Source organism: Paralichthys olivaceus, chromosome 9 (genome assembly GCF_024713975.1).
Source record: "Paralichthys olivaceus isolate ysfri-2021 chromosome 9, ASM2471397v2, whole genome shotgun sequence".
Taxonomy (NCBI): domain Eukaryota; kingdom Metazoa; phylum Chordata; class Actinopteri; order Pleuronectiformes; family Paralichthyidae; genus Paralichthys; species Paralichthys olivaceus.
Genome location: NC_091101.1, coordinates 17,483,078 through 17,934,742, shown reverse-complemented (window position 1 = coordinate 17,934,742; position 451,665 = coordinate 17,483,078). Strand labels below are relative to the sequence as shown.

At 41.5% G+C, this 451,665-nt stretch overlaps 27 protein-coding genes and 5 long non-coding RNA genes across 58 annotated transcripts; 18 read left to right on the top strand and 14 right to left on the bottom strand.

Annotated features, from left to right (window-relative positions):
• Positions 1-23,406: 23,406 nt before the first annotated feature.
• Positions 23,407-33,391, bottom strand: LOC109627100 (uncharacterized). Its single transcript, XR_011244139.1, has 2 exons — positions 32,775-33,391; positions 23,407-24,913 (listed from the first exon to the last, which is right to left on the bottom strand). It is a non-coding gene; the product is annotated as an uncharacterized lncRNA (long non-coding RNA).
• LOC138411507 (uncharacterized) lies at positions 24,112-30,109 on the top strand. Its single transcript, XR_011244140.1, has 3 exons — positions 24,112-24,242; positions 26,594-26,707; positions 27,900-30,109. It is a non-coding gene; the product is annotated as an uncharacterized lncRNA (long non-coding RNA).
• Positions 33,392-43,404: 10,013 nt separating the features above from the next.
• On the bottom strand, positions 43,405-45,452 carry sox3 (SRY-box transcription factor 3). Its single transcript, XM_020083486.2, has one exon. It carries the CDS (start codon positions 45,031-45,033, stop codon positions 44,137-44,139), a length of 897 nt encoding a protein of 298 aa, XP_019939045.1. The 5' UTR covers positions 45,034-45,452; the 3' UTR covers positions 43,405-44,136.
• A 17,948-nt stretch (positions 45,453-63,400) lies between these two features.
• Positions 63,401-66,834, bottom strand: LOC109625249 (P2Y purinoceptor 4). Of its 2 annotated transcripts, none has more exons than XM_069532046.1 (2): positions 66,664-66,834; positions 63,401-65,717 (listed from the first exon to the last, which is right to left on the bottom strand). In XM_069532046.1, the coding sequence occupies exon 2, from the start codon at positions 65,681-65,683 to the stop codon at positions 64,595-64,597; it is 1,089 nt and encodes a 362-aa protein (XP_069388147.1). In that variant the 5' UTR covers positions 65,684-65,717; positions 66,664-66,834; the 3' UTR covers positions 63,401-64,594. The 2 variants fall into 2 exon arrangements, with proteins under 2 accessions (XP_069388147.1, XP_019935971.2); XM_020080412.2 differs by having other exon boundaries at positions 66,583-66,721.
• On the top strand, positions 66,782-80,223 carry LOC109625283 (uncharacterized). The gene is made up of 3 exons (XR_002202452.2): positions 66,782-66,922; positions 75,907-76,120; positions 79,674-80,223. It is a non-coding gene; the product is annotated as an uncharacterized lncRNA (long non-coding RNA).
• inppl1b (inositol polyphosphate phosphatase-like 1b) lies at positions 69,653-98,461 on the bottom strand. 2 transcript variants are annotated; one of them, XM_020080392.2, is made up of 28 exons: positions 98,323-98,461; positions 85,725-86,782; positions 84,455-84,518; positions 82,174-82,312; positions 81,982-82,084; positions 81,406-81,546; positions 81,080-81,167; positions 80,870-80,947; positions 80,525-80,662; positions 80,275-80,389; positions 80,082-80,182; positions 79,894-79,996; positions 79,600-79,796; positions 78,542-78,659; positions 78,291-78,387; positions 78,031-78,169; positions 77,804-77,903; positions 77,529-77,617; positions 76,617-76,698; positions 76,067-76,156; positions 75,856-75,969; positions 75,684-75,772; positions 75,500-75,587; positions 74,506-74,658; positions 74,011-74,092; positions 72,725-73,520; positions 72,526-72,644; positions 69,653-71,257 (listed from the first exon to the last, which is right to left on the bottom strand). In XM_020080392.2, exons 2-28 carry the CDS (start codon positions 85,859-85,861, stop codon positions 71,164-71,166), a joined length of 3,654 nt encoding a protein of 1,217 aa, XP_019935951.2. In that variant the 5' UTR covers positions 85,862-86,782; positions 98,323-98,461; the 3' UTR covers positions 69,653-71,163. The 2 variants fall into 2 exon arrangements, with proteins under 2 accessions (XP_019935951.2, XP_019935960.2); XM_020080401.2 differs by lacking the exon at positions 98,323-98,461 and having other exon boundaries at positions 72,526-72,641; positions 85,725-91,927.
• Positions 92,069-97,478, top strand: arr3b (arrestin 3b, retinal (X-arrestin)). Of its 2 annotated transcripts, none has more exons than XM_069532043.1 (16): positions 92,069-92,173; positions 92,334-92,367; positions 93,667-93,697; positions 93,854-93,914; positions 94,010-94,054; positions 94,140-94,333; positions 94,485-94,544; positions 94,645-94,721; positions 94,858-94,993; positions 95,086-95,170; positions 95,336-95,408; positions 95,648-95,785; positions 95,937-96,014; positions 96,113-96,136; positions 96,226-96,548; positions 97,018-97,478. In XM_069532043.1, exons 2-15 carry the CDS (start codon positions 92,360-92,362, stop codon positions 96,323-96,325), a joined length of 1,110 nt encoding a protein of 369 aa, XP_069388144.1. In that variant the 5' UTR covers positions 92,069-92,173; positions 92,334-92,359; the 3' UTR covers positions 96,326-96,548; positions 97,018-97,478. The 2 variants fall into 2 exon arrangements, with proteins under 2 accessions (XP_069388144.1, XP_069388145.1); XM_069532044.1 differs by having other exon boundaries at positions 97,015-97,478.
• Positions 98,438-105,692, top strand: rab41 (RAB41, member RAS oncogene family). 4 transcript variants are annotated; one of them, XM_020080463.2, is made up of 8 exons: positions 98,438-98,579; positions 99,686-99,744; positions 100,345-100,398; positions 101,281-101,386; positions 101,701-101,812; positions 102,715-102,808; positions 103,498-103,564; positions 103,711-105,692. In XM_020080463.2, exons 1-8 carry the CDS (start codon positions 98,501-98,503, stop codon positions 103,773-103,775), a joined length of 636 nt encoding a protein of 211 aa, XP_019936022.1. In that variant the 5' UTR covers positions 98,438-98,500; the 3' UTR covers positions 103,776-105,692. The 4 variants fall into 4 exon arrangements, with proteins under 4 accessions (XP_019936022.1, XP_019936005.1, XP_019936014.1 ...); XM_020080446.2 differs by lacking the exon at positions 102,715-102,808 and adding an exon at positions 102,246-102,339; XM_020080455.2 differs by lacking the exon at positions 101,281-101,386 and adding an exon at positions 100,702-100,807.
• Positions 105,693-107,360: 1,668 nt separating this feature from the next.
• Positions 107,361-112,124, top strand: stard14 (START domain containing 14). Its single transcript, XM_020084853.2, has 6 exons — positions 107,361-107,751; positions 107,834-107,981; positions 108,769-108,872; positions 109,078-109,195; positions 109,279-109,331; positions 110,399-112,124. The coding sequence occupies exons 1-6, from the start codon at positions 107,572-107,574 to the stop codon at positions 110,603-110,605; spliced, it is 810 nt and encodes a 269-aa protein (XP_019940412.1). The 5' UTR covers positions 107,361-107,571; the 3' UTR covers positions 110,606-112,124.
• Positions 112,125-112,663: 539 nt separating this feature from the next.
• pdzd11 (PDZ domain containing 11) lies at positions 112,664-116,750 on the bottom strand. 2 transcript variants are annotated; one of them, XM_069532042.1, is made up of 6 exons: positions 116,651-116,750; positions 116,086-116,193; positions 115,632-115,772; positions 115,400-115,498; positions 115,094-115,154; positions 112,664-113,847 (listed from the first exon to the last, which is right to left on the bottom strand). In XM_069532042.1, exons 2-6 carry the CDS (start codon positions 116,176-116,178, stop codon positions 113,813-113,815), a joined length of 429 nt encoding a protein of 142 aa, XP_069388143.1. In that variant the 5' UTR covers positions 116,179-116,193; positions 116,651-116,750; the 3' UTR covers positions 112,664-113,812. The 2 variants fall into 2 exon arrangements, with proteins under 2 accessions (XP_069388143.1, XP_069388142.1); XM_069532041.1 differs by having other exon boundaries at positions 116,520-116,692.
• A 2,236-nt stretch (positions 116,751-118,986) lies between these two features.
• Positions 118,987-131,201, top strand: gdpd2 (glycerophosphodiester phosphodiesterase domain containing 2). 3 transcript variants are annotated; one of them, XM_020091535.2, is made up of 16 exons: positions 118,987-119,122; positions 121,533-121,775; positions 122,628-122,731; positions 122,902-122,995; positions 123,212-123,271; positions 123,406-123,501; positions 123,588-123,678; positions 124,632-124,780; positions 125,202-125,284; positions 126,982-127,141; positions 127,238-127,444; positions 127,746-127,894; positions 128,984-129,131; positions 129,230-129,312; positions 129,405-129,433; positions 129,864-131,201. In XM_020091535.2, exons 2-16 carry the CDS (start codon positions 121,689-121,691, stop codon positions 129,935-129,937), a joined length of 1,614 nt encoding a protein of 537 aa, XP_019947094.1. In that variant the 5' UTR covers positions 118,987-119,122; positions 121,533-121,688; the 3' UTR covers positions 129,938-131,201. The 3 variants fall into 3 exon arrangements, with proteins under 3 accessions (XP_019947094.1, XP_019947164.1, XP_019947247.1); XM_020091605.2 differs by having other exon boundaries at positions 124,635-124,780; positions 129,864-130,075; XM_020091688.2 differs by lacking the exon at positions 129,405-129,433.
• Positions 131,202-132,496: 1,295 nt separating this feature from the next.
• On the top strand, positions 132,497-206,980 carry dlg3 (discs, large homolog 3 (Drosophila)). Of its 6 annotated transcripts, none has more exons than XM_069532183.1 (24): positions 132,497-132,831; positions 133,728-133,859; positions 140,055-140,140; positions 144,800-144,916; positions 175,618-175,671; positions 176,182-176,232; positions 177,491-177,615; positions 178,047-178,216; positions 178,537-178,673; positions 179,957-180,101; positions 181,533-181,677; positions 188,766-188,922; positions 189,490-189,592; positions 196,964-197,078; positions 199,240-199,416; positions 199,506-199,581; positions 200,171-200,273; positions 201,787-201,828; positions 202,387-202,437; positions 202,537-202,638; positions 202,732-202,904; positions 203,086-203,198; positions 203,281-203,372; positions 203,800-206,980. In XM_069532183.1, the coding sequence occupies exons 1-24, from the start codon at positions 132,792-132,794 to the stop codon at positions 203,904-203,906; spliced, it is 2,613 nt and encodes an 870-aa protein (XP_069388284.1). In that variant the 5' UTR covers positions 132,497-132,791; the 3' UTR covers positions 203,907-206,980. The 6 variants fall into 6 exon arrangements, with proteins under 6 accessions (XP_069388284.1, XP_069388285.1, XP_019935520.1 ...); XM_069532184.1 differs by having other exon boundaries at positions 132,502-132,831; positions 200,174-200,273; XM_020079961.2 differs by lacking the exons at positions 132,497-132,831; positions 133,728-133,859; positions 140,055-140,140; positions 144,800-144,916; positions 200,171-200,273 and adding exons at positions 150,827-152,549; positions 200,955-201,000.
• Positions 199,552-217,293, bottom strand: tex11 (testis expressed 11). 3 transcript variants are annotated; one of them, XM_069532180.1, is made up of 30 exons: positions 217,138-217,293; positions 215,815-215,927; positions 215,436-215,520; positions 215,198-215,277; positions 215,032-215,112; positions 214,820-214,939; positions 214,513-214,593; positions 214,304-214,389; positions 214,167-214,224; positions 213,992-214,087; positions 213,795-213,876; positions 212,940-213,018; positions 212,670-212,821; positions 212,477-212,562; positions 211,945-212,082; positions 211,678-211,780; positions 211,458-211,582; positions 211,143-211,228; positions 210,465-210,518; positions 210,320-210,369; positions 210,134-210,211; positions 209,924-209,994; positions 209,337-209,450; positions 209,047-209,119; positions 208,701-208,850; positions 208,500-208,608; positions 208,255-208,375; positions 207,511-207,678; positions 207,311-207,393; positions 199,552-199,707 (listed from the first exon to the last, which is right to left on the bottom strand). In XM_069532180.1, exons 1-29 carry the CDS (start codon positions 217,163-217,165, stop codon positions 207,325-207,327), a joined length of 2,736 nt encoding a protein of 911 aa, XP_069388281.1. In that variant the 5' UTR covers positions 217,166-217,293; the 3' UTR covers positions 199,552-199,707; positions 207,311-207,324. The 3 variants fall into 3 exon arrangements, with proteins under 3 accessions (XP_069388281.1, XP_019935561.1, XP_069388282.1); XM_020080002.2 differs by lacking the exon at positions 199,552-199,707 and having other exon boundaries at positions 207,253-207,393; XM_069532181.1 differs by lacking the exons at positions 199,552-199,707; positions 212,940-213,018; positions 213,795-213,876; positions 213,992-214,087 and having other exon boundaries at positions 207,253-207,393; positions 212,670-212,718.
• Positions 216,653-262,812, top strand: kdrl (kinase insert domain receptor like). Of its 2 annotated transcripts, XM_020079878.2 has the most exons (31): positions 216,653-216,806; positions 219,048-219,161; positions 227,425-227,515; positions 228,505-228,707; positions 230,278-230,402; positions 231,965-232,124; positions 232,226-232,362; positions 232,452-232,623; positions 232,763-232,889; positions 233,693-233,862; positions 235,085-235,241; positions 237,078-237,192; positions 239,402-239,510; positions 240,654-240,938; positions 241,154-241,300; positions 241,829-241,957; positions 242,988-243,094; positions 243,521-243,650; positions 244,296-244,400; positions 246,199-246,312; positions 246,506-246,594; positions 246,738-246,891; positions 247,644-247,741; positions 248,382-248,504; positions 248,777-248,888; positions 251,555-251,654; positions 254,103-254,208; positions 254,929-255,053; positions 256,761-256,839; positions 257,803-257,906; positions 260,112-262,812. In XM_020079878.2, the coding sequence occupies exons 2-31, from the start codon at positions 219,050-219,052 to the stop codon at positions 260,308-260,310; spliced, it is 3,984 nt and encodes a 1,327-aa protein (XP_019935437.2). In that variant the 5' UTR covers positions 216,653-216,806; positions 219,048-219,049; the 3' UTR covers positions 260,311-262,812. The 2 variants fall into 2 exon arrangements, with proteins under 2 accessions (XP_019935437.2, XP_019935432.2); XM_020079873.2 differs by lacking the exons at positions 216,653-216,806; positions 219,048-219,161 and adding an exon at positions 220,472-221,025.
• A 9,283-nt stretch (positions 262,813-272,095) lies between these two features.
• cdx4 (caudal type homeobox 4) lies at positions 272,096-275,851 on the top strand. Its single transcript, XM_020085200.2, has 3 exons — positions 272,096-272,862; positions 274,047-274,192; positions 275,139-275,851. The coding sequence occupies exons 1-3, from the start codon at positions 272,430-272,432 to the stop codon at positions 275,364-275,366; spliced, it is 807 nt and encodes a 268-aa protein (XP_019940759.1). The 5' UTR covers positions 272,096-272,429; the 3' UTR covers positions 275,367-275,851.
• Positions 275,852-276,857: 1,006 nt separating this feature from the next.
• On the top strand, positions 276,858-283,176 carry chic1 (cysteine-rich hydrophobic domain 1). The gene is made up of 6 exons (XM_020084947.2): positions 276,858-277,013; positions 279,041-279,095; positions 280,065-280,220; positions 280,597-280,653; positions 281,100-281,159; positions 281,747-283,176. The coding sequence occupies exons 1-6, from the start codon at positions 276,868-276,870 to the stop codon at positions 281,795-281,797; spliced, it is 525 nt and encodes a 174-aa protein (XP_019940506.1). The 5' UTR covers positions 276,858-276,867; the 3' UTR covers positions 281,798-283,176.
• A 1,579-nt stretch (positions 283,177-284,755) lies between these two features.
• On the bottom strand, positions 284,756-300,268 carry lnx2b (ligand of numb-protein X 2b). Of its 3 annotated transcripts, none has more exons than XM_020083179.2 (10): positions 300,133-300,268; positions 293,916-294,502; positions 292,200-292,396; positions 290,840-291,039; positions 289,499-289,930; positions 288,261-288,407; positions 287,194-287,368; positions 286,757-287,000; positions 286,521-286,679; positions 284,756-286,434 (listed from the first exon to the last, which is right to left on the bottom strand). In XM_020083179.2, exons 2-10 carry the CDS (start codon positions 294,323-294,325, stop codon positions 286,299-286,301), a joined length of 2,100 nt encoding a protein of 699 aa, XP_019938738.1. In that variant the 5' UTR covers positions 294,326-294,502; positions 300,133-300,268; the 3' UTR covers positions 284,756-286,298. The 3 variants fall into 3 exon arrangements, with proteins under 3 accessions (XP_019938738.1, XP_019938754.1, XP_019938746.1); XM_020083195.2 differs by lacking the exon at positions 300,133-300,268 and adding an exon at positions 299,949-300,121; XM_020083187.2 differs by lacking the exon at positions 300,133-300,268 and adding an exon at positions 295,294-295,566.
• A 7,562-nt stretch (positions 300,269-307,830) lies between these two features.
• Positions 307,831-310,350, bottom strand: LOC109626955 (uncharacterized). 2 transcript variants are annotated; one of them, XR_002202577.2, is made up of 4 exons: positions 310,212-310,350; positions 309,244-309,299; positions 308,843-308,893; positions 307,831-308,393 (listed from the first exon to the last, which is right to left on the bottom strand). It is a non-coding gene; the product is annotated as an uncharacterized lncRNA (long non-coding RNA). The 2 variants fall into 2 exon arrangements; XR_002202576.2 differs by having other exon boundaries at positions 310,123-310,261.
• Positions 310,205-316,262, top strand: slc25a43 (solute carrier family 25 member 43). The gene is made up of 5 exons (XM_020083218.2): positions 310,205-310,672; positions 312,680-312,921; positions 313,145-313,317; positions 314,837-314,971; positions 315,499-316,262. Exons 1-5 carry the CDS (start codon positions 310,413-310,415, stop codon positions 315,709-315,711), a joined length of 1,023 nt encoding a protein of 340 aa, XP_019938777.1. The 5' UTR covers positions 310,205-310,412; the 3' UTR covers positions 315,712-316,262.
• Positions 316,263-317,765: 1,503 nt separating this feature from the next.
• Positions 317,766-319,926, top strand: slc25a5 (solute carrier family 25 member 5). The gene is made up of 4 exons (XM_020085130.2): positions 317,766-317,978; positions 318,694-319,180; positions 319,277-319,417; positions 319,512-319,926. Exons 1-4 carry the CDS (start codon positions 317,868-317,870, stop codon positions 319,667-319,669), a joined length of 897 nt encoding a protein of 298 aa, XP_019940689.1. The 5' UTR covers positions 317,766-317,867; the 3' UTR covers positions 319,670-319,926.
• A 5,193-nt stretch (positions 319,927-325,119) lies between these two features.
• Positions 325,120-336,883, top strand: LOC109626361 (uncharacterized). Its single transcript, XM_020082282.2, has 16 exons — positions 325,120-325,510; positions 325,936-326,029; positions 327,547-327,760; positions 328,106-328,248; positions 329,571-329,745; positions 329,885-329,940; positions 331,281-331,471; positions 331,562-331,672; positions 331,789-331,914; positions 332,838-332,936; positions 333,031-333,189; positions 333,765-334,353; positions 335,680-335,743; positions 335,828-336,009; positions 336,097-336,185; positions 336,289-336,883. Exons 1-16 carry the CDS (start codon positions 325,322-325,324, stop codon positions 336,355-336,357), a joined length of 2,550 nt encoding a protein of 849 aa, XP_019937841.1. The 5' UTR covers positions 325,120-325,321; the 3' UTR covers positions 336,358-336,883.
• Positions 336,884-338,445: 1,562 nt separating this feature from the next.
• On the top strand, positions 338,446-375,906 carry mrpl11 (mitochondrial ribosomal protein L11). Its single transcript, XM_020084828.2, has 6 exons — positions 338,446-338,589; positions 351,272-351,450; positions 369,281-369,376; positions 372,666-372,759; positions 373,197-373,356; positions 375,672-375,906. The coding sequence occupies exons 2-6, from the start codon at positions 351,328-351,330 to the stop codon at positions 375,781-375,783; spliced, it is 585 nt and encodes a 194-aa protein (XP_019940387.1). The 5' UTR covers positions 338,446-338,589; positions 351,272-351,327; the 3' UTR covers positions 375,784-375,906.
• Positions 345,518-347,923, bottom strand: LOC138411438 (uncharacterized). The gene is made up of 2 exons (XR_011244084.1): positions 345,959-347,923; positions 345,518-345,861 (listed from the first exon to the last, which is right to left on the bottom strand). It is a non-coding gene; the product is annotated as an uncharacterized lncRNA (long non-coding RNA).
• On the bottom strand, positions 357,012-367,660 carry tmem265 (transmembrane protein 265). 3 transcript variants are annotated; one of them, XM_069531772.1, is made up of 2 exons: positions 367,024-367,660; positions 357,012-359,977 (listed from the first exon to the last, which is right to left on the bottom strand). In XM_069531772.1, exon 2 carries the CDS (start codon positions 359,973-359,975, stop codon positions 358,911-358,913), a length of 1,065 nt encoding a protein of 354 aa, XP_069387873.1. In that variant the 5' UTR covers positions 359,976-359,977; positions 367,024-367,660; the 3' UTR covers positions 357,012-358,910. The 3 variants fall into 3 exon arrangements, with proteins under 3 accessions (XP_069387873.1, XP_019940272.1, XP_069387872.1); XM_020084713.2 differs by lacking the exon at positions 367,024-367,660 and adding an exon at positions 362,762-366,968; XM_069531771.1 differs by lacking the exon at positions 367,024-367,660 and adding an exon at positions 360,853-362,107.
• A 2,561-nt stretch (positions 375,907-378,467) lies between the features above and the next one.
• npas4a (neuronal PAS domain protein 4a) lies at positions 378,468-384,431 on the bottom strand. The gene is made up of 8 exons (XM_020112489.2): positions 383,901-384,431; positions 383,314-383,477; positions 383,116-383,218; positions 382,687-382,996; positions 382,451-382,560; positions 382,169-382,304; positions 380,276-382,059; positions 378,468-380,155 (listed from the first exon to the last, which is right to left on the bottom strand). The coding sequence occupies exons 1-8, from the start codon at positions 384,073-384,075 to the stop codon at positions 380,127-380,129; spliced, it is 2,811 nt and encodes a 936-aa protein (XP_019968048.1). The 5' UTR covers positions 384,076-384,431; the 3' UTR covers positions 378,468-380,126.
• Positions 384,432-400,362: 15,931 nt separating this feature from the next.
• On the bottom strand, positions 400,363-410,032 carry efemp2a (EGF containing fibulin extracellular matrix protein 2a). The gene is made up of 11 exons (XM_069531907.1): positions 409,491-410,032; positions 405,473-405,743; positions 404,828-404,876; positions 404,548-404,736; positions 403,915-404,037; positions 403,685-403,801; positions 403,000-403,119; positions 402,778-402,897; positions 402,505-402,631; positions 401,701-401,896; positions 400,363-401,263 (listed from the first exon to the last, which is right to left on the bottom strand). Exons 2-11 carry the CDS (start codon positions 405,572-405,574, stop codon positions 401,102-401,104), a joined length of 1,305 nt encoding a protein of 434 aa, XP_069388008.1. The 5' UTR covers positions 405,575-405,743; positions 409,491-410,032; the 3' UTR covers positions 400,363-401,101.
• A 1,077-nt stretch (positions 410,033-411,109) lies between these two features.
• Positions 411,110-416,781, bottom strand: fibpa (fibroblast growth factor (acidic) intracellular binding protein a). Its single transcript, XM_020109009.2, has 11 exons — positions 416,426-416,781; positions 416,221-416,305; positions 414,987-415,185; positions 414,695-414,821; positions 414,364-414,464; positions 413,129-413,262; positions 412,502-412,610; positions 412,343-412,406; positions 412,166-412,252; positions 411,921-412,018; positions 411,110-411,400 (listed from the first exon to the last, which is right to left on the bottom strand). The coding sequence occupies exons 2-11, from the start codon at positions 416,303-416,305 to the stop codon at positions 411,331-411,333; spliced, it is 1,074 nt and encodes a 357-aa protein (XP_019964568.1). The 5' UTR covers positions 416,426-416,781; the 3' UTR covers positions 411,110-411,330.
• A 2,653-nt stretch (positions 416,782-419,434) lies between these two features.
• ccdc85b (coiled-coil domain containing 85B) lies at positions 419,435-422,048 on the top strand. Its single transcript, XM_020109007.2, has one exon. It carries the CDS (start codon positions 420,250-420,252, stop codon positions 420,850-420,852), a length of 603 nt encoding a protein of 200 aa, XP_019964566.1. The 5' UTR covers positions 419,435-420,249; the 3' UTR covers positions 420,853-422,048.
• A 690-nt stretch (positions 422,049-422,738) lies between these two features.
• On the bottom strand, positions 422,739-426,239 carry fosl1a (FOS like 1, AP-1 transcription factor subunit a). The gene is made up of 4 exons (XM_020084463.2): positions 425,781-426,239; positions 425,290-425,547; positions 424,160-424,267; positions 422,739-424,041 (listed from the first exon to the last, which is right to left on the bottom strand). Exons 1-4 carry the CDS (start codon positions 425,886-425,888, stop codon positions 423,493-423,495), a joined length of 1,023 nt encoding a protein of 340 aa, XP_019940022.1. The 5' UTR covers positions 425,889-426,239; the 3' UTR covers positions 422,739-423,492.
• A 1,271-nt stretch (positions 426,240-427,510) lies between these two features.
• yif1a (Yip1 interacting factor homolog A (S. cerevisiae)) lies at positions 427,511-435,105 on the top strand. 4 transcript variants are annotated; one of them, XM_069531909.1, is made up of 10 exons: positions 427,511-427,626; positions 428,785-428,876; positions 429,265-429,316; positions 430,447-430,691; positions 431,416-431,520; positions 432,652-432,730; positions 432,822-432,879; positions 432,973-433,128; positions 433,328-433,421; positions 434,389-435,105. In XM_069531909.1, the coding sequence occupies exons 3-10, from the start codon at positions 429,286-429,288 to the stop codon at positions 434,545-434,547; spliced, it is 927 nt and encodes a 308-aa protein (XP_069388010.1). In that variant the 5' UTR covers positions 427,511-427,626; positions 428,785-428,876; positions 429,265-429,285; the 3' UTR covers positions 434,548-435,105. The 4 variants fall into 4 exon arrangements, with proteins under 4 accessions (XP_069388010.1, XP_019940041.1, XP_019940050.1 ...); XM_020084482.2 differs by lacking the exon at positions 427,511-427,626 and having other exon boundaries at positions 428,770-428,876; XM_020084491.2 differs by lacking the exon at positions 427,511-427,626 and having other exon boundaries at positions 428,772-428,872.
• An 852-nt stretch (positions 435,106-435,957) lies between these two features.
• On the top strand, positions 435,958-441,463 carry LOC109627700 (forkhead box protein N2). Of its 2 annotated transcripts, none has more exons than XM_020084449.2 (5): positions 435,958-436,113; positions 437,179-437,832; positions 438,131-438,252; positions 439,102-439,157; positions 440,011-441,463. In XM_020084449.2, exons 2-5 carry the CDS (start codon positions 437,221-437,223, stop codon positions 440,361-440,363), a joined length of 1,143 nt encoding a protein of 380 aa, XP_019940008.2. In that variant the 5' UTR covers positions 435,958-436,113; positions 437,179-437,220; the 3' UTR covers positions 440,364-441,463. The 2 variants fall into 2 exon arrangements, with proteins under 2 accessions (XP_019940008.2, XP_069388009.1); XM_069531908.1 differs by lacking the exon at positions 435,958-436,113 and adding an exon at positions 436,220-436,357.
• Positions 441,464-442,771: 1,308 nt separating this feature from the next.
• On the top strand, positions 442,772-451,463 carry atl3 (atlastin 3). The gene is made up of 14 exons (XM_020084595.2): positions 442,772-442,970; positions 444,776-444,999; positions 445,794-445,928; positions 446,276-446,380; positions 446,465-446,515; positions 446,693-446,749; positions 446,834-446,926; positions 447,029-447,167; positions 447,251-447,378; positions 447,470-447,526; positions 447,630-447,701; positions 447,820-448,011; positions 448,198-448,437; positions 449,166-451,463. Exons 2-14 carry the CDS (start codon positions 444,796-444,798, stop codon positions 449,226-449,228), a joined length of 1,536 nt encoding a protein of 511 aa, XP_019940154.1. The 5' UTR covers positions 442,772-442,970; positions 444,776-444,795; the 3' UTR covers positions 449,229-451,463.
• The last annotated feature ends 202 nt before the right edge of the window (positions 451,464-451,665 follow it).

Genomic DNA, 451,665 nt, shown 5'->3' with positions numbered 1-451,665 from the left:
TGACCTCTGTTGCCAAGGCCAACAATATTTTCAGTCACAATATTATCCCCATATAAATACATGAATAGTCATAGTGAATATGTATCACTTTAAATTTGTGTCATCTCTTCATTGTTGGAGCTTCTTCACTTACAATCTGTTGATTAATGTTAAAACTCATGGCTGTTTTAGACAATTTGCACAGAGTAGTCAAAACTTCACTCTATCATTGATTGCTAAATAAATAATTATATATAATTCTAATTTCATTGATTTATAATGTCAGTATCACTATAGACCATGAAATGGAACACAAGTAACAAAGGTCATCACAGAAAGGTTTTCTTTCACATCTAGTCTGTGGTCACAGCCCTCCATTACTGCTAGACTGCTTGACAGTTGTAAGTTGGACTCTAACGCCACCTTGTGGCTCAAAGAAGAAGTGTTTAATTTTATAGCATCCACAGGCCCACTCGGTCAACTGCAGTGCGGAGAGACAGACAGACAGATGGACGGACAGATAGATAGATAGATAGATAGATAGATAGATAGATAGATAGATAGATAGATAGATAGACATATAGACAGATAGACAGATAGATAGATAGATAGATAGATAGATAGATAGACAGACAGATAGATAGATAGATAGATAGATAGATAGATAGATAGATAGATAGATAGATAGATAGATAGATAGATAGATAGACAGACAGATAGCTTGATAGATAGCTTGATAGATAGATAGATAGATAGATAGATAGATAGATAGATAGATAGATAGATAGATAGATAGATAGATAGATAAACTGCTGAATCCTACAAGAAGAAACAAAATACATATTTTCACTTCGTGCGTTTAAAAGAGTAAAACATGATCATAGTGATTTATCAAACATTAAAAAGAAAGCAGGATTATATTTCTTTAGTCTCCATGTCAGTGTTTCACTTACAGTTGCGGTAGTTCAATGCACATCCACACGGTGGCAGCCCAGTAACATCAATGGATGTCACAAACTTGTTGCACCGAGGAAATACAAATCAGAGCTGCAGAGCTGACTGCAGTTCATCATGATAAACTGTAATGAAGTTAATTATAGACAAAAATCGAACTTTTCTGTTTAATTTTTTGTGGGTTTATCAATTGTAACTGTAAATAATGTTTAAAACTGAAGTGTGTTACTCATCTCCACATCATCAGAGCAGCCATGCAGACCGGCCTTTTAAAGATTGTGCTGGATAAGAGTTTAGATTTGTAAGTGACAGCAGAGAACACCACACATTCATATCAGGAGAACTTAAGCTAAGTGTGTAGATATATGTCCTGGTCTATTAAAATACATTCAGATGGAATCAGTACCATGAAGCAATTTCATGACATGTCTTATTTTATTTTAAATTGAAAGTAAAGCTCAATGAATAACAGATGATGATAATTATATTTATTTATTTATTTATTATTCTTTTGATTTATCTCAGAAATACTTAACATTTATTCAACACGTAAGGTATTTTTTTTATACGCCAAGTGTTTGTGAGTCTTTCTAGCTAAAATAATCTTTTTAATCTATGAATTAAATTCCATTGATACACCTGCTGCTTCTGTGTTTCTGTCCCTGAGTGAAGTTTACAGTAGCTGCTGAATTTGGTGGACATTTCTTCACTGGTTCTGCCCCGTGTGTCTCCTTCGTAGTTGTGAATTTAAACTGACAGCCCCTGTGGAGGAGCTGGGAGACTTCCCCAGCCATCTGTCTTGGAGCAGCCCCCCTTCAACACCCCCTTCCCTCCCTCCACGCATCCCTCATTCCCACACTGGGCCTTTGTCAGCAGTTCCTGTTCCTGGACTAGGCGTGGCGTGTGCAGAGGCTGGGGCGACCGTGGGTGCTTTCAGAGGCACCTGCAGATGGGACAAAGGGCCAAGGGTGCTGGGGCTGAAGACAGATTGATGCTTTGTGCACTGGGGCTGGAGAGAGGGAGAGAGAGAGAGAGATAGAGGGAGAGAGAGGGTGGTGGGGGATAGTTAGCTGAGAAGTTTTCAGGGAGAGGATTTTCAGGGGAACAGGGGTGGGTTGGAGGGTGAAGGGGGGGAGGTCTGTCACTCCAGTCTGTGTGAGTCCAAGCTTTGGAGGACCCGGAGAGATTGACAGCTTTTGTGGACTGAACCTCTGCACAATGGTTGTGCTTTAATGGGCAGTAAAGCTAGAGTAGAGCTTTGGGGAAGGTTTGGAAGGGGAGGTGGTGTACGGCGGTGGTTGCGATGGTGGCGGTGCGGGGAGGCTCAGGGATGGGGGGCCAAAGGCTTTACTGCTTTGCTTGGTGGGGACCAATTCATGGGTATTCAGTGCGAGGCTCGTTATTCACTGAATGCATCCAGTGGAGGAATGCAGCAGCATCAATTAGAATGTGTTAGCAGATAGCAATGCAGGGAAGAAAAAACCTTTCTCTCCCTTTTGCGAACAGGACAACACAGTCCCACTATAGGAGGTGTCAGAGCCACAATGCCTTTTTTGTGGGTCTCTCTCCATTACATTACCAGTGCAATATGTAAGGTGGGGACTCTTTTGATTTAAATTAAGTGGAAAAAACACTAAATCCTATTTTTATTCAGCAGGGATAATGGTGTTATACTCTATAAAGGTCTTTAACTACTTATCTGTGGCTTAAAATCTTCCCCAGCTCCCTTTTCACTCTACCTCAGTGTCTTACTCTCATTGGGGGCATTATATTTATTCAATGGCGGAGGGTCAAAGACAGACTGTTAAACGGACTTGCTTGTAGCCTTAACTGCCGCATCACTTCTAATTGTGTATCAGTGGGTCAGTGGTTTGTTGTGTTGTCCCCCCGTAAGAAAGGACGAGCGGATATGAATTTAAACAGTATCTTGTTCGGCATTGTTTGGAGTGGGCTCAGGCCACCACTTCAGACTCAGAGGGCCTTTTAGAAAAAGAGTTTTTTTCCTATAACTTTCAAGACAGTGATATAAAAGAAGAGGAAGCCGAGGGAAACACTTTGATGGTGATCACATGTCGGGGTTGACACACCATTCTTTTTTTTGAATGTAGAGAGGCCAGCCGCACATGCCCTTCGAACTAATTAGGCTGTGCTTAATTGAATGCTTTTCAGGTCGAACACAGCAAACACAGTCTGTATTTGAAAACAATGAAAATAGCTTGCATTTCAATCAGTCCTGTCCCTTAGTTTTTTTGTTTTGTTTTGGGTTTTTTGCCACTAAAACATTCCTTCTAAATATCCAATACTAATTCTTCCATTTCCAATTCATGCTACTTGTGATAAATTTAGAAAACAGAATTCAGGGGGAGGAGACGGGGGATGCTCTGCACTGACTAACTTGAACAAACTGTTTTTTTAAGTTTTCCATCCATGCACTCAGCATCCATTTTGTCTCCAATTTCCTTGCTTTTAACACAAGATGATACAGATGGCTTGTGTGCTGAAATGGAATTGGGAATTTTTGTAACCCTTAGGTTTAATGAGAACTAACTGGCAGGAACCTCTTGTAGAAAGGTGTGGATTTCAATATGAGCAATTATGCTTCATTTGAAGCCAAATGAGCCAAATTTGCATCCTCTGAAAAGGCAACCAGGGCTAAACTGTATGAAAAGTGCAGTAAATTGGGGCAAACATCGCAACGTGCAGAAATGCATCTCCGCTGTAATTGTGTAATTGTAGAAGAGCTCTAAATGCACAGCCCAATTAAACTTGCTTCTTCTGCAAGGCAAAGAATTGGCAGGTTATTATGCAGGAAAGTATCAGCACATTTAAATAGCTGCCTCCTTCATGGGTAGGGATGGAGGGTGGGATCATTTGCAGCAAAATGGAATATCTGATCAAATATGGACAGATGTCTTCATACATGTGGAGCGGCTGTGAATTGGATTGGAAGAGGCAAGATGGATGGATGGCCTCCTCTAAGAGATAGAGCTTCCTGCCCTGAGTGCTGAGGGGGCACAAGAGGAAGAGGGTGAGAGAGGGGGAAGGTTAGGCTCTCAGTGGGGGGAGACATTTCCCTGAAACACCAGTTGATGGGTTTCTCCCACAAAGAGTGGAGTGACGCAGTCTGCACTGCTGCAGAACAGCCTGGTCTCTGTCTGGATTAGGCCCTGCAGCACACAAAGGAGAGCTCAAGTAAACGGTTCATGAATGTTGATTAATTGATGCCATTTTTTGCAGTGTGCCATGGAGATTTAGAGGGTAGGGGTGCATGAGGGAGTTTGTGTGTGAGCAGGGAGAACTGCGATCCGACACTGGAAATGTGTTTTTGTGAGTTTAGTTTTCAGTTATGCAAATCTGAAATGGTTGCCATAGATCACAACGTGACACAAGTTTGATTCATAACTTCTGTGCAGATTCCTCAGTGTCCCTGACTTCAAGGAGCTCAACAGTTTGCCAGTAAAAAGTACCCAGAGCTCAATCAAGCTGGCACGCTGTGACTGTGTTTGGTCGCGGTGTGCTTTGACTCCCGATGGTGTTGTCAGATGTTCCCAGCTGGCACAGTGAACAGCTCAGGTGGCAGAGGCAGCGAGAAGGTTCCCACGATGGGGTTTTTGGGGTACAGGTGTCCTGGGAGAATGAGGGTGGCCTGGGGCAAGGAGGGGCGAAGCACTGGCCCATAGCCCACCTCAATGGAGGGATCCCAGGGGCCAACTCAATAGCCCGGGTTCCACTTGATGGAGAGAGAAAGGAACGTTTCAGCAGGAAAGATCTGGTTGTGGGAGACCTCTTTCAGGACTAGCTGTTTGTCTGAAGGCTGTCACAGCAGATGAGTACTCAGCAAACAGCGTGAACAAGGATTTGAACCAGAAAACCAACAGAGCCTTGACAATATTGTGATTGGGCCTTGTCTCTTTAGAGGGGGCTGAAAGCCGAATTGAGAGCGGTAACAAGTGCACATTCAGAGCGGGACGGGGATGCCTTTGGGTTGTGTTTTATGGTTTTGACGCTTGCATGTGGTGGATAAAGCAAAATCATGTTAATCTCCCTTTTCTCTCATCCAATAGCAGAATGGGGGTGAACCTGGGGCACTTTAATGGTCCGACCAGACGAGTACAAAGTCATTGTTTAGTCTTGTAAAGTCAGATGTGAATGAGACCTCTGTGTTTCTTGGCCCAAAGCAGAAGACAAGTCGAAGCATTCTTTAAAATGTAAATAAAAGCACTGCAACAAACAGTTGCATTGACTTTATTTATGTCATTTCCACCTTTCTTCAATGAGCTGCCTGTGGAATCAAAAGAGCCTAATAATGAGCCTGTGGACATCTTATAGATGATACTAGAGATTATTCTGTTCAGCAGTCCAGCCTCTTTCAGTGTTCCTGCTGCAACTGTAATGTAAGAACACAAAGTACTTATAGTTACTACGTACGTTCTCCGTATCATACGCACATGCATGCACATATCACCACATGGCATTGATTCAGTCAGACCTGCTTGCTTACATATTGCAGGCATGCAATCATGTATTACTCACATGCCTACTTTTGCGCTTTGACTCACACACATGAAACTTTGCTTTGTCACCTGGTTACTGCCCAGAAACAGGATTAGAAGACAAGCCACAGCTCATTCCTGTGACGAGCAGGAGAGCAGCGGGGAGCGCCACTAAAACCACACACATGCACGCACTGTAAATATGCTTCTGACAAAAATAGTTTTTTTGAAATTTGTGCTCACATATAAACAACAATAATGAGAAAAAAAGAAAGAATTATAGTGTGTTATTAATCATGCGGCTCAGATTCTGCTTTGTCAGTTTAATAACTGTCTAAACAGCCACAGACAACAAACAGAATGCGAATCTGAATCAGGGAAATCAGATTACACATAAAACAAACCGATTATATGCTTCAGATTTGTTTCCTCTATGACTTTGTATACATTTATCGACCTATTTATCCATTTGATGGCGAGTGAGAGCGGCACACAAAGAGCAATGTTGTCTTTTGGAGGAGTTGGGTGAACTTTGAAGGTTTCTGAAGAGAGAGGCTTGTGATGGAATGGGCCGGGAAGGACTGTGACTTCTCCATTGAGAGTGGAGGGGCACGCTGGATTAGCTTGATTTGCCTGTGAATGGGCGCCGTCCATTATTCTTGTTAGGGAGCTGTCACATCGAATTGAGAAAGTGAAAACCTCCTTTTATCAACCTTTTCCAAGTGAAACTGAACGGGCAATCAATAACTGAATTCAGGCCCAGGGGAAAGTCAAGCAGAATGATATGGGGCTGTTATAAAGGGGGTATTTGTCAAATCGCTAATGGGAAAAAGCAGATAACTGATCATTTTGGCTCCAAATTCCTGTCAAGTTGAACAGAAAACTGAAAATAAAGAAATGAAATCATGGCAGCACAAATAAAATTACATTCTAGGGACTGGTTAGTACTAGTTAGTAATAAAATGGTCATTATAATCACATAATACAAGACAAGTACTACTATGACTGCTATGGCTGATAATACTACTAATACTACTGATTATCTATTATAATAATAATTTTAAGAAGATTTATTTTGTGGCAACAAAGTGCTATAAGATATTAGCTACAATAGATCAATAAATTTATTTGATATAAAAATGTAAACTGGATCTAAATAAAAAAATTCAAATGGTTAGGGTCAGCAAATCATTAAAGCATTTTTTTCCATCTTGCCACATTTTAACTAAAAGTGAAAAGGGTTTTTTTAGTTCTAAGACATGATGCATGATGTATAAAAGTGTAAACGTGGTGAGGCTGTGACCACAAACTCCATTTTTTATTCAAGAATATGTTTATCATATTGTGTTAATCCTAATTTTGCAATGAGTTCAATACATCCCAACCACTACTATTACAAAACCAAACCGGGAGTGGCTCACTTTTTATTATACGAATGACACCATATTGTTTTGGAGTTTCATTATATTGACCTTATTGTGCCATTGTGCTTGTTCTGACACCATGATAATGCCTGAATACAGAGGGAATTATGCTCTGTATAAATAGAGCCCATAGTCAAGGATCGCTTCAATTATCCCTCTACACATTGACAACATGAACAGAATAAAAACTAAAGCCGTAGTCCAAGCTGGTCTCAAGGCGCTCTTCAAACATTGTTTTGGCCATTGTTAGAGGGGCAGAGGAACATCATCAGCATCAATGGCAATAGAGAAAAGCAATACATTCATGTGATACATGAACCTCTTTAATACAATCAAAGCTTAACTCAGAAAAACAGCTCAAGTAAATAAGTTAATAAAGTAAAACTGCATTCAAAGCCACATTTTTACTTATGAGGCTGTTTGTGTTGTGTCTTTAATATCTATTTCTTATGTTTTAATTACAGCTGCTTATTTTGTTCTAAATATGTTTTTTTTGTGTGTTTACAACTTATAGCTATCATATTAATATTACACAAATTATATAGCGAACAGCCTCTTGCACATCCAAACCATTAATCAACAAATTTTCTCATATTGCTGTTTCCAATTTTCTGGGATGGATGGAGAAAATGAATCGGATCATTTGGCCTCATCAATCAATTTGGTAATTGATGTCTTCATCATTATACAGTTAATTGAGCACCTTGATTGTTGCCTGTCATTGTTCAAAGTGCTCAGATACATCGGCCATGCAGAAATCAGGCTGCAGCAGTTTTGGGGGGGGTTAAAACAAAAGGCATGAATATTGTTGCAATAAACTTTTATTAGAAAAATATCACATTTCTAAATGTTTAAGAAAGATTGTAAAGCAAAAGGACATTTGGATTTTCTTTTATGTGAATGACATGTTGCTGCTGTTTTGAAAGGGTAAGTAAAAAATAATGGTTTAATGATTTTCGGGGCTTTATGTGAGGTTTTTATCAGTGTAATTGTCATCCATCCATCTTCTGTGCACGGTGAGTTGATAACAGCATATGAAAAATGACTCCTGGCTATAATGAGTGTCTCACCTCTGAGTGGTAACCTGGTTCACATCACATCGTGGAACAGCAATTTCCCATTAATTCCACTCCACTGTCTTTTCCACACCTCATATACCCTCTTATCTTCACATTTTCACAAATCCCTCTTTTTCAGTGCAACCAGTCCTGACATTAGTTAAACACTCGAGACCCCCGGGGGCCATGGGCGACTGAGGCTGCGGAGGCCACCGGCTCTAAAGTATAGACAGACTCTGATCTCCTCTAGCAGGGGGATAGGTGTAGGATAGCAGTCAGGGCTCAGGGGGGCTATGGAGAGAGAGGGGGGGGGGGATCCTTAATTGAGTTACAGAATACTTTAATTACGACTGTGTCCCGCATTCCCGCTCTTAGCACTTCACACACACAATATGAGCCACCGAAAGGAAAGCAACACCCAGTTCCAGCCCCAGAGTGCAGCTGCAAGGCAATTATCATCAAGCACCCGTGCATCTGTGTACAAACAATTCCACAGCTGCTGGCATTGACACTGTATATGCAGAGAGGAGCACAGAAAGCCCAGGTTGACCCGAGGGCTTCGGTGTCGCCTCTGAGACCATGACCTATTCGTCTGGGAGGTATTTGTGACACCTTTGAACACTGGACCCGTTTTCCATTTCAAATGAGCTGTCACATAATGTTTACTGCAGTGTGTGCTCTTTGTCGTTGAAAAAAATGTTTGTATCAGTATGCTAAATGAGAGAAATCATTATCAGCATACTACAGGATGTGTCTAAGGTGTATTTCCCACTTTTCCTAAATATTCTATCCTCTCAAGAATAATTGGAGTGAAGAACATACAGTATAACCTTCATGTGGACACAAAAACCTGAATGTCTTCTTGTACGATCTTATCTGACAGCCCCCTTCTCCTCCTTTTTTTTCCTCCCAAACACAGTCTTATTCCACCATTGACAGTTCATACCACTTCTTCATGCAATACGCATTCACATGCATGCACATTATTCAGGATAGTTTTCTCCTGACAAACGTATCTAAATACATTTAATCACAGATTATAGTGCGTCTGCGTTCTGTGGGTATGTGTGTCTCTGTGTGGGGTGAATGTGTGTGACCAAAAATGTGAGTGGGCAAGTGTGAGTGAGTGAGTGGGCCTATTTGTGAGAGCAGTGAGATGGAGAGGGCCACTGTGGGACAGAGGGGGAGATGGAGGATGACTTTATGACACAGAGGGGACAGGATCAGGGGCAGGAACAGAGAGGGCCCCGGTGGAGGTGGTGTGGGGAGAGGGGGCAGCCCTAGCTGTCAGCTCTGAGGGGCTGCTGGAAGGCCCAGCGGGAGCCCAGCTTGGGCCCGGGGTGCCTTGTCACCAGGGCGAGGCCGTGGAATGCACCAGCACACAATGGGCTCCCGGGGCTCAGAGGGCACTCGATTTGATAACCACATTAAAGTCCTAGCAACATCTGTTGGGGTGCAGGAGAAAGGCTTACTGGCAGGTTTTAACCCCCTGAAACTGGGATCATTAACCCTCAGCCCTGTGAGAGAAGGGGGACAACAGCCCTCTATTTGTCAGCCGCCCTGCACAGGGCTGCGGGGGCTAATATTTTACCAAAAACAGCGTGAGAAGAGAAGCAGCCCTGGGCACCATGGAGAGCGCTCCCTCTCAGTTTACACTCACATTAGAAGGAAAGTACAGTCGCTCTCACTTCATGTAAATTAAAAAATATTTGCACAGCCTCCAATGCACAGGCCTTCTGAGCATGATGCTGATTTACATGATATCCAACACCATGCACTTTCCGTTACTTCAGTTTGCATCAGTAGCAACATTAAAATTTATCTTATTGTCACTCAGCTGCAATAACAGTAAAATATTTTTGAGAAATCACTGAATAGATTGAAATTTCAGCTGCACAGTATCTTAATGTCAGATGTTATCCATTAACAGTTGCAAAGATGTGTGGGTTTTATGTCTCTCTGTGATTTGTTAATTTGTGTTTAGAGGCGAGGGGCGAAGTTGATGGAGCAGGGAGAAATAACAGGTGTTCTGTCACAAAGACACGTCTCAGGCTCCTGGATCCTCTGGTGCTTTGTGGGTCAGCGCCAAGCCTCATCCACCTCCACAGGTTTCAAAGCGAAGGCCACCTCTCTGTAATGAATAATTAAGAAAACAAAAGGCCCCAAGGGGGTGCGAGGGTGATGGAGGAGCGGGGGGGGGGTCTAATGCAACTAGGCCAGATGCAGTGAGGAGGTTTTTGCCCCTGTGCTTCATAGAAAACATCATCCTAAATGTATTCCCTGGAGATGAGGGGCTGCAGGAGGTGCCCCCAATGCACAGGGTCCTCAAGTGCCTCCACACAAGTAATCCCATTCACTACAGCTCATTACATGGGCAATTAAGTGCTGGGGTGGAGGAGCGAGGTGGGGTGTGGAGGACGATGGCAAAGAAGTGTGTACGTGTGTGTGTGTGTGTCGATGTTATGGGGGGGGCCCATCATTGGGTTTTAAGGATCGAAGCCCCCAACAGTCCAATTCCCCCTCACCCAACTTCTCCTTTGCTCTGAGCCGCCTCCTCCCCACTCCTTCACCTGGGCTGGGTCTCTGTGGACACCTGCCTCTCCTAATGAAGATCCATGGCTTCATTTCCATTTCTGGAGTCATATCAGAGACTGCCAAGCACAAAACAGGCCTGTTTCCTCCGAGGCCTGGAGAGCCGGATAGAATGACACAGCTAAGTGCTCTGGCAGAGCTGGGCAGCTGCACAGCCTGAAAAATGGGATTTGGTTGGGGGTTTCTGAAGTGGGGGGCTCGGATGGAGAGGACCTGATGTTTGGATTGGCCACAATGGCAGCCGTGTGCTACCTCAGCAGCTCCTTGGCACTAATGAGGCTTTCTGCGGTGATGGAGGCGGAGGGGAGAGGGCATGAGGAGATGGAGAGGAGGAGAACAGAGGAGGGTACCACTACACACCTACCTCACACACCACTCACCTCCTCTACTGATAACAGCCACGTTAACTCTCGAAGACTCAATGTCTTCTACAACACACACTCGTGCGCTTTCTTATTTACATGCACAGGTGTCAAGATTCACAGAACCATTGGGATACTTGATATCACATTAAAAAAAAACATGCATAGAACACCTGCTTTGTTTGCCTAGACTTATCTTATCTACTATAATAAAGTTGTTGAAAATATGTGTTCATTTATATTTTTACACATTAGATACCTACAAAGAAAAAAAACTTGACTCAGAATAAGATGATAACCTTGAAACTCTTTTTCCAGATCCTATGAGGAACAGATCAGTCAAAAAAAGTCAATTGGTTTTCATGATCATGTCTCAAAAGGTTTTTTTAATAATCTCAAATTTCAAACTAGAAATATGACAGGTCTTTGCCAGCTCCGAGTTCTCCCCCCTGTGCGTGGGGGGGCACGTGTGTGTCTTTCAATACAGCGGTTGAGGCTGTGCTTGTTAACATGTTCTAGCTCAGTGACCCCTTGCAGCACCCGGGGGTAGGGCCTCAGAGCTGGGGCAGGTGAGGAAGAGGAAGAGGGAGAGAGAAGGAAAACAAACAAAGTGATGCCTCAGCCATATCACAGCTGCCAGCTCCGGTGACACACCTCGAGGAAGAAGAAGAAGAAGAAGCAGCACCCAGGTAACACGGCTCGTTTTATTCATCAATAAACAAACTATCAGGTCATTCTGAGGCCACAAAGCTGGGACAATAATAGTTTGAAATATAGTTATTTAATTTTTTTATTTGCAGAAGAGTTTTATTCCAGAATCATGAGAAGTCATCAAATTCGGGTGACGTCCATATACATTTGGCACATTGTATCTTCTGCAGCAACCATGTAATAAAAAAGCAGGTCAGAGCGTGAGGCATTAAGGTCACCTGTTTGTGAGTATGTCTCTGGGTGGAGCCTCGGGTGGGGTGGGGGGTGTATGGTTGTGTATGGTGTCATTTTGCGGGCCCCTCTGCACTCACCTGGAACAGAGCACTTCCCCTCCCTGGGTCTTATCAGTTCCCAGAGGAAATACCTGCCGCAGGTAAACACGACCCTTCGACCCCTCAGACATCCACTCCGGCCCTCCCTCAGGTGCCCCGTCCCTGTCCTGGAGCCTGTCTCGGCCTAAATCCGAGGATTAGGTCGACCACAGCCGCTAACACCCAGCTCTGCGCCTCAGCTCCACGCCTCAGCTCCACACCTCACCTCCAACCAGAGGTCTTCTGACCACCCCCTGGCACCAACCACCTAAGATGTTGTTCTTCATGCACCAGTGATGAAACCTCTCTCCCCTCCCAGCCCCTCCATCCCTCTGTCTCAAATTTAATCTTATCTACATATCACCTGGTGTAACCAAATATCCCTCTTATCAACTGAGGTGTCCTCAGCTCTGTTTTGCATTGTCCCAGTTGTGATTTATTCAGTGGGAAAACAGAACATAAATAATATGTCATACGTCCCAAGAACCGTGTGGTGTTGGCGATGGAAGGTAGCTTCATTAGAGTATGAGAAATATGATGAATTTTCAAAGTGCTCGCATTAAAGAATGATTGTAATTAAAACGGAGACATAGTCTACTTTTAATGACTTTGGAGTGTAATTAATTCTTCGTCAGTATCTATAACAGAGTTTCTAATAAATGTGGGGGTGGTGATTTATTTTTAATTAAGACTTCCTTAAGAAATATGAAATAAGAGTTTTTCTATGAAATATGACATAGCCAGTGATCATAGTGGAGTGAATACCACACCCTGCTCATTTTATAAATGACACATATACACTCGGGCAACCATTCGTGTGTGGATAGTAAAAATTCATGCCCCATCTAGACATGACTGTCTGACTGGGAAAAGGATGCAACTACTTGTATAAATGCTTATTGATGAAAATAGCATTCAAAATATTATTAAAAGACAATTTCTAAAACATGAAGATAAATGGGAGAATGTCACAACAGGTTGCAGCTCTTGTGTGTTTGAACTTGTTCTTCCAGTCCTGCAACAGTGTTGCAGAGGAAGTGAGGAGGGTGGGGGAGCCACCGCTGATACTCCCAGAAAGGGGACCGTGTCCCTGGGGACAACTGGCCCGATCATAAGGAGGCGAAATTCCCATAATTGCCTGTCTGCCTCCAGGACAGAGGGCCAGGCCATGGGGTGCTGCCAACCCAGCCCATCAGGACAACCCAGCCCCCACCTCTCCACCACTACCTCTGCAGGGTCAGGGTTACTCTCACCCCTGGGCTACCCATCAGCTCCCCCTTTCCCAGTCCCCCCCTTGCCCCTCCTCCACTGTCACCTGAGCCACGCAGGTAAATGCTTGACTTTATTTGATGGATGTGGTTTCCCACGGCAACGGCAATGTACACATAGGAGCCATGCAGAAGCCCCTCCTCATGTCGTCCCCCCCCCCCCCCCCCCCCCCCCCGGCAGGGTCTGGGGCTAGAGTGGTGATTCGGTGCCGATAACCTCCTCAGTGCACTCCTCTCAGCTGGGGCGAGGGAAACTGGAGAGGACAAGACATGTAGTGTGATGCACCTGAGTGTGTGTGTGCGCCTCATCAGGCTGAAACCAAGAGGGCTCCATTCATGAATACGCCTTCACACATCAAGATCACATGATCAGAGAGAAAAGGATGACTCTAATGAACGAGTACGTATTTTGTGCATGCACATCTGAAGTCATGCAACGTCTATTTGCAACAGATTTAGTAAGGTAAGTTTACTGCTGGCACACGACTCAAGACCACATGAGGGGAAGTTGAAGTCTGCTCTAATAAGCAAAGTGCCCCCAAACCTTAATTAATCAATGGAAAAAATTTGTTTTCATTCTTTATCAGTGACAACCCCACCCTCCATCTCCCCCCGTCTCCTCCCCATTATTAGCAGATAGCACTACATTGGAGATAAGCAGAACAATGACTGGGGTGAAGGCCTGGATCACAGTTGTTTCTTATCTCTCACCTCATCTGCAGCCTGTGGTGTCTCTGTCAGAGGATGTTGTTAAACCAAGTCAAACACTCAAACATCCTGTGGCATCACCATGCCTGTATAGCCCCCCCCCCCCCCCCCCCCTTCCACCACACACACACACACATGCACGAACACACATCTCCTTTATGGCAGTTCACACTTGGCTGGGGCCTGACCACTGTGGACGGTTCACGGGCTAGGGATGCTGTTTGCTGTGAAGTGATCCTTTTTTTTTTCCAGAGACTTGGAATATTGGCAATTACACAAATTGAACCAAGTTTAAATACAGATTACTGTATATAAAGGCCAGAAACAGGTTTTATGAGAGATGGGCAAGCAAAAGAGCAAGTTTGCAATTTGACTGTGATTGCTGAAGCTTTTGAAAGAGTCTTTCAAACAACCCAATTAACTTTAAAGGTCCAGTGTGTAGAATTTAGTGACATGTAGTGGTGAAGTTACATGTTGCAGCTGAACACCCCTCACCTCCCCATGAAATAGAACCTGTGGAAACCTTCAGTTGTCATAAAAACCCTAAAGGTTTTTAGTTTGTCCAGTTTGGACAGCTATGAAAAACATGTCTGCCTCCGTATGTAAATATAACGTTTTTCACTATAAAGGGCCCATTCTAAAAAAAAACAACAATTCTTATGATTTAGATGGAACAATTTGTAAAAACATTTCTAGGGTTATTTTACACAGAATTTCTGCCAATAGATCCCTTTCACCTAAATCTTACACACTGGACCTTTAACAATAAAAGTAATGCTCTGATGGTGATAGATAGATGCTCAACAACATAGAGAGAGAATTGTGAGGGAGACTCTTTTGGACCAACTTTCATCAGTGCAAACTCTCAAAATACTTACACAATCACAGCACCTACACACATCTCCACTGTGAAGGGAGGAAGCCCCGGTCCAGGCAGGTTAATATCAGGAGCACTTGACAACAATGGCGTGTTATGAGGTGCTGCAGCGGTAATAAGGTCTTTGTTGGAACTTTAGAGCTCAGCCACATCACATCATTACTCATCCTGGGAGACCAGTTGCCAGTCGGCATGGCAACTGGGACTTGGCTGAAGCCAGAAGCAAGACCAGAATCTCAATGCCCGGCAAGGGAACACACACACAAAGAACCATCTAGTGGAAGGGAAAAGTTTAGAAGTGGCCACGGTGACCCCAGACCACAGCGTCTGATGTGGGATGGATCGGATCTAAAACACAAGAAAATAATGTCGTTACCAGGGAGTCTGCCCTCATGTGAGATGTGTGAAGCAAATCGCTCACTGACTTGGAATTTAAATTTCACCGCATAATTAAATTTTAACCGAGTGAGTGATTGATCGTCACATTTTCCTCCAAAATAAACTTCAGATAAACTTCCAACTGAATGGATTATTCCAACTAACAGGAAATGGATTCAGTTCACTTGCACCCAGTGTGTGTGAGAGTGTGTGTGTGTGTGTGTGTGTGTGTGTGTGAATGGACAGATCAGAAGTGGACAGTGCAGTCAGTGGAGGTATGCATCGGTGTGAGAGTGTTATCATACAGGTTGCTGGGTGTGTTGGGTCAGTGCGGAGCGGTCAGCAGCTGCTGCCTGGCCTAGGTCCCACAGTTCCCAGGCTGGGGGGATTGACAGGCCAGTAATAAAATCAGGCGCCCTGGTTGGGCTGTGTGCGGCCCATTGTTCCCCCAGCAAGGCCCGCGGCTGCTGTTTACTTTCTCCCATATGCATTATTCAACGGCACAGGAGCTCCCAGAGAAAGGGGCCCCATTCAGGGATCCTCTTGCCCTTGTTTTGTTTTGCTAATTTTCAATTAAAATAAACCATCTCCAGCCAGTGCCATGGCTGAGTGGGGAAAGAGAGAGGGACACTGTCCCTGCATTTGGGGCAGTCTGAGGAGATTAGACAACATGTATAAATGAGAATAAAGTGGGATGTATCATTTATACTGTCACTGATATGTTTTTCTATAGTGGGATTTAAATAGAGACAATGAGACGGGTTGCCGTTTCAGATGGGAGCATACGCTGGCCTTTTATTGATGTTACTGTCGACCAGCATGACCTCAATTTGAAAAAGCAGATTAAACATGTAAACAAAAATCTAATATCTCCAGATTTATTTTCAATCAGTCAACAAGTCCACTTTAATGCTGGTGGATTTCACCCTTGAGGCTGCAACAGGAGGATTCCCATATGGTCAGGGAAAGTGTGAACCAATCACAAAGACAATGACTTTTCAATAATGACTCCCAGAGGTCATTAAATGAAGCCAGCCAGGGCAGTCTGGACTAATCAATAAGTTCAGTGATAGCTCTTCTTTTTTTCCTCCAAGTCGCCTCTTTCACACAAGGGGGGGGCTGAGACAAACTCTGTGGAGTGCGGGGACAGATGCGGTGACAGTGAGGGACTAGCGGAGTTAAAGATTCACCACACATCTGTCACTGAAGCCGGGGCGGCAGCTCATAGTCTGTCCCCACTGACAGCCTGCCGGCCTGACACCCTGCCTACCTGTGGCTGGGGTTTGGTCTGTTACTAAGCTTTACCATCTGCCCCTCTTCGGGTGTCTCTGTTGTCCTGACTCCCTACACGTCCTTCTAATTATTTACTCTAACCTTTCCCAATGTATTTTAAATGAATTATTATGCAAACCCCCATTAACACCACTACAACACACACAGGCAAAAACCTTGATATCTGACATCCTCCTCTACAATTACCTCTTGAAAAAAGATTCTGAAAAGCCGTCCTAATTGGCTGCCTCCCAAAGCCTCAGTCCTGCCATACCTGTCAAATGCTGATAATTACAGAGTTTAGCGGCGGCCTGTTGCAGCCTGTTTTGGGTCGAACATCACCCAACATCCATTGAGCAAAACCATTTACCGCAGCAAATACACTACATGTATGTCATCATCTACACGCTGAGCTGAGGATCTGCCTCCGTCTGAAAAAAGAGAAATGGTTTCTCGCTGGCGGCAGAGCCACACTCGCCTGTTCGTGCCTGGTGAGTGGGGATGTGAATGTGGAGGGCCTCTTGGCTTGGCTGGACACTGTCTGTTTCCCGCTGGGTGCAGGTGAGCTCTCAATGCAGCCCTCAGCACCTGCCCTCTTTGTTCCCTTGTTGATGGCTTTATGGCGTGAAGGGGATCTGTCTGGCTCTCGTAAAGCCAGCGGCGCGAGGCCTAGTAAAAGCCACACTGCTGCCAGGCCATTGTGTGGGGGCCCCCATGGCTCCCAGGGTGACCCCAGCAGCTAGTTAGAGAGCCCGGTTTAGTGCCCACAAACAAGTGACACAAACGCTTATGGCGCACACCCACATGGGCGTTTACATTAACACAAACATCCAAAAATTATCCAAAAACGTAAATGCACATATGTGACGCACAGAGTGGTCCCAAATGTAACAACAGTGTGTTTGCTGCTGTCTCTCTCTCATCTTTCATTCTTCATGCTCTTCACACTGCACTGTGGGAACCATTGAGTCACATAGTAAAGTAGGTCCAGTAACTGTACTACCTGAGGACTAGTCTGGTTTTAAAGGCCAACAAAAAAAAAATTAGCACTGAAAGTACATTTACTCAAGTACCCGAAATGAAGCACAACTTTAAGGCACTTCTTCATTCCTCTGCTCCTATAAACTCATATTTAAACTATTTTTTAAAATATAATGATCAGTTTTGTTGTAGATTAAAAACATTTAAAATAAATATCATCTATTACATTAAAATGCATCTTAGGTGTTAAGGGAGTGCTAATAATGAAACAATACAATTTTATTACTTTACTTTTATTTATATTTTGAACTAATTTAGAATTTTGTGTTTTTTAAACTTTGTGGTATTTCTATAGAAAACAAAGTGAGTAGACGATCTAAGTATTTCAGCTACATCATTTATTTTACACAGTAAAGATTTAAGAGAATATATCTAGAATATATTTGCATTTAATGGCTTGTTTAACAACATACCAAAGATATTTTATAAAGTACTTTTCAAGTGTACGGTTGCAGTCTGCGTCCAAGTGGGTTGAAGGAGGCACAAACACAGAGCCCCTCATCTGATAAAGCAGCTCAATGGCTGTGGGAGGTCAATGACTGCACAGAAATAAGCCCCATATTAATGTTTAATTTATGTGATTTTCCTGGATATGAAATCTTACTGATAAGCTCATAGCAAATTAAGTGGCTGAAAGGACGGCCATATAAGCAGGTTGGTTTTTGAGATTGGGTCTTTGAGTGGGAGCATCTTAGAAACCAATTACCAGACAAGAAATAGATCATTATTTTTTTTTTGGAGGATTGGGTTGTGGGGGTGTGTGTGTGTGTGTGTGTGTGTGTGTGTGTGAGGGAGGTTGGGGGGGTGGCAAAGGTGGTCGCTAAAAGGAAGGGAGGGTTATCTAGATTGAGGAGGGAGGGCACAATAAAGACATAATCATCTACCCTCAACTTTTCCTATCCAACTTTCAGATTTTAATTTGCCGTCTGTGAAGTGGTACCTAATTTACTTTCGCCTCATCCCTTCAATGCGCCATTGTTGCCGCTGCCGAGATTCAGAGCTTCCTCTCTTAGCTCACCTCGGCGTGAAATTGGTTTAATGAAGCTGAAAGGTATGGGGCTCTCACAACACTGCAGATTCCAGTGACACTGCTTGGTGCACCCACCCCCTCGTCTCAGCGCCCACCGCCCCCCGCCACCCCCCCAAACCCGGCACCCTGCACTTGCATTACGGTGACAGTTTATAACGCACCCCTCAAAAGATCCCAATCTCGCACATTACATCAGTGCATATTACTGTCCCTTTGAGAGTGCCAACTCTCAGGCAAGTGCCGGATGAGTAAAAAAAAAGTCACTTGCTGATCAGTTATGGCAGACGTGAGACACTTCAAATTATCAGCCAGTATCAAAATGGACCAGATACTTGGCAGGAAAGAGAGAGGTTGTTTTAAAGAGAGAGAAACAGAAATAGAAAAGAAAAGAGTGGAAAGAGGTGAAACTAATCAGAAAGCAGCCTGGCCTGTTTTTCCCACCTCTTCCAATCTGACCCTGTGAAAGGTGTTCTCCTGTTACCTGTCCTCCTGGGTGTGGTTTCTAATGGGAATGGGAAGGAAGTCCTGTGGGATTATTGTGTGTGCGCGCATTACATTAATATGATCCTCTCACGTCAGATCGTTTACTTCTTCTCGTCCCCTTTTAGGACAATCGAATGGAAATGCATCCGTAACCGAATATCTGTAATCTTCCTGCCTGTACCACTCATTTCTGGTTTGAGGCCCAAATCGGAGCTGGCAGATTTCGGGAAAAAAAAGAAAAGGAAAAACTGACGAAAGAGGAAAAGAAAGTAAGCTGTGTGTGTGTGTGTGTATGGAAACAGAAGGATGAGAGGCGATTCCTTGAGTGGGCTTCGCATGCAGAGGTGAGGAGGAAGTGTGGAGACCAGCTGTTTTGTTAAAGGAAAAGTTCAGAGTCTTCAAGTCAGTCAGGTGCCTGTGTGAACACTGAAACAGGTTTGTGCTTTAGTCCCTCAGTCCATCACTCATATACTTTCACTGTAAGTGAAGTGGTACAAAATCCATCCATCTGCGATCCATGCAAACAAAAGTTTATCAAAAGTTTATATGATAGTTCCAAAGTTAGTCTCATTTTTAAACTTGGCCACTCAAAGAGTGAATGCCTCTGCCCTGGCCCAACAATCCCCCATATGAAACCACATTTAAATTCACCAGGTCCAGATTTTTATTTGGAACAGCACCAAATTGCACACACTCATAAATATCAATCCCCTAAATGTGCCTTGTTTTTTTCTTTTAATGAAGATCTGAGATATTTTCTCTGAGAAATCAATTTAAAAAAGTTTGAAAAAGGCCTTATCTTGCTTTCTTGTTAAAAAAAACCTGGATCCACAACAAAAATATTTTAATTCTTTCCTAATCCAAACTTAATCCTTTCACCTAATTTGCTGTAATTTGTCCAGTAGTTTTAACTACTAATCCTGACCAGCATATAAACAAACACAAATGCAAACATAACCTCCTAGTGGCAGTAAAAAGTGAAATTCATCACCAACACAAGTGTCCATGGAGACACACAGGGAAATTAAATCTAAAAGAAGTAATGACCTGACTTTTGTTTTCAGACAATGTTGAACACTCTGGACTGATCCTCTGTTTGAAGTTTGACAGAGAGAGAGAGAGTGAAAGAAAAAGGGAAGACTGTAGAAAGGAAGCAAGAAAACAAGGAAGCAAGAAAACAAGGAAGCAAGAAAACAAGGAAGCAAGAAAGAAAGGAAGCAAAAAAGAAAGAAAGAAAAAAGTAAACAAGGCAAGGAACAGGGGTGAAAGAAGGAAATCAAGGACACAAAAAAGAATGCAAAATAACAAGGAAGAAAGGATGAAACAAATGAAGGAAGTAAAAAAGTAAGAAAGCAAGGAAGCAAGGATGCAAGAAAGCAAGCAAGCAAGCAAGCAAGCAAGAAAGAAAGGTGAGTGTAGCCAGGAAATAAAAAAGCTAGAAAGAAAGGACAAAAGAAATTAAGGGACCAAGACAGAAAGAAAGAAGGCAAGGAAGTAAGGAAGCAAGAAAGCGAGGAAGAAAGGTCGAAAGAAATTAAGGAAGCAAGAAAGCAAGCAAGAACAAGTTCAGAAAGCTTGAGGGAGAAGCTTTTGAGGGAGAAAGAGGATAATGTAAGAAGACCAGGAAGGCGACGGGGCAGACTTACAAAGGTTTCTTTGCACTGTAATGATACGGCCATTATGCTGAATCTCGGCTGCTGTAATTCAAATAGAACGACCACTTTCTCTGCTGCCGAGCTCCGGCCAGCAGCACGCACTGCTGTTTGCCTTTCAAAAGCCACTGTGGGTGAGGCCACTGGTGTATGCACAAAGTGCCTGTTACAACTTTCCATTCACCGTGGGATTGTGAAACTCATGACGGAATGTCCATTTACCATCCAATGATTTTAAGCCATTTCCAAATGTCCAACCATCCTCTTGTCGAAGTTAGAAAATTTGTTTTTAAACACTAACTTCCTGAGATTTTGTTGTCTCTCAAAGTCAGTTGATGGTACAGGACGCACCTATGTGCATAAACAGTAGCTCTCACACTTCAATTTACACGGAGCGCTGCATTAATCTGTCGCATTTAGCTTGTTCCCTGAGCTTAAACCTGATCTGCTGTGGATGCAGAGTGGGGCGATTACGGCTGAACAGAACCACAGGAGTGCTATCTTTTACAGGTAATTACTCAATTATCAGTAAACACTGTCGCTGGAGACACAATGCAGAGGAGGGAACCACACAGACTGCTGAATGATTCACTTCAACGCCACAACAACATGCATTCACAAAGAGGACGACCATGTGAGGAGAGGAAAAAAGTCATTACAGCCACTTGTCAGTAGCTTCTGGTTTCATGATATGAGATAAGACTTGACTGAAATACTGCGGTATGTGTGATTTCGGCTTGGCTTCATTCCTTTGCATTAAAACCAGCTGTATGTAGATGCTAAACTACTCTGAACTCATCAAGCTCGAACTAATACTGACAAAACGAGACATCCCTCACTTATTAGCTATTAAACACACAGACAAACTGAGCACTATCAAATCACCTCACCAGGCCGGCTCTGACAGTAACGCTTTCCACCACTAGTGGGAGCTGGTAAACAGGGTCGTGAGGATCCCCTTCAGGCTCCGACCATGAAAAGGTTCTTGTTTGAACAGTGTTGGGAACCAACAGTGATTTTTATGGGTTTGTTTAAAAACACAGGTAAAGACACAGACAGCCAGGTAGATGAATAGGTAGATGAGTTTGCAGGGGCTGGGTGTTCGGTTTCACTGATGTAGGCTGAAGGGATGAGCAGACCCAGAGTCCTTTCATTAGTCCGCAAACATTTAAGGAGAATTAACTGAGTGGATACGATGTGACACTTGCCCCAGAGACACCGAGCTGTGACGGAGTTGTCTGAGACGTGTGGGTTGTCTTGATTTTAAGATTTCAGTTTTTTCATCTGTCTTCTTCTTATTTTAGTTTGTGGAATAAAAAAAAAAAAAGTTAGTCAGAGAACAGCTTCTTCTCCCCCGGAGCTTAAAAAACACAAACACACAAACCAAAGATGGAAACTCCATGTGGTGTTACCTGCCTGTGGTCCGTGGTCATACACCGCGGCCTTAAGCCATGTCCCACAGTCCTACTCTGTGGTCCGACACACTCACCACAGGTTAACACACACACAAACACGAACACAGTAAAACATTCTCCTCTGCCGAAGTAGCCCTGCAGGCCTTCTAAATCTCTCCTGAGACAACCTACCGTGAGGTAATGAGGAATTAGGGGGAAGGAAGGAGGTCTCCTGAATATTTACAGGTTTTAACTCCTGTTACTGTCACCCAGGAACAGCTACAGGCCTGTGGCTATCAATAACAACTACAACCACCACCGCTGCCTCCGCCACCGCCGAACCAACAAACACCACCTCACAACTGCTGGGAGATATTGCTTGGGAGTCTTTTTTCCAAGAGGGAATAGTGGACATGTCACACGTGTTTAACCAAAAAAAAAAAAAAAAAAGCAGGATGTTATTCTGTTATTCAAACTGATCTAATAAATCTCAGATGAGATAACTGTTCTGTCTGAACTGCTGGTAAATCAACAATCCATTATTGTCTTTGTCACAAGTGTATCTAGAAATCTCTTCAAATGTTTCTAAATGCCAATGTAGAAAGGTTTTTCTCGCAAAATGAATACAACTTTAAAACGCTTCAGAAAGTTTACCAATTTTTTTTAAACTCTTCATTCTGTATATGTGACATGATCCCATCTCACCGGAAATCAACCGCAATGCTATAAATATTTGACATAAAATTAAAAGAAAACATGCATTTCTTATTTTTAAACCTTTACAAACCATTTAAAAACATCCTTTTAACATTAAATATAATTTTAATTAACTCATTTTATTTTTCCATATAAGAATTTGAACGTTGATGTGTTTGATTTCATAATTTATTACATTTACAATAAATTGAATCTAACATCTGTTATTTTATTTTCTTGCTGCATGTTCTCTCCCATGTATTCTCTTAAATTATACTATTGTATTGAGACAATGCTGGAGGGTGATTCTGTGCTATAAAAAAAATTATTGATTGAGTGAGAGAGCAAAGCAATAATTATAATTATACATATATATTCTTTATACTTGTTTGTTGATCGCGGATAAACAAAGAGCGCTAAATTTACGCAATGCATTTGCTGTTCCTTTGGGCTGATGTGAGTCAGGCACGCAAAGTGCTGGAATTAAAAAATGCATAGTAGTACATCGCAGCAGTAAAAAAAGGTAATAATAAAAACAAACAAATCAAACCCGGCATTTTTAGCATTGGTATGTTGTTGTTATTTACCTACAAATGTAAAATGGCTGAATGTGCACTGAGTGTGTTTTCAGTCAGAGCTTGAGTGACAAACTTCTGTGGCCACTCCTCATTCCAGTTTGCTTCTCCCTGGAACGAGCAGACAAATACTGAGAAATCAGACTGATCTCTTTGTGAGACTTTATTATCTCTAAAGCTATCACCCCTTATTTTTAACAATAAATATATAAACAATTCTTCTTTCCCCAAGTTTCATGATGGAACATTCAGCATCTTACCAGGCGAGACCTTGTCAATAACAAATTATTCAAAAAGTACACAAAAATGTAAAATATGTCATGTTGCCACACACAGACCAAATATTTTGCAGCTACACACGCACGTAAGAAGTAAGAGTGGGTGTTGAAAATCTGTTTTGCAACTGCAGGACGAGCAAAAGGACCTGACTGGTTACTGATAAAATGACGAGATGAAGAGATAAGCAGCGTCTCTGATTTAAAGTTAAAAGAGAAGCTGATATTGGTGAAGACAAACCACCCGGAATAACTACAGAAGAAGAGTGTGATGTTATATTTGCCATGCTTTAGTGGTTGCAGACAAAACACCACAACTAATCACATGTATGACTCATTCACGTCATGATAATTACCGCAGGTTTAGGTACTGTGTGCTGATTCACATGCCAAATGACCATCATGACTTAACTTATGACAGGGTGATTCTCAAAGCTTCTCAGCCGATTTACTGGTTTTGTCAGATTCAACTCTCTTAATAAACACAAGTCGACTAAAGCGCAGAGTGAAAATCTGAACACATGCACCTTTCAAACCTTCTTTTGAACAGACTTCTTCCAACTGTGTGAACACAGAATGGTGGATGCACACTGACAATGACTGATACTGAATGAGGTGATAGGAGGCTCCCACTCTCATTTACGATGATAACACGAGCGATCTAACAGAGGGGCCCCATGTTCGGCGGACGGGCTTACACCCTGGACAGGTATGTACAGCGCAATTACCAGACTAGCTCAGAGCATGCAATAATCAGTAGGTGCTGTTCTATTAAATATGGGGGTGGTGATGCAAAAAACTTAAAAAACAGACGACTAGTGTCATGTGTCAAGATTTACTTCACCTGACTAATTTTCCCTTGTGTTACGACTGCACTGGGTGTTCTCCGAGACGAGGACAGTCTCCTACCATGACATGGGCCGCAGTGGGTGTGCCTGTGCATGGGAGAATGTGTGTAGGTGTGCTTACAGTTTAAAAATAGGGCATGCCTGAGAGACAACTGACTAACTGAATGCATGAATGTGTTTACGTTTGCATCAAGGAAGACCGTGTGAACGTGGCTTGATCTTGTCTCTGTCTGACATGTGGCATGAGAGTGTGTGACGATTCCATCATCGGAGAGAGGCCGCGTCACAGACAGGTAGCAGAGACAACAAGAATGTGAATGTGTGAACGCGAAAGATGTCTTGACATATATGCTTGCCGGGATGTATGGAAACGCAAGGAAATAAAATATGCTCGAAAACATGTATAAGAGTTGTGCCCTGTGAGAGAGTGCGTGTTTGTGTGTATGCATGCGTGTGTGTTCAGCCATGTCTGCAGGGTGAGGTGGAGGCTGATGCTTTGGCAGCAGGTCTGGCACGTCTTTCAGGCCCAAACCTGCAGAGGAGCGAGAGAGAGAGAGAGAGAGAGAGAGAGAGAGAGAGAGGGAGGGAGGGAGGAGAGAGGAGAGGAGAGGCAGAAAGCAAATAAGTGTGAGAGTCAACCTGCCTTCATGTGATATGCTTCACTTTTACCTCGCCATCACTGAAAGCTCCTGACACTCACAAACCACATTCAGGTCCAGAGTCGACTTCATATGTGGTCCATGCACTGAAAGGCAGGATGGCAAAAAAAATAAAATGACATCACTTTAGGTTCGTTCTACATGCACACACCCAAATGTGAGCTCTTATGCAATGTACAGTATCTTCACACGCATCTGTTCCTTATTTGCATCCAGCTGGGTGTTTGAACAACAGTACCCACTTTGAACAACTTAATGATTTTCACATCTATATTTTTCCATTTGAATAATTTTTTACACACGCAGCGTGCAGGGTGTCTTTGTTTTGCTTTTCCATTTCAGCCAGGCACGTCGCCGCTGATGAACACATTGTATTTCAGCAGTCACGCGTTTTAGGAATGTGAACAAAAAAAGTGTCGGTGGTGCCCTTTTTGAAATTTAAGTTCAATTGTCCACACACTTTTATTTAGATTTAGAGATTTCGGTTTCACGTCACCACACTAAACACGCTTGCCGTCCACAACACCACCTGGCGTACTCAGTCATCAGGTCGGCTTAAGAATAGTTTGATCTAGATTACTGGTTGCATTTCCAAATTAAGTCAAACCTCTGCTGCGGATATTGTCAGATAAAAGGATTTCCTGAATAATATCCAGATAATACCCACACCTACACGGGAACACTTCTAAAGAGAGTGAATGTGTTCCCTAAGGCAGTAAATCACTCCACATTGTGACCACGGCACAAAAATGACATTGGAGTGTATCAACTGCATAACCTCAAAGGGAATCTCTATTCAGTAGCCATAAAAGAACGCCTTAGCGCACTATCCCTGTGGGGCCGGTACAGAAAGGGAGAATGGATTAAGAGAGAAAACAGAGAGGAGAAAAGTGGAGAGTGTACAGGTGAAGTCCTATGGCTATGGAGGTTTGCTCAGCTGTGCGGTATTCTTTTCTGCGCCCCACCCAGTAACCAAAGGCCTGGATATCTTTCCATTTCACTCTTTTCCACCCTCCCTCCCTCTCTTCATCTCTCTCTCTCATATTTGCACAGGTGAGAGGACAGCAGGCCTAATAAATGTGGGTGGGACACTTGAAAGTCAGGTTTGCCTGGCTAGTGGAAGGAGTTCACCTGTGGACTGTGGATGGATGGAGATCTGATGGCAGGGGCCCAGTCAGCCTTTTGTCTGGAGAGACAGACGGCAAACACACGCAAACAAACCCACGTAAAAAAAAAAAAATCTGTTGATGACGGAAGAAGATTGTGAGTCTCTAAATAAAAATAGGATTTGGGAGCACAACGGTGCAAGTAATTGCTGCAGCACGAGGGCCGCATGTGAGGTTGAGAAAGACAAATATGTGGACGCAGTAGAGAAACAGAGAGACCAAATGAAGGGAAGACAGAGTGCAGGGACCCCGTTGGAACAGCGCAGGAGTCATAAGGGTGGGGAGGTTTTGCTCTAAGGGCCAAAAGTTCAGTGAGAGACAGAGCGAGCAGGTAACCCAAGCCACCATGTGCCAGAGTCTCACGTGTTCCCCTCATTGTCTTATCAGGCTCAAGCTCAGGTTTCTGGAGCACAGAGAGCTTCCTGGGAGCTGAGGTCCGAGCACCACCACCCACCTTCTCACCCAACAACCCCTCAGACCCCCTCGCCCCACCCTGCAAAGGTAAACACACACACACAATTAGCAAACACATATGTGTGTAATAGGCAAACACCGGAATGCATGCTTGAGCCTGAGAAAGTGGCCTTTATCGTGCAAGCTCAAGCACAAGGGAAACGACGCTGATGCATAAAAACCGCTCTGAGTAGGCAAATAATGCTCAGTGGCTCCGAGTCAAAGTGAGGTCTCTCTTATAGCAGAGAATTATGATGAGCCTCTCAAAGCCTTGGGAAAAAAAAAATATACAGCCCGTGTATTATAATGGTAACTGGAGGAACGAGTCGTAAATCACCACAATTACCATTACGCCCATGTGAAGAGAATCTCGCTCAGACACATGAAGCAGGATTATAAGACGTGGGGATATAAACACTAGAGGCAATTTCTCCCTCTCTCTCTCCCACCCCCATCCTGTAGAATCTCACGCCAGGATCTTCTAGATTCATAACTTCAGTGAGATGTGATGCCAGTCATAAGCATCCTCTGTCAATGTTGATATTCTAGCACCCTGCAACATATAGGAATGTCCCATTTTACATGTAGATTTTTGCTCTTTCTTTTGGAAGCTTTCCACTTGCACTTCAATCTTCAAAAACACAATCAAGACTACACCGACTTAAAGTGATTGACTCATTTCCCATTGCCAGTAGCGGAGTTGGCCTCTCCCCCCCCCCCAGTGCGTCATACTTGACATCACGCATGCATCAAAACTGAGGATCTCTCTCACCTTGCTGTCTTGCCAAATTATTAGGATCATGTTTCTCTCGGTGCCAATAAAAACTACTAGGGACTCATTTGACCTGGGAATGAATGTGAGTGTTTCTATTCCCACAGCAGAACCAGATGTTCACTGTTATTCGTTTTTTTGGTCTTCGTTGTAATACAGCACACCATCGCAATCTTGTTTGCTTTTCCACCTGTCCAAAATATTGTGCCTGTGGCTTTATTGTGTATCAATAAAATTATTATTATTTATTTATTAATTTACTGATACTGCAGGTGCTGTAGAGTTTAACCCTTTTTTACCTTCTCCGTGCATCTCAGAAGTAGCTGAAATCCTCCCTTTTTTTCATGCAAACGTCTCTACGCACATAAAATCATCTCTAAGGGACCAGAATATAAAAACTTCCTAAAATCTGGTCTCTTTTTCTAACGCTTCGTCTCTCTTTGGTCACTCTTTCTCTCTCTCTCTCAGATGTGAGGCCTGTGATCCCCGTGATCACTGAACACACAGAGGCTGGAATCACTGTGATGTCATCAGGATTCCATGAGGCCTACACAATGACCGTCTCCAGGACAACATAACTCAGTCCGCTATGGGTTGGAATTTGTGTGTGTGTGTGTGTGTGTGTGAGAGAGAGAGAGAAAGAGAGAGCGAGAGAACCTAACCTAAAATCAGATGCATTGTATCAACACAAAACATCTTTTATCTTACGAGTTCATACTGAAAAATAATCATGTGACATTGTGACCATAATCATAAACCACATCTCTGCATTCAAGAGTGCACATGGCAGCCCATCAAAGCATGTCTGTCATTCCCATAATGACTGCACAGATACTGACAGGTAAGCAGGTTTCTCTGGGTGGGAGGCGACGGGCCTTGCCTCCCCTGCCACTGGTCACTCCCTGATTTTTATTGAAAAGGTGTTGAGGCTAATGATCCCCCACTGGGAGAGCAAGAGACCCCGGGAGTTTCATCAGGCTGGAGGAGGTGGGACATTTCACAGGTACATGTAGTCTCACCTCATCAGCTCGTCAGTGTACGAGTATCATTATAACTGACAAGGAGGAAAATGACCAGGGAGAAAACAAAGAGCATGAGTCATAAATATAACCAGAGGGAATAGAGCACTTAAGTGAAATTAGATATTTGGATTATGCCAAAAGCACATAGAGAAAATATTCACACAAAAACTGTTCCAGCTCTTGTTTCAGACTTGAATTAATTATACTTATTGATTATATTTTTGAATACTGTCCGAACCTGTAGGACCTGAGAATGACTAGAAATCTGAAGAACTTGATTTTACCTAAAAATAATGTTGAATAAATCCCATTAACAAAGAAAACTGTCTCAAAGAGCTGTACTGCAGAACGTGAACTCCACAGAATGTCCGAAGAACATTGGGTCCAGACTTTCTCTGGAGTTTGTCTTTCACACGTGAAAAATGCTGCAGGAGATCTCCTGCTCAGACGCGCTCACAACAACACAGAAACCTCTGGCGCGTTCGGGTGAGGGGTGGAGCAGCAGGCAGAGGCAGGATGTAACGTATTAATTCCGCTGGAGATCATACGTTTTCATTTACAGCACATCAACACTGGTATCTGCCCTTCTCACCTAAAGCTCTCTTGACATCTTCAGCAGTGTCTTCTACGTGTATGGCTGCGCTTTTTCCTCCTGACATATTTGTTCTTTTTATACTTTTCATTTTTGCTTCTCTCACGTTAGAAATGTCATCAACAAGCCCACTTTTTACTGGGGGGACTGGCGGAAGAAAGTCTGGAGGCTCTCACTTGGACATTAGTGTTCACACATAAGGCCCTTGTGCAGAAGGATCTCCAGAGTTCAGTGCAAGTCTAATGTGGCGTTAGAAGCTGTAAACATATGATGTGGACAAATTAAAGAAAACACTAAAGCATTTTGATACAACAACAAACATACAGCCTCATGTCCACAGCCCCCTGGAACAGTATCAACCTGTCCTTTAACTTCTGTCATAGGGATAGATTATTTTGTTATGCATTCCTGTTATCTTGTCCACCCACCTGCATTTCCCTCTAAAAGTATCAAAGCTTTCAGCAAAGTCTGTTTTTCTGCATACTGGAGGCTCTGCGGAGCCCTGCAGTGCTGTGTGGAGGTGTGAATGTTAACATGGCTCAATCTGTATGCCACAGAGAAAAAACAATCCATGCTAATCTGCAGCCACAGACAGGCGTCCAGTTAGGCCAATCAGGAGGGGGAATCATCTGGAGTGGAGAGAGGCTCAGAGAAGCCCAGATCAGGGGCCTTGATTGCAGAGGGGTGATTTACAGCCACAGAACAATGATGGCTGCCTGGGTCAGCACTGATGGAGAGAGGCTCTGTCTGCACCAGCAAAGACTCACCTGACATCCATGCGTACACACATGACCACAAGTCCACGCCTGTACACACACACCAGCCATCAAAACAATTTGTGTTAGTCACTGAGGTAGCAGGATCGACTCTGGTGATTTTAACTCTGTGACCTGAACATGCCCCCGAGGCTCGTGTTTGACCTGCTGCATTTCACTAACAACACATAAACCAAAACAACTCAGCAAGCTGCTTCCTATGAACTCAGCACAGATGAAACGGGTAACTACCTTTGCCCTGCAGTGGCGTATGTAAATACAACGGGAAAGGCTGAGGTTTGCATGAATGTGGGGGGGGGGGTTTCAGATGTTAAGTGTGCATATAGGAGAGAGGCAGGGAGGAGGAGGTCATCATCAAGACTGACCCTTTGATCTCTGTCATTTTGACCACAAGGAACCAAAGATCTCTTCAAAGTGAACCTGTGGCTTCACAAGCTACGGCAGCGTCCACACTGCATCAAACTACAACAAATAGATTTTATATCGTCAGTGAATATTTGAGTATCAGTATCCATTTGATTTCATGCCAGTTTGATCAAAGGCTTTAATTGAACAAAATTATAGTTACACCAATACAAAACTGCAAAAAGCCACTTTGTCCTATAATAAGACTCATCATTAGTTTCTATTGATAGGCTACAAAGGATAAATATTAATGCAACACATTAAGAAAATGGCAATACAATAATACAAATGACGACATTATAAGACAAGATAGATATAAATTATTTCAATACTGCAATGATGCAAGGTGCTAATGATGCAAATGGAATAATATCCTGTAATTTGATTTATAGTTCAGTGTTTGGTCACTGCTTGAAATACAAGAGATGCTTTTGTCGTCCAGACTCTGGGAATCAGAGATTTAAAGGTCAATTAACCGATATTACTGCTATGAAAAGGGCAGAGGTCCTGCAGCTGAGGGGTGCCTGATTAAAACTGCTCCAACTTGCATCTGCAGCAGATAAACTGGTATCAAGAAAGAGTTAAATTCAGGGTTTGTTTTGTGTTTGCGTTTTAAAGTGGCCGCACTGTTGCCCCGGGTCCTGTGCTGGAGCTGAGAGGCTGTCTTTGACGTGCGATATTACACAGACGAGATTGCTCTCAGCTTCTAGAATAGGCAGGTGAGTACATGCACATGTGCCCTCACGCACACACTTAACGCACAAACACAGATTCTAAGGCACAGGTCACAGCCTCATTTGTGTGACTGTCCCAGGCTGGAGACTGAACATAAGCAGAGAAAAAGTTACTATACTTTGTCAAAATATTGATTATGTTATTTTCTGAGATGTTTCTAAAGTTTCATGTTCCTTTGCAGGCTGAGAAATCCCAGTTTGTTTAGAAAATATCTGACAGTGATAAATGGGGCTTATAGGACATCCCTCAGTGATGACAGAGATGGGAAACCATGACTACAGTTGGCAAATACATCCCGTTTTAGGCCTTGGGGGCATGACTCACAACACCCAAACCAACACCTAATAGTCTGAAAGTTCAGTCACTATGGCTTCTCTTCTTTCACGCTGCTGGGAACCAACGGATGCACTGTACTGTACACCCCAGAGCCAGGGCAGGGAGGCCTGGTGAGGGGCGAGAAGGCAGTGGGAAGATTTTTAGGGTGCCTAGAGTTTTTGGGGCTGACTGGGTCCATTTAGCCCCCAGCAGATTGCTCCCCTCACCGTTCCTCCCCCTCCACCGCCCCCACCCCTCTCCTCCCCCTGGCTTTGTGCGGCCTGAGCCTACTCCTCCCCCTTTTGTCACCCGGGCATTCCGCTTTGGTTAGCACACACAATGGGCGCTCAGTGCTCACCCTCCTGACACTGCATTCTGCCTGTGCACCAGGGAGTGGGCACGGGAAGGGAGGGGAGGGAAAACGGGTCCGGGGGGAGGGTTAAAGGATGACAGCAACTCACCCCATGTGACCAAAATGCCATCAAGTATCACCCCCGTCCCCCACCCCTTTCCTCTTTTTCAAAGGCCCTCGCCTAACTTCGCCCATCCATACAGATGGGCAGTAAAACTAGTGCCAGTGGGCTGGGTTGGCACGGTGAAAACAAGACCCCGACTTCAGCGGCCAAACAAATGAACAGGTGTCTCTTATGGCTGACTGCTGATGTGGAGGCCTGCCCTCATCCAGCTCGTTTCTCTGTGTGCCCACGCAGCTACATGTGTGTTCCCTTAATCTACATGCTGCTATAACATCAACACAAAAACACATTTAAATGCAACAAGGCCAATTTCATTTCTAATCTGTCCACATACAAGTCTTTCTTAGTGGAACTCACAGCTAATGCACCTGGAAATATCTCCAGTGGAAAAAGTGGAGAATAAGGTTGCCAAGCATGTAACTTATTCACGGACAGGAAATTTAATTCCGATTTAAGAATAGCAACCAGTGGAGTGCATGAGGATGATGGGGTCTGCGTATGTGTGTGTGGCAGCGGCTCGGAGGCTGGTGGGGGGTTAGTTTGAGTTTCAAAGACCCTGCTTGTTCACCCATATTTCACACCACGGTGACATCTTAAAGCCTAGACAGGCCTGGTTGCTTTGCCCTCTCTTTCACTTTCTGAGAAAAAAGGGGAATTGGGATGTGAGGGAGGGGTGCGCTGAAATATATGCAAATGGTCCCCCAGAGGGGATACGAATTTTATGGGTTCAGAATTTAGTTCAGCCAACCTGAATAATCAAATGTGGGAACAAAAAAAAACCAGCTCCCCCCCTCCCCACCATTCCACCACCACAACTCCATACCTCGAGCTTCAACCCCCCACCTCAGGCCTCATCTCTGCTGCCTCCTGCCAGGTCCTCACATGAGAGGAGCTCAGTACGTCCAAACTCTTATTAGGATCTCCTTACGGGGCAGGGGGAAGTGGAGAGAAATGAGGGGAGAGGAGGAGAGGAAGAGAGGAGGAGGAGGGGTTTGAGGAAACGAGGAGAGGGGCTAGTGTACCTGATCAGGCAGAACTGCCGGCTCCTGATTACGACACCATTTTCTCAGCAGGCTCCCCAGCCTCATCCTGCTTCTGTGAATATGGAGCACAGGGCCAGCCAATCCCCACAGCGCTGCCTCTCATCTAATGGCAGAATTAAGACCGTTTAGAGTGATTTCCTCTGCCTTCATGGTCGCACTCTGAAAGAACTGAATCTTTTTTTTCTTTGCGCCGATTTACAATGTGGGGGGTCTGGCATGCAATGGGTGAGAGAAAAGTTCTACATGACTGAACATAACATTACAACAGGTGGGGAATTGAACAGAGACGGCAGAACATGGCTGAGAACAATTTTACTTCACCTACGTGTACATTCTTGTTAAACTGCACCACTTTCAGTTTGGTTGAACATTTTTATTTTTGTAGTGGGGTGATGTGGGGTCATGATTATAAAACCAGCTTCCCTGGGGACCTTTCCTCAGTAGTAGAGTTTGTATATTCCCATCACTGTGTTAATTTCGTACAAGTAAACTGATAAAACATAACGACTGTATTTAAAGATATGAGTAATATGTTTTATTGTGTTTATCAAATGTTGAAACACTTTTAAGATTAAAGTCATGGTTTAAAGGATAAGACTGGCATGGACTTCTTTTCTTATTCCATCAAAAGATCAAAGCCAACAACAAATTTGTGGCTTTTTTAATTTTTTTGTTGGATTTGTTGGCATTTAAAAATAATAATTTATTTCATATCCCACTGTATGTGTGCATATCCATTGTTGACACATGCGTTTACTTTAAATTTCAAAATTTTCAGATGAAATGAAGCATACCACCCTTTGGATTGAAAAGGACCCAAATTCCACTTCTTTCACTCAATAAACCAGAAGATTATTTTTATAAATGCATCGTCACAAATCTTAACTTTCCTCAGCCTATGAAAAGTTGGGTTCTTGCAGACACATGCTCTTCACAGACCGACAGACACTTACTACACAAGGCTTGTAATTGGAAGTGAAGCATACCAGGGGGTTGAAAGCTGATCATGTGTCAGATCAAACTGATTCATAATGACACTAACCCAAACAGGGTGTAAATCTGGATACAAATCTGCTTAAACTCACTCCTTCTGTGTCAAACTGCATTACATCAAGCCCATCACTGCGGAATATGGCACAAGGACCACATCCAGCCACAGTTTGAACCTGTTGCTTTTGTGTTTCCCATGCCGTCTAATGATTCCCCCACTTTTCCTCCAACCTCCAGTAGACAAATCCTTCAGCTTTATTGCCCAGATTCAAGGGCTGCAGGTGCACGGGCCACAAAAGGGAGAGAAGGGGTAGAGGGGGAAGTCGGGGTGAGGGGGGGTGAGAGGGGGACGCAGGGGATGGGAAAGAGAATGGTGAGTCAGGAGATAAGAGAGGAAGGAACAGAGACCGGGGGGGGGTCTCTGTTCCTACCCTGGTTGAACCTCAGCATCGACCCCTCACCCTCACCCCTGCCTCCATCCCATCCCAGCCCCGTCCCTTCCCTGCCCCTTGCAACACTTCTCTGTTTTGCTCCACTGCCCTGCCACACGTGAAAGGAGTACAGACCACGAGTGGTGCCGCCTGGCGCTACCAGGCCTTCCTGGGTGTGCGTGGCAGGGGACGAGGGGCTGCCGTGGCAGAGTGGCCATGTGGCGGGACCAACCCTTTTCTTCTGAACCAGTAGAGGAGCAGTAATGACTCTGAGCTACAGCTGTGCCCACTGAGGCTTGCCCTACCTTACCCTCAGTGGCCCCTTAACCTCATCTCTGCATGTCGCCCTCTGCTACTGTTGGTGGAGTCCAAGAATACCAACGTGATCATTCCACTGAAATTCTCAAAAGAGCTAAAACTAGTCTTTTTTTTAAGTTTGTGAATGATGCGACTAAAATGAAACATCAAATATTAACTTTTTATCAAAGAACATGGTAAGAATATGTGAAGTCTAAACCAAAGTTTTAGGCATCTTGCTCTCATGAGCAATATTTTTCATGTATTTTTCATTTGTATAAATCATACAACTAAAACATCATTAAGTAGAGTATACCGTGTATCTTCTCGATTAATCACTAAATCATTGAGTGTTTAAAATGTATTTGTTTAAATTCAAAATCTTCAGAATGAATGGTGTTGTCCAACTTACAGTACGAACCCTCAAAATACTGTGTAAAAGAATTTTAAAACAATCAAAAGAGGCAGATCCCCTCATAGGAGACAACACAACCAGCTATTTTTGCTATTAAAAAGGATTAAATAATTCCTTAAATTGTTATCAGTTCCTTGTCTGTCTACTGAATCCATTGTGTTGAATATTTCAGCTCTAAAGAAAACAGGTCGTATTGAGGGAGTTAAATCCTGATAGGTGGAGCCATGATAGTATATAATCTGGGTGAAATCAAAAGTGAATTAAATCCTGTTTTACATGTCAGTCAAGGGGACAAAGGAATCAGGTTTTTTTAGAAAGTTAATTTCAACATATGAAAGTAAGTTTTTGTATTTGCAGATTTTATTACTAAGGCCTGGGACAATTATGACAGTGACAATTATAAATTCATATTGTTGATCCTTGGGTTTGATTTTTTAATCTTTTATATGGATTGAATTGAATTTGAATTGAATTGAATATGAGGTAAAACATCTCAAATTACATGTTGGTTTCACCTCCATACAGTATACAACATGTGAAAGTGTTTTAACCGTGATATAGTGTGAAAGACAAAACATTTTCTTAACTTTTTCAATCCACTAGGTGTGTCATTAGAGTTTTATCACTTTTTGTCATATCTATATCTTAGTCTTCGGCATTCCATGCTGCTGATTTCTAAACAAATGACTATCTAATATTTCTTTTGTGATTCTTGAGACGAAAACGTAAACACCAGCAGAGCTTGAGTGTCCATTAAATATGACGTGGGAAAATCGAAGAAGGAGCCTCATCATCAAAGACGCTGTGAGATGGAAGAGTTGGATTGTGGGTTCAATGACTCATTTTCAGGGAAGGCCCGAACAGGACACACCGTGTTAGACACACAAACAAAGACAGTTGTGCTGCAATGCCAATGAGGAAACTTCTCAGTGACAAGTCGAATCATTTAGTGGGCCTGCTCCAAGTGCTGACTGTGCCTTGACAAAAAGCCATCTGAGTTCCCTACTACACACATAAAATGCTGACATAAATCCACTCTAGCTTGCTCTTTGTCACACATACATAAATAAACATAATATCCCGCCCATGTTACTGGAGCTGCTGCTGCTGCGAACACACCCACAGGGACAGGAATAACAGGCCACTCCAGAGAGACACAGTGGCACCACACATGATGACTCTTTAACATGTCCTTATCTCCATCCCTAATCCTCAGATGCTTTACCATCAGCTACTGTTTACATCGACCACAAGTCAAGGGTAAAAGCAGAAAATGGACTTTCTTAATTTTCAATGACTAAAGTCCACTAGAAAGCCATTGAGGAAGGCCTCTGGTGTCGAGGGAGCCTCATATTGAATAAGGATTGAAATTAACATGACAACTTAGGAAAAATGCTTTTTTATTACTCATTCATCCCGTAAATCACTTGGCTCCCCCGTTCCTTTCCTCTGCCTCAGCTATTAAATCACCATCTTGACCCTGCGACCTGGGGCCGCAACCATAAAGAGCCCCCTGTGGGTCAGAGGCCTGATTGTAACATTTGAATATGAAATAGACTTGGTTGGGCCTGGAAACAGCCTCATGCGCTGAGACACAGGCTGACCCCCAGGAGAGAGGCCTGCCTCGCAGCAGCCCCAGGCCCGGAGGCTCCATCCTTCTCTCAGCGCGGATTTACTTGGACTTGAGAAGGAGGCAGAGACAGAAAGAGAGGGCTGAAGTCGGGGGTGGAGAGGTGAGGGTGGTGGGGGGGTTGAGCGAGAGTGAGGGAGTGGAGAAAGAGAGAGGGCAGACATTTGAATAAGACAAGAAGCGATTGGTGTTTGCATGACAAAGGAGCCCGCCATCTCCCCTGATTGGTGTCACAGTGCGGCACTAAAGCCATGCAGGCCCCCCCGGGGTGGGGTGATGTGTGGAGCACAGGCATGTTTATGCATCCAAGGTGTGATATTAGGGAGGGATAGTGGGGGCCCGTCATCAAGTTGCGGGTTAAGAAGTTTGTGCGCATTAAAAATTTACAATTTTAAGTGAAAATCAAGTCCAAAAAAGTTCCCTTTTTCCCTTTTAAGATCATGTTTGAAACATGTGTCGATGCTTTAATATTTAGTATAGGAGAAGAATTAAAGGAGGGATCGTGGGAGGCCGTCATCAAGTCTCCAACGAAGAAATCATAAATTCTTGAATGAGAAATTTACAAATTTAAGTAAAAAATCAAGTCCAAATAGTTGCTTTTGACTATTCTTTAAGAAAGTTTAAGAACATTTCATTCACTAGATGCTTTAATATAATAATATAGGATGAGAATTAAAGGATAACTGCAGTTTATTAATATCATGGTTGTATTTTCACAGTTCCAGCCTTTTCTATCTATCAGTATTAATTCCTGAGATCTTAGATGTCTGAAACAGGAGGATTCAGATGATCAGACAAGTTGTAAACAAGCAAACAGCCCCACTTCAGCATTTGGGGAAAACCTATAGGAGATGTGTGCAAAATGATGGTAATATCCTGCCACAGCACGTTAAGGCAGGAAGTCTGTGAACTTTGATATGTCAACAAAGGATGGTTTGGGGAGTAACAAATTTGTCATTCCCCTTTGTGTTTTCTTTTTAAGTTAGTATGGGAACCTGAAGCTTAATAATGAAACTGATTGTCTGACGTTTTCACCTTCATGTTCCTTGATCCCAGCATTTAATTTGAAGAAGACAATTTCATTATTATTTATTGCAAAATGGCCCAGAGCTATTACATTATCTTTTAAAACTGTATCGCCTTGATAAACAGCTTTCTCGGCGAAAAAACAGTTGAAGGCAAGATATAACAAAATACTGAGAACTATATTATGTTTGTGCCTTTTTGTCTCAGAGTCTCCTCCTTGTTACTGAACTGAAATACTTGTCGTGTTGCCTTGTTCTCTACCTGAAGTCATGAATCTACTTATCATACCACAGAGGCGTGAAGACCACCACCCTCACTGTCCCCCTGCTGGGCTGTCAGTGGAGTCGTCAGCAACTGCAGGTGGACCTCTGGCAGCACCGACTCCTGACCATCCGTCTTCCTCCTCCTGCTACCCCTTCCTCTTAATGTTTGATGGGAACACAGACAACGAGAACAGAGATGAGACAGGATCATATGAGTTGACGAACCCAGCGGATAAGGAGGGGATTTAACAGCTCAATAAGTTTGGACAATTTGTTTACAATCCCCCCATTATTATAGATCCCTTGGGAGAAGGTGTGTGGATAACCATTGACGCATTTTTCTCAGAGATGCCGCAGATTTGCTGGGAGTTGGTGCGCCCAGGGGAGGGGTGCAGAAGTGCAAGAAAAAGTACCACAGGGGGTCAAGAAGAGGAGGGATGAGGATGAAGGAAGTGCGAGTGAGAGTTAGCGAGGTCACACGCTCGCTCACACACACGCACACACACACTAACCCCCTGCAGACAAAGCCTCCACAGGCTCATATGGGCAGTGGTGCTGGCCCTCGGGGACACACCTCCAAGAGAGATGGCCTGACTAACTCTCCATGGCAACTAATCAATAAGTGACAGAGTCAGTCAGGACTGACCCGTAGCTGAGTGTGTCCCACCTCCCCCCATGTTCCCAGGGTTACACTCCCATAAACCACACACACACACATACACACACACACAAACACACACACACACAGATTGGGCTGCACTAAAAGACAAAAGTACCCCCAACCTGACCAGTGCCCCCAGGAAAATAAATCTTTGGGTGTATTTGACACCCTACCTTTTTTTAAACATGTACAGAGAGAGTGTGAATTCAGGGGTTGGGGTGGGTCGGGGGCACACACGTGGGCACAGGTTGCTGAATGAACACGGCTCCTGACAATAGCAATATGATCGGACGGCTTCTGATGGAGCAGAGTCACCACAGCGCCATTGTGTATCTGTCAATCTGTGTTCCTTCTCACTGTCCCCAACAAGCACTAATCAATATCTGTGGCCTAGATGAGAGGCCTAATCTTCCCCCTTGTCAACCCCTTAACTCCTTATCCCCCGACTCTGCATTGTCTTGCAGCAGTCCCATACTCTCCTCACTGTCCCAAGGCATCGCACATACGTCTGCACACATATACTTGGCCCCGTTTTTTTAGAGGCTTCCAAGACAGGTCACAAGTGGGGTCAGAACTTGAGTTTGGCAAATTAAAAGCAACGCTACATGCTCCAGTGTTCATAGACAAAGTGATGTGTGCCACAGACGGGGGACCATCTGCAGCAGACACACTTTTACACACTGGAAAGTCTCGCTTGATGTCTGAGCTGTCCCTGACGCACATTAGAACCAGCCCTTTGTGTGTAATTGCCTTTACAGGTTATTCAGGAAGAGGACTCCCAAATCCAGTTTTCAGTCTCAGCTGTGCACTTGTAAATGTATGTGTGTGTGTGTGTGTGTGTGTGTGTGTGTGTGTGTGTGTGTGTGTGTGTGCGTGCGTGCGTGCATGCGTGTGTGTTTGTGTGTGTGTGTGTGTGTGTGTGTGGTTTTACACATCTTCCTCAAACCACAATTACAAGCAAAAACAAGTTTAGGTAAACATCAGAAGCGTTTAGAAGAACAAAACGTCAAAGGATCCTCGGATGAAAACTTCACTGAACACACAAGCCGGGCAGAGAAAAAAAACTGAATCCTCCCATTTCAGCTGTTCGTGTGATTCGTATTTGTTTTGTTTGGGACAAAAGGGGCGGTAATCCTGTCTCATATTTGACGAGTCTCATATTCACACACACCTGCTGGGACAAAGTAAACACACCTTCAGAGTCAGACACCTTAATGGATGACCCTCACATCAAAACCTAAGTCAGGATAAACCCTACAGCAGGCTTGTTGACATGATAACGTAAAGAGACGTGCCCATTCCGGATATGAATGATGAGGAGAAACCACATAACACATGCACAATCTGTAAATGGGTCAAAAACACACCACGGTGACAGAGCATGGCACTTTCTCCTCTCCCCGACTGTAATTATTTGAAACAGATTGTTGGCTGATTCCCTGACATTAAAAGATTTGACTCGTACTCAAGCTCCATCACGCTCAGTGTCGCTTGTTTCTCACACATCCTTCAACAGCAATCTTCAGTATCAGATCAAAGGTAAAGATGTGACTAATACAGGCGGAAAAAGAAACATTCCCAGATTATGAAATGGAATTTCTTCTTTGAAAAGACATTTTGGACCCTCAGTTATTTTACAAACCCTATAGCGGCTCGGGCGCCTGAAAGTCTATTAGGCCTTATTTAAGTCTAATTTACTTTCGACTGACATACACACAAGTGACTCGCTGCTGGGTGGAGGCAGTTTCTTGAGTGGCGGCATGCTTGCGTTTGAAGCATCTCCCACTCAGCATTCCTTGTGGTTGTGTAAGGCACGGCGATCCAACCACAGCTATCATTAATGAGACATTTGCATCACGGAACAAGTCCGTCTGTGCTCACATGCGTTCGGGCACGGAGCAGAAAATTGGGGACGTACTTAAAAGAGGAGAGGTAGGGAAAATGGTCAAACATGATTTTCTAGTGTGTGCAGTGAGTGCCGTCAGAGAGTGGGTGAGTGAAGTGAGAGGGGATTGAGAGGACGGTGCAGCAGAGAGGGATGGCTCTCAGTGGGTCAGCCCAAAAGCTCTGACCCCAGGAGGATTTGATGCCATTTTCCCACGCAGGGAGTCGACCTGAGAGAGCTCGTTAACAACATCTGCCCCAGTTCAGGGAGATTAACCCCCACCCCCCCAACCCCCGCACCTCTACACACCGCTCTGCTGTCAATCTGAGTACCTCACACGAGTCCCTCCGCTCTGGACAGGCTTGCCCAAGCTGGACAGGCCACTCCAGGTCCCTCCAGGCTCAACTCATAAGGGCCTCCTGGAGATCCCAGACACACTGAATCAATACAGCCCAACTGTGTCACAGGTGCAGTCCCTAACTGCACTCACCCATTCATCCGTTACACTCAAAATATGTTGTGTGGGTGCTGCTCGGTTCACCACAGGAGGTTCCAGATTTGAGTTTGAGATTACGTGAAGAGTTGAGGGTATGTTCAGAGGGTGTGTTCCTGCTGCAAGTCGCCCAGCCAGTCGAGCAGGCGAGTTAGTGATGTCACCAACGTCAGTCTGTCAGCCAGATTTGTGTAATGAGTTTTCCACTCATCACACTGACGTCAAAAGAGACACTCAAAACATACTCCTGCTGCCTTTAACCACCTTGTTCACATATACTTCCAAAAGACATGCATCTGGCGGGGCATGTTCTGACATAATGTGAGGGGAGGGAAAAACAGAATGGACTGAAACACGGCACTGCTGCTGTTAAGCTGGAGCTTTGCATGTGCTGCGCACATACATAGGTGCACACAGACACACAGTGGCAGAATCCACTGGGAATCCGCTGAATCCATGTTCCTACAAGGCTATAATTAGGTTAGTTTTTGGAGAGGGGGTTAAACAAACAGGGGCTGTGAGGTCATAGGCAGATGGAAGTGGGATATGCCTGCACTTGCTGAGTGGGCACAGAGCTCCACATGACAGGAGAGAGAGAGGCCCTCCGGGCGCTCAGCAGGGGGAGAGCGAGGGGGGATGGGGGGGCGAGAATGGTGGGGAGCCAAACTCGGATGGCCTCACTGCCAGATCATTCAAACACAAATCAATCGCTGTGTACGTTCCAGACACTCACCTTCCCACACACACACTTTTTCACTCCTAAATCATCAGTAGGTATTAAATGTCTGTGCCAGATTCCCACCGATCACATCATGAGCGGAGCCTTACTGCACAGGAACTGGAGGAAATATCTCACTGTGCTGACATGCTCAAACTTTTGCATCAGTTGAGCAGAAATCACAACATTTTTGCCTGAAAGTCAACCAGCAACGCGCGTTTGTTTATCAAAAGAGTTGTGCAGATGAAAACCGTCCGCGGGTTACAACATTTTAATGATTCTGATAAAAGACAAAAACATGAATCTGTCCAGCCCACGGCAAACACCCCTGCCTCCGAGGAACAGGAAGAGAAAAGCTGCTTAATTACAAAAAAATGAGTTGGAGAGTGTGATTAGGTGACGGGTGGCTGCTGGCACGCTAGAGTGACTTAAGACCCTGTCAGTGAATGCAGGGAGGTCTAGATAATCTTTCCTCCACAAAGGTGCGTGGGGCTAATCTCGGCCGCTGTGCTGAGCTGTGGATCAAGTCCTACAGGGAGTGTGGGAAGGCCAGCGGGACCGCCACTGCTTCACCCTCTTGGTGGCCAGAGCTTATTTATCCCAAGGTACACTGCAACAGCAGGCCAGCCCATTCTTCCACACACCTTTGCATTATTAGGGTGTCAGCAGCAGTGAGAGTGTTGAGACACAAGTTTGATTTAATGAATGTGACAAGTAATTTGTTGAAAATATTTAATCTACCATATAGAGTATCATTACATTTTCTCAGAACCCACCGCAGTGCAGAGATTTTTGTAAAATGTTCTGAATGTGAATTAGAAAAGTTTCTCTGAGGACGTCAGAAATAACACGAGAAACTCATCTGAGAAAAAACCCGTCAGCAAACACATTACCTAATATTAAAAATATTAGGTAATAATAATAATACAGTTTGGCTGATATTTACTTTTTATTCTTCACATTGTTTTTTTAAATTATCCAGAGTCACAAATTATATCTGACACACAAGGGGAATTAAAAAAAACTTCTCAAAACAGTCTCAGTCTGCATTTCTTGTGTTTTATGGGATTTATTTATAAATATAATAAATGGGTGCGTTCAGTCCACTTTTTATTATGAAGTTAAGCGACATTCATCCCCTTCATTCCATTATTTTTTTATTCTTTACTTTATTTTTTTGAAGCAGAAAAGATCTAAGTTAATTTTTTATGAAACAACAAACTGACACCAGCCCTGGAAATACTAAGTCTGTCTGCACCAGGTACAAACTGCAGTAAGTAAAGGGGGAAAATACTACAACGTATTTAAGGCAAAAACAAACAGCTTTCTAAAATAAAAGTGAGATGAGACGCTTTCATTTTTTACAAACGTCAATTCCAGAACTATTGAGCTTGTGAAAAGTTTGCCAGATATATCAGATAAAAATTCAAAAGGCCTGAAGGATTATGTTGAATTGTGTTTTTAATTTAAATGGAGGTTTTAAAAGATGCAGAAGCTGTTTCTTAAGACAAGCAAAAGGATTTCTTTCACTGCACCTTTAAGGCTTGTGGAGGATTCAAAATCAGGTTATTCAAACAGCAGATTTACCATGAAGAGAAAGTGAAAATATCACTGTGTGCCTTTTAAACATGTACTTTCTAAATCATTGCACAAACAACTCAGTGTTTGAGGATCCCCACACAAAACCTTTAAATGTCTCCGTTATGTTCCCTTGAGAGAAAACCTGTCCTCCAGAGATTTTAATGAAAACAAACCAGAGACGCATGTTTCCAAATTACGCACAAAAGACAGAGTCTGAAATCATGTTTCGTACAAATTTATTCAGCATTTAAGAATAGAGGATGGTCTTAAAATATGTAGAAACGTCAGTTTAAATAAACCTTTTCGTTCAGGATAATGAGTAAACATGACACTGTCAGAACCATCACAGAACATTTTTTACAAAAACAAAGTTTGAACATATTTCACGTGACAAAAAACATCGGGTTCACAAGCTAAAAAGAAAATAACAAAAATCTTACTATAAATAAAACTTGCGTTTGCGACCCGCACAGTCTTAACATTTCATTTAAACCTAGGTCATGAGGGAGGGGAAGGAAAAAAAAGAGAGAGACAGAGATTACAAAATTTGGACACAGTCGAGACAACTGACATTCTACAAATTAAGTGTAAACATTTATGTACCAAGTTTCCATCCAGCTTTTCTGAAATACACCAGCCTCCTCACGAGGCCACATGCCTTTTCATAGAGAGAAAATATGGCATTATTTAAAATATAGAAGTCCAATTCTTCTACTTATGTTGATTGCTTATACTTGTGATAAAAAGCCTCTTTGCAATGCAATTTACTCTGATGGGCTCAACGCTCAGTTTCGATCCATTTCAAATTCATGTGGATGAACTCAAAAAAGGTGTTGAGATAAAAGTTGAACAAAACTGTTTGAACGTTGTTTCTTTAGCAACCAAAAAAAAAAGTTCAAGTATCCGAAGTACTTTTATGAAGTTTTTAGTCTTTTTCTCTTTGTGCCGCTCTCAGATGTGGGTGAGAGGTAGCGTCCCGTTGACGCCAGTCCCTGCGCTCTGATAGTGCGGGTGGACGCTGTGTAACCGGCTGCTCTGCAGGGAGGAATGCTCCGCGCTGTCCCCGCCGGGCGGCAGGTACATACTTATCATATCCCTCAGGTCCCCCAAACACGCCCGCTGAGAGTGGGACGTGATGGCCGGGGGCGGTGAGCTCGGCTCGGTCTTGCACACGGACGCCATGGAGCTCAGTCCCATGGCGTTGGTGGTCTGCTGCGTGTACGCCGGGGACATGCTGTACGTGGAGGCTGCGTTCATGTAGGTCTGCGCCGAGGACATCATCGGGTACTGGAGCCCCGCCATCTCGTACCGGTGCATCTGCTGGATCTGCGGGCTGTTCATGCTGTGATGCTGAGGGTAGGCCAACTGGTCCTGCATGAGGGAGTACGCGCTGTTTGTCCACCCGTTCATGTGCGCGTAACCGTCCATCCTCTGCCCCACCGACACTGCGTTGTTGACGGCGTTGGCTCCAGGTGGCAACAGTCCCCCGGGCAAAGAATATTTGTCTTTCTTAAGCAAGGTCTTGGTCTTCCTGCGGGGACGGTATTTATAATCCGGATGCTCCTTCATGTGCATAGCGCGTAGACGCTTGGCCTCGTCGATGAATGGCCTCTTTTCAGCGTCGGTCAGAAGTTTCCAGTCAGCGCCAAGTCGCTTGCTGATTTCAGAGTTGTGCATTTTGGGATTTTCTTGAGCCATCTTCCTCCGCTGCCCCCGGGACCACACCATGAAGGCGTTCATCGGCCGCTTCACTCGCTCCTGGTCGCTGGCACTGTTGTTCTTTGCGCCCGGCGCCGAGCCGGACTGCGGGAGCGGGCTCTTGATCTCGGTTTCCATCATGCTATACATTGAGGCGGCTTTAAGTGTTCACTCACAGGCACATAAAAAAAAAGTTGACAAAACAGCGCCTAAAGTCAAAGAGGTAGAGGTACTGACCAGTCTCATAAGACGATGGAAAAAAGTTCTCGCCCAAAGAGGCAACTGTGTCTGCAGGTGCTTCTGGTTTCTCTCCGCTCAAAGCTGCTCTGTCCCCCACGGCTGTGAAACAGGAGTCTGTAAACTTCTCCTCCAAGCTCATGTGTTAATAGGCCGAGTGGCCATGTGATGTGGACTGACAGCACGACAAAGAGCAGCCGGCGACCAATCAGCGCGCAGCTCCGCGGAACCAACCGGAGCGCACGGAGCAGTGTTTTGGTTCGAGGAGGAGGGAGAGGAGGTAAAGTTTTAAAACAGCAGCGCAACAACCTGAGCGCAAAATATCACAGATTTACAACCCGGTTCTATCTGACAATGAAGACGAGCAGTTCATGAAAACTACAAGAGGCTTTTGTTTCTGTTGCCTGATCGCATCGTTATCGTTTCTGCAACAAATGAAAAGCAAAGCACAGATTATATTATGAAGAGGATTCAACACGTGGGACTCAGAGGAATGAAATGAAAAGTCAAGGATGCAGAAAAGAAAAGAAGAACGATGTATGGTTTATATAAAACCTGTGCCTACATGTGCAGTTACATGTATGCTGCAGGGAAACACACGTTCTGAAGGATCAATGTCAGTAAATTAGTCTAATTACAGAGGCGGATCCCAACAGGCCACAACCGAACTAACATGAGCGCAAATACTTCAAGTAAAAAGTGGAATATTGGAATAAAAATGTGCCTTTGGCAGAAAATAAATCATTTAATCTCCACCTGTTGTCAAACAGGCGTTTATTCATTTTCATTCACGACAATTTATCTAAACATATTATTATTATAATGCCAACTTTGACATAAAACAGTGGGTTTCAACAGTATGTGTATATCTTTGAAGAGGAATGGCATTAAAAACTTTTTACATTTTTGGAATCTACTGCCCTAAAGTTGTTTCTCGGGAGATTTCTCTTTCGATGCTGGGAAAATAATGTTAAGTCCACTGCATGATTTATTTTTAACAACTAGAAGACCAAACTTTTAGAGGTTGAAATTGTATTTTGTTTTAAAAAGATGAAGTCATTTATGGTTATAATTACCAGTAAGGATATATATATTTTAAATAAGACAGACTGGTTTATAACTGCACTCACATAAAGACATGTATGTTGTGAATTGTCTTTAAATACATGAATGAGTCAGACACGTGTGGTTAAATAGCAAAATTACAATACCCTGATTTTATTTTCTGATTAAACTAAGAATCTCATATTAAATCCGTGGCACGTTCATTTCATGCGGACGCTTCTGCAGCGAAACTCTAATACATCAACGACCTCTTGTGGAGGGGCCGGGCCATCTCTCCAGTCACTGCGGGGAAAGTTGGGTCTCGGCTCGGTCATGTGAGCGACTGTTCATCCTTAAAGACAAACCCACCGTGAGTGAGTGTGTGTGTTTACAGACCGGTTTTCTCTGCGCGGTGCTAATGGTTGTTAAAATGATGGCGAGCGCAGCGCTTCAGCCATTTGCATGTGTCCTTTACAAAACGAGCCGAGTCGCCGCTTCGCCGCAGAAACCTATCGCTCAAACAGGGAAAACCTCACACCTGCTAATGACCAGGAGCGAATCGCCCATCGAAAACAGCCATTAACGCCCCGGTATTTACATGAGCTCCGCGGGGAATCACTGTGGTATGTGCATTTCTGCGCGTTTCGCCTCCCGGAGCTCTCCAAACTTAACATGTGGCTCCATGTGGGCCTGGGTGCGGGGTTGGTGCGCACACCTGAGGAACCAGAGCCTGCAGAAGACAATTCTATAATTGTTGAATATTCATTATTTCTCACTGGACAGTCTGATTGGAGAGTGGGGTTTTTTATGTGAAAACACATGAACGACCTTTTACGCATGCTTCCAATACATATTCAATGAACTGATAATATCCATCAGCTTTTGGTAAAACCCAAGACTGAAGGAAAGTTTAATTTCTTAAAGTAAAACAAGCTACAATCCAAGCTCATAAGAACATAAAGCTATAAATTATATAAAATGTTTGTAGCAGCCATTACAGACATATATTTACCCATGTTACACTAAAAAGTGACTCATTATATTTATGACTTTCAAAATTAGACTACAAATACAGTCACCATTAAGCACCGATAATAAAGACTGGTCTATCTGTTATCTCATACAACAACATATATTCGCAGTAAATCAGCTGAAAAGAGACGTCACTTCATGAATTTAATTTTCGGTTCAATTGGGCGTCACAAACTGCGCCACAGCAATAAAACTAACGTCCAATTAGGAGCCCGGTAAGCCATCTAATTCTCCGGGAGCCGGTTATTTGTTTATCTGGGCAGATCTCAATGCTGATCCGCTTGTAATCTTCTTATGGAAATTGACCGGTAGCAGAAAGAGAGGGAGAGAGAGAGGGGTATAGATAAAGAGGGGGAGAGAGCAGCAGGAGTAGCCTGCAGTTTGGTAATGAGGGCCTCTGTGCAGCTAATTTCCTAATTAAGGGAGCAGAGGACCACCGGCACAGTCTGCTCTGATTCACACTCAACAAGCCTGACACGGCTGCACGGTGCCACTGTTGAATGTTGGGAAACAATTTGCGAGTCCTGATGTGAGGATGGAACCTGCGTGTGATCACAAACACGAAGCATTTAATGTTTAAAATAAAATACATTTAAAAAAACGCATGAAGTGCGCATGTGCCAAATGCGTAAAGGAACACGATCCTCTCCAAAGCGTCGTTTCCACCGAGTGTGTTTTGGCATTTTTTTTCGTTGCATTAAAGATTAATCAGATTATCAAAAGCACGTCTTTTGATTTGGCGTAAAAAATCCACAGCTTGTATTTGGAATCAGAGAAATAATAAAAAATAAATAATTGTGGCCTTTGGGCCTTGGAAATAAAACAAATAAAAACCCGTTCATTCGCTTTTATTTACAGAGAGATTAAGAGAATTAAAATCTATTGAGTTCGACTAATCGACCCAGAACGACATTAATCCCACCTTTTGAACACAGTGCTCGTGTCCGCACTTTGCTCGTCTGTGAGCGCAGCTTTGTGGCTCAAACACGTTCAATTCACGACGCACAAAACGGGCTCAACTTGAATATTATAGGACAAGACACAGGCGCTGCACGTCTGCCATTCAGCTGCAAATAACGCCCTGATAATAGCTTGTCATTTATTGCTTTTTATTGCCCTTTTTTATCCTCATTGCCTGCATTCACAAGTTTTGTTGTTTTCCAATTTGCCATAAAAGGAGACATTTTTAAATAATCGTAAATCGCATCTGGAACCCACAATAAACATTATTTTTGACGTGACCACGTTAAAACCCGCACGACCTTCAGAATCAATAACTTTTATTTTTTGTTTCAGCTCGGTGACTGCGGACAAGGCCTTTGAGAAATAGTAATTAACAAAGAATGGCTTTTTCAATTACAGCGACAAAAGAGACCGTCTCATTAAGATTTGCATGATTTTTTTTTTTGGACCAGGAATGCAAATGAAGATGCAATTTACGCACGGTCTGCTGTTCCCATTGTGCCGGCGTGAGTGGTTGCGTCCTCCCAGTTCAACACAGGTAAAATAATATTCACGGGTCATTTAAGGGAATAAGAGTGCCGCCATTATCGCCTCTTTATTTCACAAAGGGCCAAGTGTCCCTGATGGTGATTTGACTTATTTGATCCATAAGAGTTATAGTTCACAGAAATACTGAACTAATACAGATTCAGTTGTTCAATGCTCGTGCTTAATGCAGCCATGGCTGAGGGAACATTGTGACTCTGTGGGTTAGTTTTCTTACTTTATCACATCTATGGATCTTACATTTTCAATAAATGTGTGTTAAAATTATGTTAAAAAACAGTAAATTATTAATAAAGATGACTAAAGCTGCTAAAAAATCTCAATTTATCAACAAAAAAAAATTTCTATTCCAGCAACAGGTATCACAAAAGTACATTTAAATAACTTACTGATATCATCTAATGTGGCGCCTCCATATTACAGACCTTCACCTAATGTGTTTTTTTGTTTGTTTAAAAATGTCGTCAAATCAACAGACTTTACTTAATATTATTTATATAATAATAACATAAGATTTCTGCCTCTTGCTGAGACATTAAGTTCTGTTTAAGCGAAACATTCACAGGAAAGTTTCTCTTTGAGAAGCAAAAAGGTAATTAATATAACTTTAACTTTTAAGTTTATTTTTTATTATTTTGAAAATTTGATTTAAAAAACTAATATTGTCCAAATAAAGGATGGCCACAAGCGTGAATTAGATTTGTTTTAGATGATATTTAGACTCGTGTTCACTGTCTCCTGTCAGAAAGCAGAGTTAATATTACTGCGTTTACTGCAGGTCAGAAAATATTATACAAAAGATATATCTTAAAGAGAAATGTGATTTTCTCCAGTTCTCGCTCTGCATCATCACTTTTCCTCGACGGTTCCATCTCACACCGACTGTGATGAAGCACCCGATCAGTGAACTCACATGTTGGGACGCAAAACCCCAGAGCATCATCTGTTAATGTGGCCCAACGTGAGGCAGTGAACGCATCTTAAGTTCAGTCATTAGGAGAAAGCGACTGTCACTCACACCTTAGAAAGAACCAAAACACACACACACACACTCGAGGACAGTTTGATTTCCAGGAGAAGCTGTGAGTGGAGTGCTGCAAGAGGAGAACGCTGCATTCTTGCCTCCGCTGTAGCAGAGTAATTTGTGGTGACGGGGGAGTGAAGCCACACGAGTGATGTGGGTCTGCAGTCAAACATCCACCTGGTTCAGCTCTGTGGAATTCACCCATCTCTCTCTCTCTCTATCTCTCTCGTTATTGACCTCTGCTTGTAAGACAACACGCCATAAGCTGTTTGCCTCCTGTAGCTGCCGGTGAAGAAATGCTCCCAACTTTAGCCTCTTTTTCTCCTCGGCAGGCCAAGCATGTCCCTCCTCATTATGTTCCTGAGTGAGCAAGGCCAAGGCTGCAGACACAGACCCGGTGTAATCTCTTTAACCCGCCACTGTCATGAGCAGACAAGGCGTGACCACCCAACACCGCGCTCCGTCTCACTTAGCCCGGGGAACAGTTCCTCACTTCACCACCTCATCCCTCTGGGCTTGTTGCTGCTTATCGTTTTAGGGATGCACAGCTCAAACACATTTGATCAAGTGTGCTCAACACATAAGTGCATGCAAAATTACATGCACGCACACACAGTCACACACACCCAGGGTTAATCATTGTTACAAGACCACTTAATATAATCACATGCAGCAGAGTGCAGTTAAAAATTCATATACTCACTGACCCTTGGATTTGCCATAATTGACACGAGCAGTTTTTCGCAGCAGTTATTGACTAATGAAGCTAAAAGCAAATGGAATTAAATTAATATACAATGATTATTAGCTTCTTGAAGTCATTTCCCACACAAAGGCTCTTTACGTTTACTTGGCAGATTAGGGGAAACATTCATATTAAAACATTTGGTATATGATGCGTTAAATGAAAAATAAAATACCAAATTACGGTGAATTATAAGCCCCCGTCCACAGAGGGCTAATTTCAATTCAGTTTAAATTAAGCAGAAAATATCCATAAATATGGTTTTGCTTCATGAGCCACTGGATGAGGCTGGATTGAGCCATCCAGAGCGCAACACGCATCACTTGTGTGTTTGCACGGGAACAAATTCTGTTGCCTAAACTTCCTCAGCTGAACGTCTTATCAGTGCGGTCTTCATTTATCCTATAGAGATGTCACATTACAGCTCATTTGTTTTAAGGGTTTTTGCTACACGGCAGTTTTCTCTCTGAATGAAATGCTGTAAACCTCTAACACAAGAGAGCCCAGTTTAAATGAGACACCATGCTTTGTTTTTTGTTGGTTAAGTGTTAAAGTTACGATGGTGTGTGAGCCTGCTGCTGCATGTGAATGGCATTATCACGCCACCTCTATATGATGATCATTTTAAATACTGTTATTTGCCTGACTGGCTAATTGCAGCTCTCATTATTTTCCATGTATCTTTTGAATCATTGCCATGTTCAGTTTTTTGCAAAAACAATGGAAACTTTCTCCGGTTTTTGTTTGGAAGAAAGTGCTGAATCGTCACTTTTTTTCTTTGTGCCATGCCCAAGCAAGCAGCCCCCTTTTGTTTTAGCCATAATTGAGATCCCACTAATCTAGCCTCTTTTTAAAAAATGAAACGCTCTCTTTGTCGAGCCTTCATTAGTTTAAGATAATATTGTGAGGATGCACAATTGATTTGCAGTGTAACTTTAATTAATTAAATAAACCCAATTTTGTAACATGATTAATGCCACCGAGTTGTTATCTGTATTCTCCGGCAAAATGAATATGTAACAGCGATACAGCGCTGAGCATTAATTGGGGCTTTTGGGATCCCAAAACTGGGTTAGGTAATTAAAGAGGTAATTTATTAAAATCTTAAATAAAGAAACAAACAAGCATAAATCAATATATAAATCATGACGTCCATTATGTGCAATCTGGCTGTGATTTGGGGAAAATGACAAATCATTGTTGCGTGCCAGGCGCTCGATAAAGCAGATACTGGTCATAAATTTAGTCCCAGTCAAGGTCTCATTAAAAGAGGCATAATTCGATTAAGAGTTAGCCATCGCCCTCTAAATATATTAATTACCTTGAGCATGGTGAGATGAGTGCCGTGATTATTGCGTGTTTCATTAGAGCGAGTCTTCTGGGAGAAGAGCAAACTAAGGTGGGAAGCTGCTGTGTTGACAAGATAATGGATGGGTTGGCCTGAGATGAATTTGGTCACCTTGCCTTTGGGTTGAGCTGAGGGAGGTGAGACAGAGGACAGCACAGGTCCTGGAGGAGCAAGGACTTCTCTGTTTACTCTGATACTTCCAGCTTTGAGGTGAATATCTCAAAAATATTTTGTAAGATCTATGATTAGATTTGAGCTTTTTTTTTGCAGCATAAAGAAATTAATATGAGAGGAACTTGATAAAATTATAGCTGAATTATGAAAGGATGTAAAAACTACAATTTTTACATTGCAAGTTAGAATCAAAATTACAATATTGGAGTGTGACATTTTCAGGATGAGAAACAAATTCAATATTTTGCTACAAATATCACAAATGCTTAAATGCTGCAATAAATTTTGTGAAATAAAGTTTTAATTTGGTCCAAATTAGAAACTAAAAATGTTTACAAAAGGTGTAAAGGCATAACGAATTAAAAGTAAAAAGAACCATTTTACTTATTGTCTTCTAAAATAAATATCACTGCCTGTTTTTCATTAAAAATGCTTATATACTTTCTCTTTTCACAAAAACTATAGCACCACGTTGTGTGCTGCCTACTCCATCACACACACAGAAAGCAGACGTGTGCAGACGTGTGCACAGGCAACAGCTCATTGCCCTGTGGACTGATATGTCAATGAAATGTACAAGATGTTGCTGTTGCATCGGGGCGACTTCCAGCCTCGCTCCTCTCCTGGCTGACAGCAGGACAAAGAGCCTCGGCTGCCATTATCTGAAAGCAAGCTCTCATTCTTGCGTCCATCTTTCTCTTCACTTGCACAAACGTAGATGTTTGTTCTCGTGCCAACACACGGCGCTCAGCGTAAAGTCTCTAATGCATCTAGTGTGCATATCGTACAGCACAATCCTTCAGTACTACAGTGAGTTTAAATATTGTTCAAGTGTCGAAATGGTTGTGGGCTGGGCGCAGTTGGCAAAAAAATCTGATTTTCATATTTCTGTGCGAGTTTGTTTTATATTGGAGGACAGTGTGATGTTTATACGCAGAAACTTCTACTTTGCTGTTTTGCCTTGATATTTAGATTTGAATGTGTTTTATTAGAATGACACCTAGAAAAAGAGATGATTACGAATCTTAAACATAAAATAACTAAGTATATATTATAAATAACACCTGTAACAAACTATACTGTATACGTAAAGAGATAGAACACAGAGCTCTGTGCATCATCTTCCTGAAGCCCCCCTCCCTCTTCCCCCCTCTCTTTACCACTAACCTCCTCCCACTCTGTCCACAAAATTGAGGACACTCACCAAGCTCTGACTGGCTCCAAGGCTGCTGCTGCTGCTGCTGCTGCTTCCCAATCCCTCTGTGAGACACGCCTTCAACAGCTGGCTGTCAGCTGGCCTGTGTGCAGCACCGTGGACTGGAAGATAGCAGGGACATCCAAAAGCCCAGATCCTCGGCCAAGGCTCCAACCACGGCCATTCGGACAGGAGTTACCACCACCATGGCAGGCAGTTCCCAGTGCAGCAGAGAAATCTAAAGAGCGAGGGACCGAGGCAGTCACTGGTGTGGTAGTGCACACTGCAGCTGAGCTCTCCCTGCTCTGGGACCCATCTCATTCAGCCAAGATTGCTTCATACAAAAGTTGACAATGCACCAGTGAAAGCCATTGTTGATATTCAACATTTTTTAAATAGCTGAGCAGAATAGACAACATGGCAGGCTGCAAAACTTGGCAAGGGAAACTGACCTGGAGCTTCACGTTTGAAAAGGGTTGCCACACTGGGTGAGAGGAGAGAGGGCCATTGTGTTAAAAAGAGGGAGAGCTGGTGTGAAAGAGCTCGAAAAACAAAACGTCTCGCGTCCCGGGAGAGCAGAGGACAATGCGTTCTGTGCAGCAGAAAGAGGACAATCACCTCGCACGGTCACAAGCATATATACATTACCAGGAATGAGCAGCACAATGGAATCAATGCAATCAGATCCATTTTAAAACAGGATATTCGATTTCTGACATGTGAAGCCAACCAGCACACAACCCACACACCAACTGGTAGAGTTGGTAAAAAATCTGAGTGACCAGGCGTGTGTCAAACCCAACATGTAACGGTGAAATATTTTGCCATTACAACGAATAAAAAGGACTATAATTCAGCAGGGGCTGAGCTAAGGTGCAGAGAAATGTCTTCCAGAGAGCCATCTATTTCTCTAATGTTGCACACACCAGGATTATACTGCCTGACACCGCTAATGGTGTTCTGTTTCCGTCATTGTCGAGCTGACAAGCACGCAGATTGATATGGATATTTAAGAAGCCTTTAACCTTCCATATGTCAGAGTATCACAGTTGCCGCTCGTGCCTCAGAAGCTATCAAAATGTGTGTGTGTGTGTTGTGTGGTGTGTGTGTTTGTGTGAATGAGCGCCTGGTGGCCTTGAGGCGGATCCCAGTGTTGTGTTTCGTGCATCCTCACGTCTCGAGGTCGGGTGGTGCTGGGGTTCGGGGGGTGGGGTGTCAGGGCCTGAGTGATTAATGTGGATTTGAAAAACGCTTGAAGGAAACAGCTGCATTACCTGAGGACCTTATCATCCAGCTAGAATCCATCCACTCGTCACATCTCAACACTGTCGTCACAAAGTAACTTTCAAGTGCACTCAGCAGCCTCGTGCTCTGAAGCTGAACATTAAAATCTCCTCAGTGCTTGTATAAGTGCTTATTTGACTGGTCTGCTGGTTAATATACTGTTGCAATATAACAACTAGTACAGCGACTAATGCAACAAAGGCAAATAAAATGGCCTTTACGTGTTCCAAGTCCTCAGGGTTGTCTTCAAGTCACTTATTCTGCTGGATCCAGAGTTTAAACGCTCAAAGGAATAAAGTTTATGATGATAAACAGAAAAAAAGCTGCAAATTTCAAACTGAAATGTCAGAGACATTTAAAAAATACTCAAATGTATCAATTGTTAACATAAATATGATACAGTTTACTAATTAGTTGAATCTATTGTTTATTTGAAATTCGCTTTACTAATTTAATGTTCTATATACTCTTGTGTTGTTTATGCAAAATAATGACAACAATTGAAAAACCCTTTGGTTCATTTCTTTTAAACTTGTTACAAATCTTATCAAAACCCAAAATGTGGAAAGTATTGAAGAGGTAACTCTTCCCTCGGCCACAAACTGAGTTTACACATTGGCAGTGTATGGATTTTTAACCATTAAGCACTATTATTACAGTGAATACATTTGCCAAAAAGTCATTCACAGACAAGGTTCAGGATGTTTTCCTACATTTTGACAGATCTGATGTTTCGGGTCCCGTAGACTTTGGAAAACTCTCTGACAAAGTTATTATAAAACTAAAATAACACAAATCTGGAGGACGTGCATATAAACAATGTTCCCTGAAGGAGGGAAACGAGGTACAACCCATCAGGATGTGGACTGCATCCTTCATCTTGCAAGGACGCAATCCCCGATCCTTACGTGACTGAAACACAGTTATTTTGGATTGGAGAGGAGTGTTGCTGTGCAAAACGCAAAGTCATTAAATGAAAATAATTTGGATTTAACCACATTTTACAACAAGAAAACAAAATAGTTTTGTTTTCTGCAGCAAACATCTGAAACATGTCATAACAAACGATGTGAAATTTGTTTTTTGAGCTGCTGAAGAGAACTTGGTGTCTCTGGCAGCTCAAACAGAACGTCGGGAAAATTAGAGTGCAGCAGATAGTCTAAAGTAAAGTGGAAGACATCTCTACATAAATCTTTGCCTGTTTGCATTTAACCTGGCACTGGAGCACGAGAGGAGACGTTAATCTTGTTCTGCAGCATCGTGACTGGCTCCATAGCTTATATTTGTAAATGTACAGGATATATTTGTGTTTATATATGTGAGTGTGTGAGAAGAAGGCGGTCACTGATGCAGTTTCACATAAGAACTGGAGACTGAGATGTATAATTACATTGATCAGGAAGAAATTACAGCTCTGTGAAAGAAGGCAGGACTCGCATAATCTTATAGGTGTGTCACAGAGGAGAGGGAGGGGGGAGACGGGGGGAGAAGGGGCGAGAGAGGGAACCTGTGGCGTCTTTACTGAAAATCCACGTTAGTGCCACCCATCAAACACTATTAGCTGCCATCAAAGTTCTAATTTTACTCTAGCATTACACCCCGCTCCCTGTGTCCCCCTCCCTCCCGCTGGTCTGGATGGTGCAGCCTGGTGGGAAAACGACATTCAATCCGCTGTCCGCCCCATTCAGGCCAAATTGGCAAATGACAGCTCTCCGCCTCTCAGATTTCGGGAAATGGAAGGTGCCACCGCCACCATCCGCCCGAGCCTCCCCAAAAAATGCTGCCGGTGGGGGAGGAGGGGTAAGTACAGGGGAGGGAGTGCGAGGGCCAGCGAGGGACAGCGAAGTGGACCAAGGTGGGTTAACAGCCTCCCTTGTCCTCTTCGGCTGCAACGGCGCTGGACAGAGAACACAGAGAAAGGAGGGGAAGAATGCCTACTCAGCACATCAAAGAAACTTCCCCTCAGTCCAAAGGAGGAAAGTTGACCTCAATCCCCTAATCACCCACTTTACCTCCCGGGCCAAGCGGCACGGGCAGATGAGAATATGGCGTTTGCCTCCTAGAGTTCACCAGCAGTGGGAGGGGAGCACACGGAGGTGAATTTCATCGAGATAAGGACAGAGGCGTGCTGACATGGGAACACAGGCCCTCACTCTGCCTTAAAACCAGTTTGTGCAGCTCAGTCAAAAACACCCTGCAGGAATAAACCTTGAAGCAAGTCGATCTTTGGTCTTAAGAGGTGCATTGAAAAGAAAAAGCCCATATAAGGAAACTTTAAATAAAATATATGGCCGCACTTCAGCGCGGTCGTTCTCCAGAGCTTTAACCACCACACATGGAGAAAAGACACACAACATGTTGTATGAGTATATTGTGTGTCATACTGGCCGCCTGAATGAATGGTACTCCTACTGCTAATTAAGTGCTAATGGCAGTTCCCCCTGCGGAGAATACTAATTAATTTTCCATTCTTCTGCGGGCTGAGCGTGTACTCCACCGCGGCCTAATGAGGGGAGGCAGGTACATCTTGTCCCAGGCTGGGTTAATAAGCACAACGTGGTGGGGTCTGACTAGAGAGGGCCATACCAGGGGGCTGCTTCCTGTTCCCTAATCTTGACAGACCCCCCCCCCCCACACACACACACATACACACACACCTCCCGGAACACACACAATGAGCCACAGAGGTAATGAAAGGATTTGTTTCATAACCTCAGGAAATAGGCAAGTGTGTGTCCTCGGGGGGAACCACCGCAAAAGTTTCAAGTTTTCAAATTCTGAATTTAATGATATAAAAGACAAACCAACAACCTGCAAACTATTACCAAATTATTTAGTGTTTCAACGCAGACAATGTATGTGAAGTTTATTTTGGGGTGGTCGGGGGGGGAGCAATGGTCAAGTATAAAAGTACAAGGAAAACTGTTCTTTTTTTAACAAAAGATTATTGACACCAGAGAAACATTTCATAGTGGGTGAGTTTTTCCCCCCTGTATGTCTTCCTGCAGAATTATGACTTAGAAACTGCTGATGTCTCTTAGAAACAACTTCTATTTCATATAGTTTCCAGCTCCTGGAGAATGTGCACCGATGAGAAATAAATAAATACATTACCTGTTTGGATGCAGAAAGCCTGGGAATCAGATTCAACGTGCTGAAGAATGAATGGGTGCGCGGGTATGCGGGTGCGTGCATGAGCGTAAACATAGATTGAGGATGCTATTGGAATTACCTGAGTGAGATAATGGTGGTGCATTAGATTAACTTTCAGTCCTTAAATGCAACACATTTAGGCAATCTTGTCCCCCAAAAACATGTCAGTGTCTGAAAGGCCTCCCTCTCGCTATCAGGAGCCTCTGGTCCCCCACACTGATGCAGCTGGCAAGGCGCTACCGTCGACTGTCAAAACGAAGCGCCAGATCTAGTTATAAAATAATTGAATTTTCATATCAGAGGGGACCAGAGTCCCAGCAGACAATAGGACTGCTGAGTCCTCTCTGATATTGGCTCAGGCCCTTTGCCATGCGCATGAAATCAGTATGTTAATGTTCCAGGGTTTTCTTTTTTTAAGGGCACTTGTGCTCTCGCAATGTACTACCGATGCGGTTTCAAAAAATTGCAACTATTGATAAGTAGGCAGCCAGCAACCCCTTCGACCCCTCCTCCCACCCAACATGCCCACCCCGGCCCCCCCCCCCAGCCCGCCGAGGCTCTAGACATTCTCGCGCCCCCATCCTCCCCCATTATTAAAATTGTAATTTATTTTTCTAAATCAGAATGACAGCTTGCTTTCTTTTCTCTGCAGCAGGCGGTGAATCACCAGGCTTTAATTACTTTCGTAACTTCGCTGACCCTGTGAGCGTGCTGCTCTCCCAGAGAAAATGGGACCTCCAACAAAGGCACTCCACAGCCACAGCCGCCTCTGGTTCATTCGAAATGCGAAAATTTATCAAACTACGGATTTTATAAGATTTTGTTAACATTTCACCTCCTATCTTTTTCACACTTCCTCAAAACAACCCTGCTTGCAACAGCTCTGCACTCCCATCTCCCGGCACACCTCCTAAAGAAACTCTCGGTAACTAAACAACCTCGCTCCAACTCTCCCTCTTTCCTCCTCTCCCTCTTTCAGTGCGTGAGCTCGTGTTGACTCAACAAGGTCACAACAGCCAGAGGTCACTCTATTATCAGTAACCCTGTCATATCCACACCACGGCCCCCGGCAGCAGGGAGACAGACAGCGTCGGGTCCCGGGGCCACAAAGCGCAGATCAGCGGAGACAAATGCTACATTTGATCACTTCACAGATCTTTGGCCTGCAGACATCAGGGTCAAGCTTCATTCAGTCTATCGCAGAGCTATCATCGGCCTTTTCTGACCACAGGTCTTCTCCCCTTCAGTGGAGCAGAGTCAGGGTTAAAAAAAAACAAGAAACTCATTCTGAAGCCACCGGGTGGATCACAGCCCGCGGCGTGACTTTTAAGTCAAACAGCAAGGTTTCAGAAGTTGCCCTCGTCAGGCATGTTTCTTGTTCGCCAACAGAGCCCTATTTGCTCCACATTATTCCCGGGGCCTGACTTATTAAAGTAGCTAATATGGTGTAATCCCTCGCTATCGCTCTCACCTTCTCGCTGGCACACCTCTGTTTTGGGCCGTGCCACTGTGTGAACCAGGGGTGTGCAGGCACGGTTGGTCTTTTGCTGACTGCCTGATAATTGAATGAGCGATTATCCCTCCCATTAATAGACAATGATACAGAAAGCACTGCCATATGTACGGAATATTAATGAGAGGCTGCAGCAGCCTAGATAAGAGGAGCGCCACGCAGTTGCTGTAATAGGGGTTAAAACAATTTGCCCCCTCCCCACCAACACCCTATCCGTCCACACACACACACGCACACAGCAGCTTCCATGCTTTCCACCGTGCTAATCCTCCATCCTCTCACCAGCTAAGCAGGCTGCCACCAACCAACCGACCCCCCATGGCCTGCACTTGTGCTTGGCGCTGACCTCGCCGCTGCCAAGGCCGACCCGCCTTTGTGTGCGAGCACGAGCAGGGTCACTTGACAACAGAATGACATGCTAATGATGGGAAGCAGCGGGTGTTTAGTAGTTATGTTATGAGACATTTTGCACCAACGGAGCCGGGGAAAACTTGCCGCCGTTCAATATTTCTCTCCTTTGATAAAGTAAATATAAATAAAGTAAACATTCACAGTTTTCTGACTTTATCACCGTTTCATACGATCTCTCTTCATTTTCTTGCTGTTTCTAGTAAAGTGTTGGGTTTTATTCTTCTTACCTTCAAGTGAAGTAAAGATGCAAGTGCAGCTGAAGCCCACTGTGCCACAAAGGCCCATCAAGCATAACCTCCATCACATTTCATTAACGTTTGCAGAGAGTCAGGCAGGTGAAACAGTCGGGGCAGACTTCTATACGAATCGCCATGCCAATCAATATCTAACATCTATTAGCATTTGGAAAGCAATATTTCCCCTTTTACCTTGCAATAATTGTGCTTAATGCTGTGAAGTACCTTATCATTGGTCTGACGGCAAGAGAAAGGCCAGTTACCATGGCGACTGTGAAAGCCATTGGTTTCCTTTTCAGCGGAATAATGAACTTCTCTCCTCTGTGTGTCACTCTTCCACTCCACTCTCAGCCTCTTCGATTAAAATGAAGTCCACGCGTCCTTGAAATCCCTCGTCTCTGCCTTATAATTTGCTAAACAAGAGAAAAACAGAGAGAAATGTTCAAGGCTCGACAAATGCATCGCTTTAGGCTGAGGCGTAGGAGGATGTCACAATCAATACAGTATTTTTCTTTTTCATTTATTAATATCTCCTCCTAATTAGAAGTTTATTGTAATGGATTTTAAAGTGTACTTTTCATGGTTATGGAAGGATTTAAGATCTTTCCCTCGACTCCGGTTCGACAGTAATATGTCATGTTTTTGAGAGATGATCATCACATTTTTCTCTCAGAAAACCAGTATTGATTCTCCAGATAGAAAAGAAAACTCTGAAACACATTTATAAATCAGATACAAAATCTGTTTCTCAAGTGCATAATATTCAGTTGCAAATGCAGTTCAACATTTTGGCATTCTGGTGGTTTTTCAATTTTAAATGAAAAAAAAAAGAAGCCATTGTCCTGCACTCCAAAATGTGCAAATCTCAGGCCTTTGTGTCAATCAACATGAAGTCGCTTTAGCTGCTAGGGGAAGACTTCAAGCTGACGGACAGCTTGTCAAAAGTCTTTAAAAGTTAAGAGGCAACAAGCAATAGATAAGGACGAGCTGTCACATTCAGTAACAATGGATGCATGAAGCCGAACGTGTCAGAGGTCTACAACATGCTTCACTGCAGGGTTAGACATTAATATTTATGTAAGAACAAAAACCAAACTTTATTTATAACATTTTTTTTTTTTACTGAAATGCTGCAGCTGGTTGAAATATATGGTAAATGTTATTTTGATTGGCTAAAATTATTTAATGTGATTTATTTAAGAATGTTTCATTAATGGTGATTTTTTTTAAGTGTTTTTCTAAAATTAGTTTTCGCTATAATTTGGGACTTCTTCCTGTTTTGACACAGTCCAAGTAAATATTCTGAATTTAAATAAAGAACCCTGCTAATGAAAAACTCTAGAATTTGTATTATGATTAATATTAAACCTAAAAGAAAACCTAATTTAACATGAACATTATCGTTATTCTTTAACTAAACACACATCTCTATATTACTGTTTCATATCAATTATTTAACAATATTGAGTAATTAATACATCATTTGGTGAGTATTTCCCTGGAAGTACATTATTATACATTGTTCATTTATTATTTATAGGCCTGCTTATTATTATAATAATAAAACAAGACAACAATTATCTTTCTTTAGATCAACACACACACGTTAACATTTCCTGTCAGATCATTGAAATCATTTGGAAGAATATTTGACCTCATAAAGAGCAACAGAGTTAGACTCACATGTCTTCTGTTCAATAGGTCATAGATTTAATTCCCTGACATAATGTAGCTGGTGAAAATAATTTATTTACTGCAGATTCACATTTCAATCATGTTGGTCGTGAATTTTATTTTTACATTTTATCTCAACAGTTATTAAACTGTGTCACAAAAGCTACAGAGGTGGAATTTTCAGAGCCCTGAGGAATATGAAGCTCATCTTTAAAATCATGAAAATCCTTTCAGCTCAGTTCTATTGTATCAACAACACAAAGTGACATGGTGCAGAATTATCTCTGATGCACCAGGGACCAACAATAACAACAACACAAACAGTGACTTGTGCTTTGTAATAATAAGATTCCACTGATTTTAAAATGTTTTAATACATTTCTGACGCTAGAGCCGTAACTAACTTAGAAACAATTACTAGTTTCACCAAGAAATCAGATGCTGGACTCACCTGTAATCTGAGGCAAAATAAAGGGGTTTGGTTTATACACGTGTTTTTCTTCCAATGCACTGGGTCGTAAATTGCTTCCGGGTCTATGTTCTGCATGTGTGTTTAATCGAACAAAGGCTTTAATTGTAAGTAAACATTTGTGTAGCACTTGGCGCGCTGTCGCCACATTTGCGCTTTCTTAATCCGGGACATTACACCGTGCTTCCGGGTCGTGTGCAGGTGATCGCTTCCTGTTTACCTGCCAGACATCACCAGGGGAAGAAATACTCCACTGACATGTGACCAGACACTTGAGTCAAACTACAGAGATATCCACTTTATTTATTTATTTATTTATTTTTGCATTTTTCAAATGTTCTGATCTATTTCCTTACTTCGTCTAAATCAGTGAGTACTCAAAGAGGACAGCCTACAGGTTTCTGTTCTACAAGAGACCACAGGGAGGCGCTAGTGAGGTTATATCCATAGACTGAATGGAGGAGTGACACGGGAAACATCCAGAGAGAGGTGAAGAGCTGAAGAACAGAGCTGTTTGAAACATTCATCACATTCCTCTTAATGATCAGTGGTCACTTCTATTTGTGGAAAGAAACAGACAAACATTTACTCAAGTAAAAGTTTAAGTACCACACTGAATTTTCTACTTGAGTTAAAGTCAGTAAGTACCAGTACATTAACAAATTAAAAGTAAAAGTACTTGCTAAGTGCAGTATCTCCCCTGGTGAAACCGCCTATTTTGTTTAGTACAAGAATAATACAGACCCTGTCATATTCATAAAGAATTCTGCAGATGGTGGCACTGCAAACACTTTCACTGTCACATTCATTAAAAGCTAAATCTTGGTGATGGCCTCTCCTGAATCCTTTTCTCCATCAGTGATGATGCTGCTGCCGTCGTGACCTGCCCACTCTGAGCTGATCAGTCAATCGATGCCCCTCTCGTTATTGATTAATTTTCAAAAATGTAACACAGTGCAGAGTAAAAATGTAGAGGAGGAGGAAGTACGGATATTTGCTGATATATGTAATCAGGTAAAGGTGAAAAGTACCCCAAATAAAATAGATCTACTTTAGTAAAGTAGCCTAAAGATAAATGATACATTTCGTACAGTACTGGTTATGAAAGCAACTCTCCGGATAAGAGTCATGAGATGTCTTGAGCATCTGTTTCTGATGACCCATAGTTTGTAAATTACAAAATAAAATTCCATTTGAACTGTGACTCCTGCAGGAAGTTTTACACGTCTCAACCAAACTGTCTGTGGATTCAGTCTGAACTTTAAGACCCAGGACATCATTTTAAAATCAAACGTCTCTAAAGACATTTCACCATGGGAACTATTCACATGTGTAGCACTGCAATGTTTGATCGTTGCTTCACGCACTGGAATAAGCAGACACAGAACACAGATAAGATGGTTCACACAGTGTGGGAATACTTTCGGTATTTTAACTGTGCTCCTCCTTATCTGGTTCGCGTAAAACAGTTTCATCATTGTTGCAGTATTTATTTAGTCAACACCCTGATCCAGAAAACAGACGTCTGTGCCAGGATCTCGAGGAGCATAACTCTGCTTTCACTTTAGACACACCACCTGAACTGCAGCTGCTCAGGTGTCAGCAGGTGGACCCTTGACAGTTGTTAAGAGAAATTACATTTTGTTTCACAGCAACTCATATAAATCCATTTCTCTTTTAATGAGGATGAACATTCGACTTCCATGAGCTCACAAACAGTGTCACTGTCTTATCAGTTCATTGTACGTGACATACAACAACCACAGTAACTCATGTGGTCACTCTCTCTTGAATCATTGTCACATCCTGCAAAACTATCAAGGCGTTCAGTTTTGGATTTCTGATAGAAAAAGGCCTTTAAATTCCATGTATCTACCCCAGAGGTAAAAAGGGGGAAAGGAAAATCCCTTATTCCTCTAATGAGGCATGGGTGGTTTGAAAGAAAAATGCTTTTCTTCATGGTTGAGTTGAGGCATCAGCTGTGAACACTGAAGGACAAAAACAGCTGCAGAGGAGCGGCAGTTTCTGAGTAACACACAGACGCCGCTGATACAAACAGGAAGGATTGTCTCATCATAACTTTCTCAATTTCTGAGATGAGAGCCAGCATCTGTCCTTTTTTATCTCATGTAACTTTAATATTTAGATCAACGTGTGGCATAGAAATGTATTGTTCGAAATTTACTTAAAGGCACATGTGACCACCTGTGCCAAAATATTCAAGAGTCTCAAGCTGCTTTCGGACGAGCACTGAACTCCAGAGAATCTCAGGAAATTGTCTGAGCGGAGAGTCTCCTGTTGCGTTCATGTGTGAAAGACCGAACCCAATCCTGCGAACATTCTCCCAAAGAATGTCTGAAAACTGCTTCATTGATTATTCCCCCAGCTTTTCTCTGCACAGGCACCATTTCACTGGACAGTGTGAATACTGTCTGAATACTGAGTTTACCGAAAGGTACCAAATTCATTTTAAAAACATAATGGAAGGTGAGTGGAGGTGAAATGTGATCTTTATGAACACAAATACTGAAATATTTAGAAGAAAAACTGGAAGTACATTCTACTTCAAAAGTAGTTCCAGACCTCTCAGTGCAAAAATCAACAGGTGCTCCTGAATGTGGCGTTAGAAACGTTTTGTACTTTAAATTTCTGCAACAGATTTATCAGCATTTCTCCACCTCTCCTGTAGATTTAAGGGCTGAGGGACAATAGGCCAGAGCAACGCCGTGGTTACTGTTCTGCTGCTGTTCGGGTGTTTGGCTGTTCGTCGTCCGTTTCTTTCTCATCAGGACGGACAGCATTTTGGAGCGGTAGTGATCCCCAGCCAGGAAATACAGGATGGGGTCAATGCAGCTGTTGACACTGGCCAGCGGCCTGGTGATCTTGTAAGTGAAGTTGACGATGTTGAGGAATCTGCAGTTCAGATTTAACACGCGGGAGGTGTAGTAGAGGGTCCGCGTGATGTGAAAAGGGACGAAGCTCACAGCGAAGACCACCAGCACCACTATGATGAGCTTGATGGATTTCTGACGTGAGGCGTTGCTTTGCTGGCTGCCAGATAATCCACGTCTGGGCCGGCACAGCGTCCGCGCCATCAGGCAGTAACACACCACTATGACCATGAACGGGACGCCAAACAGGAGCACCATGACAACAGAGCTGTAGTCCACATACTCCTCAAAGGCCTGCTGGTTGGTGGTGTCATGGCACAGGGTGTCGTTGTCCCTCGTGGACGTGGTGACGAAAATGAGCTTGGGCACCAAGCACACAGTCACCACGCACCACACCATCCCGCACACAATATGGGCGTGGCGAGACTTCACCAGAGTCAGCGCCTTGATGGGGTGGCAGATGCCCAGGTAACGGTGCACGCTGATGCACGTGAGGAAGAGGATGCTGCTGTAGAGGTTAGCGTAGAAGAGGAAGCGCACTATTTTGCAGGCGGCCACCCCGAAGGGCCAGTGACTACGGTTGGCGTAGTAGTAGATGAGGGTGGGCAGGGAGAGGACGTACAGGAAGTCGGACAGGGCGAGGTGGAACATGTACACGGTGCTGGGGTTCCACGGACGCATCTTTAGGAACATCCACAAGGCCACGGCATTGAGCACAAAGCCGACCACAAACACCAGACTGTAGGACACGGGCAGCAGGATGTATTTAAACTCCTCGTCAAAGCGGCAGCTCGAGTTGAAGACTGAGGTGAACACAGTCGACTGGTTGAGTGCCTCATGTCTGCTGTTGACTGCTTCCATGTCGTGACCTCAGTGGAGCCAGGAGACTCCAAACCTGCAGAGGAGAAGACATTTGCAGCATTCATGAAGAAAAATAGACTTTAGTTGATCGAGTTAATGAACAGGAAAAATAGATCTGCAAACACAGTGGTCTCAGATTAATGGACACACGTAAATGTATCCATTCCCATTGAAGACAAACGCCAGATGTTAGTGGGGGGGTTGACCGGTGTTAAAGTAGCTGTGCTAACATTGAAGCGTCAGTGTGGGCCCAGTCTAGGATAAGATAGAAAACAATTCTTATAATTTAGATGAAACAAACTAGTGAAAACATCACTAGTTTGTTTTATATTCAATTTCTGCCAGTAGATCCCATTCACCTAAATCTTACTCACTATGATAATCACGTTTGTTAAGAATTTTTATTTTCCAAGCTTTTTTAAAAAAAAAACAACAACAAAACACACAATTTCCAAATATATACTCAATAGAACAACAAGGAATGAGTGAAATGAGCATCTTACTGAATCAGGAATTGTCCATGATGTTGAACATTTATGGCCAGTGATCAAAAAAATGTATTGATCCGCCACTGCTCTATACGTGTATATTGAAGTATAGCTATAAAACGAATTTCACGCAGTTCTTTAACAGTTGTAAAGTGACATACATTTATAAATAGGCTATGGTGGTAAACCAAAATAGTTCTGCAGTATCTGCACCTGTTATTGTTCTGCACCGTTGGTCTTAAAGTTTAAAGTTTTAACGAGGATTCACTGTTGATCCACATCTGTGCGCTTTTCCAAACTTCTCAACATCTGGTTCTACACAACCTGAACAACAGAGGCGATTATTCTCCGCCACTATTTCTCACCCTGTAACTTTAAGAACCAAGTTACACCAACACTTCTGCCACTCACCCCGACAGGATCTCAAAAAAAGAGCAGGAACTGCAAATTCCGTTGCCACAGAAGGAAATCGTCTAATTTAGGCGGTTTTACTTTTCAGCAGAGATCTGAGTGGTTGTTCTTCTCGCTCCTTCGTCTTTTCTCTGGCTCTGCTCGTTCAGTCGGGACACATTAGACCATTACACACGCTGTGTGTGTGTGTGGAAGTGGTGTCGGAGTCCATGGCTGCGCTGCAAACACAGTCACCATCGTGCGCAGGAGACATGGAGAGGAGTTTACGCACGGTCCGTGGATGAAATGGGAAGTCAAAGAGCTGAATAGACAAAAGTGCCGCCCAGAGAAAGTCCCCACAGTGAGTTACTTTCACTACCAGCGCAGCTCTGTAAGGGAGTGTTGGAGCATATTACATTTGTGCCACTGTTTGCTTCCACAGAATCTCACCAATATCTGCTTATTGACTTGTGTATGATGAGCTCCTTATATTGCTGAAATACTAAAGTTAATGAGGCAACAGTTCACACAGCTCTGCAGCCACATTAAAATCCATGCACTTAAACACAAGCTAAATATGAATATTTGCACTCGCTGCTAAAACGTAATATATGTATCTTGGAATGCAGGTTTTAAATTTGTAATATTTCAAGTTTAATTTTACGTAAAAAAACATCTTAATATTCTTCCTCCACCATTTTAGTCATCATTCCTGCATCTCAGATATAAAATCCATTCCCATGACAACACATAGGCCTAATGGCAATCAATACTTATATAGTATAAGTTAATATTTGTCCAGATGAACATTCGCCCCCTGTATAAAACACAACATCTGCTCACCTGAGCTGTGTCTGACTGTAGCTGCTCTGTTCCCTCAGTATTGTGTGTGTGTGTGTCAGGCTTTACTACAAGATTCACGTGATGACGTGTGGAATCATGAAGTCTGATCATAAAGAAACTAAAATAGGAAGGGTTAGCAGTCATACAGTAAAATTAGGCAGCATGAGGACTTTCACTTCATAGGTTACCAAGAGAACCACAGTGGGATTGACCCATAGATGTTATATCTGCTCCAATAACCCAAAGACTGTAAACACACTTGGGTTGAATGACTCTTTTATGGTCGACACAGCAGCACACAAGTTTATGTGCAGAGCTCAGTTCGCTTGGTCTGACAATGGGTTTGTGTGTGTGTGTGCGTGTGCGTGTGCGTGTGCGTGTCATTTCTTAAGAACTTGTTTTTCAATTCTAATTAGTTTCTTCAGAAGTCATTGGCTATGACAGTGTTCTGAATATACTTTCTAAAGAAGTCAGAGAAATAACTGACATAGAAACTATTTATCCATATGTGGTAAAAAAAAAAAAAAAAAGTCAAATATGAGATATCAAATGTTGAGTGAAACAAATTCTATATTGTTCTTTATATATATATTCAGTTATGTCTTTTTATAAAATGCTCCTTATTGTTTATCGGCCCCAATGTATAGAAACGGACCCCTTCACCTCATCCAGCCATGCAGCAGCGGTTTGTGTGTGAATGGGTCAGCTCTGTGTTAGTGTTCTCTCTGAGTTTCTGTGGTTAACATATGTGGAATGTGAGTGGGCCACTGACAAAGCATGTTCTCCATCAGAAACCCACTCAGAGGGTGGCTAAAGGCAGATGGATTTACAGCACCACAGATGGGATTCAAGTTAACCTTCAGGGCCACTGACACACACACACGCACACGCACACACACACACACACACACACACGGATAGTTTCATATCTCTGCCAAGGATGTTCTGTTTCGGTCCACTCTGCTGTTTGTTTGTTGTCAACAGGAAATAACAAACGGAAAAGAATCAGGCATATTGAGGGAACTGATATCTGGGAGTGTGTTAGGTTTAAAGCAGCTCATTTGAATTTAAAGGGATTGTTACTGAGTGCCATTCTAGTTGTTACAGGAAAAGTTTGACACTTTTTACAAATATAATTGCTTTCAAGCTAAGATGAGATAAATTCCCACGTCTGTACGATACATATGGAGATGCTGCCAGTGGTTGTTACTTAAGCTTAGCATATATATGTAAAAACAACATGTTGCTGTATCAGGGTTTATGAATCAGACTATTTCTTAGCCAGTGATGAACCAGACTTCTATCATTACAGACTGGGGAGAATCCTTTGTGCTTTAACCAGCAGCCGCAGTAACTTCATTGTTATTGTGCAGATATGAAAGTGGCTTCTGTCCTTTTATCGAACTCTCGTCTATAAAGTGCATATAAACTTATTATTCAAATATCAAACCTTTACTTATGCCATGAAATCTGCTTTATTATGAGGAGTTTTCTTTTGTCCTGAGCTTAATACCTGCAAACTGTGTGTGCTCATTCTTCAAGGAAATAACTCCACACTCATGTTCTTAACAACACTTTTGAATAATCAGTGACTATCTGCTGCATGTCAATCAATTTAAACTGTTTTTTTTTCAAAAGAAAAACAAGATTTAAACATATGTATCCCTTTGATTTGGATGTCACCAAAATTTCCCAGAATGCTAAGGGCATTGCGGCTGTGATAGCATTTAGAGGTCAGTGACACATACCTGCTCTCAGCAGAGAGGGATGTGTTTGGTCACGTCCTAATAAGTAACTACCTTAACTGAGAGCAACAAGTCAAAACACAGACACAGAGTGAGGTTATTTTAGGATCATATTCAAAAACGTCTCATCTCTGCCCGCTGTGATCTATTATTTGTGGCAAAGCATTGGTGTTTGGTCAGTCATAATGTGAATTGTGTAAAAGAGAAATCAGACACTGACTTAACCTTATTTCTTGATTGTCTTCCACACACAGAGAAGCATCATCTGACATTTGCCATGAACAGATCTATGGTTTCATATTAACTCAGCAAATATCAATACCCTCTAATGTAAAGGTTTGCAGTTAATGAATGAATTTTGTCTTCTTATAAAATGTCTTTTTATGTTTTTGTTCGTCAGGATTTAAAAACTCTTCTCATAGGAGAGAGTTTCTCAGCAAGAGCCGATGTTAAACAACATACGATGGTGCAAAGATGTGAAGTGAAGGACACATGAAGAGGATTTGAGTTTGCTTGGAAACAATCGAGAGTTGCTTTATGCACTTTACTTTGAAAAGGCTGCATAAAACATGCAGAGTGGGCATAGGTGCTGATTAAGTGACATGATAGCAACAATATGAGACAGTAAACAAAATGAAGTACAACTGGTCCCACACGAACTTTACAGACAATGTTCCAGTAGGTACAGCTACAGATTTGATGCTCCATAGGTTTGATAGAGGGCTTTTTACAAGCTCAGGTCCAGGCTCAATAATAGCAGAATAATTAGAAAGCACACAGTCGAAGGGATGAAGGTAAACAGGAAACACTAGCCTCGTGTGAACATTGGAAATTGAGGAATTATATTTTTATGGTCCTTTAAAAATCATTTAACACAAAATCGATGAGTCCTTGCTGCCATGTTAAACATTTGTGTATGAGTCAGTAACTAGAGATACATATCAAGGCTTTCCATTCACATCACCCACCTCTGACTGTCTGTCAAGATGGACAGTTGAATAAAGCAGACTGTGCAACGAGTACAATCCGTGTACCTTCGTCTCAAACCTGTTCGTACTCCGAAATGAAGATTGGAAAATGAAAAACACGACTGTTTTAGATTATTAATGTTCGTCACAGTGTTTCAATTTAATTTTGTCGCCAAAATAGCATTGTGTTTTTTCTTATTACGGATTTTCATATAATGCGTCAAACACAAAATATACATTTTCCATCTCTGAAAAATTTAACATCGGGGCTTTTTTAAATTATGTTTGTTATACATCAACTTTATACAAATAGCGAGGGAGCTGAATATGTGTTGCTGTAGCTGCTGTTAGGAGGAAATTGCATTTCCGGCAGAAAACTCTTACTGGCTTCAGTTTTCAGTTGCAGTTTGGTTACAGGTTAGTTTTAGTGTTGAGGTTTTTTTGGCAGAAAACTTTGAAAGCAAACTTTACCCACGTGCAGCTCGGCTGAACTTCTGTCCCGTAGCGTTCACTGAACTCTGCCTGTCAGAGACACACGCTCACTCGCTGCAGAGAACGTCACTTGCCATCCTCTCAGGTGTAAATCACTCAGTCTAATCTTTGCTACGTCCCTTCATGGCACACAGCATCACTCAAACTCCACAATAGACTGGACACAGCTTTCGTGCAACTGAACTGTCGATGTTGTCGCTGTAAATATATAATGTAGATGGAGAGTAAACAGATGGAGTCTTCCTTATCAAGAAAAGTGCAATTTGAGATTTTCTAGCTATTATGTATAAATTCTATTTTGTGTCAGAAAATGCTTTAACAAAAAACATTTTTTTAAAAAGCCCTATTTTTCTTTTTCTGATTTTCATTTCCGGGTAGGAGTTCAACTAAGGTGATTGGATTGAGTATGAGAAATGAAAAGATGAACTGAGGTAAAGTCCAGCTGCTGTGATTGATATCCCATCAGTCGGATCTCAGCTCTCCCAGTTCTTCCAGTTGGAATAAATGAGCAGACAAGGAGGCTCTGCACCATCCATGTTTGTTGTATCTGAGCGTCAGTTCCAGTTCCTGGGCAGATTCTCGAGGATCCTGCGTCGGTGCGAAGGGTTCGTCACTCCTGCAGCCCGTAGATCCTCCTCAGTGATGCCGCTGTGGAGAAATGGCAGAAAAACCAACCTGACTCATTAAAATTATAAAACATTTGCAATAGTTCAGTTTGCTGAATCTTAAATGTTGGTAATGTCAGCATATTTATATCTTGTGCATTGTGTCTGATTTTAAAATCAATAGGCACAAGAGAAATGTTTTCAGAAACTGATTTTGTTCGTTGTACGTGTTCCTTCTCTTCGCTTGTCCAATGTGCAGGATGGGGGTTAAAAATCCAGCCCTCATTCCACACTACAGAACGAATTACTCAGTCTATCTGAAGGGAATGTGAGGCTTCAACAGTCTGAGTTAATCAGATCAAGAGGGTATCTGAAAAGGTTACAGTCGGTTAGTATGAAATTGCCTCTTTGTGTTGCTTTCCCTCTGCAGCTCAACACAGAAACACTGTCAGAGGGAAGAAAAGGGGGAAGTTACCGACTTCATCAGTCGAAGTCAGACGGCTGCAGCCTTACGGTAACCTCAGATCAAATTATAAAAAAGGAAGATGGATTTGTCCCTTATTATTTATATATTAAGGAAACAGGCTGCAGGCAAAACTGTTGAGCAAGTGGATTCAACTCTGACTATTATGACCAGATGGTGACAATATGCTTTTACAACTCTGAATCATAATCGTGACTGGATGGATATTATTTATTTATCTATTTAATCAGTCGACCACCTCTCTGCAGTTTAACTGCAAACCCTGAAACCCAGTGATTAATTTAAGTCATCACGCTCACATGACTGTCACATGAACTAATTTGATCAGGCCTTCAACTGAGGTTTGCATCTGTCTCCTGAACACCAAAGTTTCCACAATAACCAAGTGTATTTTACTCATATCATGTGTCCTGTGTGTTACATTTAACACAGAAAGTAGTAATGTTCCCATCCAGGTGAATTCTCAGTAAATATGTGATGACAGTTCCAGATGAATGTTCTTAGTTTCTGTTCCTTCAGTGGTTGTATTAAAGTGACTGAAACTTGAAACCGTTTTTCATTTAGTTTTTTGCAAAAGGTTCACCTTGTGTGTGCTTTTTAAATCAATTTTCATCTTTGTTCTGATTTTGAAAATTAATTAAATGGTAAAAAAGAGGAGCTTGTTTCAGGTTATTGGCTTCAAGTGTTGGCATTAGTGTCACAAACTGTAACTCAGCTGCAGTTAAGTGTCTATGTCTGTAGGGTAACAAAAATCATAACATTTTCCTGTCTGTGAAATGCAGTGACGAGCCTACACTATAAAGAGCTTGTGGAACAAATTATTTTACCTGAAGTAATCCAGATCATCCCAGCCATTGAGACTGAGTCCCAGGGTGTATTTCTGAAGACCCAGAGTGCTGAGAAGCTCCCGCACTGTCTCCGGTGCCCCTTGGAGCACAGACACCTGCTTTGAGATGAATCAGACAGAATCACTAAAGAGAACCAGGAGTAACGTCTTTTAAAAACTGTTTTGTGAAAGGTGCGAACCTCTTTCTCCCAGCTGTGGCTCCTGTCTCCATGCATCGAAGGGCCGTTTCTGTAACTTAGCCTCTGGTTGGTTATGGTCGGGCCTCTCTGCTCTGAGGGGAAGAAGTCAACTTCACTGAGGGACTTGGCAATTTGCAAAGCAGTGAGGGAGTGATCCCCTGTAGGCCCAGGTGGCTGCTGATCCACTATCCAGGGAACAGATGCCTGACAGGGTCCTAAGTGAGGGGGGGTGAAAGGGAAAGCTGACGGCACCTTGGCAGCCCGGATTGGATTGGTCCTCTCTGAGAGGAGCTGATGTTGATCCCTTCTGTTCTTTTCCCTAATGATCGCTGAGTGATTCATATACAGGTTCCTCAGGTTATTTACAGGCAGTATGGAATCCTGAACAGTATTTTTACATGGATATTTGTCTCTGGGTTGTGAAGCCGGTTCCTGAAACTGTGAGATGGCGTTGCTGGAGGGTGGAGAAATGGGAGACGGGTCCTTGGCGGGGAACAGCTGATAGGAAGAGTTGGTTTGGGGTGTTTGGAGGTCATTGGTTGGAGTGCACTGGGGCAGGATGGCGGGAATTTCGATCTCTGTAAAGTCTGACCTGCGACAGGGTCGTCTTTCAAAGCCCTGACGTCCTGAGATTTTCGGGAGCTGCAAGGCCTCATTACCAGACCAGATCACCTGAGGGTCTCTTTGCTGGGGGAGGGCCTCCTCCACCCTGCGTGCCACCGACACGCCTTCAAAGATGAAGTAGGCAGGATTGGTGTAGCTGCTCGGAGTAAGTTTAGGAGGAACTGGAGAGGGCCTGTGATGGATATATAAAAATCTTGAATTTGACCAAATAAACAAACTGTTCACAGACTTTGTTTGAAATAAGTTTTTTTAACTCTCACGAGTGAAAGTGGCATCAAAAAAACAAATGTCTGCAATAATATGAGCATGTGAGTACAGGTACATTTACAAAGAGGATAAAACACAGTTCAATCACCAAAACAATGCAGGAATACAGCCTTCAGTTTATGATTTGTCGTAATCCCTTCTCAAAAATATGAGAAGGGATTAGTCATTTTCGATGTAGATACTATAATGTTTCATATTTTATCTGCCCATGCAACTTGTCCATTTGTAAAATGTGGTCAAACCCTAAACAACTGTAAACCCCTAAAACAACAAGCTCTCGTGGTTTTGGGAGATGTTGCTGTGAGTTGGGTGAAAGCTCTAGAGACTCTTTCCTTTAGAACTGAAGGATTTCTGCTGCTTCACACTGATGCTCGGAATCATTAAGAGTTCCTCACCTGTTTATTTGGACCCGTGTCGATGCAGGAGACATGTGTCCTCTCAGAGGCTGTTTATCATCTTTCTCAAAACAGAACCACTCTGGAAAAAGTCAAAGCACAGGACATTAGAAAAGACATTTTGTGAAGTGAAAGACCTCTTTATGGTCTGTGTGGTGCATGTAGGATGTCAGTTTGCAGACATACAGAGTGATGGTGTTTGTGTGTGTTTTTGTGGCGCCTGACCTGGTGACACAATATTCATCTGTCCTGTGTCAGTTTCTCAGGATGCATCTGGTCAGGGTCAGTCAATCAGGAGCCATAAGAGGAAGCGGTCGATAGATACCAGCAAGTGTAAAGCCAAGCCAGGGATCATTGCGGAACCAAATAGAGGAAGCCATGTGAGACTTGCAGGAGAGTCAAAGGACGCAGTGACAGTGGAGATGAAAGTTTAGTGGGAAGTGATAGTGCAAGCAAGGCAGAGATTAGGAGTTGTACCAGTTCCGGCTGACCCACCATAGATCTTCTCCCGTGTTCCTCTCCTGTCTTTGGGCACATGGACCCTGACGCGTCCTCTTATGGAGCCCATCTCTTCACCCCGGTGACTCAGGAACGTCTCAAACTGTTCTGATGCACGTGTGAGTGAGCGCAGAGCTACACAGCATTCACCTGCAAAAAGAGATTTTTAAATGGTTATTGATTAGATCAATAGGACATTTCACCTTGAAACACAACAGAAGGTCTATTCATGCAATCTATTCATTCAGTTTCAGGAGGATTCCATTAGACTCAAACATGATTTCTTGAGGTAGTAGGTAGTAGTACTTCACTGACTGTAGTTGGTGGTTTGATTTGGTGCTCTTAGAAGAACATACTATGAAAAAACAGCAGTTTATACACTTAACTGTGAACATTTTAATTAATTTTGCATATACTGTAGATAAAATACTGTATATGTGTATCTAGAGATGTGTCATCTCCACACAGATAATTATATATTCAAATCTTATCAATATAAAATGAAACTGGATTTGTAGATAGCACATAAGGGTTTAAAAAAAATAAAAAGAACTAGGTTGGAGTGCATACTTTCATCAAGGCCAAACAGTTTCCTCGTGAAACCACATTTAAATCACAGGATCTGTTTTTTTATTTGGATCTTCACCAAATTTCACACACTCATAAACATCAGTGCTCTGAACATGCGTAATTTTCTTTTTGCATCAAGTTCTATAAAAAAACAAACAACAAATTATTCCTGGATCCGCCCCCTGGTGCAGATCCGCAACAACATTTTGTGGGTTAAAAATCCTTGGGTCATTCCCCACCCCTCCACAAACCTTCATGGAAATCAGGTTTGTAGTTTTTGTGTAATCCAGCCAACTAACAAACAAACAATCAAATACAGAAACAAACATAATTCCATGTTAAGCTCACTCATTAGCAAAGTAGCCAACCGCTTATCATTGGAGTAGCTGAAGAGACTGAATGAATTTGCTCTGTGACCAACCGTATGACTCAAAGCCGTCACATGACTTGACAGACAGCAGCAGGTGCTGATCCTGAAGATACTCCATGTCAGACAGGACTGGAAGAAGCTATGACAAACATATACAAATCACAAGTGACTCATTTTGATTTTAAAACAAACCCTTTCCACCCTTTTCTTTTTTCAAACGGACTGAGCCTCTGACCTTAGGCAGCTGTTTGAAGGACCAGCCTAGTTTCAGAAACCCAGGAACGTCGCAGCTCTGCGAGTCGTTCTCACTTGAGCGTCGTGTCTCTGCAAAGAAAGATGTGAAGGAATATCTGCCACTGTGTTGCATAATGCTTTATAAAAAAAATGTTTTTAATGTGACATCATACCTTCAAGGCAAGTTGAATGAAACTCAATGAAGAACTTTGCTTTGCTCGCAGTCTTCACAATGGCCTCCACGCCTTCAAGCTCTATCCAGGCCCTCTCCATGCCGGGGTTCGGATCTGTGCAAGACAAAGTCATCAACAACACAGTTCACTCCATGACGGCCTCCGGTCACGATCCATCTGTTTGTGTCTTACACCACAACAGTGACAGCACCTGTTTTGAAGCTGAACCGTGACGTCACTCCCACTTGGAACGTGGCAAAAACAGGTGAGTGATCGCTTGTGAAGATGTCATCTGTGCAACCTGGTGACAGAGAAATCCACCACATCAGATTATTTACAATCACACTAACAACACGAAATAGCTTATATTTACTGTGGCTGGAGTTTTGTAACAACACTGTAAGTGTGTGATATTCACAAGGTGAGACAAAGATAAAGTGATTCTGCAACTACTCTGCACTATGTGTTGATAAGTTTGCTGTAGTCAGTCATAAACAGAAGCCGACTAAAGCAGTTTGTTTTTTTTGACAGACCACAGACCAAAATGTCGTTTTTGGTTGTTAGCCTGGTCATGTTGATGGTTGCTCTCACTTAAAAGTTCAAGGGGTGAAACAAAGAACACAGTTATTTAGTTTGAGAATTCTGCATCAAATCTTGTCTTCGTAGCACGGCACCTTCTCTGCTGCTCCTCAGCATTTGCTTATTCCTCATTTAATTGTTAACTGTTCTACTTACAGCTTCTTAAAGTCACCAGATCTTACCATACGCAGTGCAAATTATGTGCGTCTCTGGATAGGACTTCCACAGAATCCTGTCACACCATGATGGCACATTGACCCGCACCTACAGAAACACATTTACGTAAAATACTTTGTACGTCTGTTAACAAATGAAAATACCAGATATGTGTAGTTTATGTAGCGAATGGCTCCTTGTGCCAGACATTCCTTTTCAAAGACTGGGTTCATTTTTAACCCTTCTATTTTTAGTGATCTCGACTGCAGCTGTCAAAGTCACCTATCCCTACAGACGACTTATGTAGGATGAGGTTAAAAATATCTGAAGAAGTGAGTTCACTGTATACTTAGAATGCCTCTGGGTTATTTACTTCTTAGTGGCACTTTGTGCAGTACAATAAACCTATAGGCTAAAAATACAATAGCACCAGACCAGGAAACGACATTTAACTAAAAATGTAATTATAGGAATATGTATAAACAACAGTAGGATCAATACATCTTGATAAAGAACCTGATATTAGCAAGACCAAGAGACTACAGCCATGTCAGCAGCTTTGTAAACCTGTTTTTGAAAAGTGCTAAATAAATATGAAGTTTTATTATTATTAAATATTAAACCATGAGAAAATAGACATCAGACCATAACCCAACTCAATGACTCATCCTCTGGGCACCAAGTTGTTTTTTTTGCAAATTCTCATGGCAATCCATCCCATAGTTGTTGAGATGCTGTATTTCAGTCAGAGCATAAAACCAACCTACAGATCAATGCTGCTAACTTTAAGAGCCAGATCCCTGGTATGAAACTTTGATGAAGTTATTCTGCTTTTACTGAATCAACCCTTACATTTTGGCATTTATTCAGAGATGTGTGGCCAGTGTACTCTGTCCTGCACCTAAAAGATCTTTCTGAGGTGTGTTTGTGTAACTCACCCCTGACGTCTTGTACTTTTGCCATAGGTAGCAGTCTCTAGAGCCCCGTTCATACCGATAGGTGGGTGGAAATGCAATCTTTTCCTCCTCTTTACCACGATAAACACAGAACAGAAGAGCAAAGCGAGGTGAGCAAAGGTAGAGCTGGATCTAAATTTAATGTACGATACTGATTCTTCATAATTGTGAAATAGTGTTTATCAAATACATGTCTGATATATGGTATTTACAGTATAGCTCTCAATAAAGTACAAACTTCTAAACTTGAAACTCACTGAAATTGAGGAAGGCCTTCCTCTTGTGTCTCTCTCGGGTCAACTGGTCTGCACACATGAGCTCCTCAAACTCTCTCTTAGACACATGTTTCAGGATGTCCTGCGGTCAGTGACGACCAGAGAGAAACTTTAGACAGCAAAGTCTGGGGGGTTTGACTTTATAATTTCTAATATTTTTTTTAGAAAAGAGCAATGAATGACAAAGATCTAGTAATTGTTAGTCTGACCTGTACGTCTAAGTCGAGTCTGTAGTTGAGGTCTCCGCACCAGAAGAGATGAGAGAAGCGCAGGCTGATGTCAAAAGCACCGAGCTGTTTGTCGCCTAGAGAAAGGAGCCTGAGGACGTCCACAAAGTTCTGGTTCCTCCTGAACATCACACGCATTGTAAGACAGAGATGTTTTTTCATACAGCAGAGATATGACACAGGAGCACACACACACTTGGTCTTGAACGTTCAGTATCTGTACAGATAAACAGTTAATGTACCTCAGGACCTTCTCACTTCCAGAAGTCAGGTGACAGTTAACAAAGCCAAAAGATGTTCCATTGAAGAGGAACGAGACCCCAACAGCCCCCTTGTTTCCTGAAATGAAGGAAATACACAACCTGAAACCTCCATGATCATAAGCAAATTTTTTGTATTGATGATCAAACATTGATATTTCTTATTTCTTGTCGTCAGCCATGATAATATTTATTGCATTTGATTTGTGTGTAATTGTGATGGTCGGGTTTACCTAATGTGTTCCCCAGGCCAGTCTTCACACTGGCTGTGTTCACATGGATGATGCGACTTTCATGCTCCGGCTTCACAAACACAGCCAGCCTCATATTCCAGAGGGACTGTACTGCCACCTGCAGGACATTGTCTCGTATTACAATAGACAGGGACAGTTTCCAACCAAAGATCAAACAATTATAGATTTCTCAGGATTCACCCACTTCTATGTAATCACGTGCTCTGATTACTCTCTGAAAAAACAGGATGGAAACTCAGTGTGCCTTTAACTAAACTATTTTACAAGGTCCTGGAGGATCCCATTATTATTATTTCATTATAGTTGTATTGTACTGTATTATTTGAGGCAGTTCTATCTAGTTGTATTATTTTTCCTTTCAACTTATTTGTATTTTATATCACATATCCTACTTATTTTAATATTTTATTCTGTTTGAAAATTGTTTCTAACTGTGCTTTCAGATTTTAAATGTTTTCTTTTAATGTTTCTCTGTCTTGTTTTTCTTTAATATTCCTGTACACCACCTCAAATCTACCTCTATGTATGAAAGATGCTTTATGAATAAAATTGCCTTAACTTAACTTTATAAAAAAAGCTGTTCAAAACATATCTATCACTGAGATTATACATTCAGATAGAGTCTAGAAGCTCTCAAAATGGACTTAAGGCGATTTATAAAACTTTGCACAACTCAACCTTGAGTCGAAAAAAGGCTTCATACAGCTTATTCACGTATTCTGCACCACTTCCTAAGAGACGAGACTCTAACTGCTAACTTTATTAGAAGCAAAGAACTGATGTTGCTCTTCACTGCTGAAGCTTTTGGTGACTAAATGAATTAGGTTTTATGCTTGAATTGCAACATTACTGCTGGATTACTTAGTAAACAGTTCTCAGTACTAATGTTGGCTATGTGACAAATAAAAAAACACGTACATGAAGCCCCTTCAATTATTCTGCACTGACATGTTATAGCTTCATTGATAAAGCACCTTGTTTAGACATAAGAATCCACAGTTAAAGCTTAAATAAAATTAGAAAAAGTAAAACATTACTTGTTTGAAGTCAATGTGAGTATAGCTGCGAAGGGTTGCTTTGATATGTTCTGTCCACTCTCTCTCGCCCTGAGGGTTTTCCTGGGTCCCCAGGGCGTAGATGTCATGAGGGAGCAAGGCGGTCGACTCGTCTGGGGTGTGTCCCAGACCACAGCAGGTCACCCATGTCTGCAGGCTGCGAGGAGGAGGGGATCCACCTGTGTACACAAAACAACACAATAAAATTCTGAGCGTCAACTTCAGCCCATAAACAAGTCATCTGCAAAAGTGACTGTCATCACATGTTTGATTTACCCATGTTCCAGGTGCCAACAAAAACAGAGACCATGTCAGGTTCACTCAGCTGAGAGTGTCTGGTCTTCATCATCTGGAGGAGTTGGCAGAAGGAGTCGCGTTTCTAAAAGAGACAACAGTCACTCAGTGACTTATGGGAGAGGAAACTGTTAATTGCAGTTAATATTAAAACCTGATATTCGTCGTACCCGTGTGCTCTCAAACGTCATCTCCCTTGGTGTGTTGTGGTGACTGTCAACCACCATGCAAACCTTGGCTGGGCTGCTCTGGAACTTGACAATCTGAAGGACTGATGATTAAAAAACATGCCAATAAAAATCATATAGTATATTTGCAAGAAAGGTCAAAGTCATTTTATATACAGAGAAAATATTTTCTTACTTCTGTCATGTGAGACCTTTTCAACAGTGAATGAACCAGCTTTTCTGTCAAAAAGCAGCATTCCTGTGTCCACATCAACAGAAACTGTCTGTCTGCCGTACCTCACCATCTTCACCTGGTGACAAAGAGACAAACAAATATTTGTATTATTTTCCTCACTTTGTGTTATAGTTTAAAATAGGGTTTGTAAAAAATAAATGACAGAATTTGGTTGGTTTTAAGATGACAAGGCTTTTTCACGCTGGTTTACCTGAAAGGAGTGAACTGGCACCTGTCTGACATGGTTCTTTACAGGTGCTCTGCTGGTGGGTGTTGGCTCAGGTGGGGGTGGAGTGGGCTGGACTGCCAGATTGTGATTGGTCACAGCGTCTTGTAGTGCTTTTAACACCTTCACAGCCAGAGGATCGTAAATGTTAGATACTATATTTGTCCATCACAAGTTTGGTCTTTTTTCAATCCTCAACCTTCAACACTAACCCCTGACCCACCACTGAAAGTTAAAGGACTGTGACAAATATGGATTTTATCATTGTTCCGAAAATAAGAGGGATTAAAACACCTGGTCATAAAAATCTGATCAGAAACAAAAACATACCTTTTTCTCCAGTGAAGAAAGGAGGCTGACCAACGCTGAAATCTTACACAACAAGATGTCTATGTCCATCTCTGGGCCCTTGTTCCAAAAAGACAAAGACAGGTCCATTAAGGTGATGCATACGGATATTGATTCATAACCTTTCACAGTTCTGGGTTACCACTTCAGACATTCTGATGTCCGTTCCAGTTCTTATAAAAGTATATGTACCTGTGCCTTGTTGTGTGTCAAAGAGCAGCTAGGATGGTCGAACACCTTCGCCAGGGTTTCTAGACTTGAGAGAGTCAGGTCAATCTCACTGTGGAGCAAAACAATACACAACTTTTGTTTAATCATCACATATCAATATTTGTAAATTGAAATAAATCAGAAACCCGGTGCAGATCACCTAGCACATGAGTCTAACTCCACTTTCTCCAGATTTTGCACCCCACACCACTGTATAGTATGCGATATCACTGCCTGTCAGTACTGTCTATACATTACAATCCACACATTTGGTTTACCCCCAGTATTACAAGTGGAATGATGCTGACCTGTTCAGGCCCTGGCAGGCAGTACCCAGAGTACGCTTGAGGTGGCATAGAGTTGTTGCCCCTTTATGCACATTGTCAATGTCGAGAGGGAGCTCACTGAAGAGGTAGTCATTGAGCAGACCCATCACGTCACCTGCAGTGCTGTAGAAACAACACAGACAGATTTAGAACTATAATATTTGTGCAAGCCATTTCTGTTCTCTTGGCATTTCAGTTGTTTACGTTTGACCAACACTCACTGTTTTATATCAACATTTCATAATAGGCCAAAACAAGTTAAACGAGCAAAAAGCATTTTACAAGTTGCCTCCTTTGGTTTATCTCTGCTTGATCGTCATAACTTGCAAGAAGAAGAAGAAGAAGAAGTGAACATAACAAATGACTGGCATTAATGTGACACTACAATTACATTTACACGCTACTAAACAGTCAATTTATGAATTTATATGATATTGTAACCAAACAAAAGCAGGACTACACATGCAGGAGAGGCTTTACACGAGGAACAAATCTGAAAGAAAGTTTGAATGATTGATTAGAGTTTGAGATTTAAGCTGTAGAATCATAGAATCATACCTGGATGTGTTCAGCTCCTGTAATTTATCAAGGAATGGGGCAGGAGGGCCTGGTTTAGCTGGTGGTCCTGATAAAAGCTGAACTGAAGGTGGCTTCTCATCATCTGTGTACACATGAAACATATACAATATAAAGCATTAACTGATATGTGCATTCAAAATGTTTTTCTGTGATCTCAGTTAGTGGGTCTACCTGAGCTCTCATCCCCTGTGTCGATGTCACGGGGAACAGGGTAGAGCAGCGGCATAACGAGGCCTTTGTGTGGATGCTGGTATCCCAACACCAAGTCCTCCAGTGTCCGGAAACAGTTCACCTGCACCCCCTGTGTTGTCTGTGAGACAAACACACAACACAAGTCACTGAATAAACTTGAAATACTGTATAACTCACACTATCATCTATATGTCCTGACAGACCAGAGAATATCATAGAAACTGAAAACAAATTAAGTTCTATAGATAATAAATTAGAGCCCACCCGAAATAGATTTTTGGGATGCGAGACCGATATTATGGGATAAAAAATTTGGGCTACAGATATATTGGCTCATATATGCTTAAAAGAAATTGGAAAGGATTCTTAAAATGACATTATCAAACCCTTACAACAAAGAAATGCAGTTGAGCCATGATATTTTAAAGTTTATCTATAAACTTTATTATAAATAACAGAAATACAACCCAATATTGGCTGATTTATGTCGGCCAACCAATATATCAGTCAGACAATTGATGGATGACACATATTTATTAATTTAGTCATTTTTGTTATTTGATTTCTTATGGCAAACTTACAGTGAGTAATAAAATGCAGAAGATGTACTTCACTATTAAAAATGATCAAATCTACTGCGTTCAAAATCACATTCTTTCAAAAAACTTTTTATGAAATAGAGATGATGAAAACTCTGACGTAAGGGCTTTGATAAAATAACTGCCTCCCTCCCCCGACTCTTTCGTTGTAGGATAAAGCAGAAGTATTTTTTTGCATGACAGAAAAAGTCCCACGCAGATGACTTGCTGTGATAAAAAGGAACCCCAGGAGGATTTTAAAATCAGCGCCCTGCATCCGGCACAATTCGTGGCATCACTGACATCTACTTCTTGAATACTGCAGCAGGTGGCCGGCATGTTTCACTGTGGTCCAATATTCCCCGTCAGGCTAAAAAGCCCCCCATAAAAACATGTCATAGACGTTTTCACATGCATACGCTCGCAAATTCAAGGCACAAGCAGAAGCAAGATGACTTTCAAACTTTCCACTAAAACCTGCATCGCTACACTTCAGTGGCCCTCAAAGCAGCACGAGCAAAAAGGTAAAAATAAGCAAACACATGCACAGGTGCTGGACATGTAAAGTATGAGAAGTCATGTGCTCAAATCCAACTTATGGGACATTAGACCAAATGCAAAGCAATCTCTTTCCCTGTGTCCTCTTTTTTAGAGTTTTTTATTTTTATTTTGTGTTGACAGAGTCAAGCTTCTGATGGGTTTCACCAGCAGCTATGGATATTATTCTTTTAAAACACAAAGATCTCTTGAAAAGCAATTAAAAAGAAGGATGGTGAGAAACCAAACGGCCCCAAAAATATATCTCCGTGGCCTTCTTGGAAAAACAAGGAGGCAAGCATGCGTCTTTGAGAGTTTGTGGAGCAAATCCAGTGAGGGAAAATACGAACTGCAGGTTTATACTGATGGCAGTGGAAAAAACAACTAAAATAGCAACAGAGTTTAAGGTCTTCATTCGAAAGCAGAGGATTTTTCCAAGTCAAAGCCTTGAAAAACAACTGCCAGACAATCGTTATTAAACTCATTATTGGACTTTTTTGCAGATGGCTAAAAAAGAACACATATGATATGCGATTCAGGGCCAGACATTCTTACTCTTATTTTCTCCCACCCGCTGCGAGTATGTGTGTGTGCGCTTGTGGTTGTGAACTTTGTGCTTGTGTCTGTGTGTTTCTATAGTGTAATAATTAGGTCATTTGTTGACTAAATGGCCTCCTTCTCAGAGTATCAAAAACAGACACATACCATCACTGGCTTCAACTCTGCCACATCCAACAAATTCATTATTTCTAATACAAACACCCTCATACATGCACATATAACAAATAAGCGCACCCATTGCTCAATGACCTAGTATGTGGGTTGAGTAGGAATCTCTGAGACATAAAAACAATTTCTCCTCTGTGCTGCTGAGCTCATGCTGCAAGCATGCAGCCACATGGCAGAGATGCCATTCAAACAACAAGGCTACTGCAGTTGTAACAGACCCTGCAAAGAGAAGAAACACAAACACGTTCCTGTTCTCCTTACAACAGCAATAACAAACCATTGTTTGATCCCTGCAGCTCCATCTGAGCTCTTTGTGTCTTTACAGTTTGTGCCAAGGTTTCAGAAACTTTTTATTTCCTTTTCCTCTGGTCTTCCTTGTCAGGCAGAGGATTCAGGATGTGGCCACAATCACTTACCTGGACTGCGAGGAGGCCGTCTGCATCAGGGAGAATACGATATGTGTGAACATGACGTTGGAACCTTTGGAAACCAAAGAAAGTTCTGTTATTATAGCAAATTACCACAAAACACTTCTAAACCAAAATTCAAAGGAAAAATATATTTAAACCAATTGTTTATATAAGGATCAGATGTCTAACAGTAGTTAAAAGCACTATAACCTCCTTTAACAAGGCGCCAGTTGTTTTACAGATCTCTAATGATGTGGCTTGTTTTCCTGATACAATGTAAGAGGCACTTGGATCATCTCCACCATTCACTTTAAAGGGGATTTGTTTCAGGCACCACATAAAGATGAATGGCAGCTTTTGATCAGGTAATGTTTTACATGAGCCAAAGGGAACCGGTGATAACAGAATAACTGAAAACCAAAGTATGGAGAAATTTAAGTCAACAGAAGAGGGAATCAGATATTGAGAGAAGAACGAAGGGAAAGAGGGAGCACTGCGAGCGACCGGGCTCAGCTTTCAGGAATGTATCTGGCTGGGGCTGATGAGCAGTCGGCGTAGTGCGGTCACTGGAGCTCCCGCCCTCTTCCAGGGGCCCCAGGGAAGAAAGTGGGGTAAAGAGGGGAAACAGGGAGTCCTGAGCCAGGGTTTGACTGGCTGAGATGGACCGTGTTCAGACGGGACAGTCTGGAGAGGGTGTATGTGCGAGGCTGGCAGCACAGCCGTATAGCAGCTCCTCTGCTGCCTGCTGGCACATGGTGATGAAAGTGATGGATATGACAGGGTGAGTGAAGCTGCTGAATCAATTTACAGATGGTGACATTCTGCTGAAATGTTGGAGTTTATGAATAGTTTCCAATCCTTTATGCCAAAATATAGAATTTCACAAGATTAGGTAATTAAGCATGGCTTCACATAAAGTTGAGCTGCTTTCTGTTTCTTCTCACTGAGGGCAACAGTTATTAATGCAAGCCATTATGAGCGAATCATTCATTCAATGTTTTAAAGGAGGTGGGACTCAAAATTAGACAAATAAAGTAACGTCCAATCATTTCTGTACAAATGATTTCTGGAGAGAAGGGAGTCAGTTTTTAAGGTTTAGATTCACACATCACCAATTAAAGCTGCATCACTTAAATAACCAGCTCAGAGGTTCTCACACAGAATGTGCCATCTAATAGATCATGATAGTTTAAAGTGACTCATATAGGCAATGACGTTTGGTTGTGATAGGTACCATAACCTGGCTGTAGGTGTGTGTGTGTGTGTGTGTACTCACAGCAGGCACAATGCGTAGGCTCCTGGCACAGACTCGCTGTCTCTCACTAGGTAGCTGCCATCCCTCCCTGCCCGTGCCAGCAAGTCCTCTGCGTGCACGCGGCTGATGTCGCGATGATACCATGCCGCCGTCGCCATGGCAATCAATGTTGAGTGATACGGTCATAAAAGTCATCCACATGAGTTGATGAACCTGACACCATTCTATTCAAGTGTTTATGTCTGCCATGGTCTTTTTCTTCATGATCAAAGTGTCAAACCCAACTCGTCTGTATCAGCTGGCATTTCCTGTGCACCTATTGGCTCCTGTTGGGTCACACATCCTGTTGCATCGTGGGAGGAAAGAAGCTTCCAGCTGATGGTGAGATTAGTCCACTGTTACAACACCCTGCTTCTTGGCAGAAGCTCCAGTCCACCTTTCTGATGATACCCTCCAGTGCTGAGACCCTGCTTCAGTTTTTGGTTGCAGTTTTCTGCACCGAGGTGGGTGTGTTGCTCCAACAAACACAGACCATCACAGCAGTGCGGGGGGGGGTCGACAGGAGGTAGAGGAAAAACAGCAAGAGTCTGAATGAAGCAGTCAGCCCTGAGGCTATGACGCTGCCTCTAGCTTAACCACAAACACAAGCTCTCCTCTTGTCCCCAAACAAAAGCCCCACATGCAAACAACTGGAAAAGAAGAACTAAGACGGCAAAATAAACAAATGGAGCCACACACACGGCTCCCACACAGGCACGCAGCAGAGACAGAAACACAGCAGATGGAACTCAGTCAGCACTAAAACCAGACAGGCATGCAACAGAAACCAGACTAATTCAAATGATTTCTCAGCTCTGTAGCCATATAAGGGAAAAGGAACACCCTCCAAAGAAAGTTCAGCTGATGACTGCAGTTGTCTTTGCCTCTTCCAGGCCCAGATTCCACTCAGATGGTGCCTGGTTGGATGTGGGCTAATCCAGGGGTCTCACTTTCATGCTGGATGTTTGTGTGCTGGCGCGTGTGTCTTGTCAGAAGAGTCCCGTCCGCACTGGCGTGGTCTCCAGCGGTTCTTCACAGTGCTGTCAGAGCAGAGGGAGGGAGCAGAGAGGAAGAGGACAACCCCGTAAGAGCACAGCACAGACAGAGGAAGTGACTCGACATTCCAGATGGCGGACACAGCCAGGAGAATTCTTGCGAGGGGCTCAACTTCACCACCAGTGTGTGAAACAGCAGACTGCTTCCTTTTTCTCTCCCTCTCCCCACTCGTCTATTTTCTTCTGCCTCCCTCAGCCCCTGCCCTGTCTCTCTCCTCAAATTCCAAACAGAACACATAACTTTCCACTCTCAGGTGAGAGGCTAATCCTCAGTTTCTTTCTAGTTTTTGTTTTATTATCTTTACTTCCAGATGTTTCAACCCATGGCAGTAATATTTACGTTCTTCCACCCTCTCTTTCTCCTGTCCCAACCTATTTCCTTTTGTCACCCTCCCTAAACTTCCCACCCTCTCTGGCTCACTCAACCCTTGCAGGAAAATGCAGTCTCCATATGGTTATGATCATCCCCAACTTTCTTATTTTTGTCCTCGTAGAAACTTCGCCCATTATTCAGCCCTCCTACTTCCCTCCTTCTCCATTAGTTGGAACATGTAAGTCTGTGGGAAGCCGTTTGGTCCCATATTTGCTGTTCTGCCTCTCACTGCGCCGCAGAAATGTGCCGACCACCAACCGCAGCCCCCATAAAACAAACAGACGCAGCCGTCCCCCAACTGATGATGCATCTTCTTGACTCAATCTCAAGCTCTAATCACTTCTTCTTGCTACGTGCTCGCTGCAACATATAATTGGAAAATACGCAAATATTTACCATTGAGGCTGTACAGCAGTAGTTTGAGCTAAATGCTAACGTCAAAATGCTCATGGTGAAAATGAGAACATGCTGATGTTTAGCAAGGATGTTTGGTCACCATCTTACTTGAGTGTGTTACCTTAGGTGATCCTCAAAGTGTTAACAAGTAGAGTCCCACAGACGTGGAGTTTGAGGGGCAGACGCAGATGCCAAGAATAGGGAGCAAAACATTTCTGATACCAATTCATCGTCCAACTTTAACATACATATAGAAAGTGTTCGGTAATTTACAATTTAACCACAAAGGAAAAATAAATATGAATTTAGAGTCCAACCATATTTTTTTCATAAACATATCAATATACATGCATCATTTTTACATTGTTAATCCTGTAGAAGTTCATACCGCTGCATATCGGAAAAACACAGATACTCATATCGGTTGATGTTATCAGCAAACCGATATATACCAACCCTTGCAACATCAACTCATAAAACAAACCTGGGGCTGAAAAACATTTGTAGTCAAATCAGCTTTTTTCAATTCACATAAATAAATTAACGGAATGTTTAGTTACTTTAAACTGATGAAGATTAAGCTGGATGAAGAGGTGTTGTATTATTAATATTAAACAACACGTTCATGAATAGATAATTATATATTAAAGGCCAAACAGCACCAAAGGCCATGCTAATATACAGTATATATAAGAAAATAAAGATAGTGATTAGATAAATATGGAGATGATTTATAATATAGAGTGAAGTCAACGTCCACCAGACCACAGGTGGCATTCTAAAAAATAAAATAAAAAATATGGATTGAAATCTAAGGAGTTTTACAAACTGAACTTAAAAATGAACAACAATGTCCTGCAGCTAATTGAAGCTGTAGAATTGTGTTTTCAAAAGCAGCAACACAATCCCCTTGTGAGCCAGGTAAGGAAAAAGAAATGGGTGGTGATGACCATGTGTTTGTAACAGTTATGGCAGCAGGCCATCAAAGTTACAGCATCACTTGAGTTGAGTTAGCGCTGCTAAAAATACATCTGGCTAAAGGTCACATGTGAGTTGCAGATTATAACAGACAGAAGCAGGTAACACCCTTGTTTATATGGGTACATTCATAATTCAGTTCACTAAAAACATTGCTGCTTAAGAGCCTTGTTTAAGTTTATGCTGAAAGAAAAACCTCACATAAGGAAACTCTGACTGGCTCAGCACCTAATAGAGTTTGTTCCTGTGAGCAACAAACACAGCATCACTGCCTTAATTTAGCTACACAGCAAACAGTGTGCTGTTAAGAAGTGGTAATACCGTGGTTCTGTAATGCACTGAGACAAGTCAGCGGTCCTGACAGTGTTGACTCTCCACATATAGTGCTCGGCTAAAATGGCAGCAGATTAACTGTAAGGGGCTTATGAGACTGTATGTAACCCTGTGCGGCTAAAACTGGAGAAAAAACTCTGGAGAGACAGTTCATCGTGAAGATGAGATTACCTTTGTTTTTTTAGTGGCTTCATCCTGGACATGCAAAAATACAATTCTATGTGAACAGTCCAAACGCACAAAGATATACACCTGTGTGCAGTACGCACATATCTGACAGTGACACAGTGATGGATCTGAATTGTTAATGACTTAATAAAACATCTGAATGGATTAAAATCATATACATACAATTAGACTATGACACATATTCTAACAGATGTATTGCACTGATTCACCAGTGGTCCCTGTGACTTTTTAATGTCATTAACAAGTCACAGGGGATTGAATGAGGGGGAGGCAAGTTACATTACCTTTCATTCATCCACTTCAAACTCATACATTAACACTAACCTGGCTTTAGCCCAAGATACCTGTGAATAAATGAATCAATACACAATGAGTATTCCTGGCAGAGTGTTTCAGTTGATTTCATGTGATCTAAATGACAAAGCAACCAATGAAACAATTACAACTAGATAGGCAGCCCCATTTCCCTACTTCCACTCAGATGGGGGGTTTTGGCCCAGTGAAGCGAGTAAAGGTATCAGAATGAGTGTAAGTGCTGAAGAATACAGAATACACAGGATACAGAAAACAGAAGCATTCATTTTATGCAAAACTGTGCAAGGTTCTTTTTTTAGGATCTTGACAACAAAGTGGCATGAAGAGCAGTTGCTACTGACTTTGGGTAGACGTGACATGGAGAGGCATCGTATTCATCTGCATTATTACCTTCACCAAGGAGGTTATGTTTAATCCGCATTTGTCTGGTTGTTTGTTACTTGGCAGGATTATGAAGTAAAACTTTTCAACCGATTTATGTGAATCTTAGTTGTGTGGTGGGGCAGGACCAAAGGAACAACTGACTAAATCCTGGAGTGGGTCTGGATAAAGAAGAGGATCCAGGATTTTAGATTTTATTTTCTTTAATGTGGATAGGGTGTTTGCTTTGGCGAAGGTATCAACTCTCTGATTGTCTTCCTGGTGTTTTTATATAGAAAGCCCAAACAGGAGAGATAGCTGTGATTTCTACTAAAAGTAAAGTAACTCCATATGTAAACCTTTATAAAACTGTCCATTTAAAGCTGAATGATAAAAAGAAAATCAAACAGACAAACTTCAAACTCAAAACTCAAACCTCAGGAACATTAAAAAACTCACACAAATGCCATTGATACATAGGCCACAAAACTAAGTAATAGTTGAATTTATGTGTTGTATAAAAAAAGACGTGTTGTTTAAACTGGCGTATTAACAGAAGAGTGGGATTTATTGGAAAAGCCTGAACACTATCAGTTTTCAGTCTAGTCAGTCAAACCGTTTGTTTGACCATTTTCTGCCCAAACTGCAGTGGTGATTTGGATGTTACATAAAAGCCTCATGTTTCTCATAAGGGAGCCACTGCCCCCACATCTCATCACCCTTTCTAAAGCAACTGTTTGCTTGACTTTCTCATAACGGTGCACAAGAGAATTAAGATGTTTTCCTTCACTGATACAAATATTAAAGTTGTACATGTGAGTGTAAAGCTACAGGTTATATGCAGAGCACTAATGCACAATGATTGGGAAAGCAGCTTGAATAGTTTAGACTGCTTAGCTTTGTATTTGCCTGTTAAGTCCCGGCTGATGATCCGGCGGAGTGATGTGCAGCAGTGAACCTGTCTGGGCAGCTTTAAACAGATCTCATACCTTGTCCCCATATGACAGTTGAACACAGGCCAAACAGGAACATCCGCCAATCTAATTAATTATCTTTTACTGCCAAGGTGTGACAATCCACAGAATCCATCAGTCAGCTCCCTCATTAATCAATCAATTACACTTGGCTGAGGGGGTGTGCAGATCCTCCACTGATCCACCACACACAGATTTACTTCTTTAGCTGTGCGCCAAGTCAGAGGCTTTGACCTCCGAAGATCACTGACATTGGATGTGGATAACACACAATAGAAGCCTGGTATTTCATTAGAGTTTATGGTAAAGCCAATATTTTAATCCAGTCTATTATACTGAAAACTGAACATGGATCAGCCACCAGAGTGTCATTGATGCTACTAATTTGCCGTATTAACCTCAGTCACAACAATAAACAGAAGAAGCAACAAGCGTAATGGTTTTGTAATTAACTTGATACTTCCTCGTAAAGCCTTGATGCACAGCAGTAAGTCAGCGGGTCACTTAGATTTCTGTAAACCTGCCATTAGCACAGATTGTGGAAGGCTTGGCAGAGCAGCCATCTGTCGCCCGGGCTACCAAAATCCAACTAATACCACTCTTCTCGTCTCTAAGCTTCAAGAAAGGATTTCCTTGCACATTCACACATAGTCTTTTCATAAGACAATGTTTTCGCCTCAGTGAGGTATTTTTAAATTTCCAAGCTTGGAAATCAGTTAAATAAGTACTTCATTATGGCTCTTTATGATAGAGTCACTAAAGTAGCCACTCAATTTTTATATCTTGGAGAAATATTTCCCCTCCAGGTCTCCTAATGTTAGTGGACAGTTCTATTAGTTGTTTATAAATCCGGTTTTTTGAAAAAACTCTTTTTTTCATGCATTAATTTAGAAAATGAGTATGCACTTGATGTTTTGTTGCAGTGTTCAGAATCGGCCCAGGTTAAGTAACGTTGAACGTGTCTTTGGGGTGATTTTATTCATGTGATAATTAAATCCTGGTTCCAACAATAATTACAGGAAAACATGGAGGATGGTGTGTGTGGCATATGTACTAGAAAATTACAGATGAAACCAAAATCCAACAGAGGCCAAGTGCCTGAGGGAGTTTGTGTCCAGGTCTTGGCCTGTTTACTTCACTCCATATGTGTATTACCCCCTCTAACACTCACACTGCCCACACCTCCCCGAGCTTATTCCTCTGAAGTCACATACACACAGTATTTTTACACACGCCCCCGGACCAAAGCAGTAGTGTTCTAACGAATTAATCAGATTTTCTCTAAAACAGCCTTCTTTGAGGAGCTGTATAAGCTGAAGGGAGGGCTCCTGGGTTGGAAGGTCATAGTATAAAAGCCAAGAGGAGGCAGTGATTGGCACTTACACAAACTACACACTGTCAACAGTGACGGATTACAGCAGGCATCAGAGCAGATCCACTGACAGAACCGAGAGCTCGGTAAGTTTCTCTCGCTTATTTTATAACCTTTTGAAAATGCCTCTTTAAAATGCTACAATAAACTGATATTGAAAGATAAAATATAACCTCTGCATCTAATTGTCTTAGTTTTATCAGTATAACATGTTTTGATAACGTTTTTTAACTTTATTATTTGCAGACTGGATCTATAACTTTGCCATCAACATGTCAAAGTGAGTATAAAGGATATCTATTTAATTTAGCAACTATCCTGACAAAGTAACATATTTAGTTCAGAGGTTAACTTCAATAATTCCAGTTATTAAAAGGTGTTAAAATGCCACAAAAGGCAAAAAATATAGGTGTATAGGTGAATACTATTGAACACCACTGCAACTATGATATTTTATGCTGCAAAAAAATTCTAACTAAGTGGTATTGATTTCTTGAAAGATCTTGCAGCAGTAAGTGAATTTAAAATACAACTTTGATTATTTGTAATTAAACTGTGTTTTGATATGCAAGTAATTTAATCAAACAAGAGATGTTCGTAATTCCTTCACAAGAAACATGCAAAGCAGCTTTGCTGCAACAATTCAACATCTTGGCACAGAAATGCAGCATCTGTGTGATTCCTCAAACACTTGAGTCTGCAAGGACATGGATCAATCCTGATTAAAAAGGATTGTTTGGATTTGATCTTGGAGGAGCGGTTTACAGGTCAAAAGAAAAGTTTTAATTGGATTACTTGGCACAGACCAACACCACTGAGGATTACGTGTTAGTTTATGGTCACATAGATCAACGGGCCTAAGCTCGCAAGTTTATGTAATCCTAAAATCATTGAGAAAAACACTCAATATTCTGAGATATTGATTAAAAACTGTCGCAGGATGACTTTTTTTTGAGTTTTGCAAGAACACTCCACAGCACCATGCATTGAATTTCTAAGAAATGGTTTCATGTTGAGAAAAACTGGACAATATTAATTAGAATGTTACTAATAATTATGTACAGACTCACAAAAACAAGTCTTATGTCCAGCTGCTTTTCCATCCTTAGCACTAATCCATTCTTACATGAGTGGGGAGTGAGGGCACTGATTGGGGGGGTGGGGTTTATCCTATCATTTGAATTGACTTTAGATTTGATTCAACTTTATTGTCATTGCACAGCATGCAGTATATTTGAGTATAGAGACAATTAAATAATAATAGATAGTAAAATACACTCAGATAAAATGAATACTCTCAGATATTTACAGAATTGGTAATTGTAGGTCCAAGTGTTAACTAATGACACCCGTGGTAGGTTGTGGGTGAATCAAATAAAATCATGACATAAGACAACTTTAGAAATTGAAAAAAAAGAGCTAGAATTATTGTAATAAATTAAGGCCGTAAGAAGAGCACTACGGGGGGACATTTTGACTTTTTTTGTTTCTAGCAAGTAGGTTTAGTTTGTTATATATGTGATAAAAATTGTGAAATTATATTCTGATTCACTATATTTTCCTTTTTCCCTCTTTCCAGGGTATTTAAGAAGACCAGCGGCAATGGACATGTAAGTGGCCTGTATAATATAGTCATTACAGGGCACCCTTTAGGTCTAGGGAGGAGTGCAGTTTGTGTGTAGCTCTTCCAACTCCTAGAAATAACTTTCAAACTCTTGTAACCTTAGCGTGGGAGTGACTGTTTTCTGCTTTTCTCTTCCTCTCAGATTGCTCTGTACTTGGGGAAGAGAGACTTTGTGGACCATGTGGATTCAGTGGATGTAGTTGGTGTGTGGCACAGTATCTGCATTGCATCCTTACATACGTACATATATGTTCATCGCTATGAAATCTAACACTGTTGACTCATCTCTCATTCGCAGATGGGATAGTTAAAGTGGACCCTTCTGGTCTTGACGGAAGAAAAGGTACTTTCATCTTATCTGCTGTAAATGGTGAAGGTTATAAGTCCTGTATTTACACAACCGAGACTAATGTGACTTTCCATTGTAGTATATGTCTACCTCGCTTGTGCCTTCCGCTATGGAAGCGAAGAGTTGGATGTCATTGGGCTGTCCTTCAGGAGAGACATCTGGATACAGCGCGTTCAGGTGTATCCACCTACAGGTGAGAGCGCAACCAAAACCCCAATGCAGGAATCGCTCATGAAGAAAGTTGGGGAGCAAGGATGTCCCTTCTCCTTCCAGGTGAGGAGGAATTATTTCACTCTTTACGTAACATATCAAATCCCTCCTGTCCTTCGCTCTAGTGTTACATTGATCAACAACACACCGTTACGTCACCTTTACTTTCAAGTCATTTTCATTCATCAGTGTACCTCGTCTTTTCTTGTTTCAGATGCCAACAAATCTCCCGTGCTCAGTTGCCTTGCAGCCTGCGCCAAACGATTCTGGCAAGGTACGATTACGGTTCATTTTTAAAAATGTCTTTTCATTTTTTCTTATACGCAATGTTAAATGTTTGCCAGGTAAGTTATTAAGGTTTTGTTATGTTGTAGGCCTGTGGCGTGGACTTTGAGGTTAAAGCATACCTTGCCAACGCACCTAACAGTCCAGATGAAGTAGTTGAAAAGAAGTAAGTATGTCCACAGTCCAACCAAACTGTCGGCTGAATCCTGGCATTCTTCTTCTGCATTCTTAAACTATATGAGAATAAAGGACATAGGGAGAACAAACCCTGACCATGTTTTTTTGTTTTTATCTTTTCTTAGGGACACTTGCCGCCTGATGATTCGTAAAATACAGTTTGCACCGGCTAACAACAAGCCCGGACCCAAGGCTGAAATTTCCAAACAGTTCATGATGTCTGACAAACCAGTTCACTTGGAGGCCTCCATTGAAAAAGAGGTACATTTGATTGTAGAAACTGTATTTTTGGCATTACATGGATTATATAATGATTGTTTAACTATTCTAAATGACATCCTTTCTCTTTTTAGCTGTATTACCATGGAGATCCAATCACCATCAAAGTAAAAATCAACAACGAAACCACTAAGGTTGTGAAGAAAATCAAAGTCTCAGGTGAGTAGCAAGGAAAGAAATTTAAACTCGACTGGAGTTGAATTTTTACTGAATTGTGTTTGTGTAGTTCAGAAGAAAGAGAGAGAATATGAGTGCATATGTAAAGTATATATGTTCAAGTCACAGAGTTTGTAGTAATGCAGAACTGTTTTTCATTCTTTTTAGTTGAGCAGCTAACGAATGTGGTCCTCTACTCATCTGACACTTACACCAAGGCAATTTCTACTGAGGAGTTTGGGTGAGGCTCTCTTTGTATCAGATTAGCAAAACTCCAGGTTTACTTTGATCAATTTAAGAAAATGTATTCCTTTAAAATTATTCTCACATCCACATATCCCTAAATTGTGCGTACTGCTATTACTGAGGGGAAAAGCATTTGTCATTTTTATATTACATTTAAAAATATGGTTTAAGAAAAAAGTAAACCCATGCAAATAATGACTTTTAAGTTAAACATGCATTCACTGCTTTACACAGAGAGACAGTTAACTCCAACTCTACACTGGAGAAGTCCTTCCAGATCACCCCCCTGCTGGCCAGCAACACGGAGAAGCGCGGTATCGCAGTGGACGGGCGGCTAAAAGACGAGGACACCAACCTCGCCTCCACCACCCTGTAAGTCACCGTCGTGAAAGGGCTTACAGTGAGCCCCCGACAGGTTTTCATCCTCTTATTGAGTGGAGGGGATACAACTCCACCATGGTCATCCACTTATCATGTCTAATCCTCAAGCTCTAAAACGTTAACTATTCCTGTCACCTCGCAGGAGTCAAGGAGATAAGGAGATGCAGGGAATCATTGTCTCCTACAAAGTCAGGGTGAATCTGATGGTGTCCGGCGGAGGGTACGTTTTAACTGAATAAACACATATTCATTCACATACATATTATGTAAAATGGTGTCCACTGATGATTAATTTAATATTATTCTCTCTCACCAAAGCCTGCTGGGTGGCCTAACAGCAAGGTAGATACCGATTTGACTTCATTTGTGATAATGTTTTATTTAAGTGAAGAATATATTAATGATTGTACTTTTTATCGTTTAATTTTCAGCGATGTCACTGTGGAGCTTCCTCTGTGTCTGATGTCCCCAAAACCAGCAGGTGAGTGCAGTATTTTAACCAAAGAAACTTCACTCGAACTCTTACTCTAATTAATCTGATTGATATGTTTTTATTATGTCTTCCCTTTTTATCCATTCATTGCATGTCATCGCTGTCTAATGAGCAGAAGTGTAAGTATACAAGTCACTGAGAAAACAAATGTATTCACCTGTAGCCTTGATGTTTGTGACATGCTGCTGATACATCTCTCCTCTGTGTTTGTTTTTGTTTTATGAACAACAGCAAATTGGATTAACGGCCTCTTTAGTTCAGGTGAGGTCACCTCAGATTCAGAGCGTTTTACAGTGTTGATTTTTTCAAGGGCCACAACGTGACTCATCTCTATGAAACATCTACTTGATTTAAACACTTTTGTCAATACAGTCAACAGATTGTGAGACGCGATGGCCCTGATTTTAGATCCAGCTCATGACACATATCGTCAATACAATCAACAGACTGTTAGATGTGATGGCCCTTGAATGAGTGAACTGTTTCACCTTATGATCCCATTAAACTGTGAAATATTCAATTTGGATGATTAAGATACTTCTCCAGTAGCTTCTAATAGCAGCATGTATACTACTTAATAGCTAGTACTATATTTGCATTTGATATATAGTCAACAATATCAATATGCAAAAGCTAATTTTGCACAATGTGACCTGCTTTTCCCTTAGCTACATATAAAAGTAGATGGTGTAATGTTGGACCTACATAATCGATTGTTTCTTGCCAGCAGGACAGACATCACAATCGAGTCCGTAAAGGTATGAGATGACCAACAAGGAAAATCACTTCTCTGTCAGAACACAAGGAACTCAACACCAAAGAAGAGAATTACTTATTTCCCTGGCACATGAACATGTCAATTAGGAGCACTCTATCAACTGAAAAGGAGTCTAAACTCTGTGTGACATTGCGCTGAATGCGATTGTAGCATAGAATTAAACATGTGTTGTACTTTTTTTTTCTTTTTTGAGAGGAAATGTCCCATAGCATAGATATTAGACTTTTCCCTCAATGTGTCATGGATACTGACGGTGCAGAGATCGATTTATTGTTGATGTTTATTGCTGTATTATTAGAGCCATGAATTATTTTTACTGAATTTGCAGCCCTGGGACAAATACCCCACAAATACTTTTACTTGTATCACTCTTTATAGAAGAGAGAAGGAAATAAACACATTGTTTCCCTCAAGTAGTCGCTTATCTTTCTCCATTTCACTCAGTCATTTTATGCCAAGTCTTATATTTAGTGACACTGAGAACTGCAGTGCATCAACAAAGGGATTTGTTAGAAAATATATACTGTTTAATAATTTCATGAACAAAAGTGAAAGCATAATTAAAACTAAAACATACATTTCTCATAAAATGGTTCTTTTCCATACACAGGCCCAATGTATATAATTTTTGTTGGGATGAGGCACATACACTCAGGGAAACACAGGCATTGCTCTGAAAAGTTGCACCAAGTTTTTAGCCTCCTGTGAATCATAGCCTAACAATAATGTGAATGTGAGTTCTTCAGTGATTTAGAGAGGTTTCCTCTCCATCTGTTCCTTGCTTTTTAGTTAAATTTCATTTCAGACTCATCGATCCATTTTTAAATAAAACATAAAATTAATAAATGATGAAATAGGGGAAAATGATAGAAATACAGTCAACAAATAATGAAATGCATATAGACAAGTTAGTGTAGTGTAGAATGAAAAAACATGTGGCTACTTGTCCATGTTGGACGCTTGAGCATGATCCTGGACGCATCATTACAGTCCACCTAGAGCTCTATCAGTTATGCATCTCTATAGCCTTTCTTTTTGCCTCTACATCTTTTATAAACAGACACTACACACGCCATCTTGCACAAATTCTAGTAAAAGCTCTGCAGCTAAATCTGAGTGATCTCACTGGGCCAAAGTAAAACTCCAGCACCACAATATGAGCCAATATTTACTCTTTGATTCTGGCTAAAAACTGTGGAAATATCAAGCTAAATAAATAAATCATGCTCCATAGTTTGACATAAAATGAGACTGTACCTTGCTAGTTGTTTATATCTTTCGGCTGTGGCCTCTTGGTGGCGCTGTTTCCCTCTTGCTTGTGGAAGAAAACAATAGCGCTGCCCTGAGCAGGAGAAAGATACACTATTCGCTCCTCTCCGCTCCGGACGCATCGTTAGCCAGGCTAGCAGAGTAGCTGTTTATTTTTTTTGCCAAAATGTCAACCACGACCGGCGGCGGGGAGTTCGGCAACCCTCTACGAAAGTTCAAGCTCGTCTTTCTGGGCGAACAGAGCGGTGAGTCGGGGGACGAAGCACCCGAAGTGTCGCCGGGATGTGAGGAGAGTTTGGAGAAGTGGCTAAGATGGGCTAACTAGCTTCTCCGGGTTAGCTAGCAGCTAGCTCTCTCTGAGGCCGAAGCCAAACGTTCAAACACGCAAAAGTAGATGATGACACTTCGGTCTGAACGACGTGTTTACGACAGTGGACGGTGACATAGTTACTGTGGACATTACGTTTCCTCTCGTTGGGGATGATGTCATTGCTAAGCTAGCTAGTAGTAAAATGTTAAGCTAGTCAAACACCGTGCTTTTCGTCTTTTCGATGAATGGCCACAACGAGTAATATTGACGTTTTATACAATTTCCACTTTATCTTCACGTTGTTTCGTTGTCACTTTAAATAAAAGCACACGGTCCTCAGTCGGGCCACCAGCCTGTGATGCACCGACTTCATCCCACTGACGCAAATGTAGCCGGCTAACTACTTTTAGCTAGCAGTTAGCCGTGTCAAGCTTCAAGACGCCGACTGTCGCTTATATTGTCGTTCGCTGCGTAATTGAAACCGCAAAATTGTTGTAACTGGTGGGTTTGTTTTCTACACAAGGCGTCTCATTGAAGGTGAAGGGAATCGAGCTTATCCTCGTCGCCAGTGTAGCGCAGTTCAACTCACTAGCTGTTAGCACCGGACGGAGGCACCTTGCAGAGCCACGTCGGCCGGTGGGTCCAGACCAGTCGGCCTTCCCCCCCCCCGGAACATTTGTCACTAGTTCACAGGGACTTAAACCCACATCAGCTAATCGTGGTAGTGTTGTAGGGTTGTGTGTAACATGGCGGGGACGCTACTTTAATGTCGAAACACATGAGAGAAGTGAAGCTCTTTTCTTTTTCCATATTTGTGTGGCTCCACCCATACTGCCAGCTCAGCGTGTGGGTTCAGCGTCCACAGTACAACAGTGAATGAACTCACCACGTCACTGAGTCATGTTGATTTTCCTCTCTCTCTCTCCCTCTGTTACAAAATCAGTGTGGGTGCATGTGGGTGTTTGTTCTAGACAGTACATTTAACTGAACTGTGAATATTAGATTTTTTTTTAAAAGTTGCCTGTCATTGTGTTTGCACAGTTGGGAAGACCTCGCTCATCACCAGGTTTATGTATGACAGCTTCGACAACACCTATCAGGTAAAGATATAGGTTCTGCACAATATGACATGGTATGATTAATGTAAATGGATTAAAAGCCCTCTATCATAAGAGAGGTTGTGACTTGTAGATATCAGCACTGCCCTCCCAATTCATTCTCAGTGTTCGGGATTGATTAATTTATGATTATAGATGATTCAGTTACATCAGATAAATATAATTGTTGTGTAAATTCCACATTAAAGGTTTATTTTTAACACAATAACATTTGGACCAAAGACTTGTTTTCCTTGGCCAAGGCAAAACCATAAAAATATGATAAATATAGCTCTATAGATGTTTGGGTCTACATGTTATGGTTATATTTGCATGATATTTAGCTTAGATGTGCTTGTATAGAGAGAAAAGCATCAAATATAAAGATTAATTTTGGAATTTTACATTTTAGTATATTAAATCAAAATTGTGATTTGATTGAAAGTTTTTATTTTACAATCCGGCCCTGAACCTGATTTAGAGATGATTTTTCCATGATCCTTTAGTTCTTTCTTATTTGTCTGTACATAATGTTTACAAAACAGTTGTATTATCCAAGTGTATTAAATGTAATAATGATTTAATGGAATTATTTTATTACAGGCAACAATTGGCATTGACTTTTTGTCAAAAACCATGTACCTAGAAGATCGCACGGTAAGCTTTGTGTTTTCTTGTAATTCTCATCATTACCATTACCATAGTTTTAAACCAGCTTGAAAACTTTCATCTGCTTTATATGCAGTAGCCACCATGTATTTCCCTTTCACCATTTCACATTGTGTTTTGACATTATCCTAGATTTGACCATTCATTTTGTTACACATGTGATCATGTTTTTAGTTCCCATTGTTTTCATTTTCATTCAAGTTTTTGTTTTCCTTCCATCCCCTGGCTGGGTCATGAAATCTCCCTCGCGCCCACTCCCAATTGCCACATTCATTTTGAGACTGGCCACAGATTCGGCTGCAGCTCTGGGACACAGCCGGACAGGAACGCTTCCGCAGCCTCATCCCCAGTTACATCCGCGACTCAGCTGCTGCTGTGGTGGTTTATGATATAGCCAGTAGGTATCAGAGCCTCACCTCCTTGTCCCTCACTTAATGTATGAGAAGGCATAGAAGAGCATTTGCTAGTCTGACAAACCCCACTGGACAGTAAAATGATGATATACTCCTGACTGTATCAGCCATGATGATGCTGTTTTCTTCAGCAGTGTCCAGGGGGGTCTGTGCTTTCTAAATGCTGTCACATACGAGGTTGTTGGAAAGAAATGAATAATGGAAAATATCCTCTGAATCAGCCTCAACAATGACTCGGCATGGCCTCTTTTTACATGTCTTATTTGCATAACCCTGGTCATCTATGACCCCGCCGCATTTGAGTGACTCGCCATTCCGCCATAAAACACCATTTTCATCTCCACCGCTTGGCTTGCAGTTCTTTTATGTCTGTCCCATTTTCTGTTTCCTTGTCCTGCCTTTCCTCTCTTTATCTCCACCTCCTTGTCCTTCTCTTATCTTCCGTTCCAATCCTCAGGTCCGGCTCCAGCTTTGGGACACTGCTGGACAGGAGCGTTTTCGTAGCCTAATTCCCAGCTACATCCGTGACTCTACCATTGCTGTGGTTGTTTATGACATCACCAGTGAGTCAGGGCTGTGCTCTTTCAGTCGGTGTCTTTAGCTAGATGATGCAATATTGGCATGGTTTATATGTTATGTGTTCCTGCCAATAACCTTCAAAATGTCTAAGTATTTCTTTTTCAATCTTCTCTCCTGATCCTTTTGCTTACTAACATATCTCTTTGAGCTTCTCTTACACAAGATGCTTTGATGTTTAATGGAGACTTCTAATTGCTTGTGCACACTTTTAACTAAAACTAATATATCAAATGTTCTATTTTTTGCGGGGCTACACAGATTTGTGATGTACAATAATTTTGTGTTTTTGCATTCACAGATCTAAATTCATTCCAGCAAACCTCAAAGTGGATCGACGATGTTAGAACAGAGAGAGGAAGTGATGTCATTATCATGCTTGTTGGGAACAAAACAGACTTGGCGGATAAAAGGTACAAGGTTGTGTGAGATGTATGAATGATTCTTATTTACTCATTACGTTTACAAAGATTGATATTTAGATATTCATTTTATAATTCTTTGAGGATAAGAAAATAGGTAGCATCAAGTATTTTAGTATATAAACTCTGCCAATGCCTGGAATCCCACTTTTCTTCCCTTCAGTGCATCTCATCCAATTTTGACTTTTATCATCCTTCTGTACTTTTGCATACTTCAGTGACTTTAAGTACTTTTCTTCATATTTTTATTTCACATAATTTTGATCTTATTTCAGCTTTTTTTTTCTCCTTTGCATTATGTTTTTTGTTCTCTTTCCTGGTCTGTTCTCTCCATGTCATCTTGATTTTTATTTTTTTGTGTGTTTCCCCTCAACACCACACTGAACACCACTCCCTCCCCCTCCCTTCCCGGGGACCATGGCAGGCAAGTTTCTGTTGAGGCGGCAGAGAGGAAAGCTCGTGAGCTCAATGTGATGTACATAGAGACCAGTGCCAAGGCTGGCTATAACGTCAAACAGGTTGGTGTCTAGCAACAGCAGCAGGTGTAATACTGACAAGTTTCCAGCACAGGTCATAACGTTCTGTAGGTCAGGGAGGTGCAGCTGTGACATCTCCTCCATGTATTCATTATATGGATCAGTGGCTGGTGAATGGATGAATGAGTGACCTCGGGGTTGGATTGGCTGCTGCCTCATCTTCCTTCGTCTTCCTCTGTATCTGTCTGTGTTAGAACTAAACTAACCTCTCTCTTTTTCACCCAAAACAAGATCCTGTGCTGAGCTCTCTTTGTTTCTCTCTCTCATCCATCTCCTCTTGGCCTGTCCTCTTGACAATGTTTCTTTCCACATCTGTCTATCCGTCCATCTTCCCCCCTTCTGCTTTTACCTGAGCAGACAGATCACCACGGAGGAGGGCGAGCAGAGAGCTAAGGAACTGAATGTCATGTTCATTGAAACCAGCGCAAAGACTGGCTACAATGTCAAACAGGTAGAGATTCTGCTCTCTCAGGGTAATTGAGCTGATTCTGACCACAAAGTCTACACTTAACTCCTTCCGCCTCCTTTTTCCCCTCCAATGGCATCATGACGTCGTCTTAGCATTCTCAGTGTCAGATGTGTTTTCCCTCCACAGGTTTATCGGTTCACTCGTTCTGCACAAGTTTACTGCTTCTCTCAGTTTTGATCTCTTTTGAACTTATATTTTTGTCTGATTCACTGCAAATTCTGCAGCTTTAAGAATGTTTCTGTGAATGTAATGGATTTGGTCTGTGGAGGATGTTGGCACGGCAACCTTCACTTTCATGCTCTTATTTCACCTCAGCAATGTCAGTTACAATTTGTGTCACTGCTTCAACTGCTTCTTGTGTTTGTGTCTTACCTGTGATAAAATAAAACATGATTTAGGAGTGACCACTCTCTGTCTGTACCATGTAGATTGATATTGACAGTAGGGCTGGTTGATATGATATATATTGTAAATCAAAAACATTTTCTGTACTAAAAGTGGGGGTTATGTTATATTTGAAAATTACAGGAAACTTACTATGGGGACGTAACATCAAGCTATCAAATAATGAATTTGCATGCTGCATAATAGATTTGAAGCATATCATCCACCCCTATTTGAAAGCATTTTACTTTATATCCCATCTCAACTGTATTATCTTTGTTTTGCAGCTGTTCCGTCGTGTTGCTGCCGCATTGCCAGGGATGGATAGCACACCAGAGAAAAGCAAAGAGGACAGTATCCTTTTTAAAGAAGTGACTCTTAGTTTCCTGTGCAGAGCAGAAAGAATATTCAGTTAAGATTGCAACTTGATAGCGCTGCAGAAAATGTTGAAGTGAAATTTGCACATTCATCTGATATATTGCTTAACCAAGTCGTCTCAGTGATCGACATCAAACTGGAGAAACAGCCAGAGATGACTGTCACCGAGAGCAGCTGCTCATGCTAGTACACCTCACCCCCAACCCGCCTGTGTCCTCCCCACCAACAGCTTGTCTCTCAGTGGCCACTCTCCCCACCCATGGCTCATTGCCATTGGGATGGAGGACCTGTCTTTTTTTCCCTTTTCAACTCAGTGACTTTTCAGAGTATCCGTGTGGATGTGCATTACTGTATTGAAGCAGATTATCCGGGGAAAAAAGTGTTTCAAAAGTAAACGTTTAAAACAAGGAATAAGTTAAATGATATGTTGAGATTTTCATCCAGTTGCATGGCATTATATAGGACAGCCGGCCGTCATAGCTAACCGCTCATGAGTTATTGCACAGTTCCGAATCTTAGTGCTGTTACTCTTGTCATTGTTGTAAAGTAAAACTGCTTGGGGTTATTTTAATGACTCTGCAAGGTTGAGTTATCAGCCCGTTGTATTTAACTTTTTTTGATTTAATTATCTGAGATACTATATGTCTCAGATATCTTTTTTTATACTTTGTCTTATTTTGAGGAAGAAGAGACAGGATCTTACCGGTGAAATAACGTCATTGTTAATCATCATGTTACCACACTTGGCTTAAATGAACCCTCTTGATTGAAGAGGGTTAATGGTCCATTCATTAGCTATCATTTATATCTAAAATATCTGTTAGCTTATACTGACTAATAAAACGGCATGTTAGCAGACCAAATTTGTATGATTTGAGGCCATATTTAAAAGGTGGCTGTAAAAGGGATGTGTAACCAAGTTATATAAATTTTTATTTTAAAGGCAATCCATCCCAAACTCATTAGAATGGCTACTAACTTTCAATTATCTGCTTTAAAACTACAGCGACGGCCTTTCCTATGTTAAATAGGCTACACGCATACTAACACGGCTGAGTTTTCAGTCATTAGATGCCCCCAAGGTTTGAAAAAATAAAAATAAAAAAAAGAGCCAGTGTTCAGTTTTCACTTTGTAGGTAATGACATACCCACCATCTCATTGATCATTTGTGTTGTCGATTACACTATTGCAAGAACATGCAGCATGCTCACCATGCAGGATTTATATGGATAAGAACACAGATGCCTTGCTTGTTTGTTCACCAACGTTGTGCACTGAATCAAGCCACAATATTGTACAATATAAAAGAAGCCTGCTGACTGGTTCATGGCTTCACATGTTGTTTTGTAGAGCTGGTAGATAGAGAGTTTGTCCTCAGATTCAGCCGACGCTTACTGACAACCTTGCTGTAAAAAGTGCAGAGAAAGTTAGTCGCAGTAACCTTTTTGCTGTATTGCTATTGCCTGTGCAAGACTGTTGGGTTTTTGTGTTTATTTATTTTGTAACTTGGACATAAAGATAACATTGTACGCTCGACCAAAAGTGCTGACACGCATGGACAAAGTTTATTTTATTTATATTTTTGCGTGTCTGCTGCGACCCCACCTAAAGACGACATTGAGGCCTGGTAATGTTTCGTTTTTCGTCACGCTGCAAAGAATCACATGTTTGTGTAGTCAGTAGTTTGGTTTACAGTCGCAGGTAGAGGCGGCACCGTCTCCAGGCACACACACACTCACACACACACTCACACACAACACAAACAACTAACTGGTCATAGCACAACAAAAGACACTGGTCGTTTTGCTGTAGCTTGTTTTGAGATGTCGGCATTTTAAAAATGGATTTAAAAATTAATTAATTACATTAAACAACCATTTTAACATGAGCAGCTCTTCTATTACTTCGTCACTGATTAAATACTCAGCTTTGTGCTCTTCTGAATTGTGTCTGTCCATTTGAAATATGCTGTCTACTCGTGTTTAGCAACGTTTGTGTGAATAATGTACTATTACTATCTGATGTATAAAAAGGAGAGTTAATGAAACACAAGTGTAGACCTATCACGTGGAATTAAATAAAGATATTTCACCAAAACATCAACATCTGTCACCCCTGTCTTTGTGAAGCACAGTTCAAAAGGTACTATCACATACTGATTATATGGTATCAGGTTTATGGCACATTCATGATTCATGACTTATTTTGGATGTGGTAGATCGATAAACATCTACATGTTCTTGTCTGTCGGTACAGTAAATGACACAGCACCTGAATCGAAGCCAAGTAAGTTGTGTGTCAATGCAAACAGGACTCACTACTCAAATGGCAAAACACCGGTGTTGAGTGTTCCAATAGAAAGGTGTGGCCAAGTATGAGCATGAGGTTACATCACATTGATGCAGCCACGACTAAACAAAACTATTTGGTGACTGTGACTTAGCAATCATGTTTTAAATAAGTTACTAACTTCAAATTAATTTCAGTCTAAGAGGAAGCAGACAGGTCACCGGTGATTTGGTCTTATTGTGCTGCTATTGTGGAACATTTATAGTTGTGATGAGCCTCTGGAGCCATCAACACAGAGCGGTTCACACCAACCCACACCCTGCCGCAGCCCACAGTGATCAGCCCACGCGTGTCTCTGTTTCACTTTGTCACAGCTCAGGCCCAAAGCAGCAGTATGAAACTGTCAGTGCATTCACCACTGTCTGAGTAATCAGAAAAATGAGTTCCCAGCTGGGGAGATTCACATAACTCCACCTCAAGTCAGAACAATAACTCAGAAAATGTTGGTACACAAGTTACCGTGTTCCACTTATGAACCAATGACCAGCATTTTACAACCAGCCTTACACAGCAGCTGCTCATGTGAACCGGTGAAATGTTTACTTGAGAGTACGTTCATCTCATAAACACCTGACACCAAACGTTTCAGCCAATACAGAAGTTTTTATGATAAACTTTAATTTATTTATATGCCTGTCACGTGATGCTTATGCCAATTGTCTACATATCACACTAAAGCATATTGCTGTAAAGACGGAGGAAAAACAGGTGACCGGTTATCTCAATTTCCTCATCACATAATATACATATATATATATATATATATATAGTTATTTGTCTCAGGACCTCTATTGAAGGGTATCTATCATTCATTATTTGAAATAAAGCCCTTTTGCTTTCAGAAGTAAAGGTGATATACATGTACAACCCATTTTGTTTAGAGACAGATAGATAGATAGACTGATAGATAGATAGATAGACTGATAGACAGATAGATAGACTGATAGATAGATAGATAGACTGATAGATAGATAGACTGATAGATAGATAGATAGATAGATAGACTGATAGATAGATAGATAGATAGATAGATAGATAGATAGACTGATAGACTGATAGATAGATAGACTGATAGATAGATAGATAGATAGATAGATAGATAGATAGATAGATAGATAGAATGATGGACAGACAGACAGACAGACAGACAGATAGATAGATAGATAGATAGATAGATAGATAGATAGATAGATAGATAGATAGATAGATAGATAGATAGATAGACTATGGATATGCCTTCATAATTTCCCATATTCTTTATTTTTCTTGTTTAAATGTTTTCCTTCATTCATGATATATATATATATATATATATTTGCTATATTTCCTCATTGGTTTTGTATGTTTAAACTCTTCTCTCCGGTGGGGGCGGGGCTCACCTGCCCCGTGCGCACACCTGCACCCCGGAAGTGTTGTGACGTCGGCAGCGTTGAAGGCAAGGCTCAGGAATTCAGCGCAAAAAAATCCTGCTCGACCTGATCGACGACCAGCTCACATTTATCAGGCCCGCATCCCCACACAGGCTTCAGTCCGCCGGGTCACTCTCACTCCGAGCACAGCAGGTGGTTGTTGGGAGTCTCTCTCTCTGTGGATTTGCTCTCAGTGTTAAGTTAAGTAAAGTTTGAATTGGAAGATGTCCGCGCGGAGTCTTTTACCAGACGAGGCGGTGTTCGCTGACTTCAAGCAGCACTGCCTCTCCACGGACAGCTGCTGGCTGAACAAGTACAGCAACTCCAACAACGACATGCAGGTGTGGGTGGAACAGCCTTCGTCAAAGAAAGGGAAAGACGTCCCCAAAATCCACAAGATCAAGGTGAGTCCCGGCTCCAGCTCCAGCTCGACTCTCTGGGCCGCGTGTCGTCCACTTCACCCGTGTTTCCCTGCGTGTGTTTCAGTGCAAGATGACCATCAAGGACGTGTCCGCCGACACCATGTACGACGTCCTCCACGACGGCCAGTACCGCAAGAAGTGGGACCCCACCATGCTGGAGAGCTGCGACATCGCCCGGCTCTCTGCTAACGCTGATGTGGGCTACTTCGCATGTGAGGACTCCTCTTATCTGTGTCACATTCCTCTGATGTGCTGAATTAACCCACAGACAGTGAAGGCCTCACCTGACACTACATGCATCCAAACTTTAAACAGGAAAAGTGATTTTTGAGTCATTTATTCAAAGGATTGGATCCATAACTGAATACACATAAAATATCAAGTTGTATCTGTTTAAATCACGTTGATTTAGATGATTAGTTTAGTTCTTTTGTTTGTGTAGGTTTTCCTTAATCTTGTTAAAGGCAGTGGATGTCTCACTTTATTAATCCCTATAAGAATAATTGTTATTTGTGAATACGGGCTATAGGAATACACATTTAGTTCCTTTGTTTAAAACTATTATTAATATGGAACTATAGCTGTATTTCTGCATTTTAAGGCTGAAGTAGTGCTATCCATTCATTTGACCTCATTCTTGAAACAATAACTAAAGTGACTACGCCTCCTCTTTTCTTTAAGCATCAAGTTCATTATACAAATCATGTTTAATTATAAATAATGGACTAAAATTGATTTAATTTGAGTGAAAACACAATTTTCATTTCACCAAACACTTCTCAGTGTATTAATAGTTTCAAACTATTTATTTTCTCATATCCGTCCATGGTGGTTTTTAACAACTTCGCCAGGGATGAAAGTGAGCAGCGCCCCCCCGACTGTCATATTTATTGCCACAACAAGGATGCACTTGCTGACTCTGAGGTTGTGATCGTGCTGAACCAGTGAAGGAGAGTTTCACACAGATTTGTATGTTGTTGTTTTTTTCTCTTTCTTTAGGGGTTTGTCCAAATCCCATAAAGAACCGAGATGTGGTGACGCTGCGTTCGTGGCAGGTGAAGGATGACGAGTACATTATCGTTAACTTCTCAGTCAAACACCCGGTAAACTAGCCCCTACACCCCGACACCTCCACACCCACACACCCAGCCACATGGCAACCACTGTCTCTACATGTTCCATTGTACAACGTTTTGTTTGCACTGATTTATTACATTTTATGCATTTTAAATAGCTTTTTTCTATCTTCAAACAAACAAGATTTTATTCCCCTCCATTATTTTGAAACCTCTTCTGATTCCATCACAGAAATACCCTCCGCGCAGCGACCTTGTCAGGGCCATTTCCATCCTCACTGGCTATTACATCAAGCCCACAGGACCCAACAGCTGTATCTTCATATACCTTTCACAAGCCGACCCCAAAGGTAAGACCACGTCCCACAACAACAATTGCTGGGTTATTTTCAGAGCAGTTTCTAAAGGTTGCTGTCTCATCTCTCTGCTCTAGGTTCTCTTCCAAAGTGGGTGGTTAACAAAGCATCTCAAGTCCTCGCTCCACGGGTATGTAACGTTACACAGCCGTGTAAAAAATTAGATTTACGATTTGGTTAAAATAACATGGATTGTGTATCCATGAGGTGAACGTGTGCAAGAGGCGCGTGAACGTAAGGGAGTGAGGGTTTCGTGTGTCTTTAAGGGACAATGGTAACCATAGAAACAGATATAAGGGCCTGTCCCAGTAAGGTTGCTGACAAAGGATTATCTCAGATCCTTCGCCGTGGCTCGCTCCCTCCTGGCAGAACTTGTTCTCCAGGTTTCATACACACTGCGCAAATTGAAACTATTTAGACGTAAGTGCGTTTGTGTGGAACTGCCACTGAGCCTGAGGCCTTTGACAAGACAGAAGCATTGAACTTTACCAACTGGAAACTGATTTCTATGAATAAAACAAATGGCAAGAACACACAACTTTGGTGTGAACTTGTTGGTTTCAAACTTAAACTTGTTGTCTAATTTAGTTTTTTAAAATTAGTAACAAAGGCATATTAAAACATGGCTTCACACTAAAAACAAGCATATTTAACAACTTAAATAACATACCAGAAACCTTTTAAAGTAAATGATAAATGCAAAATTATGGGATAGCTTGATCCTATTTACGAATTAGTTTAAATATCAGATGGAAAAATGTTTAAGGCTCCACAGGATGATAACCAGGGGAAAATAAATCAAATAATAAATGAATACTTAATATGTAATCATACTTATTTTTTTGCAAATTAACTAAAAAGATCAAATGTTAGTTGTGATAAGAGATTCTTGAGGCAAAAACTCGACAGTTTCGATCACCATCTTTTACACCATCTTAAAGCCTTTGTTCAAATGTCGACAGCATAAATATGACTCATTCAGTTTATTTATTGTGTTTCAGTGTTAGAGTTCATTATTGCGTCAGAGCTGTAAATAGATTCTCACAATTGCTGTGTATCTACTCAACCATTTAATCAGTTACAAGCATTTAGCAGCTTTATCTCCAGCGTTGTTGACTGAGATTGAAGGTGTGGAGTGACCCTCATTGTCAGACCGCAGCCCCGTCGATAATCATACCCTCTCCCACCTTCTCCCAGGTGATGAAGAGTGTACACAAGGCGGGAAAGAACTACCCCGAGTGGAAGCAGCAGAATTCCCCCGACCAGAAGCCCTGGCTGAACCCCGAGCAGAACACGCTGCCCATGATGGACCCTGCCGAGCTGTCGATACAGCGAGCCAACTCGCTGGAGAACGTGGACGAGAGCTCCAAGTTGGACGCGCAGGACAGCGAGGACAGCAGTTAAATCGAAGTGAAAGAAGGAAGGACGGGTGGCCAGGAAGGAGCGAGTGGAGGATGGACTGAATATCCTCATGAAAACAAAAAGACTTGAGACCTTCTACTGTGTGACTTCGCCCTGATCCTCCAGTTTCCACAACACAGTGCCGTTTGGGATGAGCATGAAGTACAAAGTGTTTACAGTCATCTTAACAGTAGGAAGTGAGGACAGATCAGGTTGCCATTCACCTCAGTCTATGTTGAACTAAGCTAAACATGTCTCCAGTATCTTTACAGCAGGTGTTACAGGTGTTGGGGTTTGAATGTTGGCCTGGTGGCAGCTTTACATTTACAATGGCGTCTCTGTCGGGGCCTTGTACAGTCGCATCTACGTAACATGTGCACGAACACATTTTTAAATTAGAGAAAATTGAGTAACCTTTAATGAAGGACTAAAATGGAAGTAAGATGAAGTACTGTCATCAGTGAAAGTGAAGTGAAATGCCTAAATTTCTAACGCCACAATTGCTCGTTAAAAAACTATTTACATCATCTTTTTATTAGAAGTCATCAAAATTGTTGTATCCTGAACTGAGCTCACGTATAATAGTAACTTTAGTTTTGTTAAATCACGTTATTATTGTTGGTTACAGTTGGAAACCGGCTTCATGCTAATAATAATAATAATGAAAAAGAGCTCGGAGCATCGACCGTGAATCTGAAGAACAATCTTTTTTTGGGGGGGGGGGGGGCGCCTAATCCAAAACAAATTAACCCTCGCTGTCATTACGCTTTCCACTGATATTGTTTTTTTAAATGTGAATTTTATTGTTAAACACATACTTAATTTTATTTAGTCATGATAAGTAATGAAGAGTAATTATGCTCCATCCTCTTTATGTAAGACAGGAGGGCTGTGTGAAGGTTCATTGTGATGTGCAATTATAGTGTATTTATTGTAATTCCTATATAAGTTATACAGACTGTAGACTTGCATTAACACTCAAGAATAGGATCAGCAGTTGATCTGTGAGAATAAAAATGTAGTCGGGTTGTATTAACACGTAAAATGTAAATAACTTTGCATTTTTGACAGTTAAATATCACTTTACCTGAAGGCCTGTGATTTTTATGTATTTATTTGAAGTTACTCTAACCTCAGATACGGCCATGTTGGAGAAATGATGCAGGGGTGTCCAGAGATCGTTTAGTTTTTGCTTAAGTTAAATTGATTGATTTGATTTGATTTTTTTCCTCACCTCACATGGTTGACATGCTTTGGTAATCACTGTCATGGGCTGCATTCCTGTCAAAGCGACAGTCAGTTTCAAGAGAAACTAGCTCCTGACGTGGAACAAGCCAAGCCACTTGTCTCAGAACAAACCAGTTGATTTCCAGCCCCTTTTCAAGCTCTTCAAGAACACAAAGACAAAGTTTACTAGAGTTCAAGACATTGTCTTTTACTTGTCAATGTTAACTTCTTTCATAAAAAAGGATTTTAAAAAACTTGTTTGTTTCATGATGTCAAGTAAAAGATTTTTGATGGATACTTTATTGATTCCGAGGGAAATTTAAAGCAATATTCTTCAGCTTCAAAATTAGTGTGATGTAACACTGACTTGGAAAATAGAGAATGATGATGCTGTAACTTTGGTGAGTGGTTACGACCTCCTGTGGAAAGTGGAACTGACCAATGGTTGCAGTTTAATTTCTAGAAAGTGGTAATGCTGAACTAGTTTAGGTCAAAAAACTTACAAATCATAAAAACCAGAGTTTGTCTCTGATACTGAGTTTATCTCTTAGTGAGGAAACTTCAACTTACCAAGAATTCTAAACAGAGTTTGGTTTAGTTGTCACAGCAGCAGCTCTTCTGGTTCAGGAAGCCAGCGATCGTGGAAAATATCCACCGTTCAGTTGTGTCTCAGTTCACTGAGTGGATCTTCATCTACATCAGTCAACACATTTATAGACTTTGTATTTTCTCTTCAACAAAACCACTTGACAACTAGTGTGTGGAGCCAAACAGAATTAAATAACTACATGTGGCTGCAGAGGGCGCTGTTACTCAGTAAAAGTTACACAGTGATGCTTTAAAAGTCCCTTTATTAAAATCAGTGTACAAAAGAATAAGACAGTGTTTGCAAATGTTTAAAAGCGACTGTATTCCAGCATTCAGCAGCTACATCCACAGGGTTTCAACTGTTCTCTGTAACTGTGCAGGTTTACACTGTTGATTTTATTGATTTAGTACATATTAAATCAAGAGGTGACAACTATCACTGCCTGGAAGAATCTTCAGTCCAAATGGAAACATACAAGGCTCCAGAGCTCCATCACACACAGAAACAATATTATAGGCTAAGATACAGAGCACAATGACAGCACTTTAACAGCATGTGAGAAGTTAAACCTGTTTGCAAACTCAAGTTAACAATTAGTATATTTAATAAAAACCACGTCATTCAGCCCAGGAGCAGTGTGTATAAAACGTAAAATGTATGAAACTGAAGATATGAATACTTGTAAGTATTAAAGTAATGCTGGGTCCACGATAGCAGTGATTGAAATATATTTACACAACTTAATATTTCCTACACAATTATAAATATTTGTTAAATAAAAAAAATTGATGTACAGTGTTTTCAGTTATATTTAAAAATCTACTTGATCTAATTAAGTCATAATTTGCTCTTACATGTGACTGTGCTGTCTCTGTACCAAAAATATTGCTGAAATCCAAGTAATAAGTACATTTTCACATGTAATTACTCCATTTACTAGGTAGTTATATATTTACTTTATGTTAGAGTAAACCGTGCAAATGTGTACAGTAAAGTGTTACTCTGAACTTGATTTAAGTTTTTTATTTCAAAGACATCTAACTAGAACTTGAGGGGAAGGTTAAGAAAGGCAATTTTGATTCATTAAAATACAGTCTTTAAATGTTACAGTTCTTTAATTCATGATTGAAAATGTCTACAAGGCTTCTGCTTGTTCATTTCCAGTTTACATCCTGTAAATAGGTCCTAATGATGTTGAAATCATTGTGTGTGTATCACAGTAGATCAGAGCGTTTGACTGAGAGCAAGCTGAGTCTGTGTTGTTCTTACATGGAGGACTTTGAATGAGTTTGTTAGTCATACATCTGTCATCGTGAAGCTGCGACAGAATGGAGGCCAGAGTCTGTGGGAGGAGGAGAACGACAGTCCACCGCTTTCTCTCGTTCTGCTGCCACCTAGTGGACAGTCCTCTCCTTCTGCCTTTGGTAGTCTGATAAAAGAACACAATCGAGAAGATTAAAATACTGAACACGTCTTTATGTATTACCAGTATAATAAAACCTCACATCCTGTTTTTTGCTGTTGAAAACACCACAGTTAACCACATTTAATGTTGGTTCTGGATCATGACCAATTCTTCGGGTTTGCTCATTTATATATTCTTATATTTTAATTTGTGAAGCTTTCCTCACATATAACCTTTAAAGCATGTATTATTCTTACTGTGGTATCGGCAGACTATGATAAAAGTCACAGTCCAAGTTAGAAATTCTAAACAGATTTAAATCTGCCATCAAGTCCAAACTCAAAAATAACCATTTTCTTTGGGATGAATATAGTTCTATTTTATCTCAGTAGTAACTCTAGATAACAACTAAACTATCAATGAATTCTGATACTATTACAATTAAAATCAAATTATGTTTGATTAAGAGACATACACATCTAAGTTAAATACCTCAATAACGTACATGTATTTGTCAGTTATTACAAACTACTGATTGGGTGTTTGAATACAAACAGTAGAGAGAATCAAAAATATTAAAATGAATATGTAATTATTTGATAAAAGCCACAAAACTCTTTGATTATCTTAGTAAACGTAGATTGAGTCTGTGCAGTTAAGGCATTTAATAATATGTAAATTCTACCTGTGAAAAATTTCATATTTTTGATCATTATTTGTCCAATCTTCATAATGGGCACACTTTTATTCATAATTGTAAAAACATTATATATGTTAAAAATAATAACTGAAAGTGTGAGAAGACTGTGACCTATGGAAAAAGGAATTCAGGACTTAGACCGTTAAACTGTCTCTCGTGATTCTGACATTTTGGGCGGTTCAGGAATCATTGCTTTATGACGCACAGGAACTGTACTTAGCAGAACCCCTCCCTTAACATTGGAACTCTGTAAAAACTAAAGCACATTAGTGTCAATGATTCTCTGACTCAATTACAAGATGCCACACCCACTACTTTTATGCCTCGTCCCGCAAACAAATCTTGCCTGTACATTAGAAATTGTAGGAAAAGTTCTCCTTATCCAAATTTCATAAGAATGATGAGATGCAGAAGAGTGGATTGTTTTTGTGGAGAGCCACGTTGATTCTGAGCTTAGGATCACCAACAGCACTGGGGTGTGACAGACTCAGAACGCGTATTTATTACTGCTTTACATTTACTTAAAACACTCTCCTTGTGTCGTTGATGGGATTTTATAGTTAGACTTACTGTAAGGAAAGAAGCGAACCCGCATCAGTATTTCTCGTGCAGTCTTCAGAATCTCTACAGCCTAAAGAGGAAGAACACATTCACTTAATGCAATGCAATGCAATAAAAAAGGCTCATTCCAGGATTGTAATTGAGATCAGCTAAATGAAATACAAAATGATACTGCTTGCTCCAGTTTTATGAGGAATGGATTCTTGGTTGACAACACAGCCAGTTTCAGACAGTTTTTGACAACCAGGAAATGTGATTGGAGATATGCTGTATAATGAAGTGATGATTTAAATCATCTGTAAGTTTGTGACTTACTCGTGAGTGCTCTATGTCTTGGAAATCAACCTCATTCACAGACAGAACCTGGTCTCCCTCTTGTAGTCCTGCTCTGTGGGCATCTGAGTCTGGAACCACCTGCCAACCCATCACACGCACGCACAGAAATAAGTCATCAAATTTTGACATTTGCAAATAATTTGTCAAATGTACAACATGAAAATCAGTAAAAGTATATACTGTACAAAACCAGAGGGCGACACATACATACCTTGGATATAAAGATTCCTAACTGTGATGCTTTGCCCCCTCGGATGTTAAAGCCCAGCTGTGCTCCCGGAGGTTTCTTCAGGACAATTGTACGAGGTAAGAATTGCGTGAGCTCGTTGTTGTAGTCAGGGTGATGAACACGCTACACATGGAGGAAAACCTTGAATTACTGGGAGTGATCTGTACACTTGCTTTACCATTAAAAGTCTAAAACACTTTTAAAGAACAAATCATGAGGCTAGTGAAGATGTACACCTCTAGTCATACAATTAAAAAAATGAATCACGAATAAAAATAACATTCTTTTATGCAGAATGATGCATGGATACTTGTTTTATAATCGAGACGTAGCCCTCTGATTTGTTATTGAATCGTGAGGAAGCTAGAGACCCCCACAGAGTGCAAACACCGTCCCCTGGTTTAAGTCAGAGCTGCAGGGTGAGCCTGTGACATACGTCCTGTGGAGGGATCCATGCTGGAGGGTTCTCATAAGAAGGCAGGAACACAACTGGGAGCTGGTAGTCATCATAAGGGATCTTCTGATCCATAGTTTCTGGAAACACCTGAAGAGAAAGAAGTTATGACAACTTGCTCCCGAACATCTAATGCACTGCTTGATATATATAAAAAAACACAGGTAGCAGTTATCTTAATGACTCGTATTGCAAACTAATATATATAAAGTTGGATTTTAGCCTACAGAGACCAGAACACACCGGTACTTCTATCATTACTGACGTTACTGTGAATGTAACGATGAACATTTGGATCAGTCGATGTCAATCAAACACAAAAGTCCAAAGTTGATCATTTCGCTGTAAAAACACACAAACGAGACGCTGCTGGCTAACGCTGGTTAGCTTGCTAGTTAACTTGGAAACGAGCTAACCTTGCTTTGTTTACAGCTCATTTAAATTCGTTTTCGCTATTAGAGGAATCCGAACTCTAATGATGAAGACACTCCTCGTCTTATGAAAGAAAAATATAGAGTGGCCGCCATTAAATAAGAAATAAACTCACCGCAGGCTCGTCTAGCACGGTTAGCAACGAGCACTTCCTCTGTAACACACTGATCAACACCTTGAGCTTTGTTGCCTCCTGCTGTCGCGGAGGGGAAATTACATCTGCCGTCCACAGAACATGGACATATAATAAGATGTATTATATCTGTTAATACTGTTAAACAGCTGTTAATACTGTTAAACAGCTGTTATTACTGTTATATAGCTGTTATTACTGTTATATAGCTGTTATTACTGTTATATAGCTGTTATTCATATTATATAGCGAGAGATAATTTTCTTTTTTCATGAGGAAAAAAATAATTAAAATGTTTTAATTTCTGAATTAACAAGATACATAAAAATCAGCTTTTTTTAGCCAGAGAGTGATTTTTAATATAACCATAGAGAGTATTGAAGCAAACGTGTCCCACCATATGCTTTTTTTCTACACAAGCTTCCATAATTTTTTTTTTTGCTTTTGAATGTGCTGTTACGTGAATGCGATAATTTCCTCTTCTGAAATGTGACGAGAATCAGTTAACTCCTGATGGAAGAAGTTTCTGAAGACCCTGAGGTCGTCAGCAGTTATTAACATTTGGAGAAGTAAATTCAATTTTTATTCTGTTCTCTTCTTACCTGTATGTATTCAGTGCCTTGGCTGCTGCAATGAAAATGTATCTTATCTTAAATGACCTAATGCGCACCAAAACATAGGGAACCAAACATTAGCCCTTGTGATCCTTGTTTATTCTGCTGAGTGTGTGTGTGTGGTGCGCCTGTGTTACGACTGTTTAAATCCTTTTGGTTACTGGCTCAACCTGTCTTAGTGCTTTATAGTGTTGACTTAGACTTGACATATGAGTACTCTCTCTTTAGGCGATCTATTCTTTTCAACCAGTAATAACTTAATTAGCTTTGCAATTAGTAAAATACTTTGAAATGATCTTATTTTCCAGCTGGTAAATGGGAATTGCAATTTTGGATCCTCCAGTAAATATTTGTAATGGTTTGTATATTTTAACTCTACAATTATGGGTTTTTGTTCCTGTGCAGCTCCACACCCGGACAGGTCGTTAGCAGTCCTATGGTTTGTCTTTTTTTAATCATGTGCCCCTATATGTCTGTCCAACCAAAACTTGTTTTTCAAAATCTTTAATAAGCATGTCTGAAAGTTCCTTTTTGTTCGATTCCTCCATCCCTCATAGTTATCCAATAATTGTAAATTATTTTTAATAAAGACATAGTGTTATTTCTCTTGCCTCAACTTGAAGTGCTCATACCAGTTCTCACTTTCCCCAACAGCCGTCTCAGAGCCTGAACCCGTGTTTTATTCAGCTCTGGTAACACATTTCATCACTGATTCAGGCTCAGTACTTGAAAACATCACGTGTCCCCCCCCTCTTCTTTTTATCTCTAATCATTTTCTTTCTGTCACTTTATGCTTTAATTATAATGTTAACTTTAGCAGACACATTTTCATTTGGCTATATTCCATCTAACATGAACACTGTATTAAGCAATAATCCTTCTCCCTGCCCATTTCTTGTAAAGACGAGTGCACACAGCAAGCTTCAACTTGTTACAGAACCACATCAGAGCAAATGAGAAGATGCAGGAATCTCACACCACATTTGAACCCCTGAGGTATTTGGATTAGTTTCTCCAGCTGACTTGTTGATTGTGGACATGTAATAGACTATGAATCTGCTTGATATATTTAAATTGAAACTTTCTCCTGTGACATATCTCATTACTTAATCTTAATGTTGTCGCTCATTTACACGTTTATTTCCAACGTCATCTGACGACTGGAGTCATCTCAAGTTTAAGTGAATTTGTGCAGCCAAGTATATCCATGAATTCCTCTTCAAAGAAATATTTTTTGGTCTGCTCTTAACCTTCATGAAGAATGACGGGAAAAAAACAACTTATCACAGTCTTTACAATCTATGATCACTGTTGAGACTATCAGAGAGCAAAGCTAGATAAACAAGTGGATGCAATGAAGAAAACTTCAGATGAAACTAAAACTAAATCAAAAGAGCACATACCAAGGTATTTACATAGTCAGGAGGAAGTTTTTTGTTTTCTTACAAACCATCCTAATACAAATGAAGACAAATCTCACATATTTATTTTGACACATATTTAATTTAGATTTACCACGTTTAAATCTATTCATGTCCCCTGACATTGTGCAGGTTCAATGCTCTACCTGCAGCAGCACTGGGTTTATAAACCAGACTGCAAATGTCAGTCTACCTGAACTGAACCCGCTGGATCCTCTGCATGTGATTGGGCTACACCCCCTCACCCCCTGGGGCCATTCATGTAGAGGCATTCACAGTCAGTGCACGGAGCCAGAGAGCAGAGGATGCAGCAGCAGCAGCACACACCGACTGACTGACACAGTGTTTGTGCAGGAGGAAAACTGAGGCTTCTACCAACAAACTGTGTGTGTGAGAATCTAACAAGCTGGTCTTTCATGGTGAGTCTTTTCTGTTAATTAGTTTGATAGAAGTTGAGATAATCGCAAACTTAAGACAACACCTGATTCAATGTGATGGGTTTTGTTTCCTATAGTTGTACTTTATTACAGAAGAATCCACAGAAAAGAATTGTGAACATTTATTGCTTAAACATTTTGGCTCAAAGGTGAGATGTTGAATCTAAATGTGTTGCATGGAAATCACTGTCCATTATAATGTATTATCTTTAAAAACTAGATGCTTATGCACAGACGGAGGACAGATTTATTTTGAAGTGCTCTGGTTATGTGGTGTTGGTTGTTTTTAATGTCTTGACCTCAAAAGAGGAAAAAAGAATTGCTAGTTTCCAATTCTACATGTGAAGCAGAAAAAATACTGAAATACTGAAAACTGTTCTGTTTTTTACTCCTTCAGATTGTTTATCTCTGCGTGAACATCAGTCATTTAAAAAGTGATGGGAATGTTTATCCCTCATCGTTTTCAATGAGTGTTACATACCACTAGAGTTTACACTGTGCCAACCATCATTTGTATAAATTAACAAGGTGTCATCATTTAGACTTTCAACTAGTGAAATTACATTTTGATGGATTCATTAAACATATCATTAGATGATGAGTGCTGTCTAGAGCACTGTTGTTTGCATTCAACCATAAATAAATGCATTTATTGTTCTTGTAATGGAAATATTCCTTTTGTCATCTTTCAGCTCAATGACAGAAACCAAGTGTCCCAACGATCTTTTCAAATATCATCATTTCCCGATGCTCAGTGTGTAGAATTTTGTGATATCTAGTGTTGAAGTTGCATGTTGCAGCTGAATACCCCTCACCCCACCCCTACCAAACATGAAAAAGAACCTGTTGTAGCTTCAGTTGTCATAAAAACTCAAAAGGTGTTTAGTTCGTTCAGTCTGGAGTAATGTAAAAAACATGGTGGCCTCCGTAGAGAGGACCCCCTCGATGTAAATACAAAGTGTTTAAATATAAAGGACCTTTTCTGGGGTAAAGAAAACTACAATTCATACAATTTAGATGAAACGAACTAGTGAAAACATCATGAGGATTATTCTGCATTAAATTTCCCTTTCACCATCTATTCAGAACTTTAATCTCAACCTCACCCATTAATCCTCAACTGGCTTATTGCTCCGATCCCTCCTCTGCTAAAAAAAAAAAAAAAAAAAGAAATTCAGGCAAGAAAAAATCAAGTCAAGTCAAATCAAGTCAAACAAGAATCAATGACATTTCCCAGAGAAACCCTGCTATTGCTCAATGTCTGGGTGACAAACATGTAGTTTCCCATTACCTTTCTGTTTCAAGGGACCGAAACCTGGCACAACTCTCAAATTGAGTCAGATGAATTAGATAGCACATAAAAAACAAAGAAAATAAATTCTATGGTAATGGCCATACAGGATAAGAAGTGCAATGACAGAATCAAAACCTGTGTACAGAAGTGAGAGGCATTGAGTGGAGCACAAACCTCCCTCAAGACCCAAAAGTCTCATTAAAATCAATAAATCTGTTTCCTTCCTAAATAAACCTGATTGATTTCATCAAGAGCCATGAATTATTCCCAAATAGATTAAAACGTTGACAGATTTAAACAATTCCTGGTCGGGTTATGGGGCAGGGGGTGAAAACATAACCTAGTTGGAGGAGGTTTTGAATAAGATAATAATCATGAGACAAATTTGAATTGAATGGTAACAGTAAAAAGTAATGTAAAATTAAATTTGATTTTAAATTATCGCTCGTGGGAAAAGACCTTGTGGGGAACTGGAGATTGTTCCAGAGCTCGGGGGAAGCAAATGAGAGAGCTCTGCCTCATTTTGTTCAAAGAAGAGAAAGAAGGACTGAGAGGGGTTGTGGTGAGGATGACCTCAGTGACCTGGGGGCAGACTAAAGAACCAGGATGTCAGGGATATAAAGAAGACCCTAATCATTTCTGTATGCAACCTGTAACCGAGGCAGGTTTGCCTGTAAAATCTGCCCTAACATATTTACTAAAATCCTTCTGTGAACTTTTCCCAGACTGCTGCACATCAAGATAGAAATTTAAATCTAAACCCCTGGAAGCTCTGGTCGTCATCTGCGTCCAGAGATTGTTGCTCTCTCTGTTAATGTATCAACTGTTTGTTACTTACACTCAGTTTATTCCCTCCCTCCCTGTACGTGGATGTGCCTGTCACTGTGGTTGTTTGTACTGCAGGGGCTTGAACAGTGTGACTTCATTCTCAGGCCTCTCTGTGCACTTCTCTCAATACCCCATGCTGTTGGCCATTGTAAGTGCTTCCAGTGGCTATAGCCCCTTTGCACAGAGGCTCTCGTCTGAAAGAAAGTCCTTTACTACCCTCCTCCCTCATTTGCTTTCAGTCACAGTCATCTTTTTCTCCCTATTCCTTAGGTTAAGAGAGGTGAATGAAATCGGGCCAGTGCTCAGTATACAGAGGAGGCGTTCTCTGCGGTGCCCTCCATCCTTCTTCAGACTGCACATATCAGGTGTCCACTTTGCACAAAGGAGGATCTGCAGTTTCTACACTGTGAATGAGGAGGAGAAGTGATGCCTCAAGAAAATAGCTGTTGCAGAGTTTGCAGTAGGGGCTTGTATAGCTGCCACTGGAGGAAACCAAGTGAAAACAAGAGAAAAGTGAGTATTTCTAGCCATAGTTCCTGGTAAAGTTTATGAATATTCAAACAAGAATGACACTCAGTAGAGCAACAGTTCCGTTCCATTATTACCTGGTTCAAATATCTTGCAATGTTAGAGAAAGTGGGGGAGAAAATCCTCTGTAAACCTTTTGTTCTGGTCCATGCCAACTCCTCTTTCTTGGCCCATATCCCGTCTTTTTTATCTTTGAAATCAGTTGAATAGTTTTTGCGCAATCCTTCTAACAGACAGACAAACCGAACAAAGATTACACAAACATTCGTGAGAAAATAACTTGATTAGAGAGTTCAGACGCACATCAATGTCAATTTCAGTTTTCAGGTTCCCTGTACTGCCACTGAGCTCCGAACCTTCACAGATCCCTGTAATCCGGGATCAACATTCCTCTGGACTGAATTCAGAAATATATAATATCGCCAATGAGCTGTTCTGCTATATCAACGCCGTTCTTCAAATGCATTTAAAATGAAAGTGGGTTACTTTGTTTGGAGAAGGCTATTCACAAAGGACAACAAAAAACACAATAAACAAGTGTTGAAGCACTCATTATGCATTTGTGTGCCAGGAAAATGAAGAAACTCACAGGCCCTAACAGGCTTGTTGTGGAACAGGATTATAACAGGGCTGAGGACAGGTGGGCTGGAAACTTGCTGGTGATGGTGACAGAGCATGAAGGACCTGTTTGTTTTTGGCCGTCAGGGTTCAGAATTGTTCCATTGTCTTCTCTAATAAAATTCCCACAAACACACATGCACACACATGTACACTGCAACATTTTGCTCAATAATAAATGAATTATTGTGGACTATTACTCCACCTGTTTTATTTTAGCACGCATGCTGCTGGTTCTCGGTCGTCACATTGGCCTCCCTGCTCTCTCTGTGCTGGATGTACATATGTCTGGTTACTTTTAATGACAGAGAGGATGTTAACTGGTGAGTGACCGCAAACATGCACACACACACACACACACACAATACCCACAATGAATCCTACACAAAAGCCCAGAATCCTCTCTTTTCTTTCCCTTTCCCTTTCTTTTCTTTTCTTTATTGGTGACCTCTATTCTGCTAACATTGTGTGGCCCTCTGTTGTTCATTATCAGGAAGGCCTTCACAACACTGAAATGTTGGGTGAACTGGTTCATGGTGCTGATCATCGTTTCTGCAGTGATAACCAGCTACTGCGTTCTGCTGCTGGTGAGACTGTAGTGAGGATTCTGTGGTGAAGAGTTTTTAGTAATGTGACAAACTGTCTCAGAAATGGATGTTAACAAGCTTGATAATATTATTAAACATAAAGTTGTTAAACATTGTTTAGCTTAACCTCGTACAATGATGACATAATATTTCAGCCAAATTACAAACAGCCATTGTTGCAGTTTCGTGTTCTATAATTGACAATATTGGTTTCAGCTCTTTGCATTGTTTCAAGTTGCCTTGGGAGAACAACCCGTCCTACACTGGCTGCACAAGGTATTTAAACATTTATCTTTACACCTCTTTTCCTAAGTACATATCCTTTACTATTATTGATCAAACTGCAGCATTAGCATTATTATTATTAAAAAAAAGTAAATCTATCATGTTTTTGCTTATTCTCTGCACAGATCTTCTTATTCTCTGGTGTGGTATTCCTTGCTTTTGGGGTTGCAGGACTAAATCATTGGAAAGACGAATGGCCAACTATTCCTCTTTCGCTCCAGGTACAGTCAGGATCTCCTGAGTACTGTGTGTATTAATAATAATGAGTGTATTTGTAATTGTCCGTTTCAACTGTGTGTTTTGACAGGCAACAGGTCCATTCTTGCAGTTAGGTGCCGTTGGAGCGTTGACACTGCTGAGTCCGTTTGTCTTCCGGGGATTCCACCAAGCTGAAACCGGTTAGTGTCATCAGCAGTTTTCCATCTGTCAGCAGTATCGCTGCTTTGTGAAACCTTGAATTGGTCAATTGTTGAAATGAGGTTCACTGACTGCGGCAAACAACTGTTACATGATTTATATGATCTGTCTTGATCCCAGGCTTGAAAGCACAATAACACTAAGGATGAGTGAATAAAGATATGATAAATAGAAAATAAGGCATTCATCCATTCATCCATCCATTATCTACACACATTGATGTGGGGGCTGGAGCCAATCCAACCTAGGCATATGCCTTGTATTACGCAAAATGTATTGCAATGAAATGTTGATTACTATCATAGCCATACTGCCAAGATGACCTTTAATAACCTGCCTCAGAGCAGATTCGCATAGGTATTAGCCTCTGAAAGGTCCGCCAGGCCTGGAGACGTCAGAGCTCCAGATCTCGTGCTCGCTGTACTCGTCTACCCATCTCTTTACACACTAGGATCACTCGGCTGCATAAAAGAGCATGCCTGCAAATGTTTCATTGTCTTTCCCTTTGCAGAATGCTCACCTGCGCATACTGTCTGACCTTCTTTGCATAGAATAAAGTACACAGACTATTATTTTTCAGAATATACTATACTAGATTTCAGAAGCCTCACCGGGTCAGATTTCCATCACACACCCTTAATAATCTTGATCACACTTAAGTTTTTCGTGAAAGTCAGCTGATTAATCACAGAGTAGTTGAAAGACAGAACCTTAATTGGTAATTTGCATGTTGAATAAAATAATGTACAAAACTATGCAAATGTTTATATGTGACTGACTACAAAGGTGCACAAAGTAAAAAGGAGTGTGTGAAAGGTGGGATATTTAAGAGACTGCCACTGTGTAAATGCTGTTTCCTCAGGGGATTACTATACAGGACTCACAGCAGAATACACAGCAGTGGATCGTCTTATTATTTGTCTTTTCTTCTCAGCAGGGTCTAAAGCCGTCATCGCATCGGCCTTTGTCGTGGTGTCAGTTGCCATCTTCCTGTGTCCCCTGTTCATCCAGTCTCCCTGTCTGATAGAGCTGAGCAAACTGCCTGAAAAACCTAGGCTCATTGGCCACAGAGGCGCCCCGATGGTGAGCATCCTGTTTCTCTTGACAACACCCTGAAGATACATACAGTGCATCTCTGCTAATGTTGAAAGAGCTGTCAAGGCTGACTCACTTGTGATTGTGCACTTTATTTTGTCAAAGTGTTGTAGTTCGACACTTTGTCTTGCATCATTTACAGTATATCGCATCTGTTCACTGATATAATGTGTTCAATGAATTTGACATGACAGAAAACACTGGACTTCTGGCTCAGGTGTGAACAAATGTCCTGTCGTGTGAGGACCCCATGTGCTGCTCTGTCCTTGTTAGTGTGCTTTGCTCCTGGGTCACCATTAAGCCCAATTTAACACTGCATATGGGGTTGTGCGTGTTCACACAGCTTCAGGCTAGTTTGAGAGTTTAAGCACATGAGCATTTCTCACCCATCTGTTCTGGCTGTGCTCAGCTGGCGCCAGAGAACACCATGATGTCATTCAACAGCAGCATTGCGTGCGGCGTGGCGGCCTTTGAGACCGATGTGCAGCTCAGGTACAGTAAAAATGGGCTCATATTTGAAAGGCTTTTCAGTGCTTTTAGTTTTTTTTAAAGGAGACATATTATGCTTTTGTGTGTTTTATAAATGTAAAAGTTGTGCAAAGTTAAAAAGCTCAAAGTCCGCAGCAAAGGGAGCTCCTCCCCCACAGAAAACACTGATCCTGATGCTACATCCACCTTAATACGTTTTAATTCAAAACACATCAACTGTGCTACAGCACCTGGCATCCATACTACTCCAGAGTGTAAGAGCCACTTAAAATTTGACATCGCTGCTGGCCCCGTTTTATTTTGAAACTCTAAGGCAGTGGTTGCTCGTCAATCACAATCTACCAGGTGATCTCGACAGTTTCACCGTCGATCCCAGAAACTCTCTGGACTCACAGTCTCTGGTTGCGCCGCAGATCAGCTGTGTTGGTTGTCTGTTGTTCACATGCATTGTGTCTGCAACTAGCGGCGGAGCTGCTGGTTTATCTCCTGCATTTCCTTCAATAAAAGTCGGGTTATGCATTAAACTGAATGCCAGGACTCTACGGTATGAAGACGCGTATCTTCCAGTCTGTCCATAACAATCAAAGCCCTGTTAGAACAAATGAATGGATTCAGAAGTAAAATGCTTTTACTTTGAAATGGGTTCAGGAGGTGTTGTAAATACGTTTATGACATAGACAGATAAACTTTGTGTTTCACAGCAGAACAAATTGAGAAAATGATCTTTCAGCAAAGTAGCATAACCGCCTTTCTTTGTGTATATTTATGCCTGTACCTTGAGCCTTTAACAGAATTGGCCAAGATAATGAATATGACCCTCCTAAGTGGGTTTTTTGCAAGATATCGGGGTGGTAGATCTCAGCTTACGTTTGGAATTAAAAAGTGATCTTGTGCTTTAGAAGGTTGGTGACCACTGCTGGAAGGCAATGTTTAATCTGGGCGGGGATGTTTGAAGACACTCACAACCGCTTGCTGATTGGGTCTTTTTTGGTCACAACATAGCCTTCGCTGATTCGTCAGGCATCTGTCGCATTAAACCCTTCCGAAAGGGAACAACCAGGATAAGCCTCAGCTAGTGAAGAACGCAACGTGGATAATGAGTTACAAGCGCTGCCGACCCCTGATACGGAGTCAATGCTTAGGTGGACTGACATTGTTTTAGTTTAGTAATATGGATGTAGCCTGAAGAAGCTCCTGATCCGACATTTGCATAATGCACAACTAGCAGCTAGTCTGGCACGTGTCCCCTAACAAAGCCAGGTGAGCGAGAGCACATCCTGGAAACAGTTGACCAATCACAACAGAGCAGACTGGACTTGGAGGAGGGCCTTAAAGAGACAGGAGCTAAAACCAAGTGCTTCAGACAGAGACTGAAAAGAGGAGCTGCAGCAATGGACAGTAAGAAGAAGGTGATGTGTTTCCCAAACATTAGATCAGTATTAAAGGGCTGAACATGAGCATAATATGTCTCCTTTAAGAAGATGTGATTCTACACAGTGCTCATGGTGGCAGACTATACTGGCTACCACCTGGAATTTTCTTTTGAGACAATGACTCATCGATATCAGACATAGAGAGAGAAAAGCATGCTTCTCTAATTTATGATTAGCTCCGGAGTTTGCTGGCTGAAATGAAAAAAAACACAGATGTCAATAGGGTCATAAAGTATTTAATACAACGTCCCTGTTTCTCTAATCTAGTAAAGACAGAATTCCCTTCTTGATGCACGACCACCACTCTGAGTTTCTGTTGAGAACGACGAACGTCAATGAGAAGTTTCCTGAAAAAAACTTCAGCTCCAGCGACAACTTCACCTTGGAGGAGCTGAAGACTCTGAACGCAGGTGAATGGTTCCTAAAGGTGAGGGCTCTGCTTTGATACATGCTCGTCCGCACACTTGCACATTATCATCACTCAGCATGCTGTAGTTACAGAGCATATCTCTGGACTCTCCAGACAGATCCTTTCCATTCGGTGTCCCAGCTCTCAGAAGAGGAGAGGAAAACTGCAGGGAATCAGACAATACCCTCCTTAAGTGAGCTGCTCACACTCGCCCAGCAGCACAACATCTCAGTGATGTTTGACCTTTACAGTTCCAACCAGAAAAATGACACCAAAGACACAGTCAGCACCATCCTGAAGTCTGGCATCGACCCACGCCTGGTATGTGTAGTGTTTTGTGATTGTTGTATTTTCCTTTATAGGCCTCTGTGCCGGTGACAGCCACGTTTTCGGCTTCTCTGTCCATCACATTCTTGTGAACGCAATATCTCCAGAACAAATTTGTTACGAATGATCACTTTGACTCATGAATGAACTGAATACATCAAGATGAACTAATTGGATTTCTGGGTCAAAGGTCACGGCGACCTTATATGAGTCTGCAAATAAATGTTTGTAGATTGAAACTGCACTGGTTTGTAGAGCAATACAACCACAGAGCGGTAATTCTAGTTTTTTATAGATTCTCTGGCTTCCGTCTGCTGAGAGAGAGTTTGTGAACTCGACTGCTCCAGGTTTCATCCAGGTCTATAGCTCAATAACTCAAATGGAGGAAAAAGGAGGAAACCACCTGAATGTGAAATACAACAATTTGAGTACAGAAAAAATCAGGTAAAAAAATCATAATTAAACAATGTACACCAATGTAATAATGTGCTGGTACCAGGGGACATGTACACACCAGCGTGTTAATTAAAAGTGTGTGTGTGTGTGTGTGTGTGTGTGTGTGTGTGTGTGTGTGTGTGTGTGTGTGTGTGTGTGTGTGTGTGTGTGTGTGTGTGTGTGTCTGTGTGTGTGTGTGTGTGTGTGTGTGTGGAGCATGCTGACACACTGTGCTTGCAGAGGAGGCAATAAATAAAACATAGGAAAGAATGAAAAGTATTTTTGCAACATGATTTCACAAAGGTTTTTTATCATCATATGCAGATACTTAGATAGATAGATAGACATACTTTATTCATCCCCGAGGGGAAATTCTTGTGTTCCAGCAGTACAGACATGTGCAATAAGTACAATTCTTTTTTTTCAATTTTTTTTACATAAGAGCAACATGTAGGACGGTGACCGAGTTGTTCAGACAGAGCTAAATTTAGGCAAAGTTAAAAGTTAAAACAGAGGAGACTGGTTGAATGTTTCAGTAATCAAGAAGCATAAGAACATAAGAACATAAAAACATAAAACAGTGCAAAGACTAGAAGGTGTACAGTGATAAAGTGATAAAACAGTGCAAGTAGTAAGTGATACAGTGATGTGCAAAAGAACCTAGCTACTATATACAGTCTGCAAGAATAACATCTGATACTGAATACGAGTCATTATAAATAGCAGCAAATAGATTACATTTACAATGCAGATGGAATAGGAGACTAATGTGGTTGAGTTAAACAGTTGTTACAATTGTTACAGGGAGTTATTATAAAACCTGATGGCAGATGGCAGGAATGACTTCCTGAATCTGTCCTTGTGACAGCGGAGTTGTCTGAGTCTATGTGAGAATGTGCTCCTCTGAGCCTGGAGGAGGTGGTGGAGAGGGTGGTCAGGGTTGTCCATGATGGATAGCAGTTTGTTCAGCATACTTGTGTACACACATGATTATTATGATCTATAGCCAATTTTTATTTAATATTTCTCTTTTCATTCACCTACAGTATAATCTATATAAAGATCTGTTTTCTTGTTCAAACTGTCTGTATCTGGCAGAGAACTGCGGATGAAGAACATTAACGTGAACCTATGGGTGGTGAATGAGCGATGGCTGTTTTCTCTGTTGTGGTGTGCAGGGGCCAGCTCCGTCGCCACCAACTCCTGCCACCTCCTAAAAGAAATGAACCAACCTGATTGGTTAATGGTGAGCGATACGTTCATTACACTGTAAGGAATAAGGAATAAAAACCAATCAAGCATTTCCTTTAGCGCTAAGAAGTGTGTCTTGTTTCTGTGTTTCAGGCACCTCACATATACAGAATCATATGGATCGTAGTGGATCTTTTATCCTTTCTGATGATGACGGGGCTCTTCATCTATCAGAGGTAAGACGAGCAGATGTTTGCTGTGACACATTTGTGTAAAATGTTCAATGAAATCGAACAGATTGACTCATCACCTCCACCGTTTCTGCCAGGAAAACACACAGGTTGTGTCACAGGAGAGGTACAGTAGTTTAGATTTTAATATGTTAAGATTAGAGATGCAACTAATGATGGTTTTCATGATGATCACAATCTGCAGATTATTTTCTAAATCTGAAATAATGTTAATCAATATTTCCAAAAGTCCAGAATATTTTCAGTTTAAAAGAAAAGAAAAAAATTCTAATTTGGAACAAAGGAATGTTTTTCCTTGTTTTCTTGAGAAATGACTGAAGTGAGTCAATGATTATGAAAATAGCTGCAGACTAATTTTCTGATGATTCACTAACATATTAACAGAGATAATTTATAACTGATCCACGAATCATTAAAAGAATCATCTACTAACAAAATACTTAATTACACTTCATTAATCTAACTGCTCATTAAGTGGTAGTAGCTTTTTTCCTGAGGTATGTCCCTTCATGTGGTTTCTATGTGACTCTAAACAGGAACAGAGACGCAAGGAAACAGTACTTCTGCCTTGAACGATAAAGAACTTTCTACCCTCTTACTCAACGTGTAGACGGACGAAGGGACTGACCCCAGCACCTGGAACTGCTGCAACGATTTTACCCTGAATCAGGGACAAAGCAAGTTAATGTGAATAATTATCATCAGACACTGATTTTCTGAAGCCATGAAAGTTGTTTTTACAGACTTTGTAAGATGTGATTTAAATGTCAGCACTACACCACTAGATGACAATGTGGGGGGTTTGTTTTCTGTCTGGCTGCTTTACTGGGTTTATGGTTCGTAGGGTTTCTGCTATTATTCTGTTGCAACTGAAAACAATGTTCCTCTCTCGATCAGCACTGATTTTTATTTTTCTTGACACTTCATGTTCACGTGTTTTTCTATTGTTATTTTGTGATTTGTTTCAATACTTTTTTATGGCCTCAGCACTGCAGGAAATCAAATCAAATGTATTTATATAGCACGGTTTCACAACAAACAGTTGTCTCAGGGTGCTGCACAAAAGTCCAAGATCTTAAGAAACACAAAATCCAATTTGTTCCACACCGAGCAAGCATGAGCAACAGCGGGGAGGAAAAACTCCCAGGTGGAAGAAACCTCCGGCAGAACTGAGCTCAGTGTGGACGGCCTCTGGGCCGGTTGGGGTGATGGAGAAAGAACAAGTAATTATGGGAACAAAAGGAAATAAAGGGGGGGGTTGAGTCACAGTGTCAGGTCAAGGGCTTGAATCCAGCCCGGGAATCTCCACATGGACGTTCGCATGGTCTTCCAAGCGTGCGGTGGTCCCCCCGGGCACTCCTGCCTCCCTCATGGGCCAACATGTGCAGTAGTAGGACCCATGGCTCCAAAGGTGGAAGGTCCTCAGGTGAGAGTGCTGGTGGTTGCGTGAGAAATGTGCCATAACTACAGTTCAGTCATACAACTCAGGTTCAGATGTTTACTGAAGCAGTGAAATAGTTTGTGTTTGGAGTCTAGGCTCCAACTTAATCACTCCCTATTACACAGATATCATGGGAGTGACTAGCAAATACTTGTAACTCCCTGTCAGAGCCTGCAGGTGGATGCTGGGGTGGTGGAGGGGCTGAAGCAGTTGGAAGCAATACTGCAGCAGCAGTGAGAGCAGAGGGGGTGATGGGAAATTTGTATCCGCTTAAATAGGTCGCCCTAATAAGGTGGTTGCGTAAAAAGGGTGATTGTGGAGAATGAGGTATGTCACATGATGTGTGTCACATGATTGGAGCAGCGCAGCTCGAGTTGGCTGCCTGAACAAGCTCCGGTCTTGTGTATTAAACTTTGGCTGTATGAACTACTGATTTGTTTGTTTGTTTGACATATGATTATGAATTAACGCCAGACATCTGATGACGATTTTAAACATTAACTGCTTATTTAGAGATTGATACATAATTTAACTCAATTAGTATCACATTTACATGAAAGTGCATTTACATGCACATTCTTTTATCTGGATTCTATGGTTGCAAGTTACTTTTGCAGAGGAATTTTAAAATCCTTTAATGGGCATACAAATACACATACTGTTATACACAATAAATCAACAGAGTGTCTCCCATGCGTTTTATTAAAGTGCTTCAGTTTTTTGTTATGTGATGTTTGTAATGATGTTATGCCAACATGGAAATACAATATTTTTTTATCAATTGTTCGGGACAGATATTTTCATTACTAATCAATTGATCTGATGAGTATTGTGGCAAAACAAAATCTGCCATTATTCCTAGAAATCCATGTTAATGTATTCTCATCATTTGTTTACAATATAGTCAAAAATATAAAGATCTAAAACCTGGTAAATAGGAAATATTCACATTTGAGATGCTGGAAAAAAGTTTTAGCAGCTCTTCTTCTTAAAACAACAATTTATTAATCACTCATCAAAGTTGTGGCCAGTTAATATTCTGTAAATTGAGTGATCAAGAAACATCACAACAAGAGACAGCGATACATCAGTCTTTCTTCTTTGTCAAAACCTGGAGCCAACATTACCCACAATGCAACTCAACAGGTGAGTTAGTGACTCAGGTGTGTTGTTGCGGAAGCGGGTAGCCTCGAGCACAGATGGTAAAATTACTTCTTCTTTCCAACTCCACGCCCTCAAACATGTTTTATAATCTACAGACACGTGGATTCGGCCTCATGTGAAACTGAGTCACTTGAGGCACTTCATCAGAACCCACCCCCCGCGCACACACACACACACACACACACACACACACACACACACACACACACACACACCGAGCTGCACCCCTTTTTTTAATCTGCGGTTTCCTAGCACCACCTTTACGCACCAGTAGATGGCGCACGATACAAAGAAAACGTGAAGAATGAAGCTGATGCGTGAACATTTTTTAACATGGAGGATTCTCACATTTCAGAACAGACTGGTCACTTCACATGAAATCACATAACTGCAGGTGGGGTATATGTATTAGTGTTGGTGGCCTGAGAGGATCTGCGTCAAAGAGGTCGATTCCCATGAAGGCGAGGCATGTGTGTGTGTGAGGAGGAGGAGGAGGAGGAAGAGGAGGAAGAGGAGGAGAAGGAGGAGGAAGAGGAGGAGGAGGAGGAACATGTCACGCTCCAGGACCGTTTTGCCCCAAAACTTCTGGAAAGTTGTCATGAAGTAAACAATCTGCTCCTGTCACAACTTCACGCCCTGGAGTGTGTGACAGACAGACAGACAGACACACACACACACACACACACACACACACACACACACACGCAGACAGACAGACAGACAGACAGGCGGGGAGTGTCCAGCGACTGGATTTTAAATCATCTCACTTGTGTGTGAAGAAGCTGGAGCCACCGCTCCTGAGGATTATTGCTGCTTTTATTTTGATTCTAAAGAAGGAGAAACAAGCTCTGTAGTTCCCATGACTTTTCGAGTTGGCCACAGCATGGTGCATAAATATGGTGAGTACCGTTACTTGTGACTACCCCGGAAAGTTTGAGAGTGAACTTCTGTCAGAGTTAAAGTTTTTAGGTTCATTACTCAACAATCCACGAGACTGACCCACCAACCTCAGGTATACAACCCCCTGAGAAACACTTTTTATTTGTGGAACTTCAGGACTGTTCTGGGGTTTTCATGGAAATGTTGAGGATCAGACAGAAACAGTGTGAAGCAGCAGATTTACCTCAGTGATGTGCATCATCTCTGTGCTGTGCTCTTCACCACCCACCAGGTTCAACCAGCAGCTGTGTTGAAGAGGAAAGTACCTTTAATGTGCTGTGCAGCAGAATACAACAGACAACAGAGCTTTATGTAGATGCAACACAACTAAATAAATATATGTTTAGGTTTTAAATATTTAGATTTTTATATGCTCTTGGAACCAACTTAATTATCATTCATCATGTTTTATGAATGATTCATTTCGTAATACATGTTTACTTTTTATTTGTATTGCTAGTCGAGTAAAATAAGTATTTTTCTTGTATCACTACTGTACATTATCTGCACCATAGCCATAAACTACTTGCACTGCTCAATCTACAGTATTTTGTACCATTCACCACTACCATACACTGCAGTTCATATCCTATATACCCTGTGCCTTTTTGACTGCATACTTATGCTGTGCACTTATATGTTGAGTACTTATATTTCTACTTATATGTTTACAACGGCGAAAGAGAGAATCTTCATTTCAATATCTATCGTCTATGTCCTTTACATATGGCCGAAATGACAGTGAAGTTGACATTGACATATTATAATATTGTGTCCCTGTATATCTTGAAATATATTAAAATATTTATGTATTTGATACTGTTGAGCTGAGACCTGTATGTATTTTGTGAGGCAGACACAGAGCGGGCAGTGGGGCTGCTCAGGAAGTACCAGGCCAACCTCACCAGTCCAGAGGAGCACACGTTGAGGACCAGTGTGGGTAAAGTGTCGGCCATCTTGGGAAGCCAGCTGTTCCAGGCCCTTCTCGGTAAGAAAAATACTGTGAAGCTGCTCATTCTGGAGGAAGTTCATCTTTCAAAACAGGGTGAACTTTCAAAATAACTTTTCCTGTTTGCTCTTCTTCCTTTATGAGTAAAGTGTTTTTGTTGTTTGCTGTAGTTTTGCTCAGAGTAGCTCACGTTGCACTCTACTCTGTAATGAAGTGGTCTGGCTGCAGGCAGACAAGAGACGCAGACAGGGTCAGGTTGTATTGATTTGTGTGAGAAGTTAACTGAGTCTAAATGTTTCCCTATTAGATGTTATGAAAGAGGCCTTTCAGTTTGCCTCACAAAGGTTTGCTGTATACCCCCCCCCCCTGCAACATACTCAGATTGTAATGAAATCTCAATAAAGCCTCACACACAAAACACAGTCCATCTATAAATGGAGTTTTCATAGGTTCAGACTTGTCACAGTCTGAAAATGCAATTCCTCCCTCGTTAGCTTTAACTTTATGGCCTCATGTCAACATGATACAAATCACTGCTCTTAGAAACTGAAGCAGTTAATTCACCTCTAACAGAAACAGTCATCTACTGAGGCTACATCCACACTACTACGTTTGAGTTTGAAAAATGCATTTTAAAATGAAAACAATCTTTTTTTCACAGCGTCTCAGTATCAATTTGAATCCCCGTCCATACTGACCCACCTGAAAACACATATCACAATGCGTTCAAAATGCTGAAATAAACTGACAACGACGCTTGTAACCTATCCATGTCGCGTTCTTCCGATTCTTCAAGAAGTGGGTCATGTGATAGGAGCCTGACAAATCAGCAAATGCCACGTCATGACCGAAAAGACCCAATCAACAAGCAGTTGTGAGTGTCTGCGTCATTGTTTCCAAATATCTCTTTTTCTGCTCGTCCAGACTAAAACGCTGCAGCGGACTCTTCAAACTAAAATAGGGCCAACAGCATTTCCAAAGGTCAGTGTGGACGCCAGGCGCGTCTGTAGCAGAGTTGAAAACATAGAAGTGTGGATGTAGCCTGAAGCTGCAGCTGACGACATTGATTCTAGTAATCCTGAAGTGTGCGTATAGTTACACTGATCTGGAGTCAGTGTTCTTCATTGGCACCAGCTCCACCTCAATGATGAGTTTGGTGTTTTGGTGAAGGGTTCAGTGAAGCCAGTGGGAAACTTGACCTCATCTCCTTCTAAAGCAGATAAAGCACATTACTTCACTTTGATCAGTGGTTGAGTGGTCCTTCTAATTACCACAGCCATGTTATAATGATGCCTGCCCGTGGGTCTGCTGATGCTACTGCTGACCTACTGCCGCTTCACTGCGGGGGATCTGAGGGGGAAGGGCCGCTCAGGCAGCTGTTCAAAAAATATTGTATGGCTTTTTTTTTTCTTTTTTTTTTACACTGAGGGAATTTTTCTTTTGTGTGAAACAGCACAAGACATAGGGACTCATCGGATCTATTTTTAATTATTATTTTTAAGCTTCTTCACTTTTAGCTGAGGAATGATTTGCTTTCAGACATGACCTGTGGATAAAGTCTGGAGAATTGGGTCTAGGCTTTCTCTGCAGTTTGCGGAGATGTCTGTCCCGTTCAGGCTGAAGGCGAATAATATGTTGATATTCCGACTTTTAATGCAGTACCATCGTCAGGTTAAATTTTGTATTTGTTCAGTACTTGGATTTATGGCTCTATACCTGGAAAACAAACTACATTCTGAGCAGCCTTAACTGAGCCTTGGGTTTAGCGCTGATTAGCAGACAGTTACCTGTGGGCCTGCTCAACATCACCATATTAGCATGGGCGTGTTGGCATGCTGATTTTAGCATCTAACTCTCAGCAGTGCTCTGTGCAGTCAGTGCAACTTCAGCGAGCTGAGCACAACTGTTATATACTGACCTGTTGATTCACTGTATTAGTCAGCTAAAAGCAACTGTTTGAACAAACAAGGACCTTTATAGAACATATTTCTACTTCATATTTTTCAGTCTTAACACCGTAATCCAGGTTTAAATTGGAGTGTGACTTAAAATGAGCTATACTGACAAGGTTTCCATCGAGCTCTGAGAGATCTGAAACATTTGTTGGTTTCTGAAGTGAGTCAAACTATAGAGTAACACTCAGTTATGTTCTCCTCTATGTTGGCACAATTTTGTATAACATGTCCAGAGAACATTTTTATGAGACATTTGTACGGTCACATATCTCTGCAGAGGACAGGGACAGTCTCTGTAATGGCTCGATGATATATACCTGATATATCTTGTTATATGGTGAAGTGAGGGAGACTCGAGGAGGATTAGTTTTCCAAATCAGGATTCCAAACATTCCTAACAAAGAATGTTCAATCGGGCACGAGCCAGAGGCCGACAGGACAGTAAAGTGCTCTTGGCTTCAATGCCGACTCTATTCTTTAAAACTCCTGGCTCTTTGGATCATCGGTGCACTGTGAGGGTTAGAGGATGAAGACGAAATGATATGGTCGGTGCTTGTCAGGTGCAGGCCCGATGAAGCTTTGCCTGCTTCTTTCAACATGTGGTTCTCATCAGAAAAGGCAGGAGTGGAGGAGCAGCCGGCTCACAGTACAAACAGGAATACAGTGCTATACTAACATTACTCATCCTCTTATCCTCTCCTGTTTTGTTTGCTCTGCATGCTCCGTGCCATGTGATCCGGCTCTATTTTTCTCACAGTGTTGTTTGCTGGAACTTTAAAGCAGGGTTTTGAATATTTTGTGATCAGATGAGACAGTTCTCTGATTAAAAAGATGCATCTTTCTTGATTTGAATAGGTTGATCTGCCAACATGACGGTACAGTATTCATCTTTGAGAGATCTCTCCAACGTCAATGCACTGTGGGAAGTAAAGAGGTGTTTGATGCAGTGTGGGAAGGTTCAGTACTGGCCACTTGATTGGATGTCTGTGCGGTTGCACAGTCACGAACAAAGGTTGCCTTAACTGTGCATCCACCCTTTTGTTCCAGTGTACAAACATGCCGTGGGAGGCATGGGGGGGCTGCTCATGGGGAGTTGGAACCCACATACGGACAGACACATGTTAAATTACAAGGGACCCTAAATTCCAGGGGGACACTTTATCGAGGCAGCAACAAGGGGGTGAATTGTTTGCCCTGCCGGGAAATCGTGGCCTATTTTTCTTTGAATGTGAGCTGTAGTTTGCTCGTCACCATGTGAAGAACCAGGGTCACCACTTGTTTTTCAGTATGATTCACCCAGCCAGCCAATACAAAGATGACTTCAGTACAGCTGAAAAGGTACAGGACGTAAAGCGGAGGCCTGTTACTCACACAGACACACTGATCCATGCACAAGTGTGTTTTTAGGACAGGGAGAACGTGCAGGAACCCCCACCCCACCCATGTCTGTGACAAAAAGGCTCAGCCCTCCGACCAAGCTGACCCTAAAAAAGATCTGGGAGTAAGTCCTGTGAAAGAGACTTCTGGCTTTGATTATGTATTTTGTTCCGTGGTTAGGAATGTATGTGGTCTGCGAGGGTTGGAACAGTTCAGAGATTTTTTTTTTTTTTAGAAAGTCACAGATGTGGAAAAAAATAACTCTGTACTTTGTGTGACTGTGAATCCTGATCCTGATCTTAAAACACTTCAAGACCTGATTGAGCACTTTTCTCTGTCTCGTTTCTTCTGCCAGGAATAGATGAGCGATATAATTAGAAGTGTTGGTTGTGTGAAAGCAAGCCAGGTGTCCGAGCACATCCTGCATGATGCAACAGATTCAAGATTTATTTTAAGCTGAGCTAAGCAACATTTTAACAAATATGTCAGACGTGGGCTGCCTTTAGACATGCACTGAAGTACGCACATTTTCCTGACATTTTCCAAAGGGACTTTATGTAAGAACACAAATGACTGCTGCGTTCTTCATATGTGAAAGTGAAACTCTGGAAAATGTGATAAGTTACACACTGGTGATTTTATAGGTGGAACAGTTTATTGTGTATCTTGATAGTTTGGCATATAAGCAATAAGGAGGCTTACTCATGCTGTGGGTATTTGTCTTTATGTAAATGTGTTTATGTAGGCCTACCTGCAGTGTGCTCGTGTGTGTGTGACTGTTTGTATATAAAAAGTTTGTGCAAGTGAGGTTGCTGAGCTGGGCAACAAACTCCTCAGCCCACACATGGCTTCACTCCTCCATATTCAGACACAGCGATGAGTCACATGCTCCATTCTTACACTTTTGTTCTCAGGGCACGTTGTTGGGACGTCTTCACTCTTATCTCTCTGTCTCACGCACGCACGCACGCACGCACACACACACACACACACACACACACACACACACACACACACACACACACACACAATCTGAGTGCATTCCTTTATTTGAGTCTCTGTTTCAAACAAAGATTCACATTGAGTTCATTAAAAAAAAATGTAACAGGTTTCCCTGGATGTCAGGTCATGTGGTCTGTCTTGCCCCGACATTGAACTTTGGGAAGTTGATAAACTTCCTAGCAACCTCCTTTTTGCAAACAGTGCAGTAACCAGGCCCACGTGTGACATCAGCAAAATTGTCCCAGTGCATCCTCATCAAATGGCTGCCACTCAATAGGTGACCACAGGTCATGGGCGTGTAACGAGCCAAGAGGTGATGAGTGGAGACGAGCGGAGGGGGGGGGGGCAGAGTGGAGTTCAGTCAGGGGAGAGAAACTTTAAAGGGCAGAAGGAGGAGGAGTTAAAGAACATGTGGCGATGACGTATCAGTGCTGATGTCATACGTGTTGTGTTTTTGTGATTCTTGTGGAGTATCATGTATTATTCACTTTCAGTGAGTGACTTCATGTGAAAACTGTAGGGAGAAGCTGGTTGTCTCTGAGTGGTCAAGATTAGATATTGTTCATGAATTAATTATTATGTTTTCACCTCTGCTTGGTTTGTTCTGTCAGCAAGATTATACAAAAACAACTGAACAGATTTCAATGAAACCTATTGGAAGGAAGACGTATGTGTCAGTGAAGAACCCGTTCAATTTTGGTGTGGATCTGGATCAGGGGGCAGATTCAGGATTTCTTTCTACTTTTTTGTGTGAAATGTGGTGCAGCTTGATTGAATTTTCGGGGACTGTTGGGCCTTAGTATGTGCTCTACTGAGCGCCATTCATTTGCTATGTTTTCTGTTAGTAGGTCATTTTGGTCAAGGCTGGATCGTCATAAAATAAAATGTAGACATTGGTGCTACACTCAGGATGCATTATTCTTAACTTTAGTGATCCCTGATCATTTCTTTCAGTGTAGTTTGTTAAATAACACTTTGGTTTATGACCAAATCTCTGTAAACATACAGAGCAGCTGATTTGCACACTAAGGTTATTTTTTTTGCTTTACACTAATGTTAAGGATAGAATAGTGATGTATCTTTGTTTTCTATGTAAGTACATTGAGAGCAATGCTAATCCGGAGTCAAATTCCATGTGTACACATACTTGGCAAATAAAGCCGATCTCTAGTTCTTACATAATCTTTTCTTTATGATATCTTTATTCTGCTTTTACACCCTTAGATTCTTATTTGCTGTGTCCTCTTGTATGTGTATGTAAGTTATTTCTACTGCTTGTACAATTACGTTAGCATTGATGCATCATCATACACAGCTTTGATGTGAAAGTTCAGTTAAAAACTTCTGTAAAATCCATATTTCATGTCTGCATCACTCAAATCAAATGCAACAGGCTCAACATTTCCCACTGCTCAACTAGGGGGCAGTGTCTGCATTTATTCGACATGTGTGGGAGCATGTGTACCCTCACCCTAAAATGGAGCTTCAGTGCAAAGAGACTGAAAATGACCTGTGGTGAAACTGAGGAGGAGAAGTTTTGTTTGCGATGCACGTTGTTCAGGTATGAGATGTTAAAATGTGGCCCTCTAGCACTCTGATGATTTACTCAGTTGGAGTCTGACTCAAACACTGTAGTTCAGCAACAGGATAAGAAGAGCACTTTCAAATGTGGAGACATAACTTCCATGTAAACAGACGACTCCCACCCCCACGTTTTCACCTGCTGCTCCACTGAGGCAAACAGACATCTCCCAATGTGCCCATGACTGGTCAGTGGTTTTTAAAGCAGTGCACTTTCAAAGACTGAGAAGTTAAGAGCAAGAAAATATGACTCAATAAAAAAACTTGCTTGTTGTATTTGTAACGATCCAAGTAAAGAATTATTGTGTTTTTCTCACAGATATTCAAGAGTGTTACGAGGTGACCTTGAAGCAGAACTCAGAAGACAGTGTTGTGAAAGAAGACAGAAGGCAGAATGCGTGGGAGGTAATTTTCAAGTTTCACATTATAGATTATGGAGAAAAATAAACATAAATATTTACACCGTTTACCATAAAAATACATGTTTACAGTGTATCTAGTGTAGCACGTACTGTTGTGTGCTGCACTTTGCCTCCTGGCTGCACCACAGGCACAGCGGCCAACACATGGTGTCACTACCTGTGTCCCTCACACTCCTACATGGGTAAGATGTTATCGTGAGTCACGGCAGCGATGACTTCAACCTGGTGAGTGAGTGTGAGGCGGAGGAGAAGTTGGAGCGAGGGACACATGGGTAGAAGGAGAAGAGGGAAATTAGACAAAGAGTCAAAGAGTACCGGTTACCATTTGCTCATCAGTGGGCTCCTCTCAGCCAGTCTTTTCATTATGGATACATGGAGATATTTAGAATATATTTTTAAGTGTATAGGACACAGAGCAGTACAACTGAAGAGATGAAAATCAGACGTCTCACACAAGTGGATCAATAGAAACCTTGAAAGCGAAAGCCGCAACACAACAACAAAAGCCACACAACAGAAACATAATCACAATGGAAGTGACTGACAACTGCTGTTGACCATGAATCAGATGATCAGATCAGATCTTTGCTGATGTGCAACTGGACATTCTTCATGTGTATGTGAAAGCTGGGGTTGGTAATCCTGGAGAAGCTCAACGAGAGCAGGCTACACTTAAAAAACCTGCACCTGATTCATTCTGTCTGAATGAAATGATTGGTCGTCTTTATTACAATCCAGCAAGGGCCACAGACACGGTCCTATTGTTTTATTTTATTTATTGATAGCAAGCAGGACCTGAAGAGGATTTCAAGACAGGAAGTGTTTCACAAACAACTTAGCAACCAAACCTTAAATGCTTTCATGGTTACAAGTCATTAGTTGGTTGTACTTAGTTGTTACAACTCTTTAGCCTGTTCCACAAACCTTAAAACTGTGCTCCATGGGTCATCCATTTCCTCTGCGGCCGTTCGGGATCTTCTGATTGCTGATGAATTGACACAGTGAAGATCTTTCTAACCACTGGGTTACTGTCAGCAGGGTGTTTAGATCTCTGGCACACTCATCAGTATGGGTTAATTATGGAGATCTGACTGAGCCACTCTGAATGTTTGGATCTTTACTCGATTTCAGATATAGCCCGATAAATGGACTTTTGCATAAGTGTCCTTATGCATATTTCAAGTATATGCAACATTTTTTAAAGTCAGGCACAGTGCCATGTGTGTGCCCGCGATTTCCAGGCCTATAATATAAAGGTGCTGCTGAAATTACGCAATTCAATCCTCACACAAGATAAAAACTTTAATCCAACATTATTCCTTCATGCTTAACACCCCCCCTCCCTCCAGTCAATCCCTTAATGGCTATATGTTTTTGAAATTCATGTGCTAAATTTGAACTGGATTATGTGCAGTCAGCTGAGCAGGGGAGCTGCAATAAACTTGTCATTCACTGGACTGTTATTAAATGGATGTTTTAGTGCAGCAAAGTGTGTTGTTCAGGTTGTGGTCGCTCGTCTGCACGTAAAACTTGAGTGACTGAAAAGACGGATACTCGTGTGTTTTGTGACCTTGTTTTTAAGGACAAAATTAGGGAACGTGTTAACAATCTGTTTTCTGTTCATCATATAATGGAAATTATCTGCACAAAGTCCCTTTTTGTCTGAATATCAAATCAATTAGTTAGATGCTACTTAATTAATTGTATAAAAGTTGATATATAGATTTATAGATTTGTTTTTATCATTTACTTCTGGTCAACTACAGTATGTATTTACATTTTTCAGTTTTAACCATTTATCCATCACAAACTTAGTCCCAAGCCATGTATGTGTTGACTTGTGTTTTTGTACTTTTGTTATCTACCCATTACTATTAGCTGACTCATTCTTACATTTAGCTATTTCAATAATCTAATACAAACCATTTTTTGACCTCTGCCAAAGAAGTTATCATTTCTATCACTCTGCAGGATTATGCAAAAACAGAAGGGATTTCTACTTAACTAGGTGGAAGCATGGGTCAAGAAAGAAACCATTAAAATTTGACACAGGTATGGACCAAGTGGACAATCAATAAAATTAAAAAAAAATCCTTTTCTATAAAATTTTGAGTATTTTTTGATATTTACTACAGATTTCCCCAGGAATCATGGATGGATCTTAATAAATCAAAATCATATTTATGGGGATGATACTATTATCATGGTATTTTGTGCAATGTAATGCAGATCTGAATAACCAAATTATTATCTGCCTGATGTACTTCACAATCTTTCAACACATCTCCCTACACTCACTGAAGTGGCCCAGCAAGGGAGTCAATCAACAGCTGCATGAAGTGTGTGTGTTCCTCATCTGTCGATCCCATAGAGAAACCAAACCACAAACTGTAACTGCTGCTTGAACTTTATTCTGCCGTCCTAAGCTCCTCTCAGTGTATTCTGTCATCCGCCCTGTCTAGCCTCTAATTCGGTGCAGCATGGCTCCTGATCCCCCCCCCTCCATCCACTCCTCTCTGGATCACAGCTGCCTGTGGGGCCCAGGCACAGTCCTAGAGAGAGAGGAGGTGATGGAAGGATGCAGCAGTCATAGTGGGAAGTTTGAGAGAGGAAGAGAGAGCAAGTGCTGCTTAATGGACACCCAGTGAGGTGCTCATCAGTATTCTGGCCATGCTGTCACCTGAGTGGAGGATGGGAGGGAAACTAAATGAGTCTGCAAATTCCCTGATTTGGTGCAGAGAAGCAGGTGAGAGTGAAGAATGGCTCCTTCAGAGAACAAATGAGAGCAGACAAGAAGCTGTTTTTAGTAGATTTATTGAATCTATGATTACAGAAGAACTTGTGTTTTGATGGCAAGAACACTCCGGTGTGTTAGTTTTGGTTTTATTGTTTCGTAATCATGGAGTAATGGACTAATAAAAAAAAAAAACTAGAATACTGAATACATTTTAAATACTATGTGATATATTTATTTATTGAGCTGCTCATTTTGAATATGTCTGCAGAATGTGTTTGTGTGTATAATGCAAAGGCCACAAAAAAACTGCCACTATTATGTTGCTTTCAGATATGCACTGACTCTCTGGAGGAGGTGCATGTGTGAACGCAAATGTCAAAGTGAGACGCTCTGTAGTCTCTGCAGACTTTCTCTGTCTGGCCTCTATAATGTCCGTAGAAATCCAGTCGATGTGTGAACACAGCAGGGGATCCCCTACTGGATTGACTGCGAGCGAGTGTGGGGGGGTTGACGCGAAAATTAATGGCACGTGTAGAAGACACCGACGAAGACGCCAAGACAGATTGAGGTGATAAGAGCCGACACCGGTGTCTGTTTGTTGTCAAGAAAATCACGTGATCTCCACAGCGGAGTTAATACGTCACTTCCTGCCTCTGCCGGCTGCACCCAGCTGCTGCACCTCTCCTCTGAATAATGCAGAGGATTTGTTGCTGTTGTGAATGCGTCTGTGCAGAGAATCTCGTGCTTTGTTGTGCATGTGTGAAAGGCAAACTGCGGGTAAACTCCACAGCCAATTCTTTAGATTTTACCCAGAGGTTATGTCTGAAAATGGCTTTAGACAGAGCGGCAGCAGCAGCGGCGGTGGCGGTGGTGGTGTGGGAACGGAGCCGTCAAAGGAAAACTCACTTCATCCCATCTGAAATAACACAGTGTATCTGATCTACTACACCAGTGTAGCAAAACACAGTTATTGTGAGGTTCTGTGTTGATGTAATTTTAATGGTTATTTTTACTGTCAAGTGGAGTACCCTGCTTGCTTGGGGGTGTGTAATGAAACACTTAGATTTTAAACTTGAGCACAAGAGTAACTCTCACTTAAAAAGGAAGTTACCCCTTGTTTGGAAAATCACTGGGCCTGTTTTACACTTTTGGTAACTTTGTACATGTGATAGCTCGCTCTAAAGGCTGCCCTCTGCTGGTAGATAAGTAAGTGTCTCTTGTTTATGTTTACAGTCAGTAGAAGGTGTCAGTTGCTGTTGTGTTGTTGCATCTCAACATGTCAATGGTAAATGAGCTGTATTTTCTAGTCATCGACCACTAAACCCCATTGACCACTACGACCCACATTCACCCATTCACACACAAACTTACAGAGCAAAACAGTTTGGCTCGTGGACTTGAGGAGCCAGGGATCAAACCAACGGCTTTTTGTTTGCGAACGACCCATAGTTCCTTGTGATCCACGGCCGCTCCCGATACGTGTCGGACTTAAATTATTTTTATTTTAGTGAAACATTTGCTGTTGAGTTCGATTTGTCATGTTAGGCTAAAAATATTGAGTTTTGTGCTGCTCTGCTGTCACAGCTGACTGTTAATACAGGTTTTCATGAACTAGCGTCGATGTATCCTTTTGCAATAGTTTAACATATTTTTACGCAATGTTTCTATTCACTTCTTTGCTGACAATTAGATTAGAAAGTACATATTTATGTATTTTTAAGCTCAAGTCTTCACTTGTTGTGACTTGCTGTTGAGAAGAAAAGTGCATATTTCCCAAAATGTGAAGCCACTTCTTTGCAGATGTTTGCAGTGGTTGTCATCTATGGTATCAACAATGTCCTGATCATTGTTGGAGTAGTTTTTTTTTTAAATCAGATTTTCACCATTCTTGTCTGTGTCCTTCAGGATCAGGAGGACGAGGAGGAGGGTGTGTCTCGCGTGCGAGTGACCAGCAGGAGGAGCCCTCACAAAGTGGAGCGAGTTTCTGGCCTGGTGACCCGTTCCCACGTCGACATGCCAAAGGTGAGTGACAAAAAGCAAACGGGTTTACTGAGCGTCTCATGAAGGCATCACCACAGTGATTCTAGTAAGGCTGAAGAGAAGCAATGTTCCAACAACAAAAGATCCTGATGATGTGATAATTGCACATTCTCCAAAGAGCGAGCTCCAGCATCATGACACATCTCTCTTACTGTTCACAAAGGTTGATGAACTTCGCAACATTTCGTTTATGCAGAGACACGACCGTTAAACTATTAAACAATCCAAGAAGTTCAGGAGTTATTTTTGTTCGTCACTCTCTTCAACTACAGATAATAGTTTATGTTTTTCTCAAGGCTCTTACTATCAGTGAGCTAAAATCAACGTTTTAAACCAATAACTCAGTGCTGTCTTGCTGAGAGTTAGCCTAGCTTAGCATAGAGATTGGACACGGGGAAGCGGCTCTGTCCAAATGTATATTCTACTGTAGAAATCTCTCAATTTCATTACATCTGGTGCAAACAAAACACTAAATTGGCCATAGATCAATTATTTATACGTTATTATGCCACAATGTAGCACAGATGTTTACAGAATAAAATGATGAAGTGATGACATTTTATATTTACAGGGTCAAAGGTCACTGTGACGTCATAATGCTCCACAAACCCATTTATTCTGCTGATTATTCAAGGCCATAAGTCATGAAGAGAATGAATGCTTGGGACCATATTTCCTGCAATTTGACTGGATGTTGACTCCATAGAACTTGAGATCTTAAATGGTTACACTTTGATTTCTGCATGGATTAAACAAACAAGGTGAGCTGTCTGGCAGTCTGATTTTGTGACACTAGCCGGTAAAGATGTCACGAGAAAACTGACCTCAAGATGGTTGACGGCGGTGCTTCGGCGTCGGTACAGGCCCACACATTGTGTCCTTGTATTGTCCCGTATTGCCGTGCCGCATGCCCTCCGTCACTGGTCAGAGGTTCTTTGGACCCCGTGCAGCGATTGGGGTTTGCTATGTCTTTTTTGTTCACAATGGAGTTTATGAGATTTACGTATATATCTCAAACAGAGCGACAGAGACAAGCAGACACACACGCTCACTCTCGTGGATGGGAGAGAGGCTCTTCCCACATATTGTGATGCAACGCGCTGTTTTAACTTCGTTGTTGCAGAAGAAGTAATGCCCGTTTATCCAGGAACATTCATCTGAGTTCAGTGGGTTATAGTAGAAATCGGTTCTGTGCGTGAATGATCGGAAAGAGCAGAATCACTTGTTCACCTGATTTCCTACCTATCTCTTGGCAAGGAAGCCATTAGGGATATTTCGATGTGATGCCTTCATGAGTAACTAGCACAGTCCTCCTTCTTTATGACAGAGACATGTCTTATAGGCTTGCCATGTTCTTCAGTATTGCTTAGGGCCCTTGTGTTCACATGCCTTCCCCATTACAACACGGCCAGTGGCACATGGCAGCAGAGGGGCCGCAGGCGTTGGCTTTTCAGCTGAGCCCAGAACTAGTGCAGTGGGGGGAGGCATGAGGATCTGGGGGCTAGGACGGGAGTAAAGGAGATGGAGAGGCAGGCACTGAGCTCATGGATTCAATGTGCTTGTATGATAATGTCTCATAAGAACATGGTGACAACACAGGTTGACTCTGGTGTGGATAATACAGAGCTGTGTATGTGTGTGTTGCGTGTGAGAGAGACTCCCTCTATCACATGAAGGAGGGAGGTGAAGGAGCTGAGGAGGTGCAAGGATCGGGAGGGAGGGAGGAAGGAGAGATATAGTGGGGGAGGCTGAGAGAGAGAGAAAGAGAGAGAGAGAGAGCAAGGCGGCTGAGAGGCGAGGGCCGGTGCAGTGCAGAGCTGGAACGGACACCCAGAGCTCAGCCTTCCTCAAGTTGCCATGGAAACCACATTCCTCCCCCGCCTGCATCCCTACAGACTGCTCCGACTCTCTCTCTCTCTCTCTCTCTTTCTCTATCTCTCTCCTCGCTTTTCTGTTTTTCATCCTGTCTTTTTCATTCCTCTTCTAATTCGCATCTTTGTTTTTTTTTCCTTTTCCTTCGCTCTCGCTCTTTCTCCCTGCTACGTTTTTTTTTTTTTTTACACCGCACACACATTGAGCACATTTGTGATGATGCACACTCAGCAAGCACACAGTGATTTCACATGCATTGCTCTCTGTGGCAAGGTGAATGGATAATTACACACACACATACACAGTTCTTTTTTTTCATTCCCGTGCATTCATGGACACATAAACACTTTGTTGTTTTCTCCGCATCTCTCTATTTTCTTATCTCTATTTTTACTCCCCCTTCTGTTCAGCACCATGCTTCAATAATGCCCCCTCTAGTCATCACATTTCTGCCCACACACAGGGCACCTCAGCTTCGTTTCTCCGCAGCTATGGCGTCTTATCGTGGACGTACACCTTACATCTTCATCGTACTTTATCAATTGCTTTCACCTTCCTGTTCGGTTTGCAGCTCATCTCCTAACCTCCTACTTGCTACCCTTTTCTCAGCTCTCTTTCTATCCGCTCCTCTCTTCTCATGTACTCACAAAATCGATGTGAAATGTCTGTTCCGTACCCATGCAGCTCTGATACAATCTCCCACTCTCCTCTTTTCCCCATCTCCCTCATTTCCCTCTATTGCCTCTTTCATTTTCCTCCCTGTGTATGCTCCTCTCTTGTTTTTCCGTCAGTCGGAGGTGCTCTGTGTGATGTGTGTGTGATGGAGCAGCTCCGAGGCCTCTTATTGGGAGTCATAGCCATGTAGCCTTTGTTTTCTGTGTTTGCACCTCTGGGAGACATTTGTTGTTGCTCTCCGGCAGGTTACTCTGTCTTTCAGTATAAAACTGATGAGTATCTCTTATGCACATTGCACTTCTCCTGCACACGTCACAAAGCTCTGATTCATTGAGCAGTAGCAGTATTATGTGTTGATTCTCTGCATTTTATCAATTTCAATATCTGATATTTGTAGAGGGAAGGATTGTTCTGTCATGATGTAATGATGCCTGAGAGAGACTTATAAGACTTGCTTCCTCACCCCCTCTTACAGTTAGTTAAGGCTACAGTAAGAACAGCTTAGTACGTGTTGATAAACGGAGCTGCCTCTTTAAGGCTGCCTCACTGCCGACTGTCCTTTTATGGCGCCGCATCCGGTCAGGTGACGAAGGAGCATAGTCACACAGCTTCTCTGAGAAGTGCCTCGAAATGACTGAAAAGCTCAATACACGGCCTGTGCAGAGGGTCCAGGTGGGTTTATGTAATAAGGGTTGTGCAGGCTGATGCCGAGCTGATATTGTTTGAGAGGGGGGCGGGGGTTCTGTGAGGTGGGACGCGTAGAAGCATCTCTGTACAAAAGGATAAGTTCGCCATAAATCACAGGCCCTTCTTTTTCATTTGTCAACTGAGGGTCAGAGGTCACTGCTTTCATTTCACAAGATAAATCACCTCATGCTGTTGATCTCTCCAGTCCAAGCTGTTTAATTGGACACAGTATTTATCAATGATTGCACACACATATAGCCAACTCTCACGCATGCATACACAATATATATATGTATATATGTGTGTGTGTGTTAGTGTGTGTGTGTGTGTATACATATATGTGTGTGCATGGACGTATGTTTTTTACGACAAGGCTATTCTTTCGGGTTGAAACCAATTTGCTGTTATTGTATTTTTCTGCAGGATAGGAGCAGCTATTAAATTTGGTCAGTGTCAGAGTGTAATTACAAGCTAACACTTCAACATACCCTGCTGCACAGTGTTGTTTCACTCTTTGTGACAATAAGTTGTTTCAGTATTAATGACGAAAAGGGTTTTTCAATTTTCACCGAGAGTGGAGCATCTTAGTGCAGGTTTTATGTTCTGGCGTGGAGGTAAGATAATTTTTTGTCTCTGGTATTAATGTGTAGCCACTAAACAAAAGCCAGTAACAGAATATTGCTTCTTCTGCTTGGCACTGCATCACCCATGGTAAAATAATCTTATGTCGGTGACAGTTTTATTGTGTTATAAACTGCAGATTAAATCGACATCAAACATGATCCAATACAAGGACATTGCCAGTGACACCCTCGGAAATGATTGTCTAATTGAGTCCCACCAAAACTACACAGCCTCAACTAAAATTATACATAATCTTCACAGAAACTGTGTATATGCAGAGATTTTGAAGTACTAATATAGGTTTTATACCCCCCAAGTATTAGCTTGCTCTAACTGAAATGTTAACTCTTAAATGAGAAGCATTGCATTTCTTCACAAAAAGAAACAAACCTGATGTCCAAAATTCACAATTTGAAGTTATATATTACATTTTACTGCCATGTATACCAGCACTGCTGTTATATCTCAGCTGTGAATTCATTGTTGCATATTAACTTCCTGTATTCCTCTTCCTGCAATCCCTCTGATACAGAAAACTAGCAATCGATTGGCTCAAAAAGAATATTCCAATTTTCAAATATATATTAGATTATGTAATATTCAAAGGGAGAGGTTTCTTTTCTCCTAGATGTTCTAAACATGCCCACATACACAGTTCATATGCAGATGTGTTTGTACGTGCATGCTCAACCGCACATACAGATGACATGTGTGTTCATTCATTCAGGTGATACCTCTTTGTCCACCTCTGCTGCCTTCATCATATGCTGCTCGTCATTCCCTCTTTTTTCTCTGCCGCTATCTAGTATGTGTTTAGGTTTTTTTTTAGCTGCGAGCCTCCTGACTGCACTGTGTTATAAATGCGATGTGGACAGTTTGTAAGAGAGACGGAGCGAGGCTCGGGGAAGGATGGTTGCAACATGTGCTCAGTCATGTGTGCTGTGATCAATATGCTTACATCGTCCTTTCAAGCCGCTGCCTCCAAGCCCCACCCCTTCCCTCTGATTGGCTTCAGCTGGGTTCGTGGCTGCATCCTACAATGTAACTTGAGGCATTCAGTGGTTTTTCTATAGTCTCTGTTTGAAAATGATCAAGTTTCTGCTTTTTTTTTTTTTTTTGTGCTTGCAGCTTTGGCAATTCTCTATAGGTTAGAGTGAAAGAATTCTGTTATAATGGAGTAAGTTACTGTTGCATGTAATTAAGTGTGGCTGAGCCTGCTGTGTGTGCCTCTTGGTAGGCCTGCAACACAGAGCAGTGTTCCCTCGCCCCAAAATCCTGCTCCTTTTAACAGGACGTTTGCACATTGATGTTTTTAATTAAAGGCTATATGTCTTATATGTAAATCAAATCACTGTAACAGCATTATTATTCATGTATGAGCCCTGTCACGTGTAGACTATGTGCAAATCTCTCCCCCATGCAGACACACCCAGCTCTGCTCCCCGTCACATTTCATTAATAATGCATATATGCAGGTCCTTAATGGTGACACTATAAGATTCCTTTATAACAGAACAACCTTCGCAGTCAGTGTCAGGATGTTTTTATCTCAGTCTGCAAATTCATAAACATGCTAAATGGTTCACAGACAGTCCCGTCGCATGACTGAAAATACAAACTGCCACAGATACATGAAAGCCATGTAGTCTCTTCTTCTGTCCCCCCCCCCCACACATTCTCACTCTCAATCTCTTCCTCCACCCACTCGAAAGCCCAAGCGTGTAATCTTGTTGGTTTCGTACACGTGTTGATGTCATCATTGTGAACATAAAATATTTCCCCTGTGGTTCTTAAACAAGGCTTCAGCGCTTCAGTATTCTCCCACTGAGCTTATTTTGACCCAAACTTGACAACAACATAATTCAGCAGCGTAGTGCTACTTTGCAAGTGGAGGAAAGGAAGAGGGGTGGGGAGTGATGTAAAGTAATGCAGCGTGATTCAAACGCACCCTGTGTTGATACCCAGGAGAGAAGGATGTTCATGTGCTGCCCTTGCCTCCATTGTGAGATTATTTACAGATGTGTGCTGTGACACAGAGCCGGGGGGGGGGGTTGCCAGTCACTAGCACAAGTGAGCTGTTAAGTCTGCAGCTGAACTAGAGATGACTTTTGAGGTGACCAGTGACCAGTCGATGCACAGGGGTGCTCACTGACAGCTGGAGTTTGGCTGGTGACCTGTTTGGTGGAAAACATGGATTAGACTCATTGGATCGGGGTCAAGGTTTGGTGTTGACTGTGGACAATGACCCTTTCTTTTGTTTTTTTTGACAAAAATGAAAAAACAGACATATTCAATGTTTTTATTGCGGCTTTATGAGTGAGGCAGTATTTTCACCCAAGGCAGGCAGCAGTGAGGCTTAGGTGCTGCGGCCCCTTTAAGAGAAGCCAGTGAAGCGCTCAGTCCTGTTGGTGCTGCTGCTGCTGATGGCAGCGCTGCCAGTTGATTGGCTGTGGCTGTCAGGACTGAGGTGCTAGAGGGATGCTGCTACATATCCCCTGTCCCTCCCTCCCTCCCTGCCGCTCTCTCTCTCTCTCTCCCCCGCACTCGCTCGCTCTCCATCTCCCTCTTGCTCGCTCGCATCCCTCTGAATAATCCACATCTAGGGCAAGCTGGCTGAGGGGCGATCCAGAGCTCAGCTCCTCTCTGCAGGCTGAGAAAAGAGACAGAGGGAGAACCACAGCGATTTTCAACGCAGGAGGAAAAACGTGATATTTTGACGGGAAGATACCAAGAATCAAGAGAGGAAGATTTTCATCAGCGGATATCATTTATTTATATATATATTGTTTATATATCTATATATATATATTTGTACACACACATATAGATATTTATATATATACCTTTATCTCTGTACATATCTGTATTTGTGCTCGTTTGTTTATATTAATATTTTTATATGTATTTGTGTGTGTAAATATATATGATATATAAGCAACAGAATATATACATATATATACATATATATGTGTGTGTATATATATCTATATATATATATACATGAATTTATATGCGTATCACTGTGAACCAAGAGAAGCAAGAGGAAATTTCTATCATTGGGGCTGGTCTCTGATTGTGTGGTCGTATACAATATTTTGAATATTTCGTTTGATCTTCTACGTCAAGAGGACAAAGACTACGTGCCCATTTTGTATTTTGTTTTTCCGTTGCTGCTTTCCATTCCTCCTGATCTTTTTTTCTACATGCAAGAGGAATAAAGCGGAGAGTGACTGGATTTGACAAAAAAGGGAAAATCTGTAGAAATTCCTGTGATTAGTGTTATTTCCGTTGGCATTAGCGCTCTGTGAGCCGATCACAGCGTGCTGTGTGAGATCTGAGGAGGCAGCAGCGACAGTGCCACGCCGCTCAGCTCAGCATCAGCCCAGCCAGCATGCACAAACACCACCACTGCTGTAAGTGCCCAGAATGTTATGAGGTGACCCGTATGGCTGCCCTGCGTAGGATGGACGCCCCGGCATATGGAGGAGACTGGCAGGCCGAGCCCTATGGATACCCGCCTGGGTATGGGGGAGGCCAGACCTTACCTCCCCCAGCTTCAGGGGGAGGTGGAAGCATGGGAGGAGGAGGGGGAACTTTGGGGAGAAGTAAGGGCAAGATTATGTCCAGTGGGGGCCCGGGAGGCCCTAACCCAAAGGGCCAATCCAAGGGAGGCCCCAAAGTAAACGGCAGCAACTCCAGTGGACAAGCAGGATGGTGGCCTGAATGCACCTGTACCAACCGGGAGTGGTACGACCAGGTAACTCATCTTCCTCACTCTGTTAGATAAGCTCAGGGCTGTGGGGCCTGGCATGAGAGACTGGGATCAGATGGGCTGCTGCTGTAGTAAAGAGACGATCATGTTTCAGCTGAGGCTGCTGCTTTATGGAGGAGAATTCATATTTAGTATTCACCCCAAGCCCTCCTTTCTCATGTTGTTGAATGTGGTTCTTCTACTGGAGAAGCGAACAGGACTGATCCAGTTCCACTGCACACACATGGAGATGATCCTCATGTTTGGATTTGATGCAGATGACTAATGCTTATAGATTTAACACACCTAGTGTATGTCGTCAAAGACTTACGCTGATGCAGCTACCATAGGCCAAAATGGTGCATTTCCAGTCGCTGAAGCAGCAGCATTGAATGGCAGCTTGCTGTTTTTTTGAGTTATCTCTCAAACCGGTTTCTTCAACATTACAGACGGACTTTGTGAGGAATTACATGTAAGAAATGGATTTCTCAGACATCCAGTAATGGTAGGTTTGAAGCTCGTAGACTCACAGTGGAGGAAAAGATGATGAAATCAAAACCAGCCTCATTCTTATTTATTGCCATTGTTGTTTTGTGAGCCGTTTTTCTCCAAAGCATCACAGCATAAGGAATGTGTTGTCGGAAAAAGAGAGAATCAGCAGCAGTGTGTCTGAACGCTGTCATACATGCCACACAGTGTGAATGAAACTGCCGCTCCATTTTGTGCCTAATATCCCCATCTATTTACATGTATCTATAAATGACAGTTGATATAAGGTCAGAACAGCTTCAGAAGCCCAGTCTTTAATTAAGCAAGGTGCACGTATGAGAGCATGAGAATGAGCTGGGGTGGGGGAAGGGTGGCTTTAGTGAGCGAGAGATTCAAGGAACCGATCTCGCTGTGCATGAGTATGTGTCTATGTGGTCTCGTATTTGCAGCAAGTGGAGCCACTGCATTGTTTGTGTGTCCCCCTAACGTTTATGTCTGATCGCGTTTTGAGTAAGAATTAGGAAGCAGCAGGAAGGAGGAAGGTGAGGAGAGGCACAGGGGTAAAATGGAGGCTGAGATTTCAGTGGCAGAGAGGAAGAGATCCCCCTGAGCTGAGCCCACATATGAGCCGCAATCTAGCTGATATTAGCAGATCACTACAGACAAGGAATGGTTTTACTTTGGGAGAGGCAAAAAGAGAAAGTCACCGTCTTGATTGGTGTTAAAATCTGTCGCAAGCCATTTTCTAGTCAGCTGGATTCAGACCAGTCCAGCTTATTTCATGTTGCACACTTTTGAAGGCTCATAGCAGATGTGGTTATGTAAGCAGTTATTGCTTACATGGACATTTTATTCCTCATCAGTATTGAAACCTCATTGTTCTGATATTCATATTATATTTAGCCTCTGCTTCATGGAATACATTCTCCGATTGCACCGTGATGCGTGTAAGGATCTCATGTTGTCGACACATCACCATTATTGGTTCAACCACACTGTAGTATCCTGTATACTATATACTTGCTCCTTTGCTGTATCATGCGAACCTGTGCCTCATAAAAAACTCTTTAGAGTCAAATATCCATCCTGGGATTCAGGGTGTAGGATAAGTAAAAGATCCAGTGATGGGATGAGCAGTGGATGATTGGTGATGGGGGGCAGCAGTCAGTGGGGTGAAAATGCTAAGGTTGAAAAAGAGAGAAATAAGCCAATAAAGGCAGGCGGCGGGCCTGTAGAGGGGGGGGGGGGGGGTTACGTAAGAGGAGGCAGTTGGTGGTGCTGTCAGAGAGAGGAAGCAGAAGAGGCCCTGACACCGCGGACAAGCATCTGCCCCTCCGTGTCTCGAAACAGGCCCGTGAACGGCCACTATACGCTCGCCCTCTCCATGCGAACGAGCCATGGCGCGGCATGGACGGAGACGCACACCCTCCACAACCCCCACCCTCTCCCGCCTCCTTCCTCGCAGTCACCGTTGCTCATCCTCGGGTGGGAAATGTGAATGCTGCCCCTCCCCCAGCCACCTATACACAGGCGGAGAGCAGTGATCACACACGCCCCAAACACACGTCTATTATCTTACAGCTCCTATAAACACTGTTTTCGGACGCAAGCACGATAATGAAAAGGCAATAACCTTGTGCAGTCATTCAGAATTTTCTGAGCTGGCTTTCCTCATAGCTGGATCATTGACATTTTCAAATGGCTCCTGTAGCCATGAACACTTCATGTATGTGTGAGGAAATCATTAGACACCTCAGGACATAATGATGCCATACTCACTATTTTTTCCCTCTGTCATGTATTCACTAAATGATTGTGTGGCTTTTGTCAAGAGCTCACTAGCTTAATTATGAATGATTCCATTTGGGATTATGAGAACATTCTTTATAACAAGAGTGTTTGAATTTAAATCTGAGGAAAGTAGAGACCTCAGTCTACGGGGAGCTGCAGTCAGAAAGCTCCCTCTTCCCCCCGCGGGCTCCAATCTGTCTTTGTGTGTTCTCCAGCTCTGTCGCTATGATTAGCTTTAAATATTAATTGGATTTTACTTTATTTATTAGTGTCAAGATTTGGTCCAAAATGCTGTGCCAGACCTGTTGTGTAGAACAGGTCTTTGTAGTGGCAGTGGTGTTTCAAATTAATGCGCAGGCACGGTGGGCGTTAATGTAGAACACTCCCATAGGTGATTACAACTTGACAGCCTTCGGGCCTTGATCAGAAGTGTGTGTGTGTTTGTGTGTGTGATTTATCGGAGTTGGATTGTACTGTACATCTTTCTGATTTTTGTCAGTTGGATCTGATTTGCTCAGATGTGCTCCAAGTCCAAATGTCTTGAGGTGGATCCCATCCTGTGATCTCCAAAGACTCCATCCAATACCTAATATACTCTCATCAGATCGAGGGTTTTATATCCATGTGATGTACAGTATCTGATCAGAAGGAAAGTGAACTCAGCAAATCAATACATTTCCTTTGAAGGAGGTGACGTGAACGATAACACCAAAATGGATGTTGCATTTCTTACACCCACAGAGGCAGTTCCTGTCAGTGCATTCAATCCAGAGCGATGCATAATTACTGCAAGGTTGTTTTTGAGTGTCGAGCAAGATGGAGCGATTTGCATATGTTGTGCGTAACATCACGCATCAGAGCTCTGAAGCTCAGTCGACGTTGATTAAGATGAGAACAAAAGAGTTGAAAGTTGAGAGAAAACATAAATACAGGTGAACCTTTCTCGGTTACTCTCATTTTCTAACACCACTGAGGAGTAGGTGACTTCAAAAGCTTCCAAAGCTTTGTGGCCCAGCTGGGTTCATCACGTTTTTGCCTGGAAACACTTGTGTTGTCTTTGCATTTCTGTTTTTAGTTGTGTTGTGAGTATTCGCAGCACGTTTATCTGTTTGGTAGGGCCACCGTAAACACTCTGATCTAGTCCTCTGTGTAATTAGTTATGTTCTTTGCAAATAATTAAAAGAAATAGACACTTTTTTTATTGTCTACTCTCTTTTCGTCAGCGATGAGAGAGTGTCTGAAATGAGTATATCTGACATCATTCTTTGACATTTGATCTGAGGACCCGGCTCTTCCGTGCGGTCGTTGCTTGTCTCACACTCATCCCAACAATCGTTTTGAAAATACAAGAGGTGAGAAAAAGGCTGACACAGCGACCTTTTCAAGTTTGTCTATACTGTATCTTGAACCACGTGTTCAGCTCAAGGATGTAAAATGTTTTGAATCCTGTTGCAGACGAACGCCCAGAATGTCGAATGATTTTTTCATATGGAGCCACAAATATACACAATTCCTCTTTAACCGTCAGTGATCCTCTTCAAGGATCGATGATAACGCTTCTCAGGTTCACTGTCGTTCAGGAGACCGTTTATATTTGAGCTCATGTCACTTTGGCAGAAAACTGTTGTCAAACAACATCATAATTCAATTATGGGCAAACAAGATCAGCTGATGTTTTGAAAATACTTTCAAAATGGCTGCAATTTGTACATTTCAGAATTTGATTTGTTGCACCAAACTTCAGTGTCAGTACAAGAAGAGGAGCAGTACGTTCTGTTTCTGCTGTTTAATGCCCCCCCCTCCCCCCCCTCCTTCCTTGCTTACTTGTCAATGTGTAAGAAATGTTTAGTTAGAAATTCCACTTGTCAGGGAACTCATTGTGTTTCGATAAATGTGTGTAAGAAAATGACATTTGTTGCAGCGCAGATGATAATTCATCTCTTCACAAACTATTAAGCGGTTTTGGTGTATGCTATGTAACACATTTTTGAAAACTGTAGTTCAGCTTTTCAAACCACTGCAGAAATTATGAATCAGATGCCAACACTCTCTTTTTACTGATCTCATACAAATTCAGAGCACATGCTGTAATTTAATTTCTGTTCAGTTGTCTTTTAGCAAACCTCCTACATCATATCTTCTATTCTGCACCAGCCTGTCTCACTCTCTTTCACACACACACAGACACACACACACACACAATATAAGCAAACACACTTATGCCTTACACAGACCTTTGCACAAAAACAAAGTGCTCCTAACCTATGAGAATGTAGGGTAAAGAGAGGATAGTGAATCATGGGTAAATGCACTATGAAACAAGGGAGACACAGTGCGCTGCAATATTTATTTGCACTTTGACAAAAGTTGGCCATTTTTACGATGCAAGAGTGGGAAGGGACAGAGCGCCTGAGAAAAGTCAGATGTTGCGGAAGAGACTTTGACCAGCTAGCCGCCATTATGGGTCTGTGATGATGACCCAGGACCCGAGCTGTGTTGATTCCCACCTCATACTCTTCCTCTTAAAGCCTCCGCTCGATAGCTGCGCCGCTCTTTACCTTTGCATCGCGTTCACAGACTGAATCTGCTTCTTTTGTTTCAACATGGAGGTCCCCTGTGAAATGCTGTATTCGCCGGAATGTGTTGCGTCCTCTGCCAAAGCAGATTTAATGCTTATCAAGCTGTTTGCTCATTACTGCAGTTTGGCTACAGCTACGTGATATATGTAGAGGCCTTTTCTACAGTGTTACAGGTGCAGTAGCCTGAAGCTGCAGATCCTGCGCGGAGTTGTGTGTCGTCCTGGAAGCCGACGCTGCCATGCCCCTGTGATCCATATGGTCATTGTCAGAGGCCCTGCCAGAGATCAGACCCATATCAGCTCGCCTGTTCTCCCCCCTCTCTCAGGCTCTCGCTGCCAGCCAGGGGAGGAGAGGAGAGGAGAGGAGAGAGGAGAAGGGAGGGGAATGCTGTTTGTTTGTTTGCTTGTCTGCTTTGTTTTATTTAGGGTTTTTTTGCTGATCACAGTAGGGACTGGCCTAGAAGAGTGACTGTGCTGCGCGGGGCAGAGTGGACCACTGAATCAGCGATGGAAGCGTCAGATTTTCTGTTAGAGAGAGAGAGAGAAGCGAGGGACAAGCAGGGCCTTTGATTAAACGATCTACCACTGTTGCAGTTGAGTAAAAGTATCAGACATTAGTGCGCAATGGTTTGTATCTACACATATGAGAGCTTTTTCCTCCTCTACGAGACTCTTTTCAGCAGGATTGTGCTGGCACCCTCTGCATGGTGCACCAGCTTCATCACCCACATGCTACCATGGAAAAAGTGTGTGTCCAATCAATACCAGTGAAGAGCTAGTCCCTAAGTCTTCTGACTCCTCTTCATTTTTGTGGGGGAGTGTGGGCGCTTTCAACAGCGCTTCTGCTTTTATTGCTTTTGTTCAACCACCACATCAGCTGTTATTTTGGTGATACTTTACAACACAGTACACACAATACTAAGGAGTCAGCACCAAAGAAAACAGGAACATGAATACGAATGATTAGGTTCCAAATCATTTTAAATATATGATTTTGTATTTGATCATTAGATTATATTATTATTAGATAAGATTAGAACAGATGAGATTTTGTCATTTCACAATTGTAAAAGCACAGGTGTAAATTATAAAATGAAAGATGGATGAATTTCATTAATTAGGGTCCTGGTATTGTTGATGCTGACTCACTGTCACACTGCGTAACTTACCAGGACTCGTAGATTTAATACTCAGTGAGTATTTTGTCAGCACAGAAAAATGATTGAGGTTGCATTCGTGTGAGCTTTAAGGTTGATCACTCACACATGTTCATTTTGACTCCCACAGATATAATTAGCATCCAGCAGCTTCACAACAGTTGGTCACTCATGAGAAAATACCCTCTGCTCATTATTGGAAACATTTCTTAAACAAATGAATGTAATAAACAACCACAAGCCCCTTTTACACAGCCTGGTCAGGCGTCTTTATACTGTTATGTATAAAGAGTACAGATGTGTAATGAGTCAAGATTGTTGCCAGCGGTGGAGGTAATAAGAGTCTTCCAATGTCTGTTATTATGCTGCGCCTGTGTTGTTAGCGTGTTACCTAAAATTATAAAAACATGGCGGCATGTCTGTCTAGAAGGGGCTGCATAGAAATACTTGCTTAAGATTCACTGTGTAGGATTTGGGGGGTCTGTTGACTGAAATCGAAAATAATTTTAATAAATACGTTTTGATTTGTGCATCATCACCGTAAACTAAGAACCTCACATCATGAGCGGGTCGTCTTCTGGCATGTTTCTATACTGGCACATAACGGACAAATCGAACGCTGGCTCTAGAGAGAGAATTTCACATGTTTACGTTACCTGAAGGTCACTGTAGTTTCTACGAACACGCTGGGAAAGGGATTTTTTAAAGCGATAGAATTCACTTGGTTGGAATATGCAACTTTACCTCTAGATATCACTAAAACCTGCACACTGAAGCTTTAATTGGTTTTTATTGGTTTATTAGAAATTATGTTTGTCATCATTCATTCATTGGTAACTACACAAGAACATTTGTTAAAGTTGAGTTTGGCCTTTACTCACACTAAACTCAATTCTATTCAATTCAATATTTATTGCAGGAAATCACATGAGCTCTGACGTTTTTCAGGTTAATCATCAGAGAGATAAGCTAACTGAATATTCTGTGTGTGTGTGTGTGTGTGTGTGTGTGAGTGTGAGACATTTGGCGAATCGGTGCATTTCGTACCATGTGTAGCTGCTCTGAGTGCCATCTCTGTCTAATGCATTATCCAAGCAGCCCTTCAGCCATTTGGTCTGGCCTCTCGTGTGTTTGTGTGTTCCTGCGTGTGTGTGTTGTTTGTCAGTGTTCTTCATTTCTGTCGTCCCCCCTCCTGTCGTCTTCCACTGCACTTCTCCTCCTCGGCTCTTTCTTTTTTCATGCATAGTACGAATCAAAAGCTTCATTTTCAGGTGTAGAGCAGTGTTCAGAGAGGATGCAGCAGTCCAGGCCCGTGCTTCAGTATGATTGGTTTAACTTAATATTATATGCACATGCACTTCTTCACAGGAATACCACATCGGTGCCTCGTAAATCATTGTTTAAAGCGGACGGTGTTTTGGTAGAGCAGTAGGATCTATGTTCAATAACAATTTACGTCTAATAGTTTCACTAAAACACAATTTAATTCATATATTATGGATCTTTTAGTGCTATAATCAGAAGCTATTCCTTGAAATCAACCTTTAACAGCTGATACAGGACATTTTATATCTTGCTCAGTTTTCTACTCAAACCAAAAATGTATGTTTTTTGCAATCTACATCTCATATTCAAACATTTCATCTTGTTACAGCGGCATTTAATTGTGCAGATTTGTGGTTGTGGGGATTGTGCTTGACATACAGTATCTTTAACCTGGAGGTTGCAGTATCAAAGATATATATATCTCTTATATATTTGCCCCTGTGTCCATAATTTTTCTTATTAATATGTTGTAAGGAATGATGACCAGCTAGCCGCCATTATGGGTCTGTGATGATGACCCAGGACCTGAGCTGTGTTGATTCCCACCTCATACACTTCCTCTTAAAGCCTCCGCTCGATAGCTGCGCCGCTCTTTACCTTTGCATTGCGTTCATCACTGGGTGATATTACAATATCAATAATTATCCCAATATAATTTTCACCAAAAGCAATATAGCAGAGGTTCAATATATATCCATATATTGCTCATAAATTCTGCAAACGTAGTGAGGAGATTACATTTTCAATTTTATTGCTCAACCTCAGATTTGTAAAATATTTTGTTGATTATCAAGTGTTTGTTGTGTTTGTTCTCTGCACCTAAAGAAGAGTTTAAAACCACAACCTTCACTCAGGAACAAATATCAGACTGTAAACTTAACGGAAATATTAATGTGACATTTATCGTGATAAATGGAATTTTAATTTCGATATGATTTTTGGCCGTATCGCCCAGTCCTTACCAGTATAGACATACATTATATTGAGACAGCATATGTTTGGCCCACATGGACTTCCTGTCCCCACCCCCCACCGAGCTGACAAGACGAGAGGCCTGCTAACATTGTCCAGACATATGTCTCCTGTATGTCCACAGAAGCACCGACGATCTTTAAACCCATCCCTCTGTTAATTAGCCGTCATTATTTTCTATTAGTGAGACTCAACTCCATCTACCCGCTGAGTTTGCCAAAGCAGAAACAGGCATCTCAATCTCGGAGGCAGAGAGCGATGAAGAGGAGAGAGCGTGCCCTCACTTTGTCATGGATATAAACAACACGAGCAATCCCAGCTTAATATCATACATCTTATTACACTGTTCATCGTACATCTCCGCCCTGAAATTGCTTTTATGGATTTATTGCTGTTTGTTTCCCTCTGTGCATCCGTGCTTGTGTGTTAAGGTTTCGTCAAAATGTGACACAACCCTTCCCAGTACAAGTCAAATCCAAATTAAGATTTTAAAAGCTCTTATGTAGCATAAACAATAGACCATTAAGGACATGGTGTGTGTGATGTTTTTAAAGCTACAGTTTGAGTTCATGGTTTCCTGTGACCACTGGTTTAGAAAGTGTAACTTCCCTCATCGCTCATGTTGTTATCTTATTAGCTGTTGTGATTGTCTAGGTTTGCAGTCAAAGACCTTTTCCTTGATTGCCTTGACATTAACACCGTATGTTCCTGCGGCACAGGAAAGCTGATTAAACATTCCTCAACTCATCAGTAACACTATGATATTCATACAGAACCCGAGAGCTGTATGTTAATGTAACTACAAATCTAAATAAGATTTGAAATTGCATCTTTTTTATGAGATTCAGTTCATGTTCATCGAGTTAATAACAAAATAAATGTAACGTCAGTTATGTGGGAACAAATACATTTTCGGCTGATCAAAACATTTTTGAACCAACCATGAGTCAGGTGTCAAAGTAAGGCCTGGTGGGTTTTGTGGAAAGGTTTTTGAAAAGTTGCTTCCCACATCACACCCAGAAACTATTATATTAGTCATTTAGTCAATTTTCAAATTTGTAATTATTTGCTAAAACTAAACCTGCGTTTTACTCATCCAACCATCATCTGTACCGCTTATCCTTTATAATCCTGGAGCCAATCTCAGCTGACACTGGGTTTATCCCAACCATTTGCTCTCACCTTCACACCTACGGCCAATTTAGTCTCCAAATAATCAAACCCCAAAACTGCACGTCTGTGGATGGGGGACGAAGCCGGAGAAAACACGCAGACACAGGGGGACCATACAAACCTCACAAAGAAAGACCCCAGACCGAAAACCAGGATTTTAATAAAAAAGCTTTCTCTTCCAGTGCTGTGAAACATTTATTTGCAAGATTAATCAAACTGATTGCACCATTTTCAGTTTGGTTTAGAAGCGCAGCTTTTGTCATTCAGCATAGACAGACAGGTGTAGAGCTGCCTTTGAGCTGAAGACCAACAAGCTGAGACATGTGAGAAAACAACAAAGGAGACAATTGTGTTTAACTGTCCTTCACCTGCCAGCTGGAAATTAATCGTACACATTATTATGAAATGCCAGTGACACGTCTGCTTCGGCTCCAAACATGAGAAGTAGGACTTGTTCTCTGTTTAAAGCTGAAGATGCCTCTCTGTCCCAGAAACATTACAGCCTTGTCTTCCTCCTCTGATCACACAGATGAACAATACTTAACAGTTTAATGAACTGAGCGTCCATAGGGCAAATATATCACTTTGCATTTTGTGGATCTGACACAGGATGAGTACATGGAGTAGAAAGTGTCATTGATTCAGCAACTATGGAAATATATGCCAATGGTTTACTCAAATGCTTTTATTTTGAGGGAAAAAAACATTCCTCTTGGATTTGTTTAGAATCTCAATTTTTTGTATGGTTCAAAATTGCTTTTCCAAAGCATCCAGCGACCTGCATCCCACATGTTGTTAGGTTAAAGCTTGTTAGATTGTCACCTTGTTAATCGATTAGTCTCACATTTAAGTCACATCTTTGCTCATAAGTGTACAGTGTTATTTCTGTACAGGAGCACACGTGTGGTGCACAGATGTGGTTGTGGCTCTTTTTGAAGGTTATGTAACCTTTGCTGTATGCAGTGGTTAGTTAAATATACCTTACAGTATATACTGATAATATAAACCAAACATCTAGCAAAGTAACATTAGATGACACTGTGGATTTAGTTTTAATTAGTAGCATTAAGCAATATAGGTAGTAGTGTGTTTTGAATGACTTAATATGTCATCATTTCTGAGGAAAGTTCCAGGCAGTGTTTAGCTCATCTGATGAATCTATGAACCATCAGGTGCTCTGTGGCTGCAGCACAGGCAGACAACGTTTAACAGACTGGCTTTTGTATTGTTTCCTTGCTTACACACCATATTAAGAAACATTTTGAAGACTTAATGATGACTGAAAAAACATGATCTTACTCGCTCTGCCGCTCGAAGGCTAAAAGGAGATACTGAAAACATTTAAGGTGGAATAATTTTACTTGACAATGTGAATCTGTTGATTTACCGTAAAGCTTGGGTAAAGGTAACATACTTTTGGCAATACTGAGCAATAATTCCATAGTCACCTTTCAGCATAATTTAAGTGATCACAAAGAAAACTAGCACTTCCTCTTGGCTCTTGGTCCAGCCACGGGAAAATCTGGTCCATGATGGGCGTCTTTGACCAGTCACAGTGCAGTTCAGAGATAGGTCACTGTGGGCTGTTCTAAGAAGCAGCTGTGCATGCACTTCCCTCCAGGCCTTCCCTCAATCAATGGCGTAAAATCCTAGATGAAAGGCAACAACTGCCAAAGCTAAAAGGGAAGTTTGAATTATTGTATAAAGAATCTAAATGAGATTTGGACAATAAATGCAATAAAGCATGCCTGGGTCATACGTAACATATGAAGCCAATGCATCTGCCCGGGCTGGATTCTCACCCACTGCTGCTTTAAATGGCAATATGCCAATGACGTTTATGATTTGATTGTATTTGTACAAAATGCTAATATTCTATTTTCTCACTCAAAATGTTTTTTCCACCGTGCTCCAGCAGCACTACATGCACATATCTGCTGTCTTGTCCATTAAATGAAAAGACCCCAGTCGTATCTGCGTGCTAAATATGAGCATTAAGATGGGAAGAGGGAGAGAACATCCAGTCAGACTCTGTGCAGAGGTCAAATAAAACCAGTGGCATCAATAGAGAAGAATATACTGAACATTTTGCAGTGTACAGATTGCAGATGCATTGAATGCCCATGTTTGGTTGTTATTTTGATGAATGAAAAATAATCCAGCTAGCATTATGTTCTGTAGCATTATGTCTTCCTGATGTGCATGATACCGATCGCAATATGTGATGTGGAGGAAAATAAAACCTCAGTCCTGTGTTCAGATCGTCGAGGACAGCAGCGCCACCGACCCCTCCCCCGATGTGAACCAGCGAGTGTCTTTTCAGTTGTGTCAGTTTGTGCTGTGATGATGCAAGAGAGGAGGGGATTCAAGGGAAGGAGATTAAGAGAGGAGAGGGCCAGAGATGGAGAGATGTGTAGGGAGGGGGGGTGGGTGAAGAAATGAGAGGTGTGGCATAGAGAAAGGGATGAAAGGGGTCGAAGGCAGCGAGGAAGAGCGAACGGGAAGGGGTGGGGGGGGTGAAGAGGAAAGCGTAGGGGAGCCTGTGCTCAGACACAGCCCTGTGTGTTGCCATGGTGCAGGCTCAGTCAGAGCTGCACAGTAGCTTTGCTGCTCAGCTAGCTAATTACCCTCAGACTGCAATGTTGATACGCAGGCGGCCGAAGCCTTCTGGATTTCCAGGAGCTATTTTTCTAGTTTTTTTTAATGCTGCACTGACACAGTCAAGTAGAAATCAGAGAAACATTTGCTGTGTGTCTGCAATGAGGAGGAACACCAACACGGATGCAATACAGAAACCTGCAGCGGTGAGCCGCGTTGTTGAACACTGTAGTGGTGCTCTGCTGTGTCAGCCATGCCACTTGTGTAATATAAAGAGCTCTTCCAGCGCAGGGCTTCATTGTCCGCAGACCGCTGCCGCTTACTGAGAGCCTGCAGATCCTGATCAGCCTGCTTATAAAACCCAATATGGGCCATTGTGGATTAATATTCACCATTAAAATTTCCAATTATGTAATCAGCCAAATCCAAGCCCTGCATATGCTCACTAGAATATCTCAGCAGGCAGGAGTGAGGGAGGGGTCTGAACGAGAGGAATGATTCAACGACAGACGAGAAATCAGGAAAATGAGCGTTTTTATTAAGATCCTTGTTCTGAATAATTCAAGTGCTCTTATTAACACCACAGTATTAGTAAATGCATATACTTGTACAGCTGGTATGAATATTAAATATATTTCTCCTGTCTTATTGCAATGATTAAACCTGACTGTGATAATGTGATGAAACACTTCCTCTATATGTGGAACACCAAGTGCAGATAAATCCTCAGTGAATCTGAATCACTACTTCAGAATATTGTGTTTTGTCTCAACACAATACTCAGACGTTAGTTGAATAAATTGTAAAACAACTTCTTTAAATTCTCTTCAGTTGAGTTTGAATCATTAAAATAATTTCCTCGTTGACATTTTCTTCCAGAACTGCTATACTGCTCCCAAGAGATATTTTTAAATACATTTATTTTTGTCTAATTCTAATTCTTACCTATTAACTCCAAAAGCAAAAGAAAGAAATTTTTTTTTTGTATGAGATCTGTACTACATTCATCTGAGCTAATAATGAAGCTACAACCAGGGGACAGTTATTGCAGCAGCTTAATTGTAGCTTATCATAAAAAGTGGAAGCAGCTGAAGATCATGAGAGTGGCATCAATCTTCTAATTTATTAACCTTTGGCATGAAAGAAATTAAGCTTAAAATGTTCTTTTCTGTTGCATTTCAGCTTCAGGGAGATTTCTAATTTTGAGCATTATTATTATTTGTATCGATAGTGAAACAGAAATCTCTGGTTTGTCTTGCTGCACATCTACAGTCCATAGACTCTGATCAACAGTGTACTGAGTGACTGGTGAACAGTGTTTCCTCTCAGGAACCCTTGTGTTTCAGCCTTAAAGGTTCGTGTGTCTTCAGATCAGTGTTTGGTTCATCTCTTCAGTCAGATACAATGGCCGCTCTGATCTAAGCCGAGACGTGTCCTTTAAGGACAGTGTCCCTGAACGCGACCTGAGGTGGGCAGAGAAGAAAGAGCAAATCTGGACCCTCCACGGGAGGCAGATTGATTTGGCGATCACCAAACTGCTACAAACATTTTAAACAAAGCCCTGTTTTTTCCTGCTCTGCTGATTGGCACCAAATGCATCAGCATATGGATAAATATTCACGTTTTCATGACTATCACAGAGAAATCAGAGGCACGGCCCTTGTTTTTGTTGCGTCGCCCTTTGTGCTGCTTACTGTAATTCTTCGTCACTTTTAAACACCTATACTTATTATGATCCAAAACTCAAGTGAGGGTAGTGAATGGAAATATGTGAATGTGTGGGCATTCCCGAGTGGAGCTTATAGAACAGCGTGAAAGCTCAACCATGACGGGAGGATCTGTGCTGTATGTGGAGACGTGCAGGCCGGCTCCTCCGGGAGGTGGGGACGAATGGTTTTCATTGGACTACCAGGTCAAAGTTGTTCCCTTGTTATTTTCACTCTGTTGTTTTTACAATGTATCTTTAAGTACTCTGAGTTTTATCTCTGTAGTTGTATCACTGTCTCATGATTTTGATTTGTGAAGTAGATGAAGAGCTGTGGTTTCCATTCCCAAAACATTCGAGTCATATTTAACAAAAATCAGCGTGTAAGTGGAGGATTGTGGCGTAAGAGGCAGGATCAGGGGATGCAAAATTTTTTCTCTACATTATTTCCTCTTGTCAGATTGGTTTGAAGATCATGTTTGACCTGGGGGAGAGTGTTTGAAACATCACTGGGTCCATGGAACAGAATTACAGTCTAATGATCCCTGTTAACAGAAAAGAAAAAGTCCAGGATTGGAAAGATCTGATTGCAGCTCGGAAAATTGTGTTGTGAGGCGCTCAGGAAACGAAGGAGGACAATCAAGGTGAAAAAAAAAAAGGTGAACGAGATCTGAGTGCTGTCATTGAGAAAGAACAGAGAGATGTTCATTTTTATGTAGATTTATTTTAGCTGCAGTGAGACAGTTTTATGAGAATAAGTTTTGGATGTAGTGATTTGCTTTCTGTCCAGGGCACGGTCACACATACGTGAATTCAAAATGAATATCTTGTGACAAAGTTCACTTCTATGTGAAGCCACGCTGTGATTTGCCATTTGAAGCAAATATCTCAGCCATGCCCTGGTTCACAAAGACTGGAATTGAATGAATTGGAGGTTTGCCACTGAAACCTTCATGCACGTGTGACCGTGCTCTCAGATGAGAAAACTGATTCCACTCTCGTCTGTCTGTTAAATACTCCATAGGTTCTTTGTGCCTGGCAGCTGCTGTCTGCCAAGAACCACATAACCTCAGAACATGAGAAATAAATGTTGGTTTCTGTTCAAACTAAACACAAGATTTTTTTATGAGTCAGAGGCATGCTAGCTTTTTCCCCTGCAGTCAGTATGCTAAGCTGATTTCCCACAAAGTGATTTGATAAATGAAAGGTTTTGTGTTTAGTTTTTTTCAACCTGTTCCTCAATCAGTAATAATCCATTTAATTTTAATTGCCTCCAAAACCTTGGTATTGGACTTTCAAAACTGAACAATATATATTACCCATAGGCCCCTGGGTTATAGTGTTGTTACCTGAAAGTGAAGTGTCTCAGCGTATCATGTCAAAATGAGACCGTTACCCTGACAACACCATCAGCATCTTCACAGCGTCACAGGGAGAAAACAGCAAACTCAAAAAACTGGAATGAGGTAAATCTAAAGGAATCACTCCCTTTATAACGAAGCCGCAGCAGCTGAATAATAGTCGTCTGAGGAAGCGACGTGACAGTGGTTGAAGAAGCTTCAAAATGGCAGCTCTCAGTTCTGTGTGTTTGTGTCTGTGTGTGTGTGGACATGCACTGTTACCGGTATAGTCAGTCAGCGCAAAGGATCCAAAACACCAGAGAGAGGAACAAGCTCCGCAGCTCTCTCAGCTTAGCAACAAGGGGTAGCAACTAGTCAAGAGCTGTGAGGTAACATGCTGCAGTGACCTCTGATGGAGAGGAAGTAGTGGGGGCGGGATCATGGGAAGCATACTGATGACACTCACACTCGACAGGCTTCCTTTAGTAGGCAGCCTCGCCATAGCACGTGCGCTAACTCTCATCATATAGCCGGGACTTTGTGGTTGAGCCTCCTGGTGATCGTGACACTATAATGACTGATGTAAATGAAAATACAGTAATTGACACGTATCAACATATCAACAACATGATTACTGACGGAAGCCATGAGGGGACACCTGTAAGAAATAACACTGAGACATCAAATATTATGTTACATACATGTACAATGCAAAGAGAAGAATAGTGATAAAATCGGTTGTTTCTGTTCATGTTTCTATTTATACCCTTTAAATGTTGATTGAGTCAAATAATCTGATTAATTAATTGTGTTTTTTATATTACTTATTTGCTTTTGTTGGCTTTTATACACCATCTTTGCTGGAGTGTCTTTAAATATTTTATATAAGTGCTGTATAATTATAATTATTATTAGTAGTAGTAGTAGAAGCAATATTAAGTAACCTACCTTGTTCCTTCATGCATTCTCTGGTTTTAGCTCCTCAATTGAACAGTTTAACACTTTTGTTATTCGCATCATCATAAACTGGCTGTTGGTCAGAATTGTAAATTCACTTCTGGATCTGGAAACCTCTTTTACAATGTTTTGAGATATAATGGAATTGAGGTGCAGCCCTGGCTAAGAATCCAGGAATCTATTTTCTGTTGCAGTATAAATCTTACTTTCTAAACCTTAACATTGTTGAAATTCATAAGCAGGTTTTTTAACAAGATAATAAATAATACAATTTTACTATATGTGCAGTAGATCATGACCATAGTGTTGTCATAGCAATGGAGAAAATTATCACAATTTGAATAAGGTGATTTTTTTTAAGTCAACATACGTATAACAGTAAACACCCAATGCCACAAAGTGACAGGAAATATTTGAATTGATGGTTTTACACTGATCCATTATGAGACCAAACTCTTAATGCATGTAGAACAAAAGCATCAACAACTAAAACTCAAGCTTCTTTTGAAAATCACCGCAGAGCATGAAAAGCTCAGTAATGGTTCCGTTTTATTCACAGACACTCGATGTGTCCACATGCATCAGTGACACAGTCGTGTTCAGATCCGATCATGTGTGGACAGACCGGTAGAAGGTTCTCTGTAGCAACACTGTTCTGAATATTTGTGACACTGAGTACGTCTCCCTCTGTAGCTGCGTTTGTGAAGGTCAAACTAGCCAGCTCTCTCATTTGGAGCTGCTCAGCATGACAGAGAGGTAAGCCAGAGCATGCTTTCGTAATATTACATAAAGATGAGCAGGGCGCGCTGCCGACAGCTGTGACGAGCTATTAATTATGGTTTCATGAGTGTTCGTCTGCGGTGTGCGTGTGTTGGGAGGCCGAAAAAACATGGTCACAATGCTCAATCATAGCCGTCAAATCAGAAAACTTTGAGCTTTAATGGGGCTGTTTTATGGCTGAACTTAATTCATTTCCTTGTGGCTGCCTCATTGAAATGAAGGCCTGAATTCAGCTGTTGCTGTAGCAGGAGAGAAGGAGCAGTTGACCTTTACCGCTACAGGGTTTCCTTTATTCTATCTCGTTATCCGCCTTTGTTCCAAAGAATGCAACATTGAGTTTCGATGACGCCTGCGAGTAAATCATCTCTGGCCATCATGTGTTCCTTCTGTTTAGCTCCCATCTGTCACTTCTTCTCTCACCTTGCTTTTCTCCTTCCCGCTTTCCTCCAGCACCGGGGCCACAGTGTGAATAAGATGTTGGGTGCATGGTAATTGAGTAGGTATTGATTGGACTGCAGCGTGGCCTATGAGAGGCCAATGGGAGCCGGAGGATCAGAGCAGCACCACTGCCTGCGTCTCTCATCCCACATTCTGCAGGAAAACATAAACGCAGTACCACAAGCGGATTGGGAAAATGAATGTTACATATCTAGATAGCCTGAGGACGTTGTAGCATGCCTTGTTCTCCAGTCTGCTGTAAGCTCTGACTTTAGGACCAGGAAGAGCCTCCTTTAGCTTCAGCTATATGATTTGACTGACTGGGTGCCTCATCTGAGCGGGGCTGACTGTCATATTTCACTGCGATGTCACCTCTGGAGAATGAGCTGTCATGTCGGTGTGCCTTGTCGGGAGAGGAGCTGATGTGGAAATGTTTGCTAAGGAGGAAGGGGATATTGCCCTGTCAGCATGCCGTCACCGTGCACATGCTGAACCCTCTTGTTCTTCCCCTGCGCTCGACCTGCCAGGAAGACGAGGTTCTGAAAGCTCAAAAAAAGAATAGGTGACTGGTGAAGAAGAGGACTTAACTTTCCTCTATTTCCTGTTTCCTATAATTGTGACATTATTGTCATCACGCAGAAGAAAAACTAATTAGACCAACATTTGTACATATTTGTGCTATTTGCGGAATGATTTTTGGTCTTTAGGTTACACAACAAAAAATATAAAGACATTATTATATGGAGGCAGTTCATTACATGTATCCATCCTTTATCTATACCGCTTAACCTTGTAGAGTCATGGGGGCCAGGGGGGCTGCAGCCAATCCCAGCTTACATTAGGCGAGAGGGGCAGTACAGCGTATCACAGGGCCAACACACAGAGTGAAACCTTTTAATCATGTCCACCAGAGCTGCTTGACAAACCATGTGATAATAAACACTGAAGTGATGCCATAATATTTGAACATTGCTCCTTTTGATTTAACTGATGACGTATGGATTCGAAAAGCTTGTGTGCGTGTGTGTGTGTGTGTGTGTGTGTGTGTGTGTGTGTGTGTGTGTGTGTGTGTGTGTGATGTGGACAGGCAGTGCTGAAGGCAGTCAGCCACATCCAGCCCATGGCCAGGCATGTGCGAGCACAGAGCTGCATTAGCTGCAGTGAGAGCCCTGAGAGGTGAAGCAGGGGGAGGTGGCCAAGCGGGACAGCCTACCAATAGTGTGCGAGTACCGGTTACCATGGGGACACATTGATTATTTAACAATTTGGATGAAGCCTGTGCCTCGCACTTGCCAAGGTTCAGTGGGAGTCTTTGTTGCCTTACTGTCCTGGGGGTCTGCAGCCAAGTGAGTGTTGTGTGGTGTAATGCCAAAGGGATATGATACACATGTACGGTGATGGAGACAAGAGACAGATACACAATCTCAGCTGACAGAAGAGCAAGATGATAGATTGATGAAGAGGAAACTATTATGAACAGATGGGTGAATAAGACGAGGGAGTGAGAGAAAGAAAGGACTGTGGCGAGTGAGTTTTCATCACTCCTGGTGGTCAGTGGGGACTTGTTGTAATGATCTCATGCTGGGGAGGCAGTCTGGACTCATTGTCATTGTTTGTACAGGAGCTCTTTGTGTCCACTATGCTCACATGCTTCCATTTATCAGCGGATGGTCCTAATACCAAAGCTACTGTACGTCTGCAATCTGCATTGCAGGTGGGCAGAAGTAAAACTGTGACAGGAGCCTTTAATGACTCAAAAGAAATTTATAAATATGATGATCACATCTAGATTTGGTTGATCCCTGACATATTTGTCCATCCCACACGTGAACAACATAGAGCCACATTTAAACAAGACATTAATATGCAATCAAGGTACAAATACCAGAGTAAAGCTTGAATTGTGCTGAGAGTAGGACTGGATCAGGTGGCCTGCATCTAAATCAGGTGTTAATACCATCCATAAAGCGTGACCGTTTTATTTAGAGTCCACCCAGCAAGCTGAAAGGTCACCTACTTGTCCTCACCAACACCAGCTTAGACAAACCTGGCAAAAGTATTTATATCAGTATTAGCAGTAGATAGGAAATGGCTGCGACCTGGTACGTGCCATATATGTGGAGCAATCCATTGTTCCAACCAGCTCTCCTGCTGACATTCTGTGATGTAGTCACCTGCAAGCTGAGTAATAACGGGTGTAAATAAAGCTGGGTTAGGGTGAGCAACTCTATAAGGTCTTTATGGTGTAAATTGGGTTTTTACTCATAGCAAACACCTTGTCTTTTCCATGAGGAGGCCTAACATTTAAAAATTGCATGCTGTGTTGTGCCCTGCATGGCCTTTGGTTGCTCATATTCCAGAGTAGTCAAGTTCAAATCAAGTTTAAAGTCTGCATTATTGAAATTCAATTCGGGATTAAGTCCAAATCTGCAACCTTTTACTGTTTTACCTATTGAATTACATCAAGTTCTCTGACCCACATTCACCTGCGAGTCACTGACAGGCATTTCCATCCCATCCTGGACTGACATCAATCAATAAGAGACTGCTTTTGTCTTCCCCTCACAGCTTGACTGTGATCCTCAACCTGCCTCCCAGATACTATAAATTAGTGTTTGTCCTCTGCTCGTCCTCTGTGGGCCCGTTACCGCACAGACCTCCTCCATGTGTCATAAAACTTCAGTGCCGGTCAGATCTCACGGTCTTTAATGAGCTGTCTGCTAAGTGAGAGTATCATCCACAGCGCCAAGGAGGGAGGGGGGGTAATCCAATCTAATCCAAGTTACCTGAGTAAAAAAGGTTAAACAAACTCATGTTGAGATTATTCATGCTGAGATTATCTTCCATTATTCCTTTTTGTTTGCTTGTTATGTGAGATTCAGATAGAGGGATTAACGGCAGCAATCCCAGGCCTGGATAATACTGCTGTTTTTACGACTGCTGGGTTTATTGTGTTTCAGCCGGCCTTGTAGCGTCAGTGATCAAATCGTGCTGCATCGGTACTCTGTGACACTCACTCTGACGAGCACTGCAGGCGTTATACTGTAATAGGTGTGTTTTGTCACATGTGGTCTCAGTAGTTGATTCAGTGGTTTAGTCCGTCACCAAGGGACAACAGTAGCCCTCAGGCTGTTTCATCACTTCTCTCTGTTTGGGCTTTGGTTTCAGGAGTGCCTGTCACTTACATGGCTGCTGTGGATGTGACTCCACACGTTTGTTTGACTATTAAACCCTCTCCTAGATTTTGGGTGTGTGCTGTGAGCTGGGGTCCAAGATGAAAAAGTGCAGAGCAAAAATGAGGACTGTGCAAACACAAGCACAGACGTGAGCATCTGTTCGGCCATATGCAGATTACAACCAAGGCCTGATTGTGCTGACTGTAAGGGAGGGTTGGGAGGAGGGAGGGAGGGAGGGGTGTTCCCAGCCACAGCTGTCCAGAGTCATAGCACATCACCGCCGAGCAGAGCGGGTCAGATCTACGGCTCAGGTTTATCTCAAGAGCAACCTTCATTACCGGGGAACTCGCTCAATGACCAGCGTGGAGAAATGAAATCACACCTGAACAGCTTGTGAGGTGATGAACGGGTTTGATCAAAGCAATCTTTTGAAGGGTGTGTTTTGTGTTCGACTATTTCATGGATGCTGAGGTATCGACATTATGCGACAGCCTCCGCTGAAGTCACTTGTCAAGCAGTATACAGTAATAGCAATGCAAAAAGACTAGGATATAAAATTGATAGCAGGCTACATAGATCAGAGGAGTAGTTGACTATAATTTTCTCATTATATAAGATATGATGATGTATAAAATCATGTGATGTTATATATCCCTTGAATATATTTCTGTATGTTTGAGTAATTTTGCAAAAAGCTGCTTATGCCAACGTCTGATTTGTATATGATCAATGTGAGTAAAGTAAAGTAAAAAAATTTATATTTTAAGTTGATACAGTAAACAATCTACTTATATCTAGTATGTATATTGTTTCATATATAAAATTACATTTACTTTGAAAGAGGATTTCATCTATATCGCTCTCTATGAAGTACATGCCTGTAAGAAAAATAGTTGATAATAATTGATTAAAAAGGATCACAGGGGTGTATAGAAAAACTCAGGAAATATTATATGTAAAAAAAAATCAATACCAACACATAACAATATAAGTGGGGCTCACTACTGGAGTCTGTGAAACAAATTTGTAATGTGAATCAGCCTTAATTTTATAAAGTTCTAACATTTAAATAATTAATCTAAAAATATCCACATGTATTAAACCAGAGGTGAGAGGATGAATGGGTGAGGGGAGGGGAGGGGGCAACATAGTCAAATCAATAAAAAAGTAGACAGCCAGTCGAGCTGCTCCAAAACCAACCAGCTTCTCCTCCTTCACACGTTCCACTCGGACAAATCTCCTCTGGCCTCAGCTCACAGCTGCTCTGAAGTGAGAAAAGAAACACCAGGTGGCATAATAGAGTCGAGCTGAAGAGTTGAACTGTGAAACTTGGGTTTGGTTCAACTGATACTGAAACTAAGCGTCAGTGTTGCCAGTAGTTAGTCTGCGTTTAACATTTGACCCTTGGAACAAACACAGGAGGAGAAGTGTCAGTGTTTCCATGAAAGCAGTGTTCACGTCTCAGAGGGAAACATTAAAAACTATCCAGGATCAAGAAAAGTCTCAACAGAAACCATGTTAATTATACATTATATTTTCAGTTGACTTTTACTCTTAAAGTCATATGTTTTTCTAATATTTCAGAATTCACAGAAAACATTAAACAAACATTATCGTTTGAAATGGTGAATGTTTTTTACAATAAATAAAAAAATGGACAAAGTCCTTATCTTAAGAATATGATCAAAAAGAATAAAAGTTGTATATATACATTTTTTTCCTTTTGAAATGAAATGGAAAACAACAATTAAATTATCATCATAACTATTACCAGAATAAAACAGTACTTCCTGGTGAAGCACACATTTAGCACACTATTAATTTTTTATTATTTAAATAATCAAACAACCTGCATGATATCAGTAAACAGTAAAATAGTCCCATAAAAAATGTCCTAAAATCCAAAGTGACATCTTATAAACATGTATAACCAATACTGAAAGATTATTCAGTCTATAGAAAAGCCTTGCATTTAAGAAATGAGCTCATGTTGGTATTTTCTCTTTATTATTCAAACTGATGCTGAATAACTGAACAATCAGTTGTCTAACTGATCAATCCGCTTGTTTCACTTCCAATAACACAAACCTAGAATGATGTATACAAATAAGCAAATGTCGTGTTGCAGTATCAACTGAATGGTCACTGAACAGTAATCTCTTGCACACTGAATGTGACATTACACAGTGTTATATCTGTGTGTGTGAAAGTGAAAATGAAGAGCTGATGTGGGATGAGACGTATTGTCCCAACAGCTAGAACACGAGCCAGTTTGTTTTTATGAGGTAACTGTGGAACGTCTGGCTGAGGCGGTTAATAAGCAGCGGTCTCTCTGCCCCAGTCCTCATTGTCAGTCCTCACACCTTTACCACACACAAACACACACACACACACACACACACACACACACACACACACACACAAACACACACACACAGCCTCAGCCCCAAGGGGACTCACTGACTGTTCCCGTGGCATCCGTTCACTTTGCTCCCAAGTGGCAGTGTGCGTACCGCATTATGTCTGCATGCTGCCAGCCTCACACACGCACACACACACTCACTGAGATAATGTGTATCTGTTCATATTCACAGGCCAACCCTCCCCCCATCATCGTCAACGCAGACTCACTAGATGCAGGCCCTTATGTAAGTATCTGTTCTGTCTCTCTCTCTCTCTCTCTCTGTACAGTATACATGTCTCTCATTCACACTCCCTCCGTGTCGGAGCATGTTTACATGTGCGGATGATAAGGCCTCCTCCTGTTAGCAACATTTGGTTTGCCATGTGGACCAACATCCATTATCCCATTGACCCTGCCCGTTTGTTGGGAATGTGCCTTCTGCAGCAGCACATTCAGTGTCACAGTGCATGTGCATTTTATGAAAAGCACGATGCTTTGGATTACAAAAAAACAGAAATCCATAGTGGTGTTTTTAATTAATAAAACAATCAGGGGAATGCATGTTGTGCATATTTTATCAATGATAATATTCATGGTTCTCTGTCTTCAGTCTGTGCTTGTGTCTCTTGTGTCTCATATGTTTTCGATTTATCTGAAAAAATTGCTTCTCTTTTTTGCTCAATGTATTTTTAGAAAATGACATGATTCAGGCTCAGTGATGTAACCAACCATTCTGTTTTTTTTCTTTTGACAGGTAAATGGCAGTGATGGGATGTATAAATACGAAGAGATCATTTTAGAGAGGGTGAGTTGCTTGTTATCTTTTTTCATTTTATAATGTATTTTCTGCATGATGGGTAGATTTCTCTCCACTAGGTGGTAGTAAACAGTCATTGAGCCTAAAGAAAAATGAAGAAATCTCTAATATAATATAGGAAAATATTATGTGATATGAGTTTTGTTATTGAGGTTATGACTGTTAAATCACCGCAGCAAGACACAAGTCTTTTATGTGATGTCATCCGAGTATAAGGACAGAATAAGACAGATAAGGAGTCTCTTTTTACATAATCCTGATGCACATGTCGTCAGCAGACGCCAGAAATATAAAGTGCACTCCTGTTCAATTGTTCAGCAGGCACCACTACACTTGTCAGCTGTGTTTCAGCTTGTAGTGGCAGAGCTATATGTCTCTTCTCTCATTATTCCACCCACATATAAATGCACCTCCGACCCCTTGATAAATGCACAGTATCTTTCTGCCCCTCACACTCTAAGTGGCATCTCCGCAAGCAGAGGGCTTGAATAAACTATGCAAAGTCACACTTTAAAAGGTCTGTGGGTGTGGAACATTTGGTGGTAAGGCCCAGTGTACTCAACTCAGCTGCAGAGCAGCACACTGGGAGACCTCAGCCTCCCTCTGTCCTAATTTGTTTCGACTGTTTCTCATTAATTATAGAAAATAATAAAGTGAAGTCTTTTCTCAGCTGTCTTGTTTGCTGCCTGTCTCTGGCCACGGCTGTCACATGCAGCAGTGTGCCTGGACCCGCTGGATCCAAATGGGTCCTCTGTCGTTCCAGGAACAGGAACACAGGGAGGTGGTAGTGCCCGTCTCCTGCAGAGAGCGAGAGGCTCTGTATCATGCAATAGAAATGATGCTTCTTGGGTCATCTCTACCTTAGATCATAAATCCACTTCTCTGTTAACGTCTCTAACACTGATGCCTCTCTGTAGGTTGATGGAATGAGCATGACATTTTGAATGAAGTGCCCTCCTCTAATGGAGTGCATGGCATTATCTTTTGTCACATGCAAGGACACACACACACACACACACATGCGTGTCGACAAAGATGAACATCAGAAACGCCTGTAGAAATCCCTGCAGCGGTCTGCATCGATCATGTTTTCCTCTGAGATACCAATACACTTAAGAACCATATTGTTCTGACCTTGAGTCCACATTTGGCACATGTAAATGTGTGTGTTGTTGTTGTTGTTGTTGTTGTTGTTGTTGTTGTTTTTTATTCCTTATTGAAAGTGTCAATCATAATGTGTGTGCAGGGGAACTCTGGCCTGGGCTTTAGCATTGCTGGAGGAATAGACAATCCCCACATTCCTGATGATCCAGGAATCTTCATCACCAAGATTATCCCCGGAGGAGCTGCTGCTATGGATGGACGACTGGGGTAAGTTCCCATTCTCACCGTGTTACCCTAATCCTCCTCCTCCTTCTCCTCCTCCTCCTCACCTCATTCTTTCCATCTACTCTACCCAAGCTCTTTCCTCTCTTCCCTAACTTCCCCTCTCTCGTCTTTAATGCTCACTACCACTGTGTCCCGCCAGGCAGTGCTGTGTGGGAGGCAGAGTTTCTACAGCCCTCTGCACCCTGGCTCTGTGTGGTTCCTCAGATTTATGATTCACTGGAAAACCAAAGCCTGAAACATGCAAAAAATTATGATATGGAGATCTTTTTTCATATGCTTTGGGGGTTTCTGATTACATTGGCCATGGTAGGGCCCCTCCCTGCCTTTGTGCAGCTAAGAAACTCTTTTGCTGTTGACTGACAAGCTGATGTGTGTGCGACAGACAGTATATATTAAAAGGTTTCCCTCCACAGGGTAAATGACTGCGTGCTGCGTGTGAATGACGTGGACGTGTCTGAGGTGGTTCACAGTCGGGCGGTGGAGGCACTGAAGGAGGCAGGGCCGGTTGTGCGGCTGCTGGTTCGACGGAGGCAGGCGCCACCCGAGACGATTTTGGAAGTCAACTTGCTGAAAGGGCCCAAAGGTCAGAGACAACACAACACACACTCAGAGAAGAGAGAGAGAAATGTAAAAGTTAATTTGCATACATCCTTTTAGGAGATACGTAGAATACTGAATGACAACAATTTTTTTTAGGTTAAGAAATGTTTTCAGACATAAATACGAGCATTCAATTTTGAAAAAGTGTACTTAAATAAAGACTTTTAACATAGTATTGACTAAGATGTGATTATTCAGTTGAGAGGCTGCATACGCAGACATAGAGTACATCTAAAACATAAAAACCGAAGGTCATTGTGTTCACATGTCTTGACTTTCTGATTGTGTGTATTTCTCCACCAGGGCTGGGATTCAGTATCGCTGGAGGCATTGGGAACCAGCATATCCCAGGAGACAACAGCATCTATATTACCAAGATCATAGAGGGAGGAGCTGCGCAAAAAGATGGACGGCTGCAGACTGGAGACCGCCTGCTAGCTGTATGAGTCTGACCCTTCCTCTGACTCTGTCACATATCGAGTGTTCACATCAAACTGAACTCATTTTAGGTTTAATTAGTTCACTGGCAAATTAAAAAAAAAAATGTCAGGATTGGTTACAAACATGTATTGCTGTTACCAGGCGGGTACAGTATTTGCTTTCTGTAGATGACTGACTGTTTATGGGACATGTTAACTACACTGCATTATCTGGTTGGTTGCTCTGTCATTTTAAGCTAAGTGAGACATGCAGCACACATCAGCGTTTATGACTTTGTGCATGATCGATAATTTATTGTCCCATGGCATGGGCTAATAAAAAGGCCCATCCGCTCAATATGAGAGTGGCAGGGGGACAACAGGGGGACAACAGGGGGACAACACGAAAATGTCTGTAACGTTCATGTGAGGGATGACGTCTTGGTGGAGCATGTAGGACATAACGTATTCATATCACTGCGGAAATCACATGTTTCCGTTCACCAGCTTCAGCCTGTATCACTAAAAGCCATCATGCTACATGTCTTCAACTTGTTTTATACAGGATCGACCGCTCTAGTCCACTTGATTTGAGTTAAGAACAAATTAAGTCATCATTTACCATTGACAGCTAATGCACACCAATATCAGCTGTCACTGTAGGAACTCACTTGAAATATAAAAAGTTGTGTTAAACATTTTTGCCAAAGGAAAGATTTTAGTCCTCTACCTTACATGAAACGATATCTAGCTCTGCTTGAGAGCTGTTTGGCAGACATGTTGGCAACATCCAGACAACATCAATTGCGGCACAGATATACAGTGTAGTGTGTTATCCACTGCAACTGATCCATGCTATTTAAAGTTTTCCACACTTAATTTCACATATAGTGTACTGTACCTGTTCCTTGTACTCTAACGTGTTATCGACAGTGCAGTGAGCTGTTTGCTTCTGGTTAAAGAAAAACTGCTAAAATATGAGGTGTTAAAAAAGTTTTGACTGACAGCACGTTTCCAGGAAATAATCTTAAGACATCTGTAGAGCATCTTTAAAACCTCTGTCTACAGCTATTGACCTCTGTTCTTGCCGCACAACACACCAACCTTTCACTCTGTCGTTGAAATGTACAATTTTTTTCCAATACCTCTGAGCTATGATTCATTATTGTGTTGGCTGATGTGATGGATGGCGTGATGCGTGATGTTGTCACAATGCAGCCAAGACACGAGATGTTCAGGTGTTGTTACAGTAATTTTTTTTTCCTTAACACTCCCTCTCTTTTCTCGACAATCCTCGCATTCAGGTGAACAACATCGTGCTGCAGGATGTGCGTCATGAGGAAGCCGTGGCTGCCCTGAAGAACACCTCTGATATGGTTTACCTCAAGGTGGCCAAGCCGGGCCCTGTGCATCTCAACGACATGTACGCCCCACCAGACTACTCCAGCAGTACGTATCTATCTCATCTTGTTGTTGCAAGGCTAATTCTATTTATACACCGTCCGAGTCAGAGATCAAAATTTACATTCACAAATACATAGTCAGTAGCCAGATAACTACAACAGGTTTACTTATATAAAATGTTTGACGTAAACTAAAGAGTGATTTTTAAGTCAAGGTCCTTCAGATTTTTCTTCATCAGAGATTTTTCCAGCTGGCCTACATACATTTTTTTGTTGGATCACTGTTCTCTCCCCAAAACTGCTATGCTCAGACACCCACATAGTGAATATAGTGACTTTTTGTCCACACACACATACAAACACACACGCATGATCCTTCCCACAACAACAAGAAGCGCAGTTCTCTGCCTCCCACTGAGTGTGGACGTTTTCTCACATCCCACCTGCTCATGAGAGCCCACGATCTTGAGCTGCAGCATCTCCAATTTCCACACAACAGTGATTTAGTATCAGAGGGGGCTACTGAGGGCTCTTTGTACATTCTGAATGTTTGCAGTTGTCTGAGCTTAAAACAAGCCCTTAATGCAGACTTAACTCCGTTAGCTCTGACAGTGCAACCTGTGGTCAGATGATCCAGACAGGAGACCCTGTTTTATCATGCTTAGCTGCCTTCATCAAGAATGGAAATTCAGAGGGAACATTTTCTTCTTAATTCAGATTTTTTGTTAATAATAATAATACCATCCTCACCAGGTAGATTGCTAAGATCTGGCAAACCAAATACATAAAAAGTAGTCAGATGATCAGAAAATATTAAAAATTGTTTAAAAAACTCACAGGTCAGGCAAACTTAGACTTCTTGGGTTCAGCTTGGACTTAAATACATACCACAGTTGTGTTCCTACAGTTTGCCTGTGCGCTAAAGGAATATTGCTGTTTTGTGCTGTATTCCCACATCTCAACAACCATGTTGGCAACTGAGCTATAAGAGCAATAAAGCCTAAAACTTCAAGAATAACATCCAAGTTTTTACAAACTGGAATTTTTGTATAATATTATCAAAATGTTGGACACATATCTTGATGTAAAGATATTTATATAGACTCTATAGACTATCTTTATCTCCAGTCCATGGGTGGATGTGATACTCTGACAAAGGCTCAAGCCGCTATAGTGACTCTGAGCCACAGTTGTACTTTAAGCTAAATGCTCATGTTAACATGCTAACGTGCTGATGTTAAGCAGGAATAATGTAACATCTTGGTTTGAACATGTTATTATGCTAACATTTGCACAATTGACTACAAAAAGCTTAAAGGGATGTCATCAGTGTTTGAGGCCTTTATGACCCTCTGGTTTGTGTCTGGATGGAAGTGGTAAACTGACCTTATTTTTTACTGAGCTGTTGAAGTTGTCCTGATGCACCCGTGTGGTAATCATTCTCTCTTTCCCCCTACTGGCCTGGCCCTCCCTCCAGCCTTCCCCACCATGGTGGACAACCACGTCAGCCACAACTACATGGGGGCAATGGAGCCTAAGCCTGTGTACCCGCCGCCCCAGGTTACCCCGTCCAGGTATTCGCCAGTTCCCCGCCACATGCTCGGGGAGGAAGATTTCACAAGGTAGATCACAGTTCCTCCATAAATTATTCTCTTTCCATTTGTCATACAGCCTCTATGAATGCAGATTTAACAAAATCCCAGCACATGGTTTCCCTCTGGAGATCAGCTAAAAGCCTTTTTGGTATTTGCTGGTGAATTTGTTGTGAAGGAAACATGTAGCGCACAGTTGTATGGGGCTACATTGGTTTTTAAAACATGAATTTTAAGTTTTCATAAGTTTCCTTTTGTTTCTCGCCGCTTCCATTTTGTTATTTTGGTGTCTTCATGGTTCCTTTGATGATCTGTGCACATATTTGCATTTGATGAAGTGGAACAAATGCTTAGTTTACACATTTCATCTCATCAGGGTCATGGTGCTGCGTACTAGCTGAGTAGTGTGTGGTGGCTGTGTGCTGAGAGAGGCCTCTTGTCACTTCTTGTACTTGTTATGACTGAGATTTAACCTCTGACCTTGTATCCAAATACTGGATCACAAGTAGCATTCATAGGAGCTTGATTGGAGTGTCCCACGAGGCCTTAGGTCATCTTAGCCCACATTTCCGGGAGGCGGCTGGATTCTCTCTGTGTGTGACGGCATGCAGGCACTTATTCATGTCTGTGTGGAGTGAATGATGTGACTGGATGAGTATTAGCTGTGTGGTTCTGTAATGTCCTTGTCCAAGCTGTCTACATGACTTGTATGTGCATTTGTTGCATCTTTGTTGGTATGTGTGCTTTATATGTGTCCTACACTTGTCCCGTTCACTGTGATTCCTGTACCCCACAGCAGGGCTGAGCCTATTTACAGTGTCATCCACAAACCTGGGGACAGCAAGGGGCCCCTGGCCCTCTACAGAGGCTTCTGTCCTTCCCCTGCTCCCTTGTGCCAAGGTCCACTCCCCTTCTCTGGCAGGTACTAACCTAGTCCATCACGCCTTGCTTAGCTAACCCTCCACTCTAGCTCAGCATTTTTGATCTGGCAGCAGACAGCAGTAGGACCAGACAGGGACAGAGTCCACCTCCCTTCACCAGAAGTTTGTTTACACATTGACACATAAATCACACAAAAGGAAACAGATGGAGATGAGCAATGGATATTTAAGGTTAAAGGAAAGGAAAGGCACAGAGAGGGGTGGTGGGTTGATATATTTGTTCATTTTTAAGTAGGGCTTCCTTTTAACTCTTTTAATATTTCTGTCTCTTTCTGTCTGTATGTTTGCATCTAAATGTTTCCTCCACCTCATGTCTATTTACTGCTTTTATTTGCTTGTGCTTAAAGTGTGTGGCTGCTTTACTGTTTGTATGACATACCCAGTATCCAACGCATATGCAGCTTCTGCTTCTTTCACGACTTCACAAGTAAAATTGTAACAACAACAGCAAATAAGCTGTGCAGCAGAAATGAAAAAAACAACGAGCGGATTTTTTCTTGCCCTTTGTGGGTGTGTTTTATTACACATACACTACTACTGCTACTTTTCACATTTTAAATGACCTACCAGTAGCCATTGCTTTTCCTTTAATTTTCTACTACTCTGCTCACATCTATTAAGCTCAAACAATAGTGGCCTGTTCTTCACAGTTTAAAATGGAGTCGTACCTGCTCTTCACAAACACATCTCCACAGGAGTGCAGCCGAAAGGGCTTCACGCTCCCACAAGCTGCTCAATTCCATCTGTCAGGATGCTCAGATAAAACTAAGCCTCTATCTTGCGCCAAGTTACTTTCACTGATGGTTAGTGCTGAAGACAATAATATACCTGATATTTATGGCAGTGCTTGTGGTTTTTGGTTTCACTGTTAGGCATTGCCAACTGTGCAAAATAGCCCCTGTTTTTTAATATTTATTTACATTAAATCCCAATCTTATCCTTCATGCAATATATCATGGCTAAATACCCCAATTTTTCTGTCAACCCTTGCTTTCATGTAATGTGTTTGTGGTACATGTTTTCTTTTTTTGTGTAGCATAAATGTCACACAGATGCCCGTATGTTCTTTTTTCTACGTGTGTGAGTGTGTTTAGATGTGTGTAAGAAAGACGAGAGAAGAGCAGAGAATCTGGTCTTCCCGTTTGGCTGTAAATTAAGGCAGATTGTGGTGTTTAGAAAAAACGACTGTACAGGAGGATGGGAAGGATTATGGGAGCCACCCAACACAAATATTCTGCTTTGCAGCGTTGGACTATTTTGCCTGCTGCTCTGTGTATGTAAATATAAACACTGAGCGTTGCTGTTACCATAAATATAATGGGGAGTAAGAGTCTGATCCGGTGCGGGCCAGGAGAGCAGTAGCAGCAGACAGTCCTGCAGCTGTCATGATTCATCTGCATGCTGAGAAAACCAGGCCATGCTTTTAGGTCTTACCCCTCTCACACCCCCATGTTGCCAGCACCAATCACACACACGCACTGTACACTCAGACATTTGCTCATAATGTGCTGGCACACACGAGCCCGCACGCAGATGCTTCAGCTTCAAGTGCAATGTGCAATTGTGACATGGACACACGTAAACATTCTGTGCATCAGACTACAGGTCACAGGTGCATGACCATGCACGCACCTGGTCGCCCGTGGTGGGTCTGTGTGTCATGTCTGCTGTGGAATCAGAAAAAGAGTGGCATGGTTTTCGACATCATGTTCGACAACCAACTTGATCCCAGTCATGGCAGATGAGCATCCGACTCCATCAGTCTGACAGGCAGATGGAAGACACCTCCCTTTGGCCCTAGCAGCTTCGCCATTGGCTCCGACCAGGAGGGGTTATTTTAGATGGATTCTATAGTAAGCAGAAGTGGAGCAGGCTGGTGGTGAGGAATGAGTCAGAGCTTGTATCGCCCTCTGCCCATCTGCACATCCCCCTCAGTGGTGTCATCATAGACACCCTCCCTTTCTCCATCTGATATTACCCCCTTCCTGGAGGTATGTCAGTACTGTACACAGCTCCCTCTGTGTTTCTTTCAAAACTGGACTTGATAACAGATCAAACCTCTTGGATAAAATATGCATGTTTAGTGTAAACATACATGCACAATCACTAAACAAGTGTCTCTCCTTAGCTCGTCATGGCTGTAGTTGTTATATACACAACAATGCTTGTAGTTAGGCCACTTTGTTCAGCAACAGCTTGTGTAAATACAGAAGCTGGAGGACAGCAGCAGCAAGTGAGCTAATCAGTAACTTTATGTGTCTCACGCACGAACACAAAACCTTTGACTGGGTTAGCACAAGAATTCAGTCATCAATTGCGAGCGGCGCTATGACCTTTGGACGGCATTTCTAAAAGCTGCGAAGGCACAAAGTGGAGTTTAAAATACAAATAATCACAGCAGATTCAGCAGAGTACTCGTCTTAGGTGTTAATCATTCATCGCTCCAATTTTATTCTGAGAGGCACGAAACATTTTTAACTGTCTATCACCTTAGCAGTGAATACATTTTCCTTTTGTGAAATTAGAGGAAAATTCTGGTGCATTAAAAGGAGAGAGAATGACAATGAAAATCTATGGCTGAAAAAAAGCAGCTTTTTCATTTTATCTGTATGTTTATCGTTCCATAAGCTGACGTGATCCACTCGGGGAGAGGGAGTGGTAAAGTGCTGTGAGAGGCAGTGTCTGTCTGTGGAAAATGGCGTCCATCTGCAGTGTCCACCATTAATCAGCCAAGCAGAGCCAATTACTGGGCTGACTCCAGGGCAGCATGACCCACTGAACCCCGCAGCCCAGATATCTATTCACTGCTTTAGGACTGAGCTGCAACCGCCTCAGTTCAAAACACTGAGACACACAGGGTACAGTGGTGGGATTTGAATTAGAGAAAAGAGTCGCAGGAGAAATGGCTGGGCAGAGAGAAAGGCTTTTTACCGCCCTATAACTGTTTACATTCCTAGCATGGATGAAAAGGCAAAGGGGGGAAGGGAGGGGAGGGGAGGGAGGTCTTGTGATAGGGAGGGAGGACTTGATAGCTGCATTTTTAAAGAGTAGGAATTCACTCCCACTTTCCATGAAAATGTCCTGGTGATACACATCACACAGACCAGCGCTGCATGCAGGAACACACGTGCATGCTGCCTATGGGGAGAAGGACTGCAAGATAACAAAAAGACTCTGGACTGAAGTGTTTAGATATTCCAAATAAGTCACTCATTGTCCCCCGTGCAACCAGATCACTTTTTGGGGTCTTCAAATCAAAGGCCTGAGACTTGTGAAAGTCCGCTTGTACAAATTACACTCACACAAATTAGCAAGAGTTTGTCTGCCTCGTCTCCGGAGGGCCAGGCTAACAGACAGAAATACTGTTGTGCTGTACTCAAGGGGGGGGCTGGACCCAGAGCAGCATCCGAGCAAAGTTTAGGGGAGAGCAGATTGTGAAAGGCAACCAAAGGTGGATGCACACCTGAGTCCCGACGCTCTGGATGTAAAGCAGTCCTGGCTATTCCAGATGTGAGTCAGGGGAGTTTTTGGTTTCCTCCTGCAGAATGGAACAAAGATGGTTTTCCTGGAAGCGGTAGGGTTAAAAGTTAAGACTTGGCTTGCAGGCGAATATTGGGACAGAGTGTTTTTGACAGCCCGAAGAGGAGCTGTTTCCCATCACAGCACACAAGGATGAGATAGGGAACATCAGGCCCCCACAGGAGCTTCTAAAATTGTCACTCCTCTCTCAGGGGAAGGCCAGATAGGCAGAGGGGTTGTGGAGTAAGAGGTGAGGTGAGCGATGTGCCATAGCCACCATGTTCACGGTCAACATCTCATCTTCCATGTCGCTGGTGAGGAGCCTGCCTGAACGCACAGTTAGGAAATGCTCTTTCAGAAGCAAGCACCGGATCCGGATCCTAAGGTAACCATGGAGATCTGTGTGCCTTGTCGAGCTGGGATGAAAAGCTCCAGATGGAAAGCAAAGTTATTTTAAGCTTGGCTTGTTTGAAAGCAAGTCAGTTGTTGTAGCATAAAGACAGTTGCTGCTTGTCATTTTTTAATATCTGGTGCTAAAATATCTTAAAGGTTGTAGAAAAAAGCAAGAACATAATGCATCAAATGTTTTAAGCCTCGTCAAATGTCCCTGATTCTGTTTTGTACAAATATAAGGGTTCATGTAAGGAATCCTGCAGACCCAGAGTCGCTACTCATGCATCTTATTTTGTGGTCTTGCAAAAACTCTGCATCTAAGTACAGTTAATTACAAATGAGTGCACTTTAACAGTCTGGTTAGACTTTCTGAAGGCACTGTTTTACCATTTAGGATTTTTCCATTTGCTCCTCATCTCTTTTAATGCAGTCATCAGGACTTTTTCCAGTCAGTTCTGGGTATGATTCTCAATGTTTGGAATGCTGCCCCAGCTGCCATTGTTGGGGAAATTGTCTTAACAGCAAGTTCGAGCTCAGCCATTAGGGATTGAGTAGGAATTGTTCCTGGAGACCGCAGGCTGAGTACTGCAAGAGTAGACCACTAATGGAAACCATGCAGTGTTTTCTGTTTAGAAAAGAAACCGTGTGTTTAATGCGTGTGCACATGCTTGTGTTTAAGCTTATGTGTGTGTTTGTATATTAACTGTGTGTGTGTGTGTGTGTTGTGTGTGTGCGCGCACATGTGTGTGTGGTGGCGGCGGTGGGGGGGTTGAGCTTCCTATGGTGTGTGTATTTGCACTCCAATGAAGTGTGTTCCCAGTGGGTTTTTGCTGGACCATAGCAGCGGTTTAGCCTCTCTAGCATCTTAAAGCTGAGGCAGTCTGATTACCCTGCTGGAGGATGAGTCATGGTGGCTAAAGCTAAAGCAGAGCTTCAGCGAGTCTGTCAAGCAGAAGGCAGCTCATTGTTTCTGTGCACATTATTACGAGTGGGTGTTTTAAGTGTGTACATTGCAATGAGACTGACATGCATGGGCAGAAAGTGCTACAGTCTGTTGATGACCAGCATTTGGATCCAGACGTGTGGCGGCTTGTGCCATAGCTCACATATTAATGAGTGCACTGTGGTAATCAAAAGAAATCCAAATTATCTTTATTAGCAACATGATTACAGCATGATTGTTTTGTGGTTAATCATTGTTTCTACTGGCGTATAGTGAATAGTTGACTGAGTAGGAGTGTAATGATATCACTTCAGACCTTGTTTTATTACTGTCCTCATGTCCATCTTGAGCTAATTAAACTAGCATAGCTTTATCTAACTCTATCATGATTGGAGTCATAGTTACCCTTTGTCCTAACTTTAAAGGAGACACATGATGCTTTTTCCATTCTTCCATCTAGTGTGTAATAGGTTTTTTTATATATGTAAAATGTCTGCAAGTAAAAAGGCCCAAAGTAGGCAGTGAAGGGAGCACTTCTCTCTCATAGAAAACACCAAGCTCCAGAAATGCCTTGTCAGTCTGACCGATACTTTAACATTATTGTGATGTCATATGACATTGTGGTGTCACATGTGATATCTTTAAACATCACAATGCCCCACCTTTGTATACACCCAGTGGCTATTCTGACACATCCCCGAACAAAGCCAGGTAAAGCGAGAGTGGAGGCCATCATTTCCGAGATGCACTTGATCAGTCACATTAGAGTGGACCAGCCAGTCAATCAGAGCAGACTGGGCTTTGTCTGGAGGCGGGTCTTAAAGAGACAGGCACTAAAACCAAGTGTTTCAGACAGAGGCTTAAAGGAGGAGCTGCAGCAGGTTATGTGTTTTCTGAACATTAGAGCATGTAAAACTTTTCAAGTAAGATCCCAAATTAAAATCATGAACCTGGATATGAGCATAAAATGTCTCCTTTAAATAGTTAGTTAATTTGGTGATTTGTGTGTGTTAGAGTTTGGATTGTGGAATGAAAATGAGTTTGATACATTGGTAAAGTAAGAGAGCTGCAGACTACACCTGTTGGTGATCGAGTATCATGGTTCTTTAATCTGTAGGCCTGCCTGTAGCTGCCTATATTCAGTGCGCTCAATGTTTTGGGATCATACACATTGTAAACCATTAGAATGGCTGTTGTGGGATACAGCCTCTGTTTACCTCTTGGTTTGCACTCTGTCTATTTCATCTATATTTTTCATCTCTTTCTACTTATCTCTTCTTGGTTCTCTGCCCTGACCTTCAACGTGTCACTCTGTTTGGCAGGGAGCCAAGGAAGGTGTTGCTGCACAAAGGCTCCACAGGCCTGGGTTTCAACATCGTCGGTGGGGAGGATGGAGAAGGCATCTTTGTCTCCTTCATCCTTGCAGGAGGGCCAGCTGATCTGAGTGGCGAGCTGAGGAGGGGCGACCGGATTCTGTCGGTCAGTATCTCAACCTCAGGTGTTTTCTTTTTTTATCCACATCAACAACATTTCTGGAAGATTTTCAGTCAACTCCTGCTGTCAGAGTAATGACGATAGCATAAAGATGGTTCGGTGTTTAGGGAGCCAGCAAACATCTGCCCTGGTGAAATGTCCTTGAGCAAGATATTCATTTCACAATAACTCATAGAATGCTTAGGAGAGATCTGCCAGACATGGGAATTTTGTAAATCAATATCCAATAAATTACATGTTTAAATTCCTTGAATTGTATTTCATAACCCTTATTCTTTTCAGACTCAAATGTTGCCCTAAATATCCCTGTTTTTACACATCATATAAAAATAATGTTCTATCAAGGTGTAAAAGGTTCTTATTTAGTCATAATTAATGTTATATCCTCATATGCTGAGGGCAGATCTTATCTCCACAGGCTGAACTGAAGCCATCCAGTCTGAGGATAATCTTTGGTCCATCGAGCTGAATTTGTTTCCTCCAAAACTCTCAAGAAGTGGCACACCTTTGCATCACTGAAACTTTTCTTGCTAAGTTTCTGTTTTGTTGCAGGTGAATGGAGTGAACCTAAGGAATGCCACACATGAGCAGGCGGCTGCAGCACTGAAGAGAGCCGGACAGACTGTCACCATCATTGCTCAGTACAGGCCTGAAGGTAATGGCCCCACAGTCTCAAATCACACAGGAGTACATCCAATCCAAAATGGATCTTAAAACATTTTATCTAATATCTAATATTAAATTTGAGGCTTTGTGGGAAGCTTTTATAGACAAATGTATAACTCATAAACTAGAGCATCATGTTCAAATTAAAGGTTTGATTTAAATGGAAAATATTAACTTCCACAAGTTGACAGGATTGTTTTCTTAAGGTTGTGACATCACAAACCTTAGCTGATTTAGTCCTTTTTTTGATAGACTTGCATTTGTTTACTGCAGAGTTACGGCTCGGTCACACATACATGAATCTACGAACCTTTGCCTCACGTTCACTTCCGATCTGATGTGCCAAAGGGTGAATACGACATTTGCATTCTGTGGTGAGCAAATCGCAATGTGGCTTCAATGTGGTGTTCATCTTTTGTGAATTTTGACCTGCGATATTCGCTTTGCACTCATGTGCCCATGCCCTTAGGGATGAAATACTTCTACATATGGCATATGGTAAAGGTGGACATGGTAAAAACTTGATTTTCACTGGAGGGGGACTTTGATTTGTTTATGGACAACTGCTGAGTTGCATGGTGCACATGAATAATTTATAGAATACCAGGCTGTGTATGAAAAGACAATACTTACAGATGGATGGATGGATAGATAGATACTTTATTGATCCTGAGGGAAATTAAGCCCTCCAGTTGCACACAAAACAGTCGAACACAAGGGCATTAAAGAATAAATACACTGCCGTGAGATGAAAGTCTGGCCACCAGAAATACTACAAAGCTGTCACTGTAAAGAAGTATGTGCTAATGGAGATATTGATAGTACAAATATTGTAAGTATAAGGTGATTGAAAGACACAAGTAACTAAACCAAATATAAATACAGATTTCAAGATAAATACCTGAAGCTACACAAAGTTGTGCATTAGACTAGCATAGCCTGTAAAATGATGGAACAGCAGATGTAAGAATGTGAGTGTGATCACTTCATTGTTGGGTCACTGTTGGATTTTCACACCGTTTTATGAAGTCGCTCTGAAACCACGAGTTTCCACCTCGGTGTACCTGCGGGCGCGTGACAGGCTCCGGCCGCGAACGAGGGAAACGATCTGTATTACGGCCTCTGATTGGCTGCTGGTGTGCGGAAGTGTTTTGGTTGAGGGGCGGTTCTTGCTTGGAGCAGCAGGCCCAGAGAGGGAGAGAGAGAGAGGGAGAGGGAGAGGGAGAGGGAGAGGGAGAGAGAGAGCAGTCAAAGTGGAAGAAGGCGGGCAAACTAACCGCCGCCGTCTCCCTCCAGCCCGGTCAAACTCCCCGGTCCCCTCCGGAGCTGCTCCACGGAGCCGGACAGCGATGGGAAGAGGTGACTGAAGCGGGAAGGTGCGAGCTCGACTTCCACTGCGGAAGTTTTTTCCTTGAAAGACGTTGAGAGCGAAACCGACAAACTTGTGTCTGTGTGTGGATGGATGGGGGATGGGCTCGAGGAGACCGCAGCAGCAGCACAGCAGAAGCCGCATGAACTTCCTAATGGCTGGGTGAAGAAACTACCGGCTGCGACAGCGAAATAACAACCACAGCTTCTTTCCAGTGAGGTGAGGCGAGGAGGGAAGTTTGTGGGAAACGATGAGTCACTGAAAACGACCGAGGGACGTTGTAGAAAGTGTTTGTTGTGACTGTAGCGGGGTGGTTATCCTTTTAGCTAGTTTTACTACAGCGGGGAAGTTACAGGACGAAGAACCATGTTCCCCTCGTGTACCAGAACACGAGAATCAAGTGTAAGTTCAAACGTGTTTTAAAAAGCTGCCTTGACGTGGGAACACCTTGGCAGACATGTGCTAGCCTCACCCCTGCTGTAATGAACACGGTGGTACTCTCCAGTCATTACCTGGATCCACAGGAGTTTGGTTTCATATCTAATTCACGCCCCGGATTCTTCATTTCTACACAGATCTGAATGAAGGAGCCTCATGTTGCTTTGTATCTGCATCGGGACTCATTCAGACATGTTGGACAATCACTGTCTGTTCTTATGTAACCTAAAGCTTTAGGTGGGGACACAGAGGTGTGGTCAAACAGGTGTGTGTCAGCCTGGTGCTTTCGACAGTGAACGTCAGCTCTTTAACATTTTAAGTTCCACCTGTGCGTCACTGCCACACCACACTTGAAACATACATCTCTCTTACCACATGTGTGTGTTCGCTACAGACTAAACCAGATTTAGTGTGAGGCCTGGCCTTGTAAGTCTTAATTCAATTTTACAGTATATTTCACATAATGGCACCTCTGTCTTTCTGTTATAGTGAAGTATGACTCTGTTGGGCATCACAGCCACTTTGGCGGCAGCATATTTTCTCAGTTCTGTTCATTTGTACCTGAGCGTGCTGTGGTAATGCTACAACAACAATGGGAAGGATATTGTAAGCTTTAGATCCAGGCTCAGTTGTCAGGTCGGACTATGTCAGGAATGTGCCGGGGCATAAGTTGCAGCATGCTCACACTCTATATTGTTTTCACATTCAATAAGACACACGACTTAAATGTCCAATAACGATTCAAGGTCATTGAAAGTGAGACGGAACAGGGTCGGTGAGGATCAGCTGGCACGCAGCTAAGCCACAGGAGCACACAGGCTGAGATCAAGACCGACAACATTGCAGTGCAGTTTTTCCCTTTGCTACCAGATGCAGTTTACAATGCTTCCTTCTTGTCTATGTGAGTTCATGTTGTCTGGCATGCCTGGCCACTCGGGCAGCATGTTGAATAATGATGAATTTAGTTGAAGGGGACCTTTGTGTGTTCCATACCAAATCATGCTTTCAGCTCTGCTCCCTCTTTGTTACCCAGCAAAGGACACTTATCTGTTTGTGTACAATGCGTAACTATTCTAAACACACAAGTTGAGCACTGGCAAGGGATTGAGTTCCTGAATCCCCACTGGCGACCTGAGATCTGTCATCAGTAGATCAGCAGGAGGTTCCACCAGTGAGCTGTACAAGGACAGCTCAGGTGGCGGAAGTGGAGGGTGAATGCTAGTTTATGCTGGGCAAACTGCCTAGAGGGTCGTCTCAGGGGCTGGGGCCCGGGTGTCCAGGGACCTCTGATGGAGGGCCAGCACTAAAGACTACAAAAAGCCGCAACAGAGCACACAGGCTGCAGCAGGATGCCTGCTGGAGCATCACCAAGTCTTTTACGCCAAGTCTCTCATTCAGTTCGAAGGAATGGCAGTGGGGGTGGGTGTTTCCACATGCTGGCCTGCCCCACTATCAAGTGGTGTAATGACACCAAGGCCTTTGCATGTAGGAAATGGGAGGAGGGCAGTGGAGGAAATGTTAAACATGCACCCTCATCAAACTCACATTAGTGTGCATTAAAGAGATTTGTGGATGTAGTTAAACCGGGGTCTTCATTTTCCTCCTGCAGTGTATTATTGGGGTCTATGTTTTCATGGGCTCGACTATTCCTGACAACATAACACACTCTCACATTACAAGTACATGCCTGCTGTGTTGCATAACTGGATCAAAAGAGAAGCCACTGTCCCCCAAAATAAAAAAGCTGTATGACTAATGAGGACACGCAGTGGGAGTGAGATACAGAATAGTCCCAGTTTCTATTAGCTGTCTGTGCTTCCTGTGGGTCACTCCTAAAAATATAGGCTCACTCTTGTGTATTAAAGCAAGACTTACCACCAGTGGAAATATTTTTGTTGGGCTCACAATGCTAGTGATTAAGAGTACATGGAAAGAAAACAAAAGATTTGCAACTGCATAGTTCCATTCGCCAAAGTGAAAGACAGTTGGACAGTGGATATCCTCACGATTCCAGGGAATGAAAGTGACACCATTCATCCTATTACAAGTCTGTGTACCATCAAAGTTATTTTGAATCTACTATTTTAAAGTAAAATACAATTGTAATCTTGCTTTATTGGATATTGATAATTGTGATCTCTCACTAGTGTGCTTCTTAATAGGCATATTTAAGAATAATTGATGTTGATTTGATCACTGTAAAGAGCTGCGCTGGTCAACAATGTTTTCATCAATATTGCACACGTCTCATTCTCAACCAGGTAGATATGGTTAAACCCTTTAATAAAACCAGACACACTGTTTCATTGGATGATAGAAGTAGCCCAGCCTTTTCTGACTTTAGAGAAGCTGTAGGCTACAGCTTTATGTCCTTGAGACAAAGTGAAGCGTAAAGATTTGAGTCCCCTGCAAGATATGTGTCGTATCCAATATGAATGGTGAGATCTGCAGAATTATGTTTTACTTTTTCGGTTTTGTTTGGCCATTTTTTCAAGAATGAGTGGGAGCAGCATTTTTGAGTGATGACATTCATGATTTATTTGTCTCGTTTTAATTTTAGGGACTCAGAAAATGTACAGGTGTTAATTTCTGACTATAATACCCACTGCAAAAATAGAAAAAAGATTCATAGAAGTAAAACCATGGTATTTGTACCTCAGATTCTCAGAAATGTTTATTGTGAGGCTTTGTGTGTCATTGTTTGATAACTGACAGCGGAGAGGTAACAGCAAATAAAGGAAGAGAGAGATGGGAAATAAAAAGCCACATGTAGATCAGAGATATTTTGGTTCCTTGTCAGCACCTCAACCCCTTAGGCCTCAAGGGTGCCCTACTTTCAAATCCTGAAACCATTGATTGTTCACTGATCATGAACTTACCAGGAATCAGTTAAGGGCAATTTAAATTGAAATGCTACCTGTGGGTGAGTTCAGGACTAAATGGCATTGCTTTGGTTGTGACTTGATATGAATTTCCTGTGTTACATTTGACATCTGGTTGGTGAAAGCCGAGTATTGTTTCTTTTTGGTGAAACAGGTTTAAACTTCCTTAACTGTGGCCTATCTGACTAGAATACAGGACACAAAGCACATATACTGCAGATAGGTCAGTGTTTGTGAGTGGTTATACTGTGTTTTCCTGTTAGGTTACAGAACTTGCCGTATACTAAGGGATGGACGATCTGGCAAATTTATATTGTGATTGATTTTAGACATCCATGATCTACTTTTCAAGTGAATCAAGGAGCTTATGACATTTACACTTGGTGTATGACACGGATCCCAGCTACATTCTCAAACCAATAGAAAGATTTACCTACTGATGGCTATGCTGATAACATGTCTCTCTTATGGGGTCTCTTTCAAGCATGACATTTGAAAAATAACACCTCTGTAGGTGCAAATTACCATATTGATGGTGAGCTCTTAGATTAACAGTGAAATACAGCTCCACTAATTTCAGACAAGGTTTTGTTGGTCAAAGTGCACTGAGTTTAAGATAGAAATGTGCCAACAATGCACCCGACTATACCTGTAAGACCAACACACCCATGGGTTCTCATTCCAAAATGACAACTGTGTCAATCTTTAACTAGCAAAGATGCATGTGTTGTGCTTGGTTGTAAAATAGAGCTCATTGTGTTTTTAAATGTGGAAGTAGACTAAAATAATAGACTGCTTTTACTAGTGAAAGATTGTGGATAATAATTGTTAATAAAGATCGTTTTTTATTTTTTTTGGAAGATAGCCTACTGCTTGTACACATAGGTTATTGTAATGCACACTTTCTTGTATTCTGATGCCATCATTATTAAGGTGTGGCAGCAATTTGGGTTTTGTCTTGTGATCCCCACTCCATTCACAACAGTCTTAAAGCTCGTTGTCGTGCCTTTCCTGCTCCTCTTGAATGTCTACAGTATATAAATGACTCGTTTGGATGTTAGGAATGTGAACAAGCAAAGCATTTAGCTGTACCTGTGCTACTCAAACCATTGTCTCACAGGCACTGCTCTCAGCCAGTCTGTCAGGTTGGTGGTATTGCGAAGCAAGGCACTAAGATTACTCTCTCTGTTTAGCATCTCATTGTCTTGTCCCTCGGCCCCTCCCCTCTAAAGTGGCCTCTTCTTTTGCTCCATTCTCTTGTCCCTTCTGTAACTGAGAGCCAAGTGGTCTAGTCTGAATGGTTGTTTCCGCAACCGCTGTCACCGGTCCAGGGCTTCTAGTGCGTTGCTCTTGGTAGCAGGCAGTCAGGCGGTGTCTGGTTACCTCACCTAGCAGCGTCACTCTGTTGTATTGTTAACCCTTTGAGCTGAGCAAAGGGTGCAGAGCCGTCACTAGGCCTGCGGCAGGATCTGTTTTTGCTTTGAATCCCCATTAGGTTTTGGCCGGCAGCAGAGCAAGGGTTAAGAGTTCAGCAACTTGAAGCTTGTTTTTACACCTGCCCAGAATTTTCCTGGAGATTGGATTAACTTGGATGAGACCTCTTCGTAGTCATGGGTGTTTTCTGAGGCTACTTGTAGACCTGTTTGACACAATCTGGACTTTGATCGCTTGTTCACGTTACATGAAGTGTAACCAGCTAGGGATGATTACACTGTAAGGTAGGAGTCAACCCCTACAGGCACGGCAGGGAGGGAGATAAATGGAAAAATGTGCATGATAATCTCTGTTTCATTTTCTTTGAATGGAGCATAGAAATGTTTTGTTATTTGAATTATAGTGAACATAATTGAATGCTGTTGGTGAAGCAATGCTAGCTTTTTGTATACATCTAACAATGCTACAGCTCGGAGATATAAACACTTATTAATTCTCCATTCCCTTACCTTTTTTACAACACTTTATACTGTTAAATAGTCAAAATGTTTAGATATATGACAAAATGAGTTCCTCACAGTGCAGCCTTTTTTGCGCCTCCTTTGTGTAGTCACATGAGCGACCTAGCCTACTTGTTTTTCTAGCTGCATCTGCCCTTCTGTTTATCTAGCCGTGTGCTGTGTGGTGCGGTGGCCTAGCTTGTTCCCTTGGCCTGGGCACAAAGCACACAGGGCACAGCAGGCTAATGAGAGCATTCTTAATGAGGACGTCCAGGTATATTCAAACATCATCCCTGTGCTGCTGAGCGGCAAACTGGATTTACACACTTACAATGGTCATGTATTCGGAATTGTTGGAGCTCTTTCCTTCTTATTAACCACACCGAAGAGCCTATGTGAACCTAATTAATCTGTTTAATTAATTACCTGACATGAGACATTACTTGATGTGTAAGGCAGATCTGTGATAAACCATCTGTTCCTGAGGTCATTAATCAGCCCTAGGATTCACTGAACCTTTCCTCTGTTCACTCTAACTTACTGCAGCACAGTCTACGACACAGATTGCCAACAGTTTTCCAGAGAAATAAGAGAAGAGCTTGATACACCTTCTGGTGTATCAATCTGAAAGCCTGAAGGGATGGTGTATTCTGTATAATCTGTATTCTCCTATTCTAAGGACCTATTTTTGGTGGTGCCATGGATTAAGCTTGTTTGGATTGTTTCATACTTTGCAGAATATAGTCGCTTTGAGTCCAAGATCCACGACCTGAGGGAGCAGATGATGAACAGCAGCATGAGCTCAGGATCAGGCTCCCTGCGCACCAGTGAGAAACGCTCTCTCTATGTCAGGTAAAGCTGGAGCACTCACACACAATCAGACACAGACACAATTAAAGATGTTCCAATATAAATTTTCACTTCCCAATACCAGTTCCGATAACTGGATTTAACATGTCGACAAATACCAAGCATGGCCGTTTCACTTGTAGGACTTTCCAGTGTGAAATATTACCAAATTGCTGACATATTAGCTAGCTCTGGCTAATGCAACACTACTGGAAATAATTTTTTGCCACTCTAAAATTTGTACTTGCTGGCAGCAAAGAAGTGACTTCCAGGAAAAGAAAATTGCAGTTTTACCTGTGTGAAACTACTCACAAGATATGGTATCGGATTTATACGTAGATTTGTGTACTCGCCGATGCCCGACTGATTTTCAGCAGTATCGGAGGCATCTCCATTTGCTGGTATTGGAACATCTCTAGACACAACCATACTTGAGCTCTCTACATCAAGTTCTAAGGTCTATAGTTAAAAGAAACACTCTACCTGCCAGTGTGGGTAAATAAAGCCTGGTAGCAGATGTTGTCAAAAGTTTTCCCTGCATAGATTTTACAATAATGACAACGTAAATTGTAACAACGTAACGTGTGTTGTAACTCCATAGTCCACAAGTACCTCCACATGTTTCTATTCAAGCAATAATGCGCTTCACTTGAGTCTAATAGCGACATCATTAGATTAATTTGGCCTTAGTTCAGTAACAATGGACCTTACTCTGATAAATCAAAAGAATAAAGGTGTTATCTCATTAGGAACATACTATAGTCAGAGGAGAGTTAACCAGTCTGACTCATGCCTCTCTTATAGACTGGCCCCTATGAGGCATGTAAAGCCCGACTTGCTCCTGTGTGGGCGACTAAGCCTGTAGTTATGTTGGGAAAGCTGTCTAGTTAGCCGGCTGATGCAGGAGCCGCCATGTTCTCCCAGCCCAGCCTCAGGAATGTGGAGGCGTTAAACCTCTAAGGTGCACAAAAAAAACCTGTCACATGTGCTCAATCTCTCTGAAACACCCAAGCATGTCAAGGTGCAATAACACAGTTATTGTTTCCAGTTTGATTGTAACTCTTCAGTCTATGTTGAAACTGCTCTCACGTCCTTGTAAAGAACACTAACAAGTAAGATTCCACCTGATTGTGTCATGGCAGTTTTGTTTACTTATTGCCACGTGCAGTTTCTTCCAGTTGGCAGGAAATCATTTAATTTTGCCATTCAGTCCACTAACCCGTGTATATGGCCTGAAGATATAGGCTTGTAGGTCAAGGAAAACTTAAGTCAGTAAAGCAGGTATGAATATCTGCAGCAGTGGCTGTTGGTTTTCCTGTCTGACAAGAGTGACGCTCCCAGACAAACAATAAACACTGACTGTGTGTAGTGGAAACTATGTGGCATAAGCAGGTGGAAATGTCAAGAGGAAACATAATGTAAATGACATGCTTTGATATACTGGTTCTCTACATATGACACGATTCTCCACCATATCTTTTTATAGTTAAATATACACTAGTAATTTTAATAAGAATGTTGTTATCTAGCCAGTAAAATACAGTAAGTGACTTGTCTGAATGTGTCACAAGTTACTATTTTTTCTCTCCAATGTCCTCTTACACATTTGTAAAATGCAATCACATCCTGCATGGAAACTGAAATGTTAATAAAAACAGCCCAACTGAATAATTAGAGGTCGGTGCTAACATTGGGGAGGAAAAAGAGTCCAAGATAGATATTTTGGCTGAATGATTCCTCATTCCTCCATCAAACCCTAAACAAACAGATGTAATTGTTAATAACTTATAAATAAAAAAGGAAACACTAATACAACCTCATCTGTAGAACTTTAATTAAAAAAAAAAGAAATGATTCATGTAAAATGTGACAATGAGAAACATACTGTTAATGCACATCTTTATTCTGTAAAATATGTTTTCATACCAGCAAGCATAAACACCAGCATTGATTTTTCTGTTACAGTCTCATATTGATAAAACCAATATACATTTCTGGCTCTAATAGGAAATGGTAACAAGCACCAATGTGGTAATGTAATGAGTAATAATGTGACAAAATGTAGGGTGGACACAGAGTAATTAGATCTTAGTGCTTCTTAGGTCTCTACACATAAATTCATGATAAAAAGAGAAGAGTGTAACCAAAGCTTTTGTTTTTGTAGAGCTTTGTTTGACTACGACCGAACGAGGGACAGCTGCCTGCCCAGCCAAGGCCTGAGCTTCTCTTATGGGGATATCCTCCATGTCATAAATGCTTCTGATGATGAGTGGTGGCAGGCAAGACTGGTCACACCCCATGGAGAGAGTGAGCAGATTGGGGTCATTCCAAGCAAGAAAAGGTACAGTCGCTCTCCATTTGCAGACAAAACTAATATGATTACACTCATTCATGCCCAGCCTAAATCTGTTTCCCTTTTTTCACCTCCAGAGTGGAGAAGAAAGAGCGGGCCAGGTTAAAAACAGTCAAGTTCCACGCCAGGACAGGCATGATTGAGTCTAACAGGGTAAGTGTAGAGGGCCAGCTGCTCCCTGCCCTGGTGCCAGAGAGGCTGTCTTCAGAACTGCTGCTGGGCTCCCAGGGAGATGGCCTACTTCCCCCTGAGTGTGGGAAAGGGACCAGCACCTGCTCGCTGAAGCGAGCACAAAAAGCACTCATATTACTGTATAGATTACACAGGAGCTCTGTGGAGATGAGAGGTCTCTGTAACCTCCACAGCTTGTGCACTCAATGATATTAAAAAATGTGCACTAACAAAATGTCAGCACGTTTATCAGCGGCTGATCTGCCAGACTTAATTTGGAGAAGTTTAAATCAGCTCTAATTATCTATCTGTATTATGCAAGGAGATTTAATTTATATAAAAAGGTATGTCTTTAAGCTGGTAAATGGAGGCCTGTTTGCTTCACAGTGATATGCCATCCATTTTCATGCATTACCTGCTTCTCATTTTCATTATTTGATGTGTATTGTTTGTTTGCATTTCATTAGTTTTTTTTATTTTGCATGTGTGTCGAGTTCCTTCATTGAAACCCATTCTGTTTTTGTTTTCACCCTCTCATTGCCCCCCCTTCCCCCCTTCTCACCCACACAAGCAGCCAGTCAAAGTAAAGCGCAAAAAAAGCTTCAACCTCTCACGCAAGTTCCCGTTTTACAAGAGCAAGGAGAATATTGTGCAGGAGTTGGTGGAGTCTGAACGTGAGTACCAGCTGTGTGATTGAGGGGGGTGGTGGTGTTGTTTTTCGTCCTTTCCACCTTCATGCTTCAGTTCTGTCTCTCAACTTCCATCTTTCCGCTCACCTCCAGGGATGGTGTGTGTGAGATGGCACCACTCTCATCCCTTACTCACTGTCCCAGAGAGATGCTCCACATGCAGAGCCGTCATCAAGCGGGAGATGTGGGCTTCTCTCTGGTGTGTCTGTGCATCTGTCTATGGGCTCCAGAGGAGTGTTTCGCTGTGTGTGCTGCCAGCTGTGCATGTGTGTGTGTGTGTGCGCGCATGCACACAAGTTCTTGGCCGTATTAACATACAGGCCTTCTAACACTGTGATGCTACTCCTTGTATTAGTCGTGATCAATCCTCCAGTCAGTCACTGACCCACAACAAGAAGAATCTCATTAACTGGACTGAAGCTTTAACATTTAACAGGTCAAAATCCCATTTTAATGGGATTGGGCTTGTGTAATTGAAAGGCCGTGGCTTACTATGAACAAAGTGGGGCTCAGGCTTAATGAGTACAGCATAGCACCATGTGTCAGTGGGCCTGGCGAGCACCACACAGCACTCCTCTCCCTCTCTGCCCCAACTCTCACTAACCTCTTCTTCTTCCTGTCTGCTCTCTTCTCTTGGTTTCTGCTCTCACCTGTCGGGACACCTAGGACTTCCCAGGGTTAAGCGATGACTTTTATGGATCAAAGAGTTTGAGTAAGTGTGTGGTTGTACTGTGTCAAGCAGCTGTCCCCCAAAAATGCTTTGTCACTGCAGACCCAGCTGGGAATGCCAAACCACACACATTTAGAATGACACACACACACACACAGACCTATGTGCGTGCACACACACCACGCACACGCCTACCCAGATTCACAGGACATATAAAATATGCATTCCCACGGGAGGGTGAGTGAGCGCTACACTTATTCTCATTGTCCCATGGGGTCTTTATAATAAATGTTTAGCACAGTTTTGTCAGATAAGGTCACAAGGAGCTGGGATGTATTTGTCACCAGAGCAGAGTGTTGCTTTGCCTGGTTGGAAACACTTTTCCCTCCACTTCCCCAGAGTCATCCAGCTCCTCCCTCCCTACCTCCCTCCCATGGAAAGTGTAGCGCTTGTATATCTTCTTTGTATTTTCCCTGATATGAGAACTGTTGCCACAGGCACAGATCTAGCAATAGGAAACACTGGTAAGGGAGTTGTGGGTCATTTGGGATGCTGTCACAGGAAACACTTAATTTCCTATTGCTTGCACCTTAAACCACTTCCCCAATATTGCGAGAGCATGGCTACTGTACCAGACAAGACTTCTGCTTTCTTTATTCCCTTTTTCTTTAATGGCCTGGATTCAGAAACAAACTGCTTTTTTTCCCTGTTGGCTGTTGAGGAAGGTGAAAATAACTTTCACCCTTTAAGAAGATGATTTATTTGTATTCTACTGTAGTTCATTTTTTATTGAGATAATGTGCAACTTGCTCTCTTGTGCTTTTGCAGAATGCCTGACATCCAACACAAGTGACAGTGAAAGCAGTTCTAGTGAGTTGCCTTCATTTCTCTCTCTTAGTCCTTAGGGTTTGTTTTACACTGCTCACATAGATGTAGAACATTGTGGATGGTCAATACACATGTGAAATGACATGTTACTTAGTATTAGAGCCAGACTGATATGGATGTTTGGGGTCAGTGACAATACTGATAATGGGCAGTAAAATATTCCTGACACAGATATATTTGCCTATTATTAATTCGGATACAAAAATTGGCAGTGATTCCTAAGATATATAGAGAATAAAATTGGGCCATGGATTGATCCAGATGTGAACGGTCTCTGACCACACTGGTGGTTCCTGCCCACATTTCCAGTTGTGAATTAGAATATTGGTGATTCTGCTGCGCTGAGATCTAAAAGAACTAAAATGGAGGATTTGCCTCCAGCCAGCAGAAGGTCGTCGCAGACTTTAAGGAGGGCAGTTTCCATATGGCATAAATCAGTCAGGCTCGACAGAGTATTCCCCTTAATGTTATCATCATTTTAATATATTTTCTGTATGTTCTGTATATGTGATGTAAAATCTGATGATTTTGTTTTTTCAGAGGGACAAGAGGACACAATTCTCTCCTATGAGCCAGTCATTCGACAGGAAAGTGAGTAACTCGCTTCTACACATTTTATCAAGAAGCAGAAAGAGTATGGATTGTTAGTTTCACGTTGATCTTCATTTGCTTTCTCCGTCTCTAACACAGTCCACTACACAAGGCCTGTGATCATTTTGGGCCCAATGAAGGACAGAATAAATGATGACCTCATCTCCGAGTTTCCCCACAAGTTTGGCTCCTGTGTACCCCGTAAGTACACGACACAGAGCAGCTCTGCTGGAGCTCTAAAACACTCCACCCGGCTGTTGCAAAAAAATAAACATGTTTCATTCACCTCCGCAGATACGACTCGTCCAAGGCGAGAGAATGAGATGGACGGCCAGGACTACCACTTTGTGGCCTCGCGAGAGCAAATGGAGAAAGACATTCAGGATAATAAATTTATCGAGGCCGGCCAGTTCAACGAGAACCTCTATGGGACGAGCATCTTGTCCGTCAGAACTGTGGCGGAGAGGGTAGGCACAGGCCGACACTTGTGTTTGTCTCTTGTGTTGAGTTACTAGATTAGGTTGCTGTATTTGGGGTCTAACCGGAGGCTTGTCAAGGTGCCTGATAAACAAAAAAGAAAATGTATGTTCTATCACGAAATTATTCAAAAGTCTAATTTGTTTCCACCAAACATTCTCTGCCTACCAGCAAGGGAAACACTGCATTTTGGACGTGTCTGGAAACGCCATAAAACGACTGCAGCAAGCACAACTTTATCCGATCGCCATCTTTATCAAACCAAAATCCATTGAAGCCCTAATGTAAGTTTGATACACTCTGTGATCAAGATATCGGGTATTCCAAATGTGTCTATAATAATTATATTAAACTTGTGTTTTTCAGGGAAATGAATAAGCGGCAGACATATGAGCAGGCCAATAAAGTCTTCGACAAGGCAGTCAAGCTGGAGCAGGACTTTGGAGAGTTTTTCACAGGTTAGTGTCACAACGATTTAACTTTCTGATGTTGAGTTTGCAGGTAAAACAATGAATCGATGATGAAAAAGCTGCAGATTACTTTTCTCTGGATCAGTTTAACTGACAAATCTTTTTAATTTCTGTATTGGGGCAGATATAAAACATAACTATTTCAATTAATTGGAAAAGAGTTAGTCATCTTTATAGTTAGTGTTATCCCATATCGTCATTATTTATTGACATGTAAGGGATGCGAATGCATTTAAATTTCTTTTATACCGCCAGTGATGAAAAACGTAGATACTAAATATAAATTGATAAAGACACAGACCATCAAGTACTTTGCTTTTTTACCCATAATGAATAATTTCATATTGATTATCAATATTGTTGCCGATGAATTTTCAGTCTGATGCTACATTACCCTCTGTGTTTGTGTGTCCAGCTATTGTACAGGGTGACTCACTAGAGGAGATCTACAACAAAATCAAGCTCATCATCGAGGAGCAGTCCGGTCCCTACATCTGGATCCCCTCCTCAGAGAAGCTCTGAGCTCCCTGCCCACCCTCCTCTGCGTCGGTGCAGAGCCTCCCCCTCTTGCCTCCCAGAGACCCCACCCGTGCCCAAATAGGCCCCCCTTCCCTGTCCTCACCTCCTTTTTGCAGATATGTTTCATATCAAGTTTTAGTGTCATCATTATGTTACTCTCTAAATGAAAAAGAAGTCTTATCACCATTACTGTGACTGTGCACACCCCTGCATGAGTTTCTCAACAAATCCATTCAAGACTGGAAATGCCATTCCAAAGGAATTTGTCTAGCGAAAACAAAAGGGAAAAGGAATAATTCCTTTTGTGGACTGGGACTGACTGAAGATCAGAATGTTTTACAGAAATCTGGAGCGAGGAGTTGGGATTCGAAGAAGTTGCAGGGGAAAAGAGACAAATCATACCAAGTTGGAACACTTTGTAAATGTTCATCAAAATCACATTTAAAAAGACGCGAAAGATGAGAAGTTGAAGACCAATTAAGTTTGTTTTGAGTTTTTTTTCTTTTTCTAAACTGGATCAAATTTAGCCCTGCTGATGGTACTGTTCAAGGAGGCATCTCTCGTTTATAATGACTGAGGAAATTACAGTGGAAGAGCCTACAAACTGGTGATCTATTTATCACAAACCAGCTTGCTGTTTGGTCGTCTGCCATTTGTCTGTGCTGCAGCTGATAGACATCTCCGGAGGCAGATCAAGAGGAAAAATGTGTTGTGGATCTCTACATTTATATTCTGAAATCACAAGATAAATGACAAAATCTTACTGAGATTTTACTACATATTAAAAACTACACATTTTACACTTCACTAGAATTGTCAATTTGGAGGGCTGTTAGATTTCTTTTTTCTTTCTTTGTGGGATTTTTTGCTTGTGGTTTTTAGCTGCTCTGTGTAAAGGATGGGGGTAGAGAAGTGTAACTGGGCTCTCTGCAAAACACCAAACTGCCTTACATCAAATACAAATTCTGTTTTGTGACTACCTGTCTGTCTGTGAGGGAGGCTGCACATTATTGACAAGGAAAAGAGAGGAGACCTTCTCGTCTTTCCTGACTTATTTTGTGTCCTCCAACTGCCAGGAGGCCTGACTTGAGTGCAATAGATAAAACGAAGTCTCACCTCTGTGGGCGCCTTTTCCTCCCCTGTATTTCCACCTTTTTGCTGTGTAATTAAATAAGAAATTTGGCCATTTGATTACAGTTTGGACAGCCAGAGCCTCCTAGCTCACGTTGAGCAGCAGACCACCCTATTACACTCTCTGCCTTCCAAGATGATTCTCTTCTGATTGAATGGTCACATGGTACTGTCCTATCTGCCGCCATGATGGTGGCCTTAAAACGGGTAGAACAAGACAATAATTGTATTGGATGTCCTAACAATTAAAGAGTCAATATAACCTGTTCTGGATCGTCCCCATGTCCCCCTGTCATCAACAACACTAAAGTTGGGTTGGATTAAACCTACGTGCTTTGTGTATCTATAAACATATGAATTCTTCATGAATCTGTTGTTGGCAGGTGCTGAACCACTGTGTTGAGCTCTTAGTGCGTCTGGGGTGAGCTACACCGGCTCAGGAATCTTGACGTACAAATACCATGTCCCCTGCGAGTGAAGGCCACGTTTGGGGCGATGACACAGAAAGTTCATAGTACTCGAGGTACTGTCACTTGATTAAAGGCGTTTTCGACTGAACTGTGTCATTGGGTTGTGTTCCGCATCTTTTCAGCGCAGCCGGGAGCTCGTTCAAGGCTGTCGGCGTGGTAACTTTGAGTCGGCTGTATCACGTCATCCCCAGGATCAAAATGACTCCACTCACCCGCCATGCAGAGTTTGGCACTGTATGTTAATGTGTGCATGTGAGAGGGCAAAAACGAAGAAGGAATACCGTGGCCCCCTGATCTTGTGAACGTTCTCACTTTCCTTCCGCAGCTTTTTGAAGAGTGCACGCGGAGTTTCTTTTTTTTTCTTAAGAGAGCCAGACCCAACAAGAAGTGGTTACCTAGACCTCTGGGGTCCCCTGCTCTCTCCCACCCACAGAGCACCTGTACCTGCAGGCATTTTCTGAACAGGTGTGCCCACCTGCCAGGCACCACTGCTAAACCAGCTGTCATTACCTGTGTCAAAACCAGAGTTCAGGGAATAACCGAAGGGAACAGAGCCATTTATAAACTGCTTGCAGACTGTTTCAAAGGGTGTGGTAGCTGTACAATGTAAATAAGCCCCCAGCTTAGATCTCCCTCACCTGTGCTTCATGCATGTGTGAATAAAAACTGGGACAAACATGTTTTATAGACCACAAATGTCAGGTAAGTAAACTTTGAACTACTCTCGAGATTTAATTTCCATACAAATGTGCTGTATTGTTGGTATCTCTCTTCAAATGCCTATTGGAACACTTAACTAGTCAATTGGGAATTTGATTCCCTCAGATAGGGCCTGTCTACATGTGATTTCTTGTGGAACGTGTCTGGGTGTATAGATAAAACAAATATATTGTAAAATAATGAAAAAGAGATGCAGGCAAAAACCTACACAATACCACAGAAACCAGGAGCATTGATCAATACATCATTAGAAGTTTAGAATTGGTCCTCTCTGGTGTTAAGTTGAAATACAGCTGACTGTTAACAATGTGTGTGGTATTCATACCTCAGTCAGCCATGTCAAAGCCCAAAGAACTTGATTTCATTTTACTCTTTCCACTGAGGTTGTGCTATATAACAAGATGGAACCTGAATGCCTCTGTGTGTGTATAATTGACGAGGGTCTTTGTTCTGGTGAGAGAAATGATGACATATATGCTTTTATTTTTTGGGCGGGTGGGTCAGGGTTCTTGTTTGTACTTTTGGGTGATGTTTATGTTCTAGCACATCTGTGCAGTAAGTGCTTGCAAACATGAACCCTTTGATTGTACAGTAGTTTCCTTCCTGTCACTGCAGGTGGTACAGCCTATCAGGACACTTGACCTCATGGTCTTCCCTGTCCTAGTCATGAGGGAGCAGTCCTGCAAATTTTGTTTGGGTTTTATTTTGGGACTTGACAAGAGTTTATTTGTTTGAAAATAAAATATGTGACTCAGTTATGATTTTCGATGTGCTTGTTATTCCACTTGAACAGACTTTGTGGCCTTTTATATAAATATTTGAACTCAGTTTACAAAAGATTTTCATGAAATTTTTAACTTTACTCACGGAAGAGGAAGGGAACATGGTGATCAAACCAGAAATGTGTCTCAACCACTAGGCAACTAGAATGGCCTCAAACTACACAGGTTTAGAGCAAGAATTTTCTCAACTGGAATATGTGATGAACATTTTACCACAACATTAAAAATGTAAAGTTGCAACAAATGAGGGGAACTAAATAAATGAAATGTCCCTGTCAGTACAGGGCGTTAACACCAGACTGACCTGTCCCAGTTTGGTCATTCCTCTAAGGTGACATTCTTGGCTTTGTCCAACCTGTCCAGGATTTCACTGTAGAGACCAGACATCTGTGGACACACAAGAAATTGAAACTTAAAAAGGTCTTTGCTGCACTGACGGTGAATTCAAGCTCTTGTTATGCTTCACTGCTCCGGCCACCCCAGTCCCTTCCACCAGGCGTCTACCTGCATCTCGTAGCTCTCCTGCAGCGATCCTAGGTGGGAGACGAAGCTCATGGCGAGGCCGCACCACTTCTCTGCCTCGGGATACTGAGCCAGGCTGTACAATAGTATCCCCGTGTTCCAAGCCCGAGTCAGCAGCCACAGAGTCTCCATCTCTGGGAAGTTGTCGGGCTACAGAGGAGAGCAGGAAGATGCTCAAAAGGCCTTTTAAAAGAGGCCACCTGGGTGACTCCCCTGAGCCAAGTGCATGGAAGGAAATCTGTGTTTTCAGTGGGTGAAAGCCTGCGAGTAACATTATTAAATTTCATCTAATCATGTCCTACTGTATGTTAACCTTTGCTAATGCATAATGTTAATGTTTTTCACAACACTTTAATCTTGGGCTTTCACTTTGATCCAAAGAATTCCATCCGAGTATTAACTATGAAAGGGGAAATCTGCGCTGCTTCAGAAGCAGTGTAATGGCTCAATAATTTGATGCTTCTTTCAGAGCTGCAGCTCACCGGCAGTGTGATGATTTGTACAGCACATTAACATTCAAATTGGCAGGAAGGGGGTGGTGAATGGAAGCATCTGCTAATTGAAGTGCAGCTGAAAGCCCATTGATAAAAAAGAGACTTCTAGAACAGCAGGCAGGCATGGAGTGGAAGAGAGAGGGTTAATTATACACCAGGCAGCAGCAGCTCTGTTGGAGGGAACAGGAGGTGGGAGCCAAGGGATGGTGGTGTGTGATTGGCACTGACTTACTGTGGCTGCAATGATGGACAGGGCCTCCTCGTAATAGCCCCACACCTCCTCGAGCGCATGGGCCTCCACCTCTGACACGCCGCTCGGGAGGGACAGCTTGATCAGGCTGTGAACACACTTGCTAAGATGGTTGGACAAAAACAGTTGCACAATCAGAAATTATTTTATCCTAATCCTAATAATGTGGGTATGGTTTGAGAAAGAAATGTCATGGGTGTTTTCATGCGGAGAAGTGGAGGGTTTGCCTGCAGCGGGCCAGGTCAGCCTGTGGTTGTTTCTTGTGCAGAGAGAGAGCAACCCTCAAGGCCTTCTTACACAGCAGAGGGAAGTGGGCTGGAGGCTCCATGGCTAAAGCTACAAAAAAATGGCAAAATAAATCAATCAATAAATCAAAACAATTATATGTCTATTTCTTTAGCATGACCAAAAGCGTTGTTTTGTTTTACCTGCAATGTTCTCAAGAAGCTTGGTTTCAACATTTTCAAGCTCCAGGACGGACTCCAGTACTGTCTCAACCTTGGGGTCATTCAGCTTAGCGCGAGCTTCAAATTCAAACTGCAGCAGCAGTGTGTCTGTTGGGTCTGCTGAGAAGCTTCCTGTAAGTTCATGTTGAGAAGACATTTCAAAAGATCCATTTTCATTTTTGAAAAAAAAAACAAAAAAAACATTTGCTTCCTCATATGGTGACTCATCTGTAATTATTTCCTTTTTATTTAGAATAAAAATAGTATATATGTACAAATAAATAAACAGAAACATGGCAGTTTTGGATAATGCAGTGATTCAATGTACCTGATGCTTTCAGGGTTTTCCAGACGTCCCAACAGATCTGAATGCGCTCCAGAGCCTGAGTGAGCTCCTCACTCTGTCAACCAAACACACACACAGAAAAGGCATTCAGGACTCGACACTGCCATCTGGTGTTCAGTTCCTCTCCAAAGGATTATAATGAAACACCTACGCCAGCACCAGTAATGTGGTTAGTCACCTCTCCTCTCCACTATGCTTGGTACATTTCCATCCATGTGGATAGGGAGGGTGCTAAATGTGGGAGATGGGAGCAGAGAGAGTGGGTGGCACACCTGGTCAGAGTGAGGAGACTTCCTGCAGAGCTCCAGAGAGGCAGCAGCAGCCATTAGCAGACACGTCTTCTGGCCCAGGAGCAGTGTCCGATCAGGAGGGCACAACTGGGACAGCTGCAGGTTCATGTAAATGCACACACGTTTGACAAAGGAACCAGAGCATGATATAATAGCCTCATTTTAAAAACTGTCTCTCTATATTTTTTCTTTATTTAATGGCAATTTCATTGATTTGCCTTAAAACAAAAGATTCCATCCCAGTTTCTCTGAAACATCTGTTAACGAACCATCAGTAGAAACTTGAATGAACATGAATACATGTATTTAAATCAATTACATGCACCGAGGCCACCTCACAAAAATCCATGAGCAATTACAGGTACTCTTGTGAAGGTGGGGTCAAAAAGTCAGAGGACAGAGGGAACCGTCAGGATGGGATCCTTGTGAGTCACCGTGATTCTTTATCTTAAACTGACATGTTTAACTTTCTAATGAAACATTAAATCTCTGTTCAGGCGATATTGATCTGAACCCACATACTGTAGATATTGATTAATTCACCTGACAAAGCCAGAGAGGCTACTTGCCTGGTAAGAGAGCACAAAGAAATCCCTCATTCTGTCAGGGCTGCCCGTGCACTGCAGAGCCAAGTTCCAAGCTGTAACAGGGACATATACACATATACACAAATACACACACACACACACACACATACACATGATGAAGGTGTGCCAAGATTTCAAGTGATAGCATACCATGTCAGATTTAAGTGACAAGGACCAGGAACATCTTCATACCAATCTTCCTGAACCAGTTAGCTTCATCTGTGCGTTGTTCAACCGTCACATGAGTCTGGTGTGAAACTTTCTGCAGAGCTGCAGTGATGACCAAACAAAACATTCTGGGTTGTGATGCACAGCAGATACTGTAATTCAGACATTTGTTCAAAAAATGCAATTAACCCATGTTGTGTATATACTCACCCATTTTTAAATATGGCTGCAGAGCATCCAGCCCCACATTGCTACAGGGACTGAAGGTAGCAAGGTTAGTTTTTTTTATTTCACTGAAAGATGCATCAGTAATACTGTAACTGTAAATTATTAGCTACTTTCCCCCTCCACTCACCTCATCCCATCACTCGATTTTTCTACTGTGGAGAGCACAAGTCGAACCAGACACCTATAAAAAGATGAATGGAGAAACTGGTGTTGACCTCCTTTTTTAACCTACTAACTGTTTTACACAGAGACACACTTTCAGAGAAGCAAGGGAATATAGGTCAGTGGATCACAGGGGTGTATGGAAATCTAACACACTCATCTCTCAGCACATAAGCCTTCTACTAAATGTTGTCACTTCATGTGTGAAACTCCACCAGTGCTTTGTTTACTCTGAACACATGTACACTGAATGCATTGAAATATTATGTTAGGAAACTGAAATTCATGAGTCAATATCTCTGTCCTCAAAGATTTTTTGTATAATTATTAGAATGTAATGTTATGTTGAGTCAAGTCAAAAAACAATGAAAGTTGAACAAACACTTTCCCCGTTTATAAAAATACATAAAGCCCACTGATTTAACTCAATGTGGGTCCATGCCCTTGACATCCTTCACTTCTGGCTTCCTACACCTTAATCTATTGCTTTAAGATTACTTAATTTCTCAGAGAATGGATCTTTATTTAAAAAATCTGGCGTATTTATGATTTATATCTATGGGCCTTGGTGGAGGTACATCCTTTCTTTTGTTACTAAACTCTTCATTTGCATATTTGATATAATATTTCAGTTGTCACAGACCTGAGCGCAGTTAGAACCTGAGCTTCATCTTTGGAGTTTTCACACAAACTCTCCAGTGCCTTCATGGCAGTTTCCTGCTGTTCATTCTGTCTCGTGGGAACAAAGGCACAGGCGTCATATTCATCACAATCATACAATATACTAACAATAGAATTAGCACACATCCCACACATTTTCTATTAAAAGAAAAATATCTTTCTACTCCTTACCGTCGCAAACTGTTAACAACTGTGGTTGCTGCCCAACATGTTTGCTGATGGTGCTTAACCTCAAACAATTAGCAACTGGTGTACAGAACGGAGTAATAACTGTTACCTCCAAAGCAATCTGAGCAGCCAGACTGAGGAAGTTGCAAGCAGCATTTTCAGAAACCAGCAGTCTGTCCTCGTTGGCAACAGGACACTTGGACAGTCGTCCCATTGCATTCAGTGCCTCTACAGCTGGTGCAAATAAAAAGCCTCAACAACTGGACTGCAACATTGGGACCATGTATGCTTTTATTTGACATGAATCACAGAGGTAATGTTTTGCAGACCTTTCTTCACATTGTTCTCCAGCACTGCGATCTTGTAAACACTGAACTGAGTGAAAATGCTGTCAGGATCACACCTCTCTGCCTCTTTGATTGCGTCTTTGGCCTGAGGAAGACAACTTTTCATAAACATCTCGTGGCAGGAGCACTTGCCATCACGGCTGGTGACACAGACAAATCGCTACTTGTTGAATTCTGGAACACGTCACCTGACACAGCCACTGAACATCACTTATGTCTCTGACTTTGTTGTGACTCATGTGTCCTCACCTTTTCCACATGCTTTAGCTGCAGGAAGCAAGAAGCTCTGTTCCTCTGTAGTTTGGATAAGTTGGGCTCCGTTTGACCAGCCTTAAAGAAACTCAGGGAGTAGTTATACCACTGCAGGGCCTCAGAATAGTTCTTGGCCTGGACAGAAACATAAGCACTGAGTTATACTTCATTTGTGGAAATCAAATCTCTGTATTAAACACATCCTATTATATTCACAGTATGCAGCTTCAGTGCAGGAATCAGGGACTAACACTAGTTCTGAGGTCAGTACCTTGTTCAAAATCAGTGTAGGAGTATTTTCCTGACATGCATGTCTCTGTGTTTTTGGGAAACCATATCACCCACAGCAAACCCACACACAGAAAAAAGCATGCATATCCACAGAGATAGGTGGGCACACTGCAGCCCACCAGGGTTATTGCTATGAGGCAACATAGCTAATCACTGAACCACAATGGTGATAACTACACATATGTGTAGACACTATAATGTATCTAAATAACAAACCAGGCTTTGTTTGGCATTATACCTCAAAGTGTTCCGATGCTTTATCCCACAGTATGACATGAAGAGTGGTGAGGGCCTGTGGATTCAGCTGTTTTCCTGTATAGTGGCCTGTTTGGGAGGAAAGAATGGTTAACACTGAAACAGATCCACAGCTACAGTGCATTATTCTAAAATGCATCATGGCATTTTCAGACTTATCATATAAATGAAATTACCAGTGATGATATCTTCTATCTTCTGTTTACTCAACAGTTCCTTGCCTCTCTGCAACAGTAACTTAATGTTCAAGACGAGAGCAGTTCCCAGGTCAGGGGACGACTCAAAGCGCTGACACACTAGTTTCAAATACTCAAATGCCAGCACTTCTCTAAAAGAACAAAGCAGATATCCTTCAGAATTGGTTAATATGAGTCTGGACATGTGATTGTTATGCATTTCTACAAAAATCCAAGTGAGTGCCCAACCAGAGATGCAGAAGGTTTTACCTCTCTTCAGACATGAGCAGTTTCACTACGCTCAGACACACCTCAAGAGAAACCTCAGATTCCAGCATCTCATTCAGTCCTGGAAACATATTTACTTTGTATGATCTGCTTTCAAATGTGCACGTTTAACTTTGCTTAAAGCAATACTGTGTAACTTTTACTGAGCAACAGTGCCCTCTGCAGCCACGTGTTGTGATTAACTCTTTTGGGATTCAAAAAAATTATTATTACTATTGATCTACTGCGTAGCCCCACTCGCTGGTCCGAAACACAACTAAATGGTGAAAATTCCCCATGATCCCCAGCTTCCTGAATGAGAAGCGCTGCTGTTGTAACAAACACACCTGAGTTTAGAATGCTTCATATTTAAAAAGTTTTCTCGTTGAATATTGTAGTTAAAAGCTGGTGTTTCATGAGTTCTAAGTCTTTTTAACTGATCTACAATTCAGCATTACTCCTTAGCATACTATTGAACTTTCCGGGCCTGATTCTGGCAATTGAAGCTGCGACTATCATTCAGTAACACACATACAGGAGATCGTATCCGCTCACCAAAGTAACTTTGAACACAAACAGGCTACTATTCCAAGTTAGTGAACCACCAAACTAACTATGAAGCTGCTATTGTTAGATAAGACATTGCATAGTGCTGCTTTACGTATCCCATTGTCTCTCTTTAACACTTAAGAGGTCCTGCACAGGCAGACGCCTGGAGCAGCTGCAGCACCTGACCTGACTTGTACAAGCAGAGGGAGTAGTTACATCACCACAGAGAGGATTAATAGAACATATTGGTGAATACATAACTAGTATAGTTCTGTATAAATAATCCAATGAGTTCTGTTTATAACTAACCTCCTCTGATATGATCGTCTGAGGCCCTACATCTCAGGAGTATTCTGATCTTTAAGTACAGCCCAGAGGCGCTCACGTGTACCTGTCAAATTTCACAGAGCAATTAGATACACTGCAGCTGGGCCTCTTCTTTTGTAGGTGCTTGCTTCATCATGCATGTGTAATTTCAAGTGTGAAAATATTTTCTCATATTCCACCTTGTTGGCTAAGCTGACAGCATCGAGAGCCTTCTCCTGAAAGGTCTGACAGTCCCACTCAAAATAAACAGTGGCAAGGAGCCGTAACACTTTGGCCTATTGAGAAGAAAAATTGAAGACACCTATTTTTAATTGTACCCGTGGCATGAAATAAACTTTTATCGCATCATCTTACCTGAACTTTAGATCCAGGGGAATATTTCACATTCATTTTCCCAATATCATAGCTTTGGCTGAAAGAAAAACGGAAATTAGTCCAAAACGTTTCTGCTGTTTTTGCTGAGATTAATTCTCACAAATTATTATTCTTACCACAACCAAAAGGCACTGTCCTCAAACTTTCTCACATTGTAGGTGTCTATTCCAAAGTTGTAGCACATGAGGGAGAGGTACGTAGTCTAAATTGAGAAAATAAGTTTATATTTAACACACTCTCAATAACAATATGTATAAAAGGGATAAGAAAACAACATATACAGTATAGTAGCAGTGTTACAGTAATAACACAGGTTTTTTTGTACATCTTTTGGCAGCCTCAGCAACATGTCTTTGCAGCGTTGCATATAGACCACAGCCTCATGGTTATTCCCTTGACTTATGGCCTGTAAAGGAGAAGATGTGAATTCTCATTAGATGTCAGCAAACAATACACCGTTCCCTATTAGCAGAGAATAAGATTCTGCCCTCTCATTGTTTCACAGTTCACATTTTAACTGTCTCACACTTCACACTGCAAGTCTGTCGGAATAGCACTTTCTCAGATGCCAATTATCACACGAACAAATATTCACATTGAAGGTGTTGAACATCACATGCGGCACAGCTCACCGACTCTGCCTGGCATGAGAGGATTCCAAGCAGATCCTTTTCCACATCGCCCTTGGATGAAGTGATGTCAGCTGCTCCATCCCCTCTGGACGTCAGCTGGCTATAGAGGGTCTCCAGGCTCTAAGGATATTGTGTGTTGAGTAATGGTAAAGACATCACACTGACACAGATCTAAGCTCTCTCAGTTTAAGTGTTGATGTTTTTTTCTTCACCTTGACTGCAAGTTTTAAGAAGTGATCTGCCATCTGGGGATTTTTGCAGTCCAGCCACGTTCTCCCTGTCTTGCTGGCCATCTGTAAAGTTTGGACACTGACAAACTGACCCTGTCCTGCTGAATATCTGACCACTCACAGAGGGTGTACTCACAGTGTAGCTTACCAGAATCTGCTTGCGGATGATGCCCTCTGCTGGATTCTCAGGCTCACAGCAGTACAGCAGACTGCATGCAACATGGCGTACTGTGAAGATGGTGAGAACAGCTGAGTGTGCTGTGAGATGATCACGACAACCCCTGCTTATAATCGTGACAGTGTGTCAACATTTCATATACTATGTCTGAGTATTTTCCAAATGTTCTGCTCATCATTCAAATTATTTACTACAGCAAGAAGTGTACCTTTGGCCTTCTGATTTTTACTTATAGTGGTTCCCACATTCTTAGTGACTGCCCAGTTCCACAGGTGGATGGCACACTCCTCAAACTGCGTCATAAGAAAGATTAACAATTCTTATTTAACTTATTGGTCACATATCAGTCATATAATGGTATAATATATTAAAACATCATCTTTGATTGATGCAAAACGTGTTCATGTAAATGATGGTAAAACCAGAATGATGAATGACACTATGTTGCTTTTCAAGAGAGTAAAGTAGAAATATACTGTTAGCATTACATACTGTGCAGTAGATCCTGCTCTACAAGAGTAATAGCATAGCTTGTTGACCAGGACCGTGGGCTACAGAGACTCTCACACACACTTGTATCTATCTACCTGTGGATCTGGTATTTTGGTGGAATCCTCTAGGCCAGACACTTCAGAGAAAAGTTGCTCTATCAAGTCATCGTAACCTGTCTGCTGTTTGTGCAACAGGTTCTCTATGAGACCTGCGTATGAAGAAAAAAAAGACATCAAGACACGTTGACAGGGCATGAACGAGGTGACAGCAAAACACACCATCTACACTAGAGTTCAATGATGTCTGACATTAACACTTGTATACTCAAGCAACGAGAGGCATTATCCTACAGAGTGAATGAGCGATTATTAGGGTGACTTATTAAAAAAAGTAAGTAAACACATTTTCTTCTAAATGACAATCTCAGTGTATGTAACATCAGATGAACATAACTTGCTCCCAAATCCCAAAATATTAGTATACAACAAAGAGCGATCAACTCTTCAAAAAAATTAGGAGATAAAATTGTTTATAAAAAAGTAATTAAAATTGTCTCATCAGATCATTTAAACATTCTATTAGTTATTATGAGTTATGTACAACATTTATTACAACCTGAATATTCTGACTAGTAAAAGTGTCAAATGTCTTCTTAGCTCTTGTTGACTTTGGACTCTGAGATGGGGAGTTTGTGATCGTGTTGGACTCTTTTGATTATGGACTTTAGTTTGACTTTGACCTGTTTTTGAATTTGTGTTCATTCTGAGTTCTGTCTCCTGTTTTATTTTGAGGTTGTGGCTTGAGGCTCCTGTGTCTCTGGATTAACTTCCTTTGGTCAGCACCTGTTCCTCATGTGTCTCACCTGTGTTCAATCAACCGGCCTCCCTTGTCTATAGAAGTCTCTGTGCGTCTCCTTGTCAGATGTCATTGTCCTTCACCTGTCCCTCACAGTGTTTTGCTGTCTCGTTTCCTGTCTTCTTCATGTTCCTAGTGTTTTGTCTCAGTATGCTTTTTTCAGTTGAGCCTTTTTGCAATCTTTTTTGCTTCCAGTGTTTTTTCTGTATGTGAATTTTTGGACTTTGTTTCTGTAAGTACCTTTTGCCTTTAACTAAAGTTTTTGCAACTGAATTTTGCTTCTGCATTTTTTTGGGTCCACCTTCACATCCCAAACTCTGACACCTGCTGGATTCCAAAATAAAACACATCTACTTTTATTAACTTTGGACTAATGTAAGTGAGGGGCAAACAGCAGCCATCTCTGGTAGCCATAGAAACCTAGCTAGCTAATGATGACCTGGCTAAGTGTTGAGAAGTGTTAGCTAACTTTAGCACGCAACCATTTGTAGCCTAAAATGGCTGAAAATCAATACTTGGTGGTAAAAATAAAAGTAAAATAAATAGAGTGGAGGACTACTTACATTTCACGGTTGAAACAAACTTCTCCATATTATATTTCCCCGAGCAGGCGAGGGCGCGACGTCTCCACTTAAAGATCAACTGCGCCTCTACATTACTTTGTACTGTACTTAGTGATGCATTCCTATTCACCAGAAATTTATATTCTCGTTAATATGTCGCTTGTTTAAAGAGTTGTTTTATTGTTTTTCTCAGTTGAAAAACGTGCATCTTATGAAAGGAGATTCCATTATTGTTTAACAAATATGAGGCTACGATGTGTGTCATCCTGCAGGGAAAATAGAGACCTTTGCTATACAGGCACATTTTAAAAATACGTTACAAGGTTGTACATGTCTCAATGCACCTCTGCACCTTTGAACACGTTGTATTATTTCATTTTTAATAATCAGACACAAAACCCAAAGCATTCTGCCATCGTGTTTCACTTTTAAGCATTCTATTTAAGAATGAAATCTAATTCTTAACTTACTGCAGCATTGTTTTAAATATAACACCATTTTTATTTGAGATTCCGGAGTCTACTAGGTACTTGAACGCACCACAAATCATTGTTCGCGCCCAAACACTTTACCGTACATCACAATGTAGACGCGCAACCATTGTGTTGTCTTTTTCGATTGAGCTAGTGCACCTGGGCCTCTCCAGCTAGTTATCCAGTTAGCTCTCCAGCTAGCTCTCTAGTTAGCTCTTCATTTGTTTGTAGAGAAGAGAAGAGTCTGAAGGTAACAACATAAAAGTTCAAACTTAAAGTGTCTTCACATCCTATTTTTACCATCGGACTGGCTTATATTGTCAAATTTGGTAATATTTCCATGAAGTTACAGTTAGCATTTTTCCAAGCTCATCTTTCTATAAACAAGCATCATGTGACAATGATAATAAACTTTATTTATAGTGATAAACTTAATTGATATAGATTCTTTCATAATTCAGTTACAAGGTGCTTCTGTTCACATCTCAAAACAGACCATTCATAAAACCTCAAACATTTACCCCATACATTGATATTTCTTTCGTCCACATCTGCACAATGAATGGGGTCTTGGGACTGTAACATTGTTTCCACTTAGTACTGACTACAGTCGGTCAGACTCCCTCCACTCCTCTTGCTGAAGAAAGACATTATTTCTGCTGGTTCCTTTATCTGAGGAGAGGCTGCTGTTGAGGCAGAAGGAAGCGTGCATGCTGTTAGTCCACAACCAGTTAGTTCCCCCGTAGTGCGTTTTGAACACCAAAGTCTAAAATAAAACCCTTTAAACCCCCCTCACTTTACTCTCAGCTTGCAACTTCCACCAATTGTTCATCAGGAGACTTATCTGCTGCCCTCTTGGCCCAGAGGGACGTCTCCCTTACTGAAGACTCCCATTTGAACATTGTTGTTGTATAGAAAAGAGAAAAGGCAGTTAATTGCATGTATATGTATGTGTATATATATATACGCATTTAGTGATCTTCTAACCTTCTCCTCAAAGTCTTATAGCATAAATATAGGTCTTATATATAAAGATTTACTTAAGACTGTGATTGGTTAAGAGTGTTGTCAGCGTTATGCCTGAGTTCAGTCCAAAATCTGCAGAGAAAGAAAGAGGAGGATTTACTGTTGCTTCACCACCAGATTGTAAAGGCAAGTGTGTTCACGGTCTCACTCAAGCTTTGAGCCAAAACCCTTAAGCCAATCATCTCCCCATTTTGGAATAAACTGTGCAGGAGAGCAAACTTTTTGTATACACTTATTCAAACCACAACTCATGGATGTCACTCAGAGATTCCCTTTAGTGGTTTTGTGTAGAGGAAATCTTTGAATTCTTGAGTTGTGACTGTGTGCTCCGAGAAATCCAGAAAGCAAAATAATTCCCACAACCGGGATGTTATAAATGGTTTCCCATGTTCTCTTCTTTTCCTGCCACAGTGATGAACGAGTGCTGCTCATCCCATTTCACTGCTGTTGGGCCTCATCCACCAACGCTCCAGACCCAGTCTCCAAAACATGGTGGCCTTCCAGTCCTGACATGTGCGGAAGAAGGTGAGGGCAGGATGTTCTTATTTACGATCCCTTGCTACTATGACCCAGAGCAGCAAAGCGATTGTTATGCTGATAAAAGAAAACAGTCTGCATCACATCCACACACTGCAGGGTACCGCTGCACAAAAGAGGATTATTTACATTGATATAAAAAGCAGTGTATCCTGTTTCTAAAGTTAAAAATAAATCCAGCAAATATTTATTCTAAACACTTGAGCACATTGATTCAGTCTGATATCATGATGACTGTTTACTTTTTTGTCTTTTTTCCTCTTTTGACAAGATAACTGCTGTGACCTTTAACCTCAGTTATGTGTTAGATTGATCTGATCAGAGCAAACAAACACGTGTAGCAAAATGTAGGTTAATAATCTACTTTAAATTTAACTTCAGTTTGTCATTAAGACACATTTTACCATACTCTGTCCCAGGTCACTTATGTATTAACTCCTTTCAATCCCTTGCTGCTGCCCCTAAGCTCTGGATCAGTTTCCCTTCTCACATTAGGTCTTGTCCTATTGTTCATAATTTAAAAATCTAATTTAAACTTGAAACCTTTTTAATCTTGCCTTTAATTCAGCCTGATTCTGTCATATGATTCTGTGAATATGTCTTTTTTATCTCATTTACTTTTTTGTGTGTCTCTTATTGCATCTGTCTCTCGCACAGTTTTTATTTTCTTTTTATCCATACTTGTATTGTCTTTCCTTCACCATCTCGAGAAACGTTCATTGTATCGGCTTCACACTTGGCATTTGTATTGTTAGGGGCCCAAGTAAGTGCAGTGTGATTCAGACACATGATATGTTCTGTATTAATAAACCTTAAATAAACCGGTGATCAGCACTCTGTATAGTTGCGGCCGTGTGGACTCATTAACATAGGGGACGTTGTGAACAACTATTTGTGCAGCAGCGGTGACGAGGCTTCAGGGTTTTGCAGACTGACCTCACCAGCCAGTATTTACTCACTGTTAGAAATGGGACAACACCAGTATATATAAATCTGACTTTATTTGATATATTCATTGAACACAGATCAGTAAGGTGAGGCTGATATTAACCAGATCTGCTGTGTGTCAGTCATTAATACAACAATTTTCAATGCTTCCTCACTGAAGTGATCTCTTATTTTCATATTTAATGGTAACATCACTGTACTGTTTCTAGTGGGCAACCCTTATCTGACTCATATATGCTGCAGAAGCACTATTTCTCATCAACTGATCTCCTCCTCGCTTGAACAGAGGAGTTTGTCCTCCCCAAAAAGTGACGTTGCATCCTTCCTCCGTGTCTTCATAAAACGTGCCTCGCTCCGTGGACTGTAAGCGCTGCTGCACGCAGGCGAAACGCAGGAAAACTGTCCAAGGCGCGCAAGTCTGATTGAGCTCAGCTTCATTAGGAAACTGACAATTGCTCTCATCCAACTTATGTTCTTCAAACTCCCTTCATTTTCACTCTGCTGACATTTTTTATTATTATTCTGGAGCACCTGCCCGGAGCTCACGGCGGCACAGCCGGCTCCTCACTGCGGCTCCGGGAGTTGGACGAGCCAGCTGCGCAGGAGAGCTCCCCCGCGAAACGCGTCATGGGACACGGGAGGATCGCTGCCGCTGTGTGCACCTACACCTGAGGACCCTGTGGATTTAAATCACAGTTTTCAGAGAGGGAAATAAGACTCTCAGATTTACTCGCTTTTAAGAAGAAACTTTCATCACTCAGTCGGAGTTGTGTGCCTCCTCCAGCGACTCCTTCACTTTATTCAGACGCACGGTTTTGGGGAGTTTGGATAAGAGTTGGAACGATGGTCTCATCCGACTGCTTCAAACTGGTCGTTTTCATCTTCTGCTCATCACTAACAAATGGTAAGAAGTCATTCATGCTTATGCAGATGAGTTATTTACGCGTGGCAGAGTTTTGTGCATGAAAGAGCAGAGTTTCACCATCATTGGTTTCACTGAATGGCTGAATGCACACTTGTGTGCCTTTTTTGGCATTTAATATAGTGAATAATAATACTTAGGCTACAGAGAACAGCTTATTTTTTATCATTAGTGATAACAACAATAATAATTATTACAATTATAATCCGCCTTTTCTTGATCCTAATTTTAGATTACGTATGACAGTATATGACAGAAGAAAATTAAATGTGCTTGTTAAATGAAAATTGTATGTGAACATTTTGGACCTGCAGCTCTCACTTCAGCCACTAGAGGTTGTCTCGCCCCGTTGTAATTGTGTCATCATTAACAAGTTAATAAAATGTGCCTCTGGCAGGTAATTGAAACACACTTTTTATTCAAATATAAGACTAATTGGTTATTGATGACATTTTTAAATTTCTTTTCTTAGACACTCTGAAGATATTGCAAACAAGCGCTTTGCTCTAATATTGTGGGAAAATGTTTTTTCCAGCAATTGTTATCTGTGGGTGAGCAGGATTAAACATTTTGGGAGGAGAATGCATATTTTTGTTCTGGCAGCACAATCAGCCTCATTGTCTCAGTGTCACTCCAAAAAACAAGATGGTGTTTAAAAGGTGGATGTTCCTCCACCCTGTGCCAGGTCTGATGTACCACTGACATACACAGTGAAGCCTTCCTCACCATCTTCGGATAAACATCCCATCCAAACAAAGGAAACACTGTTCACACACATACACACCCTCATATACACTTTCAGCCCATGAAGCTTTGTCTACGATGTTTTTAAGTAGATTTCCTTCACTGTCCGCACACAAAGCGTGGGAAAGACACAAGGAGGAAGCGGACGCAGGGGCAAGAGGCAGCCTGGAATTGTTTTGGCGAGTAGAGGTCACGGAAATGAGACACGCTACCTGAGCAAAGACTTCTTCCCCGAGCTCCTTGTGCTGAAATCAAGCAATGTCAAGCTCCATCCACAAGACAATGACAGAAAGGAAAGGAGGGTGTTGTTTCTGCAGAGCAGCTACAACTGTTAGAGCCATTAGTGATTAATGGTGCATCAGGCTGTCTTTGTTAATGCTGAGGTGTGCAACAGGTATAATCTGGTTAATAAGACTCAAAGCTGCATGCTGAGAACTGAAACTGAGATGTTGCATCTTGTTAATGGCACCACAGTCTCATAAAAATAAAGTTAATATCAGGATCACAGGGAAATATTTATTGAGGCTTTGCTCCTTTTACAGACATTTCTCAGTCTTTGTTTTGTCTGTGATAATTTGTTCATATTTAACCTGCTGCTCTTCCTTTTTCAAAAATGAATAGAGACTTATTGTGTTGCTTTGTGACACCAAATGAAATGTCGCATAACAGCTCAGACTGAGGGACAAGCTTTTTTGGAACTCTGTGATGTAATACTTGCATTGCAGGTTTATTTCAGTATCTGTGTAATGGTTAATGACTAATATTTTCCCATATCACCAGGAATATGATGCTCAAAAAATGATTCAGTAACTGTAAATAATGCAATATCTAGTTTAATTAAAACAATTTAATCTGTTGTACAAGTGAATTTATTTGGCAGAACTGAAGGAATATGTTCCAGGTATAGAGTAACACACAATAGCTTTTGTTTGCAGTTTTTAAGAGCAACTGACCAAACCCTGGACAAATTATTATTGAGGGGACACACATTCTCATTGTTTGAGTTCCTCTGTCTCATTCTATAACATCGTATTAATCAGCGATTTCTTGCTCTGTTGAGGACAGTGCTTCTTTAGAAGCCGTCGTTCTAGCAAAGGCAGTTTGTGCTGTGTCTAGTTTGTTTTGGAGTCAGACTATCTTTCCTGTTCTGATACTTGAGATGAAGTGGAAAATGGGAATGATGAGAGGTCAGCCAAGTGCAGTGGGGAATCATTGCTTTCTGGCAGTACGTCTAGATCCATGCAGGCAGCACAAGAAAAACACACACACACACACACCTGAATTGGAAGTCTCCCCAACAGAGCAAAAAAAGATCACTCCCTCACAATAGGATATTGAACTGTACAAATTGCTTTGTGTAGCTGTTCTGATAGGATGATTGCAGCTCCTGGTCCATACTTGGCATATCCAGCCTGAGCTAGCAATATATTTTCTTTGAATCCTGCATGAGATTTCAATTTTAAGGAGCTTCTGTCTGCTAACTACTCATAATCATACATGATGGAAGGTGAATCCTCTGGGTTTAACATTTAGGACTCTCATGCTGAAGATTCCTGTTTGTCGGCTCCCACTCAACTTTATGTAACCTGGAGTGGCCACCCATCTGGGCCAGATGTTCCTGTATTTTTCTTTTTTCTTTTTTAAAGAGGAGTCTGGAGCATTTTGCCTCTAAATCTCCAAAGGCTAATATATGGCTAATAAAAAAGGCACTCGTCCTAACTGTTGTCTTAACCTTGTGTTTGGCAAAGTGGAGGGGTTTCAGGAGGGCTCTGTGTGGCAGGATACTCCAGCACACGTGACACACAGCTCGACCAGCGGCAGTTGAGCCTTATTTAGGCAGGTGCTTTCATGCCTTGTTGATGTTTTTTGTGAATTGGTTTGTCTTGTAAATATTCACCCCAAAGGCAACATACCATGACCTGTCACTGGCATAGAGAGTTACCACATCATGAAACCCAAACAGCCTTTGAATATAGTCGTTTTTACAAGAAGACTCCTGAATGACCCTCTCTTGTGATGCCAATGTTTCAGTGGAGGCCGTTGAAGTAAACTTTTTGTTGAACAACGATTCATTGTTAACATATAGTCATTTTATTCATTTATAGTTTTTCTTTGTATTTACCTCTGCCAAGGAGTTTGTCTGTCTGTCAAACACCAACGTTTTATTGTATCTAGGTGTCCGATATGAGTCAAGGAAGAACCCATAACTTTTGGGACAGATTACTTTCTTCAACATCTTGAGATCGGGCATATTTTATGAATTTCTCTAACAATAATGCAGAGATCTTTATGAATGACCACAACACTGTTAACATTCATAGTAAAATGTTTTGCTTAATAATTATCATCATTAGACCGCAGCCTCGGCAGATCTTGCAAATGTTTAACTCCTGTTGCTATGGTTTAAGATTAAGATTCCTCTTTACACACGGAACACAGTGGGCAGCCATGAAGGCGCCCGGGGAGCAATTAGGGGGTTCAGTGCCTTGCTCAAGGGCACCTCGGCAGTGCCCAGGAGGTGAACTGGCACCTCTCCAACTTTTGTCTAGAACCGGCCACCCTCTGGTTCCCAAGCCAAGTCTCTATGGACTGAGCTACTGCCTCCCAATTTTCATTGCAGCGAAGATGAGTCACCACCAGTGACCGTGCACTCCTTTATCAAACAATCATTTCCTCTAGTAGTGACTGAAATGGCAAGGTTAAACACGAGAATACATAATGCTGTATTTTTACTTTTACCATGAAAGCACCAAAAAAGTAACTCACTCTTCTAATTACTCTCAAGACAGCTGCATTGTATAATGACAGGACAGGAAGTACGACGAGATGAGGTGTACTGCTGCAAAACAGAAGGGAATTTCGCACATTATTATGAGCACTGAAAGTGCTTTCACTCAGAGTTTCCCATTCAACTCAGTGACAGTGCAGTCACCTCTCACAGTAGTGGTCTTTATTATGCAATATCAAACATGAGCCATGTTGCAACAGGCTGGTAACATCTTGCCAACAGTTACATCAACTCACAATAACCCTTTGTTTTGCCTCAGTAATGTTTTTGTGAACTCAGCAGAAGTTAAAAACAAAGGGCTGCAAATCAGTTTAGAATAATCAAAAAATCAATCACAAGAAGAAATATGGTAGCAGTAATTTAGCTATCATTGCACCTCACTCATATTTTTTTTCACCATATCATCATCATATATTTATCTGACCATACCTGTGCTCTGAATATTTCTCACCCTGTTACATCACAATACACCAAATTCAAACAACATTATTATACAGTATACATCCTTAAAAATCAGGGGTTGATGAAAGATAAGCAGGATCAACAATTCCAGTTGCTTTGCTGAAATTCTTTGAGTGCAAAATATTTGAATAGCATTTTCTGAGCCACAAACATTTCAGTTAAGAGTGAGGCATAAATCCTGGAATCCAATGCTACTTGGGTTTTTAGTCTTTATTTCCTGGCTGCTTTTGAACCTTCAGCGCCACAAAAGGTTTTCCAAGCACTACAGCTCGTTGTCCTGTGCCCCTTCCCTTCATCAGTGGCAAGTGAGGATAAAGACATGCAAATGTGACGCTGGTCTTATCTTAGTTACTTTGGCCGTGTGTCAATGATCAGTTTAATGTTGTCTCACTGGCTCCCCTCATTAAGCTACTGAGAAATTTAACCAGAAGTCACTCAGCCCTTTTCTCTCTCTCTCTCCCTCCCTCTTCCTCTCTCTCACTCACTGTTTGTTCCATGCCTGTCTTCTTTTAATGGCTCTTAATGAGAACCAGCTACAGGCCCCTTTGAGCCAACAAAATAAGCACAAATTCTGACATTTTTCAGGCGATCTGCTGGAGGAATGCGGCACACAGCTGTTGCAGGGGGTCAGGGGTGTCGGGAGGGATGCTTGCTGAGGTCAGCACTGGGCAGACACTGGGTCAAGTGGAAGTTTGGAAGGTTTGGGTGCAAAGAGACAGACCTTGTATGTTTTATTTTCCTCTTTTAGTGGGCTGTTGGGGGCCCTGTGGACTTATCCATCTGTAGTGAATTACTGAGAAGAATAGAAGAAAAATTGGCCAGTCTTAAGAGATGAGCTCCCTGTCAATTCAAGGTCAGGATGATGTTTTCGGATGTTTACTTGTGTAAGCAGACACCAGCATTTGTATCAGCACATAAGTCAAAGCAAAACGTTAAACATGCATTTTTGCCATTTGTATTTAACTATAGTCCCAGGGGTCAAATTGTATTTGAGTCATTATTGACTTAATTTTCAGTGATGCAATTACATGAAGTTGTTGTCAGTTCTAAGATAAAAAAGGTAATCATTTAGACTACAAAAAGGCAACAACAGATTTTGGATAGTTTTTAATCTGTGAACTGTGATTGTTTATTTTGATCAGGAGCCTCAGTTGTTCTCGATTTAATATACAGCAATGTTTTAATTTAATATAGGGCACATGGAATCACAACAAGTGTGTGAACCACAGCCCTTCTCCGCTGCATAACCTTGGACGATAAAACAATGATGTTTTAATACTTTGTGAGGGAGGAAGTCAATATTGAGTGCCACTGCCAACACAGGCAACGTCAGCTCATTCTTAGCACAACAGCTGTTCTGAATAAAAGACAAATACTCTTTGTGTGTGTTTTTCTCACTCTCTCTTTCTTTGTGCGTGTATGTCTTTTGTTCATTTTAATTGCAGGTGTAGTCATGTATGTGCGTGGATTTCCATGTGCGTGTGTAGGCATGCCATGACAGCCTGGCACCAGGCAGTTGTGTAACCTCATTGTCTTTGTTGATTCTGTGCTTACAAGTAAAGGTTTCCCTGTGGGCTGTCGTATTTGGCACGTTGACTTACAGTAATACATTTGTTTTGTGACGACAGTGACAAGTTGTTCAGGGATGCCAGTGAAAAGAAGGAAATCACATATGGGACGTGACATCCCCCTGGAGAACAGGGAAAATCATGCTGATTCCTTTGTTGAATGCTGTTAGAGGGACCTCTCAACAGATAAAGCTGGCTGCACACCAAACTGAGGCCACCTTTGAATCAAACATCTCATCCTCTTAATTTCCCCCTGATAATTAAATAATAGCATTCAGAGTGCAAGGTCAATGGTAAATGGAAAAAAAAACAGAAAGAAGAAGATGAAGGGAGCACCAAAGGAGGTCAATTCATAGGAAACGCATGCAATGGTAATCATCATGGTTTCGGCGAATCTGACTGTTTTTTACCCCTCTGGTAAAGTGGTGCAGCTGCTCCCCATTGGTCCCCTTCTTCCCTCTTTTCAACTTTCTTTCTTTCTTCTTTCTTTCCGCTCATGCCAGGACACTGTCCGTTCAGCAACCTGCACACTCAACACCGGAAACACCCCCATTGCTCTCACAGCGGACAATCACTTGCATAAGAGGCAGAAGCAGATCAGCATAAAGCGAATCCACATTTCAGTGCAGAAGTGGAATTCCCAACAATGACTTCCATCCTGTTGTTAATTGGGATAGTGATCTACAAACAGTGGTGTAAAGAGAGAGAAGCTGTTAATGTGCAGATTTGTTTGACCTAAGTGCTGTGTGTGTGTGTGTGTGTGTGTGTGTGTGTGTGTGTGTGTGTGTGTGTGTGTGTGTGTGTGTGTGCATTCAACAGGGCATTTGGACAAAGAGCGTTCCCCTAAGATTCTTCCCTCTGAGGATCCCCTCATCCTTCATTATGGCGATTCATTAAATCTCATCTGCAGGTATGTAACACGCATAACCAATAACCAACATATTAATACATAATAAAATCAATAAAGCCGGTAGTGAATAATTAATGTGACAAAGTTAAGTATCTTGTCTTAAAGAAATTTGCTAATATTAAAATGTTTCTGGCTCCAGCTTTTGTTGCCCTTCCCTGGTCAGTTATTAGACATAAGTCGGGATGAGATGATCTGTTCCTGAACTGTCATTCCAGCCATAAAGTTTAGACCCTGGTCTCATTACATGTCAGAATGGCCAGGGGGGAAATAAACGGGATATGCCTCGGTCTCAGGGCACTTGCAGGCTTCAAAGTAAATGGGACGATCGTTGGTGGTGGCCCGCATTTAGAAGTCCATTAGAGGCGGTGGGACCCATGTGTTTTTTTTAATTTTATTTGAATTTAGAGAGTCTGGCATCATGTAGTAGGATCGCAAGGAATGTTTAGGAGCTTGTGTCTATCTAATGTAATGATTCCCTACAAGGCTATGCACTAAGATTCCTAGTCCTTGGAAGACATGTCACCGGATAAGAGCAGGAGGTTGCTTGACCCAAAATTCTGCAGGCAAAGGCAGTGGTATGCAAAACATGTTTGATGTTCCTCTGGGATCTCTTTAATGAGGGTTTTTAAATAGATGCTGCGTGGAAAGAATGTGTCGGCCGAGCACGTCATTCAGGAGAAACACGTTCCCATGTGAAAGCACAAGTTATCGGATGACTCGAGATTAACTGAAAATAAACTGAAAATGAAAATTAAACCAGAAAGTCCCCAGGGGAGAAGCAGCTGCTGCCACCCTGAACTTAAGATCTTGAAAGGTCATTACTAGCTTTCACTCAGAATAGATCCAGTTTATGCAGTGTTTGTTTACAGAGAGCAGATTAACAGTAATGTAAAGATGATGTGTCAAGTTCAACATATTTAACTGTAAATATTTCACCATCTTTCATCAAACCTGAAGCTGAAATATTGTCCCACTGTTTCCTCTGTTAGAGGTCATGGCCCGCTGAACTGGACACGATCCATTTCATTAGAAGGGGTGAAGACGGAGCCGTGTGATCCTAGACATCACTCTCATTCCCACTGCAGCAATCTCACAGTTACACGTTTGAGCGCCAAGGACACAGGGGAGTACAGCTGTAAATACTCCAAAGATGGTTCAGACCACATCACCTCAACCTACGTCTATGTCAAAGGTGAGACCTGCAAAGTGCAAGTTACCAGCCCAGCTCATTGGCTTTTTCTCTATCAAAGACAAGTCAGTGAATCAGTGAGAACAAAACTCTTTGTTACATTTATGGCACCTAATTCATTCCACCCAGACCTGTGACTGTAAGTGATTTTCCAGAGAAAAAAATGTTGTTTAGAAATACAGAGAACTGGTCTATAAACTGTTGCAGCGATTAGCGTTCTTTTTTAAATGAATTGTTTTTCTTCTATCCATGATTTAACTGTGATTTTCCTGAAAGTCACATAAGACTCCTGGTTTGAAAAAAAGGTTTTTTTCACAGGGTGATACTCATCTACTGACGCCAGTGGAGGAGTCTAAAGCGTTGTAATGAGCTTTCAAACAGCAGCACTTAATTGACAGAATACAATGCTCAATGAGCAGCCTGAGATTTTCTGTAAGATACCAAAGCTGGGACACCTCCATTCCTGCAAGAAAAAAAGAAGGCAAGAACAGAAGAGAAAGCGAAAGATATTAAAAAATAAAAGGAAATACATTTTCACAGAAAGAAAAAGGGAAGGAGAGATAGAATACACTTTTTTTAAATTATGAAACAGAACACAACTCATATGACTACTTTGGATTCAGGATGCTGACTAACTCAGGCTGAAGTGTCACAGTAGCTTTTCTCAGAGAGAGGAAGTTGTTTCTTTGGTACGATTGGTTTCTTCTCGAGGTGGGTGAAGTGTGATTGCACAGGAAGCCCTAGTCATTGACTGCGATTTCCTGCTCCTGCTACTGTTTTCCTAAGTCTCCCCTAAAAACGTCAGACGGCACCGTTTACAGTTGCACTATTATAACCACGGTTAGAAGTTATTCAATTTTTCAGGAAATAGTTTATGGATCTTGTTATAAAAATCATGAATTTGCAGATTTTGGGGGCAAAGGTATGAGCTCTACTGAGAACCATTCACGTACAAATGGAGATGGTGCAAGGCAACATAGGGATACCAGGTCAGCTTCAGTTAAGATGAGAATACAATCATGGAATATCCAAAGGTTGTGAAATAGTTGTAGACAATGAGGACCAAAGTAATTCTGGCTGCTCTGTGAACGTGGTTCCCACTTCGCCTGACTATCACGCAGCCTGCTGTGCCTGTGTTTAGTCTAACACTTACTTTTCAAAGCCCCTCAGCTGTTTATTAGATCATGCTTTCTTTTCAAATAATAGTTCTTTTATCACACCATTACTGCTTGACCTCACACCAATCGCAGACTATTTGTGTAGCTGAGAAGTTCCCACAGCCATTTTGCGATGGCTGGCTGCCCAGTAGGAAGTCATTGCTATAGTTTGATTGCTCTATCTGTGCCCTGCTCCCTTATCAGGCTGAATTAAGTGATTTCTTTATATGATCTCTGTGTTAGATGTCCTGACATTGCCCTGATTCAGTTGCACTGCTCTGGCATTGGGTGTTTTTTTTGCTCTCCCGTAACAGCGCTTGTTATCCTAAGAGACAAAATATACATCTGCTTTGAAATGCAATTTCTGTTTGACCTGTATTTTAGATCTTACTGATTTTTTTTTGTTTGTTTCTCAGATTCCAAGCAACCTTTTGTGGAAATTCATCAGACACCTACCATGCTGCCAGTCTACAGGCATGAGAAGAGCCTCACTGTGCCATGCAGGACGTCCTCTCCTGATGCTGTAGTAACACTTAGAGGGGTAAGACCTCACAATCATTACACACCTTCTGCACAAATGTTGTATTTTACTATATGTGTTAGGCTTGAGCCCAGTGTTGTATTTTTTGCATTTGATTTGCTGTTAGGTTCTTGTTCCAAATACTGAAAGCCATAGTTCAAAAATGTCAAACAATTCCTGTAGCCTTTCCAAGATTACATCTTCCTCAACGTACTCTACGAGGTTGGCTGCTCTTCTTCATCCTGAGATTTTTGTATTAGTCCATTGCATGTTAGAGACATCATCAACATGCCCCCACCCTCGCTGTGGATTTTCCTGCTGTATATATTCTCACATGGGCTCACCCTGACTTTTTGTGGACATTTTACTTGGGGGCTGGCAGTTCTGAAAAATGTCAGAGGCAACAGACTCGAAGATCTTCATTCTCATATACGGCCCCTCCGAAGAATTTCGGGAAAATGTCCGGAGTTCAGTGGATGTCTTAAAACATCTTAAGATGTCTCACTCTGTGGGAGTTGCTGAAACTGCAGAGAGAGTTCATAAATTAGATAAACAGCTAAATGTTTTCTACATTGTATTTCTTAAGCTAATGTTTATTTTTTCTAATAAAGTAAAACTGGACCTCAAGGTTATCTTAGGCTTCTAAGATCAGGATTGCTCCATAAGATTATTAGGTTATCCTTTCTTGTTTTCTTCCAAAAAAAGTGTTTCCACTCTGTGCATAAGGCGTCTCACTGGTTCACACACCCTTTGTGTATTAAATCACCGGGGACACTGGCTCGTCTGAGGGAAGCTCAGGGGCGGCAAAGGGAGTCATCCTGTCTACTTCCTGTAAGAGCAGGAAGGTGTTCCAAGAGTGTTTTTCTCAGAATAGACTCTAGACTAAATTTAGTCACTCTTCTCTTACAAACATCAGGAAATGCAGAAGCAAAACAGTACAGACTGTGTCAAGTCACAGGAAACAACAGGTAAATTATGAGGATTAGTACATTTGATCCCAGATTTAAGTGGGAGATGTCGGCAGAAGAGTTCCCTTAGCAACTGCATGACACTTCTGCAGACTGTAAGAGCCTGATTGTGTTCAATCAAAGCAACAGGCATGTTGAAAAAGTTGCCATGACAAAAGTACCTTCTTTCATATGTGTCACATTGACTAATGTGGACGAACACATCTCACTCAGATGGAACAGATAGTGGTTGAGTGACCTTCCTGCCATTCGAGACTCGATGACACTCCTACTTCCTGCTCCCTATCCTTCCTTCCCTTCCCTTACCTCTTACAGTCCGACTTCTGGCATAAGAACAAAAAGCAGAAGGCACGTACATCCTCTTCCGAGTCTGCAATGTTTTGTGCTCCATTGCATCCTTGATTGCAGAGGTTACACTCCACAAAACAATGAAAACTAATTAGACCTCCACTCTCGCAGATGTCTGTGCTCAGCTGAGCCCAGCAGAGCATGAATTACATGTTAAATCAAGTTGAGTGCATTACATTTCGCTCTGTATGCCTCAGTGAATATCACGAGGGTCACCAAATATCTGTGGGTTCTGACAACATCTTTGCTCTCTTGTCTTGATTGCAGTTCCCACTATTATCAGAGGACATTGTTAAGAAGAAGGTTTGGGATCCAAAGGTGGGATTCAAGATTCCCTACGGTCCCCTCACTACGTACGACTTCCTCACCTGTTACACCGTGGTTAACGGTAGTGAGTTCCAATCACCATACTACCCCAAAAGACTGAGTGAGTTTTGTCTTTCTGTTTACACCTGCTCAGTGAAAAATTAAGACCATTGCTGATGAAAACCCTTTTATGTTTCACACTCTTCTCTTGTCTTTTTTCAGCTACCGTTCTTAAAAATGTAAAAATCAACCCAGAGCGTGTCAAACTGTTGGTTGGAGACACCCTCATCCTCAACTGCACGGGTGAGACCACCTTTAATGGAAGACTCAGCTTTATGTGGGATTTTCCAAAGATGAGAGTAAGTTCAGGATTTACTGTTAATACTGTTTAAAAGAGAACCATCACAGACTGTAGCAATGGAGTTAATGGTGCTTGCTTTGTTTTCAGGAAAATCGCCATTATACGAATAAATCCGATGTCAACATTGCCTCAGCCCTTGTGATGAGCGGTGCTTTAGTGTTGCCAAACGTTACCATGGAGGATAAAGGAACGTACCGCTGCAAAGCTGTGCTTGACCACACCATACACCAGAATGCCACAGCAAAAGTCATCATCTATGGTAAGCATACTTTGCATGGATTAAAAATCTGATAATGTATTCAAAAATGGGTATCAATGATTAAGATACATCAAAATGACCAGACAAATGCAATATTTGAATATTAAATGAAATATCACTCTGGTTTTCTTTGTTGCAGAGCATCCGTTCCTCAACGTCTCCTACAGGCACGAGCGGCAGAGTACAGTGACCCTCAAAGAAGGTAAAAAGAGGCATGTGTTTGAACCCAAGGTCAACGCCCTGCCCCGATCAGACCTCATAGCATGGTGAGTAATAGTAATAGTAGGCAGCACCTCCACTTTGAAACACTTTAAAAAGATGGCGAGGGGATGTCTGATTTTAGATATGTTTGAATTATATCAGATTCAATCTGTCATTCGAAAAACATGAAAAAGTGGCAGTCCCATTTTTAAAACTGATTAACTTAAGTCATATCAGACCATACTTGAGGAATCCAACCTGTTTATACATGATGTATATAACATTGTACCTACAAACATTTAACTCTCTGGCCAACAGCTATCATCATAATACAATAAGAAATTAAAATGTATTTAAGTTTGATAGGTGTTAACATTTTGTTGATGCTTGCCTCATCTTTAAGGTTATATATGAGCTTACACCTCCCACACTGAGTCCATTTATAATGCTGAATTCTAAAAGTGTCAGGATCTGTCTTACTTAGACAAAGTACTAATAACTTTTGGGTACAGTATTAACTTGAGAAATTGCTTCAAGCAAAACAAACTTGCAATAATGTGTAGTAATTCAACCTCATCTCTGACATTATAGTCTCTCATGGTGTTTATGTGACTTGTGCTTTTCCATTGTTCTACATATGAAGTGTTTTTACTAACCATATTTGTGTTGCCCTGTTTGCCCATATGCTCAATGTGTCTTGTTTTTATCCATACACAATTTGTATACATTATTTTATTCTAGTTTTATAGGAAATCTGCAGCTCATTTCCAGCCTTTTCTTAATAAGCATTATGCAGTGCCTAATAAATAAAAATAATATTAATTGTTCATGCACAATAAAAATAACTTTCTATGGTTCTAATTTTCAGGTATAAGGATGGGGTCCTTATCATGAAGAATTCCACCTGTTACAAGATGTCTGGCTTCAGCTTGATCATCACGGATGTGCAGCAGAAACATGCTGGGGTCTTCACCATAAGCCTTGGCAGCCAATCAAAGGGCTTGTACAAGAATCTGAGCTACACTCTGTTAGTCGAAGGTAAGCTGTCGCCATAAACCTGATAATGACTCTGGATCCTTAGGAAATTAAGCAATGCCTCAGCTTTGGACTGTGGATTCCCTGGCGCTGTGGCTGCTTTCAGTGCAGTTCACTGGACGGCAGGTAGCAGCTCCAGTATGAGAGGAATTTGAGGGCTTGTTGATTCCAGGGCTGGATTGACGTAGCCGGGGCAGCTGTTGTTGATTATTGGGGCTCTTTTGAAGGGGCTTTTCGCTGTGTGTAAATGGCCTGGGCTCTTTTCTGCTTTTAGACTCCAGCCGTTCAGACCTCCCCAGTCTCCAACATTTATTTGCATCCTCACTATGTGAATATACAGTGTGCAGCTCATATAAGCAATGTTCTGAATAGTACGTGTATTACAAAACAAGGACTGAGCATGTAATTAAATGATGACTTTGCAAAGAGTGCTTGTAACTATTAACACAAGGTTATAAATGATTTAGCATGAGAACAGTGTATATCAGTTACTTGAAGCTTATCCAGGGGGGCCGAGTTATTTTCATTGCATTCTTAAAACGTTGTCAAGCTATCCCGATAGCGTGCCAAAAAGTAAAAAAAACTGCCTCCTTTTGGCTTGATTTGTTGGAATTAAAAAAATTAAAAACTTACAGACACAAACAAAGTGAATAGACTTTGCTGGTATCAATTAGGGAGCTATTTTAAACTTTGTTCATCAGTTGTTTAGAGCTGTCACAGTGCTACAGATCATGACTGCGTTCAACGTGATGACGTGTGGGTGTGTGTGATCAGATGCAGATTTTTGTGGTCTGTCAAGCAATGTCACTGAGTGTAGATTGGCGGTTTTAGCTGTTCAGAACAGTGACAATGGCTGTGTGATGTGGGCTACCTCCAGAGGTGGCACAAGGATCTTTGTCTGTTACTAATTACGGTGCACATGGTTGATTCTCTGACCTGGGCACGGGCCACGGTGCGGTCGTGCTTTGACCTACAGCCCCGGGCTATCCAATCATCCTGTCATTCTTCTCGTACACACTTTCTAAAGGACAACTGGTGTCAGTGGCACCTTTTCATGGTTATCCATCATGACTTTCATTCCTCATTATAAAGACATTATAAGATTCCGCAGTGGGCTGGGTTGGGTTGGGATGGCAGATGGATGATCTAACCTGCTCTCTATCTCTCTTCCTCTCTCTCTCCCTGTTTGTCCGTGCGTGTGTGTGTGCGCACTTCTCTCTCACAGTGAATCCAACAATTTTAGAGGCGGAACTTGCCACCGTGGACTTGCAGCCTTACATGGTTGGCAAACAGCATCAGATACCCTGCACCGCTAGTGGGTTCCCCCTGCCAACCATCAGATGGCTGTGGCAGCCATGTCTCTTGGATGCTACTCTTACGGAGTGAGTCACCATTTTGCTATGTTCCAAGCAGAGAAATGCTTACTCTAGATTTAATGCAGTCATGTTCTGTTAACTTTCCTCAGTCATAAACAATTTAAAACATAGAGGCTAAACGTTCCTAATTTTAAACACAATGCCATCGTAAAAAAAATGTATAGACAGAAAACTTTGTTTTGTGGAATCTATGTCCTAAATTTCTGTCAGGCGTGAACATTTTTAACATGTAGCACCCACATATTAGTCATTAATACCCAACTGACAGTACACTCAGATCAATTATATGCCACTAAATAGATTTGATGTAGGTTGCACTTTACTCCTGAAGTCAACTGCTTATTGGAAATATGCTTGTTCATGTATATGTCAGGCTAAACAGAAACAGTAAACAACGCAAGTGTAACTACTGTTGTAAATATGAAGTTCTGTGTTTTAGTGCAAATATAATGTTTTTGCACAAATCCCATATCCATGTTGGAGGGCAAAAACTTACAACCACAGTACTGGAGTAGTATTTACAAAAACACAGACAACCAAGCATCACAGACTTAACAGCAGATGTAGTAAGTGCACCATCCAGAGCCACCGTTCCAGCCCAGGGATCCCACTATAAAGCGGATCAAGATTGACTGAATTGACTTGAGCCCAGAATATGACAAATTAATCAAAGAAACGCAGCCCCTGAGAGCTGCCCTCTCGTCTGTGGTCAGTGGTTCTGTGGGCTGAAGTGGAAACATGGGGGAAATATATTAATCTCAGATTCCCTGAGCTGCTACAGAGCCTTACAACACTGAATGACCAAGCACGGTGGTGAACCCACAAACAAGATGAACATTCTTGAGATCCCCTGAGATCCTGATTCGTCATTGACAGAGGGAAACCTGCAAGTTGTAGGATGACGGAAACAATGGGCCATTACCCTTGTGTTATCATGCTTCAAAGCCATTAACAAAAACAACACTGTGGACTGAAAGAGACTAAATTATGTTTACACGGTGCTGAACCACCAATGCCTCCATTATTTGATTAAACAGATAATCTCAAAAACCCTCTTGTACTTGGCAGATTTCTGATAAATAATAGCAGAGTGTTAGTTGGGTCAAAGCGACTCTTCCTGTCGGCCTAAAGATAATCAGGACTGGCACTAGGAACAGTGGCTGGGCAGTGGCAGCCAGTTAATGAGACAGAGGAACACCTACAGCCTGGTGGGAGGCCAATTTTGCTAAATGTTTATTTTATACAGCCCTGACCTGCCAAAGTACTAGTCCCTGTAAATCCAACATGTCGCCCTTCAAGATCATATCTTATCTTTATCTTTGGGTTTTGTGAGGTGAAGGAAGCTCACAGTGTTGGATGTGGCATAAGGCTGATAGTGTAGGAAGCAGAAGTATGGGGTTGTCTTTACCACCAGGTTAAGAAGTTATCAGTTCTCCCTTGTTGATCACCAAGGTCTTACGATCAACCTTATCTCCTCTGGCCAGAATGTTGAGGGGGGTGTTCCTGTACGAGGTGACGCATAGCACAACCCTTCCTGTCGCTGTTGCTGTTTCCTTCTCTGCCTCTCCTCTCATCAGACTGATTGTTCCCCACCGCAGGGTTCGGGGGTGGGGAAGTCAAATCCTTTCTTTAGGTTTTTTAACCCAGACGAACTGATCTAGACCTGGACTCTTCCCAAATCAATCTCTTTCTCTCCTAGTGTTACACCACGGTTCCCACCTACAGTAAAACAACATGAAAGTCAGTTTTATATTGCATTGTTCATAGTCTAACACTTGTACTTGTGTATATGTTTTACATATAAAACTAAATGAAAAGTATTGTATGTTTTCTGTCTTGCAGTTGCATTTTTAACACTGAACCAATCCCAGTCAGCACTGATGACAAGGCAAACTACTCGCACAACTGGATTAAGAGTATAAGCTCCAAGTCAGAACTGGTTTATGGAAAAAACAAGGTAAGTGGTTTGACTTACTGTGTATTGTTTCCACTCACTGTTTAAATGGTGAATACACTTATAGGATACTTTGCTCACTGTGAATGTGGTTTACAAATAGCAGTGAGCAGATCAAAACTATTTACTTGTGAACAATCAAGACGATGTGATGAAGCTGTGTAGTGATCCACAAAATGTCCGAGTGCAATATCAGATTCAAGCGATTTCTCCCAAGACCAGAGCTTGAAAGTCTGATTCAACATCTGATATCCATAAATCCTCACAATCTTCCTCCTACTGGCAGTGATGCTGTACTTCCCTTCACTGAAAATGATTTGTTTTGTCTGCATTAGTTTTGACTTATGTAACTTTGACCAAACCCCATGAAAAGGCCCTCCGTAGAGGCTTAGAAGAAATCAGTTTTGTCTTTCACTGCCGCACATTAAATAAGACTTGATAAATTTTTGGAAAAACCAGCCAGGAAAATACAGGAAATTATGTAAATGATGCAGTGCATCTTGAAAGGAAGATGATATATTGATTAATGTTATACATGTGCAACATAATTTAAAGAGGTAAATGCCTGTCTATAAGCGAGATCTCTTACTGAGCCGCTTCTGCTCGCTCATAACTGACAGACACAGTTCATTTCCTCCTACTGAAGTGAAGTACACGAAGAACACTTGTAGATTATACAGCTGCAGCTTCGTTCTTGGCCACCGATACATTGTTTTGTTGTGACATCAGTTAATCTTTTCTGTTGACTCTAGAGTTGAGCTCTATAAATAGTTCAGAGGCTATGTGGCTTAAAGCATGCATGTGGATGGTGAAGGATGGGAATAAACCTGTCTAGAATCTGTGTTGTGCCATTTTAAGTGAAGATGAGTCATCTCAGCAAATATTACATGTGCATATAGGGATTACATAGAGAGAGAGTCATAAAGTAAATTTACATTTGTGTACAGCATGGAGGCATCACCAGTCGGTCATTTTTTCTAAAAGGGCAGCAAACACATAATACAGTGCAAGCGTAGAACATGCTATGCATGCATTTAACAACTATTTGCTTTGCAATTAATTGTTAATTGGCATCAGTTCTAATATGTCTCTGAAGTAAGCAGGGAGGCAGCACTTATTTTCAAGTACCTGTGGCCAAACGCTGTTGCTTTATGTGGGTCAGGACTAAGGGTCAATGATAACAAGCAGAAGTTTAGAAGAATAGGGATTTGTTGGAGGTGAATTCCTCTCTGTCACATCACATAAATCGTGTTGGCCTGTGAATTAGAACGTAGCCAGTGCTGGGCCTCTGAGTGGCTCCCCAGTAGACCAGGTAGAGAGGGAGACCAGCCCGGGTCATAATCTAAGGAAAACACAGGGGGAAGACATGGGCACAGAGGTCACAGTGCGTCTGGTCAGGTCACCTCTCAGAGACCGTGTGCAACCATTTAAGTGGCTGTTTATGAGCTAGGGTTACATTGTGGTGAGTAATACCAGAAACATAATACCATAAGACCACTCTGTCAATGTTTTGACAAATGTCATAACAGCATGATTTGGACAATATGATATAACCTTTTAAAACTCATGTTTTTACTACTTGTTTTTGTTCTAACCATCGTAAATACATGGACGCTGAAGCTATTTCATGGCTACGTCTGTGTATTGGAGTCAACACAATGGTCCCAACATACAAATCCAGGAAGTTTTGGCTTGCATACAACCAGACAATACACCCACATCATTCATTCTCTTTGATGTAGCTCACCACCCCCCCAAAAAACAGATGTCAGTACGAACACTAAACAGAGCCCCATGCAGTCTGGCCCTCACCCAAGTTTTACTTATTATTTCATCTATTTAAGCCATTAAAATGTTGTACTAGCATGATGAGAAAATTGAGTGTGGCATTAGAAGTGCTTTCCAGGAAATGGACATACAGCCGAGGCACTAGATCTATAGTGTAGGTCTGAGGGAGACTTAGTGGGTTTTAAAACTCCAGATGTACCCTTTCATTAATGTGATGCACTGGAGGGTAAAAAACAGACCAGGCTCAGTGCAGACTCTTACTCGCCGTCATTAACAGCAGCTCACTACTCTGATAGGAACTGACAACCCGAGGATAATTAAGTTAAGTCACATTTGAGAAAACTGTGATATGAGCATTTGTTTTGTCATATTATTTGTCATAATATGTACATTTCTTTTGAATAATCCGTAATAATTTCCATAGACTGTGGGTACGCTGGTGATTGGAGAGGCAAGGGTGTCGGGAAAGTACTCCTGTGTGGCCCAGAATGAGGATGAGTTCAGCACCCACACGACCCCCTTTTATGTGTATGGTAAGTGGGTCACCATAACATGACAGCAGCAGCCTCAACATTTAAATTTTTGCAGTTGAAAGTGCATGCAGAGATACTTAACTGAGTTTTATTGTAATTGCAAACCGCAATATACAGTGCACTGCATTCTTTCAGATGATCTACCTAAACAGTGCACGCTGTAATGAATTGCAAGTGCAGGGAAGGAATGTGCAGATTGTATTGTGCAATAAAGAGACCAGAGGGGGGCATTAATTGAAACCATCTTCCACTGTAGCTGAATAGCTTCAGGGCGGAAGAGAGGCAAACATGTTCTGAGCCATATGGAGTGCTACAACGACACATGTTTAAAAACAGCTATGAATAACTGCATTCCTGCTGCAGGGTCATTCCTCTTTCTCTCTGAGACTTCTGCTTGGAAATTCTACTTTTTATGTGCATCTGTGCTTTGCCAAATGTTCCCAAAAATCTATATCCATTAAGACAGTTATGTAATAAGATTGGGGATGAGGTGTCACTGCATGCAAGAAGGTAACTTTGCACTGTTCACTTTGCAACAGAATGAATCATATATTAAGGGGAGTGAGGAGTATTGATTTTGGACAGGTGGATGTAGGTGAAAGTATATCTGAGGAGATACCAGGTACCAGAGGTTTATCGCCAAGTGAGATAGAATTCCCAAGAAGAGTCGTTTCTCTTCCAGAAGTGATGAAAACTGATAATCATAGAATACAGCAGAAAAAAGAGAGGACAGAATTGTAATAACAGCTGTCTTCTCTTACTGAACACAGAATGCTTTCCAGCAATCTGAATAAACAAGCACAGTCTGGTTCCCCTGGGGCCCAGACTCAACCTCTCTCCAATTGGATGAGTGCAGGAGCACCATCAGCGACGCTGTCGACCGGCAACGTGCTTCCAATTAACAGTGATGACACAGGAAATAACTGCAAATTTGACATTCCTGGCCTTGTGTCCAAAACTATATTCAAAAATAGGATTTCCTGCCAGCAGAAGATGTGCTGCACAAAACATATTCCACATATTCCCAGAAAATGCAATTATTCATAATTAGTCACTCTCATTGACCCCATTAGATCATTGCACTAATTGACAAGTACAAGAGTAAACAACATTGTAATCCTAATTCTCTACATGTCTCACTAGATAACTCTGAGGAAATTAGCACTGAGCCTCGGAAAGCCATCGAAGGCGATGACGTCACTCTGACCTGTCGGGCAGCTCGCTACCTTTACACACATCTGCGGTGGTTGGACTCCACGAATAAAACAGTCACTTCCAATGTATCCAGTCTTCAGCTCAGCCGCTACTCCATTTCCCTTTCTCTCCATCTGCATAATGTGTCCAAAAACAGCTCTGCAGGGTACAAGTGCCAGGCATACAAGCTGCACCAGAGGGTTGATCTAAAGAAAGCTGCACTTATTGTGGAAGGTAAGTCAGAGAAGAATGTGAATGAAGCTGATTGTATTTCTACAGTTAATTAACTGCAACACCATTCCATCTATCATCAATAATAAGCTAATGGTAAAGAGATTAAATAATCATTGTGGTAAAACTGGGAATGCCACTGACTACTTGATGAGCCATTGTCAAAGCTAGACAGTAAAAATTCAACAGCATCTCCAATTTAAATTTTTTCTGTGCAGCGAGAAAAAGCCCCTGGCTGAGTCAAAATCTGACGAATCAGGATGTGAACAGTAGCAGCACCCTGATGCTGGCTTGCTTCGCTTTGGGAGTTCCTCAACCCTACATCATGTGGTACAAAAATGGTGTTCAAGTGGAAGAAAGCCCAGGTAACGTGAGATTAGTTCTGTTCATTGTGCTGCTGTCATCATATAATCCTGATGTAGCAAAGGAAGGAAAATGAAAGGAAATGAACAACATACATACCTGATTTACATATCAGCCACAACATTAAAACTAGTGATGTCTCTTCTGAAGCTGAAAGTTTCTATCAATGCAAAGTGACTCACACAAACTTACTTTAGAACTTACTATTACTTTAAGTATGATAAATTGTGTACATTATATCTGTTGATAAGTATAGGTTACATTAATGTAACCATATTTACATTTAGGTGCGCAAGACAATGCACATGGAAAACATTAATGTTGGCTAACGGTGTTTTAAGTTGTATTCATAGAAAAAACATCCTGAGTAGAGATATAAAAAGTGCACTATGCTATTTTACACACAACACAAAGTAGGTTCACTCTCATTCTCAACTTTAACAAGCTCAAGTGTCTAAATAAAATAATGTTTCACCTGATTGCTCACTACAGTAGTCTGCACCAGTTGACTGAGAGGTTGTGTGTTGCAGGTATAACACTAGGGGAAGACGGGGTCCTGACCATCGAAAGGGTGAAGAAAGATGATGAGGGTCTGTACGAGTGTGTAGCCAGTAATGACAGGGGTGTTGTGAAAACAAGTGCAGTCGTTACCGTGCTCGGTAAGTCACCCTCTGATATTAACTACCCCACCTACAAAAAGATTAACACTCCAACCTGCTGCAGTTACAAGATTGGCTTCTCAGTGTGAAGCGGTGGGTGCTCATGTCCAATCAAAACATCTTCTCACATCGACAAATAGCTCAGGGTTGACTTCAATTTGAAAAACGTTCCCTGACAGAAAATGTGTTGCTGCCAGGAATGCCAAGTGAATTCCTTCCTGGGTTTTATGATCAAGGCTCTGGCTGTGGGTCCTTGCCTCGAGGACATGACCTCTGTGAAGTGTTAAGAGGTCCACTAATGAGTGCAAAGAGATTGACTGCTACAATAGCTAAGGGACTGGAAACACACAGGAGATAAATGGTGCAGAAGGCCGGCCTCTTAAAGTGTGTGTGTGTGTGCGCGCCTGTCTATCTTCGACATGTTAAATGAACTACATGTCGACATGTGAAGCTGAATGTAGGTAATATATCAGTTTTGTGCAGGTCTATGCACTTTTGTGCAGATGTTTATTGAGCTGATCTCTTGTCTAGATGTTTATTGAAATCATTCCAGTCTCACCACAAGCATATTCCAACAACAAGCTGTATGCATGTTCCGCTTCGCCTGTTTTATTATGGCTTGCATGAAATAAGAGCTGGAAAAAACTTTTGTGGAGATTCAATGGATATGAGCTTTCAGATCGTCAACATGGATGGCTGGAAAAATTGTGTTGGGAAGAAAACTCTATAGGAAAAAAGTGTAGCATTCATGTCCCAAACAAACCAGAAATAAACAATGGAGTGTGTTTCCACTTCCATCTTGTATACACTCTCTCAGAGAAAATTTATGAAGAGACAAATAAACCAAAGAATGATGTGGAATAAAAGTCTTGGCATCTTCCATGAATAACCAGGCTCTCAATTTGTAATGTTGTGACGGACTGTTTTCCTTTGATCACAAAACAGCACAAACCATTGTTGATATAATAGTATGCCATGTTTTTTCTTTCCAAAAAGATCTGATAGTTGACGACAGTTCTTCTCTTTCCAGGGGATGAAGGGAAGCCAAATGTTGAGGTAATAATTCTAGTGTGTACGGGAGCCGCAGCCACCTTCCTCTGGCTCATGCTTATCCTCTTCATCCGCAAGCTAAGGAAGGTAAGGCCTTACATCATCTTTTTTTCTTTTACTTGATGCCAAATAATTCATCTCCAGGGACTTTATGCAAGCAACTGACTCAGTGTTTCTTGTGAAATACAGTTTAATGAAAGGACAAATTTACAAAGTGTTTATGATTTCCTGACAACTGGGAAGTGCTTGTATGTAGCGTGTAACCTCTAAGGAGAACACGATGTGCTTGTGCCACAAAAAGAGCGAGGAATCATTTTTTTGTGGCCTCATTGTTGTCACGTACAAACACGAATGTCTGTGCAGTCTGTTTGAGGTTGTTACCAAGTGTGTGTGTAGAGCTAAAATTCCAATGTTTACAATATGTACTGAATTTAAAATGAGAAACTCTGAGTTGTTGCTTGTTTTTTTTAATTGTCAAAAACTTTAACATGAAATTTCCTCTCACACCTTCAGCAACCAGCTCACTACAAGATGGGTCCATCGATCATCATTGACCCTGATGAGTGTCCACTCGAGGAGCAGAGCGATCTTCTCCAGTATGACAGCAACAAATGGGAGTTTCCCCGTGACCGTCTTCGCCTAGGTTAGCTTTTTATTTATTTCCTCATGCATTTGTCTTATCGATGAAAACGTTCACTTTATGGATGTACTTATTGAAGTAATTTTTTTTTTATAAATCGAGAGTCATGCTGAGAAATGATCTCACAATGTTGTGTGCATGCAAAAAATGTACTCAACTTTCTTGGTAAATGTAGATTTTGCATTAAAGTTACTCTAAACTAAGTTCCAGTTGTATCAATGTGTTCATAGTTCTTGTTTGAACATATTTAAATAGCGCAAATTACCAGAAACATATGAATCTGGAAAAAAAGAGCAAAGAGTAGTAGAAAGACAGTAAGATAAAAAAGTAATGATAAGGTTAAAAGTTCATCTTTAAAATGTTTGATGGTGAGGACATAAATAGCCACATGAAGGTACATGGAATAGGTGTCACCCGTCTCTGCAGCTGCTGTGTAGGGTCATTACTTATCAGTGACCTGCGCTGTCATCCAGTCGTAAGTGAACCATAAATTCTCCAGAAAAACTGCCTGGTGATCACAGCCCCAGCATGTTTTTTTAATTACAGACCCATAACCCGACAGACAAAGAGTCCAGTTTGATTTTTCTACCTAGGGACAGGAAGCTCTAATGACAACCCACATATCAAATACTTTTCTTCCTTCACTAGGCAAAACTCTCGGCCATGGAGCTTTTGGGAAAGTGGTGGAGGCTTCTGCCTTCGGCATCGATAAGCTCTCGACCTGCAAGACTGTTGCTGTCAAAATGCTGAAAGGTAAGATGTCAAACATGTTGTTGGAAACCAATAGTAAACTTTAATACTTAGATAAAACGTTAGTTTGTCTAACCCCTAACCCTCTTTGGTTCATCACACGACAGACAGGCCAGCAGTAATGTCACATCATTTACTGTAGGGGTGTATTTCTCGTGCAAGTTACAGACTCATAAGCTGCTGCACCACATGTGCCTGCAATTAATGTTTGTATGGTGTATTAGGTCAAAGTAAATTGTGCAATGAGTGTTCTTTGCAAAGTGCAGTTAGAGGTAAAGGGTGCAACCTCTAACCCTGTTCTTGATGAAGAGATTGAGTATATGCAGAGCTCGCAGTTCGAACCAGTGTCCAAGATCTGCAGGTGAGGACGAGTTCAAAAGTGTAAGATAGGAAACACAATGAGCAAATAAAAAACATGTTTATATTTGACACATTTGAGAGGCTCTAACATTTTGAAACAATTGCCTAGCTTCAGTCTTGACTGAGGAATTTATAATCGTCTTTGCGTGTTTCCAAATATTCACAACAAACCATGAAAGTCGGGTCAAATTGAAAACAGGAAACAGCCCATAACTCATCAATTTATACGCTAATTATGACAACTTAGACTTGATGCCTTTTATTGAATTTCTTCACAGTCCTCCCTACATATATTATATGAGCCTTGACAGACAGGGATGTAATCTGGAACTCGACTGGTTTATGGAGGCAAACAACTGCCAGGTGGCAATGTGAATGTTTTCTTTTTTTTGTGTGTATTACTAGAGAAACAAACTGAATACCGAACACTGATTGGTGAAGATGAAATATAGGGCTGTTAGTTCGATGTATTGGTCACTTTCATGACATTAATCTTGTCTCAGCATAAATCACAAGATTTCTGAGAGTAACAGACTTTGGCTGTTGTTAGTCGTAGGTCAAACTTAATGGAAAGCAGCAGGTCTCCTCAAATTGACCGTGGTTTAGCTGGAGACTCCCTGGCTGCTTTAGCTTCTAGCTCATAAATATCGGATTGGTCGGAACAACATAAAACTATCTAAAAAAATCTTGACTTTCTTAGTTCAGGTTGAAGCCATTATATTATAGTTCAAACATCTTAAAATCAGGTATGTAATGTGAGCACTTCGCGTTGTATTTCTCTAATTTTATCGGCGTTTATCTTTAGGATTTCCTCCATCAAACTCTGCCTCATATCACTGGGCCTAAAGCAATATTATTATTCTCCCATCATATTTAATGAACTCTCAAAATTAAATTCCCCAGTAATCCAGCTACCATGGTTCAGGCTTTTTTTTCTAGCTTTCTCTCCAACCTTTAACACTGTGAAGAATTTCTTCTGGTGACTTCTAAGACATGATGACAAATATCGTTATCTGGATGTTCACTGCAGATTTTATTGTGTTCTTGTGTTATTGTCAAACTGAAGGAGATATTAGATTCTAGGGTTGAGGCTCATATTTTTCTGTTTTTACAAGAGTCCCCATCTAGTTCCAGCAGCGAAAATTCACTGTTTACTAAAGTTTTCCGTAAACAATGTTGCCTCTGGCAACAGAAACAGAAGACAAAGAACAATAAATAGTTACCACTGGGTGTTTCACAGCAAATTATATTTAATCTTCAGAACAGCTGATGGATGGATTGTTATGTTTAATAATTGTCATGAAAATAATGAGAGGAATTAATTTTAAAACAAAATGTAAGAGCTTAAAAGAATATTTTATTAATTGTGAAAATGTTTATCCTTTTTTTGTCAGGATTCTCAATGACACACTGATCAATTCTTGTGTTTACATTATAACAGGAGGAGCGACGTCCAATGAGCGGAAAGCTCTGATGTCAGAGTTAAAGATCCTGATCCACATCGGCCATCATCTGAACGTGGTCAACCTGCTGGGAGCCTGCACGAAGCCTGGAGGTGAGCTTTATTACCGAGGATGCTATGAAGCCATTGATGTTATGGTAGAAAAGAAAGAGAAGACATAAGAAAAGGATAATAAATTTGCTGTTGTTTCCTATTATGGTGTCAGTTTAGGGTTAGAATTTCTTTTTGTCTTTCTTTATTGTGAACCATTGCAGGAATAATCATAAGAACTGTATCTTCTTAACAGGACCACTGATGATGATCGTGGAGTTCTGCAAGTACGGCAACTTGTCTAACTATTTGAGAGGCAAGAGAGAAGATTTCCTCGTCTACAAAGTGAGTCACGAGCTGGGTGATTTAGAACGCTCACTTTCTCTTGATTTTAGATACAGGCTCAGTAAAATGTCAGCATGGAGGGACTGTTTTACAACCACCCTTTCAACTTATCTAATTTACCATGATATATGTGTGCCGGTCAGAGTCAGGACGATAAGGTGGTGTCTTCGGGATCATCCTGCCAGCTGAGCGAGCTGATGAAGCGGCGCCTGGAGAGCGTGGCCAGCACCGGAAGTTCAGCCAGCTCTGGGTTCATCGAAGATAAGAGCTACTGCGACTCAGAGGAAGAGGAAGAAGGTAAAGGCCAAGCAAGTCTTACTTCCCTTCGACCCCCTCCCCCCCTCTGTTTGTCCCAGTTGCTGTCTCCCTCCCCTCACCTCTGCTCCACCCCTCCAGCCAAAGAATGAAAGCCCTCCTCAGATTGTTTTCCACCCTCTGATGGGACGTTTCCTCCTCCTGTTCAGCAGCACAATCACTACAGCAGGAGCCACTGTCACCCCACTGAGCTTGGGGAGGTGTCTGTCTATTTCCTGTCCTGACCTGAGCGATTCTCTGCTCTCGTGCAACAGCTCAGGACCGGCACGTTGGCCATGTCATTCCTCATGTGTTATTTCTGGTTTGATTAGCTGTTTACTCAGGTGGGCCTGTGGAAGGACTCCTTGTGAGTTCCTCTCTCAGACCCCAGACCAGCACACTGGGTCCATAACCACACGTTTCACCTGACATCTGAAGAACAGGGGGAATTATTTGATTTTTATCTTAGATCTGTAAAGAATGTTTTAAAAACAGTGCGTAGGAGGAGACACGTACGTGACAGGATGAATTTTCAAGTTGACGTGTTGTAGTCCGGTACTTTACATTTGCAGTTTTCTCATGAGAGTTCTTACTGTTTCATCTTATCTGATTGATGTGACAGGTGTGGAGCGCTGTGATTGCATTTAAAATCATGAGTAGGATTATTTTCCTAAATTTAAAGGCCATATATATGTCCACAATGAAAAATTATTTTCCCTGGGAAAGCTTTATGATCTTTTCTTTTTTTCTGGCAGAATCGGAGGATTTATATAAGAGAGTCTTGACATTGGAAGATTTAATTTGCTACAGTTTCCAAGTCGCTAAGGGGATGGAGTTCTTGGCCTCACGCAAGGTATTATCTTCTTCCCACAAATCATGTTCTCTCTACATGAAAAGCAATCTGTAAATAATATTTAGATAATGTTAAAGATAATATTATCTTGATTTAAATTTGACCTGACATAGTGAAGGATTACCATGCTAGTGTATGTTTAATTGCTGCTTTTAAACAACTGATGTCTGTCTGCTTGTGTACTATATGAGTGGTCAAATGTTTTAACTGTTATCATGCATGTTGAAAGTTTATGAATTGTGAACAAATAACAACTTAATAGATTTTCAGTCTCATAAAAAACCCAACCACTGATTTGCTTGTTGTTCTGACTTGTATGGTCTCTGACTTCCCGTGTTTTCGAATTCTAGATCTCGTTCAAATAAAGTCATTCATAATTTCGGGGAGACCGGATGGGACTGATTAGAGAATGAAGCCATTGTTGTAAATAACCTCTTATAGACCATTTCTTAGCCTGGATATGGAACACATCATCTTCTATTGTAATATCCCTGATGACTTGACCATGTGTTGATCCTGCAAGCAGCCATGCTTCAGCAAACAGCATACCTTTGTGAAGTCACCTACATGCAGAAGATTTGAACTCATTTATGTAAACTTTTCATTGAATGAGATTTTGTTTCTTCCTTTTTTCCATTAGTGCATCCATCGGGATCTGGCTGCACGAAACATTCTGCTTTCAGAGAACAATGTTGTGAAGATTTGTGATTTTGGACTTGCCAGAGACATCTACAAAGACCCTGATTACGTGCGCAAAGGAGATGTAAGTTTATTTAAATCCACTGCATCTCACAGACTGCGTTATCAGCTGAGCAGAGAAAATGCCCAAAAAGTGTTTTCATCAATACATTCCATGTAAAACAAAGCTGAGTGATAGCTTGTGAACGTGAAGACCAAATTAAATTTAGCTGAATTAAAAGCAGGACCAGCTCACATAGTTTAAACCAATTTGACATTATAATTAGAGATGATTAATAACTGAGATACTGTATATTGGTGAGATAAATGATCTCTTACCTAAATCTGTGTTGACAGGCCCGACTGCCACTCAAGTGGATGGCACCAGAGGCCATTTTTGACAAGATCTACACAACCCAGAGTGATGTTTGGTCCTTTGGTGTTCTCATGTGGGAAATCTTCGCTCTGGGTAAGTGTCATGGCTCAGTGCAAAACACTACCTCACAAATATTAGGCACAAGTTGAAATTCATAGGATATATAATATAATAATAGTATACTTTATTGGGCAAAATATTGTAATTAAATTAATGGATATTCACTTCATATTTGCGAGTATTTTTTTGTAGTTTATTCATGCAGGTGAGTCGGACGCTGGTCTCTGAGATGCTGAGTGTGAAGAGTGCTGTTTCTCGGGTGCACTCTACGTGCCCCCAGTTCTACAGCCTCACCAGATGCACTGTGTTCTAACTGTCTTCCACCACTGTGTAATTGTGCCTTTGGGACAAAGGGCCCGGGCCTTACATTGTCAGCCTGAGGAAATAATTTCCATGCCACTCGTGCACAATGCATTAGTAAAGTTTGACTGTGTTTTTTTAAGTACAGGCTTGGGACATTAAAATGAGAAAACACCTCCTATTTAAGCAATCCGTTTCTTTGCAGCTGGCAACACAAACACAGTGTAACCAAGCAGCCAGGTCATTGTTAAAGTGTGCCCCTGCTGTGAAACCACTGCAGCCTTTAAGTCAGCATTGTGTGTGGGTCCATGATTGCCTGTGCACCGTGGCACAGCGCTCACCACACGTTTCTAAAGCGAGACTCAACATGAAATATTGTATGTTGAAATGTCACCATGGGAAGCAGGGAGGACATAAGAGGAGCAAAGCTGGATGTATTTCTATGCTGTACTTTTTGCTTTTGAACCACCGCCATACAGTGCTGTTCCCCTCTGCGTTTGAGAGAAAGCTGTGTCAAATCGCATACGCTTTTAAATGTAAAGCACACTGACGTCATTATTTTTCTTGCTCTCTCTGCACCCTCCTCTTCACTCCCAACATACTCTCACCACATTTTTTGTTTTAAGAAACACTTACACATCTGGTGGTGTTGGCCGCGTCTCAGAAAATAAATCTGGAGACAAAGATACAGAATGACCAAGAAAGATCACAAAGAAATGAGCTTTGCAATCTGATACCGTTCAGAGGTCAGATGTTTTAAGTAAAACCAAAGACTGTTTTTCAGATCACTCTCCGTGAACCAAAAGTGTGTCAGTTCCAGTCTGTGGGTTTAAATATCCAAATCTTGTTAGCGAAGTGTTGATGCCAAAAGTGAAACAGGTCCCTGTGGTGTCTGTCACAATACATATAGTTTATTATCTCTACATATTTCAGATAATATTTGTCTTATCATGATATAGAAAATGTAATGAATATTTGATCTTATCATAAAACACAAATGATAACATTAGAATTACGCTATAATGAGGTGTATAAAGATAAATAAAGTAAAAAGGTAAATTATTGTTGGCTGTAAGGTGTTTCCTAAGTTTTAAGGACGTTAAAAATCTTGGGTATCAAGAATCATGAGTCCACAGTTGGAGCAAAGCTTGTGCATTCACCAGCTATCATTGTGGTAGTGTCTGCATCGACTGCAACCTAAATGCATATGGGTATTTTGATATAAGTGATACAGTGTTTGGATAAGGAGTATTTTGTCATTAGAGTGAGAAGGTTGCACACAAATCAAAGCTTTAGTTAAAAGATCGCTGCCATAGATTTAGTTATTTAGTTCTCTTTATCTCTTGAGAGTTTTTCATGGTCACTACTAAGCTAAATCTGTGGTTTCCTGACGGATTAGCGTGACCACAAAGACGATATTTGATATTGTGTGAGGGAACTCAACCATTAACCCAAAAATATTATTTGAAAAGTGTGTTGATTATATAAAATTTGGATGTATTTTCCAAAAAATAACAAAACTAGATATTGGATCTGAGTTGGTTCAGTGAGAGAATGTGTGTTTTCACAGGAAGCCGAGCATGAAGTGGGTTTTGGCTCAATATTCAAATTTCAGAACCAACATTAGTTCAAAGTAAATAAAATTAGCGGTGGTTCCCTTTTGGTCGACGAGTGACACATCTGACAGATTATCAATGCAGCAGTCCAACTATAACAATATTACACATTTACTATATATCATGAGTGAACCAAAAATCACTCATGCTACAGATTTTTTCAAAGGGTGTTGGGTTGGGGCATGTTGAGTTGAATGTGTCAGTATTCACATTCCAGATGTAAATTGTGTGTAATGTAGTGTTTCCTGTTTGTCGATTCGCTCAGAGAAACTCAGTAATAAGATGGTGTTGATGTTTCGTCTAACAAACTCGGCTTCTCTTATTTCTCTTCCTGACTTTGTATTCCAACGTATTATCACCTAATGTCATCATCAAATTATCCACAGTCTCCTTCATTTTTTAGCTTTAATCATTCTGAAAAAACTGTTTGTACAATTTGTGTAAACAGTTTTAAAAATTATATGAACCCAGCTTTATAAATAATGGCACCATTTGACATTTTTTTGGAGCCTATTAGAATAAACTAGTAAAACTAAACTACAGGAAGTGACAAGTTTTAAAGTCGCATGTTCATTATACTTACTTCATACAGTACCTCATGGCATGGTGGTGCAGTGGTTAGCAGTCTCACAGCAAGAAGGCTCTTCGTTCAAATCTTTAATGTGTGGAGTTTGCATTCGCTCATTCGTGTTTACTCAGGAACCGTCACCTTTTCCATGTACGACACACACACCATTAATGAGACAACTTTGTGATAAACTTCCACCCTTTTTCCTTTACCAGGTGCGTCCCCGTACCCTGGCGTGCAAATTGATGAAGAATTTTGCTGCAGACTGAAAGACGGGACAAGGATGAGGGCGCCAGAATACTCCTCCTCTGAAATGTGAGCAATTACATTCAAGATACTTCTATCAACAACAACTAGTATTAAAAAGCACCAACCTCTGTATAGTGAAGTGAACTGTAGAGCAATTTATTTAAATTTTGTCCTAACATGTAAAATTAAGGATAGCAAAAAATGCGTGCCAGATATTCAGTCATATTCCACTGAACTATCATTTAATGGGATTGTTCTATAGAGAGAGAGAGGTTTTGTTTTTCTCAGCCAGTTCCAGCTTCAGTTGCATGTTCTCCTTATGAAGGCCAAGAAAGTAAAGACAGCGAGTACAAACCTCCCCTGTCGATACACATCTGAGAGAGGGCATTGTTTCTCTTCTGTAGAATCAGAAGGTCAGGGGTGGCTGATAAGAATCATGGGTAACCCTACTCTAAAACGTTGCAAGAAGAAACAGTAGGCACTGTTTAGCTCAGCAGAGGCAAACTTTAAGCTCAGGAGCATTTTGTGATGGACAACGGCACAGATGTAACTGAGCGACATGTTTAAAAGCAATGTCAGTATAAGTTTCCTCAAAGAGAAGAGTCACAGACTGGAGATGTTTTTAAGCTGGTGGTTGGAGTAAGACAATATCTGCAGGAGAACAGAGAGTCCTCTTCTTTTTGTGTCAGTGCTGTCAGTAACTGATGCAGGGACACAATTTTTTTTTTTTTTGCCATAAGAATACATTGGCTCTTCTGTAATGTGTGCAGCCGATCCAGATCCGGCAATCACAGTCTGCACTCTCCGAGTCTCACTCTAGCATATGTGCATATGTTGTGTCTGGTTTTAATTTAAAATGAATCATATAGTCAAACTTCACAAATCTTATTTGTTTTGAAAGCCTAATTCCGCTCTTCTGCCTAATAATGATGTGGCAACAAAAAGGTTGAGGGTTTTACAGCAACGTGTGCCAAGTTAAGCTAACTGAATGAATTTATCAGCTCTGTGAAGGAGACGCTGATTGGAAATGATGCACATAATCCAATCCAGACTTTACGTTTCAGTTGGTGCATAAGATCTGTAGATGCAGACTCGATGGTGCCAAGAATCTTTCGTACTTTCCATCTTAGTTCAGACGGTCCATTGATGAAAACAGAACTGCCAGATATGATATTTTGCTGAGGACTGTGAGGGCTGCCTCTAATTTAAAGCCCAGATAAAACCTGCTGATATCAGTTTAAAGGGGATGCACTGTAATGCACTCAGAGTCAGTGGGGTGAAATCTGCTGAGCCCCTCGAGAGGTCTGCAGTTGATCACAAGCGTCTTTAAGCTCAAGTTTTGACACATTGACCCCAACCACAAAGTTATTATATATGAATGATTAAAAGCATGTGAGGCTGCAGGCGGTGTTGAGCAATTAATTTGTGGCACCGCAGCACAGATGCGTCAGGAATGTTGTCTATGGCCTGTTAATAGTGCCTCCCGTCCTGATGAATTGCAGAGGAATTTAGCGGATGCTGCCCAGAGAGTGGGAGGACAATAAAAAAGGATGCTCATTTCCCATCCTACCACACTTGCCTTACTGGACAAAAGTAGCTCAGTTCTACAGATCCTCACCCCCCCTCAAAAACACCACACTCCCTCAAGACCCAAAACATGCGGAGGCAGGCTATTTATTCTCATTACGGGCCCAGCAGGAAATGTGGTTTAAATTGTACATCATACAATGTGTCTACTTCCCCCCTGAATGATATGCATAAAGGCTGTGACCATACTCTCCATATCCTGTCACAGATAGGAGGGCTAGCACCTGGGCAACTGTACTCTACACTCATTATCATGAGAATCGCAGCTTCTTTCAGATGGAGAGGAGGGTGGGGGTCAGTATAGAAGCCACAGACCATCTGCTTTTGCAAGTCCTCGAACTATACGTACATAAAACTTGAGATATCTGTGGGTAGAGAGGCGGCTGCTGCAACAGAAACAGGACAGGGATCCATCACCACCGATCTGTGTGCCAGTCTGTGAAGTGCTGTGAACATAACTCAAACAGCAGCCTCTGTGCTCTGTTGCTAAATTCCCAAATTCCTCCACAAAATGAGACAGACCACTGGGATGGAAACTCCCATAAAGGCTCTGAGTCTTCCCACATGGGCAGAGACGCTGACAGCCTGTCAAAGACCTGAGGGAGGCTGCTAGCTCTCACTGGTCCTCACACCCAAGACCAGGTGAGAATGAGATACAAACCCAGAGTCTCAGGACAAACCTAAAAACAGAGAACAGACTATGAGCAAACGCTTTACATGACACTGGAGTTAGAGGTGACACATTCATTGGTTGCTCAATTCATAGGGGTTTGTTTACTGAGTTTCCACTTCTCTGTTTGTTCATATTTTGCAATACAACAACCCAAATGTACAAATTGTTGTTCTTGGCATTGGCAAGTGTGTGATCTTACAGTGTGCTATGTTTGTATCAAAGCGATTGCTCAGTGGTGTCTTCTCTACCTGTAGATATCAGACCATGTTGGACTGCTGGCACGGGGAGCCACAGGGGCGACCCACCTTCATTGAGCTGGTAGAAAGGCTGGGAGACCTGCTTCAGGCCAGTGTGCAGCAGGTACGATAAAATGTTATTGCTCAAATACTATGCATTATTTAACATTCATTGTCTGAATGATCCATCGGCATCTTTTATGTCAAAAATTGCAGGAATGAAGAGTTTATTATCACCAGCTGTTGAACTCTGGAGTGAAATCAAACAGGTTCATGTTGGAAACATTTTCTCAGTAACAAATAAATATTGAAACAAAATTTTTACTTTAAATCCTCACATACTACTACAGTTTTAGTAATATTAGTTTCTATTCCTGCAATTAAATCTCTTAATATCTTCTTTGTAATGAATGGACGCACAAAGGTTTTGTTAGGTTTTTGATTGCCTATTTTGAATCAAGTCGAACCTTCAAAATTGTTCTGAAAATAATAAATGGCTCAGTACAGTGTAACTTAACAAGGGACTGACTATTAAAGCAACACATGCCGCTTTACAAATGAGTCTGTAACAGTTTCCTTCATAAGAAAAAACTTCAGACTGGAACAGTTGAGGGGTTTGACTCATTACTGAGGCTAATGTTACAGTGCAGGAAGGCCATCACCATAAGTTTACTCTGCATGACCTTAGTTTCTTTGGCTGCTCGCCACAACCTGTGGATGTGTGTGATTACATATCACGCACACAGCATCATTCTACTTAAATTAAACCTGTCTCATTTTTATATGCATCATGTGAGTATAAGGCTGTAATCTGAGTTGTTCTGTCTGTGTTTGGTTGATTTAGGAGGGAAAGCACTATATACCTATCAACACAGCCCTGCTGGATAAGGTGGGAGACCCCTCCATCACAGCGCCATCAGAAGAGACACCCACGCGACCCATCTCAGACTGTGACTCAGGGAGCAGCTGGTGAGAACATGACTTCTTGTTCTGTGGTTTACATAACAGATGCCTGAAACTCCTGTGAACTCGAAGAGATGATGATATTTTGTCTCCTCTTCCAGGGCTGAGTCATGTTTTCAGCCAACATAGCGATGGGGCTCACAGGATGTAAATGTCAGTTGTGTGTGTTAATCTGCCACTCTGCTCCAAACTGAAATTATCTGACAACCAGCTGTTGATTGTCATGGCATTTGCTCCAGATGCCAGAGGTTCCCAGATAATGAATCCTAATGACTTGGTGATTCTCCTGTTACATCACTAGCAGGTCAGACTTTTCACTGATCCTGTGAAATATCAACATCCACTAGTTGGATTTCATACAGATCACAGACTGTACATAATGATGGATGACATGACAGCTCCCGAAAAGTGAAGCCAAATTATCTGAACCACCCCCTAGTGGCTGAATACAGTAGAGGTCATAAACCCTGCCTGCATGTTGGATGGGAAAGAAGAAACCAAAAAGTCAAGGAACATGCATAATACATTTTCTCTAAGTCATTTGAATTTGTTCTTATCAAACTGGTGTGTTTCAAGTTTTTTTGTGGTTAGTTTGGTTTTTAATGCTGTGAAACATCATGATTTACAGCTTAGACTATTGATCAAGCACAAGTATAAGCAGAACGTTGGTACTGCGGCTCCCTACCACCATGACTACTGCACAGACTAATCAAAATGCAAGCTGGCAGCACTGAAGTCCAGGATGTCTTAGCTTCATTTTTGTACAATTGGAGGAAGTTGAGACGTGTCGATGATGCAGAGTTCTCTTGCATCTCTGTGAGGTTTATGTGAAACTATTCATGTTCCACCTTTCCAATCACTTTGGCCATCCTATAACTTTTCAACTATAACCACAGGCAGCTCAAAATTGTTATATGTAAGTATGAGCATGTTAGTATTTAGTTAAAATGTTAGCATGTAGCTCAAAGCACATCTGTATCTAAGTACAGCACCAGCAAGCAGCTAGCATGGCTGTGGACCCACAATCTTGTTGGTTCAAATGTGCAGCTGAGTTCAAGATATTTCAATTCCAAATAAATCACCTTATTTGAAAGACATGAAAACCTCTGCAGCTACAGCTCTGAGTCTGTTTTGCAAAGGATATGCCCTAAATTGTCTTTCCACTTTTTTACTGAATAATATCCAAAACAATTATTGTTCCTGCAGCACTCAGGCTGAGCTCTATAAGAACATGTAGTCCTGACCTGAGCACAATGGGCGACCTGATTGGCACATGATAAGAAATATACTCGGGGTGGCTCCATGGTCACAGCACATTCAGTATTGTGGCTCCTTTGAGGAATTTCCCCAAAAACCACAGAAAAGATTTGTGTCCGCTTATAACAATATTTTTTAAAGCTTTGGGTGTTCACGAGTCCTCCTCGTGTTTATTGAGGAAGTGTTGAAAAGCAGTAATGACAGTTACCTCTTAAGCTAAATTAAGCAGTGGTTTTAGCCTCCGAGTGTTGAAATGCAAAGTAAACAAAACGTGTTTTAAAAGTAGAATGTCACAGTCTCTTCACATTGTTGATCTAAGTGATTAAGTTCCTGTGGTTTCTTTTTTTTTGTTGAACTTTGCCGTTTTGCTCCAGCATAATCGAATGATTCTCTGAACAGAAACAGATCATTTTAAGATATTTTAGACATTTAACACTGGAAATATATTTTTTCCAGGAACATCAAGATCCGTCCTGCTAGTGTGAAAACGTTTGACGAGGTTACCATGGAGGACGGGACAAATGAGAACCACGAGGTGAGTTAATACACCTGAGACAGACACACAATATTCACCTCCACTGTTCCTAAAACAAGCGAGTTAGGTCATAGACATATGATTTAAAACTCCATGTCAGATCATAAATCATATATTTGGCTCAATTTTATGAGATGACATCAGAGTTAAAGTTTTCCTATTCGCTGTTTATTAGTAAAGTAATTTCATAGCTGTCATGTCACATGGAGTCCCACAAGGCTTAATACTTGGCTCCATTTTATTCCGTTTTATCTGCTTTCTCTTGGCCGTGTTATTTGGAACCTCAACGTTGTTACTACCAGTGTTACACCAAAAACTCACAGCAGTTTGTTACAGTCCTAAAATCCTAATCCCTGCACTGCTGCCCAGCAACTGTCAAAAAGTGGCTGTTACTTTACCTTTCTGCGACTGAGTCCTCATAAAACTCAAGTTCTTTTCATGAGTCTTCATGAAATTATTTATTTTTATTTATAGATTCTTTCATTTCTACACATTTTACATCTGAATTTGATCTTGTTGAATGCTTTTAAAGATCCCTTTTAATTCTTATTGTGCATAAAGACCTTGAAGGTCTGATTACTACATTTTGTGAGAACTCGATCATTCTTTTCACTGTTCTAGCTCCGACACAGTGAAACAGTCCAGCTCACTATCAGAGCAGCTGAGTCTGGGTCAAGTTTGACTCAGAAGAGAATAGACATAGATAATAATAGACATTTTCAAAACGTATTTCTTTGATGGTTTTATGTTATACTTTATGTTTTGCTCAATATTTTAAATGCTGTTTTAATTTACATGCACCAGTGAAGCATTTTGTAACTGGTTCTGAGAAGTTCTTGAAAAATAAAGACAACAAACTTACCGACATTCATATATTTGTTATTCATTCACTTCTGATAATAAAAAATAAAAGAGGCGGTGTTTCTTTTTAACTATCCCTTCTCTGTCCATCATCATCATCAGGGCGGCCAGTCAGACAGCGGGATGGGCCTCTCATCTGACAACATGAAGACACTGAAGCGCCTCGAATCGTTGGCTGGTCGACCACTGAGCATTATGGCTCTCGCGTACGTAGACCACACCGTGCAGAGCTACACACCACATTCCCTGCAGGTCACCACAAACAAAAAGCACTGAAAGAGACTGCAAAATACCTGCATGGAAACCGCCCCGCTGAGCTGGAATGTAGATGCTATAACTGTCATACAACACACACTCAAGTTTCTTCTGTCTTAAAAAGAAGTCAGCGGCCAGTTTTCCCCTTTGTCTAAAGAAACCGTGCGTGAGGGACAGACGCACAAAGGGGAAGTGGGAGGGAAAAGGCTTGAAGGTGACAAACTGAAGGACTGAGCACAAAAGCAGAGCGGCTGCATCACTGGAGGGCTTGGCTGTTTTAAAAGTGCACACTAAAACCTCTTTGTTTTCACCAGAAGAGCCCTGAATAAGATACCTCCCAGTCTGACTTAACTTATGACTCATGGCTTTTCAATCCAATACTAGGTTACAAACACACATAATCTCAAAACGACGCATGCGGTATGTTCTCCAAAACCCTGCGGAGCATTTGATGGCTTTAAGATGTGGATCATTTGGGGTGAGAATATAAAACTGTAAAAGTGAAAAAAAAAACACTTAGACAATATGTTTTCACTTAAGGTGTTATTCAAGGATTAAGTCAAATCTGAATCAAATGTCTTTAACTCTTTTTCTGTTTCTAAAACTTACCACACATTGAGTTCAAAGCAGCTCAGTGGCAGGGTTAATTTACACGGTCAAACACATGTACACAGCAATTACACTTCAAACCTTCTAGTATTAATATACTGCACTCTAAAGAGCAGCAGCCCCCACATGTAAAAACTCCCACCCTCACTGTCTTTTGGATCAATACTTGAAGTTGAGGTGTCCAAGACGCATCATAGGTCCGCTTGTGGCATGAGGGCTTCAGCGTGGCAGAAAGAATCAACCCAGGCATGCGGAGAATGATCGAGGGGAGGACTTCCTCACTGGGCAACCACTCAATCACTGCCACCTTTGAACTTAGGAGAGTTTACGAGGGCCTCCCCTGTTAGCTATGGATCTTTTGTGCAGCTCAAGTCCACCTGTTGCTCCCTCTGGCTTCACCACTCCTCTAACCTGCCCTCCTTTTTTTAGTATAGCACACACACAACTTCAGTTAGAATTGATTGAACATTATTGCTGAGGAAGTTTCCCCAACAAGGATGTAGATTGTTTAACCCTAAATGCAAAATTTCCAGAAATTTGTAGGAAAACCCCAGCGACATTCAACGAGGAGAAATAAAAACAGCTAAAAGTCACATTTGACTTTGACTGAGTAGAAGGGATTTTCACTCTGACTCATTTTGTTTCCTGATGCTCATTTCCCAATCGTAGCCCCACGTTGAGCTTGGCATTGGCGAAACAACACCAGACTATTGTTTAGTTTTCGATGCCTAGTTTGCCAGGTAGTTTAGTCATCAGGACGGCATTCCAGTTCAGCGGCTTCGCTTCCGCCTGCTGGGCTCTGACCCTTTGGCCTCCAGAGAGAAGCTCTGGAAGTCCTTGGCAACCTCCATAGACAATAAGAGGCAATTACTCATATTCTGAGCATTCAATGAAGCAGAAAAACTCGGGATGATTGATTACATCATACATGAATGAGGAAAGGTTTGTCCGATTGTACAGCTTCACAAGGGCCCACTTCTTAAATCACAAATATCGAGCAGGCCTCTATTGTGAGAGGAGTCAAGTCAAGTTATCGTGAAGAAAACAAAGAGAAGCTTGATTTTATTCACAGTAAGTCACAGCTCGTAGTGCCCCCATCCACTCAGACTGCACCAGTGTTTCTAATGAAATGTTTTTACATCAGAAACAATGTTTAAAACTCTAAGCATTAGAAATTTTGAAAAATGTTTCTTAAAAAAGCTCTGAGGCAGATTTTAATGCAGCATCATTTCTCAGGATTTCACTCCCACTAGTTTCTGTTGTGTCATATTTGATTTTCAGTGTTTTTGCAATCAGCTCCTAACAGCTTGCCCTGGTCTGATGATTTGTCTATCAACCACTTTGTTATTTTCATTTAAGACTCATAGAGAGACTCATTTTTTCTTGTCTATTATATTTTGTGTGAAGAAGCTGAAACCTGAGAATATTTGGCTTTTTTTCTTATTAATAGTTTGACTGATGATTTTTGAAGCATGGAGATGAATTGGTTGTTATGTTTTTATATATTTGAATTAGTTATATGTATTTGTATCTGTCTGTGTTTTCAGGATGAAGGCAGTGAGTAAGAGTAAAGAATCTGTGCTGTGTGACCCAGAGAAGGAGAAGTACCCCCCCACTGTTCCCTCTCTGGACTTCAGCCTGAACGACTCTGTGCTGGACGACTCAGCTCTGGAAGTCGGCCTGGAGTGTCACAGCCCGCCGCCCGACTACAACTATGTGGTGCGCTACTCCACCCCACCGGTCTAACTCCCGCTCTGCCCCTTGGCAGCCTAAAGGCCTTCACTTTGTTCTCCTTTGTGTTGACTCTTATCTCCGAACTGTGGCAGCATTTGAGAGGAAAACCTACAAGGTTCCCTCTTAGAACTTACGCTCTGAAACCGCTCGTGAATCTACTCCACTGTTACTTCTGCATCTTCCAAATTCCGGAGCGTCCACTTTAGACTGTTGATTCCTCACCAGTTATCAGACATTAGCTCGACCCTAAAGCTACTGGTCCGTTCCACACTCACTGTGATTTGTCAAACAGCTGAAAACAGGCTCAGGTATTTCTTTCATCTACTGTGAAAACAAACCGCGATGATTCCACCTTCACCACAGATCTATACAAACTGCATCAAACAATAAGTCCCAGAAAAGAAAGGAGAAATTACATTTGTCAAATTTATATTGAGACTATTTTATATATTGTTTTATAATTCATACTGGAAAATCTGTTAAGTAAAGATCAAGAGGCTCTATGAGGTGCAGCTTCTTTTTCCATAGGATCTTGGCTAAAGTTCAGTTTTGCTAAAAAGTAAAAAGCAGATAAATAATGTTGATGATGAATTGAGAAAAATGTTATTTGACGCATAAATAACAAATACAATCCTGTATACAAATATATCAGCTGAATGAACTCAGGTTGGCCCAGAGTGACAGAGGAGAGGACTGCTCTGTCATGAGGTGGTGGATAGTTTCTTAAGCTCTCTAAGTTATGGGAAATCCCAGGTTAATGGAGGAAACAGGGTAAAGCTGAGATTTCACAATACAGCTCGACCACGATAGCATTTCAGTGACGAGTCATGTTCAGATTCCTCCTGCCCCAGATCTAGTGTTGAAGAAACTCAAGCTTTTTTGTTTGGTTAAACTAAAAAAGAGCGAAGGAAACCAGATGTGTTTATTTTCTTTTGTATAAACTCAGTTGGAAAAACAAAAACAGAACAAAACGTAATAGAAACTGTTTCTTTAGAAAGTATTAGTAAAATAAACTGTGTATTTATTTAGTAAACACTGTCACTTGGTGTTCACCTAGATTAAGATATAACATCAGTCTTCCTGATATCAACATGTAACTTTAACTCCACACATACATGCTGTTTGTGCTGCTGTATAAACTGATATTAAAGCTGAGGGAATCTGCTTCTGTAGGAAACAGAAAATGTGTCAGTATTGTCTGTCCTTCATCTTGTGCTGAGTGTTAGTTAAAGCTTGCAGGGCAGGCTACAAAAACTCTGCATGTGTGTGAAGTTCTGTTCTTCCCCACAGTTTGATTTCCTGTTAATCTCCATGTTTGAACAACATTTCAGGCAGATTACTTGTGATACACGATGTACTGTGTGTAAACTGGACCGAACCTTCATTTGAGCTCATGAGTCTCTGTACACACACCCTGTAGAGAAGCGGTTAGCTCGTACTTATTGACCCCGTTCCAACCTGGTATTCACGTCTGCTCTGAGTGATCCAATCACTAAGTTTAGGTGTGAACACACCCAGATAAGTCCTGAATGCATCCTGACATCCGATCACTCAACCCACAATCAGACGTGGTCTGGGACTCATTTGTCCACATTCTTCTCTCTGTGTGAACGCAGATGATTTCTTTGCCTACTCAGCTGACCTCTAATAGTTTCATAATGAATCAAACACATTTTAACACCCCTCACTTACTATACGCTGATTTGTTTGTAACAACAATATAACCACTGACCACCACAAAATGACTTCAATTTTTTATTAAATGGGTCAAATCTTTCTGTAGACACAAATGTCACATGTGATTATTGCATATTGAGTGGCTGAGTAAGATTCGATCACATGCACAAGACATATTCAGGAAGTTTTTTAATTTAACTTAGTGCTTGTGATAATTTCGCTCAGGACAAATGTTAATACCAGGTCTGAACAGGGCCTTCTCTGACTAAAGAGAAAACTGTATTTGTCAGTGATATTTTGAATCCAGAGAGCTGTTTTATTTGTGGACCAATTTGTTCAGTTTGTGTGGAGAGGAAGTGATGATGCACTGATACTTTATATCAAGTATAATGTTTTTTTGTATTCTAAAGGTATATTATTATGAAACAGTGTTGAGGGTCACATTTTATAAAGATGTCGGATTTTTATTTTGCATTTTTATTTAATTCTTAACTCTAGTGCTTAGTAGGAAATTAATGTTCACTGTACTTGTATTATTTCTCTGCCTAACATCGTCATGTTCACTTATTATAACCCAGTCTTTTTTATTTTAGTTACTCCTCTCACAATAACAACCTTAATGCAAAGATAAATTATTAGTATTTGGATTTTGTTCCTTTTTTTTTCATATATCACAATGAGTAATGATTCCTGCAGCAGCTCAAACATCAACGTAGCTTTTTCTGTTTTGTTCGTGTAGCGTAACAAGTTAGTTTGAGTGAAAGTGATGTTCCCTGACACTGTTAACTGAGCATATGAAGTAAATAAATGAATAAAGATTTATATATTTATACATTACCCAGAAGTCTTGGTGCATAATTGTGTGAAATACATACACAAGGAAAAACATACATATTGTTTTAAGGCACTCGCTGCTCTGAGTGACCAAATGTCCTTGATGATCCCCTTCCTTTTTCTCTAGCGCCACCCTGGGGATCACATTTTTTGTGAAAAGTCTTGAAAGTCATTAGAATGATTAAGTATCAATTTAATGCAGAGATTAATGGTATTTTTGAACTTACATTTACTCCCTGATTGTACAGCTCCATCATCAGGCCAAAGATTAAACTTCTCCAATACTTTGTTTAACTGTTTAACAGTTTAGTTTTTTTTGCAATGATCACTACAGCCTCACAAAGCTGACTCTAATTATTGTATTACAGTGTTGTTTTTTTTTAATCAAGTGAATAGTCGTGTGTACATCCTTATATTCTTCAACCAGCAAAGATTCCAAGTTTCAAGTGATTAAAAAACCTGCTTCTATAAAACATTGTGTTGCCAATAAAATAAAACTCATAGTGTGACTGATGACAAACTTGAAATCAGTGAACTGTGATGCACACCAATGATCCCCAATGTTCCTGGTTAGTGATTCTTTGTTCTTTGTGGAGTCACTGTGGCTCAGGATGGACAAAGGGTCATCCACTAACTAAAAGGTCGGTGGTTTGATCCTTGGGCTCCTCCAATTCACATTCCAAAATGTATGATGGCTCTGCCGGCCGTATATGGTAGAGAAGGTGCTGTATGAAAGTGTGCTTAGAGTGAAAAACACATTATAAGTATAGCCAATTCATTTTTGAAAGTAAAACTGTAAAAGAACACCAGGGTCAATTTACAGTCTCTTATTACAGGTTTTAAGTTGTGAAAAAGTCCAGTTGTTCACAATAAAAACTAGAGCGACACTCAGGGAACAAATACCTCAGCCATGGCCCAACAGTCCCCTCGTTCAAACATTTAAATTCAGTAGATCCAGATTTTTATTTGGATCTGCACCAAATTACAACCACTCATAAATATCAGTCCCACAAAATGTCAGATTGTTTTCATCAAGGTCCATGAATTATTCTCTGAGAAATCAACTCGAATTTTGAAAATCTCTCAATGATAAAGAAAGTGAAAAAGAAACCCTGGATCTTGGTTAGTTTTTTTAAACTTGTTTCATGGTAATCCCTTCAGCAGTTTTTCCACAATCCTGCTAAATAACAAACTAGAATAATGCAAATGTAAATATAACCTTCTTGCTAATTAAAGAAAAGTGGGAATATTTAAATAATTTCCCTCTTATTTTTCAAATCATCTCGACCCTTCGGATTTATCTTTATCTCTCTGAGGGTCCCAACCCGCATGCTGGGAACCACTCACTCCAGCATGAGCAGAGGTTTCAGGCAATGACTAACTAAATTCACAGAATCAAATGCTCCTAAATAAACAGGTCTGTTTAGATTGGACTGTGCCATCAGTGTTTGGCGCCTCTTCTGGTCCTTGGACGCTGGGAGACTCACTTCCCTGCCAGGACACGGTGTCAGCAGCATGTCTGTTCACCAGGACAAAGCCCGTCCAACCAGTGGGGAAGGAAAGAACTTTTAATCATCCTAGTCACGACTGCAGGACGCCACACACAGGGCTTCCTATGGGAGCGTATGGCCTCTGCTTACCAGCCTTGGGTGTGGTCCGCACGCCATGAGACAGGTTGGGCCCTTGACTGTCTCCATGTGTCCTCACAAGATTTATTGTGTTTACCGGCAGATGGGGGCCTGATATTACACACAAACACATATCAACAACCTCTGATGTGGACTGTTTCCTCATCGGAGGTTGTGAGACACAAACAAAAAAGGGAAGGATGTTGGAGAGGAAGAGTATTCTTCACTGTCATGTTTTTCTTTTTCCCGGTAACAAACATTCTTGTGAATCTACACCTACTCACAGTATTTTTCCATTCAGCCAGAGGTTTGACCTATGACGAGTGCCTGCACCATGACAACCCTGATACTTCACCTCTGCAGAGAAACTGTGTCAAAAGAATAATTAATAAATTATGATCAAAATTAAAAGCGAGTTCAAGATCTGTATGAAATACTATTTTCAATGACAGTGCAGGCAAATAATAAATTATATATTTACCATATTTTTTAACATTCAAAAAAGAGTAATGCATATTAAACATAAGTACAGTGCATTTATTTAATATTATTATTCGTGCTGTTATCATTGCTACCCATTACAATTAGGAATATAATTACATCTATAAATGTCTTTATTATTTGTTGTTATAACAACCAGTCCGACAGTGCTTTAAATGTTCTTTTTCCTTTTATTCTTTTTATTCCTAATCAATCAATTCATCAAACACTGCATTCTGTCTGACTGGAGCCTTATATTGTGGTGGTACATTTTTTGTTTATTTAAAAATATATATATGATTCATTACTGTCCAGTTTGTATTCAGTACCACACCCACTGTGCTGTCTGCTTGTTTCCCTTATTTACAGTTACAGTTGCATTTATGAAAACCCCCTTTCTTCACCATCTCCACGGCCTCTCCCCAGAGCTGCACTTTACTCCATTAGTCACTTAAGATGAGTCGTTCATGAATTCAAGGAATGTCTGTCATCCAGATTTCAACTTAATATGAGTAGCTTGAAGTCCTATCATAGACTGATTGGAGGACAAAGCAGCACAAATGTTCCCCTCTCCCCATATAAACAGCCTCACAATGCTGTTCCCAGACCCCTGCCCATGAAGGTGACTCGTGAGCCAATGCCAAGCCTCTCATTACAGAACAATGAGCCGGATACTGTCCCTGCAGAATTCCTCACGTCAGGCCACCGTTAACAAGCAGAGTGAAGGGTCAAGTCAACAACATAACAGATAAGAGAGTAAGAGTAGACATGAGTAACTGTAATATTCGGTTCTCACTGAGGCTCTGCACCTGGTTGGTTGGTTGGTTAGTAGGTGGGATGGTTGGTCGGTTTGTTGGTTTGTTGGTTGGTGGGTTGTTTGGTTGTTTGGTTGGTTGGTTGGTTGGTGGGTTGGTGGGTTGGTGGGTTTGTTGGGGGGTTGTTTGGTTGGTTGGTTGGTTGGTGGGTTGGTGGGTTGGTGGGTTTGTTGGTTGGTGGGTTGGTGGGTTTGTTGGTTGGTGGGTTGGTGGGTTTGTTGGTTGGTGGGTTGGTTGGTTTGTTGGTTGGTTGGTGGGTTGTTTGGTTGTTTGGTTGGTTGGTTGGTTGGTGGGTTGGTGGGTTGGTGGGTTTGTTGGTTGGTGGGTTGGTTGGTTGGTTGGTTGGTTGGTTGGTGGGTGGGTTGTTTGGTTGTTTGGTTGGTTGGTTGGTTGGTTGGTTGGTTGGTTGGTTGGTTGGTGGGTTGTTTGGTTGTTTGGTTGGTTGGTTGGTTGGTTGGTGGGTTGGTGGGTTTGTTGGTTGGTGGGTTGGTAGGTGGGTTGGTTGGTGGGTTGGTTGGTGGGTTGGTTTGTTGGTTGGTGGGTTGATAGGTGGGTTGGTTGGTTGGTTAGTAGGTCGGATGGTTGGTGGGTTGTTTGGTTGTTTGGTTGGTTGGTGGGTTGGTGGGTTGGTAGGTTGGTTTGTTGGGCGGATGGTTGGGTGGTTGCTCTCCAAGTGCCCTTCAAGTGTTATTTGATGGCAGGATTATGAAAAACCAGACTTGGTGGAGGGGTGGGGCCAGTGTCTGTGAAGACCCCATTTTTTTATCACTTTTTTATCGTTCAGAAAAATGCAGCTTTCTGACATTTTCTCCAATTTCACCCGGAATAATTCATGAAAAATGGTGAAAAAAATCTATTACATCTGGGGAGCGGATCTATGAACATCTGCAATTTGGTGCAGTTTGATTTGCATTGTTCAGTTTGTCAGTACCTGCACAGTACAGCATCTTTTGTTAGTTCTTCTACTGTTAATTATTCTCCACTAAAATGAATAACTCATGTGCAAAAATATTAACTGAAAGTGTTTGTATCAGTCTGATCTGAGTGTGAAAGTATAACAGCAGAAGAAAGTATAAATTCATTCACTTTATTCATAGCATATCCCCGACCCGTCCTCTCACTCCCAGTTTGTTTATGAATCACAAACAGAGATCAGACTTCTATCAGATAAGCTCGGTGCTTCTGATCGTCTTCTGTGAGGTTCAGGGTTGACGAGCAGCACAGAGTCTGTGTACGTGTGAATTTACCGACTTTAAATACTTTCTGGAGAATGTCAACAAACCTCTGACAGCCCTGAACCCTCGGGAGCCTTCAGATTCATCAATGCCCATTCAAAGGCAAAAGTGCAGTGAAACCAGCTCACCCACTTGCCCCCATTGTTTACCTCTCTGGTGGGGGGTAAGGGATGTATTGAAGGCTCATACACCAGGAGGGCCTGGGAAAAATGCAGCGACCACAGCGGTGTAATTAACGTGGACATGGTGGGGTTATGTTGGAGTTCAGATGCTCGATTGTCAACAGCATTATTTCTTATCATTTAATAGCATCTTTTCATCACTCTATCATTCAGAGCTGTGGATAGTTTGTTTGTTTTTTGTTAAAATCTTTTGAAGCACAAAATTGCACTTGCCTGATTTTTTAGGTAAAATTAAAAAGTGAGCTTCCTGCGTAAATGTTGCATTCATTCATTCTTTATGTCCAGTTCCAGCACTGCCCCCCCCCACAAAGAAATTGCCTGAATTCCTCGACACCGCCTGGATGTAAAATATCTTCACTCTTCTGCAAAACAATAACAGCTTGTGAACATAAACATTTCTCACAACCTCGACAAAATCTATTTCTGACCCAAAATACTGGAACATGGCTGCTGCATCACTCTACATGTGTTTGACATTACAGACGACAAACCAAGGATCGCAGCCTGTGGGACAGCAATGTCGGCACTTCCTCTAAAAATAGTAGCAGATGGTCCTGGTCCTGCAGAGCGCTGCAGCCACTTCAATAACATCAGTGCAGTTATGCAATAAACTGAATTCTTGGGCTGCTTCACCACCAACTGTCACTTATGTATTTACTACATGGACACTGTGCTGAGGGAAAGACGTGACCCTTGTCACTTTGGAAAATTTTAGTTATTCTGTCATTTTATTGACACATTTGTGAAATAGCAAGAAACCAGAGGCAGCTAATTTCATAAGATATAGAATGCTGATGAAACTAGAGGGAAGTAGCTTTAGTGGACTTTAAATTTCAATATGGTGAACCTTAACTCTGATCCCTCTCATTGTCAGTGTGACTCTCTCAAACCAATCAGAGAAGCTGTAATATGTCGGACCAAACTTATAGAGAGCGACCGAATACGTGACCAGACTCACAGATTGTGTAAAAAAAATGTTACCATGATAAGATCCGTCAATGACCTCGGGACCTTGATCCTCCAGAGAACCACAGTATTTACGTGGTTGCTAATTGATTTGCTGCAATGCATGACTGAACTTTATGAGAGATGGTGCAATTTGTCTAAAGTTTTTCAGTCATACTGATGTTACACTTGAGCCTGAGCACAGAGTGACTCAGAGTGAGCAAATCAGCCTGGAAAGTATCTGTCACCCTGTCATTCTTATATTAATCTAACAATCTGTCTTTACATAGATCTAATCTCAGTGAATTTATTATAATATACATCATATTTACATTTAATACAGTCTTTCAATGATCTAATGAATTTATTTCTGCACATCTGTTAGAAGACTGCAACATAGTTTATAACTAACTCAACTGCGCCATCTAGTGAATCCACAACTGTTTCAGTGAGAGGCACCTGAAACACTGTAAAACTTTACACCAAGACTTTGTGTTGGAGCAACAAGATTTAATCAGCTGGTGACTGAGAAGTGAAAATGGACTTTGATACTTTGGACAAATTAAAAAAGATTTACACTGAAGAAGAAACAGAAACACAATTAAAAACTGAGTGGGGATGAGTTGAATATTACAGTAAAGACTTTATCAAAAATATAGTATGACCTCACCACTGGGATGGATGAATGGATGGATAGATGGATTGAATTGGAATGAAATATTTTTTTAAAAAGTATGTTAAATGTGTTCATCCTGATGACAGGAGACTAACCTCTGGGTGAAGAGGATGTTAACTGTCCAGCAAAATGACCTTTGCCCTCGAACTGGCTGTAACTTTGTAAACATGGTGGTTCAAGTGTGTCGATGGTATTCCAGCAGAGTTCAGCCACACTGACGTCACCAAACCAGCAGATTAAACCTCATGAAACTTTTAACTCTTCACATTTTATTCCTGTGACAGTCTCATCAATTTAATCTTTAAATTCTATTTTTGTTCAATAACAGACTGAATAAGAATAAGCAAGATATTGTACGACAGCAGCTGTGATGACACATGATCACATGATGACTTACAAGTGATTCAAATCAGATGAATGAGATTAGAAGCACACAAAATATTTTCCTGAACATGTTTCTCATGAGGGTGTCACAAGAACACAGAGTTCAAAATCAGAGACATGTTACGTAACAATTATTAATGATGAGAATGATAACTTATTTTGCCTCAATTTCATTTTAATGCTCTGTATATTAATGCTATGTTCAATAAGAGGTGTCTTTAAAGGTTCAGTGTAGAGTTTAGTGACATCTATTGGTGAAGTTGCATGTTGCAGCTGAATACCCCCTCAACCCCCCCCCCCCCCCCCCCCCCCCCCCTTCAAATGTAACATATTTAAAAAGGTTCATATTAAATCCTGCTAAATTGGATAACAGTGCCACCTAGTGTTGTGAATATGTACCTGCAGGGAGCGGCGAGCCCAGGGAAAAGGGATTGTGGGTATTCTTAAAAGATATCGAGGAACGCCATGAGCGAGCACGCGACTGCCTTGTGTTGATGAACGAGAGAAGACAGATCACAGAGGTCACACAAACATGACAGAGAAGCTGTGGAAACCTTCAGTTGTCATAAAAACTCAAAAGGTGTTTAACTTGTCCAGTCTGGGCTACTGTAAAAAAACATGGTGGCCCCCGTAGAGAGGACCTGCTCCTGAAGTTAATATAAAGAATTTAAATATGAAGGACCCATTCTAGGGTAAAGAAAACAACAAATCATACAAAATAGATGAAAACACACATTTGTGAAAACATCACTAAGATTGTTCCATTTCAGCCAAAAGATCCCTTTCACCTAAATCTTACACCCTGAAGCTTTAAGCGCAGTTGAGGAAAAACATGATGTGTACAAGGATGTTCACTAATGACACAACATTCAACTCATTGTTGTCTCATCAAATTTCAACACTATTTATAATCTTTGTGGTTTGTGGGATTGTTTCAGTAACTTCCTGTCATCTGAAACTTATCAGTCTGTGTGATGCATGTTGAAATGCTGCTGTAGAACATGTTCTACATATTGTTTGTGGGTGGAGGCTGCCCTCTTGAGGTGAATCATCTGGCGTGTGGACGCAGAGATTTAACCAGTCACCACTTTAATCACACCAGCTGTAGGTGTGTAGATGTCCGCAAGGAGGCAGCAGCGAGTGTGGATCATCACTCTACAAGGAATCACAGGAGAAACCAAGTGCCCTCAATTTAAATACAGTGAAGTGATGTGAACATGTATGAAACACATTTCATTACAGAGTTCAGATTCAAGCTGCCGTACAGGGACATTAAAACAACACAGACACACAATTCAAACCATTTGAAACAATTCTCAACAAAATAAAAAGAGATTGTAAAGAGTAGAATAAAAGAGGTCAAGAGATTAAAAGATAGTAAAAAAGGATCAAATATGTGTGTATGTATAAAGAAAATAAAAATAAAGTGCAATGGTATCTGACTGGGAACTTTGAAGAGAAAATAATTTTAGGAAATATTGTAAAATGTATTTCTAGCCGTGCAGCTCCTACAGAGGTGATTCGGGGAGACAGTTCTCAAAAGGCCTGATCTGACCTGTGTCCTCACTGACATGTGCTGCTGGAGACTTTATATTCCTCAGTAAAAAATAATCCCCTTGACGCAGGCATACAAACATGGATCATTTAAACTAAAGCTTAGACACATTTACTATGAAGGCTTGACACTATTTCACAGTGTATAAAGTATCCGCTTAGGCCTGCAAGAACAAGTAAATACATGAAACATGTCAGAATTTAAAGGGCAGAGGATGTTGCACCTTATTAAACAAATTGTGATTTGTGAATATCGGCTATAAAAATAAAATCTGATTGATTGATTAACAGATAAATAAATGAACGAGCTGTCAGTCTGTACACACCACCAGATCAGTGGCTGACCGTGGACTGTCACAGATTGTCTCATAAATATTTTGTGGCCAATAAACAGATTCTTCAGAGACGCCCATCAACATTTATGACTTTTTTATTGGACTTTTAGTCGAGTTATTGTGACAGCTCTGCTAAATGTTCTCCAGGAGAATATCAGGAAATGACATGAACCAATATGAGAATAATGGCAGATAGAGATAAAAGAATAATAAGCATGTGCTCCTCAGGGTGGTGGATATAATGATGATTCTGAGAAACACGACCACAGCTCAGTGTGAGACCTTATATTAAGTTTAGATTTTAAAAAACTAAAGCGTTGAAAAAATGTTCCTAAAATACAAATCTTTGTTCATTCTTCTTTAACTTGTTGGATTCAATGTGAGAACAGGCTGACTAAACACCCAATGGACTAAAACACTGAGTGGGGATGTACTTTTAAAATCGAGTGCTAATTTCCCTGAGACGTGAGACACATGTTGGACATGAAAAAAAAACAGCAGAGACGAAAAAGAAAAATAAGTTGGTTGTAATTGCAGGAGACAGCAGTGACTGATGTGTCGCAGGCCGCTGTTTGTCACAGAGGGGGTCGTTGGAGTTTCCTTGTAACCGGAATTAGCTGTGAAGTGCGACCTTGAGGTGTGAACACGGAATACTAAAGCTGCGGCTCGCTCCCAGAAAGAAAGTCGCTCATACTTTGCACCTCGTTTGCAAGTGAATATCTTAAATCAAACCGCGATTCAGTGTGAAGTGTGGTTGGAAATTCTCACAGTGACAGGTCTGTGACTCACTGGATGTACGCGGCAACTGTCCAGCTATAATCTGTTATTAAGCTCAAACAGAATTTATTGTCCAAAGAAAGTGAATGAAGCCCTAGATAATAAAAGTATCTGTGCACAATTACGCACAGGCCTTTTTGCTGGATGCATTAGTGCACGCGTGTCCTCGGGCTTTCTGCCGGGCCCTGAAGCTTGTGCAGCTGATTGGCTGTGGTGTTAATTTATTCATGGTGAAACCGAGCTCGTGTTCAGGATAGGCCCACTGTCGACTGATGACTCGCCACAGGACAGGCGAAGGGGACAGCTGGGCCGGCCGCACCGGTCACTCTCATTTGAATGCAAAGCTCGAAGAGTTGAGGAGCGAGCTGACGTCAGGCTGGTCCGAGTATACCTTTACCATCTTGTCAACAGAGACACATCATGTCAGACTGAGGACAGACTGGAACTATTCGCCGCATTTCTCTTGAGGAACCTCTTTGGACTATAAAAGAAACACAGGATTGATTTTTTTTTTTTTTTTACAGTTTTTGGGCAATAATGTCGCCTTAAAACAGGCCTCATCCCCCCCCTCTGCTGCTTTCACTCATTTAATAGTTTTTTGTTCAAAACATGTATGTGGGATACCTACTGGATAAAGAAACCGGCATGTATCACCAAGGCCCAGTGAGAAGATCCAGCATCAATCTGCCTCCACAGAACTTTGTTTCCACTCCACAATATCCCGACTTTACCGGATATCATCATGTGCCAAACATGGATACGCACGCACAGTCCGCGGGGAGTTGGGGACCTACTTATGGGGCCCCGAGAGAGGACTGGGGCGCGTATAGTCTAGGACCACCTAATACAATTCCTACACCCATGAACAACTCCTCTCCCGGACCGGTCCCTTACTGCTCCTCTGAGTACAGTCACATGCATCCTCCAGGATCTGCGGTGTTACCGCCGCCGCCGGACGTTAATGTTGCACAACTGTCTCCTGATAGAGAAAGACGCAATTCGTACCAGTGGATGAGTAAAACTGCGCAATCTTCTTCTACAGGTGAGTTCAACATCATAGACAATTGTGTTAAAATAATGTTATTTAATGAGGGTGGTGCACTTGGCTCAGTCTCGCATGAAGAGCTTTGGGTTTTTGTGCGTAAAAGTTATGTGTCTCCTCGGTTCCCAATTGGTTTTACGCACAGTTCTTGTTGATAATTATTGCCCCCATCATTTTAATAGTTCCTTGTCACTTAAAAAGAAAATTACTATCCAATTAATTCAATTACAGATACGAGGTGAGCGTCAGTGGGATAAATTAAATGTTGGTAAAATGTCAAAAGTTGAAAGAGGTGAAGAATTCGTTGCAAACTCAAAGAACAGGAGTATGTGTCTGATCGCACTGGTTCCATTTAGGTTTATAAAGTGTTAACAGGATTATATTCTATCATATCCGTCATATCCAGGCGGCGGCCTTTGCTTTCAACACCTCTTCACTTTGATATGCACCAACCTCTCTTCCTCTGTGAGGTGTTATACTGCCGGAAAGAGTGACGGTTTTCACAGCTACACGGCCTCAAACGCGGAGTAATAAATTACTGGAGGTCTTCACAGTGCAACATCACAGACATTGTGCCAGAAATAATAAAAACAGTTTCAAAACGAATAATATCAAATTAGAGGCCCTAGAATAAAACAGCCCTAATTTACCCCAACATGAATTCATTAATAATAATTCCGGCTCTGCAGTTCATGGTAGAAAAACACGTTTCATCAATGTTTTGGTAAGATGAGTCACAGTCAAAGATTTGTTTTCTGACATGCAAACATAGAAACTAGACACACACTTTCACACAAGTCTATTAAATAGTAAAACAGGTCAAACTGTTGCAATATAACCAAGGTGTTGTCTGGAGGTGTTTTACGCAGAATGAAAGCCTCTTCTCTTATCTGCTGCATCTCTTGTTTCTTTCTAACTTGTCAGTGGGTCTGACTCGTGGCTGTTTGAAATTCAGTCTTCTACAACTGTCATCAAAGAGACATCAGAAAGCTCCATTTGCGTATCTGCAGATAAAGCAGAGATGTGGAGCAAGAGACGCAGCCAATAAAGATGCATTGCGCAGATAGGCCGGTCCTGGCATGCAGCCTCCTGTGTGTAAATCTTCCAGTTGAAATCCTCGGCTGCCTTCCTTTAGAAAACCCTTCCCATGTTGTCTTTTTAATTCTGTGTTTTGTTTCTTTCAGGTAAAACAAGAACGAAGGAGAAGTACAGGGTGGTGTACACAGACCACCAGAGGCTGGAGCTGGAGAAGGAGTTTCATTTCAACAGATACATCACCATCAGGAGGAAATCTGAACTGGCTGTCAACCTCGGCCTGTCGGAAAGACAGGTATGTCTAAATACTTCTGACCAACTGTTTAAATACTTCGTTTTCATTCCAGAAAGATGTGATAAATATTTAAATATATATCCAATTATTGGCTATACAGCCCATGATATGTGCGTTCATTTAGAGACACCATATTAAAACGAAGGCTTCTTTTCACACGTGTAACTTTATAAAAGTGGAGCCTAAAAACACACATCAATATTATCACCCAGCTATTTCGTTTATATGTTGACGTAAATACATTTTACCTTAATCTTAACCACTGGTATAGTGTCTTAAGTTATTGAACAAATATATAAATGATATGTTTGATTATTAAATCACCACAAACAAATATATAATTACAGGTTTTCTGAAATTTAAAAAATTGTATTAAATAATTGTGGCTTTATATTTTCAATTATTTCTTAACCACTCTATTTAATAGCTGATAGAAAATGGGGAACTATATTCAGTATGCTATATGTTTTGTCATTATTGTTAGTGGGTAGTTTCTCCTGTTAACATTAAGATAGTGATGTTATTCTAATTTAATAAATCATTCTCAGTTTTCTGAGAATAAGATTGCTAAGCTAAAATGTATATTTAATGTTCAGTGTTGATATCAGTTAGCTTGTTTATTTCTTTCCTCTATTTAGTAATTTATAGGTTTTTTTATCTACTTCATTTTCGTAGAAAAGAATTCAGCAAGGTTGCTCACATTAATGTAATGTCTACTTTGTGTTAATTATAAATAGTTTGAATTACAATTTCAATCTTATTGGTGCTTTTGACTTGCATGGATAACAAACAATATAGTTTTAGAATTTAAAATATAGTCCTAGCTTTAAAGGCTGTAATGTTCACTGTTGTTTATCCTTTTTTTTACCAAGAGTATTACATGTATAAGAGGTTTTTATTTTATTTGATTAAAATAATTGAATTTTGTTTCGTTGTGTGTTTCCAGGTGAAAATCTGGTTCCAGAACCGCAGAGCCAAGGAGAGGAAGATGATCAAGAAGAAGTTGGGTCAGTCTGACGGCAGCGGGGGGTCCGTGCACAGTGACCCGGGCTCGGTGAGCCCTCTGCCGGTGCCGGGATCCCTCAGCCCCACGGACATGAGCTCCCTGTACCCTCCTCAGATGAACACCTTGCCATCGATCAGGAATATACAGCAAGTGACTGTGACTCAGTGAAGAGTTCACCCTCTGGACCATGATACCAAACTGAGCACTCCGACACGCTGACAGGACACTTGATCTGAACTCCTGACGCACAAAGCTGTGGATGAAAACACACGTGATTTATAGCAACAAATGCTGGAGGCTCTTCAAATATGGCTTTTTATAGAATAGTTCTAATAATGTGGGGATTTGAAAAAAAAACGTAAAAAAACCGACGTGTTTTAAACTTAAAAGCTTTAAATTGTTTTGTGAGTTATTAAAATATAAGATATGATTTTTCTTTTGTATGTGACGAAGTGTTTGTGAATAAAAGAGTTGAGGGACCTTTCAAAGGAAGATTTAAAGTGGATTGTGTGGAGCTCATGTCACTGGACAAACTGCTCTGACCTGACAAATCATTCACATGTTTCTCAGCACAGCTGTATCCACATGTACAGAGCAGGTGAACGTTTCATGGCAACTTTCAAAATGTAAATAAAATGCTTTTCTTTTTTGCAGTGGGTCTACACCTGTCATTTTTTTACATTTGGGGGATTTTTTCTTGGTCACATTTACGTAAAGGGTTATTTGTATATATCCGATCAATAAGGGATTTAATACCAAACACACAGAGCTTAAAATCAATCATTTTCATCGGTTGATGCTGAAAACAATACACATGCAACTGTTGTGACCAGAGAATTGTTTACAAATGTAAGACAAGTAAAGCACCTCAGGATTATAAGGCATCATCTCAAGGTAGCCACATTGGTCAATTGGATTTTCATATTGATATACACCTGAAGAAATAGAATTTAAACATAACCTTTGTGTTTGGGAAAAAATCTGGATCTGCAGCTAAATTATTTTCCAAAGGACATACAAGAGGCCTTCTTATTAATCCAATGCATCTACTTTTCTGATTGGAAATATTCAAAGTTCTCATCCAAATCTCAAACAAGAAGCACACTGTGGCTATAGTTCACACTCAGTGGATTGTTGCCAGCTCTGTCTGAGGTTGCCAGACTTTGTACACTTTAAAACCAATAAACCGTAAAGCAGTCCATAGATGAAGTAGTTGTATTCAAGCTAATTTAACTCATTAGATTCAATAGTTTTAAAGAAACCACATGAAGACTAATAGCACAAGCAGTGATCTAATGTTTGTTTTAGTTAGGCCCATGACTTCATAAGAGCAGATGAAGAATTCAGGTAAATAAATGAATGAAAGCTCGTGTTTTGAGGTCAGTGTCATCTGTGACATGTTGTCAGCAGCTTCTTCTGGTTGAATCCATAACCTGATCACTTAAAACAAGTCGTCAGTGGAGCATTTATCTTTATAAATATCATGTTGAAGGTAAATGTGTCACGTTTCCTCCTGATTCCTCTAATTGATGAACTTTTAATATAATTCTCTGCTCGGCTTCACGTGAACGCAACACGGGCGACGCTCGCTCTCCTCCAACTCCCGCTCCGCGCTCCCGCTCCAGCGACCGTGCGCGCCCCCCCACCCCCCACCCCCACCCCAGACGTCATGAGCGCATCACTCCCCAACATGGCGGACTTTGATACCATTTACGAGTTGGAAGACGACGAGGATGAGCGCGTAGCGAGCGAGGAGCTGCTGCCCAGATACTGTCCGGAGCCCGTGGTGATGCGAGGGGCCGGACACATCACAGTGTAAGCGGGGCCGCGTTTCTGTCTGTCCCCGGGGGTCGCTTTGTCACCGTTAGCCGCTGGTTAGCCCGCTGCTAGCCTGCGAGCTAACGCAAATCACAACAGCTGACGGGTTTCTCCATTTGTTGCTGGGACACCGAGAGGAACAGTTCCGCTGCCGAATAATGTGACGAGATAAACTAAGGCCAGCAGAGCTGTGTCCCCATGGTAACCACGATACCATGGTAGTCTAGCAACCGGTAGTCGTTGGTAGGCAAGTTTACATGTGATGCAGCGACAGCCCGAAGTCTGACTGACATGTTGTCACCGAGCAGAGTGTCACTAGGTTTACATCTGTATTCACCGCTTCTGATTGTTCTTCAGGTTTAGTTTTCACTTCTGTTTAACGCTACTTTACATTTTATTTCACAGAGAAACTTTCTGCTCCTCTCATCTCACTGTTGACAGCTGACCAGTCAGTGAGTGGATTCACTGATCGGATTGTCAGATTCGCTTTGATTACAGTCTCTCTTTTGTTTTTCATGTGTCAATTCACATTAAATAGTGGACGCTCGTTTGTCAGATATATTAAAATTGTGGACTTTGAGTCAAACACAGCTGGAGATCTGAATACGTCATGTTTGACTCTGCAAAGTTGTTTCGTGTCATTGTCTAAATAACAGCAATAGAGAAACCAACCATTAGTTAATTGGTAAATTATATAGTTTTCAGTTGCAACTGATGGTCTCAGAAGTTAAAAGTCAGAGATATGAATTGGTAGGACGTCCATCAATTGACCTTTGAAACCTCTGGGAAAATGTGTAAAGGTTGATGTCAACATTGTCAGATCTCTCTTCACTTTCATAATAACATTAACTCAATTCAACTCTAGGTCTCTGCCGTCTTTGCCAGTCTTGCATGTGGATGTTTTATTCGTGGCCGCTCTCATGGGTTTTGTTATTATTGAGCTTTGTCTAATCAAGTCATGTTAAAATAAACAGTTTTTAGTGAAGTTAAATACAAGGGAAATTATTATTAGAGGGTGAATTCAACATAACAGATGTGTCCAATGAGAACTTCTGTCTTGTTTCCAATTCTTCAACTTTCCATTTAACCCAAAGAAATGGTTCCTCAGGTTCACATGATGATGTTAACACATCTGCAGATGTAGAATATTTTGCAAACTGTTAATTAAAAGATTAAAAAAATTAAAAAAAGTAAACCTAACCATTATTTGATGTATCCACCATTTGCCTTTAAAATGGAACCAGTTTTCTAAAGTTAAGGGGATTTTTTTGTCAAGGTGCTTTGCAGGAAGTTTGTTAAAGCATCTTGGAGAATTTTCTGCTTCGTCATATGATCCCAGACTGACTCCACAACGTTGGGATCAGGGCTCTGTGATGGCCAGACCATCTGTCACTGAACTCCTTGTTCTTGGCTCTGATGATACTGTCGTTTCAAATGGCTCTGTCTGTGTGTCTGGGCTTGTTGTCATGCTGCTGAATGAATTTGGGAGCAATCAGACACTGACATTGTACGAGGAGATGTTGAAATAGGAATCTAAAGCGTCTTAAGCTTTTACACAGTACTGCAAATAAACTGATGACACCACATGTCAAATGTGAAATGAATAAATGATGATTTAAATGTGAGGATTATAAGTTAATTGATTGTAATCACATCTGCATCGCTCTCTATCGTCCTATTTATGGTTGGGATGTGAATAATTGATGTTTGAAGTGATTTTAATGTTTGAAGATGATTAATTATTTAACTGCTTTGTTGGTATTATGATCACACTTACTTACCTTGACTGATTTAATGTGTTCACATGAAGAACCACAGTAGAAATAAGCCTTTTCTGTGCCATTATTTTGTGTGATTTAATGCACCCAACAGCATGATGTGTCTCATCATGCAATCAAACAATATATTGCTGCTCTTGCTGGGGATTACTTTAGTTCTCATTACATTTATAGTAAAAGCACATTTTCTGCATTTGAATTTATTTCATTTATTAATTGAATTCCTTTGTTCTTTCTTCTTCTCAGGTTTGGACTGAGCAACAGATTTGACACAGAATTTCCCTCTGTTCTCACGGGAAAGGTACTGCTGCTTTTTAGTTTTCTTGCATGTCGGTCTCGCAGGCTGCTTTCTGTTCAATTCCAAGTGGGAAGAATTAAGCAATTAAAACCACAGTGATCCTTTTGTTCTTTTGGGCCTTTAACAGCCCCAACTTCCCCAAACCTCCCCATTCAAACCTCTCCAAGTGGGTCTGATCTGACGGAGATGCATTTCAAGCAGCGCACCACAGCTGCATAGAAAAGAGCCTGAATGTGCTGCTGTCCAGCTCTGTAAATGAGTAAGCTGTCTATGGGGCTCAGTTGACGGCGACCCCAGTGTTTTGAAGGGTCCAACTCCAGGTGATAAAATAATGAAATGAAGACTCCGCCGGAAAGCTTCCTGGGTCAGACACAGAAACACAAAAAGGCTGCAGGGGTAAGAGCTGGCTGAGGGAAGTGTGGGCCCATAAAAAGTACCTTCAGTATTGTGACCCAGGGTGACGTGATGGATGAGACCACAATTATGATGATTGAAGGGTGCAGATCAGGCCCTGCTGGGCTTTATTCTGAGGTCTTGGGCTGTTTGCAAAGAGACCTTTGCATCCTGTCATAAAAGATTACGACCCCTGTTTTATGGCGTACAGACTCAGCGTGGAATGAGCATCCATTCAAGTTGTTTGACCGTCGCTGCCACAGGCACTGAGCTTATCTCTCCTTTGAATCCCTCCTTGCCTTGAACAGACTAGAGCTCGGTTAGCCAGTCAGAGCCATTGCATTCAGAGATCTCATCTCATCTCTGGACAACATCTGCAAATATCTACCTGTTGCCTTTCTCAGGCTCTTTGATCTTTGCGCTCAGGTTTTCTACTGAGAAAGTAGGAATCTTTCATGTCATCACCAACAACAACAACAACACTTATCTGACCCTCGGCGTTGTAAAATGTTTGCTTCATGCCTAAATTCTCTGATTAAAAAGGAACTGTTAGTTTCATAAATTCTCTTTTTTTTCTAGGTAGCACCAGAGGAATTTAAAACCAGTATCAGCAGGGTGAACGCTTGTCTGAAGAAGAACCTGCCTGTGAATGTGAAGTGGCTTCTCTGCGGCTGCCTGTGTTGTTGCTGTACAGTGGGCTGCAGTCTATGGCCCGTCATCTGCCTCAACAAGAGAGTGAGTCCCACACCGCCCGTGACGAGACTCGGACATTTTAACTCTCCCTTACATCAGCAGTGATTACTCAGGGGCTGTTGTAGCAATTCAACCGCATTGGTCTAAGTGTAGAGGGTAATAACAACTCGTGTTCAATTAGTGGCTCTGTGTAGAAATGATGCATTGCGCTACACAGCTCCTGCCCAGCTCAAGTGTGTGTCATTTAAAGGTGGCGTTACCCACCACACCGAATTACTGGCAACAAAGTGGAAATTACTAGCTGGTAAAACTTCAGTCCATAAATCCTAACGCTGGTGCTGTTTACTCTTACATGTTAAAGTGCAAACATGACCAAGTTAAGTTTTCCGCTTGTGTTAACGTTTTTTCCCTCCAACAGACAAGGAGGTCGATTCAGAAGTTGTTAGAGTGGGAAAATAACCGATTATACCACAAGGTAAGAGAGACGACAAATTACACATTAGCACCTGTGGTAAAGTGCTTAATTGTCTGTCAGTGTGCAGTCAAGTATCATCATGATGGATAATGACCATTCGTCTGCTTCAAAAACTCTTGAGCCGCAGCAGTCCCTCAAAGCTGTTTGCCTTAGATTTGGTGCACGGGGTCTGAGAGGACAGTGAGGTCAACTCTAAAATGCGGTGTTAATTTTGTTTTGTCTCGCAGCAACAAATTACTGCTAGTAGCTGTGCACAGGCATAAAGGAAACTCTTCAGGGTGTCTGGCCACCATTTGACCCCGGTGAGACCAGACAGCCCCTGCTCCCAAATTCCCCCGACACTGAAGGGGAGATTTCAGACAGATTTTCCTTTGTGTGTGTGTGTTTGTGTGTGATTGTGTGCGCGTGAGATGTTCATTCATTGTGCCTGTGGCTTCTCTCATCAGCTGGGTCTGCACTGGAAGCTCAGTAAAAGAAAATGTGAAAGCAGTAACATGATGGAATATGTAAGTACCCTGTCCCAACAATCAGATGTAAATGACTGCATTACTACATAACTTGACAGTTAAGGGCTTTATCGGCGCATTAATTTATTACTAATTTATTAGTGGATAATTGTTTTTTCCATAAAAAGAAGAAAATTTAAAAATCCAAATTGTGTTTTCCTACAGAGCAAAGTGTGTGTTGAATCTTGTTGACACTTGTCTGTGTCTTCTACATCTGTCTTTTTCATCCTGAGATATTCTTTCCTGGTTGGTTTTATTTGCGCCCGTGGCTTGTTAGAAATGTCGTCCATGTGCTCATCGTGAATTTTCTGCATGGGCTCACTTGGACATTTTACTTGGGGACCAGAAGGAAAAGTTCAGTGAAATGTCCGGAGCAACAGACTCTGACATTTACGTTCCCACATACAGTCCTTTCAGAAGATTTCAGGAAAATGTGCATGTGTGGTGCATGTCTGAAAGCAAGCAGCTTCAGTCTGTGTGATTAATCCAGATTATCAGTCAGTGTTTTGTAAATTGATTTATTGATTAATAGTCTGCTGTAGTTGTCACAGTTGTATTTTGACATCTTGCATTTTTTCTCTCTGTAGGTGATTCTTATAGAATTCTTACCCAAATATCCTATATTCCGACCGGACTGAGCGGCTGTTATCAGACTGGACGTGTGGCCCTTGAATCTCATCCGTAGTGCCTTGTATATACAGTATGTTGGAGTTCAGGGTCTGCACCGATGTTTCCGTGGCGACCCGTACATCTCCCAGTACCTTGTACGTTTGCAACACTGTCACTTTGCTTTAGAGCAGATTTTGCACATTTCCCGACAGAACTAGATTTGTCCCCTTCTGTTGCACTCAGATGTGTTTTTTTTTTTTTGTTACAAGTGACAAAACAAGTGAAATCTTTCAAAAAGTGCATTTACCCCAAAGAACCATCAGCCTGTATCCCATATATTATATCAGTAATCCCTTGCAAAGAATGTGATGCCTCCACCTTCCTTGACTACCCTTGCCTTATGTATAATTGTTTGAACATGTAACAGGAGGAAGGTTTTGGATAATTCAAGTCTGTAGATTCAAACGCTGTTTGTTGGGTTTCCTCTCTTTGAATCCGGTTCTTTGCAAGTCGATGGGATGGGTTGAAATTGCCTGACGTGCGGTGTACGTCATCACCCAGTGTTTTCTTTACACATAATTCTCTGTCCATGGGAACTAGCTCGTAGAAGAACTTGATCTGTATTTACAATGTTAGGATAAGATGTACAGTCAGTGGTATTCCATTGTTTACATAAGTAAAAAAGTTACTTAGCTACTTAGTTTCTTTGCCAATATATTGTTGTATCATAGTTTTGACGAATGAAAGATGTCTATGTACCTTTCTAGTTTTTATGGACCTGTTTACCTTGTAAGCCATATAGTTACAGTGATGCCAGAGTTAGACTGATTATTGCACTTGAACGCAGCAGAAAGTCAGGATATGAGATTATACTTCATCCTGAATACTCCAATAACAAGAGCTGCGCTTGTTCCTGTGTGGATTCTTGCCAATGAAGATGTCATTTGATGACTCATCATCTCTTAAAGCTGGAGAAGCATCCGCAGCTCCCTGACGTGCAGAAGAAGGAAAATGATTTTAACTAACTTTAAATTTATTTTTTCAATTTAACCCAACATTGCATTGAGTTTTTATAGTTTTGTACTCCTCCCCGTGCTGTGTTTGGTCCTCCTAATGTGTTGAGAAGCACATGCATCAACAGTACATGGTGTTTTGAGCAGATGGTCCTTTGTTCCAGTCACTCTGTCCAGTGTTAGTATTATTTTTCTGACTCTCAGTGGAGACGTTGCTGTATTGCGTTGTATTAGAGTGCCTCTGGATTCGTTGGTGAAACGCAGAGATGTGCAGGTGGAACTCTGCTCTCTTGTATTTCAAATCCTCCTCATATTGTCCCTGTTACAATTCTTGTAAATGTTTGTCTTGATGACTTGATCCGTATGGAGAGAGAAAAATAAATTGTCAATTTTGATTTTTCTTCGCTGTCACCCTTTTTCACTTGTATCTGTCGTCACACTCGGTGAATGTGTCGTCTCAGTAAATACTAATCATTACTAACCTCTCCTACCTCTCCTCTCCAGCAGCCCACTGCCCCACCACCAGAAATGTGGCTATTTGTCATGTTTAACAAGGTGTTGCATCGTTAAATTTAACAAGACAGCCGGCAATTACCCACATTTGTAAAAGTCAGGAACGCTGTTACCGTAATCTGCTGCTGATTTCTAATGTTGTGCATCAATGGTCACAGTGTAGAAAATACTGAATCTCGTTTCTACTGTATCTCACCACAACCCCCGAATACCGAGCTGGTGGGTTTAACTGGGGCTGTTTTATGGTCCTTTGTTTTTTTGTTCTCTCATTCACAATCTGTTCCTGTTGAGAGGTTTTTACTGCAGTAATTTGATCCACCAATGTTCTAACGTTTTAAACTCGAGTTACTGCCAGTTTTACTAAATGTAGGATAGCATCTTTAATTGTGGTGCAGTTTAAATAAGCGTTAACCACAAAGTGTAATTAATCAAGCAGTTCATTCCTTTAGTAATTTCATTTTCTGTGCCAAAAATACTTTATAGTGAATTTGAATGTATTGAAGTGATAATTTAAGAACACATAAGTCCATGTAATTTATTTGACCATGGTTAGTTGTCTTTTTGATTTTAAATAGAAAGAACGTGATTATCTTATATTACAGAATAAAGGACACTCACAGGTATTGGACCTCAGTGCCTCCAAAATATTACATATTTCTGCACAATGTACAAAATCATTTTTTGCTGATAATATTTTTCTGGTTTTACTCTGTTTGGAATTTTGAGTGTAAGACTTAACCCTGCACCAGAGTATTTGTGCATCATTGTATGCGAGTATTGAACATTTCCACCACTAGCTACTCATCACTATGTAGATTGTCTCTCTCTCTGTTTGACTTTCTATGTACTTTCTACATGTTCTGTGTGCTAGTTGTACTGGTCTCTGTGTTTAAACATGAAGATATTCACATGTGTGAACTGCACATGCTACACACATACATCAGTCATTGGTCTGAACCACTTTGACTTATTTGGCACAGAAGACTTTCTTCATTTTGAAAACTCGTGTTTGTGCTTCTTTAACTTCAGGTGTACATATCACGGCTTCTGTGCAATAATGTAATTTTGGAAAAAAGTCATTTTGTAAGTTTCTCAGTAAAATTGGTCAGTTGGAGCCTGGGTCATTCTGCACAGTTTGTGTCCACCAGGGGTCACTGTACAGATTATTGGACACTTCTGATTGTGGTAAATCACCATTTGTACTCATCCTGCATTTTACTGTAAATGTTACGTTCCAGTGAAATGCGGCACAGGGACAAATAAGAATAAATGTAAATTTAAAGCCCACCTATTTATTCTGGCTTTTATGTAGCATTTCATTATTTTATTATTTTATAATATATATATATCAATATTATTTTGATATTCTAATTAAACAGCCATTAATACATTTGAATTGTTTGAAATGTGCTTTATAAATAAAGGTTATTTGATTGATTGATTATATAAACAGAAGAAGTGCAAGGTTATTATGATTTTATTGAACATAATGAAACATTGGACAGGCCAACGAAGACAATTAATATTTCAGAGTCACTCTGAAACTAAAACTAATTCTGTGGTGATATTCTTGATTATTCAATAAATCTCGCACCAGTTAAGATACAAGAAAAGGCCACTGGGAATGTGTTGACACAAAAAGTAAATTCATCTGGACCGGGCCATCTTCAAATTCATATTATACAAGGACACAGCAAAGGAATGAGCAAACACATTTTGGTAGAGCGGCAATTTAAGGCATGTATACGTCCTGGTTTTTTCTTCAGTGTCAAAAAGGCACCCGCTTCTCAGAGTCGATCATTTTGAGGCATTTCAAATACGGAGCACTCATACACGGACATGGATCAAATGATAAATCAAAAGTTGAACAAAGGTTTCTCTTGTTTATGCATTAATACCGAACATTCATCACAGGTTTATTTGCTTCTTTAGACCCACTCCCAGTTTAAAACAACTTTTATAATGTGTCCTGCTTTATTTCCTGTGGCTAAAATAAGATCTAACAGGAAATAAACTTGGACCCAAGCTGTTTCCTACTAATGGAGCTCTGGAAAATGGTCCATGCAGGTTTCCAGTGAGAGTAAGTTTTTAATGATCACTTTTATGGCTTGAATAAAACCGAAACTCAGATGTTTTAACAGAATGTTCCCATTAGAATCAAGCCAGTGTCAGTGTCAAACCAAAATATGAGGGTAGATCTTTAGAGTTTGTTTTTATAATCTATAGTGAATGATTATATTATTACTTTTCTGACATGGCTTAATTGTTCTGCTGCACGTTTTGAAAGTGCAATAAAAATAAAGTTGATAAAAATCACACTAGTGATACACCAGTTAAAAGAGAGAATGATTTTTTCTGTCTTTGGCATCAGACTTAACACTCAGCAGCCATTTTGTTGTAGTATATATAGTCACCTACTATTCATCAATACATAACTTTCTACCTGTTCTGTCAGATCTACGTTTCATCTTTGGATTCTGTTTATGTGAATCACTTGAATCAAGTCACCACTAAACGATAACATTATCCAACACTGAAGCAAAAATATAGATAAAGCTTCAGAAGAGGAGAAAACCAGCGTCTGAAAAACCCAACAATCCTTCCAGTTTGTCCTCAGCATTTCTAGCACTTCACTGATTGTCATCATCTTTGCACCCTGATTAAACTGCCCTGTGAGTTCATTAGACACTGACGCAAACAGGTACCTGTGCACAGGGCGGCTCTTATGTGCACAGGTGTCACATGACCGATCAAAAGCCTGAATAGGAACGTAACAAAACAAAGAGTTACAAATGGAAGGGTCAATGAGTGGCCCAGTCAAGAATGCAGCTGGACAGGGCAGTGTGTGTGTGTGTGTGTGTGTGTGTGTGTGTGTGTGTGTGTGTGTGTGTGTGTGTGTGTGTGTGTGTGTGTGTGTGTGTGTGTGTGTGTGTGTGTGAGTGTGTGTGAGTGAGTGAGTGAGTGAGAAAGAAAGGATTAGAGAGTGAATGTGCTCCTGTGTGTTCTACACTAGACTGCCGGGCCATGATACCACGGTCAGAGTGACTTTGTTCTTCTGCAGCTTGAGCATGGGGATGAGAGACGAGTTGTTCATTCCCACCGTTGTGGCTCCATTCACTGCCACGATCTCATCACCGCACCTGGAGAGAACCACAGACCAGTCAGAGCGAGGAAAGCACACAAGAGCGGATTGCGTCATACAGGAGTCAAACCGGGGTGAACTTACTTGAGGCGTCCGTCAAAGTGAGCAGGTGTACCAGGCACAATGGTTTTGATGAAGAAAGGCTGCTGGCCGTGGCTCTCCTCGTAGCCCCCGACGATACTGAAGCCCCAGCTCTCGTTGTTGGTCTTCTGCAGGACGATGTCCCGGCACCAGTGCATGTGACTGAGACAACGAGGACAGTCAGAATTAACTAAATGGACAGACGTTCTTGGAACTGATGGTAATGAAAGCTGCTTTACCTCGGTAATCCCAACCAGCGAGTCCACAGCGGTGTCCAGTTGAGGGCGTCATCTCGTGGGTCGTCCATAAGGTCCAGTTCTTCCATGGTGGCGGCCTCGGCTTCCTCCTCGGGGTCCTCGGAGAGCGTCTGGATGACTCGCAGCACCACCTGTGACTGAGCCGTCTGAGACTTCAGCACAGAAACTGCCTCGTTGTAGGTAAACTGGGTCAGATCAACCCCATTGATGCTCAGGAGAATGTCACCTGAGGAAACACACAATGTTGTGAAGAGAACCGTTAGTTCAGGGGATCTTTGTGTTCAACATTAGACGAAGATTTTTTGCACAATGCAAAAGATTTGCTGCTTTGAGCTTTTAACGTGCTGTTCTTTCTTTGTGATATATGATTCTAAAACCTATTTATTAGTTGCAGTTCTAGGCCAGATGTTGCTTTCTACCTCTTTTGATGGTGCCATCTCGGTGCAGACAGCCGACAGGCTGCACACTTGTGATGTAAACAGGCAGGCGGCTGCGACAGTCCCTCCCTCCGGCAATGGTGATGCCCAGTGAAAGCCGAGGCTCCTTCTTCAGACTCACAGTCTTCTCATGGCTGGAAAACCCACCTGGAGGATCCTGTATGAACAATGAGACAAATGTACTGATCAACATCACAGTTTAGATTTTTAAAGTTATGCTGGCCTTTTAGTTTATTATATTCTTGTCAAAATGTATTACTAAATACTTGAATCCTGTCTCGTTTGACAGAACATGTCAGTTTACTTCAGCCACTCGAGGATGTTTTGACTTAATTGATTCTCGTAGAAACAAATGTGAAACATTTGAGTGGGAGCTGAGAACTAAGGGAAGAGGGAACGTGTGAGGATCAACACTACGCTCTCGTAGAGGAGGAGATGTGTGGAAAATGACAGTTTCAACCAGCCCCCTTGTTTCTTTCTTGAGTCTGTAAACCATCAGAAGGGAAGTTTGGGGGAGGTGGGGGCTCTTCCTCCTCCCCAGCAGGGAGCCCACCCCCCCCAGCAAGACGAAAAGGCTCCACTCTGCAGGCGAAAGCTAACTGTTACCAGCTTTGATCCTCTGCCACCCAAAGAAACAAGCAAAACACAACAAGCCAGTGGCTGTGTAGCAGTAGAGTGAGCAGCACCCCAGGCCTTTTGATCAGGACAGAGGGAGGCCCCTGAGAGCCGCTTTCATCTCTGCACACCGACGCAGGTGTCTGCTCTCAAAGCTTCTCACCCCCAACTGGGGGGTTGCTATTCTTTCTACTGAGAGTGTATGGTACAACTGAGTGTGACCGACAAAGGAGCGATCATCACGACTGTGTTGTGTTAACTGAAACGTGCAAAGTTTGTAAGATACTGTGACCAACTTTGTACTTAATGATCTAAGAAGTTGAAATTGTCAACTGCTGTTTATTTTTGTTTTTAATGGATCTGTAATATTAATGATAAAAAGGAGACCAGGAGTAATTTCTCTTAGTTTAAGAGTTAATGGTTTTTTATATTACCTTCATGTATGTGGACCTTCGTCTGAAGTACTGTGGCTCAGGCGCCCTCCTCGCTGCTCTGCCGTGTTGTCCCTCTCTGCTGCTTCCTCCTTCCTCCTGAGTCTCTGCAGGTCTCATCACCACAAAGTTCACACGTACCTCACTGCCCTAATGCGCAAAAAAGAAAAGCAATTACTTCCGTGGAATATCCATTGACAAGAAAAGTGTCCCTGCCATAAGTGCTGTGTTTCAAGGCTGATCTGGTACGTTCCTTACAGGATTGGTTCATAGTATTTCCTGAGTGAAATTTAATTTGCAGAGATTGAAACTTGCTGGATGTGCATAGAACATAATCCGTCTCATTTTTGCACTTGATAGTTTTTGTGAATTTGGTTTGAACCCTTGACCTTTTCCCTCGTCAGCCACTATCAGGCCTAAAGAACTCACATTACATCACATTTGTGAAGTAAATTCACACTTTTGAGGTTTAAATCACAATAGTAGCTCAACTACTTGTAACTCTATTTTCAGTATCTTGTTTTAATCACTCTCACATTGTGTCATGTAATCGAGCGAGGCTTGAGGTTTTTAGGCTTTTTTTGTGCATATTGCATAATTGCAAAGTAAGTGAAAGCGGTGATTGTTCTGCGCATCGTCCTTGTTGCTGCTTTCAAATGCTTGTGGAAAAGGCGAAATGTGATGATGAAAAACTAACAACCAATAAGAAGTGACTGAACCAAGGTTTTTAAAGGTATATCTGTAGAATTGAGATTATCTGTTTGCATGTTGTTCGTCTTCTTTGCGTCGGTTAAGTTTACATTTTTCACTCGTTTGCTTATTTCTGCGTTTTTTGTTAGCAGGATTACGCAAAAACTATGAAACTGATTTCCCCCAAACTGGGCCTGGTCCTGGGGAAGAACCCATAAAAAGGGGGCAGATCCAGGAATGTTTTTTCACTTGTTAAAAAAATCATATGTACAATCGTTCTGCCTTGGCTGAGGCATGTGCTCAACTGATGACGTGATTCAAGGTCATTATTTTGATTAATTTGCTACATCTAAAATCTCAAATGTCGTAAATTCCATAAATGCTCCAAAACTAACCAGTCCATGCTCACAACAATTATTACACAAAAACCTGACTGTGCCAAAAACAGAAAGGTATCAATATACAGAGGTTAACTCAGTGATAATAGTGTTTATGTCAGTTGTATTTAGCTAAATATATATAAGAATCATGTCTGTAATCCTTTAATATACCTGTATGATCTGGGCAGCGCTCTCAGGTGTACCATGTCTTAGGTCGTGTCCATTAATGGCCAACACTTTGTCATTGTTCCTCAATTTTCCATCTTTTGCTGCCAAACCCCCAGACAACAAGTCCAGGATGAAAACCCCGCTCTCATCTGATTTGCGGATGAGTTTGATGCCGAGCGGTTCGCTGCGCTGACTCTTCATCAGTGTCACCTGCAGGACCGTGCCGGGGTTGTGACTGGAGTTAGCGTTGCCGTGGGGACTCTGAGAGGGCTGCAGGGCGGTGGAAATGGTGGAAGAGGGAGGGTGATGATCAGACCGTGGATCCCTTGATTTGAAACCTTTCTCCTGCATGACAGTGAGTCTGAGGAGGGAAGGCTGCTGCAGCACTGCGACGGCCCGTGCGTGGGGGACTGAAGCCAAGCTGATATCATTCACCTGTGTACACAACACGACAGAGAGGAAGAGAGACAGAGACACTGAAGTCAAACTGTAAATGAAGACGGACAAGAAAAAAGATAAATTAACTAATTATGTTTATTTTCCTGATGATGATAATCAGATGACCGTTTTATTGATGAGCCTGTCAAAGAGCCCTGAGAATCTGAAGTGAATTTGGAGCGACACAAAAATAAATGCATCAGTTCAGGGGGAAGATAAAGATTGAGTTTCAAGAGCTCGGTGACGCAATTTTCCCTCGTCTCTCTTCACGTGCACCAGCTTCCCACAGAGCCTCATAAGAAAAAAAAAAAAGAAAAAGAAACTGTAGCTAATGTTCCACATCCTGAAGGGGAGGAGGACACACTGAGGAAGGGGGGCCAGAGCCCAGGCTGAAATATCAGCTCATTTCACTGTGGAACCATGTGGATCCGGAGGTTAGAAATCCAAGGAGGAGAGGAAGCCACAAGTTATTAAAATCACATTCTGTCCTACTCTCCTCTGTGTCCACTTCCAGAGATCTCATCATATCATTACTTAATAACTGATTAAATAGAAGAAAGGAAAGTTCAATCTGCTATATTTGGACCCTGACCCTCTCAAAGTCAATCAGTGACAGCAACCAGGTAGAGTTGTTTACACTGATATGACGTGTTTGTGCACAGCAATAACAGACCACACCTTGTTACCATGGAGCTAAAACTTGTTTATCTTGAAAGTCTACTTTCTCGTTCCCTGGCGAGGATCGCTGTGTTAACAGGACCATGAGAACACATTGACAAGGAGTTAATGCAGAAATATGATATATATTATAAATAAAGAAATGGACGATGCCACCAGAACACGTTTGAATTCCCATGATGAAGAAGAGATGATCATGTGACATCACAGCCTGTGAGTCCTTCTCACCTCTAAGATATGGTCCCCCGGGGCCAATCTGCCATCACGGCCAGCCAGTGAGTCCCGGACAATCTCCTGGATCACTATGTTCCCCAGCGGTGTGTCTTTCCCCCCCACGATTCGGAAGCCCAGCTCCTCCTCCGGCTCCTCTCTGAACAGTTCCACCATGTTGGCCTCGGCCACCAGACTCGACCGCAGAGGGGTGTTATCTGTAGGGCAGAGAGGAAAGTAATTAATATGGCTACATATCAGCTTTTATAATTCCATAGGTGAGATACACATTGTAAAATACCTGATGAAGAAACTTAAAGCACATGTTACAAAATAAACTACACGAGTGATAGAGGGAGGTGTAAAAATAGGTTTAGTATTTAGTTATGCAAAAAGAGCAATTTAAAGTAACGATTATGTAGTAATAACTGAAAAATGTCCCTTGTATTATAAATAATGAGCTGCAAACCTAATAGAAAAATCGAACTGCAAATACATTATCCGTGTTTAGATAAATAGAGAATATCTTAACTATCTCTGCTGGTGGCACACAAATAAAAACTGATCTGCTCATCAAACTTCCAGCTTAACAGCAAAAAAAAATCTGGAAAAATCTTTTCAAATAGAGACACAGCCGCAGTAACCTTCATTTGAACTTTAAGTGACGACTGTTCTCACGTTGCGGAGATAATGGAAACATAGATAGGAAAAAGAGAGAAGGAGTCTTTTTGTTATCATCACAGTACGATAGCGAATGTTTCGGTACACTGAACCACACTGAACTTTCTCAGCCTTGGAACTGGTCTGTGCAGAGACCATACAAATGTTTATATGCTGCAGTAAACTATAATTAAAGATTATATATAGATTTAAAAGTGATAACTCGTTGTACTTTTTTAAGAGCACGCAGCCGTGATGTGACTAAATACAAACGTCTCTGTGATCATCAGTTGCCTGGAAACTATATGTCAGTGGACCTTGGGCTGAGGAACTATCTTGTCATTTTCTTTATGGGTTTTCCCCTCGTGATGAAGCAGAAATGTGTGAGCTGGTACATTTTTCTGTCTAGGCTGATGATTCACCTGTGACAGACTAAGAATCAAAACCTTCAGGCTATAAACATCACCAATTCCCATCAGTGTGTTTTGAAAACAGCCCCCACTGGAGAAGGGGAGCACGGGGATTTCAGATTTCTGCAATCGGCCAAGCAAGGAAACTAATTCCACCCTGTCTGGGAGCTTCCATAAACATTATTCACTGTCACTGCCAACGCGTAGGACCAGCCTCCTATAAAGTGGTGATTGTAATCATCATGTTAGTACAGACTACAGCCTATTGTGACTGGCTCACTGTTGTAAAGGTAAAAATGACTTCTTACCATCCTCGCTCTCCTCATAGGCAGGATTAATCAGCCCGGGCTCAGGCTGATCCCGGCTGGGATTTCGAGAAGACAACGTTGTTGAGTGTTTAGCATCACCGGGCGACTCCCCTTCACTCTTGCGTCCCTTTAACTCATTCCACGAGGGCCTCTTCCTTTTCTCTGCTTCCTCCTTCAGTCTTCTGAAAACAGGACATCTATGGAAAGACAGGAACAAGGAGGAAATTAGTAGAAAAGAATATGGGTGATGATTGACATTTTCGTTTAAAGACATGAACTCTGGAAAATCGGGTCCGGGCATTCTCTCGAGTTTGCATTTCACATATGAAGAACGCAGCAGGAGATTGTCTGAGTCGGACATGTTCACAATAACAGGAAAAATGTCCAAAACACTCAGGCATGAAGGAAACGTCTGTGACAAAATTACACTGTGGAAATCACGTTTCTATTTTACAACTCATCAACAGGCACAGCCCTCTTTCCAGTTTCTTTCCAAGTTGACATTTTTGTTAGTGTCCTCTCCTGAGATATTTGTATTCTCTTAGAGAATAAGTATGCTCTTAGAAACATCAGCAACGTGTCTACTTTCCCGTTGTATTCTGTAATGGGCTCATTACATTTTAATCTATATCTTGTTGACGTTTTTCAGACATTTGACAAGGCTCTGGCAGGAAAGGTCCCGGAATAGTTCCAGAGCAACTGACTTAGAGGCCTGTGTTCACGCATACAGCCTCTCAAGATAATTTTGGTGCATGTCTGAAAGCGGCTTTAGACACGACAGATGAGAATAAGCATTTTTACAATGGAGAGATGTTATTAAATAGGTAGAGCTCAGTTTGGAGGAGTGCCAGGGATAGATGACCGGGAAAACAGGGAGAAAGAAAATCAATGTGAAGTGTTTTCAAGCGGAAAGGGGAGATAAGTAAAAAAACAAGAGTGTATTTCTGCACAGGGTTTAAACAGAGGCTCTATGCAGATGAATAGACAATTTCACTGCATTGCAGGGTGTGAGATGGCTGGAGTCTGATTAAGTCAGTCAGAGTGCTGCGACGGCCACATGCTCCTCATGCCTGAACTTTGCCTCCTCGATGTTTGCACAGAGAGGCAGCAGCAGGACTTTCAGTCACCCACAACTAACTACATCATGGCTGGTATGATAAGCACCACGCCGGCCATGTGGAAAACAACTTAAGCACTTTGTCATGAGCTCAATAATAATAAGTTAATGTGTTCAAAGAGGAACTGAGGCTGAGTGAGCAGGAATAAATTGACTTTTGAACGACACATAGAAGAGAAGTAAACAACGTTGATGATAGTTTGTCTTTGGAGATTCTCAGTCATCCAGGTCGTGATTTATCCAAGAGCTAAAAACAGGTCAACTGGACGTGGTTCAGTTTACGCTAATGACAGTTATTTCACATTCCTCAGTCTGTCCCACAGAGTCCGGGGGGGATGGATCCACAGTGTGGCAGGATTTCTGCAAGTGCTTGTTGCTGACCAGTCCAACGATGACACAGGCTTATATTACTGTGTGGCTATTAATGATAATGTGAACAATCGTTGTATTTAAGGACAGGGAAATTACAGTATTGTTTGCATACATTGCTCATAGGTTTAGATCTTACTGCATCTGATTATTTTATACAGGTTAATTTTTAACTATATTCCCCCGAACCTGCTGCCATGACAACACTTGCGTCTCAACCTGACTCTTACCTGTTGTGTAAGTGAGGCTGCAGTTCACAGCGCTGCATCTGCTGCTGGCACTCGTCGAAGTGAGGACACATTACGATCAGCTTATCCAGTAGGTTCCTGACCAGCAGGCTGGAGGGACGGCACTGATGCAACTGCAGCCGCTGGCGGTCCACAGGGCAGAAGTCCTGCTCTTTTAAGAAGTTGCTCAGACAGTGAAAGCAGTAAGTGTGGCCACAAGGGGTGTCCATGGGTTTGAGCAGCGGCTGCAGACAGATGTGGCAGACCAGCTCGTCGTCCACCTCGTCTTGGTATTCATACAGGTGGCTTTCCTGGCCCTCATGCTGCTGGCCACACTCCTTACAGACCCGTGCCCATGAGAGTCCTGCAGCACTGCTGCAGCTGCTGGTACCTTTGGTTTCTAATGTAGCCATTGGCTGAGGAAGCTCAGTCCAAACCTCAGTGTCCTCTTAGATCGTGTCTCCTCAGAAACTGTAATGTTGTAATTGTAAAAGTAAAAGTCTATGTCTGCATCTCCAAGGCTGAATCCATAGTGAAAGTGAAACAACAATCCAGAGTAGTCAGCTTCTCCTTGTCTTCATTTTGTTTTTCTGTTGAGAAGGAGAAACAAAGTTAAGTCTTTTGGAGAATTTGGACTATTCCTACTCTTACTGGCCAGCTCCACAGGAAATGGCAAATCCATAGAGCAGCGGCAATAAGGCAGCAAGCCACAGCTGCTTCCTCTCAGCGAGTTTCCTGAGGGACAAAGGGAATTCTCGTCTCAGCTAAAAGTCACAGCGCTCACAGAAAAGGGCGAAAAACTCTGTGACATGAGGCAGGAGAGCGGGACTTAAGTAAAAGCCCTGCTAATGGGAAGGAACAAAGACATGGCACTACACGAGAGTAAGAATTTTGAATGAACTGGGCAGAAATGTAACCCCCATCACTAATGACCCCTTGCACCCAATCAGCAGTGGTCTCCAGCCCTTTGTGCCAATCCTAATCTCCTTTAATGCCTTCTCATAAGGAGAGTGCTGATTAGAAACACATTCTTTGTTGAAACTTTTGGCTGCTCACTACACATATGATCAAATAAAATGGTATTTCATGAATCAAACCAAATATATTAAGTTAGAGACCACAGCAGATCTTAGATGGACTGAAATGTAAATAAATTGCACTAAATTTGCAACATAAGTGAGGAGTTTTTGAGCTGAACACTTTGATAAGCAGCACTTCTTAATGTCTGAGTGGCTAAAGGGACAAAGAAACATTCAACACACCACAAAATGCTAGTTTGAGATCAGAAATTGTCCCTTGAATTTACAAAGCAGTGAAGGAACCTTGTACCTTGCACATAACCACAGAGGAATAAAGAGGAAAAATAAATCCATGCAATTACCTCACTACATTCGGTTTCCTTCCCTTTGTGATCCAGTCCATATTTCAGCCACAAATGAACTACTTTAACTTCAGTGTCATTACTTTGTAGCGACTCACCCGAGATGATATCTTTGTTGTCAAGCGCCCAGTAGCCACCGCACGCAAACACAAGACTCTAACATAGCGGCTGCCTGAAGCTCGAATGAAACCAGAGCCCTGCCTCCCCAGCAGCACACCGTCAGAATAATGTGTGTGTATGTGTGTGCCTGTGTGTGTGTGCCTGTGTGTGTGTGTGTGTGTGTGTGTGTGTGTGTGCGTGTGTGTGCGCGTACATGCGTGTGTGTGTGTGTGTGCATGTCTATGAGCTCTGACTGCACCGGTGTCAGGAATGCAGATAGGAACTGGTGTAACTAGGCAGAGAAAGGAAAAGAGAAGTGCTCCTTCTGCCTCTCTCCAGTCAATGTGTGTATATTTATGTCTATGTGCGTGCATGTGTGTTAGTGTTCGGGGATTCAGACTGCTGATGTTGCACTACTCCAGGTAAAGTACTCTCTGTAGGCGAATGACTGATTGCAAACACACAAGCCTGATTACAAGTGTGTGAGTGTGTGTGTGTGTGTGTGTGTGCACACGTCTTTCCACACACACACATGCATCCCAGCTGAGGTCATACAGGCCTTCTCTCTCTCTTTGTCTTTACTTTGTGCAAGTGATACCTTATGCTGTAATGGATAGCGGGTCATGGATCCTGTAGCTCAGGGAGAGAAGCACAGTAGAAACTAGGCTGAGCGCCACTTATTTAGAAACCACATGACCTGCTGCACCAATGAGAAAATAAGAAAAAATACAAAACCCTCATGTTAAACACACTGTGTTCAACTGTAAAAGGGCAAAGTTCACTTATTATTCTAACACACAGTCCCATTCCCATCAAATTCCGTCTCTACAGCTGTATTCTTAAGGTGCACCATTTGCTAGTTAGGATTCACAGCGGATCATAGAGTGATTCTATGGAGCCGCCCTGTTACCACACTAACACGACAGCTGATCACTACGTTACAGGATACAGCATGAAATCAATGAAAAGTACTTGTCTTTCTTGGGATCTTCCACATCAAATGGAGACTTGTCAAAGTAGTTCAGCGTAATGCAAAAAAGTGCAGCGAAGACACGATAAGTCGATCGATTGATTTGTCGGTTAGTCAATTACTCCACTCACGCCTTTAAGAATCCAAATCTTGCTGCTTTTCTCCGTTTATATAATTAATGAACTGAATATCTCAGAGATTTTGACTGAAAATGTTTTGCATTTTCAAGACGTCACCTTAAGCTGTAGGAAAAGTGGATTGGTAGTTTTCATTATTTTTTCTGGCACTGTACATGAAATATCATCTGAGCCAACAGATAGAAAATCAGCCAATGTTTTTGTAATTGGATAATTTTTTCAGCCAGTTTCCAAGAGAAACAGACAAACATTACCAAGTTCCAGTTGCTCAATGATTTCTTATCTCTGAACTATTGGTCAGACAGAGAAACTGCGATGAGCAAGTTTCAGTATGTTCTGACATTTAACTGGCCAAACTATTAATCGAGTACAAGAGAAAATGATTAGAAGTTAGTTTGATAGTGAAGCGGCAGCTACAACAGACAATCTGAAGACGTAACTTTGTTCTATCAGACATTATCTATGACTTTCTGACATAAACTCCAGTTTGCCTTTCACATATGAAGAGCGCAGCAGGAGATTGTTCGGGAACAGGAAAAAGGAATAATCCGTTAAGCGGTGGTGCATGGAAAGAGCATGCAGGAGGCAGGACATGCGGACATTACGCCTTTTTGTTTACACTACACTGACACGTGGATCGTCTACATGTATGTCAACTCTATTTCATCCCGAGGTATTTGTTTATTCAGTTTTGCATCCATCGCTTTTTAGAGACGTCATCAACTCACCCACTCGCTTGCTTTGAATTTTCCAGACATGCTCTAGCTGAATGCTCACATGGCCTCACTCACACGTTATTTCCGGACAATTTGCTGACAGGAAAAATTCCAAATAAAGTCCGGAGCAACTGACCGTGACATTTGCGTTGTCACGTAAAGCCAAACCAGAAAAGTTGAGGAAAATGTCCGGGGTTCAGTTCAGGTCTGACGTCTGACATCTTACATAACAAGATATAGATTAATCCTAATCCTTCACAAGTGCAAGAAAATGATTCCCCAGGAATCCAAAATTTAAAAGAAACATTTTGAACTAGCGTTAAAGTCCATGCTTATATAACACAAGAAGACAGTTTTGCAATGATGGCGTGAAATGTGTTTTTCACAGGTTAAAAAGTGAAGCAAAGTTCAAAGCAATCGTGATGTGGGGACGCCTCGTCCAAAGCCTTGTGCTCATGTGACAGTCTGAGCTCTCCAGAGAAATGTCTGTGGCCCCGCATTGTGTCCTCAAGTCTCCCAGAGGATTACACATGGTGGCGTTCCATCAAGGCAAATCACTCGCTTTGATGGCTGATATGAGTCAGTCACATGTGCTGCCACACCCTCAGTGAACACAGGTGAAGCCGCAGGAACAAATAATTTCTCCACTCCGTCAGACAGGAGGTGTGTCACGTTTGCTTCTGCTTACACCTATGTCTGGAGTTAGAAATAGACATTACACATGGACGCTGCACATGAAACGGAAAAAGAAACACACGTCTACCCAAAGGTGAACAACTACACTTATCAGTGTCTCAGAATAACATCAGCAAAAAGCTCCAACGAGGCCAAAATTAGACTTAAATAGCTTCCTCATGTCACTTGTCACTAGAGATGAATTGAATATTTTCTCTCCTAAGTTTAAAATAGCATTTCCTTTCTTTCCAAAAATAAATCTATCATATCCCTCAAATATATCATCTATTTTGAGCACTGTCTTGACATTATGTAACAGCTGCACCGCATGTAAAGTCTCCTGCTTTAAATATAATTACCTATATTTGCATTGCACATCTAGCAGGAAATAAGTTCACAAGTGACATTAAAACCACCATCCTCCAAAGGACTTTCCCACTCCAGTTCCCTCCTGGCTTTCACACGACGGACTCGCATGTGCTGTGGTACCAGTGTCTCCAGAACATATCACACATGGAGGTTAAGCTCTTATTCACACGGCTCCTGAGCCTCCCACTGTACAGCAGCCAGGCACAAAAACATCACAAACACCACCCATGGGTTTAACTTGGGATGTCTCCATTGTGCTCAGCATAAAGGAAAAGGTAGCTACTTTCTCAAGGGATTTTCAGAAAATGCAACTACTGGATAAAGTTTGAACATGCTAGTTGTAGATACAGATTCCCCAGATGCAACAACATGTCTTCAAAGATCTTGATGGTTTTCCGTCTTCCTTCATTTTCCAAGAACAATAAAATATGTCAGCAACTGCAGAGTTGCCAAGAATAAAACAAGAATATCATCAAAATGACGCACGGTGTCTAGACTGAATTTTACAGATTTTTAATTTTGATCAGTGGTGAAAGAAGTAGTCAAATTAGTACACAAGTACTTTGTGAATAAACTTAAAGTCCTACATAAACTGTTGGGCAGTATAATCTCTAACGATGCATCCACAGCTGGGGGGATTAACCAGTTACCCCACATGCCCATCATCCAGCACAGTACATACAAGTTGTTGACAGCACTGAAATACTTGTATGTATCCACTAATCTTTACTATTACTATAATATATACAATAACACTCTGAATGCAGCCTCTTTATGTGAATTTTGTATATTTACTTTTGACATTAAAAGGACATTTTGAGGTCAACACTTGTAAATTAGTGTAAATTATGGGATAGGATGGAATTGCAGGTTAACTCAGGTGACAGTGATAATCGACATATTGTAAGACAATCATGTAACGATACATCGTGATATCTGTCTAACTGAAGAAGAATACAAAATGCCCCTAGAGAGGTCAAATGCAGGATTTGTGTATTTATCCACTGGGATGTGGTGTTAGTTTCACAGTTTGACACAAATTGAAATGAAAGAAGAAACAAAAAGGTCTTTAAGTCTTATTTTAGTGTCTCTTTAAGTTGTGACTGTAAGTTTTGTATGTCCACATGTGTCGTCATTCTAAAATAAACATAAACTGTCAAACGTCCATATCATGTGTACGATTAAAACTAAATAACTCAATATCGATACTTGGTGCCAACATTACGATAATCGTCAGGAGTAAGATATATATATATATATAAGCATGTTGATATTTTGTCCCATCCCAAGTGCAAACGCAGTATTTTGTACTTGTAATAGAGTATTATTACACGTACTCAGGAGAAGACAGGACTACTTCATGTCCCTCCACCTCTGTTGTGATTTCACTGGGGTCATAAATAAGTCAGTGTCCCTCCTCATGTCAGACCAGAGCTGCATGTTCGATGCTTATCTCTTCGCAGTGACACACCGAGAGACAGAGCAGGAAAGTTCCCATGTTTCAGATGGAGGTGAACACATCGGCGGCTTCAGTCTCACTTCACCTTCACGACCTGCAGCTAAACGCTACACGTTCGAAACACCGGACACGAGCACACACGTCTGAAAGTGACGAGCGGCTTCATCCTCCATGTTTGTTCCCACAGAAGCAGCTGAGTGAGATCGAGGCGACACCGAAACTCGTCTTACCTGCGTGAAGGTTGTTTTCCGGAAGCAGCAGCTAACCTCCGAGCGGCTCGGCTCGCTAAAACAAAGAGGTCACTGTGTGTGTGTCTGTGTGTGTCTGTCTGTGTGTGTGTGTATGTGTGAAACTCAGCTAATAACCAGCGACACACACACACACACACATTCTAATGTTAATACATGTGTTTACCTCGCTGCTGGATGATCGCAGAGCTCCGTCCCAGGTGCAGTTCAGCCTCCGGACACACACTGGGCGACTTTCCCAGTTTCGAGCAAACGTAGTAACGAGCTGAGAGACGTGGTGGTGGAGGGCAGGAAGAAGGAGAAGAAGAAGAGGAGGAGGAGGAAGAGGAGGAGGAGGAGGTGAAGATCATCCAGGTGAACACACACACGTTCACATTGTGCAGCGGTGATTCATAAATCAATTTCAATAATCATTGAAATTGATTTTAATATAGTTTAATAATGGTTCAGTTTATCACCACTACTCTGCACTATTACTGATAAAAATGTCAATTTGCACATTAGACATGATAACATATAAACACATACATGTGAACAACAACAAGTGAACATGTGTAAGTATACTTTTAAATTGTTTATATATATATATATATATATATATGTATATATATTAACATATAAATATATATATTAATATCGTATTGTATACTATTGTAAACCTAATCCTATTTATTTACATACACATATATATTTTATATATATATAGTATACTCATTTAGTATATGATGCTGAAATGAGCAGATACCATTTTTATACTCATATTCATATTGTTTACCATACCTGCTGATACTTATGCTTGTATTCCAGTACCTCCACTACATTTCATATTGAATATTGTACTTTGTGCTGCACTGTTTTTACTTCATAACTTCAGTAACTTTGCAGATTCACAGAAAAAATATGATCAACATATAAATATGTATTATTATAGACTTAACTCCCATGGATATTTTTCCAGTATCACATTAAGTCATTAAAATGAATGGCTACAAGATGTAACTATTGAATACATCAATGATCAATTCATTAACATAATATGCCAATTTGCATCATGACCTTTTACTCTTGGCACTGTACGGTAATATTCTTATATATAACTTTTATTCCTCTGAGGACATAACATCCTTCCATCCATTAGCTAGCTGAAAGTCTGAAGGTTGTGAGAGACTGAAGCAAGTCCCAGTTGACTAGAGTTGTCCCCATTACGCACATTTAAACACCTCTCACTCAGTTAAAGTGACAAGTGGCATTTGTCATCACTTTATGGCAGCATTTAACTTTGTGATTGACATATTACAGTGTATATAGACCTGAATACATCGCTCTGAAATCTGAAAGGAAATTAGTTCAAGTTGTGAAAAAATGCACAAACATTATATATATTCACATCATACATATATTCAGAATGTATATTAAAACATATGTGGCAGTGTTACGATACATTGATCAGATAAATTATTTATTTTTTACAATTAACTGATGAATCATTGAATACAAGAAAAATGACCCCAGCCAAATCTGACATCTTTAAATATCTTGTTTCACCCAAATCTCAAACATATTTACCTCACAGTGAGTTTTTTACAATGATCAGTAAAGACTCATACTTAGGATGCAGGAATCAGTGAATGTTGTATATTTCTGATTGCTGACAATTATCTTTAAGTCGACTTAATTTGATACAGTACCTGTCTTTAATAAAATGCACAGATACCTGTAATGTGGATGCTGAATATTAAAAAAGACGTATATTTTGGGACTGTTCCAGTTAAAAAGCCTCAGACACATGAGCCCTCGGTGTAAAGCAGCATACCCCCCTGCAGAATAGAAGGGAATTCTCTGTGCCATAAAACCTCTCTGTGAAAGCCTGTTTCCCCCATGATTTATAGCCGTGGTAGGAAACCTCAGTACAAAGTGACATTTGCTGATACAAGCCCACAGAAAGAGACGTGGTGGTAATACAGACATCAATTGGTCTGTATGTCATAAGACAGCCAGGAAGTGAGGCTACTTATCTTAACTTCGCATGGGGTCAACTGGGGATGTGTCACCAATGAAAAAGTGATTTAACCTACATTCTTGTGTCACCTTCAGCCTAAATTAAAAGATGGGGGATATTGTTTATTATGGAACAAACCAAAAAACAAATAGTTAAAAGGCATTTCTTAAATACATATTAACAAATTATTACTGCATTTTGTAAATAGCCAAAACACAAAGGTCTTTGCACGATGTACAACATACAACTTCCTATTTAACCATTTCAAACAGGTTATACTAACTAAGTTTAACCATAAACAAGAGTGTTTGCAGAACTATAACTTTTAAGTACTCCACACGAATTACAAGTGCTTGTATTTCATGGCAACACTCTTGGCTGTCAGAGTTATTACAAAAAAGCATAAAACATTGTTAACACAAGTTGACAGAATGATGGTTTGTGATAAATGTGGTAACAAAGCGTCTGGGACAGAAAAGTCTGAGGGTCCAACTCCAGTGACCGTCTGTATAGATGTGAAAGAGTGACACCATGTGTTCAGGACAAGTATTATAACTCAACTCTTCATATTTATAATAATAATAATAATAATATGAGTAATAATAATGTTGATGATGATAATAATATTAATATAAACCTTTCAAAACACAGTTACAAGGTGCTTTTCAAGTTAAAAATGAAAAACTGAAACTGTTAAAATCAAATAACAGCAAAGAATTTGATTTAAAAATAACAAATCTTCACGTTCGCACAGACACAGAGATAGAGAATGTTATGAATGAAATAAGATTATTAACAAGATAAAATATTTATATTTATATAAACAGTAAGGTCAGTTTAGGAGAAAGTAAAGCAATTTAAATAGGATAAATACAGTTATCCTGCAGTATGATAGTTGATTTGTTGTTGATTACATGTGACAGAGTGACACATTTGTTATTAAAAGGTAAAGTTATTCAAACCATAATTTGTCATATCATAATCAGAAAGTATTAGTACTAATGATGATGCAGATTTAAGATATTTTACATTTTGTAGACTTGCGATGTTTGTTTTTGTCGTGTGGGATGTTTTTAATAATTCTATTTCTCAGTGATAAATTGCATCAGGGTCTGATGGGAAACTTGGTGGTGGAGTGAAATGACAGAGACAAGATAAACACCGACCTGACAATACAATACATCCTGAAGCTCTTCCTCTCTCTCTGTCTCTGTCTCTCTCTCGCACGCACACAAATGCAACACTGTGTTTGACCGGCAGTACCTACAAACAAGAGAGACGCTGTTTGCCTTTCCTGGGATCAGTAAACATCCTCAACACAAACAAGTTCCTCTGGAGTGAGAGAGAGGAGAAACTCACACCGTCAGGGCAGCTGCACTCTCACTACACCTCGGTCTTTGATGTCCTTCAGAGGGAGCTGATAATGGACGCCTCTTACATCTTAACTCTTTTAATTGGAGCTTGGATGTAACAGGTTGCTGCCGTTGTCTTGGCTTGATGTGAATTAAAGGCGAAATTAGAGAGAGATTATCCTTAATTTCAAGTCTTGAGGTGAAAATTTACCTAAATTAAATAGAGACCTCGCTAGCCGGCGTAAATCCCGTGTCACTAAATCAGTGCTCTGTGGCTTTGGGACGGTATCATTTGATTATTTGGAAATAACCTGATTATGATATAAAGCTGACAGTATTCTGCCATCAAAACTTTCTAACTCTTCCTCTCTCTGGCTTTTGTTTCTACTGAAGATGTTCGGCTTTAAAAATCGATCACAAATGTGTAGATTAATATCCCTTTTTTAAATCAGTCTAAAAGAATTGTGCAATTATCATTTTTTAGTAATCGCTTTTCACACAGGTGTTAAAACAGTGATTTTATTTAGGACCATTTTCATCTGTGTATTAATATACATTTGGTGCTATGGTCAATACAGTATTACAATATTTGATGTTTCTCTCGATAAAATTGATGTTATTTGCTCACTGTGGGAAATGTTTTTATCCATATTGTAAAGGCTCAACCTTAAATCTGATGTTATTTTGAATATTTTGAATTCATTCATTGATGATAAATCCAAGGGAAAAACCAAAAGTGCTTTGATCCATCTATCAAAACTTTCTGACTGAAAGTGTGTAGCTTTTCAACTTGGTATTAGTTATCAGTAAACAGACAGGTGTTAAAACAGAGGTTTTAACAACACAGGCAGTACTTCTGGTCTTATTCTGAAATGTATCGATAATTATATAAATATTGAATATCATCAAGTTTCTTTTTGGGCACCTCACCGGGCCTTGTTCTGTAAAAGAGGCTTTAGCAACAAGTACATGTGTATCTGCTCTTTTGTTTTTAACTGTTGCCAAGGGGAAACCAGGGACACTTAAATGTTGCAGCAGCTTGCTAAGCCCCCCCATGGCCACTCCAGGCAAAAAAATCCCTCCTCCATTTTGCCCTTGGCAAGTAAGCGAGGCATTTGGTTCAGGCCACAGCTTGCACATCGGCCTCAGGTTCTGTCTGGCCGCCACATGACAGCTTTTAATCTGTGACTTATGAGACAAAACCCACCAGACAACAGTGTGACATTCAAACGTCTCTTCTCATAGGCATTTCTGTATTTTGAATTGACTCTCTGATTTTGGCTTGCATAGGTCACAACACGCTGCATCATTTTGTGTTTTTTGATTTTGCTAATAGCCTGGTATTATGGGTTGTCTTAGCTCTACCAGAAATGTAGCCATGTTAACATGATGGGGCAGCACGGTAAGAATGTCACTATAGTGGGAAATCTTGAGGACAAAAAGCTTGTATGTTCATGTCTGAGTCAGAAGAATCCTTCCAGTCTTCCCTGTGTAAATATGCTTTAGTCCCAGATGATCTTCAAGACCTTGCTTGTTTGTACCTGCCATGTCGTTCTGCTCGTCTGCCCAGCATGGCACCCTGTAGCCCAGGATCAGCCCCGCTAAGATCAAAAGACCTTGGTGATTCTTATCAGATAATATTCTTGTTCGCCGTCCCTCCCCTTTGAGTCCAGCCTCCTCACACTGTTGACCTGGACCATGCACACTGTTCCTTATGGCCCTTTGGCCTTTCCTCTTCTTATCGCCGTGATAAGGCTGGTCCAGCCTGGGGACAGAAGGAGGGTGCAGTCCGCTCTTCTAAACCTCCACAGTTGCATAACTTGGACACTTCAGGGCAGTAAAGAGGTTGTCTCAGCTCTGTGCGTGTGCTAGTGTGTTTGACACTCTCACATCGTGCAAATTATATTGATCATAAATGTTCTGACCGGTACATTGTAGGTCTGTGATATGCAGGATGCCAGTCTCACATTATTATTTTATTGTATGTTAGTTCCTGCTAGCTATGTTTGCGGAGATATCGTTTAGTTTTCCTGCTAGGATTTTTTAAAGATTATACCGGAGCATCCTTTTAAGAAAATGCTGAACACTTTTTAACATTGACATGTGATAGCAGAACATCTGTCTGCGTCACGTACTTTTATGAGTCTGCCAGCCACGCAGACAGACAGAGAAGACTGGTGTCCAAAGTCACGACCCTGCCCTGACCTGGATGAAGGAAATGGTCACGCTGCTTGAGACAAAGCAGAGCGAGGGAGAGTCTGAGGGGCTGGCTGGTCAGCCTCTAACAATGGGTCCGTGCTCTAAGACCGCGGGCCACACAAAGGCCAGAGAAACCCCCACCTTTCCACTCCCACATTGCAATAGAGCTGGCATTTCACACTGGCCTGTGAACAGCCATTCAATCAAACTACTGTTTAACCTGACCCCTGACCTACACAGAAATCAAGATGACTCTGGCGGGATGTATTTAGGTAACTGACCTTACTGACCTTACTCCGAGCCAACCATTGGTTACTACACAACCCTGTCACCTTGCTATCTTCATTGAAGCGAATATAGTGTTTATTTTAATCTTTGAATCTAGTATGTATTCTATTTTGTAATTGTTACACCAAATTCCTTTAAATAATCATTTTAAGCATGTAATCAATAGTCTCTCCAATAAATAACGTGTCTAGTGAGCAATAGCTCTAGGAGCAATAGCTCCCTGGGGAACAAGGGACACCACCAGACCCTTCGTCTGGGTCAACTACCCTCGAGCCAGGGCTGAGAGAGGCAACCACATGACCCTCTGCCTTCTCAATGGACTGCTCCTCCCCTCTACCTGTACGTGGCTCGGATCAAGGTGTGGGGGCCGCATATCAAACAGACTTGGTCCTTTGATGTGGATGGAAACACAAACACTGATTTGAGCAGAGTCGTAACAGCTTATTTGTTCCCTTTAGTCATTCATTGAGCCGCTTGTTGAATGTGTATGTCTTCAAAGGGCTGCTGCATGCACCGGTGGTACAGTAGCCGAGGAGGCTGTGAGAGCGCCCTGGCCTCGTGGGTTGTGGGAAGGCCATCTGGCTTCCTGTTCCTCAGATTTGATATTGATTTATTGGCTGTACATGGGAAGATAAGGGGACACCAGCTGCCAGAAGTTCTCCTCTGCATCCTCACAGACAATGGGCCTCCTGGTCATCCACATCCTGACTAAACAGATAATGCATCATCCCTTATTAGGTTCTTACAAGGAAAACAGAAATCACCTTAAAAAAATAACAAAATTTGATATTTTTGCACAAATTCTGCATTAAACTTTAGATGTGTGTGTTTTTCGTGGTGAGGCTCAGGATTGTTTTTTTTAAAAAAGCAACAGCAGATGCAGAACTAAATGGAAAATGGACCACAGATTGGGTGAAATTAATCTTACATTATCTAATAAGTTATGGATCAGTACTTCCACAATGATTACACAGATAATTTCCTTTAGGCTACACATTTATGGCTGATTCTACACTCTGTGCGACGTATGTTAGCACACTCAGCGGTCTGCAGGGCTGAGATAACACTAGTTTAAATATCTGTAATAAAGATAGTTCCCGGTAATGAGGTGCAAAATTGCATTTACTATTCCTAACAAACCCTGACATCCTTTCACAGTTTAACACTTCACAGAAACCATTAGCCCAAAATTAGGCTCCTATGCATAACAAGTCTCCTATTCCTGTTGAGTGAGCCGGGGAGCACGGCAGTTTGGCCTTGTCGGTGGAGGTGTCGAAATGGTGTTACAGTGAATTGTACATATGCCTGATGATTCTCACCAATACAACCTCTGACCCTTGAAAAAAAGACACACACACACAGACACACAGACAGACTGTTCCCCTTCCCCCTTCCCCCATCCCATCTCATCCCTTTCTTCCCTTTCCCCTCCCCTGCCAACACAAGCCTGTGATGTGACTGTCTCAGATAATGAGGTGAGAATTTTATTGCTGCAGTCTATGAGCCTGGCACCAGTCGTGAGGCCTCAGGCCTCTCTGGTATTGGGCGCCCCCTGTTGACCACCGTGAGCCCCCAACATAACACAGACAGCTCTCGCGGGTCCTGCAGCGATGCACTTCAAAGTGGGAGATCAATGGATGACTTGCGCATGTCATCCAGAGAATGACAATGCCTCAGCCAGCCTACACCTACTGCTACGTGCCCAGCAGTAGAGACACAAAGACATGCAGGCTGCTCCCGCACTACACTTGCTGCATGGAGGAAGTGCTCATTCAGGAGGGGGCTATACATACAGGAAGAAGGCAGTGCTCTATCTGTATTCTATAGTGACAATGTGAGGGGCAGAGGAAGGACATCAAGGAGACAGAGGGGCAGCAGATTCTCGGTGGCGTCCTGCTTGATCGCTGAAGCATTACTTGATAAGATGCAGCATGAGTCCACGTCACACCACTTATCTTTAAAGAAAACCATCACATTATCTTGTGTCTTACAAACTGCACGCACATATGACAGTGACATCAAAGGATTTTCAAAGTGAGCGTTTTTATCATTCAGGCGGGAAAAATGAATTTATTCCTACTGTGACATTTCTTCTGTTAGATCAAGTAAATGACTCCAGATCCTCTTACCAGCCTGACCCTTATCATACAGCCCTCTAAATTTGTATTCATTTGCCATGTTCAATTACCCTGTGAACTTCAAACTAGTAGCTTTATTGGTTGAACATCTAATAGGAAATGTAACTTGAGTGTGTAAGAACTTTGCCCAGCAGTAATTGGCTCTGCACCACCACCTCTGCAATGACTTCGAACCACATCAGAATGAGATGTTTGAGTTTTCGGAGGTGAAAGCCAGTATCACGGTCACACAGGGACTTTTTGTGATCAAGCTGTCGTTTCCTCTGGTGGGCTCTGTCATTCCAGAAAGGCCTTTGTGAAGCAGCCAAGTGGTCCAGCCGCAGACAGAAGGTGGGCTCCTGGCGTGCATCTGAGGTTGTCAGCCCGGCAGGGGAGGGAGGCGCTCCCAGCGGGTCGAGACAAGGAGAAAACAAACATGATGCTGGAACAAGACAGTGACGACAGATCCCTGCTGATAAATACAGTTACACAGGGAATCAGACCTGATGTATTCCCTCAGTAGAGTGATGGACATTTAATTCAACTGACTGGTCCAGGAATGTGTCGACAATTTACAGTTTCAATCCACATAAGGACACAGTGAGGAACCTAGATGAAAAATTAAAAACTGCCAGTCTGTCGGCCTTGACTATAGACCAGGCTGGCAGTACATATCAAAACTGAAGCATGTATCTACGATACATTGTAACATGTAACAATTATAGTGTCCTCTTTTTACTCATGGGTTACATATAGATTTTACTAACAATAGACCATCCTGTTTAAGTTTATATGCTGACCTTTATATGAAATGTCAACTTTTGATATATTAAACCAGAAAAAAACATTGTTCATTTGACTGTACATGAAACCAGGAACTAAATAAACGAATTGTGAAACTAATTAGCAGTTACTACTTACTTCACCCCAGTTTCTGTCACGTCAAGCCAACATGTTGGCCTATTGCGCCACCTATGGAGACAATGAAACCCAACTCAGCCCTGAAATACTTCCAGGGAAATAAGAAAAAATGGTCTAAGTTGACTACTCAAACCAATTCACTAGTCAATATTTACTGGAAGAGCACAGGCAGCATGACTACTGAAAAATACACTTTTGTATGATGTCAATTTGACTGTACACACTATGGAAAAGTAAACAATGGTAATTACTGTACTGAAGTTAAGAACAATACTCTACTTTTCTTGACTATTTTATGCCACGTCACACTTATATACAGATTACTTATATACACACTTATGTGCCTATATTCACACACAAACATTATAAAGTGTAAAAATCGTACACACCAACATACTTACACTTACACACTCTTGATATTGAGTCGTCAAGTTTTCACCCCTCACCTCACCTTTTCCTGCAAACATGAAAGAGAACCTGTAGCAGCCTTCAGTTGTCATAAAAACTCATAAGGTGTTTAGTTTGTCCAGTTCTGGCTACTGTAAAAAAAACGTGTCAGCCTCAGGACCTGCTCCTGATGTAAATATAAAGAGCTCATTCAAAAATGTGTTAGATTAATGAGTAAAGAAAACAAATTGTACAATTTAGATGAAACACACTAGGGAAAACATCACTAGAAATATTTTATATTCAACTTCTACCAACAGATCCCTTTCACCTAAATCGTACACACTGGACCTTTAATTACAACGTTGCATCAATGAAACTAACAATTATGATTTGTAATTTTTTGGAATGCGTTGTTTTCATATTGCGTGTTCGATCTTTGTTTTCTTTTAACTGTTTTAACTCTTTGTACCACTGACAGGTACTTAAGTTTCATTGTACAGCTGTTCAGTGACAACAAACGCTTGAATAGAATTGAATTGTGTAACGTGAGGGTTCGATGTGGGGTAGTTGGATCACTCTTAATGTAGAGGAACAACTTTACTGTTGTCATCCCTGGTCATCACATCAGCGACACACACTTCCTGCTTCTCACCCTCATGAACTAACCAAGTAAAGCTAGAAAGGCCTCGGACTAAGTTAAAGGTCATAGAACTACAGAGGCAGATTCAACACATCCTCACTCCTGTTCTTAAAACAATATTTAAATGTGTAAATATGTAAAGAATGAATGCGTAAACATAAATATGTAAATAACTTAACTGTAAACCTTTTTATACACATTTTAGTAAATTAACATAAACACATAAAATGAACTTAACTTTCAACCTTACATTTACTTGGTCATAACTTCCACAAGTGACTCTTTGAATAGTACGTGAAGAGCGCCCCCTGGTGTTGATGTGGCGTATCTGCAGCTCACCTCCCTGGGTCCCGAGTGACGTTAGTTAAGTGTGTCACACAACACCGCAGCTCGGGGCCGGAGACGGATCCCTCCCTGCCTCTCTACACTTGGGTAAACAAACTGTGCAGGGACCGTGGCGTGTTAGCGGGATTAGCGGGATGTTAGCGGGATGTTAGCGGGATGTTAGTGGGATGATTGCGGGATCATAACAACACAGTGATGAAGGACAACAGGCTGACCGCCTCTCAGAGCTTCCTGTGCACCGGGTTCTCTGGGGTCTTCAGTAAAAGCGTCACCTCTCCTCTGGAGGTGGTGAAGATCAAGAGTCAGGTGGGAACTTTTCACTGCAAGAGAGGTTTCTGTCAGAGTTTCCTCCTCATCTACCAGAATGAGGGACTGCGGGGCTTCTGGAAGGGAAACGTCGCCTCGTGTCTCCGGCTCTTTCCCTACACCGCAGTTCACCTGTCCACCTACAGAAGGTGAGTTTAAATCCACTGCTGCTGGTTCAGTTTGTTGTCACCTGGTCTCACGTGGTTAGTGATGCTGGTTATTAGCTGGTTAGTCAGCTGACGTTGATTAGTTTGTGTGTCGTGAAACAGAAGATGACACGTGTAACATTCAGTGGAAACATAACGAGCAGACACGATGACTGTTTGTTGTTTGTTTGACGCGACAAAATCAACACGAAATGTTCGTTTTAACTTGTTTATTTGATTTTCTGTGCAGCGGAACACCTACTTCCTGTTTTACTGCAGGAGGCGGGCGCGCTGGTATTTTAGCCAATGAGGAGGCAGGATTCGCTCAGTCGATATTTAAAGTTGCACAGCGAATTTTTTCCCCTGAGCTTGGTCTCGCAGGTACATTGGGTAGTATGTTGTGTATATATTCATTAGGTCTGGTACAACTATTACTTACAACTATTTTGATAGTTAATGATTGATTGGTGAATTGGTGAACAGACAAAAAAGCTACTTGATTATTACTTTTTCGATTACCTGAATGGCAGTTAGGTCATTAACTATCATAAACTTGTGGCACATAGTCCCTGAATATTAAGATGACAAATTCATTGTTTTGTCTAATATCAGCTAAACCTGAACCTATTGTACTATGACTATAAATTAGAGAAGAGCAGCAAAATGGCTTTGCTGGTGATTTTTTGGAAAATTACCATATGATTAATCAGCAGTTTTAGAATATTTCTTCATTGACTAATTATGAATAACGATGAATAGCCATGATTTTAGCAATAAAATATCAAAAAGCCTTCTCAAAAGTGAATTTTTTTTCTTCTGTATCAAATTTGAAATTTCAATTTAAACATGAAATACTTTTTGGTTCTTGACCATTTTTATGACACAACACTAATTATAATGAGTAAGGCAACCGCTGCGTGACATTCAATCAAATTAACAATTCGCTATTAAATAAGAAGCATATGAAATAGGATGGCCATTGATTAGCAGTAGTTGCAGGTTGCTCATATCTATAGACATGGACACATCCTGGAAGGAGTCACTGCTGCCTGCAAGGCTAAACTCAGGGCACACAGCTGCTTGTTTCCTCCACTGGGTTACTACAGGACAAGACATACCTACAGCACTATGGCTGAAATGTAAACATGCTGGTGTATGAGGAACATAATCCATCCATGTGTCATAAACACATTATCTACTGTCTGTAGGTATGAAGCTGCCACAGTGTGTGTGTCTGTCCCCAGCCTCAGGACACGTGTTCATGTAAACACCCCTGCACCACAAACCTCTGTCCTGAACAGTACACCGTGTTCCAGGAAAGAAACCCCCCCTCTCCTCTGTGCCTTCGTTGCACACATGATCAGGGCCACTCATCTGCTGGTTTACAGAAGTATATAGTTTCATGGTTTTAAAAATACATGGCAGGAACAGTAGAGGTGAAACAAATGGACCTGTCATCAGGCTAATGAAATTAATTAATTAATTAATTAAAAAAACATTTAAATGAGACAAAACACATGGAGATGATTGATAACATTAATAAACAAGGTTTTTATCAGAAACAAAAGTAGTTCTGCAACAACAACAAATATTTTTTATTAGTATTTCAATTATTTTTCTAATTTAATTAATCATGTAATTGATTAATTCTGCAAAGGTCTGAAATATTCATGAGTCTCCCAAAACCAAAATAGATCTTTGTTTTATCTCTACTGTAGCTGCAACCAACAAATATATTCATTAGTATTTTGTTAATCTAACAATTATTTAATTATTTAATCAATTTATCATTTTGTCAGAAAATGATGAGGAATTCCTAGAATTACACATCTCAGAATCAATCACCGGTGAATGTTTGGCATTTTGGGTAATCGATTAACCAAAAGTTAAGAAAGTTAAACTTAAAAAGTTGGAACCAGCACGTGTCTGGTACTTAAGTCCAATGGTGGAATTTATTTAATTCACTTTACATTAAATGGCTTAAACATTTAATCTTGTTCCTGTGTGCAGGATAGTCCACCTTCACATGGACGAACTGGGCTTCATCTCACAGTGGAGGGCCATATTAGCCGGGGGCCTGGCCGGTGTTGCTGCGGCTCTGGTCACGTACCCACTGGAGGTGGTGGAGACCAGGCTCATTGCTCAGAACTGCAGACAGCCCACCTACATCGGCGTAGTTCACACCCTCTCAAAGATCTACAGGAGTGAGGGGCTTCTGGCTCTGTACAGGGGCTTCTCCCTCACTGTTTTAGGTGTGTATACATATTCATACAGAGTCATTCATTCTCAATAAGTAGCTGACGTTTTTGAAATAACTTTGGTTTTCATCGAGTGCATTTATCAGTCATGTAGTTCTGGTGGACTGAGAAAAATATAAAAAATCCATCCCTTGAAGCTTTTTTCTTCATCCTCTATCTTCCCCTCATTTGCTTTACACATTTCATCAATGATTCATTTCACCGTAACTTTCACCAGGTGCATTTCCCTTCTCTGTCGGATGTTATGCAGTCTACATGAACTTGGACAAGCTCTGGCAGGAGCCGCCTTTTCGCTGTACTCCCCTCCAGAACTTCATCAGCGGCTGTCTTGCAGCAGGAGTATCTCAAACCCTCTCGTACCCGTTTGAAACAGTGAAAAGGAAAATGCAAGTAAGTTCACCAGACCTCCTTTACTGCAGGGGGCCTGTGGCTTTTAGTTGAACTGAAACAAAGACATTAAAATAAAACTGCAAAAATAAATGAATACAAGAATGAGAATAAGGAGACACAGAACTGTGATAGTTATTATAATAGTCATTATACACTTGAGTAACTCAAAGTTTAACTCAAAAAGGTTTATTTGCAAGACATCTGAGATTCTCTACTTGACTTCAATCAACTGCATAGAGATGGGACTGGAAATAATGTGATAGATATTTCAATTAAATCAAATAATTCTCTCCTACTTGTTAATTAAATCCTACATTATTTGTTAACTGCATTAATTAAAAATAAGATAATTAAGCTCAACAAGTTTTTACTTCAGCAGGTTCACTAGGTTGTATTACCACCTTTAGTCCATAGGGGGGCAGTGAAGTTCCCCTACTTGGTCGCTCATCTTTTTTGTTGAACGTGGAAAGTTGTAATTCTTTTACCAAAATATTATTTGTTGCAGATTTTTCAGCTTTATACTGAAATAAAATTATTGAATGCAAATTTAATGTCAGTATGTTTTGAATCACCTCTGTCCCTGCTGCACGTTAGAAAGGACACACGGGGAACAATGGCGCTGCAAAGGACAGAATTCTACTTCCTGTTTAATCGTCTATTATTAGTAACCACAAGGTTCAACAGCAGCTGGGAATGTGAATGTGTCCTGGGTCTGCACAAGCTATAGATAAGTTCTCTAAAGATAGACACCGACTATCAGACAGTGGTCAGAATCAGTGTCGTGTACGTCCAGCTCATCAAACTATCAGATGTCACCTTCCAATGAAGAATATTATTTCATTGTCATTTCATTCAGGGATTCAGCTCTTGTCTTGTCTTTAAGAGTTCAACATTACAAGTCAGTCAGAGATGGATGATAAGAAAACCACTTAGGATGTTTACTGAAGCTCAGGGTAATGATTTAAGCTGAGTATTGGTTAACTAGCTCTATGCCTCCTCTGCAACACGAGCTGTTTGAATTGTCCAGTATCATTAAGGCTGCATGTTCCCTTTAGCAACCATGAAACTGCAAGAAGCATTCCTCCGTCACATGACAGTCAGCCTGCAGAGAAGAGCACAGGACACCATGTGACTCCTGTGAACTTTTACATACTTAATTATGTTAATGTGATTATATATCGCCATGTTTTCTACCTTATCTACATCTTTGATGTCAATCTCACTAAAATTTGTTTAATATTTATCAGTCGACATTTTTTAGATTTTGGCATTTTCTGGTCCTGTGTTTTATATTCATGCATTTTACATTCAAACAATTGATTTCACTCATTTGCTCTTAAAAGTTGAAATGAGAAGCTTATAAAATTACTCCCAAGAGAAAGATGATCAGACAGTATAGTAAAGACAGACTGGGGGGGGTCACTTCATCAGGGTCATGCTTTCCTTGACATTTCTGATTAGAACTTAATAGACTCATCGTGATTTATCGTTTAAAATATCACTTTTATTCTCCTCTCAGGCGCAGAGTGCTCGTCTTCCACATTGTGGTGGTGTTGACGTCCATTTCAACGGGATGATCGACTGTTTCACGCAGGTGGTGAGAAACAAAGGCGTGCTCTCATTGTGGAACGGTCTCACCGCCAACATGATAAAGGTACGTTTTCACTTCTATATTTGTCTTAAACTTACATTATTTCATATCATTCATTTAGCCACAGTACCGGTCCACTTCATCTTGGCACACACAGCTATTAGGAACAGAAATAACTGCACATGCTTAGCAACATGAGTGTCTTTATGACGTGGAGGACTGTAGCCTTTGCAAAAGGGTAAATGAGTAGGGGGGTGGGGCATGGAGAGCAATGTTCAGTGTGTAAATCATAGCAGGAATATCACAGGAAGGTGAGCAGACTCTGTCTCTTGTATGGCCACTCTCCTATTTCAGCTGCAGTGTCATGATAGATGCACGTTGTTTTACAGATGTCAGATGTTGCCAGGAACATTTTTTAACAGAATATCAATCTGAAGGAAAACAAAGCTTGTATAAACACCAAGCAGAGTTTTATTAATACACAAACCAGACCACAACCCTCTTTGTGTTCAAGGCTTTTATTACACGATCACAGGATGGAGGTCACTGATCTCTATCTCACAACCGTGGTTTCCTTCATTGCCTCACAGATTGTTCCCTGTTTTGGCCTTCTGTATACCTGCTTTGAGTTGTGCAAGCAAGTTTGCCTTTACCGCAACGGGTACATCATCTCACCCCTGAGCTACCAGCTCGCACCGGGGGTGGACCAGAGCCTCGGGCCGCACGAGCTGCAGGAGCTGAAGCGCTACCTAAGAAACAGGAACTTTGACTCAGGGGATTCGTCTTTTGGAAATCGCTGGTGAAGATTTTTCCTGTGGAAAATATTGACTGCTGATCACACATGACCTTCAAGTTGAGTTATTTATCAGTCTGTGCTACTGTAATAATTCACTGTATTAATTACACAGTATTGCATTTCAGGTTTAGTGTCTAAATAAATGCAAATAACATGTATTTACATTACTGTATGTCCTGTTGGCTGTGGTCTACCTCCTTCAAAACAGTTATTTTACAGTATTTGTCAATTAATTATTCACATATGGACTTTTTTAACTTTAATATTATGTGCCTTGTGAGTTAAAAACTATTTATTTTGGGGCATATTTCAGTTATTGTCGCATTAACATCACATAATACCATAGTTTGTGCGCAAAGGTTAAAATGCTATTTATGCTGTAAATTCAAATCAGAGCACTATGACCATTTGCTATTGTTGTATAATAAATGAAAGATTATATTTTTTGATTGTAACAATGAATGTAACATTTTGATAAGTGAGAGTAGGACAATCTTGTACAAGTGCTAACGTGGCAGAAACGTGCTTAGAACATTAAAGTTTTCCTTTTAACCCACATTTGTCCTTTTAAGGTGTTCATTTGTGTAAATACATGAGAGGCTTGATTATATAGATGATGTATTAATAATCTCAGGTGAAGTTATAGCTAAACTTCAGGCAGATAAAACTTACTTTGTACTGCTTTACTTATGTTATCAATTACAGCTTAACATTTTCAGTTTGTTAACAGATAAGCCTGTTTCCAGAGTTGTTAAGTAACAAAACAAATTTACTGAAGTACTTGAGTTTTCCTCAATTTGCAGATTCAGATCGATAATACAACTAGAAATGCACTCAGAGCTCTGACCTCCACCAATGCTGAACAGTCCTACACATGATCGTCTAGTCCTGAATCTTTTTTGACTCAAAGAAAGGATAAAAGAAATAGAACCACATTTCAGAACCACTGACCTAAATGATTTATTTGTCAAGAAATGTTGAGGTTAGTGATAGAAACTTCCTGGATCCGCCCCGTTCTTCTCAGGCCCATCCCTCCTCCAAGTTTGGTAGGAATCACTTCAGTAGTTTTAGTGTAAACAAACAAACAGACACGGGTAAAGACCTATTTTCCTTGGTGGATATAAATCTAAAAAACAAATATAGTGTGAAGCTGTATTACATTATAAAACAAGACATTATTGATTCCCAGAGGAGAATAAGTTACCCTGCAGTTTTAAGTAATTACCCGGGCCATGGTGCTGGTTTTCATCTGTGTTTGTTTATCACACAAACAAAAACTACCAAGTGGATTACAGCGACAAGGATGTGGTATTTGCCTGGGAAGAAAACATTAAACTTTAGTGTGGATCGGGGGGGGGGGGGGGGGGGGTAATTCATTGACCTTCATGAAAAAGTAATCAGGCACATTAATATCTGTGAGTGTGTGTGGTTTGATTGAATTTAAGGGGACTGTCTCATCTTTATAACTTTATCAGCTGAAACTCAGCGTCAGTGCTGAGATTCGAATGTGTGAGGAGTGCAGATAATTAAATTTAAAATGGTCCTTTTATTTTATTTTGTATGTAAAGCACTCTGAGCTGCATTTCTTAAGGGTGCTATACAAATTAAATGTATTATTATTATTAAAAAGTGAAGGCTGAGCTGAGTGGATCGTCTGCTGCTTCACACTGTGTGAAAGTGAGTGACAACCATGGAACATTAACAGATGGGGTGACCTTTACCCACCATGACGTCTCAGGCCTCAGCTGCCTCAGTCTGACCTCTGACTTGACCTTGAGCCAGTGAATCCCACCTGAAACTTTATCCATCAACACTTTCTCCTCTGAGTTCTGCTGAGATGTGAGTAAATCTGAGTGTCTCACTAACTTTTATCCGACATTGTTAAACTTCCCTTCCTGTTGCACAGACAAAGTTTGCTCCTGCTGTGCCTCCAGTGATGAGGGGGGGGGGGGGGCATGTTGAGTACCAAATCTGGCCCTGCGTCTGACCAATGAGGAGCCAGAGTCGTAGTTCACGTTTTTTCTCGCGCTCAGTCTCTTTAAATCCCCTGACCTCACAATTGCACGCGGCCATTTCTACTCTACCGGCAAAGCATCACCTCCACCGACCAACCAACCGACCGACCGAGCACCGGGGACGCACGGCGGCTGACAACACCTGAAGATGAGCGAACAAGCCGTTTCCTTCGCCAAGGACTTCCTGGCTGGTGGTATCGCCGCCGCCATCTCCAAAACAGCTGTAGCGCCCATCGAGAGAGTCAAACTTCTCCTGCAGGTAAGTTTCAACACGATTTCTTCCTGTGCGCGCACGTGGCACCTCAAATAGTCATATGTGTGATTTAAAGCGTAAACTGGTCATGTGGTGTCTTGCAGAACTATTTGTAAAGCATGCATGGAGCATTTAACAATATGCATTGATTTATTTAAAGATGCTGCGTTTAAAGGGGGCGGGGGAGGTCGTCTATTAATAGTAATGTGGCAGATCTGTCAGAGATTGGTGCAGGCAGACATGAGGAATGAGCTGAATCCATGCGCATCAGACCTGTTACGTAATCACACGCCGGGCAGCAGGCTGCAGCCCTCACAAGACAAAACACTGTCTTCTTTATAAGAGGGAGATTTCACCCTCCTCTGTGGGCTTGTGGTGTTTAAAGCTGCTGATCCACAATGACAGGTGTGTCGTTTGGCCTGACAGAAAACAGACAAGGTCAGTGCAAGGTTTGCGTCATGGCTGCTGTTGCTGCTGCAGTGCTAGGCCTGGACTCAGCAGGAGGAAGAGGATGGGCTGTGAAGAGTTGTACTCTGGCACATGGTTGCAAAATATGTCTGTCAGACAGATGCATGAGAGGCCTGAGACTATGTCCTCACCGATTTATATGTCTGACAGGTGAAAGGTGGGTGCAGATTCACATAAAGTTTTTTCACGCCGTCATCCAGCCGCCGTCATTTTCCTTCTCTTGTTCACCCGAGTCTCTCTGGTCTCATTACAGGTTCAACATGCCAGCAAACAGATTGCGGTTGACCAGCAGTACAAGGGCATCGTGGACTGCGTCGTCCGTATCCCCAAAGAGCAGGGCTTCCTCTCGTATTGGAGGGGGAACCTGGCCAACGTCATCCGATACTTCCCCACTCAGGCCCTCAACTTTGCTTTCAAGGACAAGTACAAGAAGATCTTCCTCGATGGCGTGGACAAGCACAAGCAGTTCTGGAGATACTTCGCGGGCAACCTGGCGTCGGGTGGCGCCGCCGGAGCCACGTCCCTCTGTTTCGTCTACCCCCTCGACTTCGCCAGAACACGCTTGGCCGCCGATGTTGGCAAAGGTGGACAGGAGCGCGAGTTTAAAGGGCTGGGTGACTGCTTGGTGAAGATCTCCAAGTCTGACGGCATCAAGGGTCTGTATCAGGGCTTCAACGTCTCAGTACAAGGCATCATCATCTACAGAGCTGCTTACTTTGGCATCTATGACACAGCAAAGGGTGAGTTGTCATTATCAGCTTGACCTCTCTGTTCTCAGGGAACTTCTTTACTTTTGTGACTCAAATTAACCTTCCTGGTTGACATTCCTCTTGCAGGCATGCTTCCAGACCCCAAGAACACACACATTGTTGTCAGCTGGATGATCGCTCAGTCTGTGACTGCGGTCGCCGGCCTAGCCTCCTACCCCTTCGACACCGTCCGTCGTCGTATGATGATGCAGTCTGGACGCAAAGGAGGTAAAAGCAATATATTAAAAATCAAATTCTGATGTTGCTGTCATTTTACTCTAACACATATTTGACATCTTTGTAAATCTGTTTTTGCTCTTAGCCGACATCATGTACAGCGGAACCATCGACTGCTGGAAGAAGATCGCTCGTGATGAGGGCAGCAAGGCCTTCTTCAAGGGAGCGCTGTCTAATGTGCTCAGAGGCATGGGTGGCGCCTTTGTGCTCGTCTTGTACGATGAGCTCAAGAAAGTAATCTAAGCTGTTTTTGTATGTGCACTGTTCATGTTGTGAAGTTAAACTGTAACATATGTACATTTGGAAGGACTTAAATGCATCGCTATATTTATAGGGACCAACTAGTATTTTCTACTAGTTGTACTGGGGGGAATCTGTCATGCACTCTTTTCTTGGCCCATGCTATTTCTTTACGGTATTTTTACCCCTCTATTGAATGTCAGTCCCTAAACATGGGAACGTTAAGGAAAAAAGAGAAATAAAAGAAACCTACTGAGTAACTCCGCTCTGTCTGGTTTTGAAATGTAATACCATGTATGAAGGGTACCATTACTGACAGAGTGTGACTGAGTGACCTGACAGCGCTGTGGTGCTTCAGGAAGCCTTTGGCAGCCTCTTGTGTGAAATGGAAGCTGCGGGTTGTGTTTGGGGGGAGGCCAATATCAGCCGAGAAAGTTGCAATGCTGACAATTTTCCAACCAAGACGTGCTCACAGAATAGTGACGCACAGGAAGTCGGGAGCTTTACTAATCTATTTTACATGCACTGATATTTCAGCATTTGTACTTCAAAAGGCGACCAGGATTACCTGTAGCGACGTGGATTATTCCAACGTCTCTAAATATGTTTCTATCTTCTGCCAAGCCTCGTGTCACTACAACTTTTGCAAATGAGAACTTTGAGCTGTTTTACCAATAACCACTGAAACACTCATTTCCCTTTTATTATCATGATCAAGTGAGTAAAGGCATTCAGTATTTCCACCTTTTAAAGATCTCATATGGCAGAAAACTGGATTACACATACAGAGTTATAGTTTAAGCTTAGGCTGAGGTTAATGTGTATTTTAAGACATGTCATAGATTGAATTCTTCCTGACATTTGACCCCACTAGCTCTAAAGAAGCACATGATTGTAGTGGGGACAGAACAGGACATTGTGTACTTGTTTGGACACGTCTTTATCCTTGTGCTGTGTGTCCAAATACAGGACATTCACAGCAAATGTTTAAAATTGTATTAAACGTGCGGTTTCAGTGTCGGAAGTGTCAACATTAGTTTCAATTTTAAGTATTTGAACTCAACATTAATATTCCAGCATCATACTGTCACTTTGTGTAATGAACTGCAGACGGGCTGTGAGGTCATGGGGCCACTGGGCAGCTTTAATCACTTTTCATTTACTAATCAAAGAGCTGCTGCTGCCTGGGAACCTTATCTCTCCATTTCTGGATAAAAAAGAAATAAGGCCAGTGTTTCAATTAAGAATCTGTTGGACATGTGCGATCTGAAATTCTTATCTGAGATAAGAAAACGCTCCCTGACCCAGGTTACAGATTAATGACAGCAGAGACGTTCTCATTGAAAAGCTGCAGGCTGTTAATATCTCAGAAATCCTCCACGAGTATTAAGTCAGTGTAGCTGTAATTTGTCTTTCTGGAAGAGTGACCACATAATTGGAGTCTGTAAGAAATGTGTTATTTTAGGTTTTAAAATATCAGTCAAGATTTGAATGATTATGCTTCTCTCAAAGTTCATCAGAAGTTTAATTCCGACACTGGATATCTTTCTGTCTCGTGAAATACCCTCAAAACAAAATCATGACTGTGTCAGTGACGGTTCAGATGTTTTGCTCTGTGTTTTTATTGTAGAATTTCAATAACTTTTTCTCTCTCTCTTTAGTCACTTTCATATCACAGTGAGATTAGTGTGGTCATCGTGTGAACTTAAGCAGCACAGTGTTTGTGGACATAATCGCTGTGCCTCGGACACTTGGCCCAGACAGATCTTGAGTGGAGGACAGTCTCATTTTAGCAACACTATCAGATTACATGATTTACTCAGCTGGACACAGTCTAATCTTCTCAGTGATTTAAAACATCTTGGACGTGACCTCTGACCCCGGGAAATCAGTTTTAATACTACTTCGTCCACTTCGTCTCCCATGTGCCTTCTCATCAGGCAGGTAGTTATTCCTCCACTCAGCCGTCCTGCTCCACAGCTGCCCCATCACAACTCTGACAGGGATTAGTGAATCTGGAGCAAGAGGGATCACAACCATTTACGCACTGTCTGTCTGCGTGGCCGTAGATACGCTGAGCCCCCGCGAGATCACATGATCAACGAGTCAGGCGACACAGTTTTCAATGTTCAACTTCATTTATTTGACCATGATACTGTTTCTGACTAAATGTGAGCTTCAGTGCTGTTTATATTTACAGACAATAGCTGCAGTTTTAATGTGTCTGTCTGATCTTTAGAATGTGACTTATAATATAAAAATTCTAAAAGTTAAAATAAATGATTCTTGTGTTAGTCTCTAACACGCACTCAATGAAACGGACACACATGCCTTGAGGCCAGGGAGAGTTTTACTGTCGAATCAACATGGTGACAAACATTTAAATGGTGTTTAATAATTGTTTCAACCCTTTTGCTGAGCAAGTGTTTCCCTAACATAAATTTTTTACAACACTGCAAATAAAAGCACCTGCCTATAATTCCTTTGTGTTATGAGGTGGAGGTGCTGTGGCCCAGTGGAGGCACATTAGATCCTTTATTCAGGGTTGTTGCAACAGGATGGGCAAAGACCCGTAGTGAAGAGGGGGCCCCTGGGGAACCGTTGACATATGTTAGTCAATTTTTATGATCTATGATCAGCTGTGTACAGGAGACTGCAAGGACACCATAGTTGGGAACCTCCCAATGAAGCCTCCTGCTAACTGGAGCTGGTTTTAATTTACTTTCATAAACTGTTTTGCAATGATAAAATACATACACAAGGATCCCATACAAAATCTCAATTTGTTGTGTTACTCAAAAGTTAAATACTCAACTCTGAACTGTAGTGAAGTAGAATTATGTAGAATGAAATGGAAATTATCAAGTAAAGTATCTGGCACCTCAAATACTGGAGCCCATGTAAGTACAGTACTCAAGTACTAGTCAGGTTTCACCCGTGGCTGTTGGCAGATGATAAACAGAGTGAGTACCCACATGCAGGTCTGGGATCACTGAAGCTTCCCTTCACCCTGCTGTCACTGAAGTCTCCTGTCAGACAAGCTGTTGCGTAACGTCAGCTGTTAGACTGAGTTATGTCACAACTCCACCAGGAATGACCTCAGTGCTTTGGGAAAAAACCCCACATGCCTAGATACTCTATTACTCCATCTGCATACTGATAAACATTTTACATATTCATATAATACTCACATTACATTCTCCTATAAATTACATATTGAGTCATAATCTGTTGAATAGGGAAGCTTAAATGATGCAATTCTTTTTTTAATTGTCAAACAATCCCAGCATGCCTTCCTGTATTATATACTTGTACTTGTACCATATTTCATTATCTTATATTTATATGTTTATATATATGTATAGCTGCTATATTAATCATTTGCATTTAAAACCCTTCAGGTGAATAGTGAAGTTATGATGTTGAAAGCACAGGGTCTGTGCATGAGGTCTGATTCATCTGCATCTGTTTGTTAAAAACCTCAGTCTGAGGGGGTACTGCCTAATTTCATATTTACCTCCATCTTCTGAAAATAAGAAACTAACGAGAGCAACACTGAGGTGAACTAACCTGGGAACAAAGACCCATGTTCTGCGGGAGGAGTCACATGACTTGTCAAACACAGGTGTAACATATGTGGATTGGTTTGATTGACAGGTTTAAGGGGGAAGTCTGGCAATGACTGATCTCCAACACACTGATTCTACAAGAGATGCTGCCGTTTGACTTTTTAAATCTACTTTATCGACACTGTGAGAACAACAACTGAATTCTGTTCACTAAAAATGTTCTGTGATGAGGTGGAATCAACATTTAGACATCAGCTATGAAACAATAAAATCACACCAGTGAATGTTCATTGGGATCTGTACACGAAAGACAATGAAATGAAAGCAGCAGCTGGAGATGAATTTCAGGTCATCCACAGATTCTTATATCTGCTTTGGGAGAATCCGCCGACTCAAAGCCAGTTTCTAGTTTGAAGCTTGTGTCCTCAGGCATCAATATCGTATCCAATTATTGCTTTGCTCATTCAAAAATGTATCTTGCAGTTTAAATAATACATTCTTAATACAAAATTCATAAATTCCTCTTATCCACATGATTAATACTGTTCTGGGCTTGTACCCTCAAGGTTGAATGCACTTATTGTAAGTTGCTTTGGATAAAAGCATCCACTAAATGATATGTAATTTATTTAATGACAGAGGTCTGCAATTGAGAAGGACAATTGCGTTGTTGTCCAATTCACGCTCAAATGTAAATAATAGGCCTTCCTATATTTAACTGTATCTTGTACCTGTGTTTTGATTGATAATCTATAAAATCAAATTCTGTCATCATCTTCCAATTCTGTTCTGTATTTAGTTGAAAAACAGGGTCAGCGCCACCTTGTGGCATTTAAGTGGCCACTGTTTTTCTTCAGGTAAAACAATGACATGTAGCAATTGCTAAGCAAATAAACAATTACAGTGTAATAATAATAAAAATTTTGAGTATGTCATCATAATAAAATCATAGCAGTTGTGTATCTGTGACTCATACTGAGTATGAGTCCTTCAACAATCTGTGTAATGAACACTGGTAACTTTTTTATTTTATTCAAGACTCAAATACAACTTTAAAGTTCTTTACTTGAGTATTTTCATTGTATGATACTTTACACTTCCACACTATTGCATTTTAGAAATATTGTACTATTGTACTTTTTACTACACAACATTTATACATATTAGACATATTAGACATATTAGACGTATTAGATAGATAGACAGACAGACAGACATATAGATAGATAGATAGATAGATAGATAGTTAGATAGATAGATAGATAGATAGATAGATAGATAGATAGATAGATAGATAGATAGATAGATAGATAGATAGATGGATAGATAGATAGATAGATAGATAGATAGATAGATAGATAGATAGATAGATAGACAGACAGACAGACAGACATATAGATAGATAGATAGATAGATAGATAGATAGATAGATAGATAGATAGATAGATAGATAGATAGATAGATGGATAGATAGATAGACAGACAGACAGACATATAGATAGATAGATAGATAGATAGATAGATAGATAGATAGATAGTTAGATAGATAGATAGATAGATAGATAGATAGATAGATAGATAGATAGATAGATAGATAGATAGATAGATAGTTAGATAGATAGATAGATAGATAGATAGATAGATAGATAGACAGACAGACAGACATATAGATAGATAGATAGATAGATAGATAGATAGATAGATAGATAGATAGATAGATAGATGGATAGATAGATAGATAGATAGATAGATAGATAGATAGATAGACAGACATATAGACAGATAGATAGATAGATAGATAGATAGATAGATAGATAGATAGATACATGTAGCCTATAGATGGCATCCTGATATAATCAACAGCAGACACGCGGAACTGGCTGCAGCCAATCACAGCTCGGCTCCTCCACCACTTCAGAAAACTTCGCTTCTTTCCGCTTTGTGGAAACAGCGTCTCCTTTTCTTTCCTCCACCCGGTGTTAGAGGAGCTACAGACGGACAAACTATGTGAAGCACAGCCGGGCAGCGAGTGAGAGGAAGAGGAAGAGGACAGTAGCAGCAGAGGAAGAGGAAGAGGGAGAAGAAGATGTACATACGGCGCGTGTCCATCGCGGTAACGCTCGGCCTGCTGTGGTACTTCTCAGACTGTGGCCGCTCTCTCACCCACTATGTCCTGTGTTTCCTCTTCTGCCTCTCCTCGCCGTGGCTGCTGGGGAGCAGTGGGCGAGAGAGCAGCACCCAAACTGATGAAGACCCCGAGCACAGCCACTTCCAGGTACCAAACCCGGCCTCGATTGGTTTTTGTGTAGTAGCAGCAGTTTGTGTTGGAGGTTTTTGACGAGCACTGTTGCATGATCCAAACTGTGAGCAGCAGATGCTGGAAACATCCTCTCTCGTGTTAGTGAGGTAGATACAATGGTCAAATATTAGCAGTGCAGTTGTGATGTCCTTATTTAAGTCAACAGATTAATCCAGGTCCTCATTTACATGCAAGGTTAAACAAACACTTATGTTGTGAGTTTAATCAAATTAGACACATATTGCTGATTGATCTCTCACAGCCAGAGGTGCTGTAGTGTCAGTGGTTCAGAGGCCTGAAAACACAGTGTTCTCACCCCAGTGCGACCTGAAGTTCAGCAATAATCGACCTGAACTGCGACCCTGACACTTATCTCATTATTCATACTTCTCTGTTTCCAGGAAGGAGTTGATGAAGACTTGTTCGGTGAAAGCAGCGAGCAGACCGAGCTGCTGGAGTCTCAGTATTCACACGTGAAGAGGTCTTTAAGACAAGGTGAGGCTTGTTTTTACATTTAAAAAAAGATCATGTTCTTTTTAAAGTGATGTAAACCCATGGGGCCCTGCAGGATAGAAAGTAAAGAGTGGAGTGGATGTGAAATACTTTCTGCTCGTGGCCTCAGGGTGTTTGGTTTTTTTCATCAGCACATTTCACTGTTTTCACTTAACACAGTTGAGAAGGACAGTTTTGCATAGACACAGCTGCAGCCGGAGCTCATGTTACACGAGGAGGGGCTTTGGGGAAAGAAAGAAAACCTTGAAAAACACTTCCTCGAGAGACAGGATGCGTGAGGCTACAGTATGAAGTGTCTATAAGGAAAAAGATCTTTAATGCTAGGTGTGTTTGTATTGCACTTTTTTGTTTTGGACCTGATCCATGTCACAACTCTGAATGAAGCTCTTTAAGAGTGATATTTCCCCTCTGTCTGTATTCAGATTTCATAAAGTTCAAGTCATACCTTCAAAAAAACCACAGAAAAGCTGTTGAACTAAGGTAGAATAATCTTTTTGCTATCATTTAGAGCTTAATCTTTTAGTCCTGAATATATCAGGTTCATAGAGTCTCTGCAGTCTCACTTGATTCTGGTTAAATATGCAACTTTCTATGCATTCATATTTGTATGTGTTTTAATGCCTTTTAATCTTGCATGATACACATTTTTTCAGCACAATCCCAGCTATGATTCTAACCTAATTTGTACATAAAAAATACAAATCTTTACTGGTAGTCACTACTTCTTTTAAACAAAAAAATACAGAGGAAACATGCAAGACATCGGTAAAACTATAATACAGTCTGCTTCCCTATGAACTGATTATATTACATTCCAAATTGTCTGTAAGTACTGAAATACAGCAAATATTCACATATATAAGTGAATATAAAAGTTTTAAAACATCTTTCAAGAAAAGTACACATTGGCACAGCACTGTTTTTTGTTTCTGCATGATTTATAAAGAAAGTATTTCTAAAAACAAACTCCCCTGAGGGACTTTATCCTCTCAACAACAATTTCTCATGCTTTAAGAACGGTCCTGTTCTTGATATTGTAATGAATGAATAATTTCAACAGGATTTCATGACCCAGTGAGCCTGACAAATATAGATGTATAGGGGGTGTGATGTCAGTACAAATGTTAGGAAATAAAAAAGTAAAAACCGTTTGACAGCTTCCATATACATGTATGTATATATACATATAAAAAAACAATTGGATATGATTCCTTGAATGTTGTTATCAAACCCTTTCAAAGAAGTGTGATTGATCTATATCTATAAACTTTATTATCGAGCAAACAAATAATGATACCTATACATGTATCTGTGAAAGGCTCATATCGGCTGATGTTTATCTTTTTGTTTATTGGCCAAATGATAAATTGGTTGGGCTCTAATCCGAAGTGAAATATGATGATTTGGTGTCTCTCAGTTTGATGGTGATCATGGTAACCTGGTGTTAATTTGAATTTCCCTGGTGACTGACTGACCGACTCCGTGTCTGCTCTCCTCAGTGTTTGAGTGTGTCTATGCTCGGCTGGTCTTGCCCTGGTACGTCGTTCCTGAGCCTCGTGAGCACCAGCCTCTGCACCAGGTGCTCAGCAGGGAATTCGACTGTGTAATTGACCGCATCATTGAGAGAGCAAAGGACTTTGATATCGGCCAGGCGGTGGTGGGATCGGTTCGTATTCTGACCCAGCACTTGCACAATGCGAAGCAGTCTGACAGGTGAGACTTTATACCTACTCTCCTTTTAAATGGCTCTTTGTCATTCTCTGCCGGTGCTGCTTCAGTTACTCTTCGCACTCTGTAATGTGCCTGAACTCTATAAAGGCCTCAATATTTTTTTTAGTGCCTGTGAATAATTTACCAAACCTTTACTGGATCATGCCTGCCATGATGTCCTAATGGTATTTATTTTGCTAAATGGTGTTTGAAGAGTAATACGTCACTTTAGATTTAAGATTTACATCAAGTGATAACAGTTGTGAGGTGATAAACATCTACAATCTCGTTTAGTACTTCTACTTCACTTTTACTTCTTTTTACTTCCTCTGCTGTGTGTTCTCTCAGGGTGCTTCTGTTCAGCTCCGCAGCAGATGAGGTCGCAGTTCTTCGAGAGCTTTCCGATGCTCTTGTACGCAACCTTTTCTCCAAATCTTTCTGGGGCCAAGAAGTCAACCGCTGTGCCTTAAATGAGATTGTTGCCTTAAAGGGTAGGAAAGCATTAAATTATCTTTTTTTGCAAGCGCATAGTCTTACATAAGGCGCTAAGCCTCCAATGATGACTTACACAAGTGAGAATTGTATGTAATCCTGTATTGTCAGTGGCATTGTGGAGCTTAGGATAGGAATTTTGGGTGTATAAAAAGAAAGCTCCTTCTGCAGTGATCTGCCAGTTCCCTTCAGGGTTTCATCTTTTTTTTTAGTAACGGATAAAATGTTTTATCTTGTGGGAGCCTTGCTGTGCACTAGGTTTTAGCAATTTTACATGTGGCTCAGTTACTAAAAGTGATTTTTTTTCAGCTGTAGTTAAAAAATAATCGCACGCCCAGACTATTTTCCATTTTAATGACTTGGTACAGCTCATTTCTGACAAGAGCATTTTGAGACTGAGTGTTTGCAGTGAATTTGCATGGTTGGCAACGTTACACATGGTTTCACTAATACAGTAAAATGCATAATTCTCCTTCATCCTAAAATTATGATTTCACATATCAGTTACAGTTATTGAACTGTACAATGTTCGGACATTTAAAGCATTGGATCACATACATTTATATTAGGACTTATTTTAAATCCATTAATCCTTTTAAAGGTCTAGTGTGTAAGATTTACATGAAAGGGATTTTTGGCAGAAATTTAATTTAAAATAATCCTCGTGATGTCGTGACTGGTGTGTAATCATCTAAATTATATGAATTTTAGTTTTCTTTACCTAGAATGGGCTCTTAATATCTAAAACCTTTACATAAACATGGAGGGAGGTCCTTTCTGTGAAGGCCGCCATGTTTTTTACTGTCATCCGAACTGGACAAACTAAAACCTTTTGAGTTTTCATGACAACTGAAGTTCACCACAGGTTCTATTTCATGTTGGGAAGGGGAGGGTGAGATGAGGGGTATTCAGCTGCAACATGAAACTTTACCTCTAGATGTCACAAAATTCTACACACTGAGCCTTTAAATTCTAAGAAGAACTAATGTGCTAGATTTAAATGAAAAGTATGACATTGTGTCATTCACATTCATTACTAACATGCAAATCTCTGGAATTGTTGTTACTTCCTTGTTGTCGTTGAACCTGTTCAGACCTGGTATTAACATCCGTCCTGAGTGATCTACTCACATATGATCAGTTATCTTGTGGAAATCACTTTTCTCGGCCAAGAATGTCTTTAACTGTAACTGTATTTTGAAAACCATAAAACTATTCCCTTTTAAATTTTTTGAGTTTTCAGATGTATGAAGATGATTTAATCTAAACAATCTAAACAAACCAAGTCTGCAGGATTTAGGGTGTTGGCTGTTTTCCCCAGGGTTGGGTCTGTTGGTGACATGGCTGTCTGACCCCGACAACCTGAACCAGCTGGTGCTCAGCCAACTCAACAGCGCAACCCCCAAAGACTCCATGGAGGATCTGTGTGGGTCCGACCCAGAACTAGCCTCTCTGGCTTCGCAGGAGGACAAAGACGGGGGCAATGTCACAGAAGTGTGAGTGGCTGTAAACTTTTTTGCACCCTGCTGACATGACCATGTCACAGTGAGCCTCGGAGCAGTGATCACATCAGACCACATGTTAGAAGTTGGATCTGACGTAGTTTTGTCCGATGGGTGTTTTTTGGTTTTCTAGGAGCTCGGAGGGAGCGGAGATTCCAACTGGCACCAGGGTCAAGGGCAAAAGGAAAGGTGTGTTTTTAGTTTGAACACAAAGCCTATTCATTTCAAGCCTCTCTGATACAGTACATATGATTTTAAACTGTTATTTTTCAGTGGAGGATAATGTAGACTAGAAAGGCAGATGGATGTAACGTCGATTATTCGGTGTTTGGAGAATAGACGACTGTGCTTGTACAACATCTTGTACAATGGTTTGATAAACAGCAGTGTGACATTATGATTTTCCCCACCAGCCTGCATTTCAATGCCTAATTAGTCCCCCGCTCCTTCTGTTTATGGTCCAGATAGGTAATTACACATACAGCAAGCTGAATGCCAAATTATTCCTGAGCTGTTTTCAAGCGCAGCTCCTTTCTCTTTGTATTGAAAACAATCCAACAGCGATGATGACTGTATAAGAGTGATTTTGCCATGGTAATGAACCATCTGATATGATAAATGTGCATATTTTCTCTTAAGGCCCAGCCATAAATTCTGAAAAAAACAATACAATATGTCATTATCAGTAACAATTATGCATCTTTGCAGAGACGTTTATTGATTGTTAGGCCATCACGTAGAGCATTACGCTGAAAGTTTGATTACAAATCATATTTACAGTTCTTACACATCCAATTAAGTGTGAATTATATCCTGTGAATAGTTTTCTCGCAGCATAAAGTTTATGCAGATTTGCTGCTGAAGTGTTGATTAGGTCAAGACCAAGGTCGAGGTTTAATTTATCATTATTCTGTCCATGAATAACACTCAGGACACAGGGGGAAGAAAATGTTCTTTTATTATGACAGTGAACACAATAAAGAAAACTGGTACTAAAGTTAGTAAAGACAGTAAAATATTAATGAGAAACTGTGAAATTGTCTGTGATAGGGTTTCCGTGGAGTCTAAAATTCTTGAAATGTTTTATGCTATAAAATATTACATACTAGGTCTTAACTATGTTAATGTTCATTGAACGCCGCTTCTGTTGCAATTAAAATTCATGTTTCATAGAATTGTATTGGCGCCATTCATAGTTTGCTATGTGTCAGTGTGTTGAGGTTTATTTTTAACGATACAGAAAAGACCAACGTGGAACTGATTCTACAAACGACCTTGTTAGACTTTATCTCAGTACACTCGACTTGGTTGTGGATACTTATCGTCTCTGCCTGTAGTTTGTGAGATAGTTGTGCAATTTCCAGGGTTATTCTCTGCTAGGCTACTTCACCTTTTCTTCAATGATTGGGAAGTGTAAGTAATTCTGGGATTTTAATATTTCTTAATATCTGTCATACTTGACGTAGGTCTTTAATTAACTTGTTGAAATCTGAAGAATCCCCATGTGACTTTCATTCTTTAATATTCAGGCAACAAGCTGAAGGAAGGATGGTCAAAATTTGTGGACAAGATGAAGTCCAAGAAAGCCAAGAAGAAGAAGATGAAAATGATGGAGCAGGAGCTGATGATGAGGATCATGGGGATTCAGGACAACGCGCCCAACGAGGACGATGCCAGCAGCAGGGAGGGCTCCATTTACAGCCAGCAGGACTCTGACAGGGTGAGGCCGCCGCAGAGAACACAACTCATTAAACTGATGATGACGATTTGTGAAACATGACATATTGCCGCTTTTTGGCCAAAACATTAGGAGGACAGCGATCTGGAGAACTACTTGACAACAGTGCAAGAGGACATGATGGAATTCAAGCTGTCGTATGAGATGTGGCGCGTTGGCCGCTGGGCTGTCAGCATCCCTTGTGTGAGACATAAATACCACTGACAGTGTGGAATTTCCTGCAGGCCTGTAAAAGCTTGTCCTTGGATGGTTTGTTAATGTTTGAGCTGCAGTTTGAGCACGAGTCAACCGTGTTGCAGGTCGACCTGGAGGATGAGGAGCTGACCTTCACCGTTCACCTGGCGGAGAATAACAGCCCGGAGAACCTGCAGTGGGACATCAGGAAGACCTACATGGATGTGATTTATTTTCGCAACAGATGGCAGGTAAACACAAATACTGGTTTAGTGTTTTTTTTTTTTTTTGTCTGCTTTTAACAGATATAATTACCTGCGATATAAACTCACTTAGCAGTTTATCAGGTACATCCGCTTTGTGCAGAGCAGCACAACAGCACTGTCATAAACATGTATATCTCTGAGGGTATGTTAATATATAATTCAGTACAGCTCAGTTGAGGATCCAATAATAAAGTGGCAGCTGAATGTAGTGTCTGCACACTGTAAACAAATCAAACCTAATTGAAAACAGGATTCATGTCTGCAATATGAAATGAAAAACCACACTCCAACCACCAACTTAATAATTCTTGGTATTTATTGAAGCGTTTTCTGAAGTGAAAAATCGGTAACATGCTTAATTACACCTTATTATGGCCTTGTATGGAACCACTGACCTGAATCACTGAATTGATGTCCATGTTGCAAGCTTGAAAACCAAACTCTCACAACACAAATGGGAGATGATGCCAAACTATTGACATCGTTGTAACTATGAAAACAATGAGGCGGTACTTCCCAAGAACCAGAGGAGAGCAGCATGTTGTTTGAGAAAACTACTCAGTGTAGGTGACATGTGTAAAAGATTGATATTTATTATATGGAGGACATTTACCCAAAAAGACGCTACACACAGCAGAGAATCTTAACATCTTAACATGTACACTGATGTGAGAACAGCAGTGTGTGGTGGACAAGTTCCATTGTGGGTCTTGTGTGACATCTGGTGTATTTGACCTTTTAACAGGATTTTCTGCAAATGGACTGTGTATTTTGGATTAGTCAGATATTTTTCAGTTGTCTTTACTTCTTTCTATGTTTTCTGTATGAGCCTGAGGGAAGCACTGCTGTTTAAATAATATACAACTTTTGTTTCACAAGTCTGGGATTCAGCTTTTTGCACTTCTCAGGACTCGACCACCCTGCCCTCAATCCTGGAACTGGAGGAGTCGGATGTCAGCGATGAGGTTAAAGAAGAAGCTCGAGTATCAGTGGAATACTTTCTACAGGTGGAAGATTAAAAAAACTTTGATGTATTGACAGTGACATGTATTGCTTAAAAATGCTTCATGGCTCCACTTTTGTTGTTGTTTTCTTTTCCAGGAGTTGGTCTCGGATAATATGATCGGTCACACTCAACCAGTTTTTCAGTTCCTCTGCCCGCTTGACAAACTGTTGAATGAAGAAGAACACTATGAAGGCGTGTGGGGCCTCCTCAGCGGCTTGGCCTACTTCCTGACTCCAGGTCAAGAGGAGGAAGAGGTAAACTTTCCCCTGTCTGCTTTTCCTCATTCTGACATTAACAGATCACTCTGGTTTATTTCAACCTAGAACTTTATCTATAGCTAATGGAAACAGAGACAGTCGAAATCGGCTGATCAAAATTCTGGATCTCAAACGATAAACGGAAAGCTCGTCTATAAACTTGATTAAAACTGAAGCTGCCGAAATGGAGATATCGTTGCTCTTAACCTTTACTATGAGTCAAACTACTAAAACATTGGTTCTTATATTTACCACATGACTACTTGATATTATTACATCCTCACTGCATGATAAATGTTCATAACTCCTCACCCCCTGTAAATAAAATGAGGCTCTCTGCTATAAAAGTTACGTCTCGAGCTGAAACTGTGATAACGGATACCTCAAAGACTTTAGAGAACTTCCTTTAGATGCTTTATATTTCCACCCACAATGAGAAAACTGAACTAAAACATCTGTGCACTGTACCTTTTTAAAAATGTGACACTGACCTGATATATGGATTTGTTTATTGGTGTCTGCGCCACAGAAGCCACAGGGTCAGCAGTCACTATTAATGTTTTTCTTCGCAGACCTCCAGCCCTCAGACAGAAACCCCTAAAGACAGCATGATGTCAGAATTTTCAGCTTCGCCGTCAGAAAACCCTGGTGCCTCTACACCGAGTCACACCGATGCTCCCAGTGCTACTCTCCCAACTATCGTTATCTCTGACTGGGAACCTCCTGCAGAACCAGGAGAGGAGGCAGAAGCAGAAACACAGACACACTCTGCTGTTAACTCAGACCCTTCAAGTAATGACAGCGGTTCCCAGGGCAAAACGGAGGACTCTGATAATCCCCTCACCTCTCACTTTAAAAACATCATCAGAGGACTGAGCCGATCCAGGTCACAAGAGTCTCTTGCCTGCTCGCCGCAAAGCAGCCAGGATCGAAACTCGCAGGGGGACAGCTCAGAGGGGCCGTCTTGGCTCAATTTCAGTGCAAGGTCAACTAAAAAAGACAAAACATGTTTCAAGATGTCAAATGGAGTGAGCAAGGCCAAAGGGAAGGAGCAGGGCACGTTGCCAAGAGGGGAGGACTCGGAGGGTCAGAGGAGCCAGGGCAAGTGGGAGCAGCTTGAGGCGACCAAAGCCATATTTGATCTCCTGAAGGAAATTTCTGGTTTGTTCAAACTTTTTTTTGAACTCACTTCTTTTCTAATCAGCAGTAAGAGCTTTTAGTTCTTATCAGGGTTTTTTTCTTCTTTTGTCTTTTACTAGAAATCGTATATATACTTCGCAGTATCACAAGCAAACTGACCTGTAGAGACACAATGTTTGTCTGAGACGGCTAATCCTTTACAGTGATCGTGAATCTGTCTTTATTCATCATCATCTGGTATTTTGTAAGGTGAAAGTTTGGTTTGTTTTGATACGTCTCTGGGTCGGTGCTTGCATGAGCTTGTCAGGAGCTCAGATAATCCATAATTGAAACCTGGCAGCCAAACAACGCTACATTCAGCTAAATAAATAAAGTTAGACTGATAGAAGAGTCATTTTAATTGAATTCATTGAAAGGTTTGGCTTTGTATTTTCAGACCATGTTTGAACTGTGTTAGAATTTAAAAACAATACTGTGTCGACAAACACAGATAAGTGTTCACTGTGGTGAATTAACCTCAGGAGGCTTCAAACATGAAAATCCAATCAGCTGCAGTAAGATTTATGAAATCATTGCAGTCACTCAAAGAATTAACAAATCAAGTCAATCATAAGAAGACAGGGATTTAAGTTCTTTAACATTCTGGTAGATTCCAGAGAGGCGCTGTATGAGATCAGTGAGGATCTGAAGGCTGAAGACCGAGGAAAAACATGAGAGGGAATAATGGGAACAGCTTTCAAACTATTCAGCTTCATGATAAAACATTTATCTATGTTTTGAAGTTATTGGATAGATAAAGACATTTTTTTATTTTTAAATTAAATTCCACATTCATGGACTGCAAAGCAATACTTAAGAACGAAGAATAAGAAGACAGTCCACAACTAGTTTTATAGGCTTATGATACATAATTTTTAATGTGAATTTGTGTTTCTCATCTCCATCTCTCCTGTATTTGTATGTGAACCCCTGGAAGAGGCTGTTTTTTGTGTACATACAGTTACTGTTCATATATTCCTGTAAAAAAAAAAATATATATATAGTTGTGCTGGTTTGTGTGATCACTACGTCGCAGGGGCAGTAATTTCACATGTGCTCTTCCAAGCAGAGTAGAAAGAAGTATAAAGAGAATAACAACTCATCCGTGGTGTCAGAGTGCACGTCAGCTAAGCAGCATAATATAAGCCTGTGGTTGTGCTAACGCAAACTCTCGTCCTCTGTCCTGACAAGTCTGCTCCGCACTGGAGGGTTCAGATTTCTTTCATGTTCCAAAATGGATATTTCAGCATTGACTGCTTATTTTGCTCCCGACAGACATGATTTTCACTTCCTCTTGTGTCTTTACAGGAAACTCCATCCTCATTAACATATTTGATACTATTCTGAAACCTGTCATGCCCATCCTGAAAAAGTGAGTCCACTGCAAAACACATTTCCACACTTCACACGTTTGTGTGTTCATGATTCTGAACTGTACGTTTTTTTTCCTCCTAAGGAAAGTTAACTCTTTCCTAGACAAGATGAACCCAACAGAGGAGCAGATGGCTGCTTACATCGACGCTCTGCGAGACAAACAGTGGCCTGACTCTCAACCAACGGCACCTCCCCCCCCCCCTCGCACAGAGGAGGAGAAAACTAAGAGCAGGGAGCAAGCACACGACCTCATCAATGCCAAATGTAGGGCGACATTTCACAGCTCTTTAAAAAGTCAGTATCCTGTTACTGTTCATTTGATATTAAATGTGTGTGTCGTCCTCTCTGTAGATTCAAACTATCTCATTCTGAATAAAAAGGACATGGAGTCCGTCTTTAATATTTTCCAGGACAGGGAGGAAAACAAAACTCTGGTATATGTGAGTATACGTTGTATCGAATTTAAACATTTTACAAGTATAAGATAATTTTCTTTTTCTTTTTTTTTTTTAATTTTGTCGCCCTCTCTCTTTTTTTACACAGATGCTTCTATCTTTCTTATTCAGGGAATTCTTTCCTGGTGAACATTCCTTAGCACTGCTCCCTTACTGAAAGTGACCAATTCTACCAACTGATCTGTGAATCTTTAATAACGTTTTAATGGTACTTTTAAGGCATTTTACAATAGCTTACTATTTATTAAATATTTCTAAAATGACAAAATATTGGAGACCAATTTTTCTGAACATTTACCTCAAACATACTGTGAAATTTTTTTTTTTCTTCTTATTTTGGTACTTATTCACTTGTCAATGTGATGAATCTCAACTTTGCATTTTGAACTTTTGGTGTAAAATTAACTAAATAAAGAACATTTCACATAAAGTTTGAATTTCACCCCCTCACGTTTTGATGACAAAGAATTTGAGTGTTTCTTACATATTTTGTCACTTGAGCACAACTGTATGGTGAGTGTTTGTACACTGTATGATTTGACCTAAAGTTCTTTTTAAAATAGATAATCTCATTATTACAGTTCACATAAATCTGTCAAAACATTAATGGTGCCACTATTAAGTGAAATAATGTTTATGTATATAACTTGATGAATTGATTCCAAATAAAATATTTGAATGAATTCAACCTTTTCGGTTCGATTTTTGGATTTGTGGAGTTTAGACCTTGTGCAGTGTTTGTTTCAATAGTTTTACAACTATACTGTGAAATTAGATTAGTTGCTGTTGATACTAGTTTATTTCCTTTAAGTTATATTAGGTATCATGCAGCCACCTTCATATTTACCTTCACCAAGGAGGTTTTCTTTTCAATCCTGTCCATTTGTTTGTTGGTTTGTATACCTGCAAACAATATTAGACAAAACCTACTGGATCGATTTCCACACAACTTTTCAGAAAGATTTGGTATGGTATTCAAGACAATCAGTGGATCTAATTAAAAAATATCAGACAAGGAACTGATATCTATGAGTGTGTGAAATTTGGCGAAGCTTGATTGAATTTGCTGCACTGGAATAAGCTGCAGGTAAATAGGCTCACAGGAGAAAACAAATGTTTGTCAGTCCTGAACCATGTCCAACAAATGTTTGTTCTGTTTGTCAAAATTATTTTGTTTCCGATGTGTGAGCAACTTAACATATTTTTCATCAGAAAAAAATAATTTGGTCAATAACTGTCCATGCTTCTATGACCTTTAATGGAAATTATGTCTCTAATGCTCATTTCATTATGTAACAGAATTAATTACAGGATTACTCTGGTCTAGGTCACAGGAGGGAGATTATCTGGCAGCACAAGAACATGAATTCATTTTTTTTATCCAGTACCCAGAGCCAGGTGACACCGTGACACTGAAGCAGACACTTAAATTAATAGATCAAAACTGGCCAATCTTATTTGATCATTCTCTGAGGTGATGACCTGAGGTTGTGACTGAAGCTACATTTTCGAAGATTTCTCAGAGAATGATTCACGGATCTTGAAGAAAAACAGGGTGGTTTAGGGGGCTGATATTTATGAGGGTTTTAGATTTGATGCAGATCTAAATAAAATCATGGAACAAGTGAACTTAAATGTGGTTTCATACGGGACCTGGTGAAGGTGTTCGCTCTGCTGAATTCAATTCTGGTTATTTTATTTTTTTGTTATGTGCAAAAAAAGCCTCTGTCAGATAAATGTAAGGGACCAATTGTTTGTGCAGAACGTGAATAAGTGTAATCAGCTCTGGATCTTAAAGGTACAGTGTATAAGATTAATATGAAATGGGTCTATCAGCAGAAATTGAATATAAAATAATCCTGGTGATGTTTTCCATAGTGTGTGAGCATCAAAATTGTATAAATTATTGTTTTCTTTACACTAGAATGGGCCCTTTATATTTAAATACTTTATATGTACATCGGGAGCGGGTCATATTGATGGAGGCTGCCATATATATGGCTACCAGGTTCTCTTCCATGTTTGAAAGGGGAGGGTGAGGTGAGGGGTATTCAGCTGCAACATGCAACATTACCACTAGATGTCACTAAATTCTACACACTGAATCTTTAATGCTATTATACTCTGTGCAATCAGACAATAAAAAGGATTCTATGTGATAGAGTAGAATAGACTGGGACACTATTAAACTATTAAATCCCAGGAGCTGAAGTGTCCTTGAGCAACACCTCAGCTCACTGTTTCCTGCCTGGTGTTGCAGTTGCTCCTCCAGTCCAGCAGGTGGCAGACCAGTAAATACCGGCAGCAGACTGTGCAGCGCTCAGTGATCCAACATGTCTGCGCCCTGAAGGATGCCGCTGACAGCGTGAAGGTGCAGGACAACACTCAGGTATGGAGACACGAGGCCTCCCTCGTTGTTTGTGGTTGAATTCACTTCCCTCTCACATGTTGTCAGTGTTGTGTTTACGGGCTCTACGTCTCCGCTGCCTCCCGTAGATCCGTGTGAGGAAATGTGTCGTGAATACAAAGTGCTGCGTCTGTGCGTCACGTCCAGTTTGAATGAAGCGATTGTGTTTTCTAGATAAACTAGTGATGTTCACACACCGCATCGTGTGTGCGACTGTTTGTCACGAGTGGATTTACCTCAGAGGACATAACAAAACCAGAACATGTCCCGAAAACAAACTGGAGACAAAGTCAAAGCTCCACATGTTCACAATGATTATTAGAGGAGCTGTGTGTGTGTGTGTGTGTGTGTGTGTGTGTGTGTGTGTGTGTGTGTGTGTGTGTGTGTGTCAGTGTCAGTGTCAGGCACAGTTGTGTTGGGACATTTATGTTTATGTTATCTGCCATCCATTCAATCCAAATCCTAATTTTGCAAAGATTGAAAAAAGTCTAAAGAAAGTCCTGAGGTTTAGGACCATATCATTTTATCAACCAGTTATTGCTGAATGATTGCTTAAAGCCCAAGTAGACATATTTAGTTTGATTCATTTACCACAGAGATATGTAGTTTAATATAATAAGACTGTTGAAACAGAAATTATTCACAGTTAAGAAAGTAAAAACAATGACCCGACATTTACTTATTAGAAAAAAAACACTTTTTTTGCTGACTTTTTTATTTTGGTGTGAATATTTATTTCATGAGGTCATTTAGGACCTGTACACTTGCCAACTCAGATTTTTTATGCACCAAAGCAACAATGAACATGAGAGCAAAATAAACGTCATCGTATCTCGGTTGGTTTACTTTGTGACTGGCAGCAGACCTCCGGTCTGTCCATCTTGTTCTGCATGTGCCGGTTTTATTTACTAACCTGAAGCATGATATTCTCACCAGCACCAGAACACTCTTGTTTCCTAATTGTTCACAAATGAATGAGATGCACTGACATTTTTCCCATCAGTCATTTTAACTTGTCATAGCAGGAAAATCAAAGCTGGAACTGATGACACTCATGATGCCTTTATGTAAACAGTTGTTGCAGTTTAATGCAGCAATGACTAAATTATTTGTTACACCAGTGTATAACTGCAACTATTACTTCCTTATTTGTGGATTAATTGTGTTGTGCAAATGCATAATTCCCATTATTCAAAGTGGAAATCGTGTTTCACATTTCAGGATTTCAGCTGTGAAAAACGTCTTTATTTTTTATTTTCACTCTTTACTCAACAACCAGTCACAATCACCTCCCAGTCTGTAAAACTTGCAATCTGCTCATTTAAATCAAATCCTAATTGGTCAGTTTGTACCTAATTGATTTTTATATCCTTGAAGATAAATGAGGAAATGCTTTTCTGTTAATAATTGGAGTAGATTTCCTCTAAACGCCATAATAAAATGATCAGAGGACCTACGGTATGTCCTGTTAATATCAAACATGTGTTATAGGTCACCTTAAATAATTTATACCACCGAAAATGATTGATTATTATTGGTTGGACGGCAACTTTCATTGACCTCATATAACCAGACCTGCGGAGCTGAAGTGTGTGGCTCTGAATTAATGAGCTTAATTAAATTGATTAAACTGTTATAAGCAGCAATAGTCACTCTTTTCTAAAGAGCCTGCCACAATGAGGTTATTTAGTAACCACCTCCAATGACCTAAAATTAATTTAAAATGCTTCTCAGTGAGAATCACAGAGGTTTCATTTCAAATATGTTTGCTATTTTGACATCCAAGCAGTTGTAGGAGGGAAGAGAGGAATATTTTTAAAATGCTGCAGTGAAGCTGGCTGTTTGGTGACTCATCATCACATTAACTCATATTGAGGCTATAAAGACGTATTTAAAAGGTTAGAACCGCTCATTACATGGTGAATGTGTTTTTATGTAAGGTAACATGAGGCCAGGGATTTCTGAATATGAAAAACTGATTTGATTTGTCTTTGGTAAATTATGTTTTATAATGACACTGCTAAAGAAACTATATTTTGTACCTCATGTGGATGGTTCATGTGTGGGTGATGACAGTAGATCAGATCCGAAGTGGTGTAAGAAGGAAACATTTTTTTTTTTTTGTATGTTGTGTGTAAAGTTGAAATATCGAGAAAACATTTGAAATGTCAAGAATAGTGTTGAAATGAGAAGAAAGTCAAACTAAATCTGAGAAAGTTTCTTTTTTATTTTGTGAGTAAGGAATATATGTATATATATATATATATATGCAGAAATGTTTGACTTTAATCTTGAAATTCAGACACTTTTTGACTTTGTTCTTGAGGTGCAAAAAAATTAAAGAAAAATTCTGATTTTGTTTGACTTTTTTTTTGTTGTCGTTTTGACTGTCATTTCTGGTTTTATGCCTTAACTCTCCTCTGTAGATCTGTGCCTCCTTGATCTTTTCAGCTCAGACTTTTGGAAAACCGCTGAGTCATCCCCTAAGTGCACATCCTTTCCTGCAAAATAAAGATCTGATTTGCAGATTTCTCGTAGCTGGAGTGATTCAGGTTTGCGCCTTGTTAATTCTGGTGCCATCTCCAAAGTTCATGCTCCCTCATCCATGCTGTTATATATTAATACTTTGCAATTATTGGGAATATGAGGTCTAGCTGCAGCAGGGGAAGGGCAGATGGTGGAGTTCACAGTGTTTACTGTCACATTTTGGCTCCCGTCACACTTGGCTTGCTTTTTCCGAGCTGTAATTCTGAAGACTGGATTCTGTAATGTCAGAGGATTGTGCACCCATGCACGTGTCTCCTCACAGGGATGGCTGCGAAGCTTCTCCTGCCATTGACTTTGACTACGTTGTTGTTTTCTTTCTCTTCGTCTCCTCCCATCGCTTGTTTGTGCCCCATTATCATCGACAGACGTTTGATGTTAACATCTGTGAAAATATCTTTTTGCTCCCTTTTCTAAATCTAGGTCATATAAATCATGAATCCAGATGTAAAATTCAACATGTCCTGTTGTGAATCAAAAGTTGCATCAACTTTAGCCTTTGTTTTGTGACACACCCGTCAGTGGTTATGATGTGCTTTGTGCTCTGACACTAGAAAAGATGACAGCTATGTAGCCACCACATATAAAACACTGCCTGTCTGCAAAATATGTCAGAAGATGATCTGAACTGTGCGCTGTTTTCTCCTCCCTATATTTTTCAAGTACCTTCTCTCCTGGCGACGCCTCGTTATTGCTGTTTGTTGCTTTTTCTGATTTATTCCAAGCGTAGGCAGTTTGTAACACTTTCTGTCTTGCCATTCAAACATGATGGAGTGAGCGAAATGTAATTCAGGGTAGCCAGTAAAGAAAACTACCTCCCTGGGATTTGATCACAGGCAAATAGATAATACATGCAGGGTTTTTCAACTGGGAGTCATCACTATTCAAGTACGAGGTCCTAGTTTGAACCCGAGCTGCAGCGATGGGCATGTGCTGCTTCAGTAGTCAAATTTCTTTTTTAACACAACAGTAATAAAACAGTGCAGAGGATGGCTGCTGCTCTTATTAAGTGTCTTATTCCAGTGGTGGCTGCTTAACAAAAGGGAGGCAAGTGAACTGAAATAACACATGTGGCCTCTTGTACCAAACATGTCCGCTGTACATTGTGTAATTGTTGAAAATCTCAATATAAAAGCAGACATTAATATTGATATAGACAGCCTCCGCTCCTCTGTGAAGACTTCCTACAAGATATCCATTGTGGCTGCAGAGATTTATTCCTATTCAGGGATTGGACAGTGAAGTTTGGCGATGAAGCCGAGCTCAGTTGGCACTCGAGTTCATAACAAAAGTGGTGATGTGGAGCTGAGGTCAAGACTCTGTGCAAACCAAAGTGTTTGGAGTACATCACAGCTTAGTATATCATTGTATGCTACTGCATTGACATTTCCCTTAACTGGAAAAAACGACGAGAGATAGTTGTGTATGTGAAAACTGAAATAAGACCTTACAGGATGATATGTTTTACAGCTGTAAAACATGCTTAGACGAGATGTTTAGTTTATTAATTGATGAGTCGATTGGCAGATAAGTAATTCTCAACTACTCTGATAATAGATGGAAGCAAAAAAGCCAAACATTTAATACGTGCAGCTTTTCAAACGTTAGGATTTGCTGCAGTTTCTTATCTTACATTATTTCCATTGAAATACCTCCTGGTTTTGTAGTGGTTGTCACCGGGACTCTTGTGTGTACTCTGGCCCCCGAGTACACACAAGAGCCGGAGTGACAGTAAGAGTGCAGACCCATGTCTCCCTGCCTGCGGCGAACTGCATGACACCTACAACAGAATCTATGATGAAATGTGGCTGCTTGCAAGGACAATAAAAACTTAATGGATGTTTTGATTTCTCCTGATGCTGCCGAGGGAGAGACGGGGTGAGGCAAAGGGTGGTGCAGACCTTATACATTATCATGAGTGTGTATAACTAAATTTTGGTTCCATTAAGAAACTGCGGCGGGACAATTCAGACTATGAAAGGCTGACGCAGTCTAAGTAATTGATAGGAAACCCTTCAACCCTATCTGTATTTCTGTAATTGTCAACCATTAAAGGCATAGTTCATAGAAAAATGAAATGCAGTCATTACATAACACTATGCCGATGGAGGGTTGAGTGAAGTGTTGAGTCAACAAAACACTTTTGGAGTCTCAGGGGTAAACAATGTTGCAGCCAAATCCAATACATTTGAAGTATATACTGTTCAGTACTAATCTATACACAAAATAAAACACATTTAACAGGTTCTTCTAAAAAATGTTTCCTCATGAGCTACGTTAAGTACAAGCTTGGCTGAATTGTAGATGGTCATCTGATTGATCATTTTTTGAAGATTGATAGAAGACGTGTTATGATGGATTTTACTTTAAAATATGCTGAACATTGAAAACAGTCACCCTCTAGTTTCTGATTAATATTTTTGGCCCCGTCTGTCCTCACTATAAGAATATCAGCTAAATGTAAAATGAATGAAAAGCGCTAATGGCTTCATCAGAATATATTTGTCAAGATAACTGCACTCTGAATGTTGGATGTGAAGCATTTATCGCTGCTTTGCGCTTGATTTGTAGTTTTATACAAATGAGATCTGGTGTTAACTTCAGGCTATTTGATGTAAAATTGTGTTTATTCCTGTGGAAATGATCAGTTAACGTTTTTTCACAGGTTCACATCTGGGTTGAACCCGGTCGCTAAAGTTCCCTTTTTTTTTGGTCTTTTGGGATCTTTCAGACTCTTCCTGAGTTTTTGTTTTATTTGACTGGCCTTTTGCGCTTGCCATTCGGCAATCAATAGCTCCAGGGCCAGAGTTTGATGGGATGAATACTAATGTAGCGGAACAGCATTGGCATATAACTGGCTCACTATAACTGTATATCTGACGTTATCTCTTAATCTTATCCAGGGTGTCTCTGGTGTGGCTCAGTGAATGATCACAGCCCGGTACATTTGTTCAGTTTGGTCGCTGCATTAGGCTCATCGATTACCGTTAATCTGCAGCTCCTAATTCATAACACGGTGTCGTCTAAACAAATACTTCATCCCAGAGTTTCCTGCTGCAAGCGAAGGTCCTTCCTGTGCCTTCCTGTTTATTGTGCTGTTAACAGAGATTTGGGTTATGTGTTCAAGGACACCAGTGATTTATTGTGGCTCTTATGGCATTCAAACCTTTTTCTGCAAAGATGAGCAAAAACATGAAATTGGTATTATAGTTATATTATATGCCTGTTCTCTTTTTCTATAGTATCCAGAGACTTTAGCCTGTCTCCAAGGTATTCTCTTCATGGTAATCTTATTTGTTGATTGCAGCATCTTGTTGAGGTGAAGGAGATCTTAGAAGTGATTTTCATATCAGTGAATTGTGCCACTACCCTATCTTAATGTCGAATATCAAATGTAAAGGTGAATGCTACCACTAGATGGACTGCCAAACTAAGAGTTGAACAAAACCAGTTGTCATAGTTGGTTTAAGTGTCAGTGGAAGATAAGAGGGAATGCTTTCCCCTTTCTTGTAATTTCAAAGAAAACTAATCATGGTTTCTGTTTGGAAATGGATGTGACAGGTTTTATCTGTTTAAAGAGATGGAAACTCAGCGGGATTCACTGTTAAGACTGAGTGATGAGACTGGAATAAGAATACGTCAGTTCTTATCACATTATCACAGAATTAAACCCCCAGGACCAGAAATGTGTATCAAGTGATGGATCACACATTTCAAACCTAACCTCGGATAGAAGCTTGCTCGAGTAAATTTATACCAACTAAAACCTCCAAATGGGGGCTGGGAATTATCAGCTGAACTGTAAATACTATTTTATCACACAACACAGAAGATTAGGGCAGTAAGTAAAGGGAAAGATTAGAAAGGAACGCTTCATGTGTGCACAGATAGGGGTGGGTAACATGTATAAAATCCTCTCTCACAGGGTTGTATTGGAGGTGGTTGATGGTTCAGATAGACACCATGTTGTGACTGCAATATGAATTTGAAGAGGAACCTTGCTTGAATGTTATTCCCACTCTCTCCCCTCATTTCCTGAGTCTTAAAAAATCCTATCCCATATATTTGATTTGATTTAAAACATTTCCCTAAAAAGTGGCCTAATAAATCTGGAAATAAAGAGATAACTACCACAGTAATAAATGGTATGAAAAAACGAAATTTATATCGTCCCTGCAGAATCTAAGTCCTTTAAAATGACTCGCAATGAGTCTTCAGCCATGAAGACTCTAATACCGTACTTACAATAGGCACAGCAGTGCTAAATATTAACATCAGCATGTTAACCATATTCGCCATGTTAACACGCTGATGTTCAGCAGATAAAATAACACTAACACTAAACACAAATAAAAGTGAGGCAGACGAGGATGTTATTAATTTTGTATATTTGATTATAAATAGTAGAAGTATTAAATGATCACGACTGAAGTTTTTACAATTCATTGTGACAAAACATTCAATGGTTGTCGAGACATTTCACTCTGAACTGCAAATGTCACCCTGTTGGGGGCGCTGGATCACATAACAAACACATAAGCAAAATCCTGCCCCTTGGAATGTTTGATTCATCCATCATCAATTTAGATCCTTAACAAATTTTTGAGTGCCTAGCTCCTGTTTGCCAAACCAGATGGGCGTGCCGCCACTGCACCAAGTTACCAAGCTTGTTAACACACAGTGACACATGAAAGGACAGTGCTGTAGATGCTGAAAGCAGAAAAACACAAAAACCACAGCTCAACCTTCAGGCTGTGTGTGTCTGCAGCAAATGTTATCTGTGATGAAGATCAACAAATGGTCTCACAGATCTGCCTCACATCTCGCCTTCATTCTGAAAGTGGCTACAACTCTGGACTTAAAGCCAAGAATTGATGAACTTGCATCAAAGAGAAGATGTCAGGTGTCTGTCAACTTTAATGCGTCTTGTTTACGTCTGTTGGCTGCATGTGAGATTAGTTGCAATGTTTTGTTGTTTTGATTTTTGTGCAGTCGATAGCCCATCAAAGTGTTGCGCTGTATCTAGATTACATGATCAAAGATATTTGACTTTGATCCTCTTAACTAGTTTTGTGTTCAGGCCTGTGAAACGAGCTATGTGAGACTTATTGACAAAACAAAATTTGAAATTTACCACCTTTTTTTTTTCATCAGACTGCATTTCCTTTTATTAAATGCCCCATAGTTGTCCTATCTGAGCCCGTTGCTTAGAATGTGGTGAGTTGGCCATATGGTATCCTACTTACAATAATGTCATCAAAAAGCATTGTTTTGCCTGATACTATGCTGATGGCTGAGCATCTTTTTGTTGACTTTCTGTTGACCTGTTTATATGGATCATCATCAAGATATACCATAATATTATCAAGGATATATTGTTTATTGATATGCTTTTATTCTGTCAGTCAGACCTTTGACATGTTTTTCATTGCCCAGTTTGGCTCTCAGTAAAATTGAGTTTGACATCCCTGATAAAAAGTCAGTGGATCACAGTCATTAGGATTCACAATGAATATCTCTACAAGTTTTTTTTTGCCAGACCATCAGATAGATGTATGAACATGATGATGATACAAGTTTGATCTGCACATGGCTCTAGATGAAAAGTCAGGGACTTGCCAAAGTCATTAGTATTCATCCTGTGGGTGTAATGACTATTCTCTCTGTTCCAAGTCCTACAAATTACAATCCATCCAAGAGTTATTGAGACATTTAACTCAAACAGTGTCAACGTCTGGAGAAGTAGAGTGAGGCCCGGAAGAGATTCTTCACTGTCATTTGGATTCATTTTCTGGGCATCATTAATATTTGAGCCTTGAACCAAATGATGATCAACATTGTGGTCACTAAAACCACACTGCCAGCTTAGATAAAACATATTTATACTAAATGGTTACAACAAATTTAATGTCCAAGTTTCAACCGAAATTTGATGTCGTTGATTTGTTTTTTTGAATGTGCTAAAGTACTTTTTTTCCAGTTCCTGACATCTATAACTAGAAGGGCAGTCAGAGAGTGTGCACCTCCACCAAGGCCCAGCAGTCGCCTTGTCCATGAATTATTCTTTGAGAGATTTTTGAAATGTTAAAAACGCCTGAACTCACAATGTTAAAGAAAGTTAACTAGTAGAGCACATATCTCCACCAAGGCTGAAAAATACCACAAATGATTGTCTCTTTCTAAAAGAGAAAAAGTGAGGGATCTGATAACATACATCATTTATTTGTCATAACACATGGTTAAAGAAATGGCAAATAAAATCTGTATCTGCACCAAAATGTCATGGGTTCTTCCCATCCCTTTACCAAGTTTGATGGAAATTTATTCAGGAGATTTTGCGTGATCGTGCTTAAAATGAAACCAATAAATAACCCTGACAAACACTGGTGAAAACATAACCTCCTTGGCAGAGGAGTATTCATGTCAGCATTAAAGCACAAGTCAGCGATACTAGCTGAAGTCCGGGGGGCTTGAGTTTCCCAAACCTGCAAAGGCGGTTAGGATGAAAAGGGGGAACAAGGTAGCTGAAGAGGAAAAACAGATATAAAGCTTCTCCAAAAGCCCAGTTTACAGGATGGACCTGCATTCACACTCAAATAAACCTTCCGTCTGAGTGTTTCCTTGATACAATTATAATGTTTGATTCTTCATTTCATGTGACAACACAGAATGTTTTTTATTAGAAAATATTGGACTTAGTTTTCCTCCTATTCATTTTGAATTTAGCGGCGATATGAAGACGAAAGAGCAAATAAGGTGTAACAAAGGTTATTTGTTTGGTGTTGTTGCAGGTACAAAGCACTGAGAGGTAGATTTGTATTCAGCTATTATTTACTCAGTTTAGAAAAAAATAAAAATATAAAAAAAGATATGAAGGACATAAAGAGAAGATGATCTGTTTTCCTCTACGCTGAGACAATGGTCTTTTTAAGAACCTAATTTTGTAGGTCATCCGTAGAAACCTTGACTTGTGAGTAAATAACAGATTCAGATACTCTGCTGATGTTGGCTACTGCTTGGCTCCTTAATGAAAACTAAAGACAGCCTATTAGCCTTAACAACAAACAGCAGTGGGCTACACCACTGCAATTAAGCCTATTTTTTAATAGCAAACTGATTAATTTCTTCAATCAAAGTCAGCTTTATCCTTGAAGTGCAGTCAGTTTGAATTATGTTGAAGCACACCATCGAAGCTGCTGTTGCTGTTCTATGAAAACCTTCAGAAATGTTCAGACACACTCTAATGATGATGATAACAATGTAATGAGATTTTACACAAGGAGTCTAATTTCATTTTATCTTCTCACAACAGTTTATGTAGACCTTCACATTACCCTGACAGGTGGGAATTTTTATCTCCAGCATTTTTTCTCCCTGCTCAGTTTTATTGACATGTTTACCTCAGTCAAAGGTGTTGTGTTTCCATCCCTGGTAGTTTGTTTGACAGGCTGCACAAACGCTTGAAAACATCCAGATTTCTTAGGCAGGCCAAGTAAATTTATCGTGAGGATGTTGGTGGTAAAAGACGATTTATTAACCAAAACAGCAGGAGCTGATAACCAGAAACCTGCTGCCAAATCTTAAGGGAATAATTGTAAGTACGTTGAAGTGTGAGGAGAGGAACAACATTGTTTGCTGCAACAGCAATTTGCAGAACATTTTTTTTCTCAATCGTGGCTCACTTTTCTTTATTAGGCAGTAATTTAAATGCTGGCTTTGTTACCTGTCATTTATCAAGCATGTTTTAACAAAGTGCTCTTACACTTAAACTCTGCATGGCCCTGACAAATTGCTCTTTCTGTGTACTCCTTGTTATCAACGACGCTGTTGCCGGTAATTGCCGAAGCAATATAATATTCCGCCTAAAGAGCCGCTGAAAATTGTCTCTGTTCCTTCCAAATTACTGCAGCTTTGATTTGATTATTCACAGCAAAACATTAACCCAGCTCTGATTGTACAGGCCTGCTCCTTGTTTCCGCCCCTGCACAGTTGATGCTGCTTCATTCCTTGAATCTAATGTAAATTCAGCCGCGTGAAACGTACTGTCAGTGCAGTTGTGATGCCTTATGTAGGTCAATTCTTCTTCAGTGCTCACTGCATGGCCTTGTGATGAGTGATTTCATTTTGTGTGCGAACTGCGGTTTTATTATTCATACTCCGACTGAGATTGGAGTTGCGGTGCATTAAAGCATGACGTTGTCATTTCCCCTCTCTCAGAACTGTTACTCCCTTTGCCCCAAATTGGAATTAAACCCAACATTTGATGCTGGACCTAATTGTTTTTTTTCCTCACTGTCACAAAACTCCAGTTAAACCTCTTCTCTCTCTCTGGATGTGCAGTGCAGTGTTATTTGTTGATGAATATTTGTTTTGCACTTCCTTCCTCACAAACAAACACACACATACAGATTCTTGTACTCTACTGTCTTAGTGAGGACACACATTGACATAATGCGTTCCCAAGCACCTCAACCTTAGCCTTCACAAACTACATACCTAACCAGAATGTCTGCACTCTTATCATTTTCGGACATGAGCTCTGGAGAAAGACGCAATTGTGGGGAGATTCTTTGCCTTTCACACATGAAGAGCACAGTGGGAGTTTCTTCAGTCTCATGCATTCAAAACAACAGAATTCTTCAAAACAACAGAATTCTTCAGAGTGCTCAGTTGAGGGGTGGCAGTTTGCAGGAGGGGAGACGTGACAAATAAATCCCACTGCGGAGATCACTCGCGTCGGCCCTTATCTCCAAACGCTTTCCCATGTCACATCTTCGTCTGTTTCTTCGACGTAAACACCTCTTTTTAATTCTGAAAAAGATTTTGTCATTTTTGTGTGTTTATTTTTCCGTTTTGCATCTGTTGCATGTTAGAAACGTCAACGACAAGGCCGCTTCTGCAGCCTTCCCATTCAGTATCCCTGAGTATCTCTGTCATCGTTTGAGAACAGTAGTGGATTCTCTCACAGATTAAATTTATACTGGTCTGCATTTTGTTACTGGCTCTGAGATTGATCTGAAGTGAAACAATAGTTTAGGTGAGCGGTAGTAGTAGTGTGTGTGAGTCACATTGTAAAGATAGATATTGAAGGAATTCTATCCAAATGGATTCTATTTAAGAGTCTTCTTGCGGTATTCAAATCACTGTAATGCCCTAACAAATATTCCCTCATGGTGGCTGCACTTTAACGGATGCTGGATAATCAGCAGCCCAGATATAATAACAACTTTTCTTAGGAGCAGTTTTTCCCCCTTTGTTGCTCCAAAGCAGCGTGAGGTCCCATATATATTTTCTGTACTGTCTCTTCTGTTGATCTAATTGGATACCCTCTGTTGCCTACAATGAATCATTGCTGGACGTCTTCTCTCCCCTCAAGTACTTATTTTTATTGAATGCAGGGTTCCCCTGAATCACAAGGCTCAACCTTAAAACTTGTATTTGTCCCTTGGCTCCAGTCATTGATCTTTTTTTCTTCTCCTTTTTTTTTCTTTAGAGCTGTGTCAGTATCAGTTTTATTCCAGCAGAGGATTACAGGCCTGCTTTTATGTGTTCTGCCTCCCTAGAGAAAGGCCAGGAGTTCAGGCCATTCCCTGCACTCCACTAATTGACTCCTGATTTGGCGAATGCATTTTAAGGTGGAATGAAAAAGCCAACCCCTGTTTGCGTTCGTACATGGGATAACACCTCCACCTCTGTGTATTAGTATTGGTATTTATCCTTCCTCCGCCCTTGACTCTTAACCTTTACTGGTGCAGAGGAAGCTCTGCTGCAGCACAGGGTGTTTAGCCGCAACACATCAGAAACAGAGGTGAGGCGATGTAGGCGTTTTGGCATGATTTTTCAGTGAGCAGTTTATATCCTACCAGTTCGAGGTTCTTCAACATGTTAAACATCTCACTCAGCTGCCGATCAACAATGCATCTACCTCTGGGATAGAAGCTCTCAGTAAGCCAATCAAAGGAAAAGATTTTTTTTAATTACCTGCTCGCTGCAGAATGGAAAGGCACAGGTTTTGCTTGTGGGTATAGACTCGAGGGTATGATGTTTTAATGAGCCCGGTGTGTAAATTATTTGTTGTGTACGTTCACAATGCTAATTTGTTTTTCTTCTGCGTTTTCAGTGAATGGATTCTCAGTTGTCTCGGAGGCAGATTTAAAGCTTTACAGACAGACCAGGATGTCAAAGATCTCCAAGGCAGCCAAGGCTGTGAAGAGGTTGGACACAGGCGGTGTAATCCGAGCTATTGTGAGGTCAGGTCAAGCATCCCCTGGACCCCCCCTCGGCCCCATTCTAGGACAGGTAAAATTACTTACGATTTCATTTCATGTTCCATTTGCTCGCGCCGAGCAATCAGGAGTAGCACCTTAATTGCAGGAGCAGGGCTTCATTTCATCAACTGACCTTCTGCGTACCCTCTCTCATTAACCGTGAGACAACCTGATCCTTTCCTATTTTCACTTTGCCAATCACACAGTTGCCTCTCTCGCCTCAGTAACCTCATCGTACATCCACAACCACCACCTCCATCTCCTCCCATAGCCCTCTTTATATTCCCATTCTTATTCTAGTCGCACAGCTCCATTGTGCAGGTGGGTGCCACACTCGGCCTCAGTCTGCAACTATTTTCTCACAGTTTTAAGAGACACCTCCATCTGCAGCAGCTGTCCATACACATAAGCTTCACTCTTTACTAGCCAGCTGATGAAATGGGATTGAACATGTGAAGGTCTTGTCTTAAATTCCTTTATCAGTGTCTCTGCTTCAATTGTTCCAGAGAGACAGCTGAGGTTATCTGTTTTTTTATTGCTCAGGGATGCACCAACACGACTTCTTCACCACCTGTGCCAATTCTAACTAGAGTAATTTATGTATTGGCTTGTACAATAATAAAATAAGTCAGCAGTCACAATGTATTAAGCAGTGAACAAAGACAGTTTAAAAAAGAGTGGATAAAAACAAACCAATTATCTTTTGCAGTAAATAAATATTATTTTTTTGTTTTAAAACTTAAATACCTGTACAACTATCTGTTCATGAACCTTATTTTGTTACTGATCTCAGAGAAAATTTCCCTTTAAAATTTTCCTGTAAATTTATATTTTATGTCACATCATAAAGTCACAATCTGCTGTGCTCTAATGGTCATTCAGTTATTAAAATGTGATTGTCCTTTACAAGACTAAATGAAAAAAGCCTGTGGCTCATTCTGTACATACAAATGATCCAGTTAGCCTCTTTAATGGACAGTGCTCATCAGCCTTGGATGCTGTTGCACACTTGGAAACCAGATCAATTCTCACAGTTAATCCATCTTAGTGACTTAATGACGACACTCAGAGGAGAATGGAAAAGTGAATACAGCTGGCAGAAAAGGAGACACACGTGATTCATAAAATCAGGAAATAAAGTGTCTAGATGTCAGAAAGGAGTTAACTTAAAGGTTCAGTGTGTAGAATTTTGTGATATCTGCTGTTAAAATTGCATGTTGCAGCTGAACACCCCTCACCTAGTGGAAACCTTCAGTTGGCATAAAAACTCAAAAGGTGTTTAGTTTGTCTGGTCTGGACTAATGTAAAAAACATGGCGGCCTCCGTAGAGAGGACCCCCTCAATGTAAATATAATGTATTTTAATATAAAGGGCCTTTTCTGGGCTAAAAAAAACTACAATTCATACAATCTCACAGTCATAAAACTTGGCTCAAGACTCTGTTGTTTTCTCTGTCTACATGAGTAGACTAGTTTTCTATGCAGGTGATGCTCAGTTTTACCTTTTTGGTGACCCAGTCTCCATAATCCACTGGTCCTTCAGCAAGTGTTGGAAATCTCAGAGTTTTTTACATCGCAGAAGAGAACTGTTGGAAACCTGCCTCAAAGCAGCACTAATCAATAGTTTGATCATTAACAGATCAGAGAAAGTATAAAGTGGAAGGGCTCACTTGTTGTTCAGAAACCATGAAGATTTATCATTGGAATCTGTTGCACGTAGTGTCGCTTGAGTACTGCCAACTGTACTGCCCCTGTATGTGTGTGTGCGCACATATTTTTTTCTTAAAGATAGTATTTCAAACCCTGTGTGAATGCATGGGGAATGTAATTTTTTTATATGCCGCATTTCTTGTTCGATGCTTTTACTCACACATGTTTATGTCATAACGACGAGGATATATGTTTTGTCAGTCAGCACGAAATACTCTTTATGGGCATCCGCAGGATGTGTAAATATGGAGCTGTTTGCTAACAAGTTTACTTCATCAACTGAAGAAGTGATGATGTGTGGTGCTGAAATTGTTTTCTCAAGAGTCTTGCAGGACTCAGATGTGTCAGATTGATCTGTGACAGTGACTTCACTTCTGAGGGGAAAATACACAGAGACATTTTCCATCCAATAATAAAGTGGAGGATTTAATCTCAGCCTATTGCAGCATTTTTTATTTCTGCTCAGAAATACAGCCGGCAGGATTGTAACTGCTGCCAAGCAAAGAGGCCATAATAACCCAATTTTACTGTCTCTGCACTGTTTACCAGTTAGATGTATAATTGATTTTTTGATTTTTACTGATCACATTTAAGGCTCAGCTAAATCTGCCTTCCTTCAGCTACGCTGGAGGCCACCGATGCAGAAAGAAACTGGCTCTGTCACTCAGCTCTCGACTCTAGAGGTCGTTGAGTTTTTCTCAACGGCAAATCTGTAGCATGTAGTGCCTCAGGAACCTTTCGACTTAATTTTACATAACAGAAGACACTGTACACCTGTAACTTTATGTGCAGAAACATCTGTTATAGAAAAATGAATAGTCTTGACAGATAGAAAACACATTTTGATGGCAGCTATCAATAGCCATACACTTATAACTCCAAACAATAGCAGTCATGAATTTTTAATCAATCCTCTGTGTCTCTCATGTCACATAAAACTAGTCAGAGTGACATGAGGGCTGGTATGTTAGATGTGTGGTATTTTTGCAGTGTATTTTTGCTGCTGTTGCGATATATTCTGAAATTCACCATTCTGCCTCCTTCCCAAAGATTCTATGGTTAGAATCGGATCATTTTGAAGAATGTGAAATGTGTGACAGCTCTAGACATGCAAAGTAAGAATAGTGGTTTCTTCACCGACTTCAACAAGTGCAGTGTGTTGGTTCCTGCCTGTCTCTGTTTATTTGGTCCATTTCACCTTGCAACATATGTTCCTGGCTCTGTCCTGCCCAGATATTCAGTGTCTGTTTAATTTATGAACACAAGACTCAATGGAAATTACTTTTAATGTCACTTGTACTTTTCTATAACATCCCTCTCAGTTTCATGTTTCTGTCCTTTGGAACTGTTTTTTTACAGTTTGTCCTTTCAGTCTTCATATTTTATGTTATTCACTGTTTTTAAATGAATCACCTTCTATGTAACGTACAGAGACAAATGCAAACTGGTGGTTACAGGCTGCAGGTAAAAATTGTCAACCCACTCACACTCGGGCGGTAGTCTTCTTGTGATCAGAATGTTCCTTGAGCATTCCCCGGCTCCTTCAGAAGCAAGACACTGGTGCTGCTGTGTTACCAGCGTGTGAGTGTGTGCATGATTATGTGTAATTGAATGGTTGAACGAGACATACAATGTAAAGCACTTTGAGTGATTGGTGGACTTGAAAAGTGCATATAAATTCATTCACTTTGCACTTAGGAGTACTCTACTCTTAGTGTATTGTTCTATTTTAAGTTTCTATGTATTTTTATTTCACCACCCTTCTGAGGGATATTTTGTGTTTTTTTTGCCACCATTTAATGTCATTTAATCTACCAGCAACATCCAAATTGCTTTACCTGCTGCAACAAGTCTTCAATTAATATAATGTAATGTATGTTATTCTATAATGAACTATTCTGCATATCTTGTTTCTGCACCGTGGTATTAATATTTTTCTTTGTAAGATTGATACTTAAATACTTCTCACCGCTTTTGTCTTCATAATGGAAATCTAACGGAGAAAAGCAGCACATCCTCAGATTTGATGAGCTGGATTCAGCAGCAGCCTTTGTGTTTGTTATTTAACTAAAACGATTAAACATCGGTTCATTTCTATTTCATTCAATTTCTGCAGCAGGTACAGCCCTGCCATGTGAGACAAGTATTAGTTTGCATTTTCCTCCAGGATTGCATTGCATATCAGAAGAGCCCCACATTCTTTTGCATCATTTCTTTCTCATAGAATGTACTTTGAAGTTCTCTCCTAACGCTGTGGTGCTGATGGTGTGTGCTATGATGAATGATTTAGACATCTGTCTGCTAAATGTGGCTCTTGCTGCCAGACTAGGTGGGTGTGAACTCGTACACTAGCATACCGTAGCTGTCGCAGCATCGTGGTAATGAGTTGAGATGGGTCGTAACCAAGAGCTCGACCAAGCGAAACAAAGCCATATGTTTGTCTAAAGGTTTTTGGACTGTTTAGGATGTCATTGTTGTCAGGGCAGCATGTTGTGTGTGTTTGTCTCTCTAGACTCTCGTGCACCATCGAGCACACACGTTGAGTCACATACAGTAAATAAATGGTAGTCTGCGCGGCAGCCGCTCTGCTTAAGGCAATGGCCCGGCCCTTTAATCTTAGCCAACCTCTCCTCAGTTTTTTTTCTCGTTTCTGACTAACCACCCTTGACAGAGGAAGTGCAGAGAGGTAGGCTGCCTGTCGGCTGCAGGGCAAATTTAAACAAACGAGAAGAATAAAAGGAGGAAAGAGAAACAAAAAAAGGAAAACCGACATCTTTGGTACATGAGAATAAGAATGAAATTAGCACAGGCGGACAAAGGGAAAGAATAGAGAGCACGCGAGAGTGGCAAAAGAAGAAGAAAATAGAGAAAAGTGGCTTCTGCACTTTGCTTCTCGAGCAGGTTATGACAGCCGGTGAAAGCTGAAGGAAAATGCTGAGCATTGTATCCAGAGTTTAACAGGTGTAACAAATTCTAGCAGGTAGTCATTTATGGAGGCTGCTGCCTATGCAGTCACTGCTTTTAGTATTATAGAATTATGAGATGTGTCCCAACAGAGAGTGCATCCAGAATGCGTGTGTTTGAAATGTAGAGTGATCGACGGAGGAGGAGATGAAAGAAAGAGGGAAGCCGAGGCTTGGATGCTGTCTACTACACTGGTTATCCCTCTGTGGGTTTTTTCCTTAAAATTCTATCTGAACCGGAGAGAAATTCCCCACTGAAACTTTAAATAAATTTGTTTTTGGAGTGTGTACATTAGTCTTAATAGATCCTGTAAATACAGTTTGTAAATCAAGCATAAAGCAGTGAGAATAAGTGCTTGCATGTTGACGAACAGCCTCAATTTCAATTAATAGAACCATTAGATCACAGAAGAGAGGCCGACGGGTGCGTTCAGGTCCGCTGTGAGCAAAGAGCCAGTTCACTCTGAAAAGCATCTCACATGCTTACTACAACTCTTGACATGCACACTCCATCACATCAAGACTTCTCTCTCTCTGCATTTAAAGATAGACAGCTCGACGGCACACTCAAGGATTACGACGAGAGGATCTGGGCTGATGGGGCCGCTGGCGTAATTGTGACGAATGGCGGCTTTTCGTCAGCGCACCACTCTGTGAAGCAAAGCGCGCGCTTCTCTGCTTAATGTGTGTGTAGCTTCCATTCACTTCCCCAGTTCAGTGTGAGGAAAAACATGCAATTTTCTGTAGCTGCACATCAGAAGATGATTGACTTTAATATGAAGAAGGTTCTGCAAGTAACAGGCAGTTATTTGTCTCTTGGCCTTGAATAATATGAACCGACTCCTCATGTTTTTCCCCGTGCGTGTGGGCGACAGCCTGCCAATAATGCTCCTACATAATAGCCAATGAACTGTCAACACTCAGCGAGTATGAAACACTTTATTAGTTTGCACTCTGTCCTGGAGGTGTAGCTGACAACAGCTGTGGAATAACTTCACAGTATACACATGGCATATGTCCAAGTTCCGCATGGTACACGTAATGTGTGCGCCTCTTTGACAGGCTGGAGGCTCATAGCTCCATGAGGAAACAAGGCACTTGACTGAACTGAACATCCACTACACCTCCCGCCCTAACCCATAATCCCACGACGGCCAAATACTTCCACACGGTAATTCATGTTGGATTAAAAAATTAATTCTTAGTGAAAAACAGAGTTTTTGAACGGTAGGACAGGCAGCTTTCCCAAAGAGACGTTTCTGAAAGTACAGACGACAAAAGACGGCAAAACATGAATTCAGAATGTGTAAAGGGATTACTTACACTGGTGTTCTGTCTTTGTAAACAGTGCAGTAAAATAGACCTGGAGTTTGTTTTATAATAGGTTTAAGATGATGCAAAAATGCTTATTGCACATCATCCAGCCCTACCAGTAACATATTACATTTATGGAAACAGTGTCGTTCATAAACAGCTGTAATCTTGAGTTATGCACATTAAGTTATGTTAAAATGTCTATTAGATGGTTTTAACAGCTCGGGAAATATGTGAGGACAACAAACGCATCTGAAATCATTTTGCCAATTAACTGACGTTCAAACTCTGCATTTAAATCAACTAAAAAAATATCAGGAGACCAGAAACAGTTCAGCGGGGATGGTCGAACATGAGGCTCATGAGTCTGCAGGTTTTCACTCCAACCAAACACCACAGTGACTGATTCCTCTGATTAACATTCTCCGCCAGACAGGATGAACTAACAGTGAAATCAGCGTGTTACCTTGGGTTGGAAAGAAAATCTGACACCACTGCAGATGCGGTGCACAACCTTGATGCAGGGGCCCTTAAAGGGGTCGCAAGATAAATCATGGAGGTTGTGAGACCATGAAAAAAACATCTGTATGTTTCTCGTCTGTTTTGCATTTTAATGTTGTGGAAAAAGTAAATAATATCACATTGTCCAGCCTCTAAAATGTATCGAAATTAAAAAAAATATATAAGATGAACATCACTCAGGGTCACAAAGCCTTTGATTTAAAGGGTCACCCAAGAGGTTTGAAACCATTGAGTTACATTGAAATATTGGAGCACCGTGTAGAGCGACATTTACTGCTTGGATGGCTTTTAAATCATGCCTCCGTGGTCCTGAAAGAAGAAAAAAAATCACCCCTCTGTATTTTTTTTTCTCCTGTGAAAGTTCGCTGTAAAGTGTCAAAGAAAATGTACACTGAAAGGTCACAGACGTTTTTTAACTTTATCTAATGAAGTGCTGATCTTATTAACAGAAACTAATGAGTGAACCACAGAGGAGTTGTTCACACCCCTACACAGAGTCGGAATTTGCAGTGGCATCAGATTTTTTTTAGCATGAAATTTAACTTGTATCTATACACGAACAACTGAAAACAAGTAAAACTTTAACTTCAAGTTGGTGTGTGAAGGACAGAGTTCAGAAACATTGTGGCAGTTGAGTTGAGGCGGTTGTGCCCAGATTAAACAAGAATAAGCACTGCCAGACTCCAGTTTACATTTCTGGAATATTCTTTACACTCGCATAGATGTGTTCACAGTGTTCAATTTAAAAATACACACCCACAAATCACAGCAATGCATTTTGAGTTTTTCTTAGCACAACAAAATGTGCAGAAAGCTGAGCTTGCCAAATGCATTTCCACAGCTCGGCATTAACCCATCACTGTTGTACTGAAATTCAATACAAGTTATCTGTTTGGATGTGATACTGGCTGGTCTGAGTGTTGAGTGTGGGTGTGCATACATGCATTTTTGCATGCGTGCATGTTCAGACAGCTGGAGACTCTCTAGAGTTCGTGTGAGATGAAAGAGGGTCCTAAGGGCGTCTCTGCAGGCTCCAGGCTGACGTGGGAGAGTGTGTGGCTTTGGGAGCGAGACAGTGAGTGATAATGAGAAGGAGGAGCTTTCCCCTGAGCCTCGCCCTCTCCCTGCTCCAAGCTCTGGCTTGGCATGGTCGAGTCTCCTGGTTCCGCTCCAGCCACAGTCCCAGCTCCCGCAGCAGCTCGCTCCTGCTTGTGTCTCTCCCAGGCTGAGCTCAGCTTCACAGCCAGAGCCAGCAGGTTCTTCCCCAGGAACACAGTGGACACACGGGGGTCCCGGTACCACAGCATGCCTGTGCCCCTCAGAGCCAGGGTGAAGATATTGATGGTGACCAAGCTGAGCCAAGGGTACAAAGCCTCCTTACGGGGCCCCCTCTGTCCTGGCAGACCGGTGGCCCCAAGCTCTGTGAGGGCCACACACGGCAGCAGCAGGAGGAGGGCGTAGCAGTAAAAGAAGACCAGACCCTCGGCCCAGATTGGCAGCTGCTGTTCAACAACCCCTCCAGTCCCAGCTGAGACGCCTCCTTGGACTTCCCACAGCCCGGCCTGCAGGTCCAGTACATCCAGCAGGTCCACGACCACCCACAACAGCCGACCCCGCACCTCCTGCTTCCTGCGCTGAGGGGTCATGTGGTCAGCTCCAGTCAGGATTAGGAACAAGGAGGGCAAGCAGATGGACAGCAGCAGTGTCAGGGTCTTCCGGGCCAGCGGGTCGGGCGGCCGGCGTTCCTGTCTGTAGTTATGGCAGACGAAGAAGAGCTTGAGCTGGAGCAGGGACAGGAAGAGGAACCAGAGGGCGTTGGCAAAACCCCGCCTTGGCGACCGCACCTCTGACACTACGCCGGCTGACACAAAGCGCAGCGCGAGCAGGAAGCCCACATCTCCTAGCAACACTGCTGCACACTGCCAGACACTTGGTCCTGGAAGACCGTGAGCGCCCAGCATGCTCTGCTCCAATAGGTAGAGGTCGACCACTGCCATCGTGCTCACCGTGACCAGGGTTGATACGCACACCTGGGGCGTGGGCACCATGCCTGTAAAGAGACACACGCACAGATGCACAGTGAGAAAGCTGTTACATCAACAGAATTCAAACTCCCCTCACATTGCTCCACACGCTGCCATCTGTCCCCTGGTAGACTGACACATTTGCAAGATAAGATGATGTACATGTAAAATAGTTTGCTTGTTGCTGTGGTTGGAGGCGCAGGCTGCAGAGTAAGCACCCTTCGTCCTTGACCAAAGCTTCATCTACCCCTATGCTTAAGCTGAAAATCCTGTCAAATTGTTTTTTTTTCTCTGCAGCCTTTTGAATTAAATAGTCGTCTTTTCTCTGCAAACCTCCCAACATTACTCCTTTTGATGATTCTGAGGCTTTCCCAACCTTTCCCCTGTTACTTTTCTCTGTTCACTGTTGTTGTCTCTGCTTTTTTTTTTATACTCGGCTTATACATTATTAATTAATTGTGTTCAGGCGCAGCAAGGTGCCCTGTCAAAGCCTTTTCTTTCCCTCCATAGTCTGCCCTGTTTATTCTCATACTGTGCTGCAGCCTTTAATCATCTCTCATTTCAGATGAATATTGATAACTTGCTATTTGTATAGAAATGCGTTTGTCTTGTGTCTGTGTACACGCTCTGCTTGAGTGCATGCAGGCAATGCTAATGTGCCCCCCCCTCCATTTCCAATGTTGCGGCTCATATCTCGGCCCTGGACAGTAAAACCTCAGTATTGATTTCAGCATGGAAAACTATCATTGACTTTATGGTGTAATCGAACCAACACCTGTTTGTTGTATTTAACTGAAAATCCCAGCTCGGACCCTGTGGACTTGTCTGTTTATCTGCTCGGCAACACTCAGAGTGTCACCCGCTCAACAGGATCAATGACATTGTAATATAAAATCATTACCGTTTCAGATGTGTCGTAACGGCAACTGTTGAGCGTGATCGAGCGGGAGATTGTGAGCATGATTGCGGCCTCTGAGAGAAGTTCGCCAGTGAAAAATGTGTATTGATGTCTCGCCGATGGAAGACACATCGCTCCCCTCACTGTAAGACTAACAGGAGCCCTGCCATCTCCTCGGTGCTGACTGAATCACTGAAGAGGGCCTAGGGACTCCAGCGGGTAAAAAAAAAGAGGTTTTGAGATTGTGTGTGTGGAGAAGGAGCAGGAACATAAGACAGTGTGTGAAAGATTAATAGGCCTTTTGGCTGTCTACATGCCTGATAAAGTGTTACTGTATGATGGTAATAGTTCATAAATAAGCTCTGAGGGAGAAGGGGGGAGAAAGTGATGAAGAGGAAAAGGCTGAGATGCAGATAGAATGTGACTTCCACCCACTTATAGAAAAGACATGCATCTCATGAGCTAGCTTGGCCTGGATGAACCCGAATCTATTCATCGCCCTGGGTATTGAAATATCCCAGACATTAGAGTTTGTTCTGAAACAGATGAATAAAAGAGATGAAGAAAGGAATGATCTCGACTGATTAATCGGCTCGGAGGCACGGTGGGAGGACAGGCGTGGATCATGCCAGCATTCGTAATATCTGATTGCCTGTGAAGCCCCTTTGTCTCACCACACACTGCAACTTGATTATCGTTGCCTGAAAAACTGAATGAATTTCACCAAGCTGCAGATTTAGAGGGATATTGGAATCAGAATTTTATTGTATTGTTCTGTCTATGGTAACAAACCCACTCTGCTGGGAAGAAGAGAGGGAGGAGGTGGATAAGTTTGCAGCCTCTGTTGCAGCTGGCGTTCTCTCAAAAAGGTCTGGCCTCTTAAGTTTTTCCACCTGCGCCTTGAATTTAGCTCCCGGAAATCTCCCCTGTCGCCCTGTGTTTGTGTTGTGACTCCCCTGTCAGCGCCGTGTAATTTATTCTGTTCTGAGAGAGGGACCTGGGATGACAGCCTGTCCGTCCACTCGGCTCATCAATAATGACCAGATTCATCACTCCCCAGTCTGGGAAGTGACACTGCTGTTGACAAGGTGAGACAACCTATTTCACCGTTAAGCTTGAGTAATGGCATGTTATATCGTCCAGGTGGAGGATTTGCTCTTATTATTTTTTTTTACAGCCTGTATTCAGTTTTGCGATGAAAATCATTTTCCCACAAAAAAATTCCCTCTTTCATGTGTCACTCCTGCACATGCCCCCCCCCCCCCCCCCCCCCCCCCCCCTAAATATAGTGTACCAGCATTCATCCAGAAGAAAAAGCTCTGTGCAGCACTGAGATGGAGCCAAGCCTGGGGGGTTTTCACCACTTGCATTTGTTTTCTATTAATAGTGGGCGATATCCAGACAGAGCTCCATGCAGCAGGAATTAAACCCTCTACACCCACTTCATCTCCATAAACACACCTCACATGAGCTGCACAGCCCATCAAACACAGCATCTCTCTCCGGTGTTCACAGGTGGTAGCACACAAAGAGCACCCAAGGGCATCAGGACAAGGTCTCTGCCATCATGTGCAAACTCATTAATTAATGGAGGTGGAAGCATGCAGTCAGTGTGGATAACCCCTGATAATGCTGCTGGATAAACCCCCTTTAAAGCCTCATGACTGAAACATCTGTTGATTTATCAGGTTGATGTTTTTACAGAGTTATGGCTTTTGTTTGTTTACTTGAAATGTGGTGATCATCAGCTGCCCCAGCATGCAGCGCTGTGCTGCGACGTCCCCTTGACAATTTAACAATCCCTCTCCCTGCAACACCTGTTTCATAACCGCCCCATCAGACCATAACATCAGGTATATGTGAAGGGTCTTATCCGTGCATGCAGCCGGTAGTAAAGTGAAGATTTAGTTACCCAAACCATTCGTCTTGCACTTGGGCTTGATGCTCCTGACTTGATTTACAGCAAGCGTGATGTTTTAAGCGCCGTCCCTGACCAATAAAGTCTCCTCTTTATACTCGCTGATGAGCCGGCGCTCGGTGATAAAAGTCTCGCTCCTACAGTCCGGGTGTTCGTGTGGAGTCAGGCTCCAGGAGGAGGCTCGTCGTGCGGGTGGAAGAGGAGAAAGTCATCGCCCCTGCCTCGGCGAGAAGACACGAGTTTGGAGGAAACAACAAAAACGGCTCAGACTCAGTAAGATTTGCAGATCCGCACAGATCTGGCACGGCGGGTGTCTCGGGATCCGTGCGTAATGCAGAGGCTCGACGTGGATCTGACTCTGGATCTGTCGCCTCCCGCAGTGTCGTGGGGGTGGGGGGGGAGGGGGTTGACACCGTGCAGGGCTGATGCTGATGCCGCTGCTCCTCGCTCGGGCTCCGGCTGTTGCGCGGAAGTCCGTCCAAAGTGGAGCAGGAGCGGCGTCGCGGAATCGTTAAAGCGGCGCCCGCAGACCGGGAAGATGGCACAGGAGGAGCAAGGGGGCAGCGCGGCGCAGCAGCAGCGGGAGGAGGCGGAGGACGAGGAGCACAAACTCACTCATGCTGTCCGAGTTGGCTTGTGGTGTTAATTTGTAAGCAGGCTACGTGCTTCACTCCAGACCTCCCACCCTCCTCTGTTCCTCCTCCTCCTCCTCTCCTCCTCCACCATCAGCTGTGGAAGTTAAGCTGGAAGAAGATGCTATGAATATTTTAGAGCACCCAGCTACAGTATACTCATTGGTTATGGTAATCATGATGATGCCACTCGCAGAAGATTAATGGCATTGTTTGGGAGCGGGGCAGATACCTTATTTACCCCCTCCTGGCCTGCAACAAGAGGGGGGAAGTGGAGCGAGAGATGCTTGGAGCCTGTCGACACATTTAGTGCTCAGAAGGCAGATGTTACAACTTTAATTAGTCCTCCCTCTGTCTACTTACTGTCTTTCTCACACAAGGAGACCATCCCTCTGTGTGAGATTAACTCATTACAGTTGGCTGAATGCACAGAAGCAGTGGGAATTTCCTCAGACAGATCTGCCCTGAAAAACAAATCTTTCTGGAATCCGTTTTAAAAAGAGCCGGCTTCTTGCTTCATCAGAGAATTCAATTTCTGTCACTTTGTCGGCCACAGATGCAGTTTTTTGGGGGGGTGAGGAGATTTCACAGCATCACCTTGTCCTCAAGGTCCTGCTTCTTCAAGTGAATCTGTCGGCATTTCTGCACCTTTTACAGGCTCAAAGTCCTCAACTCCCTCGTTTCTGTGGTTCTCAGTGTGCTGGCTTCATTTTAAAGTAAGAGGTTTAATCAGAGTGGTGAGAAAGGGGATGGAGAGTCATCTTTCTTGTCAGATTCAGCTCTGCGCTCCGCTGGCTTCCAAGAGAAGAAAGATTTTCCATTTTCACCACTTCAGCGTGGTTTTTTTTCTTCTTCTTTAACCCTCTTCTTTCTGCTGCATTTCTTTCACCCATGTCCTCCTGTTTATCCCATTCTATCTTCAATCCTGTTACTATCTCCCTCTTCTTTTTTCTTCATTCTTTTTTTTCTGTTCCCTGTGGGTGTGGTTGAAGGTCACTCTGCACACTGGCTCACTTTCAGAGTCGAGAGCGAGGGGAAGCGATGCAGGGAAAAGGACAGAAGGGGAACAGTGACAATAGCAGAGGAAGGCGAGGGGCAGCCAGGCGGGCAGGCTGTCCACAGTACTGTGCAGTCATCACTTTTTGCTTCAGACGTGATTGGGGAAGTTTGAAGGACCACATGGGTTTACAGTCTGTCCAAGAAAGCTGAAGGCGTCAACAGTGAGCCATGCTCCATATTATTCCTGAGGCTGATCTCCACAAACAAGCAGGACTCAGACGGTTCACCCTCCTTCTCCTGGCTCATCTCAGTGCACGACATGAATTAATTCTTCTGATTACGCATTGAATTACTTAAATATTGTCTGGTGGACCAAAAGAAATTTAAATTAATGCAGCATAACCAGAGACATTGTCTTTTTTTTTTATCGCCTGATGCTTACATTACCCACAATGTGATTCAGCTGCCACAGTTGGGTCTTTGACTTGGGCGTTATTTATGCTATTAGCGGTTAATGTTGCCTCGAGTCAGTCGCCTCGTGCAGAGACGATGAGCAGGCTGCAGAGGTCTTATTTGTAGCTTCACATCCCAGGAGTTTTCTATTTTTTTTTCGTTCTCATTTACAAACATGTACTCTTAAACCAAAGGTATGCCTCGAGTGGCATCACGCACGATAGTTTATCAGATTTTGTGCAGCTCCCTCTGGAGCCACATAAAGCAATTCTTTTCCCCCACATATGCAGTCGTGCTCCCCGACACCTGTAAAGCAGACTTTCATGTGTGAAATCGGTGCAGTTCCCATTTAAATGACACCTTTCTTGTGCAAAATTCACAGTTACATCTCTGAATCCTGCACAAACACAACACAAGCTTTGTTAAACCTGTTGTCGGAGTTTGACTTTATTTCAGCACCTGATTCTCTTTTCTTTCCAGGTCTCTTCACTCATCAGTGAATATTTTTTCCACAGTCTTCTCCAGTGAGGAGCTCCAGCTTCATGCTGTTCAGGCTCCTGTGTTTCTGCTGCCTGCTCCACGTGTGATTAATCATGTGAAGTGCCAAAAAGCACAACACTATCAGGACTATGAAGGGGACGTAATGGAGTTGGAAATGGGATGCTTTGTCGCAGTGCTATCCATTTTGTTCCACTATCGCCTGCTTGGTTGCTTTGCTCTCACCGTGCCCTCAAACAGCCAATTCCTCTCCTTGTGCCCAGGTGCAAAAAGTGAAGACTATGTCTATTTTAAGGAAAGATCCAGTCTGCAAATAACTCAGCTGAGGAGTGTTGGCTTGTTTTGTTGTTTCAAAGACAAGTCCCCTGAATTTGGCGTCAGTTGTGCTGGTTTAAGCACGGCTCCTTGGTTCTTTTTATTCAGGGCTACATTCTGGCTCCAGCACAGTTCACTGGAGAGCAAGGGTAAAAATCGTTTTCCTTGTGCACTTTTAAGACTAATCCACTGATTCTACGGTGGAAAATCAAGTAAAACGCATGTCCAGCATGTACTCAATGTACTTGGTGATGTTTTTCTGTGGCTGTCAGACCTAAACTGACCTGCTATCCAGCCTCTCGCTCCCCTCGGCCCTCTTCTGCCGCCGAGTACTTCAACGTGAAACCTAATCAGCTCTATGACGCTACAATGGGCTGAATGTGATAAAATGTCAACACGCAGATTAAATGAACACGGTAATGAAGGTAATGAATGGAAGTATTTCACACTAAAGAGTTTAATTAACCTCGCGCCCCACCAGCCTCTCTCCGTCGCACACCTTTGTCCCCGTATTGCAGCCCTCCTGCGTGTCGACCATCCAGGGCAATTTATCCACTGGCCTCGTGTGCCAGGGGCAATTAATTCTGACTCCTGCCCCAGGGCCTTATCTTTTGTCTGTGTCCTTTATCTCCATGTTTTCCACACTTTCATAAGCACAGCACTTCTCTTGACCTACTCTCCCTCTCTTTCTCATCTCCTTCCACCCCTCTTCCCCAGCTCGCTCCCCTTATTTATTTACCCCCACCCCATGTTCTCGCTCCGCTGCAGGAACACCTGCGACCACACACGGTGAACACTTCCTCACTGTCAGCAGTCTCTAGCAGCTTAATATGCACCGATATCCTCTCCTCAACTGATGGTCCCGTCAGATTGAAATGAGGCCGAAGTGGTCATACATAAACATCAACGCACACTCACCCATATTCATGAGGACCCCCCGCGGCCTCCTCTGTACTTTGCCCCCGTCGTTCACCTCGGTCAAACAAACCTGCTGTCATCGTTCAGTTATTGACCACGATCACCTGCCACATTCTGACAACTTTAATACACCTCGGTCGTCTCCGTCTTTCCCATCCCTGCCTCTCTTCACTCTCAAGTCACTCTCTCTCTCTTACATACGCACACACCCATCCTGCCACACCAGTGCTACATCTTGTTAAAAAGAGTTAGTGAAGCTGAAAGGCCAATCACATTTGCACAGAGGGAGTGTCAAAAAAGACTGCAGAGAATATGGTGGAAGGGTTGAATCAAATGGACATTTCTCTTGAATTTAATTGCAAATGCCTAATTGCTCCCATAATTATGAGTAATAAGACTCTGCCATGCTAATCTCCCATGGATCGTTTAGCAATAACTCACCACTGTCGCTGCTGGATTTGACGACGAGAAATATCTTCGTAGATTAGCATTTAATCCCAATGCCCAGGACCGACGAAGTCTTTAAAGATGTGCGGCTGAATCTCCTCGTCCACGGCCAACGTCGAAGGCCCTGCTTCGGTGATGGGCTGCAGCCATTTTATACTGGAGAGCGCCCGGCTCTAATCAGTCATGGTGGGAGACAGAGGATTTATCCAGCAGCTCGGACTCGAGGATGATTAGATGCTCAGATGCAGTGTGAGCGGGGTTAGCGATTTGGCCGAGCCATGATTGTTACTGTTCTAGTTCTCTCTCTCTCTCTCTGATAAATGTCATGGGAGGTTGGAGGAGTGAACCTCGAACATTGCTTTCATGGCATGCCAGCTTCTCTGCCACATTTACAGACTGTGATTGCAATTTCCAACATGGCCCATCGCCGCAATTACTTGTAGTTAAACCATCAAATAGCCAGAGGCCAAAATAAAACTTGCTCATGCTGTCATCTACAGAGGAAGAGATGCCTGGACTCTTGTGGAAAAGCTTAATTAAAATATGATTACCTGTCTCTGGCGAACACTTAATTGTTTGCAGAGCTCCTGGCGAAGAATCTGCTACTGCCCCCAAGTGGGTCGTGTCTCTGGTCTTTTCTCTGTTATCAGTCTTTAGTCTTCCATCATGTTTTCTCAAACCCTTTTAGCATTAAAGCAGTGTCGTGTAAGGAAAGGCCCTGTGAAGTCTGTATAATGTCTCGCTTTTTGTCCTAAAGCACATTTTAGAAGCATCAGGCATTATCTCTGGCTGGTCAGCAAGGCCCTTTCACATTGTGTGGCATGAAAGGGGCCGTCTGAGCCGGTGGGAGAAATCATTATCCACCATTGGCTGAAGAGGAGGAAAGGAATGGGAGCCGAATGTGTGAGGCAGAGCCTGAGGCTATGCTTTGACTCATACCCAACATCATAGCCTTTACATTAATCCAAATTTAATTAGACTTTCCTTCAGTGCTCCCTCCCTGCTTGTTTACCATTGCTATGTTGTTTTATGGGATGTGGAGGGAGGGAAAGGTACGGGTAGAGGGTAGTGCGGTTGGCATAGGATTACTATTAATAAGCACCGGAGGGGAGGGAAGGTAGAGCCTAGCAGGGGCTCCGGGGATGTAACTGCATTTCATTTCATTAGTGCGGCATTGTAATTCAAATAGCACCCATCAGCTCTGAAACAATAACCTGCCTCGACGCATGTGGTGTGTAGAAATTTCAATCAGTTTATTATTTTGTTCGCGAGACGCTCGGAAATTCCAGCGAGCATTGAGCCACGTTTTAGACACTAATGAAGTGATGGGGTTGTGCAGATTGAGCGACTGATTAGCATTCATCAGGTGCTTTTGAAGCCTTTAGTGGAGATGATGTTCAGAGAACTTTCTGCTCCGTTAAGTTCAAATAAATGTCTTCCCCGCGCCGTCGTTGGAGAAGGTCTCAGGATGACTGACTTTTCATCAGATCCATTATTAGAATCTGAGGGCTCAGCTCGGCACTGGTGTAGAGCTATGGAAGCTCACGAGTCCATTAAACTGTGTATAAAAATTCTATTTTTTCTTCCCCTCATTTCTGAAATGAACATTTCAATCAGTGCGCTGCCTTTGGGAATGATGACGGGTGAAGGTCAGTTTAAATTTCAACAGTAGTAATTAGATTCTGTATTAGTTTTTTGCCACTGAATTCAGCTGCAAAGAGGAATGGTGCAAAGGAGCAGCGTTGGCCGAGTGTTGACTTAATATCACCCATCCATTTTGCTCTCGCTCTGGTTGGCCTCGCAGGAGCTGGAAAATGGGAGCCTCATTCATCACTGGGTTTCTCTGGCTCTGGGCACCAACATGCATTCAGTCATAGCGCGAGTGACACACACGCACACAAGAACTAACACTGGAACAACAAAGCACTGCACACACACACACAGATGCAACTCGGTGTGAACAAAACATGTTGTGCAAAAATGACTTTTTCACACACTCTGTTTTATATAAGTTATATTGTATATACCATCACATTTCTGCTCCCTGAGCCAGTCATGTGTGGATAGTTAGACGTCTCTGAAGCGCTGACTGACTGACAGCAGCTCAGGCATCTGTATTCCAGCAGTGTGACATAAGGGACGTTTGACTGAATGTTTGTGAGCTCAGACTCTTAATATATTTTAAAGCAGCTCTCACTGTTTCCATGTTTATTTGCCTATATCCTCACATTTCCTCCGCCCTCCTTTCCAGAGAGGAATCCCCATTGGACAGTTCTGCAAGGACTTCAATGAGAAAACCAAGGAGCTGAAGGAGGGCATCCCTCTCCCCATCAAGATCCATGTGAAGGTGCGTCTGTGCGGCTCGGCTCGGTGTGAGTCTCACTAACCCATCCCTGACCCTTTTCACTTAGCACCCCTCCCTCCCACGACTGTGGTTAATTCCAATGGCTGCATAACATTACCAGAACACTTCCATTATTCATACTCTACCACAGAAGTAAGCCTTTTCCATTTGCATTCATTAATGAAGCAATACCCAGAGGAACTTGGAGTCAAGAAGCATTAAGTGCATGCAAGAGATGTGAATTACTCAGAAAAGAGGTGTTGTTAGCTTGTAGTTTGTTTGTTTTTTTCCACAAAAGCTCACATCGTTTTGACTCGACACACTCGTCTCATCTCTTTATGTCAGAAGTGTATTACATGTGTGTAGTGATGAGGTTTTTGATGTGTGTGGGGGGGGGCGACCCTAATCCTTTAAAAGGCTTGAATTTATTTTTGACATAAAATATCCTGTAATAGTTGCTACTGCCTATCAATGCCATCTGCTGGGGCCTTTAAGGGCTGCACCTATTCTGTTCACCGGTGCTGTGTATTCTCTGTATTTAAAGTTCAAGTGTTTCTCTTTCACCTCAGGCTCGTCTGTAGCCTTGAGCACATCTCACAACACCTTTCATAGTATTTAAAGGAACAGTTTAACTTTTTCTGAAAATCTCCTTTTTCACTTTTTTTGCACTGAGTTCAAGATCAAAACCACTCTCATATACTTGTTAAGGATCCAGAGCAGGGAGGCAATAAATATTAGAAATAATACTAGAAACATGGGAAACAACTCGTCTGGTACTGTCCACATTTTACAAATCAGCCTTCTACCACCTCACCAATTAACATTATGTTCCTCATCAATGTAATCGACACACTAATAGACATGTAGCAAGAGTAAAAAGCCAGTGGCTCTATCAGGCCTCCCGCATCCCCTGCATACGTCCCGCCTTCCCTAAGATAAAAAGTACAAAATCAAATGCACAAAAGTTTTTTTATCTGACAGTGGAGCTGGAGGAAAAGTCGGACATCAACAAAGTTATTACAGTTCATCTCAAGGGAAACAGGAATATGTGTTTTGAAAATCATGGCACTGAGCTTAAAGCCTCTCATCAGTACAGTAAGTCTTGAAAGCAGATAAGCATATTTCTCAAAATGCTGAACTAGTCTTTAAATGTTTTGGGGAGCTGGGGCTTTCACTCTCTTTCTGTCGTTGTCTGTCTACTTTTTTGCCTGGGAAGAAAAAGTCTGGTGCAATATATGTTGTTTGTTTCATCTTGTAAAAAAAAAAAGGGGAAGAAACAACAGCAGTCCACTGGACCTTTAGCTTTTTCCATAGATAGAGGAAAATTGTGTTGCCTCTGTCGAAAGGTCAGTGCGGTTAGATAACACAACTCTGATGACAAATCACCTGCTCTGTGGTATCTTCTCTGCTCAGCTACTGTTTATTGTTCGCGGTTTGTTGTTTTTGTTGTATTTATGTGACAGATAACGAATGATCCACTGTAAACTTTCCTCCGATGATTCATCGATGGGATCTATTTGTCAGATTTAAGTTTTTTTTAAATAGAGGAAGTCCAGTGAGGGAATGACTGTAAAGAAAAGGGTCAGAATAACTCAGTGAGGCTGAAGAGATTATTTTTATTTTGGTCCTGAGGGGAGGATGAAAATGGCGAACGAATCAGACAGGAGAACAGATGCACAGCAGCTGAACCCACAGGGGGTCGACAAAATAACCTAAACACGGCATGCAAATGGCCGAGGTTACTTCAAAGTTAAAGTGATTTTTTATGTCTTCACATTATTTTGTCGATCATCTTTTATATGACCTTTATTTTATATGTGTAATGTGACTGTAGCCATTTTAGGTGACAAACCCACAGAGATTTCTCAAGCGGCTCTTCGGCTCTTTGAGTTTTAGCTTCTTTCAGCTCAATGTTTTGAGTTTAAACCTCAGATGTTCGATGCTCGTTCTAGTATTGTTTCTAATTCAGGAGTAAAAACCGCTGGCAGCCTGACCAGTACCAAACACTACACAGTAAAAACATAGGGGAGCATTTATCTGCTTATTTCATTCCGGAGTTGGTGAAGTGAAAATACCAATATGGCTTTAAATGAATTGTAATTTCTCTCTGTATCTCCTGGATGTTTAAATAAGCAGCTGTTTGCAGAGAAGCCTATTTATTAGATTAAAACTGTATATAGGTAAACCTAGTATTTCTCCACCAGAGTTATATTCCTGGTAGCATGGTGACGGCTTCAAACAGCCGTGCTCAAACATAATGAAGTTTACCACATACGACAGGCCTGTCAGTCTGTGGATTTCTCTGCATGATGAAGCAGTGTGCAAGAGGCTGCAGCAGAATAATATTTCACATTGACAGAGTTTGGGGGGTTGTGTCTTTTTTTTTTTTTGCTTTCTATGATAAAAAGTGCAGTGAAAAGTCTGTGAAAATCATTTAACAGTGTTTTGATTTGTTCCAATGTAGGCTGCAATCATTAGCATGTGTGGCCAACTAGCCGACCAGCTGAGTCAGCTTCACTTCCACAGCCGAGGAGAATTTAATTTCATAATAATTTCACTCTGCTTCAAAGCATAACCAACCTGAGCAGTGAAACACACTGTTAGTCACATCGCCCTTTTCCTTAGAGGGCTAAAATGATTGCTGAAGGAACGCCCTGATTGATTAATGACTACAACACATCACTGAAACACCCGCAGGTTGATTGTGACGACCTGTGTTGCATGATGAGCCCTCCTCCTCTGCCACACCACTGAACACACACTGAGACGATGAAATGAAAAAAACCTTAAAAGTAAATGTGAAATTTACTTATATTTCTTAAAAAAAGATTCCTTATCATGCATGGAATTCCATTCATTAGTTCTCCAGTGCAAAAGAACAAGCTGTTTTTTTATTCAAGGAGAGAAAACTGCAGCTTTGAGCTTGAGATCATGAAGTCAAGTGCATATTTTACAAGACTCCCATTTCAAAACTAGTCTTTGGAAACACTAGAAAGACACTGCACTTTTTAAAGTAAAGAAACTGATGAAATCATGTTTCGCCAATTTGTTATTTATTATTTGTTTGTTTTCCTATGTCTGAAATTTGTGTGTGCAGATAGTTTGTTAGAGCAACAGTCAGTCAAAATAGGAAAAAATCTAATCTAATAGACTGGTATCTAAGGGGAAGGATGCATTTCTTAAGAAAGGAGTTGCACTGACCTCAGTTTTTAAAATCCTGGCCACAGTGAGATTATTATGCCTTGAAAACCTCAAATGCTCACTTGCCCTCCTGTTCTCTCCGTCTCCTCAGCCTGACAGAACGTATGACCTGAAGATCGGCCAACCCACGGTGTCTTACTTCCTCAAGCAGGCAGCAGGCATCGCAAAAGGGGCCGGCAAGACAGGTGAGATGTGCTTCTGCACTTATGTTTCTGCTCTCGCTCAGATTTTCACCTGCCGAGCCCATCCTGAAACGGACACACGTCTCTCCATGGGCTCAGTTCTGAGCTCGGATGTGATTGATGTTATATTCATGACGTGCGGGGGAACTGCTGCAGAGGAAGGAGGTGGCAAAGGTGCTGTGTTCAGAAAAGAGAATTATGGATTTCCAACTTTTATTCTCTCAGCTATGTCCAGACTCATTTCAGCTGTTGACTCCTGACATCACCCCCCCCACACACACATACACACACACATTCCTCCACTTTGTCCTTTTTTGTATTAAACATGTCATTGTACATTTATAGAATTTTTGAATCTTTATTTATTCACACCTTGCTGTCTCTTTGTGTGTGTGTGTGTGTGTGTGTGTGTGTGTGTGTGTGTGTGTGTGTGTGTGTAGGTCATGAAACAGCAGGGATGGTGTCAGTAAGGGCGGTGTATGAGATCGCCCAGGTTAAAGCCGAGGATGAGTGCTTCAAAATCAGGAACTCCTCCCTCGAGAATGTCGTCAAAAGCATCATTGGCTCAGCTCGATCACTCGGCATCAAGATTGTCAAAGAGTAAGTCCTGATTCTGTTTGGTTCGCTCATGAGTTCAGAAAACAGGTCCTGTCCTCAGCTTGTTAGTTGGTCGGAGTCGATCATCTTTGTATAAAGTTCTTTAAATGAGCGTGGACACACTATGTCACATTCCTGAAGAGTCACATGTTTTCAAAATTCAGACCTGCAAAGAAACAGGTTTTTGATCCCTGTCATTTCTATAAAGGCTGCTATTCATAATAATGGCCACAAGAGGTCAGATAAGATGACAGAGTTTCAATTAAGAAATATTTAAGTCCTATGAAAGGAGGTGACTGTCGGAAGGGGGCTTTAATAGAATAATATTCAGTATATATATGCACTTCTATTGATTCATGTTGAAATAATGGACAGATAGCCTCCCTTACTGACTAGGATTGGGTTAGTGAGGGTTGTGATTGGCACAGAGAGAAGACCAGTAAAAACTTTAGGGGGTTATACACCTTCCACTGGCCCATGGTGAGATTTCTCCCAGTGTTTTCAATATGAGATTGACGCTGCACAAAGCTTGAGATTGAGCTCAGTTGAAAAAGAATAGAATATCATTATGTGGTGTTCAGTGTTGATGCTGAGAGAAGCCAGGACAAATACATCACATGTTCCATGTTAGTATGAAGCTACTCTCTTTATTCTACCTGTTAAAACAACATAGACATAGTAGTGACGTTTCCTAAGACAAGATACTGACAGTATGTTGACAGTGTGATGGAACAAGTGCTGCATTTAGAAGCTCTTTGAAATGTGGGTAAACCTGAAACAGCACCATATCAACACAGACCATTTGTAGTTTATTAGAACTCTAAGGATTAGTGGCTGATCAGCTGATCGATCAGTTGATCAATGTAAAATTTATGTGCAATTATTTTAATAATCAATTCATAATTCTAGTCATTTATTCAACATGAATTCCACATCACTTTAATCATGATATCTTTAGGTTTGGGATCATTGATTATACAAAATGAGGCTTTTGTACTATAATAAAGACAAAACTATAAATTGAGAAAACAATGTGATTGATCACTAATGTAAATAATTAATTTGTAGAACCTGTATATAATATACGTGCTGTACAGAGTCAGTATGTAATATGGAGCCGGACACTGTGATGCTTTAGATTGTACAGGTGTGACATGGAGTCCTCGCTCACCAGTGTCTGGACATCCTCCTGAGTTTGCTCTGACACCACGTTTTTATTATTTATGACTTTCCACAGCTTTGTATTCATATGGCCGTGACCTCTTTTAGTTCAGCGTTCAAGAATCACACGGAGGCTTCACTTTCGGCTTCAGCTAATGATTTTCTACTTTACCCACAATCCCTTTCTCCCCCTCGCGTAAACCATAATGTGTCTTGTGGCTGCACTGCATTATGATTTATTGAGAGAACTGTCAGTGGAGAAACTTGTATCTCTGCTTTTTTTTGTACGATGGATTTCTCCCTGGATGGTAGTTCGACACACTGCTGCCGTGGTGACTCCAGAAAGCGTTCCTCTTTGACTCCAGGGGATTTATTTTATTCAGGCTTTCTGTCCGTGCCACTCTTAAGAAAGCAATATGTCAGGAGGAGTAGTGAGTATTTCTTAAAAAGAGACGTTCATGTGGACTTAAGTGATTAGATTAAGGTCAAACGTCAAGGTCGCTGTTACTGCACAAAACATGTTTTTGGCCACAACTCAAGAATCCATGCAGTACGGTAATTATGATGAAACACACTTAACACTCTGCCACTACATATATCATGTGTCTGGATAGACATGGATGTAAAGTGCAACTTGACCAGTTGGCCGAGGCAAGCAACTGCAGAGTCCTGTTCAGACCTGGTATAAACATCCGCCCTGAGAGATCCAAGTGGACAGCAGGCTTGCGTTTCTTCCTGCAACGAAGAAAGATGTGACCAATTTAAGAAAAGTCATCGTGAGGCTGTCGGTGATGATTTTATGCATAAATATACGTGAAATTGGAGCTAGTCAGAGGACGTCAGCTGAGTGGGCCGTCCTTCATGTGGGGCCCAGGACGTATTTGCGTTGTGTGGCCACATGCCTCCCAGGGGCCACCTCCCAATGTGGTACAGGTGATCAGATGTAAGGACACTTTGACTCAGGATGGATGTTAATGCCACGTTTTTCCCTTCTTAACACTTAAATCACCGAAGCCTAAAATGACATAGGAATGGCACTGTTAACGTTTTGTCTTTCAGCCTTTTAACAGTGTTGCTGTTTTATTGATGGTTTGAATCCTGTAGTAAATGAAAGTAACTATGTTTCTGTGTTACTCCCCCTCCTCCCCCCTCCCCAGTCTCTCAGCTGATGAGTACAAAGTCTTCTTGGAGCAGAGGGAGGAGAAGTTGAAAGCTGATGCAGCCGCAGCCGCAGCTGCAGCCGAAGCCCTGATGAGTAAAAAGAAATGAAGAGCTGCAACATCCAATTCTGACCCCCAGTACCCATTCCTGTTTTTATTAACTTTATATATATATACCGCAATGTTAGTATCATGTGTGTCAGATCTGAATAAAGAGTCATCTGTTATTCCATTTTATTTTCTTCTGGGTCCTTATTCACAGCTGATATTTCTTTGCAGGAAATAGTTTTTGTTTTAATATTTCAGATTGAAAGTTACAGTTAAAGTACATCACAGACGTTTTGACAAAAACACCCACTCACATTTTTGGAAATATTCGTGCCCCTGAGCGTTTCACTTCCTGCGCGCTGAGCTAATGAAAGTGTAATTGCGCTGTTCTGTAATTGTACATTCAGTCTCTTTGATGTTGTTATCTATTATTAACAGGGCTGGAAGAGATTTGGCTTTTTATCAGGTGGTGCAGATGGTCTGCACATTTCACACACGTCTTATTGATACAGGACCTGAAGGGTCCGTCACATGAATTATTGCAGAAATCACAATAACAGGGACTATAGCAGTTTTCTTGTTTCTTGACTTTAACTGGAATTATAACAGAATGACAGGATCGAATTTGTTGAAGAACTCCCACAATATTTTCATCTTATCATTCCACAAATTTCTATTGTCCTACTTCTGTGATAATTCCACACAAGTCTCATGCATGCAATGTTGAAATAATTCATCATTGAGTCATTTAGCAGGATAGTAATTGGTAACAGCTTGTAAATTCAGAGCTTTGGATTATAGGTCTGACAAAACAAGCAATTTCAAAATTTCACATTGGACTCTGGGAACTTTTATTGGGTCATTTTTACACCTGTGACATTTATGAGTGTACTTGTAAGTTTCAGCTCCAAATGTAACACAAGTTCACTGTCTGGAACATCGGTTAGACCATTTTATATGTGAATTATTCCGCATTCACCACATCTCAATACATACGACAACAGGTATAATTCTTATTAAATGAGGTCGGTATTCTCCAAATCTGTATTCAAACTATAGTCACATAGTCCTATATACAGTTTATTATATATATATATAGTGTGTGTGTGTGTACTTCTTACAGTATGAACAGTGCACCAGGTGACACCATGAAGACCAAAGAATTAATGAGGCATTTCTGAGGTCCTGGTTAAGGTTAGACAAGGTTTTGGTGAAGTTGATTAAGTAATAAGGAGGTGTGTGTGTGTGTGTGTGTGTGTGTGTGTGTGTGTGTGTGTGTGTGTGTGTGTGTGTGTGTGTGTGTGTACTTTTACTCATTTCTATGTCAGGCCTGTTTTAGGGTTAGCACTATGCCAATGAGTGTCCTCACTAAGATAGCCCTAACCCTAACAAAGCTGTGTGCACAAGGAAAAGATTGTAAAGCACTTTCAATATAAATGCCTGATAAATGCAGCCACTTGTTTGTCCACCTTTGTTGCTGTCCCTCCACTGCAGCTCCACACAGAGACTCACAAACAGGGAGTGAGTGTTTTCATGTAGGAGCGCCAACTTGTGCAGCCAACACTATATAAAGGAACCTGTGAGTATTGTTTAAATCAGGTATTAAAAAAAGCAAACCTTTAATATCCTTATCTGTATCCCTCAGTCATACATGAACTCTACCTTTATCTCTCAATCGTGTCCTGTGGTTTTATAACACCTGTAATAGTAAATGGTCAAGTAAGCACAATTATAAAACTGTCCTCTTCATAAACCTTTTCAACGTGGCTTCTTTGACAAAATGCTCCTCTCCTGTGCAGTACTTGTGTTTGCCAGAGGATAGCAGTAGTCAGCCGCGCAGCATCTCCTCCGCTGCTCTTCTTCACTCCATCACAGATACTGCAGCAGCTACTGATGGAACAAAATGTTCGCTTACAGAGAAAAAATATCATGTTATGGGCTTTTTCTCTTAATATAAATTAATGTCAGTACCGTGAATTACCAAAGATGGTGAGATCTGGCAGAAAAGATATATATACACCTCCATCTATAAAACCCATCTTATTTCCCCCCATCCTCTGTCATGATTTACTGTAACGTGTAACCTATGTGTTTTATTTGTTGTGTGTGGGTTGAATCATGTTCACCTTTTCATCCTGAGGTGACAGAGTATCCGTTTGGCCCACATCCCTCTTTACTGTACCTCTAATTTTAGCCTCCCCTCACTCTTTCTTTGTCTCCCCTCTCTCCAGCCCTCCCCGCACTGATCCTTCTGAATGGAGGCTGAGAATAGATGGGAGGCTGCTTCAGTCACAGGAGCAGGAATGCCTATATATGGAGTCTTACGCCACGCAGAGCGCGGATGGAGTTGCAGGTACATCCAGCCAATGTGGGCTACTGCAGTTTGTAGAGAGGGGTGGTGGGGGGGGTCATATGCCTACTATTGTGTGTGTGTGTGTGTGTGTGTGTGTGTGTGTGTGTCGTAAGTAGGAGGCCATCTGTGTGTGTGCTGTGTGCATGTCCTCGCACGCAAAAACCCTCGATGCCAAGTGTGTGCGTCAGTCTGAGTCAGATAGTGTCTCATTCTGTCTCGTCATGTGTGTGCGTCAGTGCTGTTGCTGAGCGAAACTCGCTCCAGGGGAAGAAATGGAGGAGAGTGTATGGGAGGGAGGGAAAGAGGCAGGAATGGTGGGATGATGATGATGATGATGATGATGATGAGGCAGGGGGTGGAACTGGGGGCTTGACTCTGACGACACAAATGCATCAGCCGCATTAAGTGCACTTTATTATAAATGCATTTGTATGACAATCAAATACACTTATAAGCATCACAATAGAACACTGGTCCACAATGTCCATTCTGCAGTAAATAAGATGTTTAGAATATATTCCATCTTAGGCAATAAAAATCTCTTTCTCATTTATATATACAGACCAATAACAGTTTCATACAAATGTACAAATGTGTACAACCTTTCTGAAAAGAACATATGCCTACATCCTCAGACATAAAGCATATGCATTAACATCGTTTTCAAATATCACTCGTACAATAATATAATTTTACATGTATATTAACTTAGCCTTTAATAGCTAGAACGTAGGAATCAATCCTTTACTTGACCGTAGACAACTCTACGTGAGCATGTCGACACCATGGGAATAGTACCATTCTCAACCCGTGTCGCTTGGTAACTGAATAGAAATAGCACCCAATCCCTATTTTCATTTTTTAAAACAAAACTTTAGTATTCTAACCCCTCTCAAAAAAGAAGAATCGCTCATTCACATAGTCAATTGTGCCTCACCACACCGCGCTCCAGTGGAGCAACGATGCTACTGTCCATGTTGAATGGACATGATAAAGAGTTCAGCAGGTCAGAGCCGTTTCAGGCACACAGGAGCCGCTATAAGCTGCCAGCATTGCAAATATTGATGCTGCAAGAATATCCAGCCGACTGCCCTCAGGCCAAGAGGGACCTGAAGAGCGCACATTCAGAGTCTAATGTACAGTACGACGTAGCAGTGGATTTGTGGCATGATCAGATCTCCAGCAAACCTCCAGAAAATCTCTTGTTTGGTGTAACATCTCGAAAACCAATGGACACCGTTAACATTCTTGAGATCTTCACATGCCAGATCTCTTCACATGTTTTCTTTTTTGTTTGCACATCACATCGATACACAAGATTTTAGATGGAGAGATAAATATGAAATGTTAAAGGTTTCAAGCACAGGCCCAAAGCTCAAAGTATCTCAGTCTTTCAGTTGAATATTAGAGTTTGGATGTAGCCTTTAAGGCTGTGAGGTCAAACCAGAGCTGAACCAGTTCTGGAGACTGGACTGAAGAAATCTGTGTTCTTTTGATGTATTGATAGGCATCATCCTAAGGATGTAAACAATTTGTAAACATTTGACTTCTCATACATTTGAGGTTTGGGTTTGCGTTGCTGCATGTCAGGCAAAAGTGCTATAATTCATCTCCCTATTGAAACGTAGCAAGAAATGTGTTTTTTTTTTTGTTCACAACAGAGTTTTCACTACGAGTGAATACAGATGCGCATCTGGAAGTTAAACAGCGCTTACAAGTTCAGAGAGGTTTCTCTGTCAGGTTATATCTGGAACTTGTGTCACAGAGAAGCTGAGAGACACCACATGGACTCAGAACCCAGTCAGTTATGGGTCCATGTGGTTACACCATCATGTAAATGTTGCACCAGTTTTGAAGTAGTATACAGACTATGACCGAACAAAAATATAAAGCCAATCTTTGTTCTTAGGAGACATGTAGGAGTTAAAGTCCTTAAGTTGTATATACATTATGTATATTTATACACTTAATAATTTTTTACTTTTCAGTAAAAGGGGCTCCACAAAATATGACAATATGCCATACTTAATGAAGTAAGTCACAGACTTATTTTAGAACGGAGGAACACTTCCACTCCCATCTGAAAGACAAAGAAGAGAAGAGAGAGAAAGAAAGACGTTAGTGGTGCAATTTCAGAGAATGTTTTTTTTCATCTCATTTTCACTAAGTTTAAAATTGAGAAAATGAATCAGATTCTTACCTTTGTGGAAGCACTGTGGCGATGGATGACATTGGAGTTGATACAACTCAGGTTGTTGCCCTAAGCCAGGGGCGATCGAGGCACCTGCCCCAAACATGGGTTCCAGGACGGCCAGTTCCTCCAGGAGGGACTGAGTGCAAGACACGGCGGGCGTGGGCGAGCCGATGGGCGTGGAGGTGGAGGGGCTGGGGGAGGCAGTGAGAATGAGGGGAGGGGAAGCTGGGATGGAGGAGCAAGAGGACACAGGAGATGACACCACCTCGATCTCCATTGCTTCCTCCGCTAGCCCCTCCCCTTCCTCCATCACCCCAGCCTCAGAAGCCACTGTCGCCCCGCACACATCCATGGAGTTACATTGCGCCGATTGGACGCTACAGAAGTGGCCCACTCCCTCAAACTGGGAGGGTTGGTGCCAGCAGACTGGGATTTGAGGAGAACCTGGGCTGGAGTGGTTGGGCATAGGAGAGGTGCATGGGGAGGGGAAGGAGGGGACGGGTGTCTGAGGGGGAGCGAAGTCGTCTTGGAGCAGGGTTTGTAGGATGCTCTCTTCAAACAGAGAGTCATCTTCATCTAGGAAGATGGGAATGTCCAGACCTCTCCATGCTTTGATGGGATAAAACTCCCTCTGCATGTGGACTGATTCGACATCAGGGGTTTCTATGGTGGGGGACAGGAAGGGGGACGGAGGGGAGGATGAGGGTGACATGGAAGGAGGAGAGAGTTTGGACAAGAGTGGATCCAGGTAGAATCCCTCTGCCAATGAGCTGATATGCTGAGCTAAGAGAGAGATCTCTGCCCTCTCCTTCTCCCTCTCTCTCTCCAGAGAGAAGAAGGAGAGGCAGGGCTGTTTGCCAGGTGAGGCCTCTGGTGTGAGAAGGCCCTCAGGGGGACACTGGAGGGGCCCCATTGGGACATCTACATACAGTGGACCCCGTACCTCGGGCAGGGTCATCACTGTGCAGTCGCCATCTCCGGGGCTGTCGGGTGTGGGGGGCAGTTTCTCATAGAGGGAGCCGCTGCAGGGCTCGACGGGGAAGAGAAGATCAGTGGATAGGTTGGGTAGAGTGAGGGGAAGCTTGGTAGAGAGGTTTGTGGGGGGAGCAGGGCTGGAGGCGGTAGTTGGTGGGGCAGTGGAAGATGCTGAGGGGGCCAAGGAGGTGGTGGCAGAGGCTGTTGTAGCAGAAGGGGGAGGTGTGGTAGTGCCGGTGGGGTCGAAGCTGAAGAGGGGCTCACTAAACGGGAAGCTAGCACCACTAATAAGGGGGGTGTAGGGTGGGGTGCACACAAACTCTTTGGTCTGCTGAACTTGTGAGGTTGGGACAGGTGGGAGGGGCAGGGGAAGAACTGGCAGCGGAGGGTCGAGCTGGAAGGATGGCGGCAGGAGAATGTTCTGGGTTAAAAAGTCTAAGTCTGCCACTGTTTCAACGGTGACTGGGGTGGGGGAGGCAGCAGCTGAGGGGCTTTCAGTGGGATGCTGCTGAAAGAAGCTTTCTTCCTCCAAAGAGGAGATACTGGAGCGGGGGTCGCCCTCCACCTGCATGGCTTCGGCAGCGGAGCTCCCGTGGTCGTCAGAGGAGCCTACGCTGCAGCCAGCGGTGCTGAAGTCAAAGGACTGGGCCGACAGACCGCTGCTGCCTGGGGTGAAGACCTGGTCTGGGCTGGACAGGGTTTCTGGGGACTGCAGGCTCAGACCCTCTTGCTGAGAGGTACCAGTGGTCAGGACCAGGGTCAGCTGGGTCTGCTCTGAGCTGAGCTGCTGACGCACTGACCAGGCCTCAGACTCACTAAGAGAGAAAGAGAGGAAAGGGGAAGTTAGGATAATAACATTACTTTATTTATCAGCCTTCTGTTTTGAATTTGATGAGTGGTGTGTGTAAGTGAGTGAGTAAATACCTGATGATGTAGTTGTTGCTGCTGATAGGAATGTCTCCAGGCTGCAGCTGTAGAACCATGTAAAGCCAAACCCACGACTGGTCCTGAGCTTGCACACGAACCACCATCTCAGCTCTGCCCTCGCCTCCTTCTCTCACTGTTGAACAACAGTCACAGCACAAGTTGGCATCGGTTTCTAATCCTATTAATCATCGTTTTTCAGCGTGCCAGTGGGCACAGTGTGTGTAATTGTGTGGGCACAGATGGTTGTAATTGGTAGGTATATGTGAAGAGTACACTTACATAGGCTGCGGTGCTGAGCGGAGGCATGTGACAGATCCTGTGGGTGGAGGAGGCTGTACCAGGAGCGAGCGCGTAAAGCTGTCACATCAAAGCCAAGATAGGCGCTCACACTGCAGGGGAGAGTGGGTGGTGATGTGTTAGGACGATAATGCTTTACTACTTCAGTAAACATATACCACATGCCTTTTCATATTAAAGCAACAGGTGCAGGGAAAGGATGCTTTCTGTGAACTAACCTGTCCTGTGCTGTCTCCAGCCTCATGTCCCGGCCATGATGGGAGTAGAAGCAGGACAGAAACAAGTTGGCCTCGGCCTGAGGAGGGGTGGAGGTCATGTCCCTCTCTGCCCCGGTGCCAGCGCGTGTCGGGTGGGGCTCCAGTGGGGAGCAGAAACACACCCACACTGGGTTGGAGGTCCAGTAGGACCCGGCAGCAGGAGAGGTGGTGGGGGGTGGGAGGCAGCGAGCTCGGATCAGAACCAGCTTGTTCCCAGCACTCTGCCTCCGCACAGACTTAGAGGTGTTGAAACGACAACGGAAGAGACGGTCTGCAGAGGAGAAGAGAGGGGGCTTATTAAAATTCACATTTTTTACATTTATTATTTAGTAATGAAGTGGAGTGAAACAAATGTACATTTTTGAATTCACATTTTTTCATTTTTCTTACCCATCTCAAGTGATGTAGAGGCTGACAGGTTGGTCCTCATGATAAGGTGGTCTGAGGCGTCGATGATATCATACACACTGTCTCCCTGTGCCACAAGATCCACCTGTAAAATGACACACATGTTATTTATTAAGCCCAAACCGGAGCTTGAATATCCCGATATAACACAGCAAATCATTTACTTCTGTGTAGACTCACCATGGAGTGTCCGAGGTGCTCGGAGACGCTGTCTGCCATGTACAGGAGCTTCCCTTCTCCAGTCAGCAGCATCAGAAAACCTGGCAGTGCCTGCATCAACTCCGACAGCTCGTTGCAAGACAGAAACTGCGTGCTCTCCTCAAGACTAGCAGCAGTTCCCGCTTCTGGAGAAAAGGAAAAAAGGTGGAGAGATGGAACAGAGAGGTGTGAGATCTCTTAATAAATCAAACATAGTGATGATAATAATGAACAAGGCACATCTGATCACCGCAATATAGAAAACAACAGTGGCTGCAGTGTGTTTCAGCACCATGGACAGCGGCGTGGCTGGATTTATGGCGTTAGAGCGTTTCAGCACCACGGACAGCGACAAATTGTCAGTGGAGCATTTTTTTTTATGAACTTGTATATCGATCATTATCGATCGATCAGTGACCTCCAGCTGCTCAGTGTGTCTGACACCATGTAGATATCAAACCACCTGCCCCTGCTGCCGCTCACACACTTGTTGATTCCCTCCTGTGAGAGATTTTTGCAGTGAGACTCATCAACAGGTCGTTTTTCATTCAGAGGGAATTCATCCGTACCTTGAGTGAAGAAGACGGACTTCCTGGTGTACATGCAGGCCAGCGACATGATGTGCAGGTACGAGAGCCGCGCTTTATCTGCGTCGGAGATGGGCAACAAGTCCTTCAGGTACCGGATCTCGGCGTTGATCTGGTCCCGTCGAGCCTTGGACGCTCCTTTGGTTGAGCGGTACATCGTGGCCGGTTGCTACGCTGAGCTGCGCCCGAAATTCCCGCAGATACGATGAGTTGAGGAGTTGTAGAGTTGCGTGAGTGTTGCTCTCGCTGCGTGTCTCGGCTGAAGCCTCCTGGTCTCTGAGGTGTTTGAAGAGAGAAGCTCGGAGTTATTGGACTTTCATCTCAGCTACTGTTGTTTCCAGAGCAAGGTTTGAAAACCTCCTCCTGTCCGCTCTGAGTCTGCCTGAGCTCCGCCACAGCGTCCAGCTCGGGTGCTGGCCGGCTGCTGGATGTCGGTCCCCCCTCTCGGAGTGCAGGCTGTGGTCGCCGTCTCTTGCACAGAAGTCCGAAGCCCGTAAATCTGGTTGGGGGACTCTGCTCGCGGGTCCCTTATATAGCCTGGGACTCCTCCGGAGCAGGGGGGCACCCGACGCACCAACACCGACGTAAAAGGGAGGGAGGGGGGAGGGGGGGGAGGAGATATCAGTGCTGGCAGTGGTGAAACTCTCCCCCCCTCCCTCACCCGTGCCCTCTCCTCTCAGTGACTCTTCCTCCGACGTCAGCGCTTCCCTCTACTCGCTGATGACGTCGGTCTGAAATCGGGAGCTCCGGCGACGCAAAAAGCCCGATTTGGACAAAACCGAATAAGGGGCGGGGCGAGCGTAAAACGTAAACGGAGTCACCGGACTCCGGTGTATTGGAGGAGGAAGAGGAGGAGGGAGGGGGGGATGCAGAGGGAGGAGGGGGTGAGGGAGGCTGGGTTGCATACGAAACAGGTCTGTGTGTTTATGTGTCTGGCACCTGAGGCAGGCTCCCCTTCACCGCCTGTGCGCACCGGTCCTGTCGGTTAGAAACGCGGCAGGTGCGCGTTATATGTGCAGAGGCATCATTGACCGCTCCACTCCACCACATGTGTTTTCATACTGTTCGTGTGAGAAATGTGAGGATGCTCAGATTTACCGCAGAGCTGCACGGACACAGTCAGCCACCGAGCTGCTGTGACTGGGAGGCGGACATGGATGCTGATGCTGAGGCTGTCACATCATCTCTCATCGTCTCTCCTCCGTCTTTTATGAATGGAAATCATCCCTGAGCAGCTGTAAACGCTAAAACGAAAAAAAATGAATTTATGAATTTGACGTCAGCGTCCGATTCTTAAGTTTCTGCTTGTATCCGGTGACTTCACAGCGATTTTATATTGTCTTAAGAATCAAGCGTTGTGCAAACGTTATGTTTTAATATTGTCCCTGTGACAGACTCTGAAAGGATATATTTGTGCTTTAAATGTGTTTTTATTACTATATGTAGCCTATTGCATATAAACCACTATTCTGACAACATAGTTTGACATAACAATTATTGAAATTATGATTTTCTTATAGGAGTAAGATAACATAACGTTACATATAGCATAACATATAGAATAAGATGACACATAACACAACATAACATAACATATAACATATAACATATAGAATAAGATGACACACAAGATAACATAACATGAGATAGCATAAGATAAAAAAAGAACGTTTAACTTATGTTGGACTAATCATAGAAAACCGATCAGGATCAGCTTTACATATAAGAAACAGTCTAAACAGCCTGACACCATCAACGATCATGAAATAGTTCCACAGTCATTTTCCTCTTGACTTTGAACCAAATGACGCGCATGTAGGTGTCAGGCTCCTTCTCTCTGTTTACAATCAATATTCTCACATTTATTTTAGTCGATGCCATTCATTTATAATCCAAAGCGCGTGCACGCGGCAGCCGAACCTGTCACCGTTATGCACGTGCAGGTGGGGCGCGTCCGTGATGCTTCTAAAAATAGATTTCACCGGTGACCGACACAAGGACCGTGAGGCGCGCCCCCGCTTCCAGCTCCCATCCTCCTATTTATAGGAGGAGATCTCACATTTAGCGTCAGAAATAGATGTGTAGTGCATGTGAACACACACACACACACACACACACACACACACACACACAGAGAGAGGTTTGGGTCTCACCAAAACTTCTTAACCATGACCAATTCATACCTTGAAATTACATTTTGCTTCATTCAGACTGAGCCTCGGTCCCCATGAGGTCCACTAGTCCTGACAAAATCAGTGTTTATGCTGGAAAAGGCCCTAAAGAGTCAAAAACTACGAATATATACACACACACACGCACACACACACACACACACACACACACACACACACACACACACACACACACACACACACACACACACACACACACACTTGGGTGATGCAGGATCATATTTGTTACTCACATCGTTTCCATTTCTGTGTGAAGAGCAGGGAGGGGTTCTGGGTGGAGGCAAATGTGTTTCTGTGAAAACTGAATGGGGAGAATGTTCTGGCACATTTTTCCCTGGACTGGTTCAACAGGACATGATTTAAAACCTAGTGAGAAAATGGCAGCAGTGGAAAACACTCAGATGCAGTTTTTTTTGGTGCAACCCAGCTAAATGAAGTCTGCTACAACAGTCCTGAGATAAACCCTCGAGAGGAGGCAGCTGCAGTTGCTGCTGAATCGTCCTGTATTGTTCTGGTTTGTGTTTATTATTTAATTTCTGTCCTGTTTATAGAAATGAGGGAAGACTAAATAACAGAAAGGCCTCAAGTTCAACAGCCTCCTTAATGATCATAAAGTTGAATCAACACTTTTAAACTCTAAAGCATCTTCAATAAAGAGTCAACATTAAAACCTTCACGGTGGCTGGATCTGTTTCAGGACCTGATCTATAGTTTCAGGATCTTTAGCTGGACCTGTCCCCGGAGTCTATTTGATGAAGGAAACACTGACCGCTTTGATCCGCTGTTTACCCACCACAACACTTTTCAGTATGCAGGAGATAACACATATGAATCATCCTGTTTGTTGTTTGGGACCTTCAGCTTTACGTGCCTCAGTGCCTCAGTGTCTCAGTGCATGCGTGTGTGTGTGTGTGTGTCTTTCTTTTTCTTTGAGGTTTGTTTTTGTCTCATATTTCTCTTGGTTTTCTTATTGGAAGCTCAGACTCAGCCATGTCTGCATTCTTGATAGTTGTTTCCCATCACTGGTTTCTGTTTATAACCTAAAGGTGTCCAATTTCTACCAGATGATCAGAGAAAACAATTTTTTCCCCCCTAAAGATACTTTTAAATGGACCTTTCCCACTACACAACCTCTAGTCCTCATTTTCAATATATAGTGTTTTACCAGAGGTCATTGATGCCTCAGAAATAAGACATATGTGTTTGTCATCTTCCCTGCGCACCACATGGACGAGCTGTGCCCCCGGAGCAGAGAGAAATACATCACACGCCGCTCTGTTTCTATAACGGGGATCATAATGTGTCAGGACGATGACATCAGTTCTCCTTTTGCCTATTCTGGACACACCATCACACTCATTCATTAGCGTAGTCCACTCAGAGAAGACGTAATTGTAGGTTACGGAGCAGAGGTGGTGCAAGTCATTTTTTTTCCAGGTGACTATGAAGTTTGAGTCATGCTCTTTGTCTCAGCTGCATAAATAACCTTTTGTTTGGTTCAATGAGAGCCCTGGTGAATCAGTGTGGTGTCAAAGGTCATCCAGGTAATAGTCCTGTTTCAGAGACGACGTTGAGCTGCCACAGGCCGGTTTCTTCAAGACGTCCAAGGGGCAACACTGAAAACTGCGTCATGTGTGATAGTTGTGAGATATAATGAGTTATATTTTCTGTCCGAGCCATTTTAGCCTTAGTGACATTTAATCTATTATTTCAATTAGAAATTATAAACTTATTAGAACACACATATATATATATATACATATATATTTATTTCTTAGGTTAACAAAGGGGTTTTTAGTGGCTGCCTTCATTTCCAAACATTACAACTTGTTTTTAAGTAAACTGCACCAATTGGTCATGTGTCCTCAGTGTCACTCCAAACATGTTGTACACCTGTTTCCCATCATGATCCATTGTTTTTCTTCTCTGAGTGTTTCAGTGATTTTCCTTACTTGCTTAGTTTTCATGGTCACGAATGCTGCAGTTGTGAAAGTCCTTAACTGAAATGTATTCATATTATAGAAAACCCAGTTTATGCATCGTGATTTGTTGAATAGCACCAAACCACTGATCCTCTGCTCCCCTCTCTCTCACCTTAATGTGAGTATTTTCAAGCAAATCGTTGATTACCAGTATAAAGAGGTAGTCATTGATTCCCTGTTGTTTTTCGAGTGGGCGGCTCCATGTGAATCTCATTTTCACTGAATTTGTGACCAGGCACAGATCACTGTCTGCAAACTGTAATGTTTTCAGAGCTTTTAAAAAAATACAAACAATCACTACTGCTCAAGTTGCTCTGAATGAAAATAGCACTCGTCTTCAAGCAGGAGCTCCCAAAACAAAACCCCTCTAAGTTTGTGTGTTTGTTTTTTTCACCCGGCAGTCTTGTAGGTGCTTAAGCTGTCCCGGTGTCCCACACACGCTGTTGTCTTGAGTGCTGCCATTGTATGCGGTTGTCATGATCATCTCTGCTGTTGTGTTCGTATCGTAGGTGGGTGGCGGGGAGAAGGACGTGGCTGTGGAGAGGCGGACGGATGAAGAGCGAGGGGTCGCAGGGATGAGTGCCTCGTCCCCCTGACAACAAATGGACTCAAATGAATCCAATTAGTGGATCGTCTTTGTGCCAGAAACTCCTGTTTGTGTCAATATTCATGTGGAGACTCATTTAATCTTATAACCCTCTTAAACACAATCAAACTAAGAGAGCTCGATGCACTGCAATTAAGAAAAAACATGCAAATAGAAACTAGAATTACTGCACTGCCTTTGTTTGCATCCACCAACCAGTACACTTTCTGTGTATATACATGTATTTCTACTTTTATTCCAGATTCATATAAAGGTCACTGTGCTCTTTGACCTTTGACCACTGAAAACTAATCACTTTATCTTTGAGTCCAAGTGACAGCTGGTCAAAAGTTGAAGAAATTCCCTGAAGCAGTCTTCAGGTTTCACTTTCAAGAGACCGAAAACATCTTTTGAGGCCACGTGACGTTGATCTTCAACCACTGAAATCGAATCAATTTATCAGTGAGTCCAAGTGAATTGTGCCAGATGTTGATGAAGTTGTTTTCTTTATTTGCGTTGCGTTGAGCGCTCTCTGCCACTGTACAATCACTCATCCGGGCACATTCCTCCGGCCGCTCATTCACTCACTCATTGATTTTCACACTGATTCATTTATAACTCTCTCATTCACTCACTCAGTATTGGTTCACTCAGTCATCCTCTGTCACTCACTCACAGCAGCATGTCCAGTACCTTTTAAAAGATATGAGTGGTGTTGGTTATTAATGAATCTCTCTCTTTCTCTTTGTTATTGTGCCAATTATCTCCGTCCACTCTGTGTTGTGTTGCAAATAGATGCATAAAAAAAACCCTGTGAGAAGAGGCCAAGCTGGAAAAAGAAGACGGGACTGCAGACATGTCAGAGCAGGTTGTATCATGCACATTTTTTTTATTGTGTGTTATAGAAAGAAATATCAGATAATATGACCAGGTAAACGTGGAAACTCAAAAATATGTTTCTTATGTCTGTGCTTGTTTGCTAGTTAGTCTCCATGCTGAAAACTACAGGACAGATTACCATGAATATTGATGAGATATCTCTATTTATGTTAGACACTATCTTTTCTCATAAATGTTAAATATGTTATTATATTGTTTTTTTTGTTGATGTGCTCTGTTACACGTGGCATCCATTGCACTTCTGTCTGTCCTTAGAGAGGGATCCCTCACATGTGGCTTCTAGTTTTTTCCCTGATAAAAAGTTTTTCCTAACTCTAGTCGACAGTTAATGGCAGAGGAGGTTGCACCTTGTTAAATCTGTCAATATCGGTTACACAAATAACATTTGAATGATTGATGTGTCACAGATAAGGATCTCATGTGAACAGGGAACAGACCTGATATGTGAACTCTCACAGTGTCTGTGAAAAGCCTGTTGAAGCTTCTGTTTGTGTGACAGGAGTTCATTCAGTTTTCTATATGAGGTTCATTAAGAAAAATAACACAGAGAGACACAATTTAGTTTGTAGTGAAGCTGACGGCTCCATGGACACGTCTCAACCACAGGGTTTTAAATATCACGCTATTATTTTCTTTAGGTTTAAGGACAGATTTTTGCTCCTGGGGGAAGTTTGTGGTTTTAAACTCTTCTTTCTGAGCAGAGAATCACAAACACATGATAAACAGCTAAACATTTTACAAACCTTAAGTAGAACAATTACATGTAAAACCTGTAAATTATTTTCTATTGATAAAAATTACTTTGCCATATTGTTTATTAACCAGCACTGATTTCAGAATTGCAACAGCGCCTCCGAAAATGTGCTAATTAAGCCAAACTGTCATGTTCTCACTCGTTCATTCACATTCACTCCTTCATACGCCCACAAGTTCCCTCGCACACTTTCCCAAATATCCTCACTGAAGCACATTTTGCTCACTCGGCCGCTGAGTAGCTCACTCACACTGTCATTAACAAACACTTACTCTCTGTCACTGTCCTCCACACACACACTTACCAGATGTACAGAGCACCAGAGTATTCTGGCTCTTCCTGCACACACACACACACACACACACACACGCACACACACACGTAGTCATACAATAAGAGAGAAAGGGATTTGCAGTGTCAACAGGTGTGACTTTCGCAGCTTCGGCCGTTGGCAGACTAAAACTGTGGATGAGGGATGAGCAGCCTGTTCCTCCACAACCTTAGTCATCACATCACAGGGAACAGAGTGGATAGATCATCAGTCTCCACACAGCTCCATCACACTGTGGTGTGAGTTATGCAAGTCCATTACAGTTAAAATGTCAACGACTACACCAATGATGGCAGATAGATTGTGTTTATCTCAAATGTAAATGTGGCCCATAAATAACCGGGTTATTTTTGGAGCACTTGAGGCTGTGAAGTGCCGGAGACGAGGGGCTACAAGAGGCGAAGGAGGGGTCGAGTTGTGTAGAAGATAATGCCAAGGTACACAAACAGCGTGGTTCTCATCCCAGAGGTGAAAATCACTTGTCCTGAGACCAAGACCATCTTTTCTCTTTTCAGTTTATTTTTACATCCAGAGTCAAGGTCTGCACTCTGCTTCTTGAAAGGAAGGAGCTAATCTGTCGCCTAGCAACACCTCCCACTCCTGCAACGAAGCAGGAGAGAGAGAGAGAGAAAGAGAGAGAAGGAATGAGAGTAAAGAGGAAAGTTGAGGGAAGAATTTAGAAATTTAGGGACAGAGAGGGAGAGAACAGCTGGGGACATGTTCAAGTGACTGAGGAGCTGGAAGACGGACATTTGTGTTTGAGATGTGAATCATAACATCCTTAGAGCTGGAAGTAGATTTATTATCATGCATGTATAACTTTATGATACGTACATTTATAAAGGATACATACATAAAATCCATATACTCATATTCACAGTCAACCATACCTGCTTATTTACTTATATCAGGATATATATTTATGTACAGTGTGTATGTGCATTTATATCTCTTTTTAGGTGATGCACAAATGCAGTAAACATCCTCACGCAATCACTCTTCCATCACTTTACTAAAGTACGTTTCTCTATACCCATCATTTTATAAGAGATCTATAGAATGTACATTTTTCTCATTTTGTAAATTTTATTTTATATTTTCACATGATCTCATGACAACTTAATTTTTAGTGCTGCTGTAACAAGTGAATTATATTCATATACAATAAAAAAAATGTTACCATAAAGACACTTACATCTTCCATTTATATACTCAGATTTTCTCTGGTGCATTTTGTCTAATTATTATTATTATTGTTATTTTTATTATTATCGTCATGTATGAAGGTCCTCAGCTTAATGTCACCGGTCTCAACACTGGGTCAGTAGTACACATGTCAAGACTGATTATGTATGAGCTGCATCTGTATGAGCTGCATTTTGTTTTACATCTTTTTGTCAAATGGCCGTCAGCTTTTTAAAGATAGAACATTTAAAAAACGGACAGAGTATATTGGGAAAGATCCTGCACTTGAGTCAAATAAATATGAGAATGCTTCTATTGTGTGGTCTATATCTCAGACCCCTGGACCACCATGATGCTTCAGCTTCTCTGTCTTATTCAGAAACTCTGCACGTAACTCAAATCCTCTCTCTTCTGAAGGAGGACACGTTGAAGAACTCGACAAAAATAAGTTTAACTTTGTATATCAGTATATGTTCTTCCTTTCAATCCTTTTGTCATCCCTCAATTGTATCACCACCCTTCAGGTTGGAAAATATGATTCATTAGCTTCAAAGTGTGTCTCTCAACGTGTCAGCAGCACCACAACGAAAATAACAACAATAAAAACATCAGATTAAATAAGCACTTTTCATTTTTACCTCTGTCCAGTATAGAGTGAGAGATGTTGCAAATGTTTAAACTCGTAATAATAATAATAATAATAATAATAATAGTAATAATACCTCAGTTCATACACAGACATGCTTTATCTTTACTGCATGTCACTGCATCTTATCTGAAGCCTGACGGATCCATCGACGGACAACTTGTGAATATCAACCATACAAACACCCACGCATGCAGCTCCACCCACACTCCCGCTCCTCACCTCCCGCCTTTATCCATCACTCGCTGCCTCCCTCTCTCTCCGTTTGGCTTTGTGAGCCAGTAGCCTTGTGCCTTTTCTCTTCGCTTTTCAATGTCCAGAGTATTTTTAGCAGCCGAGCCACAGAACAGGGGGCAGAAGTTTTTCACCAGAGCTCTTCAGTTGTGTTCAAGTTCTCTGTCTCCTCAAGGTCCTTAAGTTTATACTTAGACTCACTGGAGAACATGGGGACAGTGACTCTGTAAATAGGCATAGACGTGTTTCTATTGAGGATGGAGTCTGCCGCAAGAGGCTTTATCATAACTGTGAGATTGAATGTATGTCATTGTTTGCTCAAGGATGAGATCTGTACCAGAGAGCTAGAAGTTGTTTTAACCATCAGGCTAATGATTTTATTACAAAAAAACAATTTAAATGGGAAATCGTCAAATACAACATTTCCATCCATACAGTGTATGTCATTTGTATTTTTTACCATATGGCTTTTTTTGTGGTGCACATATGCCGTTCTCCTGTGTGTACTGTAACATACCAGCACAGACACTGACTCTCTCTCCCCACAGTAAGTTGGTGCTGATGCGGGGTTGCCATGGTGACGTGATGTAGATGTGTTACATCATGAGAGACCTCCTAGCAGCAGATCTTTCATTGAGACACCCTCTCTACCTTTTTATCTCCCCGTTTCTGGCTGCGTGTGCCTCGCTCCCCTCGATTACCTCTCGTTTTCAGACCAAATCTCCACCACAGAAATCCAATCAGCAAAAAGACAAAGACATAACGTGCGGGTGGTGTTGCATACGGTGAAGCTGTGATTTAAATTTCTATCATCTGGACATATATGTCGAATAAGAGCAGATAGAATGAGGCGTTGCATAACGAAAGCCAGAAAGTGGGTTGCTGAGCGCGAGGGAGGAACATATGTTACGTCGGCCTATAAATCACGTTTGTACCTTGTTATTTTCTTCTTCTAGATCTTTTGTTCTCTTTTTTCATCCGCTCGTCCTCTTTTTTTTTCTATCACCGTCCTTGTGCAACGTGCCTCAAAATACATCCCTATTGACCCGACATTTTGATAGCGGTCACGTCTCCCCTCACATAACCATCGCATTTTGCTCCATTTTGTTCTCCCCCCTCCTGCACCATCTACTGTCTCGAGCAATTTTCTGATTCATTCATTCTGGGCTGATTCATGACTGGACCGGGTCAATTACCTGTCAGCTGTGGCTCGTTCATTTCATCCAATTGAGGATTTCTACCCAGAGCGCTCCAAAAATACATTAGCACACAAACAAGACCTGTAGCATGTCAGCTGGAAAACACGTAACAGGTTATAGACAAGCCCATATTCCAGAAAAACAGCCTGTTATTCAATATTTGTATATGTTGGCTCGTTAAATGGTTTTGCCTTGTAATACTTGCCTTGTATACTTCCACTCCATTACATGTATTTAACACCTGAAGGTTTCATCTTCCCTTGAGATTAAGATTCATAACATAAAACTTATTAAAAACCAATAGAATACAGCACATTGTAGAAGTTTAAACCAACCTCTTTGCATTCTGAAAGCTTACAAAACACAGAATCTGTGAGTTGAGGTCTTTATTCAACACGTTTTTTATTTGAAGTGTTTGAGGCTCCAGACTGTCCCTAAGCAAAGACGTTGTACACCCTCGTTAAAAAGTGTTTTTACTTATTTAAACTGCATTTTACTGACAATACTTGATTAGATTCTTAAATGCAGGACTGGCAAAAGAGTAGTTTACATTGGTGTATATTACTAAAGGGATTGGTGTTAATACTTTTTTCCGTCACTTTACACTGTAATAAGTAAAAATCTTGCATTCAACATTTTACCTCGATAAAGATGCATACATCTTGATATTTATTGTACCAAAATTACTCATGCAGAATGTTCAATTTTCAAATAAAATATATTATATAATTGGAACTATTGATGCATAACTGTGTTCATAATTGTTAATGTTGGATTTCTTAAACTCTCGTCATGAATCAGTTATATTTAGTTATGTTTTTTAATGATCTGAATCAACAAAGTAAGTAAAGTAGTTGTAGGTGTTTCTAAACTACAACATTCCACTGCTGGTTAATCCACATCCTCCAGTCGTTCTTCATCTGAAGTCGAAAAAAAAGCCTCAGCAACTAAAACTCACAGCCTGAACATGTTTCACAATCAGTTTGTGTTTTCAGATTCACAGAATTCCTCTCCAGCTCCTGCTCCCTGGAGTTCACATACCTTTCAGTGTTTTTCTTTTCTTTTCTGTTATTTTTCTCAGGGCTGAATGTTTTTTCAGCATAGGTCCCTTTTGCTGCCACCCACACATCCATAGCAACACGTCGTCGTTTCTTGGTTACCACATTTACGCAACGAGTAAAGACATTGAAGGTAGAGTAAGCTCGGGTAAGTTCGAACTCTGAGTCTTATATAAATCTATCCAAGGCTCCTGAGAGAGAGGGGGGGGGTCTCAACATCTGGACCTGAAGTCTCAACATCAGCTCTCCGGTAATTAGTTGTGTTTGTGTGAATGACAAATAGATAAATAAGTTCAGCTCTGTTGTGTATCTGAACACAGCTCCAGTCAGAGTTCATGTGTGTGCAGTCATATTTCTAATTACACTGCTGTTAATTACTGACGTGTGACCTGTTATCCTGTTCCCTGCAGCCCCCTGCACCAAACTGCCAGCGTGTTGGTGGGAGAACACACTGACCTGAGGTTATGAACATACCCAGCAATTGAACCTGTAATTGGACCAGAGTGATAAGCTAATTACTTTCAGAGATAACAAGAAACTGTGGTGTCACAGGACGGGCAGTTTCTAAAGCATCTGACATGTGAGCTCCAGGAGGGAGATCACCTCTGCTCCGACAAATCTTTGTATTCAAAAGAAGAAGAAGAAAATGTGACAGGAGTTAATAATGAATAATAGAACATCCAACCAAAATATGTTGCATTTGAATATATATTCAGCCTTGAACTTCAATAGTTCGGAAATTACTCCTTCTTTCTTTCAATTTATTTATTATTATTATTTATAATGCAATTTAATATTATCAGTTTTTCAGTCATTTTAACTCAATGTTTCTGTTATTTTGTCACACACATACATAGTTCAACAAGACGACCACAAAGTAGAACCAAACTACAGATAATATAAATATAAATATGTAGGTTATGCATGTATTCCAATCAGCTGATCTAATCTACTATTTTTTCCATATAGGACAAACTGGTTGGGAATTACTGTAAGAGGACCTAAAAATGGCAGATCATTAATAATCCAAAGAGAGATCATTAGATACTGTACTCCCGCCAAGACCTAACACTCCCCTAAAATAAAAATCAAGCTGCACAAAACTTCACCCACTCATAGATATCAGTTCCCAAAATGTGCCTGATTTTTCATCCAGATCGATGAATTATTATCCAGGAAGCTTCTGGAAAACGTCAGAAGATGCATTTCACAAAATGATAAAAACTTTCTGGACCTGCACCAAAATCTGACGGGTTCTGTTCCCTCCTGACACATCCTGCATCCTCCACCACTTTCATGGAGACATATCCAGTAGTTTTTGTGGACTGCCGCTAAATAACACACAAACAAGTGCCCTCGAAAAACATGACCTCCTTCGGCACATCGCTATGCTAAACTTGAAGATGAGGAGAACCATGTTGTAGCTGTATGTTTTATTCTAATCAATCTATAATCTAAATACAGTTTGTTTAGTGTTTGGTAATTGGTCTGTATATAAGGGGACACTGATGTGAGTGTGTTAATGAGATCCTCTCTCTCTCTGTATATACGGTATGTAAAGGAGGAGAGAGCGTCTCCTGCCTGATGCTCTCACTAATTCCCCTCTCACATCACTGGGCCCTCTTTGTATTGTGCAGCCAGTGTTTGAAGTCCCACAGATTCCAGCGGCTGCTCTTTTCCTTAATGAACTAATCCCGGTGCTCGGGGGGGTGTGGGTGGAGGGAAATGACACTCCACCTCACTCTCCCATTCATAACTATAATACCTGCATTGTGCTGTGGTGGTGGAGGGGGGGGCATTGAGAGCTTTTTGTGATGCAGCAGCAGGAGGAGATCAGAAGGGAGCGGGCTGCTCATCTGTCATGGCAGCATGTGTCCAACTGAAGGGGACGCAACTGGACTGTGTCGTGGGGAAAGGTTCCTCTTTTCTGTGTTTGTCCCACAGTACCAGAGTCGTTGGTGCACCTCCGTTTCCCCCGCTTCCGGTCCCACGCCATTCCCCCACTGCGGCCTACAGGGCTTGGCTTGCCCAGAAATGAGATCATACTCAGGCGAAGGCGCCAAGAAACGAGGCCCAGGCGTTCCAGCGCTCCCCTCTGCCGCCCCGAACACTCCTCCCACCCGTCTATGTGGGCACCGCCGCTCTCAAACACATGCTCCCCTATGCAAACACCCACACCCTGCAAACAGACACAGCAGCCTAAAGACACACTAACACAGAGACACCAACAAACACGTAAACACAGATAGCAGGTACACACACACACACACACACACACACACACACACACACACACACACACACACACACACACACACACACACACACACACACACACACACACACACAGACCTGCAGCACGAACACACGCATTCCAAAACCTGATTCCTCCAATTCCATCACTACACACACACCCACACTCCTCTGTGCCCACTCTGCCAATACAGTATTTGTTTTCATCTCATTGTTGTCGCAGTGAAACTCACTCTGTTTCTTTTGCATCTATTTTTACCCATTTTCATCTTTGTGGTTGTTTTGCGCCATGTTTAGCACCAGTGCACCTCATTGTGATTGTGCTGTGTCGTTTTGCATCGAGTTGTAGTGATTTGTTATCTTCTCTCGGTGTCGTTCTGTGGTCACGTTTTGTTATGTTGGTCATTTTGTGTCTATGATCATTTCTGTCTATTTCTCTTCAGTTTTAGCTTTTTTGCATCTCATTGTGATTGTGTTGTCTAGTGTTGTCATTTTGCATTTATTTTTTGTATTTATTTATGTATTGTGATCTTTGGTAGTGACTTTGGTCATTTAGTGTCTATCTTGGACAATTTTACATCTGTGCAGTCGTTGTGTCTCTTTGTGGTTGTTTTGCCTTTTTCATATTTTTGTCGTTCTTTCACATTTCTCATCACTTTTTGTTGTTTGGCATCTCTCTGTGGTGTTTTGTGCTTGTTTGTGTGTCACATTTGGTTACTTTGCATCCTGTGGCCATATTTTTTTCAGTGACATATTTCAGGAGATGCCCAGGGAGCCCCCTGATGGTTTGGGCCCCTGTGCCTGGTGAGCCAGTTCGGGGGCCGTCCACGACAGAATCCCTCAGTTTCAGCCAGGTTTTCTTTCTGTCAGTGGACCAACAGGAAATGCCAGGAGACTTACAGTATAACACTAGGCCACTGTGCCCCTAACATTAACACACACACACACACACACCTCCTCCCCTACTGCACTCTCTAACCACATCACCAGGATCTGTCGTCCTTATTCTCCGTCATTACAAGATGAAGTTATGTAAGAAATATAAATCTATTCTCCACCGTTCAGCGCTCGCTGAGTTGAACATTATTTGTGAGAAAAGGACAAAGGTGGCGTCACTTTTTCCTCCCACAGGTGCATGAGTTCATGGAAAATGGGAGAAAATGTATGTTCACCAGTCAATTAGGTTATAAAACCAACACTCTCTCCTCAGGTTGTAGCTATTCCTGGACAGAGGAGATCTGTGTGGTCTGCTGCCCCCTGGTGGCTCAACCGTGTCTGCTCCTGTTACATAAAACAAGGCTGTGTGTGAGTCATCACCCCCCCCCCCCCCCAGTGAGGACAGATGGGAAGAGTGTGTGTGTGTGTGTGTGTGTGTGTGTGTGTGTGTGTGTGTGTAGGCAGGCCTGGGCGGAGCAAACAGCACTGGACTGTAAAATAAGGGCTTTCCCCTCTCTCTTTCTGCCTCCCTCTCTCCCTCTCTTTTTTTATTTTTTTGGGGGGGTTGACAGAATCAGTTGCACACAAAGAGAAATGCTGTGACAGTAAAAAGCAGAACAGAAGGCTGCATAGATTCACTGTTTTCATTTAAGGTGCAGCTTTTCACTGCCCTCATTCCACGATGCTGGAGGAAGATACAAGATTTTCAAACATGTATTTTAGCACAGGTCTTGTTTTGGAGAGGACAGGATTGATGGTGGTGTTCACTGATGCTGTAGCCAGAGGTGATTCTGTGTTTTAGGGTGCGTGTGCAGGGGAAGTATGATGAGCTGGTTCTTATATTTGAACACACTCAGGATCCTTCTCTGTGTCATGGCACTGACAGGATACCCCCCCTCCCTGATGTAGACTTCACTCAGAACTTCATAATGAAACCATGTTCTCTCCTTTGCTCAGGCAGGACTCAGGAACTGTTGTTGCTGTGATATTTCTAACTAGTGAAACTAGGTAAACAGGGATGCTAGTGGGACAAAATCTCTTTGCTTGTGTGAGAGAAGGTTTCAAGCACAGTTTTAAGGTGCACTATATCAGAGCCAGTTGTGGAAATGTGTCCAAAGTCTATTTATAACGAGTGGAGTCGAATAAGTGGAGCATCGGCTGCACCACTGAGGCCGTTTATAAAGCCAGTGAGGCTGGCTGTGGGCCTAAATAGATGCAGTGTAGATTTAGGGCCAGGTCACACCACAGACTTTCTGCTCCATGTTTGGAGTCAAAGTCAAATTTAAAGGCAGCTCAGAGAAACATTAGAAAATGTAGCCTGGTACATTAGTGGCTGTGTGAACCAGCCATTTGTCATTTTCAGACAGTCAGTTTTCTTTTCACATGCGAAGAACGCAGCAGGGGATTATAACAACACTCAGGTGAGGGGTGGCATCTGAGAAGAGCTCGCAAGAGGCAGGACATGACATAAATTCAGCTTTTTGTTCGCAGCACATCAACCCCAGGGTCAGCTCTCGAATCCCGTTGTCTCTCCAAGTGAAAATCTTAATTGGCATCCTCTACGTGTAAGGCTCTCCTTTTTCATCCTGATATATTTGTTCACTTTTTGTGTTTTTTACCAGTTTTGAGTCTGTCATCATTAACACGCCCACTTGCTCGCTGTGAAATTTCCAGACTGTATGGGCTCAATCAGATGTACTCCTGACATTTTCGAGCAACAGACTCTGACATTTGTGTCTCCTACAGAAAATTTCAGGAAAATGTCTTGAGCTCAGTGCATGTCTGAAAGCAGCTGTAGCTTATATTTGGAAAAGTAAAGTCATCAGCCTTTAAGTTTTTAAACAGAAGAACTCCACAGACAATAACAATAATCGAGGTGTTAACTTGTGACTGTTTCCATTATCAATTCAACTTAATATTAAGTTCTGATTAATTAATTGAAACTGGAATCTGACATTTCAATTTCTCACAACACAAGGTTCTTAAAGCAATCAACAATTTCCATTCTGTTGATAAAACTGCAGATAATTCACACACTGGAGAAGCTGCCACTTGAGAACGTTAAATAGTTTTCTGGTGATCGACTGATCAATAAAGTTTCAAAAAACTTTCCAGAGGGACAAATGCTGAAGAACGAAAAGAGCTCAAAGAAAGAATCTATGATTACTTTAACTGCGACACAGAGATGTTAAGGTACATTGTTTTATTTGGGTTCAAATCTTAGACGAAGAAAATACAAAGTACAACACTAGACAATCCGACAATGGGCAGTTAAGGGAGAGCTCGATGGTAGGGATGAACGGTGGAGGGTGAAGGAGGAGCGTGGATGCTGAGGTCTGAAATGAGTGGTTACTGAATCGCGTCTGTGAAAAGGAAACAGGAATAAAGTGACAGAGTGGAACCAAAGATAAGGATGTAAACCGGTGGAGACGGATTAATGTGGTGACGCCGGGCATGAATCATTCCACCTGACAGCAGTACGGCACAGATTTGTTATCACGCTGAGCAGGTGTGGAGAAAAGAAATCCCCTTTTTACACTCTGACGACAGAATGATGCTGTCAGACGAGTCAGCAGTGAAAAATAACATGAAAAGTGAAATCCTAGGAAACTGAAAAACACGAGGGACAATTTGACTGGACCTATTATTTTGAGGCTGCTCTGTATCTTTGAGACATTACTGCTACATGTATACTGTATACTGTATACTGCACTGCATGTATATTCTTACACGTGATATGGTGGGCTGACAGAAATGTGTGGCTTTCTTTGTACAAGTACAAAAGCTACAAGTTTGACATCACAGTGACTGGTTGAACTGCATTGACCACTTCTTTTTACAGCTTCTTTTGCATCTGTGCTTCTCCTCAGCTCTTTCTCTCCATCTTTTCTCTGTGTCCCCTCCAATCTTCTTCCTCCTCTTCCTCTTTAAAAGGTGTAAGGCCCAACGTAGATGGAGAGTCTGAGGGCGGAACTGCCGTGGTAGCTGAGCAGCGGGTTGACTGACACCATCTCCAGGTCCAACGTGTACTCTCTGGGCCCCGACACAGCGCGGGCCAGCACCAGCATGGCGCTGATATTATTGATTTGCTGGAGAAGACAAAACAAATATGACTGAGTACATTTCTACAGGAGAGTAAACTGTCATCAGCATGTGGGTGAGTTTTTGATTTTCACACGTAAAGCATGTTTGAACCTCCAGGAAGACGCTTAATAACAATTTTGTTTTGTAATAAAGAATAGTTTCACAGTTTTTAGAATGTGCACCCATCTAAAACTGATCTACCACCACTACATTGAATCCTATTCTATTTTACCAGATTTGACTGACAAAACATATCAATCAGCCTAGAAACCACCCAAATCGCCCAGTTTTAAATCCTCATCCGATATTAAACTGTACTTTATTCATCTAACATGAACCAGAACTGATTCTTTTGCTCAGCAGACCAGATTCGGTCTCATTAACCATCAGGTCAGTGCGACACCACGCTCATCTCCCCGCTTTGCTCTGTAACAGCTCTCACCCTGATGTAAAAGTCTCCGTTCTCATCACCGGAGCGGATGCGGAAGGTGTTGTAGGCCCCTGGAGAGACGCTGGTGGCTTGAATCTGGAAGATGTCGGAGGGGACGGAGCGCTCCGAGGTGATGGTCATGTAGCGGTGGACGATGGAGAAAGGTAGATCTCGACAGGCGGGCTTGCTGACGGGACACACACAGCGGCTGCACACACACAATGGAAGCAAATTCAGAATGATGGTTAAATCTGTGTGTGGTCACTTTGCGTCTCAATATGGTGGTTTTTTCGTGGTGTTTTTGTTTATGTTGGTAGTTTTGCATCTTTTTATAGAATTGTGCAACATCTTTAAGAATTCTGGCGTTTTTAAATCCTTTGGGCTCTTTCAGCAATCCAGAAAACAGAAAGTTCACAAATTAGCCAGCAGAGGGAGTAATACGACTAAGAGGAGAGAACTTTTGAATCTAAACAAATGTTGACCAGTAGCCATTGTTTTTCTAAAACACCTTTTATACAAGCAAATCATGTGGGATTTGTTAATAGTGACCCACACCTGTTACCAATCCAACACTTGTTCACAACTGTAATAGTTTTCTTATTGCACTGGACCGTGTTCAAAAGAGAAGGTTGCAGAGTTGGACCCGTCTGTGGAAAAAGTAATTGGGATAATCTTGAAGCTTGAGCTATACTCAATACAGGGGTTGATTATATTCTGAGCTGAGAGCCAGTGCATACTTGAGTAATTGGGAAAAGGTGTGTGTGAAAGTGTTTTTTGAGTGTGAACACACTCGAGCTTTCATGAGGTGTCACTCACTTCTCAGACACCTGGATATACGGGTCTTGGCATCGGTTGCTGTCCACGCAATGGTATCGCCCCTGGACGTTCACACACGTCTGCTTCTCGGTACACTGGTGTTCACCTGTTTCACACTCGTTTATATCTGTGGAGAGCAAAGGGCTTGCGATGACTGAACAGGAGGAGGAAAGACAGCAGCGTGCAGGGAGAGAGCTGCTGTCAAAGAATGGAGGACTCCCACAGAGAGGGAAGTTTGGAGAGGGAAAGTGGAGGCAGTGTTTATGTGCTCACCCTGACATAGTCTGGTCCCCAGCAGCTGGTATCCCTCAGGGCACACGCAGGAGAACTTCCCTGGTTCATTGACACACTGGTACTGGCACAGGTAACTGGAGTAGCTGCACTCGTCAATGTCTGTCAAGATGCGAGTTCATGTTTAATTTACAGTCCACCCTCACCGACAGAATACATATGAACAGACAGGTGTCACAGAGAGAGACAGGGAGAAGGTCTTACCATTACAAGCGAAGCCATCAGGCCCTAGTTCGTAGCCCTGGTCACAGCGACAGAGGAAGGTGCCATATGTGTTGTAACACCTCTGAGAGCAGGGGGCACCCATGTCACATTCATTCACATCTGAAACGAGGGAAAGCAGATTTTATAGAGCTGTGTGGACGTAAACTTTAAATGCTGTAAAAAGGTTTTTGTCATTTTTGTGGGACAACAGACTGGAAAGCTTGTATATCCCAAAAACTTTAATAAGTTCTGGATCGAAAACTGAAGGCACAAATCAGAATAAAAGCTCCAAGTAAATTTTAAGTCCCTGAAAACACATTTCCCAAGTCGGCTTATTACTGGGAGTGATGGAGTCCAACAGAAGTGTTTTCTGCCAGAGTTGAAGCTCTTCTGGTTTCTTCAACGTGAGAAATTTCCATCTGTGCTATATAAAATATCAACTTAAAAATAGACTCATTAATGAAAAAAAATGCTTGTTGCAAACTGTGTATAAATACAGATAAAACTACCAAACATTACATAAAGTAGGTCAAATCCATTCCAACTACAAACTTTACTTTTGTACTTTCACGTATGATTTTGAATGCAGGGTTTTTATTTATAGTCATTTTTAATTGCACTGTTTTATTTGCCCTCGTGGCTCAAATTGATTAATACTCCTTCCATTACCGATTACATCACTCACCAATACAAGAGCGGTTGTTTCCTGCCAGCTGGAAACCAGGTTCACATTGACAAGAGAAGGAACCAGGGACGTTGACGCAGCGATGTTGGCAGTATCTGTACCTGCACTCGTCGATGTCTGAGAATTAAAAGAGGCTATTAAGTTCCCCCCTGCAGCTCTAACAGGCCTTTTTCTCTAAGTTGCCATATTTTTAATTGCAACAGTTAAATGATACATTTAGATCATCTCACCGATACACTCTGTGCCAACCTTGCGATAACCATCCGGGCACTGGCAGTTGAAGGCACCCAGGGTGTTGATGCACTGCTGGCTGGGCTGACAGTCGTGTTCATCTCGCTCACACTCATCGATATCTGTGTTTGTGGGCGAAGTGAAACACACGTGTCAGAATTGTGGTCATGGTGAGCAAACACAGCATCACTCAGCCTGACTGACCGACGCACTGTGATTGTTCGAGGGCTGGCCGGGCGACTCCGCTCCCCTCGTTCACACCCAGCAGCTTAGAACATCACATTGTGTTGAATCATGTTTGCTGCCTCATGCGGACCCAGATTAACACGTCTCCGTCCTCCAGCACAAGCAGTTTTCCCAGTTCTTAAAACACAGCAGCTGTCCTCGTGTGAAATCTTCCACATTCCTACACTGTCTGCCTGCCCCGCGTGGACTCTTGCTCACTCACACCCACACAGATTGCACCAACACGCTCCCTCCAGTTCCAACACCTGCTGCGGCCACCTGTCCCCCAGTCTGTGGCCATCAACAATCAATGTACACAATCACACACACAAATGTGATTAATGACCACTCATCCTGTTGCCACCTGTCCACCTCTAACCCCCCAGACCAACAAACTAGACACTCACCCACACAGCTGTCTGCCTGAGGCTCGTAGCCCAGAGGGCAGGGGTTAAAGGGCTCGGTGGGTGTAATGTGGGGCTCTGGAGCTGGGATGACTGAAGCAGAGCGAGGAAGGCACAGGTACCCTCCGTAGTGGTTGAAGCACTTCATTTCCCCTTTGCAGGCATCTGGAATGGTCTCACACTCGTTTATGTCTGATGGGAGATGCAGAGACATATTTATTATCACTGTGCATAAGAACTGGATGTTGAGTTGGACAAACCGCAGGTAAAAGTGAGCTCTAACCTTTGCAGTGCTCGGTCTGAGGGTCCCAGTGATACCCATCTGTGCATTCCTACAAAAAGCAACAGAGAAATATAAACTGTGAGAAAGTGGAGGAAAGAAAGATGTGAACAGTCCCTCTGAGCCATGAAGTTGCATATTCATAATACATAATAAATCCCTCAGCAGAGGGACAGGGAAAAAAAAGAGGCAGAGGATAGATAAACGTGTACTCATGTAGGAGCACTGGGCCAAGAAGACAAGAAGTCTGCTGCTGGTGAACAGAGTACGACATTTTAAATTGCTTTTCTGAGGCCAAGTGTCACTTGAAACACAAAGAAAGTCAGGCCACTGTTTGGAAGAGGGGTCATTATCATTCTGGGAGAAAAAAAATATAGCTGTGAGTTGCATGGGAAGAAAATTGAGGCCTAAAACAACATGGAATTAAAACTAAAATTACCTCCATTTAGTACAACCATAAAATGTTGGATGTGGAGAGCTGCTGTGGAATATTAAATGAGAAGAAGAGCTAATAAAAAGGAAGAGCTGAGGCCAACACCAAACAAAGCCGAAGTAACATCTGGCAGGTGTGGTGTGTAATTAAAGAGAAGATGCCAAGGGGGTACAAGAGGAGAGGAGATAGAGGGAGTGAGATTCAGCCGTCCTTACCGTGTAGGTGTCACTTTCTGTAGAGGGCTGTGAAATAGCACTGTGGAGGAGCACAAACACACATATGCACACGCACAAGTTTGACACACAAGCACCCTGCATACTAATCCACTAATTGGTGGGAGAACAAGGACATGAACACACGTACAACATGCACACACACACACACACACACACACACACAAACACACACACACACACAGCTATCAGACAGGAAGCAGTGCCTTGCAGGTGAGACTTCTTGATGTACGGGACAGCCGAGAAGTGGGATCTGTATTTCAGAGGGAAGGAGAAGTGGGGAAAAAGACAAGAGGAACAACATTAGAAATCACAAAACGGTTCGATTCGGTCTCAAAACTCACTGGTGCTTAGAGCTGCTCCCACAGCTGAGGTGGATAAATCAACTTGAAGCAAAATACGCTGCATGGAGCCAATTTTTTAAGTAGTCGTCCACTCACAGTGGACTTTGTTCAATGTTTGTCAACCACACAGTTCCCCCTTGATCGCAGCGAGAATAAATAGAATAAATCGGCCAGCCAGGTAAAACCATAAACACTGTGACGTCCTCCATCCTTCAGCTGAAAATAACAAAGTCAACATCACAGAAATACTTTCATATTAGCTGCTCACAGAAAGCCCTCTGTGTCTGCAGACTGGCAGACTACAACTCAGTGGAATGATCGTCTTGCTGAGTGCTGCCTCCCGAGGTTCACCGTGCTGTGTATCAGAGCAGAATCGGTGGAGAACACATAAATCCTGGCTATTACATCCATATTTTAAAACAGCATTTCTTGTTTCATTGCTTCAATTTGCGAGATAAGGAATCTTGTTCTCTCTGGATGTTGTGTTGTCTGTAATGTCAGAAGACATCTGCGGAGTAACTAAGTACACACGGGTTTTGTGCTGAAGTACAATTTTAGGTGTTTTCAGGTACTTTTTAAAAGTTTTGACATCACAACATGTGTTTTACCCTTAAAGTGTGATGTGTTTAAGGCCCTGCCCACAGAGGTCTTTCCAGGTACGTGGCTGATTACAGCTGCTCAGGTATTTGCTGTTATTAACATAAACGACAAAGATGCAGCAAAACTAACAGAATAAAATTAGTACATTTGAATTTGTTTCACAGGAGCATGACTTACTTGTATACATAAAATATTACCTTGGGTGCATAAGATTAAAATATCTTATAATCTTCCAGGCTCCTGGGATCACCTTAATTTAAATAAAAGGATCCATTAGGCATAAAGTGGCCTTGTACTCTGGATACTTGAAGTGCTACTTATTTACTTTTAATCAATTGAGAATGAAGTCAAAGCATTAATTATAACAGAGTATTTTAACATTGAGACACTGAGTCTTTCACTTACAGGCCTCAATACTTCCAGCAGCACAGTGTTCTGTAGAGCGTGGCGTGTTTTTTTTTAGATGTATTTATAGTGTATTATGTTTGCTGAGCGCTCTGATGGACTTGGCTTTTCTCCCGGACAGACACAACCATCCCTCAGTTAATGTTCCTGGAGAGAGGCTATAAGCAATTCTGCTGACTAAACATAAACACATCACCTATTCCAGCTCCCAGAGAAAAAAAATTAAACACGGACCAGTCGAAGGAGTAAAAACAAAATGAAATGACATCAGAGCTAGATTCACTGCCTGTCTACGTGTGTATGGTCACACACTCTGCGGAGGCCACATTTACAGGCACTGCTTATTGTTGTATTTGGCGCCGAGACAAACAGAAATCCGCAGGGTGACGTGGACACCCTCAAATACTCTGTGGATGACATCACAGGCGATTTGTGACCTTTGTGTGGTCAAAAGCAACAAAACATCACCCTTCACCCTGTGAACGCAGACAGTAACACATACCAGCGTGCAATCAGACTACCACAGGACGTGACCTGTCTGAACTGGCCGGGCAGCCACTTACAACCAGGAAGAATGTGGCCCAAAACCACCCGAAAAAACAAACTGACCATCGGTCCGGGGTCCAGTCACTCAATGGCTACTGAGTGTGGGCAGCAGGGATGCATGGGTGTTGCCCTGCTGCCGCTGGAGATCAAGTGGTGGTGGACCTCTGGAATGCCCGTGGCAAGGATGTGGGCGCCAGTTCTCAGCTGGGATGCCCTGCAACGGCAGTGGTTCCCAGGGTATCAGGTTCTGGGAAACCCCCCATGGCTCACATAAGTGGACAGCTGGTGCCAAACCTCCGGCCACTGCTCTCCAACCTCACATCTCTGCTCATTGTGTGGGAGGATGTCGGAGAATGTGGCCCCGCTGTAAGGGTTCATCGTCTGGGTCTGGACGACCACTGATGAGACACAGGTTCAGTGTAACACCACCTGACTATTGCTGCTCTGGCACCTGCTGTGTTTCATGTTCATGTTTCATTACCTGGACTTCTAAAATGATTTTAAAGAAATGTAACTACTAGACAGAAATGAGTCTTTTAATAGATCAGCTGATTGATAGAAAAAATTACCTGGTTAAGTCAAAAATGCTAAAAATTCATTCATTTATTCATTCTAGCTTCTGAAATGTTGATATGATGTTAAACTCTATGTTTTGTTTTGTTAGTCGTTCGACAAAATCAAACCTTGGATTTTATTTTTTTTGGATAGGATTTTTTTAAAGGACACTTTTCACTATCCTGGACTTTTGTACTAAATGATTAATGAAGATATTAAGAAATAATGAATAACTCAATAAAGAAATCGACTGCTATTTGAAGCAGATGCAGTTTATACCTGAAAAATATTGTGTTTTTCATTCACATCACATCTCATGGCAAAATAATTACACTGCTAATAGATTATGATTATTTTATATTACCATGAGACGACATCACATCTCATGGTAATAGAATTATAATTATAATAAATGTAATCACCATTCAGATCTCGTCTTGGCCTTGGTAACAGCAGGCTGACCCATTTCTGAATGTACACAGTCAGCACAATTTAACAAGCAAAATGTCAGGCTGCTCATAAAAGTGACCACATGGGGACCAGGGAACTACACGGTGGGACCACACACACACATTGTGTAAACAGCAGAACGGTGATGTCTTGTAGAGTATACGTAGCTAGCTTTGTGTTGTTCTGCTCCGTCGTGCATGGAGCAGCCTGAGAACATGGTGGCCCAGCTGCGCCCTGTTACCATTGTGGCATTGAACCTGCAAATCCATAATCGGGGGGTTCTGCATCGCACACACAACTGGACTCCTGTCCTGAGACATGGTTTCTCTATAGACATGGTCACACTGCTCTGTTTCCTCCTGTAAAGACTGTGATGTGCTGGTACATGCAGACAATGTGGAACTAGACGATGGGCCGTTCTTTAGGGGAACAGTCCTCCTTCCTGTTGCCTTGCCTGTTATAATTAATTCCACTTGAGTCTTTACAGTGATGGTGGAGGTGTCACATGTTTGCTATTAGGAGTTGAATGTACAAACAGTGATAAAACAGCATCAGACACTGATTTCATCCAGGTTTCAAGATTGTGTTTGAAGCTGGCACCTGTTCCTCAGGCTCCTGCTTTCTCTCGGAAATGTAATTTACAGCTTCTCCCACTTTGTCTGACTGTAGTTTCCCCTGGGTGACTAACACAGGGAACTGAGATTGTGACACTGACTTGAATTGTTGTTCAACAAGGATGAGGTGGAAGGATTTTGCAACAAACTGTATAATAATACGTGCACTGTGACTCATCGCCTCTCTTCCTGTCTACCCCCCTATTACAGTCTCTGGAGCACAGAGCCAAGAAGCAAGCAGAGAGACTGTGGGCCACATTATCTTGGCTCTTGTGAGGAACCAAGTGCAGCTGGGAGAGCAGAGCAGACAGCAGAGCAGTGGAGCAAGTGTGACGTGTATGGCCTGTACCAGAGAAACGGATAAGAGGTACATCTCATCTTGAAAACTTGAAGGAAACTCGAGCAAAGTCCACCATTAGTTCGCAGTTTCACACAAATCTCCTCTTACATCTGTATAAGACATTACAGAAACACAGGAAAACTCACGGGTGAATCTTTTCCGCTGGGTCGTCTGTGTCTGAGTCTCCCTCTGGCCAGTGTGTCCTTCTGCTGAGCTGCGGTCGTCCCGGCTGAGTTGGCGTCCAGAAGTGGTCCCTTAAACTCCTGCCTGTATGACCCTGAGAGAGTGAGTGGGGAGACCGACAGCTGGAGCAGCTGAACACATGCAGAGGGAGGGAGAGAGAGAGAGCGCAAGAGCAAGAGACACAGACTGAGGGAGAAAGAGGGAGGGACAGCCCATTCTTATCCCCCCCCCCTGGCCCCCTGCACTGCCATCCTCCGCTCTCCAAACCCCCTCTCCCTGACCCCCCAGGATGCAAATTCCTGGTCTGCGGCCCAAATTCCGAAATTCCAAATCCGTCCAAATCGCAGGCGGAACAACTCACAGATTCACACACACATGCCCCCCCATCTTCTTACCCAATGCCCCTCGTACTGGTCCCACAACACACCTGGTTTCATTTAAACTCAATCCCTGCAAAAGCCCCAAGCTCTCCCACCCTTTCCTCCATTTTCCCATTTACCCCCCATCTATCTATACTTATACCTCCCCCATCTTTTTTCCTCTCCATAAAGCGACTAAAGCCCTTGCTCTCGTCCAATCTGACATGCTGGATATTTATAGCCGAGTAGAGAGAAGTTAATGGAATGTGGACAAAAATTAGAGAGTGGAGAAGAGTGTGTGTGTGTGTGTGTGTGTGTGTGTGTGTGTGTGTGTGTGTGTGTGTGTGTGTGTGTGTGTGTGTGTGGGGACCTACTCGGAAAATTTGTCATCTTATTTCGCAGAATAAACGGATGGAAAGTATATTGAAAATAAACTGCTGTTATTATTCTTAGACCGTCTTAAAGTTGCTGCTCGCTCACTAGTGTTTGTACGTGACTAATCCTTTACGACACTTGGAATCAATTTGCAATCAGTTGTGTTGTAAACTACCGAAGATGTTGCTTAACCCATAAGTTTTAACTTTGACTCAATTGAAAGTCAAACCTCAAGGTTGCTGTCATGCTCGCCACGAAAAACTAAAGCCTCTTCAAAATGATCATGAAATGAAATATAACTTTACAATATTATTTTCTGTGTTCAAAGCTTATAATTGACCAAATAAAACAGAATTACAGGTTGTTGTATTTTAGAAAGCGCAATCCTGCTTTTGTTAAATCATGGGGGCAATTCCTGAATGTTTATGCTGCTTTTTTTTTTTTAGGTAAACCTCCCGTGAGTGGGTTTTAAAACCTTTACTTAACCACCGATTGTTTATCTGTCCTGTGTTTCTGGGTGGTGATGGAGATGGCAGCTGTCATTACAGAGACTGTTGTTAAAAGTCACACCGTCAACCCCCTGGCTGGACCAACTGTGCCCCCCTGGTTGGTCCCTTATGCCTACAGCCACACACAAACCTCCCACACACTGGAAGGTCAAATTTAAAGTCTAAAACACTCGACAAATCTTACATCTCTACTTCTATGATTTATCTCTCTCACTATCTGTATCTGGTAAATCCAGACTCTGGAACGGGTTAATGGTTAACATCTCTTCCATATGACACAGCAGATAAAACTACGACATAAAACAGAGAGACGTTTTAAACGATAACATAAAACAGAAAGACATTGTGACGTCAATACGTCCATTTTATTTAGAAACCAAATTTACAGACACTTCGGGGGGAGAAACCAGGAAAGCAAGCTCGGAGGCCAAAAGCGATAACAGAGCACAAGAAAAACAATTCATCAGTGAACGGAGAAAGCACAAACCGAAGGGCTAAGATAAAAGCAGACGAACCAGACGAATAGCAAGGAGAAGAGCGGAGTGAGTGGCCAATGCGCTTCAGTCATGATACATTTTGAAGATACAGCTTTTGATGACACCCATGTATCTGTCCCACACAACCTGGTGTCTGAGGAGCAGAGAATGAAAAGAAAAGAAAGAGATTAGAATCACAGTCAAAGAGGTACTGAGTCTTATGACCAACTATAATTGTGAAATCTGGGTGAAGAGGGTAAATGAGGCAATCTTTGTACACTCTGAGTAATGAGGGGGGTCGACACTTCTTTCTATGAATATGTCTTTGTTAAGCACGTAGTGGTGCGGAGCTGTGTAAACCCTAAACTACATTCCTGAGTGTTTGCATGAGAAACAAGGTAACTACAGTTTAAGAAATCAGGGGCATGATAGGGAGACACCCACTGGTAGAATTCAGACGTCAATATTAGAGAGGATTTTAAAAACACCAACTTTATGTTGGAGCAATGTTCACTGACTGCCAAGGTGTATGACCTTTTCCAGTTAATGGCTAATTATCCCAAAACTTGCTGTATTTTTAGCTTTGGTTGCCCCTTTGGGAGTTGATTACATTGGCAGGGTCAGGGCCATGTTCTGGCTGATACGTTTTACAGAATAAAAGCACATTGACTCACTTGAATGTGTCGAGTATGTGCGCAGAGTTTGTGTAGTGAGTGAGGTAGAGTCTCATATCCGCAGCTGTCCATCGGTCCGAACGGCATGGCTCAATAAACTGAAGAAGGAGAGGAGGGGAGGAGACGTTACATCACACCGTCTCAAAAGGCAAACTTTAAGTTGGCCGGGCCTCTGAAAACTTGGGCTGGATGGCCTGCCTTTGCTAACAACACATGTGAAAATACATTTTTGAAAATGCACAAACCTTCTCAACAAGATCAATGAAGAAATCTCTGACGTCTTTCGTGTTTGTCAACTTGGCAGCGATGTTGACAAGGCCTCTGGAAAGATTCTAGAAAGAGACAAAATTAAGTTTAAAGACTTATCTGGAGGCTACTGACCGATTATTTTCTGGATATGCCGAGGGTGTACTCTTTCTCACCTTGAAATTAGCCTCCATCTCATTAAAAGCTTTCGTTTTTCCTCTGAGAGCTGTACACACCAGACTGAAGAGAGACAACAGCAACATTTGAAATAAAATAAAACCAGTTGATTTTTCAGCAATCAGCATAAATAATGTAGATATTTCTGTTTCTGTCACCTTTTGTGTTGATCCAGCAAATCTTTGTCTGCGATTAAAATCTTCAGTTCCTTCAGCTCCTGTAAAAACTCTTTATCGAGATCGACGTCCATGTCTTCCACCATGTTATCTATAAAGAAAATTCAAGTCAGGACAAAGTTCAATCAGCTTAATGGGTATTTTAACTTACTACCATTATCGTGAGTTACTTTTTTTCTTCAATTATTATGTAATTATTCAGATCCTGCCAATTCCAGTTAACCTTTTTCACTTTCTCAGTATGGAACTTACAAATTTGAAATTCATCCTCAGCCTAATGTGGACCAGCGAAACCTGGAGGACCTCTGGTGGTCAGTGGGCCTCACTGACAGAGGCACTGCTGTGAATGTTCCTTTTTCAACATGCATGACCAACACAGAGATCGTACCTGGTGTTCTCAAGTGAGACATTTACCTTAAATTCTGTCGCACAGTTTCAAAGGTTAATTTTTATTCTATCACTGATAAGTGATCACTCTGTAGCCCTTAAACTAAGACAATATTACTCAATACAGGTTAATGAAATTAATGTCTAACATAACTGTTAAAAAATGGTTACGTGCCACTCACATCGTAGTTGTGAGTGGCACATCTCACAGTTATCACTCACCCGCGGCCCCAACGGTCCAGTTGTTAATAAGCTGCCCAGCGCAGAAAGCAAAATCCTGGAAAGTGAGGAACAGCAGCTTTCTTTTCCCCGTCTCAAAGCGATTGTTGGCAAAGAAAACAATGGCCGCATAATCCCTGAAACAAGCAGGAGAGGCATCATAGGACAATAAAACAAGACTATCAGGTAGAAATTTGTGGATTTTGTTGGTTTGGATAAAATTGAACATCAGCCTTAATGAGGTATTTTGTTAGCATTAGTGAACAACACAAAATCATGTAGGGACTCATCATAAAACTACAACAAACCAGGAGCCTGTGCTACAAAGCAAGTACAACATATTCAAGATATAACATCAGCTGTCCCATAGAACAGAGCTGTTTATTAACTGGCTCAGTTAATCCTGGGTTTTCCATATGCAGCTACCGGAGTGTTCATATGGAAGAGGCAGAGTCGTTTATTACAAACATCATCAGAACCATGAATAAAGTTCTTCATATTATAATAGAAGAAACAAACTGATTAACAACAATATGATTAAATTAATTTGAATAAAAAAAGAAGCACTCAATATGTCAGATTTTTAAAGGCAGGTTCACGATATACTGTAAGTAAGCGCAGGATGACAGACTGCTTCTGCTGCCGGAGCAGAGAGGAGGGAAGAGAAGTAGTGAATGTGTGATGAGGTCACTCTAAATTAAAGGTTCATCAGTAACCATGGGAAATATGGAAGTCACAAAGTCCACACGTTATTCTTAGCTAGAAATAGAATAAGAGAGTACGACTATAAAACTGTGAAGAGACTTATTTCAATTAATATCGAACTATAATAGTTCATATGTATTTATTTAGCGTAATAAACTCTCCCTGTTTGTTAGAGGCTCTGTTTTGAAATCAGATTGGATACATGAACAGTCTGGAAAAGCCAAATTATCCGACTGATCTGTATAAATCATCTGTTTCTCTTTGTAACTGATCCCAGTCAGGACCCTGTCAAAATGATGATCTGTTATCCCGAACATAACCTGCAAGTTGGAAGTGCAGGAAAAGTTACCATGGTGATTCACTACAGTAAGAAGTGATTGAGCTTCACTGAATACTAAAAGCCCAGGGTTTAACCTGAAGTTACCTCGCTAACCACAAATCCTATGTGGTGCAGGCGCTAGATCTGAAGAAATACCAACATTTAGGAAGGTGAACCTGAGGCAAGTCTTGTACTCTGTTCTCTCACTCATTACCTTGCAAGCTTGTCAGAGAGAAGGAAATGCTGACGGATGTTCTCCACCAGGCGCCCCTTCAGCTCTTCCACTACTTTGAAAACACGTTTGAAGTTGTCAAACTGAAAGAAAAATAAGAAAATCGGCTCATTGAATATTCACAGAAAGCTAATCTAGAACAACTATAGTGACGTGAGTTTTAATGAAAGCAGGAGGTGTTGTTTGCAGCCATTATCAAGCTGAAGGGCAAACTGTGTTTCCGAACTGAAATGTATCCACATAGCTGCTATATTGAGCACTGCCAATCTTTAAACCTGATAATACAGATGAGGAGAATGAAGAATGTATTTACCTGTCGTCTGCAGCTCTTCAGTGTCACACCTGTCTTGGCACTGATGTCGTCTAAGTCTTTTTTGGTTCCTTTAGAGAGTTTCTTTCCCAGAACCTCACGGACAAACGCATCATCAAAAGCATAGTATCTAAACAAAGAAACACAGTGGAAAGTGAAGATCTGTAGAAATATACTCTTATCTGTAATGTAAGGAAATAAATATAATACAGTTAGTAGTTGAAGGAAGATTCAGAGATGTAGAAAAATACACAGGTCACATGTCACATGATAAATGAGAGCACCATTGCTGCACCTCTCTATGAGGACGGCTTGTCGATGTGGAGGGATCTGGAACAGGAGCTGATTGGCTAGTTTGGATGGACTGTGCAGCAAACGCTCACACATCTGGAAAGTCCTATACTGGTCCATGGTGTCGCTCATCAGAACATCTGCGCTCGCCTCACACTCCTCCAGCACTCCTCCCTCCATCCGTACCTTGACTGCATCATTCACTGTTGGAAAAAATACAGAAAACAAGCAAAGCTCAAGAAACAGAACTGTAGCTACCAGTGTACATATTAAGATGGAATAAATTACTACTGCAACTTCACAGTTGAGATGCTGCGGGTGCCTTATTTGTTTTACTGTTAATAATGTTTGTCTCTCTCTGTCTGTCCTCTCTGTTTAATTAATCAACTACTGAAACAATTTCCATGAAATTCTATGGAGGAGTGGGTCATGACCTGAGAAAGAACCCATTCAATTTTGGAGCTGATCCGGAAGCCGAGATAGGGAACGTCCCTGGAGGTACGTGCTCCCTCCGAGGAATCTTCTAGTTTCTCACATTTGATGCTTTAGATCACTGGTTGCTAGCATCCAAATTAATATGTTAGCACCAGTTCAAGTATGATGATCAATCAGATAGATGAATCTGAACAGTTTTCAGAGGCCTGAAGGGGTGAAACTATCCAGTATTTCACGTTTTAAAAATAGAAATGCGTAGAACAGGACTGAAAAATGTGTGGCAGCATTATTGTGTCTTTATTTTCTATCCTGTTTATAATCTTGGAACAGACTCACATTTACTGTGCAGCTACTTAGGATCATAAAACCCTGATTGCTGACAATATCTAAGAAAAACAGCTCAAGCACGCACACACACACACACAAACACACACACACACACACCAGAGACTCTTTCATGTGCAATAATACTTGAGTATCCATACTCACATTGATCAAAACTCATTTACATCTTTTTAATTTGCTTTGTTTTCATCCTTGTGTAGTTTGAGATTCTATTGTTTTTATTTGACTGCGTTTGTTTTCTGCTTATTTTTTAATTCTAGTGTTCTATTTCATTGTTGCTTATCGGGACCTCAGTACTTAGTTTCATTCCCTCCTCATGTAACTCATGTTTTGGAACGAAAGTAAAAAAATCTTGAATCTTGAACAGCACTCAGTAGAAGTACCTACATATTCCTCATTGCATCCACACCCTCCTGAAGCATGTTGTGACCCTACAGGTGCATGGTGAGACCCCCTACCTGTGTGTCCATCCAACCAGAGCTGATAGACCTCCTCATCCATGATGGTGGTGTTACCCACGAACACATCCAGCTCCACTGCCATCTGCGAGGACACAGAGAAACAAGAGAGGTCAGGTGGTGATCAACATGAAGTGTTTTAGCTCCCGCAGCCATCAACACTCCTCTGACACACACACACACAAACTCCATACTGATATTTTACCTCGTCCACAGCGTTGTCCCAACTAGATTTTAAACAAACACCACGGAGCTTATCGTTCAATTCTATTAACAGAGTTTAAACTGACTCTCCATAAGCAGCTAACTTCCTCCACTGGAAATTAGCCTGCTGTGCTAGCTGCAGAGCAAAGTGATCGGCGCAGACTGAAGTGACAACCAGGACAGTGACACGGTCAGTGAGGAACAGATGAACGTGGGGGTGTAGAGAGGAGAGAACTCGGGTCTTTAAGGTTTGTATTTAAAACACGAACACGCCGCTACACGCTGTTGTCAATGTAGCATCGAGGCTCCGCAGTGTCAACAACAGCAGCTTCTTCCGGTTTGGTGACGTCACAGGTCTCCACAAGGTACATTTACTCGACTACTGTAGTACTAGTACTTCGCACGAGCAGCTCTGTTTTTTCAGCTGACTTTTTACTTCACTAGAATCCAAAGATACATATTGTACTTTTTAAAGATTTGATACTTGTGTACTTAGTTGTACTTGTACACAAAATGTAATCAACAAGTGAATTAGGATGTGTTATTGAAATAAGACTATATTAGTAAGTACATGTAATCACTAGCTGCAAAGTGAAGTGATGACATCACTGATTCATTATATTCAAATATTCATTTATATATTATGTGGAAACAGGCCACTATGCATAATCAGAACTTGGATATTTGGTACTTTAAGTACATTTGAATGTCAATACATTTGAACTTAATATTAAACCTTTGGCTGCATCATTTGTACTTGTATTTCTGCGTATTACTGCTAAGATCTGACTAATTCCTCCAATACTGCTCTTACATAACCTCCTGATAGCACAAGAAAAAATCTGACTGTGAATTATTTCACTAAACTATCATTTCTTTATTTTGTCCACATTATTATTTTTCCATAATGTGTGTAGCAACAATATCGCCTTTAGAATTAAAATGATTATATATCTTATGTACTGACTTTGTTTATTGTGCTCCTGGCTGCAATGAACACATGTTATGTTTAATGATATGGTCCTTAATGTTTAACAACAGGCTGTGATGAGTTTTATATTGGAATGTCTGTTGTTTAAGTGCATATCATCAGCAGTGAATGGCATAATCAAAACTTAAATGATCGATGAACGGCATCTGGCATACATAGGGTAAGTCCATGAATAAAGAATACTTTATATCACTATGCATTATTCATAATGTATGGATTTCATGTTGTTCTTGTGGAGTTATTTTGATTTGTTGATGTTTATTTTAATGTATTTAGATTTGTATGGTTTTTTTTGTTCTTAATTGTAACCCCCCCACCCCTCCCCACCCTTGAAACCAAACCTGGTGATTTACACAAAGCTGGCTGTATATATAATAAGAGTCCACATCCTGTCACTGAGTTCAAAGTAAGTGAGGCATCAGCAGCCACACAAAAATCAAATAAAAACCGATGATTATTTAATGACTCAAGTTTCACCGGCACATTTGACAGGACTCTTTTGTTGATCTCTGGCCTTTCATTTGAGAATCTACACTTTGTCAGATCAGAGATGGGCTCCTCTGTGTGAGCACCAGGCCCCTCCAGCATACATGTGCTTTGCCTGCGTTTACACAATCTGCTCTCTTTTCCTCCGGCGATTAATCTGAATAAATCCCCGTAAATCCCCCTGCTCACCCTCCCTTTCTGTGCTTCTGCATGTGTCCTTCAAAAACCAAAACATGGGAGAAAACGACCTCGTCAACATGTCTTTTTGTCGGATCCCTCGCTGCACATCCACGTCTATAACCTCACATGACACCCTGATTCCATTCCCGGCTCCCCCTTGCGCAGTTAACACCCTGCATTGTTGTGGCCTCAGTGAAACAATGGAGGTGGGACAGAGGGCGGAAGGATGTGGCTGAATGCCTCAGCATAAACCCGCGGAAAAAAGGCTGCAGTCACACTTTCCGCCAGTGTCGTTTGAAAAGAAAGCAGCTCATCCAGGAGTCACTCATAGAACATTACTGTACCCCACACCTTTCTGTCTAAAGAAGACATACAGGATGTTTGTGTGTTTGCAAACATTTGGGGACAAATAATTACCAGTAGTATTTGAGGATGAGAACACCCCAGAGGAAGTAGGCCTTTCCTGCACCCCCCTTAGTGTTTTTACTGTATGAAATGGGGGGTAAATCCATGTTTGAATCCAAATGGATGCGCACAAGTTCTCCACTGAGGGCACATGGAGCAGATCTTCCACTTCTTTAGCATAAACCCGCGGGAAAAAGTGGCTCAGTCACACATTCCACCAGTGTGCTTTTAAAAGAAAGCAGCACATCCAGTAGTCACTCCTGTAACACTGTAGCCAACTGTATCCCACACATTTCTGTACACAGAGGATGTGTGTGTGTCTCATGTTTACAAAGAACTGGTTATATGTGAGGATGGGAGCACCCCAGAGGAAGTGGCCTCCCTTTGCCCTCTCCTGCTCCTTTCCTTCATAAACTGAGCTTGTCCATGTTGTTGCGATATATTTGTATTTGGGGTAAATGTGTTTTTAAGGAGGCCACACAAGCTCCTCACTGAAGGCGCACATGGAGCAGATCTCCCTCCTCACATCTTTCTGTTTTTCACAGTGTAACTGAGATGGATGGCGTCAGTTCTGCCTGATCGTAGCTGCCCACTTCATTTTGCGTCTTTTCACCGCCATGCCATCAGTTGTGTGTGTGGAAGAGCCACTGGAAACCTCAGAGGAAACCACAAATATCTCAGATTGCTGTCAGATCAACGCGTCAAGCCAGCGATCGTCATGGAAACTGTAGCTTCTGGTAAGACCACACAAAATAAAAGCTAAAGTGTTGAGGAACATGACACAACAGCATCACATCATCAATTTAAATAAAAGTTAAGCTAAATAACACACGTGGTTTTTGCTTAAATATGTTCACAAAATACATTATACAACACTTCCTCCCTTCTTGCGTAATTTTTAATAGAGACTGCTTTCATTTTGAAGGCCTTAGAAATAGATATCCGGTCCTTTTGCAGCTTGACGAGGAGTCAGAGCCGTGAAAGTGTTGGAGTCGGACATTGTTGTGGTAACAGTCCAGCCCCAGAGGATGAACAGAGACGGTGCGTCTAATTTGAAGGGCTGCATTGGATTGAGATTGGTTTTGTTTCCTTTAATTTAAACAGTGGCCCGTTTGGAACAACCAGACGAGTGAGAAGGACGAGACAAGCTGCTGCACCACACGGACTCTTCCCTGCAGCCACCGGGGGAGTGTGTTCATTCAGCCGAGGAGCAGAGCGCAGCCGGATGAGACGATGCCAGCGACGTAAAAAACCAACAACATCTGCAGGGTGTGCGTCCGAGGCAGCTGGATTACGCCTCCGTGGATCGACCGGGGCCTTTGTAGCGCGATAAAACCCCCAACAGGCGACTGGATCCTGCTCGAGGAGGTAAAACAAGGACAGTAGTATTCCTGGAGGCCTGCTGGAGAAGGCAGCCTGCTGTTGAGAGGATGACAGATTGACATTAATGAGGGTTTGTGGTGCGTTTTCATCCGCGACCTCATTAAGAGCAGACACTGGCTTCTGCGTAAAAACAGCACAGAGGCAGAGAGGCAGCGAAGAGAAGCAGCTAAATAGAGAAATCACATGTTTCTGCCTGGATTTGGCCTCCTGTGGTGTGGGGATCGCATATAGGCTACATGTCATCCACCAAACACCGCCTGGAGATGAAGAGGAGGATGTGGTGATGAAGACTGAGCAGTGAGGCATCGCCATCTCAGCGCTTTTTTTTAATAGATTCTCAGGTACCATCTGTAGGTGTAGGTTTGTTTTTTAAATAGAAAATGGGCAGTGAGGGTGAGATAATAAACAGAGAGCTGTCAAAGATGTCTGACGAGGATTTGCTGGCGTGCTCCAAAGAGGAGCTGGTGAGCCGGCTGCGTAAAGAGGAGTCCGAGAAAATCTCAGCGCTCATCCAGCGAGGTCGGCTGATCAAGGAGGTAAATAAACAGCTGCAGGGACACCTCCTGGAAATCAGGGAACTGAAAGTCATCAACCAGCGCCTGCAGGAGGAGAACGTGGAGCTGCGGGACCTGTGCTGCTTCCTGGACGACGACCGGCTCAAGGTGAAGAAGCTGGCCCGGGAGTGGCAGCTGTTCGGCCACCACGCCGCCAAAGTGATGCGGGAGGACCTGGGCGGTTACTTGAAAAAGCTCGCCGACCTGGAGCGCATGCAGGACGGCCTGGTGAAGGAGAACCTGGACCTGAAGGAGCTGTGTCTGGTGCTGGAGGAGGAGTGCGTCAGCAGGAGCGACTCCAGCCCCGGCGGCTCCACCGAGCTCAACCTGCCCTGCATGGTGGCCCGGGACCTGGGGGACGGGAGCTCGAGCACGGGCAGCGTGGGGAGCCCGGACCAGCTTCACCTGGTGTGCTCACCGGATGACTGATGACAGATGTGTGACACAGACAGAAGCTTTGCCAGACTATACAAAACAAATTGGTGCAAAAAGCACCAGGGCCTCCTGGATGCTGCAGAAGTGATATGTGTGTGCCACTGGACAAAGATTCTCCACTAGAGACATTTTTAGGACTTTACAAAGACATTTAATAGATGTTTTGCCAGATGATAATGTATCTAAATTTTACAGTGTTTTTCTAAAGACTTGTCTGTTTGGGGGTGGGGGGTGGGGGGATTCTTTTTTCAGTGGTCTGTTGTTGGAAAAAAAAATGGGACCAAAAAAGTGGGTCACAAATATAAATTTATCTCATGCACTGGACTAGCCTACACTGGTAGAAGCCTTTTTTCTATTGCACTGGACAGCGTTACCATGGATCTTCAAATCAAAGATTCATTTCAATCCAGTTTTGAGCCATAGTTAGTCCTAATTACAATAGCACTGACATCGATGAGTTGTGATAAAGAAAAAATGAAAACTATTTGATATTTGCTTTTTGCTAGATGCCCAATAATGTGTAATATTTTATGCACTCTCTTCCTCAGGACAGGATTGGAGTGCCATATGTGCATGATGATTGTGACACATTGTACAGGCCTGTGAAGCAGTCTGATGTTAAAGGCCCTTCAGGTTTACAGCAGGCGGGGCCGCTGCTGGTAATGTAACGTGCTAGAGAGCCAGCACACTTGTTAAGACATGATAAATGTCCTTGGACCTCGCTCAGAGCTGAACCGAGTAAGTGCTGACACTTTTTTAAAAATCCAACCGGAAACTCTTTGTATCAAACTGGAAGGTCTACAAGTTTTAATGATTTCTATTCTATCCTCTTCAAGCCGAGCTCTTTAAAGTCACTTGTAGGACATGTTTTTATTACCTTGTTGTTGTTGATGTTTTAATTAGCATATCACAGTTTAAGTTTCGCATTAGTCAGATTTCTCCTCTGTATCTCATGCTTTGTATTTACCCTGTATGATTATATAGGGATCTTAACTTTCCTAACTTTGAGCCTTTCTTTATCTTGATTTATCTGTATGAACTAGCATTACTAACCGATCTCAGTTTAAATCATATAGCTGATGCACATGGATTAGAAAAGGTTTTATTTTGTCGTTAGCTGTTTTTATTGGTGGGCTATGCTCGTACTCGTAGTGCATTGGAGAGCTTTAAATACAGTGGGTATGACACTCTGTGCTGTTCTGGCCTTTTCTTTGCGTGCATGACTTTGCCGAAACAAGCGTTGAAATTCATATGACACAGAGCGAAGGATTGATTTCTGCACTTGTTGTTCTGACCTTCATGTCTGAACCATCTATGCGTGATTGATGCTCCCTTTATGTCACACAGACCGACTTTATGGATGTTCATCAGTTTTATTTTTAGTCTGTGGAGCTGAAGAAGGCAGTAATGCTTTTACCCACTTAGTGATGCACAGACGTCCTGTGACAGCAGCATACACAGATTTTGTTCCCTCTCTCATGCTCTCTAGCTCTCAATCTGACTCTTTCCATCTCTCTCTCTAACTCCTTTTTAGCTGAGTGATCCGTTGCCCTTAGAACCATGTATGTTTTAGCAAGAGATCAGCTTCATTTTTGGGAAATGGACTAACAGTGAACTCAGTGCTCACAGTTGAGGGGCACAGAGAATCGTCATGAGCGTTCGTCAGCGCTTCGGTCGCCAAACGCTCTGATTCAGTAAAAAGGCCACAGTTTGTGATTGTGTTCATTATTGATGCTGATTATCCTCTCTACTAATCACTGAATTCAAAAATTGTCACAAAATATAAGTCAAATATAATTTCTCAGAGTCAAAGGTTTTGTCTTTACGTCACCCTGTGGTTTTATTATTTTTTACTACCAATCATCACAATTTCCACACAGTTATGAGCACTTGTTCTTTATTTCATTTTTAGTAAGTAAAGCTGGTAGTAGCTTTGAAAAAACATAAAAGTAAGGCACTGCCCTCCCAAACAGTTCATCTCTCAGAGAAAATAAAAACATGACAAACAAAAAATATATTACACTCTCAAAAATAAATACATGATTATGAAATCTGTATTAACTCCTATGGCCCAGCCTTAGTGGTCAATAGTTTGCATAGACTATATTAGCATTGTTAAAAAGGTTCATATAAAAATAAGACCAATTTATTTGTCAGTACTCTATTTTCCATAGAGAGGACATTTATAAAGTGTTACATAACATGACGTAACAATGTGACAAATCGTTAAATTATTTTATAAGAATTATTACTTTTATACATCATTTGATGTATTTGACAGTTATTAATAGAAGGCTTGTACAAACCTTTTGTGAATATATATTCTGCATGCATTTTTTTATTTCTCAAACATATTCATTTTATAGCTTTAAAAGTTAGAAATATAAAGTCTGTATATTTATATCAAATCTAAAAAAGAGTGTAACATTCATATCCTGTTAATGCCGCTAAATTGCATGTTATCGAAGTATAGAGTCAACTTTCTAAAGAGATGAAATGAAGCAGATGTACTAAGTTGGTTATCATAATCATCATTTTCATTTGTGTCAGGTTCCCCAGAGATCCTTCTTGTGACACACACACACACACAAACACACACACACTAGTGTTTTGTCGGGATCACGGTGTTGCCAATTACAGTGTGAGGATGGTCGGGGAGTGCAGAGAGTGGTCCGATTGGTCGCCGCTGCTGCTGCTGCGTCGATGAGCTACCCCACAGGGCTGCCGGGCATGAGGCTGATGGACATTTCCTTGAAGTGATGCAGCATGGGATGCGATGGAGGCGTTGGTGTCCGTGGAGCCAGAGGGATAGGTGAAGACCATAGCGGCTGTGAACGGAGTTAGTGAGGGAGTTGATGTGAGGACCGGGGTGTGGAGGGATTCGGATTCAGTGACAACAGCAGAGGCAGATGATGCGACAGGCTTGGTGGGGATGGTTATCTTTGGTTTGGGTTTCTCCGTCTTCATTGAAAATTGAATTGCAGGTCTGCTGAAGTCTTTTGGCTCTATTTTGATGCCTGCCAAAGCAGAAGTTGATGGACCCGGGTCAGAATCTGAATCAGAGTCTATCTTACAGATGGGACGATGAGCTTCCAGAACCAGCTCAAGCTTTTCTTTCTGCTTTTGTAACTCAGCTATTTCCTTCTGTAAAAGGGACTTTTCATCTTCCAGCTGGTCAGTCTCCTGCAGCAGGGGAAAACAGAGAAAGACAGACACATTTAAATTTGCTCATGGCTTACAAAGACCAATAGCTTCTCTCTCAGGTTTTAATGTTATGACATTTTGTACAATGTTCACTCACATATTGCAGCGAGTCCGTGAGCTCCCTTCGGCGATTACGACATTTTGCTGCAGCCAGTTTATTCCGCTCCCTTCTTACTCTGCGTCTGTCCAACTCTTCCTGGGATAACTTTGATGAGAAAGAGAAAAATACATTGAGCACGTTATTCTGACACAGTGAAATGAAAGATAAACTCAAGGCCAAATGTCATGTTTTAAGTTGGATTGTGTAGCCTAAACTCAAAATATCAAATATACGGTGAGACATGTTGAGAGTCCACCACAGGCCACATGACAAAGGAGAAATACTACCACCATGTGTGTGCTCTGAGTCACCACAGTCATGGCGGATGAAAGGTTTTGAAATGTCTGAGCCTTTGTGCCCATGTAACACCCTAACTCTGACTTCATCCAGCGGCCTACTGAATAATTACCACTCATCCCATATTTCCCGCCCTTCTGAGATGATGAGTCACGCTCACACTTCAGCGGTGACTCGGCTGTGAGTCACCGAAAATGACTTGCCCCTGTGAGTCACATGACAATCCACTTCCTGTACCATGAAATTACCTCTCCAGGAAGACTACAAGAGGGATGTGTGCCAACATGTGTCTGATGAAACCAAAAAATGATCTTTGTTGAGGTGTTGAATTGGGTCATATTTCACCCTGTTATCCTCCTTTGACACGTAACACTGCTCTGCTCACACAAAGCAGATCGTTGCAAACAGATCACAGGTGATCGTTTTACTGAGTCAACATCGACTCTAGGTAAACACAGAAAAAGAACACAAACATGGTGCATTCGCCTCTGGAGTCAAAATGAATAATTTAAATGAGGTATTAAATAACCATAATCTTCTTATTCCAAAAGTTGTTAATCTGATGTACAAGTATAAAAAAAACGACACACTAGTGTCACACGGCATGACAAGATATCAAACACCACTTACACAATGACTGAGCTTCTCTCCACAACTTCATATCTGTTCCCCTTAGTGAAAAAGCCCTTTTATATTCTGTCATAGACAATTCTCATTTTTTAAACAGAAGAAACAAAAATTCATAATCACCTTTTTCACTTCAGAATGTGTTATTGGTTTTTCATATTACTCGTTAAGTTTCAGACTATATTATCTAACTACTTTCTCACATGTTCATCGGTCCTGCGCCTCGTCGAAGCCATAGGGTTGGCAGCAGCTCTAATGACCCCCGGCCTGAGAAGGTGGGAATGGGAAGGTGCTGGACCCAGGGGCCGTGCCCCTGACAGGGTTGGGTAAGGAGGCACTGGTGATCTTGAAGGGCCCGGTGGATGCATGAGTGAGGGCTGGACCAGCCACTGGAGGTCCTGGCTGGTTGTGATGGCATTGAGGCTTGGGACGAACTGACCGCTGCTTGTCAAGACAAATTTCTGTAAAGACAGCACAAATCAAACTTTATGAAGATGATCATGATAATGTTAATATAAACTTGTTACTACACATAAATAGTATACTAACTACACACAATACACGAAAGTGATCAGTTAACAGTATATACACATATATATTGTGTACAGTGTTAATCTAACTTAAAGTTCCCATCTTTTTAAAAAGTGTTTCAGTTTTCATTCATGTGAAGTGTCTCCTGGTTGAATCGAGGTACCTGCTCCTGAGTGGTGGAGGTGCTGCTGCCTCCCAGGGATCCAGTGTTGGACTCAGAGCCAGTGTACGTCGGGTTGCCTCGTCCCTCGTTCCCAAAGTTTCGATACATCCTCTCTGTTAGACCCTCTCCTGTGAGATGAGGATAAAATCGATCCCGGCTGTGGATAATCAACCCTTCGAGCCTTTCAAAAAATTACTTTCTGGTTGAGTCTCGCGTGTCAATTCAAACTCCGGGCAAGCCCACCTTCTTGCGGTAAACCGGTAGAGTCCAAACGGCTTCGTCCTCACGGGGGGACGAGGAAGAAGAAATGGCCTCGCCTTCGTTTCAAATCGGGCTCAAAACTCCCAAAACCACTTTGCGATCGTCGTCTCTTCGTGAGTCACGCGTCTTGAAGCCAGAGTCTGGAGACGATCGTGAATTTGTAAACTCTTAAAGTGTGATCGTAGTTTTGCCACGCCCCTCTGTCATTACGGGAAATAGTGCTGTCTGGAATCTCTCACGAATGAGACCACGTGCCTCATGACGTCAATGACCATATTTGGTGAGAGTTTCCTCCTGAGAGTAACACAAGGGGTTCCTCGCACAGCCTCACCTCATGGTCTCACCCCGGTTCACACTTCTGTTTTCACTGGTGGAAATATTACTACAGCTTCCTGCTCACACTGGCAGTGACCTTACTTTTTTATTGTGTTTACAAAAAAATTTGCATTTTGGATGCAATTATTATAATTTCCACCAGCTAATAGAAATTGGATCACTAGTATTAAAAGGGTTTGTTACTGTTGAAAATGTCACTTTATATTATATTTTACTTTAAAATGATCTTTTATAATTAATTTCATGTAAATTAAGAGAATTTATTATTTTTAGGTCAACTTACAATTGCTAGTTTTCATATTGATGTTGGATCTTATCTTGCTATAATGAAAACAAGTGTATTTTACTGTATCTATATAGTACCCTTCTATGTGCTAATATTAATGTGAAATTAGTGAAAGTGATATTCAATATTATATTAAAGTGTAGCTATTTAAGAAAAATGTTCCCCAATACCATTTTAACATAAAACTATTTAATTCATTATAGCTGTAAAGTCTGATGAAAATTAATACTGTTACTCAACATGAAAATATCTTCAATATGAATCAGTTTCAAAGTTGTGTGAAGTTTACACTACAGTTACGAAATGGATCATAAAGTTTAGCCAAAGTTGGGTGCATGCACCTAATTGTGTTTAGGGGTTTGGCAGCCACTCTCACTTTGCAAACCACATCAATGTGCACGCATGCCTGTGGAGATGAGTCAGGCAATTTCCACAAAGCTGCTCATTTAATTCACCATCCGTTCCAATGACTGATTTTTTACTTGCAAGCACAATATAGCTCCTAGTAAAGATTCAAAAAAAAGCATGCTGTAGATTTGGTAGGATTAGTCCAACAACGGCTGCTGACCTTGCAGTCCCTGGGGACACAGTTCCCGGCAAAGGCTGGTTTCTCCTGGCTGCTGACTGTTGCACCAATGTCTCATGTTACTGTGAATGTTACTCCTGGGAATATGGATTGTCAATAATCCTCAAGTTAATTGTAAAGTCAACCCCAAAAAGTCTCAGTTTGGGAGTTAAACGTGATAAAAACAATGCAGATCAATTACCTATTTTAGACACTGTACTTTTGGTTTCCATATTATCTATGAATGAGAATACACACAGTGAACAAAAACTGAAACTATATGTAATTTTACAATGGCAATACCTGCTGCTCATTGAGACACTGAAGTGCAGAGTCTCAAATATCACACCCTGTAACTATACACATGCCGGATGGTTTAAAGGGAATCTGGGATAAAGGTGAGTGTGAGATGACTCAAGCTTCAGGAATTCAAAGATGTCACTGTCTGTGTCTCTAATCGTGACATGCCGCAACATGTTGACAACCATTTTTTTCTCTGGTGGTACCTACCTGATACACCTATTCTGTCTTTTATATTAAATAAAGAAAAAATCTGCTCGACACATATTCCTATTTTGCTGAATGAAATTATTATTAGGTTAATGTATATTAACATGCTTTACATACTACTTATAGCTTAAGTTGTTTTTGTGTTTACTTCACTTTTGTTTTTACCCCATGTATTTTTTGTCTTACTCAATATTTTCCCCTCATTCTTTTTAGAGTTTGCACTTAATAGGTTGGATTCCATTGCAGTTTACTCATCCTAAAAATCTTCATCCACACCCACAACACCCACACACTCAACTCCCACACATGCCATCTTAACTGCATCCTGATGCCACATTCACTTGAATTTATTTGGTTTAGTGGGTGTTGCAGTTCATGTCTTGACAATTCCCTGTTAGGTACATTAGGCAAATTATCTTAGTGCGATTGAGCAGAAGAGTTTTCAACATCAATGCACCAGGACTGAACTGGTTGTCTTAGTCATGACTTATTGAGGTCATACTGACATACTATATACTATATCAATTTAGTTGCAGCGCATGTGTCATCAAATGATGAAGCTGTTTTCTTAATTTGCACTTGTTCTTTTCTATTTGCATGTGATTCCTTGATTTGCAGTGCGTTGAACTCTCTTGGGCACTTTAGGCTCACATCCATTCTATCCAGTCCACAATAAGGCCAGAAGCTCTCATCCTGTGCCTGAAGTGGCCCAGATCCGTATGCCATCTTGATAAAAATGTAGATTTAATTGAGCGAAGAGTCAATGAACTTTAAAAAGCAAACCGAGGGCTCATTTATTCCAACTCTAGTAATGCATCATATTGTCTGTATGCTCTGTTTATTTCCTGCAATGATTGTCTTCAGTTACTTCAGTAGATCTTTTCATTTCTGCACACAGATGAATTAGAAGAAGTAGTGGCCTCTGACAGCTGAAATACATCTGTTAACAGAGAAGTGACACAGTGCAGCACTGGTGTTAAAACTGAAGTCTCTCTGTGTGTCTGAGCTCTCTGTGTATTAACACTAACATGGTTTGTGCCACGCAGGCACAGTGAAGTCAACCCACTGCAGCGGATGGGTGGGATCAGCCCCAGCAGCCTGATAGCCACGTAGCTAGCTACCAACGTTAGCTGTGTAGGTAAGAGCTCCTCTATCCTCGGTAGTCTCTTTACAATCTGCACGTATTTGTCTTTAAACGAGCCGTGTTTACATTTACATCGCTTCTCTTTGACGCTTGCATGTCGTCTGTCATTACACGCGGAGCTTCAGCTAAAAATATATCACGTTGATAAGTTAGCTTTCTCGCCGTGTTAGCTAGCGTTAACTGGCAGCTACAGTGGTCCCCGTTGAATAAGTTTACAAGGTTAGCTTGTTAGCTAGCAAGACTTGACATAAGAGTGATGTGAGCTGGTGTCAGATTAGTGTTAGCTGTGATGCCGCACCACCGAGCTACATTTAGTTAGCCTAGCATGAGAAGAATAAGCTGAGCTGTCGCTAACGTGTCACTGTTTTTTTTCTGCTTGAAGCTAACGTCAGCGAAGGTTACAATGGATTTGCCACATCATGGGTACCGAGCAAGTAAGTGTTCAGATGAATCACCAGTGATACATCTGTTAACGTTGGTGAAAAGTTTTGCAAACAATCCACTGATAGTAGCTACTTCCTATTTCCCCCCTGAAGCTGGAGTCACACAGAGAGATACACTCAGCCAGTGTTGTCATTTGATTGGTGATGCTTCATTAAAACATCCCAGTTAAGCAGATACCAGTAATAACAGACTCATACACCAGTGATTCAGCAAATCTTACCTACATGAGTGTTGTCACGTCTGATCTACAGAACTGTGCAGTAGTAATAGTTAGTGTTGAGATCAGGGCTCTGTATGGCCAGACCAACATGCTGGGGGACTCCTTGTTCTTGTCACTGAAGATACTGAAGCTCTTCATGACTCTGGTTGTATGTTTTGGGTCAGTGTCAGGCTCCAGATTGAAAATAGGACCAATCAGACGCCTTTGTGAGAATCAAAACAACTAAAAATGACGTGTGCCCTTATGGCTGATGCATTTTCACAGCAGGGTGAGATAATCCAAAGAAAAAACCTGTTCAGTCCATCCGTCCAAAATATCACTTAACCCTCTTCTGCAAGATTTTGCCCAACAATTGAAAATGTATAATCTTTGAGAGCTGCATGAGCTTCATTAGGGTAAGTCGGCGGATTTTGTCATACAAGAAAGCATTGGACCCCCCATTGCATTTGTCTAGGGCTTACAACGACTAATGACTTTTTGGTGGCACTTTAACTAGTTGTAACTACCTTAATGTGGGTCAAAGAGAAATGGTTCTCATATTATCTGTCCAGCTCCATTTTCACACAGATAGTATGTTGTCCTTAATATGAAAAATAACAGCAACATGAGTGAATACAATAGTTAAGACATCAAGACGTACAGATGGTTGGTCTTTGCTTTTTCAGTTGTTGCTGAGATATCATTAATTATCAGAAGTGACATCACATTCCTGATTCTTTACAATGTTGTTGAACAAAAGTGAGCATCTTTGTATGTTAGCTTAGTTGTCACACTATCACATGATATATCTTAACTGATAGGATTAGCATAATAACCAGTTAGGGTAGATTTAAATACATGTTTGTATTTGATATTCTGGATAATTGTGCACAATTAGTAACTCCACCATTTTTTCTGCAGCTAAACAGAGAGCTCGTACAGCTCCTCCAACAGGAGATTCTGTCCTGTTTGAGGACACCAGCTCTGGAGCACCAGCCATGAACAGTCAGGCATACTACACTCCGGGGTACAATATGGGAGGACCCTCAAATGACATGCAAGGAGATGCTGCAGTGAACAACCTGTTTGCCGACCCAATGGCCAATGCTGCCATGATGTACGGTTCCTCCTTAGCCAACACAGGAAAGGATATGGTAAACAAAGAGGTGAGGGACAAGCATGATTTTCATATGATATACTGTACTGTATGCACTTGAATGAGGTCTGGTGGTGTTAAACCATTAACCTTTTATAATGACAAGGCCTAAATTGGAAAACTAAACTTAATTATAAGTTAATTGTAGTATATACAGGTTTAAATACACCTGTAGCTGCATTCTGGGCAAGTTTCACAATGGTTGTGTTGGTACATCCAGACCCAGCTCAGGTCTTTTCATCTTAATGTGTTATAACATATTAGGTCCAAACCTGATTTTAGAGTCGTCTGAAATACAGCATGCAGGGGTCATTTTAGGCAGATGTGTTCTTCACTGACAGTCTCTATCTTTTGTTGTTGCAGCAGCTTCTTTTTAATGATCCTGTCCCTGATATTAAATACATCCAGAGCCTCTTTGACAGCTAAAACGTTCCTGTATAATGGTTTTCACCTTTTCTGAGGACAAGATTTCAATCAAGCTGATTCTCTTTAACCTCAAATGAATGCATCACTCGTGGGTGGCAGATAAACAATAGTGATGCTGTTCTACTTGTTTGGCAGTTTTAATATGCAGGTTGTTCAGAATACATAGACTGGGTGTCAAGTCAAAGTGATACATAATCCTGAGCGCACAGACACCCTTCTTTAGAAATGACTATGACTCAAGTGTTTTAATAACGTTGGCAGACTGTCGCTTCTCACTTTTCAAGTCGATGTTTTTGCTTCCTTTGCAGATCAGCAGATTCATGTCTGTGAACAAGCTGAAATACTTCTTTGCTGTTGATACCAGATACGTACTGAAGAAACTTATGATCCTCCTGTTCCCTTACACACACCAGGTAATCTAACACCACTCCTTCTGTCAGACTTTGTCCCATGTCAGTGTACGGGACAACAGAAAACATTTTAAAAAGTTAAATAATGACTGATAATTTTATCTTGTATCATATTTTTAACCACTTATCACAATCCAACAATTCAAACAAGATTTCAGCTTCACGTGTGAACATAGTAATGCTGTGATTTCTAGTGATAGTATAAAGCGCAGTTAATTCCCACACTCTTAACTTTAACTGTCGAGATTGTAAATCAACAAACATTCTGTGCCCTGATAATGTAGAAACCACACAGTGTTAACTCCTTACAAGAACAGGGTCACATAGATTTTAACGTTTGACCCTAAATACTCCTTATTATGTATTTACCCTAATGGAGGATGTCTACTGAACATGTATTTGATGATTTGACATATAGTGGCATTGTGGGGACATCTAGTATCACTGAATACTTGTGCAACATGCTTAATAATGACACGCAGGGAAATTTCCAGAAAAAAATATTTGTAAGTCAGATCTCAGATCAGATCGGTGGCATCCTATTTCACTTTAACTATTGTGGAATAAACAAAGTGCAGTTCACAGATGAGTTAACATCTGACAAATCTGCTGTAGTGTGCTTTTTTCTGTTATTGCTGTGTTGTGTAAATAAGGTTCAGCTTTCCTTTTGTTTTCACATCCTGATGGAGGTGATACCATGACTGCTGCAGTTTCAAAATTACACATCTTGAATGATGACTTTTGAAAACTCCCTGTCAGACAACACATCTCCAACTGAATACATTCACAGCCGTGTTGAATGGCTTCACTTAATTACTGTGCTCTGATTTGCAGAACATAATGTTTGGGTTGTGTTCTCAAGAACAGCACTGGTGTTTGACATTTTCTGCTGTAAAACATGGACCTGTAATGCTTTGACAATTGACAAGAAGTGTATCGTCCAACCCTGAAGTATCAGCTGTGTAGTCAAAACCTAATATGCATACATATATACAGAATCTTAATCCTGTTTGACACGGACCTTCTGTCCAAATAAACACAAAATAGCACCGAGCTTGAATTGCATGTAACTGTGTTGGACTCTGTCTCACTCACTGCTGTCTGTCTCATACTGTATTTGTGTGGTTGCTGTAGGACTGGGAAGTTCGATACCATCGGGACACTCCACTGACTCCAAGGCAAGATGTGAATGCCCCTGATCTGTACATCCCAAGTAAGTTTTCTGTAAAAACATATTTCTTAACACAAGGTTATTTTAGTTTTAGATCGCTGAATATATTTGTATAATTTTTTTTGTCTTTTAGCAATGGCTTTCATTACCTACATTTTACTTGCTGGAATGGCCCTCGGAATTCAGAAACGGTGAGTAATTCCTCCTCATCTTGTTTATATTATGACTCAAAGCAAATGTTTTAAATCAGTTAAACAAGCAGTGTGTGTTGTCCTCGCGTGAAGGTTCAGTCCAGAGGTTCTTGGGCTGTGTGCCAGCACTGCCCTCGTGTGGATCATCATTGAGGTGTTGGTGATGCTGCTGAGTTTGTACCTGCTGACAGTACACAGCGACCTGTCAACCTTTGACCTCATCGCCTACAGTGGATACAAATATGTCGGGTAAATAGAACGCAAATGCAAATATTTCCTAATTAATATATAACTCATCATTGACAAAGAACAGATCAAGGCTGAATGAAAGAGTTACACAACGTGATATGGATTCAGCTCAGGGGTGTACATGTAGGTTTGTAAATGAGGACGTTTGAAACTAAAGCCATGTCAACAATGTGAATGATTGTTTATGTCTCTCCTCCAGGATGATCTTCACAGTGTTGTGTGGCTTACTGTTTGGAAGTGATGGATATTATGTGGCCCTTGCCTGGTCCTCTTGTGCCCTCATGTTCTTCATAGTAAGTACTTTGAGTTCGGATTGATGTCATCATCTACATTTAAACCCAACTGATTTTTATGCTTTAAATACTTTTAATACTTTAAAGTGAACATTAGTTTGAAGTTTAATATGTACCCATTTTATGTTTTGTATGTCCTGTAGGATATTATAGTTTAGAAAATGTTCTGGTGGTCTTCATAAATAGAATTAGTTCTATTCCATATTATGTAGGTTAGATATCTACTTATTTCGATGGTATTTTCTTTCCCATTTAAATTGTCCTTTCTCAGGGTGTTTGAAAATTGAATACTTAAGAAAAGAACACACTAACAAAAGAGAACATGTACACACAAAACTTAACTCAATACCTTTGTGTCAAATGTAATACAGTGTGTAAACTAAGTGAGATATAAACACTGACGATGTCTTTTGCAACACCAAAATGCATCAGCTTTTACTATTATTCACTAGTGTTGTGATTTTTATTATTACATTAAATCCGATTAGTTGCTAAAACACTGAAGCAGTGAATAACTTCATAAATGCCACAATTTCAAGTTGAAAAACAGACTCAGTAACAAATTAAATCGAATTGCCAAAGAAAGGACACAACTTTAAAAAAATACTTTTTGACATGTTCTGTTAATAATGTATCATACATTAATCCATGTGCTTATTTGCTGAAAATTAATAATATGTATTATTTGATTAGTAATTGCATTTTCTTCAAGCACCGCTCACGTCATAGTAAACATGAAGCTGTAGGTAGCTGCTGCTTAGCTGTTTCCCCCTGCTTTCAGTCTTTATGCTAAGCTAAGCATGAGACATGAGAGTGGTGTCAGTCTTCTCATGTAACTCCTGACAAGAGACTGAATTGAAGACTTTTCCTGTAAATGAGTCAGCTTTTTAACTTCTTTGTTATTTATATATATTTATATATTATTATATCAGTCTGAATCTCTGATTTTACTTTACTATCTCCGCAGGTTCGATCTCTGAAAATGAAGATCCTTCCCTCTATCTCCTCGGACACCATGGGAACTGGACCAAGTGCCAAACCCCAGTTCCGCCTTTATATCACTGTGGCCACTGCAGTCTTTCAGCCAATCATTATTTACTGGTTAACCTCTCACTTGGTCAGGTGACCATGAGGTATTTAATAACCTGAAGTCCATGTGTACTGGACCCAAAAATTGGTTGTTGAGTGTTTGTACGCTGACCTTTATACACTCTGTTTGTCAGTTAACTCAAAACATGTATGTACAGTGTTGAGCTGCAGCGTGTGGACAGCTTGTCAGACGGACATGTCTATAGATCGTTTCATTGATTCAACAAGAAAGTTTGACAGAAAATGTTTCAATGGAAGACAGTTTTTTTCTTTTGTGAGTGCATTGTAACACCGACAAATGCTTATTTTGGCCACTTAACTTTAAACACAAGGGCTTTCAATGACATTTCTTTCATGATATAGAATCAATTTAGGTTTGATTTTATACAGTCTCTTAACATACTTTCCAGTATTTACACCCCCCACAGACACAAACATGCATTGTGTGATTCCAGTACAGTTTTTCTGGTACGGTAATGTTGCTGCGTTACCTCCCCTCTTGTGAAACCTGGATTTTATTTATCTACATTTGACAAAGCATGACCATGTTTGGATTTTTTGTAGGAAAAAATAAATATATTTAGTGTTGCGTAAACACTTTGAGACTTTTTTGGAAGGAACATAATCCTGTGTTTGTTGTATCTGATTTATTTCTTTCGGATAAATATGGATTTATTTCAGTGAATAAGATTTGATTTGTAAAGACGTTGCCACAGATTCTCAGAATTTATTTGATTTACAGTGTGTTTTTTTTTTAGATATTCATGTAATATTCAAATTGCCAATTTGTGGGAACTAATGTTCACTCCTTGACATTTTAGAGCCAAATTGTGCCATTTTTTTTCTTATTCTTAATTCAACACAAAAATACCAATAATAGTACAATTATGTAATATATAACAAAGACAGGGGTGACGATATTGCATTGCTGCTTGTGATATTGAAAATAATGCATTCAAAAATGATTCCTTAAATAAATGTAAATAAGTATCACTGTCAAATACCAAGAATAAAAGCAGTAATCACTTTGCCAATATAAACATAATTCATTTTGGGATTATAATAATTGATAAATTTGTGTCTATTATTTAAATGTTGCAGCAAATTAAGGTGAAGGTCATGTATACTTTATGAAGTAGCTTAATCTATAATAATACACAATAATCCATTATATTTTAAATGTATAATCTGAATCAGCATTAACCAAAGCTGTCAAGTATACTGTTTTCTGTTTGAATACAGGAGTTCCATGTGAAATAGAATATACTTCAAAACACTAAGTATTTCACACATACTCTCTCTTGTCGGTACTACTCACCATGTCAGTACTCTGATTACTTCTCTACCCTGGCTGTATTTCACCATCACTCTCTGGGCTGTGGCTCCACTGTGCACTAGGAGCGGGAGCGTGCCTGCCTTCCTGGGAGCGCGCACCCCGCAAAGCGTCCTTTTCGTTTCCATGGGAACCACGGACGGCAACAGAGCACGGAGACAGCGCTGTTTGACCCGGACTCCGGTTTGACTCCTCCATCTGTCCTTTACTGCTACAGAGACGAGTTTGTGGACTTGAATCTGGATCCCGCTGGAACCCTCCTGTAATCCGGTGAGGAGCTGCTTGATATTCGGCTTTTGTTTGCAGCAGCAGAGCCACCGAGGCTCTCACCTGTGGGGGGAGAAAAGGCGGCTTTCTGGACTAAATGAAACTTTATATTGTTCCGCCATTTGCCTCTGAACTGCTCTGTGAAGCCATGTGGTGTCACACACAAACCCTCTCAGCGGTGTAGAAACCTGACAGAACTTTGACGGAGCCGGTCGTTGTGGTGTTTGAAAGCCTTCACTCGATCGACGTAAGTGACCCGAGCACGTTTGGCAGGAGAGAACAGGAGCTGCTCCTGGAACAGTGAACATCTACTGGACTCTGAACCTTTTCTAGAGGAGGCTCAGCTGAGGGGAACAGATAGATAACATTTTACTCAAGGCTTCTCTCTCCACCTCGTTCTAGTCTCAAATAATACTTTTTAAAGTTTTGGATTAATGTTAAATTATACAAACGCTTATGCAAATTATCATTCCGTATGTCTGACTCTTATTGTGAAATGCACACGTTTGTTAACAAACCATTTTTCTATTCAGATCATATTGTTTGTGCCTTATATATATATACATATATCTTTACATAGTTATACTATATATATTTAATCTGTATACTGCTATTCTGTATACTAAAGTGAAATTATACTCATTTATGTATAGCACATATCATTTATATACAGTGTATATACATATACATACCCTCACCCTCAACCCTGGGGGTATGTGTGTGTGGGGGGGTGTCTATATCAATACCTCCTACACAAATACAGTATATACATCCTCATGTATTCATCTTGTGCCACTTCACTTTATTAAAGTGCATTTGTTTAAAAATATATTTCTGTCTGTAGTGAAAGGTGTATATTACACATATTTTCAGAATTTTTATTTTTATTTAATATTTTGTTTAATGTTTTGCCCATTCCATTCTATTTTATACTTTTCCTTTATACTACATACTTCTTAAGCCCTCTGAGGCAGATTCGTGATTGTAGGTGTGCAGACTATGGAAATAAAACAGATTTGACTGAAGTCCTTGCAGCAGTAACTTTTATTCATTTCTCTCATGTTTTAGGGTTCAGCTGAATGACCCTGGAAGTTTCCTCCTGGGAGAGAGATGGAGAATAGCTCTCAAACACTGCCCCCCTCATCCCTGTGTCCCACCACCTTTGGAGGGTCCCTGTCTTTCTCCTCCTCGCCGCTGCAGACCTCCTGCAGCAGCCAGATTTCACTCCCGCTTTCACCTATTTCTTTCCCCCCGTCCCCCATCTCACTTTCTCCAGCGACAGCTGAGTCCATTCACTCCTCTTCCCCTCTCTCACACTGCACAGCATCTCAGTGCCTCGAAAGACAAAACACAGAGGGCCTCAGCCCTACAAACATATCTGACCAGGATGACCTGACCTGCCTCAGCTGGCTGCATCAGAGAGGCAACCTGCTGCCACTGCAGCCCCTTCCCAAAATGACACCAGTGCCTCAGCTAGAAGCCTCCACACCTACCCACCCTCCTCCTCCTGCCTCGTCCAAGCCGCCATACTCCTTCAGTAGTTTGATTTTCATGGCAATAGAAGACTCTCCAGACAAGAGACTTCCAGTAAAGGACATCTACGAATGGATTGTAAACAATTTCCCCTACTACAGGACAGCCACTGGAGGCTGGAGGAACTCTGTGAGACACAACCTGTCGCTGAGCAAGAGCTTCCGTCGCATTCAGAGGGACAAGAGTCAGGTGGGGGCATATTTGCACATTAAGAGCAACAAAGTCATGTAGAAAGAGAAAGAGATTGAGCTCCTTACAGAAGATATTCAAGAATAAATACCTGAAAGCATCAAACTTACTAAAATGTCCTTTAGCAACACACTGAATCCAGATTTTCTTTAGTAAAGTCAGCCATGAAACTGCAATGCAGGGAAATTACTATACTGTACTACACGTGTTGAGGTTGTTATGTGTTCTAATGTTTCAGTGTTCTGTGTGTGTTGTTGCTGGTTTGGTGATTTTAAGTAGCTTTGTGTTATTGTTTCAGTCAGTGGGGAAGGGATCGCTGTGGTGTGCTTGTCCAGAGTATCGGCCGGCGCTCCTCGAGGTGCTTAGGAAGACCCACAGTTATCACAGCACTAACAGCAATCTGATCATCAAGCCTGCACTGTGAGTATTGTCACATGGTTCATGTATGTGCCACAAACAATGATTGTCATCAGGTCATGTTTTATTTAATAATGTTTAATTCCTTCAATAAAGTAAAAAAGTACACATTTTTGATTTGGTCTGAGCAGCTGCCTCAAACTCCCAAGTGTTCAATTGATCATTTTACAGTGTTAATAATAAATAAATAAAAGCAGCATCATTCATCAGCGAATGTGTGAGTTGGAACCAACGAATTCTGGGTTTACTATATTTACATAATATCTTAAAGGTCCAGTGTGTAAGATTCAGGTGAAAGGGATCTATTGGCAGAAATCTAATGTAGAATAATCCTCATGATGTTTTCACTAGATTGTTTCAGCTAAATTATATGAATTGTAGTTTTCTTTACCCCAGAAAAGGTCCTTTATATTTAAATACTTTGTATTTAAATTGAGTGGGTCCTCTCTACGGAGGCCGCCATGTTTTTTACATTGGTCCATTATCATTAGTGGCAATGCAATCAGTTGATTACTTTTCAAAAATAAGATAATTTAACTACAGCTTGATAATTTGCTGCTTTTCATTGTTTTTAATACATTAAAATGAAATGAAAATATTTGGGTTAAGGGAAATCAGTCAGACAAAGTTTGACTTTCTAAGACTTTCCCTGAGGCATCTCTCTCTGTTTCAATAGCATAACCTTGAAGTCAAAGTCTTTCCCTGTCTTTTCTGATCAGATACGTCAGATCAGATTGATCTTTCCTTGACGTGTTTACATTTGAATGATGCTTTGTTACTGAGGTGTATTTTAAGCACAAAAACAATCAACATTGATGTAGTTGTCTAACCCTCTTGCCGTGTTGTGTGTAGGTTGGAAGGAGCTGACTATGAGGTGCCTGCAATATGTGACAATATTGAAATCTCAGGTTAGTGACTCACAGTCGGCTTATGTCACTTTATCAACACAGGAACTTTCATATTTGACCCTTTATTAATTTCTTTTCGTCCATTATATATTTAATCAACAGAGTAACAGCGCTCTGTGACACTTTCGTTACCTGCTGCTTTTCTTCGTCTCTGCAGCTTTTCTCAGCGTGCAACATTGTTCCTGTGTTTGTGTTCAGTCGTCATGGCAACAACCTTCTATTACCATGACAACCCGGCAATAGGCCACCTCAGTGTCCTTTAAGTCCCCTCATTTTATCTCCAAGCTTATGAGCTATATTGTACCACACGCCCGCCGACAGAATGTGATAAGTGCTTGTTTAACACATCATTAATATTAATGTCTAATCCTGTGATTCATATTCTGCTTGTTTGTTTGTTTCGCTCCTGTGTTCTATCAGGCCTCACTCTTTCCCAAGAATATATTTACAACACTTTAGTGACAATGTGTACCCATAAATTGTATTACTTACAGCAAGGCACCAACACATGAACCACAAATAACATTAGATAGATATTTAGATAATTCTATATAATTCGACAGATAACTCTACGTCCGTATCACATCTTAAAGAGCTTCATAACCATATATTGAGCAAACAAATGCTGTGTAAATAAGAACAATCTTAGCTTTTATTAAACCATGTTATTGGAATGTTATGGAAATGTAAGAAATACTGGTGATTTATTTCATGCCACCATTCTTGATATCTGACTTTTCTCTTTATTAAACTTCTTGTGCGATCTGGAAGTAACAGATTACCATTGATTCTGTTGGACCAAATTACTGAACAGTAATCTGACATTACTAATCTTTCTTTTTTTTTTATGCAGATCCTCTTTCTCACACGCTCCTCCTCTCCATGCCCTCACCCCCAACCCTGACCACTGATGATCCAACCTTTGGTGAAAACCCACCTTGCCCTTTGACACCGGATCACGAGGAGCTTGTCACCATGGAGACGATGGAATACCAGCAAGAGGAGGTCTGTGAGGAGATGGAAAAAGATCCCCTGTCAGACAGCGGCTACATCGAGTTACACTACTACCAGTCTCAACAATACCAGTACCTGGTGCTGCCTGGTGACACCGAGCTGGACCTGGAGACGGTGGAGATCCTTCAGCTGGATGCAGAGGCCCAGGAGGCAGCTGGGTCACTGCTGGACCTGGCTGGTGGTGGATATTAATTCTATGTCCCATGTAACGGTCACAACGGATGCAATGCTTCAATCCTCTGTAAGCAAATACTCCAGCAGAGCAACATAAATGGGATTTATGTTTGTTCAGCTGTGATGTTTTGTGAATTGGCTGCTTCTTCCTGAGACACCAACACTGCCCTATGTGTATTTTGTGTAGTTAAATAACACCATAGATCAACGTTACTGATGGACTAACAAAACTGTGGATGGCATTACTTGTATCCAGACACTTTTAGTGCAGAAGCTGACTTTACCATCATACTCCATTTTAAAACTGGGAAGTATTAATAGTGTAGTCAATAAATCTTTTTAAGGTTTCCACTGTGATTTTTTAACAAAAAGTTCATTCTCAGGGGTGGATGTAGTTCTTAGTTCCAATTAGTGGACAAGTTCGATATCTTGATTCAAATACGTCCAAAATAAAAAATGATTTATACAGAAGAAAAGTACTAAAGTAGCTATTTTATGGCAAAACTGACCAACATACAAACTCACTTAATGTCTTCCCAATCAATGCATCTCAATTTCTTCCAAGTGGTAAACTTCTTTATAAGAATGTTTTAATAGAGGTTACGTTATGAGGGAAAAACAACTTCACAGTCACATGTTCTTGCCCTTTAACTCTGTTATTGGAGCCTGTTCTGTTGTCTCTTTAAAAGTAGTTGTGTGTAATACTTAATTGAAAATATTTAATTTATAATGTAGGTCCTGTAATAGATTAGATAAAAAGTGAGCACTTTTCAGTTACACTGCTTTACTTTTAATCCTAATTAATTCCTTTACACCCACTGTCCTTCCTCACATCATGTTCCCTAATGTGGATTTTATGTACATTATGTTTTATTTTACTAAATCTCAGAATGTCTTCTAAGTGTATGTGAACTTGAAAATCTGGAAATGAATTTGTAAACTAAGCTGCCCTGTCTTCAATCAGGAAGTTGATTGGACTTTTTAATTAAAATGCAAGATGAACTCACTGCCATGTAATCCATGTTACATTTGAAGATACTCTGCATTTCTGTTTGTTAATGTATTTTTTGAAAAGTTCAGGATTTTGTAATCTAACAAATAAAATCTGCCATGTTGTTCTTGGGGATGAAATCAGATGGTTCTTGTGTTCAGGCAACATGAGTGTCAATTTGGTAGCACAACAGTACCACCATGGATACTACAGCTCAGGTCGAACACAGGTGAGGAGGCTTTTGGGTAAGAGCCTGTTTTTTTCTATATTAGTTGTTGAAACTATTCACCAAAAGAAGTGACCTCAAAAATGTATGAAATCACGATGTAAATGATGCAGTTTTGTTTAATTTACAGACACTTGGATGAAACCACAGGAGCAGTATGAAGATATTTTCTGTTTTTTTCTGTTGTTTTTTTACATTTGAAGAAGTGGGCCCAGTTTCTTCAATTGTATTGGATTTGGCTGCAACGCTGTTTACCCCCAAACTCCTAACATTTCACCCCCCCCCCTCTGGCAAAGTGGTGAGTAGATCATTTTCATTTTTTGGTGAACTATCTTAACTATGTGATGTTTTTTATGAATCTTGTGACTTTTTTAAAATTATTTTTTAACGGTGTTGTTTTGTTGTTGCCAGTGTTTGAATGCTTGTGGCTGATTGTGAATGTTTCTTGTTCTCAGGCCTCTCTTGGAAAAGAGATCTTGATCTCAATGTGACTGCCTGATTAAATACAGATTCTAATAAAAATAATAAAATATCATACATGTAATGGATTCCATTTTTGTCTCCTATGAAATAGTCTGGCTTTCTATTCTAGAAATTCTATTTTTGCATTGTTGATATAAAGATAAGAAGTCCTTCATTAGTTCCACAAGGAGGAAATTTGCAGTATTACAACAGCAAGACTCAAAAAGACATCAGCAATAATAAGTAACTTGCAATACTTAAGTGTAAGGAATTTTAAGATATATATAGAAATATAGAAACATATGAATAAATAAATAAAAAGTAATCATAATAATATAATAAATAAAAATACCTTGTTCAAAAAAAGAAAAAGATGCACAGAACCTGGGCGTCTTTCTTTTATGTCCATAGGTTTGTGTATTTCATTGAATATAGTTGTTTATAACATGTTTACCATTAGAGGGCGGTATATCCCAGCCCGCAGGAACAAATAAAGTCTGTTTAATATTTTTATATCCTCAAACTAAAACCTGTTGCTAGGCAACCATGTCCTTTTCATCAACAGAAATATTTCACATATTTATTTCCATGAAAAAAACCTCGCTCGTGATGGTTCCACCTTTTCCACAGTTCCGCGTTCGTAACGTGACATAAAAACTACATTTCCCACAGCTACGTCACCCATTTGCACCCTGGGTAACGTATTTCCTACGTAGATTGAAGTAGGAACAGGAAAGCCCGCTGAGACCACATTTCCCGGAAGGCACTGCGCAGGCTGACACCGGAAGTCTTCTAGTTTCGCGTTGGAAAAAAGTTCTCATGGTTGTTTTCACGCCAGTTTAGAAAAAAACTTGTGTGTCGGTTGTTTGTCGACTCTCGTGTGGTTGAGTTAGAAGGCGCTGCAGGAAACACTACACCGGGAATCAGCCGCCAACGATACGAGAAGGTATTTAAAGCTAATTCACAGTTAGCATCTTTAAAGTTTTCTTTTTGCAGCTAACGACGATTGTTGTTGTTTTTACGGGTTGCTTTTAAATACACGCAGACGTACAGGCTGTTAGCTAGTTAGCTGGGCCGTTAATAGTCATGGGATTTAGCTGTCGAAGTTTACTATGAAGCTATTAAAACGCATGAATACAACATGTTACGTGTTTAGCTTAGCTGGTCCAAGTGCTGCCAACGTAGACAACACCCAGTCAGTGCCAGATGCTGAAAACCAAACAGTGTTCCAGCTGTGTGTCTGAATATTCACTTTATTTGACCTCGTGTGCCTCTGAGGAAAGGACACGTTACAAAATAAAGTTTGGGGTTTTCGCTGCACGGCTCAGGTCCGACACTCACCGCAGAGAAATGCCCGGTATGCTGCCCATCAGTGCCACACCTTTGAGGCGTAGTGTCGGTGGAGGCAGGAGAGAGTGAGGTGAAGATGTCATAATCACAGATGGAGTGTTGTGAAAGCAGCGCCCTGTCCTCACCATGGGAGAGGACGTGCTCCGCACACCGCAGAGCCACAATAGAGTCATGAAGCAGTGTGTTGAGGATTGAAAATAGCTGTAGGCAAAGCAGCATGACAGCCACAAGAGCATCCCACAGTCAGCTGCACACAGAGCTGAGCACTGTGTCCCCCGGGAAAGATCAGAGTGTAGAAACAGGCGGAAAGAAAGGCTGGAGAAACAAAGTGAGTTAACAGCTGGAAAGAGGGAGTTAATCTTTTCACCCATGTTTGTTTTAGTTGTGTTTGTCAACTGGATTGTGCAAAATCTACTTAAAGACATAGTTCACCCAAAAATGACCATTCTCTACTCTACTCATTGTCTACTCACCGCTACACCAATGGAGGGGAAGTGTTTTAGTCCACAGACCACCTTTGGAGTTTCAGGGTATATTGTGAACTCAAACACTTCACCCACCACTTGCTGGTGGCATGGAGCCTAGGGCCCCAGGGCTGAGAAGAGCCCATTTAAAGGTCCAGTGTGTTGAGACTTTCCCAAAATTGTTAAAGAAAACCCCAAATAAAGTTAAATAAAGTTTGAAAACATTCCTTGATATGCAACTAAATATAATGGGTTCTTTCCTGGCACATATCACATCCTTACACCAAGTTTCATGGTAATCTGTCAAGTAGTTTTTTGTGTAATGCTGCAAATAAACAAACACTGAGGAAAATAGAACTTCTTTGGTAGGGGCAACAAATCAGTTAGTGTTGTAGAACGCTATCACATTCTAGTTGTTTACTGATCTATTAATCTGTTTTCAATTGACCATTGGATTATGCCTGTTGGTCATTAGTTTAAGACACAGTGCATCTAGAGCTATGTTGAGATTAGTATTATATTATATTATTTTTGATATCTGATATTAAACTGAATATCTTTACCTTTTGTACTGTTGGTGGCACAAAATAAGACATATGAAGACGTCATCTTTATAGATTGAATATTCCATTAAGAACTGAATTGGCAGATTAATAAATAATGTAAAATGCAGTCTAGTTTGATATGCCACAGTTTCTCCGAATTATGTTTGTCCATTTGTTCCGTTGTAATGGTCACTTCACAATAGTTATTAAATAAATATTTGTTTAGAGGTGTGGACTGTGAATTGTCCCCTTAGTCAGTAATAGAATCAAAAATAGACAAATATAATAAATGATAATACTCTTTAGAGGCAGCTCTTAGATTTGGTCCGTTGTTAATATCAACTTGATGGTTTTTGTCCTCCAATATCAACACTGGTCTTGTCTTTCCACAGGGACTAGAACCTCCAGAAGGATGAGGGGTCAACCAGGTCCAGTTCAGATCGTCACAGTGTCTAAGGACGACCACTCGTTTGAGTTGGACACAGAGGCTCTGGCTCAGATTCTGTTGGCTCCAGAGGTGCGAGACAAACATGTGGTGGTGCTGTCGGTGGCCGGAGCCTTCAGAAAAGGAAAGAGCTTCCTGCTGGACTTCATGATCCGTTACATGTACAGGAAGGTGAGTCACGCTGAAACATGATCTCACTTTTCTACACATTACATCTGTCTACGGTTCTCAGAGAAGGTCACTCACTGAAAATTCACTGTGTTGATGGTGAAATGTCGCCATGGTGACTCAAGCAAAAAGTTAGTGGATTAATACAGATACTTCGCCTGCAGCTATTTTAATAATTCATTTATTGTTTTTTTTAAAGAATACAATTCTAACATTGTATGATTAGACAAATAAACTTCCTGTTCTTGTGGTGAACTGGAACTGGAAAATAGTTTGGTTGAAGTGAAAATTTACATACAACATCAACACCAGGTTGAACATGTGAACTAACTAGTTCACTGAACAGGTGGAGCTGAGAATTTAGTCATTATCTTTTTAGGGAGTGGAGGCCTCTTTGTTTTTCTTTATGTATGTAGGAATCTAGCTCCGTGTTGAACATTGTATTTGCTGTGTGATACAAATCTGATTGATATTGAAAATATCTTGAATGTCCTGTAGTTCCACCACCAGACTTAATGTTGGATATCTTTTAATCTTTCTCTCATCTTACCAGTGCAGTGAATTAAAACCTAACCAGCTCTATAAACCGAGGTCTGTGGTGCACTAAGTGTGTTTTATCGGGTTGTAAATCATGAAGACCGGAGGAAAATTCCATTTGAACTTCAGGGTAAAATGCCTGTTGCTGCTGTTTAGCATTACACGACAAGACATGTTTAAAGGTTTGAATCTAGATTTCTGTGAAAGACTTAGGTCATACGTCCCTGACATGTCTTTAAAAAGTCATTTGTTTTGTTCAGGGGGAAGACAAATGGCTGGGTGAGGATGATGAGCCACTGACTGGATTTTCCTGGAGAGGTGGATCAGAACCAGAGACAACTGGCATCCAGCTGTGGAGTGAAGTTTTCATCATCCCAAAGAGCGACGGAACAGAGGTACCCACATTTAATTTATGTACTGTGTGTGTGTGTCCACAAACAAAACCTTGGCTGTCGCCAGTGCAGAGGCGTTATTTTTTCTCTTGAGCACGATATCTCATGAACACGATCAATTACCTTGAATATTCTATAACGCTGAAGTTGAAGGTTGATAGTTCTTCCTCAACACTGATGTAATAACACTGCTGTGCATTATTTGTACATAACCTGTAATTTATAGTGTCTTTTTCTCATATTATGTTGATTTGTTGATTGTAATCTGAAGGATATTTCCAATTAAAAACCCCTAAAACACAAATAGAAGTGTTCCCTCTTATAACCACCCTGTTTTGTCTTGGCTCTAGGTGGCAGTGCTGTTGATGGACACTCAGGGAGCATTTGATGATCAGTCCACAGTGAAGGACTGTGCCACCATCTTTGCCCTCAGCACCATGACCAGCTCAATACAGGTGACAGATCTACTCAGATTATCATTGATCAGATGTTTTCTCAATATTCTTATGACGGACACTTACATTGTTTCTATTTTGTAGATCTACAACCTGTCACAGAACATTCAAGAGGACGACCTGCAGCAGCTACAGGTCTGTTTACACTCGGGTCAACCTCATGGTGTTCTCATGTATTTTGAATCAGATCACCTGCTACAGAAGCATGTTTAAATATTTCAATATATGAAAGATTATTTTAGCTTAATTTTGAAATAATACGATTTTAAATGTTTTTGCATCTGTATTAATTGTTATCAACCTTCCTCACAGCTGTTCACGGAGTACGGTCGTCTTGCTTTGGATGAAATCTTTCAGAAACCCTTTCAGGTACTTAAACCACAATGCATTGTGTCGCTCTGTTTGATTGTATTTCCTAAAAATGTTTTTAATATCTTTCCCTTCCTCCCACAGTCACTGATGTTTCTAATCAGGGACTGGAGTTTTCCCTATGAATACACCTACGGGTTTAAAGGGGGCAACGAGTTCCTGGATAAACGTTTGCAGGTGATTTGTTGATTTGGACTTCATCTTCATACAGCTGCGTATCTTAAACCCTTGAGTTCTGCATTTGGGATTTTTCTTTTACTCTTTTGTTAATTTTTAAAGGTTAAGGAGGCCCAACACGAGGAGCTGCAAACAGTGAGGGATCACATACATTCATGCTTCACCAAAATTTCCTGCTTCTTGTTGCCTCACCCTGGCTTGAAGGTTGCCACCAGCCCCACATTTGAGGGACAACTTTGCGGTAAAATCCTGTTCATTTGGATTCTTCTTTGTTTAAACTTGGTGTTTAACAGAACACCTGAACATTTTATTATACTTTGTCAGACGTGGCGCCAGAGTTCAGAGAGCAGCTGAAGAATCTGATTCCTAAACTGCTGCATCCAGATCGTCTGGCTGAGAAAGAGATAAACGGAAACAAGGTCACCTGCATGGGCCTGCTCGAGTTCTTCAAGGTGACATCATCTTCATCCGAGTGTTCCCGCTCAACCTTAATCAGTTTTCTACACTTTGACTTAATTGATTGTATATTTCTTGTCTTACCAGGCTTACATCAAGATTTACCAGGGTGAAGATTTACCACAGCCAAAGACGATGCTCATGGTATGTTCGGGATTAACATACTCACCAGCACTGGGGTGAGTTTTGACTTGTGTTTTGTGTTTCCACTCCAGTTTGTTAAACATTTCCCTGTTTGTCTCACCAGGCGACAGCAGAGGCCAACAACCTGGCAGCTGTAGCCACAGCCAAAGAACAGTATTACAAGAGCATGGAGAAGGTGAGTTCACAAAGACATTAAAGACAATACATCAAACATTTTAGTGTAAAAAAATAATTGTAGCTTGAAAATCATGATCACATCATCATTTGTCACTTTCCTCTTTGTCATTTCTAAGGTGTGTGGGGGAGACCTGCCCTACATGGCTCCTGAGCCTCTGGAGGAAAAGCATCTCTTTAACTTGCGAGAGGCTCTTCACTCCTTCTCATCCACTAAGAAAATGGGCGGACAGGAGTTCTGTGATCAATACCAGGCGCAGCTTGAAAATGAGCTGGAGCAAATGTGGCAGTCTTACTGCAAACAAAATGAGGTAGAGGACGATTTCAAAACATAACTTTTAACCTTGATTTATTTTAGATTTTTCTTTAAAAAAATATATTATAAAAAGTTCAGACTCAAACTTTTGAATTTTACACAACTACGAATACACATTGTTGCTTTTTCCATTAATATGACAGAAGTGTTTCTCATTGTCTGTTTCTCTTTGTTGTAAAAGTCAAAAAATCTCTTCAGTGCCTTCCGGACGCCTGCAGTGCTGTTTGTCCTGGTGTGCCTCCTCTACGTGGTGTCGGGTGTGTTACTCTTTGTTGGCCTGTCTACCTTCGCCTTGGTGTGTGACTGTACTCTGGGCGTGGTCATGATGTCCATGCTGACGTGGGCCTTCATCCGCTACTCTGGTCGGTACCGGAATGTGGGCGGAACCATCGACCAGGCTGCAGGTGTCGTTCTGGAGCAGGTGAGAGGAATGAGGCTGGAGGAAAGCGTGTGTTTGAATCTGTCTGTCCGGCTGTCACAGCTTTCACTTTATGTCACTGTAGGAAAATGTGTTTCAATGCATGCACCCATTATAGCCACTAGAGGGAGCTATCAATGCTCGATAGATCCACAAAACAACATTCAGCTACAACAGCAACAGAATAAAACAAATTCTAGTCTTTTAACCACCTGTCAAAAACATAAGCCACACATAAATGAAATAAGTTAATGAATTTTCTCTGAATGACATTCAAAAATATGATGTGAGCAGATGTAGATTTCAGTTCAAACACATCAGTGTCACTTTGGCCCATGATGATGCCCCTTAAAAGTAGTGTCAGGAGTGAACTTGTTTCAGTGGAACTTTTCATGTATGGAGGCGATCACGGTCAGTTAAACTGTTAATTCTCAACACCACAAAGATACGTTTGTTGACTATCCAAAACTTTGCCAGCTTGCAACCTATAAGGTGGAAGTAGATGTGGAGGAGAGCGTTTTCTGATTTCTTATTCCCACAGCCCACAGAGATCACAACCAGAAAACGATGACAAGAGTATAAATTCTCAGTTTCTCGTTAAAAGCTTCCACAAAACCAGAAGTGGTTTGGATCGATTGACCACTCTCTTGCTGACGGGGTTAAAAATGTGTGAAACAGAACCGTGAGGTCTCAGAAAAGTGTCCTCACTGTTTTTATCCCTCTGTTTTCAGGCGACCATGGTATTGAACAAGACGAGGGGGATGAGTCCTGTCGATGCGAAGAAATCCAGATAGAAGACCTCTGCACCCTCATGATCTCGATGCAATGCCACCAGCACACGACACAAGCGCACGCATTCAACAGTAAAGCCTTATCATTCCACCCACTGTAACAAACATGCAGCTAAAGCACATCGGCACAGGGTTCAGATATGATGCCAATACACCAGCATCTCTATTATGCAGAATTGCTCATAGAATGGTGACTGGATTCACTGAGGGAGGCGGGTCATTGTTCCAGTTTCTTAACAGACGAGTCAATGTTTACTTTGAAAACTAAAGAAAGACACTTAATTCAGCTGAACACGTCTTACATGGCTGTATGTTGTTCAGACAGGGGTCGACTACACGGGCCCAGACGTGTCACACTAGCACATTAACAGAAAACATGAAAGCAAAAGTGACAACACAACTACAAAAGTCACACATGGAAACACAATCACAACAAAGGTGAATGCAGCAGAGTTACAAGTCAGTTGCCACTTAAAATGCGATGCTTATCGGTCACTCAAATAAACAAGCGTCACAAGTAGTGACTGGCTTGACCGGGTTTTCACACACGAGAGCTTACTCGGCCACAACAAGAAAAAAAGATTTAACCGGAAAGTTACTCTGCTTGTTTCATTGTCAACATGTCCGTTGTCACTGATTGTGTTTCCGTCAGGTGTCTCAGGTATGGTTGTTTCCTGTTGAAGTGCCTGCATGACACCTCTCAGCCACCGTAGTCGTCAGGGTGCTTCTCAAACAAAGCTTTTGCATTATATCTTTAAATAAGAATCTTTACAAATGCTGGCTTTAAAGCTTCTACATATATACATTTTTTTTTTATGCTATATTTTTTCTCTTATTGGCCATAAGACATTCCATTCAGTTTATAGAGTTGCAGCTTGTTTGATATAAATTAGCATTAAGAGACAGGTGAACTGTCGCTATGTAGAGAGGGAAGAGGTTACGCACTTTGTATTTAGCATAGCAGATTTTGGACGCTGCACGTTTTGGGGAATTCAGTTTGAGTTAAGTGCTTTGCTGTTTCCTCTTTGATGGAAACATGCACTTTGTAGATTTTGATACTTTATTCTAGATTCTACTTTTAAAAAACTATATAGGAACTAATATTCTGCAAAACAAAATAAATAAGACACTAATGTAATATTCAAAGGTGTTGATCGCCCAATACAACCAGTCCGCCAAAGAAAGGAGAGCTTTAAATGTTTAAATTAAAATACTGGGGCCTCAAATTGCACTGATAACAATGAACACAGTTGAAGAACACTTTGTGACATTTTGTCAAACACTACAAGTGTTGAACATCCATGTTACAAATAACAAGCAGAATATAAAAATAGAACAAAACATAAACAAGCAGCGGAGCATTCCTGTAAATGAGACTGTGTGGAGTCCTCCATACACAGCCGTTTGTATGTCTGCTGTAAAAAATCTTTCCTTAGCGGCCTGTGCTGTCAGCTCCAGCGTGACAAAACACTGTGATGTATAAAGTTCACATCGTTGATCTGGCCTCAGGTAAATGGGATATTTCAACTATTTCTAAACTTTTTCGGGCTGAAACTTGTTTTCAGTAATAAAAAAAAAAAGCTGAAGCCATCGCACGCTCAGGTCAAAGCTCTGCTCCAAGCGGCTGACAGGAAAAGTTACGCAACAGTTAATCAAAGCATATTACAGGAGAGGAAGAAAAATGAGAGTTGGATGACTTTGTTTCTGAGTTAGTTGTTTACATGCAGCCTTATAACTAATCGGTCAAAACGCAGTCATGCAGAGAATTAAGAAGGTCGACTGCTCAGTGGATTTATTAGTTTTCCATTGTGAGGCCAAACAGCGTCTCAGGCCAACTGAGAATGAGTCAGGCATCGGATTAAAGGACTCAATGTAAAAATGGTAATAATTAAATTTTTTGGTGATCCTCAACCACCTGTATATTTTCTGTGCTCGCACACACAATGGAGGCGCAAAAAGCTTATTGGTGTTTATCAAACACTCTGTTATTCCGTGTTATTGTAGATCTAAGTCAGAGCCAAACGTGATCGATAAAAATATGGAAGATGAGAAATGTAGAAATTCTCAGTCCTTGATTGTCCTCCATCATTTTGCACATTTCACGGCTGTTCCCTTTCCAAAAGAGGAGGAATCTTCAAGATGTTTTACAAGCACATACTATTGCACTTATCCTTCTCTTTGGTGCAGTTTGCACTCTTCTCATTCCAAAATAAATAAATGTGTGCTATGTTGTAGCAACTGCCATTGTCATCATTTCTTGCAGGAGTATGGTGTCCTTGATGTGAGAAACACTAACACTGTGTCAATGCATTATTCTAAAACATTAATTCACCTGCAGAAGGAGGGATTATGTTTTCAGGTTCTGGTTCTCGTGATCTCAGGCTCATGTCAGGGACACCTGGAGGAATTCTCCACAGATTTGTACTTATGTTTAAATGAT

Bases quoted from the DNA above. Each gene is read 5' to 3' on its own strand.
- arr3b (XM_069532043.1), top strand. The intron at 93,698-93,853 runs GTAAGTGGCCTG...TCTTCCTCTCAG, and splicing joins AGACCAGCGGCAATGGACAT to ATTGCTCTGTACTTGGGGAA. The intron at 96,015-96,112 runs GTACGTTTTAAC...CTCTCACCAAAG, and splicing joins CTGATGGTGTCCGGCGGAGG to CCTGCTGGGTGGCCTAACAG.
- LOC109626361 (XM_020082282.2), top strand. From the start codon at position 325,322: ATGTACATACGGCGCGTGTCCATCGCGGTAACGCTCGGCCTGCTGTGG. The intron at 328,249-329,570 runs GTAGGAAAGCAT...TGTTTTCCCCAG, and splicing joins TGAGATTGTTGCCTTAAAGG to GGTTGGGTCTGTTGGTGACA. The intron at 331,673-331,788 runs GTGAGACATAAA...ACCGTGTTGCAG, and splicing joins GGGCTGTCAGCATCCCTTGT to GTCGACCTGGAGGATGAGGA.
- rab41 (XM_020080463.2), top strand. From the start codon at position 98,501: ATGTCAACCACGACCGGCGGCGGGGAGTTCGGCAACCCTCTACGAAAG. The intron at 101,387-101,700 runs GTGAGTCAGGGC...TTGCATTCACAG, and splicing joins GGTTGTTTATGACATCACCA to ATCTAAATTCATTCCAGCAA. The intron at 103,565-103,710 runs GTATCCTTTTTA...AAGTCGTCTCAG, and splicing joins AGAGAAAAGCAAAGAGGACA to TGATCGACATCAAACTGGAG.
- efemp2a (XM_069531907.1), bottom strand. From the start codon at position 405,574: ATGCAGGGTGCTTGTGTGTCAAACTTGTGCGTGTGCATATGTGTGTTT. The intron at 404,737-404,827 runs GTTAGAGCTCAC...ATCTCCCATCAG, and splicing joins TCAGACCGAGCACTGCAAAG to ACATAAACGAGTGTGAGACC. The intron at 401,897-402,504 runs GTGAGTGACACC...GTGTGTGTGCAG, and splicing joins TATATCCAGGTGTCTGAGAA to CCGCTGTGTGTGTCCCGTCA.
- fosl1a (XM_020084463.2), bottom strand. From the start codon at position 425,888: ATGTATCGAAACTTTGGGAACGAGGGACGAGGCAACCCGACGTACACT. The intron at 425,548-425,780 runs GTACCTCGATTC...CTGTCTTTACAG, and splicing joins CCTCCACCACTCAGGAGCAG to AAATTTGTCTTGACAAGCAG. The intron at 424,268-425,289 runs GTGAGAAAGTAG...TTCTCATCAAAG, and splicing joins GGCGCAGGACCGATGAACAT to TTATCCCAGGAAGAGTTGGA.
- LOC109625249 (XM_069532046.1), bottom strand. From the start codon at position 65,683: ATGGAAGCAGTCAACAGCAGACATGAGGCACTCAACCAGTCGACTGTG.
- tex11 (XM_069532180.1), bottom strand. From the start codon at position 217,165: ATGGAGAAGTTTGTTTCAACCGTGAAAT. The intron at 214,594-214,819 runs GTGAGCTGTGCC...TCTCCTTTACAG, and splicing joins TCTCATGCCAGGCAGAGTCG to GCCATAAGTCAAGGGAATAA. The intron at 211,583-211,677 runs GTCTGCAAAACA...TATTTGCACCAG, and splicing joins GGAGAACAATGTGAAGAAAG to CTGTAGAGGCACTGAATGCA.
- gdpd2 (XM_020091535.2), top strand. From the start codon at position 121,689: ATGCCTCAAGAAAATAGCTGTTGCAGAGTTTGCAGTAGGGGCTTGTAT. The intron at 123,502-123,587 runs GTACAGTCAGGA...GTGTTTTGACAG, and splicing joins CTATTCCTCTTTCGCTCCAG to GCAACAGGTCCATTCTTGCA. The intron at 124,781-125,201 runs GTGAGCATCCTG...GGCTGTGCTCAG, and splicing joins GCCACAGAGGCGCCCCGATG to CTGGCGCCAGAGAACACCAT.
- cdx4 (XM_020085200.2), top strand. From the start codon at position 272,430: ATGTATGTGGGATACCTACTGGATAAAGAAACCGGCATGTATCACCAA. The intron at 272,863-274,046 runs GTGAGTTCAACA...TGTTTCTTTCAG, and splicing joins TGCGCAATCTTCTTCTACAG to GTAAAACAAGAACGAAGGAG. The intron at 274,193-275,138 runs GTATGTCTAAAT...GTGTGTTTCCAG, and splicing joins TCGGCCTGTCGGAAAGACAG to GTGAAAATCTGGTTCCAGAA.
- sox3 (XM_020083486.2), bottom strand. From the start codon at position 45,033: ATGTATAGCATGATGGAAACCGAGATCAAGAGCCCGCTCCCGCAGTCC.
- stard14 (XM_020084853.2), top strand. From the start codon at position 107,572: ATGTCCGCGCGGAGTCTTTTACCAGACGAGGCGGTGTTCGCTGACTTC. The intron at 107,982-108,768 runs GTGAGGACTCCT...CTCTTTCTTTAG, and splicing joins TGATGTGGGCTACTTCGCAT to GGGTTTGTCCAAATCCCATA. The intron at 108,873-109,077 runs GTAAACTAGCCC...ATTCCATCACAG, and splicing joins ACTTCTCAGTCAAACACCCG to AAATACCCTCCGCGCAGCGA.
- kdrl (XM_020079878.2), top strand. From the start codon at position 219,050: ATGAACGAGTGCTGCTCATCCCATTTCACTGCTGTTGGGCCTCATCCA. The intron at 232,890-233,692 runs GTGAGTAATAGT...TCTAATTTTCAG, and splicing joins CGATCAGACCTCATAGCATG to GTATAAGGATGGGGTCCTTA. The intron at 257,907-260,111 runs GTACGTAGACCA...CTGTGTTTTCAG, and splicing joins CTGAGCATTATGGCTCTCGC to GATGAAGGCAGTGAGTAAGA.
- atl3 (XM_020084595.2), top strand. From the start codon at position 444,796: ATGAGGGGTCAACCAGGTCCAGTTCAGATCGTCACAGTGTCTAAGGAC. The intron at 446,381-446,464 runs GTGACAGATCTA...TCTATTTTGTAG, and splicing joins CCATGACCAGCTCAATACAG to ATCTACAACCTGTCACAGAA. The intron at 446,927-447,028 runs GTGATTTGTTGA...TAATTTTTAAAG, and splicing joins TCCTGGATAAACGTTTGCAG to GTTAAGGAGGCCCAACACGA.
- slc25a5 (XM_020085130.2), top strand. From the start codon at position 317,868: ATGAGCGAACAAGCCGTTTCCTTCGCCAAGGACTTCCTGGCTGGTGGT. The intron at 319,181-319,276 runs GTGAGTTGTCAT...TTCCTCTTGCAG, and splicing joins CATCTATGACACAGCAAAGG to GCATGCTTCCAGACCCCAAG. The intron at 319,418-319,511 runs GTAAAAGCAATA...TTTTGCTCTTAG, and splicing joins GCAGTCTGGACGCAAAGGAG to CCGACATCATGTACAGCGGA.
- mrpl11 (XM_020084828.2), top strand. From the start codon at position 351,328: ATGTCAAAGATCTCCAAGGCAGCCAAGGCTGTGAAGAGGTTGGACACA. The intron at 351,451-369,280 runs GTAAAATTACTT...CCTCCTTTCCAG, and splicing joins TCGGCCCCATTCTAGGACAG to AGAGGAATCCCCATTGGACA. The intron at 372,760-373,196 runs GTGAGATGTGCT...GTGTGTGTGTAG, and splicing joins AAAAGGGGCCGGCAAGACAG to GTCATGAAACAGCAGGGATG.
- dlg3 (XM_069532183.1), top strand. From the start codon at position 132,792: ATGACTTTTCGAGTTGGCCACAGCATGGTGCATAAATATG. The intron at 188,923-189,489 runs GTCAGTATCTCA...GTTTTGTTGCAG, and splicing joins GGGGCGACCGGATTCTGTCG to GTGAATGGAGTGAACCTAAG. The intron at 189,593-196,963 runs GTAATGGCCCCA...CATACTTTGCAG, and splicing joins TGCTCAGTACAGGCCTGAAG to AATATAGTCGCTTTGAGTCC.
- yif1a (XM_069531909.1), top strand. From the start codon at position 429,286: ATGGATTTGCCACATCATGGGTACCGAGCAA. The intron at 430,692-431,415 runs GTGAGGGACAAG...CTTCCTTTGCAG, and splicing joins AGGATATGGTAAACAAAGAG to ATCAGCAGATTCATGTCTGT. The intron at 433,129-433,327 runs GTAAATAGAACG...TCTCTCCTCCAG, and splicing joins AGTGGATACAAATATGTCGG to GATGATCTTCACAGTGTTGT.
- chic1 (XM_020084947.2), top strand. From the start codon at position 276,868: ATGAGCGCATCACTCCCCAACATGGCGGACTTTGATACCATTTACGAG. The intron at 280,654-281,099 runs GTAAGAGAGACG...TTCTCTCATCAG, and splicing joins ATAACCGATTATACCACAAG to CTGGGTCTGCACTGGAAGCT. The intron at 281,160-281,746 runs GTAAGTACCCTG...TTCTCTCTGTAG, and splicing joins GCAGTAACATGATGGAATAT to GTGATTCTTATAGAATTCTT.
- npas4a (XM_020112489.2), bottom strand. From the start codon at position 384,075: ATGTACCGCTCAACCAAAGGAGCGTCCAAGGCTCGACGGGACCAGATC. The intron at 382,997-383,115 runs GTAAGAAAAATG...TCTCCTCTGCAG, and splicing joins CTCTACATCACTTGAGATGG to ACCGTCTCTTCCGTTGTCGT. The intron at 382,561-382,686 runs GTTAGTTCACAG...TCTCCCCTGCAG, and splicing joins CTGGAGACAGCACAGGACAG to TGTGAGCGCCTATCTTGGCT.
- fibpa (XM_020109009.2), bottom strand. From the start codon at position 416,305: ATGGCAGTGGAGCTGGATGTGTTCGTGGGTAACACCACCATCATGGAT. The intron at 414,822-414,986 runs GTGCAGCAATGG...TTCTTTGTTTAG, and splicing joins CAAGCCGTCCTCATAGAGAG to ATACTATGCTTTTGATGATG. The intron at 412,253-412,342 runs GTGAGAAAGAGT...GTCTCTTTCTAG, and splicing joins AGATGGAGGCTAATTTCAAG to AATCTTTCCAGAGGCCTTGT.
- inppl1b (XM_020080392.2), bottom strand. From the start codon at position 85,861: ATGGCGACGGCGGCATGGTATCATCGCGACATCAGCCGCGTGCACGCA. The intron at 81,547-81,981 runs GTATGATTCTAT...TTGTTTCTACAG, and splicing joins CAGGAGCTGAACACATCCAG to CACTGCAGGTGACGTGATGG. The intron at 80,948-81,079 runs GTACATATACTT...TTTTGGAACAAG, and splicing joins TGACACACAACAAGGCACAG to GGCCCAGAGATGGACATAGA.
- LOC109627700 (XM_020084449.2), top strand. From the start codon at position 437,221: ATGGAGAATAGCTCTCAAACACTGCCCCCCTCATCCCTGTGTCCCACC. The intron at 437,833-438,130 runs GTGGGGGCATAT...TTATTGTTTCAG, and splicing joins TTCAGAGGGACAAGAGTCAG to TCAGTGGGGAAGGGATCGCT. The intron at 438,253-439,101 runs GTGAGTATTGTC...TGTTGTGTGTAG, and splicing joins CTGATCATCAAGCCTGCACT to GTTGGAAGGAGCTGACTATG.
- pdzd11 (XM_069532041.1), bottom strand. From the start codon at position 116,540: ATGAGCTGTAAACAAAGCAAG. The intron at 115,155-115,399 runs GTAAGTCACAAA...CTTCCTCTTTAG, and splicing joins AAGACATAGAGCACTCACGA to GCTGTAGAGATTCTGAAGAC. The intron at 113,848-115,093 runs GTAAGTCTAACT...TTCTTTTATCAG, and splicing joins GGTTCGCTTCTTTCCTTACA to ACTACCAAAGGCAGAAGGAG.
- lnx2b (XM_020083179.2), bottom strand. From the start codon at position 294,325: ATGGCTACATTAGAAACCAAAGGTACCAGCAGCTGCAGCAGTGCTGCA. The intron at 287,369-288,260 runs GTAATATAAAAA...TTGTTCATACAG, and splicing joins GAAGGTCCACATACATGAAG to GATCCTCCAGGTGGGTTTTC. The intron at 286,680-286,756 runs GTAAAGCAGCTT...TCGTTGTCTCAG, and splicing joins CGCTGGTTGGGATTACCGAG to TCACATGCACTGGTGCCGGG.
- slc25a43 (XM_020083218.2), top strand. From the start codon at position 310,413: ATGAAGGACAACAGGCTGACCGCCTCTCAGAGCTTCCTGTGCACCGGG. The intron at 310,673-312,679 runs GTGAGTTTAAAT...TCCTGTGTGCAG, and splicing joins CACCTGTCCACCTACAGAAG to GATAGTCCACCTTCACATGG. The intron at 314,972-315,498 runs GTACGTTTTCAC...ATTGCCTCACAG, and splicing joins TCACCGCCAACATGATAAAG to ATTGTTCCCTGTTTTGGCCT.
- ccdc85b (XM_020109007.2), top strand. From the start codon at position 420,250: ATGGGCAGTGAGGGTGAGATAATAAACAGAGAGCTGTCAAAGATGTCT.
- tmem265 (XM_069531772.1), bottom strand. From the start codon at position 359,975: ATGGTGCCCACGCCCCAGGTGTGCGTATCAACCCTGGTCACGGTGAGC.